This window comes from Strigops habroptila, chromosome Z (genome assembly GCF_004027225.2).
Source record: "Strigops habroptila isolate Jane chromosome Z, bStrHab1.2.pri, whole genome shotgun sequence".
In the NCBI taxonomy this organism is placed as follows: domain Eukaryota; kingdom Metazoa; phylum Chordata; class Aves; order Psittaciformes; family Psittacidae; genus Strigops; species Strigops habroptila.
In genome coordinates this window covers 21092450-21577479 of record NC_044302.2, presented here as the reverse complement: position 1 = coordinate 21577479, position 485030 = coordinate 21092450, and the positions used below count along the sequence as shown (strand labels likewise).

The following is a 485030-nucleotide window of genomic DNA, read 5'->3' as shown; positions in this document are numbered from 1 at the left end:
TACATTGGGCTTGCTGGGCGGCTGCTTGTGCCGGCGGTTGGGCCGGGGCCTGGCTTTGGTGCAATGCTCCAGCCTCTCACCGGCGGTTGGCAGGTCCATGAGGGATCCGGTGGCGATCGGCAGGTCCATAAGGGATCTGGTGGTGGCGGTGGCAGGCTGCGTGGAGGGGAGCGAGCCGCTCGCAGGCTCAGCATCCTTTGTGGAGGCAGGGCGTGCCGGCGCGGCGGGGCTGAGCGACGGCGGCGCCCGGTGAGCTCGGAGCCCGCTCGCGTCCCTGCCTGCCGCAGGCTCCAGCTCCGAGACACCTACCAGGGGCGAGAGGGCCCTGGTTGGCAACGGGCCTCACCAGGCCTCATCACCATCATCATCACCATCATCATCACCTTCACCCACCCACGGAGGGTCAGCGTGGCGCGGGGGGCGCCATGGGGAGAGAGCGTGGCTGTGCCCAACCAGAGCTTGCGTGGCTGCTCCCGGGGCAGCTGCTTTGTGGCGTAGCCAGGGATGGATCCTGCTGCGGTCCCTGGAAGTGTGTGTGCATGGGATGCTGGGGGGATTAGGAGGAGGAGGGAGGATGGTGGGGAGATGAGGAGGGGAGATGCTGGCGGGATGTGGATGAGGAGGGAGGATGCTCGGGCAGGAATCTTTGCAGCAAGTAGCGACTGTATGGTGCAAGTACCACCGGTGCTGGTCCCAGGAGCAGCCCCCACTAACGCACCTCCGTTTGCTCTGCAGGCAGCTCCTCACCCCCCCAGTGGATGGGAGGCAGGATGCTGCTGGGCTTGGGGACATCAGGGGACACCTGGGTGCCAGGCATGGGGGTCCAGTGCAAGCTCTGCTTCACCCAAAGCCAAACACACATCACAGGCAAAGCCCTGAGTAGCCGAAGTTGCCCATCAGCTGCTCATTGCCTGTGCCCCCCTAAATCCTGACCCCAGGCATGCAGGGCTCTATGAGGCAGCACCAGCAGCACCATCTCCTCGCCCATGCCGGGTCCACAGGGTGCTGGGTGGCTCTGTGAAGCCCATGCCCAGGATGATCCATGGGATGAGCAGGAGGAGATGCCACAGATAAACTTCCCACTCCTGCATGGCTCTATGTTATGCAGTGGGGTCCTCCCAGAACCCCCAAGTCTTGGGGGGTGCCAGCGGACTCCCTAGGACCAGCACAAAAGCAGGTTCAAGGTGAGCTTTGCCTATGGACCCATGCCATGAAACTGGGAGAGCCTCTCCAAAGGGGCCAGACCCTTGCCAGGCACTGCTCGCTGCCTGTAGCATCCTCGTGGCTCTGCCCATCACCAGGGGGCCCTGGCCCATCATCAGGGAACTCTTGCTCATCCTCAGAAGGCTCTGCCCATCATCAGGGGGCTCCGCTTGTTCCCCCTGCTCTGTCATGCCCTGTGGCAGTGGCACAGCACGCCCTGTGGCAGTGGCACAGCACACCCTGCGCCATGGCAGAGGGAAAGCCACACAGTGACCTTACTTCTCACACTTGGTGTGGGCCGGATACTCCTGAAATGCTTGGTTTTCCTCCACAGGGCCATCTTGTACTGCAGGGAGAGAGGCGGGGGGGGTGACTTCAGTGCTGGCAAGCTGGCCATAGCAAGTGGCATCCCATGGCATGGTACACCAGAGTCACGGTGGTGGGTGCAACCCCTCCATCACCCCCAGGTATGCATCCCTTCTTCTTGGTCCAGCACCAAAACTACCTGTAATGCCAGATCTGCTGCTTTCCTGATCAGAACCCTGTGCCAGGTTGGATTCCAGCTCCCAAAGCAACCGGAAAAGCCCTGACCACCACAACAACGTGCTCCCAGTGCTGGCAATGCAGGCAGCATGGCTGGGCAGGCCAACAGTGCCATTTCCCAGTACTAATTGCCTTGGCACTGCCCTGGGGGAGTGCTGGGGGTACATGCAGTCCCGTTAAGCCTGGCATCATCCGGTAAGGCGGATAAAAGGTGGTTATAGCCAGGCATCACACAGTGGCAGCGGGATCAGACCTTACCTCCTCTGCAGCAGGGTCAGGAGGATTCCTGCTCCTCGCCAGCGCTGCAGCATTGTCCTCAGCCAGCTCCGGCAGCAGCACCGCGAGGTCAAGCCCCTGCTTGGGGAAGGTCTCCACCTAAAACCATCAGGAAGCACTTCAATTATCCCCGGCCACCCTGAGTGCTCCGTGTCGCTCCATTCCCTGCCCGTGGCCAGGATTTGTGAGCGGATTTAGGCCTGATTAGCTGGCTGCCGGCCCCATCGCACGAGCAGCCAGTGCCCAGCTTCACTCCAGCACCCCCCACCATGCAGCGGCTTCACTCAGGGCCTTAATGCTGCCGTGACTGCACCGGGAGAGGATTACCTGGGAGCAAAACCAACCTGAGTGGGAATCGTCCTGCTTCCCAGCTAGCAAATCATTGACCATAGCGGTGGCTGGTGCTTGGGCAATGTTGGGTACCCAGACCCGCATCCCACATCCCATCTCCCATTTCCCAGGTGCTGGCAGCTCACCAGTTTGCAGTGGACAGTGGTCAGATCTCCCAGAACAGCATCCATAATGCAGTTGGCCACGGCAGCTGTGACAGACAGCTTGATTTCACTGGGAGCAGGGAGAAGGGTGTCAGGGACAGCACCCACAGCCCTGCAAGCCACGGGGCCAGCCCCCCATGGAGAGCCTTGCTGGGTAGATGCACCCAGAGAGGCAGCCAGGATAATGTCCTGGGCTCCTGCTTGCTGAGAGCAGGAATGGGAGCAGGCTCTGGCTGGGATGAAGAATGCCAAGTGCATCCCCTCATTGATGGTCAGAGCTTCCCTCTGCCAGCCACGGGGATGTGCCTGCAAGGAACAGCACCCACTTCAGCTTGCTGAAGACATCGGCGACCATCTGGTCCAGGACAGTGCTGAGGTTGAGGTGGTCCTGGAGGTAGATCCGCTCTGACATGGCATTAACCAGCTGGTCTCTGACTCCACTCTTCTGCACCACGGCTGGGCACAGGCTGTGTGCCATGTCCAGTGCCGCCTGCATGATTGCCTGGAGTTTGGGGAGGAAAGGGGAGGTTTTGGTATCTTTTCTATCAGGATTCATGTGGAGATGCCATGTCCCTTTTCCTTGGGCTGAGGACAATGATCATCCCATGCTGTTGGCAGATCCCTGTGGGTTCCCACCTGGATCTCCTGGCCACAGGTCTGTGATGCCTCCTCTGTGAGACACTCTAGCTTGTGCTGCAGCTTGCTGTTCTGGTATGGGGTGTTTCCTGCTTCATACAAGAGAGGGAGGATCTGCCATGGGAAGAGAGACAGTGTGGATCATCCCGTGGCACTTCACCCTTGCTTTCCATCCTTCCACGCACAGCCCACATCCATGGTTGCCTCATGGAAGATCATTGTCTGCAACAACTGGGGAGATCCAGCAACCTTCTGTCTGGGTCAGGGTTGGGCATCCTGGCCCTTCATGGTCTCTGTGTCCCCCCAGCTGGACCCTCAGCTGCTCCCCACTCCCCACTGACCTTCAGCCCCTGCACACAGCCACACTACTGCCCACATCAGGGGACACCCTTTCTCATCCCTTTCACCACATTTCCACCATCAGTACTGTCCTCTTAAATCCTATCAATCATCTCCATTGGATTAAGTCCCCATTGGGCTGCCAAAAGAGTTGGGCAAAAGGAAAAGGAGGTGGTTTGAAGAGAAGTAGAGGGGGTAAAGGTGTGATGGGGAGAGAGAAGTGGGATCAGGAGGATCTAACCAGGGCTGACAGCACCAGGAGGTGCCCAGCCAATGCAGTGGCCTTAGTGATGGGCTGATGGAGCATCCTCATCACTGGGCTGCACCCAGCTGGGGTGGGATGAGGGTGCCCCAAGGAGGGTCCCCTCAGGAATGTGGGGAGTGTTTCTCACCAGTGTGGGCATCTGTGGGTTTTGGGGTGTGCCAAAACTGGAGCACCCACCTCTCCTAAAGAGGGTGCATGAGCAGAGTGGGGGGCTTTTGCTGAAGAGGGGCTGCACTTGTAACCCCCGCTTCCTAGGGGATTGTATGCAACTGTGTGCCCCTGGGGGAAGGGGATTAAGGACATGTTGGGCCTTGTTCTAGAAAGGGACTCAGAAATTCACAGCTTGCACTTGGTGACGTGCATCTGGGGCATTGAGTATCCTGGTGTTCCCTGACTGGTGGTTAATTATGCCATTAACTAATCGATATCCTGCTTCAATCCAACATGGAAGCTGGGATTGCTGGGGGGTTTCCCCTGCAGCAGACTCACGCTGACGGAGAGGTTGGCATTCCTGATGGCCTCCTCAGCGCAGAGGATGTCCTCCTCCACCTCCCTGCCCGCACACGCGCTGAGCATGTCCACGTGCTTCTGCACACTCAGGCAGGTCTCATTCACCATCTGGAGTGCAGAGAGGCTGCGTCATGTCCCGGAGCAGCACTGCCAGTTCCCTTCCTCACCATCACTTTCCCAGACGATGTAGTGATGGGATAGTAGGGGCACAGGCAGGTTGCAGCCCCTTCAGAGCATCCCTGCCTAATAACTGGGGATGCCATATGGCCCCACGCAAACCTGTTCAGAAGAAGTGCCGAGGATGCCCTGCTGTGGCCGCAAGGTGCGCACGGGCAGCGGGTGCCGGAGCTGGTTCCTCGTCAGGCAGGACTGAAACTGCAGCAGCACAGGAGGCCATGAGCAGCCAGTGTTGGGGCACCCAGCCCCATGTCCCCCAGCCCGTGTCCCCCACCTTGTGCACTGCCTGCTCCGTCTTCTCGGGGTGGCTGCGGTACGCCTGCGCCACATCACTCATCGGCAAGGGCATGCATTTGAGGGTGTAGTTCCTGTGAGAGGTGAGCCTTGTGGGGCCATGGTAAGCCTCATAGGGCCATGGTGAGCCTCCATCAGCCTCATGCGGCTCATTCCCACTGTACATGTCCCCACAGATATAACACCCTACCCAACAGCAGCCCAGACATTGCCCCATGGTCCAGCCCTGGAGATGGATTTGGAGATGGTTTGCCACCAGCAAACCCCAACAGGGCAGCGGTGACCACCTGCCCAGGCTCTCCATCCAACCCTCTTTCTTCACACCTCTAGTGGACCTGCATGGCCAAACATCAGACTTGATGGTGCACTCGGCAGGTGGACAACCTCTACTCATCTTTCATGCACAGGGAGGAGGGGAGCACCACATCTCCACCAACAGCTGATCCCCCATGCTTGCTGAGAGCTGCCTTGGGGGCTGGGTTAGGATGCAGAGCCATAGGAGACCCTGAGATAGGTAATGAAGATGCCATCACCAAATGGGTGGCAGGTTGTTTTGCTGGCTGCAAGGCCCAAGCTGTGGACCAACTCCCTTGGGACCTATATACTGTGTGATGCACTCACTGTTTCAAGGGAACAAGAGGCCCTGTGGATGGTGACATCCTGGTGCCATAGGCTCTTTTGCATGGTGGTACAAGCCAGGGGACCAAGTGTCTCCTTCCTTACCTCTCCAAAGCTTGAGCCACCTCCAGGAGCCCATGGGCAGTTGTGTTGTTCCTGTCCCAAACTACAGTCCTGCAAAGAGAAGGACCTGAGTGAGCCCTGCCTGCACTCACAGAGCCCCAAGGTGGGTGCCCACCCATAGGTACACCTGAAAGAGTGAGCCTGAGTCTGACTGCAGGCACCAGAAATCCTAGAAATAGGGTAAAAATCTGAACCTCAATATGCAAAACCTAAACTTGGACTTGGGAAGAGGCTGTAAAGCTACCTGAGCTTCGTGTTGATCTGCAGGGCCTTGGCTAGCATCTTGGCCCCTGTGTCCCCCATGGCGTTGCCGCTGATGTCCAGAGTGGTGAGACTGGTGTTACTGCCCAGGGCGCTCAGCAGGACGTTGGTTCCCAACTTGAGGCGTGATTCGGCCACCGACAGGGACTGGAGAGGCTAGAAAGTGGACAAGGAGGGGGAGAGGTGGCCAGGGCACGTCAGAACATGTCTCCCTTGCAGTCACAGCCACCATCCTTGTCTGGCAGCCACTGTGGGCAACTGGAGCTGGATTTGGAGAGCCCAAGTTACACTGAACCCCAAGAAAGAGGATCGTGACAGGTGCTGAGGCAACTTCTCGGATTTAGCTCAGATCCCTGGCAGGCAGCGAGGAAGAAAGAGGTTTTTTTGGGAAGCTGGGCTGCAGCCAGGTTACACCAAGCATTTCCTCTGTTTCTTCAGCCAGACACAGGCTCCCGCTTTCTCAGATGAACAGGAGCTGCTCTCGCTTCTCTGTCTGAGCATCTGCTCCAGACCCAGGAGAATAAGAGCAGAAGGATTTGAATGGCAGATGGGAGGGAGGTAGGCTTGCTCTCAGTCTGTGCTGGGAGGGATCCAGACGGCACCCAGGCACAGAGGCTGCAGGATGGGGTGACTGAGGACAAGCTGGACTTACGCAGTCATCCTCCTGGGTGAGCTGGACAATGCGGTGCAGGACATCCAACAGCCCTTCCCTGTGGGAGAGGCAAGGGAGAGGCAAGGCAGGGTTACACATGCATCTCCCCACATCCCCGCAGCCACAGGGGCAGCAGGCAGAGCTCCATCCTCCCTCCTGCTCTTGCTCCTGAGGTTGTGACATGTCCCCGTGGTCCCATAAGGACTGTGCCAGGAGCGGGAGATGGTTCCCCCACAGCCCCAGGCTTCCCGTTGAGTTGGAGCAGGCAGGATAGTGATCCCTGGCACTCTCAACCAGCCCATGGGCAGAGAGAGTCCAGGTGGGTGCAGGGTGCCAGGATGGCTCCTGGCTCGTGTGCTGCAGCTTTGTGCTTACTTGGATTTGATGTTGAAGTTTTTCCCCAGAGACACGTGCCTAACGGACTTGCTTCTGCCAATGGAGAGCACCAGTGTCACCATGTCAGGGTCAAAGCCTGTGAGACATGGGAGATAGATACTCACCAGGATGCTCCAAGCAGTTCACAGAGGTGACACCAAGGTAGTACCCCATCGGGGACCTGCAGAGCCATTAAGACCCACATACAGGACTGTCCCTCATGCACAGAGCTGCTCTACTGGGAAGGCAACAAATAGAAGCATATTCTGTCAAGGGCTGGTTGGAGATTCTGAGCATGTGAGAGAGGTTTTGGAGCACTGGTGGCCTGAACAGGTTTTCGAAGGACTCCAAACCTCAGCATTCCCAGAGTCATCTGGCTGTTGAGCTGCATGGACTGCTTCAAGGTTTGGGGCCTCTCAGGTGAAATTAAGAGCTGGTAGAGGTAATATTTGTGGTGATTAGGATTGCTCATCCGTGGTTTTGGAGGCCATGATAGGACAAGGTTATCAGCAGAGACTGCAAACTCCTGCAGAGAGGTGGGAAATGTTTCATAGAATCACAGACTGATTTGGGTTAGAAGGCACCTTAAAGCTCATCCAGTTCCAACCCCCTGCCACGGGCAGGGACACTTTCCACTAAATCAGGGCCACCACCACCACTGCCCACGTGGGATGCAGCTCTAGAAAGTGATGGAAGAGGCCTGGCATGCTGGGAGGGACATCAACAGAGGGAGAAGTGCACATGTAAGGACTGCCTGCTCTAGGGAAGGTTGGTTTTGGGAGCAAAAAGCCATAAAAGCCTGATGAGGTGGCAATTTCTCAGGCAGGAATCCACTGCTGGCCACTGGGTGCCTTGACCCCCATGAGACACAGCCTATAGTGCTGCAGCTTCTGCTGCTGAAGGATGTTCACAGGTGATAAGTGCAGTTGAATGCTGTATTAGCCACTGCTGTCAAGAGGCAGTGAGTGCAGCAGGCCCTACCCATCTGCCTGGGGACTCCTACAAGCACTCAAGGTGCCCCCAGGGCTGAGCTGGTCCATGGTGGCTGGACCTGCAGATGGAGGAGACCTTCTCCCAGTTAGGAAAGAAGCAACCTACCGTTGTCTGACAAGTCCAGGTCACTGATGGAGCTGGTGACGGGGATGAGATCCTGGATGACTTGTGCCCCCGCTGATCTCAGCTGGGGAAAACCAGAAAGATGTCAGTACAAGGGGAGGTGGAAGCCCTGCAAATGAGATCCTGCCATTGGGAAGGTCACCCCAGTCCCATGGCAGGCAGGGGCATGGAGCTTCCCACACAGGGAGCAACCCCCTTGAGTGCCGCAATGGGACCCCCCAGCTGGGCTGGCAGCACCCGTGGGTGCTGACCCCCACCTCGCAGCTGCTGAGATCCAGGCGCAGGTCACTGATGTGCCTGTTGTCTGCCAGCCCTTGCAGCAGCACCCTAGAAAAGCCACCAAAGCCACCCATCAGTGCAAGCAACAGGGGCACCAGCACTGGCGGTGGGAGTGGGTTCTGGAGAAGACATCATAGAGTCATAGAAATAACTAGGTTGGAAAAGACCTTCAAGATCATCAAGTCCAACTGTTCCCCAGCACTGCCAAGGCCACCACTAAACCATGTCGCTGAGGTCCTTGTCTACAGGGTTGGGGAATGCTTCCAGGAATGGTGACTCCACCACTGCCCTGGGCAGCCTGTTCCAATGCCTGACCACCCTTTGGGGAAGGAGTTGGTCCTAACATCCAGTCTAAACCTCCCCTGGTGTACTGTTCCCGGAGCTCTGCCTCTCACTGCCCCATCCATCATCCTCACCAGCCCTCTTAACATGCAAAGCCCTGAGCGAGCTCCCCCTGCAAGACCATGCTCACCCCAAATCCATTCCCCTCGGTGGACTCACAGCCCCCCCTCACCTTACAGCATCTGCTGGCAGCTTGGTGCCTGCCAGGGAGACGTGCCTGAGGGCGCAGGCTTGGCTGAAAAACTCCTTGATGCCAGGGGAGGTGGTTTTCACCCTCCTGAAAAGGATGGGTACAGCGTGGCATCATCTGCCACCCAACACCCGCCTGGGTACCACAGTTCCCTCCACACCATCCCAGGGCCTTACTTGTGGGAATACACATTTTTTGAGAGATCCAGATGGACGAGGCTGGTGTGGCATCCATGGGCCAGGGCTCCAAAGAGCTGCCGAGGTGGGGATGTGAGCTGTGTTGAGGAGGACACGGCCCCTCACACAGCCCAGGGATGGTGTGGGGTGAGCTATTAGGGGTGCTAAGGGGGTCTGCCTCATGCTGGGGCTCCCTTCTTTCTCCTGCTGAGCCCCAAGACCCCCAACCTGCCCGTGGCAGTGGGCACAGAGTGGGAGATCATTGGGCTGCCCCCCACACACTCTGTATCCACAGCCCTGTGCCAAGCAGGATGGGGTGGCAGCACCGCCAGCAGCACAGCATGGGTTTGGGGCAGGATCACTGCTGGGACCCTCCCCATGGGTACTCACAGCATCCAAGGGGCAGTCCGTGCTGGCTAGGCTGAGGTGGGACAGCGAGTGGCACTGGCGAAGGAGGCTCTGCAGGTTCTGTGGGCAGAGAGGGCTGAGTGGCTTTGCCCAGCACCCTGAGCCCTCCTCCAGCACTTTGCAGCCCATAAATCCCATCTCCAGCCTGCCCCCTCTCCCCTGCAGAGCACAGGGATGAATCCTGGATGGGGATTCATCCAGCCCCACACTGCTCCCAGCCCCACACTGCTCACATCCTTGCTCCATCTCCCACTCTCCCGCAAGGAGTTGCAGCAGGATGTCCCCAGTGCAACCCCTGCTGCTCCTGGGTGGGCAAGGAGGTGATGCAAACATGAGTTCCCCATCCCTGGGGTGCTGCAAGGCAGTAGGCAGACCCAGGAGACTGAAGCCATCCAAACCATGCTGAGGACATAGGCCGGGTGGTGTCACCCCCATCACAGCACTCACACTGGTGTTGTCTCCAGCCAGGGTGCCAGGATTTCCAGAGAGGTCCAAGTGCCGGAGGGAGGATCCAATGGCTTTGTTATCTGCGAGGGCCTGGCATAACATGCTCATTCCTGCTTGAGGAGAGGGGGAGAGATGGCTGCCCACAGGTCCTCTGCAAAGGGGAGAGCCACGGAGCAGAGGAAGGGGCACTTTCCTACAGCAGGACATCGCATCCCTGAAGATGCCCTTTCCAGTGTGTACATGCAGCCCCTTCACCCCCCCATTTGGTGCCAGCTTCACCCCAAGTGCTGCCGTGCCAAGCCTTCCAGCAGCACGCAGGCAGTGAGCGGATGCTGGGTGCTACCTTTAGCAGTGAGCATCGTCCTGGACAAGTTGAGGCTCTGCAGACCCTTGGGACACTTCTCCACATGCCGGCTGAAGGCAGTGATCCCTGATGAAAGAGCAGACAGCCCTGAGGTGGTGTGCATCCCACCCCGAGCTACAGCCCCATGGCAGGGGGGAACTGATGCTGGCATCCAGGCTTGAACATCAGTTTTCATGGGGAGGTTTAGACTGGAGATTAGGAGCAATTTCTCCCCGAAAGGGTGGTCAGGCACTGGAACAGGCTGCCCAGGGCAGTGGTGGAGTGTTCCCAAACTGTGTAGACAAGGCCCTCAGCAACATGGTTTAGTGGTGGCCTTGGCAGTGCTGGGGAATGGTTGGACTTGATGATCTTAAAGGTCTTTTCCAACCTGGTCGACTTAGTGATTCTAAGTTGGGTACCTCTGTCTTCCAGCTGGTTGCCAGCAAGGTTAATGGTGTGCAGGACAGAGTCGGGATGGTTGCTGAGTGCGTGGGCCATCCTCTGTGCAAAGTCCCTGTGGGAAGAAGGGTCACCCATTTGACCAAGGTACAGCCACCTCCAGGACACATGGCCACCAACCCCGCAGCCTTATGGGGATGTGGCATCAGCTCCTGCCTTCATGGCAGAACCATCTCTATCTGGCTCCTCTATCTGAGGAGCCAGCAGGAGAAAGCAGAGCATCTCCAAGGGCGGGTGATATCTGCTGGCCTCCAGAGTCTCTGCTCCCAGTGAGTTCCATGCTGTGGAGGGCACCAACATCTCCCTGGCACAGAAGTCCAGAGATTTCTCTGCTCCATGTACGTGAGGTGACCACCACCAGGCTGCTGAGACCCTGCTCATCCACCCTGCAATGCCTTTGCTTACGCTTTCAACCCGCTGTTCTCCAAAACCAGCTCCTCCAGCACCACGGATTTGCTGAGCATGTAGAGCAGCTGCTCCGAGACTTCCTGGTTCTGGCAGGGGAGAAGAGAACCCTTGTGGAAACCTGGACACCTCCAGCGTGCCCAGAGCAGCAGCACTGGCACTCACCAGCCTGAAGTCCTTGCAGGAGAGCTTGGTGAACCACAGGTTGAAGGACAAAGCGGCCACACTCAGCGCCACATCTCTGGAGGGTGACAAGGACAGGGGAGTCAGGACCAGGCTGGGACAAGCCTGGTCCCAAATGGGTGCCCCAAGACACCTAGCCTCAGGATGCCCAAATACAGTGTTCAACAGGGCAGGATTGGGGGTCCATGAGTTTAAAGCAATCCACAAACACAGCTCAGCTTCCCCAGATTATTCCCTCAGGGAGAATAAAATGAACCAAATTATTTGCATGCCTCTGGTGTTTTTAATTCTGTGTAAAGAACAACACAGGTTTTGCTCAGGTGGAAAAAAGTTTCTTTTTGACTTCCTGGTCCAAAGAAACCTTTTGGCCAGCTGAACACATCCTATTTCCCAAAATACTCAGACCAGAACTTTGACTCCAGCCCAGCAGTTGCCTTCTCTCAGAGCTGAGCCCTTGCTCCATCTTTCTGGGGATGGAGACATGGCTGAGACAACATAGGGCACCACCTGAGCTCATGGCTCTGCTATAAGATTATCTGTTATCTATTTTATTATAATTATAAAGCTATATCATTATAAGATTGTAACAGATGTCTGGGGTGCTGGAGGGGAGCAGCAGTGGCTGCTTTGCATATGGAAACCCCTGACAGCCAGGAGGGGTGAGAAGCTGCCGTGACATTTGGGTTTCACCTCCACAAGCAGCTCATTGGCTTATTTAAGTGTTAAAAATGCACAATGGTGCTGCCCAGCCTCCTGGGACCATGGGCCCATGGGATAGGGCTCACCAAGTTTGGTGTGGGGGAGCATCAGCCTGAAGATGCAGCAGCCCTGGAGCATGTAAAGTGAGCAAAGTTTCTAGCGTGAGCGGAGGAATGTGTTGGGCCACCCCTGTCGGGGGTAGGGAGGATGAGGACAAGTGCTGGTGTGGCACGGGCTCCATGAGCAACATGGATGGGCACTCACCGGCTCTCCAGGTGGCTGAAGTCGAGCAGGTTGAACTCCCGGCAGCCCTGGCTGTGGTAGATGTTGTCCACGTCCTGCTCAGATGGATGGACACATGGATCAGGCCCAGCACATGGCCCTGGGGAGGGCTTGGGTGCCCAGCGTCGCTGGAGGGATCTGGGCCTTTGGGTGCCCTTCCTTGGGAGACCCTTGCCTAAAGCCTGAGCCTAACAGCCCCTCCTCCCCCATTCCCCAGCTGCTATGGCTGGCAGGGCACATGTCACAAATTGGTGGGATGGCTTGGTGGGTGCTGGACCAGTCTGCAGGAACTGGCCAGCAGAAGGCAGAGCACCCTCAGGCTGATGAGAATGAGGGTGTGGGGAGAGGTGGGCTGGAGTCAGTGCCCCAGAGGAAGAGGAGGACCTGCCCTGGCTGGGTCCCAGAGGAGTTCTAGTCTGCTAGGGACACCCAGCAAGGCCACAGATTACCATGGGCTCTCCTTACACGCCAATCTGGGAAACTTGATCGAAAGCATCTCATTCCCCCCTGCACTTTAATTCTACCCCACTGAGGATCAGGGAACACTCAAGCCAGGCAAAACTGCAGTTCCCAGCTCTAGCGTGTCCCAGCCCCAGCAGCTCCATGAGGCTGCTGAATGGAGTGGAGGCACCCATGAGCGTCCTGCTTCCCTGCCCACCAAGTAACACATGGCCACTGGCTCTTCTCCATGGGACAGAGCAGCTTACCCACTGGATCTCCTCGCGGAAAGCAAAGCCATTGTAATCACACAGAGCAGCGTAGGTCTCTGAGAACCCCCCTGCAGAGAGAAGGCAGTTTGGTGGCAGACCTTCCCATGGGAACATGGAGGAGACCCTTGGGAAAAGTAGGAAGCAGAAGAGGGATGTTGGGACCTCTCCCTTCCCTCCTCAAAGAGACCAAAGCGTCCTATGTGGTCTACTGCCAGCCCAAAAGTGATTCCACAACCCAGGGGGCTGCATCTTGCTTTGCTTGATCCATGTAGATAACAGCCAAGATGCATTGCTGTGATGACAATGGAGGTATCCTACTCCATACCAGGCTCCAGGAAAAGCCCCTGGATCTGCAGCCATGCTATATGAGGTAGGTGGAAGCACCCACAGCTGCATGTCCCTCATGGGTAGACACCAAGCATCCTTGCCTCACAGCCATCCTGCTCCTCTCTGGGGAACTACATCCTCTCAGCTCCTGCTCCTGCCCTTGCCCCATGGATGGGGTGGTGGGGAGCAGACCCCACTAGCAGTGCTCCTTCTGACCTAAGCTGATGGACACCAAGCTGTGATGGTCCCCAGGGTGCTCCAACACTTGTGGTCCTGCGTGGGGAGGTGCTGGGGACTCACCACAGGGCGCAGGGCTGCTCTGCAGCATCTCCTCCAGTGAGTCCGTGATCCGCTGGATCCTCTCATACAGGTTGGGTGGGGAGTTCTTGAGCAGTGTCCTGGGGAAGGACCAGAGGGGTGTGTGATGGTGAGCTGGGAGAAGAGCATCCCCACTGCTTTGTACTTAGCTACAGCCCTTGTGTGTAGGGTGGCCAGAAACATCCTTCCCAATGCGATCGGGGAGCAGGGTCTGGCCTCCATCGGGTTGGGTTTCTCCTATTAAAAGGGACTAGTGTGAACCCATCAATAGGCTGAGAAAGTTGGGGCTGTTCAGCCTGGAGAGGAGAAGCTGCGTGGAGACCTCAGAGAAGTCTTCCAGTATCTGAAGGGGGCCTATAAGGATGCCGGAGAGGGACTCTTCATCAGGGACTGTAGTGATAGCACAAGGGATGATGGGTTCAAACTTAAACAGGGGAGATTCAGGTTGGATATAAGGAAGAAGTTATTTACTGTGAGGGTGGTGAGGTGCTGGAATGGGTTGCCCAAAGCAGTGGTAAATGCTCCATCCATGGCAGTGTTCAAGGCCAGGTTGGACAGGCCTTGGGTGACATGGTCTAGTGTGAGGTGTCCCTGCTCATGGCAGAGGGTTAGAACTGGGTAATCTTAAGGCCCTTTCCAAGCCAAACCATTCTGTGATTCTATGATCCTCTTCCTGGGGCTTTTCTGAGCAAAGAGGTTGCTCTGGCACCTGCACAGCTACCCCTGAGGAGCAGAAGACCCTTACCCAGGAGATGAGTCTGGAAAGACCTTCTTAAGAGACATGGTGACATGGATGACAACTTGCTCCAAATCATCAGAGGACATGAACTGGAAGGCATGAGATGCTGCATCTGTTTCTATGACAACCTGTGGAGATGCCCAAGTGAGCTGGCAGCACACAGTGTCCTCAACAGCAGTGGGGGGACCCCACACACAGCAGTGACGGCCTCCAGCCCTTCACTGCAAACACCCAGGGGCTGCTTACAAACCCCGCCTGAGCTCTGTGAGCACAGGGGAGGCTGCGAGCACCAAGAATTTAAGACAAAATACACCAAAGAGATCAAAAAGTGCTGAAATAAGGTAGAAACCTCCCCAAAACTCAAGCTAAGCTAATGCAGCAGCAGCCCGAGACAGCAGGGTAAGAATAGTCTTGGCCCTGCCTCAGCTGGAGGATGGAGGTTTCCTCCCTGAATTTATCTAATTGGGTTTTGAGGCTCTTTTAGTTCCTACCAGGAAAAAAAATCCCATGGCAACACACTCCCTGATTTAATTACAGGCTGATTGAGGCGTGGGAGCAGGATGACAGTTATCTTCTGGCAACACTGGAGGATGGAGCTTCTGCCGCTGCCTGGTGCTCTGCCTGCAGGGTAACAACCCCTGGGCTCTCCATAGGCCTGGTGCTCTGCCTGCAGGGTAACAACCCCTGGGCTCTCCATAGCCCAGCCAGCTGCCTCATCCCATCCACCCTGGGCTCTCACCCCCAGCACCCCTCACTCTCTACCCAGCTCCCGTTTATTTCTCCCCTGGAGTCAGCTACGCAGCAGAAACCCTGTTTGGAGGATGGGGCCACGGGTGCTGCTGATGCTTTAACGAGACAGACAAGAGGTTAAGGAGGACCATGACTCTGTTTTGGCCGACACATCCAAGCCAGGGCATCCCATTCCTCTCCTCCATAATTCCCACACGCCACTTCTGCCCTCCGCTCACGACTCCTCTTAAGAGGATTATTGGGGTTTAAAACACCCTCCTGCTAAATTTGGCTTTGCCTCGGTAAGCTAGCAACTGCTTGTCACCTTGTCCCTGCTGAGCTGAAGTGCCACAGCCAGGCAGTGTCTGCTGGAGGGGAACAGGCATCCATGCTCACCCCAGCACCCCTGGGTGCCTCCCTGCACCTCCAGCCCCTAGGTAATACCCTAGGCAAGGCCATACGTGGATTTCTTTAGGGGTGTCTCAGAGATAAATACCCTGTGGAGTTCTCACAGGTCATCACTGGTGACCCTTGATGTGCAATGGGGGGACAGGACACCGCCAGGCCCCACGGTGGGCTCCAGGTCAGGGTTTGCCATGGCGGGTGGTACGTCCCCAGTGCGGTTTGCCCCAGCATTTGGTGCCACTCACCAAGCTGGGCTCTCGCACCGTCATCTCCCTCACTTCTAGGAAGCTGAAGCTGCTGTGAACCTGTGGGTGAGAGTAGCAGGATCAGCTCCAGTGCTGATGGAGAAAGGGGACCCAACGGTGCCTCACAGCTCCCATCCTTCACCATACCCTGAGGAATGCCCAGCCGTGCCCCCACAGCCTTTACCAGCCCTCCTCCCCTTCATCCCATCCTCATCCTCATCCAGGGGGCTTCCAGACCTGGTGGCCTGGGTGCCCCATGGGTGCCCCAAGCGATGCCCTCCTGGGAGTCAACCATCACTTACCCTCACTGGCAGTGTCACTGGCAGCACATAGGCTCGCCAGGGCGTCAGCACCTAGGCAGGGGACATCAGTGTGACATTAGTGTGACAAGAGGCAGCAGTGACACAGGAGCCACCCCTGTCCCCTGGTGCGGCCATGGAACAGCTGCCTGGGGAAACTGGGAAAGCAGGAGCCAGGCCAGACTCTGCACGTACCAAGATGTAGTCGTTGTACTTGGATTTCACCTGCAGCTGGATGCTTATCACCAGGAGGACCTCCTTTGTCCCCAGGAATGCGGTGATGCCCTCTAAGAAGATCAATGTCCACATGAAGTGATAGGACACCCCTGTTCCACTCCCACCAGCCCTGCTGTCCCTGTGGACACCATCCCCTGCACCCCCACCTCACTCAGCCCTTCTCCATCCACAACTGATGGTCAGATCGTAGTTGCTCTCTCAGCTAAGCCACACTCCATACTGGCATTGGGTCTTATTTGCCGCTCAGGTGGTAAACCCACCTCCCTGTCATCTTCTGCAGCCGTGACCAAGCACAAGGCTTCAGGGTCACTGGTTTACACTCACGTGCTGCCCTGCTCACTGGGAGCTGGTGCTTAGCAACAGGAGAATCCTGGTTTCTCTTCCTTCCTTCCCAAATGTATCACAGGGGAGCAACTCTGCACCCAAGTGCTTCCTCCCCACGGTGCACCCAGGGATTTATTCTGCATCTCCATCTTTTGGAGATGTGACCTGAATGGGTGGTTGTGGTACCAACCTCCCTAAGTATACAAACCAGTCACTATGGACCAGTGGGAGCATCACTCCCTACCTCTCCTCATTCCCACCTCAGAGAAACGGCACCAGAACTGCAACTGCCCATCACCATCCAAAGCAAACCAGGTTTTCACAATGACATCCAGCCCCGTGCCCAGTGGCTTGAGCCACACATCCCAAGAACCTACCATGGTGGAGCTGGGACATGGGGATGCAGCAGCCTAGCTCCTTCCCACCCCCTTGTTGGAGCTGATGAGGCTGCAGGACCTCAAGAGCTTTTGCTTTTTCAATCAAAGAAGAGAACGCCAGGAGCAGGGGTACTTCACACCTCCCTGTGCTGCTGGGGAGCTGAAGCTGTGCCTCCCCAGGGAGTTGCACCCACAAGCACAACAGTTTGAGACATGCAGAACCACGTCCTTGAGGAGCCAGGGATGCTTCGGACCCAAGCACCATCCTCAACACTTGAGCTCTGGGGACAACAGCAGCCTCATGCCCCACACCCTGCTTGGACCCCTCTGAACCGCAGCTGATGATGATGATAACCCGAAAGCATCTCTGCCACCCCCAGAACAGCAAACCGGGGCTGAGAAGGCCCCACACCGCACTGCCCATGTCCATGGTGCCCCAGCATTGATGATGCTTTACCTTGGATCTCGGCAGGGATGGCTCTGTGGGACACAGCCATGGCTGGGTCAGGGTGTGGGTGATGCAGGGCTCCGGGCAGCATCCCTGGGCGCCGCAGGGAAGGCACCGGCTGGAAGGAAGCGCGGAGGTGCCTCCTCCCCCTCCTGGCGCTCACTCGGTGCCTCTTCCTGCCCCGTCAGACAAGATTTGCTGCCTGAGCAAAGCAGCAAAGCGAAAGCGACGGTGCCCGCAGCCACCAGCATCGCTGCCCAGCCCTTCTTCTCAGCGCGGCTTCACCAAGGGGAGTAGCACACCCCTCTGCTGCCTCCCAGCCAGGAGACCAGCATCTCCCCATGGCGCCAGCCTTCAACAGTTGCGGGTCTGTGGCCAACCCCTGTCCTGCAGCCCCCAGAGGTGGTTCTGCCTGAAGTGAGAAAAGGGTGTGAAAAGAGCAGCTCTACCCTTCCCAGCCCAGCCCCACCATCCCGCACCAGGCATCTGCAATGGGAGACCATTCCTGGCAGTGTCCAAGGCCAGGTCGGATGGGGCTTGGAGCAACCTGGTCTAGTGGAAGGTGTCCCTGCCCGTGGCAGGGGATTGGAGCTGGATGAGCTTTAAGGTCCTTTCCAGTCTGGGATTCTATGATGGGGATGGGTGCTGGTGCCCACTGCAGGCAGGGCTTCTCCACAGCAGGAATGCCTCAAGTGTCATGTCAAAATGACAAAGCCACTGTCCCAAAGCAAGAGCAAGAGGCAAAGACTTGGTGGCCTCCTTGGAATGTGCACATCAACCACTCTACCGCCACTCGGACCAGGCAAAAGCCAGAAGCACTCCAGGATGGAACAGAAAGCTGTCCCATGCCCCATGCAGGACTTTACTGGACCTAGTATTTCTCTGCCCTACCAGAGACTCAGGAAGGTGCTGGGGGGGCCAGCAGAGCTGCTCTCAGCCCTTAGACTGGGTCCCATGACCATCAGCAGGGACGGAGGGTGCCACGTTTTAGTCAAAGCACCAAGCTCCCGGCTGCCTGAGCCTGCCAACCATGGCCTCTTGGAGTTTTCCCAGGGTGGAATAACCCAGGACAAGTGATACCTGGAAGGGCTGAGTGATGATTCTCTCCTGCTGTGAGGCCATGGCGCTTCCGAAACCACCTTCAGAGCAAAAGCCAAGGCAGGAAGCCATCTCCCTACAGCGCCAGCATAGCCATAGAGCCCAACCACAACACAAGCTATTTGCAAGGGGGTGGCCGGATTGAACATGGCTCAGGGCAAGGACCAGCTTCCGCCAAGGCACCTCCTTGAGCCATGTCAGTGGCAGATGAGCACCAGGAAGAGGAAGGGCACAGGGTGTTCACCCAACAGCGACAGCCTGTGCCAACGACAGCCCTGGCTGGATGTGTGGCTTTTCCAGGCTGCTGGTATCTGAACTCAAAAAGAGCACCAGGTCCCAGCTTTGTCATGCAAAGATATTCAGAACATGGAGAGAGTAGCTGTCCCACTGCACCCATCAGAAGATGGCTCCTACTGAAGCTTAGAAGCACAAAGGCAAGTCTCGAGGCAAGTCTCATCCCAAGCTCATTCTCAAAATACTGGGCCCTAAGTGCTGGAACACGCTGAGCATCAGTGCGGCAGAACATCTATCCCAGAATCAGGGCAGAGGACAACATCCATGTGCACAAGCATTCCTGCCTTTTGTGCAAGCCCAGGCATGCCTGGATGTCCAGACCAACCCACCTCCTCTGCCTTCCCTCGCAGGGGACATGGGCTGGGCATTTTCAGCCCCACCCTAGAGTACCAGGGCCTTCCCAGGAAGAGGTCTTGGTGCTCCTCTCCAACCCCAGATCACCCCTGGGGAGTTGAAACACTTCCCATGCTCTGTGTGTAGCAAGAGGAGCTCCAGAACAGCACTTCGTCCTTGCTGGGCCCACCGCTGCCCTCCCAGACCAATGCTCCCATGCTGCACTGACCTGGCACCCAGGAGCCCTCCAGTGCCAGTGTCCTGGGTGCTCTCACAGTGACAGCTTCTCCCCTGGCTCTGCAACACCTACAGACTCCTTGAGCAGTGTTGGCTGGTGGTCACCTCTGGGTCCAACCCTCTGCTCTAGACTGGGCCAGTTCAGTTGCTCAGCACCATGCTCAGCTGAGATCAGAACATCTCCAAGGATGGAGACCCCACAGCCCCTCTGGCCACCTTTCCCAAGTTTTGACCACACTGAGAGTGACAGAGATTCTCCTGAATTTGAGCTGGAGTTTCTTCTGCTCTGGTGTCTCCATTGCCTCTTGCCCTCTCACTGTGACACCTAAAAGGGTTTGGCTCAATCTTCTTCACACTCTCCCATCAGCTATTTGCAGACAGCAGTGAGGTCCCCCCTCACTTTCTCTTCTCCAGGCTGGTCTCCCATGGCCTCTCCTGACCCATCTTGTGCAGTGGGAACTGTCCTGGGGGCTCAGCCACCCTCTCACTGGTTTCTTGCACTGGGAACTAAGATGGGAGCAGTGGCTTCGCAAGCGAACCCTGAGGAACACGAACAACCAGCATCAGTTAGATGTTGTACTGCTGACCACATTGAACATGGCAGTCTAGCCAATCTTCCATGCAACGGATAGTCCTCTTTTCCAGCCCCAACGTCTTCAATTCTGCTGTAAGAACGCCAATGAGACAGTGCCAAAAGCCTTGCTGAAGTCCAGATGAACATTCACTGATGTCCCCCATCTCCTTGGAGGATGCAATGGGGCAGTCCCCCAGATCTTCCTTCTTACCCCTCTTGCAGAGGAATGGAACAAATGCCTTTCTCCAGGTGTCACAACCCTCCCCAGATCACCAGGACTTATCAAAGATGAGAGAGTGTGATGACATCAGCTGGTTTCCTCAGCACCTTCAAACGCTTCCCTCAGGGTCTGGCATGAGACTTGGGCCCTGGGACACCTGAAGACAGACCTCACCAGCCAAAATTAAGGCAAGAGCAACAGCGAGTACCTTGGTCTTTCCCATTTCCTTTGCCAGTACACCCTCTGCTCCACCAAGGAACAGGCCTGCATTTTTCCAAAGCCTCCCTGCTGCTGCTGAAGCCCTTAATAGAGAAGCTGTTCTTCTGTCTTTCATACGCTTCTCCAAGTCCAACTTCAGCTGAGCTTTGGCTCAGCCAACTCCATCCCTGCATACTCAAGCAATATCTGTTCTTTCAGAGCAGCCTGTCCCCTGCTTCTCTGTTCTGCATGCATCCTTTTCCCCTTCCTGCCCATCCACATTGGTTGCCTACCACACTTGCCTGACTTCCTGCTGAAGACCTCCTTGGGTTTTGCATAAGCTCTAGTCCATGTCGCTCTGCAAGGGTGTCCCTGTGTCCTCCAGCTATTAAAGGCTCTGCCAACAGCTGCCTCCCTGCCCTAGTCTCCCTAAGCTGTCCCTGATGTACAACTGCCCTCTTTTCACCTGGAGAATCATCTGCTACAATGATGTGAAGACAAAGGAGAAGTTGTTAGTTTTTCCTGCAATGAGGCAGAAGAAAGCATGCCATGATTGGCACCAGCAAAATCTCAATCTGACACTAGCTGAGGAAGTGTTGGACCCCTGTTCGGTGATGTGAGAGGAGTTGGTCCTTCTAACCTGGGGGAGCTCACAACCTCTGGAAGCCAAATGAGCCTCTGACAGGCTGCAGCATTCACACAGAGCTGGCTTCAACCCCCCTCCATCCCAATGCCATTCTCCAGCATGGCCTCAGGAGAGCAGCCCAAGCACCTGAGATGCCAGCCAGGCAGCCAGCTGGATTGCCATCCATGCTCTCTGGATCCACACTAGCCCTGGCTTTTCCCTCACAGTCCAGGACACAAGGCATAGCTTTTCCAGCACTGGGCTTGAGCAGAGATGCTCTGTCCACATACACATTCAGGCTTGAGACGCTGCCCTGGATCCACATCCTCAGGAGCAGGCTGGGATGTTGCTCTGCATCTCTCCAGAGCAGCTCCACCAAGGGCAAAACAGAAGCCTGCAAGAGGCACACAAGCACAGATACCTGCCCCAGCCCAAATCAAATAAAAACCAGCTTGCATAGCAGCACTACTGACAGAGCAAGCACCAAGAAACCAGGCCAGCTGAGCAGACCACCAAGTAACACACCAGGCTGAGCAAAAGAAGATGGTGGCCACAGGGTGAGTGCTCCCATCCCCACTAACCTTTGCTTAGGTCTCTGGAGAAGGTTCAAAAAGCAGTCCACTATAAAATGCTGCTTAGAAATGGTTTCCTCCAGTGGCACAATAGAAGCCACCAGTGGTCCCCTTTGGAGATCAGCCTCTTCTCCTGAGGCCTGCTGCAGCAGTGGGCTGTGCTTAGCAGGGCGGGAGCTGCAAAGATCTACAACGCACCACCAGCGGATCAAAGACTACTTGGAAGCAACCACATTTGTGGTCCTTGGACGACTAGACCTCTCAGGCTCTCTGCTTTTCAACCCACCATCTCTCTGAACACAGAGAGCTGGAAGCACAAGCCTTGGATTCACTTAGACCTGGGTACAACAGTACAAGCTGCTGTGCATGGAGGTCTTGCAGCAGTGCTCAGTGCAGACCATAAGACCAGGCCAGAGCATGTGTGACACCTCTCTGGGACACCATCACAGGTCAGCAGTTAAAATAAAGCCAAACCAAAGACACAGCAGCATCCTTCACTGTCAGCAGTGGGTTGAGCCACAGTGTTTAAGAGATGATGGTGACACTACTAGAGATCTGAGGACACCTTTGGTTTTCCAGCTCACCATGAAGCCTCTCTAGCTCTAGAAATACCCAAAATCACATCTCCTTCAGAGCACTGCCTGTCCGAAACAGGTTTGGGCTTGTGAGTACACAAGGTCCTTGTCCAGCTGAGAAAGCACACGAGGATTTATCTTTCCTTGCAGAAGCATTCCTGACATTTACCTCGCCCACCTGCTGAAACCAGGCACCAACCTCCAGGCAGCTTTTCTTGGCGAGGTTAAGCACCATCTCTCAAGAATATAGAACAGTTTAAACTGGAAGGGACCTTAAAGCCCACACAGTTCCAACCCCCTGCCATGGGTAGGGACACCTTCCACTAGACCAGGTTGCTCCAAGCCCCGTCCAACCTGGCCTTGAACACTGCCAGGGATGGGGCAGCCACAGCTTCTCTGGGCAACCTGTGCCAGGGCCTCAGCATCCTCACAGGGAAGAACTTCTGCCTAAGAGCTCATCTCAATCTCCCCTCTGTCAGGTTAAAGCCATTCCCCCTTGTCCTGTCCCTACAGGCCCTTGTTCAAAGCCCCTCTCCAGGTTTCTTGTAGCCCCATTAGGCACTGAGAGCTGCTGTAAGGTCTCCCTGGAGCCTTCTCTTCTCCAGGCTGAACAAGCCTAACTCTATGTATATACAATTAAATACATAGAGTCATGCACACACACAACTAGTAACATGTACCACAGCCCCACAGAGGTGCGGGGCTGCCCACTCTAGTTCTCATGTTTGTAGTGAAAATTAAGTTTAGCAACTCTAGTGCTTTTTATGATTTCCTTCTAAGTAGTACTGTGCCATCTTCAGCAACTCCTGTTCTGAAGCCAGCAGTACAAGAGGTACTACCCTGAACTTACACAGTGTGTAGCTACCCAACTGCTTACTCTCAGCTGGCTCTGAGCTGCTTTCACAGGTAACTAAGATGATACAACACAGAAACTCCGCCTAAGTATGCACCCAGAATGAAAAGGAAATAACATTCCTGCTATTTAAACCATCAGCTACATGTAGCCAAAACAACAAGAAACAAGAACTTCTACACCGCTTCTAGATCAAGCTATAAATGCTGACATTTTACAACACCCCTCCACTACAAAATCCTCCACACAGTCCCAGCTAACCAAGCTCAGACCTCTGCTACACAACAGAAGTGCTGAAAGAAACAGGGACCGTGCCCTGGCTTCACCACAGCCCTGATACTTGCTTACGTGTATGCTGGCCTGTGGTTGTAAGAGAAGAGCTGCTCCCTGCTCACAGCATCGTGGCTTTGCAGTATGGAGACCACTGCCAGGCCACCCTGAACAGCCACAAAGAAAGCAGGTAGTGAGCACACATGTTAATCCATTATTATTTATTAGCTGTACAGCAGTATATTCTCCTTCCCAGCTTTCAAACCCCATTACATATTTTATAACAGTATTTTTTATTCCCCATGTTGGCTTCCTAAAATAATGAAAAATATCACACAGTACAGCTAAGTACAAAAATGCATCAACCTAGAGTCTGATAGCTAAACTGATAGCTCTCTTAAAAGCGATACATAGAAGAAAAATTTGTTTGAAATCAGCAAGACTGAGGCTCTATAAAAAGCTTACATATTTTAACGTGATGGTTCATATACAGGCATCATTTGTATTTCACATTATTCCTTTTTGTCTTTATCAAGAGATCCAAAATTGTGGAATTACTGACCTATTAAAATTTCCTGGCCCGGGTTTGGAGGGCTGTAGTGACCCACTTAGAAATCACCACTTCTGCCTTAACATAGGATTCATAAACACGAAATACAACTACAAGATAGAGCAAAGAAAATGTAGTCATGAAACTGTAACTCAAAAAGGTGGTTAATTATACATGTTCCAAATGCCACTTTTGTGTGCTTTAAAACCAGATTTCATGTGTGGGTTTCTCTTGTTCTGCAAGCAATAGTCTGGGTATGTCTCTTCTCTACACAATTGGTTATCAACAGCTTTTCCAACATTTACACTCTATCCATTTGTCTTGTCACTTAGTTTGAAAGGAATTAAAATACTGGGCTTTATTTAAACTGCATTTTTGCATACTTCTTAATTAATGGAAAAAGATCAAAATGTAAAAAAAAGTTATTTACAAGCTTGACCATTACAGAAATGCTTTGCAGAAAGCAAAGCATAGTAAGGACAGAAACCAGTTGGAGCATGCCAAAACCACTGTGTGCAGCCGACTTGGAGAACCGGAGCTAGTCAGCAGGGAAAAGCAAAAAACGTTTTAAAAGTCTAGAACCCTCCCAAGTCTGCATTTACAGTTAAAAACACTACGGAGAGAAAGAGGTTCAAGGACTCTGGGAACTGGAAGGGCAAGTCCAGAGTGGTGTACCACGTACTCTAGTCAAGGCTTCTGCTTTTGTGTTTTAAAACTTGGTGCATGTAACCACAGCCCCTGGACCAGCTTTACAATGCAGTTCAGAGCAAAACTAAATCAACCATCTCACAGGAAACCCTCAAGGACTCCAAAATATTTCCTAATGTTCCATGATCCTGTAATGCTAACATAAAACAGCAAGTTCTAGTTAAATCACATTCTAACATCATTTTGAACTTTTTATTTCCCAGTATGTTTGGTAAACTGGTCTAAAATGATGCATTTCCCAAAGCCAAGAAAAAAGATAAAAGGAAAAAATAGATTTGAGCCGCTTAAACACAGCCCAGGCCAGTTCAGTCAGCCAGCGTGGTCTTCCTCCATCACCGGTCCATCATGCTGAGAATCATCTCAGGAGTGAGGTCTCCATTGGGAGCTTCCACTACAGCAGGCTGAGCTTCCTCCTCTTCCTCTACTGTTTCTGCATCAGGTTCCTTCTTTACTTCAACTATAATATTTTCAATTTCACCAGTGTTCTGGTCTTCAACCTGAATGATTGCTGCAGCTAGAAGGGCAGAATACACAGGAGGAAGGGGGGGAACAACAGGGTTTTAAAGTGGTTCAAAGCTGGCCTGCAACCCTCACCAGGTAACTTCTCAGTAGACACTTAAGACTCTTCCATGGAAAGGCCCACAACTCACATTCCCACATCAGTGATTCAACTCACCTCATTCATCCAAGCATCAAGCATCTATTTCCTTGCCCCTGTATGAAGATGTGCCACCACTACGACAGTTTCAGTATGCCTTTTGATATTAAGACATTCCTCTACAAAAACCATTGTCTGAATAATCAACAAACAAGAGCACAGCAATGTATGGGCATAAGGCAAAACTTCAAATTCAGGGGAATATAGTGATGAATTCAGCATAAAATGTAATTCCAGGTAGGACACACACCATGCTTGTAGCACTGAGCAGTCAAGCAAGCCACTGGGGAAGTCATTACCCCTTGAAGAAACAAATTTGCCCTTCCTGCTTTTTTCCTAGAATTCATTTACTCAGACTTTGCAGTTACAGATCTCTAGTCTCACAGAGAAAATGCTGCAGAGTTGAAACAACATCTGCACTGATACTGTGCTCAGAATGAGGGGCCTGAAGCATGTTGTTTTGCAATAATACCTACTAAAGTGTCCTCAGGTAGGAATACTACAGGGAATGGACTAACAGCTGCTCTACCAGGAACTGTATACACTTAGTAGAGATACTGTAACCAGTGCAAAATGAAGTGAGCAGTTTGCACACATATGAAATGGAATAATACTAAGGAAAAAATGTCCTCTCCTTTTAGCCCATGTTCCCTCATGACCAGGAATCCCCTGCAACAAATTTCACATGGAAGGTGAGTTCTTAGCAGAGACAAGTACAGTTACCTACTTTTTAAGTAAGCTCACTTGAGGGGATCAGTTCTCCTACAAGAACTGCCAAATCTGAGGAAAACTCAGCTCAAGCAAGCAGTGTAACATGCTTCAGTTAGCAACTTACGCTGAGATTGTTTTGGCTGGGTGGCAGCTTTGCCTGGTGGTCTTCCTCTTCGTTTCTTACTAGGAGGTGGTGCAGGAGCCTCTTGCTCAACTTCTGGTTCAGCCTCAATTTCTACTGCTGTCTCCTCTTCATCCTCATTATCATCCAAATCTGGTTCAGCATTTTCCTCTGTAAGAAACATTGGATCAGGTAAGTCTTCAGTTTAAACAAGAATGAAACCATCCATCTACAGAGAACCACCATCAAATCCTCATCCAAAAGGAGTAAACTCTGATGAGAAAGGCAGCAACCAAGACCTTTACTGGTGGCACAGACTGTTAGTCTGTTACCCTCAGACTAGACAGAACAAGTTGTCCTTCAGAAAGCAAAAGCAAACAGAATTGTTAGGTTACATGAAAGCAGCTCCTCTGCACACCCACACAGGAGCTCAGACACAATGGCAGGAGGGGAACCAAATACAACACTGCTGGGCTACTCCGAGGCCCATCAGAATATCTAGGGCAAAACCAAAAGCAGACACAAAGCTGTAAGAGGTGTCGAACAGGGTAATATTGCTTGTACAGCAAAATTATGGCTCATAAACTTGTAAGGGCGTCCACTGCAGAGAAGAATGGCTTCACTCATGAACAGAAGAGCCACTGCATAAGGCACACTGTGTTTATCTGACAGGGAAAAAAATGAAACTGCAGATCTAAGAGAGAAATACAACCCTGGATAACGCAGTTCTCCTGGGAACCTGGTTCGGACCTCTTCCTCACCACTACTCAGCTCACACTAGTCAACTTTTCACATGTATCAAATGGATCCTGAGGAAGCCAACCCAGACTTGCCAACCCACCTGAGGCTGAAGGGATTCTCTCTGTCACAGAGTCTGAGCTGCAATCATACAATGCTCATCATCATTTCACCTAACAAGCATGACTTCTGACCAGCTTCTCCAAACAACTGTTTTGAACCCAGACTATATCAACTAAACAAGATTTGGGGTTTTAGAACAGGCTGATTCCCAGGAAGCCTACAAATCAGATATTAAAAATTAGATACTCCAGAATCCCACATTTTAAAATACCTTCCATCTAGGTAGTTATCTTACACTCTCTGCCTCGAAGATCTTTTCATATTTGAAATAAAAAAAATAGTTACAAATGCTTTATTCAACAGATTGTAATAATTTTTTTTTGTCGAATGACATACATATCATACAAAGATGAGTTTACTTCTATAGCCAGTCAAGGTTTGCACAAGCCATATGACCACGCTCATCCTATAAAACCTGTGTGCCACCAAAGAATTTCAGATACACATTCTCTAGCCAGAAAGATCTCTGTTCTTCCAACCTATACTCCTTGATTAAGTACCTAAAGCACTCCAGATGAAAGACTAATTAATCAGTCTAATTAATACTGGTTTTGCAGAATCATCTTGGAATTGACTGGTCTCGATATGGTACCTGGATTTTTCCTGTTCAAGATATGACTTAAGTTTTCTCTCTGGTAGGAGAAAGACTACGCCTGAGTTCTTTCTTCACAGACAGTATCGCAGGTAAGGGAATCACTATCTGCTGGAACAGTTTGTCATGTCTCTGTTCTGGAGAAGCTTACAGTAGGCACCCTACTACAAACTGCACTTAATCCATCTTCTGGCATCCTGACCAGGAAGTCAGAGCTCCTCTAAAGCCATCTTCTCAATACCAGCATACCTTGACCCTTTTAATTGTCTCAGCAGGCCCTTCGTAATAGTCCATGGACTGTCAGCACTATCGCCACCGTTCTCTTGAATGCTGCAAGCCTTTCTCCACGGAAGCAGTCAAGTAGTTCAACAGTGGGGTTTGTCTGGACATGCCACTCCATAGAAGTGAAGCGGAAGCATGTACCACTTCATAGCGGTGCACCCCAAAAACACAGGTTTTCTTTAGGGGCACTGAAAACACTACCAGGGAGTTTCACACACAGAAGAGCAGAAAGGACAGCAACTGCACAGCGAGGCAAAGGGCAAAGGACCCTGTTTTTTCAACTACTTGTCTTGGATGAGAATCTGTACAATCCCTCACAGGTAGTCACAGAATGGCTAGAGTTGGAAGCTCATCCAATTCCAACCCCCTGCCACAGGCAGGGACACCTCACATTAGAGCAGGTTGCTCCAACCCCTGTCCAACCTGGCCAACACTGCCAGGGATGGGGCAGCCACAGCTTCTCTGGGCAATGTGTTCTCCAGTGCCTCACCACCCTCACTATAATTTTCTGCTTGCCAACTAGATAAAGCCTTTCAAGTGCCAGAACCAACCTGCAGAACAGGCAAACTAAGTGAATCACATGCCTGTAGTCCTCAGAATGTACTGAGCTGTTTCTTACCACTGTCAGAGGAGTCTTCTTTCTTAGACCGCATCTTTCTCTTTCGGCCACGTTTGCCCTTCTTTGTCTCTCCTCCATTCTCTCCTTCCCCACCGTCTAGGCCAGAGCAATTATCAGCATGTCTGGCCATTGTATTCTACTCAGCAGAAGATCAAAAAACACAACAAAAAACACAACATGCATTGAATTCAAGATCAGATATTCTGGCTCTGTATTTTCAAATACATTTCTGGTAACTTATGTATTTATTTTTTGGGGTAAATTACATTAACTTTTATGAATAAAGTTGCATTTTCTCATTGCTCATGATGTCAAGGTGAGTATGTGCTAGTACTAATTCTGAATTATACTCCTTTTTTCCTCTCAGAAAGAAATGCTCTATTTAATCAATACTGTGCCCTTTACCTCACCCACCTTTCCTTTTGTTCCTTCCATGTTCCCCTCCCCTTGGCTAAAAGCCTCATTCCACCCCAATTCCACCCATTCCACCCACAATTTATGTATTCCTTTACCCTGCGAGTGAATGTTTTGCCACACTTGGAACAGACAAAGGCAGCAGGGACAAAGTTAGGATCATGGTATCGTTTGAAGTGCATATCGAGAAGCTGTTTCTGACGGAAGGTTTTATCACAATGGCTACAGGCATAAGGCTTTTCTCCAGTATGGGTCCGTTTGTGCATGACCATGTGCCGCTCCTGACAGGGAAAAGCAGAATGGGAGAAGTAGCATAAGAACTCAAGACATGGATACAGAAGAGCAAGTTTTCAACTTAAAGGAGGCCAAAACATCTTCCTTAATATCAAGGAAAGGATGGTTCCACAGGAATGTGAGAACATCTTGACTGATGCCATATTCAATACTAGCTACTTCCATCCTATATGGACTCTTACCCCTTTTTCAACAGGTACATCAAGGTTGTGGCTCAGGAGACATTTCTCTATAGGGGAGCACTACATCAAGAAGCAAAGGCCACTGAACTTCCCTTCACACAGGTTTAGAGAGCTGATGTGATCTTGATAGCTGGTCAAACTTAACAGCCAAGACCTCCACCTCCTATTTTCAGCTCCTGTTCCAACACCAGTCCCACCAGCTTACCTGTCTGCATGCATAATCGCACTGGTCACACTTGAAGCGCTTCTCATTCTTGTGAGACTTCTGATGCTGTATGAGGGCATACCGCTCATGGAACACTGCATCGCAGTAGCGACACTTCTTGCCCTGCTCAATGTAGGAATGTTGCTTTCGCAAGTGGACACCTGGGAGCAAAAGAATCAGAGGCTTTAACCACCACGGCTTTCCAAGCAGGAAAGATTAGCCTAAAGTCTCCTCTGAGATCATCCCTCCACATACTCTTGAGCTCAAGCCAAAAAAGTGAAATAGTTAATTTAAAATGCAACTAAAGACCTAAAAGACTTGTAATTAAGAGCAACCAGAACAATTTCTAAACAGAAAGAGCTTGCAGGAGAACTCCATCAAGGTTTTCCACAGAATTCTAGATTTGGTTATTAGTCACAATCTCTGCTGGTACAATACACTTGCATTTGATAACGTGTGACTGTCAAACTACAGTGTCTTGTGGACTATTACAGAATCAGAGAATGAACCAGGTTGGAAAAGACCTTTAAGATCATAAAGTCCAACCTTTATGCCAGCACTGCCAAGTCCACCACTAAACCATGTCACTAAGGACCTCATCTATGTTTAAGACTACTCAGAATAGCTTGGATACAGCCAGAGACCAGGTGATAACAATGAGGGAAACAGGATTTCCTGCAGGATTAGAAGTCAAGAGTGACAATGCCAGAAGGCAACAGGGATACTAGCAGATAATTCCCAACAGAGGTTTTAGTGATTTCTTTAAAATCCTCCAACTAAGAGCATACCACAGCTGCATGAGGTAGCTTACATTAAAGCATTATTAGAAGAAAAATTCATAGCTACCATCAGTTTTTCTCTGTTGTAAATCAGCGTATTTGCTCCTGACATCAACTGCCATCCTCTCAAACCGCTTCTCACTGTAGCAATTTACACTTGCCTTACTGGAAGGGAGCCTGCCTTCCCATTACTTGGGTGATATTCTGTTTACAGACAGAAAGTTCTGCCAAATTGTGGCTTCTTCCTTCTCCTCAGCTGCTCTGGGCATGATATTATTTTTCACCTTCTTGTAGAACATGAGAGCTTTCCTGGTGGAATCATACTGGGTACTGCTCACTAGATCAAGACTTTCCTACTACAAGGGCTCAAGGCTCTTGTGGCAACTCAGTTTCTCCTACTTTGTCTGTGGCACACAGCTCCACATCCTGGAAAAATTAAACTATTTGGTCCAATTCAAACCTTTTAGCTCAACAAAAATATCTCTGCATGAAACTTAATGGCCTCCAGTGTGCAGGACATCACTAGATGATCTTCAACGTCCTTTCCAACCCCAACTCTTTCTATGATTCTATGGTTATTCAGACCCCAATCCATATGCAATTGTCATCTCAGTCCAAGTTCAATAAATGCCTCGCACCTATGGGCTGAAAACAGTAACTTGCCTTGTATGCTTGGAAAACATGCCACATTTTCAAGTGCTGAGAAGAAATGGAAAGTTCTTACTTTGCAGCAGCTATTGCAAGCTAGATAAGAGGGTGTACTACCAGCCACACATCTAAGCCTGAGGTTCACAGTGTAGAGTTACCACATGTATTAGGTTAAAAGAGACACCAGTTGGGTCATGTGAATTCTAATTCTGGAGCCACTTCTGTGAGATACGTACCCAAGTCACTCTTTCTCGCTATAACAGTATCACAGTGAGGACAGTGAAATTTGGCCACATTCTCCGTGTGCTTCTGCAAAATGTGCATCTTCATGGTCCCACTCTGAGTGAAGCGAGCATGGCAGATGTAACATTCATATGGCTTCTCCCCTTCAGGAAAAAAATAGCACAAGTACTTTTATTAAAGAGAAATCTCACCAAGAAGCCCCAAACAAAACAACCTCCCAGAATTTGGAACAGACAGCTAGTTGATAGAAATAGTAACTCTAGAAAAGAGCTCAATGGTGTGCCCTTCTGTAGAGGTTTTAGCTCCAGCATGCTCCTTTCCGCAGAGACTTGAGTTCAGTCTCTAAGCAAATGAGTTAAATTATTACCCTTACTCTCAGAAATGCATGAAGACCTACATGCAGGCTGCCAGAAGACAGCACGTGATATGAGAGTTTTTTGGAGGAGGAGGTTCTGAATGCTCATGTATACGCGCAAGGGCATCTCCTCCCCACCCCTCCCTTCAATTTTAGCAATATGGTTAATCTGGCACTCCAGTAACATTCTGTGCTAAAACCATCCTTATATCTATTGAAGGAAAAGTTCAGGTCTTTACTAACATGCATGAGGTGCTTTTGCAAGTACACTCAAGCATGGAACTGCAAATGGCTGTAATATTTTGCTGGAAGCTGAACACTGATAATAGAAGTTTCTTCTGTTCCTACCACAAGTGCCTGTATTTTATCACCTCACAGTCAAACCCAGAAATCAGAGTCCTCTAAGCATATTTCTCAGTGCAGGTTATGAATTTACTAGTGCTTACAAATCACGGTGCATTCTCTTCAGCTGCAGACTTTATAAAGGTTTTATATTAAACTAACAAATAGCATTTCTTTTGCTGTTTAAGTGTTAGCACACATTGTACACAGCCTCAGCATTGATACTAAAACCTCAGGACATTAATACCAGAGTGGGTCCTCATGTGCCTCTTCAGTTTGTAGGTATCCCTGCTGGCATAGCTGCACAAGCTGCACTGGAATGGACGCTCTCCGGTGTGAGAACGGATGTGGCGTTTCAATTTGCTAACCTGGAAGTCAAGAACAAGACTGAAGTTAGCAAAGAGGAGCAGGTCAGATCACCAAAATACAAGAAATCAGTCGAGAGTTAACGTAGTCTGGTTTTACCTTGTCACTAAACCAAACATGTTTCAATGCCACTCTCACACTGCAGAGCCACTCACCCTTGCCCACTCCACCTCCCAACGTCATGCTTGACGCCTGCCCCACACCCAGTGCAGCCGAATTTATAGTCTTGTTATCCATCATCTCAGCATTTGAAAACATGTTAAGATTCGAAAGCATCCTGGAGAGAAACAAAAAAGTGTTCTGGGAAAAAGCATGAGCCCATGGAACATTGTGGCGGGTCAGCGCGCCCTGCACAGGGTATTTTTCTCCACAGGTGCTACACTGGGTCCTCTCCAGTTGCTTTGAGGAATATGATAAATCCTTTTGTTACTCAGAAGAACAAAAATCTAGTTCTGCAATCAAAAGAATGATTTAATTCCTTTCCTCTTTTGCTTTTATTTAGAAGGTACAAACCCAGCTGAACACAAATGTTAATGCATTCTCTGCTCCAGCCTGACCTTGCTGCTAATCACCAACCTTTGTCTACAAAACACAGCACGAGCTCACAAAAGGGCCAACTTGGCTATTCTTTCCTAATTCATACTATGAAAACCACTACAACATAATTTATTCAGCATTCAAAATACAGAGCTTGGAATTACAGCACTGCAGCCACAGTGTGCGTAGGAAAAAAAGCCCCTGCTCCAGCTCTCCCACTGCAGGCTTCTTCCACTGCAGACATCCCTTTTTCTTTCTAAGTTATGTTGCTGATCATCTTGTTCAAATTTCCTATCACAATATAAAAGCTGTCCTTAAGGAACCATACTGCATAGGGGTAAGCATTCATAGGTTTCAAGGAAAACATGGTTTTCAAGGAAGCTTCATTAATTTGAGCAGATGTGACAATCACCCAGTATTAGCAAAGCTGCTTTTTTACCAGTACTGAGGCAAAGGCTCATTAGCTTTGGCTACAGTCACCATAATGGCATAAACAGAAGGCACATTTCTAAAGTGGAAGGGCTCACCTCTAGTCTGAAAGCACACTCAGCTGCAGCAGGAGATGGCTGCCTGCTTCAACACAGAGCACACAACAATTCCTGCAACCACCTTAAAGGCCAAATAATCTAAGAAACAATGACAACAACTATTGTCTCCGGAGGAAAGGGGTATCACCCAGGACTTCTGTGCACAAATGCCCTCAAACTGTTTTCTCATTAACTGAGGAAACCCCACCATTTGGTTCCAAGAGCAGACCTGATTTACAAGTTCTTTTGCTCAGAGCCTTCTAAGCAAATCGCCAAAGAGGAAATGGCTAAGAACAGAGTGTGTAACAGATGGTGAACAAGCTTTGAAGCCTCCAAGAAAGCCTTCAGTGCTATAACCACCAACGTACCTCCACACTAGCATAATCACACATTGAACATTTGAATGGTTTCTCATGGGTATGTTTGTAGCGGCGATGCCGAACCAACTCTCCACTGGTAACAAAGGCCATGTCACAGTCTGGGCACTTATGAGGGCGAGTACCTAATGGTTTGCAGCAAAACAAGACACAATGACATTGAGATTTAGTGATAAAAGGAAAAAAACAACCCCAAGCTGTCCCATATTTTAAGTAATGAAGATATTAGAGCATTATACCCTTTCAGTGAGGAAAGGTGCCCTTATTTTTCTATCACTTGCTGATTCATAAATTTCAATCCACCCAGTTAGATGTAAGTATGCAGAGAAAATGAGGGATATGAATTATGCTTTTCTTTCGACAGAAAGGTCACAACAACCTTAAGTGGAATTACAGTTCAATTACGTGTAGTTTTATGCCAGCAGCTTTAGTAAGGAGCAACAGAAATGTGCTACAGTTCCTAGTCATAAGTTTTATTGGCCCAGTTTCTAATCGACTCTTTGGGGTAAAGGGGTTTATTTTTATTTTCAATTCCTTTATGTTTAGCTCCAGCCTTGTTCTCATCTTACTTTTCCGCAAGCAGCAGCAACACAAAGCTTGTAACACAGGTACTAATGCCCAGGACAAATGGAACATCTCTACAATTTCAGGTGATGTCCGACCAAGCCCATGATCATTTTTATACCTGTGCACAAGACAAACTCTGCACCTGACCTGGCTAGGCAGAAAACAACTTCATTTGTATAAGAAACAAACAACAGCACTGCATGGTCCTCTTCATCAGGGACTGTAATGACAGGACAAGGGGCAATGGGTTCAAACTTAAATGGGGGAGATTTAGGTTGGATATAAGGAAGAAATTCTTTACTGTGACAGTGGTGAGACACTGGCACAGGCTACCCAACGAAGTTGCTCTATCCCTGGCAGTGTTCAAGGCCAGGTTGGACAGGGCTTGGAGCAACCTAGTCTAGTGTGAGGTGTCCTGCCCATGGCAGAGGGTTAGAACTGCATAAGCTTAAGGTCCTTTCCAACCCAAGCCCTTCTATGATTCTGTGGTTTCTTCCTGTTTAGCCTGTTCCATGAGAAGAACTGGACTAAAGATAGATCCATTCTGGTTCTCTCTCAGTTCTAATGACAGAGCAGATCCTAGACAAACAAGGCGTGCAAAAGCAGGAGTACCTGTGTGAGTGTTGAGGTGGTTCCTCAGCAACGTGACTGTCCGGAAAGCCCTGCCACAGAGATGGCACTTATGCGGTCTTTCATCAGTGTGGCTTTTCATGTGGCGGTCCAAGTTGGAACGACGTGGACAAGTGTAACTGCACAGTTCACACTGGAATGTCTTCTTTACACCTAGCCATGAAGGAAATCATCTTTACCGTTGACAGTACTATGGTCTACTGTGTAGCATAAGAGATCAGCAGGGAAAAGAAAAGATTCTTGGAGGTGTCATTACCACAAGGAACCAGCATGTACCATTAAATCCAACTGCTTATCCTTCAGAACAGTCATTGCCTATGGTTGGCTTGCCTTCAATTTTCATCAGTATGCATGCCAGCACTCAATGTTCTCTCTCTGCTCTAAAAAGGGTTCCGTAACTTACAGCTTTAAGAAAAGTCAAACATACCTATTGCTGCATTTCACACCATCTTACCTTCCCCAGCAATTGGTTAGGAAAAACCTCACATAACTAAGTATACTGTTGGTTCCTGATGTAAACCACATGTATACAAACTCTTACATATGTACTGCAGCAAAGAGAAAAACCTTTTCAATTGCAGTCCTATGGGAATACAAGTGCCACAGCATCCTACTTGATGAAAATGAGCTCCTTTATAGCCTAGATGGAGGAGATGGGAGGTATGCCCAAGAAACAAGAGAGCCGAGTGCTATTATATAAAGACTAAGTGTCACTGGGCTTTCCTCCCACTTGCATCTACTCAGTCACTTCGATCATACTGCAAGGTCCCACCACAACAAATACATTTTCAAAATCCACTTGCAGATAGGGAGCTTACCTTTCTTTTTAATTTTTGTTGGTTTGGGCGGCTTCATATTGCCCACCACCTTTTCTGCATTGACCTCAGACAACAAACCCTCCTGTTGCTCCTCTTCGAAGTCATACACAGAGACATCCACATCTTTGCCTTCCTCAGTATAGCGAAGCTTACTTTTTTTGTTTTTCTTTGTTTTTTTGGCTGGTGGCTGGTAGTCTGGATCTTTTTGCCAATTGGGATCTTCTTGTGGCTGAAGTTCACCTTGTTCCAGTGTCTCCACCTCACCATTTGCACCCACTTTCACTACTTGGAAGCCTTCTGGTAAAGGGAGGGTGTGACATATCATGGGCTCTCCCTCTTGCAGGCCTCCTTTGGAAACCTCATTTTCATAAGCTCCCTGAAGTTCTTCCACAGATGTGGTGGCAACAGGTACAGTCACTGGTACAGGTACTTGGACCAGCTGAAGCTCACCAAGGTTTATGGGCTGCTCTTCCATGTTAACAACCTGAAGCGTTATGATCTGCGTGTCATCCACTGTAGCCTCCGTTTCTTGAGGCACTGCGCCTTCCATCACTTCAGTCTTCATTTGAAGAAGAGTTGGATCCAGCTGCTCCATCATCACCATCTGCACACCACTGTTGACATCCTGCACTACTTCACCCCCATCTGCTTGGTTTGGTGGTATGTGACAAGCATCGTCCTCCTGCCCACCCTCACGGCGTCTTTGATAGGTTTTTCTCTCTTTCCCTTTAATAAAAGTTTCTGATTCCTCCACGATAGATTCGACTGCCTCACCTTCCATTTCACCTTCCTGCTGTAAAAACAAGAGAATGAATGCCACACACCATCCAGTGGAGTTCAACAAGTTCATAAACCCCACAGAGGGACAAGCAGCCTAACTGAAAGCAATGGCCTCAAGAGCAGCACTGTGTTGCCATCACATTCAGAAGCAGGATTTGAGAACTGGAGACTCCACTACCCTATGAGCACTGGGAACCAAGGCAATCACAGAATGCTGCCTGAAGTGAGAAAACTGTGCCAGTTTCTTGGAAAGGAAGGAAAGCAAGGAAAGGAAATTGGTATGTATGTTCCAATTTCTCAAAGACCACAAATCCCACAAGCAAGAGGTACAGCACTATCATTCCTTACTGAGCTTGTCACTTCACACAGCTTAGCAATATCAGAGGTAGTCTTTGGCTATAAATTTTAAAGGCAAAAAATAACATACTGTTAAAAGTAAAAAGCCAACCTTAAAGAAAGCGTGACATGCGAGAACTGCAGAACTTTTCCAGGAAGAAAAAGCACAAAGAATTGAGCACAGAACTGAGCCCCTGGGCTGAGCAGAGGATGCTGCATGATGCCCTCTTCAGGCCGAGCAAGCTGCATCAGGCAGAGCAGGCTCAGGTAAAATTTGACTTCCGTTTAAACGTTGTGGACTCCGAGCTGTGGGCTCAACGATTTCTCGTGACACCTAGGCAAAAATCTATACGTAGTCACAAAGCAACAATACTGAGGCTCAGCATTTTGGTGTATGCAAGCTTAAGGTTGAGGTTTTTTCCTCCTCATCCAGCATTATTCTCTGCAGTCAGGGCAAAATATGAAACTCCTGTATTTTCATTCTGCAGGAAGGTTGTTTCAAGAGTAACCGCAGCTAGAAAAGATTATGATTTAGCAGCTATCTTCCCCTCTCCCCCCCCAAATTAAAGTAAGAAAGATTATAGTAAAGTAGTATTTCATAAGTCTACCTCTGTTTCAAGTGGTTTACTTGGGAAAAACGAAAGCAGATTCCACCACCACATCAAATACATTCCCTGCATTGGGGTACAACTTGTTATACCCCCCACTTAAGAGTTAAAATTTAAAGATCAATTTTACTGTTGGAGCAAGTAACAAAACCTAGTTTCCTTACAAAGCCTGTGATAAAGTTCTGATCCCAGTTCCTGATTTGATAAGAGACTTCCTAAAGGAGTCTGTTGAACCTGTCTTGGGAACTCAACACTTGAATCTCACAACATGCTACTTTCGTGCTACATGCTACATCATGCTTTCACAACATGCTACATGTTACTTCACCTTGCATTCTCATTTCAGAAACACACAGGCTCGTAACACATGAACACAAAACACAGTGTCAGTCTTCATCAGAATTACAAAACCTGTAATTGTTATTATTTTTAGAGTCGTTGCTTTACTGCCTTTTCTAGTGCCCAGCACTTCTGTCGTGAGAAAACTATAGCTCATTGTTCTGCAGCCTGCTCAGAACAGGGATATCTACTCCTGTCCCTGATGTCCCTGACATCGGCTGATCCTGTCGTGGGCAGCAGCAGTCTCCAGAGGGCACCAGACACCCAGAAATACCGACACATGGCTCCATGTGCACTCCCTGCAGGGATCCGGCCTCTCCTTCCCTTCACTGCCCATTAGCTTGTCAAGTCAGAGCAAATCTATATGGACAAACAGCTAAAGTACACAGGATGATGTAAGTACTTGACACTAGCCAGCAGGCTATCTGAACAGAGCGCTGGTCTTTGGCCTACAGCAACTGCAATCGGAGTAAACTGTGTTTCAATTATCTCAAGTATTTGCAGAGAGAAGGAGAAGTATTTTCAGGTGACCAAAAGTCTCTGAACAGGAAAAGGAAGGACAGAGATAAACAAAAAAATAAGAATGTGGTAAATAGCTGGGGGAATAGTAACAAAAGGTTTAAGGTGGAGGCGGAAGAAAAGCAAAATCCCATCTGCGAAGCTAATGCAATTCCATTTTGGTGCCTTGTAGAGGAACAAAGGTAAGCATCCTTCACACAAGCACAGGCAGCTCTGAGCAGAGGTGGGCTCTTGTAAGGACCTTCACTTTTATTGCCAATATCAAAGCTGGTAATGAGCCTAGGTTCACCTGAAAGTCAACCAGCAGGCCAAGATTTGCCAGTGTCCTCTACCTGCAGAAGCCACTCCAGCGGAGCAGCAGGAAGGCATCATCTCACACTTGCACACCAGCAAATCCTGTGTCCACTAAGGAATGGGTCCACTCACATACATGAAGACTGCAGCATGTGGCTCTGCTGTCAGGGAAGTTTGCCAGCCGAGGAATGCAGGCTTGCACCAAGACCAAAGAAATGCCTGCAGGCAAGACTTCATTTAATAGATGCTCACAATAAGGGGTGGACATGTGAGTGGAAGTGAAAGGATAAGCATTCAGTAAAGAAAGTAAGACACTCCTATTTCTTCCAGCTCCCTCTTTGATTTTAGGGACACTTACCTCTTACCCTAGAGTTACCCGTCACTGCTCACAGAATCAACCAGGTTGGAAAATACCTTTAAGATCATCAAGGCCAACCGTTCCCCACCACTGCCAAGGCCACCACTGAACCATGTCACTAATGTCACTAATGGCCTTGCCTACACAGTTTGTGAACATTTCCAGGGACAGTGACTCCACCACTGTTCTGGGCAGCCTGTTCCAATGCCTGACCACAGTGAAGAAACTGTTCCTTATCTCCAGTCTAAACCTCCCCTGGTGCAGCTTGAGGCCGTTTTTTCTTGTCCTCACCACATCCTTCTGTGAAGGCCAGACCCAAAGCTCAGACCCAGATAGGCTTGGGTGTCCTCCTACATCATAGCTTCCTGCCACTTCCTATGACATTCCCTCTGGTTCATTCCGACTCACACCTCCTGTACTCCAAAATTCAGCACACGGATGACCATTTACTCCAAGCTACGCACTACAGGCTGTTCCTTTCAGTAAATCAATCTGAAAATTACCATTTCAGAACCAGGCTCCTGCCACTACGGCAAATGTTGCAGTATTTCAAAGAAAACTACAAACCTCTCCAGGTTATATTAACAATGTACCATAAAGACACAGAAATATACAGGAGTCTTGACAGATGTCTTGGCCAGCTCAAAACTCTTGCCGAGCTGCCAAGATTTCTTCCCAAGAAAGTGTGGATTTTCAGATTAAAATACTCCTACAACTGGGAACATAGGATGGCTTCCAAACTTGAGAAGAAAGGAAGCATGGCAAAAAGCATGGGCTCTTCCCTATTAAATAAGCTCTCTGGAAAGACTCCATCCCGGCTGCAGTGAGGTTTGTATTGCCTGCCCGTGTCACTTCTAAATCACTCTGTTTTAAAGAATTTGTTAGCTTTTTTTCCCTTTTCTTTTTTTTTTTTTTAACTTAATCCTCCTTTTTCACGAAGCAGGTTATAGAGGAAGGTTTTATGTTTACTGGAGGAGTCACCAGAAGATGCCATCAACTCACTGGGTGGGATCCTGCAGCTTGCTGAGATCTTTCCATTTCCACTAATTTTAAGTGGATCTTCCTCAATTTTTACAGACCTACACTCCTAGAAATAAGCCACCCAAGTTCCAAAATATTGGAAACTTTTTTTCAGAGGAAATATGTTGTTTCCTACAATTAAGATCATTATAGTGGAACACTAGGAATAAAAACTGAATACATTTTGTCTTACCATTCTCCTAATCTTTTATTTCTGGCTTTTATCTTCAGCTCTCTTCCTACCAGTTACCGTACCTTCTACCAACAGCTTAGTTCCACAATGACTGAATCTCAAAAGGAAAACAAAGCAGCAAGTTAACAGAGTATGATTTGGTAAATCAAGAGTGAAAAACACAAAAGAGCTTCTACAATGAGTCACCAAAGAAAAGACCCAACACCTGGAATCTCCACCAGAATTCCCATGCAACAGCTTGAGACAGTCTTCACACACATGCCTGTGGCAGGAGGTTGGAACTAGATGGTCTTTAAGATCCCTTCCGACCCATAACATTTACGATACTATGATTCTGTGCTCGTCCAATAGGCTCCACCAAGTAAAATGAAAGACACTGTCTCTAAACACTGTGCCACAGCTCAACGCTGTCACAAGCCAATGAGCCAGGTAAAAAGTTGTGATGTCCTAAAAACAGATCTAAGATTTCTCAAATAATTGATGGGCACCTCATCTAAAAATTACACAGGCAGAAATAAGATGGGGTGTGCATTTGATACAACTGACACTTTATGCCAATTACAGGAGTCAAAAGGTTGCTCGAGAGAAAGTAATTTAATGCTAAGAGCGCTACTAACTGCAGCGCAACTACAACACAAATTTTGTCATTCTGGGTCCCCTCCAAAAGCCTTACACTTAAACCAGCAAAACTTTCAGCCTGAAGGTGTAAACTCTTTAACATTCAGGAACAAGATTTAAGAAAGCTTCCAGTACAACGAGGCTGATAAAACTCAACCAATCAATCAACACAAAGACTGTGAGACACAGCATTCAATTACTGCAGTCCTGCAACAGCTTTAGTCTTCCTTGGAGAAGCATTAAAGACAACTTGCTGTAGCTGTCAGTGCAGACAGTACAAACCCAGAAAAGGATGTTTATAGATTAGGATGGCTACAGCCACTGCGTGTTCTTTTAGCTGGGTTATTTATTATAAAGCTACTGTCACCAAGAGGCATTTGCCTGCCTCTCAGTCAACGTTACAAAAACAACCCCTGAACTGCATCAAGCTTCATGATGCAAATAACAGCAAAATGTTTATTTTTCTGCCAAACAAGGTACCGCCTCATTGAAAAACTGTGGGACATGCAAAGCAATTGAAAAGTAGATTTAGTGCTGTAATGTACAGCTCACTTCAGGAAACCAAATAAAAACAAAAATCAATAGAAACAATGAAGCCAAATGCTGTCAATAAATTTTTGGCATTCATAAAATAATGCAAATAGCAGCAGCCACGTTATTGCAAGAAAAAAACCCCACAAATTCCAAAAAGCAACCCTGCAACACATTCAGACTTTGAATTCAGCCAACCCACAACCACATCCCACTCCAAAATTGTCATGGCTTTGACACTTCTGGATTTGCCACTTATTAAAATTGATATGGGAGTGTTAAAACATGGGAGACTTGTGTTTCTCCTGCATGTCCTGTGAACCTCTGAAAACTGAAGAGAGGAGCAAGCAAAAATTTCACCTAAAAGACTACAGTTATTCAGTATTTCTGACACTTAAAGATTAAAAAAATCCAATGAGTTTTATGGACAAACAGGTACTTTTTCCTTTTTTTTCCCCCTGCTCTTGCAGTCAGTATGTATGTCTAAGTATTTAAGGACATTAGCAGATGCAAAGTTACTGCAGAAGGCTTTGGCCCCTCTCCTTCCCCATTGCGACACAGCTATATCTTTCCTCTGAACAGCCTCCCAACTAAGTATAGTCAAAGATAGAGCAGTTTAACAGGTAGGCAGCCTTCCCATCTCCTCCAGCATGGCTTCTGTGATAAGAGATGAACATGGCACAATTTAGCCTTCTCTAAAGCAAACAGACACATATAAACCACAAAGCACTAAGTACAGCCTTTCCCAGAACTGCTCTTACTCACTATTCACTGCAATTGCTCCCCCTCTCCTGGGTGTATCAGAAGTAGCACCAAATCCAGAAAAAGAACTAGCTGGATGTGCGACCTCTTCTCAAAGGTCCACTCTCTTGGTTTAAAACCATTCCAATGGTTCTCTACACAGTGCAGCACTCCAATTAAAAAATCCTGACACAGTGTGGAAAGTGGTAGGAAGATGCTTGAAGAACTGTGAGCAGGGCTATGCACCCTCAAGCAGAGTTTGCTACCTTGGCCTCAGCACTTCACGAACACAGCTATAAAGCTTTTGAATTCAAGGTGGTTCTAGGAGTAGTTCAGCCATGGTACAACACTGAAGAGAAGAGGCTCAGCTGGACCTAAGCTGTGTATAAAACCAAAGACCCACAGGTTGTCCAGAAGTCAGATTATATAGAGCAAAATTTCATACTAAAGTCTCATCCATTCCTGTTAACTGCCCACAGAAATACAGATAACTAACAGCATCCAATTATAAATAATAGCTGTACAAAAGCTTAAGAATCTTGCATTCAATTCTTTAGGAACCAACTTTCCCTCTTTCTTGTTTTAAAGATAAGCCCAGGCAGGCAAAACGTGCTTGATAAAGCTCACAAAGCTTAAAGGAACACATAGCATCCTGTGAACAACTTGGAGTAGGTTATTTTCAGTGCTATCACATGCAAAACATGAAAGATTGAGCAGAGAGTAAGAAGCTGGGATAAGTTTCTTACATTAAGCAACTTTCTCATGCTGGAAACGTAAAGCTTTCATTTGCCAACTGCACTAAATTCAATATCCACTGGTTGTGACTTCTATGCCCATCTCCAGCTGTGTTCTCATTTCCTCCTTGCCACTTACAACATCAGCACTAAAACCAACCAACCAATTCAAATATACTAGTTCACAAACAGGTACTGCAGCTTTAAATTAAAAAAAAAAAAAAAAAAAAAACCCAAACCAAAAACCTAAGCAATTAGCTTGAGAAATATTTTAGTGCCTTGGAGAGAGTAAGGAAAAGGAAAAGCAAGACCTAGAGTGAAGTCCTGCTGGTGGTTACCTAACCGAGGTGTCTCTGCCAGAGGTGTCTCCTCCCAAATAGGGCAGGGAGAAGAGTGCGTCCTTCCAGAGAGTGATTCAAAGCTTGTAAGTGGTTCCCTACACTAAATTACCATCTAGAGGAACCCACCTTTCCCCGGCATTAACCAGATACGAGACCAGATTCTTAACTCCCATAATGGTTTCATAATCCCTGTAAGACAGGAAAACACAGCGCTGCTGCCGAAAGAGCTGCTCTCTCCTTCCCCTTCCTTTACATTGATAGAATAATTCACTCACCAGAATAAACTTGATCAACAACTAATTCCAGCTGAAAACTAATGCAGAGAAAAAACAGTTAATTATGTTAGAACATGTTCCTGATCCGATTCCCCGCAGGAATACTTGGGCAGACAGAGATAAGGGAGCAGGTTCAGAGTGCCACCAGCAGCACCAGCTTAAAGCTCTAAGCAAACCCCAGCACCAATAACCTTGTGTCCCAGAAGCTAGGTGGCTACACTGAACTGTGTCCCTCCCCTCCGTGCTATTCTGCCACCCACCAAGTCACACTACAAGTCAATTGCTGTCTCAATCCCCTGCAACCTTCTGGATCACAATCAGTTTGTGGGCGCCCTCCTATTTAAATCCAATAGCATTTACCTGTGATCAAACCCACACACCACTCTTTTATTCAATCAGTAGTTAATTGTGAATCAAAGTTACCTTTTACTAACACTTACGTGAAGATAGCATGCTTTGGGCCAGATGTTATCAGAAGCAATCTTCACCTGCTACCTTTATGAGCCTCCAAGAGCCCAGCCAAGCCACCATCTCCATGGCTACAGGACATTACCCACAGCCAGCTTGATGTAGAATTAGGTTCAAAAAGCATCCTGTGACAATTCTAAAACTACCTCCAGCCTCCCCCTGCCATTTTAGCCCTCTCCTTCCTACCTACAAAAGTAATCTTCCTAGTTGCTGCTCCTGCCCAGAACAGAGCTCTTTCAAACAGCATGTCTCATGAAATAGTGCAAAGTGATAAGACCTTTCATTCAGCATTGATCCCTATTTTTCAGTCAGCAAGTGACTTCCTGCAATTACTCAGGATAAAGTTAACCTAGGACTTCGGATCAAGAACTCAGGGGAGGCAAGACAGGCAACACACGAAAATGGAGTATGAATACAGGGTAGCCCAGCGAGACAGAAGGAAATTCAACTCTGTATTTCTCCTCAGTTGTCTGCAGCACAAGGTCCCTCTTAATCCTTACACCCAACAGTGGCAAAGGCCCCATGGCCACAGCTCTTCCAGAACTAATTCTGCTAGTTCTGCTGTAATAAGCTGTAGCCTGCAATAGACAGGAAATTGTCATGCAACAATGCCAACTGCCTCCAGCTCGCACTGTGAAGAAATATTCACACCACACCACCTTCTCCCTCCCCCCACCCCCCAAAAAAATTCCTAAAGTTACTGACAACAAATCCTACCCATGTTGAAGTCACCTGGGCTATAATTAACTTTATCTGACGCGGTAAGCCTTAATGAAGAAAGCAGTCTGGTAGAAGCTTTTCAGCTTTATTTCTGGAAGAACCAGTTTTTCCTTGTTTTTCCTTTAGATTTGGAGAATTCAAATTTTATTGAGAAGGTAGTAGGGATAATTTTAGTAAACGTTCTTGTTCTTAAACCTTCTTCCATTCTTCCTTAACTTCTCCTTCCATTCTTAGTTAATGTTCTTTTAAACTTTAGTTTTTCCCTACTTCTTCCAATAACTGCTAGTGCAGTCCCACCAGATGAGCTACTACTTTAGTCATACACAGAATTCTCTAGATAAAGTGGGGAAACCCAAATGAAACATTTCCATATCAATAACTTTTGGAGAAATGTTTCCCTTCTTAATCTATTAAGCAAGCTATTCTGTTTTGCTAACCTGACAGTTTATTTCAGAAGAACAGGCAATTTTATCAGGTGTAAGATACAGAAAGATTTACACTTTAAAAGTAGCAGTCACAGAGGAATTCCTTTTCAACTGATGTTAGATCATAAAAGTAATCAGTCCCTCCCTTTTAGAGTTCTTTGGAATATAAAAGTAATGAAGGAGCTCACAGAAGACCACTGGAATACTTTCAGGTACTAAATTGAGAACAATGGAAAACTATTGCAGGTTAAAACAGTCTGTAAAATCCACTGTCACCAAAAGTAAAGTCTCCTACTGTGGGTAGATACCAGAAAAGGTTAATAGGTTTCTCAGCAAGTATCTGCAGTCATTTTTCCCCTCACATATGAATTGAGGCTTTCATTTAAGCTATTAGCAAACTGCTAACAGCAAAAAAAGGTGTTTCTTCAAAATCAGTCTGACCAGAGCAGGATTCTTTGGCATCTGATTCCCCCCAAGAAGAAACCAATGCAACAAGTTTCATGGCATTCCGGAGACTTCATAATAAGCTACAAGTGTTTGGATTTTGTTTTCCTCTAAGGCTTCATCTAGATGAATGAGTATCCAAGAACTACCTTTTGGGGAACAGCTGCTCCTTTTATCTTCTTGTGAGTACTCATTAAGTAGTGACACTCTGCCTGGACAAGGGAATTCAGGCTTCAAATCAGACGAGCAGTAAGTGCTCATCCCTAGGATGGTGACATGGGTCCTACTCCATGAACAACAGCTGCCCATGCAGGAACTGTGAGTCACCTCACAAATTACACCCTGATGCATATAAGGAAAACTAAAGTCAGTGCTTAGTTAACTTAATGTCAGGCTGTCAAATGTAGAGGTGTAGTTTACTGTTGTTGCAGCAAGGACAGGAAATTCCAAGAGAGTTTTGGCCAAAGGGAGGCGGACAAGACAAACTCCTGGAGCCTAAGTTACCCTTGCGTTGGAATCACAGATCACAGGGAAGTTTATCCAAATTAATAAGTGTTGGAACAGATGCAAACAGAACCAAACCCAGATGAACCCTACACAGTGGCCTTCATGCTAAAGTTTTTAGTTTAATACATTTTAAACACACATCTAATTCATTTGGACTCACATTATCATACACTGAGCCCTAAATGTGCCATTAAAATCAACCTTCAATGCAGATGAAGAAAAAATAAAAATCCTACAAAGGCACTCGACCTTGGAGGAAAAAACCCTTTCCAGCAGGAATAAGGCCTCATTTTCAAACACACACACTTTGTCAGAGAAGCCATCTCCACTTATAAGCTGCCCACTCGTTCCTACCCATGTCACCCCAACTATCCCTCACATTAGCACAAGCATTTCTAAGATTGCAGATAACTGGGCAGGAAACTAATCCAGGCCAGAACTCACCCAGCCAAAAAGATGCTTATTTCCACCCAGACCAGGTCTCTGGTGTGCCCAACACTCGGGCCAGCCACAAGAGAAGCAGGCCCAGAGAGTTTCTCCCAGCATGGTGTAAGCTTTAAGCGCTCAGGAAAGTACTGCCTCACACTGAATGCATACCACACTTTAAACCCCTTAATTTACATTTAGGTTCTTGATGCTTCTGCACTTCTGCCTGGACTGATTTGTTCTCTTCATGTTGGCTATTCTTCATGCAGCTCTTGATGTCAGAACACACTCTGGAACAGAACAGATGAGTTGTACTAGTGAAACTACACAAAAGAGAAAGGGAAGAGAAGGGGGGGGGGGAAGCACTGTTTGAATGTGTAATGCTTGTTTAACAGAAAACGTGTAGCCCCACACCTCTAAGAGCAGCATTGATAACTGCTTCAGGACCTCTTCACTTACCAAAAAAGCCTTAAACAAAACCAAGAGTATTTTAATTGGCTTTAATACCTTTCATGAGGAAGAATGAACTCATTTTACAAACTCCCCTCTCTCTGCCTCTTCTCAAACTCTTTAGCATTTTCGGTTCTTACAACCTAAACCTCTGTATGCCTCATGTCAAGTGAAGACTGCAACATGACATTTTGGAGCTGGTTCTTCAGCTGTTTTTTCTCTCTTGTGCTGTGGAATACCAGATTAGAACACAAAAGCAGCTTTTATTGTTAAAGGGGTGTAGATTAGAGTAAGTACAACCCTTCCAGTACTGTTAGTGCAACAAGGGGCACTACTGATAAAGTAACAAAATCGGCTCTAACATGATTCTAACCTTGTTTTCCTGAGGAGGAACAGTCAGCTCATGGCAGAGTTGCAAAGCTACCTTTGTTATCCTTATCAATTAAGAGCTTAAAATACATTTACAGAACTAAAATATTTACAAGGTAGTACATTACTTCTCATCTGTCATCTTTTTCAGTCCTCAGTGTGCATACATCCTACAAACCCCAGAAGCACTAAGCAGCTCCACAGGAGTATTTCTCAAGTGAGGCACAAAGTCCTGCTGCACGCAGTGATGTGACCAAGCAGTGTTGAATTTCACTCTAGCTCTACATCCTTTGAATTTAAGTACCTCTCCTCTGGTTCTTTTGTCGTTTATTTAGTACAAGACACTCAAGTCTGGGTTCTGGCTACATTTTTTTTCCTACACAAGTCTATTTTTAATTGTTTATGAGGTTCAAAGTACACCACGGATGAGAAGTTTGTAGAGCTGGGGATACTCAGTGATAGTGAGCTTTTAAAAAACATTTGAAATGGATCTCTTTATTTCACACTAACTCTGCAAAAATCACATCTGCTCTATACATTCACTGACCAGAAAAGGGAATGCTCAGAGAATACGTGGGGTGTGTGCCACTGCTAAGGGCAAAGTAAGACTGCTGACCCAAGCTGCAACCTTGCCAGGTTCTGTCTTGGTGAGAGCTTGCACAACAGTGTTGGTAGGCATGTAAACCAGTTACTGCCAGTAGCTAAGTTTTTATTCCTGACCTGTAACCCTGGAGAAGACTACCATTTCCTAAAACTTAACAACTTGTAAATTAACACAGAAGAGCCTTAAGAGTGAAGGACTTTTCCAGTCAGAAGACACTAGATGAGAAGCAAACAACTCTCATGTGGAACTATCATCTCATAGGTCTCATCACTGGTCAAAACACTACAGGACTCCTCAACAGAGCACACTGCATTGAATGGAGGCAGCCTTTTACCTACTGCTAGTCTTTTGTCCTAACTTTGGTTTTCCTGAAATTTTGGATCAAGAAACAGTTTTCTTCCAGTTTTCAAACCCAATCTTCTCCTTGGTAAATGACTTAACAGTGGAAAGATCTGGTTTGAACAAAAACTGCACCCAAGCTCTTAGTAGGGGAAAAGAGAAACAAAGCAATAATAACTGTAGTCTGTTTCCACACTATAGACAAAACAAATTCAGAATGGTTTAGAGGGGTACCTGCAGATTACAGCTGATGGTGAGCCAATGCAAAGCACAACCGTCACCCTTCTCTCATTACAAGGTATTGACTCTCCTTAAGGAAATAAGTTTTAGGGTTTTTTTCGTTTGTTTTAAAATCTGGAGTTTTTAAAAAGAGATGATGTGAAGTAGAGCAGCCCTGATACCACTCAAGGACTATCAGCCTACTGACGCACAACCCAAGGAGCAAAGCTTCCTAGCACTGCAGACATACAGATTTCAGAAATGCAAGACGTTTCTGATTGACTCCATGGCAATGTCCCAGAGGGAAGGAGAGCCACTCCTCCCCTCCTTTACTGGAAAGATGGCCTACTTCTGTTACAGTATCCAGCCTATTTTCTGGCATAAAATACCTTGCATGAATTTATGTTCCAATCAGATCTTTGACATATGGGCAAGGTTTGATAAGCTTGAAGGAAAATAGGGATAAGCTGGAAATGCAAGTGCTCCACATGCCTATTTCTGAGGTTAGTACACATGGGAAAAAGCTCATTAGAGGGCTGCCAAAACGATGAGGTGGCTGGAGAACAAGACCTACAAGAGCAAACTGACAGCTGTGAGGAGGCTAAGGGGAGATCTTGCTGCTGCCTTCAACTACCTAACAGAGGAGCAATGAGAAGCTGACCCACACTCTGGGAGGTACAGAGTGAAAAGATACGATGCAACAGACAAGCTGCAACAATGAGAGGAGTCAAACACTGGAGCAAGTTGCTCACAGATACTGTGGAAAATAATCTTTCAGTTACTGAAAATATTCACGAAATATGGCGCTGAACAACCTCATCTAACTTCAAAGCCAGTCCTGCATTGAGCCAGAGACTGAACCAGGGTACCACAAGAAGTCACTTCCAACCCAAATTATTTTACTGGGTAAAATATTCTCTGGCACCATATGAAAATGAAGGATATACTTTAACTTCAAACATAAAGTGAGGGATTTTTTTCATCTATGAAGTTATAACTATGAAGCTCTTAGGAAAGAGAGATTTATTGGTCTCAGCATTCTCTTCCACACAAGTTCTACAGGACTTGAAACCCTTCTTCAGGATCTCAAACACTGACCAGTTCTTCAGCTGATGTGCAGAAATAGAGTTATTCTCAGCAACCTACTAGTGAGTAGCATTTACAGAGCAGTGACTATACAAAGCCACCTAGTTTTTAAGAGAACAGCATTAAAAGAGCACAGGCACAGAGTATCACAGTTCAGGAGACACAAACCCACGTGTGACATGAAGTCAAAGAAGGGCTGTACCAAGAGCTACCTCAGACAAGGCTCCTATATGAACTTCAGATAGAAAAGGTGGAAGCGATACTGACAAGGGACCTCACTACTTTTTTTTTTTTTTTTTACTGGCAGGAGAAAACCCAAGACCACAATGAGTAATTCTAAACTAATGAAAAAGACACACCAGTCTTTGAAGAAATAAGGACTATAGTGTACTCTTTTCTCCAGAATTTTAACAGGAGATTATATGTTGAGTGCCACAAGGTGGTTGAAAAGGTTCCCTGGCTGCCAGCACAGGACAGTCTGCTTGAAGAGGCAGCTCTGGGACAAGAACAAATGGTAACACATCATATCAACAAACAACTGCTCTGGATCCAGTACTTCTAATCAGAGAGAGCCAGACTGGTAACAGAGCAGGACAAGCATTCATTGCTATCTTCCTTCTTTGAATCTGGTGGTGCTGGAGAAAACATCCCTAAGGAATTGTTTGCACAAGCCACTCAAAGCAGGTGTCTCCAAAAACATTACAGATGTCACATCAGGCAAGTCAGACATCTGAATATTTGATAATCTGCTCTATCATACAGCCATGGAAGCTGCCAAATTCTTCTTCATGTAGGTCAAAACATTGGCAGAAAAGGGAGAGGATGCAGCTGCTTCAACAGGACAAAACTATCTCCACACGCACTACAGAAGCAAAGTATAAACTACTCTAGGCTCATATAATGCTCTAGTAGCTCAGAGTAGGTAGGAGTCAACAGTGGTCATTCCTGAGCAGGAAGGAGAGGAGCGCATTAATGTGGAAGGTAGGCAAGGATCAAGTAATCAATAAATACCTTTTGAGTATTCAGTATTGCCACAGGAAGCAATAAATCTCTCTTCAAAGATCAGAAGTGGCAGTAAGTTATATACTCAGCAGGAATGCTGGATAACACTAGCTTCTTCCATCCTCCAAAAAGAAAAGAAAAGAAAAGAGGTTTTAATAATCTGATAAGCTTTGACTGAAACTACTTGTCTTCTAAAATCCAAGTTTTTCCAATGTGTAATCTGAAAACACCTGAAGTGCCTCTAAAGGGTTCTCTCACTGTACATACTGGAAAAGCAAAATTAGTTTATACTGCACCTCCACTGCAAACAGTTTAGCACACAGGAGAAATCTACTGTTTTAAAATGTAGTATTGTTACACCCATGTCAAGAATGTGCAACCCAAAATGGGGGCATTTTTAATTCAGTAGCATTTCCTGCTTTTATATTACATCTCTGGATGTTTGAGGTGGTTTCAAGGAAACAGCTTTGCAAATCGCATACAAGAAGATAGAGGAACAACACAAAAAGCTGAAATAATTGTCCAAAAATCACTACTGTTCATTTTTTCTACAGCAGTGAAAAGCTCTTCCAGGAGCCAGTCCAGAGCAAGGACATCTCTTTCATCATTAAACAATGAGAGAATTCAATTCCCTCCACAATGATTTTAAACATATCAAGTTTAGTGCTCCAATTCAGAAGAGTAAAACACTTTTACAAATATCCAAACGCTGCTATTACTACTTGCGATCTCAACTACCTTTTCAGAAAGCCTCCACTTACCCCAAAATGTTAAGCCCACAAAGGCTTAAATCAAAATCAGAGCTGCAGTTCTTCCACATCCACTTGCATCTAGCTGTCCCCACAAAGCAAATCTAGGTGACTACCTCATCACTTGGTGATCTACTTGCCAGTACACAATTGGAAGGAGATGAGGCAACAACAGTTCCCTTAACATTCCAGGGAAGCTATGACTTTTACTTCCCTAAAATGGTTTGGTGCTATTCCCAACACATCAAAAGTAAATTCACTTGTATAGCTTTTATCAATAGGCTGGGAAATAAAATTGCCCATTCTCCAACACAAACATAAAAAAGAAGCCCTACAAGGACAGATCAGTGTCCATTTAGTGCAAGAGTCTGTCTCCAAAAGCTCAAGCAGGAAACACTGTGTAGGGACAGAAATCAGTCCTGTCTGCAGTTAACCACCCTTATCCCAACATCAAGCCATGTGATTAGGGACCTCAAGCTTTGATCCTGATGATCCATTTCTGAACCTACAGTCTCTTACCAAAACACGTTTTTCATCAACTGCAGTGTATTTTCCGCCATTTCTTCCTCCTATAAGCCACAGGCTCACCACAAACCTCAATGCATCTACCTAAAAAGCTGTCCTCCTGCAAGTGCTAGGGACCACACCACTGAGCAGCAGACTGGACACACACTGAGCTGCTGCAAATCACAAGTGGTAGCAGCAGAGCTACCCTATCTGCCTCCTTACAAACACCCTAGAGAAACTAGAGCTGCCAAACTCAAGCGTCAGGTGCTTCTGATGAAACTCCCATTCAGAGAAGCATGTGGATTATAGGCAGCTTAGCTCTGTAGCTGAGACAGTTCTCAAGCTTACATTTTCCCCTTCCCACCTTTTTAACAGGTGATACATGAGAAGTACTTGTAGCTTTCAGCAATCTCCACCTAGAGATGCTCAGCCCATCAGGCTACTCACTGTAACATTCTGGAGAGCTCTAAAGTGTCAAACACTTGTGTCAAGTCTCCACACAGGACACATTATCAGAGCTCAAAATTAAGCATCGTTTACTCCTTCTTCCACAGCTTTTCTCTCCCTAGCTTAATTCCTGATTAAGTCAGTATCTTACTCGGCATTCACTTTAAAATGAGAATCACTGCATGTAAAATAATTTCACACATACATAAAAATGCAATATAACATATGAGTCAATAAATGTAACAAAAAATTAGAAGGTTTTACAGAGGTATATTTTCTGAAGCAGTCAATGAAAATCACCTTGCTTCACCCCCACTGAGTGCTGTGAATTGGGAAGGAAGAATTCTTCTAGTGGTACAGGCTTGGGACTGGCTGGCTGGAGAGCAGCACTGCTGACCAGGTCCCAGGGCTGCTCAGTAGACAGGAAGCTGAACACAAGCTAACAGAATGCCCTTGCAGAGAAGAAATAACATTTATCCTACCAACAGCTCACTAATACTACAGCCACAGATAAGGAATTTTTACAGTCACGTGTGTGGACTAAACTGATGGGACACTATTTTGACAGATCTCCAATACAGCTATCAATACCTGCTTGCTTTCTCCAGAAGATTTTATGGCCTGATCATGTTCTAGATTTCTCAGGAAAAGTCCTAACCCTACCTCTGTTTAAAAAGAGGGAAGCTGGTGAAAGAGAAGAGGAGCTGATCCCCAACGTTTTTCTGATCACCTCTCATTTCATCACCAAGTGTGACCTCTTATGGAATACAGTTCTCTAAACATATACGAAACAAAAGAAGTTCAGTACCTTGCAGCTGCCTGAAGCAACTTTCAGATTTTTTTCCCCACAATCTTGATTCAAAGTTGTTAAGAAATTCAGAAATATACAGCTGCTCTTCATATCATAATCCAATGGTTAATCACCTTCACTGTGAAAAACTTCAGACTTTTAATTTGAACTTATCTCTGAAGCTAAAAATTCCTATTGTGTTTGTCAGCAAGATTAAAAAAAGCTCACTAATATCCAGTATTATCTTGCCAGGGAGGTATCTGAGGACTCTGATCAAGTCACCTCTCAGTTTTCCCAAGAAGCTGCACAGTAAATTCTTACTCCTTCACCGCATGTCACTATTACTTAGGTCTCCATCAAACTGGAGATCAATCCTCCTTGTAGACAATAATTTGGGGGCTTTTAAGTGCTTTTGCCAGAACTGTACATAGTGTGCTGGTAATGACTTCAACTCACCCCACACAGGCAAGAATCTCTACTCATTCCATTAATGCACTTGAGAACTACATTAGCTTCAAGGTCACAGCATCACCTTGAAAACTAATGTTCAAGCTGTTTATCCACTGTGACTCCAAAACGCAGTTCAGCCGCTGCTTTTCAGGACACCGTGTGCCTTGATTTAAACTGCCTTGCTCCCAAGTGTATAGCTGTACAACAGCAGCCTTAGCACACACATCCCAATCTATCTACTCCATCTGACGATAGCAATGGCTACACCTTTGTGCTGATCACCTCTCCATGAACCAGTTTCATCATGCAGAAGTTTTAAATCACCTGAGATATTGCATCAACAAAATCAGGAATGAAAACAAATTTTGACAAGCCATTACCAGTTTTTGCTGAACATCCATGGAAACTACTCAGACTCGTAGACCCCTGGACTATTCCTTAACTGAATGGCATTTACTGATACTCAATAGCAACTTTCTGTATTCCCTGTGGTCCTCAGCATCAAGAGAAATACCTTTAACAAAGTCAAATAATAAATTTAACAAGCTTTTTTCCTTAAAGCCTTATTTACTAGGATTAATTACATACTCTTCTCTCCTTAACTCAATCCTGTACCAAGAACAAACAGGAGAGCTGATAAAAATGTAAACTATAGATGTATTAACACCATGTAGTACTAGCCATGCATTATTAGCTGCCATGTTTATCCACTCCACCTCCTTTTAAGACTGACACATCAGCACTTCTCCAACCTCCTGCAATTTCCCTAATGTTCCAAAGTGCATCAACTGTACAATATTCCTTCCAATACTACAGGTAGGGATATTCCAGCATTAAAACTGGAAAAAAAAGCACTGGCCACAGCAAACATCTCTCTCACCTCCCAATGTACTCCGGTGGTGGGGTTTTGGGTGGTTTCTTTATGTTTTGTTCTGTGTTTGGTTTTGGGGTTGTTTAAAAACAAAACAAAGCAAAACAACAAAACACGCCACCACAGAGTTATATCAGAAGCTTGCAGAACAGCAACCTAATTCTAAATACCTGAAGGAGAGAATAAGGATTACTTTGATATCTCAGTAAAGGCAAGTCATATTCCTTATAGAATTGGACCAAGCTACTTTCTCCTCTACTTTACAGATAGCTACTTTACCTGCTGATGTCTGAGACACATACAAGCTTCTAATCATGATGCTTATTAATACAGACAAAGGTATCTTTCACACTCCAAACAATCTGTGATTTGGCTTCTCTTTTATTAGAATTTGACCAGTGATGTCAACAGAAAGTTTTATATTCTGGGGAAAAAAAGAAGAGAGGTAAAATAAGATTTTCAGTAGAAGCTGAACTTAGTTCATGGTCTCTTGACGTCTGAGTGAAGCTTTTCAGGGAAAAGCTCATGTGGCTTTAGAAACTTCACCGGTTTGTTGCTATGGCAAAAAAATAAGATGATGCCGACAGACCAAACAATTATGCACATTACCTGAACTACAGAGTGTACAGAAAATAGCCTGTGTCAGAGCTTGCTGCACTGCTACCAGTACAGCAGCCCTCCCCTGTGCTACCTGGTCAGCACATCCTAACCGATCACTGCACTTCTAGTGCTTTTAAATGCTTTTAAACATACCTCCCCCTCTTAGTATCACCACCACACTGAAATCCTCAGGGAGCTGACAGCAAAAAGTGGGAAGGCTGGAACTGAAGGGTCTCTGAAAACAAAGCTTTATGTGAGAAATGCAACTCTAAACATTTACGACTCACAACTTTATCCACAGGGATAGTTAAGGAATAATTCTTCAGGAATCCATTCTATCACAGATCTTCCCTAAGTAACACATGTTAACTGTGCCATTCCTGCCACTCCATAACAGACATGAGAGCTGTCTCTGTGCTACTTCTGTATTTCACCTGTTAAGAACCATACTGGAAAGACATTAAGACTTGATAGTTTCCAAGTTTTTATAACCTAAATAGGGGAAACTTCACTTTATATTTAATTTAGATACCAAAACTAAGTTGTTCAGCATATAGATACCTGAATGTTAATACAATCTGAAACATAAAACTCCCTACTCGCCTCATGTTTATTCTACCCTTCTTTTCAAGATTATTTTTGTTAATCAGAAAATACTGGGATCACTCAGCTGAGCAGGTACTGTTTAATTTTCATATTAAATATGTCTAGAATATCTCACTTAATTCCTGAAGAATGGTGATTATTGGAGAGAAGTGGGACAAGCAGCAGAACAGGGTGTTTTAAACTAAATTCAAATATCCTTCAGTACAAAAAAGGCAAGATCTACAGTCACGACACGACAAGGATTCTTCCTAAGTTTCAGCAAAAAATCTGAAAGAACAAAAGCCACGTTCTGAACCATTTTTATGAACAGTAAATGTAATCTTTGAACAAAAAATGGACATTTCCCGGATCTGTGTGCATCTCTAAAGGCAGGTAGCATGGCAGAGCAGCAGAGCTTCATACTATATTGAAATGTCAAGGTTGAGTACAACAAAGATTTTACTGGGCATCTGAACCACAGCCAGATGGATGAACAAAGGTTTAAAGTCAGACAAACAAATCAGTAGAGTTCAGCAAGTCAAAACAAAACAAACACCATTCAGTAAGCCAAAACAACCACTGAGTCAAAGCTTTGGTTTCTTGCAGCTCCAGCATGGAAGCTGAAGGCCAGCAGTTCTGTGTGCGCCTTTGCCGGCGCAGGTAGCAGCAGTAGCTGTTCCTCAGTTTTGTTACACGTATTTCTAGAGCATGCACATGCACAGGAGGAAGCAGCATTTGCAATCCTAATGCTGTTACTCCCTCAAGCATTCCCTCGCTTGTAAAGAAGTAAGAGAAGCAAGAGCTGCTAGGATGGAGTTTTTATGCTAATATAATTGATATATATATCTGAAATAGCCGATCTACAAAAAACTGTTCAGACAGCAGGAAGAGCTACCCAGGGGCCAGAGCTCAACACAGCTTGCTGTTACAAGTGATGAAGAATCTGCCAAAATACAAGGGATAAGGGCAAGGAACAGGCTGGCTCTTCTCAGAGGGCAGATAAACCTAATAACGCTCAATATCTGACTTCCAAAAACCTTCATCAGAAAAGCAGGAGATCTTGGACATGAAGTACTAAGGGGCAGAGAACAAATGCAGATGAAGGAAGATGCAGAAATTCCTCACAAAGTTAGTAATTACATAGAATTAGATTTTCCAGGTAAATGCTGACTAAACATGGGTCAGCTTCTGGCATTTTCAAGACAAGAGCAATGGCACTGCATCAGGCAGGTATCAACCTGTAGGCACAAGAGCTGGGAATGACACAGATTAGCCATGGTTCATATTCAAGACACAGCCTGCTACTAAGGGAAGCAGTTCTTGAAATAGCTCTTTCCCTTGGTAACACTGCAGGCACAAGCTGCCAGCAAACTGGAGTGACACTTTCCCAAGCTTTGCCCAAACTGGATGAGCCTCACTGTACTATTTCAGCTGCAGGGCCACTTGAGGCTGCAGGAACTCAAAGTTTCAAGAGTGTTAATAAAGCCATTCTGTGCATCCTAATAACCTTTCCAAGCATAGTGTGAGTAGGGAGGCCATTAAAATTGAGCTGGCCCTGTACACCCAGAAGAAAAGCAAAATGGATGTAAAAAAATCTACCAACCTAAAAACCCCCAATATTGCTTTGCCCTTATGCTAAAATCGCTCCTTCCTCCGATTCTAATGATTTCTGTTCTGAAGTAAAATGTTAGGTAAGGCTTAAGCAAGAACAGCAGCTTGACTACAATATGGAGTTATTTCTTACACCAAATGGACTCCTACAAATTCAACAGGCTCTGCAGAAGCAGAATAAACTGGAACATGAGAAAATATTTACATACTTCCTGCACTGAAACAAAAAACACATACACTGTAAGTGGTAAACAGTATTTCAGATGCTTCTAATAAACACCTCTGGAGTGTATTACCAGAATTCAGTAACTGGCAGGAGGTGAGGAGCAGCCTTGCATTTATTTAAGGGAGGAAGACTAGATAAAAAACAAAAATAGGAAGTCACAAACAGGAAAGCGAGCTTGTTCTCACAAACAGGCAAGTCCTAAGAATTACACTGAACAGAAAATGATCCACACAACATGACAAATCCGCTGCACCAGACTCATTTCGTAAAGCTAAGGCAAGGCCAAATCTGACACCGTATAAACACATTTACTGAAGAAATCTGAAGTTGATGTAGAGAACAAAAAGCAAACTGCTTGAACACAGAGCATGTGCGATTTCCTCTTCTGCATCACAAAAAGAATCGGGTTTTGTGCTCCTCCTCACCCCCCCCTCCCCCCCATGCAAGGGAGGGAATCAACCCGTGGTTCGTGCCGCGTTTTCAGGCTCCGGCGCTAACCGGGAGCACGGCTGCGGCCGCCCCAGCGCTGCCTCGGGGCCCCCGCGGCCCGAGCGATGTCGAAGCAAGTGACACAGCTTGTCACCGGGTCGGTGGCAGCCCCGCTATGCCCCTGCTCCCCAACACGCCGCGGCGGCCTGAAACCACCGCGGGAGCCCGGCGGAACGGAGCGGAAAGAGGGTGGGCGGGTGGCGGGACACCCGCTGCCCGGGCACGGCGGCGGCGGGGAGCGGAGCCAGAGGGAGGGGGGGGGGGGGCGGTTGTCGGCCGGGCAGCGCGGCGAGAGCTGGCGCCCCCCAGCCGTGCCCGCGTCCCGGTGCTGCATGGCGCTGCTCAGCCTGCCTTGCAGAGGGAGCTCGAGTCCCGCTCTGCGCCTCGCAGCGCCTCTCACTCCGCAGCACACGCCAGCGCAGCGAGGCGGCGGCCGGCAGGAGCGGGACACGCAGCCGCCGCCACCACCGCCCTGCGGTCAGGAGCCGGCCGGACACCGAGGGAGGCAGCGGGTGGAGGGCGCCGGGCCGAGCCCCCGCAGAGGTTCGCGCTAAGACGGCGAGGAGGAGGAGGGGGGGGGGGGGGAGCAGTGGTGGCGGCGGCGGGTGGGGAGCGGGCCCGGCCGGCTCGGCGGGGCGGGGAAGGCGGGGGAGGGGAGGAGGAAGGGACAGGAGGGGAAGGGAAGGGGGGGCCGGCGGCTCGCGTGGCGGGGAAGGGGCGGTCATCAGCGCCGGTGGCGCGGCGGAGAAGACAAAGGAAAGAAAATGGAGGCCGGGCCGGCAGCGGCCCGGGCGGCGGGAAGGGAGGCCTGTGCGGCCCAGCGCCGCGCTGTGGGGAATGGCGGCGGTGGCAGGCAGGCGCCGGCCGCGCTGGGGACGATAGAGGGAGACAAAGCCCCCCTGCTTCCCCGGCGGCGGCCGCTGCGGGGCCCCAGCCTGAACCGGAGCCCCATCGTGACACCTAGAGGCCGGAGAAAGCGACTGCAAACCCCCCCGCCACCGCTTACCTGCGCCCGCACCCCGCACCGAGCTCGCTCCGGCCGCCGAGGCCCCGCCGAGGCCCCGCCGCCGCCGCCGCCGCCCGGCCCCGCGCCTGCCCCCCGGGCCCCGCGGAGCCGCCGCCGCCCCGCGCCCAGCACCAGGCTCGCGGTTTAATCGCTCCCACAGTCGCTTCGGACACAAAATGGCGGCGGGCGGCGGCAGTGCGCGTGCGCCAGCGCGGCTGCCCGCGGACCCGCCGGCCCGGGGTGGGGAGAGGAGGGGACGGCGCGCGGGGAAGCGGCCGCGCGGTGCGGGCTGGGAGCGGGCGGGGCCCCGCGGGGGGCGCGCCAACTTCAAACGCGTGCGTGCGTGCCCGTGCGTGCGTTCGTGCGTCACGCGCTGCGGAGGGCTGGGCGATAAGGCAGGAGGGTAGGGGCACTGTGGGCCTGCCTCGCGCGGCCTCCTCGGGCGTTTCCTCCTCACCCCCCCTCCCCCCCCCCCGCACCTCAGCGAAGGGATCGAGGCCCCCTGAGCAAGTTCGTAAATGAGTTGTCTGGGAGCATTGATCTGCTGAAGGCTCTGCGGAGGGGTCTGCACAGGCCGGATTGATGGGCTGTGGCCAGTGGGATGAGGTTCAACAAGGCAAAGTGCCAGGTCCTGCACTTGGGTCACAACAACCCCATGCAACGCTTCAGGCTGGAAAGCTTCTCATGGAAAAGAACCTGGGGGTGCTGACTGGTGGAGCTGGACATGAGCAGCTTGTGCCCAGGCAGCCAAGAAGGCCAACAGCATCTTGGCCTGTATCAGTAATAGTGTGGGCAGCAGGGCCAGGGCAGTGATCATCTCCCTGTACTGGGCACTGGTGAGGCCACACCTCGAATCCTGTGCTCAGTTCTGGGCCCCTCACTGCAAGAGAGGCATTGAGGTGCTGGAGCGGGGCCAGAGAAGGGCGACAGAGCTGGTGAAGGGCCTGGAGCACAAGTGTGATGAGGAACGGCTGAGGGACTTGGGGGGGTTTAGTCCAGAGAAGAGAAGGCTCAGGAGGGACCTTATTGCTCTCTACAACTGCCTGGCAGGAGGATGGAGCAAGGAGGTGGCTGGTCTCTTCTCCCAAGGAACAAGGGATAGGACAAGAGGAAATGGCCTCAAGCTGTGCCAGGGGAGGTTTAGACTGGAGATTAGGGACAATTTCTTCCCGGAAAGGTGTTCAGGCAATGGAACAGGCTGCCCAGGGCAGTGGTGGAGTAACCGTCCCTGGTAGTGTTCACAAACCGTGTAGACGAGGCCCTCAGTTACATGGTTCAGTGGTGGCCTTGGCAGTGCTGGGGAACGGTTGGCCTTGATGATCTTAAAGGTCTTTTCTAACCTGGTTGATGCTATGAAAACTCAGGCCTAGCAGAGCAGGAGGCTCTGCCTCAGCTCCAGGGAAGGGGCTCCTGGGAAGGGTAAGGCCATGGCAAAAGCCCACACTGAAATTGATGCCTTCCCCTGTGCAAAAGAGGGGTTTGTTAGTTGAAAGACCAAAGCTTAAGCTGGGAGAGGAGTCAGTAATACCATAAATTAATTGCTAGGAAGTTAGTAGGGGCAATTTTACAAATACCAACAAGTTTCTGGAATTAGGCGGTGTTTGCCTGGTGGTTTTAAAGGACCTTGAGCTTGCCAAGCTTGTAATCCAGTGAGACAAACTGCTCACGTTTCAGCGCTGCAGGAAGGGTGAATGTGGTGCCAGGGATTTAGTGGGGAGCTTCTAAAGAAGCCAAAAGCCCATCAGAAGTTGAACTCCAGAGCATTTTCTGCCTGTCCACAACTTTCCCCTCTACCTTCTGAAGGTGGAACCAGCCACAGCACCCAGTGTGAGTTTGTATAAGAAAGCACAGGGGCTGTCTTTAATTTTCTGCGGTTTCGTGTCAGTCTTCTGGCCTTAACATACTTTCTCATCTCTGGTAGTGTTGTTGCAGACCTGTAGCTGATTGACAGGCAAGCTGAGGGGAGCGGCGAATTCAGTGAGCTCGTCTGCATCCTCTTTATATCCTCTTGCCATAAAAACACGTGAAATGGAGCTTGAGTGATGGGTTAAAATATTAATGGTTCAAAAATAAGATGAGTTGGAAGGGAGCTGTGCTTTTTACTCAGCTATCAATCCCTGGAGGACAATAAGGCCAGGGATTCAGAGAGAAGACTAAACATAAAGAAACCTCAACACAAACCTCTGCTAGTAGGACTGACGAGTTATAAGGCTGTTACAGTTGAAACCAATATGAACAATCTTGCTCCAAATTTTTGCATCTTGAGATGTCACTGCAGGGCAGAGTAAAAGCTGTTCAGCAGCCTAGGCTTTACCCCAACCTGCTTAGCAAGTGACAAAGCCACCAGGCAAATGTAGCATACATTAGCATGTGTAACTTGGGCCCTAAATCCTACTCTGAATAATGCTTATGTGGAGCTGCATCACGGAGAGGAGAAGGGTCTGCTCCACTGCTGCTCTGTGAGGATGGAGTTGGGCTGAGAGGTGGTGGCAAGCAAGAAGGTCCAGGTCCTGACCCTGCTTTATAGGTTGCTCCTACCAAATCTCTGCTGGTCCTTGCGAAAAAGCAGAGCACGGGTGGCAGTGCCGCAGGCTGCGTTCTGAGCACTGATGCTCCTTTTGAGGCTGTTGACAACCGAGACCAAGTTCCCTTCTGAGGATTGTGACACCAGGCTGAGCCCATTAATTTGTTACAGTGAGGAACTGTAGCTTGAGAACGGCCAGAGGGGATGAGCTGTGTTGAGTCACAAGGATGTAGCTCTGTTTTTGCAGCTTGGCTGAAGGAGAAAAAAACGAGTCACACAGCAATGGCAAAAAGTGGCCATTAATTCTGATAGGTGACAGGGTGTAGCTGACAGCATGACCCCTGGGGTCTTCTTTGCATGAGAGATTTGAATCACAGAAACAGAATATCCAGAATGGGAAGGAACCCACAAGAATCTTGGAGTCCTACTCCTGTTGGACTATCAAAAGCTTTGTTAAAATCTCAAAATACCCCACACCCATTGCCTTTCCTTCGTTGCTGTAAAAGGAAATTAAGTCAGTACAGCATGAAGAACATTTCTGTGGAAATGAGATTCTGCAGTGTGAATTCTTTCAAAATCAGCTACATTTATTCTAAGCTGTCAACCCATCAATCCCTGTGCGGTGATCCTTGGGAGAGCAGCACATCTTTTATGTGTAGCCATGAATCCTGCTTTAAGCTCAAAACTTAGTTCAGGCACGACTCAAAATGGAGAGGAGCACTGCTTGTGTGTAAAATTGCTTCTTATGCTCCTTTAAATACTCACCCAGGCTGGGAGTAAATGAGTGCTAATGATCCCTCTGCCTTTTGTTTGTAGCCATCCTATGACAAACGGTCACTTGTCTTTTGTAGTAGGAATGTTGCTGGTTAGGAAACAGAAGCTGTACTGACAAACGCCTATTCCTGGACTTCTTCTGCTGGAAGTGTCCCTAACCATCTCTACTAGCATGTGCTGTGGGTCTGACCTATTGATCCTAGTTTATCACTCAGAGGTTTTTTTTGAGCTGATTTGCAGAGGATTTGACCCCAGCTTCAATCCTAATCGTGGGTGCTCCTGAAAATCAGCCTCCAAGCCTGTCCAAACTACACACCCAGAGGCAGATGCTCCTTCTGGAAAAGCTGCTTGAGCAAGGCCTTTCCCACAGACGTCTTGCCCATGAGCAGAATGGCAAGAACTGAAGCCGAGGAGCTCCTGACCACCTTGCCAAGGCACCAGGGTGAGCTCATCCACCTCCTTCCCTGCTCTTTCTTGCACCATGCTTCCATCATCCTGTACAAGCCCTCAGGAGTCTCCTCACTCAGCTCTAAGGAAGACTGTCATAGTCAAGTTTGGGAGCCAGCACTAAGTCTTGGAGATCGCGTGGAACACATGAAATGTGCTGAATGAAATGAGTCCTCAGTTGTCACCTGAGGAGTGGTCCTTGGAGAACAAGCCCGTGCGTATGTGCCTGGCAGCCCTGTGAGGAACACGTCAGTGATCATGAGGAGGTAGTTTTTCAGCACAGACTGCTTAGCTGTTGGAATCATTTCTAAGTGCCCTAGAGAATGCCTTGGGAACATGATTTCATGCAAGCCTGGGATGAGGTGAGAGGTCCAACACTGAGGCTGCTCAAACCAGACATTCCCAAACTACAACTCCTTAAAAATGACTCTACATCAAGATTTAAGTCTTTTCTTACACAGGGGCTGGCCAGACCTTGTGGCGTTCCAAAGTGGCAGCGCCTGCTTGGGGTGATCCTGGCTGGTGGGTGCTCTTGGTGTCACAACAGCACCAGCCCTGGTGCTGTTCAAGAGGAGGGTGTGTTTGTTCATCAGCTACTTTGTGCTGATGATCTGCAGGGGCTCCTCAGGACGCAGGTACAAACAGATACCACAGAGTGCTCCAGAATCCTGCATCCCTGTGATTGAAAGAAAACCAGCAGTAAGTGGGGAAAAGGAACATCTTTCTGAAGTCAGAGCACGTGGGTAATGCAAGCGTGACACAGACACCCTCCCACGGGCTGCAGCTTCTACAAGAAGAGCAAGTAGCTGCTGAGCAGCAGCACGTCTGTACGAGAGGGAGATGGTTTAAGTGCTGATACAGACTTGGCTGACAGAGGCGGTGCTGGCACACTGTCTCCCTTGAAACAGCAAACACGCTGCTGCAAAATCCCTCTGTGGTTCTGTGTGTGCCCCTGTGTGCTGCGGGAGTGGCTCCCAGGGACTTCACCCCACAGAGCGCTGCAGTTCCTGCGCAATAGCCGGACAAGATGTCAAGTCCCAGAGGGAAAAGTTGAGTCCCCTGCCTCCTTTCAAACAGCTGGCTAATGTGATGCTTGTTCTTCTCGTTCTCAGCCCTAAAAAAAACCCCCAAACCAAGCAGGATGCAAACTGCAGTGAATGTTTTCAGTGAGTACTGTCCAAAAAACAAGTATTTTTGAAGTTTATTCCAGTTAAAATGGCAATCCTGCAATCCCAGGTGACCTGGCAGTGTCCATGGGGCGGGGGTCTTTGGTGATGCTGGCATAGACCCTTTCAGAGCAAAGGGCTGGGCAATAGATTCCTAAATTAATATGTTTTGTTGTTTTCTCCACCACCACCCCCGATGTTCTTAAAGCCACATAAATAATGAGATTATGCCTTGCAGTTCCAGGAGCAGAGAGATTTTGTCCTGACCTGCAGCTCCCTGCCTGCCCTGACAGAAGGCTGCTTTCCTGCTTCCATCTGTCTACGGCCAAGGAGTAGCTTGTCTCAGAAGGTGGAATTGTGCTGCAGGGATGGGGCTAGGTTTCGGCAGGGCGAGGAGGACACACACATAGGTGAGTGAATTGAGTTCGTGGCTCTGGCCACTGGAGTCCTGGGGTGGTTTTATTTCCAGGGGTTATTCAGGGGAAAAGAAACCAAAACAGGCTCAGGAGAGACCCTAGAGCAGCTTCCAATACGTAAAGGAGCCAACGAGAAATCTGGAGAGGGACTTTTGACAAGGGCCTGTAGGGACCAGATAAGGAGGAATGGCTTTAACCTGGCAGAGGGGACACTGAGATGAGCTCTTAGGCAGAAGTTCTTCCTTGTGAGGGTGCTGAGTCTCTGGCAGAAGTTGCCCAGAGAAGCTGTGGCTGCCCCATCCCTGGCAGTGTTCAAGGCCAGGTTGGACGGAGCTTGGAGCAATCTGGTCTAGTGGAAGGTGTCCCTGCCCATGGCAGGGGTTGGAACTGGATGAGCTTTAAGGTCCCTTCCAACCCAAACCATTCTATGATTCTATGACATAAGATGGCTGGGCCACTTCCCACCTCTCAGGCGCTCTTGTCCACAGTTGTATGTGCCAGCTGGGACTCACATCCCACATCTCTTGCTGCCTGCAGCAGACTGTGTGATGCAGTGCTTTGGGAGAAGCACTGTGCTTCCCTGTTGGGGCTTGTCCAGCCTCCAAAGCAGGTGGAAGAAGGCTTAGCGAGCAGTGATGCAGTAAAGTGTCCCCTGGTTACACCCTTCCTGCAATCCCTGCAAAACCACATCCCAAAGTGGTTACTCTATGCACCAGGACGTGCTCTGCAGCCCACTCCAGCACGGGTGGCTGGCAGTGCCATGGGGGTCCCTGCCCCTGCTGCCTTGTGGGGCATCTTTGCTGCAGTAACTCCCTTCCCAGGCCCATAAGATGATTAAGGGATTGGAGCAGCTGTCTTGTAAGAAGAGGCTGAGGGAGATGGGACTGTTTAGCTTGGAAAAATGAAGGCTTGGGTGGGTTCTTATCCGTGTCTGAGGAGGGGTGAAGAAGGCAGAGGTAGATGCTCCTCAGTGGTGCCCAGTGAAAGACCAAGTGCCAAAGTAAAGCTGAAATAAAGAGATTAAACTTCAGAGAAGCTTCTTCTATGAGAATGGTTAAGCACTGGCACAGATGCGCCAGACAGGTTCAGGCATCTCCATCCTTGGAGATACTCAAAACCCAGCTAGGTGTGCTCCCAGGCTCTAGCTGACTCTGCTTTGAGCAGCAGGGAGTAGATGAGCATTTCCAAAGGTCCCTTCCCACCTTAACTATTCTGTGAGTCTTTGATCTGTGTGGCTCAGTGATGAGACGAGCACCAAGAGGTGCCAGATCTTTATGGGAGGGTTTTGAAAACCCAGTTCAGCTGGATGAGCTCTGTTCCAGCTCTCTGGATCCCTTCTTGGGCTTGGTGCTGTGGTGTCTTCCCATCACAGGTACAGGAGACAGTAGAAACCAGGGCTGCCTGTGCCAAGCATCCCAATCAATTAGCGTCAGTGTAGCCACCTAGTGCCACTCTGGGTGATGCTTCCAATGCCCAGCACACAAATTCTGGCAACACTTGGCTGAGCTGTGGGGGAGGGATCCACCCAGGTGATGTCAGAAATCATAGTTATACCCCATGAGACCCACCACCACCCTTGAGCCTGCTGCACTGACCCCCAGCTTCCCCTGCCCATGGGCAATGGGGGCAAAGAAACACCTGCACAGTGATGCTGTCACTCATTAAAGGTTTGGTTTTATTTCTGGTTTAAATCAAAATTAGTCACTCTCTGTAATTACATTATATATAGATTTATAGAGACATTATAGAAAAGATTTTTTTTTGCTTTTTTTCTGCAAAAATCTGTAAATAAAAAATAAAATAAAACAAACAAACAAAAACAAAAGATGGCAGCTTCTGACCGTGGGTCTGGCCATCCCTCTGCCGCTCGTCCTGCCCCTGCCCTCCATGGCGCTTCCCAGCAGACCAGAAAAGGTTCTGGGCTGGGGCCACTTCTCACTAACGTTCCCTACAGCCACAGCTGGGGAGGGAGAGGAGCACGTGGACCTGGAAAGAAGAAACACCAGCAGAATATATTAATATCTCATATCTCATTTTATTGAAGTCCTGGGGACTCCGGGTGGCAAAGGGCAGCAGTCCGCATGGCCTGGGCAAAACAAACAGCGTGGTTTCCAAAGTGCAGCTCCAGAAATCCGGTAGTCTCCATGCTGCTCCAGCAGCTGACGAGAGGTGCAGGATGGGTGGGCTCCTGGTGTGGTTTAAATAGCAATCACAGGGTGGGACATGCAGCGAATCCCCCCCCTGCCATGGGTGCTCCATAAGGCAGTGTGCGGCTGCGGCAAGCTGCCGTGCGGGTGATGCTGCGGTGCGCTGCCAGGAGTGGCATGGGCCTGGCGGCCCCAGCCCATGCCAGACCAGTGCCCAGCCGTGCCTTGACCCTCAAGGGATGGCGGAGGGATTGCGTGGTGTCTCAGAAAGCTGTGCTGGCCATGCTGGCTGGGGCAAAGATCCGCGGGAGGCTGTCCAGGGTCTCCTCCAGCCGCCGGTGAGCTGATTTGCCGTCTTCCCCTGCAAGCACATGCTGTGGTCAGTGAAGTGAGCTCCAGAAGCTCTGTCCTATTCCAATACCCAGCCACCTTCCTTGGCCCTTCCAGGGAAATGTGGCTAATGCCAGGCAGAGCTGAGCCTGCATGCTAAGACCACAGAGTGAAGACCTCTCTTGTCCTCTTTAGTACACACTCGGGCAGGTCCCAGCTGGGATCTGGCTCAAAAAGCCCCCAGAGCTCCTCATGTGGATGTTGCACACCCTGTTCTTTAGCTGCCTGCCTACCCCTGCCCACACGGGGCAGGGATCAGGGATCACCCATGTTTGGGCTGCAGGAGAGCTTGGCTTGGGGGAAAGGGGCCAGGGCTCGGGGCTCTGCCAGCTCCAGCATCTCAGATGGCTGTGCACATCTGCATACATCTTGTAGGCCCCTTCCAATACCTAAAGGAGCTACAAGAAATCTGGAGAGGGGCTTTTGACAAGGGCCTGTAGGGACAGGACAAGGGGGAATGGCTTTAACCTGACAGAGGGGAGACTGAGATGAGATTTTGGGAAGAAGTTCTTCCCTGTGAGGGTGCTGAGGCCCTGGCACAGGTTGCCAGAGAAGCTGTGGCTGCCCCATCCCTGGCAGCGTTCAAGGCTGGCTTGGACGGAGCTTGGAGCAACATGGTCTAGTGGAAGGTGTCCCTTCCCATGGCAGGGGTTGGAATTGAGTCAGCTTTAAGGTCCCTTCCAACCCAAACCAGGCTGTGATTCTATGATTCACTGGCACAGGGATCCCAAGGGCTTCCCCAGGACCCCAGGCACACACAGGGATGCATCCATCCATGCTACAAGCTGGCTGTAGTCAGCACCCCCACCCACAGCAGCCATCCCCAGCAAGATGTGGTGACATGGACAATCTGCTGGGACATGGGACATGAGGCTTCTACATGTGCTGGGTGCCACGGGGATGGGCTCTATGAACAACCAAGACACACAGAATCCAAACGTGACATGGCTGACAGGCTCTAAGACAGAGACATTCGTGAGCAAAGCGGCTGGAGCGGGGACAGGGGATGAGGACGGCTCACATGTCCCAACCTGTGCAGCAGCTGCCGCGACCTGGAGGCCTAGAAACCCACTCAGATGGTTCTCTCAGGGCCATCTAGCAAATAACAAATAACAACCAGGCTTAGTGCTCCGTGTCCACAGGAGTCGGGCCCTCACTGCCCACTGCCAGCTTGCTGTTGCTTGGCAGAGCTTGGGGCACGATGAGCAAGTGTGCGTGGGGTGGGCAGGGACCAGCCTGGGACCCCCTTCTCCTGCAGGCTCTGCTGGCACCAGGAGATTCCACTTGGGATAACATGGGTGGGGAGGGAGTAGGGAGGAGCAGTGGGACACTCACCGCACAGCATCAGGCTCTGCTTGGCTGCCTCGCGCACAGGCTCTTTGTCGGTTTGGCACAGGTAAACCAGCTGCTCGATGCTTTCCTTCGCCTGCAGGAGAAGGGACAAGGGGTTCAGTGTGGCTGGCAGCAGGGACACAACGGAGGGGAAGGCAGCACAGGGCACTGCAGCCCCATGGTGCAGGAAAATCCTGGTCCTGTTCTTTCCCTCTCCGCTTCCCTTCCTGCCCTGCCCCTGCTTGCTTCTTCGGCATATTTGGGCCAGCTCCAGCTCCTGTATCCAGGGAGCCACCAGCCACCAGGGACACACCAGTCTGTCTGGAGTCACCAGCCACATGCAATTCCTCTTGCTCCGGATGATACAGCTCCGCTGCTTGCTCCCCGCATCACTCTTACCTTCAGGCAACCCAGCGCTGCACACCCTGCCACACGCGTCTGCACCTCCTCATCCTCCAGCTGCTCCAGGTAGCACACAAGGGCCTGGGAGAGAACGTGGGGGTCAGTGCCACCACCCTGCAGAGCCAGGGGGCAGCACCCACATCCCACTTCATCCTTGGCTACCCCAGCACATACCCGTTGTCGGAAGCGGGGGTTCTCTGCCAGGCTGCGGAGCTGAGCTGACACGGCGCTCACCACCTTGCTGTTGCCCTCCACAAGGAGCAGGCTCAGCGCTTTCAGTCCCTCCTTCTTGAGGCGGCCCTCAGGCATGCGCTTCAGGGCATGCAGCACCACGTCCTGGTCGTCCGAGTTGAGGTTCTGTGCCAGCATCGCTGTGGGGAAACATAGGCTGAGCCAGGGTGCAGGGAGACTGGCTGCACTGCCCCTCTGCCACAGGGAACCCAGCTCCAGCACCCCGCACCCGTGCCGGGCAGAGCTGGCCCCACATAGGCTGCCAATGCATGGAGGCACCCAAGCCAAGGTGCTGGGGATCTACAGCAAGGACCCAGGGTGCTCAGGAAGGCAGCACGGGCGTGGGCTGTGCACCAGATCAGAACAACTTGCCCACCCCAAGGATGGCAGAGCCTCTGGGGGATGCCCCACAGCAACCATGGTGGTACTGCAGGGTGATCCCCTGTGGTGATGCTCCAGCACCCCACAGAGGTGGTACTGAGGGTGATCCCCTGTGGTGATGCTCCAGCACCCCATAGAATCATGGGATAGTTTGGGTTGGAAGGGACCTTCAAAGCTCATCTAGTCCAACCCCCCTGCAATGAGCAGGGACATCTTCAACATCCTCATGCCAGGGTCTAGCGAGCGTGGGAGGGCACCCACCTTCCTCTGCCAGCTCCATCATGTAGGTGTCAAGCACCAAGGCGCCAAGCGACTCAAAGTGGCTCCAGTACTGGAAGATGGTGACTTGTTCGCCCTGGGCACTGCCGGGCCGCCGGGGCAGCCGCTGATACAGCACATCCTCCACCAGTTTCACACAAACTGCGGGAAAGGGCTGGGCTCAGGATGTGCAATAGCCACGGCCACCCCTCTGCAGGGCTCCTGGCATGCATAGGCCCTCACGCATGGTCACTGTGTGGGGCTGGTAACTCCCCAAACACCCCTGTGCTCACCAGCATCAGCCAGGCCAGGGTGCCGCTCACTGATGGGTGCTGCGAACTGTGTGCTGAGCACCTGCAGGAACCGCTCCACAGGGCAGGAGTAGACGTTGGGGGCCTCCACGCAGCAGTCCCAGAGGGGCAGCACACCCTCCTTCCGCGTCGAGAACTGCACAACTGCGAGGACAGGTGCTGTCAAACCCACCGGGACACTGAGCCACACGCAGCACCAGTGCAGTCCCCTCGGCTGGGTGGCTTTACCTTCAGCAGCAGAGGCGGCTGCTCCTGCTTGCTCCTCCGTGAGCTGGCACACGACCTCCAGAACCTGTGCCTCCCGCAGCAGCCTGTCCAGGGCATACATCTCCTGGCACCGCAGGGGACCAAAGGTGCCCAGTTTCTGCAAGGCACAGCCAAAATGGGGACCTCAGGGACAGAGCTCACCACATACTGCGGCAAGACACCCCTCAAAGCGGAACTCCCAGCCCACCCCAGCATGTCTCCTGCCCCTGTCCTCACCAGCAGCAGGCGGTTGCAGTTGTTGAGGTGAAGCACCAGGGCCTTATCCAGGAACTCATTGCCGGTGCTCAGAGGGTCAGTGCTGGCCTCGGAGCCGCTGCACATGCCGGTGTCGTCTGCACCAGTCTCTCCGCCGCTGGGGGCCCTGCTGCCATGCCGCGGTCTGCCAGCCCTCCTGCGAGTCAGAGAGAGATCGAGGCAGAGGATCACCACAGGAAACCTGGACCTGGATGTTCCCCGGGGGAATTCTGAAGGACCTACAGTATCACAGCAAGAGGGCTGGGGAAAGGAGCAGGTCCCAGGGGCATACGGCATGGGGGCTGCCTCCCAGCCCAGCACCCATGGAGAGATGCAGGGTGGCACTGTGCCATCAGAATCATAGAATCATAGAATGGTTTGGGTTGGAAAGGACCTTAAGATCATCTAGTTCCAGCCCCCTGCCATGATGTGAGGGATGCCTCACACTAGACTATATCATACAAGGCCCTGTCCAACATGGCCTTAAACACTAACAGGGATGGAGTATTCACAATTTCCTTGGGCAGCCTGTTCCAGTACCTCACCACCCTCACAGTAAATAACTTCTTCCTTATATCCAACCTGAATCTCCCCTGTTTCAGTTTAAACCCACCACCCCTTGCCCTATCACTACAGTCCCTAATGAAGAGTCCCCCTCCAGCACCCTTGCAGGCCCCCTTCAGATACTGGAAGGCTGCTCTGAGGTCTCCACGCAGCTTCTCTTCTCCAGGCTGAACAGCCCCAGTGTTCTCAGCCTGCCTTCATACGGGAGGTGTTCTAGAAGGGCCAGATCCTATTGCTTCTTGAACCGGACTTGCCCTGAGCTGTGATGGGCTGGTCTAAATGTGCTTGGCCACTCTAGCAGAGCTGGGCATCCCCCATCCCAACTGTCCCAGGGCCACATCCTGCCCTGTGCCGCATCCCATGACCCTGCCGTGCACCTCTCGTCTTGGAGAGGCTCCTCCTCGGAGCCCTCCGAGTCCTCCATGTCCGAAGTGTTGAGGAAGCTGAAGCTCTCCAGCGCATGCTCCACCGTCAGGCTGATGCTGGAGGCCCGGCTGAGGAAGACACCCTGCTTTTGCTGCAGAGGAAGGCATGGCAGGGTCAGATCCTGGCTCATCAGCCAAGACAGCCCTGCCACCCACATCCTCAGGCGTCGCCATCAGGAATCATGGAATCACAGCTCAGTTTAGGTTGGAAGGGACCTTAAAGCTCACTCAATTCCAACCCCTGCCATGGGCAGGGACACCTTCCACTAGAGCAGGTTGCTCCAAGCCCCGTCCAACCTGGCCTTGAACGCTGCCAGGGATGTGGCAGCCACGGCTTCTCTGGGCAACCTGTGCCAGGGCCTCACCAGCCTCACAGGGAAGAACTTCTGCCTAAGATCTCATCTCAGCCTCCTCCCTGTCAGGTTAAAGCCATTCCCCCTTGTCCTGTCCCTACAGGCCCTTGCCCAAAACCCCTCTGCAGCTTCCTGACAAGAAAATGGCCCCGTCCCCATTATCCCTTGGCACTGGCACTAGAGGTGGCTCCATCGCCCTTGTCCCCAGCACTGCCAGCCCTGTCCCCATAGTCCCCAGGCACTGCCAGCCAGGACGAGCCCATTCCCCCTTGCCCAGGCACTGCAGGGAGCCCCTCACCAGCAGCATCTCCTCCAGGTGCTTGAGCTCCCGTTCGAGGGGATGCAGCTCTGGGAACTGCCCCCGATAGTCATCCAGGGCCGAGCCCAGGAGACTGATGGCCTCCTCCAAACCTGAATCCACCACCTTCCCCCGGGGCACCTCGAGGACACCGGTGGGCAGCGGTGTGGTGGGCAGCGGGCTCTCCTGCATGGACGCTTGTACCGGTGCCATGGTGACACCAGCGCTGCAGCCGCCCCGTGCCGGCGCCTGGCTCTGCGCTGGCTCGGCCTTGTCGGTGGTGGCCCATGCCACAGAGGCACGAGGCTTGGCCTCAGCACTCCTGTCCTGCGCTGGTGTCACCGCTGCCACCGAGGCGCTGGGGACGGGGTCCATGTCCTGCTCTGCAGTCCCTGTGTCCTGCGGGCTGGGCTCGAGCTCCCAGGGGCTCTCTGCAGCCTTGGCCTCTGTTGTGGCATCCATGCTGGCCTCGCTGATGTGGCTCAGAGTCCGGGAGTAGGGCACGTGCCCGTTGGCCACTGCTTCCTTCTTGCGGCTGCTCGGCTCCTCTGGATGGCTCTCAGCAGCAGGAATGCTGGCCCCGGTGCCAGGCTCAGCCTCCTGTGGCTGCTGGGAGAAGGAGATCTCGATGGCGGGTGCCGAGGCCTGCAGCTCCGGCTGCACGATGGGCTTGTGCACAGCATGGCGGGTGCTGCCGGGCAGCTGCGGGCTGGAGGAGTCGTCCGAGGACTCGGAGGAGATGGACCAGGCCGTGCCATTCTCCAGCTCCTCCTGGCGCCGTAGCATGTTCTGGGGAGGGGGAAAATGGTGTCAGGCAAGACCTTCCTGCTCCTCCGGCTGCCCTCCCTTCAACTGCAGGCACCCTGGTTCTGCCAGAATGGCAGGATGGCAGACCACGGCTGCCTCTTCCAGCCCCGCATCTCACCCCTCAACACCAGTAGTGATTCCAGCTCCATATACCCAGCCACACACTCCATTGAGCCCCGGGGTGCCAGTGCCTTTCCAGCATGGTGAGCAGCTCCAGCATGGCCATGATGGGATGAAACACTTGGAGCCAAGGCCACCACCCACCATGGCTGCAAGGATGGCAACTGCTCCAGCACCAGCTCATGGGGGGCAGCACCAGCATCATGCCAATGTCATGCCAGTGGTCATAGAATCATAGCATCAACTAGGTTGGAAAAGATCTTTAAGATCATCAAGTCCACCACCACTGAACCAGTGCCACACCAACGCCATGTTAGCGTCACACCAGCACCACGACAGCATCATTCCAGTGCCACGCCAGCGCCGTCACAGCAGCACCATTACACCAGCACCACAGCACAGCACACCAACGCCACCAGTGCAGGGACATAGACAAGCCTTCTACTCTCTAGTGCCTGGACAGAGAAGCAGGGCCAGCCTGTGCAGCCCAGGCTCCCCTAACTTGGGGACTGTCTCCCTTGGGACACCCAGAGCCCATCCTGGCCGGATCAGGCCTCTGCGCATCAGTGAAGGCTGGTAAGTAGGAGACAAGGAGCAGCTACAGCTACTGCGGGATGGGCACAGTGCTGGCTACGCTACGGGCCGGCTCCAGCCCTCGCACTTACATGGCCCTGCTGCGGCAATCTCCCGAGCTCGGCCGAGGAGACATCACCGCAGGAGCAGCTTTGAGACAGCTTCTTGAAGAGCGTCTCCCAAAAGATGTCCAGTAAGGACCAACCGTGCTTGTCGGCTGCCCGGCCGGGGCTCTCGGGCTGAGAGAAGAGGAGCTGTGAACACGGGAGGAGCAGGCACTGGTGCTGGGGAGCCCTGGCTGGATGGCTGGAGAGGAGCTGCCCACCCCTGTGACCCACCAGGATGTAGCCTTGGCACATCCCCATGCAGACCCCTCCGTGGGCACCTTGCTGAGCAGCCCTGAGCACCACACTTACATAGAAAGCCTGTTCCCGCAGGGACGGCGTGTCAGGCGGGCTCTGGTTGTAGGTGGAGAACCTCTTGTTCACCGTGGAGGCCTTGTTGACAGTGCTGGCCGCTGAGGGCTGGTCATCCTTGTCGAAGGGGCTAGGGAGGAGAGCAGGGAGGTGTGGGTTGTGTGCCATCCTGGGTGAGCCTGTTCTACAGCAAGCAGGACACCAGGACCCCATCCAGCCCAGCTCTGATTTTCCATAATTGCAGCCCAGTTTTGGGATGGGAGAGAGCCTGGGGCAGGCCACCTCTTTCCACACCATGCCAGGCATCCCAAAGTCTGCCATGTGCCACCAGCAACACCTGCTGAGATACTCACTTCCAGGTCACCTCCAGGCTGAGTTTGAGGGTGCCCAAGTCATTGATATCCACAGCCACTACCTGGGGTAGAGCTGCAAAGAGGTCCTTGGTCTCACAGGACACATTGCCCACCACAACATGGTTGGCCAGGCTCTTTAGCTCTGTCACCTGGAGAAGAAAAGGGAGGAGAGCGAGAGATGAAGCTTCGTCTTATCCATGTTGTTTTCATCCATGTGTTGTGCCAGGATTCACCACCACCAAATGTCCTCCTCTCACTCCAGAGGGCTGAGGTTGAGGTGAGGTCCCAGAGGGAAGCCCTGCAGGGTGATAGCTGGCCCACACCATCCTTGCCCCCTTCTGCACTGTACCTTGATGGAGAGGAACTCGGTGACAAGGGGCAAGAAAACCATTTCCTCGCTGTCCCACACCTGCTTGCTGTTCGCCTCAATGCGGCCACGCAGCTTCCACCGCTGCCGTCCGTACTTCATGAAGATCTGAGAGTGCAGAGGTGTAGGTATGGGGGAGACACATCACTGGCATGATGGGTGCTCTCTGTGTGTCCCCAGGCACGGCCAGAGAGCCGTGCCACCCAGCAATGCCCTGCAACATGCCCTCCACACCAGCGCCCAGCTATGCCCCCCAGGCATCCCAAAGACCACAGAGAAAGAGAAGAGCAGATCCCAACCCATACGGTCCCACCAACCTCATACTGGTCACCAGCACAAAGCCGGGCAAAGCCTGCCAGTCCTGCAAGAGAAGGTAGAGGGGCATGAGCAGGCAGCAGAGAGGCAGGCAGCGGGCCAGGAATGGAGTGGGACATGTTACCTTTCATCCGGACATGGAACTCGCCCAGCTGGCTCTCCAGCTCATTCTCCAACAGGCACATGTTCTGGGGACAGAAGGACAGGCAGCACCCATCAGCAGCCACCCATGGGACCCAGCACCATGCCAGCCCAGCCCAGCACGCTGCCTCACCTCCGTGTACTCCTTGTAGCCCTTGCTGGCCTCGGCCAGGCTCTCGCGTGCCTCCCGGCTGCCTGGTGAGCCCGTGCTGTAAGCCTTGACCATGTTATGAGCTCCATCGCGAAGCCGCCGCTGGATGCAATAAGCCTCATAGAGCTCATCTATCTGCAAGTACAGGCCCAAGCTGTGGTGATGGGCAGGGCAGGGGGGACAGCATGGCCATCCCAGTGCTGCATCGAGGTGATCCTGGTCCCCAGCTCTCACCTTGCTAGCATGGAACTCCAGACGACGCAGGAAGCGGTCGATTGACTTCACTTGCTGGAAAAGCAGAGGAGATGGTGTGAGCGGCAGCACAACCCCTCCACAGAGGAGCTGCAGGTCAGGATGTGCCCTGTTGTCTCCTTGTGCTGTGGCTGGGACAGGTCCTGGCCTCCTGCCCTGTCGGGGAAGTGCAGGGTGGCAGTGGCGGTGAGCAGAGGCTGTGCTTGCACCCATCTGCTGCAGCATCCTCCAGCCTTCTCTGCTCCGGAGGGTCCCCCAGGAGACAAGCCAGGCTCCAGGGTGCTCTTCTCCCATCTTCTGCTGAGCTAAGCCAGGCTCAGCACTCATCAGCAACAGCTTCTGCTTGCAAGAAGCAGGTTACAAGCCCCTGCCTGCCACTGGTCCATCCCTGCCCAGGCCCACCATGCCCACAGAGCTCCATCCCACCCTGCAGGCCACAGGGCAGTGCAAGCAGAGAGGGCCTGGCAATAGCACATCCTAAATGTTAGGATGGGGGAGGGAAGGGGGAGGAGGTACTGATCCCTCTTACCTTATCCAGATCATAGAGAAAGCCCTGGAGGAGAGAGGAGAGGGATAAGATGCAGCACAAAGCCAGTTCTGCCCATCCAAGGAGACCCAGCATATCGCACCCACCACCCATAGCATGTCCAGCACACACCCAGGGCTGGAGAGTGCATGACAGTAGGACAGCCCAACACCAGAGCCCAGGCTGGCCCCTAACGTCATCACAGAAGGGACACAGATGGACCACGAGCTGCCTCAGCTGTGTCCAGTATCTGCCCAAAGCACGATTCCCTATAAGGATCTTCCCAAGCGATACTCACCAGGCGTGAATTCCTCTTGGACTCGCGGATCTGAGCGCTGAGCTTCTCCAGTTCCAGCTGGTGCACCTCCAGGTAGGCTCTGGGGGCAACCACACCAGGGGGTCAGGCTGGGGCGCCGTGTTTGGGGCGCCGTGTTCAGGGCTCCTGACACCCAGTACCCACACCAACCCACCATGTCTGGCCCTGCATCCTCACTCCCTGCTCCAGCACCGAGGCAAGGGAGCCCATGTGTGCTGCTACATGGGATGTAGTGGGATGTGGGACCCCACACAGCTCTGTGACTGTATCTGGAAGACCTGGCACGTCCCTGCCTGGTGAGAGTAGAGAGCTGCCAACCCCAACCCACATGACAGGCTGTCCCCATGCTCCCCCGGAGCTCCCTGCCTCCCACCACCCAGACACAGGGAGCCCCAGCACTTACGTCAGGCCCTTCTTGAGAGCTTCGTACACCTCGTCCAGGCGGTTGGGCTGAGGCACCTTGGGTGGTGGGGATTTGTGGGACATTAAGAACATCCTACTGACCCTGGAGCCAGTCTTGCGGGAGACGATGGGGGTAAAGGGTGAGAGGTTCCTGGGGAGAGAGGCAGGCAAACTGGGGTGGCTGAGGTCAGCACACAGCACTGGGGTCCTCCTGGGTGCCCCAGCCTGCTGGGCACCCTGTCTCAAGACAAGAAGGAGCTCTGGGATGGAGGCCAGGTCTGCTCAGACCTGCCTGCCTCTCCCAGGACTCCCAGTCTAACCAGCGGGGCTGGGCAAGACAGGGCTGTGAGGCTGGGCAGTGCTGCCTGCACCACATGCCTGCAACCCCCCCAGTGCATTTGGCTGCCCCAAAACCATGGAAGGACAAGGAGAAACTCCCAAAGCTGGCAGTGGTAAAGAACGAGAAGGTCACCCTGTCCTAGCAGGGTCCAAGAGGGTGGCTATGGGGTAGCCTTTGTGAGGTGTAAGGGTCCCAAGTTGGGGGGAGCAAAGGCAAATGGAGCTGGCACCAGCTGGAGCCAAGCTGTGTGCCTGGAATGCCCATGGGGACACCTCCAGCCCTGGCCACCCTCTCAAGGGGCCATGTTCTGCTCCACCCCCAGCACCCGAGGTTGCCAGGAGATGCTCCCTGCAGTGCAGGCACTGTGGCAGGGTGACACAGGCCACCAGCTTGCTGGCCTGTTACCACATGCTCCCAGGGACAGGCAGGGATCCCAGTGGATGGCAGCATGGGAGCATCCTGTGGACAGGCAGCCCTGTCATTCCATCACACAGTGCGGGACGTGGGGCAGGGACATCCTCACTAATGCTACACCTCTGCAAATGTCACAAAACCCATAGCCGCAGAGCTGCCCACTGAAGGATGCCGGCCCAGCACCAGGCCCCGAACACAATCCCTCCTGCCTTGTGCAACGGAGTCGCTCCCAGTCCAGCGAGCAACGCCCTGCTCCAACTGGCTCTTCCTTTCCTACTCCCAACACATCAGAATCCAGGAGACACCGTGGGCTCCTCAGCTCCCAGCCCTGGACTGGATCTCCCACCCTGTGCTGCTCTTCACAGGAGCGGCCAAAAGACTTCCCAGAATCATTGATGGAGGGAAATGAATGTCTTGGCCTCTTCCCAAGCCAGAGCAATGGGTAAGCCTTTGATTTCCAACCATCCCTCCTCATTCCCATCCTCCAAGGCCTCCAGAGGCACCATCCACAAGCATCTGCCCACTAGCCAGTTGGTTGTGGGCATCCAAAATTCCTCCCTCTTCCCTGTCCCCAAGCAGGCCCCTCTGGCAGCTACTGATCCAGTGATATGCTGGTCTGAATATGGTGGTCTGAAAAGTGTCACTTAGCCCTAAGGCTGGACAGGACCTGGAGACAAGAGCCAAGCAGGGCTAGAAGTCTGCTCCCAGGCATGGGGAGGCTCTACCTGGGCTTGTGCCCACTCAGTGAAGGTGCCCATAGCCTCGCAAGGCAGTGTGGCACTGCTTTCCCCAGCCACTGCGTGCACTCAGAGGTGAAGAGGCTGGGTTGGTGCTAGGAGAAGGGATTAAAAGCATTAAAATGCCACAGTACCGCAAGCCAAAGCCATGGAACACCCATGTCCCAAGAACTATCTGCCAGAGGGTAGCCAGGAGCTAGGGATGGTGCAGAGGAGGGTGGTGGGGATGAGCAGCATGTGGGGTAGTTCTCACCGACGTGAGGTTCTGCAGAGAGGAGGAGGAAGGGGATGATGGGACCATAACATCGCCAGCGGCCGGACAGGATGAGCAGGGACTGGCTGCTCCTCGCAACGCAGCTGATAGGCAGCCAATAAAACCTTTCAGCAACAGGTTTGAAGTGACCTGGAGGAACCCTTGATTCCCACCAGCACTCAAACCCCAACCCGGTCACCTCAGGATGTCCAGGCCATCAAGACACAATGCTTCAAAGCCACCTCAGCTCCTTCACCACATCATTAAACATGATGAGATGGTCACAGGGAAGCTCTTAAGAGCTGGTGGTGAACTACACCTGCCCCTCCATGCTCTGGTGGCATGGACTTCAGGGTTCTCACCCAGCCTGGGACACAGCATGGCGGAGGGTTGGGGTGATGGGCTGTCTCCCATTTGGCCTCAATGCTCCCTGCAGCCCCCACTGTGCAACATCCCCTGGGTGCCACAAAGTTCCCTGAGGGAGATGCCATGACAGTGGGTTGGGAAGGTGCCTCGAGATGCACAGCAGGTCCCACCACCTGCCCCTGACCAAGCCTGTCCCTATCCCCATCCCTCGTGTCAGATAGCATGAACACCCATCTCCTACCTGAAGGGCTGGTTGGCTGTTGAGTTCACTCCGGCAAAGGACTGGCACCTATTGATCTTGGTGATGAGGACTTGGCGCTGCAGGCACACAGACAGTGACATTGTTGAGTGTGACCTGGAGGGCCTCCCTGGGGGCACAAGAGAGGGGTGTCACCAGCAGCAGAGTGGGGAAACACACACAGGAGCCCATGGACCAGGGTGGCTACAGCACCCATGGGCTGAGAGCCCTCCCTCCTGCTCAGCCCAGGGACATTGCTGGTGGGACTGGCAGGATATTGCTATCCTCAAGTGATGCTATGGGTGCCCTGCCTTGGGTGAAGCAGGGCTCTGGACACCGTGAGCACTCAGCGAGGACAGACAGACAGGGCCTCGGGCAACATGGTCTAGTGTGAGGCATCCCTGCCCGTGGCAGGGGCTTGGAACTGGATTATCTTAAGGTCGTTTCCAACCCAGATCATTCTGTGATTCTATGATTCTATGCATCCCAGCTTGGCCCCATGGGAGCCACAGGAAGGGGCTGATGCCTAATGCCTTCCATGGCCCTTCCCAGACATAACCATGGCAAACCCTCTGCTGCTCCCCAGCCAAACTTCTGCCTGCTGGACACCTTGTCCCATGTCCTGCTGTCACCCATGCCACCCGTGCCACGGGCAGGAAGGGTGCGGGGCCGGATCTGCCTGCCCAGCCCTTCGCTGTCTCCGTGCTTGCTTCCGCTCACTCCAGCAACCAGGAGGAAAGCCCATGGACAACAAAGCACTTTGGAAAGTCCCCGGCCATGCCAGGAGCTCTGTGCCGGGAAGGAAAGGCCAAGCCATTCCCTGCCAGACCCTGGAAAGGCCGCACAGGCAGCACGTGTCCAGCCCCATGGCTGCTGCAGCCCTGCCCTCTGCTCCTGGTGTTGCCAGGGAAGGAGTAGGAGCCCTGCAGTCACTGCTGGTGCCTGCATGTCCCTGCCATGGCCGAGACCCAGCAGATTTCTGAGTCTTGGGGCCTGGACCTGACTGCCACCACATCAGGACAAGGGAGGGGATTCTGCCCCTCTGCTCATCGCTGGGGAGACTCCCCCTGCAGTCCCGTGTCCAGCTCTAGGGCAACAACACAAGAGGGACGTGGAGCTGTTGGAGCAAGTCCATAGGAAGTCATGGACTGGGGGGCTGGAGCACCTCTGCCTGGGGATAGTCTCAGAGAGCTGGACTTGTTCAGCCTGGAGAAGCTAAGGCTCTGGGAGACCTTAGAGCAGCTTCAGTGCCTAAAGGGGCTACAAGAAACCTGGAGAGGGGCTTTGGACAAAGGCCTGTAGGGACACGGCAAGGAAATGGCTTTAACCTGACAGAGGGGAGACTGAGATGAGATCTTAGGCAGAAGTTCTTCCCTGTGAGGGTGCTGAGGCCCTGGCACAGGTTGCCCAGAGAAGCTGTGGCTGCCTCATCTCTGGCAGTGTTCAAGGCTGGCTTGGACAGGGCTTGGAGCAACCCGGTCTAGGGGAAGGTGTCCCTGCCCGTGGCAGGGGGTTGGAACTGGATGAGCTTTAAGGTCGCTTCCAACACTTCCAACACAAACCAGTCTGTGATTCTATGATCACAGGGAGCATTGCTGCAGGCCAAAGCCCAAGGCAAGAGCAGGGGGATCGGGGCTCCTCCTGGCCCTGCCACCCCCAGCAGTGCCAGCTGGGCACACTTCATCCCGTCCACCACTGACACCAACTCAGTCCCTCTGTCCCTGCCAACCTCCTAGAGGTGAGCTGCAGGCTTGGAAGCCAGGAGCTAACAGGTATGATCCCACACGCTGCCCAGCAGTCACACACCGTGCCAGGGAAGGCCAGGCACGGTCCTCAGACACACAGCATCACAGCTGCCCACCTCAGCACGACCAGCAGCGAGCCCTGGCCCCAGCAGCACCAGGGACCAGACAGGGACGCAGGCACTGCCCTGGATCTCGCTGCCATCCCCATTCCTTCCCCTGGCACAACGGGAATAAACCCAGCTTGAACCAGCACAGACCTGCTCGGCCGCTGGTGGGCACCACTCCGGTGCTGTGCTCCTTGGTGTCCCGCAGCCATGCTGTCACCTCCCCGCACACCAGGCTGTGACAGTCATTCACAGCACCCGGGATGAGCCAGGGGTCCAGAGTCAAAGCCAGCCACCACCAAGAACCTCTATCCCAGCGGAGCCGCGATGCAGCAGATCCGTCTGGTTCCCCCTTGGCACTCGGGTCCCAGCATAGCACCACGGAGCCGCCTTGGTGTTATCCCAGAGCTAGTCCCTCCAGTTTCCAGGACAACACTGTCCCAATTAAGCTCATTAGGAGGAGCTGTAATCCCTGGCAGCCCGGCTGACCTGCAGGACCTGGGCAGATTACCCTCTGCAGGGCTCTTTAATCTGCTCCCCACTGAGCGAGCAAGGCCCGTGGCACCAGTGCTCGCTGCCCCAGCCGGGCGTTACAGCCGGTCATCTATAGGCAAAGGAAAGCACCCACCACCCCTGAGACCATGCTCTCCACAAGTGGGGAAGGTCAGAGCTCCCACACAGTGAGCACAGCCCTGCCAGCCCATCATTCTCCAGCCCATGTTGCTGGCTGGGGACATGGAGGGCTCAAAAGGGGGAGCCCACACAGGGGAAAAGGATGTGGGAACATCACAGGGATGTCGCAGTGGGACAAGGATGCTGGAGGGGCTGCAGGGGACCAATGCCTGAGCACAGGTCCCCAGCAGAGCCAGAGCAATCCCCAGCCACTCACTCGGGCACCTCAGAGGCTGGGTCATGCTCCAAGGCTGCCGAGACTCCTGGGCTGGCACAGGGAGCAGTGCCATGAGCCTGCTCACTGGAGCCCGCTCTCCCCCAAACACCCCCCAAAACCAACCAGCCGCCAGTGGGTGCAGATCTGAGTCAGCAGCAAGGGATGGCGCAGCCCAGTGCCAGGTCCTGCCAGCACCAACCCATCTCCCACAGCACGCTGCAACCCCAGGCCAGCACCCTGCAGCTCACCTGCTGCACCAGGACACCGAAGCCCCTTCTAGGAGGAGGACACACGCAGGCAGGAGCTAGGTGCCAGAGGGCAGCGCTGCCTGCATGAGGCAGGGCATGCAGGGCGTGGGGTCTCCACTCCTGGCATGCTGGGCTCATAGTGGAGGGAAAAACCCCGGCGTGGTGCATTCCTGACATTACCAAGATAAGAGGTACCTGGTACAGGCGGCACAGCCAGCCCCCGTGGTAAGCAGAGCCTGGGGCACCCTTGGAAGGGGCTGCTGGCCACCGCATCTCACCCAGGCTTATCAGGAAGCTGGCACTGGGCACAGCATTGGCACACTCATATCCCTGCCATGTGCTGAGCCCCAAGCACATCCTTCCCTCTCCTGAGAAGGAGCTGCAGAGGTCTTGCCCCAAAGGTCCAGTCCCTGCCACCCCCGCCACTCTCCGCCCTTTATTAGGGCTTTGGTGCTAACGAAGCTGTCTCCCGACCAAGCTTTTCACCTTGCCGTGGCTGCGCCGCAATCCTGGGAGTCCGTCTGTCCGTGCGTGCTTGGCCAGTGCTGCCCGCGGGCACTGGCCAGGAGGTCAGAGCAGCACCCAGATGTGAGCAGCTGGATGGGCAGCACGGGGTGGGGTGCTGGAGCCCACTCCGGGGCTCCCCAAGCCCGGCCGCTGGCTCCCTCCTCTCTCTGACTCCTGGTGCTCTGGAGACGATTGGGATCCCAAGAATGCTGGTCGGAGCAGCAGAGGGGGCAGTCCGACCGGCTGGGTTGGTCCCAGCTGGTTTCTGTTTCTGACACAGACACCAGCCTCAGGTTCCTCTGGCGGGTTTATCAACACTGCCCTGGTCAGAGACGCCTCAGACTGGCTCGCCCCGAGCCCCTGGCCCTCAGCCCTGGGACGAGCATCTCCAGTAATGTCACCCACCAAAGGACAACAACGCATGGGGTGGCCAACCCCTGACATTGGGGAGCGGCACTCACAACCAGCCAGCAGCACCCCAAGGGTCTCCTGAAGGAGGGGCTGGGCTGTTGTCCCCACACTGGCAGCCCTGTGGCCACCTCCCCAGGCACAGTGTGGTACCAGTGTCCCCAGCGAGGACACAGTACAGTGGCCATGGGCTGGTCCATCCTGCCTGCGGTGTCTGTGTCAAGCTGGGGTACCGCCACCCCACATCAGCAGCACAACCCTTGGGTGAGCCTTGGGTGCATGGTGAGGATGGCCTTGGGAGCCTGTGAACTTGTCCTGTGGCACAGCCCGGACACTGCATCCGTGTTTGCACAGCTGTGTCCCCACTGCCCTGACCCAGGCCCGTTCCCCGGCCCCCCGCCAGCCCCTTCCGGCCCCGGGACAGCGCTTGGCCTGCTCCCAGCGTGGGCTGGAGCGGCTCTTCCCTCCCACCACCCCTCGTCCCTCCCCTGCACACAGGACACAAGCATCCGGGGACACACGCCATGGTCACAGGGAGCCTGGGAGCTGCCTCTTCCCTGATCTCCTCACGCTCTGCCTCTCCTCCACGCAGGACCCCCCAGGTGCTGGACAAGGAGGAGGACTGGGGATTTTTGGGAATGAGATGAGTCAGTGAAGGGAATCCCAGCTCCTTGTGACTCACCCGGGAGAGAAACTCCCGGCCATAAGGTTGCAGCCCTGATCAGAGTAGGGGATGGTGGTTTGGGGGCTGCATGGGTCCTGGGGCCATGGCAGCAGAATCCACCCTCAGAGCTGTGGGAGGCCACTGGCTCCTTGGGCTGAGTGGGAGGGCGGCAGGAAAGGGAAGGAGCTGCAAATGGGAAGAATTGGAGGAAGTGCTTATTTACCCCATGGAGTATCCCTGAGGAAGGGCAGGGCATGGTGCAGGCAGACACTCACAGCCGGCTCCCCGCCTCCCACCCCACCACCCATCCCATGGGATCCCAGTCACAGCCAGAGCGGTCCACAAGCCCCAAACTGGGACCCAGGGAGGTAGCCACTGCTGTAGCTGGTGGGTTCCCCAGTGCCTGGCTGAGCTCAAGCCCTGTTTTCTAGGACAGCTCCTGAGAACTAGCCCAGGACCACTATGGTCCTAGTGAAATGGGTCCCCCCCCACCAAAGGCACAGACCAAGCACCCAGCCAGGATCCCCAGGGCTTTGGAGGCCCTGCTAGATGGGACTGCAGCCTGGCACAAGGGACCAAACCCTGCTCCTGAGTGGGCTGTGACCCCTCTCAGAGATGCTGAGATCCTCTGGAAGGATCCTCCTGGGGCTGGCATAACCTTGTGAAGGTCCCACATGCCACCTTCACCCCTACCTGCTCATCTCAAGGTGCTCTGCTGGGTACCAGTAGCTTCTCCTCCACAAATCCTACCCAGGCAACTTGGTCCCCATGTATGAGAGCACTCCCGGAACCCCCCATTCTGCCCAGTTTCCCTGGGAACACCTGGGAACACCATTCTTGGGGATGCTCAACATGGAGCCAAGCTCTGTTTGTTCTCATTAGCACAGCCACCAAGACATGGCGGCACAAGGGAAAGAACACTGATTTGGTGCCATGGCACTGGGAGTGCTTTGCCTGGGCAGCCATGGCCCCTCTCTTGCCTTGAGATGCAGAGCCTGGGCCCTACCCTGCCATAGATACCCCATCGCTGCATCCTGCGGTGACAACCATGTCCCTTGCAGGCGGTGGGTACTGACATCCCTGGTGCCGCTGACAGGGAGAGCTCTCCTCCTAGGGAAGCTGCTCACCCTAAAAAGCCCCTCCTAAGCCCAGCTGTTTCACAACTGGGAGTCCTCAGATGCCCCGCGCTTGCCAGGGCACTCCATACCTTTGGGTTTGCCATTCATAGTGGGCTGCGGCAGCAGGTCCCCCTCGGGCTGGGGTCAGCGTCCTGGCCTGTGGTTCTCTCATGCCGTCCGTCTGTCCGTGGGCCTGTGTGCAGGGCCCCCCCGGGCTGTCTCCTCCCACACTTCCCCTGCCCAAGGGCTGACATCACTGCCAAGTGCCGCAGCTCTGGCCAGGAATCAGGGATGGGAGGACGGAGGATGGGAGGGATGGAGGGATGGATGCCTGTCCCCCTTAGAGGGAAGAGGCCCCACCAGCACTGGCTGCTCCAGAGAAGTGGCACCCCGTGGTTCCCCATCCTTCTCTCCCCACCACCCCACTGGGGAAACTGAGGCACGGGGGCAGGGTTGGGGACCACACTGCAGGTCACTTCGGTGCAAACTCCCTCTCAGCCCCTCCCTCTCAGCAACCCAGAGGGGTTGCTTTAAAGCAGAGTGAAGAGCAGGGCTGCTGCCGGATCCTGGGATGGGTGGATGCAAGACTCCCATGGCTTTGCTGTGGGTTTCCCATGGCATTGCATCCCCTTGGCATGCCCATGAGAACCCTGCAACACTGGGAGAATGGTATCCTTACTCAGATGTCCCCAGTTTGTGCCATCAGGGTCTCCAAAGCCTCGGAGGGGCTGGCTTCAGCCATGGCTTCTTTGCAGGGCTCTCCAAAGATGCTGAGTGCTATTCCCACAGGGAACCAAGGATGTCCCACTCCCCACAGGGTCCAGCTCACGTGTGGCAGTGTGGCAAACCCACCTGTCCTCCATGCCAACGCAGCAGCACCTCCCAGCTCCACAGCTCCCTGTTTAGGGCACAGGGATGTCTTAACCAGGGGACTTTGTAGCACAGATGTCACCCCCCTCCAGCATTATCGGTCCCTGCACAGGTCCCAGTCCTGGGGTACCCAGGCCTGGCACCCCCTCCACCTTGCATGGAGGAGGCTGGAGCAGCCAGATCCATGCAGGCTGGGACCAGCTGTCACCACCACGTCACTGAAGCAGGAAGAGCCACCTCCCTCCAGGCTCCTTTCCTGTTTGCTGCTGCTTTTAGAGTGAGGTCAGGCCAGGTTCAGGAGGAAAAGCACTGCGGCAGGGGCTTTGGGGTGCTCACAGAGATGGGGTGCTCCCGGACACAGTTAACCCCCTGCCTAGAGGGTGAGCCAGTTGCGGGGCTGCTCCCCCAGCCCTGAGCTGGTTCCCTCCTCACTGGTCCCTGTGAAGGATGGGCCCAGCACACTGAAGGGGAGGAGATGTGCCTGGGGTCCCTTGTAGGGTGACATGGTTCCCCCGCCATGGGCATCCATGCATAGCCAGCCACAGCCAGGCTTGCAATGGTGCCACCAAAGAGCGCTGCTTTCCAGGGCACCCAGCCTCATTGGGAGAGCACTGGGGAAGAGCTGGTGAGCTACATCTGAGGAAAAACCATCCCAGGACTGACAAACAGCGGCATCTTGTCACCCACTTGCCTTCACCCTCCATGCCAGTGTCATAGAATCCCAGACTGTTTTGGGTTGGAAGGGATCTTAAAGCTTATCCAGTTCCAACCACCTGCCACTTCCAGTTCCAACACCTTCCACTAGAGCAGGTTGCTCCAAGCCCCGTCCAAGCCGGCCTGTGTGTCATGGAGGGGAGCCAGCAGCCCAGCATGCTGCAAAGCACATTGTGGGGGGGACTCAACTTCACCCCAGCCTTCAAGAACTTACATGAAGACCATGTCTCCTCCCTTGCCTGGTCGGGATGCATCCCCCTGGCTATCCCCACCGACAGGAAGAGTCCCAGCCCAGCAGCTGCCATGGGTAGGGGCCACCACCTGGTTTTCCACCTCTTGCTGTTTCTCCCAGGCAAAAGCATCGCCACCGGCAATGACCAGCCTTCTGCAAAGCCTCTGCCGCAGCGCCAGCCCACGCCAGCTCATTTGTTCTCATTAAAGGTTAACGAGAATGCCCCACTAAAGCTGCCAGTGCCGTGGCAGAGCCATTCCCCGGTGCCACGACGGGATGTCCAGGCTTCCCTACCAGAAGGGTGGCAGCTCGCAGGGACTCTGCCTCTCCATAGCCCTGCATGCAGCTCCAGTGCTGGCAGTGCAGGCAAGCTGCGTGGCACAGCACCTCCCTGGGCATCACCCATGGGGAGACCACCAGGAACAGGCAGGAGGTGAGGGTTGTGTATTCAAAAGGTGCAGTGTGCTGGAGGAGGACATAGGCATGTGGCACTCCACAGCACCCTGCAGGGCACTCGGCTGGGACACCCTGCCAAGGCAGGACAGAGGAAGGGCATGAGCTGTGGCAGCACTGCCAGGGCCTGGTCAGTAATTGAGTTAAGCAAATATCCGTGGCCTGGCTGGAGACAGGGAACAGATGCAGGGAAGGGGACAACTGGGTGCTGGTCACTCTCAGGGGACTTCCCTGGATGTTCACCACCTCTGGTGGTTGCCTCCACCCACCCCATGCAGCAGAGATGTGGGTATAACACCTCAAGCACACCCTTTATAGGGTGTCTGTGTCATGCCCTCCTCTCACCGGGGCTACGGAGCTGCCCTGAGCATCCCAACCGTGACAGCTGAAAATGCAAACAAAACCCTGCATGGGCAGCCGTGCTTGGATATGCATGTTCCGGCCATGCAGGAGGAAAATCCAGGCACCCCAGGAGGACATTCCCACTTCCCTGTCCTCTCTGGGGTACAGGACTCATGTCCCTGAGACCTCACATCCTGCCAGCACTGAGTACTGGGGAGGTTCCTCTCTGGTGGCCCCAGGACCACCAGCACTGAGGCTGTGCCCACCCAGCCCCTAGAGAAGCCACCACCAGCCCCAGGAGCACAGTCCCCTGCTGGCACCAGCACTTGAGACCGAGGTGATGCGGAAGCTGTTTCAGGCTGTTCCTGGACAAGCACAACATGGACACACATGGGCGGCTGGGAATGTCACCGCAGCTGGGAATGCATCACGGAAGGGAACAGGCAGCCTCAGAGGGCGCACAGCAGGCAGGAGTCACCACTCGCCAAAAGAGGCTGGGGAGGTGAGCACATGGGCACCAGGCTGGTGAGGGGCCAAAGAGCCCCTGGCCACAGTGGAGACCTAGGAGAGGGCAGGAGGTGACAATTCTGTCATGAAGACAGAATCCCAGACTGATTTGTACTAGAAGGGGCCTCTAAGCTCATCCAGTTCTAACCCCCTGCCACAGGCAGGAACACCTTCCACTAGACCAGGCTGCCTAGAGCCACATCCAGTCTGGCCCGGGATGTCTCCAGGGATGGGGCATCCCCCACCTCTCTGGGCAGCTTGTGCCACTGTTTTGCCACCCTCATTGTGTAAAATTTCTTCCTCACATCCAGCCTGAATGCCCCTCTTTCTGTTTAAAACCATTACCCCTCATCCTGTCACAAGAGACCCTGCTATAATGTCCCCCCACAAAAAGACTCACCGCCATGACTTGAAGGAGAACCACTGTGAATGACCAAGTGACTTGTGGCCGGGCAAGCCACATTCATGGTCTGGGAAAGCCAGGTCCTAGAGCTGCAGATGTTCATTCCCCACCACAGGGCTACAGCTGACCCCTCTGACTTTAGTTTTTGAAGAAACCAGCAAAGCAGCTCCAAAACCTCCTGGCAGCCCAGTGCCGCAGATCGTCTGCGGAGTTGTATCCACAGAGTTGATGCCCTGAGGGCTGGAGAAGGACCAGCCCTTGTGCCAAGCCAGGCTCAACCCCAGCCGGCTGCCAGCAGCATCCCTTGCCATCCGGGCACCAGGGCTGTGGCAGCCTCCAGCCCTCCCCCCTCGCAGTGTCCCCACACGGCAGCAGAAATAGAAACGATATAAATGGCAGCCCTATAAATAACCCCAAGCATGAGGCAGTGAGCTTGTCCCAGCCCAGCAATGGCCTCAGCCCATGCTGAGCCAGGCCTTGGGCTGTCTGCGCTGTTCCCTGGGGACCCCAAAAGCCAGCTCCCTGCCCGTGATGGGTCTGCCAGGTCCTGTCCTCTAAGTCAGAGCCATGGCAGGAGCTCCAGTGCCCACCAAGCCATGGCCTCTCGTGCAGGCTGGAGCCCAGTGTGGTGGCATCTCTGGGAGATGTCCCTGTGCCACTGCCCAGCTCTTCCTGGGGTAGCAGCAGGCACTGGACGATGCCCAATCCAGGCACCCTGCAGCAACCCAGGCTGCAAAGCTCCTGAGCTCTGGCCAGGAGCCTCAGGCAGGGTTTGGGAACAGATGCCCCACCCTGACCACCATCTCTGCTGCAGATTGACAGTTAACCCCCGGTTGCACCCCAACACCCGCCTCATTGCTGCCCATCCCAGCACCCCACCCCTGCCCTGCCCATGGCTGCCACATTCCCACTCTCAGCCCCATCACGTCGTGTCCTCCTTGGGGGCTCAGCTGCCACTATGACAGCTCCCACCATGACTCCAGGGGGCTGTGGTGATGCACCTCCACCCACCAAGAACCAGCAACGCTGCCAGCGACCAGACCTGTGGTGCCTGATTTTGCGTGGCGTCATAGCCTGACACCCCAGCCTTGCCTGGGGACGCAGCAAGGCTGCTCCTCAGCCTCCAGCCAGGAGCTAGGTCCTGGGCCAACACAGGGTTTATAGGAAGGCCAAGTCTTCCCAGTGGTCCCTGTAGCCTCCTTTGGGAATCCGGCAAAGGTAAAACCCACTGAGGCTGTTTGCAAGCCCTGTGACTGACGAAGGTGCAGCAGGGAAAGAGTTAATGGTGTGAGGCCTTCCCAAGCACTTCTTGGCAGGCTGGGGAGGGCTGGGAGATAGGAGGATCGGGCCAGCAACAAAGTGAGATCTGTCTCATTAATTCCTCGAGCATTCCTCCCTCTGTCACCCAGGAGGAGGAGGCAGCACGCAGCTGACATGGAGCACCCAGGTCCCTCAGGAGAACCCCACCCCGCGGTCTTGTCACCCCGCCGGGGCGATGGAGGGGAGATGGGCGCAGCCTCTCCCCCGGGACTGATGGCTCTGGTGTGCAGCAGACGCTCGGGCACGGCCCTACATGGACACAGGCAGCTTCCCCCTGCGCAGCATTCCGGAGGGATACGAGGCGGGCAGGGCACGGCTCCTCCGCAAACAAGCGGCCCCATCCCAAACCCATAAGCCCGGTCAGGGGCTGGAGGGGACACCGGGTGACACTGGGTGTGGGATCGGGTGACATTAGGTGGGGGCTGCTCGCCCCGACATGCCGGTTCCTTCTCCGGATGCCTCCGGGCCCTGCCGCAGGGTGCGGAGCTGCCCTTGGAGCTGCAAGGCGATGGGTTGGAGCAGCGGAGCCCCTCGGCCACGTCCCCGTCCCCACCCGCCCGCTGTCACCGAGCTGTTGGTGCCCCCCCCCCGGGGCTGGTGGCAGGCGGCGGCGGTGGCAGGGGGCGACGTGGTCCCCCCGCCGCAGCGTGTAAGCCCGCTAAAGCCACCAGTCCCGCTCCCCACCGTCCCCCCTGTGACCGGTGTCCCCTCCGGGGCGCGGAGTTGCCGATGTCACTCACATGTCCCAGGAGAGGCGGGGGACGAGGCGCGGGGCGAGAGCGGGCCTGGCTCGGTGCATCCCCTTTGTTCCACTCCCATGGACGGGGAGCAAGCGGGGAGTTCGTACAGGCTCTTGGCAGCGCCCACCCCGGCTCTCTCCATGGAAACGCGGGAGCCATGTGATTTCGGCAGGAAATCACGGCGCAGCGAGCGCCAATGGCGGCTGCATGGCCGGGAGCGCCTCCCTCCCGACGAGACACGGCCGGCACTGCCATCGCCGACACCGACATCGCCGACACCGACATCGCCGACACCGACATTGCCGACACCGACATTGCCGACACCGCCACCGACACCGCCACGGCCATGCAGGGGTCCCGTCCCGACCAGCGCAGCCCACCGCTCTATCGGCATCCCCCGGGGGTCCACCAACCCCACCGCTTCCCGTTGCCAGCGAGAATCCCCCTTGCAATGGGAGGTGGGACCCTGGTGCTTGCCCTCCTGCCACGAAAGCAATGGCTGGAGCCCCACCACCGCCCATCCCCCACCACCACAACCTTCCAGGCTTCAGCTCTCCCTGAAAGACCCCGGGCAGGATGCATAGGCCGCTGGCAGGGGAATGGCAGTGAAGTGACACGACCAAGGCTGTGTGGTGGCAGAGGCAGAAGCAGCGCCCAAGCATCTTTGCTCCCAGCTCTGTGGTACCCCGCGCCCCACACTGTTTCCCCCCCACTTCCCAACCCTGACTGTGGAAAGCAGGAGCCGTGCTAAGTACTCTGGTGAGTGGTAAGTCTGCCCTGGGAGAATAAAGCACAGGCACCAAACCATGTTCCCCATCCCCACCAGCCTCCAGACTCCATAGGGAAGAAGCAGAGGAGCGCTTCCAGTGTCTCCAGCTAAGGGGCTGAGATGGGCAGCCACCCCTACAGATGCCGTGGTTACACAGTGCTTCCTCATGGAGCATCATGGCTTTTGTGGATCAGTGGATCAGACCCTGTCCTGCCAGACCAGGTCCTAAATCCTGACACCTCTGAGCACCCCTGGAGGTGGAGGGGAGGGAGGAAGCCACCCTTCTCCAGCACCATGACTGTTGTGGGGATGCACCATGCCCTCTCCTTTCTTCCAAGCCCATCTTTCTCCTAGATCTGTCCTAGATCATACAGAATCAACCCAGTTTTAAATAGGACCGGTGCTTTTGCAGCCCCAGTGAGACATCCTCCACGCAAGGACAGGACAACACAGCGCTCCAGCCAGCCCTGTGGTGCAAAAGCACTAATTAGACCATCACCAGGTCTCAGAGCTCAGTAGAGTAGGGCAATATCAGTGATGAGGAAATCATTGCAACACCATTGCTCTCCTGGGGCCTTGCCAAGAAGCAGAACACTGCTGACAAGGACGCCCGGCAAGAACCAGGGCATCCCAGCTCCTGGCCTGATTACAGGGAAGAAGTGATGCAAAGATGGGAGAAAGGACATCAGGTCCTGTGGCCACCGTGGAAAGCCAGACCAAAGGGGCAACACAGACAGGCACAGAGGGATCCATCAAGCCAGTGGTCCCAGTGCCACACGGTCCCTGTCCCATCAGGATGACCCACCTCATGCCTGGTGTGGTCAGCACCACTGAGCTGTGCTTGATCCAGCATTCCGTGTGGACCAAGTTGGGCTGGATCACATCCACACCTTGTGGATGGTGCCACCACCTTGCTCCCCCCCAAAAGCTCTCCGAGTGCAGCCAGGTCTTGCTGTATGATCAGAGGAAACCTCCTCTACTAACACCACTGAGCAGGTTGTATATGGTCAAAGTCCAAGCAGAGGTGCTGTGCTGAGCTCTTGGGCCTTGCTCCATGCAGATGCTCTGCCAACATCCCTGCAGGGCTCCCACTGAGAAAACAGGGGGGAAGCTGGTTCCATGTAGCACTCAAAGGAAGCTCTTGGTGCACAGTCACTTGGGCCACTGTCACCCAGTCTTTGCAGCAATACCAAGGGTGAGCACTTGGGCCCACCAACACAACATCTCTGCAGGCTCACTGCTAACCTGCCACCACAACACCAAGGTGACCATGGAGACTGCAAAGCAGACCCACCCACCCACCCCACTCTGCACGTGTGCATTCCATCCTCCTTGTGCCACCAGCCTGCAGGTGAGTGGCTGCCCAGTGCCCACCACAGCTTGTCTGGGCTCACCCACTACAACTGAAGACACCAAGCTGGTCCTACCCGCTCCCTCACAGCAAGGTGAGTCTTCAGATACCGAGCATTTAGAATGGAATGGAATCACAGAATAGTTTGGGTTGGAAGGGACCTTAGAGCTCACCCAGTTCCAACCCCCTGCCATGGGCAGGGTCACTAGACCAGGTTGCTTCAAGCCCTGTCCAAGCTGGCCTTGAACACTGCCAGAGATGAGGCAGCCACAGCTTCTCTGGGCACCCTCTGCCAGGGCCTCAGCACCCTCACAGGGAAGAGGTTCTTCCTTATATCTAACCTGAACTTCCCCTGTTCTAGTTTAAACCCATTACCCCTTGTCCTATCACTATAGTCCCTAATGAAGACTCCCTCTCTGGCATCCTTGTAGGCCTCCTTCAGGTACTGCAGGCTGCTCTGAGGTCTCCACGCATCTTTGCTTCTCCAGGCTGAACAGCCCCAGTGTTCTCAACCTGCCTCCATGTAGGAGGTGCTCCAGCCTCTGATCATCCTTGTGGCCTCCTCTGGACTTGCTCCAACAGCTCCATGTCCTCCTTATGCTGGGGACACCAGAACTGTACACAGTATTCCAGTGGAATGGAACAGGATAACATGGCATGGCATGGCATGGCATAGCATAGCATATTTTCAGTTGGAAGGGGCCTTCAATAGTCTAGTCCAACTGCCTGACCACTTCAGGCTGAGCAAAAGTTAAAGCATGTTATTAAGGGATTTGTCCAATGCCTCTTCAATAGTGACAGGCTTGGGCCATCAACCACCTCTCCAGGAAGCCTGTGCCAGGGTTTGACCACCCTCTTGTTAAAGATCTGGCATACCTGGTACTGGTCTGAGCCACGCCACCACTATTCAAGGTAAAACAGCATTCCCAGCCACTGGCAGGATGGGGAGCAGCTCCATCCCTCTGCAGCTCTCAGGAGAGGGGACTGCAGGGAGGCTGGGGCTGCCTGCAGTTCTCCTCCCCTTGGCCACAGCCTGCCTGCCCTGCCAGACTGGGAACATTGAGCTTAAACACCACTGGTGCCAAGGCTGGGGCTGGCGCACTGCACGGGCTATTCCAGGTCACCGGGAGCTTGCCGGGCACCAGCCAGCTTTCCAAACAAAAGCAAGGGCAGACTTGACAACCTGCGGCACGCCCGGACTGCCTGCTCCCCATAGCCTCCTCCAGGGAAGGGGTTAACCTTCTAGCATGGGTACCAACACTCTTGGAATGCAGCCACTGGAGGACGCTTCCTGGCAGTCCCTGCCCATGCTGGAAAGCCGGGTGCTGGTGCAGGCTGGAGCCCTGGCCGTGAGGGCACTCTGTCTGAGCACCGTCTGGCATCGCCCAGAACCTCGCTGGAGTCTGGTGACCCAGCACCACTCAGAGCACATTCCCTGCTCCCTGCCGGATGCCTGCCGTGATGCAGAGGAAGGCCCGAGCCATCAGCACAGCCCCGCACTGCGGGTCTCTGCCCAAATTGCTCTTCTCACTGCAGGCTGGGCCTAGAGCCACATCTTCCTCTCACCCCTCTCCGGAGGGCAAGAGGCCAGCCCTTGGCTGCAGGCCTGCCTCGCTCCACAGCTGCCCTGGCGCTGCTGCGTGCTCAGCATTCCCGCTCAGTGCTGGAGCAAGGCAGCAAGCGCAGGCCAGAGCTTCCAGCCTTGCTGGGCACACTCGGAACCCAAATGTCATCCCCAGAAGCAGCTGAGGGGCCTCAGCTCAGCAGAGCCTGGAGCTGAGCATCCAGCATCCCGGCACTGGGCTCCTCATCCCTTTGGCTGCATGTTTTTGGGGAACGCAGCCTGGGAAAAGCTAAGGGAGCTGGGTGGTGCAGCATGAGCAATGTGAGCTGTGGCTCCAGCTGACTCACCAGGGCACAGCCATGCTCAGGAGCTGGCCACATCAGGGAAAGGCTGTGCCAGCAGGTCCGGTCCTTTGAGCTCTGCTGGAAACCCTTCCCTAGTGTGCTTGGGGCCAGCTCGCAGCATCAGCAGGCTGGGGTACAGCCCTGGCCCAGCCCATCCCTCTCCATGGGGCAGAACTGCCTATCCCAGCACTTTGCCTGCCCATGGGGCTGGGACAAAGGAAATGAGGATATCCTTGGAGGGGCCACATGAAGTGACATGAGGTGCCAGTCAGCTTGCCCAGACTCTCTGGCCAGCAAGCAGACACCCAACACAGGGCTTAGCAGCAAAGTCAGAACATCCAGATTGTGGCTGCAGCAGATGCAGTCCCAGAGCAGGCCAAGGAGGGCAAGGAGCTGCAGAAGGGCACCATGGGCTAGTCCAGGCTCTCCAGCCACCAGCCTGCTATCTCCTCACCAAACTCCCTTCTGCACCCTGGGACTGTGGCAAGCAGCCTGTCCAGCCCTTATTCCAGCTCAGCTTGGGTGTCCCCTGGGACTACCTCACCTCCCGCAAGCAGGCAGCCATCCCCACCTCAGTGCAGGAGGAGCCGTCTCACGCACACCACAAGTAATCATGACTCACAAGATTCCCTTGGGGACTGTCTGGACACGGAGCAGGAAAGCTGAGGTCATACACAAGCCCAGCAACCAGCCCAGCTCAGCACACACATGGCAGGGAGGTGGCACGGCTGGACCATGGCATCACCAGCCTGAGGATTCCGCACCAGCCATGGGGCTGGCATTCCTTGCTCCAAAGCTGGCCCAGGCCACGCACACCAGTGCCATAGGGGATGCAAGAGAAGGCAATTTGGAAGACAGGTTGCTTTGGCAGAGCTGTTTGCAAATACATGCAGATATGGTCCCCCCTGAGCAGCGCAGGGGTCCCCATGTGTACAGTGATCTGCTCCATGGTGGTCCCAGGTCACCACTGAGGTGAGGCCCCCGTCTTCTCATGAGCAGCAGCCATGGCATCCCAAAGCAGAGTTGGTCCAGGCGGGAGCAGCCAGCAGGCAGCCACGTTGGTCTGGAGCATGAAAGCACTCCCTGCAGCAAACACTAGCACACAGCTAAGGATCTCTCCCCTCCAAAGAAAACAACAGAGGAAATGCTGGGCTGGGGATTAAGGAAATGAAACTGGCTGCACAGGGTAAGCAAGGATAGGAAGTGACTGTAATCACCTCCTCTCCCCGCTGGCCTGCAGCTCTCCCAGCCCAGATCCTGCAACAAGGCACATATAAACCCAAGGGGAAATTATGTGCTGGAGAGCACATCGGACAACCAGGAGGCTTCTGAGCAGTCTCTGATCCTAGGATGGGAACCTGGTGAGCTTCCAGGCTCTGAGCCTGGCCCTTCCATGCTCAGTCCATCCCTGAGGAAAAGACGGTGCAGGGAGACCTCCTGACACCACAAGCTGCACTCTGCTCCCAAAGCTGGCACCAGGAGATGGCATCTCAGGAGCTGTGCCCTCATCCTGCATCTCTTCTGCCTGTCCTGAGCTGCTGGTCCAAACTGGTCTCTGCTGGGAAGCATGTCCCTGGAGGAAAGCAGTGGCAGCCAAACAGGCAGACATGGGGTACATCTGCTTCCTAAAAGACACTGGTGGAGGAGGGGTAGCAGAGGGAGGACATGCCACAACAGATCCTGCCACATCCTCCCCTGAGCCTTAAGACAGGGCAGGAGCTCCCCTTATATGCCTCTAACATATGTGTGGATGCCACTAGCCCCAGGTGGCATCTCCCAGGCTAGAGATTGGGCCAGCCAGTCTCTCCTGTCTCTGTCACATGCTCTGGTGCTGGGGCCAGCTCTGCTGACATGTGCAAGTCCCATCTTCTCCTGCTGGCATGAGCCAGGGCTTCCCTCTGATAGGGGTTTCCCCTCTGCCGACCCACCGCCCAACACAGAGCAGGGTGATCCAGGCTGGGGAACACCTGGGAAGGGCTCACGCAGTCTCTGCTTCCCATCCTGCTCGGAGCCATCTGCAGCAGCACGGAAAGGCTGAAGCATGCTGCCAGGAAGCTCTCCCTGGCTCGGCTCCAGTAGGCTTCCTTCCCCTCCACCCCACAGGCACGTCATGGCTCAGTGTAGGGGGGTCAAGCCCTAAGCAAGCCCCCAGCCCCCTCCAGAGGGTCTAGCATTGGTAGGATGGTCATGGTGCTGTCGAGGAACCCTGATATCTCCATGTCTTGGGGTGCTGGGGTGTCTCCTGGGGTGCCAGCTCACAGAAGAAGGGGGTGCCCTGGATTTGGGATCCAGAGATGCTGGAGCTTGAAGAAGCCAGCCTTCTTTCTGGCTGTGCATCACCCAGGGATGCTGAGCTGATGCTGGACTTCAAGGGTGGGGAGATGGGTGCCAGCCACATGCCACCACCAAGCCCATGCACAGCAGTTTCCCCAGTGGGAATCAGTGGTCCATCCTCTCAAGAGGGTCCCCAGCCAAGCCACAGTGATGGCAGCACACCTGGTTCTTCTCCAGGGGGGACGACAGACACTCCCAGCTCCCCCAGCTACATCCAGCTCCCCCTGCCCTTAAATTGCTCCAGCTCTTGCTTTCTGCTCCTTCATTCCCAGAGCCAGAAGAGCTCCCCCTCTCCGGAAGGAGGTTCTTCTCCCTTTGCTTCTAACTTTCCCAGAGTGGGAAAAGAGCCCCCAGGCTCCTTTTTGGATCCTCTCTGGATGCTCGTCTGCATCCCCCTCCCAGGGCTGGGAGCAGGCTGGCTCCGTGCGAGCACAATAACAAGAAGTGCGTTGGGGCCATTGGGAAGGAGCGATGTTCCCGGATGGCATGCAGCCCTGACAGCACTGGCTCTGCTTTAAAGGGTAACTTTATCCTAGAATAACAAACAAGAGGAGCCAAGTTCCTCCCCAGCGTCACTTCCCTGGCTCCAAGGAGAGGGACATAGGGGAGAGAACTCATCGAAATCAGCTTGGATCCTTGTCCTTACCATCAGTGTGTCTCAGTCCACTCCCTAGAGCCAACAAGGGGGGAAAGATGCTCCAGGGAAGCAGGGCTGGGACCTGAGTGGACATCCTGGCCATGTCACTCAGCATCCTGGCAAAGGCTGGGACACAAACCATGTAGCTGCAGAGGATGGGATGGGAACCTGAGGTCTCTAGGGACATCCCTGTGCCATTCACTGCATTTCACAGACGCATTTAGGTGCTGATGTGCTGGGGACAGTTGGGACAACCCCCCTGGTGTGCTTCACCCCCTCCACCATCCCCGCAGCCCCCATGAAGGCTCTCTGTACTGGACGGGCATGCCAGCAGCTCGGCTCCATGCCAGCTCCCAATGCCAGCTCCCAGGAACTTGTTCTGCAAGAGCTGGAAACTCAGGCCTAGCCAGTGCTGGGGGAAAGGCAGGGAGAGGCTGACCTGCTCCAAACCCCCGGCAGGACCCTATGGCCAAGGCAGGATCACCCCTTTTTTTCGGTACAGGCATGGGCAGAAGCCCAGCTCTGCTTGGAACCCATGTTCCTGTGCCGAGTTCAGGTGACAGCACACATTGCACCACTCCCAAACAGGCTTTTCTTGGCAGATCCATGTGTGTGGCTGTGCCAGAGCCCCAGGGCATGGAGCAGGCTGGCCCAGGAGAACTGCTGGTTTATGCTGGGGGTGCACATGGGCACTGGGCATGTGATGAGGTGATGGGCATGTCAACATATGAGGTGTATTTGCAGGAGATGTGGAGCATCTCTGCATCACCAGCAGGCTGGGTGACCTACCTGTGCTCCTGCATGGACACTGGTGCTCAGGGAAGGCGTCCCATGGTGGTCATCGCCTGGGAGGACACAGCCCCAGCTTGAGAAGCGGGGGCACAGTTTGTCAGAGTTCAGATGTGGGAGAAGATGACAGTCTGGAGAAGGCTGCTGAGATGTCTGGGCTGATTTCCACTTCCCCAAGGAGCAGCAGGAGCACCTCTGGAGATCCCAGGGTTCAATTAAACCCCAGCTCGTCAAACAAAGCCAGTGAAATGCTGCAATTGTCTTCCACAAGATAGATTTCCTTGGGTATTTGGGTTAAGACTGTGCAAAGCTGCCACCTCCGTGGTCCCACCTTTGCAGACCACAGGGGATCCCATCAACTAAAAGGAGGAAGAGACAGCAAGGAGGGAATCATCAGCACCTCAGGACCTTCTCTTCACACTGAGAGATGGCAATGCCAGCATCCACCCTTTGCAAGCGTGGGTGCTGGAGACCAATGGGAGACAACTTGGCTCGGGGGAGACATTCTGGAGGTGCTGCTGGTCCCCAGAAGGGAGTTAAAGCCTACAGGAAGGTCCCAGTACCAAGACATTCTCCCAGGGCAGCTGTGGAGCCCTCCCAGCTAAGGCAGATTGAAGCAGAGAGCAGCAGGATGGGCAGCAGCGGGTTAAAAGCTTGAGGTGGGACTTGTTGAGCTGCTTCCTCCCGGCTAACAATAACAGAGCAGAGGGAGAAGGGATGCATCGGGCTCTGCAGGGGACAGATAGCCATGGAGCAACCCCAGCCTCACAGCTGCCAGAGGAAGCCTCGGCACATTATCTGCCTTCCCCACTTGTCTTCCTTGGCAGCCCTTGTGCTGCAGGGTCTGGGATGAGCTTCCTCCTGAGCCCCCTTTCTCATGCAGCCAGGCTGACTCCTGGTACTTTGTGGCAGCCCTGGACTCCAGCACCCCACATAGAGCTGCAGGTCCCCAACAATCCAGCCTTCCCAGCACCAGTCTACCCCATTGCTGGTGGCTCTGGGAATGGTCACGTGGTGCCAAGATGTCCCCACTGTAAGGACCCTGCTGCCCCATCCCCCCATGCCATGGACAGTGCCCTCACCTTGGCAGAATGAAGAGCTGTTTTGGTTGGAAGAAGGCTCCTACTGAGGAAATCTCCAGGTCCTGGGTGAGGTCCCTGCAGTCCTGTTGCCTCTGCTCCTGGTCGTTCCCTGGCCAGTGCAGGTCTGCTGCACCGGGGCTGCTGCTGCCGCCCTGGCCACACTGGCTGGTGTCCCAGCACTTCCTTGTGCACCAGCTGTTTGTGATCTGCCTCCTGCTCCACCTCCGCAGCCACATCTGTGTCACAGGAGCAGCCCTTTTCCGCTCCCAGCCTCCTCTCCCGGCCCTCTCCTGGGGCCGGCTTTGCCTCTCATCGGGGCTCTGCCTGCTGCTGTTTGTCATGGGAGGCTGCCTCTCAGAATGGGTCTTGCCCTGGTTCTGCCCAGTCCTGCCAGGACTTCCCATGTCCTCCCCACTCCTGTCCTGACCCATGCACCTGCCTGACCTCAACTCCTGGTGCAAAAGTCTTTGCCTGTTACTATTGGTCTGAAAGAAAGCAGCTGGTGGAAGACCATGGAAAATATGGGCCCTTCCCACCACTGAAGTCAATCCCTGGAGTGCTGCTGGGATCTCCAGAGCAGATATATGTTTGCCCACAGATGCTACTATGACTCCACATGGGCTGATAGACGCAGTCAGAGCAGCTCTGGGTGACAACCTCCCCACTCATGGTCCCTGGAAGTCCCCAGATATGTTCCCAAGCCCTTGCGCAGCCCCTGTGTGAAAGGTCCCCAAGGGGTTGTCCAGATTTCTCTACAGCTGGGCTCAGCAGACCCCTGTACCAGCATGCTGGTCCAGCTGGCATCTCTCCCCCAGTCTCAGAACAGAGATGCTAAAGCCATCTGCTAAAGACAGATGGATCCTAAATCATCCTTGCTCTGTCCCAGCTTGTCCATGCTCCCAGGGTGGAGCTGGCATTCCAAGTGTCTCCTAGGCACAGTGCTGCAGCCCAGTGAAGGGACACAGCGTGTTGCTATCATGGTGTTCAGGGGGGACACCGAGGTCTGACGCTGCCCAGAACCAGGAGAGAAGCCTGACACAAAGGGCAAAGCCAGCAGAAGGCAGTGAGTGAGGCAGGAAACATCAGGCAGGAGAGGAAATGGGGAGATAATGAGCTGCATGAGCGCAAACTCCCAGAACTTGTGCAAAGGAAAAAAAAACACTTTGCAAGTGTTTGAGCAGGAGACCTGCCCATCTGGCCTCTCAATGAGGCTTCTTGAGGAACACATGTCCTGGAGCACCTTGAAGTGCTTGGGCATCCCTAACCTCCAAGTTACCATGGCAGGCACCATCCCTGCTCCAGCATGTGCTCCCTGGGATGAGCCTTGTCTTGGAGGGCGGAAGGACGGGCTCCTGGGGAGCTGCTGACCTCCCTTGGGCTGGCAAAGCTCTCACCAAGGGTGATTCCCAGTTGCAGATGTCCAAGCTGGGTTATCCTGCACCATTCTGCTGTTGTCTTGAAAAATGGGATTGACCCACCTGCTGCTACTTTGCTCTGCACAGCAATTATCCTGCTATCCAAAGGAAAGACCGCTGCACAGGCTTCCTAAGGGATGATGCTCACAGTGCTTCAACATTCAGCAGCTCTTTGAGGTCTGTTCTCATCCCCACAGCTGAGCTTCTAGCAGTGCCAGAGTTCTTCACCTGCAGAGCTTCCCATTCCTCCTCACACCACCTGGGGCACACAGGGCTGCCCACATCCCGGGTGACTTGCCCACTCTGTGATGTCCCCATTCCCAGGAGGATGGAGGGAGATGCTCACACATTTATCAGCCTCCTGAGCTCAGTCAAAACCTCATTGCCACAGTAGGTGGGCAACCATGCCATGTCCCAACTCTGCAGACCACCAGCCAAGCTGATGGAGCTTGTCCTAGTTTTCAGCAGTTCCCTTATCTCTGTCTGTTCCAAGAAGAGCAGCTGCATCCATCTTGTGGGGCTGGCAATGGTCACAGTGGGAGCTGTAAGCCACCTGCAAACAGTGGTGGGATGCTTGGCACATGTCCCAGGGTCCAGCACATGGCATGGGGTAGAAGGGAGGAACACAGAGAGAGATGGACATGGAGCCTGCCTGTGGTTACTGGACAGGCTCCAGCTTCCTTGTGTGGAGCAACTGGGGCAGGAGAACCCCTGCCGAGGGGCAGGAAGGGCACTTGGTGGTGGCTTGGCAGTGTCACACAGCCACACAGCAGCAGGATCAGGCCATGGCTTCCTTTGGCACAGTCGGTGGTGGCTGGCATCAGCCCCATGCCAGGGATGGGGCAGCAGAGCCCCAGCTCCAAGAGAGAAGCAGGACCCAGCTTGGATGCCGGTGTCCCAGCTCCTGCAATTGCTCCAGAAAGGACCTGCTCATCCATTATGGAAAGTATCTGTGGAGAAAAGGACCCTCTCTCCATATGGGGATGCTCCCAGCACCCCTGAACTTCACAGAGGCATTTGCCTCTCCTATCCCTGGCTGGGCACATGGGCTGCTTGGGACCACCAAGAAGGGGGTACAAGGATCCAGGGGTCCAAGCTCACAAGCTCAGACAGTGCTACCACCTCCAGCTGCAGGCACCCTGTTCCTGAGCCCAGGCTGGTGGCCAGGCTGCAGATGCTCCTGCTGTCCCCTCCCTTTCAAATGTCTTGGCTACCAAAATGCCACTGGCTTGGGAGGAACTGGAGCTGGCAAGGAAGAAAAACTCACTAGTACCTGTGATTTACCAGGCTGTGAGTGCCAGGACTTGCCTCGGTGGGACAGAAACGTGGCCCCAGCCCAGCGGTCTGCCCAACGCTCTGTCTGCCTGGGGGGTGAAGCCTGGGGAGTGAAGCCTGGGGTGGGAGGATCACAGCATTTGTGCTCCAGGTTGGGAAATACTTCTGTGCAGAGCAGTGTATGGCCTCAAGGTTCCCAGCAAAGCTGGTGCTGCCAGGCAAGATCCTGGTCCAGGGAAAGGTATGATCCCTTAAAGGGCCAGACCCAGAGGGACTAAGGGACTTCTGCATATCTTCCAAATGAGAAAGAAGAGGTGGTGACCTCCGAGGGAAGGAGCAGTGGGTTTGCCTCTCCTGCAAGCCAGGCTGCTCTGCCCACCTGATACTAGGTTTGGTTTTACAGGAGCCCCAGCTCCTTTTCACCAAGCTCCTCAACAAGAACCTCTATCTAGAAGGAGCAGAACCCTCCTGAGAAAACCCAGTGCCACCCCAAAGTCCTTTTCTCTGGTGCTGTTACCACGTCCTGGGCAAACCCATGCAGTCCAGGGCTGCCCAGCCCATCTGATTAAGGTTCTCAACTTCTCCATCCCATAGAAGTGCCATTCCCCTGCTGTGCTCCACAAGGGACCAGATTTCCCCCCCCCTAGGGGTACCACGCCCAGCTGGTCCTCCACTATGGGAAGAGCTGGCTGTGTGAGATTGCAGAACTGGACTATGGTGCTCGGCCCTCCCATTCCAGCCTCAAGACTGCTCCCAAGGACAACATGTCCAGCACAAAGTCCCCTCCAGGAAATCTATAGCAAAGACACCATGCTTTGGTGATGTGTTTTTTCCAGGGGCCAGCTCCAGGCCAAGGGCAGAGACGGTCTCATGGGGCATTGCTAGGAGAAGGTACAGGGACTAATTAACTTTATTAGCAGAGTGAAGGCACGATCGCAGGCTGCCCTGCACGCCTGGTGAAGTCCCAAGCAGGTCCCTTGAAGGCCATGGACAGCTGAGCATCCTGGTGCTCCAGGGCACCTACAGAGTCTCCACCCCACTGCAGGGTCCCTCACAGGGAGAGAGTGGTCACCAAGGAATAGCTTTACCTTCCCAGTTGAGCAGAGCCCCATTGTGTTTCTCGGAGAGGACTGGCAGTACAGACAGCAGCCCCTGCACGCTTGTGTCCACCGTCAGGTCAGCCTGCAATGGGCACAAATGAGGAGCAAGGAACGACACACCACAGTCATTCATAGAGTCATGGACTGCTCTGGGTTGGAAGGGACCTTAAAGCTTATCCAGTTCCAACCTCCTGCCATGGGCAGGGACACCTTCCACTAGACCAGGCTGCTCCAACCCGTCCAACCTGGCCTTGAACACTGCCAGAGATGGGGCAGCCACAGCTTCTCTGGCAACCTGTACCAGGGCCTCAGCACCCTCACATGGAAGAACTTCCCAAGATCTTATCTCAGTGTCCTCTCTGTCAGGTTAAAGCCATTCCCTCTTGTCTTGTCCCTACAGGCCCTTGTCCAAAGCCCCTCTCCAGGTTTCTTGTAGCCCCTTTAGGCACTGGGAGCTGCTCTAAGGTCACTGCCTTGGCTGTAGCGGTCACAAGATGGTCGAGTTCCTGATCCTCAGGGCAGTGAGAAGGACACACAGCAAGCTCACTGTCCTGGACTTCAAGAGAGCAGACTTTGGCTTCGTCTGGAACCTGCTTAGTAAAGCTTCATGGGATAAAGCCCTAGAGGGCAGAGGGACCCAAGAATGTTGGCTGATATTCAAGGGTCCAACCTCAGGAGCATTGCGTCCTGGCAAGAAAGAAATGGGGCAGGAAGACTGGGAGGGCTCCATGGATAGATAAGGAGCTGCTGAGAAAACTCAGAGGGGGAAAAAAGAAGCTTATAGAAGGTGGAAGTGAGGACAGGTGGCCTGGGAAGAATAGAGGGACATTGTGCGGGAAGCTAGGGACCAGGTCAGGAAAGCTAAGGCCCAGTTAGAATTGAGTCTGGCAAGGGATGTGAAAGATGACAGGAAGGGCTTCTATAGGTATGTAGGAAACAAAAGACAGACCAGGGCTAATATGGGCCCTCTCTGGAAGCTATCAGGAGAACTGGCTACCCTGGATTTGGAGGAAGCTGAGGTTCTCAACAACTTCTTTGCCTCAGTCTTCATTGGCAAGTCTTGGAAGGCAGATACAGGGACTCACACTGTAGGAGAGGATCAGGTTCGAGATCTTCTTAGGAACCTGAATGTGCACAAGTCCATGGGACCTGATGAAATCCATCTGCAGGTCCTGAAAGAACTGGTGAATGAAGTTGCTAAGCCACTGTCCATCATATTTGGAAAATCATGGCAGCCAGGTGGAGTTCCCGATGACCGGAAAAAGGGAAATATAACCCCCATTTTCAAGAAGGGGAAAATGGAAGACCTGGGAAACTAGACACTGCTCAGTCTCACCTCTGTGCCTGGCAAAATCTTGGAGCAGATTCTCCTGGAAACCGTGCTAAGGCACATGAAAAACAACGAGGTGGTTGGTGACAGACAACATGGCTTCACTAAGGGCAAATCCTGCCTGACCAATGTGGTGGCCTTCTATGATGGGGCTACGGAACTGATGGACAGGGGCAGAGCAGTTGACGTCATCTACCTGGGCTTGTGCAAAGCGTTTGACACTGTCCTACATGGCATCCTTGTCTCTAAACTGGAGAGACACAAATCTGATGGATGGACCAGTCGGTGGTTAAAGCAGCAGCTGGATGGCCACACGCAGAGAGTTGCGGTCAATGGCTCAATGTCCGACTGGAGACTGGTAATGAGTGGTGTCCCTCAGGGGTTGGTATTGGGCCCGATCCTACCCAACAAAGCGAAGTGCAAGCTCCTGCCCCTGGGTCAAGGCAATCCCAGGCACAGCTACAGGTTGGGCAAAGAAATGACTCATAGCAGCCTGAGAAGGACTTTTGGGTGCTGGCTGATGAGAAACTGAACATCAGCCGGCTTCAGCGTGCGCTTGAGCCCAGAAACCACCCATGTCCTGGGCTGTATCCCCAACAGTGTGACCAGCAGGTTGAAGGAGGTGATCTTGCCCCTCTACTCTGCTCTCACGAGACCCCACTTGGAGTACTGTGTGCAGTTCTGGTGTCCTCAGCATAAGAAGGACATGGAGCTGTTGGAGTGAGTCCAGAGGAGGGCCACGAGGATGATCAGGGGCTGGAGCACCTCCCGTATGGGGACAGACTGAGAAAGTTGGGGCTGTTCAGCCTGGAGAAGAGAAGCTGCGTGGAGACCTCAGAGCACCTTCCAGTATCTGAAGGGGGCTACAAGGGTGCTGGAGAGGGACTCTTCATCAGGGACTGTTGCAATAGGACAAGGGGTGATGGGTTTAAACTGAAACAGGGGAAGTTCAGGTTAGATATAAAGAAGTTCCTTACTGTGAGGGTGGTGAGGCACTGGAACAGGTTGCCCAAAGAAGTGGTAAACACTCCATCCCTGGCAGTGTTCAAGACCAGGTTGGACGGGCCTTAGGCGACATATTCTAGGGCGAGGCGTCCCTGCCCGTGTAAGTGGGGTTGGAACTGGATGATCTTTCCAACCCAAACCATTCCATTATTCTATGACACAGGGGTTCTGGGTTCAAGCAAACACTGCCAGGTAATGGGCAGCTTCTCATTAATCAACACCCAAAGCCCTTCTCCTCAGGGCTGCTCCATCCAGTCTCCCCCAGACTGTGTTTCTGCTTGGGATTGCCCAGGGGCAGGACCTTGTACTTGGCCTTGTTGAACTCCATGAGGTTCACATGGTCCCATCTCTCCAGCCTGACCAGGTCCCTCTGGATCCCATCTCTTCATTCCCGGCCATCCACCACCACCCCCTCAGCTCATGCCCATCATCAGCAAGGCTCCTTCCACCCAGACCATGCAGAGGGCCACAGGAGGTGGGAAGAGTCTGTTACATGGGAGGATGGCTAGGTATCTGCGTGCTTTCTGATGGCTTCAATGAAGATGGCTTGGGCTGGGAAGCCAACTACAGGTTTAACCCAACAGGACACATAAGAGATCCCTGCTGCAAGAGGGATGCTACGTGCAGCTTTCTGAGGACCCCAGTGTTGCAGGGGCCACCCCCACCCCAAAACAGGGATTCTGCAGGATGAGTGGAGACCTCGTGAACCTGCAGCTCTTTAAGGAACGGGTCACAGGATGGGATGGTGCTGCTCCTCTCCTCCCTGCTCAGTCAGATTCAGGTTCTCTGCACATCTCCAGGCTGCAAAAACCCCTTATGCCCCTGAACACCTTCCTGCTCACCCTGGACATGTGCTGATGATATTTCCCAGGCAGCACTCACATGTTCTGCAGTGGCCCAGCACAGACACAGGCAATCAGGAGCCCAAGAGGCAGCTCATTCTCACATGGACCCCTGCTCCTGAGAGCCATCCATCTCAGCCACCTGAGGCATCTCCTGTGCACATCTTAGGCTTGTGTCCCACCCATGGGTGCCCCTCTCAACCTGCTCAGCCGGGACTCACCTCCTGGCCACCCATGTCAGTTTTCACCCAGCCGGGGTGAAGCGCCACGCAGAGGATCCCAGCTTCCCTGTATGTCAGAGCCTGGCACCTGGTGAGCATGTTGAGGGCAGCCTGGGGGAGGAAAGAAGCATCAGCCATGGGCAGTAAAAATCTACATGCACCAGGTTCCCCTCCCATGGGAGAGAGAAAAAACAACGCGAGGTCTTCAAGAGACAGTGTATTCTGCCCTAGGTGAGCAGCAGCTGGGCATGTGGATGCCCAGGGAGCTTGGGCAGTGATCAGCATGGATCAGTCCCTCCATCTCATCATCTCATGTGCTTCCCTGGCATCAGGCAGCTCTGACTCACACGGAGCTCACAATCCCCAGCCTCCATACCTTGCTGCAGCGGTAGGAGATGACAGGCTTGAAGAAGCAGTGGGGAGTTTTCTGGATGGATCCCAGCATGGCAGAGATGTTGATGATGGCCGCCCTTCTGCAGCTTAGCCCCCTTTCTGTGCTCTCCTGGGCAGCCTTCTTCAGTAGTGGCAGGAATGCCTGGGGAGAAGCAACCTTGTGGGAACCTGTGCCCTGAGCCAGCCCCACTTATGGCAGCTGCACCCCAGCCTGGCTACAGCAGGGTGAATGAGGAAGAACAGTGGGAATCCACAAGACCTGCGTGTTTGCTGCAGTGCTCCCAGTTAGCTCAACACAAAATGGGATACAAAGGGCTTGGGCTATGGGAGCACAGCCCCAGCACTGCCCCTGTCCCTCCCGCAGCCCTGGGAAATGTGGCAAATCTCTGAAACCTCTGAAATCTCCATCACAGAATCACAGAATCAACCAGGTTGGAAAAGATCTTTAAGATCATCAAGTCGAACCATTCTCCAGCACTGCCAAGGCCACCGCTTAAACCATGTCACTGAGGGCCTCCTCTACACGGTTTGTGAACACTTCCAGGGGACAGTGACTACACCACTGCCCTGGGCAGCCTGTTCTAATGCCTCACCACCCTTTCGGGGAGAAATTGTTCCTAATCTCCAGTCTAAACCTCCCCTAGTGCAGCTTGAGGCTGTTTCCTCTTGTCCTATCGCTTGTTATGTGGGAGAAGAGACCAGCCACCTCCTTGCTCCATCCTCCTGCGAGGTAGTTGTAGAGAGTGATAAGGTTCCCCCTGAGCCTTCTCTTCTCCAGACTAAAACCCCCCAGGTCCCTCAGCCGTTCCTCATCACACTTGTGCTCCAGGCCCTTCACCAGCTCCATTGGCCTTTTCTGGACCTGCTCCAGCATCTCAATATCTCTCTTGTAGAGAGGGGCCCAGAGCTGAACACAGGATTCGAGGTGCAGCCTCATGAACACAGTCAGCCCCAGCTACCCTCCAGCTGGATCAAATCCCTCCTCCGAGGTAAGCATCATCCCCAGACCTTCATCCATACCTGGGCCATCAGCAGTGGCCCCACCGCATTGGTCTTGTACGTCCTTATCATCTCTTCAGCACCCACTGTCTCCAGCGATGCCTCTGGGGTGTAGATGCCAGCATTGTTTATCAGCAGGTTCAAGCCCATGCCGTTCAGTTTCTCCTCTACGATCTTCACTGCCTGAGTAATGGTGGAGGGATCTGCAACATCTGCAGTGGAAGAGAAGAGGGTTTGAGACCCACAGGGTCCACCTGGGAAGAACAGGGAGGTTACGATGATGAGGAATATCCATGCACCCCGACCGGAGTGGTCTTCCATCTATGCGCACCAGATGGTGCTGTGCAACCAGCTCAGAGCATCTCGGCACCCACAAGCCCCAGCTAACTCCAAAACTGCCTCCACCCCACTGCCAGCAGCTGAAGAACCCTGCCCTGGGGCAGCCCACGGGGCAAAGCTATCTGGGGACAATCCTCAGTAGCAAAGCGCTGCTGGAACTCCCATGCTGTGTCAGCCTTCTGCCAGTGGGCAGAGTCCATGGCTGAGCAAGCTCTGGAGAACCCAGGGCAGCCTCGAGAGGTTGCGGGAACACGGTCTCCAAAGAGGCTGTTCTGGGACCTGCTGTGGGATGACTCTGCCAGGTCCTACAGCTCCTGCCCAGGCCCTGGGCTGATCTCACAGCGTTTCCACAGGAGCTGCCTTTCTCCTGGAACCTTCCTGGTCTCACCTGGGACTTGGGATCAAGGCAGCTCAGCTGTACGGAGAGCAAGGATGCAGCCACTCAGCTGGAGGAGCTGGAGGCTGCCCAGGATAGGTCTTAAGAACCTCCTGGTCCTGTCGCTGCGGGGCAAGGAGGGTTCAGGGAACAGGGTGCTGGGACTGAGACGGGTCTGGAGAAGCTGGGCTTTTGCCAGCAGGACTTGAAGCAGCTCTGAAGAGCTGGATCCCCACATAGAGCCTGAAGGCAGGGATGGAGGGAAGGAGAAAAGGGGCAAGTATGGTCCCATTTTACCAGCCACAAATTTACCAGCTCCGAGGCAGAGCATACCTACCCAGCTTCACAAGAACCAAGTTTGGGTGTTTGGATGCCAGATCTCTCAGCTCCTACAAAAAGAGACATGGAAATAGTCAGCACGAGGCAGAGGTGATGCCAAGCACCATGCTGGGGCACCAGCAATGGTCCCACCCTGAGGGAAACATCTTCCAGATGTTACTCAGTGCTTGTGAATGGCTGGGCTGGGGACCTGCAGAGGTTCTCAGCCTTCTGCTAGGCTCCACAAAGCAATGTTCATTTGCTCAGAGCACAACATGGCCAAAACTGCAAGGTACTATGGCCACTCTCCCAAAGAGTCTATCCATAACCTAGCCAGAGCCACTGCAAAGGGTGAGAGCAACTACTAAGGACCAGCTCACTGGGGAAGTGATGCAAACAGGGATACAGCCAGAAGTGTCTCCCAACGGCTGCTGGAAGTGAAATGGAGGAGGAATGGCTGTGAGTACCAAGTTGGTGTCTGAGGAAGTCATATCTGGATCCCAATAGCCTGACCCCAGGATCCACTCTGTCCTGGATACTCCTTCTCCCCTCCTCAAGCAAAATGAACCACTTTGCATGTTTTTATTATTTTCACCAAACATGGAGAATTCAGAAGCCTTTTCCAAAAAGGAAACTTTCAACCACATGGCTGGACAAAGCTTAGAGAAGCATCCCCCCGTGGAGAGCAATGTACGTGGACCACTCTGGGGGACACTGGCTCCAGTCCAGCCCTGCAGAAAGTCCTCTGAGCTCATCATTGCCATAGTCCAGAAAGTTGGGGGAAGAAGAGGGCCTACAAGAAACCTGGAGAGGATCTTTGGACAAGGGCCCGTAGGGACAGGACAAGGGGGAATGGCTTTAACCTGACAGAGGAGAGATTGAGATGAGATCTTAGGAAGAAGTTCTTCCCTGTGAGGTTTCTGAGGCGCCGGCACAGGTTGCCCAGAGAAGCTGTGGCTGCCCCATCGCTGGCAGTGTTCAAGGCCAGCCTGGACACAGGGGCTTGGAGCAATCTGGTCTAGCGGAAGGTGTCCCTGCCCGTGGCAGGAGTTTGGAAATGGGTGAGCTTTAAGGTCCCTTCCAACCCAGAGATCTGAGCTAGCTCTGACCCTCTGAACTTGGGCAGCAGCAGCAGGAGGAGCTGGGCACCCCAGGCTGGCAGCAGGGTGGGTTCTCACTGCACAAGCTGGAGTAACACCAGCAGCAAGTGCACAAAGATCATCCCAAGGGCTTCCTAAGGCACACACCACATTGCATGGCAAGGTGTGGTGGGTCACAGAGGAAAAACAAAGCCGGAGCTAAGGAAAGTGGGAGCTCTGTTGATGCTTTGCTCCTGTGATTCCTCACATGTGAGTCTCTCCCATTTCAGTGCAGTGCGAAGCAGGGAAAGGAGGATCCCAGAGCTCCACGGGCCAAAAGTTAACGACCCCCCGGATTTTGGAGGGCGGTGACACGCTGCAGAACCAGCCGGAGCAGAATCACTGAGGTTCACACCAGCCTGACCCTGCTCAGTCTCAACCCCGCGCGAGGCGGCGCTGTGTCACAGCGCACAAGCAAAGGTTTGGCACGGGAAGGCAGGCTGGGAAACAGCCAAGGCGGCCTCAAATAGCCGGCAGCGCGGCTGTCAGGGGGTGACACGGCTGATCCTTCGCCCAAAGCACAACAGACAAGCAGAGGACTGTCACACCGTGTAGGACATGGCACAACGCGAGCTCTCCTGTGACCGCAGTGCTCCTCTCGCACCTGCAAAGCCCACCGAGCGCGCTAATACCGGCACCCTCCTGCGCCCACGGGTAACTGCCGGCACCCCCGGTGCGAACCTCCCAGCCCTGCCCCGGGCTGACCTGGGCCCGCGACCCCGCGGTGTGCCGGCAGGTCGCGAAGATCCAGGCGGGTGGTTGTGGTGTCCGGAGGAGCTGCTTCACCAGCCCCAGCCCGATGCCGCGGTTGGAGCCGGTCAGCAGCACCGCGCCCGCCGCCATCACCGCGGCCCCGGGGCGGGGCGCGCCTGGCGCCGCCCCCCGACCCTGGAGTGGGGTAACGTGTGTGTGTATTCATTCCTTCCCTCCCATCTAATGTCCAGTGCAAACACACCAACCACAGCCCGATCCCGCGGTCCTCGCCTGCCCCGGTATTCCCGACAGTGGAGCAATGCTCTGGGAGGGTACAGGGGACCACCCATCTCTTCCCAAGGCTGGGGTTCAGGGAAGGCTTATAGCATTCCTGGCCAACTCCTCCCAGTTTCTATATCGAGCATGATGTTCCATGGTTTGGAATATCCCTTTGGCTAGTTCAGGTCAGGTGTCGTGTCTCTGCTTTCTTCTGGCTTCTTGTGCCCCTCCTTACTGGCAGAGCATGAGGGACTGAAAAGTCCTTGATTCATAGAGTAAGCACTAAGCAACAACCAAAGCATCACTGTGTTATCAGCATTATTCTCATCCTGAAGCCCAAACACAGCACTGCACCAGCTACTGGGAAGAGAATCAACTACCCCAGATGAAACCAGGACAATTGAGAAGGTATCAAACCCTTCACAACTGTTTTTATTGCCTGTCCAGAAATGCGTCTGATTTGCTTCTCTCCATGACAATCAGATGCAATGAATTGGGAAAGTAGGCTGTGGTGTGGGGATGGAGGTGCCTGGGGGGATTCTTCTTGTTGTTTTTTGCCGGTGGGTGTCAGGTACCTGGTTCAACAGACCAACCAAAGGTGTGGAAAGGAGTAAAGTAAGGACAATAATTGGTGGCATCTAGGGATGGGAAAACTGGGTGTTAGGGAAAAGGGAAAACAGAAACCATCAGCATGAGCTGGAGGGGACTTGCATGTACCAGCTCTGCTGCCTGCCGTGAGGTGGATGCTGATGTTTTATTTTCAGCTATTACATAGAAAACTGTATGCACAAACAATATTAAAATCCCAATACAGTAAGCATGCAGCCTGGAGCTCAACAGTGAAGTAGTGGCTGAGCAGCTCTGATTTATGAGAGTATCATTATTTCTTTTGCTTATTTTCATTTGGGTTGACAAACCCTAGACAAAACATCTCTGATAACAAGAAATAAATAGAATCATAGAATCACAGACTGGTTTGGTTTGGAAAGGACCTTAAGATCATATACTTTCAAGCCCCCGGCATAGGCAGGGAGACCTCACACTAGATCATGTTGCCGAAGGCTCTGTCCAAGCTGGCCTTGAACACTGCCAGGGATGGAGCATTTACCACTTCTTTGGGCATCTGTTCCAGTGCCTCACCATCCTCACAGGGAAGAACTTCTTCCTTATATCCAACCTGAACTTCCCCTGTTTCAGTTTTTCAGCCATTGACCACCACTCTCTGCGTGCAGCCATCCAGCTAATTCCTTATTCACCAGGTTGTCCATCCTTCAGATTTCTGTCCCTCCAGTTTAGAGACAAGGTTGTTGTGCGGGACAGTGTCAAAATCTTTGCACAAGTCCAGGTAGATGACGTCAACTGCTCTGCCTCTGTCCATCAGTTCTGTAGCCCCATGATAGGCAGACACCAAATTGGTCAGGCGGGATTTGCCCTTAGTGAAGCCATGTTGTCTGTCACCAACCACCTCGTTGTTTTTCATGTGCCTTAGCACAGTTTCCAGGAGAATCTGCTCCAAGATTTTGCCAGGCACAGAGGTGAGACTGAGCAGTGTCTAGTTTCCCAGGTCTTCCATTTTCCCCTTCTTGAAAATGGGGGTTATATTTCCCTTTTTCCGGTCATCGGGAACTCCACCTGGCTGCCATGATTTTCCAAATATGATGGACAGTGGCTTAGCAACTTCATTCACCAGTTCTTTCAGGACCTGCAGATGGATTTCATCGGGTCCCATGGACTTGTGCACATTCAGGTTCCTAAGAAGATCTCGAACCTGATCCTCTCCTACAGTGTGAGTCCCTGTATCTGCCTTCCAAGACTTGCCAATGAAGACTGAGGCAAAGAAGTTGTTGAGAACCTCAGCTTCCTCCAAATCCAGGGTAGCCAGTTCTCCTGATAGCTTCCAGAGAGGGCCCATATTAGCCCTGGTCTGTCTTTTGTTTCCTACATACCTATAGAAGCCCTTCCTGTCATCTTTCACATCCCTTGCCAGACTCAATTCTAACTGGGCCTTAGCTTTCCTGACCTGGTCCCTAGCTTCCCGCACAATGTCCCTCTATTCTTCCCAGGCCACCTGTCCTCACTTCCACCTTCTATAAGCTTCTTTTTTCCCCCTCTGAGTTTTCTCAGCAGCTCCTTATCTATCCATGGAGCCCTCCCAGTCTTCCTGCCCCATTTCTTTCTTGCCAGGACGCAATGCTCCTGAGGTTGGACCCTTGAATATCAGCCAACATTCTTGGGTCCCTCTGCCCTCTAGGGCTTTATCCCATGAAGCTTTACTAAGCAGGTTCCAGACGAAGCCAAAGTCTGCTCTCTTGAAGTCCAGGACAGTGAGCTTGCTGTGTGTCCTTCTCACTGCCCTGAGGATCAGGAACTCGACCATCTTGTGATCGCTACAGCCAAGGCTCCCTTGGAGCGTAATATTCCCACCAGGCCCTCCCTGTTGGTGAGCACAAGCTCAAGCATGGCCCCTCTCCTTGTTGGGTCCTCTATCACTTGCAAGAGGAAGCTGTCTTCCACACAATTGAGGAGAATCCTGGATTCAGAATCAAATCCTAGAAACTAAAATCAGAAACTAATCAATGATGTTAATCTGCTGATATCTGCTGATAGGATCAGGTGTTTTGTGCTAACTTTATCCTGCTCCACTGCAGTTCTTCTGCGCTGAGCCTCTGCTCCTAATTTCCTTTGGGATGTTGTGGAAGGTACACCCTGACAAGTGAGGAAGTTGAGTCCTGAGCCTATGGGGGCTACATGACCATACCTCACCACAGCTCAGACGGGACCAGGGTACGAATGAAGTCCTGTGGAGAGCAGTTTGGAGTCGGTCCTCCTTGGAGACTCCTGGAGATTGAAAGCTCTCCCATTACCTGGTGAGTGATTGCACACTTTGGATCACTGGCCATAAAGTTTAAGAATTCAGTGATGAATCCCAACTTCCCAAAGCTGTAGTTGACGTTGGTGGAGCTTTAATTGAGTTTGAACAACAGAGTTCATTTAGTCTCAATTTACTGGTTCCATGACAGATATAAAAATGCTTTGAGAACATTTTTTATTTGAACAATGATACAGAAATTGGAATTTAGTAGACGTTAATTATACTACTAAATACTAAGAAGCAGAAACCGTCCTTACAGCATACATTTGGAATAAAGGCCCCATTCTTCTTTTCCTGCCTCATTCTGTGCTCAGGTCATTCATTAGGTGATTGGTCACCAGAATGCTGCTATATCTGCAGCAGACTGGGAGGTAGGTAGCAGAGTACTACTGGGAGGTAAGGACAGGGTGGTAGAAACACACAAGCATAGAATCACAGAATCCCAGGCTGTTTTGGGTTGGAAGGGACCTTAAAGCTCATCCAGTTCCAACCTCCTGCCACGGGCAGGGACACCTTCTGCTAGACCAGGTTGCTCCAAGCCCCGTCCAACCTGGCCTTGAGCACTGCCAGGGATGGGGCAGCCACAGCTTTTCTGGGCAACCTGTGCCAGGGCCTCACCACCCTCACAGTAAAGAACTTCTTCCTTCTATCTAACCTGAACTTTCCCTGCTTCAGTTTAAACCCATCACCCCGTGTCCTATCACTACAGTTATGCTGCAGCATGCTGAGGAGTGGGGTTTTGGCCACCTATTCCACACAGATGCTGCCTACTGCAAGCAAATTACATTAACGAACTCTTCCTAGGGGCTTGTCTCCAAAAGCCTTGGATACCAGAATGCCCTGCTCTGATCTGCTCTGCAGGAAGAGTTAATGTGCAGCCACAGCTGAGGTCAATAGGAGCCTGTTCTGAATATAAATGTGAACTGTGAAGAAAAGGCAGGCTCTAAGCCGCTGTAATTGAATTCTTTTCAATGTGGACATTGCTTCATCTGCTTTTATGCTTCAGTTCCCTATGTCCAAATAAAAGAGTATCAATTCCGTGAAAACCTTGTTAGTTAAATATTGTGAGGTTTCCAAGAAGGTAATAAAGAGAAATGCAACAACAACAACAAAAAATAAAAAGTGTTCTAGTCTCTCTGTGAGAGGCCTTTTTGTCTCCCTGCTGCCTGAAAAAGCCAGATTCTGATGTCACTGGATTTTGGAGCATTTGAGTGTATAAACGTGAGCATGTTTCACCTGTTTGGAGACACGCTGCTCTCAGCCCCTGCCTGGCCTTGGTGGGCACCAGCGTCTTGTGGTCTCTGCAAACTCCTCTCTGGCCACCATAAAAGCTATCTCCATGCTGCAGTGATGGACCATCAGGTGGTCCATCTGACTCTGATGACTGATGTCCTGTCCTGCTGCATCCCATAATATGAAGCTGAGATGTTTCCGACAGAAGAACAAGTCCCACTGCTGGCTTAAGAATTTTTCCTGTCTTTGATGTGTGAATTAGGGCACCAGTCAAATGTCCAGGTCCCACTGGCTGAGAGGCTTGGCTCTCATTGTGGAACAGCTGGTGGGGACTTATAGGTAGCACGGTTTTATAGAATAATAGAAAGGTTTGGGTTGGAAAAAACCTTAACATCATCTAGTTCCAACTCCCTGCCATGGGCAGGGATACTTCACACTAGACCAGGTTGCTGTAGGCCCTGTCCAACCTGGCTTTTAGGAGGAAGGTCATATATTTTGTCTTTAACAAAGAAGAGGGGCTGGAAAGAAGTTGTTGTTTTGGGTTTTTTTTTTTCTCAGCTCCGTTGCTACACATCAGGTGATAAAATGCTCTTTTTAGCCCTGCCTCCTCTCACTCCAGCACATGGATGTCAAACCAAGCCACACACAAGCTGGTCATTTAGCCTGTGGCTTAGTGTTTCTGAGATGGGGCATATCTCTGTTTCATGTACGACAGCCCATTTTCATGCATCCTTGCTAGCAAATATCATAGAGAGAAACCACATTTGTCTTGCTTGGTGGTTCTGAGATCACTCTTCAGGGCATCATGCTGAAGCAGGAAGGATAACCCACCCAACTGCCTGCAGAGGGTGGCAGAAAAGAGATTAGAGGGGATCTGAGGTGTCCTCCTGGGTCCCAGCAAAGTGGCTTTGTCTCCGTGGACAACTGCCAGAGCTGCCAGCACCACTGCAACTGGGGACCTGAGGCATCTTGGCTGCTCTTGTGAGAGGAATATCCCCAGAAAAGTGGTTCTGAACCTGGTCTGAGGCTCCTAGCTGGCACTGAGTCCAAATGCTGTGGCTCAAGTTAGGTTGTGTAAAGAGTTGGAGTGTTTTACATCTCCTGGGAAAGATTTACTGGGGAAAAATCACCTTTACTGAGGTCTCTGCAGGGATTCAAAACTCTGCATTTGCAGTGGGCTTTCTGTTACCTTCAATACCACTCAGACCTGGGCATTAGACCAGGTGGCAGTTGTGTCCAGGAGACTTCTCAGGCTGCATGGAGGGAATCCAGCAGAGAACAGGGCTGTGTGGCCTCTGCAACCTCAAGGCAGAGTCAACAGCACCCAAAACACCTCTGCTTGCGTTTCTCCTTCCTTGCAATGAGAGACCAGCTCCTGTGAAACTGGTGTGCAGAGACCTGGACAGAGCTGGTTGCATATCCCTTTAGAGAGATGCTAATAGGCTCTGCAGGGAATCCTCTTTCTCCACGCTTTCTCCATGTACCTTTCCTCACAGTCCTAAAACAGCACCAGTACAGTCCAGTACCTTATGAGAATTCCACGGTCATTCAGCCAGTGTCTGTCTTTGGGCAACTGAATCAAGCTCTGAAACTCAGTCCAAATCTGTTGTTTTCTTGGGCTATGGATAGTGCGTTGGTCAACATTTTTGCTACTACCAGCAGCTCGGCTGCTGTTGGGGATGCCTGTTCTGGGCAGGATATGCTTGTGCCCCTCCACCCTGCCCAAGACCAGCAGCATTGAAGGAAAACTGGCTCCTCTGTGCTCTCTCCCACAGGTAGAGTCCCGCCATCCTGCTCTACCCACTTGCCCCTCGTCTCCTGAGTAAGTGTGGGGAGTGAAGGTATTTTCTGCACTTTTTGCCACTCTTGGCATTGTGTTCAATTCCCATCAGCATTAATCATCCAGCCCAGCTCCCATCTAAGCCTCTGTGCCTGCTCTTTCTAATGAGCTGGTTTAAGGTCTTTAGGAATACTTTGCTTAGAGGAAAACCCTGGCTCAGGCGCTTTGGTGGGATTCTCTGGAAGTCTGGACCAGAGAAGCTACCATAAGCTTGGGAAAGGAGGAATGTCTTTAGTCCCTGCCTGAGATAGCCACAAATGGCATGTGGTTCCCCACAGATTGATCTAGATCCTATAAAACCCAGCAGTTCCAGTAGCTGTCCTCTGCACTGGGCAGAGACTGCTTGGAAACGTCCCTCAGCCTTATCTTCTTCTTATGTTAAGGCACCATTGCTCTGCCAGGGCCCTGAGTGCTTTGCGTCTGCCCTCAGTGTTTGGGCTCCTGGGCTCAGGGAATATACAATGATACAGTGCAGGTATAACCCAGATCAGTCTACTGGGAGCTCTGAAACAGTGCCATGAGAAGCCTTTCTTGGGACCTCCTAACTTTGATGGGGCGTGAGCGCTCCCACTTACTGCAAGTGGAAGCTTGCATTCAAGCTCAGGCTCTCACCCTTAGTGCCAGCTTGAATGCTTCCCAATGGGGTGTCACCAGTCCTTTTCAGCCAAAAAGAAAATGAGTCAGGGAGGGTGTATGCGCCCAGGTTCCAGCAGTTACAGGGCTGAGTGGCTTGCACCACACCCCTTGATTAGCAGTTCATTCACCTCTATTGATTCTTCAGCAAGTGACTAATACATGATGACAAGGCCTCAAACAGCTTGAATACACCCTGGAGCAAATAGGCTTGATAGATAGCAATGAGTTTATTCTTATTTACATGGTAGATTAAGTTTCCTGAAGATGATTGTTCCAAGCACACATGCCCTTGGCTAGCAAAGAAAAGTACATTTCTCAATACTTCTGAGGCCAGAGGAGGAATGTCATTGTGCAAACACTGAGGCGAGCATGAGCACACTGGAGCTTTCAGCATCTGAGAGTGGAGGAGGTGTGACTGCGCCTTGGAAAGCTGTTTCTGAGCCTTCCTGGTGTGCTGACATGGAAAGCATCCATACAAGAAACACTGCTTTCTGAGAGGTATGGGAGAGGAGTGTACGGATGCTTATGCTCAGCTTAAGGTTTAGACCATGCAAGAATGTTTCAGAGCAAAAGAACCATCTGAATCCCTTCTTTGGAGCTGGTCCAAGGTCCCTTCCAGTGGGCTGGGGACAGTCGCAGCGCTTGTGAAGAGGATGGGTCATGAGCCAGACAAGGCTGGTTGCCTTCTCTGCCTCTTTGCACCAGGTTGGACAACTCCTGGAGAAGCAGTGCTTATTTCAACTCAACAACACAGCACAGAGCCCCAAGTCAGTGTTATGAACTTATGACTCCAAAACAGCAGACAGCTACAAAATGGTGGTGACACAGCAAAAATGGGAGATTTTAAAAGGTTGATTCTTTTGTTTCTGACACTGTCTGGTTCTGAGGCACTGTGGAGGTTTCTAACAGACCATGGGTGATGGCTTCGTCCTCTGCCTAGCAGAAGAAAACCTTGGAGGAGCAGAGCTCTTGTGCAAATGCAATATACTGGCTAGCATAGCTGTGGTCTGTGGTCATTAAAAAGTGACAATATAGACAAGGCTATTGAAGTGACCTGTGAGACCCTGAAAGCCAGCCCTGTGGTCTGGGAGGTGTGCTGAGGTGGGGAGGCTTGTGGGGGTCCTTGGTGAGAGACCAGCCTGAGACAGACAGCTGAAGACCCTGATCTTTGCACTGATGGTAAGTGGTCAGAATTTGCAAGACAAAAGAAGTATCTCAACCCAGTGTGGAGAATCAGAAAAGCACAAGGAGGTATGAAGGGCCTTAGGAAAGAAATGAAAAATGAAGGGAAAAATGAAGTGTGTAGATCTTCAGGAGAGGCTGTGACTTGGCAGGGTGGAGGAAGGGGGAAGATCTGGGATTACCTCCCAGATACAAGCTGCAGATACACAGGAGGGAAGCAGCCGATTGCTGCTGTTGTGTTGCCACAGAGGAATATTTCATGGACAGCCCAGCACTAGGTGGCCATGGAAGCAAGAGTAGTTCATGGGATGTTGCTGCAGAAAGTACCACTGAACCACAAAAAGGGGAATTTCCACCAGAGGAAAGCTACAGGCAGTAGAAGGGAGGAGGAATGAAACCAGAGTCTTGGTTACCATGAGGTTGTCCAAGTGAATGAAATATGGGAGTGTTTAATGTGCTGATGTTGTACCTTTAGGCAAAGTCTGAATAACGGCAGAGGAACTAAATGAAGATGTTAGCAGGGAATGTTTTCCACAGGTTCCAGAAGGGGGAAAATTGGCTATCACCTGCCAAATAAGTCTTATTTTTCCTTTGTCATGACAGAAATCCATGTGCATTTGTGTGCATTTCAGACATGTGCTCTGGACTTTATCTCAGGATTCACTCTGAGCAAACAAAATAGTAAATTTTACTCCAAGAGTGTGAGAGCAAAGGAACATCCTCTGAAAAGCTCACTGTGGGAGCAGAGGAAGACTGGGGCTGTTCTAGAGTACAGGGGGAATTGCAAAACCCCTGCAAGCTGGAGAGGGATGTGCGTGCCAGGTCCTCTTGGCAGAGAGAGCATATCAAGGGGATTTAGCTTCTCACGCTGAAAGGCTGTGATGGAACGTGCAAAATCCAGTTCTCTCTCAATCAGTTACATGGTGGTGATATTTAAACACCAACATACAGAAATAGCAAATTTCTGTGTTAAAAGGCTAAGCTTTCCCTTGTGATTTGTGTCATATCTCTACTTGCAAAAACTGTCTATAAACCACTGCTATTTGGTAAATATGTGTTTTGGGACAGGAACAGATTTTATATACATTTGTTTTTAAAATATCTGGGAAAGAACTCATTGCTATTGATGAGAACATTTCTCACAGTCGTGACGTCCAGATCTAGATGCAGTCTGTGCTGGTCTGATAAAAAACACTGGCCTGTCCCGTGCTGAGTCAATGTGCACTGTGACCACCCGACCCATGACCTGGGCAGGGCAGATACGGATGGAAGGCGTGATCCCTCATGCAGCTGGAACATAGAATCATATCATATCACAGAATGTTTTGGGTTGGAGCTAATCCAGCTCCAATCCCCTGACACGGGCAGAGACAGCTTCCACTAGAGCAGGTTGCTCCAAGCACCATCCAACCTGGCCTTGAACACTGCCAGGGATGGGGCAGCCACAGCTTCTCTGGCAACCTGTGCCAGGGCCTCACCACCCTCACAGGGAAGAACTTCTTCCCAAGTTCCCATCTCAGTCTCCCCTTTGTCAGGTTAAAGCCATTCCCCCTTGTCCTGTCCCTACAGGCCCTTGACCAAAGCCCCTCTCCAGGTTTCTTGTAGCCCCTTTAGGCACTGGAGCTGCCCTAAGGTCTCCCGGAGCCTTCTCTTCTCCAAGCTGAACAAGCCCAGCTCCCTCAGCCTGTCTCCAGGCAGAGCTGCTCCAGCCCTTGCAGCATTTCCGTGGTCTCCTCTTGACTCAGTCCACCAGGTCCACCACCCTGCCACATCAGACGCAGAAGAGGCTCACTGGATACTTCCCCTGTAACGGGGCTTTGTCCCATCACACCCCTAGTTTGGATGGGGCTGATGGCAGCCCTTGGGTCAGCTGCCCAAATATGAGATGGGTGAGTGAGGCAGGACAGGACTACCTGTTTGGTAGCACTGTGGTGACCATGCAACCTGCCTGAGGTTAACACGAATGTCAAGACATCCTGGGGGAGAAGGTGGCATGTCAGTAGTGCCAGTGCCTCTGTTGCCGCCAGCAGCACATGCGATGGCTCTGGGACTTGGTTCTTGAAAACAGGGAGTTGGCATGAGGTTCCTGGAGATATGTCTGCACTTGCAGTGGGGCAGGAACACAGGATGTGCATGCATACCAGTCCCAGCCCTGCACATCTGTAATGCCTCACCTGAAGCAGCGGAAGGACAAGGCATCACTGGTGATACACAGAACTGCCAGTACGCCGTGTATATGGGCAGTGTGGATAATGGGGCTTTGACAAGGCATTTCTCTTTGCAGGAGGATGCATCAGGGACCTGAGCCCTCTGTGACGCTGGCAGAGGGACCGCTCAAATTAGAACTGCACCCAAAGGGATGGAGTGCATGACCAGCAGAGATGTGATGCGTGAACATGCAGGGGCCACTTCCTTCTGCAGTAAAACGCTGGGATTGTGCCACTCAGAGGATTGTTCATAGGAAAATGAGTAATGGGCATTGGCTTGAAACAGGCAAGAACAAGGCCAAGAATGTCTGCTGGTGGACATCTGGGGCACAATATGGTTCAATGTGGAAGGCCCGTCTAGCCCCACAGGATACTAGTGAAGCTGTGAAGCCTGCCTGAGCCATAGGGCATGTCACATGCCTCCAACATGCTGCTCGCTCCCTCCTCACACACAGCAGCCTCTCCTGGACAGACTGGCCAGTAGCTCCTGGATTATGGGGCAGCTTTGCCAAGGTCAACTGTGTGTGCCTGAAAAACCAAGTGATTTTTGCACTTCAACAATGGGAACTGTCTCCCAGCCTGTAAATGTGGTCTGGAGAGTTCAAAGAGCTAGAGAGGTTGTACCTGGAGCCAATAGTTTGTGTAAGCCCATAGTGGGAGGGGTGGAACATGGTATAAAGCAGCATGGGGGAGCGGAGTAAACAATGCTGCTGGAGCAGAAGAGGAGAAGCAGCATGGCAGGGCTTCGGGTCCACTCGGTGCTGGTGACTGGGGCCAACCGGGGCATCGGCCTGGGGCTGGTCCAGCACTTCCTGGGGATGCCAAACCCCCCGCAGTGGGTCTTCGCAGCCTGTCGAGCCCCCACGGGGCAGCGGGCGCAGGTGAGGCTGGGCTGGAGACAGCGGGTGCTGCTGGGGATGGGAGCTGGGGCAGGGCACAGGCTGGAGCATGCAGGGGCTTTGCCAAAGGCTCCAGCACCGGTGGCACAGGGCAGGGGTGGGACACGGTGGCACCGGCCGTGCACGGGATGTGCCGAGGGGACAGCGGCCTGTGGTGCAAGCAGCAGGAACAGAGCGCTCCCCATCCATCAGGAGCAGGAGCTGGAGCATGGAGCTGGGTGCGAGGTGGAGCAGGGACAGAGCCGGGGCAACACGGGCTGTGCCTGGGGAAGGCTGAGCCTGTTTGCAGCCCCTCCTGCCCCACCGTGCCCACACGAACTCCCCTCCTACAGGAGCTGCGGCATTTGGCCTCCAAGCACTGCAACCTGGTCATCATTCCACTCGGTAGGTGCCCTGGGCTGGTCCTTGCCCCGGTTCCCCTATCTGCCCAGCACCACAGACCTGGAGAGTGCCCTGGTGCTGTGCACGCCGGCAGCCCAGGGCTGGGAGGCAGATGTTCCTCTGGGGTACCTGTGCTGCCATCTCCAAGCCTCTCCCTGCCCCGGTTCCCCATTCAAGTGCCAGGTGCTGCCCTCTGGGAGCCCCACAGTGGGAAGAGCCGTGCCAACGAATGGTGCTTGCGGGACACCAGGCACTGCGTCCGTGCTGCCCTGGGGCACACAGGGAACCCTGAGCCACCACGGGGTGAGGGGCTGAGCTCCCTGTGCCGGCTCCGCAGAAGTCACCGACCCTGCCAGCATCAAGGCGGCTGCAGCCCAAGTCGGGGAGCACTTGGGGGGCTCGGGGCTCACCCTCCTCATCAACAATGCGGGGATGGTGATATTAAATGCACTTGATAACGAGACTCTGGAGGACATGGCCTGCGTTTACACCACCAACACAATTGGGCCACTGTTGATGGGCCAGGTGAGATACTCACTCGAGTTGGTCTGTCCTAGGGGAGCACTAAAGACTAGTGGGAGAGGGTCCTGTCTCTGCTCCTCATGATGAGAAGCTCATGGAGCTGCGGGCTGGAGCTCACGAGCTGGAGCCTGGCAGGCTGGGGCGGTGGGAAGAGGAGGGAGGATGCTCCAGTGCTCCAGTGCGGGTGCCAGTGCTGCCCACCGTGGCAGAAGTTGGTCCTGTGTCTGTGCCGCCTCCATGCACATTTCTGTTTGCTCCCTTCTCCCCGCAGGAGTTCCTGCCCTTGCTGAAGAAGGCTGACCAGGGCAGACCAGGCCCAGCGCTGAGCTGCAGCAAGGCAGCCATCATCAACATGTCCAGCTATACGGGCTCCATTGAGGATCTCAATTTGTTTGATACGGCACAGATTGTCTCATACCGCTGCAGCAAAGTATGTCCTGTGGTGAATACACGCGTCCAAGCTTCTGTTCTCAGCAAACACCCGCCAAGCCCTCAATGTCTCCTCCCGTGATTCATGCACCTCTCCATCTTGTGACTCAGGTCCTGCAGGTCCTCAGCCACAACATGGAGGTCCTTATCACAGCACATTCTTGTGCTTAGACCCCAGTACAGCCACCCTTGTCCTCTACCACCATCCCTGCCCTTCCTACTGCAGGCTGCTCTGAACATGCTGACCAAGTGCCAGTCCTTGAGGTACAAGGAAGATGGCATCCTCTGCATTGCTCTGCACCCTGGATGGGTGCAAACTGACATGGGGAACATGGGGGACACAGGATCACAAAAGGTAAGAGAGCTTTTGAACAAGGTCTGGAAGAACCTCTTTATTTGGCTCTACAAAGCTTCCAGTGAACAGTCCCAGACAAGGACTCCCAGATCTGGGGGAGCTCCTTGGCAGATACGTTAAGCTGGAGGTGTGTGAGGGCAGGAGATGAGACACGGGGAACTCTCCTTGCCCTGTGCTGGCCTCTCCTCACTCTTCTCCCTCTGCCCCTGCAGCCGCCCTTGACGGTGGATGAGAGCGTGCAAGGGATGCTGAAGGTGCTCTCCTCCCTCTCCGAGAAGGACACCGGCACCTTCCTCAGCTGGGAAGGGAAGGTCATTCCCTGGTGAGATGCCAGCCGGGATCCTGGCTGCAGGGCCCTGTGCTAATGCACCATGTTGGGCCTGAGCCTTAATAAATGTGCGTCTGTGAACAATAAGCAGCACTGTTTGAGCCCTCCTCTTGGTCTCTGGTTCACTATCATTGTAAGAGTCTTCAGTAGCACTCTGAGAGAACTTCTCAGAGTTATTTCTGCATGTAATTGCTGGGTTGGTCTGAAGATTGGTTCTCCTCTGACTGGGGACCCGGCTGTCATCCTGGCAGGGCTTTGTCTATGGGCACAGAGGGGCTCATCCCACTGCTCTCCCTCTGTATGGCAGCACAACCTTCTGCTGCTTCAGTCACTCCTCCCAGTATACCCGTCCTGGGTTGCAAGTAAAGGTCCATCGGAGCACTGCTCCTCACTGCCTCCTCTACCCCATCTGGCAGGAAGCTGTCACCGATGCCTCCTGCAAACCTCATGGGTTGCTTGTGCCCTGCAGCGTTGCTCCTCCAGCAGATATCAGGGAGTTTAAAAGCCCCCATGAAGACCAGGACCTGCAACTGCGAGGCTGCTTCTGCCTATTGACAGGCTGAGAACACTGGGGCTGTTCAGCCTGGAGAAGAGAAGCTGCGTGGAGACCTCAGAGCAGCCTTCCAGTATCTGAAGGGCGCCTAGAAGGATGCCGGCGAGGGGCTCTTGATTAGGGACTGTAGTGATAGAACAAGTGGGAATGGGTTTCAACTGAAACAGGGGAAGGTGGGGTTAGGTATAAAGAAGAAGATCTTTACTGTGAGGGTGGTGAGGCACTGGCATGGGTTGCCTCATCCCTGGCAGTGTTCTAAGCCAGGTTGGCCAGAGCCTTGGGCGACATGGTCCAGTGTGAGGCATCCCTGTCCATGACAGGAGGGTTGGAACTGGATGAGCTTTAAGGTCCTTTCCAAGCCAAGCCAGTCTGTCATTCTATGATTCTGTGGAAGGCCTCATGCACTTGTTCCTCCTCATCAGGCAGCTCCTAGCAGACACCCACTACACCACCACCCATACCAGTCTTCCCCTTAATGCTGACCCACTCTCTGGCGATGTTCCCTCCAGGAGGCACCAGAATGGGTGCAGAGCCCTTCTCCTGGACGGGGGCTGCCCCTGAGGGCTTGGGGTGTCCTGGATATGGGGTCCCGCTGGGGCCATGCAGATGTTCCTCGGCCTGGGGATGCCCGAGGGGCTGGGGGTCACAGGGACCTGCTGCCTTCCCCCTCAGTGGGGAACGCTTGGTCCCAGGTGGGACAGAAGGACACATGGAGCTCGGGCAGCACATGGGGAGTGGGTCCAGGCTCGCTGGGCCTGCCCGCCATGCCAGCCAGTCCCATCCCTCCTGCTCCCTCCTCAGCCCTCCTCAGCCAGCACAGCAGGAGCTGCTGGAGCAGCCCTGGCCCCAGCAGGTCAGGAGGCCCAGGGGAAGGTAGCAGCCTCTGGAGAGGGGCCAGCACAGGCCCAGCATGGCCAGCACTAGGACTCCAGCTGCTGGGCTGTGGATGTGTGGCTGTGATGCTTGTCTGGATGACGCACACCCACAGTGACATTCAAGATATTTTTTTTCTTTTTCTTTTCTCTTCTTTTATTTTATTTTAATGTATTTTATTTATTTTGGTTTGGTTTATATTATTTTATTTTATTTTAATTTAATTTTTTTAATTTATTTTATTTTATTTTATTCTATTTTATTCTATTTTATTTCCATTTTAAATTTTATTTTATTTTAGGATTTATTGCTATCAAAATATTTTCTACTAAAGAATTATTACAACCTCTGTTTATGCAAAGATCATGCTTAAAAGCATCCTAGAAAAGCTTTGTTCTGATGCTAGTTTTCTATCTAAAGGGATCTGAGCAACAGCAGAGCAATGGCCTGGAGGTGCCAGGCATAGTAACCATATTCCATTTGTTCCAGTACCAATGTTTCCATGGCTGCCTTGTATTTGGTATTTGTGATTCACATGTTGTTTATAAAGCTTTTGAAGAGATGTTTTGTTTTCTAAAAATACTTGCTTTAGTAGAAAAACTAATGTCCACTTTGTTGTAACTGTATCAAAAGTACACCTCCCCTGTTCATGACTTGGTGTTCAGGCCTTGACTCCTGGGGCTGAGGAGGCCTGGCCCCATGATGACATGTCCCCAGGCTGCTGTGGTGTTCTCCATGCCTGCCTGGATCATGTGTTGGCAGCATGGCCATGGCCTGTGCTCCCCTCCCTGCCCCTGAGCATCTCCAGAGCCTCCAGCCCCATGCACACAGCGATGCAGACTTCAGAGATGATCCTGGGGCTCTAGCACCAAGTGCCCCTGCCTACCCTGAGAGGGGTGCAGTGGAGGGACCCGCTCCTGCTGACCTTCCCCTACAGCCCAGAATCTTCTCCATGCCCATGTCAGTCTCACCCAGCCAGGATATGTGGCCGTGCACAAGATCCCCTTTGTCTTGGAGCACCCAGCAGAAGGGCAGGGGACAGGGAGGATGCCCCAAGGAGGGGCCAGGCTCAAGCCTTTCCCTTCTCCAAGGAAGGAGCAGGCAGGAGCTCCAGATGAGGAGGAGCGGAGCATTGGAGATGCTGGGGATGGGCTTCTCTGCCTCCCTGCTCCTCCGGGTGAGTAGAGGAGACCCATGCTCCTGGTCTTGCCCCATCAGTCTTGATGGATGGGGATGCCTTCTTTGAGAGAGCCAGAACCCACCAGCTGAGGGGACGCTGCACGTAGTGAGTTCTCAGATGGCAGCATGACACTTGTATTGACACTTCTCTTGCTGATGAGGATCTTCAGACCCTGCCTTTCAGATGAGACTAAACAGCCTTCAGAGCTGCAAGGGCTGGGTAAGATCTCTCAAGGGTTCGAGCAAAGCCTCAAAATTTTGGCCTTCCCCAAAGAACATGAGAAAAGTTGCAAACGGGAGGCACAAGAGCATGAGTTAATAAGGAGAGTGGGAAGGCAGAGAGTGGAGGTCCCAGCACCAGCAATGTCCCAGCACTCCACTGCTGGTGGGCAGGTGCCAAGCTCAGGACATAGCGAGGCAGCACCCAAAGGATGCAGAGCATGACCAGCACCATGGTGATGTGGAAGCCATGCAAGTCCTTCTGCCAGAGAACCACAGTGGATTTGCTCCGCTCCACGTGTCTTTCGCCCAAAAATCCGTGAGTGGACATTGGCTGGAAGAGGCAAGAGCAAGGGAGGGAACATCTGCTCATGGCCAGCTGAGGCATAACCTGGCTCAGGGTCCTGGAGAAGGGAGATGAGGGCAGCCTGTGCCCAGTGTTATATGGGTACAATGTGGAAAGCCCACCTTCTGAAGCTGTCAAGCCCACCCGAGCCGTAGGGCATTCCACATGCTGCCCCCTCCCTCCTCACACACAACAGCCTCTCCGGGCCAGACTGGCCAATAGCTCCTGGATTACGGGGCAGCTTTGCCAAGGTCAACTGTGTGTGCCTGAAAAACCAAGTGATTTTTGCCCTTTGATAACAGAGGCTGGTTGCCAGCCTGGAAACGGGGCCTGGAGAGTTCAAAGAGCTGGAGAGGTTGTACATGGAGCCAATAGTTTGTGTAAGCCCATAGTGGGAGGGGTGGAACATGGTATAAAGAAGCATGAGTGAGCTGAGTAAACAGTGCCGCTGGAGCAGAAGAGGAGAAGCAGCATGGCAGGGCTTCGGGTCCACTCGGTGCTGGTGACTGGGGCCAACCGGGGCATCGGCCTGGGGCTGGTCCAGCACTTCCTGGGGATGCCAAACCCCCCGCAGTGGGTCTTCGCAGCCTGTCGAGCCCCCACGGGGCAGCGGGCGCAGGTGAGGCTGGGCTGGAGACAGCGGGTGCTGCTGGGGATGGGAGCTGGGGCAGGGCACAGGCTGGAGCATGCAGGGGCTTTGCCAAGGGCTCCAGCACCGGTGGCACAGGGCAGGGGTGGGACACGGTGGCACCGGCCGTGCACGGGATGTGCCGAGGGGACAGCGGCCCGTGGTGCAAGCAGCAGGCACAGAGCGCTCCCCATCCGTCAGGAGCAGGAGCTGGAGCATGGAGCTGGGTGCGAGGCGGAGCAGGGACAGAGCCGGGGCAACACGGGCTGTGCCTGGGGAAGGCTGAGCCTGTTTGCAGCCCCTCCTGCCCCACCGTGCCCACACGAACCCCCCTCCTACAGGAGCTGCAGCGTTTGGCCTCCAAGCACCGCAACCTGGTCATCATCCCACTCGGTAGGTGCCCTGGGCTGGTCCTTGCCCCGGTTCCCCTATCTGCCCAGCACCACAGACCTGGCGCGTGCCCTGGTGCTGTGCACGCCAGCAGCCCAGGGCCGGGAGGCAGACATTCCTCTGGGGACACCAGTGCTGCCATCTCCAAGCCATGATGTGCAGTGCTGAGTTCCCTATGTTGGCTCTGCAGAAGTCACCGACCCTGCCAGCATCAAGGTGGCTGCAGCCCAAGTCGGGGAGCACTTGGGGGGCTCGGGGCTTACCCTCCTCATCAACAACGCGGGGATTGCAAATATAAACTTACTTGATCAGGAGACGCTGGAGAACATGACCCGCGTTTACACCACCAACACGACTGGGCCACTGTTGATGGGCCAGGTGAGACCCTCATTCGAACTGGGCTGTCCCGGGACATCACCAAAGGCTGGCGGGAGAGGGTCCTGCCTCTGCTCCACATGATGAGAAGCTCTTGGAGCTGCGGGCTGAAGCTCAGGAGCTGGAGCCTGGCGGGCTGGAGCAGTGGGAGGATGCTCCAGTGCTGGTGCCAGCACTGCCCGCTGTCCTGGTCCTGTCCTCTGTGCCATCTTCGTGTGTGCCCTTGTCCCCTCTTTCTCCCCGCAGGAGTTCCTGCCCTTGCTGAAGAAGGCTGCCCAGGGCAGCCCAGGCTCAGCACTGAGCTGCAGCAGAGCAGCCATCATCAACATGTCCAGCATTGCCGGCTCCATTACAGATGTCTTTGGATGGGAATATGGACAAGTTGTGTCATACCGCTGCAGCAAGGTACTGCTGCACTGCTCCGGGCATAAGCTCAAGCATTTTCCGCCTCACATGATCTCACATCACCCATTAACCTCGCATTCAGTCCCTACACCTCTCTGTGGTGTGACTGAGGTCCCTCTCACAGCACATTCTTGTGCCTGGCCCTTGTCCTACATGAGATGGACGTGCCGGGATGAGCCTTGGAAGGGCCAAGCATACACGAAGGGATAGTTCAGCAGCACTGTGTGCCCTGGGGAGCCGTCACCATGTGGGTGCACATATCCCCTTGCAGCCAGCCTTGTCTTCCCACCGCCATCGCTGTGGTATCTCCCCACAGGCCGCCCTGAACATGCTGACCAAGTGCCAGTCCTTGAGGTACAAGGAAGATGGCATCCTCTGCATTGCTCTGCACCCTGGATGGGTGCAAACTGACATGGGGAGATTAGGAGCACATAAGGTAAGAGAGTTCTTCACCAGGGTCTGGAAGAAATTCCAGAAGAAATTCGTGAACAGTCCCAGACATACTGGGCTCTGGGGAGCAACTTGGCAGATACGTTGAGCTGGAGGTGTGTGAGGACAGGAGATGAGACACGGGGAACTCTCCTTGCCCTGTGCTGGCCTCTCCTCACTCTTCTCCCTCTGCCCCTGCAGCCGCCCTTGACGGTGGATGAGAGCGTGCAAGGGATGCTGAAGGTGCTCTCCTCCCTCTCCGAGAAGGACACCGGCACCTTCCTCAGCTGGGAAGGGAAGGTCATTCCCTGGTGAGATGCCAGCCGGGATCCTGGCTGCAGGGCCCTGTGCTAATGCACCATGTTGGGCCTGAGCCTTAATAAATGTGCGTCTGTGAACAATAAGCAGCACTGTTTGAGCCCTCCTCTTGGTCTCTGGTTCACTATCATTGTAAGAGTCTTCAGTAGCACTCTGAGAGAACTTCTCAGAGTTATTTCTGCATGTAATTGCTGGGTTGGTCTGAAGATTGGTTCTCCTCTGACTGGGGACCCGGCTGTCATCCTGGCAGGGCTTTGTCTATGGGCACAGAGGGGCTCATCCCACTGCTCTCCCTCTGTATGGCAGCACAACCTTCTGCTGCTTCAGTCACTCCTCCCAGTATACCCGTCCTGGGTTGCAAGTAAAGGTCCATCGGAGCACTGCTCCTCACTGCCTCCTCTACCCCATCTGGCAGGAAGCTGTCACCGATGCCTCCTGCAAACCTCATGGGTTGCTTGTGCCCTGCAGCGTTGCTCCTCCAGCAGATATCAGGGAGTTTAAAAGCCCCCATGAAGACCAGGACCTGCAACTGCGAGGCTGCTTCTGCCTATTGACAGGCTGAGAACACTGGGGCTGTTCAGCCTGGAGAAGAGAAGCTGCGTGGAGACCTCAGAGCAGCCTTCCAGTATCTGAAGGGCGCCTAGAAGGATGCCGGCGAGGGGCTCTTGATTAGGGACTGTAGTGATAGAACAAGTGGGAATGGGTTTCAACTGAAACAGGGGAAGGTGGGGTTAGGTATAAAGAAGATCTTTACTGTGAGGGTGGTGAGGCACTGGCATGGGTTGCCTCATCCCTGGCAGTGTTCTAAGCCAGGTTGGCCAGAGCCTTGGGCGACATGGTCCAGTGTGAGGCATCCCTGTCCATGACAGGAGGGTTGGAACTGGATGAGCTTTAAGGTCCTTTCCAAGCCAAGCCAGTCTGTCATTCTATGATTCTGTGGAAGGCCTCATGCACTTGTTCCTCCTCATCAGGCAGCTCCTAGCAGACACCCACTACACCACCACCCATACCAGTCTTCCCCTTAATGCTGACCCACTCTCTGGCGATGTTCCCTCCAGGAGGCACCAGAATGGGTGCAGAGCCCTTCTCCTGGACGGGGGCTGCCCCTGAGGGCTTGGGGTGTCCTGGATATGGGGTCCCGCTGGGGCCATGCAGATGTTCCTCGGCCTGGGGATGCCCGAGGGGCTGGGGGTCACAGGGACCTGCTGCCTTCCCCCTCAGTGGGGAACGCTTGGTCCCAGGTGGGACAGAAGGACACATGGAGCTCGGGCAGCACATGGGGAGTGGGTCCAGGCTCGCTGGGCCTGCCCGCCATGCCAGCCAGTCCCATCCCTCCTGCTCCCTCCTCAGCCCTCCTCAGCCAGCACAGCAGGAGCTGCTGGAGCAGCCCTGGCCCCAGCAGGTCAGGAGGCCCAGGGGAAGGTAGCAGCCTCTGGAGAGGGGCCAGCACAGGCCCAGCATGGCCAGCACTAGGACTCCAGCTGCTGGGCTGTGGATGTGTGGCTGTGATGCTTGTCTGGATGACGCACACCCACAGTGACATTCAAGATATTTTTTTTCTTTTTCTTTTCTCTTCTTTTATTTTATTTTAATGTATTTTATTTATTTTGGTTTGGTTTATATTATTTTATTTTATTTTAATTTAATTTTTTTAATTTATTTTATTTTATTTTATTCTATTTTATTCTATTTTATTTCCATTTTAAATTTTATTTTATTTTAGGATTTATTGCTATCAAAATATTTTCTACTAAAGAATTATTACAACCTCTGTTTATGCAAAGATCATGCTTAAAAGCATCCTAGAAAAGCTTTGTTCTGATGCTAGTTTTCTATCTAAAGGGATCTGAGCAACAGCAGAGCAATGGCCTGGAGGTGCCAGGCATAGTAACCATATTCCATTTGTTCCAGTACCAATGTTTCCATGGCTGCCTTGTATTTGGTATTTGTGATTCACATGTTGTTTATAAAGCTTTTGAAGAGATGTTTTGTTTTCTAAAAATACTTGCTTTAGTAGAAAAACTAATGTCCACTTTGTTGTAACTGTATCAAAAGTACACCTCCCCTGTTCATGACTTGGTGTTCAGGCCTTGACTCCTGGGGCTGAGGAGGCCTGGCCCCATGATGACATGTCCCCAGGCTGCTGTGGTGTTCTCCATGCCTGCCTGGATCATGTGTTGGCAGCATGGCCATGGCCTGTGCTCCCCTCCCTGCCCCTGAGCATCTCCAGAGCCTCCAGCCCCATGCACACAGCGATGCAGACTTCAGAGATGATCCTGGGGCTCTAGCACCAAGTGCCCCTGCCTACCCTGAGAGGGGTGCAGTGGAGGGACCCGCTCCTGCTGACCTTCCCCTACAGCCCAGAATCTTCTCCATGCCCATGTCAGTCTCACCCAGCCAGGATATGTGGCCGTGCACAAGATCCCCTTTGTCTTGGAGCACCCAGCAGAAGGGCAGGGGACAGGGAGGATGCCCCAAGGAGGGGCCAGGCTCAAGCCTTTCCCTTCTCCAAGGAAGGAGCAGGCAGGAGCTCCAGATGAGGAGGAGCGGAGCATTGGAGATGCTGGGGATGGGCTTCTCTGCCTCCCTGCTCCTCCGGGTGAGTAGAGGAGACCCATGCTCCTGGTCTTGCCCCATCAGTCTTGATGGATGGGGATGCCTTCTTTGAGAGAGCCAGAACCCACCAGCTGAGGGGACGCTGCACGTAGTGAGTTCTCAGATGGCAGCATGACACTTGTATTGACACTTCTCTTGCTGATGAGGATCTTCAGACCCTGCCTTTCAGATGAGACTAAACAGCCTTCAGAGCTGCAAGGGCTGGGTAAGATCTCTCAAGGGTTCGAGCAAAGCCTCAAAATTTTGGCCTTCCCCAAAGAACATGAGAAAAGTTGCAAACGGGAGGCACAAGAGCATGAGTTAATAAGGAGAGTGGGAAGGCAGAGAGTGGAGGTCCCAGCACCAGCAATGTCCCAGCACTCCACTGCTGGTGGGCAGGTGCCAAGCTCAGGACATAGCGAGGCAGCACCCAAAGGATGCAGAGCATGACCAGCACCATGGTGATGTGGAAGCCATGCAAGTCCTTCTGCCAGAGAACCACAGTGGATTTGCTCCGCTCCACGTGTCTTTCGCCCAAAAATCTGTGAGTGGACATTGGCTGGAAGAGGCAAGAGCAAGGGAGGGAACATCTGCTCATGGCCAGCTGAGGCATAACCTGGCTCAGGGTCCTGGAGAAGGGAGATGAGGGCAGCCTGTGCCCAGTGTTATATGGGTACAATGTGGAAAGCCCACCTTCTGAAGCTGTCAAGCCCACCCGAGCCGTAGGGCATTCCACATGCTGCCCCCTCCCTCCTCACACACAACAGCCTCTCCGGGCCAGACTGGCCAATAGCTCCTGGATTACGGGGCAGCTTTGCCAAGGTCAACTGTGTGTGCCTGAAAAACCAAGTGATTTTTGCCCTTTGATAACAGAGGCTGGTTGCCAGCCTGGAAACGGGGCCTGGAGAGTTCAAAGAGCTGGAGAGGTTGTACATGGAGCCAATAGTTTGTGTAAGCCCATAGTGGGAGGGGTGGAACATGGTATAAAGAAGCATGAGTGAGCTGAGTAAACAGTGCCGCTGGAGCAGAAGAGGAGAAGCAGCATGGCAGGGCTTCGGGTCCACTCGGTGCTGGTGACTGGGGCCAACCGGGGCATCGGCCTGGGGCTGGTCCAGCACTTCCTGGGGATGCCAAACCCCCCGCAGTGGGTCTTCGCAGCCTGTCGAGCCCCCACGGGGCAGCGGGCGCAGGTGAGGCTGGGCTGGAGACAGCGGGTGCTGCTGGGGATGGGAGCTGGGGCAGGGCACAGGCTGGAGCATGCAGGGGCTTTGCCAAGGGCTCCAGCACCGGTGGCACAGGGCAGGGGTGGGACACGGTGGCACCGGCCGTGCACGGGATGTGCCGAGGGGACAGCGGCCCGTGGTGCAAGCAGCAGGCACAGAGCGCTCCCCATCCGTCAGGAGCAGGAGCTGGAGCATGGAGCTGGGTGCGAGGCGGAGCAGGGACAGAGCCGGGGCAACACGGGCTGTGCCTGGGGAAGGCTGAGCCTGTTTGCAGCCCCTCCTGCCCCACCGTGCCCACACGAACCCCCCTCCTACAGGAGCTGCAGCGTTTGGCCTCCAAGCACCGCAACCTGGTCATCATCCCACTCGGTAGGTGCCCTGGGCTGGTCCTTGCCCCGGTTCCCCTATCTGCCCAGCACCACAGACCTGGCGCGTGCCCTGGTGCTGTGCACGCCAGCAGCCCAGGGCCGGGAGGCAGACATTCCTCTGGGGACACCAGTGCTGCCATCTCCAAGCCATGATGTGCAGTGCTGAGTTCCCTATGTTGGCTCTGCAGAAGTCACCGACCCTGCCAGCATCAAGGTGGCTGCAGCCCAAGTCGGGGAGCACTTGGGGGGCTCGGGGCTCACCCTCCTCATCAACAACGCGGCGACTGCAAAAGTAAACTTACTTGATCAGGAGACGCTGGAGAACATGACCAACATCTACACCACCAACACAATTGGGCCATTATTGATGGGCCAGGTGAGACCCTCATTCGAACTGGGCTGTCCCGGGACATCACCAAAGGCTGGCGGGAGAGGGTCCTGCCTCTGCTCCACATGATGAGAAGCTCTTGGAGCTGCGGGCTGAAGCTCAGGAGCTGGAGCCTGGCGGGCTGGAGCAGTGGGAGGATGCTCCAGTGCTGGTGCCAGCACTGCCCGCTGTCCTGGTCCTGTCCTCTGTGCCATCTTCGTGTGTGCCCTTGTCCCCTCTTTCTCCCCGCAGGAGTTCCTGCCCTTGCTGAAGAAGGCTGCCCAGGGCAGCCCAGGCTCAGCACTGAGCTGCAGCAGAGCAGCCATCATCAACATGTCTAGCTATGCCGGCTCCATTACAGATGTCTATGTGTGGGAATATGGACAAGTTGTGTCATACCGCTGCAGCAAGGTACTGCCGCACTGCTCCGGGCATGAGCTCAAGCATTTTCCTCCTCACATGATCTCACATCACCCATTAACCTCGCATTCAGTCCCTACACCTCTCTGTGGTGTGACTGAGGTCCCTCTCACAGCACATTCTTGTGCCTGGCCCTTGTCCTACATGAGATGGACGTGCCGGGATGAGCCTTGGAAGGGCCAAGCATACACGAGGGGATAGTTCAGCAGCACTGTGTGCCCTGGGGAGCCGTCGCCATGTGGGTGCACATATCCCCTTGCAGCCAGCCTTGTCTTCCCACCGCCATCTCTGTGGTATCTCCCCACAGGCCGCCCTGAACATGCTGACCAAGTGCCAGTCCTTGAGGTACAAGGAAGATGGCATCCTTTGCATTGCTCTGCACCCTGGATGGGTGCAAACCGACATGGGGGGCTCAGGAGCACATAAGGTAAGAGAGTTCTTCACCAGGGTCTGGAAGAAATTCCAGAAGAAATTCGTGAACAGTCCCAGACATACTGGGCTCTGGGGGAGCAACTTGGCAGATACGTTGAGCTGGGGGTGTGTGAGGGCAGGAGATGAGACACGGGGAACTCTCCTTGCCCTGTGCTGGCCTCTCCTCACTCTTCTCCCTCTGCCCCTGCAGCCGCCCTTGACGGTGGATGAGAGCGTGCAAGGGATGCTGAAGGTGCTCTCCTCCCTCTCCGAGAAGGACACCGGCACCTTCCTCAGCTGGGAAGGGAAGGTCATTCCCTGGTGAGATGCCAGCCGGGATCCTGGCTGCAGGGCCCTGTGCTAATGCACCATGCTGGGCCTGAGCCTTAATAAATGTGCGTCTGTGAACAATAAGCAGCACTGTTTGAGCCCTCCTCTTGGTCTCTGGTTCACTATCATTGTAAGAGTCTTCAGTAGCACTCTGAGAGCACTTCTCAGAGTTATTTCTGCATGTAATTGCTGGGTTGGTCTGAAGATTGGTTCTCCTCTGACTGGGGACCCGGCTGTCATCCTGGCAGGGCTTTGTCTATGGGCACAGAGGGGCTCATCCCACTGCTCTCCTTCTGAAAAATCTGGCAGGATGGGGTGGTTAAGGATGGTTGGGGAGCCCTCACAGCCCTTCGTGACACCATCTGGGATCACAGTGGGACATCCCATGTCAGGATGGAGCTGGAGGCCCTTGAGTGAAGTCGAAGAAGTTTGTGACCATCGTGGAGGAGATGTTTCCTTCTCACCCTCCTGCTGCTGCAATTAAACCAGAAGGTGAAGATGATGAATTGATGGACACCAGAGGGTGGACAAGGATAGAAAATCTGTGTGCATATGCATTTCCAACACTCAAGAATCTCACCCGTGCTGGTGAGGCTTCCAGGAGTTATTTTCTGAATGTTCTAGACAATATCAGCTGTGAAAGTAACTGTAGAAACAGGGGTTTTGGAGAGGACTGAGCAGGTCTGATGGGCACAACAAGAGCCTGATCATCCCTTTCTGGCTCAGACTGGCAGCCAGGAATCCTGGGTTCTCTCCCTGAGATTCTTCCTCTGTCTCTGCCTTGCTGCCCACTCCCCAGGTCGAAGCCCCTGGCACCAAGGGTTGCTGATCTTCTTGCAAAGGGGATTGCCCATCTGGCATTCCCAGACACAGTGGCCGTACAGAGCTGATGAGCACAGAGAGGGCTGACAGTGGCCCCTGCAGTGATCCTCCAATCCTTCCTCCTTTGCAGCCCCTGTTCTCAGGGTGTCCAACTGTTAGTAATCAGGATATTCTACGTTCTTAAAGACTGCATATGCACTGTGAACAGTGAGATTTCAGTTTTTCAAAGACCTGTGTTTCAAATGTCCAAGGTGGTTGCAGATGAATGCACCCTCAGCTACGCTGAAGAAGATGTTCCTGGTAAAATGGATTAAAACTTCTGCCTGCCCTTGCACCACCCTTGAGGTGTATGCTAACTGCTGTTAAGGCATGACCAAATGCTTCCAAGTGTCCTGAGAGCAACCTCAGATTTTTCAAGATAAACAGGCTGCTAAGGAGCAACTTCTCAGAAAACCCCTTTGAATGTCCTTTTTTGATGCTATACCTTCAGCTAGAGGATCTCTTCTTTAATTGCTTTCACTCTTGACTCCATATCATTCACAGGTTATTGAATGATACTGCTTTTGAACTGTAATTTATTGGAACTGGTTTTTTTTAAAGAGAAAGCTCACAGTCCACCCTTATGGCCCTGCTCACCTACTTGTGAGGGCAAAGACCAGAGTTTCTGCTGACTTTTATGGGCTCTTTCTAGAGCAAAGTGTGTGCAAGTCACTTGTAGACACAGCAGAACCAAAGATGGGGAAAAGAGTGTGTGTTTGGAGGGCTTCTTCTCTTTCGCATGACCCCATCTTCCATGTGATTGAAACATGAGATGTGTGCATGGGTTTGAGGGGCAGCGGGACAGGAGCATGCTGCTTGTGTTTTGCTTCTCCATTGCTTCTCCATGAGTGTGGCAGAGACTTGGCTGGAGTGTCCTCACTTGTGGCTGAGCACCACAGACTTTGTCATGGGATCCGCGCCTATCTTCCCCGCCCTTCCACATCTATCCCCCAGGGACGCTTAGGAGCTGTCAGTGTGGGATCTGGCAGGCTGCCCTGGAGCAATGTCCTGCCTGAAACTGCTGACACTTTCTTGGAACCGTGCTGCAGAGGTGACTTTGTTCCTCTTTGTCTGTTGTCTGGCTGATGTAAGAGTCGTCCTTCTGTGGTGTGAGGAGCACTCACGTGCAACTCTGTGTACACAAGTCCCTGATATCATCCTTTCAGGCCACCTCTAAAAGACAGGACACGGACTTTGTCTCCAAGTCTATTGGCATTCTTCCCACACAAAACAGGAAAGTCACTATGAGATTTTTTTGATTACTTTCTCCTCACTGTGGGCAGCACTGAAAAGCTGCTGGAAGCCCTGCTCATTGTCAGTTGGTCCCTCTCCTGTGCTACACCTACTCCTGACAAGCAGTGTCAACTCTGTTGTGTCCTGCTCTCCTACACAATGGTATGGTTGATATAGGAGAATCCAGGAAGAGTCACGTAGAGTTAGATCAAGGCTTTACCTAGCCCACCATCACACTGTCTGTCCTGGAAATGGTAATGGTGGGCCTTTGATGGGTTTAAAAGTAAACACTGTCTAGCAGAAGAGTCCAAGATGTGGGGACATGCTCACTGCGTACCAGGGAGCCTGCAGCTTGCACAGGGCTATGCATGGCAGTGTCATTGCTCCGTGTCAACTCTGAGCTGCGCAGCTTCTGCTTGAAAGCTGAGGGGCTCACATTAGCCAAAGAAAACTTTGCTATAGGGTGACCAAGTGGCCATGTCTTCTCAGAGCAGAAGAAAGACTTCATGAGCAAGGTAAAAATGTCATTGGATTACTCTCACATAACTCTGTCTCTTTTTGAGACCCCAGGGAGGAGATATGTGGTGGTATCAGTCAAAGTCCTAATTTTCACATGGGTCCTGGCAGTGTCTTCATGTTGCCGTGTACTTGGCTTCTGAGGTGAGGAGCTGAGGCAAAGTTTTCCATAAGATTTCCACTGATTCTTCTCTTTCTTCTAGGGCAATTTCAAACTGGACAGACCCCAGAATTTCCTGCACATGGATGATACAGGACAAGTGTCCCTGAGAGCATACCAGATTCCTACAAGTCCTATGTTTGTGTCATAGCCATGCCTTTGGTGACATTTGACGGCCCGAGGTGTCCCTAAATGCCTCTTTCCCAACTTGCTGGGAGATAGGAGTGATTTCACCTCCTGTGCTTGAGAGGAGTTCCCCAGATCCCTGATCTGAGCCTGGTGCTGCTTATTAGTGTCCTTAATGGCCATGGGGAGGGTGGTTATGCATTACAGATGCCCTGACATGAGCCTGACAGGGTCTGCAAGTGAGCTACAGGGCAGGATTAGAATTCAAATCAAACTTGGCCAGTTCTCCATGTCCATGAACAGGAAGAAGAAGTGAGAGATGATCTTCGATAAGGGAGTCAACTTCTCCAGAATTTAGGACCAGAAGCCCCAGAGCAGACTGATGGGGTCTTTCATGTGCCCCCAGGCCATGGAGGTCTTGTGCCACCCCATTTCCTAACAGAGCTCTGGGGGATGTTGCATATTCTGCTTTGGAAAGCAGCGGCCTTAAGAGACCTTCTCAAGTCTCTCCATGACAGCATTGTTAATGGAAGGTGCAACAGGAATGTGGTGTCTTCTCATTTCCAGGTTTGATTTTATGCTTCCGTCTGAGAAAGAAGCCCTGGAATATCCCTCTGTAGGACCTCTGAAGGACACAGAAGACAGTGAGGAGGAAAAGGAGGAGATCTGACGGGATCTGCCTGTCATTCTTGCTAAATAGCCCCAGAGATGCTTTCTGGAGATCTTGCGCTTGTATAGTTCCAGAGAGTCCTCCTACTGAATGTCGCCTTTGTCAAGGAAGCCAGTCTCGGTCTCCATCCAGAAAAGAAGACTATGAGGAGACCTTATTGCAGTCTTTCAGTTCTTCAAAGGGGCCTATAAGAAAGGCGGGGAGAGACTTTAACAGGACCTGTGCAACAGGACGAGGGGTGATGGTTTTAAACTGAAAGAGGAAAACTCAGGCTGAACTTGGGGAAAAAGTTCTTTACACTGAGGTGGTAAAACCCTGGCCCAGGTTGCCCAGAGAGGTGGTGGATGCACCATCCCTGGAGATATTCAAGGCCAGGCTGGATGTGGTTCTGGGCAACCTGGTCTAGTTGAAGGTGCCCCTGCTCATTGCACAGGGTTGGACTAGGTGAGCTTTGAAGGTCCCTTCCAACACAAACTGTTCTACGATTCTATCTGGCACTAAGAAAGAAAAGGAGTGGAAAAGGCAAAGGAAGAAGGTAACCTGGCAAGTGAGCCTCATGGAAAAATGGAACAGGAGGAGTGCCAGAGAGAGCTAATTGCTAACATTGCTTTCCTCCCTCAAACACTTCCTCCTTCTCCTGCACTGAGTGCCCCCAAAACACAGCCTTTAGTGTGTGATCACCACAGTGCAGTTCACAGAAGAGTAGTCATGGTCCCTCCAGGTTCTGGTTATTGCAAAAGTCACTGTTGTTCTCTTTGTTCCCTCAAGCATGTGGGTGTTAGAGTTAACCTAAGTGCCAGCACTCAAGGTTTTCTGCAGAGCCTGGCACTGAGCTGCTCATGAGCACAAGGCAGAGAACTGCCTCATCCCACCCTAATGTCAGCTCACCCTCTTGGGTATTTTCAGCTTTCTGCCAAGAAGTCAGGAGAGCTTCTTGAGAGTGGAAAAGGACAGTTAGCACCAGTAAACTTTTGGCATCAGACCTCAAACTGTACTTCCAGTTTTCAGGAAGGAAAAGAGGACATTCCCATCACACCAGGAAACCAGCCCACAGGTCAGGGTCTGGATCAGCTCTGGCAGCTGCTGTAATGGGATGTGGGTGGAGGTCCCAGGGGATGCTGGACAGGGTGACTAAGGTCACTCCAACTCCTCCAACAAGCCATCTTTAAGGTTTGGAGATGAGCTCTGAACTGCTGGAGGGTTTCATCTCATAGACTCATAGAATCATGGAATCCTAGAATGGTTTGGGTTAGAAGGGACCTTAAAGACCATCTAGTTCCAACACCCCCGCCGCAGGCTCAGTCATAGAGTCATAGAATCATAGAATCAACTAGGTCAGAAAAGACCATTAAGATCAGCAAGTCCAGTCATTACCCAGAACAGCCAAGTCCAAACATGTTGCCTGCCCTGGGCTTCCCTAAGCAATGCTGCCAGGGAAGGATTCCCCTGCAGGGACCAATGACCGAGCACCGAGGTGACAGTGGGGCCTTGGGGATGTTGGATGAGGGACTCTGAGGACATCCTGGATTACCTGCACCTCCCTGCCCAGATCTTCCTCCAGCATCACTCAGCTCCCCACTGGAGATCCTCATGCCATTTGTAGTATATTAAACTGAATTGCCGCCTCTGCATGATGGTCTCATGGAACAATATCCCCCGAGCAGCACTGTCCTATGCAGCAGCCTCGGTCCCTTGGTGCAATCTCAGCACTACCTGCATTTTGCAGTATTTAGGGCCCTGTTCCAGACTGCTGAGGTTCCCAGCAGCAGCTTCCAAGTCCATTTGTAGCTGCTGTCATGAAATAGTGTGGTTTTGTTCACCGGACTGTGCTGGCTGCCCTGTGCCGGGGAAGGGGATGGTGCAGGAGCTCTCCTCCCCGTGGTCCCTGCATGTGGCAGGACTTCTGCTGTGATCATACAATGGCCAGCAGTTTGCACTGTGGCCGCAGCAACCTCAGTTCCAATCTGAGTTACAGCAGCAGTTTTGCCAATCCAGGCTGAAGACGCGAGGGAGGCAGCTGCGAGGAGGTTGGTTTGCAAAGGGACATGCTCTAGAAGGGGGCCATGAGCTCTTATGTGAGCATCACATTAAATACTAGATATCTCTGATGGGAGATTGAGATGAGATTTTAGGAAGAAGTTCTTCCCTGTGCACATTTGCATACGTCTTGTAGGCCACCTTCCAATACCTAAAGGGGCTACAAGAACCCTGAAGAGGGGTTTTTGATGGGACAAGGGGGAATGGCTTTAACCTGACAGAGCGGACACTGAGATGAAATCTTGGGAAGAAGTTCTTCCCTGTAAGGGTGGTGAGGCGCTGGCACAGGTTGCCCAGAGAAGCTGTGTCTGCCCCATCCCTGGCAGTGTTCAAGGCCAGGCTGAACGGGGCTTGGAGCAACCTGGTCTAGTGGAAGGTGTCCCTGCCCATGGCAGAGAGTTGGAACTGGATGAGCTGTAAGGTCCCTTCCAACACGAACCAGTCTGGGATTCTATGTGCTATCTGCTCCTAAGAGTGACCTGTGACAATTTCCTGATCTGTAGTCACTGCACGGGGTCTCTCCAGTGAGGAAGCCGTTCAAACAGCTGCTTTTACTTTTCAGGAGCCTTCAGACCGTGGAGACACCCTTTTTGCTTGGTCATGGTGCCCTCTCCTGACGGCTGTGCAGAACTCACGCTGGACGGCAGCTTTCTGTAAGGACACTACAGCGAGCTGCATGAGGTGTTGCATAGCGTGTCTCAATTTATTCACAACTGTGGGGGAACTGAGAGCAGCAAAGGGCTGCAGCACTCTGCAGGTTGGCTCAGGGCACTGAAAACACCTATTTCTTTACTCAGAGAAAGCTCAGAAAGAATCTGCCCTTCTAAAGATAATACAGAAGGAAGAGAAGACAAAGATCTAGAGAAGTACAACTTTATCAGCAGCAGTACCTATCCCGCTTTTACACAGCTGAGAAGCAAAACCAAAAGGAAATACATAATTTCTCCATCCCGTGTTTTTTTCTTCCCCTAGAAAGTCAGTTTGGGGTATAAAGCCATTAAGCTACATGAAGAATAATGTACTGTGCTTAAGTAACTGCTGTATGTTCAGGTCGGAAAATGTCAAAATCCCAAAGGGGATATTTTTCATCCAAAATTACTCCATTTTCTGTTAAAAGAGTTTCTATCTCACAAAACCAGCATTGAAGTGTGTGTACACATACCCAGTGCAATTCAGGGCTTGGCTGAAGCAGTGTGGTGGCCCCACGGGCCACTGCAGCCTCTGCTCTCACATAAACTGTCTTCTCTTTAAAACGCCTCAGGGCTCTGCTTCGGTTGGAGTGGGTTTGGGGTAACAGACAACAGAATCACGGGATGGTTGAGGTAGGAAGTGACCTCTGGAGGTCATCTCCGTCCCCTTTGCTCCAGCAGGGCCACCCAGAGTTGGTTGCCCAGGTCCATGTCCAGACAGCTTTTGAATATCTTGGAGAATGAAGATTCCACAGCCTTGCTGGGCAGCCACAAGCCACAAGCCTCTGTGTCAGTGCTTGGTCACCCTCACAATGAAAAAGCATCTGATATTCAGATGGGGTCTCCTGTGTTTCAGCTTGTGCCTGTGGCCTTTGGTCCTGGCACTGGGCACCATTGAGAAGAGCCTGGCTTCCCTCGTAGCAGAGATGCTCCAGTCCCTTCACCATCTTCATGCAGAAAAAGTAGGTGACAGCAGGAACTCAACCTTTGAGGAAGCTGCTTGAAGATGGTTGGTTTGGGCACCTGAACACCCGTCAGTGAGAAAGGAAGCAGAGGAGACAGTCTCCTCCTTCACCCCCATCTCAGCTCTCACAGGAAGGACTGTCCCAACAAGAGGATGGGCTCCTAAAGGATAAAGCCTTCGCCTGAACAGGGGCTTGAACCCTGGACCCTCAGATTAAAAGTCTGATGCTCTCCCAACTGAGCTATCCAGGCTCACATTTGGGGTTTTGGGGGAAGCTCAAGACATGCAGTGAGGACCCCACTTCACTGTGGCACTGGAGGGCCAATGTGGGGACTTGCTTTGGCCTCTTCCATCCCAACAAAGCCACCACAGTGGAGGGCATCCTCCCATGATGAGGAGCATCACCGGGACCAGGACCTCTACCCTACCCTGGCAGGCACAAACACCAGGTTTGCCCCGCTGGGGACAACCAGAAGCCAGAGTGGCAAAGGAGGAGGAGAAGGAGGAGGAAGAAGAGGAGAGCTCAGCCAGGGCTACGGGTGCTGATCCCAGCAGCCTGGCAGAATAACAACGCGGCAGCAGTGGGCTTGGAGCTTGTTTTGCTGGGGACTAGCTCTCAGCGCTGCCGGTGCACCGGGCTCAGCACCCGGGTCTGGGCACGGGCCGCGCTCTCACAGTACCGATCCTGGCAGTGCACGGAAAGCGCCGGTGCCTCAGGGTGCGCTGGCAGCAGCGAGCGGGAGCTGTGAGCGGCTGAGAAACTCCGCTGGCTCCCGGGCATCCGGCCACAGAAGAGCAGCGGCCGCGGGGCCGCGCTGGGGCTGGAGTCGCACCGCGCTCAGTGCCCTGCCCTGGGGCCGGGGCCGGGGCCGCACCGCGCTCAGTGCCCTGCGCTGGGGCTGCAGCGACCGCGGCTCGAGCCCCAGCCACAGCAGCAGCTTTGCCAACAGCCCGGCCTTGGTTTGCTCTTAACCAGCCCTGCAGGACGAGGGTCCCTGCTCCACAGGAGCCCACCGGGCTAGCCCAGTACCCACCAGTGCTCTCCAGTCCCACAGAGACCCAACCCACCTCTTCATCCTCCCTGGAAGGAAGAAGACATCTCCCATCCCTAGGGCTTTTCTGAAGCCAACCCACTTTGCTGGAGCTCTATTTTCCCATCCTGGCCAAGCTGGAAGGAAAGCCTCCCTGGAAAGGCTGTGTGCCTTCCTCCCTTCCCCGCAGAGTGTGAGGAGGTGGGAAGCAGCAGCTTTCTGCCCAAGAGCTCAGCTCCAGAGAAGACGCTGGGTAGGAAGGATTTGCACCCAGAAGATCAATAGGCCACACTGCGGGTGAGCTATAACTCCCCCCACAGCATCCTCTGCTCAGTACCAGCCCATTATCCCGCTGGATCACACTGGGAAGGCTGTTGCGCAGTAGGAAGGCTGGGCCGAGCCCATGAGCACTTCGGTTCTGCTCCGCCACCATGGTTCAGCACCATTTACGTCTTCTCAAAAGTTTTCCTCTGGTCTTTCCAACAAGAAGCAGCTCTTCACCTTGACTGCAGCATCAGGTCCAGTGGGGGAAGGTTTGGTCAGACCCATGGCCATGCTGTTCTGCTGACTTTTTGCTAACACATTTCAAAAACAATAATTAAACCCCCCAATTTTCCCCACAGTCTGTCCCTGGGCACACAGCCCTACACGTGGTCCTCAAGGCAAACGAAAGCATGGAGACCACCACCTCTGCCCACAGCCCCAACACCACACAGGCAGCTCCGCCGGACTGAAAACCAAGAGCAGTGATTTTAAGGAGAGAAGTTAAATTATGCCATAATGAGCCCTGGGATAAGTAGACACCCCTCAAGCAAGGGTCTGCCTGGAGAGGGACTGGAGGGCAGAGAGCCTGACAAAGGCAGAGGACAGGGCAGGACTCAGGGTGAACAGACATTTCTTATTGCTCCTGTTCATGCTCCTGGAGGATCCTCAGGTCTCTATCCACCAAGGAGAGCATAAGGAAGATGCATCCACAGATTCTTCCTCCCCTGAGTCCTGCACACTCAGCTGGTGCCACCAAGCTGAGCCCAAGGGTGATGCTGAGCATCGAGATGGGATGAGGAGCCCCCACACCCTGGATCTGACCTCCTCATCTCCATAGTCAGTTTGTTCAGTCTCATCTGTGAGGTTAGTAAGGCTTCCCTTGGGCACAGCAAGGCTTGGGCACACCAGGAGACTGGCTGTGTTGGGGTGATGGAGTCTCCCAGGGTAGTAGGTGAGGGTTGTGTGGGCACATGGACAACATTCCTGCATCCTCTCATGGCTTCATAACCACTTCCCTACGAAACACAGCACAGAGACACCTTCAGAGCAGGCACTGTGGCTGTACATTGCAGGAACAACTGAAGCTGAGATGTCTTCCTCCTCGTGGGGCTGGACTGTGCCCCAGGGTCGCTGGGGACCTGCCCCTCCTTGGCATGTGGGGCAGTATCAGCCCCACATGCCAAGGGCAGGAGGAGCAGGAGGAGCAGGAGGAGAGGGCAGGGAGCAGGCAGGGAGTGGGCAGGGAGCAGGAGGAGAAGGCAGGGAGAGGGCGGGGAGTGGGCAAGGAGCAGGAGGAGCGGGCAGGGAGCGGGCAGCCCCGTGGAGTCACTCCGGGAGCACCGTGCATGGAGAAGTGCACAACCCCAGCATACAGCAAAGGGGCACCAAGGCACCAGCAAGCTGCTAAATCCGCATGCCCGCTCTGCCGGTATCCCCGAGCAGGGCTCTCGGGGCAGGAAGAGCCCCTGGGCACCGCTGGACTTCATGGCATGTCCCCAGGGCCAGTCCTTCGTCCCTCCCCGTCCCTCCTCCCCATCACGGCCAGCCCCTTGCAGTTCTCCCCTCCCCTGCAGCCCTTGGCTGGACCTGCGTAAAAAATATCAAAGGCTGTTTTGCTTGGAGACGTCCGGAGGATCCCGGCCATGGGGAGCAGCAGCTCCAGGCTTGCGCTGCTGACGCTGTCGCTGCTCCTGCAGCCCACGTCCCAGTTCTGGCTTTTCAACGTCCTCTTTCCACCCACCACCACCCCAGAAGCTCCCCCGACCAACAGCACACCGCCCGTGGTACTCGGTAAGGTCACACCAGCATGGGAACCACACGGGGTACGGGTGGGCACCCCTGGACCCAGCGGTGACACTGGCGTGCCGGTGGCTCGGTGGCTCTTGGGTGAAGTGGCCGTTTGCAGCCTGGAGCTGGAGTCATCAAGGAGAGGTGACATACGACTCCCAGGTCCCCTCCAGTCCACCGGGCTGGCGATGCAGGGCTGGCTGTGCCTGCCCAGAGGTGGGTGGACAAACTGAGCACCGCAGAAAGCAAATGGGGCTCTAATACCTCAAAGGTGGCCCAAAGGGTGTTTTAGGGCTTGCTTGGTTCTGGGGGGCTCTGCTAGCAGAGGGATGGGGGCTGCAGCACACACTCATCTACTGCTTCCCTCGGCTGCTGCTGCCAGTGCATCTACCACCCCTTGCTCCTCAAATCCCACCCCATCCCATGTCTCCTGCCACGCCTGGCAATGGTTAACTGAAGGGCATCCTTCTCACATCCCACCCACCGTCCACCCTGTCAAGGGGATGGTGTAGAGGAGGTTGAGCCAGGAGGTGAAAGGAGAGGTTGGGACATCACCTCGAGGAGGTGGGAGCAGAAGCACCAGCTGGTCCCTCTGTCCTGCACGGCTCTGCCTTCCTTTGTCACCTGTGCCATCACTGGGGACAGGAGCTGGGGTTTTGCCATGAAACCTCTGCTGAGCAGAGGTGGGGTTTTTACTCGTTTTTTCTTGAATCAAGCTGAGTTTCCCCTTTAAAAAGAGAAGAGAAAAAGCAGAACAGCCCTGCTGCAATGCTGAGGGCTGACCCTGCAGACTCCCCTCCCAGAGGCACCAGAGGGCAGGGGTCAGTGTCTGGAGCCCCCATGTCCTGGGGCGAGTCCTGCTTGGCCATGGAGACCCAGGTGACCATCACCAGTGGCCTCTTCTCAGGGTGATCTGTGATGGTCGGAGCATCATCCCATGCCCCTGCTGCCTCCTTCAGCCCCTGTCCCATGCTCAGATGGGTCTGGCTGCCCCATGTGCCTCTCAGCATCCGTATGTAGCCCATCCCCCTGGAGCGGGTGTCCCAGAAGCCCCCAGTGCCCTTGGGATCACCGATAACCCCTCTGCCCCCACAGGAACTCCCTTAATAATTACCTAATGTCCTCTAGAAGGGGAGGCAGAGCTCGGGCTGTGTGCCAGGGCCGGGGGTGCTAGCTCTGCACCCTCGGGAGCCATCAACCAGTCTGTGGTCCCACTCTTCTCACTGGCCAGGGAGGTCCCCTCTGCCCACTCCCTGCCTTGGCTCTCCTATGCCAGGGTCCACTGGACAACCTGATCCCCAGCCACATGATTTGAAGACAGGATTAGGCCCTCCCTGTGTTGCTGGGGGGATGACACAGAGGTGAGGAAGCTGTGAAGCATGTTGAGGGAGGCAACTTCTACATCTTCTTCCCCTTTCACATGGGACAAGGCTTTCAGAGCCTGCAGCCATTCCCCTGTGCGCCTTGGCCATAAACCTGCCACATTGTGGGTGCCAGGACGTGATGGGTGAGATGGGGGGAGAGCTCCAGGATGCCCTTGCACCCCAAAACACCAGCACCCATGGACCTCAGGGTGAGGGACACCCAAGGCTGTTGGGGACCATCCTGCTCAGATGGAGGTTGCTCGTCACCTGCATCCTTCAGCCCCCACACCAGGCAGCATGACTCCCACTCCACCATGCTTGTGGGGTCCCAAAGCCACAGAAGAGCCTGGGTGTGGGTCCCAGAGCAGCACAGGGCAGGCATTTACAGGGACTTTAGGCCATGAAGCAGATTGTGGTGTCCTTGGGAGAAGCATCTTACATGGGACATCTGGCAGACAGTGCCTGCAGCGGCAATGAAGGCCCACACCGTCCCCAGCCATGCATTGCAGGCCAGTCCTCAGACCTGCTGGGGCCATGGGAGTCACCACAGAGTGCTCCCAGCCCACCAGTCCCATGCAGTCCCTTGACCTCTTGTCCTCAGCCTCAGGGTCATTGCTGGCACCAGGAGCCAGCTCTTGGTTCCTGCGCCCCAGCTGAGAAGGCTTTCCATGGTGTCTGCCCCCAGCACAGGCACATATATCAGGGTGACACTGGGATGCATGTCCCATCCCTGCTGGGAACCACACTGAAACTCCCTGAGGCAGACCAAACACCCAGGTGATGGTCACTCTCCATCAAGAGAGCACAGGTCACACACATCAGGCTGTGAACTTGCTTGAAGCCATGCTGTGTTTACTGCACACACTATTTGCACTAATTCCCACTGGATATGGTTCTGCTCAGCACCGAACTGCTTCAGAGACCTTGTGCAGCCTGCGTGGAGGGTTTAAAGTTCAGAAAAACAGTGTGTGGGCCTCAGGAGCCAGCACCGAGGTGACTTTCACCTCCCTGGGGACTCTGTTCACCCCGAGCTGTCCCGCCACCCCAGGACACAGTGCTGGAGGTGCAGTAGAGCTGGGCAGCCCCACACAGCACCAGCTCCTTCCCCAGGCTGCAACCAGGAGAGGAGGATGGAAACGCAGCCAGGCAGGGGCAACAATCCAGAATGCTTCATGCTAGTGGGGACTGGCATGTTTGGACCAAGGGTAGCAGCTCTGGGGTCACACTGTGAGAAAGGCAGCTTGAGGGGTCCCTGAAGATGTGTTTTTAGTACTGTTTCAATGCTAAGCTGCATCTTGGATCCAAGCACCCTCACTCCTGTGCAGAGCAGGATGTTCTCCAGGATGCTGCTCCAGCAGGTCCCCAGGTATCCCCAGGCAGGCAGCCCCGTGGAAACCCTGCCTGGGGGCAGAGAGGAGGGAGATGTGGTCTGTAGCTGTCTCTGCTCTCCCCCTGTGGTGCCTCCAGTGCCCGGGTGTCTTGGGAACCAGCTGGAAGCAAAGCTGGACAAGCCGGATGTGGTGAACTGGATGTGCTACCGCAAAACTGAGGACTATTTCACCATCTGGCTCAACCTCAACACCTTCCTGCCAGTGGGAGTTGACTGCTGGATCGATAACACCAGGTACTGCTCACCCCCATCCCAGGAGCTCCCCAGGGAAATGACCTACCAGGGATCTCCCTCCCCTCTCCTCCCCCACCGGCCATGACCTAGCACACATAGAAACCCATGAGAACACCAGGGATTGTTTGGGAACAAGCTGGCTGGCTCCTGCTCTGAGTGCCCGGGCCTTTCCCATGACATGTGCTCATGCCTATCACACTGGAGATGCTGCCACTCTGCCTGGACGCAGGGTGAGAGGTCTGCCACAGTGTGCTTCATGAGAACCTCCTGTCCTGAGATGCCAGGCTGTCAGCATGGATGCTGGCTTGGAAATAGCTGCCAGTTCCAAGCTGCCTCCCAGTGATCTCCACCCCAGCCCCATGTCATAGAATCATAGAATCACAGAATGGTTTGGGTTGTAAAGGACCCAAAGCTCATCCAGTTCCAACTCCCTGCCATGGGCAGAGACACCTTCCACTAGGACCACGTTGCTCCAAGCCCCGTCCAACCTGGCCTTGAACACTGCCAGGGATGGGGCAGCCACAGCTTCTCTGGGCAACCTGTGCCAGAACCTCACCACCCTCTCAGGGAAGAACTTCTTCCTTATACCTAAGCTAAATCTCTCATGTTTCAGTTTAAACCCATCACCCCTCGTCCTGTTGCTGCAGCCCCTGATGAAGAATCCCTCTCTGGCATCCTTGTAGGCCCTCTTTGGATATCGGAAGGCTGCTCTGAGGTCTCCACACAGCTTTTCTTCTCCAGGCTGAACAGCCCCAGTGTTCTCAGCCTGTCTTCATATGGGAGGTGCTCCAGCCCCCTTGGGGATGTGGCTCTTCTGTTACTTTCTGCCCTGTCCCTGCAGGGTGGTGTACAACCGAACCTCTCGGAAAATGTCCAATGCCCCGGGTGTGCACATCCGTGTGCCTGGCTTCGGCAAGACCTATTCTGTGGAGTACCTGGACCAGAGCAAGCTAGCAGGTAAGAGGAGGAGAGTCGCGGGGTGTCCATGGGTCTCACGTGCTCCCTGCGAGTGGAGAGAGCCAAGTGCATACAGAAGTGAGGGACACTGGCCTTGGGGACACACTCACTTCGAGTGCTGGCAGGGACCATGCATCCTTGACGCCAGCGCACATCAGGCCACCACCTCTGGCTGGAGCCACCAAGCTACAGGTCTTATCAGAGAATGTTGTGGCCGTGACTACAGCCAGGGTGGAAAAAGTCGACACAAGAGCACAGACCTCATTCCCACCTTTCTCTCTGCCCATAGGTTACCTGCACACCCTGGTGCAGAACCTGGTGAACAATGGCTACGTGAGGGACCAGACAGTTCGGGCAGCTCCTTATGACTGGAGAGTTGGGCCCCGTGAGTCTGGGGCTTGGGGAGGGAAGCAGGGTGGCTGTCATGGGCTGGGTGAGCCACTGGTGAGGGGAAACCCCTAGGCAGTGATTGATGCCCATGATGGCGGGTGCTCTCATGTGACTGCATGGTGGCACCTATGGCCACTGCACCCACACCTCTCTCTGCTCAGGGCTCCTAGAGCCAGCCCTGGAGTCCTGTGGCCATAAATGAGGTGGCCAAGAGCTGGTGTCCTTCTTATCCACAGAGGAGCAGCCTGAATATTTCCGGAACCTGAAGGCACTCATCGAGGAGATGCACGATGAGTACCAGCGCCGTGTCTTCCTCATCGCACACAGCATGGGCAACCTGAACATCCTCTACTTCCTGCTGCAGCAGACGCAAGCCTGGAAAGACCAGTACATTGGGGGCTTCATCTCCCTGGGTGCCCCATGGGGAGGGTCCGTCAAGCCCCTCCGTGTCCTGGCGTCTGGTGGGTGACTCTTTGTTTGCAGCCACCTCTTGGTTTTCTTTCCCTCTTGCACAAATGGAAGGGTGGTGGTGGGCAGGGAAGGGACACAGTGGTGGAAAAGGTGGGGGATAAATGGCTGAAGGGACTGGGGAGGCAGCACTCATGCTCTGGTGCCGATGCTGCTGCATCCTGCAGTGAAGAAAGCACCATCGATGTTCCTACCACAGCCCCAGCAGCAGGAGAGTGGCCCAGGGCATGCTCCAGAGCTTGCTCTGTTTCCATGGTTGGGGTTGGTGGGTTCGTGTGTATGGAAAAGTGCCGTCAGAAGGGTCTACCTGCAGCCTGGCCATACCATTCCTTCTGTACCAGTTCTTGCCAGACATCCTGCAGAACAGCCTGCACCATGCACCATGGGCTCCTGGAAAGCCAAAGCACCCATCCACAAACTTTGGGGCCAGAGCAGCAGAGCAGAGCATGCTCGCCCCAATCCCACCACCTCCCCAGGCACACTTGCACCACCTCCGTCCATGCAGGACAGTGAGGTTGCTGGACCTTTGCTGCAAACCCTACATTTCTTCTGCTGTAGAGGACCTGGAGGCCATGCCCCATAGACTTTGTTGTCTTCAGGCTTTAATCTCCCTTCACCCAGTTCCTCTTTAGCCTCTTTGCAGCCCAGAAAGCCACAGCCACTAGCCTAATGCTGACAGCCCAGAACATCTCCAGGTCACAAGCTGAGCCTCCAAAAATGCATGGGGTTAAAAATCACGTGCTTGAAAATTTATCGTCTGGCCCCTTGCATCACCCTTAAGTCACCTCCTCATATTTTTCCCTGTTGGCACAAGGGCCAGAGGTAATCGGCGGTTGTTGTGTGGTCTTAGGACTCCAGACACACCAATAATGCCCAGGCTTGCAGGAGACACACACATTGGCCACCTACTATCAACACCCTCATCAGGCTCAGCTCTCTCCTGTCCCTGCAGGCAGGTGTGGAGGTGCTGGGGTTGCAGGGAAGGTCCAGGGCTGGGTTGGTCAAGGCTATCACATGTCCAGGTTTGTCCACACTAAGCCACTCCAGCAGCTAGAGATGTGATGCCAGAGAAGAGTTCTGAAGGTTGCTCTGGATATCTGCAGCCAGAGGGGTGAGGAGAGGGGTGAGCAGGGGAAGATCTGAGGTGGAGCCATACCCCAGCCAGGAGACAGATGTGAGTCACAGCTGGATGGGCTGATCCCAGCACAGCCCCACAAGGAGCCCCATTTGTGAGGATACTGTTCAGTGCTGCTGCTGACAAGCCCCTGTGTGCCTGCAGGTGACAATCAGGGCATCCCACTCATGTCCAACATCAAGCTGCGTGAAGAGCAGCGCATGACCACCACCAGCCCCTGGATGTTCCCAACAAGTCTGGCCTGGCCTGAGACCCACGTTTTCATCTCCACGCCCTCCTACAATTACACCTACCAGGACTACAAACGATTCTTCACTGATGTCAACTTGGAGGATGGCTGGTACATGTGGGAGGACATGAAGGACTTGCTGAAGGACTTGCCCCCTCCTGGGGTGGACACGTATTGCCTCTATGGCACAGGCTACCCCACTGTGGAGACTTACATATATGATGAGCATTTCCCTTATGAGGACCCTGTGGACATGATCTATGGTGACGGGGATGACACTGTCAACACACGCAGTTCAGAGTTATGCAGGCGATGGCGTGACCAGCAAAAGCAGAAGGTGCATGTCAAGGAGCTGCGAGGTGTCGACCACCTCAACATGGTCTTCAGCAACCTGACACTCAGCTCCATCAATGAAATCCTGCTGGGGAGAGCACACGAGCAGGGGGAGCCAGTGCAGGGGAGATCCAGCCCAGATGGCAGGAAGGCAGGGAAGATCCTACCTGGGCACAAGGTCCTTAAGGAACCCAAAAAGAACTGAAAGGAATGAGGGCCAGCTTCCCTCCATGCTGGTAGCTACCATAAGCTGTCATGCAGGGGAACAAAGGACTTGGAGCTGAGTTTGGAATGAAAAGGAGCAAGACCTACAGCTCAGGTGGATGGGCTGGCACCCATTTCCACACTGATTGGGGGTTTTTTGTGAGGAATGACAATTAGTTATAGTACAGAGGCCTGTCACTTCCCACTAGTGAGTGGATAACTAACCGCGCTGCCAGCTCATTAACATCCCACTTATGAATTACACCATATGCACAAGCCCTTGCCACTAGCAAGCCATGTTTAGGCACTTTGGAGGCTGTGGAGCACATGAGGCCATAGCCTTTGCTCGCCTGGGACAGAGCATCTTGCATAAGTGCAGGCTCTGCTTTACCAAGTGACAGGAGGGCGTCACAGCAGGTATGGCCTCCAACAGCAGCTCTGCCAGCTGCGGCATGCAGGTGGTGAGCTGGGCACCCTGGGCAAGACCAGCTCAGAATCAGCATGTTGCCGAAATAATAAATACACTTTGCTTCTGATCCTGCCTTGTCCTTGCCCGGTGGGTGGCTGACACCAGCCAGCACCTAACACTGAGCACTCACTGGTGCCCCAGGAGCTGGGGCTTTGGGAAAAGCCATGTGCTTGGCAATGAACTGGGGTTGGTGGTGTGAGAGGACTGGCAGCATGATTGGGATGACAAATGAGTGGGGTTGGTGACATGACCAGAGTGATGATGTGACTTGGGTTGGTGACCCAACCAGGGCTGGTGACAGCCGAGGTTGGTGATGCAGCCCAGGTTGGTCATGCAGCCAGGGCTGGCAAAGCAACCAGGATGGCAATGCACCCAGGCCTGGCAATGCAACTGGGATGGCAAAGCAGCTGGGGCATGGAATGCAGCCAGGATGGGGATGCAGTTGGGATAGGGATGCAGCTGGGCTGGGGGTGCGGCCTGGGCTGGGGATGCAGCTAGGCTGGGGATGCAGTCGAGCTGGGGATGCAGGCTGGGATGGGGATGCAGGCTAAAATGGGGATGCAGCCGGGCTGGGGATGCAGCTGGGATGCGCCCGGAAGCCCCGTTACGGAGCGTAGCGCTCCACGCCGTTCGTGCCGCTCCGTGCCGTGCCCGACTCAGCCCCGCCCCGTTCCGCCGCGCCCGGGGCGGGGCCGGGCGGGCCGCAGCGCGGCGGCGAGAGGCGGGGCTCTCCGCAAGTGCTGCTCTCCTATTGGCTCTTTCTCTCAGGACGCGGCGCCGATTGGCGGGCGGCGGCGCGTGCCTGCTGCCGGTGCCGCGCTGGAGGCCATCGTGCTAGACCCGGCGGCGGCGGGGCTGGGGGACAGCGCGGCACCCAGCCTGGCCGCCCACCATGGCCCGCCGCTCTGCTCCTCCCCGTCCCCGCCGACACCGCCACCCGCGCCCCATTGCCCGCGGGGAACCCGGCGTCTGTCGGAAACTGGGGCCGGGATACGGCGGAGCGAAGGCGCGGGGACGCGAGGGGGTCTGCGCGCCGCCGCTTCCCTGCCCCACATCGCGCGGGGCCGCTGGGAAGAGGGCGGCGGGCGGCGGAGCCCCTGCCTGCTCGTAGCGCTGCGGCCGTGCAATGTGGAGGCGGAGCGGGAGCGGTTCTTCCGCGCCAGCTTCGCGTATGACCCGCAGTTCGAGTACGCTGAGCCCGTGCCCGCCGCCGTGCTGGATAGGTACGCGGCCGCCTCCGATCGCTTCGTTGCTCAGGTGAGGCGGGGACGGCGCGGGGAGCTGCCGGTACTCGATGCCTGCGGGGGATGAGCGGCGCGCTGCTCGGCGGGAGGGGAAGGAGGAGGAGAAGGGACCGGCCACCGTTCCCCGCCTTCCTCCCACCCTGTGGTGTGAAGGTTTGGGTACCCTCTTGTTGGGTGGTGGCACCGGCGCGATGCCACGGGGGTGGGTCACGTTGGGACAACTCATGGCTGGTCCGTGGTCCATGTGGAACCCGGCTGACCGCTTTCCCTCCCGGTTCGTAACACCTCTCACATCCTGCCTGCAGCGCCCTCACTCCGTGAATTATTAAACTCCAGATGCCAAACCTGCCTGCAGGAACCGTGGTGGACGTAGGTGGTGCCGCCAGCACGAGCCTGGCTCGCGCTTCCGCGTGCACGGCGGTGGTTAGGAGTTGGTGCTCCATCAGGGACGCCTCGCTGGTATTTGATTTGTGGTTTTATTTAACACTTGTTGCTGTAGAAATAGCAGCTGAGAAGCTGGAGCACGTGGGTGACCACGTGGGAAGCGGTCCTTATCCTGAAGGTTAAGTCCAGCTTGTTCTCTGGAAGTCCTCAAGGTTGCCCGGTGGGGTGGCATCCTTAAGACATCACCACATGTGGTCAATAATGGTATTAGTTGGTGTAGACACCACTTAAGGAGGCTGTATTATTTTGCTTAACTGTACCTGTTGCCTGTATGCTACTGAAATACTCCCAACAGGCTCTCTGCTACAGGTAGTAGTGATGTGTGGATGCAGGGAGCAAACAGCACTGGGAGCACACAGGCAGAAGCAATCCTGATGCTCTTCCCACGCATGAGCCTTTCCTGGGTGCAGGCAGGGAATGGAACTGCTCCATTCCTTCACTCTGTGCTTGGAGCATACCCCAGAACTAGTTTGCTCCTCAGACAGGGCATCCCACCTCTGCAAGAGCACCCTTTCCACCACACAGATGCCTTTTAGTTGCATCTGCAGGAGCAGGTATAAAATCTCTTACCCAAAGTTCATTCTTGCACCCCAGAGGCATTTCTTTCTACCTCCAGGTTGGAGCTTACGTCTGGTGTTTCAACTAACAACTGCTTCACCAATTTATTTATTGTGGTTTTTTGAGTATTTACTTATTTTTCCATTACTTCCTACATCTCTGCCTGAATTATTATCCAGATGATTCAGGCGCTTCCTATAGCCATGTTTCTAAGCACTTGGTCATTTCCAATGCGTCTTTCCTGGGTAAACTGGTGCCAGTGTTGCTGTGGCAGGGGAGATGCTCTGACTGCCATCAAGACCTTGGTGGCTTTTCAGCGTTTTCTTCCTGCATTTCAGTGCTTTTCACTCTCTGAGTAATGCGATAAAACAAGTTGTTCGGAGCTATTTCCTCACTTGCTTTATCTTTTTGACTTACAATATAGCAAAAGATGAAGTTAAATGTTCCTAACCAGTGTGAACAGTCTCATCCTGGATCCTGAAACCCTTTGCAAAAGATGTGAAGTATTGAGTTTCTACCAGTGTTTTTCCAAGTTCTCCACCGACAGTGCAATGGGAGAGTTCTCATGTCACTGTTCCTTTGCTCATACCCTGCAAAGTGACCTCCTTCCAGTCTCTTTTATTTTGGGAAACCTTTTTCCTTGCCAGCTATTAGCTATAAACTGCTTTTATTTAAAAAAAACTGCATTAATTATGGAGCTTAAATAAATGAGACATTTTGCCAAGCCAGCATCCTTGGACAAGAGCTCTGGGGACACCACCACAAGAGGGACGTGGAGTTGTTGAGCAAATCCAGAGGAGGCCACAGAGATGCTGCAAGGGCTGGAGCAGCTCTGCCTGGAGACAGGCTGAGAGAGCTGGGCTTGTTCAGCCTGGAGAAGAGAAGGCTCTGGGGAGACCTTACAGCAGCTCCAGTGCCTAAAGGGGCTACAAGAAACCTGGAGAGGGACTTTGGACAAGGGCCTGTAGGGACAGGACAAGTGGGAATGGCTTTAACCTGACAGAGGGGAGACTGAGATGAGATCTTAGGCAGAAGTTCTTCCCTGTGAGGGTGCTGAGGCCCTGGCACAGGTTGCCCAGAGAAGCTGTGGCTGCCCCATCCCTGGCAGTGTTCAAGGCCAGGTTGGACAGGGCTTGGAACAACCTGCTCTAGTGGAAGGTGTCCCTGCCCATGGCAGGGGGTTTGAACTGGATGAGCTTTGAGGTCCCTTCCAACCCAAACCAGTCTGGGACTCCATGAAACCAAGACCATCTCCCTGCTTCCAGCTCACTGCTCCACCACTTCCTCTACACATGCCTCGGAGGGAGGGTTGAGGTGGGGGAATAAACCAGGAGGATTCTTCTAGCCCCGGGCTGGGAGCTCATCACCCTGGAGATCACATCCCTGGTTTGTCATGGAGTCATGAGCAGCACCAGCACAAAACTGGGGCTGGAGGATTTATCCCACTGCATATGGTGGGTGCGTGATTTCAGGCTGCCCGAGGGACGCTCTGTGCCTCTCAGAATGCTAAACTTGGGATCTTAAGAATTTTGCTTGCCAGGACAAGCTGGAGTTCTTTGGTCATCCTACTCCTGGGCACCAGCTGTGCTGGGTTTCTCTTGGCTTGGTGCTTTAGGTCCCCCGGGAGGAAGAGAGCAAGTGTCTGAGCAGAGGTGGGAGGAAGAAATGATCCTTTTTATGCGGCTGTCAGCAGGAGGTACCTTGTGGTGCTGCAAAAACCATCCTGATTGTTCAGTGAATAAAATAAAAAAAAACAGACCAAAAAGCCCCTCAAAAAAAAAAACCCCTCAAAAAAACAGACCAAAAAACCAGCCATAAAAACCCCAGCAACACAAAAACCTGCACAACTTCTCACACAGTAAGTGACTGGAGAATAAAAAACAGCTGTGCAGAGAAGACTGTCCAGGGAAGGAAAATCAGGACCTTCTGGAGTGGAGGAGGCTATTGACCATGCGCAGACCATGTAGCCCCTCTAATAGGGTGTTGGATGGTTTGAGTGCTGGAGGTGGTGCTGAGCACCCATCTCCTGATCCTGGGTGATCTTAGGGATGAAGGAGGGGATAGGACCTCTTCCGCAGGGCGCCAAGTGCTGCCTGGAGCCCATATGAGAGCAAAGGTGGGTCACAAACCATGTAGACAAGGCCTTTAGTAACATGGTTTAGTGGTGGCTTTGGCAGTGCTGGGGAACCTTGATGATTTTAAAGGTCTTTTCCAACCTGGTTGATTCTATGACTTGATGATTCTATGCTCATCAGGAGGAAGGTAAACAGGGACCATTCAGGAGCAGCAGCCTTGGCCTGGGAAGCTCAGCAGCAGCTCAGCCAAGTTTAAAGATGCAATAAAACTGCTGGAAAAACTCCAGGAGTTGTTGAAAGTCATCGTTGTCCACTTTGGAATATGTATGAGTAGGCTGGAGAAAGTCATTGCTTGAAAATGTCTACAATGAAAACTCCGTTTTGGGGAAGGAAACGTGCTGTTAAATGCTCTTATTTTATAGACGCTCCATAAATGTTAATGCTAATAAAATAGCACATGCTGCTTCTAACCAAGGTGAGAAGGCTGTTGGTGTGCAGCAGGCTGGTTGTGCCCAGAACCCCGTTTGAAGAGGCGGAAGCAGTATTGCTGCTGGGCTTACAGTCCAGTCCTGCAGTGAGAAATGATCTAATTGATCAACCTGATCAATTGATGTCCCTGCTCATTGCACAGGGTTGGACTAGATGAGCTTTGAAGGTCCCTTCCAAGCCAAACTGTTCTATGACTGTCAAACTCTTGGAGTAAAAAGCAAGTTGATAAGCTGGACTTCTTTGTGCAAGCACTAGGGTTGGAAAGGAGAACTGAAAGCAGAAAAGATGAAGATAATCCTGGCTTTAACCTCCTGAGGCAGTGTGCTGCGACAATGCTGTTTCGCTTCTGCTTTGCCCTGTTCCCACACCAGATGCTTGCAAGAGTGATAAAAAGCAGCAAGAATATCCTGTGGGTCATGCTGTTTGCACTGAGTGTCCGTCTGTCCTGGTGGCCACCTACAACTGGCTCAGTCTCCTTGGGTCTTTAGATACTGCAAAACCATGTCTCACTTTCACAGTGGGATTATCTCTGCTGGGTTTTATGGCACAAGGGATTCTAAGATGTGTTTATAAACAGGAGAGTGTTTGCACTGATGATTTCTTTGTATGCGCAACAGGCAATCAGGATCATTCGCGCTGTTCTGGAGAAGTATGGGACCTATGAGAGCTTCGAAGTCGCCACGGGCGGGAGGCTGCTGAGCAAGTGCCAGATCTGGTCTGTGATCCGAAAGTACATGCAGAAGGAAGGCTGTGTGGGAGAGGTAATCTATGCCCGTGCTTCATTGCTTGTAAAATACAAATATTTAGTTTCTGGCAAAAAGGACTCATTAAGAAATGTTTTGGGTACAAAGAGGAAATCTTTCTTCTGCCATGGTGGCCTTTCCATACGTGGTGTCCTTTCCATGTTGGCTGTGTTTGCTCTACCCCGGTGCTAGGAGGTGGGTGCTGGTTCCCTGTCAATTTCCCATTATTTTTTCACTTTATCTCCCTTTTATGCTGGAGAGGTAGAGAGAGGAGTTGCTGCTTGTCTGCGTGGCCGTGCAAGGAGCCTTTTGCTGCTTGCATGAGGTATCAATTACCATCAGGAAGTCATCTCCTGCTGTTAGCAGTGGTATGGCAAACATCTCCAACAGCTGCCTTCACTGACATAGCCAAAAGCAAAGCCAGGGGAGAGATTTCCTGTTGGGTGCTGAGTTATGGCACTTTGAAAATCCACCCTTTGGTTTTAAGGCTGGGAAATGTGTGGGCACATATGACAGTAGCCATGTGGGATGGAGCAAGGGGAGAAATTCAGCGTTTCTTCATCTGGTTTCTCAGTGACCCCAGCAGCATGCAGCGTGGGATGTTCTGCAGCTTTGGTTAAGTGGCATTTTTTCCCCCTTCTGCCAGCAAGGTGGGCAGAACGCTTCCACCATACTGGGTTCAAGCACTGAAAAGGATTTCTGGACCTGGCTTTGCTTTTTTTGGCTCCTGGCTCCTGGTGCCGCCTTCGGCTGTTGGCTGCAGGCCAGGAGGCCACACAGTGCTGGCTGGCATGAGGGCTTCCTCACCACTGCCTCTTGGTCAGGCTGTTCTTCCTAGGTCTGATTTTTCACCTCCGTCTCCAAACAGGGTCATTCACAAGCATTTCCCTGAAGCACCAACTTGCTTGGTGCTACCCAGCATATTTCATGCAGGAGGGAACAGTTCCTGAGGTCCCACCTGGCCAGGGGATGTTCCTCCGCCAGCCCCCTTGGTTTGCCCCGATCCCTCCTGAGGGTGTCCCTGGGATGTGGATTGGACACCTTGGTCCTCGTGAGCCTTTGCTTAGGACAGAAGGGATTTCTGCGAATCTCTTCCTATAATGCCCCATCCCTGACAGTGTTCAAGGCCAGGTTGAATGGGGCTTTGAGCAACCTGGTCTAGTGGAAGGTGTCCCTGCCTGTGGCAGGGGACTGGAACTGGATGACCTTTAGGTCCCTTTCAACCCAAACCAGTCTGGGATTCTATGCTTCTAATTCAGCTGCCTTTTAGTACCCAGAACCACTTCAGTACCCAGCCTAGCAGCTGGCCAGTCTTACAGATCTGCACTTATGACTTGCTTGTTGTGGTCTATGTCTTGATTTTATTGACTAAATTCAGCTATTCCCCTCTTCTCCATTAATTTAACCCAAATTATGCTCTGGCTGAACAGAAAGGCATCTTTTTCCTTACATGTTGGTGTACAACTGGCTTCCAGCCCTATGTAACTTTCCCTTTGCTCAAAGGAATGCAGGGTTCAGTAATTACATTTGCACATCATAGAATCATAGAATCGCAAGGGTTGGAAAGGACCTTAAGATCATCTAGTTCCAACCCCCCTGCCATGGGCAGGTACACCTTGCCCTAAACCATGTGGTCCAAGGCTCTGTCCAACCTGGCCTTGAACACCGCCAGGAATGGAGCATCCACAACCTCCCTGGGCAACCTATTCCAGTGCTTCACCACCCTCACTGTAAAGAACTTCTTCCTTATATCTAATCTAAACTTCCCCTGTTTAAGTTTGAACCCATTACCCCTTGTCCTACCACTACAGTCCCTAAGGAAGAGTCCCTCCCCAGCATCCTTGTAGACCCCCTTCAGATACTGGAAGGCTGCTATGAGGTCCCCACGCAGCCTTCTCTTCTCCAGGCTGAACAGCCCCAACTCTCTCAGCCTGTCTTCATACGGGAGGTGCTCCAGCCCTCTTATCATCCTTGTGGCCCTCCTCTGGACTCGCTCCAACAGCTCCATGTCCTTTTTATGTTGAGGACACCAGAACTGTACACAGTACTCCAAGTGAGGTCTCACAAGAGCAGAGTAGAGGGGCAGGATCACCTCCTTCAACCTGCTGGTCACGCTTCTTTTGATGCAGCCCAGGATACGGTTGGCTTTCTGGGCTGCAAGCGCACACTGCCGGCTCATGTTAAGCTTCTTGTAAACCAACACCCCCAAGTCCTTCTCTGCAGGGCTGCTCTGAATCTCTTCTCCACCCAAGCTGTAGAAGTGCCTGGGATTGCCCCGACCCAGGTGTAGGACCTTACACTTGGCTTGGTTAAACTTCATAAGGTTGGCATCGGCCCACCTCACAAGCGTGTCAAGGTCCCTCTGGATGGCATCCCTTCCCTCCAGCATATCAACCGAACCACACAGCTTGGTGTCGTCGGCAAACTTGCTGAGGGCGCACTCAATCCCACTGTCCCTGTCGCCGACAAAGATGTTGAACAGGACCGGTCCCAACACCAACCCCTGAGGGACACCACTCGTTACAGGTGTCCAACTGGACATCGAGCCATTTACCACAACTCTTTGCGTGCGGCCATCGAGCCAGTTTTTTATCCACCGAGTGGTCCATCTATCAAATTGATGTCTCTCCAATTTAGAGACAAGGATGTCATGCGGGACAGTGTCGAACGCTTTGCACAAGTCCAGGTAGATGACGTCAACTGCTCTGCCCCTGTCCATCAGTTCCATGGCTCCATCATAGAAGGCCACCAAATTGGTCAGGCAGGATTTGCCCTTAGTGAAGCCATCTTGTCTGTCACCAACCACCTCGTTGTTTTTCATGTGCCTTAGCACGGTTTCCAGGAGAATCTGCTCCAAGATTTTGCCAGGCACAGAGGTGAGGCTGGCTGGTCTGTAGTTCCCTGGGTCTTCCACCTTCCCCTTCTTGAAAATGGGGATTATATTACCCTTCTTCCAGTCATCGGGAACTTCACCTGATTGCGAGGATTTTTCGAATATGATGGACAGTGGTTTAGCAACTTCATTCGCCAGCTCCTTCAGGACCTGTGGATGGATTTCATCAGGTCCCATGGACTTGTGCACGTTCAGGTTCTTAAGATGGTCTCGAACCTGATCCTCTCCTACAGCGGGCCTAAGGTCTTCGTTCTCACAGTCCCTGCATTTGCTTTCCAAGACTTTCGTGGTGTGGTCAGAGCATTTGCTGGTGAAGACTGAGGCAAAGAAGTCATTAAGAACCTCAGCCTTCTCCAAATCCATGGTAGCCAGTTCTCCTGATAGCTTCTGGAGAGGGCCCACATTGTCCAGTCTGTCTTTTATTTGCTACGTATCTATAGAATCCTTTCCTGTTATCTTTTACATCCCTTGCCAAACTTAATTCTAGCTGGGCCTTAGCTTTCCTAACCTGGTCCCTAGCTTCTCGGGCAATGCTCCTATATTCTTCCCAGGCCGCCTGTCCTCACTTTCACCTTCTATAAGCTTCTTTTTTCCCTCTAAGTTTCCTCAGCAGCTCCTTATCCATCCATGGAGGTCTCCTGGCCCTCAGTGTGTGAGATTCGTGGCTACTTTATCCAGAACTTTTGATAAGTGGTTTTAAAACCCTTAAAGCATTGATTTATTCATTGTTAACCATTAGGAATTTTGCTGAGTTGCTCTGGGGCAGGGAAGAGAGAAGAGGTTTATGTGCTCTTGGTACAGCAACGTTGGCCAAGCTCGCGCCTGATACTGGACAAAAACTCGCTGAAACTTCTGTGTCACTGATAATTTAACACCCTGGCAGGGAGCGGGGTGGTTTCAGACGTGTATCCCCCACTCCACACCTCTATCTGTGATTCCTGATTTCCACCTGCTGTGCCCCAGGCTGTTTGCTTCCCTGACACGTATTAATTGTGATGGCTTTCTTGAGATGACGGAGAAACTCTAGCAGGGGCGGTTGTGTTAGCCTCAGACTTACCCACTGATGTGCCAGCTGCCTGCAGGCAGCATGGCTGCACCAGTGACACTCACTCACTGCAGGCAGTGTGGCCAGGCTGGTGACACTCACTCAGTGCAGGCAGTGTGGCTGCACTGCTGACACTCACTCGCTGCAGGCACCGTGCCTGCACTGGTGACACTCAGTCAGTGCAGGTAGCGTGGCCAGGCTGGTGGCACTCACTGCAGGCAGCTGCCCTTTGTCCCCAGCGTCCATTGGTGAAGGCAGGATCCCGCTTCCCAGCACTGCAGGCAGCGTGCTCATGGGTAAGTATTTGCACAATAATTAACTTGGTGTCTTCAGAAGCTTCTTTGTCGGGGTCCAAGCTGCAGATCCTGAAGCTCTTCTGCTTTTCTCTGGCTCAGAACCGTTCTGGTGCTGCTGGAGCTCAGAGGTCTCCATATGGATTTCGGGGAGCTGCCAGCTTGCAGCAGAGAAACCCCTGGCCCTATCGGTAAGTGCTGTGTGGCAATCCCTGGGGTTGTGAAGTGTTGTTAGTTCAATAGTGGTAGCTGGCATCGTCGGGGATCCCATCGTGGGTGCCCCCCCACCTCCAAGCTGCTCAGTGCTGGAACTTTCCTGGTACGCAAGGTCCTGAGCAGTTCCAGGGAGCTAGGGGGAGGCAGGAACCTATGCCCCAGTGCCATCAGCAGTCTTCCATCTGGGAACAAGCTCTTTCTCCAAGCTCCTTCTCCATTGCATCCCCAAAACATGAGCAGAAGCTTCATGGACCATGAGGATGTGCTGGGGAACCTGCTCAGCTCGAGATGGGTCACAAACGTGGAGAGCTGCCGCTGCTGCTCCAGGAATAGGACTTTGGCTGAAGTCGCCGACGCTGTTGTAACAGCATCTGCAAAGCTGCAAGGTCCCAGGATAAGGCAAGTGGAGCTGCTCAGTGGGCGAATGGGTGGCTGCAGCTGGAAAAGAGCTGTGGACTGTGTCACGGGAGCATGCAAAGCTGTGGAGAGTCCCTTCCCATCGCTCCTGGCGGCTGGCTCTGCAAGGGGGGACTCTCATCACCTCTGTTTAGTGAGAAAAATATATCACTGCATTGTCAAAAAAGGGGAAAAGATAAAAGAACACAAGCCAGTGCCTCTAAAAAGTCATCACAGAATCACAGACTGGTTTGGTCTTGAGATCATCCGGTTCCAACCCTCTGCCATGGGCAGGGACACCTTCCACTAGACCAGGTTGCCCAAGGCTTTGTCCAGCCTGGCCTGGAACACTGTCAGGGATGGGGCATTATAGGAAGAGATTTGCAGAAATCCCTTCTGTCCTAAGCAAAGGCTCAGGAGGACCAAGGTGCCCAATCTACATTCAAGGCCAGGTTGGACAGGGCTTGGAGCAACCTCGTCTAGTGGAAGGGGGTTGGAACTGGATGAGCCTTGAGGTCCCTTCCAACCCAAACCAGGCTGGGATTCCATGATTCTTTGTTTTGGTTTAAACTCTGTCCCCTGGCTCTCCCCTCCTGCATCCCAGGATTTTAGCCTCCACTAGTGGCATTTGGGATTGCCATGTCAGATGTCCAGAGTTGTATTCCCATCACATGGAGCTGATCTACAAGATGGGAATTGGTTAAAATCATACCAAAACCTGGCTTGTTCCTGCCTCCTTATTTCTGCTTGTGGTGAAGCTGTAGCCTTCCCTGCCTGTCACTGCTGACAACAGAAGCTGCTGCTGCTTCCAGAAGTCTTCTCCCCACCAAAAGCCCCCATGAGAACTCATGAGGCTGCTGGTGATGATCTTGCTGGAAATGAACCTAGAGCATAAAACCAATTTTACTCTGCATGAGTTCCCTGCCTCAGTTTATCCCAGGTCACCAAGGTTCATGGCGGGACATGGGAGAGGGCAGCAAAATTGCATCCTTACTTGTCCTGCTTACTGGAGCAGAAACGGAGCTCAAGAGTGCGCACAAGTCAGAAGTGAACTGGCAAGTCTTTTCTCAGAGGTGGAGGGATTCTCCTTCACACTGGTATATTTTAATCCAGGTAAGTAATTGCAGTGTGTTTGATACCAGTTTGTTTGCCTGATGGTAGACTCTGCTCTGTTCTCTTGCACTTCAGTTTTCATGAGCAGGTTGGCATAACAATAAATGTGAGTTAAAGCAAACCCATTCAGTCTCCTCTTTTGTTTTTGTTTTAAAATGCGAAGAATTGTCCTGTAGCAATGTGTGTGCATGTTTTCAGTCTGAAAGATGTCAGCTATGCAATAATAGATGGGGTTTAGAGTTAATGTGTATGTGGGGGAAGAATTCTGAGATGAAATTGGTATGTCCTGAGCAAACCTCCAATGCAGGGGCTGCCTCCTCTGCTGATGTGGCTTCCAGTTGCTGCAGGTCTGAAGTTGGATGGTCAGAAAGTGCTGCTTGGCTGGCACATTACCTCCTGTTAACATAGAGCAGCTGTCTTGGCTCCATCAATTCCCAAAATAGTTGGTATTTTGTTTTGTAAAGATAGTCACCGGTGCTGTGCATGCGTTGCCTGTCCCTGCTGTGAACTGCAGTGGGCACATGCGGATCCTTCTGCGAGGCTGGGCTGGTGTAGATCTGTCCTCACTGCTCCTGTCTTGGAGCCTTGAAAAGGAGAATCCACAGAAGAGTCCATGAAAATGGAGCCAGAGCCTTGGTTCTCTCATGGGGTGTTTATTGGTGGTCTAGAGGTTGGACCCACAACAAAGCAGGTGCTGTTGGTTGTTCTGGTGTCTGATTTTACTGCGCCATCCCGCTGCTAGTGGGGATGCAGGAGTGGGACCAGGCAGGTCTCAAGGATGGCCATCAGTGTGGACATAAAACTATCAACATAAAAGCCCACAGGAATGGGGGGAGGGGAATGCTGGAGCCAGAGGGATGCTGGAGTAGGCTGTAGGGAGATAACTCCTTTATCTCTTTGTGGGATCATCTCTTTCCTCTCAGTGCCTTCCCTGCCTGCTCCTGCTGCCTGTGGTTTCTTTGAGGAGCTGCAGCACAAGCTGGTGATGGTGCAGCAGTGCCACTCACAGTGTCGGTGACTTTTTCTGATCATCCACCACCATCAGCTTCTGCTTAGAGCCAAGACCCCACTGAGCATCTCCTCCTGCAGCAGTGCTGATGGCAGTTGCCTCTTTCTTCTGCAGGTGGTGGTGCAGCTCACTGACGACCTCCTGTCCCAGGCGGTGATGATGGTGGAGGACAGCCGGCCGACACTGGCCATCAACCTGGCTGGAGCCCGGCAGCACTGGCTGGAGGGGATGCTGCGCCACGAGATCGGTCAGCAGCATGTTGGCTGTGGGTGACGGGCAGAGCAGGGGTGATGCTGTGAGCATCCTCTGGCTGGTAACGGCCTGGGGGCGGCGGGGACTACGGGCAAGGTGGTACCCACCAGGTCCTGCAAGGAAGCATCCTGGAGGCAGGTTTTGGAAGGGGGTGAGGCCACTGGGTCCTTCTCTGCATGCGGGGCCAGGGGGGGTCAAACACCCACCCATGTACCCATGTGCCTGCCTGGCAGCAGAACAAGCAGATGTCCCATGGCAGCATCTCCAGCCAGGACTGGAGCCGGTACCCACGGATGTGACTTGGCAAAGGGTATTGAGTTGAGCTTTTTGGAGGCTGTGGCCATTGGTGCTCACTCCCACCCTCCTCCCCAGGCACCCACTACATCCGGGGGGTAAACAACACCCACCAGCCCTGGCACAGCTCCGAGGGCCGCAAGCAGTACAGCCTGAAGCCAGCCAACCCCACAGAGGAAGGCTTGGCCAGCCTGCACAGCGTCCTCTTCCGCAAGCAGCCCTTCCTGTGGCGGGCAGCCCTGCTCTACTACACCATCGAGCGCGCCAGCCGCCTCTCCTTCTCCGCCCTCTTCCAGGACCTGGAGCAGTATGTCCAGGATGCCGGTATCCGGTGGGAATACTGCGTGCGGGCGAAGCGGGGCCAGACCGACACCTCGCAGCCAGGTAATGCTTAGGGGGTACAAAGCCTTTGGGGTTTGGAAGGGATTTTATATTCTTTTTAAAAGAAAAACCAGTGGTGGGTTTGTTTTGCTCCTGGGTGTGTTAAGCATTGTTGGTCCTGTGGCCATGGCATCCTTGGAAAGGGTGGCTGTGCCCACCCCACTTTGCTCCCAATTCCCATCAGGTGGTTCCAGTCTGAAGTGACTCACACAAGGAAGGCAGCAGCCAAAAGAGAGATAAAATGAGGATTTCTAAACACAATTTAGATTCTTGCATTGTATTACCATGAAAAAAAATGGTAAAGGTAAAAAAAAAAAGGTAAAAATTGGAATGGTAAAAAATGGAAAAAAATGGTAAGGAGGAAGATGTCAGCTTTTAACATTTAAAGTTATGAAGTGTTTAACGTTATTAAGCTTTCTTCTTCTTGTTTTGTTTTGATGGGTTTTTTTTTTTAATGACTGCTTTCTAGGGAATACAGATTGGAACTGACACAAAGCTGACCAGGGGTAAAGTAATAAAGTAGGCAGGCTGCAAAGAAAAATGACAAATAATTGGGAGGAAGGGTGAAAACATCCCAGGCAGAGGTGTGGGGCTCTCACTGCTCCTGGCTGCCTCCATGGTCACCGGTGCTGTTCCCCAGTGCTCATCCTTTGGGACCCAGCAGTCCTGGCCATGGACCAGCAACGCCTGAGCCCTGGCACATTCGTATCACCCTAGCACAGTGCCATTGCTCTGGTTATAGCAGTCAGCAGGCGTTGAGTTGAGTGGAGGGTGGTGGGGAGGCAGGCTCCTGCTCCCCAGCCTCTCCTGCTCTTCCAGGCTGTTTCAGTAAGGACCAGGTCTACCTGGACGGGATTCTCCGCATCCTGCGCCATCGGCAGACCATCGACTTCCCATTGCTGGCCGCACTTGGAAAGGTAACAGCCAGGGGGGAAGTGGGAAACACTGATCACAGAGCCCTGTCCCAGCCTATGGAGATAGGCTGAGAGCCGGGCTTGTTCAGCGTGGAGAAGAGAAGGCTCTGGGGAGACCTTACAGCAGCTTCCAGTGCCTAAACGGACTTCACGAAACCAGGAGAGGGGCTTTGGACAAGGGCCTGTAGGGACAGGACAAGGGGGAATGGCTTTAACCTGACAAAGGGGAGACTGAGATTGGATCTTGGGAAGAAGTTCTTCCCTGTGAGGGTGGTAAGGCCCTGGCACAGGTTGCCCAAAGAAGCTGTGGCTGCCCCATCCCTGGTGGGCTGCAGGGCTGGGACAGACACTTTCCTTGGCATGGTTTGGGATGAGATGGGTTGCGGCTGAGCCCATCTCCCTGATTCCCATCAGGTCTCCTATGAAGATGTGAATCGGCTGAAAAAATTTGGGGTCCTGGAGAAGGCCCGCATCCCCCATTTCATGCAGGACCTGGAGCGGTACATGAAGCAGCTGGACCACATCGTCACCACCAACGGCCTGAATGAGGAGGAGCTGGAGCAGCTGCTGCCTGACTGAGGGGCAGCAATCCCCCAAAGCCGGCACCCCAAGGGTGTAACTGCTGGGATTTACGTGATATGTATTGGGACTGGAGCCTTGAGGAGTGGGCAGAGCCTGGGCCTCCCTCTGCGCCCAGGCGGCTGCTGTGCATGTTCTGCTGTGTAGGGTAGCACTGGTGTGGTTCGTGTTGATATCGTGTCCCCCACACCATCCCCTCTGCACTTGTGGGGATGGCTGCGTGGTTCCACATGGCTCTGAGGAGCTGGACAAGAGGGTTCAGAGGGAGCAAGGGCAAAGCTGTAGCATGTGCTGGCACGCCAGACGAGGCTATGCAGGGCAGTTGTAGTGGGGGGGGATGTCCTTAAGGTACATGGGGTGCTCCCAGCAGAGTGAGGGGCACCTACTCAGGGCTTGGGGCTCTGGCCTGTGCTGTCAGGGAATAAGGGCTGGCCCATACCCACTGATCACCCCATGCATGTGTTCCCCCTCCCTATTCTTTCCCTCATGCAGCAGGAAGGATTTTAACCCCTCCAAATCCCTGCTCTCCACCCCGGATATTTGCCCACCATTAACCATCGCCCTGCAGCCACTGCCTGGCTCTGAGGACTCAGGGTGGGAATTGGGCTTGTTGTTAGAAAAAAGCATGTAATAAAACTGATGTCATGGAAACACCGTGTGGGCAAAAGGTCATGGGGAGCATTGAAGGCCAGGCTGCACGCAAGCGAAGCTGCATGGCCCCGAGCTACTGTGTCAGGAGCAGGATGGGTTCACCAGAGTGTATAAAACAAGTGGGCAGGGACATGAATAAATCACAGCAGGCAAAAGCAGAAGCCGCCCCTGCACTGCTCCTGGTCTCTAACATGTGATCTCTGCTGCAGTTGTGCCACCCATAGGAGAGCCCTTTTGTTTAGAAAACAAAAAAACCCACAGATTTGGTTTTAGCTTCTTGTCACCTTTCACCCCACTGAGCTCCTGCAAAGGGAGTCCAGGCCAATTTGCAGCTCCAGGAAGCCCAGGCTCAATTGCAAAAGCTCCAGGTTTGACTACAAGCCCAGCTCACAGCATGCCCAGCTGCCCCACGCTCCGGGTCTGGCAGGAGAGCTGCAGCCCATCTGCAAGGTGCAGATGCAGCACAGAGCAAGCTTGGGAAGGGATAAGACCGCTTGTACTGGAGAGGATTTTGCTTGCCTCTGGTCCAGGTCTCCAGTATCACGCTAGTGTTTTTAATAGCTTCCCCCTTGTCTGAACACACTGCCAGCACGGTCAGTTAGACTCTGCTCTTTAATGTGCTATTTCCTCCAACGTTGCCATCTCCAACCTCAAACGTAACGCAGCGCTGCTTTAGAAAGGTTCGGACACGCACCCCACCATCACCCCTCTTGTCATCCTGAGGAGCAAGGCCTCGACTGGCACTAAGAACCAACCAAGGGAAGACTCTTGTGGCGCTAAGAACCAACCAAGGGAAGACTCTTGTGGCACAAAGAACCAACCAAGGGAAGACTCTTGCGGTGCTAAGAACCAAGGGAAGACACTTGCGGCCTTTCTAGTGGAATGGCAGCACTGACAGAGGGCAACGTAGCTACTGCAATGGTTTGGGTCGCATCCCTGATGAAATAACAGCATGGAGATGAGAGAAAGTGTTAATCTTTCTCCCCAGCAGGGCTAGAAGCGCTTCATCTGGCGGCGTTCTTGGCGGCGTTGCTTCTTCTCATTTGATTCCTGACTGGTGGGTGAAGACTCAGCTGTAAACCAGGGCCCCAGGATGTTCACCCACAGCAGGTAGAGAGCACGCCCTGGAGCCTGCAACACACACGTGGCACAAACTCAGTCACACTGTGGCTGCTCCCACTGAGGAAGACAAAGGAGCTGGAGTATTTCGACAGGCTGGATCACAGGATGCCCAGAAATCAAAAGCAGGCATCTAATATAAATGGCCTGATTTCATATGGTTTAAGAACTTGCATATGTATCCAGCACTTAAGCTTCATATATGGAAAGCCCAGCATCAGGTCTGAATTAGCTCCAACTGCTCAAACATTCTGCCTCTCCCTCCTTCGGAAAACACACCCACATTTCTCTGACTTCAACAAATGTGATCCAGATGGTCTCCAGGGGATAGTCAGGGTCTAAGCTGCCCTCTGCCAGGCCAGTTAGAAAGGAACATGTGAGTATGGACTGAAAAGAGATAAGCTTTCTAAGATTCACTTTTACAGACTGCCCAGAGCAGCTGTGGCTGCCCCATCCCTGGCGGCGTTCAAGGCCAGGTTGGACGGGGCTTGGAGCAACCTGCTCTAGTGGAAGGTGTCCCTGCCCATGGCAGGGGGTTGGAACTGGATGAGCTTTAAGGTCCCTTCCAACCCAAACCATCCTATGATTCTATGATAAGATTGCCTTATGTACCTTTGTGGGATACATTCAAAGCAAAGCTGGGATTTTTTAACTAACTGGAGATTTTCTCATCTTCTGCAAAAGCAGTTTTAGCTATAGGCACATGACAAATGTGTTAGGAGTAGAAACAGTCTGGTGTGTTAAGGGGAAATCAAAGCCTACAGTGTTTTATCTACCAAGCAACCCAGTGTCCAGCAGTTCCCAGCCTCAGCCTGTGCATGACTGAGAAAACCAAACAAGAAACACAGTCTGTTTGCCACAGTCACAAAAAGGCTCTACACACAAAAATGGCTTTGATCTGCCTCATGTTTCTTGTTGCCCTTTCACAAGACCAGAGAGAAAGACCAGGGCCAGCCAGATCCAGAGGGATCAGGACTTCTTTCCCTTGTACGGCCTCATTTTTTACAAGATGTGACAGTGAGATTAAAAAGTTTATCAGAAAATGGTTTTGGCCTGAAACAGGACACTGAAATGAAATGGATAAATAATGTTCTCAGTCTTGAATGCAGGGACAACGTAGAGCGACAAGGACAACTGCAGGGGCTTACCAAGAGCCAGAAGTACCAGAGGTAGAGCGAGAAGCAGCTCAGCACTTGGACTATGGCTGTCAGCAGAATCACATCCTTGAGGTGCCTGAGGGAAGAAAAGCAAAACATGAACCTTCCATTCCAGCCCCTCCTGCACACAGCAGCTCCTCTGCCACCACAGCCCGCCTGCGCTGCCTCCAGGGAGCAGCTCTGCCCACCCGTTGCAGCTCTGCTTGGCCACAAAGGGTAATCTAGAAGAATCAGAGCAGTAAACAACAAAAATAAATGGATCTGATGAGTTAAATAGCCAGGCTTCCTCTGAAAAGGGACATTGAGAAAGCTGAGGAATGCAGGGGGGTGGAAATCAGCAACAAAACCACTTCCCCTGCAGCATGCAGCAGCAGCCAGTACCTGCTGATTTGACACACATCATGGCGTGAAGCTGAGCTACTCACGGCTGGCTGCACTGAAGGGAAGCATGCATCTTCCCCATGCCACTTCACAGACACTCAGAGCCACCAAAGGGCTGGGGTACTGCACGGACAAGCACACCATGGCCTGCAAGGTGAGCTACAGCAAGATGGCTCTCTCTCCCCTCCTGCTTATCTGACCCTGGGGTCTTCCACACCAGCCTGAGGAGAGCCAAGAGCAGCTACAGAGGGGAACAAGCTGCTCACACTTCAACCACTGGTCTCAGGGCACCTGACACCCAGGAGAAGTGAGCAGGTATTAGTTTTTCCAACAGGAGTCACGGGAAGTGTCATGGTGGGTTAGAAAACACCAACTCTTTCACTCCCATTAAATCATTATCTGCCAGAGTAAGAAACGCTTGAGCCACATCCAAGAATGGAGTCAAGAAGACAAAGGCAAAGTAATCAAATAGCTTGTGTCATTCTGGGCAGCATAGCAAAGTGACCACAAACAGCTGGTTCAGGCTGGGACACCATCATCAGGCTCAAGACACTGCAGAATGCACCATCAACAGCTCCATGACCAGACAATGAGGTGCAGAAATCTCGTGTATCACCAGAGGACAGAGGGATAATGGCAGAGCTCCCACGAAACCCAGCTTTCCCAGAGACCAGCAAGGTTGCCTTCCTCAACCCCAGAGCAACACAAAGATCTGCTTCAGTTACAGACAGCAGGAGGCAAACACCACCAAATCCACAGCGTTCCAGAAGCAGCTCCAAAAGAGCACAAGTTCATCTGCTGCAGCACGCTCAGCAGGAGAGGCAGGAAAACATCCCCTGTGTTCTGGAAGTAACCACTAGCCTGGAGTGGTTCCACCATCCCCAAAGTGGCAATTTAGAGCTGACAAACGGACATGGCCAATGGGAGGAGCACTGAGTGTTTGTTAACACTTTACGTCGATGTACCAGCAGGGTTAAACTCTCAGGGCTGAGGGCTCTGCACAGGTACAAAGGCACAGGTTAAGGATGGGAACTTGGGCTGTACAGCTTTTGTTTTGACAGCTCAGCCTCCCGTGTGCTTTGCACAGCCCGTGCCTTGGACAAGCATCAATTCCTTTTAATGTGTTATAAAACTCACCCCAACGGTGTGCTGCTCGGGCAGAAAAAACTCAGCGCCCCAGTACTTGTCACCTTTTCACAGCAGGTAACGGGATCCATTGCCAACTCCTGTCAGTCATTTCCCCTGACAGCACCATCACACATCTGCGTGGGGCAGGTACTAGGGCACCCACACTGCCTTGGTGCCTTACACATCTTCAAAAGGCACCTCTCTCAACCACGATACCCCACATGACACCAAACTTCTGTATTTTCCTTATTCGACTGTCCCATGGTGTCACTCACAAAAAAGGTAACCAAAACATAGACTCCCAGACTGATTTGGGTTGCAAGGGACCTTAAAGCTCACCCAGTTCCAACCTCCTGCCATGGGCAGGTACACCTTCCACTAGACCAGGTTGAGCGAGAACAGTGTAAAATGGGAGAAAAATGCTCAGCTGACCATCAGGAAAGTGAAATCACTATAGAATGAAGAAGGCGTAAAGCACCTAGCTCATAAGTCATACTAGAAGTAACTCCCTCTTCCTGGCTGCCTTGTTCCTTGGCTCTTACACCAGGCACCCAAGTCGCTCTGGCTGTAGGTAGCAAATCTACTATTCCACTAACAAAAAGAGAGATGAAAGCTCATTCTGTGCAGACAGCAGATTCTGTGCCACACAAGCAGGTCTGCCTACTGGTAACACCTGCTGGCTGCAGAACAAAACTCGTGTTAAGAAAAATAGAAGTGTGTTACTCAACAGATGGCCCTCCCAGCATGACAGCACTTGGTGTGATGCAGCAGGCTCAGCTGGAAGCACAGCCCTGCTGTGCTTCTTGAAAAGCCTGGCAGCAAGTGCGAAGACGGAGGTAAACCTGGAATCATAAGCCAGGGACATGGGAGGGAAGGGGGCAAGGACTCCAGGCACCTCACTCAGCACACACTTAAGAAGCCCAGCAGAAGGTGGGCCAGCAGATGGAGGCTGAGGGCACGGACACAGAGAGCAAAACCATGTGTCCACAACTACCTGGCAGTTTCCTCTAACTACTTTGAGGCCAACTGTTGGAAAACACGTAAATCTAGAAGCTGTTTCTGCTGCTTCAGTACTGTTGTCTCGTTATTTTATGTAACAGAGCTCTGCAGGAACTGCCATTATGCATAGTTTGACCAAGAAGAACTGGACTGCACTGCAAAGAACACTGGACTGGCAAACACTTGGTGCTGTCTGCAGACAGACACAAGGCATTCACAAGCACAGGGAGAAGAAAAGGCTGAGGAGGTGAGAGAAGCTGGTAAAGGCCAGGTTGGACGGGGCTTGGAGCAACCGGGTCTAGAGGAAGGTGTCCCTGCTTGTGGCAGGTGGTTGGAACTGGATGAGCTTTAAGGTCCCTTCCAACCCAAACCAGTCTGGGGTTCTATGATTCTAAGGCAGATGGGAGGTCTGATAGTGTGCAGAACAGTTCTAGATGCAGCCAGTTTGCAGCCAAGATGGGGTAACTAGCAGCCTTTCTCCTCTGTCAAGCACCACCTGCAGTGTTGGTTTAAAAAGGAATGTATCTATCTGTGTGTTGCAGAAGTGTGCACAGGATCAGCACTGTTCCTGCACTGGAAGACAGCTGTAAGCTGATCCAACTGAGCCATTTGGGATCTCTTACCTGTGTGCCTCAGCCCTTCAGACAGTGACTGTTCCAGGCTAACATACCCATACAGCAGCTGGTGACTAGTGCACGTCAGGCCAAGCATTCAGATAACGATGGAGAAGTTCTTCCCTGTGAGGGTGCTGAGGCCCTGGCACAGGTTGCCCAGAGAAGCTGTGGCTGCCCCATCCCTGGCAGTGTTCAAGGCCAGGTTGGACACAGGGGCTTGGAGCAACCTGCTCTAGTGGAAGGTGTCCCTGCCCGTGGCAGGGGGCTGGAACTGGATGACTGTTAGAGCCTTTCCAATGCAATCCAGCCTGTGATTCTATGATTCTCAGATGAAACAACTCCAGCTCCCCCCACGCCTGTGGGCCAGCCGAGGTGGGAGCCGAGGCCTGGGCTCTCCCCCACGGGTCTCCTGGCTCTGCGCACACGCTCAGGCAGCAGGTCCTGCTCACCTGGGCTCGTGTGGACACTCACTCTGCCATCCCCTGCTCCATATTGAGGTCTATTCCCCCGTCGGCAAGGCTGCCATCGTCTGTGAAAGACGGCTTTGCCATGGAGCTCATGGACCGGTAGCTTGTGCCGTAGACCACGCAGCTGAAGATGAAGGCTACCTGCAGCAAGGCAACAGCCGTCAGCCGCCAGAGCCGCCACGCTCCCCGCGGCACAGCCGGGAAAGGCCGCGGCTCTCTGCCGGGGCAGGCCGCGGAGCCGCCGCAGCTCACCCATGTCCAGGCGGAAGCGGCGGGGTAGAAGATGACCAGGTTCACCACGGCGTAGAGAACCTGCGGAGAGAGCATGGCCCGGGTAAGCTCACCACGGCACGGCACGGCCCGACCCTCCCCGCCCGCCCGGGCACTCACGGAGGCCGCCAGGATGATGCGGAGGTAGAAGCGCAGCGTCTCCCGGTTCTCCTCGAAGATCTGCTTCTTGCCTTTGGTGCCCGCCTTCCCCTTGGGCTGCGGAGCCAAGAGAGACCCAAGGTCAGCGGCCACCCCGCACCCCCGGGTCCCTGCGCCCCGGCCCCGCCACCCACCGCCATGGCCGCGCCGGCTCCGCGCTCTGCTTCCGGACCCGCCGGAAGGGACCCGGAAATGGCGGCCCGGGCCTGACGTAGGGCCGGGGCCGGGCGGTTCCTGCGCTGCCCTCCCCGGGGCGGAGGTTCTCCGCTCGCCAGCCCCTCGGACTCCGCGTCTGTGCAGAACACGGGGTTAGGTTCCTCCCCCCATGCGCATCACCGGCTCTCGGGACAAGGCGACCCGCAGCACCCACCCGCGTCAGGGCCCTGCTCCCTCTGGAGCTCCGCTGGCTCCGGGAGGTGGTGGGATGCATGGAGGGGCTGCAGAGCCCTGCAGGGCAGCGGCCTCCTGGACACTGCCCTCACTAGCCGCGGCTCCCAGGTAACAGCCTCCGTACGGCCGGGGTGCTGCTCTCCAAGCTTCAAACCCAGCACTGGCCCATTTGCAGGAGCCGAGACTGTCCAACTTGTTCCCTGCAGCACGCCTAAGCCTTCCTGGGCTGGAACCGGCCTTAGCTGTAGCCCCATGGCCACAGCTGGTGGCAGCCCTTCCTTGGCAGGGCTGGGGTAAAGGTTGGTCTTGTCCTTAATGGTCTTTTCCAACTTGGTTGATTCTGTGATTCCTAAGAGGTGTGTCATGGTTTGAGCCTACGGCCACACCACCCTGAAAACGCCCGATCTCGTCTCATCTCAGAAGCTCAGCAGGGTCGGGCTCGGTTAGTACTTGAATGGGAGACCACCTGGGAATCCCGGGTGCTGTAGGCTTTTTGTGGGATAGTATGGGCAAGTATCTAGGCCAGTGGGCTCCTCCAGTGCTTTGGAACTTCACCACTGAACAAGTGCAACATCCAGAAAAACTAGTAAAACACTTAAATGAGGTGTGCTGTCGTCCTGGTTACACCAGAGAGGGACAACTCGCTGCAACGTGCTAAGGCTTGGCCTACGCCTACGGAGCCCTGCTCAACACTATCCAGCACCTTCAAAGGGAAAAAAATGTCTCTGGAGCTGATGGCAAAGCAACAGACAACGCACCTATGCCAACTACGAGCACAGCAGCTACTCAAACTCTGACCACAACAGACAATGCAACTACTCCAACTTCAAATACAGCAGCTACACCAAGCCCAGTGACAAGCACAGCAGCTACTCAAACCCCGACAGCAACAGACAATGTGGCTACCCCAAGCACCGCAGCTACACCAACCCCAGTGACAAGCACAGTAGCTACTCAAACCCTGACAGCAACAGACAATGCAGCTGTTGGTGTTACTCAGCTCCCAAGCACAACAGCTGCACCAACCCCAGCAACAGACACTGCAGCCACTCCAACCCTAGTGGCAGACACTGCAGTCACTCCAACCACAGTTACAAACACTGCACTTAAACCAAATGGCCAGTTTGTGACAATGTCTGTTGCCCCTATAAGCAAAAGCAAACGAGAGGCACAAAGAGTAACCCGTGAAACGAAGAAAGATGAAGACCCAATGCCATTACTACACGGAACAGCATCTGAACAAGAGTTACTACTACGTGGATCAGAGGAAGAGGAAGAAGAAGAAGAGGTGACTTCTCGACCTCAACCAAGCTGCGGAATATGCAAAAAGATTTCACCCGTCTTACAGGGGAGCACATTGTCACCTGGTTGCTCCGATGCTCGGACAATGGGGCCGACGGTCACGAACTAGAAGGTAAGGAAGCCAAGCAGCTGGGATCACTTGCTAGGGAAGGAGGAATTGACAAAGCGATTGCAAGAGAGAAGTGAGCCCTCAGCCTTTGGAGGCGGCTCCTGGCAGCTGTGAAGGAAAGGTTTCCCTACAGGGACGATATTACTTGTTGCTCAGCCAACTGGACCACGATAGAGAAAGGCACCCGGTCCCTGAGGGAATCAGCCATTATAGAGATGATCTATCATAGGCCAGATGCCTGGAACACATCCGTAGATCCAGATGAAGTCGAATGTACACGACCCATGTGGCGGAAACTTACACAGAGTGCACCATCATCATATGCCCACACATTGGCATCAATGACCTGGAATGACAGAGTATCACCAACAGTGGATTACCTGATTCGTCAGCTCTGAGAATTCGAAGACAATCTCACCCCTTCCATCATTTCAGCTGTGGAAAAACTGTCCTAGGAGTTCAAACAATTGAGAGACGATTTATCCAATCTATCCAGCTCCCCACGTGTACCAACCCATGTCTCAGCTATTAACAGAAGGCGCCCTACTGCTCAAGAAAGAAAATATAGGAGGTACACGCCACAGGCCACCCTGTAGTTTTACCTGCGGGATCACGGAGAAGACATGAGAAAGTGGGATGGAAAACCTACCTCAGTTCTGGAGCAACGGGTGCGTGAACTGAAGAGGAGAACAATGGTCAAGGATGGTCCTCCCAGGAAAGCTGCTGCTCCAGTCTCTGGTGAGCAATTTCCCAGATGGAGTGGAAGAGCTGATTTTACTCCAGCTCCTATGATAAGGAAGACTAATCCCTTTCTACAAGACATAAGTGGAGAATTTTATGATCACTATTAGAGGGGCCCTGCCTCCAGCCAGGTGGAGGAGAGGGATAATCGGGTTTACTGGACTGTGTGGATCAGATGGCCTGGCACATCAGTCCCACAGAAGTATAAGGCTCTAGTAGATACCGGTGCACAGTGTACTCTGATGCCATCAAGGTATCAAGGGGTGGAACCCATTTACATTTCTGGAGTGACAGGAGGATCCCAAGCATTAACTATGCTGGAAGCTGAAATCAGCCTGACTGGGAGGAAGTGGCAAAAGCACCCCATTGTGAGTGGTCTAGGGGCTCCATGCATCCTTGGCATAGACTATCTCAGGAGAGGGTACTTCAAAGATCCAAAAGGGTATAGATGGGCTTTTGGTATCGCTGCCTTGGAAACAGAGGAAATTAAGCAGCTGTCCACCTTGCCCGGTCTCTAAGAGGATCCTTCTGTTGTGGGGTTGCTGAAGGTCGAAGAACAACAAGTGCCAACTACTACCACAACAGTGCACCGGTGGCAATATCGCACCAACCGAGACTCCTTGATTCCCATCCATAAGCTGATCCGTAGACTGGAGATCCAAGGAGCGATCAGCAGGACCCGCTCACCCTTTAGTAGCCCCATATGGCCAGTGCAAAAGTCTAATGGAGAGTGGAGACTAACACTAGACTATCGTGGCCTGAACGAAGTCACACCACCATTGAGTGCTGCCGTACCGGACATGCTAGAACTTCGATATGAACTGGGGTCAAAGGCAGCCAAGTGGTATGCCACAATTGATATTGCCAATGCATTTTTCTCAATCCCTTTGGCAGCAGAATGCAGGCCACAGTTTGCTTTCACTTGGAGGGGCGTCCAGTACACTTGGAACCAACTGCCCCAGGGGTGGAAACACAGCCCTACCATCTGCCATGGACTGATCCAGACTGCACTGGGACAGGGGCAAGCTCCAGAACACCTGCAATACATTGATGACATCATCGTGTGGGGTGATACAGCGGAAGAAGTTTTTGAGAAAGGGAGGAAGATAATCCAAATCCTGCTGAAGGCTGGTTTTGCCATAAAAGGGAATAAGGTCAAGGGACCTGCACAGGAGATTCAATTTTTGGGAATAAAATGGCAAGATGGACGTAGCCAGATTCCCACAGACGTGATCAACAAGATAACAGCAATGTCTCCACCAACTAACAAGAAGGAAACACAAGCTTTCTTAGGTGTTGTGGGGTTCTGGAGAATGCACATCCCAAATTACAGTTCGATTGTAAGCCCTCTCTATCACGTGACCCGGAAGAAGAATGATTTCAAATGGGACCCTGAGCAACAACAAGCCTTCGAACAAATTAAACGAGAAATAGTTCATGCAGTAGCCCTTGGACCAGTCCGGGCTGGGCCAGATGTGAAAAATGTGCTCTATACCGCAGCTGGGGAGAATGGTCCTACCTGGAGCCTCTGGCAGAAAGCTTCAGGGGAGACTCAAGGTCGACCCCTTGGCGTTTGGAGTCGGGGATATAAAGGATCCGAGGCCAGCTATACTCCCACTGAAAAAGAGATACTGGCAGCCTATGGAGGGGTTCGAGCTGCCTCAGAAGTGATTGGAACTGAAGCGCAGCTCCTCCTGGCACCCTAGTTGCGTGTGCTGGGTTGGATGTTCAAAGGCAGGGTCTCCTCTACACATCATGCAACTGATGCTACATGGAGTAAGTGGGCTGCACTAATTACACAATGAGCTCGAATAGGAAATCCCAGTCATCCAGGAATTCTAGAATTCATCATGGACTGGCCAGAGGGCAAAGATTTTGGGATGTCACTAGAAGAGGATGTGATGCGTGCTGAAGAGGCCCCACCATATAATGAACTGTCAGAGAGTGGAAAGCAATACGCCTTGTTTTCTGATGGGTCCTGCCGTATTGTGGGAAAGCATCGGAGATGGAAGGCAGCTGTGTGGAGTCCCCTGCGACAAGTTGCAGAAACTGCTGAAGAGGGTGGATCGAGTCAGTTTGCAGAGGTGAAAGCCATCCAGCTGGCCTTGGACATTGCTGAACGAGAAGAATGGCCAGTACTTTATCTCTATACTCACTCATGGATGGTGGCAAATGCCCTGTGGGGGTAGTTGCAGCAATGGAAGCAGAGCGACTGGCAACGCAGAAGTAAACCTATCTGGGCTGCTGCATTGTGGCAAGATATCGCTGCCCGGGTGCAGAACCTGGTGGTGAAGGTACACCACGTAGATGCTCATGTACCCAAGAGTCGGGCCACTGAGGAACACCAGAACAACCAGCAAGTGGATAAAGCTGCTAAGATTGAAGTGGCTCAGATGGACTTAGATTGGCAACATAAGGGTGAATTATTTTTAGCCCGGTGGGCCCATGACACCTCAGGCCATCAAGGCAGAGATGCATCATATAGATGGGCTCGTGATCGAGGGGTGGACCTAACGATGGACACTATTGCCCAGGTTATTCACGAATGTGAAACGTGCTGCAATTAAGCAAGCCAAACGATTAAAGCCTCTCTGGTAAGGAGAACGATGGCTGAAGTACAAGTATGGGGAGGCCTGGCAGATTGACTATATCACACTCCCACCGACCCACCAAGGCAAGCGCTATGTGCTTACCATGGTGGAAGCAACCACCGGATGGCTGGAAACATACGCTGTGTCCCACGCCACTGCCCGGAGCACTATCCTGGGCCTTGAGAAACAAGTCTTGTGGCGACACGGCACCCCAGAGAGAACTGAGTCAGACAACGGGACTCGTTTCCAGAACAACCTTATAGACACTTGGGCCAAAGAGCATGGCATTGAGTGGGTATATCACATCCCCTACCATGCACCAGCCTCTGGGAAAATCGAACGGTACAATGGGCTGTTAAAAACTACACTGAGAGCAATGGGTGGTGGGACTTCCAAACACTGGGATACACATTTACCAAAAGCCACCTGGTTGGTCAACACTAGGGGATCTGCCAACAGGGCTGGCCCAGCCCAATCAGAACTTTTACGTACTGTAGAGCGGGATAAAGTTCCTGTGGTGCACATGAAGAATTTGTTGGGGAAGACAGTCTGGGTTATTCCTGCTTCAGGTAAAGGCAAACCCACTCGTGGGGTTGCTTTTGCTCAGGGACCTGGATATACTTGGTGGGTAATGCGGGAAGATGGGGAAGTCCGATGTGTACCTCAAGGGGATTTAATCTTGGGGGAAAACAGCTAATGAACTCAATTGCATGCTGTTGCCTGCTCTGTAACACTTTCATAGCCCACCAGCTAGATATCTTCAGGTCGCCAGCAACTGACCCTGACTTCCCTCCGATCATCACCTCAACAAAGAATGAATTTTGAGGAAACCAGACCAGCTCAGCAGTGACCAGACGAGTTTGGCGGTATCATCAGCAGGCAACAACCCAACACTACATACCGTCCCTCCTGCCCTGAAAGACTATTACAAGAGATGGAGCCTGACATCATGGGCTAGATGAATTCAGCAATTCTATAGGGATTGGTCCATGGACTAGGGAATGATATCTTTCTCTTTGTGTGTGGGTGTGGGTGTATATATATGTGTATATATGGGACAGTGGCAATGGTGTGTTGAGAGATGTGGGATCTGAGCATGACATGAATGGTATGGAATAAGGGGTGGATACTGTCCTGGGTTCAGCTATAGCAGTCATTTTTCTCCTTCTTAGTAGCTGGTGCGGTGCTGTGTTTTTTAACTTTCAGCCTGGGAACAACGCTGATAACACTGATGTTTTTAGTTGTTGCTAAGTAATGTTTACTCTGACCAAGGATTTTCTCAGTCTCATGCTCTGCCAGGGAGGAGGGGAAGCCGGGAGGAAACAGAGACAGGACACCTGACCCAAACTGGCCAAAGGGGTATTCCATACCACAGCACGTCATGCCCAGTATATAAACCGGGGGGAGTTACCCGGAAGGCCCAGATCACTGCACGGGTCGGGCTGGGTATCAGTTGGCGGGTGGTGAGCAATTGTATCCTCTCCCCTTGTTATTTCACTAATCATTATTATCACTGGTGGTAGCAGTACTGGTTTTCTATTATACCTGAGTTGCGGGACTGCTCTTATCTCAACCTGTGGGAGTTACATTCTTTTGATTCTCCTCTCCATCCCTCTGGGAGCGGGGGGAGGAAGAAGGCGGGGAGTGAGCGAGCGGCTGCGTGGTTCTGAACTCAGGACAAGGTGACAGGACTCTATGCATGCACCTCAGCACCAGGAACATGCCAGCCCTCCTCCAGCCTTCATGCCTTATACCGCAGCTCCCACACCACCATCCTGCTCTTCCCTGCTTTGACCCTTTTCATAGAATCTGAGACTGGACCTTAAGACCACCCAGTTCCAAGCGCTTGCCATGGGCAGGGACACCTTCCACTAGACCAGGTTGCTCCAAGCCCTGTCCAACCTGACCTTGAACGCTGCCAGGGATGGGGCAGCCACAGCTTCTCTGGGCAACCTGTGCCAGCACCTCAGCACCCTCACCGGGAAGAGCTTCTTCCTTATACCCAACCTAAATCTCCCGTTTCAGTTTAAACCCATCACTCTTTGTCCTATCGCTACAGTCCCTAATTAAGAGTCCCTCCCCCACATCCCTGTATCCCTTGTACTGGGATACCCCAGTATCCCCCTTCAGATACTGGAAGGCTGCTCTGAGGTCTCCATGCAGCTTCTCTTCTCCAGGCTGAACAGCCCCAACTTTCTCAACCTGGCTCCATATGGGAGGTGCTCCAGCCCCTGATCATCCTTGTGGCCTCCTCTGGACTTGCTCCAGCCACTCCATGTCCTTCTTATGTTGAGGACACCAGAACTGCACACAGCACAGTGTGCAAGTGGGGTCTCATGAGAGCAGAGGAGAGGGGCAGCACCACCAGGATCACTTTTTGCGCGAGCCCTACCCCAAACCTTTGGCAAGAACACGGCTGTGAGTTCTCCACAAGTGTTTATTGTCCCAGCATGTGGGGAGCAGAGGCACGGCCGAACCTCAGCGCCCGGTGGCAGCCGTTGTGACTGCAGCACCCCTGAAGAAGCTGTAGGCACGAGGATGTGTGGGGCACCATGGTGGGAGGTAGCTTGTCATGGTGCCGTAGTGCAGCAGCATGGCTGAAGTGTGCAAGTATCCGCCCAGGGCGGGGGAAGGCACCAGGATTGGCACAAGGCTGCAGCACCAGGCAGCGAGGATAGACCAAGGCCTCCTCCTTGCACCAGGCATGGTGGCAGCGAGCCCCTGCCCAGCTGAAACGGTGCTGGGGAGAGGGAGCTTGTACCCTAAAGACCCCCCTTCCAGGACTGGGGAGCACAGAGGGCTCAGTGAAAAACCATTTCAGTGCAGGAGAGGCCTGGCTGGGCAGGCACATGGTGCTCTGGAGGTGGCATCTGCTCACCAAACTGAGGGGAAAGGGGCGTTTATCCTTTTTCTAATCACTTTTTTGTCAAGAGAGGATCCCCTGCACTCATGGGGACAGTCAGACAGCACGGATTCATACCTTTGTAGTGCTGCCCCCCTTCCAGCTGTCCCAGGGCTGTCAGTACCTTTATTCCAGCCCCATCTTTGCCCTCTCCCCAAAGCCTGGCAGTGGTGGGGGGTCAGCACCACCACTGAGGAGCTCAGCTGCCTACAAAGTATATAGTCTTGTCTGTGGCAGGAGGGCAAAGCAGACAGGTCACCCCACCTTGAACAAGAGCCTGGTGCTCGGTGGCTCATCCCCGTGCTCCCGCAGGAGGCCAAGACACAGGCAGGGAAAGGCGGGCAGTTCGTCCCGGGATAGGCAAGGTGCAGGCAGCGTGTGCCCAAGCCCCCAGGCCAGTGCCTGGGCATGCCCCTTTGGACTGGAGATGAGGGGCAGAGCCTGGGGGAAGGGAGTTGATTTTGGGGGGCATAGGGGGAAACTGGGCACAGGGAGGAACTCACTGTTCTGCATGGCTGAAGTCATAGCAGAAGTTTAAGTTGCTGGGGGGCTTTGGGATGGGCGGGGGTGCGTCGGGGATGCTGATGTTCTCCAGGTCCAGGAGCCGTAGCTTGAGCTCCATGGACAGCAAGACATCAAGGTCTGTCTGTGTTCGTTCACTCGTCATCTCCTTGCCCAGGAGCACATTCAGCCCATCTGTCCAGAGGCAGAACTGGGGAAACAGCACAGGCGCCTCTCGTAGCAGCTCAAGAGGCCACCTCTCCTCTCCTGTGGCTCCCACCCCAGGGCCACACACGTGCAACTCGCTTCCTTGCCTGCTGTCAGCTGGCAGGCACAAGTGGCCGCAGCGGGCCCATGGAGCTCACCTCATACCGGGTTGGGGCAATGAAGTTGAGGCAGTATTCCTCCATGTCATACACAATGGAGAAGGCCAGCTCCAGGACATCCTGCACAGGAGTTACATGGCTTCTCAGCTGCGCTCTTTCCAGCCCCAGCAGGGTTCAGAGCAGGAGCTGCCTCCCAGACTCCTCCTCTGTGCCCCAGAAGACCCAAGAGGTCTCCAGTCTCAAGCCACACCAAAAGCCAGGCGTCCTCTAGGAAACCACCCAACCTGACGCCATCCACCCACCACCAAAACCCATCACCAGATGGGGAGGGCAGTGCACGGGGTCCCCTGTGCAGAGCCAAAGTGTGGTGGGAGGTGCTGACCTTGTTCTGCTTCCCAGAGCTCTTCTCCTTCGTGTGTGGACACTCCTTCCCCACAAGCAGCATCTTCATGTCCGCAATAGGAACTGGGGCAAGCAGAGGAGCTGTCAGTGCCTGCTCTCCTCTCCTTTTTCCCAGGTCCCCAGGGCACAGAGCCCAGCAGAGTCAAGTATGGGGGCTCACAGCCATCCACAGCTTGGGGAGGGGAAGGAGGCTTCATAAAGCTCCTTTGGAGATCCAGCCCACACCGGCAGGCACTAGGCCAGGCGGCAGTAGCCACACAGAGGGGCAATTCCCACATTAAGGCATCCCCAGCATGCCACAGCTGGGCTGGGCAGAGGGCTCCCTCCCTCCTTTCCACCCTTTCCTTCTCTCCATCACCTACTTTTCTCCGGCAGGCTCTCGATGGCGGGAGAGTGTACCCCCTCCTCCACGTCCCCATAGTGCAGCACCTTGTGGTTGGGTGACAGGCGGCAGTACCAGAGCTTGTCTGCAGCAGAAAGGCCATTGGGAAGTGCTCAGCCTCTCCCCATTGAGGTCCCCTTCCTGGGTGGACACACTACTTGGTCCCACTCTGTGGGTTACCCCCCACCAGCCATCCAGGGAGCCGGGCACGCTACTCCCCACAAATTAATTGTGCAGATCATCCCCGGTGGCAGGGAATGTGTGGACAAGCCTCTCTCCCCATCCAGGAGCAGAGGGCTGCACTCACCCTGCCTGCGGCGGCTGCTGATCTTGCGGAAGAGGGTGCCCTCACAGAGGTGCAGCAGGCGCTGCTGTCGGACCAGCTCCAGCAGCTCCGGCTTTAGCCTCTCGCGCAGCTCCCTGGGGTGGGAACCAGAGAAGAGGAGCACGGCAGCTTCACCAGGCGCTTGCTGACATCCTCAGCCACCCCACAGCATCTGTCCCCACAGCCCCCATCCCTGCCTGCAGCTCACTCACAGCACGGGCACAGCCAGCGTCTCCTCCTGGTGCAGCCGCTCCGTCTGCCGCAGCTTCAGGATCTCGCTGTAGTTCAGTGCATTCACTCTGGTCTTGAACAGCTCCAGGGAGGTGGGCTTGAGGGACAGGGTCCTGGTGATCTGCTCCCGCACTACCTGCAGCACCTATGAGGCCCAGGATGTCACCCCCAGTCTGGTGATGTTCCCCAGAGCCCCTGAATTGATACACAGTTCCCATCCAGGGCCCCGGCATTCCCTCACACCTTGTCAAAGTCCTCCTGGGTAGCACGCATCTCCTTCCAGGTCTTGTTCACCAGTTGGATGCAGATGCAGAAGAGCTCTTCAAAGAAATGATCCTGCCCGAAGAACATAGGGTAAAAGGCCTGAGCCGTCTCTGAGCCTGTGGTGAGAAGGACAGATGATGCCAGACTCCCCAGTTTTTCCAGGGTACTTCAGTGTCCAGGAGAACCTGGACGTTTCCCATCCCCTTTCCCTGCTATCAGCCACACCAGTGCCTGGTGGCCCTGTGTTCACAGCCCCCTGCCCTGGCAGCTTGTCTCCACTCCTGCCAACCAGCAGGCAGCAGGGCAGGGAGAAGGGCAAGCTGAGATGCACACATACACGGCTCTCCAATGTGCAGGATCTCGCAGAGGATCAGAGTGAGCTGGATGCTGCTTCGAGCGAAGGGGCACTCATGTTTGTCTTCCCGGCTGCTGTTCTCGAGGACAAACTGGAGGAGAGGGCAGTGGCCTCAGAAGGCAGCCCCAACAGTGGGGCTCCCTCCTGAACTTCCTAGTCGAACTGTCCCCCCAGGTTAAGCCATTTCTAATAGTAGTTAGCTCTCCCCAGAAACCAGCCCCAGCCTCCTCCATCCCCTGCTGCAGTGTGGGAGCTGATCACAGGCAAAGTGGGTGGCAGCATGGCTGATGGCTAGATTCACCCAAATTGTCCTGGTCTGATCAGACATGAGCAAGGCCTGGAAACCAAAAAAACTTATGGGGACCCATTAGTGCCACCAGCCTCAAATGGCTGCTCCTACCCACAGGGAGGCTCCATCTGAAACAGGGCAGCAGTAGGACACCTGCCCAAGAGGGACATCCTTGCTTGGCTTTGGCCAAGGACTGGTCACAGGGAAAGGAAAGAAAGGAGGAGATCCACCAGCACCTCTCCGCCAGAGTTCCTCAGGAGAGAGCACGCACCCTGCTATAGGCGTTAGGGGTGTGCCTAGAGAAATACACCATGTTGTCAAGGGCAAGGAGACCCGGTGGGGCACGGCGGAGGTCCTCTGCTGGGTTGCTGTTGTTCTAGGAGGACACAGAAAGATGCAATTTAGCAGCTGCTTTCTTAGAGCAGCAGAGTCCTCCCAACACAGCCATGGGGTTTGCCTTTTGAGTCCTGGCAGCTCTGCAGCACTTGCCGTTTAGGAGTACGAAGGGAGCAGAGGCAGGTGCCACATGGAGGCCCATCAGATCAGCAGGGACACAAGGCTTAGGGGAGCCATCAGAAGATGCTGCAGAGCATGGGGCTAGGGAGGGGATGCAAGGGGACACACCATGAAGCCCAGCTTGCGGAACTCCTTGGCACACAGGGATCGCCGGCGCTCGGTGCTGAAGCTGCTGGCAGGCATCTCACTCTCCGACTCAAAGGCAGTTTGACGCAGGGACTGGAGAAGGTCCCGCTGCTCCTGTGGGGAGAGCAGAGAGGAAGGATGCTGGGGAGCCTCGCACAAGCATGTTCTCCCAGGACAAACTGACAATGAAATCAAATGTGTTGGGTTCACCCAAAGGCGAACCTTCACCCGCCTCTACTTCCACAGGTGGAGGAGACCAGGGCCACACTCGCAAGGAGAACACTCCCAGACCTGTGAGTAGGGATCCATGGAGGTCCTCATACGGCGCTCACACAGGTTGAGGCTGACAGACTGCAGCACGTACAGGTAATGGGCCATCTCATCCCCCAGCGGCTCGGAGCTGTGAATGATGTTCTACAGGAGACTCTGAGTGAGAAGGTTCCCCCAGGCTGCTGCTCCCGGTTCCTCTAAGCCCAGGGCCCAACAGCTAAAGCCCGTCAGGTTCTGCCAAGGGGTGCAACTCTGGGTACAGGGGTGCAAATGCGGCAGCAGCCATCAAGGAAGGCATCAAGGAAGGGGTGTGAGGCACACAGGCAACCCAACCAGGCACTGTCACCAAAGGCTGGGGAGGAAGGACAGAGGATGAAGCACAGAGCAGACCCTGCACAACCCCAGCTCCTCACCTTGTGGATAAACTGCCTGATGTTCTTCCCCCTCAGGTACTCCATCATGTCCTATGAAGGGATGAGGCTGTGAGGTGCTCCCCAGCTCAGCACACCACCATTTCCCCCCAGAAAAGCCACTGTTCCCTCTGCAGACTCACTTCCCTGCTATGCCTGGCTTTGGGCCACAGCCCTGGTGGGGACAGAAAGGAACCAGCAGTCTTTGGAGTGACACTGGTGAGCAGGAGACCTGCCCCCAGCTTCCATTGCCCTTGCAGCCAGGACTAGCTCACCTCAGTTGGGCTCAAACAGATCCTGCCTCACCAGGCTGCCAGGGCAGGTTGTGTCGGTCAAGGAGAAGAGGCAGAGTGAGGACGCTGACTTTAAACCTCCCACCATCCCAGAGAGCACAAACACTGCTGCAGAGGACCCAGCTGCCTAAGAGCCCATCATGGGGCACTGTCACCAACTCTGCCACCATCTGGTCCTGTCTCCTGCCTCATCCCTTACCCGCCGCTCAGCATCGGTCGCAGCCAGCAGCAGTGCAGTGAGCAGGGCCATCGCCTTCAGCTGCAGCTGGATGTTTGTCCTGCAGGAGGAGGAGGAGAGTCATCAGCTCTGAGCATGGTCTTGTGCTCCCCAAGGCAGAGTCCTCTCCCCACCTCACTGCCGGACCCCCCTGCATGGAGCTGGGGGACGCAGAGAGGACAGAGCCATGAGTGAGCAGCTGCTGACAGTAGGGCCAAGGGTGAGATGATGCCTACAGCTGAGGCTGCAGAGCACCCATGGGTGGGGCAGATACTGCTCTGCTCACACTCATGGGTGCAGCATTTTGGAGCAGGAGGAAAACCCAGGGTGAGCAGCAGACTCCTGCCTGGCAGGAGCCCTGGGCACGAACCTCTCCATTTTCTAGGAGAAAACCAAACAACTCCAAACTGAAGAGATGCAGAGATGTGAGGAGGATGAGGGAAAAAAGAACCTGCCTTAGCTAAGGGATTTAACAAACTGTTCAGTACAGCACCACCATCCGAGTCACAAGGTGTTCACTTCTCCTCCTAAATACACCAGGGAAACAGAAGGAAGAGCCAGCACCAGAGCAACAGCAGGTCAGCTAAAGAACTGAATTATCTGAATGGAACAGGCCATGAATGAAGGAATCTGCCCTGGAAACATGATGGTTTCAGGACAGTCCATCCCTTCCCCACCATCAGGGACAGGACAGGCTGCCCACCCACAAGTTGTTGAGGAAGGGACAGTATAATGTTGTGCCAGAGATAATCAGCCAGACCTGGAGAAATCCCACCCCACCTCATCCCCACCAGCCTTGGGATGGGGACAAATGGTGCTGTGGTCTCTCCACTTACACCTGCAGGTGGGCGAGAAGACAATCCAACGTCACTTCTTTTTTGACTAGCTCAAAGAGGAGGCGACTGGTAGGCACCATGTTCTCCAAGATAGACAAGGAGAGCTGCTGGATGGATGCATCCACCACACTCATATTGACGTAACTCACTATCTGTGAGACACAAAACCATTTGTCGACAGCAGGCTGAACCTGGGTGACAAGGGCAACATGGAATCCCAAGGGCACGGACTGTGGAGACTGCAGAAGACACTTACCTTCTTGATGAAGGCTGCACTAAGAGTCTCCCAGGAAACAAAATCATGCTCCATCAGCTCCATGAAGGCCTTCAGGGTGTGAGCCAGCATCTCCCCTGTACTGGAGAGACAGATGAGCAAACGCAGTGAGGACGGCGCCAGACACCCCACAGTCACCACCACAAGATGGGAGTCCAGTTGCATGTTGGTGGCTATATTACAAACAGCTGGAGAAGCAGCCAGCAGGAGAAAAAAGGAAAGAGCCACTGTTGGTTAAGAAATGGAGCTCTTGCTTAATCATGTCATGAAGTTGAGGCAGGGGAAGTTCAACAGTTTCTGAAAAGCTGTGTTACCACCATAATACAGACAAGCCCTTGGGAAAACCAAACCACCCAAATCCCTCCCCCTACTTCCACAAAACACCCGCCGTGCTGCCTGGGTTTAGAGGCCACATCCTCTGTGAGACAGGAGCTCAGAGGAGATGCACCTTCACATCCTGGAAGTCAAGCGGACACCAGTATTTGGCAGTCAGGGGTTTCTCGAGCTGGCTGCAGATCTCTCGCAGCTAAAACCTCAGGACAGAGGGATTATTTGGAAGGCAGAATAACAGCAGTGGAAGCTAGGATCATCACAGGAGGCTTCCTGGTAGCACAACCCATGAGGCTGCAGATGACCCAGCCAGTGAAGGGATGGGAGGTTCAAGTTTGGGCACATTCACAAGGAGTGAGGTCCACAGACCCATGGGGATGTTCCACCAGCTGCCAGAATGAGGGGACACAGCCACATACCTGCAGGCAAGGAGCCTGCAAAGCCAAATGCCCTGCAACCAGCACTGCCTTTTATGCCACAGCACCAGCAACAAGCCAAGAACATGAACAGAGCCCACTCCAGTGCCCAGCTTAGAGCTCATGCAGAGTTACCATGGGAGAAGTCAAGAACTGCAAGAGAAGTCTTCTCCTGTTACTCACTCTTTCCCTTCTTCCACTATAGAGAAGATTTGTTTCAAGCCATTCCTGTTGATGAACTCTTGAGCAAAGGTCACATCCTGGGAGAGGCTTGCAAGCTTCTTCAGTGAGTCAGTCTTCACATCTGAGTTGTTGCTCTGGATCCCGCTGTACAACCGCTCTGCTTCTTGGTCCTACCAGGCAGCAAAAAATCAAGACAGCGAGAAGCTTGGAGAAGGCTGGAAGAGCTTAAGCACAAGTTTTAGAAGGAGGTTTAGGCTACAGCAGCCCTGGTGAGGATTTGGACCAAGAGAGAGAACCACCAGATCAGAGACCAGGAAGAGCTGAGGAAGGAGCTAATGTTAGGAACACTTGATGAGTTGGCCCCCATGTGCAAAGCATCTCAAAATTATTTAGTTTCTCTTCAAACTCCCCCAAGCTCTGCTGAGGGGCAATGAAGGTTGAGGCAGGCCTCCTTCCCATGTTACTGTTGCTAGGTCTGGGGCACCATGAGAAGCCAGAAGTCACAGGGAGGACCTCCCACCAGAGCACACAGCAGAGAAGGAGACGGGGGGGGGCAGAGGGATGTACCGGGGAGGTGGTCAGCCGTAAAATGCTCCCGTTCTTGATGTCCCCGCGGTTCTGTGAGGAGAAGGGCATCGGTGAGGTGACGAGCGCCACAGCCACGGTGCTGGGGCAGGCGGAGAGTGTCTCACCGACTCCGTGATGTAGGTCTGCTGCCCGTCCACGTACTGCAGCGCATACTGCTCGGCATTGGGCAGGCTCCACCTGCAGCAACAGGCACCCGGTCACCGCACCGTGTGGACAGTGCCGGTCCCCACCGCACCAGCAGCCGCCACGGTGGTGGGCGGCGGGTGCGATACTCACGCATCGCAGACGTCCTTGAGCACCGAGGCAAGGGGCTTGGTCTGCAAGTGAAAGTGTGGCCATGAGGTGGAGCAGGGGAACACGGGGAGGGGTCTGGGCGTGCCGGGTGGTACCTGGTGGAGCTCGATCAGCTGCGGGATGGCTCCCACCATTTGGATGGCGATCTTCACCACGTCCTTGGGCGGCGGCATGGCTGTGTCTGCTCCCTGCTCCCACTGCACCGCAGTTCCGGGTCACTGCCGCCACCGCCGCCTCCCGTTGGGCCCTGAGGCCCTGCTGCCACTACTTCCCAGCCCTGTTCCAGCCCCGTTCCGAGCAGGCCCGTCCCCCTCACCTGAGCTGACGCGGGCTCGGTGGGACCCACCTCCCAAGAGAGTGCTCTGCCCCACGGCAGGGCTGGCGCTGCCGTGGGAGAGCAGAGAGAAAGCCAGGCCAGCAAAGGAGTCTCTGGAAAGTGTTTTTGTTTATTCACCTCAGAGAAGAACACTGTACAAATATTACAGGCAATTTTCTTTCCTTGCAAAAAGAAAAAAAGAAGTATAAAAATAATCTTTATATATGAAAAGTTCATTACATTTTTTTCCCTAGGTATCCTTTTTCCAAGGGTCGTCTTAACACAAATGCTTGGAAAGGAGGGCAAGGGCCAAGCCAAGAGCTCGAGCTACACCAAAGCCACTGAGCCTAGCTAACGCACACAGGACCGGGGCATCCCGGCCAGCTTCCATGCCAAGGAGGGAAGGTTCAGGGACTGGCTACACGCTAGAAGATTACTGCCTGGGTCCCACACCATGGCTGCCTCACTGGCATCTGCTGCCTGCTTCAAACTAGAGCATCCCCTTGTTCCTCCTGGATTCTTCATGCCTTTCCCGAAGAGGATGGGGCTGCAGAGAGGAGATGGTCCGGGAAACCACCCTGTTCCCAGCTCCTCTGGAGGGGACCCACACGGATGGCCCAAGGAGCCACCTCAGGGATGCAGGTCCCAGGCATATATTTCTTGTCACCTCTGTGGGCTCCAAGAATTGAAGACTTGACATCCCTTACTGGTGGTGCTCCAGCTGGCTGTGGTTCTGGTTAACAGGAGAAGTTAAACATCAGCTGGTTATGTGGACGGCTGCAAGCACCCTCTCTGCAAGGCCCATGCTCCTGGCCTGGAAGTCTCTTCACAGTTTGTGGACGAGGAAAGGTAGGAAAGCTGCTACCACTATGTTGGCAGGAAGATGTGCAAAACTGAATACACTCAAATGCAGGATCTGACCGAAATCCAAAAACTGGAGCTTGCAAAATACAGCACAAACCCATCAGGGCATTTTACTCCACCTAAACTGCCCAGGGTCCAAGACTAGTACCACCCGATCACCACAACGAACCCAACAGCAGACCTTCCATTACAAAATAAGGAAGAACATCTTGAGGAAAAATGATGCAGAGAAAGCATCACGCTAGATAAAGATCCTGCCACAGGATCAGGAACTGGAAGTGTGGGTACGGACAGTAGAGGAGGAAATCAAATATAGAGAAAGCCTGATCCTGAGCAGATGCCAAGAGAGAAAAAGTGGGGAGGGGAAAGCACTATTATGACAACACCTATATAACTTGTCACAGCAAGTACTACTGAATGGTTACAGCTTGGTCACCTTTTAGACAGTTGAAGGCTCAAGTGCAATGGTTGGAGAAGACAGCTATTTGCAAATATGAGCAGGCTCTGATGTACCTGGAGTACCTTACAGGCACTAGCTGGAGCAGTCTTATCCTTTCCAACATCTCTTCTCTCAGGCAAAACCAAATAAAAAATGAACCACACTCTTCTTTAGCCCTGTAGGAACAGCACAGCTGTGTAGAAGGAGCTGGAACCCCAGACTCACGCCTCAGCAGAGTGGGGAACGCAGAAGCAGCATTGCTGCTGATGCACAAGTTGGAAGGACTCAGCTCCTGAGTCCTCCCAGGAATGCTCAACTCCTGAGTCCCACTAGGAGGCACAGCTGGCTAAAAAAAGTGCTTTTTCTGGTAAAACGTACTAGTTGGTCTGGAGTCACTGAAAGAAATGGACACTTTGGTGCCATTTTTTTTTTCCCCTCCTCATTCAGAAATACAACCACCCCAGTCTGACCTGCTCACACTGAGAAATGTAGCTAACTACCTCCGGGTTTGTTAACTGACCATGCTATTAGGGCTCCTTGTGGTACCCAGGAGGTGCAAAGTGCCTCTGGGAGTGCAGGAAAAAACCAAGGCATGCATATCTGAGGAAGCTCGGAGAGGCACATGGGCAAACTCTACAGATGAACTAGGAACACTCAAAACACAGACCCCTTGAAGGGAGGCCCAGAATCCAATGGAGAGGGAGATGCAGTGGGGCAAGTTGGACGTGCACTTTGCACGTGCAACAGCGGAAGAAGCTACAGGGAGGCACCCAGCCTGCAAGTCCACATCTCTTGGTTCTGAGTCCGTAAGAGAGCATCTCTGAATCGCTCACTTATCGAGCTCTAGCACAAAAGGAATGCAAAAATAAGCACTTTCCAAAAGAGTTACAAAAGGGTCTGTGTTTGTGAGGCTCACAGCTGTACTGAGGAGTCAGAGATTGAGAACAGGCACATCAAAGAGGTCACAGACGCCTTCGCTCTCATCCAGGTTGTAGATGTAGTCGTGATCTCCAGGTGGAGGGGAGAGGCGGAGCAAGGGAGCAAACACTGGGGAAAGAAAAGCTCACAGTTGGTTACAAAGCCCAGCGCTCCCCCACCTAGCCAAGAGCTGCCAGTGGGCACTGAGCTATGGAGCCACGGGGCCACCTCACAGTAAGTCTTTGAGGTTGCTTCAAATCAGCCTTGTGATATGGAGGAGACAGGCTCTCCTGGTTCTCACACTTCTCTCAGGGACTGGCAGGACAGTGAGAGAAGAGGCCGTGTCCAGAGCCCAGAAAAGACAAGGGTAAGTTTGCAGCCACAAGGCTGAAGTCCCACATCATGGTCTTCCTCCCCTGGAGAGGCCACACCATGAAGGGAAGGCTCAAAGACTCACCTTCAGAAGACATCAGTTCTTCCAGCAGGTCAGAGTTCATACATTCTGGGGAAGAGACAAGCATGGTTAAGCCACACACTGTGCTGTTGTACTGTGCTGCTGTGTAGTTCTCCCCACCCTTCCCAGGGTACTCCTCACCCTTGTTGTCCCTTCTCCAGCTAAGGAACGGTGCGTGCAGCAGGCAGTAGCAAAGGGAGACTCCTGCCATGGGCAAAGGTAAATTGGTGACAGACAGTTCAAGCTATATAAAAAAAATTCTGCAGGTTTCTGCCTGTTTTAGCTCAACCACACACCAGTGTCCTTTAGGTGACAGGCTGTGCCCTACCGCTGCACTGGCATGCTAGCTGGTGCCTTCAAACTCCTCCATAGGCAACTCTTCAACATGCATCTGAAACTGAGCTGGCAGAGCCCATATTCACAGTCCTCAATTACCCACCAACTTTGCTAAGCGTGAGAAAAAAATAAAAAACAAATGAAATGTTCCAGGAGCAGGAAAACTAATAAACCTCCCATCTCCTCCTTCACATTTTTGTTCTTTGTCCCCCTGATTTGCTCTCCTTGGCCCATGGCCTAATCCAGCCATATGCCCTGGCAGATTCACTGGCTGCCTGCTGCCAAACAGACTGCACAGCTGAACTCTGCATGGCCTTCCTGGAGAACCCAGCTCTGGGGGCCCAACATGGGAGGGACGTAGAGCTGTTGGAATGAGTCCAGAGGAGGCCACAGAGATGCTGCACGGGCTGGAGCAGCTCTGCTCTGAAGACAGGCTGAGAGAGCTGGGCTGGTTCAGCCTGGAGAAGAGAAGGCTCCGGGAGACCTTAGAACAGCTCCAGTGCCTAAAGGGGCTACAAGAAACTTGGAGAGGGGCTTTGGACAAGGGCCTGTAGGGAAAGGACAAGGGGGAATGGCTTTAACCTGCCAGAAGGGAGACTGACATGAGCTCTTAAGAAGTTCTTCCCTGTGAGGGTGGTGAGGCCCTGGCACAGGTTGCCCAGAGAACTTCTAATTCAATCTGAGTTGTTATCACCCGCGCTTGAAATAAGCTTTCACAAAAGAAACTCAGACGAGCTCATTCTCAAGACACTAATCCACAGGAGGCTACTTACTAGAGGACAAGAACCCACCTGTCTAATTCTGTGCCATGAGATGAGAGAATTCCAACAACAAATGACTAGACAGGACTAATACCAGCTTCAATAAATAACAATTAAATGCAGAACCTGCCTTCTTAGATCAGGGCTGATAATACAGGAGGGTGTGTACATGTGTGTGTTGCAATTCAGTTTTTTTCCAGGATATGAGTTTAAAACAAGCAGTTCTTAAGCACCCATTTAAAAAACAGACAAAAGCATGAAAAAAAATTAATTCCAATACAAAACACTAAAGAAGAACTCTAGGCTCTTGCAGCTTAAATTGCCTTAAAGCAGCCGCCAGTGCCTGGGCTGCATTACTGGGATTAGTGGGAGGAAAAAGGCTGCATGGAACTTCCTGCAAGGCCTATTTCTCTGACCTCTGTAGATTGGCTTTTTTTCCAGTCCTGAGCTTTGCCTCTGTAGCTGCTAACTCTGTTTTGTCTTTCACTCCTGGATCTCTATCTCCCCCCTCCAAACTGGGAGGAATACTGCATACAACAACACAAATTACCGTAGACAGCAAGCATCTTTTTAGTAGTGTCAGTTGGGGTTAAGCTACATCTTCTGCACCATCTGGGGCCTTGCAGCAGTTTACGTCTCACATTGCAAAGTCAAACTTACTCTTCAGATGTACTCAGGCATTACCAAGAGTTCATCCACTCTAGGTAATGGGCAAGGAGGAAAGGAGTTCTCCAGGCTGACTGTAGAACCCAGAGCTCCTCACATACAGGCTGAAGCCTCGAATTTGGGACTGGGGAGTTTTTACACAGAGGCAGCACTTTCACGAAGCACGTGCTAGAGCATTGAACTAGGGACTGTTGTACATATCCTGGGACCACCACTAAAGTGCTGGTTTGTGCTCAGCCTAGCAGCGGGGCTAGAAAGTAGTCCATCAGCACTGAGAAGAAATAAATCTGCAGCTAAAAAGAGTTTCACACTTTAGGCGTATGTGAGACCAAATTCCTTCACCTCTCCTGCCCTTAGCCCTGAGTCCATCCCGCCGTTAGGAAGCAATACCCAGACATTCCTTGGGCAAGAGCAGAACTCCTAACATAAGTAACAGCATCCCATCCCCTACTGCTCCAAAACTACCAACACCACCAAAACTGGAGGGATTTAGATGAGAGAAGGCTATCTCCCTAGAGTATTTGCTTGGATTAGCCTTGGGCAAGCTACAGCTGAAACAAGACTAAGAGGGATTTTTAATTTTACATGGTGCAGATGAGTTGGAGAAGGAGCATGAGCAGCCAGAGCCTAGACCAGTGTTGGCATGGGGACAGGAAAGACCTTGTGTACACACTGTTGGGCAAACTCTATGAGAGGTTGCTGGCAACACAAAGACAGAAAAATACATACAGAAAACAGCAATTTTAAGAGTGCCTAACTACGAGTAGAGCCAGCAGCCACCAAAGACCACAAGCACCCTACAAAAACCACATCCAAAATAATCCGAAATAATCCAAAAGGGAGTGAATAAAACAAACTGTCCCACTTCTGCAGGTAGATGGGTGCAGAACAAAGCTGAGGTCAGGGAGTGAACATACCTCTTGTTGGATCAAACATCTCTGACAGCTCTTTGGGAAGTTCCAAGACTGCAAATACAATCAACCAAATGGTTTGCATCATTACATGTATAGTCTGAAGCTTTAAGGCATAATCATCTACTATCCTGCTGTACTCCTTATACACCCAAATTATCCTCTGCCATCCAGAGCTCTGCTCCCAAATCCAATGTTATATATTTCTGCTGAAATGATAAACAATACAATACTAAAGCTTGACCACTTTAAAATAACCCTATAGGAGCCCCAGGACATGAACATGTTATCACAGTCAGCATCTCCAGAGTAACTGCCTGTACGTTAGCCTCACACGGTGTCAGCTTGTGTGCACCCCCTTGATTTATCTTGTGTAGGATGAGGACATGCCTTTAGAGAGGCAGCACAGGCCTGCTGGAATATGGTAAACTATATGCACATCAAAGGCCTAATTCCACAATTAAGATTTCTCCAAGATAAAGACAAACATTTCATGTTTCTTGTACACACTAGCAGCAGAAGTGTGAAAGCAGCACTGGTAAGATTTCCTCTTCTAACCATAACCTTCTAACCTAGAGTGTTTCTGCAGTGAAGGTAGGCTTCAAAACATTACAGCAGGGTGTCTTACCTAGAGGATGCTTTTCACTCATTGGGCCAGCCTGCCATTTCCTGGAATAAAGCTCTAATGTTCCCTTTTTAAAGCCCATTTTGCCTCACCAAGCACACCAAGAAGCTCCCCAGATCTACACTGCAAGATCATTAAGACCACAAGATCACTAAAGACAGAGGAAGTATCCCCGAGTAAAGGAGGAAAACAGGAACGAGAGCTCTTCTACCACTGAAAATGCTCTAAGAGTTACAAAGGTGCTCCCAGTGATGGCTGCAAATTCTATAGCTTCACGCAATCACAAAAATTGGAACTTGTGTACAGAAGGGACTGAAAGGGAATACTCCTACACATAACAGCAGAGATGTGTATCATGTGAGTGTCCCTTGCATATTTTCAGTAGTTTTCTAGTACTGACAGCCTGGAGAAGAGAAGGCTCATGAGAGACCTTACAGCAGCTCCAGTGCCTAAAGGGCTGACAAGAAACCTGGAGAGGGGCTTTGGACAAGGGGGAATGGCTTTAACCTGACAGAGGGGAGATTGAGATGAGATCTTAGGCAGAAGTTCTTCCCTGTGAGGGTGCTGAGGCGCTGCCACAGGTTGCCCAGAGAAGCTGTGGCTGCCCCATCCCTGGCAGTGTTCAAGGCCAGGTTGGACACAGGGGCTTGGAGCAACCTGGTCTAGTGGAAGGTGTCCCTGCCCATGGCAGGGGGTTGGAACTGGATGAGCTTTAAGGTCCCTTCCAACACAAACCAGGCTGTGATTCTATGATCACAGAAAGTGGCAGGACACTACATACAACACCATCCCCTTCTCACCAGCTTCCCCTGCAACCTCACAGGGAAGTGCTTACTCATCCCTTGCAGAGTGCAGCTAACAGTAAAGGCAGAATGGAGTCCAGCTCCTTCCTCCAGGCACAGCAGCCCTTCCCTCACTCCAAACAGGATGCTTTGGAGCAACACATGAAACAAGTGTGCATACTCACTCTCCGTGGGGTCGGGCTTGATGGGCTCAAAGGCAGTGGAGGGGCTGGGTAGGATGGAGCTGCTGTCCAGTGAGGCAGAGGACTGGAGCGGCTGGGTGTCCAACCCGGCCGGCTGGCTGGGCGACACAGCAACATTCCCAATGGGATCAAAGTCATCGCTGCTCTTGGACTCTGCTGCTGGGACACTGCATTCTGGGAAGAGCCACAGACACACACAGGAAGGTCGTCTCCCACCAGCCCCAAAGCAAGCTGCAGCAGACTCAATCCTCACTGCAATGCTGGCCAAGCTGCATAGGAAGAAGGCTTCCTGCTTTCACCCAGCAAAACCTCCCTGCTGCAGTTCTGCTGGAGAGCAGTCATGGTGGTGCAAGGCTGCACATAAGCCAAAAACATGCTCATATAGCAGTTAACACAAGCCAAGTAGTAAGCTACACCAGGAGAAGCATGGCCAGCACAATAACGGAAGTTACTATCCTGCTCGGCGCCGAGACTGCACTTGGGATATTGGGTCCAGCTTTGGCCATCCTCCAGTTCAAGAAAAATGTGGAGAAGATCCAGCTGAGGGCTACCAAGTTGGCCAGGGGTATAGGGCACATGGACTACAATGAGGGGGTGGGAGGTGGGCTTGTTCAGTCAGGCAAAGAGAAGTCTAAGGGCAATCTTGGAATTGCACCTCAAATTGCAATCAAGAATTTTGCAGCTACCTGAAAGGCAGGTACAAAAATTAAGAACTTCTCAGTGGTGCCAAGCAACATTAACATGCACCAACAGGCACAAGATGCAGCCCAAAGCATCCAGGTATCTGGAAAAAGGAATTTGCTGAGAGAGTGCTGCAGCTCTGGAAGAGCTCACCAAGGAAGCTGGGGATTTCCACTGCTGGAAGCTTTCAAAATTTAGGTGGACAAAGCCACAACCAACCTAATATACTATTTTTGACAAAGTGTTTTTTCAAACTGAAAGTTGAACTTGAGACTCAAAAAGACCCTTTTACAAACTTCTGCCAATCTGCATGATCGTCTCTCCCCACCACTGCTCCTTCAGGTTGGCACCACCCCATGAAGCCAAGTGTCTTTCTTCCATTACCACAGCCAGTTCCACTACTGAAGACAGAAGAGGCTCACTGCAGGAAATGCAGAGATGTCCCCTTTGCCAGGAGCTGACAGTGCTGCATGACAAGCAGTGCCGTCCCCAGCCAGACTGAGGAACGTACTCTCCTTGTCAGCCCCCATCCTGTTTCTGCCTCTTGTAGCCTCCCTCTCACCTGTGCTTGCGGGATTCTGGGCAGGAGGGCTGTGCTCCTGACTGCCGGTAGATGCTGGTGTAGAGGGCTCGGTGCTGCTGGGAACGGATGTCTCCTGGAAGTGGGCAACTGGTGGGATTGGTGGTTTTGAAGCTGCAACTGCCTGGCACTGAATGAGATCTTCAGGGGGAGGGACAGGTAGTACAACAGGAGGAGAGCTCCAAGTATCTTTGTTTACTAAGAGAACATCAATGGGACCATTTGTGCTCTTCAGATGGATCTGGTATTTCTTCTGCCCATTCAGGCCCTGAGAAAAGTCAAACGCAAAACACAGCTGTACATGAAATGCCCTTTACAAACAGAATAGGAATTTCGCAGAGGCAAGACATCTGAGAGGGACTTTTTACAAGGGTATGTAGTGGCAGGACAAAGGGAAATGGTTTTAAACTGAAAGAGGGAGGCTAAGATGAGATCTTAGGAAGAAGCTCTTCCCTGTGAGGCTGATGAGGCCCTGGCACAGGTTGCTCAGAGAAGCTGTGGCTGCCCCATCCCTGGCAGTGTTCAAGGCCAGGTTGGACACAGGGGCTTGGAGCAACCTGCTCTAGTGGAAGGTGTCCCTGCCCATGGCAGGGGGTTGGAATTGGGTGAGCTTTGAGGTCCCTTCCAACCCAAACCAGGCTGTGATTCCAAGACATGCTGTCCAGACAGTTCGGCACTGTTCCACACACAACTCCCCTGACTCTAAGGACTATCCCTCTCCCCCGCTGCTCTTGCAAGTACTCACATACTTCCAAATAACAGTTTCCTGGGAATTATTTAGTATCTGGAGGTTTCCTTGGGTTGTCAGTTTCTCTGACTCCATCAACATCCCTGACTTCTGACTCTCAGCCTGGTCAATCCAGCAATAACCCCTGCCCCAAGACACACACAAGCACACTCCTGCACTCTGCCCATGCATTTCTCACCTCAGGGACGGGCACCTCCAAACGTGTGCCTGATGGAGCTCGAATCGCAAGGAGGGTGTCTCCTGTGGAAACAGACTGATGATCATTAAGCACTGACAAAGAGCCCCTCCTCAAAGCTCCCCATCTCGAGAGAATTGCCATTTACACCCACCTGAGCTGCTAAGCATATCAAACAGCTCCCAACATGCCCAACTGCCCAGGGCTCAAAGAACTTGCAAAATTTCTTCTAAAGCAATCCTAGTGTTTTAGTGGCATCCTTAACAGGACTAACCTCTCTTTTCCTCAGAAAGACTGGCTTAAATTCACTTCTGAGAACATCTGAATATTGCAGGAAGGATCTTTCATCCTACTGTCACAAGCTTTTAGACGTGAATTAGAAAAAAAAGAGCACACAACTCCAAGAGCTGCACTGCCAGCAGACCGATGGTGTTGAACTAGGCTGAAGAGCCAGACTGCTAACAGCACAGCAACCTCATGCTGGAGACCCAGTACCCAAACCCAACACTCCCCAGTCTCTACTGGCAAGACAGCTGCCTGGTGCTAGTTGTACTGGACCCTGCAGAGAGCCCAGCACATGCAGGGCTGGGATCCAGGCTGACAATATCTTTCCTTTTCAAGTTCTGTAGCTCCTTAAGATCCGTGTCCCTATTAACACAATCACAACTGAGCAGCTTCCAGTCCATATTCGGGTTTAGAGAAATGTGAACAGAGAAATATCAGTGCTGTGAACACTAGACACACTCAGACCAAGCAGTTAGCAGCTTTCACTTTGATTGTTTCAGGTTTAGTGTGGTTAGTATTTGCACTTCACTGGTAGTCTGCATTAAGCTTCACTTGTAATACAGAAGATCCCTGGAGCAATGGGAAAGAATGGAGAGCAGAGGAGCACAGCCTTTAATTTCAGGCAGGCAATCAAAGGTCAGATCATCAAAGACTACAGGGATTCAAAATAACAGAGGACTTGTCAATAAGATGGGATTCCTTTAACAAATCTGCACTTACGAAAAATGTTGTTAAGAGACATCAATGCACATTAAAGCTCAAAGACACAAACTCAAGCTTTAAGACCTGTTAGTTTCAAACACAGGTGCTGTGTTTGTACCTCCCCTGATAGCCACATCCCAAATACTTTTACAAAACAGTGTACAGTGTGTTTCCATTTCCTCTTTGATTCTGCAATCACAGCAACAGATGGGAATATTAGATTTCAGTGTCACTAAAAACTAATATATTCTTAATTATTTTCTTTTTAATTAATCCAAGTAACAAATTCATTTGACAAGAGTCCAAGCACGGAAATTCTCAAGCCCCAACTCACTTTGAGAGAGCCAGTTCAATAGCAATTAATCAGAAAAAACAAGAGCTGAAATTCAAACTTGACCACAGTTCAAGAACACAAGCGGTCCAACAAGGAACCTCTGCAAGGCTCATATGCTCAGGAGAGAAAACAAGTCATGTAAGGCACATTCTTACAAGAAAACTGAACAGACAATGGAAAAACATGAATCAAGCCTCTCTTCTGGAGGGAATTCAGATCTGCCTTCTCATCTCTGTTTTAGTGAGGTCTAACTTCAAACATAAACTGCTTTACAAAAACCAGGTGCAATAAAATGCAAAACACTCAATCAACCAAGCAACAAGCTGTCTGCTGGTCTCCAGTAAACTCAGAACAATCTGGAAGAGTTATCTGGCCCCAGGCACTGCCAAACTGAAAAAACAATCCCTGCCCCCAAAAGTCCTAGCTTCAGTCAGAAGAAACAGTAAAGCAAAGAGAGTGGTTGCATATGCTACCAGCAGGAACTTGAGCAGTATAAAGCCTGGTGGAGAACAAGGAAAGCACACAAAGGCAAAGATGAAAAATAGAAGAGCTGATGAAGTGTAGGCTGAGAAGAATGCTTGGAAGAGACACAGGTGAGATTACATATTAGAGGTCAGGGTAAGCAGCTTCAATCTCTGCTTCAGGCAAGCAGATGCAGGCTGCCCATGGTCAGAAGAGGTGAGGTGTCCACTGAAGCAGAAAGAAGCTGTGACTCCACACCACTACAGCAAGAAGAACAGTTGACGTCCTCCAGGTTGCTGAGCTGCATGCTGGCCACCAGGGAATTATTTAATTTGGTTTTGGTCCTACAGCTGTCATTAAAATTGGCAATAGAGAAGAAAGAGACACTCCTGTGGGTCTTCTTCACTTCTACACCACGGAGACACATACAGGGACCTCACAGCTTTACGAAGGCAGTAGAGAAGGGAGTGAGGTCACAGCAAGCAGTGTATTCCCTTCCATCCTGCTCTTCACTACTTCCCTCATGCATTCTTGTTGGTAGAGGCCACGATGCAGCTGAGAGACCATTTTTTACACTGTCTTCCTATTTACACCCAGATCTCTAACATGGAATAAAATTTGCTTTCTTTTATTAGAACATTGTCCACCCAAGCCCTTAAAATCAAGGGCTTCTAACTTAACACACGCACATGCACATAGTGACACCCAGCAAAAAGACTTTCTTAGGAACAGCAGCCATGTTCCTGTAACAGAAACCACCTGCCTGCTCTGATGGTGACAAGAAAGCTACAACTCAGTGCTACACAAACCGAGGATGGCATCAGAGCTGACACTACATTTAACCTGATGCTGTTGGGCAGCCTGCGGTCCCCTGCCTCCTGTTCCCTGGAGAGAGGAAAGCAGCTGGGACAGACTGCCAGGACTGCAGCATTACATCTTTACGATGGAACGTCACTTCCTCACCTGTGAAACACCTGCAGATATCTTCATGTGTCACATACGCTAATGTTTCCAAGATTAAGGAGAAAGACTGCAGCTTCCTGTGCAGAGAACTCAAACGGCACCTGGTGCTTCCCTCCTGAGCACAAGAAACGCCATTCACAGAAGGCTCCCTGTGCCATGCTCTGACGTGGTCTGCAGGCGAGGTCTGCAAGTTACATGCTCGTCAGAGCTGACATCCTAAGAAAGGCAAGCCACAGGAGGAGCCCTGCGCTCTGGGAAGTGGCACCTGGGACTCAGAGAGAAGCACTTTTCTCATTATGGTAAACATTACAGTGGTTTTTACTTCAAAAAGCCAGGCAAGGAGCCATGCACCCCAGAGAAAGTTGATTGCCAGGCTGGACAGTTACTCCAATTCCAAAGCCAGGCACTGCCTCTTGGCCCTTTCAGTTCAGATTCTCCAGCAGCAACAGGTCACCACCTGAGCAGGGTGGCACCAACCCAGCCCTCAGGTATCTGTTTTTCAGCCCCACAAGCAAATGCAGAGACAGAGTAATCAGTTCACACAAAGGATATCGACTGTTCTGCATGTCTTCTGTAACATTTTTGATGCTCTGCTGAACCCACATCTTCTGCTGCTCCAGCTCCTGCTCCCGCTGCTCCAGGTCCTCTATGTCTGCCTTCAGCTCGATCAGTTTGTGAGCTATTTCACGTGTGTTGCAGCCAGGACCCACCCCTCTGGGCAAGGCAAAAAGGAGTGACATGCATCAGGCCCTGCAGGCACCCACAACAGCCCCCACCTCTCAGAGAGGCTGCCACCTCCCTTACTGCCACCCCTGTCACACGCCAAAGGCCAGATCACCCAGAAAGCCTCATCTGTACCTGCTCTAGATCCCCATCTCCCAGCACTGCAATGTTTGGTACATCTTCTTACATGCTGCAGACTGGCAGGGCTCTTGCCCACCTCCAGTCCCATGACAGGCATCTTTTCTAGCCCAAAGTGCTGCAAACACTTAGTTTGTGTCAAAATAACAGCTCTGCTGTAAAAAAGACATGCCATAAGTACTTCAGCTTTCCTCATTACTACCATGAGCATAGCCCAGCTGTGGGAAGTACCAGCCCGCACAGACCACTGAGGAACCTTGGTCTGAGCAGCACATTTTAACCTCAGTGCCACTCAGACCTGGCTTAGAAGGAACCTGTGAATGATTTAGAACTTCTCTTGTCACTCACTTCCACTGGATACTGTTCTTGGATTTCTTCTCGATCAACCCAATGCCTTCCAGGACATTTGTGATATCGTAGATCCGTCGCTTCTGTCGCACAGCCAAGGTATCCGCAGCCTGCAAAAAGGTTAGGCACTTAACTCCAAACTCTCAGTCATGTTTCGCTCCTTCCTGCCTGTCAGATTAATTCCCGGCCAAGCACTCTGCTCACCACCTTGTTCCTGTCTTATTCCAGCACCTCAAATTACAAAGCCATGCTCCCAATGTCATTACGACCATGAGAAGAAGCTGCTGACCCTTCATCCCTTTTCTTACCTCGCAATCTCCTCACTAAACACAAACCAAATTCCAGCCATCCCGCTCACGGTCAAACCACAAATCATCATCCCACAGCAGCAAAGCAGTGATAGAAGACACTAGTTTGGCAGCCTGAAAATTCAGTGCTCCTTCAGGGTAGAAGAGATGGGGATGGGAAGAAGAACGCAGAGCAGTCTCCATGACTGATAATGGTTTAACAAAGTCAAGACTCAAAGGTCTTTTCTAAATTGGATCTGATGCAGTTGATAGAACATGAACACCTTTAAAGAGGCAGATTCCTCTGTTTGAAAGACAGAATGCCAAGAGGAGCATAAGCATGGCTGCAAGGCAGGAGCTCCAGAGCAGCCCTGGGACTTTCTGCCTTGCTCATGCAACATTACTCCCTTCAGGACGTGCCAGACTGCACCAATATGCCTGTTTCCACTACCACAGGACAACCCAGCACCGTAAGAGAGAATGCGTGCTGTGCCAGCACAGCCAGGACTAACAGCAGCAGTGGCACCACACACAGTGCACAGGAATGATTCCTGTGCTCAGGATTCCTTCTCACCTGCCAGTAACAGATCAGGACTTTGGCAACCCTGCTCCACAGAACTGATCATATCACAGCCTGGTTTGGGTTGGAAAGGACCTTAAAGCTCATCCAGTTCCAACCCCCTGCCACGGGCAGGGACACCCTCCACTAGACCAGGTTGCTCCAAGCCCCTGTGTCCAACCTGGCCTTCAACACTGCCAGGGATGGGGCAGCCACAGCTTCTCCGGGCAACCTGTGCCAGCGCCTCAGCACCCTCACAGGGAAGAACTTCTTCCCAAGATCTCATCTCAGTGTCCCCTCTGTCAGGTTAAAGCCATTCCCTATTGTCCTCTCCCTACAGGCCCTTGTCCAAAGCCCCTCTCCAGCTTTCTTGTAGCCCCTTTAGGCACTGGAGCTGCTCTAAGGTCTCCCCTTAAGGAGCCTTCTCTTCTCCAGGCTGAACAAGCCCAGCTCTCTCAGCCTGGCTCCGGAGCAGAGGGGCTCCAGCCCTCGCAGCATCACTTACACAATCGCACTCTAACCAACACCAATCCACCTAACGGACATTTTAATCAGGAAAACATTGCCCGACATTGCTCCGAGTGCCGACCCCCCCCCAGCTGGGCCCGTCCCACCCCCGGGCAGCCCCGCACCAGCTTGAGGTCGAGCACGCCGTCCTTGGCCTCCTGCAGCAGCGACACGAACTTGGTGGTGAGCAGCCCCAGGCTCTTCTCGTGCCGGCTTGGTGCCGCGCCGCTCCCGGACCCGCTCCCTCCGCCGGGGGGCTGCGGCCCGCTCTCCGCCATCTGCCCGCCGCCCGCCGGCTCCGGCCCCGCCGCGCTTCCGCTTCCGGGCCGCGGGGCAATGGGGCAGCTTCCGGGGCGGGAGAGGGGCCGCGGCTGTATTTTTGCGGGGACGCGGCGGGGCCGCGGTGCGGGCCGGGGGCGCCGCCTGCCCCGGGCGCGGCGGGGGACAGTCCAGGGTAAAACCGGGGCGTCCCTCCCCTCGCTCCCAGCGGTACCGGGGGCACGGTTAGACCCTGCAGCCCTCGGTTCGCCGCTGTGCCCATCGTCCGTCCCAGCGCGGGGGCAAACGCTCTGTCCCGCGCCCGGGGAAGGCTGTTCCCGGTAGAGGGACGCCGGTGGATCCATCCCGGGCCGGGAAGGGTCCGTCTCCCGTCGGGAATGGTCCGTTCCCAGCGGGAATGGTCCGTCCCCAGTGGGAAAAGTCCGTCCTCAGCGGGAAAGGTCCGTCCCCAGTGGGGATGGTCCATCCCCGCTTCCCCTCGCTCTCTCTCCCTCCACCACTCCCCGCCCCGCGCCTCCCTGTGCCAGGCGGAAATTTCCTGGCTGTGCTCCCGGAATGGACTGACAAGGTGCGGTGGAAGCGCTGCCGGGGGCCGGCGCCCATCGCTCCCTGCGCTCCGGGCGGTGCTGCGGGGCTCAGCGAGGGGCTGCGGGGCCGCCCGGGGCACACAGGGCGTGACTGCGAGACCTTATCCCTGCGGCAGCCGCGACGCCTTTCCCCTTTCCCCCCCCTCCCCTCCGCCCCCCGTGCCTGACGTCCTGAGCTGCGGGAACACAATGGGGCTCTGAGGCTGAGGAAACGGCCGCCGCTTCCTCCGCGCAGCCCTGCCCTGGCTCCGCTAGCCCCGCGCAGCCGGGACACCATGGGCTTGTCTGCGGAGGACGAGCGCGCTGCCAGCCCCGGAGGTAACGCGACAACGCGGCCACCCCCGGGGCGGCGGTGGGCAGGGAGGGATGGCTTGCAGCATAGTCTGGGGGCTCCCCTGCCCTCTGCTTCACCACCCCGTGGACCTTTTCCCTGTGCCGGAGCTGGTCCTTGTGCTCTTGGGGAGGGTGAAGCCTGGCTCTGCTTCCTGACGGTGATAACTGCCCCCAAGGCAGCGCTGCTCATCACACGGCTCGTCCTCAGAGCCACGGGCCGCCTCTGAAGCCCCCAGTGCCCGTGCAGGCAGGCTCCCAGCAGAGCAGAGCCTGATGGTGACATCCCCACAGGCTGCGGGGAGGTGCTGGGGATAGGGCAAGATGAAACAATGAAACCAGGCGCTGGGGCTGGCGTGTGATAACTGCGCTGGTTCTCAGCCCTCTGCTCTGGCCAAACGTCCTTGGCATGGCTTTGGACCCTGTGCCAAAGGGGACACTGTGGCCCACCACCTCCTCACCTCGCCTTGGCTCTCCCTCATGCAAGAGCTGCTATCATGCCATCCCTCTTGCTGACTCACTGCTGAAGCCTCAGCCCTGCTGGGGGCTTCTTGGTGGCATCAGCCCCTCCTCAGACAACCCAGCGCTGCGGTGGGGGGGTGGTGGGGTTGTGTGTTGGGCCTGGGGGACAGCCGTAGCTGCGGGGTTGGGTGGCAGCTCCTCAGCACAGTCACTGTGACAACCCTGGCCCATGGTGGTGGGATCTCAGGGGGACCCTTGCAGATGGACCCACTTGCAGTCTGATTTCACACATCTGGGTGTCCTTGGAAGTCTGATGGCAGCTTCCCGCCACAGGGGCCCTTCCTGCCCTGCCAGGAGAGACTTCGTTGTGCTTCTTAACCCCTGGCTTCATTTCCAGATGAGGAGTGGCCGGAAGCAGAGAAGGCCGAGAAGTTGGCGAGAGGAGCTGCTCTGAAGTGGGCTTCAGGAGTGTTCTACCGCCCCGAGAAACTGGAGAGGCTGGGGCAGTACCGGAGCCGAGAGATGCAGAGGAACAGCTCCATCCAGTCCCGGCTGAAGGTGGGTGTTCGACACAGCCCACCCCAGGGACGCCGCAGCCTCCCCAAGCAGAGATCCCAGCCAGCATTCCCTCTTGTGCATTGAATCATCTCTGTGTCCACTTCTGGCAGAATCTTGTCCTAAAACAAGTCTCCCGTGTGTCTGCCCACCCTTAAAGCTGAACAGCAAGGGTGTTCAGCACATCCCACCATTCCAGCCCAGCGCCAAAGGCTCCCTATCTCCATGGCTAGGAGGAGGCAAAGAGCTCCAGCCTGCCCCTGCCTGCACATTCCCACAGGAGAAGCACCATCTCCACACACCCATAAGGGCTCCGCATGCTCCTTGCTCAGGGTGACCTTTTTTGCATAACCCAAGGAACAATTAACCTCAGAAGCCAGTCAGTCTGAGCACCTCGACCTTCTCCTGATGATTTTGGAGATAGTTTCTCCTACCTGGAATGTGTGTGAATTGTCCAGGAGGTGACACATTTTAAGCAATGTGGCCTCAGAAAGCAACTTGCTTCTGGTGATGCTAAGTTAAAGCGCTTATTGGCACGAGGAGCTGGGAGTTGAATGGGTGGACAGGGCATGGAGATATGCCAGCACTGCTGCAGGGCTGGAAAAGATGGAAATACGTTTGGGAGGAGGGTTTGTATTGCCGTTGAGATGCTTCATGCTATTATTATGCCCCCTTTATGGGGGCACATGGGGGCCTTGTGGCCTGTTACTGCTTTGCAGAAGCAAAGTAGTCTTTTAAAACTGAAAAACATCTGGTTACAGCTCACCCTGCTGCCTTGGTCACCCAAAGTGATGCCCATCTCCCAACGCTGTATGAGCCGTTCCTGCTGCTGGAGTGGGTTTCTTCGAGCTGGGTGGGATGGGGTCATCGCAGAAGGTCTGGGGTATGTAATGCTGTGATGGTGTGATGGCAGAGGCAGGTGTGACCTTGTGAGGCTGGGAGACTGGATGCAAAAGAGACCTTCTAGGGATGGGGCAGACAGTGTGTGAGTCCTCCGCTCCACTGCCCCTTTGTCCTCTTCCGCTCCTCAGTCCACTGTCCAGTCCTACCTGGAGGGGGTAAGTGCAGGGCTGGAGCAGCTGCGGTCGGCGGCCCAGGAGGTGCAGAGCATGTGCCAGGACCTGGGGGCTGCACGATGGGCCCTGCTCGACACTGCAGACCACTTCCACGGCCTCCAGCAGATGCGGGCGTTGATGGCGGAGCATGTGCAGTTGGCCTCAGTGGTCCAGGTGCTGCCCCAACTCTTCTCAGGTAAGACACTGGCCTGGTCCTCATGGCTTTGGGCTGGAAGGCACTGGGGAGAGCTTCAGTCCAACCCTGGGTTGGTGGCCAAGCTGGAGCAGGTTGCTCGGGCTTTGCTGATTGGGTTTGCAAAGTCTGTGTCCCCAGGGCCTGATCCAGCATGGTGTTCCCAGAGCCCTGGATCGCAGGCTGTTCCCCTCACCCATCTCCCTGCTGCCCTGCGCTCATGACCCTGGTGCCCACCCCCTGTACCCCCCGCACTCAGTCCTGGCATTTCTCCTCCCTCTCTTGCAGTCCAAGAGGTGTTCTCCCATACGCTGCAGCTGCTCCATGGGCAGCAGCTCCTGGAGGCCCACGCAGAGCTCATGATGATGGAACACCTCCGGGATGACATCCTCTCCCAGCTGCACCTCCACGGACTCTCCAATGCCCAGGCAACTGTGCTGTCCTACTTCAGTGGCCTGCAGGAGCTCAACGAGACCCTGGCCAAGCAGCTGTGGGACATCGTGGGCAGCAGCCTGCGGCTGGTGCACGAGGACCCAGTTCTCTTTGTCACTGCTGTCAGGGTCATTGAGCGGGAGGAGAAAATAGATGATACCCTGCTCCTGGAGGCCACCTTCCTGCCCCCTGGCCGCCCAAAGGGCTGGAGGCAGAAGTTCTACCATGTTCTCCAGGAGACCATCACAGGAGCTCACTTTCAAGCCCCCCGCATGGACTCGGAGGGGCCAGGGCTGGCCAGGCACTTGGCAGCGCTGCAGAAAGGCATCGTGTCCGAGCTGCGTGTGGTGAAGGACCTGATGGTCCAGTGCGTCCCAGCTCACTACAACATCCTCAGCGTCTGCACTGCCACCTTCCACCAGGCCCTCAGCAGCCACCTCCAGGACATCCTCCGGGAGGACCTGGACAAACAGGCGCTCTTCCTCCTCCTGGAGTGGGCACTTCGTGTGTACCACAGGTCAGCACCAACCCAGCAGGGGAGGTTGTGGAGAGCTGGGTTGTCCACCAGCACATGGGTGGGTTGGGAGAGTGGCTCTGGCTGCCTGGGGATCATAGCGGGTAGAGGGAAAGGTGGGAACTCCTGGAAAACACAGGTCTTCCCAGCCCTGTCCCACCTCTGCCCTCCAGCCCAGAGATGATGGGTCACCCCGACCTTCTCCCAGAAGTGGACGTTTCTGCTCTGGGTCCCTTGATGCCCCCTGAGCTCACAGATCAGACAGAGAGGAAATATGTGGTGAAAGTCAAGGTGAGTGAGCGGGACGGTCAATGGGTGTAGGGACCCAGTGCCCACCACTGAGCCTGCATCTGGTCTGACAACAGCAGGAGACCGTGAGCCTGTGGGGTGAGGCCCAGGACTCACTGCTGAGCTGTGTTGGGTCTCAAGGGAGTCAGTACCTGACTTTTTGGGCTGACTGTGGTGGGCACCCATCCCACAGGCCAGTGTGCTCGAATGGATGCAGAGGACCTTGGAGGTGGAATTCAAGGAATGGTTCAGGGAAGAGGAACCTGAGACAGACCATCAGGGCTTCTTCCAGTCAGCCCTGCCCGTCATTGTCATGCAGGTGAGTCCCTAGCACCACAGGTGCAGGACCATGATGAGAGCCCCCAGAAAGGGGGCCATGGCCTGCAGCCTCTCGCTGTCTACACTCTCTTTTCCCTCTGCAGATGCTGAAAGAGAACATCCAGGTAGCCTCCTTGATCACTGAGTCTCTGCAACAGAAGGTCTACAACATGGCCTTGGAGGAGCTTGAGGCATTTCTGGGCCGGTCAGTGGAGCCCCTTGCGCCCCTGCTTATCCTCACAAACCTGGGATTCCATGGCCAAGCATCATAGGCTGATGGGGGACATCTGCTGCGGGGCACCTAGTGCTCATCCAGCTCACAGAAGGCTCAGCAGCCTGTCTGCCCTTGGGGCTATTGTCCCAGCCCCTAGGGACCATGAGCTTTCAGGTCTTGCTGCCCCAAGGGCTTCTCTGGTAGCACCAAGCCCTGCTCTTCCAAGGAGGTCCAGAATGGGTCCCACTGTCCCACCCTGCCCAATAACCTGTCACTCTCCAACCCTGTGGCTGGAGCTGGAAAGAGCCAAGTGAGCCTGGAGGATTGTGGGAGGTCCACATGCCCCCAGGAGCAACCCAGCTCCAGGTCCTTGCGGTGAGACATCCAGAGCTCTGCCCATCCATCATGTTTGACTCGCTGTGTTGCAGGCTGCGGGAAGCCCTAGTGCAATGTGGGAAGGAGCACCAGAACGACCGTTCCATACCCAAGTACTACATGTCCTACCTACTGGCCACGCTCAACAACAACCTGGCTCTTAGGTAATGTGCCCCAGCACCTTGTAGCTCCTGTAGTGACCCCACCACCCAAAAGGAAGCTGTATCCTCCTTTCTGCTCTCTCTCCCAGCTCCTCTGTCTCCTCCCTGCACCCCAACACTGCCTGCAGAGAAGTCCCCTCGTCCCTCCGTGCTGCTTTTGACAGGACACAGAAGAAGGCCTGTCAGCTGCTGCTGGAGGAGCTGCTCTTGGACCTGCAGGTATGTTTGTCCACAGCCCCTCAGGCTGCCAGGGCTGCAACAAACCCGTCTCCAGCAAGAACAGCCCTACAGCTACAAGCCCAGGTGGGGTTCATTCCTGCCCAGCATCCCCACCACTACCCCTGCCCTGCTATCATCCTGCAAACATCTCCACCAGCCTGGCTCCCAGACCTTGATAATCACTCACAGCTCACTCCATGTGTCACCAGACAGCCCACCCTGTATCGCTGGGGCAGATGGCTCGTGGCCCCCAGATCACATTCCAACAGAGACCAAGAGCCACAGCCCCCCCGGCTGCCCCACGCTCGCTTTGATATCTATTCCATGGCAGAAGACCAACAGGAGAGAGGAGATGTCCTGTGGAGAATACAAGCCCATGTGCTGCCCGAGTCATTTCCTGCCAGCGTAGTCACATTTAGCTTTCCTGGACTGAAGATTTGAAATAATGAATGGCATTGCTATTTAGGGCTTGAATGCCATGAAAACAAAGGAGCAGCTAAAGGGTGAAACGCTCGCAGGCAGTGTGGAGACTGCCCTGGCCCCAGCAGACACAGAGGGAATGTCTGCCTGCAGGCAGGAAGACAGGCAAGGACAGCAGGGCAGGAGTAGGAGATCAAAGCCCTCAGTGTTACATTTACACAAGGGAAGCAGAGTGGGAATTAAGAAAAAAATCACAGCAGGTCAGGCCAAAAGCCCCAAAAGTAGTAGCTTGCTGCCCAGACATTAGGTGCTGCTCACGATGGGGCATCAGGACCTAGACAAAGCCCCAAACCATCGCTCTCTGGGTGTGAGAGAGGGGAAGCCACTGTATGTTTCCATCATTTCCTGGTCTGGAGCACTGCTCTGGTTTGATGGTGACTTTTGGCCAGCAGCAGGGGTTGGGGGGTGCTATAGGCAGAGCAGGCAGCAGTGATGGGGTGTCATGGTGCCCCGTGGCTGTGAGGGTGAGGTGATGCAGGGCACCACATGCTACTCCTCTGCTCCTTCCAGCCCCTCTGCCTGCAGCTGCATTCCCGCAAGTGGCTCTCGGGGTCCCAGCTCATCAGCAGCATGTGTGAAGTGATCGACAAGTATGCAAAGGACTTCTCCCGTGTCAGGAGACCCATCTTCATGGTACGGTTGCTGCGGGGTGTCCTTTAAATAGCTCTTGTCTGTAGGGTGAGGAGGGTGGGTGGTTGGGTGCCACGCTGGGGTGCAGGACACAGGGGATGCGGTCGCTGCTGGGTTTGCTGGAGAGCCTGTATCCTCTGGAACAGCCCAGAGGGCACCATCAGCAGAGATTTTCAGGGTTTCCCCCAAATTCAGCTCCTTTCTCTGTCCCTCCAGCCAGGGGGCTTCCCAGCAGGTTGTCCCCACAGCTTGGTGTTGTATCCCATCCCTTTTCCTCTGCCTTTCCCTGGGCCACTGGGATTGATAGCCAGTCGGTGCTCAGTGCTAACAGCTCTCCCTGCCCAGCTCCTGCTGATGGAGACCGAGCTGGTGGTGGCCAGCCAGTACCTGCGAGCACTTATGCAGAAGAAGGTGGTGTGCAAGAGCGAGGAGGAGCGCAGCCAGCTCTGCGCCCGCCTGCTGCTGGACGCCACGCAGCTCCGCGAGCTCTTCTGTGGGCTGGTGAGAGGTGCTGGGGTGTGCTGGGGAGCTGGGGCTGGCCACACGGTGAGGTCAGTGCAGGGAGCTCGCAGCTCCTCTCCATCACCCTCCTGCTGCCCTCCAGGATGGGGTTGGGTACATCTGCCCATGAATAAGACGTGGCTGTTACACTCGGGCAGTTTCGAGGCGAAGATGGGAGGAACTGGCTGGATCTGGGTCTCAGGGGACCATCCACTTTGTCCAGTGGTGGCCACTGAGGCTGCACAGTGGGACATGCTGAATGGGGAGCTGCAAGGGGCCAGGTCCCCTCATGGGCACTGAGGACTGGGCTGCATCTCACCAGCCACTGTGGTGGCCTCGTGGTCCCACATAGCTGCTCTCCCTCCCAGGGTCTGGACCAGAGTCAGCAGAGCCTGGAGGCCGTCTTTGCCCTGCAGGAGCTGATCTGCCTCAAAGACCCAGCACTGCTCAGCCTGGAGGTGCTGGGCTTCATCACCAAGTACCCTGACGTCAGGTAAAAGCCCAGCTCTGCCCTCCTGTGAGATGGGGAAGGTGCGAGTCTGCCTAGGGCAGCTGCTTGGGATGGACTCTCTGAGGTTACACTGCAGAGCAGGCACCAACCTGAGCTTTTTCCCCCTTCTCCCTGAGGTTTCCCTTTCCCATGCTCCAGATTTGAGGGGTTCTTGCAAAGTCCCACGGGCAAAGACATAAAGGAAAAAGCAGTTCTGCTTGTGGCATTCACCCACCTGTATTTGGTGGCCAAACCACATGTGAGCAATCACAGACCACCAAATTGGAAATGTCAGAATCAGCTGAAACCCATGAAATGGCAAAACCAAATCTATAAGGTTTGTGGGGTTATTTTCAAGTGAACTTTAAAGTTTGGCTGGTGCAAGACACCAGCTCTCCACTGGGCTCAGCTCAGCTTCTCTGGGTCATGGGAGGTTTGTGGGACACTGTGGACAGTGCCATTAGACAGCAGCACCTGACTCACCTCTTGCTCTCTCCCAGCGATGAGCACATCTCCACCTTGCTGGATATCCGGGGTGATGTCTCCAAGGAGGTGCGGCACATGGTGCTGGACATGATGGCGCAGCACCCCCAGGTCATGCCTGAGAGCTACCGGCCGATCTTCAGCACCATCCTGGTCCCCATGCCGGAGCTGCCCTTCTGCCTTCGCAAGGGCAAGTGTGCCTGATGCTGTTCCCCACAGCCTGCTCCTGCTGCCCCACCCACATACGGACCATGCAAGACACCGCTGAGGCTGCGTGAGGGTAGAGTGGAGATGACACATGGCATCCCCGACACACAGCACCTCACCCTGTGTTGGGGATAGTATGGATATGTGCCATCCTCCTCTGCTCTTGCCTCACTGAGCTGATTGTTCCCTTCTGCAAGCACCAGTCCCAGGAGAGTTGGGTCAGGAAAAAAACAGCCTGTAGCTGCTGTGCTGAACTGCTGAGGCAGGAGTTGCGGGCTGGCCTATTGCCTGCAGGAAAGAGAGACACAGAGCACAGGACAGGAGTCTGCAGCTGGGGTGAGCCCACATCTCCATGGGGCTAGAGATACTTGGGTTTCCCCAAGAATCCACACAACTCTCTGAGCCAGCATATCCCACCATGGAGTCTGTTACCACCCCAGCTCTGAGGCAGGCTGGAGCCTTGCTAGACGCAGGCTTGCAGGAGGGTTTTAGCCATGGGATGATTTGCTCTGTTCTGGCTCAGCCCAGAGGTCTGGTATTGCTGCTCCACCAGCCTGGGCCCTGTATGGACAGTGGAGAGCAGCTCAGCTGGCTCATCATGGCTCACGGATGCAGAGGAGAAGGGCACAAGGGGGTCTCACCACCTGGGGCAGTGCTGTCAGCCCTGTCCCTGCTGGCATGAAGGGACAGCTCTGACCTGCCCAGCTCCTGGCCCGGCTCTTTTGCCAACATCCAAGACAAGACTCGAGTCCAAGACTGTTGCATTGGTGCGTTCAGCATCCTCCTGTCACAAGCTTCCTCCATGATGGTCAGCGCTGCGCTGGGCACTGGCTCTTCCTCCATCTTCTGCTGCTGTCCAGCCATTGGTCGCATTCTCCCCAGGTGCCATGTGGAGATCAGGAGCAAAGCCTGTCTGTCTGCCTGCATCATGCCCCTGCAGCACTCTGGGGGACCTCCACGCTTCCTGCCTTGTGGTGGGCCAGATCCTGCTCTGCTTGCGTGGCACCACTGCCAGAAATAAAGGCCTGAGCTCTGCAATCACTCACCAGCATCCAGGCTCTGCTCCCCAGTGCGTTGGGGCAGGGGACAGGGCATGTGGGTCGCACAGAGGGGAGGGAGGGATCCATCCCTGTGCTCAGCATCACCCCAGGGTTGGCTCCCTGCGCTGGGTACCGTGCCAGGAACATCACCCAGGGGTGATGAGACACTCCGTACCCCTGTGTCCAGGGTAGGTGCCCCCGTCCTCCCTGGGGCTCGCGGTGTCCTGTCCAGCTCTGGCCACATCTCCTGCCTGCCTGGGAAGGTGTCTGCCCACCCCACCTGCCCCAATGGCTCTGGGACACGCTCACCTGCATCCAGCCATGGCTCATGGTCTGGCCTTGGGCCCTGGGAACATCCAGCTGGGACCAGTGCTACCCCAGACCAGGACTTGCATGGAAAAAGAGCTCTAGTGCCTGCAGATGTGAACTGGGCAGGGGATAGGGTGACCTCCCGCACCCCAGGCACTGGCACCTGTCCCAGCACGCCCAGCCCCACTGCTGCCCCAGCCGTGTGCCTCCAGCACTGCCCTGCAGTGCTCCATAGCACAAACTGACACAACTATCACAGCGATAGCATGAGCACCCCAGAGTGCTTTTGACAGCTCATTCCCATGTCCCCACTTGCACGGGACAGGATAGGTGCCAGCTTTGGCCAAGTCTTCACAGCGGGGTCTTTACCCTCCCCAGGTACGAGCAGTGGCTCCTGGCTGCTATAAAGCTGGTGGCCTCGATAGCACAGCCGAGTCTCCCCAGGATGATGTTTCTGTGGGCAGTTGCCTGCCTGGCCCTTGCCAGCACAGTCTCAGGTAAGCGCTTTGATGGGTGTGGGGAGGTCCTTGGGGTGCAGCAGGACCAGGGTACCCCAGGGATGGTGACACAGAGCCACTTGCACTGGCACAGGCAGCCCCTGGGTGTGATCCCTGAGCTTTTGGGGTCACCCCTGTGCCTGTCTGCCTCTCCCGCAGGCTGTGGGGAGCCCAGCATCAGCCCCTCGCTCTCCCACACTGAGAGGATCATCAACGGGCAGGACACAGTGCCCGGCTTGTGGCCCTGGCAGGTCTCCCTGCAGGTACAACACCGACCCACTCCCCAGGCACCAAGTGGCCCTGTGACACCCTCTGCCTGCCCCCCGCTTCAGGAGGCGACTCAGCTGCCCAGCCCCAGCTCTTCCTCCTTTTCTCCCCAGAACCGCTACGGATCCCACTTCTGTGGTGGCTCCTTGATCAATGAGAACTGGGTCGTCACCGCTGCCCACTGCGAATTCAAGTGAGGAGCAACAGGCAGCCAGCCCATGCTGGTGCCACCGGGGGCTTGGAGTGCGCTGGGCATCACCGAGTGGCACTTGGGACAGCCCTTAAGGCCAGCAGCCAAGAAACTGAGCAGCCCAGGGCTCCCTCCCCAGCTCTCCCCATGGTGGCTTCCCTTGGGCACACAGTGCAGTGCGTCCCCAGCGCTGCTCCCACCCTGGGTGCTGGCTGCCGTGTATCCCACTGACCCTCTTACTTCCTGCAGGCCACTCTTGCACGTCGTCATCCTTGGGGGATATGACCGCACCTCTAGAGCTGACCCCGTTCAAGTGAAGAATGTGGTCAGGGTGAGCCGGACGGCCCTGGTGCTGGGACAGGACTGCAGCTCTGCACCATGGCTGCTCTCGGAGGGCAGGGATGAATCGTAGAATCATGGAACAGTTTGGGTGGGAAAGGACCTTAAAGCCCACCCAGTTCCAACCCCCTGCCACTGGCAGGGACACCTTCCACTAGAGAAGGTTGCTCTAAGCCCTGTCCAACCTGGCCTTGAACACTGCCAGGGATGGGGCAGCCACAGCTTCTCGGGGCACCCTGTGCCAGGGCCTCACCACCCTCACAGGGAAGAACTTCTTCCTGAGATCTCATCTCAGTCTCCCCTCTGCCAGGTTAAAGCCATTCCCCCTTGTCCTGTCCCTACAAGCCCTTGCCCAAAGCCTCTCTCACATTCCGGTATTTCTTGGCAGGTCATTACGAACCCCGACTGGAACTCCTACACCCTGAACAATGACATTGCCCTGCTGAAGCTTGCCTCGCCTGCCAAGCTGGGACCCCATGTGTCCCCCGTCTGCCTGCCCCCCACTGACCTGCATCTGCCTGACAACCTCCAGTGTGTCACCACCGGCTGGGGACGCATCAGCGTCAACTGTACATAACTGCAGCTTTGGGGAGGGCCCTGCATGGTCCGGGTGTGCCTGGTGGCACCTTCGGGGGGTGACAGCTTGTGTGCATGAGAGGAGGGGGAGTTGGGCAGTTGTGTAACCCTGTCTGGGCACATAAGTCTGCATACATGTGCAGTGGTGCAAGCACGGATGTAGGTGTGTGCTCAGGAGGTGGATGGGTGCAAACAGTGAATGGGCACGAGCCTGCCCTTGCTCAGGGCTGCTTGGCCAAGATGATCCCTCCTGGGGAATCATGGAATCACAGAATGGTTTGGGTTGGAAGGGACCTTAAAGCTCATCCAGCTCTAACCCCCTGCCATGGGCAGGGACACCTTCCACTAGACCAGGTTGCTCCAGGCCCTGTCCAACCTGGCCTTGAACACTGCCAGGAATGGGGCATATTCCTGGGAAGAAGGAATAGGTTGGCATGGATGGGGAAGGCTCTTTGCATGGCAGCACCCATGTGTTTGGGAGCTGCCCAGGGTGCCTGCACACTCCCAAAGGCCCCAGGAGAGCTGCTGACACCAGGGTGTTTAATGGTGCTTCTTTCCCCTAGCCTACATACTGGCAGACAGCCTGTAGCAGGTATCCCTGCCCTTGGTCTTCTCCAGTGAGTGCGCCAAATACTGGGGAAGCCAGATCACCAGCTCCATGGTCTGTGCCGGCGGTGCCGGCGCCTCCTCCTGCCAGGTAAGGAGCCAAATTCCTGCTGCAGCACAGGGAGGCCAGAGGAAGAGGAGAACACATGGGGTCCTCCTCTCCTCAACCTTGCATGGACAGAGTGAGAGATTTAAGCTCCATGTCCCCGCGACCAGGTGCCTGGGGTGTCAAGGACCAGTTCAGAGCATGTGGTGGGACCACTAAGCATGGGGTGTCTTTTCCACAGACTGACTCTGGTATACCAGGATGAGGGCGTCTGGACCTTGACTGGCATTGTCTCCTGGGGAAGCGGCAACTGCAATGTCAACACACCAACTGCCTACACCCGTGTAAGCCACTTCCGAAACTGGATCGACAGCGTTGTTCAGGCTTAGAGACAGAGCTGGTGCGGGAGGGATCTTGTTGCTGGTGGCTGCTCCCAGCACGGAGAGCTCAGCAGAGCTGGGAGCAAGGCTTTGGAATAAAGTGTCAACATTTTCCAGCGCTGCCTCTGGCTCCTTTCCTCTCATGATGCAGACCAGTGGGAGCCTGGGACACCCCCTGCTCCTCTCCTGAAGCCCAGCACTTCTGAGAGCTGGAGCTTAGGGGCCACCTTGGACTTGCTGGGAAGGGGGGAAGCCAGGACACGATGCCCAGGCAGAGGTGGAGCAGGGACTGGAAGCAGCTCAAGGGCTACTCACAGGGTCTTCAAGCACATGAATCTATGCCCCAGCACCAGCCCAGAGACCACCCCAGCGCTGAGGGTGGGTGAAGTTTCTGTGATGGTCCTTCACTGATCAAGGCACAGGGTCTCCAGCACCAGTTGGTCCCACCTGGGAAGGGCCTGTGAAGCTGTAGTTCCTCTTGCCATGGAGGGTGGGTGCTGGTGGGTGAACAGGGTCTAAAAAGATCCCTCCTTGCTATTTAGACCAGTAACTTGCCTGGGAACACACACTAAGGGAAACCCGGTTCTGGGCAGCTCAAAATAGAGCTAGTCCTGAGAAGCAGGATCAGACTGTCCCAGCATGAGGCATCGGGTAGTTTTAACAATGTTGTGAATGTGAGATAAAACCTTTGCCAATGTCAACCCCCTGCCACTGCTGGGATGGGGTCCCTTGCTCCTGAGAACTCACCTTTCCAGGAGGGGATGGTTCAAAAGGGGTGTACACTGGTGTGGCAGGTTTCCCTCTTGGTCCCCCGAAGCTGCCCAGAGTAGAACTGGAGAGGTGACAAGTTGCTGGGGGTGAACCAGGGTATTTCTCCGGCCCAGTTTACCACCTTGCAGCCAAATAAAAGGGGAGGAAATGTCCCCAGGTGCCTGCTCAGCCTCTAAACCCTGCTTTCCAGCAAGAGGCTGAGCACCCGACTCCCCCAGAGCACCCCTCTGGACATCCCAGCCCTGTACCAGGTCTCCCTTAGGCAGCTCCTGAGGCACCTGCAGTAAAGACTCCAGCAAACTCTTTTATGGGCACTTTGGTACCTTCTTGCTGTGCAACGTATTAGAGGGGTGAGCAGCTCCTTCCTGCCTTTCCATGTGTTTACAGACCATCATTCACAGCCCAGAAAGTGGCTCCTTGCAGCAAATCAGCCCACAGCAACTCATGGATACTCGAATCCTGTGTTCACTTCTGGGCCCCTCACTACAAAAGAGACATTGAGGTGCTGGAGCTGGGCCAGAGAAGGGCAACGGAGCTGGTGAAGGGCCTGGAGCACAAGCGTGATGAGGAATGGCCGAGAGAACTGGGGGAGTTTAGTCTGGAGAAGAGAAGGCTCAGGGGGACCTTATCACTCTCTACAACTACCTGGGAGGAGGATGGAGCCAGGAGGTGGCTGGTCTCTTTTCCCAAGGAACAAGGGATGGGACAAGAGGAAACAGCCTCAAGCTGCACCAGGGGAGGTTTAGGCTGGAAATTAGGGACAATTTCTCCTCGGAAAGGGTGGTCAGGCAATGGAACAGGCTGCCCAGGGCAGTGGTGGAGTCACCGTCCCTGGTAGTGTTCACAAACCGTGTAGATGAGGCCCTCAGTGACACGCTTCAGTGGTGGCCTTGGCAGTGCTTGGGGGAACAGTTGCACTTGATGATCTTAAAGGTCTTTTCCAACCTAGTTTTTGATTCTATGAGGCAGAAGTAATGACAGCAGAGCGATGGGGTACACAGATACACTTCCATGTTTAGCAGACTGAGTACACAAAATAAATAATTCTGTACACTCTAACGGTAATGTTACAGACTAATTACAAAGGTTCAGACCTCATCCTAACAAGACAGTTTTCAGGGTAAAGACTCAAAAGGCAAGTCACAGAACTGGATGGTTCTTGAAAAAGCCCTGTAAGGAGATGAACGGGATGCGACCAGAATTACTTCCAAACCGTTCCAAGCCAGCACTGGAAATTCAGCAACCAAAAATAACAGTAAGTCATGGCAGATCTCCAGCCCCAACAGTGTCCTGGGAGGTGTCTTTCCGTAGTGAAAGGCAACAGGAAAACTCATGGCATCTGGGCATCCACGCAGGAGCTACGCATTCCCAACCCGCCTGGCCACGGCCGCAGAGCTCATCCACATTCAGTAGACAAACGCAGTGCAACAGTCACGTCACACACAAGAGACCCATGGAATCACCATGCAGGGGAGGACAGTGAGAGAAGAAAGAACTGCCATCAGGCAGGCAGAGCTGCCTCCTGATGTCCCTCCGCCACTGGGACACTGAGGGTGGAAGGTACCAAGCTCCATGATGCCATTGCCACCACGCATCCTGCTGCTTCACATTTCTTTTTGTGGCAAATCTACTGCACAGTAAGGCACAAGTGACATGCAGGCACCTGCCTCTGGAGCACCCAGGAGCTATGATCTTCATCCAGGCTCAAAGAGGAGACTGAGCGGTCAAAAAAAGCACCAAAAACCTCCCCAGAGGGGTGTAGGCAACTTGGCGCCTGGCACTGCGTGGCACAGGCACTTTGTGGTATTTTCCAGGATGAAGCCAAGCTGGTGAGAGGCCAGAACAGAACCACCCTCCCTGCAAATCCCAGGGCTCCCACTGGTGCCAGACAACAGGTTGCCAGCTCCTCCAGAGGGTGTGATCCCTCCAAAAAAGCCAATCTCTGTGTTTCATTTAGAAAACTGAATTAAGTCAAACAATTGAGATTTTAATTTAACCCACCTGAAACCCTCCAAATCTTTAGTATCCCCACTTAAAATAAGAATATGGTCCCATGTAGTCTAATAAGAGGCTTGTCAACAGCCACACACTAGTTGTCCTGTGTTGTACAAGACCATCTTTTGCTAAGCCTGCACTGTAGGGCCCCCAAAGGGAGCCTTCTCACACCTGCAGGACACTGTACAGCTGCTTTTATCTCGCTCCAGGACTCACCACGGCTCCTACAGAGCCAAATCCAGAGCTGCTGCCAAGTGGTCACACTGCCCACGCCTCCTATTCCAGTTTGTGCACTGCATCAAAGTTGACTGTATTAGTACTTCAGCCAAACACCCACGTAGAAAACAGGATTGAGAAATTGAGCAGTAAATTAACAAAGCAGAAGACATCTGACTATAAGAAGAAAATAACCAAATTCCAAAGAAGTTAACAGTTTGAAGGTTTATCATTTCCAACATAAATCTGTAACACAGTCCCTACTCTGCAGCTGGTTTCCACATCACTACCAAAGCCAGGTCAGACCCCTTTTGTCAGTGCTTACACTCCTGTCATGGCTATAAAGCCTTTACATACAGTTGTGCATTTCCAAGAACAATGCAGTCCAGGGACTGGCAGGAGCCTCTGGATGCTCACAACCTCAGTGTTAAAAAGCACGGACTTCTTCTGGGTTGAAGGAAGGGAGGTTTCTACCACCACTGGGTTGACATGTTAGGTTTCTAGAAGCCTGAGAAGGGTGAGAAGTAAATCAAACATGGACAAGTAACTGCTGTTTTAGCAAAATGCATAGAAAAATATATGATGTATTCAAAATCTCAATGTAAGTCTGCAAACCACCTCATGTTCTTTCTGGAAGACCTTTTCATGTTCCTTTCCAATAACCCTTAAAAAAAAGTATAAAAAAACAGGGAACTGACAGGCCACATGCTTTGAAGCCATAAATTTCTCCCCCAAGAAAGCAGCCAAACTCCTAGGACAAAACTATGGGGATGTTTTACACAGTACTGCTAAGTTCCAAACGACAACCAACTGCCATTCCCTTTACTCCTTACAACTGCATTCCCCTGAAACAGAATATGCTGGAAAGCAACACCCTGAGCTGCTCCATTGTATCTCATGATGGGAGAAAGTCCCAAACCTAATGTTTCCAGCCTCGGTGTCTTTAGGTTTTGCTTTCTCCCAGTGTCCCCCAAGATGCCTCCCCAAGGCAGGGTGCTGGTAAGCAGCTCCTTGAGACGCTGGGGGGTTGATACGTTCCAGTGGGTGCATGTGCTCATCCCTATGTTGTCTAATTGCTCTTCAGGATCACTATAGGATAAAATGGTGCCATGCTGCGAAGGTTGCTGAACATGAGGACTGCAGGTGTGGTCCATGAGCATCGCTCCAAACCCAGATTCCTCTTTGTAAGAGCATCTCACCCAGGAACAGTGGGCAGGAAACCAGGAGAGGGCTGTACATGGACACACTACAATTTGCCACTAGGTGTCATTCCAGCATCATTTTCATTGCATGAACAAAAGCACTCGGGAGTTCTGCACCCCAGCTAATATGAAGCTGCAATTCAGCAAGGGGCTGGAACATGCGTTTGTTACCTGCCTCCTCACAGCTAATTCAGTAGCAGAGGAAGTCTTCCCAAAAACCCTGCCAGTCAAATTAGAACCACCATTCAGAGCCAAACAAGGAGATTTAAAAATTAATGGAAGAGCAGGAAAAAAAAAACATCAGAGAGATTTAGCTTCTAAAATCCCCAAACAAGGCACTCCTGAAAAGTGTAAACTCCTGAGACTTGAGATAAACCGAGCACTGAGATGCTCCTGTGGAATATATATGGAAGACAGATGATCAAGGTAATTCACAGTGAAGAGCTGCTTAGAAGAAGATTGAAGGCACTTAACTACGGCTCAAAATCACAGCACTTTGCCTGTGCACGCGCCCCTCCCGCCCTCCAGATCCAGCTGAAAATGTGCCACGTCTGCAAGGATAAAAGCACCCGAGGAATTTCTCTTAAGCTGGATCGTGCAACACAGCATTTGGACCACCCCAGCTTTCCAGATAGAGTGAAAACAGAAAGATCACCAAGGGCTCCAAGGGTCACTTGGACGGAGCTCTGCTAGTGCCCCTCTGCCCACACATGTCATTGTCTGGGTACAAGAGGTCCTGCAAATACTGAATTTAGGAAAAGAAAAGGGATTGACCCAAGAGTGTTACAATAAAATGATCTAAGGAAAGCCCATACAGATTTTCCCCATGTTTATACTGATTTTTCCATGCAAACAAGAAAACATTGCATTTGTGAAGAGAATTAAGAGTTATCTTTATAAAAAAGCTAAAGACCCTTATGGGATAGTCTTGGTTCTCTTTGGTGCAATTCCCTAGCAGCGGGACGCCTGAGGACCACAAACATCTCCACACCTCAAGGAGGTGGATTGCAGCTCTCCAGTATTGCTCCTGTAGGTGAAGGATCCTCCTTTCTGCCAATTCACCTCCCAGTCCTAGACCATCATCACAGAAAACTGACACTGTCAGTAACCTATGTAGCAACATCTTTCTTCCCAAAACATATTCCACACCAAAATCACCTCAAGCAACATCACTCTGAACTACTCCTTCCGCCAACTGCTGAAAAGAGCAACAAACCAAAAATTGTCACAGACGGGAAGATTCTTGTTCTGTTTTGTGAAGGTGAAGAAACAAGCCTGGTCAAAGCAGAGCTCAACATCCTGACCTCCTCTCCATCTTCATGGATGCCACCCCACAAGAGAACACATGAAGGACCAGTATGGATAGACATCTGCATGACGCCTGTGCATTTTGATGGCCTAGTGGTCAAAGGGAAGGGTCTCAGGTTATAGAGGTCTTGGCTCAGTTCATCACTTTGACCTCCACAGGCAAAACACCTATTTTAAGGCTAAACACGGTGCAAGATAACCTGGGGAGGGCCATGAGAGCACCCAGGAGGTAAAAGAGAGCACAGTGCCTGCGTGATGCTCTAAGACTCCTATGAGCTCAAAGCCAGAAGCCCTCCGAGAGCATCCTGTCATCTCTCAACATACAGGGAAAGAAAAATTTTCCATTTGCTACTTGTCGTAGCACGGTTGCTGCTTTTGGAGAGTCATCTGAGGGGCACTGAATTGTTATGAAGCAAGACAAGGCAAGCTGACTCTTTTGTCAGACATCAGAAATCACATCCAGCTTATAGTTCATGATAATGAACCAGGAAAAAACTATGTGAGAAGGTAAAAGAAGCTGAAGTAACTTTTTGTTGCAATCCACAGAGCTGAAAAAAACCCCAATTTTTGGTAATTCTGTGGTATCTGCTAAAGCTGATGGCAGAAAGACCACGCGTAGGATGGCTACTCAGAGAAATGGCAGCCTGCAAAGGATGCAGAGTTCTCAGAATAATATGCAAAACCATGCAAAGGATTTGGAATTCACCCCTGTTACACACACCTCCTGTCCTCAGGTGCCCTCTGCTGTATCCCCCATCACATGCCTGGGCACACCAGGCTGTGCTCACAGTGGTTATAGCCAATCTTAGCACAGAAAACTCAATCTTCTCCCACTGAAGCTGCGCTGCTTTGCAGTTGGAGCTCCCTGGAGATGTGACCGACCACTTAAAACCTTGCTGACAGTAAAACGTGGTGGCACAGACATCAGTCTTGGGTGGAAAGGCCACGCTCACCAGCTCTTGAGCTTGCATAGCCCGCATTTCCAACTCAGAGCCAAGCAAGCACTTCCCAAGTGCACAGCATAAAGCAAACCGTAGGGCTTCGTATGAAAAGTTTCCAAGCCCAACATTCTCCTTCACTGCAGGTCTTTTCTCTGCTACCACAAGAGGCCAAATCCACCCTGACACTGTGCTATCAGCCCCACTGTGCTGCTCTAACTACTTTGAAAGGTATCTCAGCAGCCTTGCACAAAGCTCAGCTCTAAAGCTCCCACCTCCCCTGCGAGGTCCTTCACAAGAAGCCCCCACAGCACCCATCCAGCACAAGAAAACTAAAAGGCAGCTTTTTCCTGTTGAATTTAAGTCACCCCTAGCAGCTCTAAAGTGTTCGTGCAATGTCTCCAGGGTATTGTCACTGCTGACACTCCAGGATTGGGCCTCCACTACTCAAGCCCTACCCTGATGCTATTGGAGCCATCTGTGGCTATTCCAACATCTCCCACCATCACTTCACTGTCCCAGAGCAGGGATGGCAGTACCAGGGCAGAGCAGGCATGAAAGCAGGGGAGCCCTGTAAAACCTGCAGACAGGGGGCAAGACCTGGAACCACCAAAGCTTTGGTGAAGTGACATGGTTGGCAATGCTGGTCTGAAGGGCAAAAACCACATATGACAGGGGCAGGTCATGGCAAGAACAAACCCTGCCTGGGAGGCACTGGTCTTGATGCAAATAAGGGAAGGATAATTCAAGGGGGACAGCAAGGAACCCCAAAAAAACCTGCCTTGCCAAAGACATCTCTTTGCGTACCATGAAGTTCCCACAGGATGATAATCATCTTCCCACCCTTCCATCAGAAGCACCCCCCAGTCCATATCAAAGGAACCAGACTCCTAGCTCTGAGCCCGCAGCACTTCAGCCTTGTTCCCAAATTGCACAGCAGCTCTGGTGCAGCTCCAGTAATCCCCCGATGCCGTGAGGCAGATGGCATCCCTTGGGGAAACCTCACAGCTTCCCAGCCATCCTGGAAAACTGGCATCACTTCAGCAAGGAGCTGGTGGGCAGCATGCCAGTGAGTCAGAGCTATCCTACTTCTGATGCTATGATTCATACCAGCCTTACTACGAAGGCACCACAGATCTGACTAAACCTGCTCCAACTCTGTGCCTGTATCATTTTCAAACCAGATACACATCCACTTAAAGTGATTCCTTCTCTTTTCATATGCAAGTGAGAGAAGCTTAACGCTCTGGAATTAATAAATAACTATGAACAACCAAGCTCCTGGGCTACAGAAAGAGCTTTTGTCCCCACATGGCTCCTTAATTTGTGTATTACTCGAAACTCTGAGTTGTGCTCTGAGCCCACAAGGGCTCCCCCGTTTCAGACACGAGACCCCGGTGGCACAGCTTGCAGGGTAATAGCCATCACGAGGTTCCTCATGGCAAGGACACCTCCTCACAGATGAGGGGGACACTTGGAGGGAGAGAAGGAGGAACCTAGATGTTCCTCATTGAGTGTGTGGATGTTGCACACCTACACTGCAGAGAAGACATATGTGAAGATGCCTGGCAGGTCCCAGCCCAGTCCTCAGCCTGTGTACTGCTGCTGGTAGCGCAGGTTGAGCTCGCGCAGCTCCCGTTCCCGAACCCGCCGTGACTTGTTGGATTTGGTGGAGCGGCTGGAGCGGGTGGACTGGGCAGACTTGGTGCTCTGGCAGCGGGAAGACGCCCTCTTGAGAAGGTTCTGTGAGATGGAACGGTGTAGGTTCTTCATGGAGGAAGAGGCTGCCATGCTGACCACCCACGGGTGCTTCAGCGCCTGAAGGGCTGTCATCCTGTCACTGGGGTCCACCGTGAGTAGACGATCAATGAAATCCTTGGCCAGATTGGAAACACTGGGCCAGGGCTGAAACACAAAAGAGATGATTAGAATGAAACATCCCAGCACAGCTTTGCTGATTGATTAATTAATTCTTCCTATGCCCAAAAGGCGCTTCTGTTCTCTTTCATCCTCAAATCTTCCAAGTTGCGACCAACCCTATCTGTCCAAGGAGAATCCCAGACTGGTTTGGGTTGGAAGGGACCTTAAAGCTCATCCAGTTCCAAACCCCTGCCATGGGCAAGGACACCTTCCAGTAGACCAGGGTGCTCCAAGCCCCGTCCAACCTGGACTTGAACACTGCCACGGATGGGGCAGCTTCTCTGGGCAACCTGTTCCAGTGCCTCACCACCCTCACAGTAAATTACTTCTTCCTTTTATGTAACCTGAACTTCCCCTGTTTAAGTTTTAACCCATCACCCCTTGTCCTATTGTTAGAGTCCCCGACAAAAAGTCACACGAATGACTTCAGGATGAGAAGATGAGTTGTGTCTTCAGAATGAGATACACCTACTTCAAGAGTAGGCTAGGGGGAGAGGCTGAGTTAGGTGGAATGCCTACACATGCATAGGTGGAGCATGGATGCCTCCAGCAGCTGTGTTTGGGCACTCAGCTGACCCTGGACCTCAGGGGCCTTCCCAGGTGCCTCAAGCCTACAGACACCATGCAAGCCTACAGACACCTACACATGGGTGTGCACACACACACAAGCAGTCTCGGTCAACCCCAGACTCGAACATCTCTCCAGCAGCCAGCTGGGACTTCCCTGGTCCCTCTCGTCACCAGATCCTCATGTGGTCTCATCCTTGCCCTGAGAATCACATACACACACACACAGACATCCCCAGTTTCCAGGTCCCTTCACCCCATCATCCAGCTCCACCTTCTCCAGCAGTCACACTAGTCACACACGCATCTTGCACCAGTTGCTGTACCATGAACACACACGGGCTCCCAGACCTACATTCTGCTCCCACCTCATCTTTTCAAGTCATCTTCCAAAATCACACAACAAAAAGAGCAGTAGCAGTATCCCACGAAGACCCTCCTCAATCCAAGTGCTTTGTATCCGATGAAACCATTACTGCTTGAATGCAAGATGCACTGCTCACAAAGGATGGATCACTGACCTCTGCATCAATCCTGAAGTGAGAACATTGCCTTTAGCATGATATGAAAGTTGGGCTGTGGCCAAAGCTAGGAAGAAAATGGTGGCAGAGTCCACTGTAAGAGTGGAGGAGGCAGTATGGCTAACATGAAAACCCATGTGATGATTTGACCCAGGCTAGAGCAGGTTTCTGCAGTCACCAGGTGTTGTGGGGGTCTCACCCCTCCTGAAACCACCGATACTGAATTTTTCAAGTACATGAAATAAAAAAAGCCTGAGCAGATCCATGCAATGAAGTGAAGATTCCGATACAATAATTAAGGTGATGTCCAAACACATGAGTGCAAATGGCATGTGTGGTTAGAAAAGGAAAAGACTGCTACTCTGCGTCTTTCACTCTTCATTTGGTGAGGAGGAACCCAGCTAGTTTAAAACTGGGAGTCCACCAACTCTACTGTCAGATGCAATATCCTTTCCTTGTGCAAAAGATCTAAAAAAGGTATGTCCTGATTTTTTTGAGGTCCATTTATTGCTACCAAAAGCAATTTTCTCTTTCAAAAGACTCAAAGGCACCACGAAGAGAGTTGCTGGATCCATGGGAGGATTTTATAATGAAAGACAGGACGCTCTGAGAGTTCCAGCCCTGCACCTGGGACATGGGCAGTTCATGGCATAGGCAGGGAAGATGAACTCAAGCAACCTGCTCTAGTGGAAGGTGTCTCTGCCCATGGCAGGGGGTTGGAACTGGATAGGATTTAAGGTCCCTTCCAACTCAAACCAGTCTGGGATTCTGTGATTCTAGTCAAGAAACCACCTGCTATGATGATTAGGTTGCAGAAAGTGGTTTTTTTAAAGCAATGACTAAATCAGCCTGGCACACTCAGCTCAGCTAAAATGAGATGTATGATCACTGTCACTAACTATGCAAGAGAAGAGAGTGAAGATGATATGAACTGATGATATGAATTGAAAGAAAATCCTGGTACATGAATAAAAACCTATAAATGTTCCTGAATGTATTCAGGGCAGAGATGGAAATACTTCGAGCCAGGGTGCTCAGGAGGGAAGCACAACCTTCTATGCATCAGACACCACTTCTGCACTGTGAAACCACGTCCAAAATCCACTCCCCTCCCCGTGTCAAGAATAAAATCAGCTAACACAAAGATTTCTTAAAATTCTAGCTTTTCTGTCTACTGCTTTCAAATATAGTTTGTCATGACCTGCCTTAAATCACTTTTTCTTAGCTGATTAAATGCATCTTGACCATGAATGGTAAGAAGAAACCAGGTGCTTGTTAGAATAGAACCAGGACAATCTTCAATCAGACACTCATCAGGGCATTTGTTTATAAACAGGATAAATAAAATAACAAAAACCCTTTCCAAATGTAGCAAAAACCACAATAAACGTTAAAATTTTCAATGAACACTCTGGTCTGTGTTATAAATAGTGTAACTGAGCTCTTTGGTTACGCTACTGAAAACAACAGGTCCAAAAAAAGCAAAATATGCCTCTGCAACAGGGAGATAGAAATCCCATTTCAAGCTACTGACTTCCTACCAGACTTCTGGGTAAGGCTTCTTTGTTAAATAACAGTGAAGGGCATCGACTTGTAGGGTTTAGTCTTCATTGGCATAATCTCAGATAACACCAGAGTTAATCCATATGTCCATTGGCAGGTCAACACATCATGTTCCTTTTAAACTCCAGATCTCTAGTTACAGATGACCTTTGGATTCTCTCCTCCATAGACAGACAGATCCAAACGAAATCCAGCCGCAAGAGGCTTTCCCTCCCCTTTCACCAGGCTTGCCTTCAAATACTTTAAAAACACTATTTTCTGTAGCCTTTTTTTAGACTCATTTAAGTTATCAGCCATTCACACATTTAAACTCACCAAGTCATCATGATCTGTCTACATCTCATTAACTTTCAACCACTTCTTTCCTTGTCCTCCTCCTTGCAGACAAAGCTCACCCCACTCCATTTCCTTCATAGAAGACTCATTTTCTACTCTAGAAATAACACTAATGAGATGTCCAAGCTAATGCCTACCCAATTTACCAACTTTAATTCAAAGTGATAATAAATGCTGGTGACAAGTCTACTCTCCTTTAGTAGCTTTTCAAGAACTCTTGACTTCTTCATCTTCATTACTGCTACCAGTAATTGAGACAACTTTGACACCTTGAGACAGTTTTTGTCACATTCAAATGGAGAAAACACATTCACATGACTCCAACTGTACTGTTTTTCCTGGGTATTTTTTCCATTCTATCTAAACTCTTCTACCTTTCTGAACATTGTCCTACATGGAGATACAGTCATGGCAGGATCTCCATCCTCTCTTTGTTACCCTAATCAAAGGAGATGCAAGAGATGCACTCAGGTGAGAAATACTTGAGGACTGACACAATACTTTTCCTGGAAACCTATCTTCAGGACATGCAGGAAAGCATTATTTCCTCTTGCAGATGTTAGTAACTGCACAGACTTGGAACTTGGGGCAACCTGAGAGCTATTTTGATGTTCAAATGCATTCAAACTTCAGCCAACCAACGGCTGCCCAACACAGGGCAGGAGATTCTGGCAGGTGGAACGAGCCTCTAAACACCAGGAACAGTACTACTCCAATCATTTTAAGTCATACTAAAAAAAGCCTAATGTGATAATTTAGAATCTGAAGAAATCCATGAAGAACTTATCAGTCTGAAGATGTAGAAATCTTGAATACATAACCAGCCTAAGCCTTGAGAGGACTGTGCATTGCACCAGACCAGTTTAATGAAACCTAAAGAATAAACTCCAAACAAAAGCAAATTGGATTTCTGATTATTGCAATTACTCTAGTTTCACCACAAATGTTGACTATGGAGTAATTGCAATTAGATTTTTCTTCTGGTCAGCAAACACAAATCAGTTTATTGATCTGTTTATGCAGCTGGAGGTTTTGTTTGCTGCACCATACATATCTTTGGGTTTACTTCACTGAAGCCTTTTATTAAAAATAGGTAGGGCTACATTGTACTGAAGAACTGAGTGGCATGAATTTAGCAATTTTCAATTCCAGACCCTAAAGAAATGTATCCATTCACCAGAAACCTTGCATCACTTGGCAGAACAGCAGCTTTAACTCAGCAAAACTCCAGGAGCCCTCCGTTTTAGTAACACAAGACAACAGGAGGAGTTTGCATGAGAGCTGAGGATGGTCAACACCGGTGTGGAGGACGTGAGCACCAGACATGAGGTGCAGCCACACAACAGGACCGAAGCGATCTAGAGGAGATTCTACCCCTCTCTTTCTCTGAAGAGAAAGAGGGAATGGCTTGGAAGGAAAATGCTCCCACCCAGTGGCCATGTAACTCTGCATCAGCTAAACACCACCATAGCATCCCGGCCTGGTTTGGGCTGGAAGGGACTTTAAAGCTCATCCAGTTCCAAACCCCTGCCATGGGCAGGGACACCTTCCACTAGGACTAGGTTGCTCCAAGCCCCGTCCAACCTGGCCTTGAACACTGCCAGGGATGGGGCAGCCACAGCTCCTCTGGGCAACCTCTGCCAGGGCCTCAGCACTCTTAGAGTGAAGATATTTTTCACATAGCCTTGCCTTTAATCTCACTGTTGCAATGAAAAATTCCTCTCTTCTGTGGCACAAAAATGCCACAAAAATGAAGATAAGTCACCATACTTGTTCACCTTGCCCTCCTGTTCCTCTATGAACTGATTTCAAACCTAATGCAGTTTGAGAATAACTTCTGTGCAGTTCTCTCTGTTAGACTGCATTCCTCCAGAAGGGAAAGGTACTACTGCAGATCTGTTGTCTTTCTACATACCTTAAAAATACAGGTAGATAGCCATATTGTGAGTAGAACCTCAGCAGTACCTGCTGAATGCCAACACAGACCTCCTACAGGTGATAAGCTTTCCCAACAACTGCAAGCAAGTCCTCTGTCTGCGATAGCTGGTGCAGCATCCACTTCACAAACCTCCTTTTTCACGAGAGAAGCACCAGATATGGACTAGTTTAACACTGGAGATACTCCCCCTCACGTTGGAGAGCTGAACATCCGCTGAAAAGTACTGTACGTAACTCCAGAATTTAGCAGAATGGCTAAAATCATGATGCAGCACAATTAAAGTAAAAAAAGGCAGGAGAGGAGTAGAAGAGCTGCAGTAAGTAAATCTGAATAGCTCATCTTAATGCAGAATTAACAAGGGCCCCTGCAACCACTAAAGGAAACAACAGTACATCTTTACTCTCGTCTGCAGGCTCAATAGAGTGCAAAGGAGGATGTCATGCCATTGTTTTGCTATCCTTTATCTAACCATCAGGAAGCACTGGTGAAGACTTACCAGCTCGTGCTTACAGGACAACAGCCGTAAGGTGCTCTCCCCAGTGTTCACCAGGCTTTTGAGTCCAGAATAGATGTGATGCAGTAAAGCTCAATATTACTGTACGCTGTAAAGGACCCTTAAACTAAAAGAAAACACGCACAAAAAACCCTACCAAAAGCATGCCCTACCTACTAACTAGCACAAACCTTCAGGCATGTGGAGATCCATAGGAGACAGGAAACTTTCTCTAGAGACTGTGAGGATATACAAAAACCAGCCTTTAGTATCTCATGATCTCTGAGATAAGCTGTGCGCTCATCCATTCCTCACTTCTATCTTTTGTGCAGTTATCCTAACCAACAACTGAATCCAAGAGGTTAAGAGGCCATCCAGAAGAAGGGAGGGAAGACAGGCTTTAAAGATGTATATGGACATTGTATATCCAAGAACTGCAGCTACTGGCAAAACTTGCTTGTTACCAGAGTGCCTGTCCCCTTGCATCCCTCCAGGCCCAGGAGACACCTTTCACCACCCTGCACCTTCGCAGACAACTTAGAGGTGGATCACACAGTCACTCTGATGCTCAAATCCTGAAGTCTCATCATGCTTTCATTACCTGGTGAAACCATGAATGAAGTCTGAGATGGCAACCTGGCAAACTTCAGAGAGACTCATTTCTTACAGGTGACCTGCCTGAGCCTGGCTACAGCGTTCTCCAAGCTAATAGCAACTCCTGCCTGACCATCTGAGAACTTTCCTCGACTCCATCGACACAGCACAAGCCTACAATCCCCCCCACAAAGCTCACTGACATTTTCACTAGAGACACAAAGCCGCAGAGGGATCTTCTAGTTAGTCCTGTGCAAATAAAACCAGTCATCTGACTGCCAAGCTTTGCTTTTAGTCTTAACAGTACCCCTGAAGGAAAAATACATGCTGATTTCCCAATTCCTACCCAATTTAACCTGTGGTTTTCAGGAGAACTGACATGAGCTCTAAAGACGATGTTATGGGGAAGGTAAGGAACACCCAGAGGCCTAACTCTCCCTTGCCAGTCAGTCTTTACAAAAACATGAGGCACAAAGCATGTTATCGCAGCTGCAAAAGATCGCTTTTAGGTCAAAAATACTGTATTCCAGTCCCACTGACTTCTAGGATGAGTGCTGGAGAAGTCTCAAAGCACCAGGGAGGCCGCCTACAGCAATGCACAGATTCCTGCCACATTCACCCACAGAAAACCAGCAGACAGCTACTTGAAGATTTACAAGACAAAAAAGATTTGTCGGGAATGAGCTTGCCCCAATAGATAGACTGGTTGAACATGTTCACTTGGTCAGAGGAACTGCCTTCATACCATGCCCTTATCGTTGCCAAGAGCAATGCTCCATGCTACAGAAGATGAGCATGTCATTCAAGAACTGTTCATTCCCATTTTAATGCTGCACTCCTCATTATGCTGGCTGAATGCTTTGGCCTGTGCAACCAAAGTGAGCCAAAGCAGAGAGCTCATGTCAATTTTTCTGCTGGGGTTTTCAGCCACCATTTCTTGTCATAATTCATCAAGTGGCTGCAGAAGCAGCTACATCAGTCCAAGTGAGTGACTGGTAAAGTCCAGAATTAGCAGCACTTCAACAAAGAACAAAACCTGTGCTACAGTCTGCCTTGCAGCTTTAATGACAATGGGAGAAACTCCTGTGGTGGAGATTTGTAGCTCTGGCCCCTCAGGAATGACAGCTATTGCTTCTGAGGTGCACCAGCATTTCCTACAAAAGCATCTCCTGAACTTCTGAGCCCTGTAAAGCACATTGTCAACCTGCAGCTCCAGCCCTGCTAAATAATATATTCAGGGGAAAGAAGCCTCATTGACAATGCCTTAAAGAGCTCTCAAGTACCCTATGTTCTATTCAGACTCAGGCTCTGAGTCTGGAGGAAAAGCAGGAGATAATCCTACAAGTGTCACTTAGGCTAGGTGACTGCCTGCGATGCTAGGCCCTCTGTGATTAAACCCTGTTCCCACCCTGGCCTGTTATTCACATCAGCAGAAAAGCTACTGAGGTGCCATCCACACTGGCACGTGGGGAACAAACAACTTGTTGTTCTCCAGTTTGAACCACCAACTCACCTCTTGCACTTCCAGCTGAAGCAACCACGGACCTGACATATGCCGCAGAGAGCTCCCAGCTCATTTTGAGCCTCTGACATAAAACACTGACCTGTGTTACCAACGCGAGTCCTCTCGTCTCACTAAACCCAGGTGGGGATGGGAGCTGGCACTCCGTAGGCAAAGCAACTTTCAGGGCTGATTTTATATACCAGAGCAGAATTTCACCCTGCCTGTGATGGGAGCACACGCTGCTGCCAAGCCACCACCAAAACCTGTACTGTGAACAAGCTAACAAGACAACTGGTTTACGCTTTCTACTTTTTACCTTAAAATACATGGCAAAGATGATTTTGATCTGTTTTCCTGTTGGACACTAGTTCTTTAAAATATTTCTATTACACTCAGGTTTCTAAGTTACTTCCCCCCTTCCCCCTAAGTAAATTTTTCTTTTAAATCAGCTTTCAGAAGAGTCTAGATTTCAGCAGTACATCTTCCTCCACATGCACACTCATATCCTACAAGGACAAGCCATGCAGATACCAGAAGCTGCAAAGACCAGCCCTGCCCTGGGCAGCCAGAACTTTTAATATAAAGGATATTCTAAAGGATATAAAGGTTCAGGATGTTAATTATGTGCATCAGAACAAGCCCTTCTTGAAGAATCTATGAGGGATGCAAGGCTCATAACAGCTGCTTTCTATCCTCTAAACACACTTGGACGCCACTGCTTGGACTTGTCTGTGTGTCCCTATGCATATCTCCACTCGGACTGCAGCTGTTCAGAGTCCTATTGAAGACACGGAGCTGTTGGAGCGAGTCCAGAAGAGGCCACGGAGATGTTGCGAGGGCTGGAGCAGCTCTGCTTGGAGACAGGCTGAGAGAGCTGGGCTTGTTCAGCCTGGAAAAGAGAAGGCTCCAGGGACACCTTAGAGCAGCTTCCATTGCCTGAAGGGGCTACAAGAAACCTGGAGACGGGCTTTCAACAAGGGCCTGTAGGGGCCTTGGACAAGGGGGAATGGCTTTAACCTGAGAGAGGGGAGACTGAGATGAGATCTCAGGAAGAAGTTCTTGCCTATGAGGGTGGTGAGGCCCTGGCACAGGGTGCCCAGAGAAGCTGTGGCTGCCCCATCCCTGGCAGTGTTCAAGGCCAGGCTGGACGGGGCTTGGAGCAATCTAGTCCTAGTGGAAGGTGTCCCTGCCCGTGGCAGGGGGTTGGAACTGGTGAGCTTTAAGGTTCCTTCCAACCCAAACGATTCTATGATCTGGACCATTAAAAACCATTAAGAAGGAAGTCAATCAGGACACCAATGACACCCAGGTATCACAAATATGAATGGCAAAGGTTTTTTTTTTCCCCACAATAATGACTTAGTCTAACATGTCTGCATGGTTCCGGAGGCAGGGCACATTTCTCCACCTTCTATAATTTTTCAGAGTAGCTGCATTTTTAAATTCAGATGTCTCTGGTAACAGGCAAGTGATACACTGTTAGTTTTTAAATGAAACTAACTGTAGGTCCCCAAGTATTCTTTGCATTGCATCTTTCACAAATGCACGTTAATGTAGCAGTTCTGTCTAACTTAGGAGCTTCCCACACAACTTCAAATGGAAAGTGTCAGCTCCAAAGGAGCAGGTTGGGAACAGCAGCTCTGAGCTGTTGTGTGGTAAACCAGGCTAGGACCATGCTGGGGCTCAGGAATGTCCCGGGCATCGTTCAGCCCACAAGCAGTTGCAAAGAGGTGATCAAACCCAACCAGTTCAAAAGATCTAGAACACAAAGTTTCCGATGAAAAGATGTCATGTACTAAAGACTGCGCAGGACAGATTCCCAAGCATTCAGCATTAATTTGTTGATGTGGGGAGGAGGAATAAAGGAAGGATGAAAGAGGAAAATAGAACAGCCCTTTAATAATCCACAGCATTATAAGTATGCACAGCCATCTGGTGCTGTGAACCTCCATAACCCAGCTTTTCAAATGGAAATAGCCAGCCCATTTTCCCTGTACAAACACGGAGTATTCAGCTAGGATCATGCAGTAAAATTACAGTGGCTACAAAACCAATAAACACAAAGCTTTTCTCTATAGCTAGGACTGGCTCTTCTGACTGTAATGCCAAGGGAAATAACTGGTATGTTAAAATGGGGTGATACCACATTTTAGCTTGGATCGCTTCACCTCCACCTCTTAAAAACGTGTCATAGAATCATGGAATGGCTTGGGTAGGAAGGGACATTTAAGCTCATCCAGTTCCAATCCCCTGCCATGGGTAGGGACAAGCAAGTTACAGTTAGACATAGGGGACTTTGACCACTGGTTCGACTGACAAATTATATATTGGGAAACCTCAGGGTCAAGAGACATGCACTTGGAAGAACACAGGTGAGAAGACAAGCTCAGGCACTGGAACAGGTTGCCCAGGGCAGTGGTGGAATCACCGTCCCTGAAAGTGTTCCCAAACTGTGTAGATGAGGCCCTTAGTGACACGCTTCAGTGGTGGCCTTGGCAGTGCTGGGCAACGGTTGGACTTGATGATCTTGAAGGAATTTTCCAACACAGCTGACTCTATGATTCTATACAGACTGCTGGAGACTACCATCAAAAAGGCAAGCAGGGAAAAGAGTCAGAACTTTCCAAAGTGAATTGCTATAGCACCAGTTCACAACAGTATTTGCAGTAACTAAACTAGGAAACACCTTTCCCAATCTGTTCATAACATCTGGGTGTCCTGACACCCTTAACGCCTTTATTCTCAAAAGGAAAACTCAACTATGATCTGAACAATGTTCTCTCATACTGAATTATTACCTTAAGAGATGTATTGGGTGAGAACTGGAACTGAAGCTACATAATTCTATATACCAATCCACAGTAACAGTTCAACTAAGAAAAGGTGGTCCTTGACAGGAAGGAAAAATCTTCCCCAGGGAGGAAGAATATCTTGTATCACACCAATTAGTGCAGCAGAGGAGGAGGAAGAACAGATAATCTTACAACCTTCCACACACACATACACACGCCCTCCCTCCTGCGGGCTTCAAGCTGTTGATGCACAAAAGAACAAGGGAGGGAGAGTAAATCCTAAAACAGCCTTAGTTGCTATTCCACCCTGGCTGGCACTAGCTCTTCTCTGCTGCTTGGGACAGCATGGGGGCTTTAGTAACCTCCTGGAGCTCAAGCAGGGCTTGCAGCATGCAGGTGAGAGGTGCTGTGAGCATCAGAGGTGCTCAGGCTCCAGCAGAACCACACCTGCCCCACTGGCTGCCCTGACTTTCCTTCGTTCTTCATCCAAGCATTGCCCAAAAGCCCAGGTTTAGGTATCTAAGTGCTTCCCAAGTTCGGCCAGTATGGCCCAGTCTAATGACATTCCTGTTTCTCTCCCAGAAAGCACTGGTTTGGGCAGCCAACGTGGATAAAAACTATTGCCACTTTGAAAATTTTAAAGGCATAAAACATCAGGAGACACTAAAAGTAGATTTGCTTGGTTTATACCACAGTTCAGTCCTGGGTGACTGGTTTATAGCTGTCTTTCCTGGCACTATTTGGGATGTTTTTGTCAGAATCTAGAGCAGGACAACTGTTCTGGAACTCACTCCACTGTGTTTCTCCTTATTACCTTTTCAGTCTCTTTTCAGCATCCAAACTATTCAGTGAAGGAGACAGAGATCCTGCTGAACAACAAAGTATGTTAATGAAACTGCACTCAACTGCATAAACAAGAAGAAAAAACAAAGCAGCAAGGATAACTCAAACACCCCTCTTTACACTTACCTAATTCCACAGCTATAATCTTACACCAATGTGACATTTGCCCTTGTTATATCCTACACTGTTATATCCTACATTGGGTTTTTTGTGCTTTTTTAGTGGTCGTGGGGTGTGTTTTGGTTTTGTTTTCAAAAAGATACTCACAAGTTTTCAGTTTGCTATGTGGGATCATACTAGCTATGTATGGCAACCCCCAAGTTCAAGAAGGCTGTGGAGAAGACCTGGGTGAGGGCTGCCAAAATGGCCAGGGATAGTACGTGGCCTTCAAGAACGGATGGAAGGAGCTGGGCTTGTTCAGTCTGGCAGAGAGAAGTCTAAAGGCAATCTAACAGCAGACTGTGTGTATTTGGAAGTAGTTACTCAATTGCCTTTAAGGGTGGTGAGGCCCTGGCACAGGTTGCCCAGAGAAGCTGTGGCTGCCCCATCCCTGGCAGTGTTCAAGGCCAGCCTGGATGGGGCTTGGAGCAACCTGGTCTAGTGGAAGGTGTCCCTGCCAGTGGCAGTGGGTTGGAACTGGATAAGCTTTAAGGTCTCTTCCAACCCAAACCATTCCATGATTCTAGGATTACAGAGCCACACAACAGCTGCAAATAATACAAGGGGCAACAGGGAGAAGCTACGCCGTGGAAGGTTCATACTAGCAAATACCAGGAAAAATACCATCCCTGGAAAAGGTCACTAGAGAGGTGGGGATCTCCATCCTTAAAATCTTTGAAGATTGAGGAAAACAAAGTCACAGCCAGCATGATCTAGTATTGGCAACAGTCCCATCTCAAGTCGAACGGGATTAGAGACCTGCAGAGGTCTCTTGTAACCTGGTTTCTACGATTCTAGTGCTTCCTCTCCCTGTCCTTGGCCAGTACCACCATCTCCATGGCAGCAACACATCCCTCCTGCCCACACACAGCACTGCCCAGGCCCCATCCCACATCCTTAATAGGGTCAAGTGTGCCACAAATGATTCAGAAACAAATATGTGCTCATCAGCTCTCTGGATAAATTTGGACTGATACTTAACTACCCTTCCTGCAGTGAGGATGGGAATTTAGTTCTCTCTCGTAGGGAGGGCGAGCCACGGACTTAGAAAATTCCCAGAAACTTCAGGCCTTTGAATTCTCCACATTGCTCAAATTGGGCTTAGGAGTTACATAGTTAATTGTGGGACACTGAAAGACAGGTAGCACAGTTCCATGAACTTTGCTTCCTTGGGAAATCAGGGTAAAAACAGGGTTGCAATGGACATCTAAGGATCATCCAATCCATCCCACATTCCCCAAAGTGTCCACCACAGATGCATAATTCCTGACAGATGACTGCCTAACTTGTCTTCAAGACAGCTTCACCGATCCTCTGGGTAAATCTTTTTTTAGGAGCAGGAGCCACTAGTGTTGTAAAAGGCCTAACATGAATCTTTCTAAGCGCAATTTAAGGCTCGTGTTTGACATCATATGGAAAAGTGATTATTCCTTTTCCTCTTGGAAGCAGCCTATTTGCAGACTGCCATGCCAACACCTTCCTTTAGCCTCACAGCCAAAACCATTTCAGTCTTCTGCAGACTGTAGTTTCTTGCTCTTCTGTCAAGTCCCCACACTTGCCCTGCAGTGTTTTTGAAGTCCACTGCCCAGTAGTGTTGGAGCTTCAGCTTGGCACGTAGCACTAGCCACTAAAAACACCACATGCTGCCTGTATTTCTGCTCATACATGTCATGTTCATTTTTTCCACAAGTATCATACTGCCATCCCTCATAATAGTTTGTGATTCATAGACAGATCCTCTTCTGAGAAGCCAAGACCTGCTGACCTTCTGTTCTTCACCTAGTTATGTGCACCAGATTACTTTCATTTTTTAAATCTTTGCACCAGATACTAAATCGCCCAAATTTGCTCAGGCACTCTGGAATTCAATGCACTTTGCAGCCCTTCCAATTTAAAGTTATCTGCAAACACATTGAACATTCCTCCCCTTCCCTCAGCTGGGTTGGTTTTCTGCTCATGGAAAAGAACCTGGGAGCGCTGATTGACTCAGCTGAACACGAGCAGTTTGTGCCCAGGCAGCCAAGAAGGCCAACAGCATCTTGGCCTGTATCAGCACCACTGTAGGCAGCAGGACCAGGGCAGTGATCATCTGCCTGTACTGGGCACTGGTGAGGCTGCACGTTGAATCCTGTGTTCAGTTCTGGACCCCTCACTACAAGAGAGACATTGAGGTGCTGGAGCTGGGCCAGAGAAGGGCAACGGAGCTGGTGAAGGGCCTGGAGCACAAGCGTGATGAGGAATGGCCAAGAGAACTGGAGGAGTTTAGTCTGGAGAAGAGAAGGCTCAGGGAGGACCTTATTGCTCTCTTCAACTACCTGGCAGGAGGATGGAGCCAGGAGGTGACTGGTCTCTTCTCCCAAGGAACAAGGGATAGGACAAGAGGAAATGGCCTCAAGCTGTGCCAGGGGAGGTTTAGACTGGAGATTAGGGACAATTTCTTCCCGGAAAGGTGTTCAGGCAATGGAACAGGCTGCCCAGGGCAGTGGTGGAGTCACCATCCCTGGCAGTGTTCACAAACTGTGTAGACGAGGCCTTAGGGACATGGTTTAGTGGTGGCTTTGGCGGTATTGGGGAACGGTTGGACTTGATGATCTCAAAGGTCTTTTCCAACACAGTTGATTCTATGAATCTATTCTATAAACCCCCAAACACCACTTGAAATTTCTACAGAAACACAGTCACTAATTAGCCTTATTTGTTGATAAGCTACCAGTAAGTAAATGCCAATTTTAACACAATATGTTTGGGAAAATAAACTGTTTTGTCTCCATGCTCTCCCTGCTTCACCTGTGGCACATCCTGAACGCGCTGTACAGCAGAATCTGCCTGCTGGCTTCTGCGCCCAGAAGGACTCGAGAGCATTATTGTCCTAGCTTCTAGGCAACAAAGTTTTACTTAGCATGAAGGGCAGAGAAGGGCAAAATAATTTGTAGCACTAAATGAAGAAGCATAGTTTTTCCTAGTGCCAAACCCCCTTTCCCCCAGTACTTGACACCCATTGATGCGAAAGGTATCAGCTGATGAAGAGGATGTGTGAGGCAATGCTGCCTTCCCAAAGCCAGGGACAGGAGAAGGTTCCCTGCTTCCAGAATCATCACAGATTGATCCAGCTCTCTCAGCCTGCCTGCAGTCAGAGGTGGATCCAGCCCTCGCAGCATCTCCATGGCCTCCTCTGCCCTCTTTTTCGCCTGCAAATGTGGATAATTCACTATCTCTGTCTGTTAACAACAGCTATCACACTAACTCATTGGATTTGCCCATACTGTCTGTTGGGGAACTCCATGTGCCTGGTGCACATTCAAGCACACACAGAAGGTTTCCAATGTAAGTCTACCCGGTGCTACCGCTCATTTCCAACCAGGGATTTTTTCAGACACCATGGAGCAGTTTCAGTTTCAGGAAATAGCTAAAGATACCTCCAATATCAGATCCATCCTTGCCAAGCCCTGTGACAAACACTGGAAGTACAGGAACTCCCATGAATGATGAGCATACCATGAAATGGTTTTACATTCTCATCCTAGAGCCAAGCTAGTTTTCCTTCATTTTGCAATACCAGCCTCTTGAGCAAAATGGTAACATAATGCCACTAACAATTCCTGAAGCTTGTAAGGCTAAAAGCACATGAAAAAAAAAATATGAAGGACCAAGTGGAAAGATACAAGAAACTGTAACTCCGGCACTCCTATCACAGCATCTGATATAATAGTACATCCCAGCTATAATGAGAAACCTTTCTTTATGTTAGAGCTACACATCCATCCTCAAAACGATCAGACTGTAAGAGAATCCCTTAAAAATTCTTCTTCAGACACAGACAAAGGTAGGAAATATGCACATACTTTCTTCCTCAGACAGCTCAATTCTACCTTTTGCTAGATACAAAATCAAACTCCTCAGTTTTCATTGCTTCAAGGGCCTGAAACGCAGGGTGCATTTGATGCCTACAGAGTACCATGCTGATGGAAGTTCCCAAGCCACAGACACACAACCAGGCATACATCCACACCAGCAGTTAGCTGGACACTTCATTAACAGCAGGTACCTCTTAGTAACCAACACAAGAACATTCTGCCTCTCCTCAACTGGCCCACACAGCTCCCATTTCACCTATCAACACTAATTTGCTGTATTAGTAAAAGCTCAGTTTTCAGGAAAATCCATAAAAGCATCCACTTAAAATAACAAATGTATTGGAAGACATGCCTAGGATTTCTATCTTAGCACGCACTCGGGCAGCAGGAGGGCAAAGCAGGAGGGTGGTGAGAGGGGTAGAAGAGCCAGCCCTGAAGCTCATGCTCCAAACCAAGGAACTCATACGCTGATTTGATCCACTCCTTCCAACTCAAAACAACTAACCCAGTTTCCTTGTGTCTACCAGCCTGAAAGCTTCAATCGCAATCTTCTGAGGTTTAGGGATTTCAGGAATAAGGTAAAGATTCTACCAAGAAAAACTCCAACCTTAGGATGCACCTTTTTAGCCTTCCTCACCAACAGAAGCTCCCCAAAACAGTTTATGCAGCTCAAAAGAGATCTTAACTACCTAACATCAAAATCTTGACTTCCTACCCGTGTCACGTATGCTGGTTAACTCCTCTGTTTTATCCCAGGGCAGAAGAATGCTGCAACTGCTAGGGAGATCCCAAATTCTGGTTCTGAGGAATCTGAGGACATCTTTTAACAACAGATTGTTCCAAATATATCGGGTCCAACTGCCCCTCTCTAAGGGTCAATTACTGGCCACAAAATGATTTGCAACGAGGTGTGTGTTCATAGCCCTTCTCTGCAGAATTCAGTTTTGGTTCAATAAAACTAGCTTTTAACCTGTAGCAGGGACAGCAGCTGGAGCAGCAGCCCAAACAGCCAAACATCCCCAGCAGAATGAGCAGCAGGTCGAGGGAGGGGGTTTTCCTCCTCTTCTCCCCTCTGGGGAGACCCCCCCTGCAGTCCTGCGTCCAGCTCTGGGGCAGCAACACAAGAGGGACCTGGAGCTGTTGGAGTTAGTCCAGAGGAGGCCACGGAGATGCTGCGAAGGCTGGAGCAGCTCTGCTTGGAGACAGGCTGAGAGAGCTGGGCTTGTTCAGCCTGCAGAAGAGAAGGCTCCAGGGACACCTTAGAGCAGCTCCAGTGCCTAAAGGGGCTACAAGTAACCTGGAGAGGGGCTTTGGACAAGGGGGAATGGCTTTAACCTGACAGAGGGGAGATTGAGATGAGCTCTTAAGCAGTTGTTCTTCCCTGTGAGGGTGGTGAGGCCCTGGCACAGGTTGCCCAGAGAAGCTGTGGCTGCCCCATCCCTGGCAGTGTTCAAGGCCAGCTTGGACACAGGGGCTTGGAGCAACGTGGTCTCTGCAGGTGTCCCTGCCCTTGGCAAGGGATTAGAACTGGATGAACTTAAAGGTCCCTTCCAGCCCAAACCAGCCTGGAATTCTATATAACACCGCATCCTGCCACTCAAAATGTACCTCCACTAAGGTGTTGGAAAAACCACACAGATGAGCCACAGGTAGAAAGCAAAGGATTAAACCAGCCACAGGTAAAAGAGAAAACTGCCCTGTCTATTTTTAGGGAACTATAAAGGAATGAAAGACACCAGAGGTAGTTGATAGTTCAAATCCTTTCTGTTAATAATGTATATTCTGCACAAAGGCAGCTTAATATTCTTTTTCTACCCTACAATGTCCCTTTATCCCTCCATCCCTAATTCTGCAGAAATACTGTTGTGCCATTAACAGGATTTTACAGTGGCAGAGATGTAGGAATGAAAATACAATACATCAAATCACAGCATTATTTCAAGTCCTTTTCCCGCAGATGTGGATCCTGCCTTCCTCCATCCTTACAACAGTTCCATGCCGTATGCTCTGCAACACTTTCCCAAACCCATCCACCCAAAAACCCTAACCAAAATGCTCTGCTGCTGCCGTTCACCCTGCCTTGAACCTGCAGGTCCTACGGGTGTGGAAAGCAGCCTGAGGGACAAGGGGCTGCAAATGAAATTACTGGGAAAAAACACATTCCTCTTCTCCATGGAGCTTCTCTCCCTGCTTGCTTTGTTTCTAGGAGCTTTGAGGCTTAGACAGTTTCCACCTTGGGCTCCTCCACTTGACACACCGGAATAAATCTCAGCATTACAGTGCAAACAGGACACCTGGTCTAGTGGAAGGTGTCCCTGCCCAGGGCAGGGGGTTGGAACTCAGTGATCTTTGAAGTCCCTTGCAACACAAACTATTCTATGACTCGATGCAGTGTCTCCACCTCATTGTTTCAATAGCTGCTTCCAGCTGCAGAAACCACAAAGCCAAACCGAGGGAAGGCCCAGCCATCTCATGTGCCACTAGCCACTGACTCAGAAAGTCCCCTGACCTAATGACATGCATGATTCTGTGAAATAAAAACTCTTCCTGGGGTGCTGCAGGCTGTAGCAGTATGAAAATGAGAGATGTACGCAGAGAAAGACCACCCCTCTCTTTGCTTACCCTGCCCTAGGATTTGGAGTTACCTTCACAGCTGAGTTACAACATAAGCTGAAGTACCTCTTAAAAAAGCAAAAAGAATTATTTTGGGAAAGGTCTTTGTGACACACCAATTCCATCAGATGAAACAACGTCAAAAAACCCTCAAGCAGCAGCCAAAGTGAAGAGGAATTGACTTTTAAATGCACACCTTGGTTCGACAGCCCTTTTAACTGGAAAAGGTGCTTGTATGCCTGCAAATAAAGTGTTTCTCCACAATACAGTGCACTAAGTTCTTGCAGGAGCGTCATCACTGATACATGCAGGAGGCTGGAGGATTTTCCAGTTTTTAATTGAGCTTATCATGTTTCAGAGAGCCCAAGATGTCTGCTCCTGCAGCAAGAAAGATCTGGACAAACAACTTCAGCTCTCAGACTCACACGGAGCAATACAACCCCACTCTACTCCCAGACATTGAGCCAGTACATTAGAAGAAAAAGAATGAGCAGAAGCTAAGAGAAGTGCATTTATGACTGGCCTTGGTGTTTGTGCCAGGCTAGGAGAGGCACACTTTCATCCTCTTCAAGTGTTTCAGCTCTTCAAAGCACACGATAGTGCCCTTTTCAACAGAGAGTCATCTGACTGCATCTCGCCAACACTCTTGTTACTCTAGTTACAAATCACTGCCTTCTCACAGCCATATGAAATGCAAAAGCACATTCCTCTGTAAATTCTCTTTTTTTCCCTTTTCCAGGCAAAGGGCTTAGCAATTTATATAAAAAACAATTCTTCCTTACATGGAAAAAAATATGTCTAATTTTTAGGATAAAATGCATGGATTTCTCTAACAGCAAGACTGTTATAAATCACTTCTACCATCTAACATGGCTCACAGGAAAAAAACCAAAAAAAACAACAAAGCAGCTGCTGTAAGTAAAAAAGTCTTTCTTCCCTCAAGAAGGCTAAAACATGGTCCCAGAGACTTGTATGATCATGCAAATAACCTCCACAAATGTGGTTGAAAACCTTGCCTTCAGCTGCCCTGTGCCTGTTCTCCTAGTTATGCTGTGTTTCAACAGCTTGGGACACTCAGACTCTAGGGAGGAAACTGAAACTTTGGTTTGAGATCTTTCCTCTCTCCTGGCATGGAGATCAGAGGCCAAGGTGAGGACTGTGTCTTGCAAGAGCCTCTAATGGGTCTGCAGTGCAGACCAACCAGCACAGCCAGGGAGGGCAACGCCATCGGTCAGTGCTACCGGCCATGGTCCCCACGCACGAGAGGTCCCGCTGCATCTGGACCCTCCCAGGCACTGAGCGCACGGAGAACTTCCAGGAGAATCAGGTGGCTTTGCAAGGAGCTGCTGATACAGCAAACTGGAGCACAGGACACTGTGCAGAGGTAAAGCTTCCATAACTGGAGACACATAGTAGCTTTCCTGGCCTCTTGTAGATACATGACTTTATGTCCTGTATTAAAATACACACATACAGGACCAGTAGGAACATTAGAGGGCAGTGGTGCTTCTCTGTTCCTGGCAATTTTTTAACTCTGCTTTGAATGTTTTCCAGAAGACATACTCCAGTCCAAACTGGAGTTTGTCTTCTGGAAACCTGACTGTCCAGGCTGCCTCATTGCCCATCTTGAACAGGAGACCTACTAGAAGGACATCACCAGAGGGAGAGTTTTCCCCCTTTCAAGGCAGTTGCTACCCAACAACCAATTTCATTATGGAACCCACTGCACAAAGCTTTATGATCTATAACAAAGCTATGGGTATGAAAAAAACCCTGGACAAATCTCTGGTGGAAAAAGAGTATAAAATAGAAAATAAAGCTAATACATAATGAAACAGCCAATTTATTCTAAGTTGGCATTTTTTTCTGAAGTGGTTATACTTTTTGTCATCAGGCCAACAAAAGATGGATTTATTTTTTAATTACAGAGGCACATGTAAGTAATTCTAAGTGGTTAGAAGCATAAACACGCACGAGCCGTTCCAGGACTGGCAGCCAGACAGTCAAGTACCAGACCTGCTGCAGCATTAATGCAAAACTTACTGGTCTTTAAAAAACCGCATCACGATTTGAGAAGGTTTGTCCTATACCCACTGAACTCTGCAAAGCAATGGGGATTGTGGAGAGCTTGTTTTCTGTGACATGCAAGTACAATTTTCTTCCTCTCCTACAAGAAATTAGTTTCTATACTAAAATACAAGTATGTAAAAAATAGAAAGTTATGCTGCTTGGCTTTTTTTCCCTCCCTGTGGATCTCTGCCATTACACATTTCTATCTGCAACTTTTAGGAGAAGAAGGTTACCAGAATAATTGCTGTTTCTTTTTAATGCTTGTGTCTTTTTTACACTCAGTCATTTGACAGAAAATCCAACCACAGTCCTCCTAACACAATCACTGACCAGTCCCTTTGGAGAAGGATGGGCAGTTCAGTAACCAGTTCTCAATGGAGTCAAAAGCAGCCTGAGCTCAAGCTCTATGCCATTTTCTCTCAGAAAGTTGAATAAACACAGAAAATTAATATTAAAAGTTGACAAGACTGCCATCTGTCTCCTCCATTACATGTCGTGAGGGATTTGAGTAGTTACAAGTCCTCCACAGTATTTAACCAGCCTCCACAATGAGGATGATGGAAAAATACTTTGGAAATGCTCTGCAGAAGTACTGCTGGGGTGAGAACTCATCCTGTAAGCATGCATCAGCTGCTTTGAAATTGCTTTTCATGTTCTCATCTTGCTGTCTGCCATGTAACACAGGCACACGGTTTGGTAGTGCGCTGCCAGCACACTGCACTTTCCCTGCCTCTGGTATCATGCACAGGCAGGGAAAACTCTTTGGGCAGAAGGTGTTACGTTCCTTTACTTACTTTCTGTCCTATTATGGGAACACCACTCACACCACTCCACTCATCTGCGAGGGTAGCTTGTTTCTCATGTAATTAAGGGCATTCTTCAAGCCTGAATCTCTCCATAGCAGTATCTGCAGTTTACTCAATATCTGCATCTAACTTGGTGCTTTCAACTCCAAGCTAGGGCAGATGATCACTAAGATGCTGAATGCTCAAGAAGAGAAAAAAAGAAATGTTATGCACATACACCCTGCACGTAAAGCCTCTCTCTTTACCATTAAATTTTTTAGTACTTGTTTCTTGGTTGCCTTTGACCAAGATTTAGTATGCAGGACCGCCATGCAGAAGGACTCAACTAGCTGGAGAAACAGGATGGGATCTAACTGCATCTGCCAGTACTGTCAGGGCAGATACAGAGAGGACAATACCACACCAGATGTCTCAGAAATGCTCAGGGAAAAGGCAAGCGGTGACTGTCAAGGTGCAACCACATAAATTCTGTCAGGATGTAAAGAAAACACATGGTTCAGACAAGATTGGGGCTGCCCCACTACAGGGCCCAGTGTGGTCGTGACATCTCCATTCTTGTAAACCTTCAAATCTTGAGTGAACAACATGCTAAGCAACCTCATATAGTTTTACATTTAGCCCTCCTCTGGACAGCGATTTGGACCAGAGACTTCCTGATGTCCCCTTGTGCCTAAATCTTCCAAACCAACTGCTTGTTGATGCTGCCTGGACTGACACTTGCCAGTCTGCTGCAAAATAAAAAGAAGAATGAATTAATGAATGCTATCAATTTCTTCATAAAGTTATCCCAAGTAATAGCATACAGATTTAGAGACAGATACTCTTTATTTGACTTAACTTCTAAAGGTGACATCCCTACAAAAACATTACAAAATTGCTAGTTACAGTATTTTTATGTGCATCTCAGTGCTTTTGCCATATTACAACCACTTGGAGTCCACGTGTATGAACAGCTCTCCAGGCTTGGTTACGCTAGCAAGCTGCCATCCATGTCAGGGACAGCCTATCAAACAGCACTCCCTTTCAGCAGCACCATAGTTGCTAGCAAGCAGCCACAGACCAGGTGAACCTAGGCTGAAAGCATAGGTAACCCAGGTAAAGAGATGGAGAAGACCAAACCTGGGTGGACGTGGCCAAGCAAACAAGCAATAGAAAACTGTGAAGCATAGATATGTGTGAACATAGAGCAAGAACGTACTTGTCAAGTCAGGAGAATAATGATAGCCTGGCTGAAGAGTTTGCTGCTGGATAAAGAGAAAAGGCCAGTTTTCAAATGAAGAATGAGCAAGATGTAAAAATGAGACTTTGACAAAGACCCACAGGAATCCTTCAGCTTGAAGGGGACGTTTCTAAACATGCCCTCATGCGGAAGGCACTTCTGTTTCTGAAACTACAGAGGGCTTTAGATTCCACATGAAGTCAGTGAGGAAAGGCACTGCACGGGATCAGAAAGAAATGCTTAAACACTTAGACACAGGGCTTTAGCAGCCATCCCCCAACTGCTGTCATCCTTGCACATCTGACAGCAGAAGCAACAGGGAAGACAGCATCTTGCGATGTTGTTAGAAGTGTGAAGGAAGTAACTCTAAACAGCAACACTAACTAGCAAGGGGAGCCATCAAAGAATGAAGCCATCATCTTAAGGGCACCAAGGAGGAAGGCAGCCAGGCAGGATGACTAGATGGATTCTGCCTTCATGCTTCAAATCTGAGTCACTGAACAGAGAAAGGCAAAGTCACAAGCAGAATGCAATTCACACCACATTTTCCTTTATAGATGTAGAATGTCAAGACAGACTCATTTCTTCCAAGGAAGAAAAAAAAAAAGTCTATAGGAGAAGGGGGAGTTCAACTAATTTTATCATCTACAAAATACACTTTCTATTACCATTTGGTCTGCCTATGTTGCCTGCTCTTCCACCTACCTACAGGGGAACTCAGCACTGGGGAGTAATTAAAGACTTGAAGAGCATTTCAATTGAATATGTTTACCGTCCTCACTTCTTACACGTCTAGCTTTCCCAAGGCAGTATTATACAGCAAGCAAAATCAGCGCGTGGGAGTTGATAAGCCTTGGGATTGATTTCCCATTCTCAAACACTGCTGAACATAATGCTGCCTCCAAACCTCAAGTCAAAACCACACGAGACATGTGATACCTGCTCCATCAATGTCCAACATGGGACCACTGAACAGCCCCGACACACAGACAGGTGTCCCAAATGCTGCACGCACAATCTCAAAGCACTTCCTGCTCTGCAGGCTGCATATTGCTCAGCTCAATAACTCTTGGGAGTGGATGAAGCCTCCTACTGAGGGATGAAATGGGAGAAGGAAAGACTAGAACCTCTCCCTGGACTGAAAGTGACTGGATCAAACATCCAGTGTTGGAGGGGGACAGAGTGGGGGTGTTGGATGATGAGAAGTTCCCCAGGACCCAGCTTTAGCGTGCACTTGAGCTCAGAACCCCGCCATGTGCTGGGCTGCATCCCCAGAGCGTGAGCACCAGGTCGAGGGAGGGGGTTTTCCTCCTCTTCTCCCCTCTGGGGAGACCCCCCTGCAGTCATGCGCCCAGCTCTGGGGCAGCAACACAAGAGGGACCTGGAGCTGTTGGAGCGAGTCCAGAAGAGGCCACAGAGATGCCGCGAGGGCTGGAGCACCTCTGCCTGGAGACAGGCTGAGAGAGCTGGGCTTGTTCAGCCTGCAGAAGAGAAGGCTCCTTAAGGGGAGACCTTAGAGCAGCTTCCAGTGCCTAAAGGGGCTACAAGAAACCTGGAGAGGGGCTTTGGACAAGGGTCTGTAGGGACAGGACAAGGGGGAATGGCTTTAACCTGACAGAGGGGAGATTGAGATGAGCTCTTAAGCAGTTGTTCTTCCCTGTGAGGGTGGTGAGGCCCTGGCACAGGGTGCCCAGAGAAACTGTGGCTGCCCCATCCCTGGCAGTGTTCAAGGCCAGGCTGGACAGAGCTTGGAGCAACGTGGTCTAGTGGAAGGTGTCCCTGCCCTTGGCAAGGGATTGGAACTGGATGAGCTTCCAGCCCAAACCAGCTGGGATTCTGTTATCTAGCCAGTCCAGTATGGTGTCTCCATCATCAGCCGACAGCTGATACGGAGTGAGAGCCCAAGAAAACAAACCATGTACTGCAATTAAAATTCTCCCCCATACACTCAAGCCTCAAAAATTTGTGGCTTAGGCACTTCTTTATCTGTTCTTGGAACTTTTTAGTGTCATTTTCTCCACTGATTTATCTTGCATGAATTGGTCCAGTTGCTCTTAGAACTCAGGCAAACTTCTAAGGTCCACAGCTTTTCTCTTCCCCATTTGAAGATCTCTCTCATCAGTGACTGTACCCCTTCGTTAGCAAACTTTCTCCTGAAAGTTTTGGGCAGAAGGGAACAGATCCTTCAAACTTCACTGTTTCTTTCTCTCTTCCCTGTGGACTGACCACGTATTTCAGCCTTGTGCTTATCTCCAGCAAACTGCTGGTCCATGCAAAGACTGCTGTCATGTTACAGCTGCAAAATTCCTTCAAGAGTCTTTGGTGAGGAACTTTATTAAACACCACTGGAAAATCTAAGCAAGCCACATAAACCAAATCATCTCTCTGCATGGCTGCTAAGTCCCTTGCAGAGCTCCTACAGACTTGAAATGCCCAGCTTCCTTCATGTATCAAACATGCCTCACCTTACATCGCATTTATCCATGTCTCCACTAGCACCAATATTTAGAATAAGCTTTTTGGTTGGTTGATTAAGAGATGTTCTCAGACCAGCACACACCTACCTCACTCACAGTGAACATACCACAAAAGCTGATTCTGGTTTATGAATAGCAAAACAGATCACAAGGGGAAAAGATTTGCCCAGATAACATATTAAAACCAGAACAACCCATGCACCCTAGCTCAATTTCCCAATTTAACCATAACATCTATTACCTTCCACTTCTTCCAGCAAGTTTCCCAGGTGTGTAAAGCAACATAAAAGCATCCAGTATTCAAAAGAAGGACAAGCTTTGAAAAAGAACCAGAGCAAGCCTGTCAGGATAATGGTGGTCCAATATTCATCTCTGCACTTTCAAATTCAAAGGGAACTGTGAATGGAATTCCAGCTTTATTCCTCAGACAACTTTCTAAGCTACAAAGGGATCCCAGAAATCAGTTTTATCCCCAAGATTTCAATTAAAATATTGTCAAATGTTCTTTGTGGTGAGTTCTAACAAAACAAGTGACTTTGTAGCAGGCTACATCAAACACAGTCTCAATACCCCACATAATCCTTACTCCAAGATGTTCAGGAAAAAAGCATACCAAGTTACAAAGCCAAGCTTTCCTTCACTCCTCACCCTACCCATTATTTGAAGCAGCCCAGAATGTACAGAAGGAGATACAAGAGAATCAGAACAGTGATGTCAGCAGTACCTGAATAACCTATTATGGGAGATCTCTCCTATTGATCTGCTAATAGCCTCTTCAAACAGACTTCACACTCCAGGAAGAAGAGAGTGGTGGTAAGAGGGTCCCAGTCAGAAAGCAATTACATTAGCTGGCCATGAGCTCACTTGTTTTTCAAGGACATGGAGCTACTTCTCAGGTCAGCATGCATCTTGGCTTTTGTTCCTCTCTCAATACAGCTTTGTCCTCTCTGACCAGGTATTGAGGCCAGACCTTTCAAGAAGTTGGACTTGGCGTTGATCCTTGGCAAACTCAGTGCACTGCTGCTGCAAGACAGAGTATGGCAGCACCGCTGGGAAGATGGCTCCCTTCTTCCCTACTGAAACTGGTCTGAGCCCCACAACTCAGGCTGTCAGCTCTGGGCACTTTGCAGACTGCTTTTAACATTTCCTCTTCCGTTTCACATCTTCAAAGTTCACATTAAAGAGAAGAAAAGCAGTCGTTCCCACGAAATCTCTGCTTCTGCAATGCAGTCAGGTATTCTGCCCATTCTTGTCCCAAATAAACCAGGACTTACAGCTCCTGCCATTTCCATTAGTCTTATGAATTTATCAGTAGCCTCATTTCTGACATCTTTCCACTTCTTACAGTGGAACAGACTTAAAAAAAAAAAAGACCAGCAATTTTCTGTGAACATCAGGAATTTGGAAGCATTTGTAACTCCAGAAGATGGCTTTAAGATGCCATGGGAAACATGCCAGGCTCCTCTAAATCTCTGGCTCACTTTGTTCTCACCTAAAATTGATTCACAAAGTGGGCAGCCTGTTACTGCATCTCCTGCCAATACCTGGCTACAGTTGAACATGCCTGCAATTTACAGGCACAGGTTTCATTACACTGGAAAATTAAAGCATCCATTTCCCTGGCTCTAGAAGAACAGAAAGCATCTGGGCAAAAGACACAGGCTACTGGCTGACACATATTTGCTTTCCAAGCAGTAAAACATCTACAGCTTTCCAAAACAACCACTCATGTCACACACAGTATCTGTAACAGCCTTCTGAAGTATGTAATTTGTGGTGGGATAACAAGTAAAATGCTTCAGGCTTGTGCATGGGCACTTTCTAAACACATAGTCTAATATTTTTGCTGTGGCACATGTGCTACCTTTGTATATATACACATACACACAATATATATATACTATATATACACACACACATGTATTATGTATATATACAGCAATATATATAGACTACAATCATCCAGTGGCCTAGTTGCAAGGAAGTCATTAAATTTCTGAAGATAATTCGGTTTTGGCACAAGGACCAGAGAACATCAAATGAAGATACCTCAGGGAACACTCAAAACAGTTGCTCTTCTGTTCACTCTCCCTATTCTGCCCGTGGCTGTACTGAGTTTGGTCAGAGGCCCCCCTCACTGATTTTTTTGAAGGAAAGGCCCTCATCTGGCTTCCGTTGTTCAAATGGCAGCCAGCCCATACCTTTGATTATTTACACTACCCTTCCTTGTGTGCTTTTCAATCCTGTTTTTTTTTCCAGAAGAAGCAGAACTGCACTCCACGGCAAAGCAAGGACACCTGCAACAGTAAGACTAACTCCTAACATGAGCTGGCTTTTGATCGTGAATATCAAGATGATATCTGGAAGTGCTTAACCTCAAATCGTTTCTTCTGAAGAGCAAGAAGCACCTTCAGGGCCCACCATCATTTACAGAAAATGCAAAGTGTCCCCATCTTCCCATGGGACCAGTTCAAGTTTGTCCACACCAAACACCAGCCAATATATCACATGGTCTTTCACTATTTCCTCAGCTTTGTTTTTAACCTCAGCAGCTCAGTATTATCGGCACAACTCATTGGGCGTCAAACCCATATGCCACCACTTCCTCCTAAGACTCCAGAATTACCAGATTTTGCAATAGCAGGCAGAACCTGTCCTGGAATCACAGAATCACAGAGTGGTTTGTGTTGGAAGGGACCTTAAAGCTCATTCAGTTTCAACCCACTGCCACGGGCAGGGACACCTTCCACTAGACCAGGTTGCTCAAGACAGATTTGCCACCAGTGGTTATATGGTAACCAGGACTTTGTCTTTCAGTGTGACCCTGCAGATATTATGTGTGGCTGGTAATTCATCTGTCTCTGCATTAGGGCAACCCAACTGCACCCTTAAAACTCTCCAACTGGTTAAAAAATCATATTAACCAAATTAACGAAGCAGCAAAGGCTGCCAAAGTCAACTGAAGCTTAGAGCTCAAGGAAGCAGCTGACAGAATACTTTTGGCAAGAAATGAATCAATGTCCTGGGTTCAGGTATAGCAGTCATTTTTCTCCTTCTTAGTAGCTGGTGCAGTGCTGTGTTTTTTAACTTTCAGCCTGGGAACAACACTGATAACACCGATGGTTTTAGTTGTTGCTAAGTAATGTTTACTCCGACCAAGGACTTTCTCAGTCTCACGCTTTGCCAGGGAGGAGGGGAAGCCTTGGACATTGATGAACGAGAAGAATGGCCAGTACTTTATCTCTATACTGACTCACGGATGGTGGCAAATGCCCTGTGGGGGTAGTTGCAGCAATGGAAGCAGAGCGACTGGCAACGCAGAAGTAAACCTATCTGGGCTGCTGCATTGTGGCAAGATATCGCGGCTCAGGTGCAGAACCTGGTGGTGAAGGTACGCCACGTAGATGCTCATGTACCCAAGAGTCAGGCCACTGAGGAACACCAGAACAACCAGCAAGTGGATAAAGCTGCTAAGATTGAAGTGGCTCAGATGGACTTAGATTGGCAACATAAGGGTGAATTATTTTTAGCCCGGTGGGCCCATGACACCTCAGGCCATCAAGGCAGAGATGCAACATATAGATGGGCTCGTGATCGAGGGGTGGACTTAACGATGGACACTATTGCCCAGGTTATTCACGAATGTGAAACATGTGCTGCAATTAAGCAAGCCAAACGATTAAAGCCTCTCTGTAAGGAGGACGATGGCTGAAGTACAAGTATGGGGAGGCCTGGCAGATTGACTATATCACACTCCCACCGACCCACCAAGGCAAGCGCTATGTGGTTACCATGGTGGAAGCAACCATCGGATGGCTGGAAACATATGCTGTGCCCCATGCCACTGCCCGGAACGCTATCCTGGGCCTTGAGAAACAAGTCTTGTGGCGACACGGCACCCCAGAGAGAACTGAGTCAGACAACGGGACTCATTTCCAGAACAACCTTATAGACACTTGGGCCAAAGAGCATGGCATTGAGTGGGTATATCACATCCCCTACCATGCACCAGCCTCTGGGAAAGTCGAACGGTACAATGGGCTGTTAAAAACTACACTGAGAGCAATGGGTGGTGGGACTTCCAAACACTGGGATACACATTTACCAAAAGCCACCTGGTTGGTCAACACTAGGGGATCTGCCAACAGGGCTGGCCCAGCCCAATCAGAACTTTTACGTACTGTGGAGGGGGATAAAGTTCCTGTGGTGCACATGAAGAATTTGTTGGGGAAGACAGTCTGGGTTATTCCTGCTTCAGGTAAAGGCAAACCCACTCGTGGGGTTGCTTTTGCTCAGGGACCTGGATATACTTGGTGGGTAATGCGGGAAGATGGGGAAGTCCGATGTGTACCTCAAGGGGATTTAATCTTGGGGGAAAACAGCTAACGAACTCAATTGTATGCTGTTGCCTGCTCTGTAACACTTTCATAGCCCACCAGCTAGATATCTTCAGGTCGCCAGCAACTGACCCTGACTTCCCTCCGATCATCACCTCAACAAAGAATGAATTTTGAGGAAACCAGACCAGCTCAGCAGTGACCAGACGAGTTTGGCGGTATCATCAGCAGGCAACAACCCAACACTACATACCGTCCCTCCTGCCCTGAAAGACTATTACAAGAGATGGAGCCTGACATCATGGGCTAGATGAATTCAGCAATTCTATAGGGATTGGTCCATGGACTAGGGAATGATATCTTTCTCTTTGTGTGTGGGTGTGGGTGTATATATACGTGTATATATGGGACAGGGGCGATGGTGTGTTGAGAGATGTGGGATCTGAGCATGACATGAATGGTATGGAATAAGGGGTGGATACTGTCCTGGGTTCAGCTATAGCAGTCATTTTTCTCCTTCTTAGTAGCTGGTGCAGTGCTGTGTTTTTTAACTTTCAGCCTGGGAACAACGTTGATAACACTGATGTTTTTAGTTGTTGCTAAGTAATGTTTACTCTGACCAAGGATTTTCTCAGTCTCATGCTCTGCCAGGGAGGAGGGGAAGCCGGGAGGAAACAGAGACAGGACACCTGACCCAAACTGGCCAAAGGGGTATTCCATACCACAGCACGTCATGCCCAGTATAAAACCGGGGGGAGTTACTCGGAAGGCCCAGATCACTGCTCGGGTCGGGCTGGGTATCGGTCGGCGGGTGGTGAGCAATTGTATCCTCTCCCCTTGTTATTTCACTAATCATTATTATCATTGGTGGCAGCAGTAGTGGTTTTCTATTATACCTTAGTTACGGGACTGCTCTTATCTCAACCCGTGGGAGTTACATTCTTCCGATTCTCCTCCCTATCCCTCCGGGAGCGGGGGGAGGAAGAAGGAGGGGAGTGAGCGAGCGGCTGTGTGGTTCTCAGTTACCGGCTGGGCTCAAACCACGACAATCAAGTACTGCAGTTCCTGAAGGAAGCAATGCACTTGGTCAAGAAAGTAACAAATTTAGGGTTTTATGACTCCTCGCTTTCATGTCTCCTCTGCATACCCAGGGACTTTCTGAGGAGGGCTCATGGGAAGAAATAACAAGACTCACAAAGGTGTCAAATCTGGGCTTTCCTCAGTGGCCTCCTATGCTAATGCCAATATTCCTCAGTTTCATTTAACTGGTTATTCCAACTACTAACACAAGCTGGTGTGATGCAGAAAAGACTTACTGACACCTCTGAAAACCCTGCAGAGAGTGATTCATTTTTTTAAAACACACAATCCTAAAGCAGCTTAATATGTTTAAACCTTAACATGTTACAGTCCTTCCATCCATCATTAAAATGCCAATATACCTGTCACAACTAAACATACGAGAACAATCATTAATTTATTCTGGGGTTTTGACAGTTGCCTTACTGCCACTTCAGAATCACAAACTTAGCCACTCATTAACACTTTCCCAGTGGGCTTCCCCTCACAAAGTCATGTTGTTCAGGAATCTAAACACCTTCCTCTCTTATTAGAGCTTATAAAAGCTTGATTTTTAAATCCTTCCAGGGAGGGATATACGCAGAAGCATAACTTGCAAATCTGGATGCTCCCACTTTCTACAGCGTGTGATTTTTAGTGAGGTTATGCCTATACTTGGCAACTGTGCTGGTAAAGGAGGTGGCTGATAGCTGAGATCTCTCATCATGACCAGAAGCAAGTTTGCAGGAGCTGTAGCAGTGGTGGGGTAATGGGATTCTTGGAGGGTAGAGGCACCCACCTTCTGCCTAAAATCTATCCCCCAAGGTTCCTCCTTTCATAGTTATTTAAGAAAACTATCCTTCAATCCTCCAGTTTGTCACATACTCAGCTCAGGAGATAATGCAGATTGATTTCAGAAATGCTCATGTCTCCAGATGTAGAAGCAAGTGCCCTTTTGTCTGCCATAACCCTGTCTTTCAGCAAAGGTGTTTTTCAGGCTACACTTGGATTTGTATCAGAAATCAGCCAAGGTATGTACACACTACACTGCAAACACTCACCCTGGCACGAGTTTCAACAGCAAAGTATCAAGCAGCAGCTTACCACAGCTGAGGTCTCCCCAGCTAGAAATCCACAAGCCTCCCAGTTCTGCTCTGCAGGAAGAGACCTCTTCTTTCTTTACACACACATTTTTAAAAGGAGCTCACTATGCTGCACTGGAAGCAGTTTTGGAAAGCAGAAAGAAAACAGGAAAGGATTTTAAAAGCCAGAATCATAGGGGTTTTTTAACCCTGGTGATGCTACCACCCTGCACACAACAGCCAGGTTCTGCTCATCACAAAGAAACATCTATGGAGATCTTCTTGCTTGCCTTCCCCTCACCATAACCCCTGGCACACTCACCTCGCCTGAGTAACTGTATTTTCCTTTCAGGATCTGCCGATACAAGCGGGTGCGGTTGTCATCTTCAAAGGGCATAGTACCACTGAGGAGAATGTAGGAGATGACACCCAGCGCCCACATGTCCACAGAGTTCGTGTACGGCTTCCTGACGAGGATCTCGGGAGCAATGTACTCTGGGGTCCCACAAGTGGTTTTCATCAGGCAGTCATCTCCCTTCTTCCGAGCACTTGCCAGTCCAAAGTCCGTAATCATGATTTTGGAATCTGTTCCCGGATGGTAATACAGCAGATTCTCCGGCTTTAAGTCCCGGTGCGTGATACCCAGCGTATGCAGATACTTCACACCATCCAAAACCATCTGCAGCACGCGTGTAGCATCTCTCTCGGTGAAGGAGCCCTTAGCAATGATTCGATCAAACAGTTCTCCTCCAGTTGCCAATTCCATCACCATGTACACACGGTCCTGGGTCTCAAACACCTCAATCAGCTGGATGATGTTGGTGTGGCGAACGCGGCGCAGCACGCTAAGCTCTGACTCACACACTTCCCTCCCCTCCCGGTATTTGGTCTCTATCATCTTGATGGCATAGGGCTGCTTGGTGGCCTTGTGTTCCACGCGTACCACGCGGCTAAAACTCCCTCTCCCGATCAGGGCTTTAATGTCATACTTGGCTGTCACTCTGGGGTCAAACTTGGCACGGTATTTAGCCACTTTGTTCTTGCGGGGCTCAGGCTGGTCCAAGTGGGCAGGCAAGTGGTTCCCAGGGTATGGGTTAGTGTGCTGCAGAGGTGAGGGAGAGCCAGCTTTGATCCCGCAGTCATCCTTGATGAAATGCTTGTATATGTCATTGTGGCCTGTGTAAGGTTCAACTTTTTTCACCAGATCTAGCTGCACATCTTTGGGGGGCTCGGGAAGCACTTTGCTTGTCCCACAGCCCATCACTGAATGGTGTTAATTCCCTATCAAGGCATTTTCCCAGAGCAGCAGCAGCAACCACATCCAGGGCAATTTCCACATTTGAACCTTAGGAAAAGAAAGAGACAAACCAAATAAATACCACAAACAAGGAGTTTGGAATATTCTCTGTACTTAACTGCAGAGCACGTAAAGTACTCTGCAGTACTTTATGTACTCTGCAGTACTTTTGTACTCTGATGAAAGCTTTGCTGATTTCATCAGAAGCTACTGGTAATAGTGCCTGTAAACCCAGAGTCATGGTCAGAACAGACGGTCCTGGAAATCACACAGGATCTCTTTTTATAAAAGCGCAGCTTGTTTACTGCTCCCAGCTGAGCACTGAAGCACAGAGTTACAGACTGGCTGAGTTAGAAAGAGATCTCTGGAGGTCCTCTTGTCCAGGCACAACTTCTTAATAATAATCAAATTCTGGAGAGGGACTTTTTACAAGGGCATGTAGTAATAAGACAAGGGGAAATGGTTTTAAATTGAAAGACAGGAGGCTGAGATGAGATCTTGGGAAGAAGTTCTTCCCTGTGAGGGTGGTGAGGTGCTGGCACAGGATGCCCAGAGAAGCTGTGGCTGCCCCATCCCTGGCAGTGTTCAAGGCCAGCCTGGATGGGGCTTGGAGCAACCTGCTCTAGTGGAAGGTGTCCCTGCCCGTGGCAGGGGGTTGGAACTGGATGAGCTTTAAGGTCCCTTCCAACACAAACCAGTCTATGATTCTGTGATTCCAGACTTAGTTTTGCTTCAAATATTAAGTGGCACTTCTGGTTTTCCATATGTGGCTACATGTAGGAAGTGCAAGTGGAATTTCTACCAGTTGCTCCAGACTAGGAGGAGGTCTTGCTTACCACACTGTATTCCAACAGAACCAAACCAGCTGCACTTCAGCAAGTCTTGATTAAAACAATATGACTGGCTTAGGAGATGGAGGTGCAGAAACTGCCTGTCTGCACTGTGGCAGTTAGCCAGGCAGATTTAAATTTCCACTCTTCGGCTCAGAGCCCATCAATATGGTGGCTGAGCATTCACAGAAGGCTACAGAGATGCCGTTAGCCTTGAAATGTAATTGTAGGACTCACCATCACCGAGAGTATGTTCGCTCATTCACCACCTCTCCAAGCAGCCAGTCAGCACGAACAGCAGGAAGGGAACCCTGGCTGGTCTTCCACCAGGAGGATTACATGGAGAAATACATGTTTTAGAGGGACACCTGGAAGAAGTTTAGTCTCTACATCCAATCTGGAAAGAAAACAAGGCATTGTTAATATTCAGTTTTAAAATCAGACATCATCAAAGTAACTCCTCATGGAAGTAAAGCACAAACAGTGCAGTAGAAATAAAAAACAACTTCACAGAAAGCTCAACTGACTTTCACCAAGGGCTGTCCTGTAACTGGGTGCTCATTCAGATTCAAGTACCATGACAAAAAAGAAATCAAGAACTATAGCTAGCCCTGAATAATGCCTCCCACTGAGAGTTCTTCCCAGCATTGTTGTACCTTAAAATGGATTAAGTTAATAGTGAAATCAAATGAGAGCATCCAGAAACAGATTATTACAGAGTAATTCCACATGTAGAGAAGCACTTATGTAAAACGTCCCAATTGTAAATAAAACCAAGAAGAAGTATCAAATGCTGAGATTGAGAACATCTTACTTAAATCCACTAATAACATTACGTGAGATCAGGCATCAAGTACCAGTATGTCTGTCGTTCTTCCTTGTATACGTAAGGGTGCCAGTGAAGCCGACAGAACCACGCCACAGCCAGCAACAAAATGCTTAACTCTATGCCAGTGCTGGTGGAAATGCTTCTGTGTAATAATCACCAGGAGTCCGGAAGAAGGAACAAAACCACTGGAGAAATGGAGCACCCCAAGCCCCATCCGAGCAGGACACCATATACTTGGCAGGTGCCAAGATATGGCAGAGGACAGCACGCCCAAGCTGCAGCTGTGAGAAGGAATATGGGGTTTATGCTTCAATGCCCACCCGCTCCTCTCCTTAGCACCACCAGCACATCGCATCTCACAGATCAGCAGGGCAGCACCTCAGCTGTTACTGATCCAGACGCTTCCTTCAGCTCTCTGAAAAATATCAGGGCTTGAATGGTTTAATACCTGAGGGTGGCCCTGTGGTGAGGGGTGTCAGGCACTGACTAACCCACCCGAGGCTGAATGGGCCTTCCACCAACAATTATATCTCACAACTTGAAGTGATTTAATTTGGCTTTTCTATGAGCTGCCACAAAGGAAATTTGAAGACACCAACTCTTAACTGCGTTACGAAACGCTCACACACAGCAACCTCCAAACCCAAGCAACACAGCACCTTACCTTTAGTGTTACTAATAAATCTCAAACGTGCCTCTTACTGTCTGGCATGAGCCTGGTGTGAGCAGTCACCTGGCTGACAGGGAAACTCGGGGCTGGGGCCGCTGCAGCACTGCAGGCCGCTATGCCGGAGCCGGGGCAGGCCAGAGTCGGTCAGATCAACCGTGATTCTCTGACTGTTGTTCAGAAAACTCATCCCGAACCACGCCGGTTTTCCCCCATCCCGCCCAGCGAGGGGACCCAGGGCCGGGCCGGGCCGCCAGCTCGCCGCGCAGCAGGCTCGGCTCCAGGCCTGGAAGCACCGGGCCCGTCCCGCCCCGGCGGTCAGAGGCCCCTCCCTGACCCGCTCGTACCCGCGGCCCAGTGCCCCGGGCAGCGGCAGAGCTGAGCCGCGGGAGCCCGTCGCGCCCGCGCCGCCCGGGCCGCACCGCTGCCTCGCCGCGGGGCCGAGCCGCCAACACCCCGGCAGCGAGGGAGGAGAAGGGAGGAGAAGGGAGGAGAAAGGAGGAGAAGGGAGGGGCGGCCGGGGCCGGTGCTGCCCTCCCCGGGTCGGGGCGGCGGCCGGTCCCGCACTCACCTCGACCCGCTCCGGCCCGCGGCCCGCGCCGCCTCCTGACGTCATCCCCGAGCGCCGAGGACGCCCGAAATGGGCGGGGACCCAGCGCGCTGCGCCAGAGGGGTGGGCAGGGGGCTCTCTACCGCCCCCTGCCGGGCCGCCGGGAACACCCTGCCGGGGCCCGCCCTCAGGGGCCGGTTTGTGCTGGGAGGGACCTTGGAGCACCAGGGGCGGACGTGAAAAGGACATGGAGCTACTGGGGCCAGTCCGGAGGAGGACACCAGGATCATCAGGAGCTGGAGCACCTCCCGTGTGAAGACAGGCTGAGAAAATTGGGGCTGTTCAGCCTGGAGAAGAGAAGCTGCGTGGAGACCTCAGAGCAGCCTTCCAGTGTCTGAAGGGGGCCTGCAAGGATGCTGGAGAGGAACTCTTGATTAGGGACTGTAGTGATAGGACAAGGGGTGATGGACTTAGACTTAAACAGGGGAGATTTAGGTTGGATAAAAGGAAGAAATTCTTCCCTGTGAGGGCAGTGAGGCGCTGGCAGAGGTTGCCCAGAGAAGCTGTGGTTGCCCCATCCCTGACAGTATTCAAGGCCAGGTTGGACGGGGCTTGAAGCAACCTGGTCTAGTGGGAGGTGTCCCTGCCCATGGCAGGGGGTTGGAGCTGGGTGAGCTCTAAGGTCCCTTCCAACCCAAACCAGCTGGGATTCCGGGATTCTATGGAACATTCACAAGTTCCTTGGACTCTGTCCCCCTCAGTGCTCCAGGACCTGCCTCATCCCCTGGGACCTGGGACTCCCTTCAACCCCAGAGGTGCCAGGACCCCCTCAGCCCCCCAGACTGAGCACGAGTACCCCCTGACAGGGCTGGCATTCCCATTCCCCACACTCCTGCATCCAAAGGGCTGCCTGAGGAAGGACAACTCCTTGCCTGCTTCTTGTAGCCAAACCGAGCCCAAGCAGATCACCAGCAGTGCTTGGGATCGCTGTTCCTACGGGGGCCTTCCTGCTGGGCTGCGGGGCTCTGAGAAAACACTCCCTTTGGAAGAAAATCACAAGGAAGCATCACCCCTTTTCCTTGACAGAGAAAACCCGTTCCCTGTGGGCTAGCTCTTGTCCATAAGAGAATAACCAGGCACATTCCTTTCCCTTTTTTTCCCCAGCTTCTAAGCGCCACAAAACCCACAGAGCTTGCTTAGTAACTGCTGGTGGACTTTCTTCCTCACACCCTTTCTGCATCCTTAAACCACACTTCAGGCTTAGATGACCTGAAAGCAGCGGGACAAGGGAGGGATGACACTTCATTCTCTGGGGAAGACACAAACACGACACCATTGGGTTTGTTTTCCAGCCCAGCTGTTGCATCATTCCTGACACAGTTCAGGTAGAGAGGGGCTATTTCACACTCCTGCCATGCCTTTCAAAATAGCTGGTTTTATTTTAACACTCCTGGGCTCTTTGGCTGTTTAAAATGCTTAGGAAGTCATACTGTGTCAAAAGTTATACCTGCTGTTGCATGCTATTGCCATCAGTTGGTACATTTCCAACCTTATAACCCCCCCCATTTTCTATCTGGAGATAATTCCACAGCCACACATTCCCACACTGTCCCTGGGAGGTGGCTTAGCCTGTGCCCGACATGTAAAACCTTGCACATGTCGCTATTAAAGTTGATCCCCTTATTTTAGGCTGTTTCTCAAGGTCATCCCAGCTTGGTGTCACCAGCAAATTAAAAAGTATGTGCCTCTCCTCACCAGCCTGGCTGCTACAGATGGGTGTCCAGCAGTGGGCGACACCACCTTGCCTACAGCTGCTCGGACATGGACAACCACTCTGCAAGTATGGGTTTCCCTCAGGGCTTTGCATCTTCTATTAGTCGCTTCCTCTCAGCTTTGCTTTCTGACCAACTCCTGAGAACACCAAGTGAGGCAGTCACTAACTGTCAGTACAACAACGTCAGAGCCAACACCTATCGAACTCTTGGGCCAGAACCATGGACTTCTGAGAACTTCAATCAGAGCAGTTCTTTCTTGTGTTGTTCACGGCGTGGTAGTGCTCCCAGAGCCACTGGAGCCAAGAGAGCGTCACACCAGGCATCTGCACAAAGCCAACACATCCACCCAGGCAAACTACACAGGGACGAGGCTGGGAAGGGCTGGTAGCTTGCTGCAGGAGGTCTGGTGGGAGCGTGAAACCTGCAATGGAGCTGGAGAGCAGGCAGGGATCTTGGGGACCCATCCTCTCATGTCTGGTGCACTGCCCACTGGTTTGGGCACCCATTTTGAGTTTGGGGTCAGTGTCAGTTAACCCCTGAAGCCTGTTACTCAATCTTGGGTCCTTCCTTCACCTACGGCAAGAAGTTTTGTGAGCAGGGTAAGTGTCTAGCAGCAGGAACAGGCTATGAAGCCCCAAGCCCTCTGGGAGGCTCTTCAGCCCCTTGTCCCACCAGCACTGATATGGCCAAACCCCACTGATTTTCACTCCCTCCTGATAATTTTTGGCATGCTCATACAGTAGTGCTGATTTTGGGCATCTAACAGCTTGTTTTGCTGCCAGAGGGAATGTCATCTTCTCGTTGTTTCTTGACTGACTTTCACCTGGTTCTGTCTCCTGCCTTCCAAGATGTTGCTCTCCCAAGAGAGGAGCCTCACCCTGCTCCTCCTTGCTTGCCCCTTTAGGAATCCTATGCCAACTTTTACCTCCCAGGACCTGCAGCCTGCCTCTGGAGCCATAGGAAGGATCCAGCCCATCGAGCCAGGGACCTCTAGGAAGAAGCGGCAGAGAGGTGGCCCCACAGCCTGGCTGCTCCCTCCTGGGAACCACCGTCCTTCTGCAAGGACGGGTTCCACTTAGGTTTTTACATCTCCTGTCAGCAGCTTCCTCGTGGCTTCTCCTGTGGAAGCTGCTAAATGCAGGCTGGGATCACCAGGGCAATGCCAGGCACCCAGAGAGGTGGAGAATCTTCCCTCCTTGGAGAAGTACAGCTCCCTGGAGACAGCCTTGAGCAGCCTGTTCCAGTGCCAAGGTAAATCCTGCATGGATCGGGAGCTCCAATGATAAACCTCCGGAGCTCCCTTTGCATCCATCACCTGCCTGCAGCGCTGCCATCTGAATCCAGAGCCTCCCTGCTGTGTAACGAGCTGTGATTTCCTCCAGAGTGATGGAAATGGCCAGCACTATCTCCAGCGTCCCCCAGCACCCCCAAGCTGCCTGGGACTTGGCTGTATGTCCAGGGCACGGGGCAATTCGGGGAGCCTGTGGCTTCCTGCTGTGCCAGGCCATAGGGAGCCAGAAACGGAGAACAGAGTCACTCATCTGCTGTTGAACAGACACGCAGGGAAGTGGGAAACCCGGATGTCCTCCGAGACGCATCCCAGCCCCACACAGCAGTGAGCCCGTGGCTCAGCCGCTGTGCCGGGCTAGAGCTCAAGGTTGTCCCAGCAAGGCTGAGCAGAGGTCAGAGCTGGGGGATGTTCAATTAAAGCTGCTTAAAAAAGAAATCCAACTTCCCATATGCCTCTCCGGAGAAAAAACAGCCCCAAAGCTGCATGCAGATGGGGTGCCAGGCTGGGGCCTGAGTACATCACCACAAAGGTGACTCTGGCTCAGCCGTTCCCGCTGTATCTGATCCACGGGGATTGAGGTTGCCTTTTGGTGTTTCCTTACGGAAAGTTGGACATTTGGCTCTGCAGCACGAGCTCAGACAGCTGCAGTGGCCCCCAGTGCTCCCTCTGACCCCAGCATGCTGGGGAGCCAGCAATGCTGGAGGCAGCTCTGTGATGCCTTGGGTGTGCATCTCCATGGGGACACCAGACGTGGACAGTGGCACTGGGGACCATGGGAGGGCAAGGAGCCATCCCACCTCCACTGGTGGCCCTGGCACAACTTCAGCCCATCCTGTTGGAGATACTCAAGTGCATCCCCACAGACAAGGAGCTGTTGCCCAGCCAGCAGCTTTTCCAGGAGGAATTTCCCTGGTCAAAGGAACAGAGGATTCAACCATTGCATGGCAAAGGCGTTGGGCAGGAGGTTGGCCCTCGTGTCTCTGTGCCACGTGTGCCATCTCACTCACAGAGCTGCCCAGAATAGTGTCACCATCTGGTTCCAGCTGCCCAGCCCCTTTTGTGACTACAAAGAGCAAATTCCAACATCAGCCCAACCTAACTCAGCCTTCCCTTATCCCCTTCCCTTTTCTTTTCAATATTTCAGGTTTGTCTCTTAGAAAAGAGAGAGGGAGATAATGTCTGTAGAGCATTTAATCTTCTGCCCAAAGAATAGCAGAGAGCAAATTAGGATCTACTCCAATTAATTTGCCTTGATGGGCAAAATCTGGAGAGCGGCCATATCTGGGAATTAAGAACAAAAGCAGGGAGTGAAAAGTAGGTCGCCAGAGTTTCATAACTGGAGCAATGTACATCGGGTGCTCAAGAGGCTCCCGGTGCTGGGGGCCACTGGTCCCTGTCCCCGCCATCCAGCAACTGCGAGTTTCAGCCTGGGCAGTTGATTTAAGATGCTGCCCAGCATGTGGGGAGCCAGGAACGAGGACCTTGACCCTTCCCATGGCAGGACACGGCTGCAGGATTGGCCCAAACCCTTGCCACAAACCGTGAACCCAATGGGAGGACAGACACCAGCTGCTTGTCCTGGTTTTGGAGCACCCAAACAGCTTTCCTGGCAGTTGGCATGCCTGTCGTTGCTGCCACTCCCAGCCTTGCAGGCACCCTCTTGAAGGAGGATTAGGGGTGACACAGAGATGGTGAGTTTAGGGCAGTGCTTTGCTATGAACCCTTGTACCATGGGGGTTACCAAGCAGTGGTGACCCACAGGCCCATCCTAGTCCAGTATCCCCAAATCCCAGCTCTGGCTCCCTGGAGCCATCAGTGTCTGCAGGCTGTGCAGTGACATATTCTGCTGTCACATGTGGTGACGCCTTCCAGCTGGCTGCAGGACACGAATGGTAGCATAACCAAGGGTGCAAGCCATGTGTGGTGACATGCACTGGTGTGCAGGACACTGGTGACACAGCCAGGGGTGTAGGACACATGTGGTAACAAATGCCAGCAACCCTGAGGAGAAGGACTTGGGGTGTTGGTTGATGAGAAGCTCCCCATGACCCAGTTTCAATGTGCACTTGAGCCCAGATCCCCCGTGTGCTGGGCTGCATCCCCAGAGCGTGAGCAGCAGGTCGAGGGAGAGGATTCTGCCCCTCTGCTCCTCCCTGGGGAGACCCCCCGCAGTCCTGCGTCCAGCTCTGGGGCAACAACACAAGAGGGACGTGGAGCTGTTGGAGCGAGTCCAGAGGAGGCCACGGAGATGCTGCGAGGGCTGGAGCAGCTCTGCCTGGAGACAGGCTGAGAGAGCTGGGCTGGGTCAGCCTGGAGAAGAGAAGGCTCCTTAAGGGGAGACCTTAGAGCAGCTCCAGTGCCTAAAGGGGCTACAAGAAACCTGGAGAGGGGCTTTGAACAAGGGCCTGTAGGGACAGGACAAAGGGGAATGGCTTTAACCTGACAGAGGGGAGGTTGAGATGGGATCTTGGGAAGAAGTTCTTCCCTGTGAGGGTGGTGAGGCGCTGGCACAGGTTGCCCAGAGAAGCTGTGGCTGCCCCATCCCTGGCGGTGTTCAAGGCCAGGCTGGATGGGGCTTGGAGCAACCTGCTCTAGTGGAAGGTGTCCCTGCCCATGGCAGGGGGTTGGACCTGGATGAGCTTTAAGGTCCCTTCACACCTAAATCTGTGCGTGATTCCATAATTCTATGTGCAGCCCATCTTTCTGCCTGCAGGATGAAACACCCTGAGCATTTGGTGGGTGTCTGTGGGTCTTCCCAGGCATCCACAAGCTCCCCGGCTGGATCACAGTGGCGCAGTTTGGTGCACGCTGGTGTCACCATCACTTCGGTGTCACTCCAGCTCCCTGGCTACCTCCTGCCACCCCACAGCAGGACAATGGGGAGCAGCAGGACGATGGGGAGCAGCAGGATGATGGGGAGCAGTGAGCTCCCACTCTCGGCCCTGTGGAGCTGCCGGTGGGGTGCCGGGTGCTGTGCAGTGTGTGGCCAGTGCCCGTCTGGGTTTATCCTCTTTAGCCACCATGTGGGGATCCTGCACTAATTCACCCTTAAACACAGGATTGTCAGGAACTGGAAAGGAAAGACTCGGTGGATTATCCATCCCCCCGGTGCCGGCACTAAACACAGGGAGCAGCAGCTGCTGGCTGAGGGGAGCTGGGATGGAGCCCTGTCCCATGGGTCACCGGGCCCCAGGCTCAGTGACATCCATCCCACAGCAAAGGCTGCCAGCAGCATGGCCCCACTCCTCCCCATGGATGTTTTATGACACACACACACCCCCAGCCAGCTCCAGGCTGGTTAATGAAATAAATAACATGAAATAAATACAGGGTCCCCCCTTAAATCTGAGGGAGCGGCAGCAACCGCTCAGCCCCCCAGGATGCACCACGACACAACAATCCAGGCAGCATTTCCTGGACCCAGAGTCTGTCAGGGGACCAGTGTGACATCCCAGAGCTTGGGGATCACAGAAGTAAGGGACCTGACCTCGCAGGAAAAGGTTTTGCAATGAAATAAGCAGTAATTTTCCCTGGCTCGAGGAGGACAGCGATAATTGAGCTTCTCACCCGCACACTGACGGCTTTTAGACACGAGCCAGTGTGCAAAGGCTTTCCGGGATCAACACCCCGACCGCGTCCCATGACTGGGCACAGGGATGTTTTTGAATAGCCTTGGTGTCACCCCAGGAATCAAAGGAACCGCAGCAACTCGTTACTCACAGCACGTCGCTGCCTTCCTCATCACTCCTGCTCGCAGCTAAGCCTCGCGCGTGCCATGGCACAGAGGCATTCGTGTTGGACGGAGGATTTTGGCAGTCAAGGTGCTGCTGCCTCTGCCAAGCGGGATGGTTTTCCCATGTGCCGGCCAGAACTGCCACCACCGCTGTTGATCTTGTGCCCTGGATGGGGTGGCCCATTGGCAATTTTAATGTCCCTTTAGGTGGTCAGGCAGGGGGAGGTTGCTGTGCCCTGGAGGGGGGAGGTCACCTCACCAATCCCAGTCAAGGCGAACTGGTTTGTCATGATGGGTTTTAGTATGCTAGGGGAAAAAAATCTGAAATATCCCAGCACCAGGGATGGGAATAACAGCGACTGCCACTGAGAGACACAAGTTAAACAGCAGCACATCCTCTTGGTTTAAATTCAGCAAGTTCTCATAGCAGCTTTCAGTATCTGAAGGGGCCTACAAGGATGCTGGAGAGGGACTGTTCATCAGGGCCTGTAGGGACAGGACAAAGGAGAGTGGCTTTTAGCTGATAGAGGGGAGGTTGAGATGAGCTCTTAGGCAGAAGTTCTTCCCTGTGAGGGTGCTGAGGCCCTGGCACAGGTTGCCCAGAGAAGCTGTGGCTGCCCCATCCCTGGCAGTGTTCAAGGCCAGCTTGGACACAGGGGCTTGGAGCAACCTGCTCTAGTGGAAGGTGTCCCTGCCCATGGCAGGGGTTGGAACTGGATGAGCTTTAAGGTCTCTTCCAACCCAAACCAGTCTGTGATTCTGTGATTCCAAGTCCCACCTGGACCTGGATATGAGCTTTAGTTCCCTGTTTTTTTCACCTATATCATCTTGGATAAAACTAAACCCCTTTCTTCCCTGCAAACCCCTGTTTCCTCCATGACCGTTAATAGGACTGAATATAGACAGACCAAAATAAAAAGGATGGAAAAGAGGATTTGTTTCAGAAAATTGCCTGGTGCTGCTGGAGTTGCCCATCAGAGGACAGGCTAGCAGCTGCTGGAAGGAAAAAAGAAACACAGCCTGTGTCTTCTCTTTAAAATACAGAAAACATTTGACCCAGCTCTAAGGGAATATGCTTTATGCCTGCCCCTGAAAACCAGCTCTCAGGGAACACAGGGTGGTGGGAATCCCTGGTACACTCTCTGCAAGGCTATTGCAGTCCTGTGGGGGGACAGAGCCACAGCCCTCCCCATGACCCTCCCCGGGGAGCTGGTCCAGGGAGCACCTCCTCTTCAATCCGCAGAGCATACCTGGAGCTTGGGAAGGGCGTGAGGGGCATCCCTAGTGAGAGACAAAGAGGAGAAATGTAAAAGCATCTTTTAATATAAATATAAATCTGTCTGAAGAGCTGCTGGAGAGGCCCATGCCCCATGAGGGATGCCCAGGGGTGAGGTGGGCTCGGTGGGGACCGTGGGTGCCTGTGCCGGGCCAACATCGGGGGGACCGACGCGGGATGTCCCTGGCACCAGGATGAGCACAGGGCTAGAGCTGGGGCACCAGCAGCAGCAGGACCAGCAGGGCCAGGAGTGGGGGGCACAGGGGGGTGGCCAAGCCTCGCAGCGTGGCCTGGTTGGTCTCGGCGGCCGGTGAGCTGCGGGCGCTGGCCAGGCGTCCCCGGGCACTGCACAGCTCCTGCAGGTTCCCCTGGAACTGGATCTTGCGGGATTCCTGGCGCAGAGACTCCCAGATGGCAGCTGCTTCCTCGGGGCAGCTCGACAGCACCTCGCTCGCACAGGCGTGGAAGTCATCCCAGGACCTGGGGAGATGGGCAGGAGCTGGGGCACTGCTGGTGGCCGGTCACCCGGTCATCATCCCAACAGCTCCCACAGGGATGGGAACACTCACTTGCAGATGGTGTCCAGCTCCTGCACCTCCTCAACACCCTCATCCCGCTGGCGCCGCACGCTCTGGACCATGCTGTCCCCCAGGCTGATGAGGCAGCTGGCAAAGCCCTTGTAGATGGTGTCGCACATCCCAGCCTTGCTCAGGGGCTCCTGGCTTACAGCTGCGGGGGAGAGGAAGAGACGGAGCTGAGCCCCTGCAGATCCCCCCACAGCCATTGCCTGCTGTGGTGTCACCGGGCAGTGGTGACACTGTGCTCAGAGAGACCCTCGCTCCTGCCCAGGAGGCCGGTGGGGCACGATGTGATGACCCCGCAAGCAGTGCTGCCGTTCACCACAGGGGAAGAGCAGGAGCCAGCCGCTTTGCCCGGCCTCCCCGGAGCCATCTGTCCCCAGCCCTGATCCCCCACCAGCAAAGATTAATTTGTGACTACAGCAGGGAAAAAAAACAAGGCTCAGCAAGCTGGAGTCCCTGCTCCTGCTTGGGTGGGAGAGAAGGGGGACGGGGAAGGATAAAGAGAAGGGGAAGGAGCCGGGGAACGGAGCCAGGGAAAGAAAAGGACAAAAGGAAGAGGCACAAAGGCAGCTCCGTCTGCTTCAATCTGAGAAGCCCCAATTCCCTACTCTGCTCCACAAGGATTCACCACTGGGACTGGACAAACCCCGGTGCCAGTAACAACCTGGCAACGCCTGCGAGTGCATCCTCAGCTGAGGGAACGCCCAAGAAGAGCTGCCGTGGGGCTGGTCACAGCGAAACGCCCGGTGCCGGGTTCCCGAGGCCAAGCCACGAGAGTTGTAAGACTCTGGGAAGTGCTGCAGGCGCGCACCCGGGACGTCTCTGCACTAAAAGGGGTGAGGAGGCCCGGAGGGGTCCCCTGCGGAAAGGTGACCCAGAAGTGGACAGAGCTGCCCAGTGGCTGCTGAGGCAGCCAGGATGGCTCCAGGGAGCACTGTGCCGTGCCGCTGGCATCCCATGAAATAAGGCCCTGGGCTGTAACACCGGGGCGAGCCTAAAACCTCAGCCTCTCACAGAGCACAGGGGGTGCTCATGACTAGAAACCTGCCGAGCACAGCTGAGACTCAGCCTCACACCAGCTACGTAGGTCACCCATATCGCAGGCATCAATAGCGGGATCTCTCGCTCCTCTTCCGACCTTCCCTCGGTAGGCAGCTGGGCAGGACAGGGCAGGAAGGAGAAACCAGGAGGGCCAATCACCTCTGCTACCCCTCCCCAAAACCTTGTAGGAAACCCGCTCCTGGCTCCAGCAAGGAAAGAGCCGCAAGCGGGACACACAGGTGGAGCCTTCCTTGGGGTGCTGCAGAGCACCGCTGGCTCCCCAGCGAGCACCGGCGCAGCCACTCCGCTTCTGGAGGAAAGGGCTTGCATCATGCACCCAGCGACCTCTAAAACCGCCCCGAGCTTGGTCCTGGCCCTAATCCTCCGGCGGGGATCCCCCAGACCTCTGCATCCCTCTTCGGGATAGGGCTGCCACCGGGTACCGCCGTGCCCGGAGCCGGACGGTGCGAGAGAGCGCGGCGGGACTCACTGGAGGTGGAGAATGTGCCGAAAGAGTCACACGCTGGCTGGAGGCGGGCGGGCAGGGAGAGCCCGGCACCGGCGCCGCTGAGCAGCGGGACCCCGGCAGCGCAGCGAAGCCGCCGTCCCCCCTCCCCGGCACCGCGGGACCCCGGGGGACGGGGCGCGGTGGGTCGCGGAGCCTCGGGGTAACATGTCACCCCGCTCCACGCAGGGGAGATCCCACCCTCTCCGCCCGCTCCCCTCGAGCAGCTCAGCGCAGCCCCGCGCTGCCCGGTCCGCAGCCGCCGGCGGCACTCACCGAGGGGCAGGAGCAGCAGCGGGCACACGGCCCGCAGCAGCCGCCAGCAGCCGCCTCCCATGGTGCGAACCTCCCCGCGTGCTCCGCGCTCCGCCGCCACCGGCAGCTCCGCGCCCCGCCCTCGGCTCCGCCCCGCGGCACTCCCCCGGCGGAGAACCAGAGTCCCGGAGCGAGGAGCCGGAGGCGCCGGGACAAACCCGGCGCCTCCTACCCGCGGCTCACGGCCCCCTCCAGATCCACCTCCTGGCAACGCCTGCGAGTGCATCCTCAGCTGAGGGAACGCCCAAGAAGAGCTGCCGTGGGGCTGGTCACAGCGAAACGCCCGGTGCCGGGTTCCCGAGGCCAAGCCACGAGAGTTGTGAGACTCTGGGAAGTGCTGCAGGCACGCACCCGGGACGTCTCTGCACTAAAAGGGTGAAGAGGCCCGGAGGGGTCCCCTGCGGGAAGGCGACCCAGAAGTGGACAGAGCTGCCCAGTGGCTGCTGAGGCAGCCAGGATGGCTCCAGGGAGCACTGTGCCGTGCCGCTGGCATCCCATGAAATAAGGCCCTAGGCTGTAACACCGGGGCAAGCCTGAAACCTCAGCCTCTCACAGAGCACAGGGGGTGCTCATGACTAGAAACCTGCCGAGCACAGCTGAGACTCAGCCTCACACCAGCTACGTGGGTCAGATACCGCACATACCGATAGTGGGATCTCTCGCTCCTCTTCTGGCCCAGCCAGGCAAGAAGCGCATCTCCCACCAGCCCAGGGACACAGTGGCTGGTAGGAGCAGTAGATGTGGGCCCTTGTCTGGCTGGTCCCTGCTTCAGGCCTGGTATTGGCCTCCTGGGCTCAAGCCCTCCCCTTTACCCCATTCCCTCGGTAGGAAGCTGGGCAGGACAGGGCAGGGCAAGGCAAGGCAGGCAAGGAAGGAGAAACCAGGAGGGCAAATCACCTCTGCTACCCCTCCCCAAAACCTTGTAGGAAACCCGCTCCTGGCTCCAGCAAGGAAAGAGCCGCAAGCGGAACACACAGGTGGAGCCTTCCTTGGGGCGCTGCAGAGCATCGCTGGCTCCCAAGCCACCTCTGACTGATGCACCCATCAAACTTAACCAGAGACCATGGGGAAGATCTAAGAACAGACTTGCAGTGCTGGCAGAAAGGGTATCAGAGCCCCTCAGCTCAGGCTCCAGTCCACGATCAAGTACGTGCCTCAGCCCATCCACTCCTCTCTCCACGGTGCAAGAGAAGCAGGTCCCCACTTGACTATTTTTCCTCAAAAAGTTGTTTATTGAACTGTTTTTAATGTTATTTCAAGAAAAAAGAAATCCAAAATTTAAGTAACAAGAAAACCCCTGGTGTAAACCCAAAACTGATGTCTGAACCATGGATGAATGTGAACATCTGCTCCAACACAATGGAAGCCCAGGGACTTGTGCAGCTTCCTGCTGCTGGACTCTCTCAACACAGAGGATCTCCAGGCACCCCAGACACACAGATGCAGCCCCAGCCCTGCCCGCACTGCAGATCTGGAGTTAATGAAAGCCCCATGTGCTCTGCTGATGTCCTCCCAGCTAGTCACCCCACCAGGGAGCAGGAGTTTTGAATCCCCAACTAAAATACAGGTACAAGTTTCTGGTCAATGAGGCGCTCGGATCCCCAGCTGCCCCCTCACTCAGGGCTCAGCATGTGCCTCCTTTCTCCTGCACTCACGGGAGCAGATTCCAAACTAAAGGGGTAAGAAATCCACTAGCTCCTGCTGAATGCGGCTTGGGCTGCCAGCCAGGCCGCAGGGACGGATGGACAGGTGAAGAACAGACTTAACTCTCTTAAAAAGAGGCTATTTAGGAAAAATAAGCCAAGTGAGCTTTCAGTAACTATTTGGAACTATACACAGATGGCATTTGCCTTAGAGACATCACACACGTTGATAGATTTCCTGGCAAGAGCTCTTAACGTGGTTAGTGACTACTGGATCTGCTCCAGAGCGAGCAGGCCCTGGAGTATCATCGTGAGGCGACGGGCAGGCCTGCTCAGCGTGTTGTGGGGCTCCACCTGCAGGAACTGGAAGAGCTTCTGCCGTACCTGGTTCATGACTGACCCCATGTGGTCTCGGGTGATGGGGTCACTGTGGTCCAGGTGCATCACCGCCTCCTCCAAGTAACTGAAGGAGAGAGACCAGGGTGAGAACCAAACACAGCACATGATCCCAATCCTATTCGGTTAATTTTAGGGCGGAAGATGTGCAATTCTGCTCCCCCACCCACACAAGCTCAGTGCAGCATGTTCAGCCATCAGAAAACAAGTGTTCCTGACTCACAGCAGAGTCCACCTATCTCTCCTCCAACACGTAAGGGCAGCCTATAGCTTCCAGCCTGCAGTATGTGCCAGACAACCTGGCTGCCTGCGCTGAAGCCGACACACTGACCGGCAAGCCAGAGCTCCTTGCAGTGCAGGAGGTGGCACCTGGTCACAGCTCTGTAGGCATTTTCTTTAGTACCTTTTTAGCATAAGCAGAATTAGTCACTTATTAATGACATTCTCTGTTGCCCAGAGTGGCTGCCCCATCCCCGGCAGTGCTCAAGGCCAGGCTGGACAGGGCATGGAGCAACCTGGTCTAGCAGAAGGTGTCCCTGCCCGTGGCAGGGGGCTGGAACTGGATGAACTTTAAGGTCCCTTCCAACACAAACCAGTCTGGGATTAAACAGTAAAAATCCTCAGCAGTGAGTCTTGTTTTACATAGGGATATATTTAAGGTCTTCTTCCAATATGTCACTGCAACAGCTTTGTGCTAAAAGAACAGCTTGAACTTAACAGCAGCAGCTTTAGCTCTGGTTACCAGCTCATCTGTAACTTAGAGCTCTTTTTCAGTTTTTCTAACTTGCTTTATTCCTATTGTAAATTGAGTTAGAAACTTGACTTAAGTCATTTTTCCATATAAGCCACGGTCAAAACCTGCAGGTAATTTAACAAGTTAGGGGTTTTTAGGTAACAGGGGTTTGACTCATCCACTAAAAATGTCCATGGCAAGCATCAGCACAGTCACTGCTTTGTCACACAAGCTTTGGTTGGAGCATATAACAGACATTACTGCCAGTAGCTCCTGCTGCCACCTCCCACTGAACGTGTCTGTCAGTCATGACAAGAAACTGCCAACACAAAGCACAGCAACACAGTAAGGATTAAGGACAGAGAAAAGTTGCTCTGGATACTAAACTACCTAGGAAACATGGCACCATCCCTCTTTTTTGCCTCCACAGTGGACTTGTTCCTTGGTTAAAGGGGATTGCTGCACAGACTGCAAATACTCACAGACTACAATGCAGGAGGTAACAGCACCTACAGCTTGGTACCCCTTCCACTAACTATTGGGCAGCGAAGCTCATGCCCATGCCTCCAGCTTTTCCCAAGTCACTACTGGTTGTTCACATGCCAGTAACAGGCTACAGAAGCTCCAGCTTTCATCAAAGCTCCACCTTCCCCTTCCAGACAGTGAATTAAAAGCCACAGCCAGAATAGGTCTGCACAGGTTCAGACCTGGCACCCTGATCATACTCACTTCAACTTCAGTTCCGTACGAGTACCCAAATCAGAGGAGAGCTGCTGAATGAGAGAGAGCAGCACAGGCTGGGACAGTGGGCACGGATGCTGCCCAAATACTTGCTCAGTATCCACAGTCTCACAGACGTACAGAACAAGGTTGAGATCAGCTGCTGTTAGAGCCTGCAAGGAAAACACAGCTAGAAATACAGAGGCAACAGCAGGCACATGAGGGACACAGGACAGAGCAGAGACAGCCCTCTGCCTTGGGGCAGCTCAAAGGCTTGCCAGCCTCCTCTGGGAGAATTCTCTGCAAAACCTGCTCTACATGCAAGCAGGAGTGTGTTCAGGCTCCCGGGGGACGCCTGTGTCTGTGCTAACCTGAGCAGACCACAGCCAGCCAGAAGGGAGCAAGTTACAGTTAGCAGCATGGAGCCAGGACATGTTTCCAGCCATTAGCATGGTATTGCCATTATTTCCAGAGGACTTGTTGACAGCAGCTGAAACAGATCTGCCTACATATTCAAAGGCAAAGGCAAGGTCAGGCCTCAGCTGGTAGATCTGCCTGGAGAGGCTTATGAAGCCGTTGTTCTTCAGGGGTGCACCATGTGCCACTGCTGATGGCAAAACACTCTGGCTTACTGGAGCGCTGACACTGTCCTGACAGGGGATGGGCAGGGCAGAAAAACTTAACTGCCACCAAATCATGCAATCTGCATGGCTCTGGCTTGACCTGCATGAGAGTGCAACTGCACCCCTCAAGCAGTCTGCTGCCATGGGTCTTTTCAGGCAATTCCTGTATAAATTGGTGTGGGACTATGTTCTCACCTCAAGGAGCCCTTTTACCCCCTCTCCATTTCCCAGCAAGCAGCAATGCACACTGCCACGCAGCCTATGTACCTGCTGGAAGGCTTGGTTGAGGCGTCCCTGCTGGAGCAGCTGGAGGATGTGAGTTTGCTGAGACTGGAAATCCAAGTGAGTGGAAGGGATTGGAGTGCCAGCCGCTGAGCGCATTGCCTGGACGATGCTCGAGGTGACTGCTGCTTGCTGCTCCTTCATAGCCAGGCTCACTTCTTCTTTAATGACTCGCTGTACTTGGGCCAAAGTAGACTCCTGCATGCTAAAAAAAAATAAAAAAAAAAAACCCAAAACCCAAAGGCATTTCTGAAAGTGAAGAACTGAGAGAGAACACCGCACAAAGCTTGTCCTGGTGAGAAAGCACAGGCTTGCTTGCTTATTGTAGCATGGCTCCCAAAGGGTTAATACAAGTGGCTATGAGGCACAGGCATTGTAAACATGCTGCCAAGGAAGCTCTGTGGCCAACACCACAATGGCCCAGGGTGCACGTGGAAGATGCTGGGATTCTGTGTGGAAAAGTGATCTTACAGGGAACTAAGTTTCTGCTTATACAGCCATCTTTAATGGCTCTGGGTTACAAACAAGGCTAAGCTATAGGTTAACCGCCAAACAGGCTCAGCATTCCACATTACATCTGTTAGACGCAGTCTCCTCACCTGCAGATGACACCTTTAGAATGAGAACACACTTTCACTGAGCCTGTGACTTCGCCACAGAAGACCAGCTCACAGCACAGGCTTTATTGTTGTGTTACACCTTTCCCTCACAAAGAGCTGGATCCTCCACTCTTACAAAGTTTACAAAGCATCAAACCTGCTCTACCACTGGGAAAATAGCAAGACTTCCCCGGGAGCAAGCATAGCCCATGCAAGACCAGAATTTCATCTGGTAGCTTTCCTGGCAAGTCTGGTCTGCTTCAAAGATCCCAATGTGCTCAGGCACGTGTTCTAGTGGCTTAAAGTAGACAGGGGCATTCTGCCCTGCAGCTGACCACCAGCCAATCTTAATGCCTTCACACATCATGGTGTGAAGGTGGTGAAGGCACCACTGGGATCACACCCTGGAACCAGGACGGCCAAGCATGAATTGCTGCAGAGCAGCTGGGAGGACAGACTAGCCTGCAGAAACTATTGGTATGTCTGAGGACCGAGCACTACGAAGAAAAGCCTTCAAAAGGCTGTTCTGAAGCGCTCTTCAGGAAGTGGTCAGACTTGAGTGTGCTTATGGGCTTCATTGGGTCCTTCTGTCCTCCATCATGCATGTGGGACCCTGTGAAAAGCAGGCCCTGAGCTCCCACAGGCAGTGTCAATACAGCTATGATCTTTGTTTTGGGCCCTAGAGGGCAACAGATACACCAGCCCATGTGCTCTACCCAACTGTGCAGAGCCGACAAGCAGCCCCACACTACTTGTGGTGAATGACTTGTTCCCACAACCAAGCAGGGGGAGTTTTTTGTCATGCACACGTATACCTCTCACTGACATCTCTTTCCACAAGCCCAACTGCCAACTTACTTGCCCACAAAGATACGCAGCTGATGCTCCACCTCAGCATGGACGCTGGCTGTGATAGAGGAAGCCAGCTGCTCCGTGGTGCTCTGGAAGGTGCTGGCGAGCTGTCGAAGTTGATTCAGCAGCAGGTCCCGGGCCTCCTGTTCTCGTACATTCTTGTTCTTCAAGTGAGCCTCAAACTGCTGAACATCTGCAACAAGCAGGGAGGAAGACATTTATGCCATAGATACCTGTGGAGATGTTCATGGTAGAAATCCAGCTGCCAGGCTCTACATGTTCTCCAGCAGAAACAGTTACTGGGCCCCTGTATGAGAACAGGAGAGAGGAGAACACACAAGCCTGGTTTGGGGCTGCGTTACGCTAACCAAGAAACCCTGCCTCCAATTTCCCCATTACATTACATTGCCACAAAGCCACAAGTTCTCTCATGACAGACCTTTATAGGTGCTCTTTGTTCAGGGCAAGATAAAATACCCTCACTCCCACCTTTATTTCATCCACAGTGTGAGTTGTGATCTGCATTAGAGATGGAGTTCAATGCCAATGAAAAAAGGGGAGGAACATTTCTGACTAAAGAAAAATCATGTCTACAGAGATCAGAAAGCTGTATTTTAAAATATTTTATGAACTGGTCTGATCAAAAGGGAGAAGAAGGTAAGCTCTATATACTTGTGGGAAACTTTTGAGGAAGAGGAAGGGTGCAAAATAAAGAGCAGCTGGAGACACTCTGAAGATCTGTACGCAATAGAAATTGCTGTGCTAGCACTAGCCAACTTCATATGCCCTCAGAAACCAGCTCTGCAGAGTAATACCTGCCAGGCCTCCCAAAAGGCTAAGGAACTGGATCCCAAGCCTCCTAACAGGAAAGATAGTGCACAGTATCAGTGTATCCAGTACATCAGTGCACAGTTTCCCTTATTTAAGGATATACTTCTCTTTCTTTCAGCCTGACCATGCCTGACACTGTTCAGCCACTGTTTAACCTCTGATCATCCCCATACCCTTCTCTAAACCTTCCTGAAGCCATTACCCCTCTGAAATGAGGACTTAGCTGCAGGACTGCTACCCACTCCATCATCATCTTCCTGATGGCAGGATGTCCCACCCTGACAGCTGGGCTTTACTACTCAATAGATGAAGTCACAGATTCACATAATGAAGCCAAGTGTTTTACGGCATGGGCTACAAAAAACAGACGTGAACCTCTGTCCCAACTGCACCAGTCACAAAAATCTCCTCACTTCCACTTCCCAAGTGTGAAATGGAAAACACAGATGGACTAAGAGGTTAAACAGTTACCAGTGAAACTCTGAAAGGCAAAGGCATTGGGCCAACTTGTTGTCAGCCACTAATGCAACAATACTGTGCAGAGAAAACTAAGAGAAGGAAATCTACTCACATTCCTGCGTACCCTGCTTGAAGGTATCATTAATCTGCTGGAACATGGACTGGCAGCTCTTCTCAAAGGCTGGCAACACGACACTCTGAAATGTTTCCCTGTAAGATGACTGGATTTGCCCCTGCAGGGTATCAGTCATAGTCCTCACAACAGCATCTGTAAGGTTCTTAACAAGCACAGATAGAAGAGATTCCAGAAAATTAACAGCGTGCTGCAGACTAAACACTAGAGGTCTCTGTAACACACCCACACCAGAGACGGACAGCTAAGTGTCAGAAGTGTGTATTCCCTCAGCTCCTTCCACAGGCAGAACATCTGCATGCCGAGGGGCTGCCTGAGAACATCACGATTCCCCTGTAGTTCAGCTGTAGAGCAAGGGAAGCTGGCACAGTCAGGCATAGCTCCTTTCACCTTCCCCTACTTCCCTCCCATAAACCACAATTCTCTGCAAGCTAAGGTAAGTAACAAGCTTCTGCTCCCTAAATAATGTAGAAATGGAGAACATAGGGGAGAGCAGAAGAGCCAGTCACGGTTTCACCATTTGGCTGATTGAGCTGGCCTTAAAAAGCATTCCTGTAGTGAGAATCTCTAGTCTAGTAAAAAATGAACAGCTTGGTAAATAAAAGAAATGGTTAATGAGGCAAAGCAGGGAGGGGAGTATACAATGAGCTTGCTCTTCTGATGAGACTAGGAAGGAGATTTGACCCCTGGCAGCTATACTGACCTTACCTGGAGATACAGGTGAGGGGAAGAGGTATGAGGAGTTGCTACCCAGGCAGGTGACAACTCAGTATTCCAGGAAAAGCTACACTCTAGTTCTCCTTACCTTTGATTTCACTAGCTTGGCCACATTTTCTTTCAGTGTCCCCTCAACGGCAGTGAGCTTGGCAGCAATAGTGTTATTTAGCTGGCCAGCAATAGTGTCCATGCTCTTGGAAATGCCTAGACACAACAAACATGTCACAGTTGCAGCTTTAAGCCTAGAGTCACACTTCAAAACCCAGAAAAAAGAAAACGGAGTCAAACTCTTCTTGGATATGACACAGCTAGGGGCAATGGTCACAGGCTCTGGTTTGGGAAGGCAAGGTTGGACACTAGGAGAAACTTTTTGCTAGGAAGGTATACTACAGCTCCGGGAGTGAGAAAGGCTGTGAAATCTCCAACCTTGAAGGTTTTCAAGATTTGCCCTAACAAAGTTACAGCTGACCTGATCTAGAATAGTGGGTAGCCCTGCTTCAAGCAGGACACTAATGGCTGCAGAAGGCTTTCCTTCCAGCATTTCTTACATGGATCCTGCTAGTGTGTCAAGGAAGGGCAAAGATAAGTTAAGTTTCCTCCAGTCAACTCCCAGCTTTTCCAAAATCATTACCCTCTTTTGCCTTCCTCCACTTAACAGACTCCAGAAGCTTTATGGATTACAGTGGCAGGCCAGACCCCACTCCCTGGAAAGACATCCTCTCTGGCAACCTCACACTCCTTCCAAACCAGAACTCCTCACACGACAGTGGGGCTCACAACAGTCTAAAGTGAAACGACTAGTCTTCATGTAACCGAACCCCTACTTCATTTAATGCCAACATGTACACAGCATGCTTTGAATCGCTATGGGGCTTCCACCTTCAAAACCAAGGCAGCAAGACTCACACTGAGGTACAGTCTTCTTCATCTCCTCACGAATGGTCCTCTCCAGACGGTTACACACCACAGTGGAAAGGGATTGAGAGAGCTGCTGAGACAGATGCTCCTGGAGCTGCCCATTGCGCTGCTGTACTTCCGTCAGCAGTCGGTCTAGTCTTCTCTCTATTGAGAATGCGTATTAAGGAGCACAAACAACAGATTTCCTCTCTACCGTCAACACTCCTGTCCACAGAGATGGACACTAGCCTCACCTCCAGAGGCTCAGTGACAGCAAATTTACAGCTCTGGTGAAAGAGGGGTCTAATTAAACATTGCTCATTTGTTCCAGTAAATAACAGCATGCTCTTAAATAAATTACCAAGGTGAGAGAAGAGCTCTGGAAAGCATGATAGAAAAAGCCAAATGGCTAAAAGAAGCTCAACAGCAGTGTTCCCTACATATTGTGGGTTAACTTAGCTGCTCCTGTAGGCAGCTCAGCCCCATGCAGCCACTCGCTCACTCACTCCTCTGCAGTGGGATGGGAAAGACAACAGGAAGGGTAAAAGTAAGAAAGCTCATGGATGGAGACAAAGACAGTTCGATAGGTAAAGCAAAAGCCACACATGCAAGCTAAGCAAAACAAGGAATTCATTTACTACTACTCATCGCAGGCAGGTGTTCAGTCATCCAGAAGCGCTTCAACAGTGACTTGGGAAGACAAATTCCATAACCCCCCTCTTCTTCCTCCTCCTTTCCCACAGCTTCTACTGCTGAGCACAGCATTGTAGGGTATGGGACATCTCTTTAGTCAGTTCGGGTCAGCCGTGTCTCCTCCCTACTTCTTACCCACCCCCAGCCTGCTCACTGGTGGAGCAGCATGAGAAACAGAGGTGGCCTTGAAAGGGATTAGCAATAGCCAAAACATCAGTGTTATCAATGTTGTTTTGGTCACAGATCCAAAACATACCATCATATGTGCTGCTTTGAAGAAAATTAACTCCATCCCAGCCAAAACCAGGACACTCCAGAAAGTAAAAAGTCCCATATGCATAAAAAGTAAATTGGTAAAAATGTTTCTACAGCATGGAATTGGTGGCCATGAGAGATATAGTGCACAGGAGCAACCCAGGCTTAATCACACAAGGGTTTGGGTTGGAAAGGACCTGAAGATCACCTAGTTCCAACTCCCTGCCATGGGCAGGGGCACCTCATACTAGACCATGTCGGCCAAGGCTCTGTCCAGCCTGGCCTTGACCACTGCCAGAGATGGAGCATTTACCACTTCTTTGGGCACTTCTTTGGGCAGCCTGTTCCAGTACTTCACCACTCTCACAGTAAAGAACTTCTTCCTTATATCCAACCTGAACTTCCCATGTTTCAGTTTAAACCCATCACCTCTTGTCCTGTCGCTACAGTCCCTGATGAAGAGTCCCTCCCCAGCATCCTTGTAGGCCCCCTTCAGATACTGGAAGGCTGCTCTGAGGTCTCCACATAGCCTTCTCTTCTCCAGGCTGAACAGCACCAACTTTCTTAGCCTGTCAATAATAAAAGCTAGTCATATCTCATGAAGCAACCAAGCTCCCTGAAGGAGCCAACATACAAACACTGAGATGCATGCACATCTTAAAAAACATGGAAGAAGAAAAAAAAAATACTAAAAACAACTGTCCAAAACAAATGGTGAAAAGAATTCAGCTGCTGACAGAATTCAGCACAAATAGGAAAAAATTATTCTAATACTACAGTATAGCTCTAGACTCCCAACTTCAGCAGAAGGCTATCTGAATTACCTCTGAAAATATCAGCCTTTCATTGAGAAACGAAAAACCAAGACTAATTAATAGAGAAAACAGAAATCATTGTCATGCCATAGAAGTTTAAGAGTGGTTGCAGCCTGGAAACAGGCTAAGGCTGCTTAGTTTGGGGGACACAACCAAATTCAGTGCAGTAAAAGATGTAGGAACTCACTACTCACCGTACAACAAAAATAATTGGTATCAGGTTTGAAAACACCAAAACAAAGTACTTTTCAGACAACACATAAGGGACCTGTGAACCACTAGAAGTATATATGGGTACAGACTAGATAACTCTCTATTCAGCTATGCAGCATGGCAGTCAGATGCTATTTCAGGTGCAAGTACTGACTTGCCTTAAGGAGAAAACAAGGAAAGGATCATCCCATAATTACTGGCCACTGCCTGACAGGCTAACATATTACATGCATCTCTAGTCTGCTCCGGCGTTGCAGCACTTACAGTCTTAATGGTAACAAGAAGATTTAGTAGCATGGAGAAAATGTCCGTTCTTCCCCATTCTGAGTTTCTTGCCCTTTGGAAGGGACTGAGAGGAACTGAAATAGTTACACTGCAGGCAGGCAACTTTACTGCACTCATGGCCCATGCTACTAAGGTCCTTGAACTTTCTGAGCCTTCTTCATACCTCTAGCCTGCCCCACAGCCTTCCACTCCTTAGGTACAACCCAACATTTGCACACAAGGATACGGCTCTGCTCCTGCTGGGAGCTAATCAGCCTCTCGATGTGGCCCATAAGGTTGCTCTGAACAGTATTAATGTGATCCATGAGTCTTTGCACCAGCTCCATCTGGTTCTGACGCAGCCGAGAAAGCTCCTGCTGTTGCCTCCTCAATATGCACATCACCTCCTCCTGGAACTCTGGCGTCATCTGTGTGAGGAGAGGACAAGGATTCATTTCTAACAGGATCAGAAGGCAGTCAAGCTTTCCACTAGCTCCTGTGCTAACGACTGAAGTGTAACACACAAAGCAGAAAACAGAAAGCAGCTTAATGCCCATTTCTGAGGCTTTTGTCCCAAGAAACAAACTGATAAAGCAAGGTATACAAAGTCCCTGCATGGAATTCATAAATGGTTGCTTAGAATATCAACTGTTTAGATTCAAGACTTGCTTCAAACCTCTGGCAGCTAAAAGAAAACAGAAGAAAACAGATACTATTCACTTTTGGCCATGTACTATAAGAATGTTTAGGCTTTCTAATGTAAATCATGTCCTCAAATACTTAGGAAAGTGCTGTGTAATCAGTGGAGTAAGAAGAAAGTTTCCTAGAGCACTTTTTCAGCTCTTTTACTTATTTATGAATAACAAAACAACTGGAGAAATACACATTTATAGTTTGTTGTCTCTTCACCTGCTCAAAATATCTAAAGGAGGCAAATGCACCAGAGCAGTTTAGGAAGTGTGCACAACTTAGAGCATTTTCTGCCAGATAGGAGGGTATTATCAACAGGGATAAGAAATTCCAACAGGCCAGTCCCACTGTGAACCTTATTTTTCTGGGAACAGTTTATCCTGCTGCCAATGCACGTGAGTCATCTCAGCAAGGAAGAGGGAATGAATGATAGTGTCTTAGATGATGTCAGGTATTTCTGTGTTCTCATAAGCTATGCAGAGGTGAGAAGGGAGCCACCTGCCTGGATAGCACTGAGCAGCTCCTTCGCTGCCAGAGAGCAGAGCAATGCCAAGCCCTGGCACAGCTCCATCTCAGCCTGCTGGGGCACAGCAGGGGCCTATGGGGCTTCAAGGAACTGGGATAAACTTTGTCTCAGGTCTCTAGCAGGACAGCAAATAGAGCTGAAGCATCAGGCCCTTGGGACAGACACAGAGCACCTCTGACTCACCAGGTTGTTAGATGATCTTGGTGACTGGTTCACATCCCTGGAAATAAAAAGAGAGAAAGTAGTAATCCAATTACGTCAATTAACTGCTCTTATTAGCCAAGTCTTCTGCCAACACAGATCACACATTTTACAGTTGCTTTAGCTTCTACACTCTAGCTTATACTTTTATACTTCTGTTTGCCTAGTATAACATGAAGAGTGAGGGGAAAGTGATGAAATCCCAGCCCTTACAGCACCGACACTCCATCATTTGCACTATTCACAGGCCCTGAAGTTCCTTACAGACTGGTCCTTTTGCAGGGAGGAGGTTTAAACTAAGGCTTAATAAGGATTGTTACAACATAAAATGCACACTGATTTTTCTGTTTTGTTGAAATGCAAAGCCAGAGGAGGCTTTGCCAAACAGCTTTTGAAGGCCTCCTGATATTTTCCAAATTAAAATCAAGTGCCTATTTGTAAATATAGAATTAATGAGCTTCAAATCATCTAGAATGATTCTAGCTCTCAAGAATAGACTAGTGATGCACTCCAGCATATACAGCAGAATAAAGAAAAACACTAAACTAATCCACTAATATTGCATGCCTCCATCAAAGTCACACATCTATGAATATTCAAATGCTACCAGAAGGCAAGTAAACATTTGTCGTTCCCAGACAGCCTCCATTCAGCAACCTTAAAATGACTGAGGCAGGAGAAATGAAAATCATTTCAGAGACTAAGAGTTTCTGGGTATCACAGCACAGGACCACAGCCAGAAATTTAATGCCATAGCCCATTTTTGTTGTAATCTGCACAGCTAGAGATCCAAACCATGGAACACAATAAAAGGAGAGCACCCTGTGCTGCTCTCCTCACATTAATGCAGACAACCTTGGTCCAACTTGACAAGGGCAGACCTTTCCAATCATCAATTTTCACTTACAAGACATTCATATGAGCATGTTGAGAAATACACTAAAGCAGCAAGCAGGTAACAAACGACAGATATTGCTGACAAGGGTACTCTGTCAGCGTTCAGAACGCAATTAGAAGTGGAGGCCATGTTCAGGTATACTCACACCCTGGGTGATAGGTCAGTGTCTGAGTAACCAGCAATGCCTTCTGTGGGGCTACTGCCATTTGCAAAACAGGGTGAGGGTTGGGAGCACTTGGCCACTGCCCAGCCTCAGACCCTGGCCTTGCTGCTAATGGCTAATCAAGTTGTGGCCCTGCACAGCTGGTCCCACAGCCACATGTGTTCTGGCAAACCCAGTGTACCTGTCATCTTTCTTGCCCTTCCGCTTTAGCTTTGGAGAAGCTTGTGGGGATGTCTTGGCTTTCCAGTCCTTCACAGGCAGCCTCTGTGTAGATGCTTTGGCACCAAATCCACCTGATGTAGAAGCCAAGCTTGCAACTTCATCATCATGGTCACTAGAAAGGAACAGCAGGAGAGAGAACATCACTTGCAATACTGGACAGTTAGCCTTCACTAACAGGAGAGGATTTACACTCTGCTCTTCCTCCACATGTCGGCAGTCATGCAGCTAAGCAGCTCTCCACTTTGATCTTTAACAGAGATATCTCCACAGAGCTCAGCATGTGCTGCTCTGTTCTGATTCACGCTTGCTCAGGCTGAGCTCAAGTGCTACATAACGAGACTTTAATGTGCATTTGGGACAACTGTGGCTGAGGTAGTGTGGGGGGAACAACGCCTGTTCCTACTGCATACACACACAAGGATGTGACACTGGGCAAGCACATAGCATATGCTTACAGACAGAAAGCACTTCACACAGCAAGTATTGCAGGAACAGAAGAGAATCAGGTTGAGCCTAGGAAGTACATGATCCTCGGTACCTTGGAGTCTTTCAGCTGCTGACCAGCCATCCAATACAGGCTGCTCGTGTCGGTCTGAATTTCAGTGTGGCATATGAATGAATTCCCAGCTGTCAAACAGGGCTGAGCTTGCCAGGCACACACAGTGTGCCCACGTTGCTTTAGGATGGCTCATAAGGTGTCAAAAGCAAGAAACTCCCCCCTCTACTCTGCTCTCCTGAGACCTCACCTGGAGTACTGTGTTTAGCCGTGGGGCCCCAACATAAAACGGATGTGGAGTAAGTCCAGAGGAGGCCATGAAGATTATCCAAGGGCTGGAGCACCTCTGCCATGGAGCCAGGCTGAGACAGCTGGGCTTGTTCAGCCTGGAGAAAAGGAGGCTACTTAAGGGGAGACCTTAGAGCAGCTTCCAGTGCCTAAAGGGGCTACAAGAAACCTGGAGAGGGGCTTTTGACAAGGACCTGTAGGGACAGGACAAGGGGGAATGGCTTTAACCTGACAGAGGGAAGGCTGAGATGAGATCTTAGGCAGAATCTCTTCCCTGTGAGGGTGGCGAGGCCCTGGCACAGGTTGCCCAGAGAAGCTGTGGCTGCCCCATCCCTGGCAGTGTTCAAGGCCAGGCTGGACGGGGCTTGGAGCAACCTGCTCTAATGGAAGGTGTCCCTGCCCGTGGCAGGGGGTTGGAACTGGGTGAGCTTTAAGGTCCCTTCCAACCCAAACCATTCTATGATTCTATGAAACTAACTCCTGATATACCCTTCCCTACCTTATCTAAGGCACAGTATTTGGAAACTGATCCTTTAATACATTTTCACTGGTAATTAAACTAAGCTTGGTACATGCTTTTCGAAGCAGCACAGTCCAGTGTTTCCCTGCAGAGAGTAAATTGGACAGTGCCCAGAGGCTGATCTGGTGAGCAGCTGAAGTCATCAGAACATTACAGAAGCTGGACTGCATAGACACGGGAAGTCAGGAAACAAAGCAAAGACATTCACCCCACGTGTGAAGGCTCGCTGCGGACAGAAGCACGAATGTAGCCTTAACTGAGTCCATGCAGGGTGAGAGAGGGGGCTAGGCACTCTGGTACCTTTGTTCTGCACTAGCATCCTGGCTGTCATGCTGCAGCAGGTGGTAGCTGTGTCGATGATAGGAAGAGCTCTTGTGCTTTTCTTCAACCTCATCCCTCAGGCTAGAGGAGGAAAAAAATACCATCGTGAATGTCTCTTTCAGCTTGGATATTTGCTCACTCCACTTTTCATGAGAGATCCTGACAGAAGGTCTAAACCAACCAAAACCCCACATCTGTCTGCACAGATGTAGAAAGCAGCAGGTACTGCATAGAGCCACTAAACACTCAAATTTCTCCAAGTGTTTTCCTGGGGGCCTTAAGAAGGGAGAAGCAGCTCAGCTGTGCTTCAGGCGTTAACCAAGAACAATCTCCCAACAGATGTTCATGCAAGACGGGTAAGCCACTACTCAAAATGGGCAGTACGGTGCACGTCAGTGAACAGCATCATCTTGGGTTTGTTTTTCCTCACAGAATACTGATCTCTGGGGCAAAAATCAGTGCTTCCCAGTTCTTTCAAGTGTCTGAGGAAGTGTATGAATTACATGGTTTAGCTTTACCAGACAGAACAGAATTGCAACAGTGATTCCAGTCTCAGTTTCATAAAGATTTTGAAAGCAAATGGCATGTTCTTCTAAGCTGTAAACTAGGTCTACGTGAATTCAATTGCAGGAAGATCTTTAGACAGAAGTGAGCAGTTGTTAGTTTCATATAGGTGGCTGCCCCATTCCTGGCAGTGTTCAAGGCCAGCTTGGATGGGGCTTGGAGCAACCTGGTCTAGTGGAAGGTGCCCCTGCCCATGGAAGGGTGTTGGAACTGGATTAACTTTAAGGTCCCTTCTAACCCAAACCATTCTAGGATTCATTCTATGATCCTGTGACTTTACTGAGCTGGAATGTCAAAAACAACCCCAAACAACCAACCAACCAAAACCAACCAGAAATCTCTCAGATCCAGAGATATCTCATCTGCTATGCTGATATGAGTAGTCCTGAAAAATTCAAAGACAGAGTGAAAACTCCTATTAAGTATTTTCTCAACTTTAAATTAAGAGCAAAAGCAAAAGCAGTGTGTAGAGATACAGCCTCAGTGCCCTCCCCAGAGCTGTCAGAACTGCTTCGTGAAGCAGAATCCTCAAGTGTGGAGGCACAAAGCAAGGCCTTTCTATTGCAAATCTGGTGGGAGCGAACAGCCCTGGATAGTTTGAGGGACAACACTGATGCTCTCAGCCTGCTAGTCCTGTTGAAAAGAGAGGTGTTTGCACACAGCCTTGGCCTAGACACTTTGGAGATGTGAGGTGACCCCTGCTGCTCCCGTCCCACTACAGGACAGGGACATGAATTCTGTGATGAATCCTAGCACTGCTCCAGTGCCATAGTTTGCTCCTGGTAAGCAGGCATATGCGATGTTGAACCATTCTGCATGCCTGCTCCATGGAGACATCGCCATTCATTTCTGACTTTTAAAGTACTTCATTTATAATGCCAGCTGCACAGAGCCAATCCTAGAAGAGAGACGTACAATTAACCTATAACCAAACCTGCCAATCATTTATGTGCTAATTGATTCCTTTCAACAAGAGCATGCAGGAATGCATCACCTGGAGCAGAATTTAGCTTGTACTGGGTTTTACTAAAAAAAAAAATAAAAAAATAAAAAAAATCCCATCTCAAGTCTCTATTCCTAGGTCATGAAGGCCAATAAAGTACACTTTTCACCTTGTTAACAGAGTTCCTTTATGCTACAAGGGGTATGGGAGAAGACAAACTGCTACAGCTTGCCTAGGAAGTTCAGGACACAGCATACATAGACCAAGCACACAGGAAGGCTGAATTATCAGATCCCTTAAGGAAAGGAGGGATGGAGAACAGCTCTGCCTTAACCTCAACATAAGAGCTTTCCACTAAGCTAGCAATTTGGCAAGTGCAAAGAAATTGCCCCAAGCAAGGTAAACGCAAGTGATTACCTGTCTGCCATGGTGTTCCTGGTTTCTCTGGTTATGTCAGGAGCTGCTGGCCATGGCTGACTCACAACGCTGTCAGAAGATGCATTTTCCTGAGTTAAAGCAGTCTCCAGTAATGATGGAGCATTCAGCCTGTCCATCTCCACTGGAGGCATGTCCAACGAGTGGTGGCTGTGCTCGGAATTGTGCCGGGTGCCTGGAGACAGCAAATGCAAGGCTGAGGCAGCGGATGCCATACTGTCTGAGTGATGGCTGGGCTCCAGCACCTCTGCAGGAAGCCCAGAGGGAGCTGCCGCAAAGCTGCGTTGCAAGGTCTCGGAAGCAATCTCAGGAATATCCTGGGACATGACTGTGGAAGCAGAGGAAATGACGTCTGGTGAGCGCTCACGGGTGGGAGAAGCCTGGGGCATCACCAAGGGCTCCACCTCCTGCAGTTCCAGTGCTAGAGAAGGGTTTCCCGGTGGGACCTGAACACAAAAATCAAACAAGAGCCTTCAGGACAATGTGGAGACACCCCAAGAGCCTCTGTTACCTTACAGCAACCACCCCTGGAAACAGCCAGCTGTATCCTTTCCTCATGCGATCTCTGTGCTCCCACTCTGTTTGTCAGATGGAGAAAGGCCGTATGACTTGTAACTGGCTCTCAGATGGTCTAACAACACACTTAACCAATGCTAGTTTCAACACACCTTCAAAAGAAAATGGAACACCAGTTCTACTTCCCTGCTTTGCTCCAGGATCCCTTCTCTTTGAGGGGAAAAGTTAGTTTTAACACTGAGTATCTCCTGGACTAAAAAGCTTATTTCAATTTCAAGCTTTGGTCATAACCTGTTTTACATCATACCTGAAAAGAAAGATTTAGGAATAGGAAATGATTGTTTCAGACTTGTCAGACCAACAAGGAAGAAGACAAAGGCTGACCACATCCAACCATTGCGACAGTGACAGCATAAGATAGAGCTGTCTCTAATTTTCAGAGAAATGTTGTTTTACATGAGGTCAAGGCCCATTAACACGGGTAAACCTGCCAGCAGCTATGTTCCAGAGGGCAGCCACTGGCCCTCTTAATATCCAAGTGAGTTTAATTTCAGCTTGTATAGGCCCAGAGAGAGAGAGATCCCTTGTCCCAGGAGGAGACTAAAGGGAGCCTTACTGGAAGAGGCGCCTTTGGTGTCAGCTTGTCAGAAAGGCCTGGGATAAGAACTGAATGGCTCCTAGGACTAGTCTGGAGACCGCTGCTACTGCTACTCAGTGTGAGGCTGGTGTCCAGCTGCATCTTGGGGCTCACAGCCAAGTCTTCCGATGGCCTGCAGGAAACAGACACAAACAAATCAAGCAGGCGAACCTAATGGTACAGATCTGCATCAGACACTCAAGGTGAGGAAATGGAACCCACAGGTGAATGGAGGAGCCCAACCCAAACAACATTAGTGTTCTCCAAGCCCTTGCTCCTTCCACCATGGTCAGCTACTCCCTGTCAACTAGCACTTGCAACTCCTAGTGCCCAAGGAGATACTAGGTAGAAATAAAAAAGCAAAACGAAGGGGGAAAAAAAAAAAACAAAACAAAAAACCCCACAAGGGGGAGGATCACAATCTCTTCAAATTCAAGGTGTCAGTGGCAGAAGGGACCAGATGTATCTTCAGTGCCCACTGTATGGAGTTTAGGGAGAATCAGGACATTATGGGATAGGTATTTGTCCTTTTCCCAGCCCCCAGGGGTGAAGTTTTTACCTGGTACGCAGCCCAACCCACTGCAACACTAGAAAGATTCTCCCCAATTATCTCCCTGTCCTTGGTGGCTGCATGTGCTCCTACCTGTACAGAACAGCCCTTTGGGAGAAGCATGTAAAGCAACAAAACTGAGATGCAATAAGAGAATCCTTCTGAGGCACAAATGAAACACTATTGTTGGCCCCTTGGATGACAACAGGCATGCTCCAAGCTGCACTAGAGATGCAAACAGTTGCCTATATAGCGACACTGGGACTCAGGCCAGTTTCTAACTGGGGCTAGTCTCCTCTACAAGATGCACTACAGCTCTATGCCACCCTGAAGGACTGTATCAGTTCAGCTGCAGATATATTATTTAATACACATGCTATTTACCTGGGCATAGAGGCATCTGTGACAGAAGCGCTACTCATGGCTGTGACTGCAGTCAGGGAACTGACACTGCTGCCTGGAGATACAGCAATCTAGAAGAGAACACAGCAGTCAGGGTGTGACAGAAGAGTTCAAGAGAACTTTGCCTGAGGATGCTGGCTCCAGAACACCTAAAGAGTCTTTGGTGAAGAGGGAATAGAAAAAACAATAGGTCAAGTGGTACTGTTAGAGTGCTCAGGTGATGGTCGAAGGCAAGCCCCAATACACCAATCACATGAACCATGACTGCTTTTATTGAGCAACTGCTCTCCCAAAAAGTGGCATTCTGTGTGGCTCTGCACTAGATTCCCATTTTGTTCTTCGAGCCTAGACTGCCCTGCCAAGGTCTAGTGAGGCCAGAGTCTGTACAGGCTTTAGGTCCTGCACTGCTGATACATGGAAGCAGAATGCTCTTCTCACCATCTGTGAAGAGCACAGTGGGACATGCTGGCCCCCACTGCTGCTTCTGGCTACCGGAAAAACACCCACAGAGAGCACACAAGTACTCAGGTGGGGAAAGCTGGAGTAGCCAAGCTACTTAGGCTTGACAGTGCTCAGGGCAGAGAGCACAGACTGAGCTAAATTAAACGCTGTGTCAACCCTACAGTGCTCCTGGGTGCTGGTGCCTGCTGCAAAAAGCCTGCCATGAAACAGGTAGCAGTGAAAAGCCAGGTTTAAACTGAAAAGTTACACTGTTCAAACTGAAGAGTGAGCTGCTCCTTGCAGCAAAGAGTATGTGCAATCACCACTCCAGCAACAACTTCTCTCCTCCCTTGGGACATCTTTGCATTGGGAAGGATACCCACCCACAGGCACAAAATTAATTCCTGCATTCAGCAACTTTGCCAGCAACAGCAAAACCTTTATGAGCAGTTTAATTTATTCTTTGCTCCCCAAGTTGTCACCACGGTGGTCTCTCATTAGTCAACTCAGCATGAACTCCCTTTCTACATATCTCCATGTGCCATCTGTCCTCATCCAGGCTCCTCCAGCACACATTCCAGCTGCGGTGACAACCATGGTGTCCTCCCTTGGAGGGAGAAGCCCTGCCTTAGGATGTGTATGTGGAGTGCTGCTCACAAGCACTCTCCTGCTTCGCTGTAAGAACTGTATCAGCACAGCAAGTAACTGCTGACAGTTAATTTCTCACAGGAAGGCAGAGAAACCACAAAGAGCACAGCTTCTCACCAGTGGAATCCACACCTTATCATTAAGATGCGGATCACTTTTCTTAAATTAAAAAGTACTTTTCAAAGTGCATCCTTTATGTCTACTCCCATTCTAAAACCACACAGAGAAAACTCCACAGTCACAAATCCAGTACAGAGGCACAAAGGCAGGCTATGAAGCGAGTGGCTTTAAGACTAACATGACACTTGGATGCAGAATGGTCAAGAAACAGCAAGCTCCTGCACTTCCACTTGTTGGAATATCCAAGAGGGGCAGCAGAAACCTGTGCCGAGTTAGACAGATGCACACTGTCACTGCCAGACAGCCTCTAGAAATGCCCAGCAGGGCCAAACGGTGTGTGCTTCAGCACTGTTGGTCACACACATGTGACAGGGCATTGGCTCTTCACCAAGACACTTTGCTATCCTTTGCAGTGATCTCCAAATCCCAAGGAATGGTCCACAGGCTTCCTGCTACTGAAATCCCTGGTACAACCACAACTTGCCTTCTGTACAAGCTAAAGCCTGTAGTATTAAGAGTCGAAAAACCCTACCAAGCGGCTGGATCAATGCTTTGCAGACCTCAGGCAGATGTTACAGTGCCATTTACCTACCTGATCATTTCAAACATGCATTTCCACAGGATCCCATCAGACAGGATGTGCAGAGATGGCATATTTTCTTCCATTATATCACAACGCCAAACACATGTAAACCAGTAAGAGCAGTCTGCCAGCTTAGACACAGTTATTTAGCAAACCCGTATTTCTACACCACACAGCTACATCAGCAGGTTTGCAGCTGAACACAGCACTCACAACACAAGCTTAGGCCAGCTTAGCATTTTAGACGTGCCAACATGTCTTTACTCAGTTTGGTTACATGCACAGAGTTTCCTGTGTGCTCTGCATTCAGCTGAGATAGCCTATCAGAGTCATTGCAGCCTAGAAAGTTCCCAAAAGCATCAAAATCCAAACCCACCCCTTGTACCACCAACAGCAGTTCTGATTTCTGGTTACCTGTTGAAGAGATGTACTCGGTGTCATGAATGCATCTGGAGTCATCAGCTTAGGTTTGGCATCATTTGAGAGAGAAAGGAAGTCTGCTGGCACAGGCAGATCAGCAATGTGCCGCAGGTCTGGTTGAGAGCCATGCACTGATCCTTTTTCTGATCCCAGCTCTTCTGTGCTTAGATCAGCCATGTGGTCTGGAAAGGCTTCCAAGGGAGAAATACAAATCAATTCACAGGATCTTCCCCAAAAGCTAAAGCTTTAATTCCACAAAGCATGAACTTATGCCATTATCAGACATACTTGATTCCAAAAAGAACAAGCAAAAAGACCCTCCAACATCCTAATCAAATCCTGTGTTATGCTTACTCTTTGTATGCTGAAGAGTGGATTTTATCAGGCTTTGATAATAAGAGATCCAAGCTTCCTTTCTTCCCTAAATGCAAGGCCAGTTTAACAGCCACATCCCAGAATGGTGAATGAACTGAAAGAGCACACTACACACCGCCCAGTCCCCTCTGCTCCCAGAGCTCTGGTGTCACTCTAATCTCTTCCACCTGACAAGAGACAAACGTCAAGTTGCTGGCACAAGTGCAAAATCACCTAGGAAGGTGCACTCAAGCGTGCACAAAGCATTAGCACTCCTAGCCTAACACGTCCCCATGCTCCATCCTCATACATTGTTTATTCAAGGACTGTGCTTCACAGCTAGTTCATATTCAGAACCCTTTACGCAATGACAACCACTATTACAAAGAGGCACCCAGAGCTGCCTCTCTCCCCTCCAACAACAACCTTTAAAGGCTCAAAGATAAATATAACACAAATCCTCACCAAATTCTTCTTGAGAGCCATGGCAAGGCATGGATGCACTCGTGTCAGGGCTATGAAGAGGCTGAAATCTAATCTGCACATCCTGTAGGGCCCTGAAAAAGAAAGAGGCATCTCTTATTAGTTATGAATCACCAAGGGAAGTCGAAAGCTTAGAAGATTTCTCTTCATGGAACTGATTCTCTTTGAATATGCTTTTAGTGTTTTCTGCCTCTGACAGAAGTAGTGGAAACTGATCCTCATTCAGCTGCGTCACCAAGTTGTTCTGGTGCCCAGGGTATTAGAGAGATGTTTCCCAGCACTTACGCATGAGCACAACTCTTAAGTCACCATGTACTCATGATGACAAAAATACTAGGTTGCCATAGCATCATGTAGGGCTACTTCCTGGTAATGCCATGCTAAACACACCACTAGAAGTTTCTATGGGGCCAAGTAGTTTTTGTTATGAACAAAAGGAATTGCTAAGTTAAATTTCTATAGGTCAGTGAAGGGTTAGGAGAACCACACAGCTGCCCATGGTAGCTGCTACACATACTCACTTGGTGTGCACACAGAAGAGTTTTATCAGCACGCCTGCTGCCGATTCAACAGCCCCAGCTCCCTGAGCACCTTCTGGAAGTGAGACAAAAGTTAAACAGGAAGTTGGATGGAAACTGTAGACAAAGTATTAGGAAAACATCATAGCAAGTAGAAGCAGCAGTAAAGCACCAGCACAATACAGCTTCCTCACTTCTCCACTTCAGAGGTGATTCATCCTGTTAAGGTAAAGTATATCCTGCACTCCTGTCACTTTTCAATGTGAGAGCATTCAAGTTTGCTCTAATCCAGACAAACAAGCCTCAAGAAATATTAAAAAAAATGGATACCTAACTAGTTAAGAGGAGAGGTCTGGAACTGCCAGCAATTTGTTCTGGGTGTTGAAGTGACTGGTTGGACGTATATTAAGAGAGACACACTAGCTTATGTCAGACAGAAGTTCAGACTAGGGCTCAGCCATCCTTTCCCAGCTGCAAACAAATGAAGAGCTCTGCAATAACTTCACATCAGCACTTCACTGTCAACATTTACTCCACACCAGTACCAGTCTCACTGCTAAGAAAGCTGTGTAGAAAGATAAACCCCATGAAAAAAAATTAACTGGCACTCCTATGTAAGTTATCCTCATCATGCAAGCACAAATCAGGGACCTGAAGTTTTGGTCCCAATCTGCTCCTAACTCGCCACTTGCATAAGTCGTTTTTACTTCTGCATTTCAGAGCAATATGGCACCAATATTGTCAACAACATGAATTAACTATTACATATAATAACAGGCATAGGGAAGCACATAGAATCAACTAGGTTGGAAAAGACCTTTAAGATCATTAGGGAATTGATTCTCTTGAAATATGCTTTTACTGTTTAGTGTCCAACCATTCCCCAGCACTGCCAAGGCCACCACTAAACCATGTCACTGAGGGCCTCATCTACACGGTTTGTGAACACTTCCAGGGACAGTGACTCCACCACTGCCCTGGGCAGCCTGTTCCAGTGCCTGAACACCCTTCTGGTGAAGAAATTGTTCCTAATCTCCAGTCTAAACCTTCCCTGGTGAACCTTGAGGCTGTTTCCTCTTTTCTGTCGCTTGTTCCTTGGGAGAAGAGACCAGCCACCTCCTGGCTCCACCCTCCTTTCAGGTAGTTGAAGAGAGCAATAAGGTTCCCCCTGAGCCTTCTCTTCTCCAGACTAAACCCGCCCAGGTCCCTCAGCCATTCCTCATCACACTTGTGCTCCAGAGCCTTCAGCAGCTGCACTGCTGGTGCTTCTCTGGCCCCGCCCCAGCACCTCAATGTCTCTCCTGTAGTGAGGGGTCCAGAACTGAACACAGGATTCGAGGTGTGGTCCAGGATTCTTTCTAACAGGAAAGATGTTACTCAAAGCATCTTTCCAAATTTTACTAACAGAAAGGTAGGAGACCAGAAGCAAGCCAAGAGTTGAAGAGAGGCAGCAATCAAGGAATGCCTGATGGGACAGTTCTCCAGAAGATTCACTATCATATTCATTATAGTAACAGCCAGAAGAAAGTATCTCCTGCATTTCTCAGAAACCTCTCCTCTAAAAGGTTTCTTGTTCATTTCTGTTGCAAGATTTGTGATTTGGCAATATGCCTTCCAGATACAACCATTAACCCCACACTGCCAAGTCTACCACTAAACCACATCTCCGAGCACCACATCCACACATCTTCTAAATATCCCCAGGGATGATGACTCCATCACTGCCCTGGGCAGTGTGTTCCAACACTTGACAACCCTTTTCAGTGAAGAAATTGTTCCTAACCTCCAGTCTAAGCCTCCCCTAGTGCAGCCTGAAGCATTTCCTCTTGTCCTATCGCTTATTAATTGGGAGAAGAGACCAACCTTTCATGGGAAAGCCAGAACCAGCCAGGAAAAAAATCCTGATCTCACAGCAGCCAAATTCTCTTCCCACCTACCTACACTCAAGTTGTCACTTTCCTCTTCTGGTGGGAGCACCTCAGTGTGCCTTAACCGACAGCGGCTGACTGCCTGGATGCCAAAGCTTAGGACTGGGTGGGTAAGGAGGAACTCTGAGATGGAGCTGAAGTAAGCTTTGCCCTCCTCTTGGTTCTGCATCAGCTCCATCACATACAAAACCTGGAAGAATCAGAAACAGGAAGTCACTGGACGTTCAGAGCAGACCATGCATACCTGTGTGTGGACTACAAAGTCTAGCATCTGAACTAAAGTTGGAACAATGTAAATAACAGGAAGAATAAAGCCTGTGCCATTTAAACCTGAAACAGAACACTCAAAAGGAACCTCAACAAGCACACTCCTGAGTCAATGCTGATCAGGGACCCAATCCTACTGTGCCAGAAACATGTTTCTCCAAGTGAGAGCTTTACTTCAGGGTAAGAAATAATCCTAAAGGCTCCTCAGGATTAATCATAGAATCATAGAATCAGCTGAATTGTTACCATTTACCATGTTACACTGAAATAGCTGAGGAGAACCTCTGCATTTTTAGCTATTAATGTGCAACTCCTAGACCTAGGCAGCAGAACCAATCAGATAGAAGGCCATTTCTCCTTTTGTTGCCATTACCCCCAGCCAGCAATAGAATGAACCACCTACTTTTCTTTGCACATCACTCAGTATCAGATATTCAGCTGAGAGGTCCAGGCAGACTTTCAGGCTGGGAAGAATACTCATGGAGCTGAAGATGTCAGGAGAAAAGCTAGAGCCACAAATAAAGGGGGATAGAGGGTGGTGCAGAAAGCAAGGTATATTAGCACAACCAGAACAACGCTATGAAACTGTATTAGTTAAAACAAACATACATCTTAAGGAGTTTACAGCCACGTTACAGTGCAACCACCCACTAGAACAAAGCCATCACCGCAGAAATCAGTGCTGACTTTGGCTAAGAGGGAGATCACACAACAGGATCTAGGTAAGGATTCTGAACATTTAAATCAAAAATTACAGTTTGCCTTTATTTAACATGTTTCACAAACCAGAATAACTCATCTACATGCTTTGGACCTTCTGTAGTATAAGGTGGAAAAAGCAGCACTCGGCTGAATGCCATATTCTTCTAGCTTTAGAAGGGCAATTCCGAAGTGGCCTTAAGTGTGCATGTGATCAGAGAGGTCATGATCCACCATCAGAAAAGAGAAAGCAGGGAACATAAGTTGAGTGAAGGAATGGACTACAGCAAAATTTGAACTTCTGAATGTATATGGCTCAGCAAATAAGACTTGTATAATTGCTTAAGCTCTGCCAACATAGCAGCTTCTGATTATTTAAATCAGAAAAAGCAATAATGGGAAAAGATCTTAGATTGGTTATTGAATCTCTACTACTTTTACAGAAGAAAGCGCTCAAGGTGTGCAATTTTAGAATGCCTCTTCTCATGCTACAGGTATGTCTATGCTTTGCAGAACAAAGCAAAGACAACTGCTCTTGGTAACACCAAGGTATAGAAAGCTCAACTTCTCCGGCCCTGCCAAAGCTCAACTTGACAGTCTGCCACAGCCCTAATTGCCAATCTCTCCTATCTGTTGAAAGCTAAGGAGGAGGCTCTAACTGGGGAACAAGAATCACCTCTGCAAAGTAAATATACCTGGAAATTGAGAGCTTTGTTATGATCCATTGCTTAAAGCAAATCCAACCCTTCAGGGAGTCAACACATCAACACCTACCGGACAGTCTGCAGACAGGTCCAAGACACAGTGCACCACATCTTCAGTTCTCTGTTCTGATCTGCTCCTGTGATAAGAAATCTCCAGAAGGGAACCCTGCAAGCACCACAGTATTAAGTTCCCTTAAGGAAAGTCAGGTCCTTCCCTTAAGGACATTTCACAGAAGAGCTCCTCACAAGCTGCCCATAGCTGATTGTGCCTCACTGTGTCTTAAAGTTCACAGAAAATTTCTGCTTCTGAGGCACCACCACAGCTCTCACGAACATTAAGGCCACAGCTGCCTGAAGAATAAAAATTGAACAAACACAAAAAAACCCAAAACCCAACCCCAAACACAAAAAAGCCCCAAAGAAACAAATCCCCAAACCTATTTCTTAATCAACTGCAGTTGAAATTTGGAGGATAACAGGCTAGTTTGAACTGACCATACCATAAACCTGAAAGGGCTCATCAATTTACGATTGTTTTTGCTTTCATGGGACTGACACTAGAATTAAGGTCACTTTAGGCTGCACTCCACAGCCTTACTTATTTCTCCGTCACCAGAAAACTGATTACAGAGACGACAGGACTTGCTCCTGCCACAAAGCCAAATTTTTATGAGTACAACGCAGTTACAAGGAACCCTCCAAAGGCAGAGTTAGAAGACACTACTAAACTTTGCTACTCCAAAATACAGGATTGGGGACTTACTCTGGGTCTTGTTTTTTGTGATTGTCACAAAAGAGCAGGCAGGAAAGAGGCCTACCATCATGGGGTTTCCACTCATGAAGACACCTAGGAGAGAATCAGAGAAAAGAGACAAGTGTGCAGAGAGTGGTAAGCAAGGAAGGTAAGATGTGGGCGCTAAACACACTACTCCTTGTCCAAAACCTGCATTAAAGTCAGCAGCTACCAAGAGTTATCAACTTGTAGGTGTTTACAGCCTTATAAAATAAGGAGATCACAACCCATGCAGACAGAATTGTGACCAAAAAATAAATAAATACATGTTGCCATTTGGTTTGGTGTCTTAACAAAGGTACAATACATGAAAGAAGTCAACATTGAGAGGAACAGCTCAGAGAATCTATCTGCATTTAATAGGGACAGTGCAAAAGAGTTTGCCTACAGGCTGTGCAAAGCACAGAACTCCTGTTGCCAGACACAGCTCCTTGCTTTTTGCAGAAGCTCACCACACCTTGTGTGATATTCCGTGATACAACTCTTCAGCATCAAAATACTTTACAAACATTCACCCTGTGTCTTCATAATGTCCTGAGAACGACCATTCCAAATGACTCTATAACAAGGAAATTCTCACAGAGAAAATGCTGCTCTCTGTTCCAAGATCGTTTATTTTCTAATTGTCCAGTTACCTTGGCTCGTCCTGACCCTCGATATATATCTGCCAGAATTTGACAAAACCATCATGGCTTGCTGTGGCCAGCACAGTTCCATCTGGAGAAAGTGCTCCCTCACTCAGGCACTATACAGAGAGAGAAAAAGAGGCACAGAAAATCATGTTATAGTATTTTTATTTCAAAGGAAGACAGTGTCTCTTCAGACAGGAATCTGACTAACAGTTTGACAGTATGGGTCAGAGTGATTTCTGATAGACATGTCATAAGGCAGCTTAACTCTTCACAGAAGAACTGTCAGGATTTCATTTTGTTGTTTAATAATAATTAACAATCACCTTTTCCAGACAGCAAATTTAAGCACAATGGATTGTGCTACTACTGTTCCTGCTGTTACTCATGTTATGAACACTTTGGTTTGGGATCTTCTGGCTTTTCACTATCATTATAATTTCATAATCATTGTTTTATTTAAGTGATACAATTACTCTGTCATCATCCTATTCGAGAAGTGAAATTGGGCTCTTTCCAATTGTTTCCTTTATGTTCAAAATATCACCTACTGGAGAATCAGCTGCAGGACTGTTGCACTGTATTCACAGATGTAACTATACTCGTTAGGGAGATCATAGAAGAATAAAGATGACACTGGGCTTAATTTTCCCCTTCTCATCCAGCAGTGAACCACAGCAGTGTTAAGCATTTCATATACTACAAGATATAACAAAATAGTTGAAGTACAGCCCAGGTTGTCAAACAGGCCCTTGGAAATAAAGATTACTTTTATCAAGAGCCATTTTCAAGGTAAATGACTAAGCATTCACCTTGGCTTTTTAAACAAAAGCTACATACCAATAGTGTGTGTACACTCTACACAGCCAGCAGGTTGTGGCAAGTGAGGATGGGTAAGAAACTGGGTGTTTTTACAGCCAAATGTCCTAAGAACTGCTCCTCCTGAGACACTATAACCCAGAGAAAACCTGACTGACTGCTACTGATCTGTAGCAGTCACCTATGGGATGACAGGAAAGAAAACAAAATAGGTTCATACCGTGCTGTGGCCTTTCACTACGATGAAGCCTTCTTTGATATTAGGCACTTCCACTGGCCAGGAGCTGTTGTTTGTCCGGATAATGTCCAAATCCCACACCTCTGCCTGGAAAACAAACATGCAGGCATAGAGTTTTATTTCTACAACTATTGGAGAATTTCTTATATCCTTATTTCATATCCTGATATACCACCCAATGAGAAGTCTGTGACATAAACCTTTCTGTTCCCACCTGGTTTGGCCATTAGATGCTTCCCTGGCACCTAGCTGTACAGACAGGGAACTGCTTGTGGCAGCTGTAGTTGCTGCTCAACAAACCCCTCCCCTAGGTACTGGCTCAGTCTGAACAGACAAGTGATGCCTCTGGCCCTCTGCACTGTTTCTAGTGGTCCTCACTATTTGATGTTCAGCAGAAGTTATCACTTTCTACCCTCCTGAGGCCAGAGAAAGATCAGTATGACATCTCCTCAGGAGAGAGGAATCCCACATCTCATATTACAGCAGGATCCCCAGTGTGGACTAGACAAGAGTCTTTACAACTCTAACCATATCACCTCTTTCCTTCAACAGATTCTCTCCCTCTAAGGATAATAACGGACAACATTTCAAGCAGGTTTCCTTACTCTGTCCTCATGCAGCAACGCCAATATCTGACTTCCCTCTTCACCACTCTCCTCGTTATCATCAGGGATGAAAGGGCACCAGATGATTCTTCGAGAGGTGTTCAATGGGGTATTGTCAGGCCGCTTGATGTTAACCAGGATCTCCTCTCTGGCCACCATGGTTAAGGAACATAACGTGCTGGCTGTGCTACTAATGCTCAGCAGTAACCTATTCAGGCTTGGTCCTCTGTTAAATACTATTAAACCTCAAGATTTTTTTGATCAGTGCGATTTAAAAAGAAACCAGGCAAAAGGATTCTGCTAAGAAAGCAGACAAGCCAGCATTTCTTCACTGGCAGGAGAGGTTACGCTTATAAAAGTTAATAGATTCTCATAATTTTCTCTTGCAGGCTGCAGACAGGGACAGGATAAGCACAACAGGCACACAATCTGAATGTGCAATCCACACAACTGCTGATGGATAGATTACATCAGTGCAGCAAGCATCACAACATCACCACAGAAAGATAGCAAAGGTATGACACTGCACAGGCTAAGCACTCTAGTCCACGCCTCCAAATCAGATCTTAAACTACAACTACCCTCACTCCATTTGAAATGATGACACACAATTAAAATTAAGAAGTTATAACCTATGATGACATATCCCACAGACTGACGTGCTTCCCAGAAGGACTGAGCAGTCCCTCCTAGTAATGAAATTATTTAGGGCAATGAATCCAATACAGAAAATAAGTTTCAGGACCACCAAAAGAAGAAGGATGACAGATTTGGAAAGAAGACAGTGAGTGGAAGTATACATACTTACATACTCTTCCTCTGAAAAGTAACTAAGGAAAAGAGCTAAACTGGATAAACATGAGTAAAAAAAACTCTGTCACAATTGAGGTGACGCTGTCCATGTGTAAGGCCAGCTTGTACAGACTGACACTTCTCACCAGCTACTTTTGTCTGGACCAGAAGGAGCACCTGAGGTACACTCCTAGAATTTCAAGTTGGGCGTAACTTCAAATAATGATTGCACCAAGTACAGGCAGAGGTTGACTGATTCGATACTCTGGAAGGGGCAAAACTATCAACCTTCCCTCTGCAAGCTGCTCTTCTGAAAAGGCTACAAAAGAAGTTGCAATTTTGAAGTTGCATTCACATCCACCCATTACACAAAGACTGAAATGAGGTCTATTTTGACAAGATACTGTATTTTTTCTTTATCCATGGCCAGGCGCCAGACAAAAAGGTTGCCAGCCTCATCCAGGCACGCCAGCTGGTTGGAGTTGAGATGAGCAAAAGCCAAATCTGCCACACCACCCGTGAATCCTTTCAGCAAGGTCCTCTCAGCTGCGCTGATGCTCAAGACCCGCACCATAGCGGAGCCATTGCTAGCAGCTGCAGGAAAGAGAGGGAGAAGTCACCATTTATCCATGCAGGTTTGCCTCTGCAGGTTTACCTCTGCTTTCAGCCCTCATCCTGCCGTCAGCTGTCCCTGGCAGCACTCTGAAAACCCGTAACAATAGGTACCATGTTAACAAGCCCTTTCGAAACAGGCACAAATATTCACTGCACTTTTCCTCTGTGGTGCAGAAGATTGCAGTGGCAGCATCAAGAAGGACTTTGCCTACCTTGGAAGGGAAATCTCGATTCCGCTCATCATCTGTTTTCAGAGCACTGCAAATTCTAAGTTATTATACTTAAAAAGAAGGCAGCAGAAATAGATTTCTCATGATTCCCAGGATTATTCTCATAAAGATGCCTTCAGTAAATGCAAGGCCTAAATCTTTTTCATGAGCTCATGATAAAGCTACCAAACCTCCAAGGCTGACCTCCACTGACAGTGAATTAAGTTTAACTGCAATTTCATTTGCAGTAACTAGAAAAAAGGATTCAGTGAGAGGCAGGTAGCTCAAATACATGCTCTGTAAGAGAAATGTAAAAAGTGCAAATATTGACCTGGCAAAAAGCACTGCTCTCTAGCTTGCATGACTGACAAGACCATGCTTTAGAGCATGCACATAGCAAGCAAAGTTTACAACTTCACCATTTTGGACAAACATTACTATAATGCAAGGAGTCCATCCAGCTTTCCATAGTGCTACTGCACCCAAGCCTAAACACTTTAAAAAAAGGGTTAGACACCCTAAAACTGCTCTAAAATAATCCCAGGTAGGAAAAACTACAGCAGCAAGTAGTAGATATCAGAGAAGGCCAGACAAACTGATAGGTGCTAGTATTAAAAGAAAGTTAAGAGCTGATGGAGCTATGTTTGTACATGAGAGCAGAAAGAGACACTGCAGATGAGAAGTGTCAATTGCTTTTTGTATATTGTGAAACAATTTTCCCCTGCATGGTTCTGCTTTGCTCTCCCTATCCACTGCAAAATACACTGCATTGCTCTTTAGCTCCTCTAAATATAGCCTTAAACTCAACTCTAAATTTATGCAAGCAAATCCATCACAAACATTTACCTGCTCAAATTACCACAGGACTGTTTCTGTGCTTAGCTACTGAGAAGCTTGTTTGCTGCAGAAATATTTAATCAGAGGAGTAAGCTGAACATCAGCTTACTGTCCAGTGAAATCAATGCAGTCCAACCTTTCCTCCACCCCACAGAGTCCTTCTCTTTCTTTTATTTCTAACTTCACAGAAGGTTTCTTTCTCATTGGAAGCTCTCCTACACGACCTACTCTTCATTCCCCTGTAACTCCAGCTTCACTTATATTCCCACTAGAACAGCACCCTGAACTGGGTATTGCAAGATGTGTTTCAATTACTGCCAGTTACCTCCTTCTGATGCAAATTTTGCCTCTTTTAGAGATATGCAGAGCAAAAGAATACAAATCACACCAAAGACAAGAAAGTATCTCACCTCTAATGGCATAAGCCAGGTAAGCGTTTGAAACTGCTATCAGATTGCCATAATAGTACTTCTGCTCCCAGTCATATCTAGCAACAGGCTGTATCTTCACCTGCTCAGGATAAAGAAAACAAAACATGAGGAATGTCTGGAATTAACTTTTTCCTGAAACAAACCCACCAAATATACATTTGCCTCCAGGGAAGCTCTGTAATGCTTAATAGGAAACTGTTGGAAGCAGCAGTTGGTAGGAAGAATTGCACACTGAATGCCAGGTAGCAGAGCCCTGAACATTCAAAGTTCTGGAAGCAGGTGAGTATTTCCTTCCATTGCAAAAAGGAATGCAGCTCACTGAAGTTGCCATGCTGAAGACCACCACTCTACCCTGCAATTACAACAAAGCAGACTTTACCTCTTTATGAGAACTGAGTCTGGATTCCCAGTTCTTGGAAAGTTCTTTGAAATATGGAACACATTTGCTGCATGGACACTTGCTTTTTAGCTTTAATACTGCTTTCCAAGAAACAGAGTTCTAGTCTTATTCAATAAACATTGCCTCTGTGAGCAAAGAATTAAGAAATATTATGAGAATTATGGCAGTGATCCTCCCTTTCACCAGTATTATCTATGAAAAACAACATGTTTTTCATACAATAACACGGTACAGTGTTAATTTACTGTCTCTGTGGTCCCTTAATTCACTGCATAGTAAGGAACAAAATGGTATAATACAGAAAAGGGCTGAGAGATCAAGATCAGAGTTCTCTCTCCTAATTCCTAGAATTTGTTCTGAGCACATCTTAGTACTCTGCTACAGCACCAGTTCTGACCTCAGCAGAACCTGCAGCCCTGATCTGCTGGGTGGAGCTCTCAGCAGGACTGAGGCTATCAAATCTTCAAAAACAACCCTCCATTCATAGCGAAGACCTGCCAGGGAAGAAACAATCAGCAGGAAGAGCTTGTTTGCGAAGGAAGATTAGAGGAAAACTTGGCCAGCCTCTGGAATAACAGTAACAATCAGCTACAAGATACACCTCCAATTTTTCCCCCTTGTTAAGCTCTTTGACAAACCTCTACGTAAATACAGACTCCTATAACACAGGAAAGAAGATGGTAATTTCTGTTTAAAAAAATATTCAAGCATGAACTGATGTGACTAAGAAAAAAAATACTTTCTCTTCCTCCTTACCTTGTTACTCCCTCTGGCCTTACTGGTGATGCTGGAATCACTGCTGGCTACTATCTCCACATCTTTTGCTGTTATCACTATGCAAGTGGAACTGTCATCACCAGAAAGGCAGCTTCAATTAAAACAAAAGGGAAAAAAAAAAATCAGATAGGACTCACAGGAAGAGAAGAGAGGTCAGAGATTTATTACTCATAATTTTAACAGCAATGAGGAGTATCTGTGCAACTAGGAAGTTTGAGCAGAACAACTGAAAATAAAAAGAAACTACTTTCAGTTAGGAGTGTCTCTTCTCCATGTGCCACAGGTTTGAGACCACCAAACACCTGGTTTGTTCAGCTTAAAAACCTCCAGTCTATTAGGCTTGAGCACAAACCTACATTTGGCTGAGGTAGCCTTGACCACTACCCAACATTAGAAGGTGCAAAGAGACCAAAGCCAAACAGTTGAACCTCACCAACAGTGCATGCAGCATCCTCTCTCAAAACTGTGAGCAGAGAACCCAAGCAAAAGCTATTTATATGAGCTCTAATGTTAAAAGTCAGCATGTGAAGCCAAGCATTACACTAATTAGCCCAATGTGAATTTGTATTATTACTCCCATGACAAATCCAAAGTATTCTATATGCATATGTTCTCTAACATATAAGCATTAAAAGCACAGGTACTGTCCAAAACACACTGATGTATATCCACAAGTCAGTAAACAGTCAGGTAGAACTCTAGCTCAGGATCACTTGTCCTTTTTAAGTTATATGGAGAAAAATACCTGGCCAAGTGCAAGGTCTATCATACTGCAGACTGATGAAAGTCACCCCTCAGGTAACTTGGGGCCCAGGAGTCTAGCTGGAGGTCTACATGAGAATGCTAAATGCTAAGTTTCACCTACTGCCCTGCTGATTAACCTCCATCCTGACTCCTGATGTCCATCACACAGCCAGTCCCATTCCCCTTCTCTCTAAAAAGCTCTGCCAATACTTTTCAGTTTCTGAGCTGCAAGGATGGCAAGCTGTGCACATCAGCCTCACAAAAGCTGCAAAAGCTCTGACCACCAGCACTGACCTACAACTGTCACCTGAACTCAATGTGAAACTCATCAGCTTCCCAGCATGCTTGTCCAGGCTCACCAGAACTAATTTTTAATAATCTTCTAGTAACTCTCAGCCTCTCTTTGATGTAGCAACAGGACAAGGGGTAATGGGTTTAAACTTTAACAGGGAAGTTCAGGTTAGATATAAGAAAGAAGTTCTTCCCTGTGAGGGTGGTGAGGCGCTGGCACAGGTTGCCCAGAGAAGCTGTGGCTGCCCCATCCCTGGCAGTGTTCAAGGCCAGGTTGGACACAGGGGCTTGGAGCAACCTGGTCTAGTGGAAGGTGTCCCTGCCTGTGACAGGGGGTTGGAACTGGATGAGCTTTAAGGTCCCTTCCAACACAAATCAGCCTGGGATTCCATGAAAACTTACATGACTTGTTTCTCCTGCAGGGCTCCCAGAGAAATGGTGCGATGCACTGGCTTAGCCAGAGAAGGTACATCTCCAGCCACGATGGGGTCAGGCACCAGCAGTCCATTCAGGTCTCCGTTATATGAATTTGACGGTCTCTGGTTCTCATTCACCGAACCTAGGGAAAAGCAGGACTAATTGAGCACAATATCCATTCAAAAGAAATAGCACTATGTGACATACATTACCTCCAGATGGTTTTTGTCAGCTCCTTTTAGTCTATCAGGTAGAATATGCTAAATTTGTTGGGAAAAGTATTCTTCTCCAAAAAGGATGTGTTAAGAGAACTCCTGTGTAGGAAACTTATCTCTACAGAAACAAGTGAAGTCGTGGCTCTTCTTAGACAAGAAATTCCAACAGACCAGAAAAATACCAAAGAACAGGTAGAAGGAACTTGCCAGGTTCAAGGAGCAAATAGTCTTGGATCAGAAAGACTAAGCTGGCAATTCAGATTACTGAAACAAGAGCCAGACCAAAGTGTTCTTGAAAGGTCACTTCCAACCTTGATGCTTGCAGAGAGATCTCTGCAGTCCAGCAGTGCAGTGGTTAGCTGCAGCATCTGGGGTTGGCTGGACATAATACATGTGTCACTTTCCAAAACTGGCTTCTGACTGAGACTGACCTCAAAGTCCAGATGTTTGACTACCTTAGCTATGAAACCTTGCAGCTGTGCCTATGGGATTCCTTATACTCTTCCCTTGGTTGACTAGTCACCTGGAAGTTTATAGCACTTGAGTCCTGTGTAAAGCAACCCCTTGTTCACCATTCCAGCTGTACTCTGAAGAGTGCATGTGCCCTGACTGCAACTTGGCCCGGCACAAGCTGCCTGGTGGCCTCTGTGCCCTCTGAAAGCTTTTAGAAAGGGACAGATGTAACAGGGGTTTAAGGAGACTCTGCTATTTCACTAGCAAGGTATATAGTTGATGATCCCCATGGAGAGCGAGCTGACACCACTGGCACTTACACATCGAAGTCAAAGCTTCCTGTCTCAGCAAAATCCTGGCTTGAAATTTCCACTGGTTTTGAAAAGTGAAATTTCAAATACTGTTGCCAGGTAACGACTGCTGTGGAGCTCTTGCAAAATGGCTTCTCCAGGACCAGGAGCTCCGCTCTGCCTGGCACGCACAACAAACCCCAACATGACTGCGCACAAGAGGCACGTCCTCTGAAAGTAAGGCAAGCTTTCAGTTACCAAATAGGCTTTAACATCGCAGGTTGAGTGCTGCTGCCTGCAGAAATAACTGCAACCATTACTCATTTGCCAGAAGAATATTTAAAACTTGCCTGTTTATGAACAGAGTTATTAAATCACGAACTACTGTGCTCACAAAAAGCCTGTGCAGTGACAGTGTATCCCACTGCAGAGACCATTTGAGTGCTCACCTCACTGCATGGAGCCAACAGCAGCAGCACTCAGCACAAGGAAACTTCAGGCCAGGGAACATGAACCTGTAACCACCTAACACATTTGTGCTGTGTCTACAAGATTAAGATTTGTCCCTTACCCCTATAGCATATGGTGGGTGCTTGTCCTCTTGCAGCTACTTCCACTGACTGCAATCTACCCTTTGTGACAAAAAAAAGAGCAAAACATTCACTACAGAAGCAGCACCCAGGCTGTCAGAGAAACACGATGCATTCTTTGCTCTATTTGCAGCAACAGGAATGCCTCACATAAGTATCTCTGCTCTTTTATGGACAGCAGGATAGTGACTTTCACTCCATGGGGAAGAGAAGGAGATAAAACTCCCCTGGGGCTGATGGGCACAACAGTGCACCAAAGTTCAGGAAGGGGCTTAGCCCATCACTCTTTCTTAGTGGGAGCCAGACAAGCACAGGTGCTGCCTGCACACAATCCTGAAGGCATAAAAGAAGGGAAGAGGCTCAGTGTTTAGTGGGTAGATGAACAAAACCAAAATGTTAACCTGGTAGATCTGGACCTCCAAAGGGAAAGAAGTGCGGTTGTGTTCATTGCCTTTTTAAAGAGCAGGAACAGAGGAATAATCAGAGCTGAGATACTGAACTCCCCCTGTTCCCACCACCACCTGCACCAGGGGACTCTACTTTGTACTGAACAAAACACTTCCCTGATAAACACCACATGAGCATGGGCAGCCCATGGAACACCTGGTTATCAGCAGAGGTTTCAGCGTGGTTTGAAGGATCCAGCAAGGACGCTCCTCCGTAGCACACTGACATCAGCACCCTGTATAGATGCCCCAGCTGGGAGCTCCATGGTTTGATCATGCAGCTCCCCCTTGCTTAGGGCATGGCATGGGAAAAGAGCAAGGAGCTACTAAAGCAAAGGGTGATGTATGCCAAAACTGGGAGAAAATTGCATCAAGAGAGACTGGGGCAGTAGATAACGTTTTCACAATCACCAAACGCAGCAGAACTAATGAAGCACTGTGAGAGTTTAAACTCTTTAGAGCAGAGCATGTTTCTTGTCACCTGCACCTCATACTGCAAACCTTTCTTCATGGCAAGCAGCTACACTAGCCTCTGCTGGGTATTATATCTGTAAGTGAAACCCAGGGTATAACAGAAACCACAACTAGAGAGGACCTTGACCGCAGCAACTTGATGACAGACAAGGCCAGCTCTACACATGCAATTCACGAGGCTGCTTCTATTCTCTTTCATAAGTCTTGCAGGATCCCCCAGTTTCCCTCTCCTCTGACATCCTAACCGGATTTTCAGAGGCTTTCAGTTAACTAACATGTACTCTTGCTCTTCACTTTCTTAAGTCCAGTTCTTTCAAACCTATCTGCTATTACTCAGGCAGTGATTTCTGCTGAGAACAAGCACAGGTTCCTTACTGCCTGACTTACTGTCCAATAGCTCCTTTTCTTCTCAACTGTCTTGTGCACTAGTGATGACAGAGAAGGTGTAACAAGAATGAATAAGAAAGATGAGATGTTAAAAGAAAGAAGCCACACTCAGTAAATACCTCCTTTGCTTCAACCAGCAAGAGAAGCTGCTTCAGGGAAAGGCAAATCACCTTGAGAGAACAGAAACAACTCCAATCATTTTCCAAACATGATGCATCCCTTCAGCTCAGAAACTGCTTGTGAAACATGTGCTCCCCATCACTTCTCTGACTTCTTTCAGTCTTTCAAGCACAGAGTGCTGCACAGCTGATTCCTAAGCTTGCTGCTGTTCACCACAAGTGTTTTACAAGCAGAAGGGAGTCCATTGAACTCTGAGCAGAAAAGTAGAATAGCTCAAAGCAAAGGGAGAACAATCACAGCCACTTTAAGAGAGATATTTGTGATCCCAATTCACAATCAAATAAAAAGGAGAGTGAAAGCTCTTCCCTGTGAGGGTGCTGAGGCGCTGGCACAGGTTGCCCAGAGAAGCTGTGGCTGCCCCATCCCTGGCAGTGTTCAAAGCCAGGTTGGACAGGGCTTGGAGCAACCTGCTCTAGTGGAAGGCATCCGTGCCTGTGGCAGGAGGTTGGAACTGGATGAGCTTTAAGGCCCCTTCCAACACAAACCAGTCTGGGATTCTACGACTAAGATGGCACTGATCTCAGAGAGGCCTGGCAGCCCATTCCACCGAGCCCAGCGAGACACCTCGGGAAAACTCAAAGTGTTCTTAATAAAGGAGGAAGGCTTGGGTGGAGGAGGTCAGAGCTGTCAGCTTTCAGGGCGACACCTCTCGGATAACAAGAGCCCAGAGACCCGCAGCAGCAGCAGCGAGGTGCGAGAATCCTCCCGCACCAGAGAGGCCCCTCACACCGGGTCTCCGCTCCTCTCCTTGCCCGGCTGCACTCCCCAGGCACACCTCGGGGGTAGCGGCAGGGCCCAGCGGGTCCCTCGCCGTGGGCGGGACGGAGCCGGCGGAGTGAGATGCCCCCGGCACCCTGAAGGGAAACAAGCCCCGCCCGGCCCCAGAGCCCCGGTCTGGGAGGGTCCCGCAGGCCTGGGGCAAGGCAGCGCGGCTCCGGCGCTGCGCGGCGGCCCCGCCCCGCCCTGTCGCCGGCGGCCTCCCGCGCCCCCCGGTGCCAGCCCCTCACCTCCCGGTCGGTCCAGCTTGAGGATGTCCCGCAGGTGCTGGGTCGCGTCCTCAATGTCGATGCTGGAGGAGGAGGCCATGGGGCCCGGCCCGCGCGGCACAGCGCAGCGCAGCGCAGCGCAGCCCTGCCCGGCCCGCTGCCCGCCCAACCGCCTCCCGCACCACGGCCGCCGGGCCTCCCCTGCCCGCCGCCTGCGCTTCCGCCTCCGGCCCGAGGCCTAGTGCGCCGGACGAAAACCGCCGCCAGGATAAAGGGTTCCGGGCGCGGCGCGCGACGAGCCAGCCCTAGCCCTAACGCGGCCCCGCCCCTCCCCGAAAGCGGCGCCGGGATCGGAACCGGGCGTGGCAGAGAGGCTGGTTGCCGCAGGGCTCAAGGGCCTCCACCGGCCGCCTTGAGGCATCTCATGGAATCCCAGCTGGTTTGGGTTGGAAAGGACCTTAAAGCTCATCCAGTTCCCATGGGCAGGGACACCTTCCACTAGACCAGGTTGCTCCAAGCCCCGTCCAGGCTGGCCTTGAACACTGCCAGGGATGGGGCAGCCACAGCTTCTCTGGGCAACCTGTGCCAGGGCCTCACCACCCTCATTGTAAAGAATTTCTTCCTCACGTCCAGCCTGAATCTCCTTCTTCCAGTTTAAAACCATCACCCCTCATCCTGTTGCAACAGGCACTGCTAAAATGTCTCTCCCCATCTTTCCTATAAACGCTTTCAAGAACTGAAAGGCCCCAATAAGCTCTCCCTGGAGCCTTCTCCAGGCTGAACAACCCCAACTCTCTCAGCCTTTCCTCACAGGAGAGGTGCTCCCACCCTCGGAACATTTTTGTGGCCCTTCTCTGGTTCCTCTCCACCAGGTCTGTGTCTTTCCTGTGCTGAGGACTCCAGAGCCGGACACAGACTCCAGGTGGGCTCTCACCAGAGCAGAGTAGTGGGGCAGAATCACCTCCCTTGACCCCCTGGCCACGTGCCTCTGAGTGCAGCCCAAGATCCGAATGGCCCTCTGGGCTGCAAGCACACATTGCCCACTCATGTCCAGTCTTTCATCCGCCAGAACCCCCAAGTCCTTCACCTCAGGCCAACTCTCAATCCCTTGTACCCCCAGCATGTATTGGTACCGGGGTTTGCCCTGACGCATGTGCAGGACCCTGCATTTGGCCCCATTGAACCTCCTGAGGTTTGCATGGGCCTACCTCTCAGGCCTGTCCAAGCCCCTCTGGATGGCATCCTGTCCCTCCAGTGTGCCAACTGCACCACTCAGCTTCGTTTCATGTAGATCTTAGATTGTCATTTAGACTGGATATTAGGAACAATTTCTCCCCAAAAGGGTGGTCAGGCACTGGAACAGGCTGCCCAGGGCAGTGGTGGAGTCACTATCCCTGAAAGTGTTCCCAAACCGTGTAGACAAGGCCCTCAGTGACATGGTTCAGTGGTGGCCTTGGCAGTGCTGGGGAACGGTTGGACTTGATGATCTTAAAGGTCTTTTCCAACCTCGTTGATTTTATGACTCTATGATCTGCAAACTTGCTGACGACACACTCAATCATTGCTATGAAGATACTAAACAGTACTGGTTCCAGTATCACAGAATCATAGAATAGTTAGGGTTGGAAGGGACCTTAAGATCTAGTTCCAGCTCCCCTGCAAGGGGGGTTGTCAAGGGCAGGGACACCTCACACTAGACCATGTCACCCAAGGCTCTGTCCAGCCTGGCCTTGAACACTAGCAGGGATGGCGCATTTACCACTTCTTTGGGCAACCTGTGCCAGTGCCTCACCATCCTCACCGTAAAGAACTTCTTCCTTATATCCAACCTGAACTTCCCCTCTTTAAGTTTGAACCCATTACCCCTTGCCCTACCACTACAGTCCCTACTGAAGAGTCCCTCTCTGGCATCTTTGTAGGCCCCCTTCAGGTATTGGAAGACTGCTCTGAGGTCTCCCCGCATGGACCCCTGAGGGATGCCACTTGTCGCTGGTGTCCATCCAGACACTGAGCCATTGACCACAACCTTCTGGATGTGACCATCCAGCCAGTTCCTCATCCACCAGTCCACCCATCAAATCCATCTCTCTACAGTTTAGATAGAAGGATGTTGTGGGGGACTGTGTCAAAGGCTTTACAGAAGCGCAAACAGACAACCATAGCCCTTCCTTTGTCAGGCAACCTTGGCCATGCCCCTGGCAGTACCACCAATACAAACTCCTGCTAGGGCCAGTACCATGGGGAACACGTAAAGCCTCACCTGTGAAGGCTCTGGCAGGCTGGTTATGGAGTCAGTGATCTCCTGAGGCCTCCCAGGCCTCCTCCACTTCAGCCGTGTCCCCTCACAGGTCAACCACCTCTGAGGGGACTACTGGGGTTCGGCCTAATGCTGGCACTAAACACGGGCACCAGAAACAAAAAGAGACAGCAAATACCCTGGGCCTCAAAACTGACCTGTAGGTGTCAAGAATATTAAGCAATACTGATTTAGAAACAGTGGTGTTTATCTTGTCCCAGTAAGGAGCCAGGAGTGACTGTGTAGAGGAAGGCAGGAGAAAGAACCCCTGAATGATCTACATGGCCAATTCCAGGGGATAACTGCTTTGAGCTTTTATAATAACTGCTTTGGCCTAAAAGAATCTCATTTTAGATAGTTCTAAAACTAATACCTGCCCTATATATCATTCCTTGAAACTGATTTTTAAGCAAGCTCTCTCCTGGCTTACTGACTTTGTTATTTGAAGGAACAGCCTTACCTCGCAGAGCAGATCCTTCTGCGGAGCAAGGTTCCTAGCTCCTCCCTCCTCTGTCAGGCTTCATTTGGATATGGAGCTCCAGCACAAGGATCCTTGCTTAGCAGCGACCACACAAAAAGCCTCTTTCTACTGAAAGAGCTGATCTCTTCGGGTGAGGAATTCTGAACACAACTTTTATAGAAGCAGTGACAGGAGAACAGTTCTGAATTTGAAATAGAGAGCATATTAGAATGCTGCAACAGCGAGCAGGAGGGTCCTAACATCAGCTTCCAAGAAAGCTCTGTTCCAAAGCAGGCAGATTTGAACCACAACTGGCTCAAGCATGCCCCATTCCAGGCTTTCCTCAAAAAAAGGGCAATGCCATAGTCATAAACTTTAAAAGCAAGCCCAGCAAGGCATGCTAATCCCTTTTAAACTGGGTCCTAACAGCTCAGTGAGGTCTGAAGGCAAAGTGAAGGCAATTCTGCTCCTGTGCCACGTCATCTGCTGGACAGAACCTGAAGAAGGCTCCAGGGAGACCTTAGAATAGTTTCCAGTGCCTAAAGGGGCTACAAGAAACCTGGAGAGGGGCTTTGGACAAATGCCTGTAGAGACAGGACAAGGGGGAATGGCTTTAACCTGACAGAGAGGAGACTGAGGTGAGATCTTGGGAAGAAGTTCTTCCCTGTGAGAGCGGTGAGGCCCTGGCACAGGTTGCCCAGAGAAGCTGTGGCTGCCCCATCCCTGGCAGTGTTCAAGGCCAGCCTGGACGGGGCTTGGAGCAACCTGGTCTAGTGGAAGGTGTCCCTGCCCATAGCAGGGGGTTGGAACTGGATGAGCTTTAAAGTCCGTTCCAACCCACACCATTCCGTGATTAGTGAATCCCTTCAGTGGTGGAAAGCTGCCACCTCCAGGGTGGAGGACATGCGACAGCCGACTACGCCCTGGAAACCTGCACAGCAAAGGCTGTACTACCAGCCAGTTCCATTGAGAGCGCAGGGATGCTTAGAAAAGCCCCGCAGAGCACGAATCTAGCCAGAGCTTCAGAGCTGGATAGAAACTGCGAGAGGGCAGCAGTGAAATGATATCCTGCCTGTGAAGAAAATACAACTGGCCTGTTCCACTTTGAGGGACAACTCTCGTGAAGATTAACTACAGGCTGCTGTGACTGTTGTCATCCCTGGGTGTTATGTGAGGTGTTTGCCCTGGTAAAATCCAGCAGCTGAGAACCAACCTGTCAGTGTTAAAAACCAAGCTAGAAGTCTTGCCATAAAAACTGCCGGGAAGGAGGAAGAAAAAAGTTGTATGGCCAAGGGCATATCAGAACTGCTTCTCCTGGTACAACTGTCAAGTGCTCTTCAGTCTGAGTTGTAGGTTTGTAAGCATTTCCACACCAGGCAGACACGGGACATCCACAGTGTGCTATCACCTACTCCATATCCAACTCATTAAAACAATTTAAACTGTTAAGAAAATCTCAAGGTTTTATTGTGTGATGTAGCATTGAAACATCTGAACAAATCAGTATCTGGGCTGTACAGGCTGCTGTTCTTTCATTTCTTTGGGTTATAGAGCATCTTGTCAGTACATAAACAACAACCTTTTGCATTATTACTTCTTTCCGAGGCATGCTGGTACAACACAAATTTCTCTTGTCAAATGCAGCTAAGTCTAACTTCCAAACATCATGCACAAGAAACTCATCTATGACAATGTAAACTCAGCAGAAGGGCAGGTCACAGCTCTTGCTTTGCTCACACTCTGCAGTGCTGCAGGTTTGTGTATGATATTTGGAATGTTCTGTGGGTGTGAATAATACCAGTAAGAGGAGAGAAGGAAAAAAAAAACAACCAACAAAAAATAAAGCTGAGGTGCCTCGAGTTGCCAGCTCAACCAAAGTTGTGCAGTGCTAGCCTGAACATGTCATTGGTGCAAACCCAGGCATCGTTGATGTTCTTTAATAGAAATATCTGGTGGAATCCCATGATAGGATCTTCATCAGCCTGCAGAGAGAGAGGGAAAAAAAGTTCAAAAAGCTCTTTTATTGCAAAACGTATTCCAAAACTCATGATAACACAACTGAAAAGCTGACATTCACAGTGATGTCACATGCTGTAAGATGCAGAGTACTGAGAGAGACACTAATACGACCAGAGGTTCTGCTCCAGGGCACCTTGACGACAAACACTGAGGGCCTAAGGACGCAGAAGTCCTGCAATGATCTGAAGTTGGGGTTTTCTGGAAGAGCCGAGGCCATGTCATTCCTGCAGCTTCACCACACTGATAAGAGCATGCCTGCCTCAGGGCTGAATCACGCATCTGCTTTGGGCCTCGCCTGGGAACCAGGCATAAATCAGGGTGCTTCAAAATCAGATTTTAGCTGCTGTGCTTCGGTGACAGAAGGGAGTTTCTGTGGAAGTCGACGTCAACATTGCCTCAATGACCTAGGCACTGATTGCGGCTTTTGAAAGTGTTCCCAGAGCAGGTTCAGCTGGCCAGCAACACTGTACTTCCCACATCTGCCATCAGGAACAGCTCAAAGGGAGCGAAGTATCTGCTATAGCTGCAACAAGGTGTTCCAAGCCCAGGGAGTCTTTGCAGCAGATCCTCAACTCCTGCCTTTGACAATCCACCTCCATTCACTAGCATAGGGCCTGTGGTATGTTTGCTATTTACTACAAAGGTAGAACATAGTATTAAAGGGAGAGTAATTCTCCTACCTAATGCTTACCAGTCTCCTCAGAGGCATCATGCAGGAACTGAAGTGTCATAACAACAGAAATGATTCCCAAATGAGCTGGAAATCACACAACAGGACTTGACCTGAATAGCATGGGACCAAGCTGCAAAACAATCTTCTGATAGTGACCGCAGTGTGGTCATTCATATTCACAATTCTATTCAGCATTTTGGGAGGATTTTAAGCTCTATTCTTTCAGCACATGGCCATTCAGCTTCAGAAAAAGGGGGAAATGCACTAAAAAACACGGCATTGAAAAGCAGCAGCCAGAGTAGCACATGAAACAGTCTGTCAGAGAGCTGAATAGTTACTCACAATGCTCTGCTGCTCTCCACCAAGAACAGCACATGGAAAGGTGGAAGAGCAAAGCAGACTACAGAATAAACAAAAATATCTTTAGTTTAAAAAGTAATACTCACATAAGTGATAAAGTGACTGGGAAACAAGTCAGCTTTGAGGAACAACTTGCTAAGGCCATCAGTTACACACAAACCAGCAGGTCTGCCAGAGCACTGGCAGGATCAAATGCATGTAAAAGCAGCATTCAGCTCTAAAACCACTGCCAGGATTTTACAGTGACAACTGCCTAGGAAGTAAAGTGATGTAGATGAAGTGCAGTTTCAGTAAGTATATGCTAATCCACAGAGGATAACCAGTTTAGCTATGACCTCTCAGGAAAGTGATGCTGAAATCAGGATGGACAGGTTTTATTTATTTTTTAAACCAGCTGGGAGCTCAAAAGCAATCAGGGCAAGCACAGGGTTAGCAGTTATTAGAAAGGAACAGAGAACAAAACCCATAAGTAAGCAACTGCATAAGTGCACAGAGAAAACCTACGTACCAAATCCTGCATGAATTTCTTAAAAAAAAAAAAAAATTATACAATAAAGAAAGGCCAGAGAAGGACAAGAAAGATGATCCAGCTACAGGGCAGCTTCCTACCAAAGAAAGTCAATTGAGTCTGACTCTCTGGCTTGCAAAACTGTGATGAGGGTGAGGTGAACAGGCAAGATAAATTGCTATAAAACCATAAAGAACAAAGTGAATAAGGAAACTACAGCCAGAATTTAAGAAGGCAACAAGGCCAGAAGTATGAGCAAGTGAAGTGTTCAGTAGATAAATGAAAGAAAAGTCCTCAAGCAAGACATGTGTCAACAAAGTCACTCTTCAACAGGCTGATGAACTGGATAGCTTTTTGTCACATCGATATACACCTTCCTTTGCATTAGGCAGAGGCTCCCTAACAATCACCATAGTGTGAACACAAGCAATTATGCTGAATTAAACCCACCATCCATCTTGCTCATTAGCACGTGGCAGCAATTATGCCAGTTATTTCAGGGGAAGTATTATCACTGTTACAGCTGCTCAGAACAGATGCTTGCTTATCCATACTGAAGAGGTGGCCTGTGAACCAAAACCTGTGTATTTATGCCTCTTCTAGCTTTACAGTATGGCCTCACTGCTGCTTGATAGTTGGTAGGTTTCTGGCCATGAAGGAATCTTTAAGAAAGCTGAGTAGCATCAGAGCCGTACATTAAAGTTTGAGATATGGTCGCATGCAGAGTGTTGCTGTCAACGGCTCAATGTCCAACTGGAGACTGGTGACGAGTGGTGTCAACATCTTTGTGGGTGACATGGACATTGGGATCGAGCACCCTCAGCAAGTTTGCTGGTGACACCAAGCTGTGCAGTGCAGTTGACATGCTGGAGGGATAGGGATGGGATGGCATCCAGAAGGACCTCGACACGCTGGAGAGGTGGCCAATGCCAACCTCATGAAGTTCAACAAAGCGAAGTGCAAGGTCCCACACCTGGGTCAGGGCAATCCCAGGCACGGCTACAGGTTGGGCAGAGAAGTGATTCAGAGCAGCCTGAGAAGGACTTGGGGTTGCTGGCTGATGAGAAACTGAACATGAGCTGGCTTCAGCGTGCGCTTGAGCACAGAAACCCCCCCTGTGCTGGGCTGTATGCCCAGCAGTGTGACCAGCAGGCTGAGTGATGCTGCCCCTCTACTCTGCTCTCCTGAGACCTTACTTGGAGTATTGTGTACAGTTCTGGTGTCCTCAACATAAGAAGGACATGGAGCTGCTGGAGCAAGTCCAAAGGAGGCCACGAGGAGGATCAGTGGCAGGAGCACAGCCCGTACTATCACAGGCTAAGAAAGTTGGGGCTGTTCAGACTGGAGAAGGGAAGCTGTGTGGAGACCTCATAGCAGCCTTCCAGTATCTGAAAGGAGCCTACAAGGTCGCCAGAGAGGACTCTTCATCAGGGACTGTAGCGATAGGACAAGGGGTGATGGGTTTAAATTTAAACAGGGAAGTTCAGGTTAGATATAAGGAAGAAGTTCTTTACTGTGAGGATGGTGAGGCAGTGGAACAGGTTGCCCAGAGAAGCTGTGGCTGCCCCATCCCTGGCAGTGCTCACGGCCAAGTTGGACAGAGCCTTGGGTGACATGGTCTACAGTGAGGCATCCCTGCCTGTGGCAGGAGGTTGGAATTGCATGATCTTAATGTCCTTCCCAACTCAAACCATTCTACAATTCTATGACATGACTTTGTAAACCATCTCACTAATGCTATCCCTTTTGACTAATCACAAAAATCACAGAGTACCACGTAGGAAGGGACCTCAAGGATCATCAGGTGCAACCTTCCTAGGCAAAGCATGATCTAGACTAGATGGGCCCAGCAACCTGCCCAGCCAAATCAACAATGCCAGCATTGGGGAGTCCACCACTTCCCTGGGGAGCTTATTCCTCTGGCTGGTTGTTCTCAGTGTGAAAAAGTTTTCCTCTTGTGTCCAGTTGGAATCTCCCCAGGAGTAACTTGTACACATTACCCTTCATCTTTTAGAATCACAGCCTGGTTTGGGTTGGAAGGGACCTTAAAGCTCATCCAGTTCCATCCCCCTGCAATGGGCAGGGACACCTTCCACTAGAGCAGGTTGTTCCAAGCCTTGTCCAACCCAGCCTTGAACACTGCCAGGGATGAGGCAGCCACAGCTTCTCTGGGCAATTTCCACAGTTTTAGCTCTCAAGCTAATGAAAAAGAAAGAACAAGGTCCTGTTTTAACATGTGACTCCTCATAAAAAGAGAGTGTCTTCTTTGTAGCCATGACCAAGTTGGAATGGATTCATATTCATGTCAGCTCTTTTCTAATGGCTTAGTTTAAACCAGCCAGGCAGAATCATTTCAGCTTGAATTGCTTCTAATCACAGCTACTAATAAGCATTTAGTATACTCTCATTTGTCCTATGGTCTTCTCAGGTCACTGAGGCATCTATTACAAGTTTTATAAGTAGTTTTCATACCAAATTTGAGCACATCATTACTGACATGAGTACAATTTAAAACTATACCTCTGGAAAAAAGATACCACCACCAAAGTAGTTTTAGCATAGGTTTCCATCATTTCTGCTAAACTCAGCTGCACTGCAGCTCCCAGACCTTTGGCTCGAGGAGAATTTTCTCCTCTCCTGCACAATTCAGGACTGGACACATGAAAAAAAAAGGATTAAAAGGGAATTCTTCCTCAAATACTTGCTGTTGTTCAGACAGCAAATTCCCTCAATGCAGACACATTATTGCTTCCTTCATTCCTTTCATGTTATATCTTCACAGCATTGAGGAGCAGTATATTCTAAAAACAAGGAAAATCCTAGACTATATTTAAGGCAAAGTAAATTATTTATAGTCTGTTCCCAAAATTCTGAATATGTCCTATTAACATATAGCAAAGACCCACAGCTGAGTGACTTGAGATGCTCTAGAAGGCATAGACTAATCCTATACCATTTTAGTTTGGATCTTTACCACAGCTCAGATAACATCACTGAAATTCTTTACCCTTAGTTTCCCCTCCAAAATCAGCTGTGTCCAACTCAAAACTTGCATTCCAGATGTGAGGCTTGAAACACAGGGGTTTTATTTTTCCCACATAGCTTTCCTTCATGCAGTTCTAATTCTTTCATGACATCTTTCAATTAAAACAAAAGCAGAAGCAGATTGGAAGGATCCTCTGGTTTCCAGGCCAGACTCATGCTCAGCATGAGTATAGACTACCAGCAGCAGTGCGTCCAGAACCACAGTATGGTTTGGGTTGGAAGGGACCTTTAAACGTCGTCTATTCCAGCACCCCTGCCATGGGTACGGACACCTCCCACTAGATCAGGCACAGCTTTGGCTAGTAGCGTCTTCCAAGCCTCCAAGCACAGACATTTCACAAGGTGTACAGGCACCGGGGTTTTAGCCTTCCAGCAATAATCTTCCCTAGTGCCCAATCTGAACTTCCCAAGTTTTGATTTGCAACCACCATCCTTTGTTACACTGTTTGGCACCACCAAGAACAGTTTGCTTTCAGGTTAAGTATTCAATTACTTTCAACCTACAGGGCAGATTGCCCTTAGCCCCTCCTCTCCCAGCTCCACAAGCCGTGTATGGAACACTGACAATCTTGGCAGCTTTTTGACTACTTCCAGTTTTTCTACATCCCTTCGGACCTGGAGGCTCAAACTGTAGAAAGTCCTCAGCTCAGGGAGCCGTGGGTCATGTCAGAGTATTAGATGCAACACTGCTTTGCAATCCAAGTTTAGCTGCACAGCTCTCCTCTTTTCTGGTCAGTTTTATTCTTCCACTAGCACCCCACAGCATCTGCTGATCGAACTGCAGGGCTGCAACTATCCTTATCTCAAAGGAAAGGTTAATTACTTAAGATAGCAGGTTCTTTCAGACGTTAAGCCTCATTTAATAGGCTTTAAGCAGTGCTTTAAGCATTCAGCATGCATTACAAAACCATCCAGTAATTTTAATTGCAAAATGCCTTTCCCTTTTAAGGCTAGGAAACACCGCATAACAATTAGTTATTCACAATTAATTCTGCAACAATCACTTCAAAATTCACACTCTGTGGGAGAGCCACAGGTCTGCCAGGTTGCTCTGAGAAGGCACAAGCCACAACCATGCTTCTCAGACGACCTCAAGGAACAGAAGAGCGAGAGCACTCCTTACTCAACCAGGACAGCGAGGACTGCATGGAAGAGCGGTAAGGCAGAGGGTTAGACGTTGTGGAGGGCTAGCCTGAAGACTTCGTTGGTGCACACCCAGGCACCTTGAAAACTTTTCAACAAAAAGGATTGGTGAAAGCCTAGAACCTGGTCATCATCTGCCTGAGCACAACAGGAGAAATATGTTACAAGGTGAAGCACACTGGGTAACATTCTGGATGAACACTGGCAAAGTAGAGTCACACCAAATAAAACTCACTCCTACAGGCTTAAACTGATGCTTATTCTTCCTAGTTGAAGCAAGCAAACATGCACCTAGACGAAGAACAGCAATAAAACACGATAAGAGAATTAGAGTAAGATCCTTGCTAGTAACATGCACCCCACTTAGATGCTCTATTATTCTCCAACATCATTTCCAAGAAGCTGTTGTGCCCAGTTCCCTCAGTGCACATGATTATTCTGCTGCAAAATATGTTGCTTTGTTTTAATTTACAGTTCATACTGGTATTAGCATGCTGGGCTGGAGCAGATACACATCATGACCTGGCCACACAGCAGTAATGATTTCAATTGACCTCAGTTAAATCCCCCTCTAGCAGGGAAGGCCAAAGGCTTAAAACAACTCAAACCTGCAGGTTTACTTAAGGCATAGTATTCTGGCAAAGGAAATAGGGTCTGACAGTTGTAATCCTTGGCCCTGTGATTTCTTCAGAACTCTTCTTGTGCAGTTAAGAAGAAAGCTGAGGCTTTGTGACAATTTGATAGCAGTTCACCTCACAATATATGCAGGGAGAGCAGAAAGTTCTTCTGATTTGGTCTGGTTTTTTCCCCCTCCCCCTAAAATCAAACAAGATCAAAATATAATGGTTTAAGAAAGAAATGCAAGATGTGCCCAGCTGACTTAAGAATGAAGTTCAGCTGAATTTTTGGGACTAGCAACTCAAGCAACTAAGGCCTCAGAAAATCCATTTAAATATCATGCCAAGAATGACTTCTTAGAAAGGGCATGTCACAGGTATTGTAGCATTATTATTTTCTCAGATTACTCCATTAAAAGTATTATGCATGTTCCTTCATTACATAAAATGATGCAAGTTTTGGAAAACAGCAGAGGATTCAAAAGCACATACATTGATTGTACTGGGCTTTGAAGAATTTGGCTCACAGGGCCATGGAAAGGATAACTGAACAGTAAACATGGCTTTTCCCTTCTGCTACTGCTGGTCTTGGAAGTGCCCTCCCTTGTGCAAATTTCTCTTCAGTCTTCCCTGAGACCTATGGATGCAAGCTGAACTACCACACCATTAAGAAAGCAACTTTTAAACAAAAGTATGCAGCTCCATGTTTGTGTGTTGAAGTGCACCCTGTTCAACTGGAGCTACAGAAGAACCACTTGTTACAACGCACTAGCTGAACCCAGTTGTTCCCAGTTACAGTATTGCATCTAGAACAGCACTGCGATGCATTAAAATGGCTGTCAACACGCATGTAGTCACACAAGTATTCTCTACATGTGATAACGAGGTTCATGTTCATGTCATGAACATGTCTTGAGCAAAGTGATCGCAAAATGACTGAATTTTCGATCCTTGGAGAAGTCAAGAAGAAGGTCAGCAAAGCCTCCACCTTAGACTTCCAGAGGGATGAGTACGGCCTGTTTAGGACACTGGTTGGCAGAATTCCTTGGGAAACATTACTGAAGGACAAAAGAGTCCAGGAAGGCTGTACACTCTTCAAGAATGGAATCTTTAAGGCGCAGAAGCAGGTGGTCCCTATGTGCCAAAAATCAAACCAGAGGGGAAGAGACCAGCCTGGCTGAACAGGGACATAGTGCTAGAACGCGGGAAAAAAAAAAGACAATTTATCACCTGTGGAAAAAGGGACAGTTACCTCATGAAAAGTGCAAGGATGTTGTTAGGTTATGTAGAGAGAAAGTTAGAAAGCTAAAGCCACAGCTGGAACTAAATCTGGCCACTGCCATGAAAGATAATAAAAAGTACTTTTTCAAATATATTAGCAATAAAAGGAGGACCAAGGAGAACCTCCATCCTCTCCTGCACACTAGGGGAAACCTAGCGACTGAGGATGAGGAAAAGGCTGAGGTATTTAATGCTGCTTTTGCCTCAGTTGCCCAAGTTGTGAATGCTCCATCCCTGGCAGTGTTCAAGGCCAGGTTGGACAGAGCCTTGGGCAACGTGGTTTAGTGCGATGTGTCCCTGCCCGTGGCAGGGTGGTTGGAACTAGATGATCTTAAGGTCCTTTCCAACCCTAACTATTCTATGATTCTATGATTCAGCCTTTAATAGTCACACCAGCCATCCTCAGGGTATTCAGTTCCCTGAGCTGGATGGCAGAGATGGGGGAGCTGACTGAAGTCCCCATAATCCAGTAGGAAATGGTTAGTGACCTCCTGCTCCACTTACACATACACACATATATGGGGCCAGATGGGTTACACCCAAGAGTGCTGAAGGCACTGGCAGAGGAGCTTGTTCAGCCACTCTCCATCATTTATCAGCAGTCCTCGTCTACTGGGCAGGTCCCAGAGGACTGGAGGTTGGCCAACGTGACACCTCTCTACAAAAAGGGCTGGAAGGAAGGCCCAGGGAACTACAGGCCTGTCAGTCTGACCTCACTGCTGGGGAAAGTCATGAAGCAGATGATTCTAAGTGAGATCAAAAGCAAGTGTAGGAAAACAGAGCGACCAGGCCCAGTGAGCACTGGGTTCAGCACCAGGGTACATGAAGGGCAGGTCCTGCTTGACCAACCTTATCTCCTACAATAAGGTGACCCGCCTGGTCGATGAGGGAAAGGCCGTGGACATTGTCTCTTTGGACTTTAGTAAAGCATTTGACACTGTCTCCCACAGCATTCTCCTGGAGAAATTGGCTGCTCATGGCCTGGATAGATGGATTCTTTGCTGGGTTGGAAACCAGACGGATGGCTGAGGCCAAAGAGTGGTGGTGAATGGTGCCACATCTAGTTGGCAACTGGTCACTGGTGGTGTCCCTCAGGGCTTGGTGTTAGGGCTGGTGTTGTTTAACATCTTCACTGAAGATCTGGATGAGAGGATTGAGTGCACCCTCAGTAAGTTTGCAGACAACAAGTTGGCTGGGAGTGTTGATCTGCTGGAGGCTCTGCAGAGGGGTCTGGACAGGCTGGATTGATGGGCTGTGGCCAGTGGGATGAGGTTCAACAAGGCAAAGTGCCAGGTCCTGAATTTGAGTCACAACAACCCCATGCAACGCTTCAGGCTTGGGGGAGAATAGCTGGAAAGCTGCTCATGGAAAAGGACCTGGCAGTGCTGGTTGACAAAGCTGTATATCAGCAGTTTGTGCCCAGGTAGCCAAGAAGGCCAACAGCATCTTGGCCTGTATCAGCACCAGTGTGGCAGCAGGGCCAGGGCAGTGATTGTCTCCCTGTACTGGGCACCGGTGAGGCTGGAAATGTGCTTTCTAAAGCTCAAACTGGAGACACATAAAAGAGTGGAAAAATGTTGCCTCTCCTACTAAAAATTCACAAACAAATTAGATTTGATCATGACAATAGGAATACTTTAATCCACTATGTTCTTTCCAAATACACAGATGCACTAACACGTGATGCCTGAATTATTCTGGATAATTTCAAGAAGCTGAAGTTATTCAGGGAATAAAAACAGCACTACTCCAAGCCATGGTATTTATGGAAAGCTGCCAGATTGCATCTACAACCCTAATGACCATACTAAAGGATGAGAAAACCCAAAAACTTTACAGAATCTTTCAGAACTTGGTGTCTTGCCACAGGATTCAACACAATCACTGTTGCAAGCAGTGATCTGCTTGATGATTTTGCAACAACCTTAAAAACATGACTGTGCAGATGTGAACGGCCCAAGACACTGAGTCAAAAAGTCTTGGGCTCAGCACTGAGTTTTGTGCACATCCAAGACCATACCAGATGAGCTCAGCACATCTGACTTCATGCCTGTCCTGCAATTTACTGCTCCATGGCCATGTGTGGCTGTCTCCTCAATAGTGTGTGCAGGTGGGATTGAGCAACAAGAAAGCTGGAATCCAACTGCCAGCTAGGAAGCAAGAGCAGCTGTGGTGAGAGCCAAAGTTATCTATGTTAGGCTTAGAAGTGGATGCAATACACTGGGAACTACTCTTCTCAACTGCCCAGCCCAAAACAATTAAAAGGAATTCAGACTTTCAGTCCTATGTTTGCTTAGCTAACAGTTCAGTCAGTGCAAGTTTGAATGTTCTGATACTGGAGGTGCCATTCAGAGTTAACAGGAAAAGGAAGCCTAAACAGCTACTTTAAAAGAAACTGGGTTCAGGTAACTCTAAAGACTGGATGGCTTTAGGGTCCTGACTTGACTGCATGGCTGGACCAAACCCTGACAAAACTACCTCTGGTATTTTAACTATTGCTATGTAATTTCACACTTTGTAAATAATCACTGCCCACTGCAAGCAAGTTCTGCCTTCAGCTGACTTTACATAAAGGATATATTTTGCAGATTCCAGGACAATTTCTTTCATAAGTAGTCCTATCTATTTACAAATCTGTGACCCTGGTATAAGATGCAACATGTCTTCAAAAGAACAGGACTGGGTCAGTTTACACAGTTCAGCTGTGTAACTGAACAACAATAACTTAAACAGCAATGTTTAATCAAACTACAGCCTGAAAAATAATCTGATTTCTTCAAAGAAGCAGCTGTTTAAACAAAAAGTGTTTGATCTCAGAGGCCACACTCCCATTGCTGAACCAGTTTTGACCACAGAGGGACTGCACTGCATTAACAGCAGGACCATGTTCTTGTCTACTGTGGTAGCAAATAAAAAAAGCATGGTCTTACCGAAGGGTTGACAGCTAACAAAGTGTCTGCCAAGCCACAGCTCAATGCACATGTTACATCAAAGAGCACATTAACCGAGATGTGCTTGTATTAACCAAGAACACTGTAATGATGCTTTTAAACAGAAGACACTGAAACCTTACTGCATCAGAGTAAGGGAAATACTGATGTTTCCAGAGCTCCTGATATTTGTCTGCACAGTAAAAACCATGGCACTTTGCTTGGCAGGAACATAGGGCTGTCAAATTACAGGTGGTTTCCCTAATGCTAGTTATCTGAAGGGATGGGCAGTTTCTTGACAGTCTGGAAGAGCAGGAGAATGATGCCCCAATACAAGCTTACTGGTATTCTTTCCCCACCCAAGAGAGCATTTTAATGTTTTCAGAGATCAGATGATTTAGAATTCTAAAAATAAAACCTATGACAAACATTTGTTAACCTGTCATGGAAGGAGTTTACCTTAAGCTGTCCCACTACCATACTGAGTATACAGCTGTCAGGTGTAGGCTGATGGTCTTGTGCTGTGATGCTGTGTTGTATTTTTTGGAAAGGGAGGCTCTGCAATGAAAAGAAAGCAAAATAAGGAAGTGTGCAGTCATTGCATGATGACAAAACAAAGATCAAGCAAATCCAATATTATGAAGCATTTGACTATTTTGGCAGTACTGTTGCAACTCAGCACTACTCAGGCTGGGTTGATCATAACAGTTGTGCTTTTCAAGCACATGAAATAACGTCAACCTATACAGTAAACAGCACCTTTTCCTGGTCTGATTACACTGCCTGAAGAGCTTCAGATCAACTCTAAGCTGAAAGTCCACATGATGAAGGCACAAATGTGTTCAAACCATGTTTTGAACAGTGTTCAAAGATTGTACGATCCCGTACTGGGGTTCACCAGACAACTTCCAGTTTGCTTTTTTGTTCTAGTGGCTATGAACAGAAAGGAAACATGGCTGACCCAGAACCAGTTTCCAAGACTGGAAATCCACATATCCACTTCTCCCCTTTTTTCTTCCCTTAATGCTCACATAGCCAGTGCAAGTGCGTCCAGAGTTAAGCATGCAAGGAACACATGCTGCAAAACACCAAACACTGGGGCGCAGTTCCTCTCTCAATCAAAACCACAACCATGTTCCATCCATGGACGACTCCAAGCTATGAATATCAAATATTTAGGGGATCTCAGACTCCTATCATACAAATGACATTTTGGCACTGTTCTATCAAAAGCTGTGTTAATGCTAGAGATGCTTTAGAGATGGCAGTTCAGCACAACAGAGCTCTGAAAGGCCATGAAACCCAGAGTCCATGCACTGCAGAGGACAGCAGCATGTGGCCATTTAAACCTCAGAGTGGACTTTAACACCTTTGCTTCATTTCCCTGGTTTGTTAACAGGCTGAAGCAGACCCAAACACATTCTTTGACAAGTTCTGCATTTCATTATAGCGGAAGGAGCCTGAAAGACTTACTAGAAGGCCTAGGGTACAAGAATGGGAGACCTGAGTCCCAGTGTCAAGAACGTGAAGTACAGTTTTGGCTGTACAAGCTCAAAGCACTAGGAAGAATACCAGTGAGCTAAATCCTTAGATAAGAGAGAACACAGAAACTGTAGAAGTATCAGGACCTGGGGAAGCAAAGAAAGCGTAGGGAGCAGCCCTCTAATCAGAGGGACATTACTCAAGAACTCTCACTAATAAAGATTGCAGTGTTTCCTCTTGGCTGGGAGAACAATCCCAACCTACTATGAACTGCAAAGTGAGCCAACTGGTTTGTAATATGGAATAGACATTTAGGAACAAAAAAAATCCAGAGCAGTCCTTCCTGAACCACCTGCAGAGTATTTTCCAGGGTCACCATGCCAAACTTGAACGTGCAATATGCCCACATAGCCTGTACAAACACAGGCTGGAGCATTGCACACCCTTCCTTTTAGAAAAGGCTACTGTGAAGCCTGGTCCCACCTCAGCACAACAGCTTCTTGTTGAACAAGTCCTGCAAGAAGAGTTTCTTGAAAAGGCAGAGGGATGAAGGGGAATTAATGTGATTGTACCCAGAACTCAGCTTTCAGGGTGACAAGATGCCAATGAGAGGTGAGACTGGGGAGAGAAAACTTTCCAACTTTAGAGTCAAGAGTGCTACAAAATGGTGACAAAGAACCAAAACCAAGGCTGATTAATTAAGACAGTGCCTGTTTCAAGTACCTGATTGTCCCCTTCAGAGAAAAGGACCCCAAGGGTTGGCCAGCCAAGTGAGCCACTCAGGTGATGCAGTGGGGAAAATCCCACTGGAAAAAGTAGGGTCACCTGATAGCAGAGATCACTGATTTTTACAACAGACACAGGCTACCTCAAAAGGATGGTTGCTTATGGACATTCATCTGTACTGGAGAGAAGCATTCTTGATATGAAGAGCACAAAAAAAGTGACTAACATGTGAGAAGCTACACAACAACTAAGGCTTTTGTGTCCTCTGACACTAAAACTTGTCTGGGCTTTCACTACCAAAACCAGTGAATCCTCATTGAAGTCAGGTAAGAGAAATTCTGCAAGAATAAAGCTGAGTAACTGAAACTCACTCTTGGCAACAAAGCTACCTCTCCCAGCCTCTTCCTCAGTCCAGGAGGCTCACAGAACTACAGGATAATTACCTCAAATGCTCAATAAAAATCAGGCTGCCCCTGATTAGGACAGGCACTCTATTAGAAACAGCTCCAAAGTCCAGCACCAATTGAGACAGAAGGAACAAGTATTAATTCCCACTCTGTAGCAAGGTACAGGTGCACCAGCGATGACCTTCTCAAAGGCAATGCAGGCACCTAATACACAAACTGAAGGGCAAATCTCAGCCTTCACAGTTCAAGATGTCCTGTAGGAAAGCAGGGATTCCAAAACACAGGAGCATTAGCTGTGCAACAAGAGAAGTATCCGAGAAAGCAGGGATTCCAAAACACAGGAGCATTAGCTGTGCAACAAGAGAAGTATAAGAGTTAAAGATTTTTCTTCTCAATCTGCAGTAAAAATGGTGTATCTGCCTGATATACCATGCTCTGAGCAGAACATCTGACAACCTAAAGCATGCCCTCCACATCTTGCAAGAGAAAGAAACTTTTGAGTCTCATGACACCTTGTGAGTACACCTAGTTTTATAACAGAAACATAGATTTACTCAAAAAGATAAAACTTCTCCAAGTTTAACTAAATGAACACAGAATTTCAGTCTCTGTGCAGTAAAGAATGCTCCCCTGTCACTTGCTGAAGAGGAAACAATGGTTTCAAAATCCTGAACAATAACTGCTCGTATGTGAACAGCTGAGAAATGGTGCATTAAGAAGTCAGGTTCTCTACTGTAGAAATTATTTGCAGTTTATGTACCAGAAAGCACACGGTTCCTTGCAATAACATGTTTAGCCTGTCACAGGCAGATCCAAATACGTTTGCTATTGCTATTCTTTGGCATGCTTTAAAAGAGAAAAAAAAAACCTTTTATCCCCCTAGATCACAAGGTCAGTTTATGAACTATACTTTCTTTAAAAGTAAGTTAACAATGTCAAATGTAATTACAGTCACAAAACAATCTTGCAAACTAAGGGAACCAGCTAACATTCCACCAGTAGAGCTCCCAGTGGAACACCCCACTACACAGAATTAATAACAAGCAACACTTTTTGAAGACCAGAAGTTGGAAGCACAAGTCCTACGTTTGATATTTTTAAACTGCTGAAGTCTAACTCAAATTTTCAGAAGCCATTCACTTAGAGTCTTCAGAACTGTTTCCCAAAGCATTCAGGAAGGATTACAGACTTACAGAGAGTTTTTCAACAATAGCTGCTTTGCCCTGGAATTGCTGTCCTTCCCATGTAAGGCATGATGCATCAATCTGGGGGGGGAAAGAAAAAAATCATCAGCCTGCTTAAGTAACCCTTAAACAATCCTGGTGAGGGACTTGGTTTACTTGGCACAGATCCTTAGGATCCAGCTATTTGAAAACTACCTCCAAGTGAGATGGAAAGAAGCTACAAAGAACAACTGAAAAAGTTTGGAACAATCAACTAGAAATTAAATAGACTAAATTTCATTATCATGATTCTACCAGAAAAGAAAGTTCCTGCGTTTGGATCAAAGTTAGCTCTCAGATACAAATCTAAAGGATACAAAAAAATAATAATAAACCTCTGGACACAAAGTTAAGCATGTAGAAAGACAAAAATACATGAAGAAATCTGACAAAATGAGTTGCACAACCAATTTTTTTCCTCTCAGGTACTGATTTGCATATCCTACTCACACTCAGAAACACAGAATGTGCCTCTAAAGGTTTTCTAACAGACTGCCCTCCGTGGCACGAAGTGACTGAGGTGGTTCAGCCTACAGGCACTTCCAGAATATGAGGGAGAGTGTTCTGAGCACGCTGTGTCAGGTGCAACAGGAACAGACAAGAAGCTTTCTGCTCAGCTTAGGATCTTCTGTTCAAACCAGAGCCACAATATCCAATTGCTAACATAGCTCTGCCTTCCCAAACCAAGTCCTAAAGTGTGGCAAATAGACATTTGAATTGGTTTCCACTGAGCTCAAAGTCTACCTGCTGCCATCTCCAAACAGCACCCTCACCCTACACCTGATGGCCCACACACGGGAATTCCTTCCACCTTCTTGAGTTTAAATACCTGCAGGAACACAATTCCCAACTCTTTCCCTTCTGGTTTTCAACTCTCACTGAAGCTCTGAATGCCTCAGCAGAAAAAGGCAGATTCCTAAGAACTCCACTTGTGTGCCCTCTGGTAGACTTTGCAGAGCTTGTTTTTGATCCACACCACTTCTGTGATGTGAAAAAGCCACTTCTTCCAGCCACACTGTGCTGAACCTGCACAACATCACTACCACTTTGAAAAATCTTCTGGTCCTTCACAAATCTTCCGGAGGAACTATACAGTGCAGCAAGAGCCAAAAGAACAAAGGGAACCAGGGGCAACAGCATGAAGCACTTCAGGGTCACAGATGCAACCCAAAGCAGTATAAAGAGCCCCTGAATACAGCGTCAAGCTTTTGAATTTGGACATGCTCCTTTAGGAGAAGATAGACTTAGATTGTGTAACCTGAGGTCACATAGCAAATCACCTGGCTCACGCCACTTGCATCTTACATGACATCAACCTCTGATGCTGATAACTTGAGAAGCCAGGCCAAGGAATGAAGGCCATCCTCTCAAGCATTACTGCATTCAAGCACAGAAAGCCACAAAAGCAGAGGAGACCCAGAACCTGCCTTACTGAATTCACTTCAGCAATCAGCTGGTGAGCACACAGCAGTGCAGGACCCTCCTGCTGTTGCAAAGAGCAGTAGAGGAAAAAACTAAGCTGGTGAGGAAATCTGCTGTTCCTGAAACACACTCAGCTTCACATTGTACCTCATTAGTGTCCACCTGACTCTGCTACAGGTTAACTCCACAGCCACTTGCTGTATCAAGAATCTGGGAGCAACTGCTCCAAAAATACAAAGCAACTCCTCCTCTATCCCAAACCCTTACAGATTAAAAAATGGCATAAAAAATAATGAAGTATTTCATTATAGATAGCCACACACCCAAACCAGAGAAAAGTAGTAGCTGCGGTATTTTCCTCCCAAACAGCTGCAGGGGGTAACTGCAGAACAAGTCTTTGACTTGGTACTCCAATTCATAACTCAAGCAATTCACAGCAAAAATGACTGGCCCACATCCCTACCTGGAATTGGTGACAAAAGCTCCATTGACTTGGATTACACCACTAGAGCAGAAAACTGAAACTTCAGGTAGATACAGGAATGCGAAAAAATCCAAGACCTCTCTGCTTCGTTCCCACATGTTATAAAATTTGTTTGCTCTCAAAGGGTCTATGAAGGGAAACCTAGACAGATAATGGGGGAGTGCCCCAGTCCCCGTTGTGTAGATACTTACATATATTGCTCCTAACTGAGTCCTATCTGCATCAAAAAGCTGGTAGTAATGTTGTACGAAGCTGGACCCAATCTGCTCCCAGATAGGCTTGTCTCCCATTCTGAATCCTCACCTAAAGCGCGAGACTGTAAAAAAACCAAAACAAACCATCATCAGAAAGGTCACAGAAATAATCATAACACTTGGCTTGAATGTTAGGCAGCAATAAACACAGGTCCTCTCAGGTGGCCAGAATTTTTCTTTGGAAAAAGTAGGACAAACTTCACTTCTGTACTCCAGACTTTTGTAAATAAAAAACTTGGATACCAATTGGTTAAATTCCTTATTATTTGGAGATTTCTAGAGTTATTTCAGTGTGAAGTCACAACTCACATACAAAGTGGAGAGTGAAAACAAAACTGATCAATTATTACCACCTTATATTCACATATTTCAACAATTATACCAGCTGAAGAAGCTGGCAAGCACTTGCTATTTCAACTTGATCTCATTTACTGTAAACAACATGTTAATATGGACTGTTTGCAAGTGCCTCACACCAACTGATTTATCTGTTCAGCTCCTCAATATTTCACCATCCCCAGGCCACTCTAAGGAAGAGTGTCCTCTCAATGGTACATGATAAGAGTTAATTCACTAGCTCTTTGCTTAACACACTTACTTCCCTCTTCTATCCTGTCACTAAAGGTGACGTACACTTGGCATTTGTCTATGAGCCTGCAGCAATTTCAAGATACAAACCATGATATTTCACAGCAGTGAGAACCTGCAGATCCCAGGGAAGGTAATAGAAGCTGAGGGCATCCCAAACTTCCAAACATGAGTCCCTCTATTTTAGAGGGATTAGACATACAGCATGTGCAACAGTCCAGGCAGACCCAGTCTAGAATTGATCATGCAGAATCAGTATAAATGATTGCTTTACCATGCCAGTGAGCTTTTCAAGACAGCAATTTTCTTTTCTTTATCCTGTTCTCTCTCTGAAAGACTGGAGAAATGTGCTAGAATTCAAAACACAACACCACTGCACTAAAAACCCATGACATTACATTTCAAGATCCGAGTTTACTTCAAACAAACTATATTAGAGTTGCTAAACATCAAGATCTGCCAGCCACTAGACCCTCTTTGCAATCCCTGACCAGGAACCCTTGAGCTACAGGTCTGTGTTGCACTGTGAGTGTGCAAAGGGGTGACATTCTGTTTTAGGATGCAAGGCAAGACAGCTATTTTGGCTTCTTTTAGATGTCAATTACTTACATACCTAAGATTTGACAAATTCTTAAAAGCAGCAAAACACCATATTACCAAGTTCTCTATATCAAGTATCACCAGGCCTAGCTTTCTATGAATCAGACAAGAAAGCTCTTTTCATGTTTTAGGCCTCTGGCTGTTTTGAGCTTTACTCATACAAATGGGAACTGAAATGGATTCAAATCCTAGGCCTGAAGTTTTAAGGTTACAGAAATTTGGCCAGACTTACAGAAGAGCAAACATCTTTTATTAGACCAATGGTGTAACAGGAGGTAGCATGCAAGTTTTCAGGGTGGCATATTCAACTACCAAAATAAGATACAAACCAAGAACTGGTAGAGCTTAGATACCCAGAACTACTTGTGGGAGAAAATGGCTGGCATCTGTGAAGCAGAGAAATGTGATAGCATAGAGAGCTGGCAAGGTGGCTGTCCCTGCTAAGAATGGAATGCTCTGTAGCCTGTGAAAGAGGAGAGGTTCAGCAAGATGAGCTTTGGTGAGACAGTGCACCCCAAAATCATGCTGTGAGTTTTGACCTCCAACTAATGCTGGCTGCATGCTAGCTCTCAAGTGCACTTTAGAAACTCAACTTTGTTCAAGGATGAGGTCAAAGATGAGCTAAACATACCTATTCAATTTTAAAATGGGTTGGATGGGGCTTGGAGCAACTTGGTCTAGTGGAAGGTGTCCCTGCCTGTAGCAGGGGGTTGGAACTGGATGAGCTTTAAAGTCCCTTTCAACACAAACCACTCTGGGATTCTGTGACTATCAGCCACCTGATAATCAACATCAACCTCAGTAGCCCTGCACACTAACACAGACTAGAAATTCAAAGGCTTGTTGCCACATAACTAATATTTTAACTGCTCCAAGGAGATCTACAATCTGACATCAGTCACTGCCACAAGTGCTCCACTAGTACTTGCAAGACATGACTTGGTCTGAAGGAGTTTTACCCAGTGTGGTCACTCCTCTGGGAAAACAGATCACAAATTAAAAAGCCATCCAAGTATAACGGATTTTAAAAACAAAACACATCCACCAAACAACTTAAACCTACTTCTTTACAAAAGAAAAAGTTGGATTGATTGCACACCCACAGTTGTCACATACTAGCCTAACCTTGAGCAGATGTAGAAATCAAATCACTTCAGCCTGTATTACAGCATTTTAAAGTGAAGGAAAACCACCCTAAAATCATCACACTAACTCTCTGGAAACTCTACGGGAGATGCCCACCCTGCTGTCAGGGAAGACTCATGTTTTGTTTGGAAAACCAGAAGTACTTGTTCGTAGTTTCGAAGCCTGCTGTTTCCATTCCAGACCTGCAGGTATCTAGGGGTGTGTAGCTTGGGATGACTGTGGTGGAACCAACAAGCAGTCCAAGTGAAAATCACTTCTATTCAGTTTTTATGGATGGTCATAGCTTCAACTTCAGCCCAAGAACTCATACCACTATCGTATACCCTTCCTAAATATTCAAGTGCAAATATAGTTGCAGTTATCGATGTTAAACTGCCACACATCTGATGTTGAGATGAAGTAGTGAACAACTAAAAATCCACAGCTTATTCTCCTGAAGCTAAAGCAAATTAGCTATTCCTACATTAAATTGCACATACACAATGTGTATTCTCCCTTAGCAGCTCACTGTACCATCATATCAAGCCAAGATCAAGCTGTATGCTAGCACTGCGCCTCATTTAGACTCTGAGGCTTTCAACTCCTCAAGGCACAACAGCCCCACTCAAGCACTAGATGCCTTCTGTTCAATCCTGAAACTGTGAGAAAGCCTTTGAGGCTGCAAGAAATGAAGGAATTAATATTTTAAATACAGAGAGTAGTATTATGGTTTCTAAAACTAAAAGTTAGCATGCTAGGTTGCTATCTCCTAAAAAAATATATTTGTGTTTTGGAAGGTAGAATATCATTAAATAAAAATAATTAGCATAAACTTGACCAGTTACAGTGTTGATTTTGCAGAAGGAAGAACCACACACACAAAAAAGCTGTTCCTTGATTAATTTTTTTTTCTCTTGTTACAACCTTGCTCTCTTTCCTGTGCCACTCATATATGGTTTTGCTGAACACTCTCACTCTCTGAAGGGTTTTTTATTTTCCTTTTCTGATTTGCCACCTTTTCCTCCATGCTCTCATGTTTTCTGCCTGCCATCACAGATTCAAGAAGCTTAGTGATGTACCTAAAGAAAGAACAAGACAGAAATGCTCTTGCATGTCATCAAGCCCAGTCCCCTTCGATAAGACACTATCCATATAAGGTCATATTGATACATTTATTAGGCTGTTTAACGAGATAAGTGTAACATAAAAGGCTTTTAACATCTATTCCAAAGCTAGGAAGAATGCAGATGTTGTAATGTTGTCAAACATGAGGACAGCACTGATGTGCCTTAGAGCCATCCAGCCAAATATATCTGTGGTTCACTCAAAGTTTGGCTACAGAGGTAAGAATATCCAGTTAATATTAAAGTAGATAAAAGAAGCTTCAAAAAGCTACAAAGCATCTAAAATGTGCCACATTTGTACTTCTAAAGGCACCTGCTGGAAGTTACCGCTGTGTATTATTGAATATTCTATCTTAATTCCTTACAGAAAATGAGACAGTTTCCTTAAGCTAATTAATTTTCTTGCCTTTGTCACTTCAAAGCTACCTCATCACATCCACTTCAGAACATCACGGTCCACTTGATTAACAGCTCCTACGCAGAAGCACAGCAGCAAAGCTGAGCTAACATCACAGAGTATAACACTTTAATTCACATTACTCACCCAATTTCCCAGAATCTGCTCATATTAGAGCATTTATTCCCCACCTCAAATACCACCCAGCAGACAGTGCTTGAGCTGAAACCTAATCCAGTGCACAAAAGCTGCAGCTGCCAGCAGCAATCTCTTCAATAGGTACATGGTGACACTGCAGAACTGGGATCACTGCTCCACAGGGGACTGTTCCACAATGACGTCTAAATCACATTTTCCAATACCTTTGCCAGGCCACACTCTGACACATCCTCAAGGATAAAACTCCAGCCCTCCACACATCTCTCACCACACTTCCTACAAACCTCACCTTACAAGGTAACATGGTATCCCCAGTATCTTCATCCCATTCCCATCCCCTGGCCTGGCACTGCCACTGCTGCACAATGCCTTGGGGTACACACATCCCTGCACGCACAGCAAAGCTCTCGTGTCCAGCATCCCACGTAAAAGGAAAGGTAATTCATGCCCTAAACCATGCAGAACTTCCCAGTTTCCCAGCACAACAGGCTTCCTACACGCAGTCACAGACTCCCAACATCAACTGGATTCCACAGCCCCACAATCCCGGCAGCCCTGCCCGCACAGTCTACACTGCCCAGTGCTTCTGTTGCTCCTCAACCTTGCCATTGTCCAAGGAGACACTACACAAGCAAAGCCCCTCTCCCCACTTCCCCATACGTTCCTCCAGGTTGTCCTGTGCCACCAGCCATGCTGGTCCAGGAGGGAGACAACTGCCTGAAATAAGCTCCCCCCTCAACTGCTTTGGCATGTGGCAGATGGCAACAATAGCATGGGTAGCAATGACACATGAGAGCAGCAGCACCAGCGAGGAAGATGTATCAAGGTATGAAACAGCTGAAGACTAGAAGAGAATGAAGCCTTCACATGGGCCATGGATGACCTTGAATTAGACCAGGGTTACACTGGCCTCAAGCAGCAGGTTTTCCATCCACAGAATCTAAAACCACAGAATCTTTCCCATGGCTAGACCCATATTACAAGTTCTTATCTACACTCATCCCTCTTCCTTCTCTGTCATAATTCTGGCCATGAGAGATCAGCACAAACACACAAAGACTGCTCATAATTTCTAAAGGGAAACACAGTCCTTTGTAAGACCCATTTCTGCAAAAAGGTCTGGATGAAACCTCTTCCCTTTGCCTCCTTCACAAACAAGGAACCACAGAACAACCTGGAGATGATTCTCTGCCAGCACACTGCAGCACAAAGTCCATCCTTCTGCTCAAGCGGCATCACCAAAGCTACTCGGAGGTGTAACCTAAGGAAAAGATTTCACTTTTTCACCTGACAAAGTATAAAGAGTTGGCTGCCAACAGACAGATGGCTTTTCCTGGAACACGTAAGCATCAGTGACATCTGGAGCACGTGGGCTATCAGCACATCTCTGCAATATGGAAAAAGACCAAACAATTGTTTCAAACAGCAATTATATTTGCTGCATTATCAGACCTGGGCACATGCAAGCTGACTGCTATCAATTAAAAAAATTGAGTCTTTTTGAATTCAAACATGGCAGACCTGCATTTCTAAAGAAGAAGTCAACAAAAACTAGTATGAGCAATAGTAAAGTAAAATGTAAAGTGCTAGAGGAAACGAAGGTGGTCTCCCAGGGATGGCCACATTTAAAAAGCAAGCTGGATTCAAAGAATCAACAACCAACCAGCATGGGCAAGTAAGCTCAGTAAAGACTCGCTGATCTGCAGAATACCAAGAAAGAAACTGGATTTAAAGAGGAAAAAACCTCAGACCAATACATTCTAACATGCTAGTGGAGGGAATAAAAACCTAAAACATTTACTATGCAGTTATGACTATGCTTATTCCCTAAGTAATCAGAGCATAAATAAACCACGCTCCCTGGATATCCAAGCTGGCCCTATACACCACTGCACCCAAGTTAAACTCTCTTAAGATTGAATTCAAGCTTTTTTCTGGAAGGTTTGAAAGTCAGCACCAATGCTCCCCTTAAATCGGTGCTGCTGGTCCAGGGGTACATGTGAATCCATAGCAAACACGATTTAGACCATCATTTGGTGCACCCTTCACTACTGATTAATGAGAGTAAATAGGGACAATGAAAGGGCTCTCAAGTTGTTTCAGTTCCTGTTATTCATCAAATTTCTACCACGTATTTTTGATCACTCAGATTAAAAATAGTGAGCAGACTTTAGACTGCAATAAAAAACGAAAAAGTAAAGCAGCAACCATGTTTTAGACTATTTTTCCTTCACTCTCTTTTCTATTGCCACTAAAACTGAGATAGGAGCATCTCCTACGCACACTTCTAGGAACACAATGGGACCAGCATCACAGGACCACTTAATCTGCTCTCAACCAGATCATCTGTTCAACTACACCCAGAATCACCTGATAACAGGTCATCTTCTTTTAGCAAAGGCATACATTCTCAACAGAAGAAACCATGCAAATTATCACAGAATAATTCAGGTTGTAAGGGACCTTCTCCAGCTCAAAGCAGAGTCATCTAAGAGATCAGGCAAGCTTGCCCATGCCTTTATCCACACCTTGATCCCAAAAACCTCTTGGTGATGGAGACTACATAACCTCTTCGCCAATCTGTTCCAATGCTTGACTGTCCTCATGCAGAGGCCAGCTCTCCCATCTCTCTCCTGTTCCAGTTTATGCCCTTGACTCCTATCCCTCCAGCCAGTTCTCCTCTGAAAAGCCTGGCTCCATTCTCCTGATAATGGCCTAACAAGTATTGGAGGTTATGCCTAAGCCCTGCTCATGCCTTCTCTTCCCCACGCTAAGCAAGCCCAGGCAAGGTGGCAGGTACATTAACACAGGGATGACGGAATACTGGAATTTACTCAGGGACATCATGTACCACCAGTCATTTACCTTCAACACACTGTGCTTCTTTCTGATAAATGCCAATTCAGTGATCAATCTTTCTCCATTTGAAAACCTCTGAAATTTCCCATTGAGAGGCAAATTCAGGCATTCAGAGACTGAAAAAAACAAGTGCTTCTCCTAGGTACCTTCGCTATCATCTCCACAGCAGGTGACTGATCCGTGGAGGTTAACAATCTGAAAATTAGTGCTCCAGGACCATCAGAAATTACTGATTCCAACAGAGACCTTCACCAAGTAATTGCTATGGGTTGCACTGTGGAAGAAATTACATTATTCTAAATATGCTTTCAGATTTAAAAGTACTTATGTCTAGGTATGTTAACAGCGGAAGGATGGAAAGGGAAAGAGAGGAAGAGTGACAAGGTGCAGTCTCGTTTCATTCAAAAAATATGCAAAATAAATTGACTTCTCCCTTCTCAGTCTTTTTATTCCTGTACTTCAACTTCATTAAAAGAAATTAATGCAGGAATTATGCCAACCTGAAGTAGATGGGTTTTTTGGTTACAGATGTCAGCACGTACAAGGCCACTAGTAAACAAAATACACGGGGAGGACTCTGGAAAAGCTTTTGCTGTGTCTACAGCTTGATGCTTGGCTTGTCTGCGACCTGACAACCCAAGTAGGGTCACAAAGCATCAGTCAAGGTGATTTTCAAATATAGAGACATCTATTACACATAACTGAAAGGAAAACACAATGTTTTGTTTTTAACAATGCTACACATCTGCCATTTTTTCCCCACAGTATTCTTTATGCAAGCCAAAAACTGAATTCAAGTTTCTATTTCTTTTCCCCAGGATGAACCCAAGACTGCTCAGTTTTAAAGCAACAGAGGAGGCATGGCAGAATTGGAGGGGAGAACTGCTGCACTGTGTTTCTCCTCACCTTACAGGCATTGCAACGTAACATTAAATCCCCAAGAAACAGCAGAATATAAGATAGTTCTACCTATCTGTCTCTATCATGACAACTGTTTCCAGTTAAGAAAAAAATAGGAGCTGATTTTTAAGTTACAGAAGCAAAACCACCAGATTTTACTTATATGTTCTTCTCTATCAAATCAATCAAACTCAACCAGGTTTGTTCATGAACTCAGTAGGAAAATAACATTCAGTGGTAATTTTTATTCTAAATAGAACTTCTATCAACAACTGCAATCTGACCCTTTAAAGTATTCTTGTGGTTCACAACTGAAGTTTTGGACATTTGACAACAATCAGTACTGTATGTTCATCAAAGCAGCCAGTTGTGTAAATAACAGCCCTGAATTAGATGAACTAGATGATCTTTAAAGTCCCTCCCAACCCTAATCATTCTACAATTCTATGAAGATAGCACAAAGTAATCACCCTTGTGCAGTGCCAAATGCAAGAGGACCAAGATAACATTGCTATTTCACATTATACTGCCCCATAATTTTAGGTTTAGCCCCCGATTTCCTCTATTATTGACTGGCATCATTCCAAACATAGAAAATTATCTCCAATATGCTTTATGATCTGTAAGCTTTTCACATGTGTATGCAAGGCTGCTTGTACCTCACCTCCATATGACTGGTATCAGGTCTTCGATTGAGCTTCAAATTTCAAAGAAAAAACTGGGAGAAAAAAGGCACCAGAAGTTTTCTGACAGTGTCTACCTGTCTTAGACTTCCAAACTCACACATTTGCTCTCCTGCTTTGCTCCCTTTCCCCTCCTTGCAACTAACAACAGTCCTGCTTCAAGGAACATGGTAGGTACGCCACAAATATGAATATCTAAACTGTTTGCGAAGCCACAACATCTAAGTATTTTAGAATAACTGAAACTAATCATTACTTACAATGTTACCAGCTATTAGAATATATAATAATCCTTACACAAAACATACTCTATATCATCACTAACTAGACAACCCCATTATGAAGGACAAAGACAAAAGAAATCCCAGCAGAGAACTGCAGAAAGTTGGTCCCACTTTCCACTGTTCTAAAGAACTGAACAAACATGGATGTTAAAGCAAACCTATTTCAACTCATCTACCAAATAACTTGCAATCTTTTTGAGAAAAACTTGAAATAATAATTAGGACCCCAAGGAGAACACAGCTAAATAGTCCAAAACTGAGCTAAAATATCATTGCACTTTAAATTAAATTATGTGTTTCACTGGTAAGGGTAACTATATACGGTAAGTGCTTCTATGTGGAGATCTGCGAAATGGTTGTTTTTGCGGCTGCTAAAAGAAAAATTGAAGTCATCAAACAGAAAGTATTCCTTGAACACCAGAAAAAGAGAAATCAAGAGTATCAACTTAAGAAGGTGGCTGATTAAGGAACCAGATTTAACTTTCAAGTAACCGTCCTGCAACCAGTTCCTACGCAAGCATTTACCTGAGCTTTGTTCCAGTTCAACTGCAACACTGTGTATGCCATAAATCCAGCTCTAAAAGACACATTTACACTGAAAGCGTTGGACTTCAAATGAGAACAACCAATTTAAGTATTATCACAGCATGCCTTTGACAGGAAAGTTAAATAGGAATTGCAAGAACAGCATCCTGGGGACTTAATGTCTTCAGAAAGTTGTCCCATATCAACAAAATGCAACATATGCTCCTTGCTGCCGTAAATTATAGCAGGCTTTGATTGTTTTTTTAAGCTAAAAGGGGGACAACACCTAAAGAGGCAGAAGAAAAAAAAAATCTCTTGTAGAATCACACCGGAAACTGGCAACTCAGAGGAAAACCCACCCAGGTGCAGCAGATCCCCGAGCACATGCACTTTTGGTAGCTCTCCTCCAAGGAAGCATGAACCTATGTGACAAAGCCATTCCACCACTTCAGTCCTCGCATAACCTCCTGGCAAGGCAGTAATACAGTAAGAGCATCAAGAACACCCTAAGTGCACTCCAGTGCAGATTCCGGCTACATAAATCAGCTCTGAGAGCTCAGCCCCCTACCTTCCCCCCTCCCCCCCGCGACAACAGGCTATCGCACACCGAGGTGGAAGCACAGGCGGGCACCGGGGAGAGCTCCCGGTGCCTCAGACCGCCGCTCTCCCGGCCAGGGCCGGCGCTCCGGCGGGGCGGAGGCGCAGCCGCCACGCTCTGGCCGCCCGGAGCTGCTCCCGCAGGGCTGAGACCCCCCGCTCCTCCCGGAGGAGCTGGGCCGGGGCTTTCCCCCCGCACCACCGGCCGCCCGCGGGGCCGCGCCCGGCCCCCTCAGCCCCGAACAGAGCCGCCGCCTCGGCTCCCTCAGCCGGTAAGCGCGGGCACCGGGCCCCGGCCGCCGCCCCTCCGGGACCGCGCTACCGGCGCCTCAAAGACGGAAAAGGTCAGGGCGGCTGCGGCCGCCGACTCCAGCCCGGCCCGCGACGGGGCTGCGGCCGGACCATGGGGCCGAGGCTGGCAAGCGCGGGGTGGGGCGGCACCATGTGCCGGTCGGCGGCCAGGCTGAGGGAAGGCCAGAGGCCGGTGGCCGGTCCCCGGTCGTGGCTCCCCAACCCCCCTCCCCGCCCGCACTCACTCCACGGCTCCCACTATGGCGGCGGCAGCACCGTGCGCGGCGCGAGCCCCTCAGCCTCTCGCGCTCGCGCTCCCCGTCCCGCCTCGCCCCGGCGGCCCCCGCCCCGAGGCACGCCGGGACAGCGAGTCCCGCCGGCGCCGGAGCGCGCGGTGGGAGTGGCGCGAGGGACTACAACTCCCTCCGCGCCCCGCGCGGCCGCCCGCCGTGGCTCATTTAAATGAAGGGACGGGGGCCGCGCGGCGCTGGCACCGCAAGGCGGTGCCGCGGAGCAGTTCGGGATAGTGGCGGAGCACGGAAGGGCGGGGGAGGGGAAGGCGGGCGACCTCTCCCGCCTCAGCTGTACCCGCCCGAAGCTCCCCGGCGGCCCGGCCCAGCGCCACCCAGCCGTCGCCGGGAGGCCCTGCCGCGCCCTGTGCTCCGGCGGCAGGAGCGTCGCGGCCCTGTGAGGTGGCCGCGGTGGGTGAGGACATCGGCAGCCCGCCCGGGGCCTGGGCTCTAGCTACAGCCGTCCCGGGGTTGTAACCGGGCCGGGATGTCATCCCGGAGAGCGTGTTGATCCTCAGAGGGCTACAGGCCCTGAGCGAGGAAGGAGAGAATGAGCTGCAGCCCGAGCTGCGGATCTCTGTGAATCTGTGATTCTCCCCCTCTACTGCACGCTAGAGAGACCCCCCCCTTCTGTTACCCCAGCTCTGGGGTAACAACACAAGAGCGACTTGTTGGAGTGAGACCAGAGGAGGACCTAGAGATGCTCCGGGCTGGAGCAGCTCTGCGTGGAGCCAGGCTGAGAGAGCTGGGCTTGTTCAGTCTGGAGAAGAGAAGGTTCCTTTAAGGGGACACCTTAGAGCAGCTCCCAGTGCCTAAAGGGGCTACAGGAAGCCTGGAGAGGGGCTTTGGACAAGGGCCTGTAGGGACAGGACAAGGGGGAATGGCTTTAACCTGACAGAGGGGAGATTGAGATGAGATTTTAGGAAGAAGCTCTTCCCTATGAGGGTGCTGAGGTCCTGGCACAGGTTGCCCAGAGAAGCATGATATTCTCAGATCTCCAGCTGCCCGCCTGAGATGTGTTTGTGTTCTCTTCACCTTGTGTCTGCCACTGATGACTCTTTGCCCCAGGGGAGGGAAAGATGTCAGTGGAATGATTGGCACCATCCTGATCACAGTTCTTTGTGGACTCAGCTTAAGGATCTGTGTCATGAACAAAACCTATTTTTTTAATTTGTGGAGCCTGTGGCACTCTTACATGAGTGAACAGTTTGCACACAGCAGGCCTGACCCATCAGATTTCTCTAGGAAGGTGTAGGAACCAGGTTGATTACACACCAATGCAAAGCTGTGAATATACAGAAAAAGCTACTTCTCATTTGTTCTTCATATGGAAAGACAAGAAGGATTTCCATGATACGATCCTCCTGGAGTCCCTCATCCTCGCTAATGTGATGTGGAGTCAGTTCCAAACATAGATCCCAAGCCTGGAACTTGCAGACTTTCAGATAAAATGATGTTAATTATCCTTCTGCTATTCCTATAGTAGCCACTGTAGTGGGATAAAGATCTTGTAGGATGTGACTACTCAGCTATAGTAGCCTCTTTCTGCTCTATGCAGCGTGTTTAATTTTTGTGAGTGAAAATTTCTGCGTAATTTGGGAGGAAAAGTAGAACTGAGATGGTGAGAGCTGAATAGAGCATCCCGAGAAGGAGGGAAATGGGTTTGGGGATGTTTTGCTTATATGAGAGCCATTCCTAAATCATATTTCACCAGAAAGTCAGTACATATCCAGAGAGGAGTGAAGCACTGAAAGTCTGTCAGCAGATAGTAACCTCCCCACACACAACAGCACACCGTTTTTGCTCCTTTCCTGCCTAGCGACTCCCAGGTGAGTTTTGGGACCAGCACTTGCAGGCCCAGCATGGCCATCTGAATCTTCCATTTATGCTGGGAACAGTCAGCCCTTTGAACTGAGACCTGACTGGACAGCAGCTGAGTGATGCTGATCCTTTATTTTTTTTAACAGAGATGAAGAAGGGTGTCACTGAGGAGCTGAGGCAGCACTGAAGCCTTGCTTTGCTGGGCACTGTGTGCAAGTGGACAAGAGGGACAATTTTTACACCAGATAACATGCAATCTAAAAACCAGAGAATAATCAAGGCAATGGAGATGGGACTCTGCTCTCTGGAGGGACTGTGGTTTGAGTACTGTAACAGATCATCTCCCCCCCCACCCACCAAGTGGGATGAGACAGGCAGGAAAGGTCATCTGCCCGGTAACTTAATGGGTGCAATACTGAGGTGAACTGAGCAAGCCTAGTGCATATACAGAGAAATCAGGGTTTCACCTACAGGAGAAAGGGGTTTGCATTGGAGAGCAGCTTCTCTGCCTTTCTCCTGTTTGGTTCTGCTTGTTACCTTTAGTCATCATGTACGACCCGCTGCGTCCCTTCCCACCCATAGATTGTGAAGAACTCAACATAGAGCTCAGGCTACTTTGCTCTCACAGGGGCTCTGTGGCCAAAGCTCCCTTCTCACAAAGACTGATTTTACCTTATTAAAGCTCAAAAACATTAGTCTTTGGAAATGTGAACAACGGGTAGAAACAAGTGATCAGGCACACCGCCTTCAGAAAACTATCTCTGTGATTTAAGCCAGAGGTGTGGACCACATGGTTTGTATAGATGCAGAGAGCTGTTATGTGAAGACTGTGCATGTTAAAATGCTGTTTCCACTCAGTCTAGCCTGAGCTTCAACCAGTCCTGGTGTGATTATTGTCAGCTAGCTTGGGAAACCAGGGAAGGAACAACCAGAAACCTTCTATAGACGGTGAAAACCCCATGGCCAGCTGGTAGCCTGGCTAGCAGCTCTCCCTGTTCCAAACAGGCTGCATTATCCTCATCCACGTTGTCAGGATTTTAGGATTGCATGGCCAAATGTGCCATGGTTGGAGTTTTGTTTCTAGATTTCTTGAGTTACTGGAAAGCTGAGCCGGTGAACTTGCACCACAACACTTAAGGAATACATGAGTAGTTGGTGTTTGAGCTCCACAGCCTGATGCTGAGCGAGAATGCACCATTTTAAGTAAAATAAAATTATTAACCCTCTGGGTTAAAGGGTACAGAAAAATTTAAAAATAGGTACAGGACCCAGAAAGGGAGCTATATTTATCTCCAGGAGTGACTGTTATAAACATGAAATTAAAGTTTTCCCTTAGAACCATAAAAGCCATTTCAAATAAACATTATTCAAGTCTTATAGGGCTAACATTTGATAACAGACACGCAGAGGAATGTGGCAAGGCTGGCAGAGGAAACATACCACGAGGGAACAGGCTCATCAGTTAGATACAGGATGCAGAAAGGTGAGGAGTTGGAAAGGAAGAAAAAGCATTTGCACTGAGCAATAACACAGCTTATTTGTTTGCACAGTAAGGTGCCTTCCTTCAGAGTTAGCCTCTGAATTCACTGACAGGACTGCTCCTTACCTTGATTTAGCAGCAAATGGGGGAAAGTGTTCAGTTTGGTCATGCAGCTTCGTTCAACATTCCCAGTTCAACTCAAAAATGTGACGTTTGAGGCACAGCTGATTTTTTTTTTTTTTCCCTTTTGCAGCTTATGATGATTTGAGACTCGTAGCTCTATAACAATCAGACATCAGGAGCTTTGGGAAGTGGGATTAGAAATCCAAAGCCACTACACACTGTTCCCTGCACTAGGCTGCCTCCTGGGAGGTTATTGGCACTGTCCCGCCAGCCAGAGCACTGCAGGGAAGCTCAAATCTCTCCTGGCTGTTCAGCACTCCCCTGCCCCAGCAGTAATTTGCTCATCAAATCAGCTCCAACCCCTGCATAGGCAGGCAGTTAACACACTGACAGACTTTAAAGTGGTCTTCCTCACCCTACGCGAAGGTGAAGCTGTTCATGCTGTTGCAGCTGTGGAGTTCATGAGGAATGCAAAAACATTGCAAAAGAGAAGACAAGCCACAGCCACCAACCTTTGAGAAATATGTATATGTATATATACATATATATACACACACAGCATAGAAACAGGAGACATAACAAAACAAAATATACTTTATTAAAATTAAGCATGTTAGCACCTCAGTGTAACCTGGAGAAGTCAGAGTCCAGCAGTTAACCAGTCCAGCAGGGCCGAAGGGCTGAACATCCTGAAGTGCATTCCAATGGTAGAAAAAGTACCACAAGTGTTGTGCCACACACATTCTCAAGAAGCTAGGACATACAACTGGTCTCATTTGTGAGGAGAGAGGTTGTGCTGCCTGTTGTCCTGATGGGAGCATATAGATCTGCTGGACTAATTACATATGTGAAATCAGATGGTGTATCAGGTACCTGCTTTCCGTACAAAACCAACCAAAACAACCCAAACCAACCAACTAACCCAAAATATCACTGCTTTACTTGACTCACAGGAAAATCAGGATATCAGGGAACTGAAGTTAAGAGCTACATATCAGATCAAATAAATTAAAATGAAATAATGGCAAATACTTAGTACATAAAGAGATGTGTAGTATCCTTACAGTTGATCATCCGACTCGGAACACACGTTAATAGAAAAATGAGCCATGCATCACATAGCAGGCTGTGACAACCAACACCTGTAGCTGATCGGGCTGCACCATCACTAGACCAAATACCACTGTGCCCCTTTCTTCGGTCAGAAAACAACCCACAGTTGTAAAGCTACATTAGCCAGGGTTACAAAGCTTACAATATTTTCAGACTAAAGAGAACTTCTTACATTTAGAAAATACTTCTAGAAAATTTAGCAAAACTGGCGTCCCGACCTCGTGAGTGTAACGTGCTCTGGTCATGGGAGAAAGACCTCACAGGGCTGGGGGCCTCTGGCCATTCCTCCCTCCAGTGCAATTATGGGCACGCTGTGGTGAACTGCACTTGTTCTCAACACCCACCCGTAGCAAAGCCATACCCCCTATGTACACACTGCCACTGAGCTATGGAGGTGCACCAGATGCCCCCTCCTCCTCTTCTGAAGTGCTGAGGTACCTGTTCCACCAGCTAACCAGTAGTGTGTATTCAAGCCCAAAGAGTGGCCTTGCTGCCCTCATTCCACCTTCTTTCTAGCCAATGTTGATTTGGTTTCCTGTTTCTGAAAGTGAGGGGACTAACATTGGCTAGAACCAGAAACTACACAATCATTCCACATGGTTTGTTACAATACTCTTAAATCTCAGTTTAGAATACACAAGCACGTTTCAGTAAGGTCTTGCCTAATGTACAGATTATTAGTCATGCCGACTAGTTTAGGATTAGATAGCAAGGGTTTGCAAGCACCGCAGATAAACTCGCTTTGCTTCTGTTCCATCCTGAACGAAAGCCAATATTTCAATCTCAACGTGTTACAAAGCCTCCGTTTCATGAGGAGTTCTTAAGCTGATGAGATAAAACTACAGCTGTCAAATGCTGCCGGACTCTTTGTACCAGATTGTAATCCTTACTAGTGTCGAGACATCTGTAACAAATATGTGTGCACTGCAGAGAAAGCAGAAACTACATAGGACAAGAGCACTCTTTAACCTAGGGATTCTTTCACTCTAGAAACAGCAGTCTTTTATGGCATCAGTAATTTACTGAAGAAACACATCACCCTGAGAGGGTTTCTAAAGCTTTCCTCATGCCTCTGCTATGCAAGGCCAAACACGACATCCTTGTCCATTCCTGTGAAGGGCTTGGCGCCAACCATGCTTCCAGCTGCGCCTTCTCCAGGGTAGTGTTGCTGCTACCTCACTTAACACGGGGGAGTTTATTTGCTGAAAACCGACACCCTACTTCCACTTGGTGGTGACACGGGTCCCATCCGCACCAGGAGAAGCGCTTTCTGCCGCTGTCGGCAGGGAGGGTGCTGATGGGCCCGCTGTAGGCGGGACGCCGGCAGGCGCCCGCAGTGCTAAGCTCGGGGCGAACGGTAACGGGGCTCGGCACTGAGCTGACAGCGGCGGCCCCGTCTAGGAAGGGGAATCCCTATGGCGCGGGTATGCTTCGGTGAGCGACAGGAGGAACCGGGCAGAGAGGGCCGGGGAGGGGGGGCCGCAGCCGGCCCCGGCCCCGCTCTGCCCGGGCACCTCCTCGAGGGCGGCGGAGGCTCTGGGGTGCAGAGACCCGCGCCGGGCGCCAGCAGCCTCAGAGCCCGTGGCGCTTGCGGGTCCCGGCGCTGGCGGCGTGGAGCAGCCGATCCTTCTCGCGGATCTCCTCACGAAGCTGGGCCTCGGCCAGGCGCAGGCGGCGGATGCTGCCCTTCATCTCCTTCATCTTCACCTCCAGCAGCGCGATGATGTCTCGCTGTTCGTTCAGCTTCCTCAGCAGCTCCTCGGACGTGGTGCCCGACGACAGCGAGTACGAGTGGTCCGGGGGGCCACCCTCCAACGGGCCCTCCTCCCCCGCCGCCGGTAGCCTCCCGGGGCCGGGGCCCACGGTGGCCCCGGGCTCGAGCTCCACCTGCACCGTCAGGTCGATGGGCTTCACGTCCTCGGCCGCGCCCCCTACCGGGACCGCGACGGCAGCAGCGGTGCCCTGCGCGGCGGCGGCGGCGGCGGCGGCGGCGGGGCGGAGGCGGCGGGCGGCCCGCTGCGCCTTGCGCTCGTTGACGCCGCGCAGCGGGAAGATGGTGGGAACCCGCACTAGGTAGGACTTGCGGCCGCCCTGGAAGTGCTCGCTGCAGACGCGGTGGCCCGTGGTGGGCTGGAAGGTGCTGAAGCAGCCGCTGACGCCCGCTCGGGAGACGTTCTTCAGCCAGAGGCGCCGCAGCTCCTCGTCCTTGGGGAAGGTGTAGAAGTGCAGCGCCTTGTCGCGGTGCGAGTTGTTGTAGCAGCCCGGCACGCAGCAGGTGAAGCCCGGCATGGCGGGGCGCGGGGGAACGGCCGCGGGGGGGGCCCCCGCCGAACTACAGCTCCCACAAGGCCAACCGCGGCCTCTCGCCGCCGGCCGACGCCGCCCGCCGCGGCCGCACCGGAACTACGCGGACCACAATGCACCGCGGCGGCAGTGCCGAGCCGGAACTACCCGCCCCACACTGCGCTGCGCCCCCGCCCCAGCCAAGGCCCCGGCCGCTCCCGTGAGGCGCCGCGCGCGCGGGCCGTTAGACTGCGGTGACTGACCGCCGGGGCGGGTGCCATGTCTGTCCGCCGCGCCACCACCGGAGCGGGCGCCGTGCCCGCCCGCCGCTCATCCGCCCGCCGCGCCACCACCGGAGCGGGCGCCGTGCCCGCCCGCCGCTCATCCGCCCGCCCCGCCACCACCGGGGCGGGCGCTGTGCCCGCCCGCCGCTCATCCGCCCGCCGCGCCACCACCGGAGCGGCCGCCGTGCCCGCTCGCCGCTCGACCACCGGAGCGGCTGCTATGCCCGCCCGCCGCTCGACCACCGGAGCGGTCTCCTTGTCCGACCGCCGCTTGCGCGTCCGCCGCTCGACCACTGGAGCGGCCGCCGAGGTATTGGATGGGGCCGGTACACTGCGGGAGGGGGGAAGAGGGGAGAAAGCCGAGCTGGGACCGGCCGGCCCGCGCTGCCCGCCCCTTCCCGCTTGGTCCGAGGGAGGAGCGAGGCCCCCGGGGCCGGTCCGGGGAACACGGTGTGCTCCTTGTCCGTTTAAACGTGTAAAATGGGCCGAAGACCCTGAATTCTGCGCTTGTCGAGTAGCCAGGGCCCTGAGAGCCTTGCACCTCCGTTATGGGTGTGTTCTGATCCCCTTTTTTGCGGCGTTCTAGTGAGGGGCCGTGGGCCGTGCCCTCAAATCCCTCAGGCCTTGGTCCCCCATGAGGGTGGTGCATCACTCTGAATCCTCTCCTGTTCAAAACCAAAGCGCCAGTACTGTTCAAAAAGCAAATGTGTTTCGTTGTCTCAACTTGTTTGGAAAATTGGAAGATGTCTTGTGTTACCTAGCTTAGATTGTTAACCGAGGAAGGATGACAAATGCTCTTGGTGCTAAGGGTCATCTTTAGTGATGAAAATACAACTTTTGAGTTGTGTTTGTCTGATGTCTCTCTTTAGGCCAAATCTGATCCAGAAAACAGGAATTTGGGCAGAACCTCAGTGAGGCTGAGGCGACTGGTATTCCCTGATCTTATCGATGACACACCACGGACTTTGATCAAGAAAATCATCCGCATCTGTAAGTATCCTTTATTTTCAGGAAAGCAGAGAGGAGAAGGAGAATATCTTGGTGGAGTTGAGAATGGATGTTTCTCTGTAGCCTGTTCTTACCCTGTTATGTAGAACAGAAGTCCTGACCATTGTATGGCCAATGTGTGTGTGTCCTAGATTTGGCTGTAACAGTTATCTTTCTCCTTCCCAATAGCTGGTGCAGCGCTGTGTTTGGGCTTTAGTCTGAGAACAATGCTGGTAACACACTGATGGTTTAATTGTTGCTCAGCAGCACTTACCCTGACCAAGGACTTTTCAGTCTCATGCTCTGCCAGTGAGGAGGGGCATGGGAAGCCGGGAGGGAGCAGAGACAGGACACCTGACCCGAACTGACCAAAGGGGCTAGTTTCATACCACAGCCCATTATACCCAGTATAGAAACTGAGGGGAGTCACCTGGAAGGCCCAGATCACTGCTCGGGTCGGGCTGGGTATCGGTCGGTGGGTGGTGAGCAATTGTATTGGGCATCACTTGGGTTTATTAGGTTTTTTTCCCCTTTCTCTTTTAGTTGTATATTCTTTCCCCTTGTTACTTCCCTTATTATTAGTAGCAGTAGTTTCATGTTATACTTCAGTTATTAAACTATTCTTATCTCAACCCGTGGGGTTTACATTCTTCAGATTTTCCTCCCCATCCACTCTGGAGGCGGGGGCTGGAAGGGGAGGAGTGAGCAAGCAGCTGCATGGTGCTGAGTTACCGGCTGGGCTTGAACCACGACAGTGTGAAAGAGGAATCACTTCAGTGGCAGCTCAGTGAGGTCAGGCGATGCAGCTCTGTCACAAAGACCAGGTCTTGCACTGGTGAAGTCACATTCTTGAAAATCCTCTTCACTTACTGTAATTATCCTGGGACCAAGCACATAATCCTTGTGCTGTCTTTACCTTTAGGACCATGAGTAAATCAGAGGCACACGCTATCACAAACTCCAGCATGTAGGACTCTGCTGGCTTTGTCACTGTACAAGCCATCCTTCTGAGTAGAACCTAAGTAGTCTTCACCAGTTCTTTATTTTAACCGATTAACACATGTAACTTACAGAACATAGTGTAGGTTTGTCACTCTGCTGCGTTTTGGCATTCTTGCTGGATTGAATTGTGGAAAAAAAAAAAAAAAGAAAAATAATGTTTTGGTTTGTTGGCAGTTCCACCAGCTTCACCTGTGGTACCTGAGATATCAAAACATGAAGAACCAGAAACAGCAGCAGGAGAAGCTCAAGCAGAACTCCCAACTGGGAGGCTTTCCAAGATGTAAGTAATTGTTAACATTTTTACTTTGATTTTTTTACACTATAGCTGTAGTTCCTATGATGGGATTGGGGAACAGGATTTCTCTGCTTCTGTTTCAGTGATCAGAATTGCATTCCTTCCAGTGGGATATTCATAAATACCTCTCCAGCTTTGAAAGTCATGTAGGAATCACTGGAACTGAGAGACTGAGTAGCAAATACTGTGGGCTTGTCCTTAGTCCCCCTCCTTAAATACAGACTTCTAGTATCTTTTTGCAGTGGAAGTGCTGGTCAGGAGAATCATACAATCACAGACTGGTTTGGGTTGGAAGGGACATTAAAGCTCACCCAGTTCAGACCAGGTTGCTCCAAGCCCCATCCAACCTGGCCTTGAACACTGCCAGGGATGGGGCAGCCACAGCTTTTCTGGGCACCAGGAAGAACTTCTTCCCAAAATCTCATCTCAGTCTCCCCTCTGTCAGGTTAAAGCCATTCCCCCTTGTCCTGTCCCTACAGGCACTTGTCCAAAGCCCCTCTCCAGGTCTCTTTTAGCCCCTTTAGGCACTGGAGCTGCTCTAAGGTCTCCCCGGAGCCTTCTCTTCTCCAGACTGAACAAGCCCAGCTCTCTCAGCCTGTCAAGTCTGAAGGTCAGAAATCTCCTGGTGGGAACGTACTTTCCTCAGTTGTTTGTGACATACTGCAGTAGAAATCAGTAGAAGATCTCGAGGCTCCAGGCTGTGTGCTGGTGATGCTGGTGCTTAACAAGTGTCTGCCACGTCTTGTATTCAGAGCACAGGCTGCTGTAGCTTGATACAGTGTTACTTCTTCTTGGTTGTCCTTGTTTTGGGCTGCTCAGGGTAACTTCCTTCCTGTAGGGTAGTTTGGAGGTGAGGTTTGCCTGAAGCTCAGGTGCTTTTAGTCATTAGCTTCCATTAATATTTTAAGTTACTAGGCCTGGCTGAATTGGAGAGGCTAAAGTATGGTTTGTTGTTCCACTTCGTTGTAAAATAGAAGAAAGCCGGTAGTGGTGTTAAGTCTTAATTTGCTTTAACCACTTTTGTCACAACACTGGTGCCCATTTTTGCTTACTGCAAAACACACTAATCTAAATAATGTGATTTCCTTTGTCTTTGTAGCTAAACTCTTTAAATTGACCACAAGCAGCCTTAAATAAGGTCATGCAAAATACTATGTGAAGTTCTATCTGATTTTTTTAATAGAGGAAGAAACACCTGAGTTTTCCGTAAGTGTGGCAGCTTGTTTATTTGTTGGGTTTTTTTTTTCTTAAATCCCAAAAAGATGAGCAATATTATTTTAGTTTCTGCTTGATTTTGCTTGTTGTAGTTCTTGAACCTCTTTGAATGTGCTTCTCCTCAGCTTTTCTCAATTGCAAAGACAAGCCAGATGGATCCTTGCACGGTTCTATGTTCTGTATGTTAGCTAGTTTTTGAATGTAAACAGATGTAGACTTTTTGTTTCAAATCCTTCCTCACAACCTTCCTTTAGTTGATGTGGGCTTTCTTGCATTTGGACAGGCACTGCTTTCCTTAGCTGTAATAGCGCATTCCAGGAGAGAGATGAAATAAAAAAAAAAGAGCAATCTTTTCCCCAGTGCTTCACATCTGTTCCCTCTTACAAGCCAGTTAATTCTAACACTTTAGGCTTACATTGTAAGAAATGAAACTTAGCTACGCTTCTGAGTGGTAGAGAATGTGATTTGTAAGGGGAACAGACTTGTGAAGGCAATGGTCTTACCATTCTTGCTGTGTTGAAGCCACATTTGTTGCAGCAGAGAGTACAGAACACCCAGTACTGAGTGCGGGCTCTTGGCTGGAGGAGGGACACTCTGCTCTTCTTCTTCAGGACACCGGCTGCGGTGTTGGCAGCAGCTCACTGCCTGAACGTGACCTTCATGAGAGCGGGCTCTTGGAACTTCTCACTAAAGGGGGAAAACAACACAAAACTAACTTCCTGATCCTGACCCAGTGCCTGGCTGGGATATGACATGTCCATTCCATGTACCAGTGTGCTTTGTTATACCTACTGTTGTTTCATGATTATGGCTTTTTCATTTCATGCCTCTATGGATGCAGGAGAGGGACTCTCCATCAGTGACTGTAGTGATAGGACAAGCGGTGATGGCTTGAAACTTAAACAGGGGAGACTGAGATGAGATCTTAGGAAGAAGCTCTTCCCTGTGAGGGTGCTGAGGCCCTGGCACAGGTTGCCCAGAGAAGCTGTGGCTGCCCCATCCCTGGCAGTGTTCAAGGCCAGGTTGGACGGGGCTTGGAGCAACCTGCTCTAGTGGAAGGTGTCCCTGCCCGTGGCAGGGGGTTGGAACTGGGTGAGCTTTAATGTCCCTTCCAACACAAACCAGTCTGGGATTCTATGACTTTTGCTGTAATGATTGCCAAGCCTATTTGCTCCTGTGGCTGTTAGGAGGAGAATGCTATGGAGCTTGTTGAAAGTCCAAGCTTTTACTCTAGTCTGACTTTTCTGAACCTTGCTGTTTTGAATAGACACTCAAGTTTTGATTCTCTTAGTGAAATTTACTTTGACTTAGTAGGAAGGAATGACATGTTTCTGCATTTGCTGAGCTGATCATCACTTAGTTCCTTAATTCTACTGCAGCAAGGTCAAATAATTTTAATTTGCTTTTCATGGCATTTAGGGGCCTTCCTAGGGTAGCTAAGTGATGATGTAATCCTCTGTTAAAGGCTTGGTTTGTATTGGCAGGGAGGAAGTGCAGCTGTCAGATTTTATTCCTGAGGAGAGAGCTGTCTTCACATTCCGTATGAGTAAGGAGAGAGAGAAACTCAGCATTTCTGAATTTGAGAGAGCAGTAAGCAAACAACTTCTCCAGAACCAAGGTAAGGCCACAGCGAAAAATTACCTTGTTCAGCAGCACTGCATTTGCTGTCAGTGGATTTTCATCTGCTACAGTTTAGTTCTTAGTAGCTTCTCAGCTGAGCAATTGTATGTTTGGAAGCAAGATTGCAGCACCTTGTGCAAAAGGCATAGCAGTGAAGGGAAAGCCCTTCCTATCAAATTGAAAATAAACCTTTTTGAGCAACATTACAAGCTCTGCCTTGGTTGTAACTTCTTGACTCTTTTCTCAGCTGGGTGTTCTTTGAGTTTTGAAATATTTCCATGGAAAGCAATCCCTGTCTTCCCCTCAATTCCATAAACTTGAAAATACAGCAAGCTGCAGACTTCACTGCAGTTAAACAAGTTATAAAGTTCTTGTTTGGGGAAAAAAGGGTCTTGTAGTTTTATAAAAGAAATAATGTATTGGACTGAGTCTTCCATGTAAATATAAATATGCAAAATTTGGTAAATATAATTTTAATTTTAGTTGCAGTTTGACAGAGGCAGTTAAAACACCTCCCCTTAGTTTACATATCCTATTGGCAGTAGCAGCTGGAGTAGAATTCAGGGGTGGGATTCAACTCTAAATTAGAGACCTCCAGGCCAAATTGCAGATGCTCTGTACCTGTGTGTACATGAGGTAACTAGAGTCCTCCTGAAATTTAGAGAAGGTCTAGTCAGTGGAGTATGGAGAGTGATTCAGCTTACATTAAAGTAGACACCTACATTTGATTAATGGTGCTTGGCTGTAATGGCAACATAGACACCTGTGTTTGAATATTTTAATCTGGAGCTGAATCCCACCTTGACTCACCTGTAGTCAAAAAATCAACTTGTCTATCTTTAGCCTGGTACCCAGTCTGAACATGTTCTGGTAAAATGTGGGCAGGCCTGTAAAAGCAGACCACTGCATGGTGCAGTATTTTCTAGTATGAATGTGATTTTTGTCACTGCTCCCCAGATCTGCTTTTTGCAGATTTTTGGGAATTCATGAGTAGAACAAGTTTGTGTTACAGTTCCACCCACAATCTACTTCTAATGCTTCCAGATGCTTTAATGTTTGGTTTGTGTTGCTGCAGGGTGGCTGTGACTGAGGCCCTAGCCTAGCATCTTGCTATTAATGTAGTAAGATTCATATTATTGAGTGTGAGGGCATGTGCCATATTCAATTTTCTTTGAAATAACTGTTTTATTACCCTTTCAGAAGCTGATTATTAGAATTCTCATACACAGTTCTGAAATGCAGACAGGAATTTGTAAAGTGAACTCATCATCCAATTCTGTTTTCTCTAAAATGAAACTTCTGAGAATTGTAGCACACAGAAAGAGGACCATTGGGTTGCTCCAGTAGCCTGTGGTGTAGAGGGTAATTTCTCACCCACTGTGCTTTCTCAACTAACATATCACCAATGTTTTCTAGCTCTGTCAACACTGGACAGCACTATGGCTGGGTGAGTTGAAGCTAAAATGTCTTTACTCCTAGCTGTCCTAACTATAGCTGCCTTGCTTGGTCATTTCTGTAGTTGGGAAGAGCAGTATAGACACCTGGGTGCATGATGAAGACCTGTGTCAGTAATAATACAATCATATCCCCCTCCCCCCCCCGCCAGTGATGGCGTGTGAATGTGTCACACTACACACCTTGTGATTTTCAGAAACTGTGGTTCTGCCCTCTATGCTCAGGTTAGGCTAGCTCTTAGTGCTGCTATCTCTCCTCTTTTTACTTAGCAGGATCACCGCTTCTTTCCTTCTCATGTTTCCAAAAATAAATCAGTACATAGTATACCTTAGAATATTTAATTATCTTTGCCTGTTAATTGTCTGATCACATAAGTTGCATCTATGCAATCTTTAGTCTAACTTCCCCGGACTTTAAAAGCTTCTTAGCAAGTCAGAGAGCTGCTTTTGCTGTGTTGCCCATGTACTTTGCTAATGATCCTAGCCATGATTAGCATACTAATTCACTTTTCTCACTGCAGCCCTTTCCTGTGGCCCTATACAAGGTGACTGCACAGGGCTGCATTTTAAAAACCCATGCATTGAGATAAGAACAGTTTAATAATTGAAATAAAAATAAAATATAATAATACAATAATAATAGTGGGAAAGAGAGAGGAAGGTATGAACCCTCCCCACCCCAAACCTCAAGTGATGCACAGCACAGTTGCTCACCACCCGCTGACCGATCCCCAGCAGCAATCAGTGCCTCCTGGCCAACTCCCCCCAGTTTCTATCCCAAGCATGATGCTCTGTGGTATGGAATACCCCTTTGGGTAGTTTGGGTCAGGTGTCCCTCCTGGTTTCCTGTGCCCCTCCTCACTGGCATAGCATGAGCGACTGAAAAGTCCTTGATTGGGTTTAGTGCTCCTGAGCAACAACTAAACCCTCAGTGTGGTCAGCATTGTTCTCAGACTAAAGCCGAAACACAGCACTGCACCCGCTACTGGGAAGAAACTTAGCTCTGTCCCAGCTGAAACCAGGACAGCATCTAGCCCTTATTCCATGTCATTTGTGTCATGGCAGTGCACCACCACCTTTTCTGTCTTTCAACATAGGTATCTGTGAATCCTCTGAATCCCCTTTTTCATTGGGCTGCCTAGAGAGAGGGAAGGAAGGTAGCTGAGCATGACCAGTTTCTTTAAGGATGCAAAACATTTACAGTGAGGTACTTCTCTTCCCGTGCTTCGCAGGTTGCTATCTTAGCTCCTGTCTTAAAAAGTTACAGTGTGTTGGTAGCTGTACTTAGCTGTGAATACTGATACTAAGCAGCTTCCTAGACTTGGTCTGAAGTCCTCCTACAAGCTTGCTGTCATCTAGAGGACAGCTTTACTCTCAAAAGTTTATTTTCCCCTTTTTTTTCTTTTTGTTTTTTAAAACTTCTAAAATTCCTGAACCTTTTGTCAGATGTGTTGTTGCAGCCCTCTTGAGGCTCGAGGCTGTCAAACAGTCTGTTTCCTGGTCTCTCTGGTATACATCCTGATGTTATGTGATACCATGGAATTAAACCATTTGTTTGAAGTTGGCTGGTGTGTAATCTTCAAGGTTTTGGTTTGGAAATTTCTCCTAGCTAAGGGATTTGTGAAATGTCTCACTGTTAGTGGCACTATGTTTGTAATCGGAGAGTAAAAAGGAGTATGTAAGTTTGGAAAATTATTTTTTCCTTTCTCTTTTGACAAATTTCTTAGCATGTCTCCTGGATCCTTGGTCCAGCCAGACACTGTTGAAAGGAGAGGCCTGCTCCGGAGGCCAAAGAATCACAAACATGTTGACATAAAAGCTTTTGAAGACGAAGTGGAACAGTACATGCTGAGGAGAAAAGGTTTCTTTCATGTTCTTCCTTCTGTTTTGGGAGGGAGGGCCTCCTATAAGGCAGCTTGTAGAAGCAGTCTCTGAAGTGTGAGTCTGAAGTGTGGGTCTGTATTTTATAATTTAAAGGTTACTAGCACACTCACAGAAATCCAGTATAATTTGGGAAGCAAGATTAGAATGAGGCTCTGTATCTGTAGTTGCTTTGATTCTATGCGCTTAAGTATGTGCTTTACCTGGTTTGGTGATTTATACCAGGAATCATTTGGTATCATGTTTGTAACTGTGGGTACTGGGGAGATGGTTTGGTGGAGAAAGTTTGGGACACTAAAGTATGGTGATACTGTTTCAGTGTTTGATCTGTGGAGGATGATTAAAATTTGGTTGAATGACTTCAATTTTGTATTATGCAAGTCCTGGTAATAAATGTGTCTTCCTGTGACCTTAAACACTTTTTCACATAAAACGTGTTTTAAAACTTTCTAAACAGCACAGAGCTATCTTGTGGACTCAGAAATGTCATCGGGGATTCAAACAACCATGCTGACAAGCGTGGGTACAGACAAGAGAAAGACCCAAGTATATTCTCAGGACTTAATCCTTGATTGTGAGCATGTTGACAGTATGACTTCTGTATCTTCAAAACCGCCTGTGTCTGCAAACCCACCAGAAGATAAGCAGGATCATTCCCAGCGGACCAACCCAGTGGAGCAGCTCTCTGTTTCAGAAGAAGTGGCAGTTGGCAGTGAGTACTGTGAGTTAGGACTTGGGGTAATATCTGAAATCACAGGATGGTTGAGATAGGAAAGGACTTCTCGAGGTCATCTTCTCCAACCCCTCTGCTCCAGCAGGGCCACCCAGAGGAGGTTGCCCAGGACTCAGTCACCCTCACAGGGAAAAAGTGTTTCCTGGTGTTCAGAGCCTCCTGGGTTCGAGTCTGTGCCCGTTACTTCTTCTGGCACTGAGCACCACTAAAAAGAGCCTGGCTCGTCTACTTTACACTGTGAGTCAAAGCTCCTTACGCTTTCCATGAAGTATGGACAGCTGATGTTTCATTTAGGGTTTTTTATGATCCTTTATCAAAAGGGCCATGGTATTTAAAAAGTGGTTGGTGAATTCAGTACTGCTCAAGCCAGGAGAAAAGTTCTTGGCCTGGAAAGCTTAGAAATTAATTAATTCCTGTTGGACTGTTGCACCATACTCTGCTTCTGGAGGATTGTCTCTGGCATGCTGGAGGGAAAAGTTGTGTTGAAAGGACAAAAGAAGAGATCAATAAAAAAAAGTTGGTTGCTTTGAAAAGTCCAGTGGCAGGCACTGTTAGGACAAATGGATAGATAATGTGGAGGTAAGTGTGGAGGACATGGAATAGGGGACTGGATCAAATGAGAGGAAGAGGAGGAGGGTAAGAGCATAGCTGAAAGATGCTGGAGGTTGTAAGGCATTAAGGTCAAAAGTGAATGGTTACCTAGTTCTGCTATTTCATCAAAGGTAGCTGATGCCAGTGTTGCTCCACAGTTTGAACAGGAAAAATAGTTGCAAGGACTTTTCCAACTGTTTCCTAAGATTCAGTGTGAACTCCCTGAGCTGTTTCATGTAAAGGAGGAGTGTTTTCTTGTGTGTATTTCTCTCTCTGCTTGATTGTTTTTTTACTTACCAGGAAAGTGAAAAGAAAGTTTAAAAAGATTCTAGGGGCACATTAATGCTCTCAATTTCTAGCTGTTAATAGACCTCCTCTTTGCCATCCTGGAGGTCAAGTAAATGTTTGGGTCCACAGTCACTCGAAAGCCTAAGAGATCTTTCAGCAAGTCTTTGAGAGACGTTGTGTCCTGTATAATTGAACTCCTAGGTGTAAGTGATACAGAAGAAGAGATGGCTAAGACAGTGAACAGAGTGGAACAGAAGAGAATTTCAGAGAGGATAAGAAGTGCTTTCAGTGTTGGAAGGGAATGCAATGTTTTAATCTGATTAAAAGTAAGTTTTTCAGGTGACTTGCAGAGTGAAATCAGACTTAATTGAGCAGTAGATGCTGGAGATAATGTAATTGAAGTCTCATCAGAGAGAGACTGATGCTGTGAGCATTTCCAGACAAGCTTTCTTCAAAGGAGGCTGTGGGTTGCTCATGTGTTTTCCTGTCAGTATTTGCTCTGTTCACAGTGACTGCAAATGGAATATAGGTTCATATGTTTTGGTAGGTCCATAGTGCTGCTTATCTTCCCACAGGAAAGATGAATAGCTCCCTCCTGCTAAGGAACGCATCTGGCTAATCGCTCTTTTGGTTTGTATACATTCTAATGCTTCACTGTAATTATTTAAGCCATGTTGGCTGTTACCTTTCTCCAGTACTAACCAGCACCTTTTTCTCTTAAGACGAGAGCTTGAAAGTTGTCCTCTATTAAGTAATGAAGATCCAGTTTAGGATCCTTTTGAAGTCTTTTCCATTGTTACTTTTGCAGAAGGAACTCCTGCAGAAGAAGAGGGAATTGCAGAAGGCGGCGTTGAATACCAAGGCTCTCCCAAAGCTGGTGAGGACAACCTCTAATAGTGCATCTCTAATGCCAGAGACGTCTCAAAATGCATTATAGGCATCATTGCTGGGAGAGATACTTGTTAACTCTTTGCATTCTGGAATCTGGGCGAAATAGTGGGAAAATATCAAACTACTTTGAGCATTTTAAGCTGAAATATTGCATTCTGCTCAAATTTGCATTGGTAATAGTGTTTAGTGTTTACCAAAATTGCATTGGTAATAGTGTTTAGAAATATATAATTGCAGAAAGCATCTTCAGTTAAAATTTAGCAGTGGAAGTTCTATAATTAGGCAGAGATTGATAAAATGTGGAGACCTTCTGAGTGTGTTGGCAAATCAGGATCTCTCAGTTTACTTTTCCTGAATTGCTGGGCCTTCTGTGTTCAACATGCTGCATTAAGGCTTTGGTAAGAATTCTTTTGAGATAGAAGTACTTATTAAAGGGAGTTCATTTCCAAAGGAGCTCAGATAAAAACTGCACTTAAATCTCATGGGCTTCTCCACATTACCAACTGCTATTTTTATTTTTTTTTTCATTTGACACCTAGATGTAGCAGAGGGAAAAGATGAGGATTTTCAGTGCTTTAGCTTGTCTAGTTTAGTGTACCAGCACTTAATCCTTGAAGATAGGAATAGAATCGGTGGCAGTGTTGTCAGGAATGGAAAGTTGGGTTTTGTTCTTATGAGTGCTCTAAAATTTCGGCGGAGATACTTGTTTCAGTGATGTATTTTTCCTGTTTGGAAATGTAGAACGTGAGATTGCCCAAGGTATTGGAGGTGGAAGTCTGAGTAAACATTCTAATCCTACCTTCTCTGAAAACTCTGGGATGGAGCCGTTGAAGGAAGCTGTTGAACAAGCAGATGAACTAGAGGACCAGCCTATTTTGGTAGAATTGTATAATCTGGAAGAAAAGCCTTCTGAGATTGAAGCTGAAGACGCTGAGAATGAAGGTAAGTAGTACCTTCAGCAATAGCAGAGGCAGTTGGAGTCATTTTTCTGTTATTTCTCACTAGATTAAGGAACAACATAGGTTAATAACATTATTAACTGTTTAGTTCATCACATAGTCCAGGGGAAGCTGTTGGCTGCTGTTCCTAGGGCCAGATTGTTACTGGCTCATCAGGGACCTAGATCATCTTGTACTTTTTGAGGTGAAAGGAATGGAAGTGCACAAACAGACAAAACCGAGTGTAAAGTGGTTTTATAGAAGTGACATAGGGATATCTTCTGTTTTATTTCTTCTTTCCTGACTCCTAACTTCATACTGATTTCTTAATGTTTTAGCATGGAACTGCTGTTTCCACAGCCGTTCACAAGTCCAGACATGAAACCTAATTTAGAACCCCATATTTTGTATGTAGTTACAGATTTCCTTTGTAGTTACAGATTTCCTTTCTAGTTAACCAGAAGAGTAGGCTGGTTTTTGAGATAGCTGAAAGAAAGGTCTGTTCCTAAACAGTCCTTCAGACACTGCATCAGTCTGCTCTGTTGTCCCAAGACTGCTTATGCCCTTTGGAAGAACTCATACATCAGACTGAGTTCTCTTTGATCGAGGCCATGTTGAAGAATGGCCAGAGTGTGTTTTGTGCTGGTTTTGGCAGTGGTCTTAAAGTCTTTCAACGTACGATATACACCCTGACATAAAAACTGAACTAAAGATATCGTAAAAGAATCCCATTACCAGGATTTGAGGCATTGTGGGGAAATTCAGCTGTAATGAGATCAGGCCTGTATGTGTTTGTGCAGTGTGGAAGGCACAAAGATGACTATTTTGCTGGTACACTTCTGCCACAAGGAAAGCTGTCAGGGTTTTTAGGGTGTCTACAACAGTGTGTCAGTATGGTTGTCTTTAACACAGCTATATGAAGAGATGGAAAGGTCTCGAAGAGATCGCTGTTGGTAGGGTGGAACAAAAAGAGTAGCATCTCTTCCTGTTTAACATCTTTTGTCAGCAACGTGGACAGTGGCATCGAGCACCCTCAGCAAGTTTGCTGATGACGCTAAGCTGTACGGTGCAGTCGACACGCTGGAGGAAAGGGATGGCATCCAGAGGGACCTGGTCACGCTGGAGAGGTGGCCAATGCTAACCTTATGAAGTTCAGCAAAGCGAAGTGCAAGGTCCTGCCCTTGGGTCAGGGCAATCCGAGGTACAGCTACAGGATGGGCAGAGAAGTGGTTCAGAGCAGCCCGAGGAGAAGGACTTGGGGGTGTTGGTTGATGAGAAACTGAACATGAGCCGGCTTCAGTGTGCGCTTGAGCCCAGGAACCCCCCCTGTGCTGAGCAGCATCCCCAGCAGCGTGACCAGCAGATCGAGGGAGGTGATGCTGCCCTTCTACTCTGCTCTCATGAGACCCCACTTGGAGTACTGTGTGCAGTTCTGATGTCCTCAACATAAAAAGGCCATGGAGCTGTTGAAGCAAGCCCAAAGGAGGCCACAAGGATGATCAGGGTCTGGAGCACCTCCCTTACGAAGACAGGCTGAGAAAGATTGGGGCTGTTCAGCCTGGAGAAGAGTAGCTGTGTGGAGACCTCATAGCAGCCTTCCAGTATCTGAAGGGGGCCTACAAGGATGCCAGAGAGGGACTTTTCATCAGAGGCTGCAGCGATAGGACAAGGGATGATGGGTTTAAACTGAAACAGGGAAGTTCAGGTTAGATATAAGGAAGAAGTTCTTTACTGTGAGGGTGGTAAGGCACTGGAACAGGTTGCCCAAAGAAGTGGTGAATGCTCCATCCCTGACAGTGCTTAAAGCCAGGTTGGACAGGGCCTTGAGTGACATGGTCCAGTGTGAGGTGTCCCTGCCTATGTCAGGGGGTTGGAATTGGGTGATCTTATGGTCCTTACCAACCCAAACCATTTTATGATTCAATGATCTTACAGGTCTCACTGGACAAGGAGAGGAAGAAAAGATGAAATATTATGCACTTGTGTCATAAAACTTACTGTGGAAACCTCATCATATCTAATCTCTTCCTCTGTATCCTGCTCCCTCTCCCTCCAGTGCATGGTATTTCTTCAGAAGAAGCTAATGCAAGGGAGCAGGGTAGTTCACCCAGTCCTGCTTTCTCTTGGAGATTTCTGACCCTTTGAGTTGTGTGGTTTAACCATCAGTAGTACCTGAGGCCTCTAGTAACTGAACTTGTCTTCTATAACAGGGTAGGTGTCCTAGCTCTCAAGGGAGGGTTGTGAAGTTGGCACCGTTACCACATACACTAGATTCTTGAGCTGAGTTCGGCTTGGGAGGGAAACTGGAAGCAAGAAGCCCTCCATGGCTACTGCTGGTGTAGATAGGAAGCTGCTCAGTGTTTTAGTTCTGTTAACGTTATTTTCTTTCCTCCTCTCACTTGTGAAGAAATGAAGAAGTGCAAGAGTGAAGTTAGAGGATGCAAATTAGAGGAAACTGATGGGAGTAGTAGCAAAGAAGAGGTGAGGTGCTGAGTGTAACCTGAGCCTTAGCTGGAGGGAATTTATAAAAGTCTGTGAATATGGGAGAGATTTAGGTTAGATATAAGGAAGAAATTCTCTACTGTGAGAGTGGTGAGGCACTGGAACAGGCTGCCCAGAGAAGCTGTGGCTGCCCCATCCCTGGCAGTGTTCAAGGCCAGGCTGGACGGAGTCTTGGAGCAACCTGGTGTAGTGGAAGGTGTCCCTGCTCGTGGCAGGGGGTTGGAACTGGGTGATCTTTACGGTCCCTTCCAACCCAAACAAGTCTAGGATTCTGTGGTACTCATAGACTGGCCCCTGTAATGTGATTTTTGTTCCTCTGCTCATCCCTGCATTCAGGAGAATTTGCCACTGATTTAGCAGGATGGCAAGGAGGTAGCTTGCGGACTTTGAAGCTCTCTATGGGAAAAGAGGCAGCAGCTTCGGCAGCCTCAGTCCACACAGCCAACAGCCCCTGCAGCCTGGCCCTGTGCATATCCAGCACACGAGGGAAGCCACCAGCCTGTCTGGCAGCAGGCAGGGTGGGTGGCATTGCAGCAGGAAGCAGTTGTCCTCGTTCAGGGTGCTGTGGGGTCACAGCCTGGGCACAGGCAGTGTGGCACCAGAGCTGATGTGTGGAAAGCTGTCTGGGCTTCTGTCTGCTGCTATAGCACTGCCTGCTGAGGAGCTCTGAAAGTAGAGTCCAGTTCCTTAAGTACTTTTTGTCCACAGAGGATTTCATGAAGACACTCACATTTGTCTATGCTGCAGCCTACGAGCCACCACTGTTAACTCCATCACCTGCAAAACCTGCTGCTCCTGAGTAAGTATGAGCAACCTTCAGTGGTGGCCTGGTAAAAGTGTCTCTGGGAGGTGTGAGTGCCAGGGGTAGGGAGTTTAGCCCTGCTGGGTTGGTTGTTCTGTGCTTTATCAGCTGTAGCAGGGAGTAAAGAGTCCTGAAGTCTCTAGTTCAGCCACTGCTTTAGCAATTGAGTAAAGATCTATCAAGCAAATGTCATCAGAACCGCTAACAGCAGGGCCTGGAGAACTTTTCTAGCCCATGACTTCAGATTTTTGTTTATTGAAGTAGTAAACAGTAAAACCAAATTCTTGTGACCTTTCCTGCTGTGAACAAAGATGAATGATGCTTCCAGAGTTGCTGGATGATTGCTCTAATCATGAATCGTAAAATGTATTTATAAAATAGAAAAAGGAGTCCTTGATACTCTGCTGAAGTGGAACTATGTTATAACTTAGGAGAGTGGAATAGAGGTGACTTGTGGATGCCTCAGACTTTGTGCACTCCTGCAGGGTGAATATTCAGGGATGTGGTGAAAACTGCATTGGTGTACTGGAGAGAATTCTTGTTTGCCTACTGTCTGTTATGCTGACATGCTTACCTTGGGAAATTCAAGCTGGATTGCTTCTCCCAAGGTCATGATGCCATGTGAACTGTTCGCAGACTGAACTTCATGGGCATAAGGGATTTGAAGCATTGTGAGGGAGAAAGAATTAAGAGCTCAAAGTAGTTCTTAGCCCTTCCAATTCAGCATAAGGTTTGCCCAGACTCAGCACTGTGTTCTCTGTCTCTACCCTGTGTTTGTTCATTTGATGTGTGCATTTTCAGTTTGCCTCAAAGGCCTCCCCTGCAGCCGCAGCGGGCAAAGGCAGTTCCAAAGTGCTCACAGAGAAAACCATCTGAGCCTAAAATACCAAGTAGTTTGATAAAGAGCGTGTTTAAGCACTATGCGAAAATGCCAGTGGCCAGCAAATCGTTCAAAATTGTTGAAAAATGGTAAGTGGCAACAAACTGCTTCCATTCTCACTCGTTTTAGTCTTTTCCTTTTTTTTTTTTTTTTTTTCCTTCTCGTTCTCTCCTGAAATAACAAACCCATCAGGAGGGCTGCTGGCAAGCAGAGAGCCCTCCCTCTTCAGCTGGGGACAGTCACAGGAGCTCTGATCGAAAGGAGGACAGAAATGTGGCAGGTGGTGTTGGTCTCAGGGTGGCTCTGGAGAACTGTCCTTGTGCTGGGCAAGGTGAAGTTGTCCCACCTGTGTGCTGTTATATTGGGATGCCCATTTCTCAGCTTCTTGAATTCAGGGACCATGTTACCTTCATGAATAAGACCTGTGGGTTGTTTGAACAGCGTCACCGCAAGAGCCAACAGTCTGATCCTCAGTGCTGGTTTTCCCTTGGGCTTAACCTCTGTTCTTGCACATGTGGGCAGTTTGGAAAGGGTTCTGACTGCAGTTATGCAGCTCATTCACAGCTGTCTTGGCTGTAAAGTTCCAGGGCACCCAGGCTGAGAAGCCAAACTTTGTGGGCTGGAGAGTTTCTTCTCCTACAGTTTTCCGTGGCAGGCTGTGACCTGCACAGTGAGCAGGTCTGGTGCAGCTTGCCCTATAGAAGTGGGCGAGTAGCTGGTGCTCACACATTCCACAGCCTGACTTCGTTTCCTTCCTCAATCCTCCTTCAGTACCGAGAAATACTTCAAGCAGCTCTGCAATGATCTGGCAGCTTTCGCCAGCCATGCTGGGAGGAAGACAGTAGAGGTGTCTGATGTGGAAGTCCTCATGAGAAGGTAATGGGAGGGTTGTCTTTAACCTATAGTAGTCTTTGGTGGTGCTTTGATAGCCCAGTAAGGCAGTCATTGCCAGGGTGTGCACTTGCAGTTAAGTATTCCAGCAATAAGTGGGGTATCGTGTGATTTACTCTGCACAATGCCAATTGGCCTTTTGTCCCAGGAGGGAATTGGTGGACTTGGGTTTTTATATTCCACGATGACAGTGGTGGAGGGGCAAGAAGAAGTAGTGAGGGGTTGGGAGCACAAGTCATCTGAGAAACTAGTAGCAAGAGGAGAGGGATGTATGCAAGGGTGAAACAGTTATAGCTGCAAAATCGGTAGTGTCAGTCATATAAGCAGAGTAACAGCAAGCATCAGGTTGGGCTGCACCATTTGCATCCCTGAGTGACCTCTGCTAAAAGCACTTGCAATGGAAACAGTGTGAGCATTTCCACATGTCCTGCTCTCTGGTTCGATGACTTACTCTTCCAAACAACACCCCACTGTCCCTGCTGCTGCAACTGCTGGTACTTGGGGTTCAACCTGGCAGCTCCTCTGCAGAGCAGGAGAAGGAGCATCTGGCCTGGCAGGCTAGGGCTGGCCTCTCCTGGCAGTAGTGCTCCTTGGCCAGCAGGAGGGATGGTTCTCAGAGCCTCTTCACTGCTGCTCTTCCCTGGCGGCTCCCTCAGCTGTCCCATCTCATGACTGAACTGCTGTGACCAAAACACAGGGATGTGCTCTTGGCTTGGGAGCCCTCTTCAATTCAGTGTGGCCTAAAACAGTCATCGCTCATGTCAAGTCATCACTCCAGGTTGTTATTCCTTGGCTCCACTGGGAGGGTTTCAGATGGGATGGTAAAGGCATCCGAGGGATTGTGCAGGGCATGCTTGGTTGAGGGCATTGGTTTTGCATGGGCCTGTGTGATGCAGCTGGGGCTGTTGCTCAGAAATAATCACCTCTTGCCGTCCTGACCTGGAGATTCTTGTTTTCCCAGCTGACAGGCATGTACTGATGTTAGTATGAACAGGCTGAGGTTTTGTTGGCCAGGGTTGAGGATTCTGAACACATATTGTTTTACCTTTTTGTAGATGTCTAGGGGCTTTTGACAAGGGCCTGTATGGACAGTACAAGGGGGAATGACTTGATAGAGGAGAGATTGAGATGAGATTTTAGGAAGAAGCTCTTCCCTCTGAGGGTGGTGACACCCTGGCATATGTGTAGGTCCACATGCTGGCCCTCACCGTGGTGAACATGTAGCTCTGTGCGAGCTGCTGCAGTTACCCACTGTGTCCCTGTGTGTACAGGCGAGCCTGCGCACTGCACTGTGTGCAGGACCTTTGCCTCAGGAAGTCCCTGCAAGCAGGAGCCTGTATCTGTCACAGGCAGCCACAGCATTTCAGCTGTGAAATGCAAAATGGCCACTGCAAGAACGTTTATAAACTTTAGTCTGAGTAGAAACAGTTTTCATTAACGACTGTCTTCTCTGCTCTCCTCTTTCTGAACCAAGACAAAGGCTGGTGACAGACGAGATGCCACTGCATGTGCTGATTGAGCATCACCTCCCTCTGGAGTACAGGAAGCTCCTGATTCCAGTTGTTGTGAGTGGAAATAAAGTGATCCCTGAAATTAAATGCAGCAGCAGCCGCAGGGAGTGGAAAGATGCCTGATGGCTGTAGGTTGTTTCCTTTCACTGCTCTGTGCAATGGTTTTGCGCCAGTAACCAGCAGGGCAGTGAGTGGTCGACGTTCTCTGGAGATGATGATGTGCTGTGGCTGTCACCAACTGTTACCACAAGTAATTTGACTATCTTGAATTTTTTGTAACCTTTGAATATTTGTGCATCACTGATAAATAAAGTATGTATTCTGCACGATGCAAATGCTGCTTACGGAAGTGAGCTGAAAGGCTGCTGCATTTAAACTAACAGAGGGGAGATTGAGATGAGATCTTGGGAAGTTCTTCCCTGTGAGGGTGCTGAGGCCCTGGCACAGGTTGCCCAGAGAAGCTGTGGCTGCCCCATCCCTGGCAGTGTTCAAGGCCACGTTGGACGGGGTTGGAGCAACCTGGTCTAGTGGAAGGTGTCCCTGCCCATGGCAAGGGGTTGGAACTGGATGAGCTTTAAAGGTCCCTTCCAGCCCAAACCAGCCTGGGATTTTATGTGTTGGGATGTGGGAAGAGAAGCCAAGGAGAAAAAGGCTTTGGAATCAAGGCATGTGCATAAAAAAAATTTCAGTAGATGTTTCTCCCTGTCCAGCATGTTTGAGCTCCCCTGTCCCAGGCTTCTTGTGCACTGTTGAACTTTGCTTTACCTTGGATTGAACCTCCCTGGGAATAAAAGCCTGCCTACACTCTGTACAACATCTATAAGACCTTGATGGGTTTTAGTTTAGATGTGAAGAGAGAGTGAAATAACCATATCACAATGTCCACCTGCTAAAACAGGGGTAAATAAGCTGCCCTTTGCTGATCCAAGGCTGATGAAGGAAAGTGGCTGGGGACCACTGCAGGTCATATCTTGCCCTGCTGACCTGACCTCGGAGCCCTTATTTCTCTCTGTCCATTCACAACTTGCTCATCTCTATCCCAGCATAGGGAACATGAGGAAAAAATGAATTGGCCCTTAGGACTCAGCATATAACTCCAAGGTCAAAGTATGGTTGGAGGAGGATGAGCCCAGGTTTTGCTCATGCTGAAGGCTCCAGGGTGTGATGTGCTGCATATTGGGGTGACTATTGCACGTATTCCTGCTTTGTTGCTCTGTCCCTGGAAGAGACTGTGCTGAGAATGGGAACTGTGTACCTTCAGCTGTGTACCTTCCCTGTGGCACAGGGTGGGCCTTGCCTGTTGCCCAGGACCACAATATGTGTGCTCCCAGGTGAAGGGCATTATTGACTGTGGCTCTTCTCAGTTCTAGTTATTTAGGCAGATGCCTTTTTGTTTAAGAGAAAGTGTGGGGAGAATGAAGAGAGGATGTGTTCCGTTTAGATACTTTTTTCACACTGCAGTCCTATGGCATTTGCCCGAGGCTCAAAGTTTAAGGTGTCCTGGATGGATTCTTAAATGAAATACCAGTGATGCTCACTATGAAGCAGGAATTAATCTCCAGGTATCTGATTTGGAAGAGCTCTGGGTTGCCATCTTATGCAGCTTCATTTTTCCATTATGGTCTCATCAGCCAACCAACCAGTTCCATTTTCCTCATTGCAGGAGCATCTCTGATCCTAAAATGAACATGAGGGATTGTAGCAAAACTCAGCAAGCCCTGATCTGCCGGAGCTGCAGCAGCCTGGCGCTGGGTGGCTGTGCCCATCGTACGGGGCCTGTATCCTGTCAGCATGGGCTCGTGGGGCCATCCCACCTCTCCCTGATGTCTCCCAGGCTTATCCCGTGTTTGGTCCTGGCTGTGGAGATGGGAAGCAGCAGCTTCACCCTCAGGCATTGGGTGTTCCTGGAGCTCTTCCTGCATCGCCGCTGCATGGGCAGAGCTGGGGCTTCCCAGGCAAAGGTCTGCAGGAGTCTGCTGGCACAGCCGTGTCCCCTCTGGCGTTGCCCATAGGTGTTCCCTGGGCTGTGTCTTGTTCTCACTGTGCTGGGTGCTTTGTGTTGCTCCAGTCCACTCTTTGCCTGAGAAGGACTGTGTCCTCCCTGGGCACTGCCTGAGAGCACAGCAGAGCCAAAGCATCCCCTCGGGACAGCCCAGCACAGGGCTGATCCAAGCTGGAGGGTGAGTTTCAGGTGGGCGTTGTGGCTGTGGTAAGCCTGGAGGGCAGCAGCTGGTGCCATGGGGATGGAGCTGCTCTACTGAGAGGTCAGTGGGAGATGTGGGAGGGATGTGGGGTGGGAACCACATGCCTCAAACATGGAGGGTCCTGTGGGGATGGCTGTGCATGGGCAGCAGAGGAAATTACTCTTGGGACAGGGTGAGCGTTTGCTCAGATACAAAGCCAACCCAGCCAGACCCTTCTTGTGTCTTGTGTGTTTACCTTTCCCTCATATTATCTTTGTGTTACAAGAATAGTTTCTTAAGGGTGGCTTGTGGCAAATGTGCTGCACCGTCCTCATAACTCCAGGGATACTCCAGCTACTCCAGTAGCTGCCAGTGTGAGTGGTGATACTTCTTATCTTATCCAGCAGCTCTGCTCTGGCTTACTCTGCCCCAGGATTAGGGTTTTGTGGTTGGCTTATACCAACCAAAGTTCGGTTTGGGGTCAGATGGTTCAGCTGATTGGGCTGGAAACCGAATTTGGGAAGGGTGTAAGGAGGAGGAGGGCAAGGGCCAACTCTTTCTGCAGATACATAGGTTTAGATGAGCTAAAACCCATGCCAGCACGACGCCAGCAGCATCTCTCCCATGTCTCTGGCACTGAGTGAGGAGGAACTTGCTGCCTGTCAGTTCACGTGTCTCCTTGTGGAGCAGCTCCTCTGCTTGAAGACTCTCTAATGCTGCACATTGCTTTTCACTGCCTTTTACCTTGTTAGTTAAATCCTGAGCCCTTTAAGCTTTTGAAGGAAGCCAGCGAAGTTATTCCTGTTCAAACAAAGCTCCATCAGTTGAAGATAGGCAGCAAAAGGATCACCCTGATGGTCTGTGCTGCTGGAGCAGGACTGGAGGTGCAGCTGTTTGTGAGTGGGTTGGGCTGCAGCTCTTGGAGACCTCGGCTTTGGAGTGGGTAGAGCGAGGAGGGGCTGTGTGGTGCCTCCAGGGAGCACAGTGTTCTGTAGGAACACTGGAGAGGCTGGTCTTCAGCTCCATCTCTGGGTGGCCTGAAGAGCTCCCACAGAGGCAGAATGCAGGTGGCTAAGGAAGTGCAGATCCTGGTGCTGGGTGTTCCAGAGCTCACCCTGTGTGGGTGATGCCCAGCACCATCTTTCTGTCCTGGCACCTCAGGTGTGGGAGCAGGAGCTGGACATTTGCACTTTGGAACTTGAGCTCTGAGAGAGCTCCCAGAGAGGCAATACACATTACCTTTAGCCTCAGAATAACGCTGGTAATGCACTCAGGGTTTACTTATTGCTCAGTAGCACTTACTCCGATCAAGGACTTTTCAGTCGCTCATGCTATGCCAGTGAGGAGGGGCACAGGAAACCAGGAGGGACACCTGACCCAAACTACCCAAAGGGGTATTCCATACCACAGAGCATCATGCTCGGGATAGAAACCAGGGGGGAATTGGCCAGGAGGCACTGATTGCTGCTGGGGATCGGTCAGCGGGTGGTGAGCAACTGTGCTGTGCATCACTTGGGTTTTCTGAATTTTCATTTCTGGTTTTTTTTGTTGTTGTCACCCATTAGTATCATCAGCATTGTTATTGTTGATCTTATTTCTGTTAACATTACATTTTACTTTAATTTCCATTATTAAACTGTTCTTATCTCTGCCCACAGGTTTCACATTCTTCCAGTTCTTGTCCGCATCCTACTTGGGGTGGGAAAGGGGTGGCAGTGAGTGTGGTGCTTAGCTGCCAGCTGGTGTTAAACCATGACAGAAAGGGATCTTTCCCAAGGAGATCTTCCTGCACTTGGATAGGGTTGTGGCCTGGGACATTCAAACCTTGATGGAGGCACAAAGAGAAGCCTGCAGTACTGGAAGAGGACAGGGAGGCTGGATCTCTTGAGGACACTGCTCACCCCCTGCCAGAGTTGTGCAGCTGAAGGTCTTCCCTTCCCCAGGGGGCACCCCTTGAATCCAATCTCCATGGGCCACAAGTGGCAGCGTTCCAGTCTCCATCCAGTCCCAACATATGGGGCACTTGGCCTGTGGCTGCCCCAAAGCCAAAGCACCCCATGGCTCCCCTCCATGGGCACCCTGGGGTTCTGGGCTCCCTGCCGTGGGCACCCTGGACCCTCTCCCTCAGCAGTGCAGCCCTTGATGGGGTTTGTGGCCAAGGTGTCCCCCTTGTCCTCCCTGCCCACCAGATGTCTGCAGACAGGCCCAGGATGAGCCCAGAACTGTTTCCCTGTAGCCTGTTGGAAAGAGCACAGCAGGTTCTTAACATCTTTATTAGCTGCTTGGTTGTTTTTTTCCCAACACATTAAATCCTCTCTACAGCAACAGGTTAGTTAATCTGGATTACATACTGCTGTCTCGTGAGTGCTGTGGCCTTGATGTCACTGTGACACGCACAGGTTGCACTCAGACAGGAAAATGCATTAAATTCCGCTGTGACTGGGGAAAATAGGGAAAACCAACAAAACCCAAAAGAACGAACCACCAGGGAAAACCAAACTGACCAACAAAACCAGGGTGAGGAACCAAAGGTGAGCACAGCCAGACCACCTCCAGGGGAACCACACGGCACTGCTGGGACAAGAACACAAGGGTGCATGAACCCAGGAAGGTCAGGGACTGCACCAACTCTTATATGTATCATGTATATAGTTATCTTTATGTATATCATCTGGAAGGACATGCTGAGAAGACAAGAGATCACAGCAGTATCTACAGTAAAAAGGAGCTACGCAGCTTTCAGAGTCACACTGAGAAGGAAGCACACGGCAGAACCAGGTAGGGGACAGATGAGGACACTGGTGTTTTGGGGTGGCCATTTGATAAGGGATGGTCAGGGCACGGGTCTTACGGCAAAAAGCCCTCATACGTGTGCTGGGAGCCCCATGCCCTTCACTGCAGAGTGGGAATGGGGCCTGGGGGCAGGTACTTTGGGGGCTGGTTCTGCTCACCTCGATGGTGGCACCCTGTGGGTCCCCTCCAGGTCCCTGCTCAAGTCCCCCACAAATCACCATGAAGACCTGAGCACCCATTTGCCACTGCCCCTAGTGCGGGAGGACCCGGGCTCTGCACGGGGCAGGGCAGGGTTGGCAGCGGAGGCCGGGTGGGTTGTGCAGTGACACAGCTCTCCATGCCCAGCAGAGACTGGATCCACTGGAGCCAGTGGCTGGATGGGCCCCATGGCTCAGGAGAGCCAAGCCCTTGAGAGACGCCCCGCTCAGCGCGCAGGCAAGATGCTGGATGGATGTGGGGTTCAGGGGTGGCCAATATGGGTCTGGCCAGCTCTGTGGGCAAAGCCAGCCGCTGGTGAGCTCCCCACATCCCCACACTGCCAGCATTCTGCAGTGATGCACCCTGCGGGGCAGAGAGTGCTGAAGGATCCCAGCATTGCAGAGGGGGGTGGGAGCGTCTCATCTTATTGCTCATGGCTCCACTGTGGTGACACCCACAGGCTGTGGTGAAACTGGAGGGGGATTTGCCATGTCACATCCCAAACCTGGTTGCCTCTGGCTAAGAGCTGGGGGTGGAGTGCCAGTGTGGCAGGGACTGAGTGAGTCAGGGCGCACAGCTCCCCTTTATCCCCAAACCCAGGGTAGTGGTGGTGGCAGGTGGTGATTGTCCTTCTTGCAACAAGGGACCAAGGAAGTTCCACCATGGGCAAGAGCAGAGGCAGAGGCTCCATGCCACTCTCCTGCCCTGATGGCTTCTGGAGCAGGGCTGAGCCCACTGCTCCCAGGCAACCCTCAGGGTACATGACCAGGGCATGGGGGCAGTTTGGGGTGTGATTTCTCACAATCCTGGGCCAGCTCCAGGGCAGCAGGTCCTGGGTGTGCTGGGGATCCTGTGCTAGCCCTCCTCAGGAGGACTGGTGGTGAGAATGGGAGCTCCATCCCCGGGAAGGGCCCAGTGACCTCCCCCAGTGAGCACCACTCCCTGTCTCTGCCTTCCTTCTGGCTTGGCCAGATACTGGTTGGTACTGGGGCAACAACCTACCTCCTGTGTCCTCTCCATGTCCTGCTGTCCCATCCCATCCCACCATCCTGTCCAAACCTCACCACCTCGCCCCTGCTCCCCCATCCTGTCCTCGCTGCCACCCACCCTCCCAAGCCAGAGCCAGGCCGATGCTGGGGAGGGTGAGGACTGATGGAGAACCATGGTGATCGCTGGATGGAGCCAGAAGCTGAAGGCCAGGATGCAAAGCCTCTCTCCTTCTCTGGTACCAGACAAGGGGATGAGGCCAACGGCCAAGAAGAGAAATTGACCCCGAAGGAGCGAGGGCCCTGGTGGAGGATGTTGACAGGGCGGGCGGGTGCTGGTGGGATGCTAATGGATAGGAGATGGCTCTGGAGAAGACGTCGGCGGCAGGCATGGACCTCAGCACGATACCTCCATGGTGTGGTTGATCTGCCCCATGGCCTCGGTGCTCTCCGAGTGGGTGCAGGCACGCGGACGGGTGCCATCCACCGAGCTGGCACTGGTGAGGGAGGCTGTGCGGGAGCGCGCCAGCCGGGTCATGCTGGCAGATGGCACTGCACGGGCACACAGACATGAACGGGCTGCTCAGTTCCCTCCAAAGTCTAGCAGGATCTGAGCTGACGACGACTCACACAAGCAAAGCCACAGGTCCCGCTCCCCAAGGCGAATGACACCGGGCACAAGCTTGCAGCATGCAGTGTTGTGACAACACGAGCAAGCTCCAGGCTGGCAAAGGACAGAAGGGCAGGTACAGGGGCCTCTGGACAGGCTGCATACTGGGAATGTCTCCTGGGAATGCAACCACTGGGCATGAGGCAGTGGGGACCCTGGTCGCCATGCTCCGGGCAAGGAGTGAGCCGGATGGGAGCGCTTTGGGCTCACCAGGGTGCGTGAGCACAGTGCCAACCCTCCTGCAGCCAGGATGCCCAGAGGGCTCAGCGCCTGCCCAGCTGAAGGAGGGCACAGTGGGCACTGCCAAGACTTGCCCACTTGATGGAGGATGTCTGTGAATCTCATTTCTCAGCCCCTAGCCATGGGTCAGGGGGCTCATCTCAGGCAAAACGGAGCAAGACAGGGCATTTGGCTGAGAAGGGCCGTTCCAGCACCCAGGCTGCTCCCAAAGGTGCCCAGGCAACTTGAGGGCACAGGCCAGGCGGCACCATGCAGCAGCAGGCACTGAGCAATACCTGAGCCTCCACTCAGCCGCCGATCCTTCAGGTGGGCAACTGGCAGCGGTGGGGTGTGAGAGGGGCAGAGAGGGCAGAGAGACACCATCAGCCAGGATGGCTGCTCTGTGGGGCCAGGAGCCCTCCCAGCCCCATGTGTGCATGCACACGGACCTGCACACACATGTGCGTACATGGACCTTCAGTATATGCGCGCACAAGTATGCACACAGACCTGCACACACACACACATAGACACACATGTGCACACAGACTTGCAAACACACACGTGTACATGGACCTTCACGCATACGCATGCAAAAGTGTGCACACAGACCTGCACACATACATACATACACACGTCTTCATGGACCTACATACACCTATGTGCACACAGACTTGTGCACATGGGCTCTGTGTCTGTGCGTGCACACAGCCCCTGCTTGTGCACACTCACACACACATATCTGTGCACGCATACACAGAGGTGCTGTCCACACACATACGTACACACAGAGCCCTTGTACACACGTCTGTGTGCACGCAGAGCCTGTACATCACACACCCCTATGAACACACAGATAAATACACCATGGACACACATGCAGCTCTCCCTCAGTATGGGAACACCAGGGTACCAGGCTTCTCTCCTACAGCCAGGTCAGCACACACACGCACACGGGCATACACGCATGTGCACACGTGGGCACACTCCAGCCCCATGCCCAGCCCAGCACTCACTGTAGCCCATGCCCTGGAGAAAGTACTTGAAGGCCTCAGTCAGCTTGCCGGGCTGCAGGAGAAAGCAGAGGTGAAGGACAGCACCAGGGCATGTCTCAGGCACAGTATACCCAGTTTGGGGACACTGAGGGGCTCACCTGTGTGACCTGGGGCAGCCCACCGGAGTCAGCCATCTGCAGAGAGAAGGCCCTGCTTAGTTTGGGAAGGAACTTTGCCACCCACCCTGTCACCTGGTACCCAGGATGGCACTGCTGGGGCCACCCTGTTCTCCCTACACCTTCCAGCCCCAAGGCCAGGATGGACCTGGAATGGGGAGATGGGGACACCCTGCAACCCTGGGAAATGGGTACTTGATGGGCAGCAGGGACCTCCTGGCTGCCCCTGCCACCAGCCTACCTTCAGGAAGGTGGTGTTGGTGGGATCCAGCTTGGAGTTACACTCCACCTGCGAGCAAGAGGGGTGATATCAGCACCCTGGGGTGCCCTGAGCCAGGCAGAAGTTGCCCGTGGATAGTGCCACTGGCCTGTGGCACCCCAGTGGCACATCCCACCCAGCCAGGTGGAGATAGGGAGGCAAGCCCTGAGCCCACAGACATGGGACAGAGGGGACCTTCCTCCTGCCTGAGTGTCACACGTGTACAAGCACGGAGGTACACATGCTGGAGGGGGTTGTGCATGCAGTTACACATTACATACAAATGTGGTCACCTGCACCTGAGGCTGATTGTGCAAGTGTGGACAACCATATGCGTGTGTGCAAGCACATGCATGTGCCAGCAGCTCTTTGGGTGCCTGTGGCCAAGCGGGGAGGGTGCCTGTGTGCCAACACACCTGAGTGTGCACACTGTGAGTGCATCGGGGTATCCGACGAAGGGGAGGTTTCCACGTGTGTCACCATGCACGTGCACACATGAGCAGGTAGGTTTGCATATGAGCATGGTCCTGCACATGGGAGCTCACGTGTGCCTGAGCAGGCAGCACACGTGTGTGTGCCCATGTAGTGATGGGCACTACCACCCTGCAGGCACTACCCCATCACTCACCACCCCTTCTTCAGCAGGTGCGTTGTCTCCGACCACCAGCATCACAGGGCAGCTGGAAGTGAGAGGAGGAAAAGGCACGGTCAGGGCTTAGCCTGGGAGGACTCCACTGCTGTGGGAACCCCCATGCCATGCTGGTGCAACTCCTACCGCAGTGTCTTGGCATTGGGCACAGTCCCAGGCCGGTTGATGTCCAGATCCCTGCGGCTGATGGAGGAGAAAGAGGGCAAGTGTGAGCCCATGGGCTGGTGCTGCCACTGATGCCATAGCACAAAATCTGCAGCACTGCTAGCCCTGGAAAGCAGCACCCAGCCCCACTGCCCCAGCACACTATGGATGGAGAACCTCACATCCATCTCTGCCATGACCTCAGCAGGATGCAGCACCCAGTGCAGTAACACGGCTTCCAAGCCCTGCACGATGGGACAGCATCTCTGCCCCCTTCCCCTTCTGCACCCAATGCAGGAGGAGGCCAGGGGACATGCATCCACAGCTGCAGGCTCTGGGACATGGCAAGGCTCTGGCACAGGTACCATCATCCCCGCAGCCCTGGCCAGCACCAGCAGCCAGCTCTGCACCCACTGGGGCCAGGGCTCCCACCAGTGCTGCCGCCTCTCACCTTGATGCAGATGGGGGGCAGACCAGGGCACTCACCTGTTGTACATGTTGAGGAAGAGCTGGAGATTGAACTGGTTCACCACACTGCTGATCTGCTGCCGGTAGCTCTGCACCAGCTCCGTGTTGTTCATCAGCTCCTCCTGTGCCAGCAGGGATAGGCATCAGGGCAGGGATGGGGATCAGGGCAGGGATGGAGATCAGGGCAGGGGATGGAGATTGAGGCAGGGATGGGGATCGGGGCAGGGGATGGAGATTGAGGCAGGGATGGAGATCAGGGCAGGGATAGAGATCAGGGCAGGGATAGAGATTGGGGCAGGGATGGAGATTGGGGCAGGCACTTCCTGGTGCCACACCTCACTGCCCCCAGCCTGCCCATGCCATGCTGGACAGTGGGGCAGAGAGGGAGGATGCTGGGCCATGCAGCTGGGTATGGAGGAGCTGAAGGCAGGATGCAGGCATGAGTCACACACTTGTCAAGGCTAAGCCCCAGATCAGGCAGGAGGGATACAGGCAGGGCTTGACTAACCCCATCCCTGTGGATATGAGGCATGGCCAGTGGCATATGGCAGGACACAGCCCACAGGGACGCGGGGTGAGGGGCTGGTGGCAGGGGACCATCAGGATGCATCAGAATCCCTTACCTGGCTGAAGAGGTGTGACAGGACAGTGTCCGGCAGCGTGCTGGTGAGGCCAGAGAGCTGTGGAGGGAGCAGAGGGAGTTACAGCACCGCTTGGCTGGCTTCTGCCCCAAGGAGTAGGGTCAGGGCTCTGCCCACCTTGGCAGCTGCCCAGTCAATCCAGCCTTTGCCATTGGGGTCGATGTTCATGAGGACCAGTCCTTCAACCAGGTCGGAGAAGATGAGCTGCAGCGAGGAAGACGGGCAGCACTCAGCAGGGAAGGGAGATGTGCCCAAGGCAGCCCCCACCAGCACCACCGCCCACTGCACAAGGAGACCTGTGGCAAGAACTGGCCACCATGGCCATGGCACTGCCATCCCAGCCCCCTATTCCTCCAGGAAGAGCCTGCCCAAGGGTGTCAGCTCCTGCTCTTCCCCATTGCCATGGGCTGACAGCAGCCACGGGCAACTCAGGGCCAGCCCAGCCCAGCCCCAGCTCACCGCAAACTTGGCCAGCACGTAGGCTCCTGCCCCAACACCAATCCCGATCACATACTTGAACCTGGAAAGCAGACAGGTGCATATGGGGGCCAGTGGGCTCCAGCACGGGTTTCCTGGGGCACCCCCCCACCCGCAGCACAAGGACACATGCAGGATGCCAGCTTACTGGGACACCTCCCCAGCCCCAAACACTGCCCTCTGCCCATCTCCCTGTCCAGCACCCCCAGCCAGCAGTGTGGAGGACTTACCCGAAGTGCTGCACCACACTGGGGATCATGGCAGCCAGCTGGTCCATGGATGGGTACTGGTACCTACAGCACAGGGGGCACAGGATGATGTTATGGGATGTAGAGTGGGAAGGCTGGGACAGGGCTGCCTGGAGTAGGCGAGGAACTGTCACCCATCCACAAACCACCCCATGTGGCTAACCCGGGCTTTGACACGGTTCAGACACCTGCAGGCAGAGCACGACTGCTCAGGCAGCAGCACCCCATGGGCAGGAGGGAGACATCCCGGTGGGAAGGGGGTGACATCCTGGTGCAAGGAGGTGACATCCTGTGGGCGTCGTGAGCCCCTGAAACTGGCACCTACCCCTGAGGGAACTGCGAGGCTCCTGTCTGCTGGCCCGGCGCGTCCACGTGGCACACCACAAAGTGCTTTGTGATCTCCTGCATGTCCTCATAATTGAAGAAGGTGTTGAAGCAAAGCTTGTCTGTCAAAGGGCAGGCAAGGATCAGACACTAAACGCCCTGGCACAGGAGCCAGAGAGCATGGAGAGATGTTATCTACCCTCCCACTGTCCTTCAACCAGGAGGTGACATGTCACCAAAGCCCTCCCATCCTTTCCTGCCAGGCTCCTCATCCCCACAGCCACTGCTGTCCAGGCCTGTATGCCTGCTGGTGTTGGGAGGCATGGTGATGGATGGACACAGCCAGGAGAACGAGGAGTTTGGGATGAGCCTTGTCGGCTTGGAGGGATGTGACTGGGGGCTGCAAAGCCCAGAGCTGCAAAACCCTGGGCAGCAGGATCAGCAGCCTGGGGTATTATCAGCCCTACCCAAAATACCCAGCAGGGCCTCAAGGAAACATGGGATTCAAGAAATGGATGCAAATCTCCCTGCTTGGAAACAGTCAAAGAAACAGCCCCAGTGCTGCTGTGGATAGGCCACCACTGTTGCAGTGGGATACAGCCATTGCCAGGGCCTGGAGGGGTTCTGCCCCATGGCACTGGTGCCAGGACAACCCTCCTAAAAGGTGGGGGTGAGGCAGGTTGTAAGGGCCACTGCAGCCAACACGACGCATCCCTGGAAATGAGAGTGCTCATTTCCACCCATGGTGACTCAGCCTCAGCTCCATGGAGCGGGAGATGCTCCTCCCCAAACAGGGCACTGGGCATCCCGGCTCAGCGCAGGGACACAGCCCACGGTCTGGGCTGCAGGTCCAATCATAGAATCACAGAATCAACCAGGTTGGAAAAGACCTTTAAGATCATCAAGCCCAACCATTCCCCAGCACTGCCAAGGCCACCACTGAACCATATCACTAAGGGCCTCGTCTACACGGTTTGGGAACACTTCCAGGGATGGTGACTCCACCACTGCCCTGGGCAGCCTGTTCCAATGCCTGACCGCCCTTTCGGGGAGAAACTGTTCCTAATATCCAGTCTAAACCAGATAGCACAGAATCCCCACATCCAGAGCCCTGGCTCAGGTCCCTCCTTTCCTACTATTCCCGTCTCTTTCAGCCCTCACAACATCCCCCCTGCTCCATGCCCTGGATTCCAACAGGCATGTGGACCCATCCAGCATCCCCTGTGTCCCATCCCTCCTGGTGTAGCCAGGTGCAGCACGGTGGCCAAACACTCCTGGCCTGGGCTTTGGATTGGGCTGAGCATTCAAACCCTTCTGGTGCTTTCAGATACCTGGGGAGACACAATGCAGCCTGGGGACCATCTATGGGAGGAGGCAAAGGAGCCAAGCTGGGGCTTTGGCTGACGTCCTGCACCCAGTGCAGCCCCAGGCTTGCTCCCCTCTGCCCCTGCACCCCATGGCCCAGGGACCTGCACTTACGGTTGAGGCCCACGTCGTGGTATGTCAGGATGGCTGGGCGATTCCCCTTGGGAGAGCCGCGGATGACCACGTGTAGCAGCCCATAGGGGGTCTCAATGTCATGTTCCTGGGGGAAGAGAAGAGATGGGGTGATGCCTGCCTGCTCCAAGACACCCTCACCAGTGCTTCACTGGGCAGTTGGGTCCCATGGGAGCACAAGGGAAAGACAAGAAGCCATCCTGAGGAGAACCCCAGCTTTGGCCATCCCTGTGGTAGCAGAAGGAAGGTAAATCACAGGGAAGGAAAGGGAGGACTTGGAATAAGATAATGGGATTTAGGGTAATGGTGCATCATGGGATGGGATTGTAGGATGGGATTAAGGGATAGAGGTTTGGGATGGAATGGGATAGATGAGATGATCCAAGACAGAGATGAGGATCATGGGACCCGTCCATGGTAGACCCAGGTAGACCACAGCATGGGACAGGAGATCTTCAAAGGCCTGAGACTGAGGGAGTTTGGTAACAGGGTGGGGATGGCAGCATGGCCCAGTTGGCCCGGATTCATTGTACCTGGGACAAACAGGCGGAGGTTGGACATTGCCCTGGCAAACGCTGCAGCCTCACCCCGAAATCACAGCTAAAGTAACTTAAACCCTCCTTGGTGTGATGTGGCTCTGCACCCACACAAAGATCAGGGCTGCCCTGTGCCTCAGTTTTCCTGGCTGGGAGGGCTCACTGCCATCGTCCCCAGCCAGCAAGGGAAACTGAGGCTGCAAGCCCAAATGCTGCCGGGGGACAAGGGACCAGGGTCCCCTCTGGATGCCCATCCCTGCCAGCCAGTGACCACAAAGCCAGGATCTGGCGGGTGCAGGAGCATCATGGGCTGGGCAGGGGGTGCTGGCACTGTTCTCACTGCAGGAACTGGCAGGCCCATGGATGGGCTGGCAGGAGGAGAGCAGGTACATGGATGCTCCCATGGGTTATGTGCCGCCAAGGACTCTGAAGGACACAGGCCTGATGTGGGAGGAACTCCTGAGGACATGGTCTCCTCACTGCAGTGCCTCCCCTCGCTGAGATCCACTGTCCCCAAGGGGATGCAGTGCCTGAGGGCAGCACAAGGGTTCTCTGCTCCCCAAGGGCACCCCAACCCCAGCTGCCCCTCCATAGCACCCCAACCCCATCCATAGCTGCCCCTCCACTCCTCAGGGCTGTACCAAGCAGCAGGCAATGAGCAAGGACATCCCCCTGCACCAATGGATAGGGAAACTGAGGCGGAGGAAGGGCCTGGCCCAAGGTGACAGAGCAGGAGGCATCCATGTAGTCTGATCCTGGGCACAGGGCTACCTCTTTGTCATCATCATGCCCGCAGTCCCTGTCACAGCCCCAGCAGCTGAGGCTGCATTCCCACCCCACATGCCCAAGGTGGTAGCTCCTTCCCCAGCACCTCGTGTCGTTTCCCTCACCCCAAGCCAGGCACACCCCTGCTCATGGTGCAGCCTCTGCAGCATTCCTGGGTACCACAGCCCTGCCCTTTGCCGCAGGGATGCTTGCTGTGGATGGGGGTGGGAGGATCAGGCATGCAGGGGATGCAGGCAGCAAGGAGTGCAGGGCACTGACAACCCATGGCCCTAACAAAAGTGGGGTGAGGTGGAGGGGGGTGCCACAGCACGCATAGGTACCTCGGGCACCCAGCCCTATCCGGGTCACTCACTTCTTGCTGCAGTGCTCAGCCTCCTCTGCACCAGCTTGTTGCCATCACTGCAGAGACCAGAAAGCATCCAAGAGGTTGCTTCAAAACAGCAGGAGACCCTCTCCCTCTGCAGATCTGGGGTGGGGAAGGGGCAACGTGCCACCCATCACCCCATGAGCAGCCTCTCACATTCCTGTGTGCAGCCACACTCAGCCTGGGTGCAGCATCTTGGCTGGGCTTGGGGAGGACGTGCTCAAGGACACTGCGTCCCTGAAGCCTGTGGCACACCAGAGATGCGGCAGCAGGGCTGCGAGAAGGAAAAGCTCCGCAGCAGCAGGTCCCCCCTCACTAATCCCTGCCTGCCCCATGTCAAGCCCTGATGGGAGCAAAGGTCCAGCCTCAGCAAGCAAGGGGGGTACTTGAGGCAAAACTCAGCGAAAACGGAGGGCAGCGAGCACGGAGCGGTGGTACCTACCCCATCCCAGCACTCAGGCATGGTAAGAAACTGGGAGGATGAGGATGCTCAGGCAGGGTGGACCAAGAGCAGGGTCCCGGTGCAGGGCACAGCAGTGCAGTGGGCTGAGTGAAGCAGAGCTCTGCGCTGGCTCAGCCCCTCGCCTGGCTTTATAGCGGAGCCCCAGCCCTGTGCTAAGCCCTGCCTCTGCCTCCCTTCCCCCTCAACACAGGCTGGGCTCCATTGCGGGAGCGCTGTGATGGAGCCAGCACTCAGCCATTGGCTGCCAGTGGAATTATTCATGCTCCAATTGGCCCCAAATATCCTTGTTTATGAAGGAAAAACTGCCTGGCGCCATGCAGAACCTGCTCCATCTTCTCTCCTTGGGTACAGTAGGACAGGCCAGGGTGCCTGGGCACCCAGCACACATGTGTGGCTCCAGCCACATGCAAACATGCAGAATCATGCTGGACCTGCAGCCTGCAGCAGCGCACACACATCAGAAATCACCCCCACACACACTCACAGACATGGGCACAAGCTAAACACACAGGAGAATGTCACATCAGGCATGCGCTGCAGATGCATGTAACCATGCACATCCATGCACAGGAACATGCACCAACACAAGACACACTGTGTCACGTCCCCCTCTCATTTCTGTGAATGCAGACTTTGGGAGAATGAACACAATGAGCCAAGCTGTAGAACACACAACCTCACAAAATGCTTGGGCATACCCCCACATGGGGGCTGGCCCATGTGTCTGTGTTGGTCCACATTCCTGTACATGTATGTGCGTGTTTAAGGAGCATACCTGCTGCATCCTTCTCCTTTGTGCTTCCCAGGTATGCCATAGCTATCACTCATGCCCATGGATGCACAATGATCTGCACACATGCAGAACCTTGTGCACATGTGCACGGGGGGGAACACGTGAACATTGCCCAGATACGTGTGTAACCTTACACAGCAGCATGGCCATCCTGCCTGCTGTGGGATGCTGGCAAGCAGGGGATGCACAGGATTTAGTCCCAACCTGGCCATCAGCAGTGGCAGGTAAATAAAGCAGGAGGAAAGACAACCCAGAAGCGCTGAGGGGTCAGATCCTGTCCCTGGACCGACATGTGCTGTGTATGCACATGCACAGGTGTGTATTCCTGTGTGCACATGCGTACAGGCAGATGTTTTCTCCCCTGATTTCAATGAGGTCTTCCTGCAGCTCGCACCATGGGCGGCCTTGTGCCCCCTGATGGGCAGGATCTGGGTGCCATCCCCTTTATCCTGCCTGACCCTGCCCAGTCCAGCTCAGCACAGCCACCTCCAGAACCACTCCAGCATGAAGCTGGGCAACCACAGATAGGGAAAGAGTGCCATGGTCCCCCAAAGGGGCTGAAGAGCCACAAGCAGTACTGGACCAGGAAAGCATCCAATGGGGACCCTCCAGCCTCCCTGCCCACCGCAGGGATGCTCCATGCTGGAGCATGTCAACACCTCTGCATCATCCCCAGCCTGGCCATGGCTTGCTTCCACCATGGCCTGCATGCACCACAGCCATGGATCTACCATCAGCACACATACAGGCCTCCCCCCATGGCAAAGCCCCATGAGCTCAGCTTCACCCAGCAGGCTTGTTCCTGTGGGGTCTCTGATGCCTAGTAACAGGGCTGAGACCCTTTTCCTTGGGGAAAGCCCTTTCCCTGACCTTGCCTGCCCCAGAGAGGCTTTCCTCTGCACGGCTTTGTCCTGCAGGGAGCTCAGAGCCAAGCCCAAGCACCATCTCTGCTAAGGAAGGATCGTGTGAGGGGTAAGCTCAACTTCCGGGGGGTTCTGGTACAGGTACAAAGCTGTTCATGGGTTCAGGTGGAATTTCTACTGCCTGTGGAGCCAAAGAGCACATGCAGCCACAGCGTCCAGGAAAAAGCTAGAGATGCAGAGGGGCATGACCAGGCAGAAAAAGACAGACAGTGGCAAAATAGAGGGAGAAGGGGTGGAAAAGCTGAGGCGAAGCAAGGCATGAATGCAAAAGGGCTGCACAGCCACAGGAGGGCTGAGGAAGGCTGACTCCACTTGAATGGCACTGAAAGGCATTGCCACCCCACTGGCTACAAGCCCATCTGCTGTCAGGCAGCCCAGAACTCCAGCAGTGCCAGGGCCACCAGGTCCCAGGGCAGAGGCTCCTGCTCCCCGCATTCCAACAACTTGGCTTATTCCAGCAGCCCCAAGGGCTTTACTATGGCTGGTGTGCGAATGGGGGACCCCTGCTCCCCCTCACTGCCCCCCTAGACCAGAGCACCTTGTCAAGGGAGCAGTGATGGCTCTGGGGAGGAGCGGAGGGATGGCCAAGAGTTCAGCAGCGGCTGGATTAAATACCCTGAGGAGGTGAGGGAAAAGTGCAGGGTAAGGGGGGTAAGGGGAGGTTGCCCCCGCACAGCCTGGGGAGCTCATCCCATCCCACCATGAGGCTCTTGGAGAGGAACCAGGAGAGCTCAGGGCCTGGCTGGCTCGGGAATGCTGCTTTGGTCCTTGACCCGGTCATTCTTTGGGTACCAAGGTGCATTGCTGGGGCATTTGCTGCCTGGTCCCACTCCACATGGGCACCAGCAGGGACACGGATCAGCGTCATCATGGGCCAATCCCTGAAATACTGGCATGCAAAGGTTGTCCTGGGAAAGCCGTTGCTCTTTAACATCCCCTGCATGCCAACCAAGCCCTGCCCTGGCACAGGCGAGTGAGGGCCATACTGGTGCCCATGGTGCCTTCCTTACCTCCTCACCGTCATGTCACTGACACCAGGAGCGTTCATTTCCACTCCAGCTGTCAACAAGAACCCTGAGAAGGCAGAGTAAGGACCAGCCCAGCCCCACCCAGCCCCAGCATCTCCCCAGCTTTAGTGTTCCCAGCTTTAGGGCTGCTCGGAACACTGTAATTTCTTTTCCACCACTGCCACCTTTTAATAATTCTGTGGCCTCCAAGAGAGACACCGAAATCTCCCATTCTGCAAACCACCAGCCCAGCATCCTGATGGAAGTCCTTGCCCCTGACACAGCTGTACCCACATGGATGATGGAGACTGAGCAGGCTGGCCCCAGAAGCCCAGGCACCACTCTGGGTCTGTCAAAAGAGGGAAGTGTGCTCCCCTGCTCCTCTCCCAGGATGCATGAAATCCAGATTAATTTCACCCTTGCAGGTGCTGGTGTTTCAGTGCCAGATCTGGCTCAGACAGCGCCATTCAAGCCCACCCTCCTGGTGGCGCAGTCACTGGCAAAGCAGCAACATAGAACCTGAAGCCGGTCACTGGTGTCCCTTGGGAAGGGGGGATGCCTTGGGAGAGGGACAGGCAGCAAGCTGAGGTCTGGCAGCCTCACTGCCTTCCCTCCGCATCTACTGGCACCCTGGTCTCTGTGGGGGGAGCCCGGCGGAGGATGAGCTTGGGCAGAGATGTGACTGTGAAGATCACCAAAGCAGGAGCCCGCACAAGCTGAGCACCGCAAGCCCCGAGGCCATGTCGTGGGGCTCCTACAGAGAGGTGAAATGGAAGTACAAGGTGGGCAGGTGCCAGCCAGGGAGCGGAGGGGCCCTGCTCTCCAAAAGAGAGGGCAGTGCTGAAGCCCTCCAAAAAATAAAGGCTTTCAAACATCCTTATGTAAGCGTGGAGCTGGCACTGCCTGGTAAACCATTGCCATGGCAATGGTGGAGGGGCTGGAAAAGCAGCTCAGCCTTCCTGAGAAGAAATCGACTGTTTTAAAAAGGTTTTGTCGCTGGCCCTTTGCCAAGTGCCCGCAGCCACATTCAGTGCCAGCACAGAGATGTCTGGCATCATCCCCTCCTGCTGGCATCTGCAATAGACGTGCAGCCCCATGCACACTGACCAGGCACTGTGTGCTCATGGAAAGGGGGAACAGCAGCACTCCTGAATCTGTTCAGCACCCTGCAGCCTAGCCTTCCCCAGCCTCAAACTGCTGTCCCCCGTGGGACCTAGGGTGGGTGCACCGCCTGCGGCTGGTCCTACCTTCCAGTCCGTGTCCTCTGTGGAGAGGAAGACATCCGAGTTGTCCTGAGGAGAGAAGGAGCCATTAGGGACAGAGACATCCTCCCTCTTCCCATCCAACTCACGAAGCCCCCTGACACCACCTTGCCAGGGCAGCACTGGCTGCAGAGGGACATGACCCCACACGTGCACACACACACATGCACATCTACAGTATCCAAACACACGCACTACCTGCCAGTGTGTGCACACACGTGTGTATTAGCATGCATGTGCAACATCTGCATGCACATACAATGTCTGGCAGTGTGCACTTGCAGTCTAGAACCCCTCTGTGTGCTGGGCTGCATCCCCAGAATGTGAGCAGGAGGTCGAGGGAGGGGATTCTTCCCCTCTGCTGCTCTTTGGGGAGACTCCCCTTGGAGCACTGTGTGCAGTTCTGGTGTCCCCAGCATATGAGGGACATGGAGCTGCTGGAGCAAGTCCAGAGGAGGCCATGAGGATGATCAGGGGCTGGAGCACCTCCTATATGAAGACAGGCTGAGAAAATTAGGGCTGTTCAGCCTGGAGAAGAGAAGCTGCGTGGAGACCTCAGAGCAGCCTCCCACTATCTGAAGGGAGCCTATAAGGATGCTGGGGAGGACTCTTCATCAGGGACTGTAGTGATAGAACAAGGGGTGATGGGTTTAAACTTACACAGGGGAGATTTAGCTTGGATAAAAGGAAGAAGCTCTTCCCTGTGAGGGTGCTGAGGCGCTGGCACAGGTTGCCCAGAGAAGCTGTGGCTGCCCCATCCCTGGCAGTGTTCAAGGCCACGTTGGACGGGGCTTGGAGCAACCTGGTCTAGTGGAAGGTGTCCCTGCCCATGGCAGGGGGTTGGAACTGGATGAGCTTTAAGGTCCCTTCCAACCCAAACCAGTCTGTGATTCTGGGATTCTATGACCACACCAAATCAGAACGTGTGCTCACCCATGCACATGCAATATCAGCACACATTTACACACATGTACACTGAATGCCACACGTGCAGACACATGCACCCCATACCAGCATGCACACACCTCCCTAAGCTCCCACTTCAGCATCTGCACCAGACTCACCAGCTCGGCATCCTGGCCGCGCAGCAGTGGCTTCTCCTCAGTGAAGCGCAGCTCATGCAGCCCCGCCATGGTCATCTCCTGCAGCAGCAGTCCTGCAATGGAGGTGTCAGGGCAGGTTCTGCTTCCAACCCCTGCACCCCATCCCCTGGATCCCCCCGGGTCTCCCTGCTCATAGGCACAGGACCCAAATCAGCTTCACTCCAAACATCTACCATGGGGACTTGGTGCTTTGGCTTGTCCATGGGCTGCTGCGAGCTCCTCTGCTGGGAGCTGGGGCAGGCACCAGGCAGGCAGTGCCTAGAGGTCCAGTTCTTCCAGTTAAGGTCAGACCAACCTCCAGGGCACAGTCCTAGGCAAATTGGGAGACCAACCTGGTCTGCCCATGCTGGTCACCCTTTAAGCACTGAATTCAGAGCAATAACATCCCAATTCCCACCCCATCCTCCAGCATCACTTGAAGAGAGATAATCCAGCGTTTTGGCTGGGTTCGGGCTGCAGCCAGATACAGGTAGGACAGAAGGAGCTCTCCCTGCACAGCCAGGATGAGGGGTGATGTTTCTCAGCTGTGCTGGGAGGCAGAGGGATGCTCCAAGCAGCAGGGGAGCAGAGAGACAACCTGAAGTTTGTATTGCAACAATGGAGAAAACCAAATGTGGAGCCTTTACCCCCAGATTCTTCTCCTTTCCTGGGAACCAGGTGCTGGCTAGTGGGCAGCTCAGCCCAGAGCTTGCAGGGACAGGCTTCACCATGGTGCTGCCTCTCAGCAGAGGCGTGACACTGGATACTGCTGACCAGGGACTTTGTACCCCCAGCACTGGCATCTCCAAAAACACCCTCAGGCACAAACCCAGCTTAGAAAAGCAGAAAAGAGCCTGTGCCCCCAGTAGCTGGCTCCACACAGAAGGTGACAGACAGGCTCCACTGTGTATAGATGGGGTGGGTAACTGGCAGGTCTTAGTGCAAGGGGGCTGCCTGTGCTCAGGCAGGATCTGGACCTCAGGTGTTTGCCTTTGCTGCCTCCGTTTCCACCCCTTCCCCAAGGCCAAGCCTTCAGACAAGTGCTGCTCTGAATGGGCCAGCACCAGCCCTACCGCCCTCCACTGGCTGCCCACACTCTGCAATGTGCCCAGAGACACCGGGGATGGAATGGGGCTGTGCTAGCACCGCAGCAGGCAGAGATCCTGCTCCATGCACAGCCTCAGCCAAGCCCACTCCACATATATCCACTTTCAAACCTGGGTCAGCCGGGTGAGTGATGTGGAAAGGCCAGGAAATGCCACGAGCATTGCAATGCCACGAGGAATACTGGAGCTGGTCATAAACTCCGCTCAAAGCCGGATTTGCTCCTCTAGCTGGGTTTTCCATTCAGAACTTAAGCAGGCTGTGCCACCTGGCTGCTCTCTGCACACACGGCACTTTGCTCCCTGGGAGCCATCCAACAAACCACAACTTTGGAGGGAGAAACACCACTGCAAAGCCTCCAGGGAGTCCCAGGGCACCCAGCGCTGGGGGTGTCCACGTCACCCCCTGCACCAAGGGCCCCACTGCACAACACCCTAGTGGGGAGAGGTGCCAACAGCCCCATGGAGGGGCACCTGCCTGGGACATGCTGCTCCAGGCTGGACTGCTGCTGGGCAGATGGCTTTGTGCAAGGGGACAGCCCTCATCTGCAGCCCACCAGCACAGCCCAGATGACACAGCCCTGCAAAGCCACCAACTGACAACCCCCCCAATCCCCTGGGGCACCATCCCAGGGTTAAATAACGGGAAGAAAATGAGCATCACCAGTAGCAGGTCTGGAAGAGAGCAGGAGCGTCCCACGCCGAGTGTGGGAACCCGCTGTGTGGCCGCAGCCCCCAGCACGGCTGGGATCAGCACATAGTGTATGGTGAGTGCCTTTAGTAATTAAAGCCTCCAGCTAATATGGGAAGGAGCAAGGGTGGCCCAGCCATGAGGAAAGGCCCCATGACGTTGTTGATGGTGGGGGCAGAGCCCTGCACCAACTGGCATTCTCAGCGTGGGGTGGATGGTCCCCCCAGAGTGGCACTGAGCATGGGAATGGAGCAAGGATCGGTACATCGTGGAGTCCCATGGGTGCAACAGCCTGCAAGCAGGATTCCCGTGGCTGCTTTTCTTCCCATGGCACCCCACAGGTACCCTCGTCCCTGCCCCTGCCAGTGCAACAGTGGGGCTGTGGGCAGCCTTACCCAGCCTGGCTGGGCCACTGTCACCATGGAGGGCTGGTGCAGAAGCCACAGCTCTGGGTCTCCTGGCCAAAACAACTTGGTTCCCATCACGATGGGGCAACGTGACTGGCAACAAGCCCTTTTCCCTGCAGCTCGCCCCAATGCTCCTCCACAGCACCCATCCCCAGGGTGCTGCCCTAAGCGTGCCTGTCTCTGCTCCCACTCTGCCTTCCCACTGCGATGCCACCATTTCCTGGGCACAGCCAAGACACGTCTCCTCCCTAATCCCAAATCAGTCCCAAACCCAGTCCTCTGTTTGGGATGAGCACTCTGCCTTGCTGGGGCCCTGGCATTGCGTATATAGATGGGGATGGAAACAGCCACATTGGCTCACCTTCCCCAGGGATCTGCATCTTATTGGAGGAGAACCAGCTTATGGCAAGGAAATACACTGTTATTATAATTATAATTATTATTATCATCATCATCATGATGAGGCCGTGGGAAGGGTTTAACACCGGGCAGCACGCCTGGTGGAGCTGGAATGCAGGATGAACACCCCCAGCTTGCTCTGCCCCCATGGTGGGGGCACAGGTCTGCACTCCAGCACACCCCTCCCAAAACCAGCCGAATGTGGGGGGCGCGGGAGTGGGCACGACCCGGCCGGGCGGATCTGGTGCCACCGGCGACGGCCTTGAGCATCGCGGGCGTGGGGAGCAGCAGCGCGGGCTCTGCGGGAGGCGGGGGCTAAGGGGAACCGCGACCCCATGCCCGGGGGGCGCAGATGCCGCAGGCATGTTCCAGCAACCCCACACGCACCCCACAACTCACCTCCCGGCCGTTTGCTTGGCGGGTCCCCCGTGCCGGGAGGCTGCCGGCTCCTTGCCGCCCCCCCCCCGCCCCAGCACCACCGGGCTGGGCTTCCCCGCTGCAGCCCTGCACCTCCTGAGCCCCAAAAAGCCGCGTTCCCTGCGCGCGCCCGGGCCGGGCCGTTACCTGTCAGCAGCTCGATCTTGTGCCGGAGAACCTTCATCCCGGTCGGCGGGACCCGGCGGGCGGGAGCGAGCTGAGCCGGGGCCGGTGCCGGTGCCTGTGCCGGTGCCGGTGCGGGGCGCGCAGGGCGGCGCTGGGGCGAGGCTGGGCACAGCCCCGCCGGGCCGGTTCCTCCCCTCGCCGGGGCCGGAGGGTGGGAACGGGGCCGGAAACGAGGGGTGCCAAGAGGACAATGGGCCCGGGCCGGGAATGGGGGAATTAAACGGGAGATGGAGCGCTGGGGCGTCGTAACGGGAGATGGATTGCTAGGGAAGGCGTACACGGGGGGGGGTACACGGGAGACGACGAGCTGGAGGGGGACACGGGAGATGTAGCGCTGGGGGAGGATACGGGAGATGGAACACTGGGAGGGGTACACGGGAGACGAAGGGCGGGGGTGACGACACGGGAGATGGAGCGATGGAGAGAGACACAGGAGATGTAGCGCTGGGGGGGTACACGGGATATGGAGCGCTAGGGGGGGTTCACGGGAAATAGAGCACTGGGAGGGGTAAACGGAAGATGGAGCGATGGGGGGGACAAAGAAGATGGAGCGCTGGGGGGCGACACAGGAGATGGAACACTGGAGGAGTAAACGGGAGATGTAGCACTGGGGGGGGTACAGGCGAGATGTAGCGCTGGGGGTGACACAGGAGATGTAGTGCTGGGGGCGGGTAAACGGGATAGGAAGCACTGGGGGGGAGGGACAGGAGACGGAGCGCTGGTGAGGGTAAACGGGAGATGGAGCGCTGGGGGCACACATCACCCTGTAGTGAACCATGGAGGTCCCAACACTGGACCATGATGGCCAATGGGTCCAGGGGGTCCCTGTGGTCATGGAGCCCCAGGAGCAGCAGACAGCGGAAGCCCTGGGGAGCCCCAGGTATGGGGCCATGGCCAGAGGGTCTGGGGGTCCCCAAAACCAGGGGAAGGTGATGATCAGGGGGGCTTCTAGGACAAGAAGGGACCTGTGCTACCTAGAACAGAGTAATTACAGCCAAGAGGTCTAGGGAGTCTGGGGAGTGGGGACAAAGGAACCGAGAGCATCCAGAAACAAGAATAAGGATGACAAGGTACCTGGGGGTCCTCTGGAGCATGGAGGTGCAGGTTCCCCTGAGCATAGGATGGTCATGGTCAAGGGCCTCAGGTGGTGCCAGGATAAGGCGTACCTGTGTAATGAGGGTCTCCACAGCAGGGCCATGGGTGGTGCCAACAAGTGAGGATGGTGATAGCCATAGTGTCTGATGTACTACTGGGGAGTGGAGGCCATGACTGGAGCAGTGATGATCCTGCACATATTGATGCTGGGGTGGAAGCTCACTGGGCTAGAGCACAAGGTTGTGGGGTGGCTGTTTGGGTCAGGCAAAACCAGGAGGTGTGAACACCGCCATGGGGGTGGTTGGAGAGAGCTGGTCCTACAGTGGGGAAGACGCAGGACCCTCATCATCTGCGTGAGGTGTGGATGCTGGTGGTTGCCCCCTCTGCCCTGGCTGTGATCCTGCATTGTCAGGGGCCACCAGCTCTGCAGGGCAGCCAGTCTGAGGAGGTTTGCCCACCACCTTTGTAATGGTGCCCAAGTTTCTAAAGGAGCCTGGAGCTCCCAGGGTATGAAGCAAGGCTGAACAAGCTGTCCTGAACTGGGACAGCCTGTCCAGCAAGAACAGAGGGCCCCAGTCTGCCCCTACAGCAATCGCTGATTCCAACTTGCCTCCAAGCCAGGCAAGCCCAATCCAAACACTGTTCCTTCCCCTGTACTTCTTTGGTACTGCTTTGATTCATGTTTTCAACAGTTGGGGATATAACAGCCTCCACTCCCAAGTTCACAGACTCATAGAATCCCAGAATCCCAGACTTGTTTGGGTTGGAAGGGACCTCAAAGCTCATCCAGGTCCAATGCCCTGCCATGGGCAGGGACACCTGCCACTAGACCAGGTTGCTCCAAGCCCTGTCCAAGCTGGCCTTGAACACTGCCGTGGATGGAACGTTCACAACCTGCACAACACGTCATTCAGAACTGGCACTTCCCAAAACCTTCCTATGCAGAACCTGCTGAGGACCCCATCACCTGCCCTCCATGGGCTTGTTTCCCCATCAACCCAGCCCCAGGGATGTTCACCTGGGAGGACTCCCAGGGGCAGGGCTGTGGTCTGGTGTCCACAGCACTTGCTCCTCTTCCCTGCTGCGCATATCTGCCAGGAGAGTCCAGGGAAAACATTCCAGATCTCCCTTGCAAAGACAGTGTACATGACTCAGGGCCTGCTGCTGTTACATCCTGCCTTTCAGTGCTATTTACTTGTCAGCATGTGAAAACCAAGGTTTCTTGTAGGTTGTGTGAGGCTCAGGTTTTCCTACACAATGCAAGATGCTGCAAGAGGGTAGGGATCTTGGAGACAACCTTTGGAGGTCCTAGCCAGCTGTGGACCTAGGCTAGCTGTAGAAAAGGATTTCTTAGCACTCCTTGTAACCATCACCCACAGGAGCAGCGCTGGTATTTCAAGGGAGGCTGAACCAGGGTCTTGTTAGCACCACCTTTATCCAGAGATCCAGGTTTGCCCTAACCCTAAATTTTCAGGATGGCAGCGAGTGCCTACAGGTACCCCAGACCTCAACCTCATCGCCCCTCAGCCAGTGGCCAACACAGCTCTGTGCTTCATAGCACCTTTAACTGGTGGGCCACCGGGTGCCTTGTGAATGGCCATGGACAACTCATTCTACAAACACCTCCTGAGGGGCTGGAGGAATGTCTGCTGGTACAGATAATTCGCCTCCATCCCTGTTACCTCTGTTTTAACAGCTTGTTCCAGGCTTTTTGGATGGCAACCAGTTTTCAGCTGACTTCAGCCTCTCCTGCTGAGTCATCAAGGCTCCGTTCACCTTCGCACCTTGGAGAGATGTCAGGGAGCACAGGGACCCTTGAATCGCTTGACTAGGAACCAGCCCAACACTTTGACGGGCTCAGATCTTCCCTGCCTTCAGGGCTGCCCTTTTGTGGGTCCAGCAGCCAAGGGGTTTCCTCTGAACTGGTCAGGGATGTGTCAAGGTTGGATTAAAATCTTCCTGACATTGTGCATATTTAAACCTCCACCTCTTCCTCCAACTGCCAGGGATTTCTCTGGGAATAAATGATTTTTCATACCGGGGATTTACTTTCTCTGCACGAAGTCCGACTTTATCAAATGACAGCTTTTAGAAGGCTGCCTTGCCAAAGGAGCAGAGCCCTGTGCCTGAGATAATCGCATGATTAATTACGCTTGAGAAGAGCACAAGCTCTCTGTGCTCCAAGCTGGGGCGGCTGGGGTGTCACGCCATGCAGGGGTTCAGAAATCACCTTCACATGGAGCCTTCTGCACCCTGAATTGTGTGATTAAAGGGAAGCAACGGAGTTCTACAGCACAGAATTTTCCATGTTATTTTTCATTGCACTTTTAACGTGGGTCACTGTGGCACTTTCCACATGGCTTTCCCTGTCCTTTAGTTCAGCCATGCGACACTAAGCCAGTTGAACAAAGGTCTGGTTCCAGAGATGGCATCAGGGAGGTTGCAGCCCCAGACAGGGACTCCCCAGGACCTTGCTGCGGGGTTAGGGTGCTGCCTGCAGACTTGTGTCATCTCCTGGCATTTAGTCACTTACCCCTGATGCTCATTTTCATCAGCACTTCCCAAGGACCTGAGGAGCTCTCTTGCCCAGAGATGTTGGTGATGATGCTGAAGTTGGGCCACAGCTAAGGGATGTCCTGCCCTTGTGCCAAAGAGGGATGATTGTGTTGAGCATGTCAAGCACAGGGGATGCATCAAGTGCTGCGACATCCAAATCCCTTGGTCTCTCCCAACCAGGCTTTGCTATGGTCTCCTGGGCCTAGGCCTAGATTCCCACCTTCGTTGTGTTGCCACACATATCAGAGCAGTTGGTGGATACAGGCTCAAGGCTGGCCATGAGGCCAACACACCGAATTCAGTTCACCAAAGCAAGTGTGTCTGGGGGGACCAGCGGAGCTCTGCGCTGTCCCCCCCTGCTGCTCAGGGCTGGGGCCCCACCAGCTAGCCACCAGCCTCCCCAGCAGCACAGGAACTCCTGGCCAGGCTCCTGCAAAGCCTGAGCATCCTAGGAGCCACCAGCTCCAACGCGATGAGAGCCAGAAGCGGGAGGAAGCAGTTGGATGCTACAGGGTAAGTCAGGTCACAAATGACTGCCAGAAGCACAGTGCTGCTTGCCAGACCCAAGCCTCTGCCCCAGCACTGTGGGCTGGTGGGATGAAGTGGAGTTTGCCATCCCAGGGCCATTCACTCCCTCATCCCCAGCCCACGGCGAGTGCAGAGCCAAGCAAGCAGCAGGAGATGCTATTTTAAGCTTCCTGATTGGGTGCTGAACCCCTTCAACTCAGCTTTCTGGTTTGTTTCCCAAGCACACACCTCAGACAGACTCATTTTGTACCCGCCTCCTTTCCCCATGCATGGACTGATTCTTGCACCAGCAGCACCGGGTAACTTTTCATGGCACAGCCAATGCCGGTAGCAGTGTGGGGAACTGTTATCACCAGTGCAAAAGTGGCAGCTCCTTTCTGTCTCCTGGCTGGAGCCTTTATGTCCTCACAGCTCCACAGCCAGAGACAGTGGACAGTCAGGGACCTGTGGTACCAGGCCCTGGGACAGATCCAGGTGACCCCATGTAGTGACAAGGAGGCCTGCGCTGAAAGGTTTGTGCAGCGGTGGGGATGAGATTTTACACTATGTGTACTGAGCACCAATGCAAGCTGGAATCATAGAAACATACAATCAACTAAGTTGGAATAGATCTTTAGGCTCATCAAGTCCAACCATTACTTCAACCATGGAAACATCCATGTTTCATGTATGTCCATGTGGGAAGCCTTCCTGTGGCATTTGCTGGTCAGGAAACTGAGGCATGGAGCAGCTGAGCCTGGGCAGGGGCTGCCAGGCTCACAAGCCTATTCCACACACAGCTTTACAGCAGCTCTGCTATCAGCACAGCGTGGTGGAGCGTGGGGCACATGGATGGGGAAAAGGTTACTGAGATGGGGATGCTGCTGGGGCTCCAGAAGAAAGCTCCAGTGGAAGCTCAGCTCCCAGCAGCATTTCCCTCCAAGAGCCACCTCTCTTGAACAAGACCAGCTTGAGAGCAATGTGCTGCTCTTCTAGCCAGGACTGCCAGCACTGTAGCTGCCTTAGCTCCAGTGTCATGCCTGCAACTGCTGAACCCAGCAATGCTGCTGCAGGCAGAGGGGAGGTGGCAGGACATAAGGCCCTGGGACCTTTCATTTCCCCACCTCTGGAAGAAACCTGGAGAGATATTACGAAAAAGAGGATAAAGGCTACGAAACTAACAAAAATGCTCCAGCATGGCCCCGTTCCTCCCCAAAGCTGCTGTTGCAAGGACCATGGTGCCATCTTGACCTGGCAGATGCAAGTTGGGACCCCCATCCCTGCTGCAGGTACCTCTGCACCCCTTGGCCACCCTTCCACAGCTGCACCCAGTGCTGGTGATGCTATGAGGATGCGTGATGGAGGACAGCTGGTGATGGATGGAGCACACAGCCACCACTGGCAGAGAGGGAACACTGAGATGAGCAGAAAGGGAACCAGAGGTCTGAATGCAAGCTCTCGGGCAGGGCAGGGTTTGATGCATGGCCAACACGCATGCACATGGGGCTACTGTGGGGGCACAAGGAGAAGCAGCCCGGGGCAGATGTGCTGGCTGCCCACGTTAGCAGTTGAGCAGTGAGGTTGAGCAGTGCAGTAGGTCCCACCCCGAGGTGCGTGCATTCCACTGACGATGTGCAGATGAGCCAGAGCTAAATTTAGCCTTGGTTGTGCGCAAGTGTGATGTTTGTATTGGTGTCCTTAAAGACATTGTTTGGAGCACGTGGCTGCTGGCCCTGCCTCGCTCAGCCCTGGACCTTTGATAGTCAAGCTGTTCAAAAAGGGGAGAAACAAGGAACATTAGCAGTTGGTGAGACATAATCCCAAGGGCCCATTTCCAAAAATGCCCAGGAGCCATCTCTCAGAAACCAGCAGTGCATAGAAAGCAGTAAAAGGGTGACCTTGGTGGCCATGGGGATGTCCTTGTGCTGAGGGAGAGGTGTCTGCCAGGTAGAGCTGCTCCACAGGCATGGGACTGTGTGCTGTGAAGCTATGGCCACAGCAAGGGGGATAGCGGGCCGGCTTGGGCTCAGGGCAGTGGTGTTGGAGCACTGTCTGTTGGTGATGGGCTCTATTCTGCATCCCATTGCCTGCCCACCTTAGGGCAGGCATGATTTGACCCAGCCTTGCATTCACAGGGCAGCAAAAGCCCTACAGCTTACTGGCTCCAAAACAATCAGGGCCAGAATGACAGAAGGGCAATTGGACCTTGGACACCCCAAACAGACCCCTCAAACCCTGGCCAGAGCCTTCAGGGATAGCTCGGTCTGCCTGAACTGCTGGGCTTCATGTAGAACAAGGGGAAGCTGCGATGTGGAACGAGCTTAGGGTTTAGGCTGCAGACAACAGGTAGGAGCCAGCCACATCGCCCTCCAGCTGGGATGGGAAGTGTTGTCACCAGGACCTGACAAAGGGCAGGGATGTGCTGTGCCCTTTCTGTTCCCCTGCTGCAGCACAAAGCATGTCCTGGGGGCAGCAATCTGCCAGCCCCCCCAGCCACCTCCTGCCCTCCTGGCGCAGGGTTACCAGTAATTTTCCATCCTGGCTGCGGGCTCTGCCCTAACGAGATGTTCTCCTACATCCCTCTAATAGGGCTGGGCCCTGTTCAAGTTCCTCTCTTCATTCAGAGCATGAGTCTCCATTTTTTGCTGCTCCACCTACCAAACAGGCTGCTCCTCTAAGCCCTGCTCCTCCCTGTGCTCACAGCCCTTCTGTCTCAGGCAAACGAGTGGATTTTGTCCTAAAAACAGGGGGGAAAAAAAAAGCCCAGCAACCCACCAAGAAAAATTCCCATGGTTCAGCTGCACTCTTAGTCCAGGAACAAGGCAGCCCTGGGGATTTGCCATCAGCCATTCCCAAAGCTGCCTGTGCACAGGCACCTCTGCCTGGAATTGGAGGTGTAAGTCCATCAACTGCATTGAGTGGCTGAGGATGGCAGAGTAAAGTTGATTTACACAGGGAGGAATCTGGCCTTGGAGCTTAGTGTGTGTTGAGCATGCTGCCTTGGACTCCCTTCTCCTTTCAACGAAGCTGCTTGACTCTGATCCCAGCTTAGGCACTGGATTTCATGGGTCTGGAGAGACAGAGATAACCCACTCCTAAGTGAGCACAAGGTGAAGAGGTTGGCCCTTGTCCTCCTTTTCCTCCTCCTCCTCCTTCTCTTCCTTCTCCTCCAGCAGCCCAGCGACACCAATGAGACCAGGCATCACTCCAGCACTTGCCATTGCTGCTCCAGAGCCGGGCAGAGGGTGCAGAGGCCCACATGCCCTTGACTGTCCCAGGAACAGCTTGTCCCAGTAGGGCAACGAGGAGGCTGAAGGCAGCAAGGGGAGCTCGCTGCTGGTTTGTGCTCCAGGGAGCCCGTGAGGAGCTGAGCATCCAAGAGTTTCCATTTCAGAAGTCTCAAACCACCTCCTGGAGCACCAGAATCTGGATCAAAATAGATGGATTCCACAGATGGGTTCACCCATCTCCCTTGGGTTTTGCAGGCCCTAAAGCATGTGCAAACTTCATCCCCACTGCAGTGTCCACCCCTCCAACACCCCTCAGAGCTGCACCAGGAACAGAGGCACTCAAAACACAAATGCAAAATGCAGGATGCTTAATCATAGATTCATGGAATGGTTTGGGTTGGAAGGGGCCTTAAAGATCATCTACCCCTGCCACGGGTATCAAAATGTCTTAGTACAAGCAAACATTGCTTTGGACAAGAGGTACCTCAACTCTCCTGGTGTAGAGATGCACCCTGAGAGACAGACGGCTGTGGGAACGGGCCTGGTGCGGGAAGAGTTCTCCCACCACCAGGAGCCATCTCTTCTGGAGGAGCCATTTCTGAAGTCCTCGCCTGCAGAGCTCAGCTGCAGCCCACTGAGACATTCTGGGCTGCCATAGGCCCACCTCTCCTGTGCAGCCCCCTCCATGGCTGCCTGCCTCCTCCCTGCTGCAGGAGCCAGCAGCTGCAGCTCTCAGCCCTGCTGTGCTGCTCCTGGGACAGCCCCTTCCCAGAGCCAAGCCAGGCTTTAAATAAAGACCTGTCAGCAGAGCAGAGCACAGCAGAGCCAAACTGTTCAGAGTGACTGCATGTGTTTAGCAAGCTGACAGGCATGAGGCAGAGCAGAGACAGCAGGGTCTCTCTCCTCAGGTGCCAGAGACTGGCACATTCTCAAAGGCAACACCTGTCTTCATGGAGCAAAGTTGGTCACTCTTACTCTCCTTGGGAGAGCGGGATAATGCCACTTCCAAGGGCTGTGAGCTGCCGTGATGGTTTAAGGGGAAGGTGATGGAGTGGAAAGACTTGATTTTTCTCTGCGTTTCCACAGTTCACTCATCCCCAGCAGCTGTGTTTGGGGACACAGGATCAGGCTGCACCTCTCCACAGGCTGGCTATGCGCAGCTTGGCCGGGAAGTGGGGAGGGGGTCCCACTCCTGCTGGGGTACCAGGGAGCCTCATGAGCTCCTTTCAAGGTCACCTTGTGGTGAGATTTAGAGCTGCATATTCTTCCCTATGAGGGTGGTGAGGCGCTGGCACAGGTTGCCCAGAGCAGCTGTGGCTGCCCCATCCCTGGCAGTGTTCAAGGGCAGCTTGGACGGGGCTTGGAGCAACCTGGTCTAGTGGAAGGTGTCCCTGCCCATGGCAGGGCGTTGGACCTGGATGAGCTTTAAAGTCCCTTCCAACCCAAACCAGCTGGGATTCTGTGATTCCCCTGACCAGGACATGCCAGCAGCTGAGGGCACCTGGGTCCCACTTTCCCACAGGCTGGCAGGCAGATTTTTTGAAGCAGATTATTTGGCTTCTAACATTGGTAAGACAAGAAACAAGCTCAGGTCAGCCTGGCAACTCTCCCGCTGAGACAGCAAGATACTGCTGATCCCAGCACAAGGCTGGATCTGGGTTTTCCCCTCTGTGCTCAAACTGCAGGGAGCCCTGGTGGGATGGGCACCCACCACCTCTATTCCATGTGTGCTGCCCCAACTTCGGGACCTCCTCAGCACACCTGAGATGGAGCCAGGCTGGGGCCTTGGCTCAGGCTCCTGGGTGGGTGGCAGGCCTAAGGAGGGGCTGTCACACAGGAGGGACAGCAAAGCCTTGGGCAAAACCAGCAAGGGACTGAATTCCTGGTGCTTGGAGGCAGGGTGCTAGCAGGAGTGGAGCCAGCTCTGCTCCAAGGGCTGGGGGCTCCCTGGGGTGTCAGTCATGAAAACAGAGGAGCCTGGAGCACAGGGAAGGCATTTTCCAGGCATCAGCTTCTCCGCAGGGTGCCTGGATCGGGAGGGGGATGCAGTGGGGCAGAGCAGCACATGGAGAAAGGGCTTCAGCACAGCCAGTCTGTGCCCAGGCAGGAGAAGGCATGTGAAGGGGCGCGAGCAGCCACCTGCAGCTCTTCCTCCTTCCCCATCCTGAAAGCCTTCACGGGAGCAGCCAGAAGCCCAGCTCCCCTTGCCTACACCCCTTCACCCCTCCAGCTCTGCCCCTGACCACCTTCTTGGCCTGCAGCTGATCAATAACTCTAGCTCTGGGGGGATCCATCAGCACCAACGATTTCATCCCACTTCTCGCTAATGCACTCTCTTGTTGTGCTGCATTTGGGCCATGGACCTGGCAGATGCTGGGAGAGAGGCAAAGGGCTGGCCAAAGGCACCATCACGTGCTGTCCCAGGACAGCAGGTTAACTCTTAGCATCCCCCCTTTGCACATAACCCTCTCCACCACAGACGCGTGTCTTCAGCCCTTCCTCCCACAGCTCGTGGCTCACTGGAAGACCGTAAACCTTCCTCTCTCAGCTCTCCAGCTCCTTGGAAAGGCACATTCAGCACATCTGAGTGCCTCAGCCAGGATTTTGGAGCTCTTAGCCAAAACCACCAATGTGTCCTCACAGTCCCTCATTATCACTCAGCAACTGCTCCTCTCCGGAGAGCCCCCATCAAACTCCTTGAGCCTGTCTGGAGATGGGGGGACTTGAGAACATCCTAACCCACCAGTGATGGGAAGCCAGAACCAACATTTCTGGAGTCCTTCTCTTGAGGCACCCAGCTTTTAGCCAGGATGAAAGAGCAGGCACTTAACAGTGGGGAGTTGAACATCCCCCCCTGCCCTGCTCAGAGCCGCCATCCATCCATCCGTCCTGCAGGTCCAGCCCCTCGAGGTAGCCAACCTGCTGTCCTTCCAGCCCCTGCCATTCCTGCCTGATCTGGAGCACTGAATTGCAGCAGCTTCCTGTTAAGGAGCTTACCCCAGGAGCTGGGGCCGTGTGTGGGAGCACCAACCCAGACATGCAGCACACACCTCCCTCCTCGCTCATCTTCTCCTTCCTCTTTTAGCCCTGTCCCTTTTAGTAAAAGCACAAGACAAAACTAAGATGAAGTCACTAAACTGGTTCGGGGAGGGCTGGATACCAGTGCTATCCAGGCCGGGGCATTCTCCCAGCTCGGGGGCTTTAAATCCAGTCCTTGTCTCAAGCAGCCCTGGAAGGGGTGGCTTTCACCAGTGGGTGCCAGACTCCCATTCAGACCCACTTCTCGTCCAGCCTCCACATCCTCTGCAGCAGGGTGTTGCACATCCCTGTGGTAACGTCAACCCTGACATGCTGCTGCTGGCTGTGTGACAGTACCACTGGTTTACAGCTGGTCCTGGCAGAGCTTCTGGAGCCCCATCCCACATCCTGGGGCACATCAAACGGGCCTCTAGCCCAGCCTGGCACTGACCTTCACTGTGAATCCAGTCACATGCACCCTGTCAATAACTAAACATAAGATAACAAAATGAGCTGTCGCAGCCAATTAACATGCTGGGCTTAATCTGCTTGTGGGCTTCCAGAGTGGAAGGTGAGGGGGCAGCTCCAGAACAGAGGGGCTGGGGAGATGCAGGGTGTGGGCTTCAGTGGATCACAGCCACCCTGTCCGCTGGCTCCCTTGCCAAAAGCCAGGGGCAGGAGGCTCCTGTGGGTGCTTCCCTGGCAGCACACGGATGTGGCATCATCTCCCTGGCATGTGGATGACCCAGTCCCTCCAAAACAGCAGTGGGATGGGCAGCCACAGGGTAACTGGAGCTGAGACACCCCACACACAGCTTTAGCCCCAAGGCAGACCCACTTCTTAGGAGAGCAGACAGCTACAACTGCCAAACCCAAAAGGGTTCCACTTAAAGCCGGGAGGGATCTCAATGTCTGTTGTTGAGTGCCTCTCAATTAGTTAGCATCCTGCTGATTCTATGATTGAGGCACTTGCTAAGGAGATTAAATCGGTCTCCGCCACGAAGCAGATGCTGTTCCCAAGACGTGATTTGCAGTATTTTCCTTTCCCTGTGCAATCCTGTCCTGCTGACTCAGTTGAAGGCCCAGAGTGGGCACAGCCTGGCCAGCCAGGACGTGGATCCAGGGCTGAGGGTAGAATTGCTTTGCAGAAATGTTCAGAGATACATCAGGTTAGATGCCACCATGGCCTGCCCAGGGAGGGCCTCACTTGGAGGATGCTGGTGTAAATGCAGAGCAGTGCTCATGAGGAGAGCAGCATGGCCAGGAGGCCTGGCCATCCAGGGAGGCGATGATCTGCTCACCCCATTCTGCCTGTGTCAGTACAGGGCAGCCTCACAGCCAGGCAGCTGAAGCTGCATGTGTGCACCTGAGAGCCCAAACTGAAACGGAAAATCACAGCTCAGCCTCCAGCCAGGGCTGGGTAAATCCACCCTGACTGCATAAACCCAGGAGCAGCACAACACAGCACAGCTCTGCCCAGGAAAACACAGGTCTCCACCAGCACAAGTGAGGAGGAATTCTCTAAAAGCCTCTGCAAACGGTGTGATGCCAACAGTTGTTCAGTTAATGTTGACCAGGACCTGCACTCTGCTCCCAATGCAGCCACAGAGCTGTCCCCAGCAGTAACAGTGGCCATTCAGCCACCCTGGCACAAAAAGCACTTTGAAAGGGGCTGCAGGATCCATTAGCTCCTACTCCCCCAGGTATCAATTAAACACCCAAACAAATCTCAAACCTTGTACTTCTGAGGCAAAGACAAGAAACTTATCTTAAATCATTGCTGGGGTGGGAGCCTGCCCACCAAGGTACACACACCCTGCAGAGTCCGGTCCCACAGCAAGGAAACAAGCACACTTGAGGGTTGTTTTGATGGTGCTTCATTTCTGCATCTGCTTTACTGCTTCCTCCCAGGCTGCCGAGACCCCAGTTACAGGACTGTTGTTGTGGTCATCTCCTCTCTCCCCTTTTGCTCTAATGCCTGAGAAAAAAAAAGCCACACTGCAACCTAAGTGTTTGGCAGCTTCTTGGTCTGAAGTCAGGGAAAATCTTGCCTTTTATGTCCAGACTCCTGTTCCTGAGGGTTTGTTGTAATCCTCCTCGTGCTTCTGCTTTATCTAGGGAGAGCCAAGAGTCCTCGAGGGACAACAGGACAGCTAGAGGCAGGCCCAACCTTAAAAGCCACATAAGCTGAGAGCACAGATTTGGCCTCTGCAACCTCCACTTGCTTTCTGCCATGTTTTTTTTATGGCAGTATCACAGCAGAGATGGAACAGCACCGTCAGGATCCGCAGGAGGCATCACCTTACCACTGCCCATTTTTAGGCACAGAGGAATCTGGAGGGGGCCAAGGCTGAGGCTGTCTTTAGGATTGCAATTTCTCAGTGAAACTGTTTTTCTCTGATCTTGCAGGATCCCAGCATAAACAGAAGACGGCTTCCAAGCTTTAAAGCAATCTTCACCCTTGGGGCTCACCCTCTATTTCACAGGCTAACTGGAAGTAAAATGCTTTCAACACATAGTTCTCAACAAGAACCTGAGCTAGAAAGAGGGGCAAGAACAGATCACAATGCATTTGAGTGCTGTGACTCGAGCACAGCTCTCATATCAGAACATCAGGCATTAAAGACACCCTTAGAAGAGAATACCAGTATGAAATGGGTTTGGGGCTGGAATGCTGCTGTGCTCCTACACCTTCCAGCTGGAGCTGAGGAGAAGCAGGTCCCATTGTTTGCATTTCCAAGGGGGCTGAGCTGATGAACAGAGGAACCTCACCTTCCCCCAGCTCCTTTCTCCGTGACTCCAGTGATCCCACATCCTGACACAGCAGTATGCAGTGCGCAGGAGCAAGCGCAAGGCAGCCACATCCCTCACCTGCTGCATCAGCACAACGTGCTGCTCCCTGAGAAGCTGTGCCTGGAACTCCACACGAAGACCTAGGTACAGCCAGAGAGCACCCTGACGCCCTGCACACTTCATCTGCGTCCCTGCATGATCCTTGCACCTCAAACCCTGTTCAGCCCAGGTGCTGTCTGCAACCCAGCACTGAAGTGGCTTCTGTCCTAGCACACAAGGGATTTGTACCTTGCCACAGAGTTAGCTGCAAACCCCAAAGAAGGTACATCCCCTCAGAGGTGTGGGAAAGCATTGTGAAGAGCTGCAGCTACACGGCCTCATGAAGGCTAATGAAAGGCAAAAGACCAGTGTGTCCTGCCAATCCAGACAGAAAGGATACTAAGGCTGCTGGCACTGCTTGGCAGCCTGCCCTGAGAAATAACTCTTCAAAAATAGAAGTGTCCTAATCTCAGGAACCTGCTGGTATTGTCAATGACATTAATGAAGTGTTTCGGAAACCAGAACAAATGCCTTGGCTTTTTGGGGCTGAGCTGTCCTTTGTAATTTTCCAGTGGTCTGGAGTGGAGGAGCTGCCCCTCATGCTGCTCTGCTCTCTTGCTTGCAGCATGGGGTCAGCTCTGCTGGTTCCCAGCAAGCCTGGCAGTGGCATGGTAGAGCCTGGCCAGCCTTCAGCACCCAGGAAAGAGGTTCTCAGAAGCAATTTCCTCTGGGAAGTCAAAGCCATTAAGCATACTCAATGGAGACAGTGCCCAGGGGAAGTGGAAGCTCACAGTATTCCTCTTCCCTCTTATCTTTAGTCCTTGTCTCAAGCCCCCTATGCATTCTTTTTCACTCCCTGAAGTCCCTCTCCAGCTCCTGCTTTCTCCTTTTCCTCTCCTTTGCCTCCCCACCTTTCTTCACCCCAGTCTTTAGTCTCAGACAAGCCATGCAATGATGTGCAGCCTGGAAATGGTTCTGCTGCTTATTTCCTGAGGTGTCACACTGCTTAGAATGGAAACACTTCTCTCAACAGAGGGAGAACCACACTTAATGCTGACCTGCTTCCTGAGGACCTCCAGGTACTCCTCCTCTCCCTTCCTGCTCTTCTTCCCATTGTCTCTTCCCACCTCTCATCTCCTGACCCAGCAGACCCAAAGAGATCAGTGCAGCTGCCCCCCTGCCTTGCTCCATGTGGCTGGCTGCCTTCCCATGCACGCTGCTCCCATGACCAGATGCTCCAGGGCTACTGTGGGTGGCAACTTTTCCACGGCTGATTTTGTTGCTCCTTGGCAGCTAGGAGAGCTCCCTCCAGCAAGTGGTGGGGAGAAGGCGGCAGATACAACTTTACTTCTTCAACCCTGTCTCTCATCCCAGCAAATTCATGAGGCCATATTGTAGAAAAGGGAACAGACACAGCAGAGCTCAGCTCTATCTACCATGGCCAGGGCCCACAGGATGGCAAATTTGCCCCTGGCAGAAGGGCTCTGGATTTCTGAGTATGTGTGGAGCACTGGGCTCAGGCTGGCAGAGAACACACGTGAATGACTTGCTGGTCTCTTGCCTTTCTGATCTCTCTGAATCACAGCCTTTAAACACACACCCAGTCAATTCTAACTCTACTTCCCAGGCTTTCCAGCTGAAGAATAAGTAGAAGGTGGCAGAACTCCTGCAGCCCACCCCTCCCCAGCCCAGAGCAGGGCTCCAGGAGCCCTTGGGGCACAGACTGCTCCAGCACAATGTCAGTCCTGCACCCACACAGGTTGTGCCCAGCACACCTCACATTGCCTGAAGTGGCACAGCCAAGTGTTGGTCCATCTCCTCCCCTGCTTCTCTTCCTTGACAGCTTTCTCCCCACTTCCCTCCTTACACAGCAATCAGCAATAATACCTCATGGAACAATTTCTTCACCAAAACGGCTGTCAAGCCCTGGAACAGGCTTCTCAGGGAAATGGAGGTCACCATCACTGGAGGTGTTTAAAGGATGTGTAGATGTGGTGCTAAGGGACATCGTTTAGTGGTGGGCTTGGCAGTGCTGGGTTAACAGTTGGACCCAATGATATTAAAGGTCTTTTCCAACGTAAATAATTCAATGATTCTATGATTTTCATTTCCTCTATAAACATAACATCCACTCCTCTTACATGCTCAAATCTAGGACAAGGTAGCACAACTTACACCACTTTGAATCTCCTCGACTTGTGTTTTCGCCTGGCAGATACAACAGAATGGCACGTACACACCTAGTTTGATATTACAGGCCAAGTAAGAGTTCTTGCTACCTACAACTTAAAGCAGTTACAGTAGGACCTGCACAAAACCGTCTTAAACTCTGTGCACCCTCTCCTGGCTGCCCACAAGCAGTGCATGCACAGGCCCTCCCAGGCCAAGGGCTTTCCTGTGGCCATCGTTTCAAACTCCACCACTGGGATATCCCAACATGTGCCCTTCAGCCAGCAGCAAAGAGGTTGCTGCAGCCTCTGGCAGGAAGGGTGTGAGACACTAAACTGCGTAACACCAGCAGGGTATAAAAGTCCAACCCAATCACGTATCTGTTGTAGGCTGAGACAATGGTATTGTTTGAGCAGAGAGCACAACGTGAAGCTTCCGCCTTCATTGACACCAGTTCATTGCAGAAGTATCTTTGTGCTGAAGAGATCAGACTGATTTGTGCACACAAGGTCAGAGGACACTATAAACTATATAAAAACTCATTAGACTAGTAACACATATGTTCAGCTCCTGCCCACCCACACTACGCTGGCATCCTCTCCATAGCAATGTGCACACGATATTAATGTGTATCAGCACATCCCCAGGGTCCTGATGACAACACGTCAGGTTTAGTTTCAGAATAAAGGTAGACTGAGATGAAATCATGGGAAGTTCTTCCCTGTGAGGGTGGTGAGGCCCTGGCACAGGTTGCCCAGAGAAGCTGTGGCTACCCTATCTCTGGCAGTGTTCAAGGCCAGCTTGGATGGGGCTTGGATAGGAATCGGCACTGTACACTCAGCCACACTCTGCAGGGCCAAGTGGCTGTTCAGGTATGAGAGAAGGGCAGAGAGCTGGGAAAGCACTTCATGGAATCCCAGACTGGTTTGGGTTAGAAGGGACCTTAAAGCTCATCCAGTTCCAACCCCCTGCCATGGACAGGGACACCTTCCACTAGACCGGGTCTTACTCTTCTAAGTTATCAGGTAAGTGGCAGTCTGAAGCAGCTCAGCAGTAAGGGTTTAATGGGACTGATGAAGGAAACCAGAGTGATTTCTGAAAAGGGGAATATTTTAGCTCTGACAAGCACTTAATCAAGAACATGAGCTCTGGCAGATGTAGCAGAGCTGGGATAATCTGGGTGGCATATTTGCTGTAACAAAGACACTGCCGTTATCCAGAGGACAAAACACACTCCTAATAAGGGAGTATTACCTTCATTTGACAGAAAAGGAAACTGAGGCAAGGAACAGCTTTGAGTTGCCTCCTGCCACACAGAGGCAGAGCCAGATGAATAGCAAATTCTTAAATAAAGCTACAAACTCCTCAGCCATATGCTGTGCTACCAGACAATGCATTTTATAAAAACCAGATTTGGGAACACAAGCAGCTCTGTGTGAAGAAAGCATTCACACTGTACCTCTACTGCATTACATCACATCTCTGTTAAGCAACTGGCTCAATTAAAATTTTGAATGCAGCTCTTGTAGTAGCTGGTCACCAAAAAATGGGGAGAAAAATCCCTGATTAAGATCAGAAAGGCTTGTGCTCCTCACTTAGGTTTCTCTTACAATCTGTAGTGTCACAGTTTATCAGTTCTGAAAACATTTCTTGCTGCTGCTCCTCCTGGTTGCTGTTGGGTCTGAATGACACCACTTATGGCTTCAAGGCTGGCAGAAGCAATGAACCCCTTCAATTTGCTGACCAAAAATAAATCAGTGCCAGATGACAAAGAAAGACATTGTTTAGAGCAAAGAAGACCAAGGAAGAAACATGAGTGTTTTGTGAAAGGGTGATTTAGATAGGTGAGAAAGTGCTATTTGAGAGCTATATTTCAGAGCTATTCTGTATCTAACTGGGTGTCAACGCTCTATGCTGCCTCACCTGCTTGAAAAAAAAATATAGAGAAGAGATTAGCAAGAGGAGCTTAAAGTTTTATGAGAAGTTAATGTAACATGTAGGTGAGGAAAATTACTTGGTTTCACTAACCATTCCAGCAGGAATTCACCACCAGGAAGCTCGACTGACCCCGTCTTCTGCTGTGTCAGTGAATGCACAGCTTTGACTTTGTTCATCATAGGTTGCAGCCAGGCATGGGAACAGACTGTGGAGGGAGGCTGTGGGCTTTCCTGCAGAGGCAGCGTTTAAAGGCCTGGCTGGACAAACATCATCTTGAGGTGGGTTAGATGGGGCTAATCATAGAATATCTCAAATTGGAAAGGACCCATAAGGATTGAGTCCAACTCCTCACTTTAGGGAAAGGATTGGGCCAGGTCAGCTCATACATCTTTTCAAAAACAGGCCATTAAGTCCCAAACAAATATTCCATGTGAATGCATAACTAATGAACATCTCAAATTTTGCAATCCAATTAAAACCATTGTGGCAGTCCTGTAAAAGGTGTCTACTGACTGCTTTCTCATGAAAATCAGTAGTCCCCCAGTTTAAAAGCCGAGGGACATGGGGAGAAATGATACTTTTAAGTCTTTTTCAGACCTCTGTAATGAAGGTTTATTGTGCCAGCCTGCAAACACACAAGGTCAAACTCCTCTAGCTTATAGTTTGCTGCAGTACAGTTATAAAGGACAGTTTGTGTTGTTAAAAGTACAGAGCACTCTTTTGTTGTATTTCTGGATGAGAAAAAAGCACTCCAGCCAGCAATAAATGAAAAAAATCCACTGAACATCAAATTCCTAACCAAAATACTGTCATTTAAAATTATAGGATCAGATTTTTAAGGGTCTTACTGGTGTTCACTCCTAAACACTCAGGATTACTAAAAGTGACACTGCCTACTTACAAAAAAAACAGTGACACTGAGGATTACTCCAGCGATTTCTTTTCTCCCCACTCTGAAAGTACCTGCACGAAATGTTGGCAAATGAACAATTGTCTGTACCCAGCATAGAGAAGACAAATGTTGTTACAAATGCAGGAAATTGATGATCTAGTGATTATGCTTATAAATCCACTAGATATCAAAACCACCATCTCATTAAAATATACCTTCCAATTAAAAGATACTTCTCATCACAGAATCAACCAGGTTGGAAAAGACCTTTAAGATCATGAAGTCCAACCTTTGTTCCAGCATTGCAAAGTCCACCACTAAACAAGATCCAATCACAGATGGGCCTAAACTTGCTCCCCTTGCAGCTGAAGCACTGATCACAGCTTTGGCGTGCTACAGAAGTCTAAGCTACAGGGTAGGAATACAGAGACTGTCAATTTCCACCTGCCACCACCACTCCACAACAAAGTCAGCGTAACTCAGAATCACCCTCTCATGTTTCACAGAAATGCAATTTATAAAATCAATAGCTTATTGATTGGTTGGCAGTGTCTCTCTTATGACTTGAACAAACAGCTCTTATCCACACGGGACAAGACAGGAACTACTTCTACTCTTGCATGGCTGCAGAAATGTGGCTCCGAGCATGTTACCTGCAAGAGGAGAAATGACACAAGCAGGACTGCATTATCCATCATGGGTGTGGCTTTGTAGAGACCTGCACTTTCCACTCTATGCCTGATTTTCCTGCTGCAAGGCAATTAACAACAGACATTTGGCATTGTAAGCATCCCCTTACATAATATTTATTCATCCTAAAAATCCAGAAATGGACAATAGACAAAAGCTTCATCAAAATGCCCAGGCTATTATGTGCCATTAAGTCCTTAAGTGCAGCAGCATTTATCTTGCACATGCTTCAAATACTTTTCAGGCACAGCTTCCCATTAGCCTCCCTGGCAGGACAGCTGGCCCTGGGCAGCCAAGGCAGAGACACCAAGGTGCTAGTGACACCAGCACATCGTCCCCTCTCACCACCTCCAGAGGCAGAGCTTTCACTCCTCTGGCCAAGAAATGGCCATGCACCCTTTGTACTTGAGGTTTCCAGTTTGAAGTATCCAATATCCAAGTGCATCTGCAAGTCCAGTAACAACTCCCAAGATTTCGATCTTGCTGTCACCTCCCAGTAATTCCCACAGAAAAGGAAGCACTCCATATCACTACTGTCTGCCTCCTCCACTTAGGTCCACCTTCTACAGGCGCTCTGAAGCACCCACATCCTATACCCGCTTCCAAAGGACAGCCATCCTGACGACCACAGGAACTAAGTCCTACAGAGACAGCCACATGCGTTCTGTCTCCAGTTCAACAGGACTGCAGATAATGTAGGTTTAAGCGCATCCACACAGGATGATAACCACTGTGCTGTTAAGCAAGGTGCCAACAGGCAAGAATGACATTTACTAGGATCATTTTGCTAGGATCATTTAGACGGATCAGAAGGAAGGAAATTCAGTTAATTTGCTCTGTTCTTTCTACTGACCAAATTTAGGAATCAGAACAATTTCTCATGGGAAAACAGATGGATCAGAGCTTGGTAATGGGGGAGAACTTCCACTAAAGTTGCTGCTTCTGATCCAGTTTAGACTAACTCTTTGTTGCCTTCTGTTGCCTCCTCTGTAAAACAAGCAGAGAGCTTAACACCCAGCACAGAGACGGATCCATCGCGAAAGCCAGTTACATCAAACAAGAACATTCTCCACCTCATGCAGCATCAAGACCACAGGACCAAGGAGAGAAAAGATGAGGCAGCATGTGAAACCTGCATGGCCTCTTCGCTTGCTCCATGGGTTAGAGGAGGCATTTTTCTCTGGGGCGCTAACCCTATGTACAAAAGTCAGCAAAGAAAAGTATTCCTGCCTCACAAAGAGCACCCGTTCCACCTCAGTCTATAAGAAATAGGATAAAATTTCATGTGGTTTGTATCATTATTTTCCCACATCACTGGGGCTCTCCAAAGAACAGGGAACCTGGCATTAGCTGTTCCCAGGAGGCTTGAATGGGAAGGGCAAGATGAAATACATAGAATTACACTTGTTTCCAGACAGATCCGGTATCGTAAATATCAGCTGGGGAGATAAAGAATAATAAATATTAATGACCCTTCTAGAAAATTGTCTCATACCCTTTCAGCCATCTAGCACACACTTGAAGTGCAAAACCTCAGAAGTGGTATGAGCAAGCTGTAAAGCTGTCCACCAATGTGATGCCATCTCTTTTTTATACCCTTGCTGTCTGCCTTTAAAAATTGCACTAGTCAGATCTGAAGATGTTATAGAGAAGAATTCCCACTAATGGACAGTTAGCCTGTCCTTCCCCAAAGCTGATTCATCTTTATCTTCTGTGACAGACAGACTGTAAATCTCTTGGTGTCCCTCACTGTAGCTGCACATTCTTCAGGCTTTTAACCATCCACCTCTGTGAACTTTCTTTTCCCATAATTCTGGACCAGACTGGAGGCTGTGATTTGAGAAGCCTGTCCCTTTTCCCAGCTCTGGAAGTCATTCAGCCCTTTCTGGCCAGCTTGAAACAAGGCTCGCTCCAGTTCATCCAGCCGAGCCACCAGTGCTGATGTGTCTTCGTTGTAGGCATTCTGAGAGGAGTCCATGACATGACGAAAACGGCTAATAAATGTCTAAAGAAGATAAGCAGAATTACTGACAGGTAACACAGAGGCTTCTCCAGCTCATATGCTAGAGTCTGAGCTTTCAAGACTGAAAAGCTTACACATTTGGGTGCAAGCTCACAACTGGGCAAAGGTCTGCAAACAGCATAGCACCTATTAACATTGGATACAAAGACGAAACTTTTCCTGCCTGACCTGTGCCTGATCTACTGGATGGGAAGCAAGCATAGAATTATGCTTTGGCTCATTCCTAATGACAGGCTTGAGCAGAGCACAAAGTCTAACACAATTACAATCTATTCCATCTCACTTCACAAGCAATCACTGCTTTAGAGCAGGTAGGACAGATCTCATGCCACAGCAGCTGCTGCAGGAACATACACACTGCAACTTGTGAAAGGGCCTGGAAGTTCAGCCAAGCCACCACTGTAGAGCTTTCAGTATGCTGAAAAAACACTTAGCCATGAGAAAGGTGAAAAAAACCCCAAACAAAAATCAAATCTACAACTAATAAATTACATTTTAAAAAGCTAAGCAACAAGACATATTTAAGGATTTTTATTTCCCTCCTTATCTTTGCTTTTAGGAATTAAGAAAAAGGTTGGAAGTCTTTGAGAACTGTGCTTTATTATTTCAGAAGCTGATTTTAATCATCAGAACTGTAGGGTTTTAGAGATTTATTTACAAAACAAATACATTATAAATTAATAACTCTCTTTTCGGCTTTGTTATCAAATAGCTACACTTCACATATATAGTCCCTGAATGTTTGGGAGAGGTTTTTTTTTTTTTGGCATTTTGTTTATTTTTTAAGAATGGCACAACTCCCCTCTTGTTTGCTTTTAATCAGGGGAAAGCATACTTCGTGTGCTTTGATTTTTCTGTCAGTTAATAATGTGTGCTAATGTGGCTTTTTTCCCAAGATGTCCATTAGCACAAAGAGAAAAGACAAGAAAAGATGTGGTTATCTTCCCCAATGCAGAAAGAGAGCTTTCAGTGGACGACTGCAAGAAAGCAGCAGTGCTTTAAAGCCTCTTTGCATTGGCCTTTATCTAAGAAATAGAGAAGGAAAAAAAAAAAAAAAGCCAATAGCAATCATCCCAGACTACTTAGAGAACTGGCTGAAGAAATCTCAGAGCTGTTAGTGGTTATCTTTAAAAGCTTAAGGAGAACAGAGGTCCAGAAACGGGCAAAGATGTTATCTATCCTTCAAAAGAGATAGGGGAGATGGAGGGGGAGGAAGGAAGAACCAAGAAATTACACATCCATCGGTATCAATTCCTGGAAACGTACTGGAATAAATGAAGTATACATAAACTTCTGCAAGAAAACAGAGGAGTAACAGCCAACATGGATTTGCCAGGAACCAACTTTGAGAGCCCAGCCTAGTTTCCTATGATGGCAGGATGACAGGCCTTACAAAGGGAGGAAAACCAGCACACTGGTACCTGTCATGGGGCACCCATGGTCAGTAAAGACAATTATACATCCTCCCTATCAGGAGGGAAGAACATACTGGACTGAGTTTGACAGGGGTCTATCTGGAACCAAGTACTGTTTGATATATTAATCGTTAAAGGAATAGAAGTTACACTTGTTAAATTAGCAAACATGCAGGAGAAGAAGATGGGATGACAGCAAGCATGTTAGACAGCAAAACTCTTCATTTATGTAAGATCCTGACAAATTAGAAACATGGTGTGAAAACAACAGGAGGCAATTCAGCTGAGACTAACAATAAGGCAGAAATGGGAAACTGTATGAATGCAGGAAGAGGAATATCCCTCTGTGTATGCAGTCTGTACCGTCTTACTGTGGACTGCAAACCAAACACCTAGCAATGTCACTTCATCATAAAAAACAAGGTCCTGCACCACGATCAGCAATGAGCATCACGGCCTACAAAACTGACATAGTAATCTTTTTGTTTCCATCAGCACAAGTTCTGAGGTGACTGTATGCTGCTCAGGGCACTGCACATCACAATGAATGCAGATCAACTGGAAGGACAATCAGAGGTTAGCAAGCACGGCCCACAGAGAGATGGCAAATGAACTGGGACTGCTGCAGGAAGGAAGAGAATAATCCATCCTCAGCGTTTACTTTGGATGAGGCAAACAGAACAGAGCTTGTATTGCTGTGAAGGAGCGTTAGTTTAGACATGAGAGGAAAGTTTCTATGATTAGGATGGCGAAGCACTGAAATGGATTGCCCAGAGCAGTGTCAAGTCTCATCATTACAGAGCTTTCTACTCTGTAGAAGTAGAGTAGAAAATAGAGTAGAAAAATAGAACGGAGGGTGAATTAATCCTGCCTTGCGGGGCACAATTAAATAATCTTATGTCTCCTCTAGTTTTACAGGATTTTATGAAATACCATATTGACAGTGCGAAAACTCCAAGCTAAAATTACACTCCTGGGTGCATAGCTGAGGCTTCTTACCACCAGACTGTACAGCTGCCAAAAGGGTCATCCTACAGCTTGATCTAGAGACCATCATCAATCCAGCAGTCATTTGGATTAAACAAATGGCTGTTCTTCCTGAAGGCTGCTGAGCAGCTGGGAACAAGAGGAAGATGGAAAAACATACAACCAGATTTCAAGACTTAGTTCAGATACTTGCCTGCAGGATAGTCTGGGCTATCTCAGGGTTCTCTGGATTGTCAAAATTCAGGAGCTGGGAGCCAAATCCATAGTAGTATGGCCCCATTTTATGCAGATCAACCACATTGGCATCAGCGCTCAACACTGTCCTCCAGGCTCCCTTGTAAATCTTTGGCAGTTCCACAGAAATTATTCTTCGCTTGCTGTCATGCAGACCTTTAGCAAGCCACAGAGGGATTTCCAGCTTTGATCCCTGCATGATGGGGAAAAAAATCAAAAGTTGCCCTTGCCATGAAAATACAAAAAATAACCCCCAAAACAAAAGTGAGCTTTATTAACGAAGACTCAGTCTTACAAAAAGTATTACAAAAAGTCAGTATTACAAAAAGTCTATTTTGTTTTCCAAACAGTCTAGTCTTACTGTAATAAAACCCAGAAACACTTTAGAGGCATTAATTATTACTGCAAGAATCTGGAAGTGTTTGTTTTGTTTAATTCATGTTGTAGAATCTAATAATTGACGAATTATATATGAAGAAGTTCTTCCCTGTGAGGGTGCTGAGGTCCTGGCACAGGTTGCCCAGAGAAACTGTGGCTGCCCCATTCCTGGCAGTGTTCAAGGCCAGGCTGGACGGGGCTTGGAGCAACCTGGTCTAGTGGAAGGTGTCCCTGCCCATGGCAGGGGGTTGGAACTGGATGAGCTTTAAGGTCCCTTCCAGCCCGAACCAGTCTGGGATTCTATGAAATGCCATCAGCCTGTCCCCAACCCCGAAGTCCCCCGGCCCTAGAGCCTGCAGCTCCCAGCGCCCCCTGCGCCTGGCCACCGCCGTCCGCCCCGGCCCGCCCGCGCGGGATCTGCTGGGAGTTGTAGTTCTATCCTTGTCCCGCCGGTTACCTCAGTCATGGCGTCCCCCGTGCCTGTCCCCTGGCCCAGCACGAAACCCAGGCGTGGCAGGCTGGTCTCGGCGCGGACCGGCAGCTTCTCCTGCGACATCAGGATGTCGTCCAGCGACAGGAAGCTCTCCTCCAGGCCCAGCCCGGGGCCCACAGGGAAATATGCCTCAGACATGGCCAACGAGCGAGAACCGGAACGGCACCAGCCACGGCTCCCGCGCAGCCAGTCACGCACCTCCCACCTCCGCCGTTGCGCGCGCAAGCGCGCATGCGCCTTGGAGCAGCCCGGCCGTGCTTGTGGAATCGCGCCCGGAGCATGTTAGTCGTTGCATCCGGGCCCGTTTTGGGTGGGAAGGGGCCTGAAAGCTCATCCATCTCCAACCCCCTGCCACAGCCAGGTACACCTTCCACTAGAGCAGGTTACTCCAAGCCCCGTTCAGCCTGGCCTTGAACACTGCCAGGGATGGGACAGCCACAGCTTCTCTGGGCACCCTGTGCCAGCGCCTCAACACCCTCACAGGAAAGAGCTTCTTCCTAAGATCCCATCTCAATCTCCCTTATGTCATGTTAAAGACATTCCCCCTTGTCCTGTCTGTGCTTAATCTGGTTCAGGAAACACACCTCTGTGCTAAACATGGAAGCTTGCACTGCGTACGGAAAGAGAACTATGCAAATGGAACGTGTTCTTTTTCTCAGGTGCAAAGGGAAGACATGCATCATGAGCCCAGCATCCTAAACCATGTTATACTTTAATAAATAGGATTTCAAGACCTTCCTGAAAGAAAAGGAATGTCCTGTGTCATAACTGAGTCTGTTTGTACTTGGAGGATTTGCAAACTGGAGGCTTAATTAATCTCCTGTGTTTGTGTAAAGTCACAACCGTTTATGTCACATGGAGCTACGCTAGCAGATATAGTCTTGTTAGATATATAGAGTATTTAGACTTGTGATTTGCTTGATTTGTGTTCCGTTAAGCCTGTTGCTAAGCCAGAGAAGTTTGGTAACTAGGATGTGGACATAGATATATGAGACTATCCAAGCGAAACAGTACTCCTCAGATTACTTCAAAGCAGAACTTTTAAGATAAGAAACGAAGATGCATACCAGTACCAGTCAGAGAGAGATAAGGAGAATGCTGGTGCAAGCACCATCGTTGGAACCTATCCAGGACTCGAAAGGTGAAAAGTACACAGCGAGGAAGACGTCTTACTTCATCTGAGGAAGACTACTTACTTCATCTTGAGACCCCTGCCCACGACCACCAGGAGGCACTGCGCAAGCGCAGAACATATGGAAATGACTTTTGTACTCATTATAATACGAAGCGGGGATAGGTCATGAATATGTATCAGCATGTTGGGAAAGGTGATGCATATGTAATACTTTACAGCATAAATTGTGAACACGTTGTGATGGTCTTTGGAACCAGATTTGGGTGTGTACCCCTGGTTCCCGGGGCCTCGAAATAAAGCACCACATATAACCTCCTTAGAGTGGTTATGTGTTCTTCTCTCAGCTAACAGTTTTGGCGACCCAGATAGGACCTCGCGAGCATTGCTGAGGCGGCTCGCGCATCGATCCAGCTCCAGCCGGCACCGAGTGATTCTCGGGGAGCCATCGACCGCGACCGACCTCCGGTGCTCTCGACGGACCAACAGCATTGGTAAGAGACGGTGCTTTATTATTTGGTATTGGTACCATTTCCTGGTCTGGTAAAAGCCTGCCTGTTAGACACGGCGAAAGCTGTGTGTGGTTGGGCTATGGAGCTCCAAGGAAAGCCTAGGCGCCGTCCGTCAGACAGTGGCGAAAGCCCTGCAGGTTCGGCAACAGTGGTCTGGTCTGGTAAATTATTCGGTATAAAGCCCTGCAGGTTCAGGCAACAGTGGTCTGGTCTGGTAAATTATTCGGTATATTTTTATATTTTGTAATTTAGTTTGTCTGTCTGTATTTAAATAAGCTCAGAATGCCACCGATACCAAAGTCGTCGCCGTTAGGGTGTATTTTGAGTCATTGGAAGGAGGGACGGTTTGGACAAGAGATGCAAAAAGGGAAATTGATTGATTACTGTAATGTGTGGTGGACGCAATATGCATTAGAGGATCAAGTCCGTTGGCTGGAGAATGGAACTTTAGATTATGATACGATTATGCAATTAATGTTATTTTGCAAACGGGAAGGAAAATGGGACGAGGTCCCATATGTGGAACTGTTCTTTATGTTAAGAGACGATGAATGGAGAAAGGTGTGTGGAATAATGGTTGTTAGTGCAAAATCGAGTGAACAATGTAAAGGCTGTGTGGGTGAGAAGAAATGTATGGGATGCATGGCTGTGAATAATGTTTTGCTTTCCGGACCTTGTGGAGAAGGTACGGCGCGGCAGGAAGAACGGGGCGACTTCCAGGGCGCAGCCTTTACCGGCGGAAGCCTCCCACCTTGCCGCCCAGTCCCACCGTGCTCCGCCGGGACACGCGGTGGCGGGTGCGCCCAGGGACACGCCGCCGGGATGGAAAAACCCCGAGCGGCTGCGGCGCGGTGATGTCCCGCGACCGGTTTGCATTTTCCCATTGAAAGCGCCGGGGATGCCCGGTGTCGCCGGTGAGGAAGAGGGGAGGTAAACACAGAGGCGGCCCCGGCGCGGGAGGCGCCGTCCGGCGGTGTGACAGTCGCCCGCCGGTGTTGCATCAGTCTGCGCCCCGCTATCGGGGGTGGGGGGGGTGTCGGGAGGGCGCGGCGGTGCCGGTAGCTCCGCCGTGTCCGCGGCGTTCGGAGCAGGCCGTGGCAGCGGCAGCGCTCACGTCCCGTGTCCCGTCCCACACACACCACCCCCCCCCACCCCGCCGCGGGTCCCACCTTTGTCCGCGCGCGCCCCCCGACCCGCGCGCCTGGGCCACGTGACGTGTCCGCGGCGCCCGCTGCGGCGACTGACGTCGCCTCCCACCTCCGCAGGCGCGGCGAACCCCGCCGCCAAGGACAAAAGAGCGGCCCCGGCAGGATGAGCAGCGCTGACGTGGGCAAGTTCAACATTTCAGAAAGATGATGATGATTCTGATTTGTTGATAGTCCCACCAGCCCCGTCAACCCCACCTGCTTTAAGAAGCAGGAAAGTAAGGGATGACAGTGATGACGAGAATCTAGAAGTAGATAAAGGATGTGAATGTAGAAAAGAACGGGAATGTCCCATCACCGCAGTTTCACATCGGACCCGACAGCGAGATATACAAGGCAAAGGACAAGGTACCCCTGGTAATAGGGGTAGAGGTAGAGGAATAATGCGTGGGCGAGGAAGAGGATTTGGAACACTTAATAATCCAGGGTCAGGATCAGGCAGATTAGGCATTAATCAATGTGCCTATTGTAAACAGGAGGGGCATTGGAAAAATGAATGCCCTCAGAGACTGAGACAGAATCCGCAATCTGGATACTCCTTCGGGGAATCCGAGGTGGCAAAAGCCATGGTTCTGGGAGAATATGGGAGTCAGAGCTGACTAGAATCGGAAAAGGGTGAACCACTAGTGAAAATAAGGCTGGGGGAAGAGGAGGTACAATTTTTAGTCGATACTGGTGCAACTTATTCTGTGTTAAATGACCTGTATGGGAAAATAGGGGATAAGACTACCACCGTAATAGGGGCCACAGGGAGAGAGGAGGTGCGGCCATTCATGCGACCCCTGGAATTACGGTTTGGGGGAAAGGAATTGATACATGAGTTTCTATACATGCCGGACTGTCCTGTTTCCCTGTTGGGACGAGATTTATTATCAAAATTAAACACTAAAATTATTTTTTAAAATGGGGAATTGATTATGCAGGTACCGGAATCACAATCTGGACAGATACTAGTGTTAAAGGACAGTCCAAAGGCCTGAATACCTAGAGAAGTAGAGGAAGCAGTGATTCCCACAGTTTGGGAAACAGAAATTCCGGGAAAATCAAAGATGGCTCAGCCGGTAGTAGTGGAATTGAAAGAAGGAGCAAGACAGGTACGGATAAAACAATATCCCATAAAATTGGAGGCACGATATGGGATAGTGAAAACGATTGAGAAATTTTTAAAATTTGGAATTTTAGAAGAATGTGAATCAGAATATAATACACCAATTTTTCCAGTAAAGAAACCGAATGGTGAATACACGTTAGTACAGGACTTAAGGGCAATAAATGAAATAACAAAGGATATCTATCCGGTAGTGGCTAATCCATATACATTGTTGACATCTGTAAAGGAGAAATATAAATAGTTTACAGTAATCAATTTGAAAGATGCTTTCTTCTGCATTCCCCTTGACAAAAGCAGTAGGAAACTCTTTGCCTTTGAATGGGAAAACCCACACAATGGACATAAGACTCAGTTAACCTGGACGAGACTTCCACAAGGATTCATGAATAGCCCGACGCTTTTTGGAAATCAGCTGGCGAAAGAATTGGAACTCTGGGTAACTCAAGGGAAAATTCAGGTACCAAGAACACAATATCTCTTATTGCAATATGTAGATGATATATTCATTGCAACTGAACAGAAATCACTGTGCATACGAGTAACAATAGAGATCCTGAATCAATTGGGACTAAATGGGTATAAGGTTTCGAGGGAGAAAGCCCAGATTGCCTGCACTACTGTAATGTATTTGGGCTGTGAAATCTCCCAGGGACAACGGAGGTTGGGAATTGATCGTATAAAGGCAATTTGTGCTATTCCAGAGCCTCGGAATTTACATGAACTGAGAACATTCCCTGGAATGGCGGGTTGGTGCAGGTTATGGATATCGGACTATGGACTGATAGCTAAACCTTTATATGAGGCACAGAAATCTCAGACCTTCGTTTGGGGAGGGTCCCAAAAGGAAGGTTTTAAAAAGCTAAAAGAAGCGTTAATAAAAGCACCCGCCCTGGGATTACCGGATTTAACCAAGGACTTCCAGCTGTTTGTGCACGAGAGACAAAGATTGGCATTGGGAGTCCTGACGCAGAGACTGGGAAGCTGGAAGCGACCAGTGGGATACTTCTCCAAACAGCTGGATCCGGTAAGTGCTGGATGGCCATCGTGCCTACGAGCAGTAGCAGCAACAGTGACATTAATACAAGAAGCAAGGAAATTGACCTTAGGAAAACATATTGATGTATATGTGCCACACATGGTAATGACTGGTTTAGAACAAAAAGGGGGGTACTGGCTATCCCCAAGTTGGATGATGAAATACCAGGCGGTATTAACTGAACAAGATGATGTGACTCTAAAGACAACTAACTTGTTGAACCCAGCAGCTTTTCTAGGTACAAATACAGAGGACGGCATATTAGAACACGATTGTGTGGAGACGATTGAATATACATATGCGATGAGGGCCGATTTGAAGGATACCCCACTTGAGCAACCTGATCAGGAACTTTTTACTGATGGAAGCAGTTTTGTGGAAGGTGGGGTCTGTTATGCTGGGTATGCAGTAACCACACAAAATGCCCTAATAGAAGCAAAAGCTCTGCCCCCAGGGACTTCAGCACAACGGGCAGAGATAATAGCTCTCATCAGAGCTTTAGAACTGAGCAAAGGAAAGCGGGTAAGTATATGGACCGATTCGAAATATGCATTCGGTATGGTCCATATACATGGAGCTCTATGGAAGGAACGAGGGCTCCTGTCCTCACAAGGGACAAATATAAAATACCAAGAGGAAATTCTGAATTTAATAACTGCTGTGCAATTACCAGAACAGGTGGCTATCATGCACTGTAAAGCACAGCAAGGAGGAAATTCTAAGATAGCCGAAGGAAATACATTTGCGGATCGGATGGCTAGACGAATTGCACGACAGGTACAGACTGTTATGGCCCTGGTACCAACGAAGGTAAGCCCATTACAGAATTATATGAACCAAAAACCAAGATATTCAGAAGAAGATGTTAAATTGGCTGAATTAGTAAAGGCTCGATTGAACTCGGAAGGATGGTACGTAACCACTACTGGACAAGTGGTGGTACCACCTGCCATCATGCGGACAATTTTACAAACTGAACATCAAAAATGTCATTGGGGGGCAGAGGCATTGGTAACATATTTAAAACGAGGAATGATCTCTACACAGATGTGAACAATGGCAAAATCCATAGGATCTAAATGTGAAATTTGTTTGAAAAATAATCCAGTAGTCAAGAGGAAAGTAGAAATGGGACATATCAGAGTAGGTACGGAGCCGGGTGACTATTGGCAAATTGATTTTGTGGAGTTACCCAAGACACAGGGATACCGATACTTGTTAGTAGGGGTTGACACTTTTTCTGGATGGCCAGAAGCCTCTCCCTGTCGCACCAATCAGGCTAAGGAAACAGTGAAATGGTTGTTGAAAGAGATTATCCCTAGATTCGGAGTCCCGTTGGGTATATCATCAGATAGAGGACCGCATTTTACAGCAACTATAGTTCAGGAAGTCAGTAAACTGTTAGGAATATCCTGGAATCTTCATACCCCATGGAGGCCACAGTCCAGTGGACAGGTAGAAAAGATGAATCAAACAATTAAAAGACAGATAAGCAAAATATGCCAGGAGGCTAAAATAAAATGGCCACAGGCATTACCAATAGCCCTTTTAAGGATCAGAATTAAACCTAGAAGTGGGATGATGGTAAGCCCATATGAGATCCTGTTTGGAAAGCCATATGAGGCTCCCCAGCCAAACCCACATGTACATATCAAAGGAACTCAGGATGTACATAATTATGTGTTATCTCTCAGTAGAACTTTGATCCGGTTGCGTAGTGCCCTGATCTGGAACAGACCGCTCTCGTTGGAGACTCCAGTACACGAGATCGAGCCAGGAGACCAGGTCTACGTTCGTGATTGGAGCGAGGAACCACTTAAGGAACGGTGGAATGGACCGTACCTGGTGCTGCTAACTACCTTCACCGCTGTAAAAGTGGAAGGAATTGACTCCTGGGTTCACTACACTAGAGTGAAGAAAGTCCCGAAACATTGTCGAATCAGAAGCCTTAGGACCTACAAAACTGAGGCTGAAATGCAGATAAGATGTCATGTTATATGTATAGCACTTTAATTGTGATTTGGTCAGTCTTACCTATAATAATTGTTGGTTCCTTAGAAGTTTCATTGAAAAGGGAGGTGGTGACGTATGTTGTTGGACAAAATGCCACTCTGTCTTGCAGGTTTACCATGCCAATGGGAGGAGAACTAATAAGGGTTATCTGGGAAAAGGAATCGGAAAATTTTGAAGCACCTGAGATAATTTTCGACAGCAAGGACAAAGGATTAGTGGGGCATGAGCAGGAGTTGCAGGAAAATTGGCAATCTAGAAGTAAAGTAATGAACAGGTTCTGTTCACGAAATCTTACTGAAGGAGAGACTAAATTAAGGATAGCCAATCTGACTGAACAAATGCGGGGAAAATATCGTTGTCTGGTCAAGACAAACAATAGTGCAGACTACGGTGAGAAGATAATATACATTACTAAAACTAGAGTCAGACGAGCTATAAAACTGACCGAATCACCCCAGATAATTCAAGTACCCCAACGTGATCCGGAGGAAAACCTAATGATAGGATTAATCAAGGATTTCGCAAAAATGCAAAATACGAGTAGAATAACGGCATGCCTCCCAATACCAAAAGCAGCTGGAGAACCAATTGAGTGGGGAATAATAACAATACCATTCCCAGAAGGAAACGAGGCAGTTAAGTGTCAGGAAAAGGAGATAATAAAAACCGATACAAGCCCCGGCTGATGGAATAAACTGCAGATATTTGATGATACATAGCATGGGACATCTTGTTTGGGCACTCAGTGGTGGTACCTGGACCACCCACCTTCCAATAACAGGGCCAGTGCGGGAAATTACCTTAGGACTCCCCACTTTGTGTCCAGTTTGGAAGCGTTCCCCGTTCAGGGGCAAACTAGAAACTTTGCAGATTCAAACCAAAAGAAGTATTGATGATGACATTGACAATATAGATGACACTTGGCAAGAGCCTGAGACTGGAGTGAAAGTAAGATGGGCACTTGAATCCCTTTTTGCTCAAATAGCTGCATATCGCAATAGGGAAATGATTTATAATTTAATTGGACAAACTGAGAGATTGGCCAAGGTGACTAAAAAGGCTTTAGGGATCTAAATTTGCAATTACAGGCAACAACCAAAATGACTCTGCAAAACAGAATGGCATTAGACACATTGCTGTTGAAGAAACATGGTGTTTGTGGATATCTCAAAGATAGAATCGTTCACTGCTGTGTACATATACCAACTGTAACTGCAGATATAGAATATGACATTGCTCAATTAGGGAAAATTGAAAAGGAAGCTGAAAAGGAAAAAGAAGAAATAAGTCAAAATTGGGTAGGAGCATTATTTGATGGATTGGGAATCCACCTGACTGGATGGATTCATTCCCTCATAGAGACAGTGTTTACTCTATTACTTGTGTTCCTCGCAATCTATTTGGTATATTTTTGTATTCGAAGAGAAATAACCCGGAATACCAGTTGGACACATAAAATCATTGGAGCGGTGACTCGAGAATATCCACGACACCCAATAACTCCTCCTCTTACCTATCAGGAAACTACTAGATGAGTGAAAATACTTGCAAAAGATGAAGTATTTTCAAAGGGGGGAAATGTTAGATATATAGAGTATTTAGACTTGTGATTTGTTTGATTTGTGTTCCGTTAAGCCTGTTGCTAAGCCAGAGAAGTGTGGTAACTAGGATGTGGACATAGATATATGAGACTATCCAAGTGAAACAGTACTCCTCAGATTACTTCAAAGCAGAACTTTTAAGATAAGAAACGAAGATGCATACCAGTACCAGTCAGAGAGAGATAAGGAGAATGCTGGTGCAAGCACCATCGTTGGAACCTATCCAGGACTCGAAAGGTGAAAAGTACACAGCGAGGAAGACGTCTTACTTCATCTGAGGAAGACTACTTACTTCATCTTGAGACCCCTGCCCACGACCACCAGGAGGCACTGCGCAAGCGCAGAACATATGGAAATGACTTTTGTACTCATTATAATACGAAGCGGGGATAGGTCATGAATATGTATCAGCATGTTGGGAAAGGTGATGCATATGTAATACTTTACAGCATAAATTGTGAACACGTTGTGATGGTCTTTGGAACCAGATTTGGGTGCGTACCCCTGGTTCCCGGGGCCTCGAAATAAAGCACCACATATAACCTCCTTAGAGTGGTTATGTGTTCTTCTCTCGGCTAACAGTCTGAGGACAGAGTCAGACCCTGTAGCTTTGCAGAGACAAAGAATAACAGCATCCCTCTATAACCAGAGTAAAGAAAGGATCAAAAGTATGTCAGAAGAAGGGGAAAGAGGTGTTGACAGAAGGTGGTGGTGGAGAAGAAGGGGCAGGAGGTGAAGGCATGTGCCTGAAGCTGAGTAATGTCAAAATATTGCAGAAGTTAAGTTTGAGTGTGATGAGTAAAACCCAGATTACTTCCAAGTACGGTAGATAAATTGAGAGGATTACAAAGTATTGGAAAGAATAAAAACTTGGAAATCAAGGGACAGTTGTTACCTACCATCTGTGTGCTTCTTAAATGTCGAATACCACAAAATTCAGCCAATTGAATATATCAGATAAATTCAGGAAAGCAAAATGTTACCTGCTTTTTTGTAGAGGCTTTCATTAGATCAGAGCAGGCTGATGTCTGTGTTTTGCACAGTTGCTGAGATGTGTCATGGCAACATTGTATGTGGAGTGAGCTGATACAGCCACTGTGGGTAGTTTAAATGATATTCAATACATGTAGTAAGACAAATGAAGAAGCTGCAGTATGTTGATGGGAGCCCAAAGCAGCCCTCGCTGTGACTTGTCCTTACCTTACTTTTTAAGGTCAAGGTGAGAGAGGAATCTTCAATCTCTCCATATTGGTCTAAACCACAGAACTAACTAGGGTTGATATTAAGGCTTTGTCTTCTCTCATGTAGCATCTCAATTACCATATAGGATTATAGTATGGCTTGTTTCTCTTTTTTGCAAGTAATCAGAAACACTGGCAGGGTTTTTCTCTGTCTTAAGATCCCTTGATGAGACACCTGACTTCAGTGGAGCCAGAATATCACTGTCTAATGCTAGCTTAACAATCCCGAGTGCACAACGAAAACTCAGACGTGGTGTGCGAGTGCGGAGCATTCTGTTCCGTGGAGTCCAACTGATAGAAGGCAACACATTGTAGTACATCTCCTTTGCCCACGTCCCCAGGCTTTCTGATGCTACTTGATCATTCCTTTCCCTCCTGGAACTTTCACTCAACATATTTGCATTTCCAAATCAGTTAACTTGCCTGTGGCAGTGGGAGTTCTTACTTGTAAGTAATGCTGTAGTCTGTGTTTGATGCAAGCTTTTGCAATCCCTTTGTTGTGCAAATACAGGCATATAACTCAAGTAAACCAATTGGCTTCAGTAGGATTAGCATAGAAGAGTTAAGTGCTACTTCATAGGAATAAACACTGCTCTCTAAAAGACACATTCTGCAGTCCAGTACAACTTTCTGGTGGAAAAGGGGTAGCAGCACGAGCCAGTAGTTACGCCAAGGAGATAATCACTCAAGGAGACAATCACATAAAAACTAGGAAGTATTGACCTGTTTGAAAGGAAGATATGGGGGTGGGATGCTATAAGAGCTTCACTTTCTAAATGATGTTGGGCTGTTTTTCTGAACTAGCCAGCACATTTCCAGTAAAAGCAAGCTAAAATTTGCAAACTTTACCCCTGTAAAGAAAGTAGATTATTTTTTGTCTTTCAGACTCAAATAAGCAATTGTAATATCTGACTACAACTGTTTTTAATATTTTTCTCTTTATATCCTGATAATATTTTTCTTCATTCTAGGTTCTTACTCTTATTCATGTTACTCTGGAGAGTTTTATAAGTGAGTGAGTTACTGGGGGAAAAAAAGGCAACATTACTTATTTCTCAAGATCTAGGATATGAGCTTGAATTCTGAATTGCAGGGTGAGTAGGTTTGCATCAATTCACTTATGTGTAATCTGTAAGCTACGAAAACATGAATGCTACTGATTTCTTCACTGCTATCATTCAGATTTATTGTATCTGGCTGTTTGGAGGGGGGGGATATGTTCCCCGGTATGTGCCATGTTCTCTATACCAGTGACCCAGGATCTCTCGCTGGAGAGGATGGTAGTCATCTGCGTCTTATGTTTTCAACTGCCTGTGCTCTTTGAACCATGGTTTCAGTGTTGCCAGCATTACTCCAGCCCTTCATCCGTAAGCATTTGATGAGCAGAATGCTGATACTCTTAGAAACAGAATCTCCCTTTGCTTTGTCAGAGTATGAACGCACATTTTGGCCTATGGCTTGCTGTCTTTGGCCAGCAGAACCTCTGAATATCTGAAATCTGATTGGTTCTTGGCTGCTGCTTTTCATTTCTGAACTATGGATGTCTGATTGGACTGTCCCACGTTTTTGAGGCATGCTGGAATACAAAAAGATCAAGCTGTTTCTTCTGTGATCACATGTGGAAAGTAAAATCTAACAGCATCTTGCTGAAGCACACTGCATCATGTCAAAAAGTAGAGAGTCTTGTTTATAGCTTGAGGTTTTTTTCGTCCTTCAATGTAAAAAATGCTGTAGAAACATCATGATACACTGAATAAAACAGAGTATTTGGCTAATATAATGTGATTATAGTCAGAATCAGCACGCCAAAAATTCTATGTCCCAGTGGGAAAGACTATTAGTATATAACAGCTGGGAGGTCTATGAGGATCAGAGCAGAACTGGAGTTTCTCGCTTGCATTCCTGGCATCTCTGGGAGAGGAAGCTGCTGTGAATGAGAGGAGAACATGTAAGAAGAGGTGGGCTGATAGTAGTGATTCCTGAGATACAGAAGGGAGCCCTGCAGGAATAACTCTTTCTACCCACTGTCGCTTGCCAGACCAGGCAAGTGATCCCAGGAAGTGGGAGATTGCAAAGCGTGTGGGGAGACTTGGAGATATTAACACTTGGAGTCCAAAGATTAAGGAGATGGTTCATTTTGAACATTCCATCTGGAAGAAGTCCAGTGGTTTACAGTGGGGGGCAATGCAAAGGAGAGACAAGGCAGGCAGCTTGCATTGATAGTGAGTGGCTCTGTACTTCAGAGAACATCCCGTCACAGTATATCCTCAAATCTGACAGCTTTTCCTGTTTGGGTATGGACTACTCTTTGATCCTATCAAATTTATCTTTGTTTTCAGGAAACACTGCTGTAAGTGGCCAGCAATATATCTCATTGCCAGCAAGTCAGCAGTGTGCAAGTGTCATCAGCTATATATCCAGGAATGTTAGATGCAAAAATGACAAAACTCCATGAGATATTTTAAAAGCAAATGCATTTTCTCTGGACTTCGTGGCTTGTACTCAGTGGCAGACTTTATCACACAAACCAGATCTGGATTTTGGGCAGGGTTTTAATCTCTTCTTGGTTCTCCTCATTTTGTTATAATCCCATATGTACCAGCAGAGCTAGTAAAATAACAGAAAAACACATTCAGTGGGGAAGGTTTGGCAAACCCAGAGTAATCTCATTGAGATGAGTGATGGGTTTAGACCTTATTTTCAAAATATGGAGTTCAAAATTCTATCTCGTTCTCACAGAATTTCGGGACCAAATATCTCCATGGCATAAATAGATGTAAATCTGCTACAACAAGGTGCAGTTATATGAGTTCACCAATGGTGATTTTTCTGTTGATAGCATCTTTCAGTATTGCAATTAGCAGTCCTTAAAGAGACTGAAGCCTTCTTTGATTGGTGCTTCAATGCAAATGCTTTGATTTTCTTCTGTTTTGACTAATGGTGTCTGTCCTGGAGCCTCAAAGTGCGTTAAGTAATGTGTCACGTACATTTTAGGCTTCCCTTGTGTCTTTTCTGAGATTTGTATGCAGTACACAGCTTTTTTTCTGTGCTTAATTTCATAGAATCCCAGACTGGTTTGGGTTGGAAGGGACCTCAAAGCTCATCCCATTCCAAACCCCTGCCACAGGCAGGAACACCTTCCACTAGACCAGGTTGCTCCAAGCCCCTGTGTCCAACCTGGCCTTGAACACTGCCAGGGATGGGGCAGCCACAGCTTCCCTGGGCAGCCTGTGCCAGCGCCTCAGCACCCTCACAGGGAAGAGCTTCTTCCTAAGAGCGCATCTCAGTCTCCTCTCTGTCAGGTTAAAGCCATTCCCCCTTGCCATATTGCTACAGTCCCTAGTGAAGAGTCCCTCTCTGGCATCCTTGTAGGCCCCCTTCAGATACTGGAAGGCTGCTCTGAGGTCTCCACGCAGCTTCTCTTCTCCAGGCTGAGAACAGTTTCTAAATGCCTGCACTTCTGTGGTTTCTGGTAGAGATGTCAGACTGGATGACAGTCATTTTTACTTCAGGTGAAACACGACGGAATCTGTGGATCCTAAGGACCTCATTCCACAGACCAAGGCTTAATCTGCAACAGTTCTTAGATGCCTGACTCTGTTAAAAGGCAATTATCAATGAGACATGAGGTACCAAAGGTGGACTTCACAGCTCCTGTGGCTATGGCTTATTGGTTTCCTGTATGGATGGCCTTTGTTCACGTGGTAGAAAAATCTGTGGTAAAAAGAGCCAAGTGAAGGAAATGAAAATCTCAACCAGGTGAGACATGCTGGTGTATCCCAGCAGAGACAGTTGGGCCAGTGTCAGAACGGCTGGTGAGTTTGGGATGTGCCTGGGGACTTCTTGGTGCACACAGCAGTTTGGTGCCCGTTTTCCACAAAGTGTGGAAACACAGAGATATTTAGCTGATCTGAATGATGTGAAGTATGAAGTGAGTCAAAACATGAAGATAAAGGTCTCATGCGATTGCTTAAAATAGCAGCATATTTATAACATCCTTGTCATTCAAGCCTACTTTGGCTTTAAACATTAGGAATTACTTTATTACAGAGCACTGTATGAGTCTGACTGGGATGAAGGTAACTTTCCTCACAGCAGTTTGTATGATGCTCTGCTTTGCATTTGTGGCTAAACCAGTGTTGGTAGTGCACCAATGTTTTGGCTGTTGCTGAGTAGCACTTGCACAGCGGCAAGGCTCATTCTGTTCCCTCCTCCAGGGAGTAGGCAGGGGGTGGGCAAGAGATGGGGAAAGGGCATGGCTGGAACAACTGACCAAAGAGATATTCCATACCATATGATATTCTGCTCAGCAATAAAAGGTCAGGGATAGGAGGTGGAAGGGGTACATTTGTGGTCAATGGTGTTTGTCTTCTCAAGCAATGGTTAACGAGTGCTGAGACCCTACTTCCCAGGCACTGACTGGACATTTGCCTGCTGATGAGAAGTAGTGAATGAATTCCTCTTTTTGCTTTTCCTTTCCCTATTAAACTTGAGCCATGACTCTTTTCACCTTCCTTCTATTTTGTCCCCATTCTGCAGAAGTGAGGGATGAGCGAGAGGCTGGGTGGGTGTTTGGCTGCTGGTTGAAGTCGACCCATCACAAACACTAGAAAATAGACACTCAGCTCGTGCTCCCAATAAATATTGCTCATTTTGTTTCCCTGCTTGAGCTTACATTTGATGCAGAATATTTCTCTACTTTTCATTTTCCCTTGCATTCAGTTTCCTTCCAAATAATTAGTTGAGGAGGTAATGGCGTTGTCACAGTTCGCTCTGACTGGCCACACCAAAACAGTTAGCTGCTTCTGCAAAGCTGATTAGGAATGACACCTTAAAAATACTGCATCTAAATTAGCATTGAATCCAACTCTTTGCCAAATATACACTGAGGGAAACAAAATGCCTTCAAGACATGATAAATTTGTAAAGAACATTAGTAATGCAGTGAGGTAGATCAGCTTCATACATTCATTTGAAGGTAAGGGTCTAAATGTAGATTTATTCCCCAATGGGAGGAGTTTTGTGGCCTCAATTTCAATAGCTGTGTCAATCCAAAACTGCCACAGGAATTAATGCAATGAGAAGGCCTTGATTTGGAGCCTGGGACTGAATGATGTAGTGGAAGCTAGACCTCCAGCCTTTAGTGGAAATGCATGGCAGAAATTCCTTGCATGCCTGATCTCTATCCAGCCCTTCTGTGAGCTCTCGATTTCACTAAACTCTAATAAATTTCACTAAATTCTAAGCTAATGAGCACGTTACTTGTAAGGCTAAGATGTCTCTGGATAATCTAATAACCTACCATTTGTGTCTTTTGTAGGTTCATGGTGCTGAAAGCATAGGCTTGGTGGTGCAGCCTCTTAACTTCCTTTCAGTGTCATATTCCCTGCTGTGATGGTCTGTAGAGTGAAAGCTGGAACTCCAGGTGAGAGATTTGTTTTGGGCTAGAAGTGATACCCTGATTTTCCATCAGCCCAGCAATACAATGGCCACATGTCCTAGAATTGATGTGATTGCCACTGTAGGAGACCTTTCACTCCAAATTACAAAGCATTTAAAAGTATATGGGGCAGACTTGCTAAGTTAGTCTGGTGTGGCTTGTGAGAGGGTCTTATGCAGCATGCAAAGCACAAGGCATCAGTTCTTGAAGGCTTTCTGTCTTTCTGTATTAAGTGTAATAATTTCTGCCCCTTGTGTATGTGTGTAGCCTCCATCAGGTAACATGGTAATGAGTTTGCATACTAAGGAGATATTAAATCCTGATTCCCCTTTAGTAATGTATAATGTCAACAGAACCCTTTGATTGAATGCAGCTTCTTCTTAATTAGATGCTTGAGCAGGGGATTATTAATCCATTTATCTTGAATTCTCATTGTACCATGAATTGCTCACTGGTTTATGCCTAAGTTTATGATCATAGTAATCTTCCTAGAACCTTTAAAGAGCCATACTCATAAATGAATGTATTTCTGGAAACCTAAATTGTTGTATTCTTTTTTGTATTATTTTCCTTAATATGTGTCTGTGTAAGTACCCTGAAAGCCTCACTCCATCAGCCAGCGGTATCCTGCAACATAACTATTCAGCAGTCGCAACCATTTCTGTAGTAGTGACATCTGACCTTTAAAATAATGGATTTGGGCACCAGTAAGGGGAACCAGCTGATTATCATGGCAAAGGCTGGTCTTTACGTGGCAGAATTACTTACTGGGCATGACTTGGGGACCTGCCAGCTTTCACAGGCATGTTAAAACCATAAGCTTAGGCTGTGATACAAAGTGTAATTACTAATGATTCTATAGGTCTAAAAATCAATCATAGGACATTCAAGGCAAGCCATTGCATTTGCTATAGGAGCATGTGGTTGCCTGGATGACACACATTTGCCTGGATACTGTGGCGAACTGAAGCCAAGGATTCTTTTGAAAATATCGTTGTAGCAGGCAAAAGGGTTTTCACCGGTGAATTGGCCTATTTCACAGGTCGTGGTGTGTACTGCAGTGGCTCCCTCTGCTGAAACAACTCCTAAATCACTGCAAACTTCAGAAAGTTGCAGCAAATGAGATTCTTTCTCCTATCGTCTATGCTATTAATGCCCTCTGTGTTTCTGTATCTAGGGTGGGCTACTTATGAGTTGACTAAGAACATCTTCTCCATCCAGCTCTGGGGATAGCAACACAAGAAGGACGTGGAGCTGTTGGAGCGAGTCCAGAGGAGGCCACAGAGATGCGACAATGGCTGGAGCAGCTCTGCTTGGAGACAGGCTGAGAGAGCTGGGCTTGTTCAGCCTGGAGAAGAGAAGGCTCCTTAAGGGGAGACCTTAGAGCAGCTCCAGCGCCTAAAGGGGCTACAAGAAACCTGGAGAGGGGCTTTGGGCAGGGGCCTGTAGGGACAGGACAAAGGGGGATGGCTTTAAACTGACAGAGAGGACACTGAGATGAGATCTTGGGAAGAAGTTCTTCCCTGTGAGGGTGTTGAGGCCCTGGCAAAGGTTGCCCAGAGTAGCTGTGGCTGCCCCATCCCTGGCAGTGTTCAAGGCCAGGTTGGATGGGGCTTGGAGCAACCTGGTCAGTGGAAGGTGTCCTTGCCCGTGGCAGGGGGTTGGAACTGGATGAGCTTTAAGCTCCCTTCCAACCGAAACCAGTCTGTAATTATATGATCTTGCAGTTTCTTTGTGTCGATGTGTGCCCACCCAACAGAGGGATGAGGTTGACATGGCTGGCATTCAGTCAAGCGGAATAATAAATGATAGTGAATGAAGTTGTTTTCTGAGTGTCCCAGCTATACGGGCTGTTGTGTAGGGCTTTCTGTGTCCAAGAAAGATTTAATGCACCATCTAAATTGTAAAGTTGATAACTGGGAAGAGAGAAATGTATTTGAGTGAGGGGGTTTCTTTGTGCTGTGTACGTTTTAACTACCTATATGGACTGCTAGCGAAAAATACAAACAGACCCTACCAGAGTTATTTCCTATTTTAAATCCAGTGGCAGATGACAGCTCTTCTGGCATGCTCTTCTACATGCTCATGTGTGGCCAAATGATTGCTGTCAGTGGTGTTATTGATGTGCTAGCTGACGACATGTCCCAGTTGTCCTTTCCAATGCACAGTGTGTATCACATTAAGGTCCCTGTATCTCACTGCTGAACAAATTCAGACTGGGATGAGACTGACTGCTCACATCCTTTCAGTTCTAGGAGGACCCTCCATGGCACACACTATGTCTATGTTGACATACAACTTGACTGAGTTTAGTTCCAGGTATGTGTAAAATAAAATACAATCGTACAAGCACATACAGCACACTTGTGTGTCATTGCATCTTATTTTAAACAAGAGAATAATAGGTAAATATCTATTTTGGGTGCATTATCAGGCTGTATATAGAGAGATATCTGCTGTCTGATTAACAAACAGAGAAGAGTTTCTTGTACTGTCCACACTTTGGAAGCTGTGGTAACTTGATGTGTTAGGTCCTGCTTCATTTTAATGTTTTTTTCTCTCCTTACTCTTAATTGGAGGGCTGCTGACCTTGTTTGTCTATGTCATCATTACCCTGAAACTGCTTTCCTACCACAACCTGGATTGATGGCATTTCCTGTGGGAAAAAATGCTTGGGGAGCACCAAGTCTACCAAAGGAACTGCCAGAACACAGTCAATCCCAGAGCCCTTCTGTCAGTGTGACTGGCAGCAACCATCGAAAATGATCTGTTTATGTGTGAGCTGAGCACAGAACTGGGATTTCTGCACCCCATGGTTCTCTGAATCTTTCCCAGTTCTGCCAAGGATGTACGTTGTGGCTTTGAGAACATCACTTCTCTCTTTTTCAGTTTCTGTATCAGTAGAGAGTCTTTGGGCCATGTAGACATCTCTTGCTCACCAACACTGGAAGGATTAATTACTTACACATTTCAGGCATAAATTGCTATCCAGGGCCAGGCCCTGCCTCAGTGCATCAAAGGGAGGTTTTACAATTGACTCTTACAGGAGGAGGCCTCTGGTCCAACTGCCTACAAATGGACAAACCCTACAGTGATGGGGAAGTTAATGAATACATTCTTTCCCCTCTCTCCTCCAACCCTCTCTGTTTGCTTTTCTTATTAATTTAATAATATTCCTCCTCAGTCTTCAGGCTCAGTTTTCTCCTGGGCATTGTTTGTTCCCACCGCTCTTTTTGGCAGAGTTTGAAAAAGGCACTTTGATTCATTCTGTGCTCTTGACTTGGAACTGATAGGACTCATCTGATCTGGTGAGTCAGGGTAGGTTCCTCTGCATCTCTGCCTTGTGGACTCAGAGAAGCAGAGCTTCCATGGAAGAGAGACATGGGATCATGTAAGTAAAGATTAGGTAAAGTGTATGCACTATGTGCCTGTTTCAAGCTGAATAACTGATTCAGGGTAAAAACATGCCCTCTTTATTCTGCTTTTTAACCTCTCTTCTCTTCTTAGAACATATGATTATTTTTTAGCATAGTACATAATCTTGCAAGAAAATCCTGCTTTCTGGTTACACTACCAGGCACATAATGTGAGGCCCATAATCTCAAAGGGAAGATTTTTCATGACAGGATCTCCTTTTAAATTAGCCCTAGAATGACAGTGTTGGATCTAGGCTTCTCATGTTGTCTGCATTTGACCCTGAAGAAGTCATTTATGCCAGAAGCCAAAAAAGTAGCCAAGTGCCTAACTCACAGATGAAACCTTAGAGACAAGAGGCAGTGATGCTGAGGAGCAGCTCATAGTCAAACACCAAAACACAATGAAACACAATTAAGAATCTATGTCCTGCTTTACAGAAGGGGACAGCAGCGTGTCCCAGTTCCCAGTGGAGTTAAGCACAGAGTCTCTGGGTGCTCAGTCTGGGGTGTTGGAAGGGCCCATTGAATCCCAGAAGACAGTGGAAAGCGATCCCCGACCCAGTTTGCTGAAGACTGCCCAGGGATCAAAGCAAAAGCAGAAGGGGATAAAATATTCATGCTGATACCATCACCTTCACTTCATAAGAAGTTGACTGGTACAGGATCAGCCATTCTTGGTTAGGGAATGCTGTTTGTGGCCTTTGATTCACCTGATCATGATCCTCTTATGCTTTTTGTTTGCAGCAGAAGACTCCAGCCATCGCTTCAGAAGAATGGAAGAGGACAATCAGAGCAGATCACATACGCAGTGAACCTGAAAGTAGAAGGTAACTGGCTACTTGTCCTTCTACAGCAGTTACTTCTTCTCTGTCAGTAGAGTAGGATTCTCAGAAAAAACCCTCCATCAAGTTGCTGAGATAGGCTGGCAAGTGGGTAGATTCTGCATCCATCAAAGGAACAACTATTGCTTTCAAAGCTTCAAAGTCAAACTTTTGTTGGAAATTACTGTTTTAAAAGTGACCTAAGATTGCCATCTTCAAGCTTGATGTTGTATATTTGACAGCACTTCATGTACAAGAAGTGCTGCCGTTTCCTCCTGTCTCATCTTTCTTGTGTGTTTGTGTCTTTCACTAGGCAATGGAGGCATAGAAAAAACAGTTCAAATGGAAAGCATCTTTATAAAATCACCAGTGTTGGGGATAGTGAGTAGTCCAGGGCACATGAAGCTCCTGGAAATGTTTTCAAACACATTTTTATATCATCCCTTTATACAATTACAGAATCATAGAATAATTTACGTTGGAGAAGACCTTTGAGATCATTTGAGTGCGACCTTTGAGTGCGATCATTTGTATCTTTGAAAAATCCCTTTGCTTGGACTCCTTGGGTGCTGTGGAGCTTTTTGTGTTCTGAAAGTCAGGGTATTAGTTTAGGTTCCTAAACCATAGTCTAACATTAGATATCTGTTTATTAAAAAGACCCAAACTCTTGATCATGAGTTTCATGTGTGATGCATGTCTCAGTCCAGCTAGTCTGGTTTGTAGAGGACAAGTAATAGTGCCTGCACATTGCAGAGCTGTGCGAGAGTGCTCTGTGATGTACCAGCGCAGAGGTAAGAGCCTGCTAATAGGATGTATTTACCTTAGAAGCTCTCTTTGATGGGTTCTCTCATTAATGAGATTTGAGCTGTGTGTCTGCTAAATTCCACTGAAAAAACACCATATCAGCTTTTTAGCGTGAGACTTTGGGGTGCTATACCGTCACATACTGCAAAAGATTTTGTACGAAACATGACAAGGCAGCAGACAGGCAGTCCAGTTTACAGATGCAGCGAATTTTATCTGCCATGCAGTGCAATTTGGGCTTATGAGGCTCTTCCAGCTTTGTCATTGGATAAAGATTATGAATTTGATGAGTGGCACCTAGAAGATGCAAAAACAGAGAACAGATTCTTCACTGCTCCACCCTTTAATATCAAAACATTGTCACTGACTTCAACAAGCCAGCAATCACCCTATGTCAATGCAGCATAGATAATATTTTCTCTACCCATGTCATTCAGTGTCACCCTGTCAATGTTGTGGTTCTACGCTTGGCATCATCTGCATTTCATTCTGTTTACTATCATGTTATTAGTTCTGAAGGGAAGCTTAAAGTCCTTGCTTTTCTTTTTACACAAGGTTAACTTCTGTTAGGAATTTGATGCTGGTCATGGTTCTGTGCAGTCACAAGAGGATGTACATGCATCAGGGCTGGGAATGGTCTTCATAAAGCCTGCGGCTCTGCTTAAGATTGGTATATCTATGTGGATTTCAGCAATGGCTCCCATCTATTTCCCAGCTACAACTGTGACAACGTATGCATTGATACAGCACCCAGAAGTCCACAGGACAAGCTTAGCTCTGAATGCCAGAGCAGATTGATTTTTCACTAGCCTTTACACAAGAAAATGATGTGGTATTTCCTTTCTTTCCTCCCAGACTTGTGCTACTTTCTGCCACCCCCCGCACTTCGCCATACCTGAATTTCTCAAGAAATTCACACTGCAGGCATAGAGATATCATTAGATCAAATTAAGCTCCCTGGTCTAGCAGCTCATCCCAGATCCACTGGCCATGGTCAGTGCAGGCATTGTAGATGGTGAATGCTCTGAAACACTGACAGTGAGAAGAGTCCTTGCACTAAGATGTTGACATCTTGTGTTAGAGGAGTAATGCGCTGGGGTGCGTGCCAGCCTCCCAGACCTTCCAGGGGTGGCTGCAGCATAAGCAAATTCAGTGTCAGTTAATTACACTTGAAGATGCTGTGGTGTTTGTGATATCTAAACACAAAATAGATGGAGATAAGGAGTGGATGTAATATATAATGATGTGTCACCTCAGGACATGGTGATTTTAGTGTGAGGGTATCAATGAAGGCATTTGAAGTCTCTTCTGGTGTTCTTTGCAGATATTTCTCTTTCATCTGATGCTGGTGCTATTTCAACAGGCATTGATTTTTTGTTTAATGTTAAAATACAGGGATTCAGTTGTCACATAGAACAACTGCTGGGATGCAGTTCTCAGCATGTAACAGCATAGGAAATTAATGGCTGACGTCATGACTTTATTCTTCTAACCACCTCTGTGACTACCTTAATGCTTTTGTACCACAGAATGGCTCATTTTATCATGCCTAGCTTTGAAGGCATATAGGACAGCATTTAGACTGCATGTGGGGCTGCCAGACACTGACTTCTTATGTGGCAGCTTCCGTGGATAAGTCTCCATCACCTGCTATCCCCATCGCAATGTGAAACACTACTCACTGGGAGGACTGATTTATAGGTGGCTGGATAGACCCTGACACGTTTGTCCTTACTCTTAAGGTAAAAGTTCCCAGCTTTTACACCCAGATGTGAAAATAACTGGCATTAAAGGTTTGCCTTGGCGGGCTGTAGACTTTCAATGAACAAGTCTTGTTAATTTTGGGGAAGCAGCTGCCACCTTCGGCTTGTGTGTTTCTACCTTACTACCTTGTACACCACTGTCAAGACGTGAGAATTTATTTGCATTTGTGTGCCCTAATATGCAGATGGAATTCAAAGGAGCTGAGATTCTCATTAGACACATGTTTTCACAACTAGGTTTCATCTGATTTCCTTTGCTGCTGCCTGCCTTTCAAGCTTGGGATGTTCAGTGAATCATAATGCCAACAAAACCTAGACCTTTCATTGCATGAAGGTTGAGCCCGGTGCTGCTGCATCCATCGATGGGTATTCTGAGCCAAAGATGGCATCAGGTAGAAGAAGTGAGAGGACCTTGTCTCACATCAGTGTTTGTCTTTCAGTATCCACCCAAATGCATGTTTACTTTAACAGTGCAAACTGCATCTTGACATTGCATGCTGTCATTAAGTTATTTTCCTTGCCCCAACATAATGATTCAGCTTGATCCAGAGTAGATTGTAGTAGGAAAGATATGCAATACTTTTCTTTCTGAGGGTTGTGAGGAGTGGCTTTTACCATTTGTTGCTTTCTTGAACTATTAGTTTTACAGTGTTTTATGACAGAACATATGGCATATATGTTCTGTCTGCAGTTTACCTAGCTCTTTCCTTAGCAATACCTCAGTTTCTTCCTTTACTGTGCCTGAGACATGCAGTGGAGGATCCTGCCTAGCCCTGTGAAGTTCAGCACCCTTCCCAATGTTGCAGTTTGATTTTGGTGGCATTTTCCCCTTGTCTGAAGGATCTTCCTGCTGCCATGTTTCTGCTGAAAAACTAGATGGTGCTTATCACTCTTCTAATCATGGCAATACTTCAGTGTCTCTCCTTCCTTGCTTCCTTACAGTTTCACAATATTTAACCTTGTAATTACATCTTTCACGTGTTTTGTTTATGCCAAGATATCGTAGGATCTAATGACGGCTGCTAAGTCATTTTCCAAAGTGGTGGTTGGTCATGGCATTAGCCTCTAGTGCCTTAGAACACGGAATCATGGAATCTAGGAACAGCTTGGGTTGGAAGGCACCTTCAAAGCTCATCTAGTCCAGCCCCCTTCAATGAGCAGGGACATCTTCAACTAGATCAGGTTGCCCAGAACCACATCCAGCCTGGCCTTGAATGTCTCCAGGAATGGTGCATCCACTTCCTCTCTGGGCAACCTGTGCCAGTGTTTTACCACCTCATTGTCAAGAATTTCTTCCTCACGTCCAGCCTGAATCTCCCTCTTTCAGTTTAAAACCATCGCCCCTTGTCCTGTCACAACAGGCCCTGCTAAAATGTCTCTCCCCATCTTTCTTATAGGCCCCTTTTAAGAACTGAAAGGCTGCAATAAGGTCTTCCTGGAGCCTTCTCCAGGCTGAACAAGCCCAGCTTTCTCAACCTGTCTCCAGAGCAGAGGTGCTCCAGCCCTCTGATCATTTTTGTGGCCCTCCTCTGCACCTTCTCCAGCAGGTCCATATTTACCACTTTCTCAGAGGGGTAACATGTGCCTTGTGTTAAAAAGATGTTTGATTTTGGTTGTGTTACTTTTTCTCTTTGCCAATGCCAAGTTCTTTCCCTGTTTAGCCTAGGAGCAGAAAATTGCAAACCCTTTCAGGGTATTCATAGGAGATTGCACGGATACCAACACTGTGAGGTGCAGACAACAACCTGCCAGCCCCAGCCATGCCCGAAGCCTGCCAGACATGCCCCAGTTCCTGTTAATCCTGCATTACACAGTGCTGACCTCAAGCTAATGTCACCTCTTGGCTCAGACTGGCTCTATCTTCAAAGTTTGCCTGCTTTGGATAGGATACTGAGGCCAGTGACCTCCAAATTATTCCATGATTCATTGCCACGCTTACATGGCTGCATGACTCCCAGACAGAAGGTTTCTTCTGTACATGCCCAGGTCATAATCTGAGCATGGGCAGTCTCTCAATAGAAGGTTCAAAATATCACCTGGGCAAATCCTGTCAGATGCAGAGGTGTGTCAGGGGAGTGACTGTGAATTCCCTGGAAGCCTGAGTTTAAAGCCCAAAGGCCCAATGCCTCCATTTGCTTTTCCTGTGAAACCATTTATAAAATGCGGTTTATACTATTTCTGATGTTCCTCTGCTTGTGTCACCACTACTGGTATACAAGTAGTATCTTTAGTCTTGTGTAACAGTGTTCATTCTAGAAGAGTATTATTGGTATAGTTCATGACAATTAAAGTGTTATCACTTTTAATGTGGGCAAGGTTCGTGTTGATAACACTCACTGGACGTAATGCTGTGATCAGTGCACTAGCATTTATGTACTAGAGAGCCTGGGTAGGCGTCTTTGTCATTATCCAGTTCACTTAGTGAGGGCTTTTCTACTTGAAATGAAAAACTGCATACACATTTGACATCACCTCAGGACATTCCCTCTCCTTCATGCCTGGAGAAGGTGCGAGACCAAAGCTATCTTAGTTAGCCCTATTCCCTTAAGGGCTATTCATTTCTCATGCTCTTAATCCCAAATTTATCTCATTACACACCACAGACCCATAAACCTTTGCAATCTGCTCATAGGACCTTGCCTTCTATTGGTCTGTGAATGTATTTATATCTGAACCATTTTTATTTGTCATCTTTTATACTAGTGTCATATTTAAAAGATTCTCGTTGTGCTTGGCCTGCAAATGGATACTTTAAGTGAAGCCAAGGTGAATCTCTCTGTAAGAACCGTTTCACTAGAAAGGGCACATTTATACCAGATTATAATCAAACTGTGCAGAAGGAGTGGAACTGAACCAAAAGGGAAATATTATTTCTCTTACCTGCTTCTCCTGTAAATGGCAAATCATTTCGTCTGACTCATTTATTTTTAAGTGGTACTTTCACTCCAGAATTGCTGCAGTTTGGAGCCTGGCAATTTTACGTGGACTAGTATCTTTCACCTCTTTCAAGAGGCTTTCAGAAAGCAAAATCATACAGCTTGTGTATCTCGCATTGAGGGTTGTCATTTACACGGTTGGGGAGAAGGCAGTAAACACTGCCTTCATCACTGACAGGGTGAGAGTGGCTTCATACCTATTGTGGGATAAACGACTGCAACTAATATACATTGTTCACATTAGGAGTAAGCATAAAGTTTTGTTTTCACTACTGTTCCCTCAGAAACAGACACTTGATTTACGCAAGTAAGGTCTGGACATGATCCAAAAGTATCAACTCCTTACCTATTTTAGCTGAGTGTGTACTTCTGCATCTAATACTATTTTAGCCTCTTGTTTCCTGTTACCATTAGCATCCCCATACAAGGAGGTGGATCTGTGAGAAAAGTTGCCAGAAGACTCTAAACGAAGTTACAGTTTTAACCTTTCCTGGATTTCCTATAATGGGAGCTCCCTTTTCCAGTGCAATTGGCTAAGAAAAGCCAGATATCTTGGTACCACTAACAGATGACAAGGAGTCAGCAGCTAGATGAGTGTATGTCCAACTATTGCTTCCTTCGCTAGAGCTGAGGTCATTCAGAAGCTTTCATGTTGGGGGAAAACCACTTCTGATAAAGAGTTTTAAAAACGTACAGGACAACACTTCCTCAAAACTCCATTTTCGTTACCCTTGTTGTCTGTGTGATCTTTAAAGGTTTATTTAATTTTCAAATGAATGGTTGGATCTTCTTTAGGAGTAGATGAATTCATTATACCTTTATACTTTAGCCAGTAAAACCCCATTAATACATATTGATACAATTTGCACATGTATATATAGACATATATTATGTATTTACACATTCCTTAGATAAGTATTTACCATATATATCACTATTTATTCTATCGAAAAAAAATTACATTTGAATGTTAAATGCTGATGTCACAGAAGTTATAATGTGTTTTCCAGACAGAACAGGAACATGTATTAACCTAAAAGGGAAACAGGATCTGCAGTGTATTAAAGGACTGGATTTTCAGCTGATATATATATATAGATAGATATTTATGGAAGGCGTGATGTTTACAAAATAAACTTTGATCCCTCAAGAAATGCCACGTTAGTTAAGAACACAGCCCATTGCATTCGAACATCATTGAAAATTAGTAAAACACATTTGAACTTGTTGATATTGCAGTATTACTTTGTGTGAAAAATAAAACCCAACTGCACATGCAGCAGGTGACAGGTGAGGGCAGAGTGCGGGTCAGACCCTGATGGGGTGGCAGTGGCATGGGGCAGATGCAGTATGGGGGAAACCAAGGCAGTAAGGGTCAGTGGGATGCTACACCCCATGTTTTAGGTTGTGTCTAGAATCCCAGACGGGTTTGTGTTGGAAGGGACTTTAAAACTCAACCAGTTCCAACCCACTGCCACGGGCAGGGACACCTTCCACTAGAGCACGTTGCTCCAAGCCCCATCCAACCTGGCCTTGAATACTGCCAGGGATGGGACAGCCACAGCTTCTCTGGGCAACCTGTGCCAGGGCCTCACCACCCTCGCAGGGAAGAACTTCTTCCTAAGAGCTCATCTCAATCTCCCCTCTGTCAGGTTAAAGCCATTCCTCCTTGTCCTGTCCCTACAGACCCTTGTCCAAAGCCCCTCTCCAGGTTTTTGTAGCCCCTTTAGGCACTGGAGCTCCTCTAATGTTTCCCCAGAGCCTTCTCTTCTCCAAGTTTTGTTGTTCTCTGGTTATTGTCATTGTTCTCTCATTTTTGCAGGTGCAGTGAGGAGCTCTGTGTCCTTGCTACATCCTCACAGCCCCAGGGATTCAAATGTTATGTATCTGCTCCCCGGGAATGCTTGCTAAGAGACCACTCTCCACAGGGCTGCCAGTCACTGATCTTTAAAAACGACTGAGACATGGGAGGTGATAGAGTCCATTAACCCCAGGAAGCGTTACTGTCGTAGAACAACAAATATTTTTATGAGCTAAATTGCAGCTTTAACAACAATATATTTTAGAAAATAAGGAATTGGGCCCTAAAAGTCATGAAGCTGTCTTGGAAGTAATGGATTTTTTTTCAGCAGATCTTAGATTTTTTTTTTTTATATATATTCTTCCGATATCTAGTTCTTACCAATTTTTAAGTTTGCAGTAAGTACTAATTTTTTTTTCTCTCTACTGAAACCTGGTTCCAGAGCTGGGGCTTTAAAGAATCCAGTAAATATTGCGAAACATGCCACAGGCTTCTAAATCCTGACTGCTAATTATTAAGACAGCATAAACTAAATGTAAGTTTGTGACGCAGACACAACATCTAAGAGAACAGTAAGATAGCAAGATTACAGTCGCCAGGGTATAATCAGGAGATGCTTTCTTTGGATGCTTCATCCTCTTTCACCACTGAAAGCGTGGTCAGGAAGATGAAACTTCTATATTCTGGCGAAGTCAATGACAAGGCAATGTGTGCTGGTCCCTCTCATCTGACAGACATCTGTCACCCTGACTGACCAACCATTCTGGACCTCTCACACTGCCACAGCTTTCAAAGGGAAACGGGGACTGGTGCCATCAATGTCAAACCAAAACCTCCAGCTCTGCAGCAGTGCCACTGAATGTGCATTACAGGTCAGGGGTAGAGGCTGCAGAGACGTGCTTACTTTTGTCCTCCTGGGGAGTACCTAAAGCTGTCAGCTATTCTCCATAACATCCCCAGCTCCTCATTTTGCTGAAATCTAAAGTTGCTGGGTTTGGGGGCTTTTGCTCTGCCCTCAGGACTTGAGTCACACTTTAATGACTAATGATACACCTTCATGGCTGTAGAAGGGTCAAGAATTATTTATCAGCTTTAAGTTAGGTGATTTACCACATAACACTCATCTTACGTTTGACGTCATGGTCTCTAAACTCTAAATCAGGAAAAAAGTATGGGATACTGCTATAGGAAGCCTGACATTCCAATTGGCATGGTTTGCAACAAACAGCAAGCGTTTCCTTCATTTCTGGCTTCCAGCTGTGCTGTGATAACCAGCCCACAGGCAATTTGATTTTTAATGTACCCGTACCTCTCCCATGGGCAAGGATGGCCATCCAGCAGGATGGGTGCATGTTTTCTTTGGAGCTATGTAATGATGCCTGTCTTTCCTCCTCCTCTTCTTGTAGGAGTACAGATTGGCTCTTGCAGTTGTGGTCCAGGTGGAATACACTAGCCCACAGATGGCTCGACAGGTACAACTCTGGCTTCTGCACACTCCAGTTAACATGCTCTGTATTTGAAAGACAAAATAATGCCACTGGGAAATCAGTAACATTAATCATCTTCATAATAATCTTTTTTTAAGGATTAACTTGCTAGGAGTATGCCTGTCTGTCTCTTCTGTAGCTCTGAAAGTTTGGCTGGCTTGAAATTTCACTTGGAGGCATTGTAATTAAACCTTGACATTTGAAGTGATTAACGAGCAAGCTTTATATTTTAGCATAGTCTCAAAGGAGCAGCAGGGTGCTGACAGAAATGGAATAACTTTGTTAATTTAAAAACGTTGAAGTTTCTGTAAGCATGTGGTTTGTAGTGCTGGGAACAAGCTCTTCAGAAATATCACTGGAGCCCCTGTAATCTAAATTTCAGTCCTTCCCTAATGAGGGATCAAGGAGGGGAGTCCTGCTGCAAGAAACTGGGCACAGGAGTTAGTGTTGCCCATCAGGGAATACATCGTATATCAAATGCCCTTCTCCTTCAACCCAAAACCAACCCAGGAAGCCCAGGCCATGAGCATCCGTCTAGGAAGTAGGCAGGTTCCAAACCACTGCTTACTATTTCAGCTGGAAACTAGATCTTATTTACATCTATAAATACCAGAATATGGTTTTTTTCCATCAGTGCCCCTGGGAAGCTGTTCATCATCACATGCAGATCTAGAAAGATAAAGAGTGATGTTGTTTAGCCTAAAAGCCTCCAGGAGAGAGTCACGGTCATGCAGTCCCCATCAGTAGGTGCACAAGTCAGGGTTACTGGTATGTTACTTACTACTTGGGCAGTGTTGAGAAGGCAGCAGTGTAAATACCTTTAAGTGAAGAGGGCAGGACTGGCAGCATCTGTGATACTCTGACCATGACTCACACTCTACAAAGTCACAAGCATTTTGTGGAGGACCCTTGTGTCAGTCTTGTGGGGATAAGAGCTTTGCTGAACTTCCCAATGCAGTTCATAAAATCAGGTTCCTGAGGCCAATACATCAAAGCCAAATAAATGGCCTCAGATATTTTCATGGCATCCAATAAGTACTGAGTAATCGTAAAAATCAGAAGTAAGTTGCATGTTTTCAGTGCACTCAGTATGGACAGAGACCCTAACTTATGAAGCCCATTTTTAAGTCCTCCTCCTCCTATATTAATAGATTTCTGATGTGCAGAGTAGAAGATGCAAAGGATGTGTTAAACCAGATCCTATATCGAAGCACGTGGGTGTGGGCAGTGTGTAAAGGTTTAGACTCCGTTGCAGGCAGCAGTTCAGAGCAGCATCCTCCCCAGCTCCATCACTCAGTGATGGTCTTAGAAATGAGCTGTGTTTCCACAAGTCACCTCAGCTGCTGTGCAAGATGCTTTCCTCACACATCTGTATGTGCACCTGGAGTGACTCCTTTGGCTTTGCTGGGCTGATTGGTACAAACTGCATTAGCTTGCTTTGTGAGATTAATCCTGATGTTCTTTGAGCAACCTGTTCCAGTGCCTCACCACCCTCACAATAAAGAACTTCTGCCTTATATCCAACCTGAACTTCCCCTGTTTCAGTTTGAACCTATTAATATTGCCCGCTCATGTCCAATCTTTCATCCACCAGCACCCCCAAGTCCTTCTCATCATGTTAATGACTAACAGAGCACTGGGAACAATTTATCAAGCTTCCTCCCATTTTTCTGTGCTCTGTAAACAGACACGTCTGCAAGCCCTTACTGCAGCATGGTTAAGACAAGTGGCTGCATTCCTTTTCCCTGTGTGTTTCTGCAGGGTAAGTGACAGCAGCCGTTGTCCTGGTGACAGCCATGGCCTCTCCTTCACGTAAGCTCATAGCTTTATGTTAAGCAGCCAAGATTTTGAGATTTTCTCAAGTTGCTTACAGATCCCAACCTAAGCTGCGTACATTGTGCCCAGACCGGCAGCTAGACCAAAGGAATAAGGTTTGAGGTTGTGAGTCAGCTAGCAAATGGTTTGAAATACTGATCTGAGCTTTAGTGAGGGGAGTCACATTGCAAAATAACACTCGAGCTTCACACACTGATTAGATTAGCATGGCAGCACACTTGTATTAATGGCCAGGTCCCCACTGCATTAGTAGCTTGAGTGCTTGCAGTTCTTGACCTTCCGCCCATGCTGACAGTCTGTTAGCTGGGGTTCAAAGAAAGCTTTGGATTAAGCTAGAAATTTCAATGGTTAGAGGAGAGACCTTTAGCTGACCTTTGAAAAGCATTTTTAGTTTCCCACGACCTAGGAAACAGTGTCTGGGAAAGAGCGTGTGGTCAGATAAAAGGTAAGTGTGCTTGGAGGCAAGTGGCACTATGGCAATTCCACAAATGTGGATAGGCTGTGCCAGGGTCTGCCTCCCACTGCAAAGCATCCAGTACCCAGTTGTTTGTAAAAGTATCTGTGTGCTGCATCTTGGCCCTGGCCAGCTTTCTGTCCCAGGCCATTAAGTATGACCCTGTTCTGCAGTGCCAACCATTGCATTAGTCATTGGATGTTCTATCAGTGTCTTCAGGTGTTCTGCAGCTTTGCAGGTGGCAGAACAGCCCAGTTCCCACACAAGGAAATTTTAGGGTGCTCTTATATGCTCACATCGATGAGGCAGGATAGCTGGATGTAGGCAGGGATGAAGGCAGAAACTGGAAGAGCCATTGGTCTGCATGGCATCTCCTCCTAGGACAGAAGAATTTGTAGCACAGATTACACTACCACTTAAATCAAGAACGTTGCTTTGTGAATTCTAGCTGTTGTCTGGAGAAGCTCTGAGAAGCCAGTGGTGCTCCAATCCAAGGCAGGGACTGGAGTGTTAAGGAGATTTCTCTTTGTATGCTCCCGATCCTTGCTGTTAAGACCAAAGTGATGGGACCTTCAGAAAAACAGATGAACAAAACTGGAAAAATCATACTTAGGACAGAGGTCCTGGCTGGTTGGAACGGTGCTATAGACTGCTGGCCTGGCAGAAGCTGTGAATCTCAAGGATTCCCACTTCGATAGGACAAGGGGTAATGATTTTAAACTAAAAGAGGAGAGATTCAGGCAGGAATTCCCTTTTGAATTCCTCTTGACTTAAGTTTCCTCCACTATGAAGAAAACCTGTCAACGAAGTCCCACTAGTGTTGGGTCTTTCATGCTCACTCAGCTACGTCTCACCTGCTGTTGTACACAGCCAATACAAGACATAAACACACAGGACAGTGCATGTCAGATTATTGATCTTGTCTTTTCGCCAATCTAACTGCCATCTCATTGAAGATGTTCCATTTGGGATGTTTACTGCTCTGCTCTCTCAGGTATGGGAAGATTGGCATTAAAATGCGGAATCTGCCAGCAAACAGAAATCCATCAGGGCACTGATGACAGAGCTCTTGCTACTGTTATTTTAATGATATTTAAAAATTAAAGGTACAAAGATTGTAGTTTTAGGCTGGTAGTTAAAATTGTCAATTCTGATTTTCCAACACAGATAAACCAGGCAAGACTGTGTTCTGGATCCAGGATCCATGGCAGTGTAATTCCTACTGTGTCGTGAAGAGCATCTTTCTTTTGTGTCACAAAAACCAGCCAAGCATCCAGCATCCCTTGTTTGTAAATTCATCAGGAAGGCATCTCCTGAGGCTTTGGAGGCTTTGCCAAACATGTAGAGATGGTGGGAAAACATAGGTCAGAGCCATTTGTAACTGAACTTCCAGTCTCAGCGAGTGAGACCAGAGCTGGAAGGGGTTTGTAACCAGCACAATGAGGGCGAACTAAGCCACATGATCCACAATGAGCCTGCCACTAATTTGAAAGCTTTTGAGCATTGTCAGGGGGCAGATTTCCTCAGCGTAATGATCTAACAGCAGTCATTTCTGAGTGCAAAACCTTTGGCCATCTATAATCCTTCCCATCTAATCTCTTCCAATCTTTAAAAATAATTTCAAACTCTTTCAATTCCCATGGTGTCTGTAAACTTGGCAGCTCTTGGCTCTGTGGGAAGGAAAAGACCCTTTCTTTCTCCTTCCTGTGCTAGCCTGGTAAGATTTCAGCATTAATGGGATTTTAAATTGTTTTGTTATGAAGCATACAGGCACAGAGCCCTTTGGTAAGGGCACTCTTTAGAAATAAATCGAGTCATCATCCTTGTAATAGAGAAATTAATTCAGTATGGATCTGTCCTCCAGTTAAGGGCATGCACATCCCTTAGAGAATGGCATTACTGACTGACTAGACTTTTCCTATTAACTGCTGTTTGCTTTTCCTGACAGATCCCACTGTTCTGCCTATGGAAATGGCTTTTTCATGGCTACAGTGTCATTCTTGTGTGGGATCAGCCTTGCCCTAGGCCCTCCACTAAAGGTTCTGCTGTACTTCCGGGGCTACTGTATCATACATACCAGGACTACTACCACTAGAAAGACTCAGCTTGGAGACTCACTGTTGTCTGACGTGCCCTAAACCTAGTTGCCCTCTGCTTTCTGCCTTCCTTTGTCTCTAAGGTAGGATTTGAACCACCAGCGAGTAATCCTGTAAGACTTTAAGGCACGAATAGTCAAAAGCTGTTTTCTCTCAGCGTTCCTCAGCAAAGACAAGGTGCATTGTTCCTGTTGGGCACCTGGCCAGAAGGGCTGTTACCAGAAGCCAGGAATCAGGACCTTTGTGCTAAGTCCGGCGGCAAGGGGAGCATTATGACCTGAAAACACAAAAGGAGAAGCACAAAATACCAAGGAGAGGACTGAAGAGACATGCTTCACAACAAGGAACCGGGCTTGGGGAAGGAAGGGCAGTGGAAAAATGCTTGCCATCTCCAAGGGACACTTACACTTGCACCAGGTGCTTGGGAAAGGGGTAACAGCTCCCATCTTGTTGTTTCTTTAGGTAAATGAAGTATCCTTTTGCAATCAGAAGGTCTGGTTGGTTCATGAATGTCATGTTGAAATGATTTGCCCTATTTGCTTACAGTGCTCTGCTCTCTTCTGTGGCCAGCACATGGTCAGAGACATTGCGCTACCCTGTCTCCCAGGGAACCCTCTCTGGTTCCTCCTGCATTAAGTGATCACCAGGACTTGCCCAGAGAGGAAGGACAGTTCATGTGAACATGTCAGATTTGGTCACCAGAGCATTATAGAATCCCAGACTGGTTTGGGTTGGAAAGGGCCTCAAAGCTCATCCAGTTCCAACCCCCTGCCACGGGCAAGGACACCTGCCACCAGACCAGGTTGCTCCAAGCCCCGTCCAGCTTGGCCTTGAACACTGCCAGGGATGGGGCAGCCACAGCTTCTCTGGGCAATTTGTGCCAGGGCCTCAGCACCCTCACAGGGAAGAACTTCTTCCCAAGATCTCACCCCAATCTCCTCTCTGTGTTCTGAGATGGTCTCATGACAGAGCCACAGGTATCTTATTATTTAATGCAGAAGTGGTTTCATATCATTGCAGCTTGCAGGGTGCTACATTCACCCACTTGACAGCAAACTTCCCCACAGGGTTGGTTTCTGCAGCTTCTTCTGCCCACCTCGCAGCATCAAACAAGCCTAGTGCTTGTTACCAGGCCTCTTGATGTGGTTCCATGCTCTGCGGTAGCTTTGCAGAGACATCTGCAAGAGGAGAAATGAAAAGGCCTTAACATGTTCAGACAGCGGTGATATGTTGTGGAGAAAGCTGCAAGGCTGGAATGTAGCCTGGGCTGAGCTGCTGTATTGAATGCTCCTCCATCTCCCTGCTCCTGTCTGAGATGGGTGCTTGCTGTTGCATGCTGAGGAGAGCTCCCCTGAATGCCACAGGAAGCCTGGAAACACCACACAGCAGCACTGTAGAGAAACCTATAGCCCCTTGCACAGCAGAGGGGTATTGGACATGCCCTCCTGAGAGGGGCCAGCAGAGAAAACAGGTTTATAGCCTCACCCTTACCCTAGGGACAACTACAAGTTCCTTCCTTAGCCCCCTGAGCTCCCGCTGCTTTCCAGTTCCCAAGGCTGGCAGGACTCCGGGCACTGCTGCATGCAAGCCAGAGCCTGGGTCTCCTGGCCAAGGGGAGCAGCTGGGTGAGAGGGAATCTGCTTGTGCAAAGACGACCTGCTGCCCTCCAGCAAGACCCCTGTTTCTGAACTCAGAGCACTGGTTCAAGCCCAAAACCTTTCTCAGAGGTTCTGACCTCTGACAAAGGCAGGACCACACAAGCCCTATGCATTGCAGGTTGGTGTGCTACGGTGCTGAGTGCTGGGCAGGCACAAGCCCAGAGCCTTCCCTGTCCCAGCCACAGCTAAGCCCATTTTCACTTGAGGATCACAGGGTATCAAGGAACAGGACCTCACTATTCATCCCAGGCAACCCCGCCACTTCTCTCCCCACACTGCTGTGCACATGAGGCAAAGATGCAGACATGTCCTGCTCCCTGCAGGCTTTGATTGTGCTCCTCTGTGTTATCTCTCCATCTCCTCCCAGGCTGCAGGAGTTGGGACAGGAGGAGAGTCAAAGACATTCTTGCAACTTTGCCATGCAATCATGATTGTATCTTGGCCAGCCTGTCCTTATCAGGGAGGAGTCAAGATAAAAATGACCTCTTTGAGATCATCAAAGAGGACTACAAACACTGCAGAGCTGTCAGGGCACTGGAGAAGGCCACGGTGCGAGTTACATATGCAGACCTGAAACGTACTGGGATGCCATACATCCCCTTCTCCTTACACACACAACAGGTTCCAGCGCAGCAACAGCGCAATGGTACTTCCTGTCAAATTACAAGCTGTGTCATTGCCTTGGCTTGTCCCCTGAGCTCAGTCATTGAAATTCAGCCACCAACCTCAGGGTAGGGAGCGATCACTGCTCCATAAACAGGAAGAGCCTCCAGCTCTGCCAGCACCAGTGAAACCGCAGTGCGAGGACTCCTGTATGGCTGCCTGCGAGTCTGGAGCGAGCACACTGGTGCCCAGGGTGAGCAAGCACAGATGTGGCTTCATCAGCACCCAGCACCCAGCTGGCACATGTCCAGGCTCCTGCACACCCAGCCCAGCCTCAGCAAGTGCCACCTTCCCCTCCCAAGCTTTGAGGCTGTTTTCAGCTCAGAAACAGCCATCTCCTTCTGCACATAGCTCAGCACAGGGGGGATGCTGTAGTCTGAGAACTGCTTCCACAGTTGTCATACTCTCAGCTTTGGCTCGTTGCTGCTGGAAGAATAGGGACAGAGGGCAAGGAGATCTAGGGAATAGTCCCACTGCCAGCTGGCGGCCAGTACTCCAGGAAGCAGGCTGGCAGGCAGGATATATTAACCCCCCGGCCCTGCAGGGGAGCAGTGGAAGGCATCCCCAGTGCCTCCATCCCTGCCAGGCAGCGCTGCTAGGGAGCCCCTTGAGCCTGCTGCCCAAAGCTGTGGTTTCTCCTGTCATGGAACCAATAAATTGAGGCTAAACGACATTTATTGCTCAAACTCAATTAAAGCTCCAGCAGCATCAACTACAGCTTTGGGAAGTCACATGGATTTGTCACTATACTGCTGATTCTTAAACTTTATGGCAAATGATCCAGAATGTGCAAACCCTCACCTAAAAAGGGAGGGCTCTTAACCTCAAGGAGTTCACTTGGACAGCATCCCTGACTGCAGACCCGCTGCTCCGAGAAGGAATGACTCCAAACAGCTCCCTGGTAGGGCTCCATTTACATCCTAGTCCAACCTGTGGCCAGAAATAGTCACATAGCCCCCATGGGCTCAGGACCGAACTCCCTCATTTGTCAGGGCTTTGCCAGGTCTCCATCAGGGCAGTTGTACCTGCCACATCCCCGCCAGGCAATGTGTTCCCAGGCTGGTGTGACACCAGTGCCACTGCTCCCTGGGGACAACACTGCTTTTGCAAAGTTCAAGGAAACAGAATTTCAAGAAGCCAGTGGCAGTCCCTGTGGAGCCAGGACCAAAATCCACAACATGGCCTGTTCTTCAAACCTGCCCATGCTCACCAGGACAGCAGGAGCCCTGGGACTTGCTTAGACCCAGAAAGGCACACAGCTCATTGCTGGGCCTCAAATGGGCATCAGTATCTACCATACCACAAAAAATACCTCAGAAGACTCCTCCCAAGTGAAGCTTCAGGGCCTCCGAAATTGCTGTCTCACCTCCTCCACCAGAGCAGTGTCTCTCAATTTTGTCCAGCAGCTCCTTCCTCTGGGAGATGTCTTTCATCAGAGTCATGGATGTTTCCATGACATCCTGCAGCTTCATCTGGAACATGAGAACAGTATCAGCAGGCGCAGCGGCAGCTCCCAGGCACCTCCAAAGCCATCCGTCTGCTCTTCCAGCTTGGTCTCAGCTGGCAGTGCAGGAGTTCAGCTCCCAAGGGAGCTCTGCAGCACCGCTCATCTCCTGCAGAAGGCGGCATCATAGAATCATAGAACCCCAGACTGGTTTGGGTTGGAAAGGAGCTCAAAGCTCATCCAGTTCCAACCCCCTGCCATGGGCAGGGACACCTTCCACCAGACCAGGTTGCTCCAAGCCCCTGTGTCCAACCTGGCCTTGAACACTGCCAGGGATGGGGCAGCCACAGCTTCTCTGGGCACCCTGTGCCAGGGCCTCAGCACCCTCACAGTAAATAATGAAATAATGAAAAATTGCCTTATTTTTCCAGGCAAATCAGGTTCTCTGCAGCCAGGAAAAAAAATCAAAACAAACAAAATCCAAACCCCCCAAACCCACAGCTGTGTGTATGGGCCAGGTGATGATCCCCACCCTGAAGGTCAGGCTGTAGTCACCAAACAGGAGGCAGAAAGCTGCGTGGCTATTCCAACTGAGGGAAGTGCAGTGGCACCAGCTGAGCTGTGTATATGAGCATCCTGTTGCTATCCAGGTCCGTGGAACTGCACCTGCTCCTGGGGCTGGGATCCCCAGAGCACTGCTGACTCAGCGTCTCACTGCTGGTCCCCACACACGCCAGCTTCCCTTTCCAACCACCAAACCTCCAGCAAAGCAGCCCTGCACCGGGAAGGCACAGGCCACTGAGAGCCTCCAGCTCACATTTGGGGTGCACCTGCACCTTGGTGCGGGGTTTTCTGCCTGTGAATGCTGCAGTGTTCTTACAGACTCTGCTTTATCATGGTCTGGCTGTAAAACCAGACGGAACAGTAGCACCAGTCCTGAAGGCAGCTGCCCCCACAGCATGCCTAATTTTAGGAGCTTTGGGAGGGTGTGGAGCATCATTTCTAAGTGTCCCTGTTGCTGGATCCAGGCCATGGCCCAGCAATGTGTCTCGGACTTTCCTGTGCTGGATGCTCGGGATCAGTAGTGATGGGTGGCAAGTTTTTTTAGATGTGCACCTCTTCCCCCGCAAGCTGATTATGTGGCCCATCATGCATCTCCACAGCTTTTCTGGGGTGAGGGATGCAAGTCAACCTAATTCTGCATACAGGAGAAAAATCAATGTCCTGGCAAAGACTGTCCTGTTTCTGGCCAGAAGATGTCAAAAGTTGTTTGCAAAACACGTTTTGAGTCATAACCACATCCAGTCCATGGGAAGAACCATAGGAGGATTCCCAGCCTTGTTTTGTGGAGGGATGAACACCCCTCATTGAAGGATCTTCACCACGTACAAAACACGATGCCAGAAATCAAGCATTTTGAAATGAGGAGGAAGGGGATATCACATATGTGACACAGCCTGGAGGTCTTCTTTGTATGCAGGGGTCTGACGAAAAAGCTTAACATGGGGTTTCATGGGGCTTAACATGGGGTTTAATTCATGACATGGGGTCATGAATTAAAAGCTGTGTTAAAAGCAGTTGCTATTGTGAGGTGGCTGAGTAAGACTGCAGAGATTATAAACGCAAGTCTTTGTATGGGCTTAGAGTCTGTAATGCTCCAACCTGAGACAGCTGGTATTTCATCATTTGGTGGCATGAGGAGAGGCACCCGAGTGACCCACGGTGGGATGGGGCAGGGATGGCATCACTGGAGCATCCAGCAATGTTGTGCCGGAGGTTTTGCAGCTGCAGGAAGTGGGGTGCAGGTTTTAAGAAGTTTATCACTCTGTCCAGCTGCTCCAGGTGGTTTTAATGGCCAAAACCATGTTTTCCTTTACTTTGCTCTGGGAATCAGACTGACTGACAGATGGGTCTTTCTGGACAGACAATAAACCTGGAGAGGGGCTTTGGACAAGTGCCTATAGGGACAGGACAAGGAGGAATGGCTTTAACCTGACAGAGGGGAGATTGAGATGAGATTTTAGGCAGAAGTTCTTCCCTGTGAGGGTGCTGAAGCGCTGGCACAGGTTGCCCAGGGAAGCTGTGGCTGCCCCATCCCTGGCAGTGTTCAAGGCCAGGTTGGACGGGGCTTCGAGCAATCTGGTCTAGTGGAAGGTGTCCCTGCCCGTGGCAGGGGGTTGGAACTGGGTGAGCTTTAAATTCCCTTCCCACCCAAACCAGCTGGGATTCTATGATCCTATGACACGGTCCAGGGTAGCCGGCTCTGGGTGGCCCTGCAGGGGCAGGGTTGGAGCAGCCTCACCTCACCCTGTGGCTCTGTGCAGCCCCTTCAGAGGAACATGGTGCCCCCGCTCTGCCCCAGGTCCCACCCTGGGGGTGACAGGAGGTGACGAGGGGCTGAGCAGGGGTGTGGGGGGCTGGGGTGGGCTGGCCGGAGCAGGGGGTGACAGAGCCGTGGTGGGGGCCGGAGGAGGCTGGCGGGGCTGAGCGGGGGTGACGGGGGGGGTGACAGGATCCTGACGGGTGAGTGACGGCTGCCATGGCAGGAGGGGGGAGCCGTGACGGCGGGCGGTTGGGCGGGCTGGACCTCCGCGCCGCCGGGGGGCGCTGCGCGGCGGGCGGTTGTGCAGACGCCTCTCTCGAAGGCGCGTTTTCCGGGTTGGCCTCGCGGCGCTCGGGGCCGGCCCAGGCTGCAGCCGCCGGCAGCGGGCCCGGGCGTCGGCACGCTCCGTGCGGGCCCCGCGCCCGCCGACCCCGGGCCGGGCCCGCCCCGCGCCGTGCGGCCCCGCTCCGGCCTGGCCTTGTTGCCGCCCGCCGCCGCCCTCCTGCGCGCCGCGCCCCGCCTCGCCGGCCTCCCGCGCCGGCCCCGCGCCCTCCTCCTCCTCCTGCGACCGCCGCCCGGCGCCGCCATGCCCGGCCCGGCCGCCGGCAGCCGGGCGCGGGTGTACGCCGAGGTGAACAGCCTGAGGAGCCGCGAGTACTGGGACTACGAGGCGCACGTCCCGAGCTGGGGGTAAAGCGCCCTGCGGGGACCCCTTTCCCTCATCCCTTTCCCCGGCGGCCCCGCATCCTCCTGCGGGCCTCAGCCCACCGGGAGGGTTCCGAGACCGATCCACCTCCCCACCGTTTTGGGGTGTCCCCGGGGGGCTGCGGGCGGCTGAGGGGGGAGCCGGGAGAGCTCCCCCCGCCCCGGCCTTCTGCCCTGTCAGTTATCGGTCCCTTCCTCTCTCCTCTTGGTGCCCGCAGCAATCAGGACGACTACCAGCTGGTTCGCAAGCTCGGGCGAGGCAAGTACAGTGAGGTTTTTGAGGCCATCAACATCACCAACAACGAGAGGGTCGTCGTGAAGATCCTCAAGGTGAGTGTCCCGTTGGTGGTGTAGGGGCTAAAGGTGGCTGGAAGCGAAGGGGAGAGGAGCAGGGTTGGCAGGGCCACAGGACTGCTGGGTTTCTTCCTTCATGGCAAACCTCTTGTTTTCACATTAAGGGCATTGGGATGGTGGGTTTGGAAGTGGGTTTGGTGTCCCGCGTGCTGTAGTGATGTTTAGGTGTGTTCACCTCTCTTGTCCAGCATAGCTCTGGGCTGAGAGCTCCTCTGGAGGAGGAGAGCTGAGAGTCCTGGCATTTGAACAGCATTGCAAGTGCTGCCTGTGTTTGGTAAACTGTGTCTGGCAATGCCAGTCTAAAACAGCCCAGGGACTGCCGTGTCAACAGGAATGTGAAACGTGGAGCGGGAATTCCTTCTGTTAACCTCTAGGCAGCTGGTATGGGGCCTTTTCAGAGCCAGTATGTGGGATGCTCAGCAGCCAAAAAAGCAGGCAATGTAGAGTTCTTTGGAGGATCTGACGTGGAAAAGAACTTCACCAGACAGGCCAAAACCGCCATGGATGCTTGAGGAGACTAAAAGAGGCCATGTTAAGTTTGGCAGCGTCAGTGACCTGTGTTCTGGTGTATCGGGCTGTGACGACCTTCATGCAGCAGTAACAGGTTGTAGTTTGCACTGGCTGAATGTATGGCTCAGCCACTGCAGGGCATGCCTTACCTGAAGCAGCAGGCTCACAGCGAGCTGCGGTAACTGTCCTAGCAGCAGTCTGTGTTGATGATCTGGGGATGGACAAGGGTGTTAAAAAAGACACAGAAATGAAAGGTTAGAGTGGAGATGCTTTTGGTTCTGGCTTGGCTGACACTTGTGGCTGTCACTTGTTCCCCAAGAGCACATGGGAGCTGGTGCCTGACCATGGGTGTACTAAGAATTTGGGCACATGTTGATCCGCAGTGTGCAAGAAGTGCTGAGCTTAACCTGCCCTTGCAGCCACCAAGACTAGCAGCTACCTGCGACGCACAGCTCTGCAGGTCTGTAGCCTTAAGGCACTTGCTAGATCCACCAAATAAGGTGGCTGCCTGTCTCTGCTGATACCCCACTCACTCACAGTGCCTGCTTCCTCGGGATCTTCCTTGGCTTCTCAGAGACCTTGTCACGGGCTGTGCAGCCACCACTCATAGGCAAGGTGTGACTTCCTGTCTGCCTTTGGGAGGAGCTGCACACACTCCTGCTCTGGCTTGGTGATGGTGGTCAAGGTGATGGCCAGGTGAGCTTTTTGGAAGAGGCCCTGTGGCTAAGCCTGACATCAGGCCAGAGTGATGAGGCTCGCATCTCCTTGCTGAGCTGAGTTCCTCTAGCATGCTGTTGGGGCCTCCCCCTCCTTTGCATGCTTTGTGTGGCTTGAGGGTTAATTTCTTTGTTTGTTTAAAGTAGGGGCAGCCATGAGTTTCTGCTATGAGAGAGTAGTCAGAGGTAGTGCAGAGCTGGGTTTTATGGCAAGATGGCTTGTGGCTAGGCTGAGGAAACTGCTCTTCTGCATGTTGCTCCGGAGCCCCTGGTGGTCTCTTCAGGATTGCTGTGGTTTGTTGAGATCCTAGGTCTTGTCCCGTGTAGAAGGGCATCACAAGGCTGGGAAGAGACTGCAGGGAAAGTTGTCAGGAATCTTCCTCCTTGCATCTTCCTAGCCTGAAGAGCCTCCAGTAGAGCAATGCTCCTCTCCCTGCAGCAGCTGAACTCCATCATGTCTAGAGAGCTCTTCGGCGTTGGACTGAGTCAGCTGGCAAGAGTCATCTGAGGGTGGCTGGGTGCTCCTTCTCCTTGGGGCCTGAATGTGTAGTCTTAATATCCTGCAAGCAGCGGACTGGATTGTCCCAGATCTGAAGTGGATGGTGTTGCCAACAGTTCCCCTGGCTCCCCTCGCTCGCATTAACATGCAGACAGCATTCCTGAGAGTGAGCAAGGAAAAGCAGAAAGTCCAGATAAATAGGATGAACTTCCTTCTCAGTGGAAAGTGGGTCAGTGAAAAGTGAGTTTCGGAGCGCTATGGTGTGTACGTTACAAAAGCCTGTGGAGTGCGGCAGTAACATTGCTCTGATCTGTGGAAAGCGCCTCTGGTTTCCTGCAGCTAGACTCAAACGTGATTGTGAATGTAATTGCTTGTATCTGCAGTGGAGCCTTAGCAAAGAGGCTGGATCTCTCTTCCTCCTAATTCAGGCTGGATCCTCTGAGGTGGGAAGTGCAACCAAAAGTCTTTGGAGTTTTGTGTGGCTCTAGGGCAGAGGCAAAGGGGAATAGTGTTGCTGGGCGATAGATGCAACTGTCTAGTACAAGCTGCTCCTTTAAGTTTTTTGAGAGAACAATCTATGTTGAGTGATTTTTAGCAAGAGTCACTGTTTTAATGTCTGTTCCTCATGGGAGGTGACTGGTGTCTCTTGCCAGCCTTGCTCTTTGAAGCAGCTTATCCTTGCCAAGCTCAAGTTAGCATGTAACAAGTACTTCCCCTGCTTTTTCCCCCCTTCTTTGTTGTTGTGCTACCTGAACATCTTGTACCATCCTCCAGAGAGGTCAGGAAATTTTATCATCTTTCTCTGAGGCAGAACTGAGCCACAGAGATTTCCTGTGTGACTTTGGGCAAGTCCCTTAGCATCAGCAAAGCTGAGACTACAACAGTCTAGTGCTGCATGAAGGAGATAACTCTTCCTCTTCTGCCAGCCACTTACCCTGTTTGTTTAAGGGCCCTATGAAGACTTCAGCATTGGACAAGCACAGGGAGCTAATGGCTCTGATTGGTATCGCAGTGCCTCAGGCCTTTTGGGCTTGCCCATTTCCCTGGCCAGTACCCCACATTGCCTTTGAGTTCTGCTACCTCAAGTGCAGGATCAGGCCTAATTCTGCAGGAAAATGGGATATGCTTGTGCAGCTAGTTGTGGTCATAAACATGTGTCAGCAAAGGAGCACAATGAAGATCATGTAGATGACACTAAAATTACCACTTCATGGGCCTTTCTTTGCATATATGGTGCTCCTGGTGTCACTTTTTTTCCAGGAAAATTTTGCAGCCCTTTTAAAAGAAGGCAAACCAAGCATGCAGGTTGCTTCTCACCCCACTGCAGCAGCACATCAGGATATACCGTGTAGGACAGTGAATGCAAAGCAACAAGGCAGGAGCCCTGCTTTGCCACAGAGACACCCCCTGCCAAGTGTCCTCCAAAAAGCTTTGGTCTTGAGAAGTGAGGCAGAGAGTAGCTCCCCGCCTTTGCAACTTGTTTGGGGAGTAAAGATTCATCCAAAAAAGCTGTGGGGCTGAACTTATCTTGGGAGGTGGTGGAGGAATCTGCACTGTACAGGCCTTCTTACCCCTCATAGGCAGTATTATCCAGCAGCAGTGCTCCCCCGGTCCCTGCCTGATGTAGGAGGCCCTTGTGGGCTTTTTGATCAGGCTGGTCTGGGTTCAGCTGTGGGCATGCTTCCTGCATGCTTGGGGGTGGGCCAAGCCAGGAAGAGGGAATGTGTGAACATGTCCTGTACGTGCTTTTGTGTCTAGCTTAAATTTGATGCTAAGATTTGGCTCCCAGGATGAGGTCTGATGTTCCTCGGCATGTACAAAGGAGGTTCAAGTCATCTTTGTTTCCAGTGAGTCATGTATCATCTATAATCAGTCACAGAATGGTTGTGGTTGGAAGGGACCTCTGAAGATCATCTAGTCCAACCTCCTGCTAAAGCAGGTTTAGTGCTTTAGCAGGTATCTCACTTATATCCAGCCACACAGATTTAGAGTTTTGGTGGACTGCTGAGGTCAGTCTACGACTTTTGGGCTATCTCTTCGATGAACTTCTCATTTTGCTTTTCTGCTAATGCAGCTCCAGAGTGTCTTCTCATGTGCCTTAAAGGGGAATCCTCTATTCTGGAGTAACAGTGTTCTTGGGGGATATGATCAGTGCTGCAAGTTGACACTCTAAAGGCCAAAGATAAACTTTCCACACTGCTTGCAGCTTTTGTGGGTGATTCTCTGTGGTGAGAACACTGCGTTAAAGTTACCTACAGCTGTGGCTGTTGGTGAGCTTCAGCTGTACCTCGGCATCCTTCACATTGTTCTTGTACCGAATAGCACCATCTTTAGAAAAACGTGTAGAAGTCCCACTTAGGGACATGGATTAGTGGTGGCCTTGGCAGTGCTGGGTTAGTGGTTGGACTTGATGATCTTAAAGGTGTTTTCCAACCTAAACAATTCTCTTGATTCTGGGATCTGAGTATCCGCTCAAGGCGGAGGTGACAGCATCCATATTGTCAGCTCTGTGCAGGAGTCCTCCTGCTTTCCTGATGCACACGTGTGTCAAAGTGTTAAACCCATCACATACAGAGACTGTTTTGCCTACTTGTATCGTTACTATCTGCATAGGCACAACACCCAGGCAGAGCTTAGGGCAAGAATGCAATTACAAGGAGAGGGATCAGTGAAATGGAGGTTCTGCAGCATGATGAAATGGCCCCTTTCTCCTTTGGTGGCTTTTGTCCCTCTGTGCTGAGTCCACGAGCTGGAACTTTCAACCATGTACGTGGTTTCACAAGTGCATTCTTGTTTGTTTGGCTTTGGTTTTCCCCTGTTCCCCCTTTCTGGGCTCTGTGAACCCTCCAGAGCTGCTGCTCATACCAGGCACTGCTGCAAGATCCTTCCAGTGCTGAGTTCAAATTGTTGTTCTAGAACAACAGCTAGAGAATTGTTTGGGGGAGATAGCCCTATGGCTCTGGTAAATTATATTCTGTCTCTAGAAGCTTTAGGGCCCACAGACATCAGCATGTTCTAGATGGGGGTTGAAATGACTCCCGTGCTGGTGTGCAGAAGGGATTGCACTGGGAAATAGGATTGGATGGTGTTGGTCCCTCAGGCTGGAGCTGTTGACTTCATCGGCGACCTTCCTTCCGCCAAAGCCGTTCTATGCCTGCTCCTGCTCTAGCTGTGGGTCTCTTGCTCCTCCTGCATTTGCATGCACTGAATCCACTCTCCCTGGCTCACTTCCTCCTCTGGCAGTCTTGAAATGAGCCCTTCTGCCAAGAGAGATGGGTAGACAGCTCTTCAATTTTAAACAGCAGTTGCCCACAGTGGCCTTTGCACAGTTGGCTGCTGGAGTCCAGCCTTGTTTGGAGCTGACACTGACTGAGATGGTACTGGGTGTCTCGCAGAGGCTTGGAGATGCAGCTGGTAACTCTCATGGTGGTGGTCTACCACCAAGAGACTGGTGAGCTGCAGTGCTGTGGCTGTTCACAGTGGCCTAGGGCAGAGCCCGCATGAATGATTCTCATCCCTCGTAATGTTGGTAGTGGGAATTGGGGCTTGGTCCTGTGCACCCTTTTATCTGACTGCGGAAGTTTTGATGCATTATGGGCAGCCCTGAAGCCCAAGAGGGCTATTTTGGGGTGTTGTATGGGGGAAGGAAAGGCATTCTGAAGGAAAGAATGATGCTGCCCTCAAAACACGTGCTGGTGTAGTTTACCAAACTTAAATAAAAATCAGAAGTGCTTTAGTAGTTTCAGGGTAGGTTCCCCCCTTCCCTTTTCTAAAATTCAAGAGCAGCTTGGGCAAGTTTGAGTTCCCATAATGGAAGTTGTAAGAAGCAAACAACTGACAGAGTATTAACACAAGTAGGCTCCTTGTTTTGTAGCTCTTCTGACTACAGTTATTTGGTTTCCCAGCTGATGGTTCTCAAAAGAAACACTGGTGCTCTGAAGCCAATTTTCCTATTGAGCAATTGGCATCAGGCTTTATAGGCCGATTATTGTGATCCTTTCGATAATACTCGCTAGAGACAAATGAGCTTCTAGTGCCAGTTTTTAAATGTTTAAATCCTGTCATAAGGATGCTGCTCCAGCCTTTTGCTGTTCCTGGACATGGTGTGTCGAGATTTCCCTGCTCATTCACTGGAAGCATCGTGGTGTTTCTGGGCTATTCAGGTTTGATGAGCAAATAGATCTTTTTCTTTATGGGGTGGTGGAATAAACGACTTTAGTTTGTGGTGGATTTTTATCTTTAGGCTGCTAAACCTTCTTCCCTGCTGTGCTAACCCCAGTTCTTTTTTAGAGCACCTGCTGGGCAGAACCCAGTGCCCTCGGTGACTCCTTCAGAGCAGTGTGCTCCTCAGCTGTGCCTTTGGCTAATGTAAAATGATTTTTATGCTTTGGATTTAACTCGTATTTCACAGGTCTTCCTGGTCACTACTTTTCTCTCTCAGTTTGGAAACTCTGGGGAAGGCTGGAACTGAAGCATTTGATGGAAGAGTGTACTCCCTCTGCTTTAGAAACCAAGTGAAAAAGACGATTAACTGGGCAGCTATTTATTACTTGGAGACAGGAAGTGATGGTTGCAGCCTTGTATTTAAAGGTTTATTTTAGCAAACAATGTTAATTCTCCCAGCTGGTGTTTGCTGCAGCTGGACTCCTTCCCTGCTTACAAGTTTACATGATCTCATGGAAAATGACCTGGGATCTGATTTCTGAGCCGGAGAGAGGTGTTTTCTTTTGCATCTACCTGACTACATAGCAATTACTTACTCCATTTTCTGCATTTTCTGCAGAGGGATGGCATTGCATGGTGCTTCCCAAGGTTTGGTCAAAGGCAGCTGGGATAGCGCTGGCCACTGTTGCTGCCTCCTGTGCCTGACTTTCTAGTGGATCGAGGCCCCCGCATGGGATTCTTTGGGCTGGTACAGTAGGAAACGTGCGGCAAAGGGTGGCTGGCAGGGGACAGTTGAGTGAGAGCTGCTGGGTCCAGCAGAGACCATCCTCCTGTGGCTGGAAGTCACCTTGTCTGTTTGCACAGTGGACAGCCATGAGTTGCATGTTTGTCTTCACTATCCACAGCCACCTCACTTCCAGTTTGCCTGAGGAAGGAAGCAATTTCCTGGGAAACTGGCTTGTGCTAGACAGTGATGTTGTTCTAAGGGTATTGCTGCAGTTGAAGTAATTAAACCCCTTCCAGTGTAGACACAGTTAAACTGAGATATGTCTTTTAGCCTGGTTTCCTATGGAAACAAGCCTTATGCAATCCTGCTGTCTGTCAGCTTTTCTCCCCCTCCTCCCCCCTTAGTAGTTTTTGCACTGGTTGACCAATTTCAACCAAATGTGACAGAAGTCTCCAGGCTGTCAAGTTTCTACAGATTTCATGGAAATAGGTGTTTGCATGGAGCAGAGGGACTCTGCTGAAGCCTGTCTCAGAGGGAAGGGCTGCAATGAGGGTTTGTCTCATACTGGTCACTGGAGAATCCCAGCGTGGAGAAAAGCTTTGAAATGCCTCTGCCATGGGAATAGATGGAGTTGGAGTCTGCACCGGTGTAAAATGTTGCTTTGCAAACAGGCAAATAAACTCAGGAGCAGTTTATTTTGTCTAGGTGCCTGCTCCATTCCTCTGCTGGAAATCCTCCTCCCAGGGCAGGGGGACTGAACTGTGTGTGAAACACAACCTGAAACGCTGCTGTTCATAGCCTGGTTTAATAAAATAGCCTTAAATGAGTACTGTTAAAAATACTCTGGCTGCAAGGGCTGGTGTTCTAGAAGCTATCCCTGCTGGGAGAGGCAGATGGTTGGAGGCCATAATAGCTTCAGTTCACATTTAATCCATGTGTGTTTGGAGTCAACATCCTTGGAGAGACAGATCGGGTGACTGGGAGACAGTTGTAGCAACGCAGGCTTAATCCTGGGGCTTGGTGGATACGCTGCTGATCGCCTGTGGCTTCTGCAGTGCTGAGGTCTGGGGACAGGAGGGGACTTTGCAGAGTTTCTCTGGTTGTGAACAGTTAGCTCCAGTGCAGTACTGGCTGTGTGCTGGAGTGGTGTTTGACTTGTTAGATGCAAGAGCTTGGCCTTGGAATCAGTTGCCAGGCAAAAACCGAACCCCAGTGTTGTGGTTTTGGGTAGTAGACAGCGTTTGCAGTTGTGGCTGGAGCAATGGCAGGACAACATGTAGGTAGGAGATGGCCTGTGGCTTGGTAGGGGGGGTGAAAGCTGGGGCAGAGGGAGGCCAGCAGGCACCACTGTGTTCTGCTGCAGATCTAAACTGGTGAAATCCTCCATTCCCCTGCATTGCTCCCTGAGGAAACTTCCAGGCAGTAGCTTTTCCTCTCAGCTGACATTGCTTCAGCCCATGGCATTTATCTGTCCCCACCTCATCCCTATTTACCTAGTGGCAGAACACCTCATCCTGAGTGCTGTCTGCAGACAGGGAGAGCTCCGTGAGGGTGCACTGCTTCCCCCTGCCCTGAGCAGGGCTTCCCATGCTCCCACTCTGCCCAGGGCTCACACCAGCCATGGAGGCACTGTAGCCTTGTGCAGACAACTCAGCCTGAGCTCTGTGCTACTGGAGCTAGCAGGAAAACGTGCAAACAGCGAGCAGCTTTGAACTTGCCTTCTGGCTGAGACAATGTTTGCTGGAGTGTTTTCCCTCGATGTTGGGTATGATCTGCAGGCGTTTCATTGGAAAAAAGACCAACTTTCTTCTCTCCTTTTTTCCAAAAGGTGTTGATTCTGTCTCCTTGAGTCTTTTAATAAGTGTGTTGTGGGTAGTGGTAGGTTTCTGGTAGGAGATCATGTAGGGCATCGTTTTCCTGTCCTGAAAAAGGTGGAAACATGGGGAAGTACTGGAAGACAGCATCTTCTGCCCCAGTGGGAGTGGTGGTTGCTGTGGAAGGAGAAAAGGAACTCTCAGAGGGATATCCTCCCTTACTAGCTGATGCAAAAGGCCCTTGAAATAACTGACGTACAAAGGAGAAGGTATTTCAGTGCGGGCTTTGGGTCCTCCTGGCTGTCCTAGGCAGTTTCAGCTCCTGATCTAGTGCTGGTATCGCAGCAGAGAGGCTGTGAGGCACGTCTGTTGATAGCCGGGCCATTCGGTGAGTGCCTTCAGGACAGCAGTGGCTCCATTTCCCTCTTTGAAGTTCCTTGGAAAACAGCTTGTGTGTGCATCTGCCTTGCTGGACGAGCAGAGTAACTGAATTACATTCTCTAATTCCATCTTGGCCTTCTGGTAAGATCAGTGCATGTGGGCGATGCAAGGGTGGTGTCTGTCCCTGTGCTGGCATAAATGAAATTAGCCCCTAATTAAGCATCTTCCTTTTGGGTTCAGAAATCCTAGAATCAAAAAATGGTTCGGGTTGGAAGGGACCTTAAAGCTCATCCAGTTCCAACCCTCTGCCACAGGCAGGGACACCTCCCACTACAGCAGGTTGCTCCAAGCCCCTGTGTCCACCTGGCCTTGAACACTGCCAGGGATGGGGCAGCCACAGCTTCTCTGGGCACCCTGTGCCAGGGCCTCAGCACTCTTACAGGGAAGAACTTCTTCCTAAGAGCTCATCTCAGTCTCCCCTCTGTCAGGTTAAAGCCATTCCCCTTGTCTTCTCACTTCTGGTTTCTGTTCCCCTGCTCTGGCTGCTTCTCCCTGTGTGCCTGTTCTCTCACCAGCTCCAGCCATGTCTAGGTCCTGCCCTGGGCTGTTGGTCACCCCCTCCCCAGCACACCGTGCCCTGTGTCACCCCAGCTCTGGCTGACAGCTGGTGGCCTTCCTGCCATTTTCCAGAGCGGCTTTATGAGGTGCTGATGCTCCCTGTGCCAGCATTGGTGTTATTTTTGGCGCTTTGCTTCAGGCTGAGATTCTCATCTTTTGGCTTGAAAGTCTAGCTCATGCCTTTTAACTTGGAAGAGGAGAAGGGCAGCATTCAAATCTGAAGGTTTCAGCCACCTGAAAGAGCCTAGAAAGACAGCATATTTTATCACTTAGAGAAACACCATATTTCCCACTATATAAAAAGCTTCTGTTCCTTCTCCCATCTGCTTATACATTCCTGTGAGGGGTCTGAAACCAGGGATTGCCTTGGATTTGCCTGTGACAGGACTGTGAGTTGCCCCAATGCACTCTGCCCCCCTCATTGAAGTGGGAGGCTGCAGCAGACGTGAGGTGGTGAGCACAAGCTGTTTTGCTCTTGTGGTTCCTTGTCCTTCATATAGACACGTCTGATAATGTATGTCACTTTAGTAAGGTGCCTCGTGCCTCTTTGGTGTTCCCTGTTACTCCCCTCCTTGCACAGCAGACTCCATGCTGGATGGTGAATATTTTAGAAATCAAAATGTGTGGAGAGGAAGGTTTTCATCAGCAAACCTCAGAGATAGAGCAATGGCTTTTCCAGTCCCTGCAGGATGGATCTGCAGTGGTAGCAGTGATGCAGGAGGGGAAGTTCCAGCTCTGCAGTGAAGGGCTGCTAGACCCAGTGACTCGCAACCAGTGATGCCCACACCAGTCACTAACCAAGACTCACATCCTAGCTGCTTTAAGCTGCCTTTCCTTCCAAGCAGGCACAGAGCTAGAGCTGTCCTAGGAGTGGATGCCCTGCCTTGGGAGCAGCTGGTCTTTGTCACTCTGTGCAGGGTGATGGTCAGAAAGAAGTTAACTTAGTAAAGGGAGTTCCTGGGTCTGTGCAGATTTGAGGAGTCAAAACTGTTTCAAATGTCTGTAGGGTTTGAAACTAATCCTGGTATATGGATGCTGTGGCATGCTATGCAGTTGGGTGTATGCTCTTGGGGTGGTTGCACATAGTTAGGTATAGCAGTGTCTGAACTTACCATAGGTCCTGGTGTTGGAGACTCTCAGGTTGTCGTTCCATTGGATTAAAGAAATTGTTGGAAAATAGTTTGGTATTAAAGAGTAAGAAACTGGTTTGTGCTGGTAAACAATAGCTGAGATACGAGGTCCACCGTGCTTGTCCTATAGCTCTAGATGCACAACACAGAATGAGTGTGCTGAGATTTCCACAGAGGAGTCTAGGATACTTTTAACCACAGTTACTGGAGTCACAATTATGTTTGTCTAGAGTGGTTTGATTTTCCCCTGATGAATGGAAAGCTTCCCCTGATGAGAGGGAAGTCTAGTTCATGCTAAAGATGTTCCCTGAGGAGCATAGGAGCAAAGAGAGGAGGGGAGGTGATATGAGGAGGTCAAAAACAGCGGCAGAAATCTATGTTAATTTCTGAAAGAACTCTCACTTCTAATTTCTTTTGTCTATTTAAGCCAGTGAAGAAAAAGAAGATAAAGCGCGAGGTTAAGATTCTGGAGAATCTACGTGGTGGCACCAACATCATTAATCTGGTTGACACTGTCAAGGATCCAGTGGTACGTACCCGTTTGTTGCCTTCCCACCAGCTGCAGGCCTGAGGAGCTGCCCCTCGGCTCCTGCTCTCAGCTCGGGTTAGATGCTGCCTGTGCCTTTGTGCAGCTGGAGGTGAGCGCTGTCCAGCTCATCAGGGTCTCCTGAGGTGGGTTGGTTTGGATGGGCTCATATTCCTCTTCATGTTCCCCAGACTCTTTTAAACCCCTTCTGTGAGTTTTCCATGAGGGGAGAAGTTTTGTAGCCCTACAAATGTTCTGTAAGAAAGCAGAGCCTGTGGCCTTCCAGCTTCTGTCTGGCATCTGGAACATAAGAGTCTCCTCGGGCTATTGGATATTAGGCACTTTTCATCCTTCTGGTTGCTGTCCTGCCCAGTGACTAGAGTCATATCCTTTGTCTGCATTGCCACAATTACCCTATTCCTGGGAAGTTTATCTGAGTAGCAGCTGGCTGAGGTCTGTGACTCCAGCCTGCTGGCAGCCATGGAGAGGAAATGATGCTGCTGTAGCATTGACAGTCCTGGCTGACCAGCCTTTTGTGGTGGCCTGCAACACACTTTGCCTTGTCTGGTGCTGTCTCTCTCTGGGGCAGGAGGAAGAGCAGCACTGGCCAAAATGTCATGTTTGTGATTGGTGTGGGGTGTCTCAGTGGATCTTGCCTCTGCCTGCTCCAGGAGCAGGGCTGTGTTTTTCTCACTGTCCTGCTTCCATCCTACTCTCTGCAGTGAGGGTTGGGCAGGAAGCAAAAGTTTCCTTCGGTCTCTTGGAGCAAAGGAAGGTCAAGAGGGTGTTTTAAACCATGACTCTCTCTCTCTTGCAGTCAAAGACCCCTGCTCTGGTGTTTGAGTACATCAATAACACAGATTTTAAGGTGAGTCTGCCTGGGTGTGCAGAGCGGAGGCTTCCCATTTCTCTTGAGTGCTGTGATCTTGGGCTGCCAGTTATTCCTTGACAACTGTGAGGGGAGTTTGGAGTTTTCACCTATGTCAGCTTTACCTTCCTTTCTCCCTGTAAATCAGAAACCTGTAAACAGGCTCTAGATGAGAAGGAATAAAATGCTTGTGTGCTGAATCTCCTCTCAACTTGGAGCAGTAAGTTCAACAGGTTAGATATTCTTACTCCCCTCTCAATTTAGTAATTACTGCTGTGCTATATATGCAGCCCAAGTTAATCCCTGTGCTGCTCTGTTTACAGCAGTGCAATTGATGGAGCAGGAGACAACAGTTTGTGCTGGAATCCTTCAGACCTGGGGACTGTAGGTGCAGAGGCTGGTGAGGACATCTCCCACTGCTTGTGGGTCTGGTAGTAGCGGACCGAGCAGTCTTTAATACATCTTAAGAGCTTTTCTGCTTGCCTGAGCCTGTGGCATATGCCATGGCTCTTCTGATTTCTGGGGAGTTCCAAGGGGTATTCCTCCTTCCCAAAATGAAGTCGGTCCTTCTCTCTGAGTGCAGCTACCACTGCCTGTGTGACTGAAATGCTTCTGGCTGGCAGCAGTGAGCTGAACCACAAAAAGAGTACCTTATTATCAGCTACACCTATTTTAATGGTATCTTTGCTTTCCCCATGTGAATCTTTTAGTCATTAAGTCAGTGGTGGAGAATTAATTGAGCAGTTGCCATTAGAAAGCCAGCAGTCTTCCCTTCCTGTTCCATCCACTGTTCAGAGATCTCTTTCATCCCATGTTATGGGATGGTGTTTTTTGCTTCCTGCCTGTGCCAAAGCATTCTGTAGGTACATGCCTTGTAGGATGCAGCTTCAGCAGATAGACCAAACACTCAGAGAAGGACCTTGGCTTGGTGTTGGTGGAAAGAAGGCAGCTGGCCCATGGACCATCTCACCTGCAGCCCTGCACACTGCAAGGCAGCACATGTCTCTGCTGTCCCTCTGGGGTTGGGCTGGTGAGCTGGTCCTGCTGGGTGGGACCCTGCACATAGCCAGAGCTGCAGCTATGCTGACTGTGGTAGTCTCAGTGCTGCTTAATCTCATGTAGAGACTTACTGCAGAAGCATCGGCCCTGACAGCTTTAGGCAGGGAGATGAATGTTGCCTCCACCAAATAAACAGCCATGAGGAGAGTGCTCCGTGGTGATTTTCAGGGTTGATTAAAGCAGGTTTGTTTTGCCTGGGCTTCACTGACATCAGCTGGGCTGTTCCAGTGCAGCATGTATGTTGGGAACACGTCCCTGTGCTTCTGGCAACTCAGGGACTGTTCATAATTTAACTTTCTGTTTAAAAATGTATGTATTTTTATTTCAAACACATGGCTTGAGATAAACAGGTTGCTAGGGCAGCGGCACACCTTGCTGAGGAGTGCTTTGCGTGTCTCCTAGTCAAAATGTGATTACATCACTCTGTCACGTCCTTAGAGGAAGAAATTATCATCAAAGATGTCACCCAGTAACTGAAATATGTTCACAAAGTGGAGTGGTAAATAGTAACTTGAGGCTGATGGCCAAGAGGGACTCTGAACTGCAAAATGCAGGGCTGGGTGTCCATGGTCGTTCAGCTGTCGCAGCCATGCTGAGAGCTGTCACAGGCACTGTTGCAGTCAGTAAGGCACCACTGGTGTGGCCTCAGCAGAAGTAACAGTGCTCTGCTCTGGCTGTTGCATTAGAAACAGCTCTATGAGTTTGCAGCAGATCTGTTCTGGGCTTCTAGGAGAGAGCCTCGCTCCTCAAGGAGGTCCACATTCACAGCTATGCAAGTCCAAGACAGAAAGTACTGATGCTTTTGATGCTGATTGGTACAAAGCAGGAATAATTTGTCTTGGGAATGCAGGCACATCCCCCAGGGCAGACAGTATGGCTGTTCATGCTCAGAGCTTATTTGTATTCTCAATTTCACTAGCTATGTATGGGGTGTGTGGGTTATTGGAGCTACGCTCCCATGAGCTCTACTGCCTCTTTTGGGTAGGTTCTTGGGGCTACAGCTAACTGGCAGATTACAGAGTGGCTGCTGCTTAGGGTTACCTGTGGATAGCTTCCATAGAGGTGCCCAAGCTGTCTTTTCTCGTGCTCTGAAGTGCTCTTGCCAAGTAGAAAGTGCATTGAGTAGATGAGAGGAGTTGTGCTGGAGGTCTTCGCTTGTGCTATACCTCTATACATGAAGCATCTGGAAAGCATGCGGCTCCACAGTCCTGATCAACCTGAGCAGCCAAATTCTGCTCGAGTTAAGTGCCACATCAGCTAATTCTGGCAACAGGGACCTCTCCTCTCTTCTGAGGTGGCTGCTGATAATCTGCCCATCTCTGCACTGACTTCTGGATTCAGCAGTACTGATGAGTACCATGCATCTCACTGGCAGATCCCCTTCAGGGTGCGTGAGGGGGTTCTCAGGGCAGCTTGTGTACAGCAGGTTGCTGACTGCTTTACAAGATTGTGTTTTTCTCTGTCCTGTTGCCAGTAGTTGCTCTACCAGCTTGGATGTCTCCTCAGTTGTCTCCTGTCCAGCAGTTTCTTTCCTTCAATGTTACTATTTTTCGCTTACTGGTAAATGCCCGATCCCTGGCAGTGTTCAAGGCCAGGTTGGACAGAGCCTTGGGCGACATGGTCCGGTGTGAGGCATCCCTTCCCATGGCAGTGGGGTTGGAACTGCATGATCTTAACTTGGGGTTTTCAACTCAAACCATTCTATGATTCTGTGGTAATACCTTCACCTCTTTGCCCATTCAAATGGCAGGACATTGTTCATGTCTGGGCACTCAGGACAACAGCTGCTGGGTTTCCTTAGCTGTCTGTGCATGGGCAGAAGCTGCAGTTCTGTGGGCCCTAAGCCATGGCTGTGGATGGTTCTGGATCAGAAGCACCAGCTTGTATTACACATGGTTTGGCTATTTTTAAATGGCAGTATAAACAGCAGACTTATGAGATACCTCCTCAGAGCTGATTACATTTTCTTAAGTTGCGTGGCTGGGTCCTGTCTGAAAGTGATGGCTCTGTACTTGCAGGGATGAGGAGTTGGAACTACACTAAGTGTATATGCTCCTGCATGAGGATGGCAGCTTGTGTACAGGGCTCGTGGTTCTCTTCAAACCTGCTCTATTACCTGTCATCTGGTAGCACTCATGCTGTCCCACAGTCATCTGCTTTCAATGAGAGCTGCACTGCAGGACCAGGCAGTCAATTGAGTAACCATCAGTGAAATTAAATGTCTTTTGCTAATTGGTTTAAAACTAGCAATGAGATGCCTGTTCTTCAACCACCACCAGCTCTCATGTTTTGTGTAGTCTGTGAGCATACCTGGTACTGCACCTTCCATTGCCCCAAAGAGGCAATTCCCTTGGGAAAGAAGGGAGCAGAACCAGGTCTTCAGGAGCAGTTTTGGTTGGGTTTGCTGTTTTGGTCTTAAAACATGCTAGCAGGTTTGCAGCTGAAGAAGAGGAGATGGGCAAAAAAGGTGAGTGATGAAAGGTTGTTTCAGGATGTTCAGCCTGGGGGAGTTGTGAGGACAGCAGGTTTTTGAGTCAAATCTTCCACATTGACTGCGCCTCAGGAAATTATCATGCCAAATTCCTCTGAGGGAAGCGCGTGCTTTACCCCTGTACATCCAAGGTTAGTTCAAAAAGAGTTGCCCTGCATAGGTGATGCAGAAGTATGAGAGTTTCTCCTCCTTTGGGTATCTGCTGTGGCTGGGATGCTTTGGGATCCCAAAGCAGTATCTCTCTCTGACAGCTCCTTGTAGCCACCCTGTTGCTTTGCAGATGCTGCTCCCTGCACATAGCCAGCTGTTTGCTCACTCACAGACAATAAAGGTTTAACTTCTGGCAGCCTCACAGGGAGGGGAATTGTGTCTCTGCCTTCTCAGGCACCATTGGCATCAGTCTGCAATTATTTATGTGATGTGTGCCAAAATATCACTGAAAGCTGGAGAGTAGAGGCTGCCTATGGGTGAGTTTAGCCTTTCCTCCTACTCTGTATGGAGAAAGGAGACCAGCCCACACCTCCCGATGCCGTGTGTGATACTGAGTGCTGGCATCTACCTGGCCAGATGTTTGAGCTGGGTCTGAGTGATGTCCACAGTGATGTTTCTGATAGTTTTACTCTGAAGAGCCAGCTGTAAGAGCAGAGCAGGGGATGTGTCTGTGAAGGAGGCATCTGCCCTGTCCTGCTAGGCTGAGCAAAGGGGATTTGGAGCCCACTGTCAAAGCCTTGGGGCAGCTGTTGTGTGGGATCTACTTGCAGTGGAAACCTGGAAACCTTGACTCTGTCCTTCAGAGCTTTGTGCGTTCAGGGCTGTTCCCTGCAGCAGGCAGAGCCTGTTTGCCACTAATCACACCGCCTGCGCAGTGCGCAGGTCAGAGCTGCTGGGTTTCACAGGCAGCTCTTCCAGGGAGGTCTGTTTAAAGCTGATTGCCTAACAGCTGCCTCTGCTGAACGCTGTGAGTTGGAGAAGTGACAACATCGTGGGCCTGGGAAGAAAGGCATCGGTGAGCTCCCTTCCATCCTTCCCTGCTTACAGGCAGCAACAGGCAGAGGAGCCAGGGAATGGGGAAAACGGGGTCTGGCCTTCTTCTGCCACTGCCTCTTCAGCCCTACTCCCTCCTCAGGTGCATTGGTGTTGCCAGGTGAAGTTGAACATGTTTTAAGCATCTGTCCCCCCATAGTGTTTGTTACCTAAGGAAGCCATTTAAACAAAGTCCTGGAAAGGCTCAGTTGTCCTCTGCTGGCCCTGGGTCATGCACCACAGCCATGCACAACCAGGTCAGGAAATCTATCCCTGGTGTAGCTTGTGGCTATATCAGTTTTGCTCCCTGCTCACTTGCTTCAGTGGGTTGCTTGGAAGCATTAGGATCATCCCAGCTCATGAGGGATGATCGTGTCGTGGAGGCTGGTAAAGCTCTGTGGGTGTAAGTGACACTTGTATATTGCCAGATGATTTCCCAGAGCAACATTGCGAGTGGTGGGGCTGTTTGGAGCTAGCCCTAAGTTAGGCAGGATCCTGAGGATCTCAGGATGTGCCTGGAGAGGATCCAGGGCCAGAGGCGCTTTCTTGGAATGTAAATTTCAATCTCTTGCTCTGGGATTTTTCCTGAAGCTGCCAAGTGGTGCCATGATGGCTGGCTGGCTCCTGTGCAGTCAGTGATTTGACTGAAGCTGTGGGATGATCCTTGTCTCTTAGGAAGGGCAAAGAGGTCTGGTGCTGCTGCAGCCCTGTGACTGTCCTTCCTTGCCCTGCGCTGGCGTCTTGCCTTGCCCTGCCTGCGTGAGAGCACAGTCCAGGGGTCAGGCTGGCACTGCTGCCAGTGACAGAGCAGATGGCAAACCTGGAGCCAGTTGTTACTGGGTGTGGGAGCAGCAGGGTGATGAGGTCTCCAGTGGTGGTGCTGGTGACACGATACAGGTTAAAGCGTAGGAGTAGCTGCAGAAGGACACAGAGCAGAGGAGGGTGGCAAACATGTGCTGGCAGCAGGTGCTTCCCTGAGACCCCAAGCTGAGCTCTCCTTGGTCCCACAAGCATTTCTGTGCTGTTAAGTTGCATTAGCCTTTATCCTGGGATAGAGGGGAGCCTCTGAGGCTGCCTCTACCCTTTGTACTTCCCCACCCCATGCTCCTTTAGGTTAACGTTTTCCTCTCCCTGCCCCACCTTGAGCATGTGGAAACCTTGCCCATGTGTTTCCAACCTGCCTTCTCTGAATGGAGTTACTGATGTCACCAAGACACCATGGTGACTTTGCATGTGAACTGAGGGTTGAGATCATCTGTGCCAACCCAGCGTGCTCTGAAGGGCTTGCTCTTTCCTCCTTGGACAGGCAGCCTGCCAGTCTCCTGCTCGAAAGAAGTCGTGTCAGGGCTGAATGATCCTCTTAGTATTTCACAGGAGCTCCCACATCCTGTTTGGATTCCCTAGTGGGTAGCCCTGGTGGTTCTGAGACCAAGGACAAGCCCTTGGGAGCTGCAGCACTCACAAGGGATCTGGAATGGGGTCAGTGATTGGAGGCAGGTGGGGTGCAGGACATAAAACTAACCCAAATCTCTTGTATTTATTAATCTCAAGTATTCATTTTTGTTTCTTTTTTTTTCTTCCTCCCTCCCCAAATCTGTTTCAGCAACTGTACCAGATCCTGACAGACTATGATATTCGGTTTTATATGTATGAGCTGCTGAAGGTGAGTGGCAATGTGTGTGGCAGTCTGGATAGGGACACCAGGAATGAGAGAGGCAGTAGCAGGGCTCATGGGGCACTGCTACTAAGCATTTACCTCTTATGTTCAATGCAGAATCCATGTCTCATAACCTGGGAAGGTTTGGGAAGATATCTGGTTGTCTGGCTTGTTGCTGTGAGGTATTACAGCCAAGCTGGGAACCTTTGGCCACTTCCAAAAGTGTCCGATTCTCTGGGGTCTCTTCTTTCCCTGTGAAACATTTGTGATTATTAGATACCAGGTAGGGCTGTGCTTGGGCCCTGTGTCTCTAGCACCATTGGGCTGTTGTGAAGACAATCAACTCACTTCCAGCCAGACCCAGTGCAAGCACTGGGAGGTGTTTGCAGGGCTTGGGAACTGGGGACTTGAGCTTGCTCGGAAGAGCAGAAGAAAGGGATTGACAGCTCCAGGCAATCCCTTCCTTCTGCTTCTGCTGCAGTATTCAAATAGAAAGTGACTTCTGCCCACTTGGTCCTTAGACCCCTGTGTCGCTGGGTAGGGGATCTAGGACACTTCAAGACACTTCTGTGTTGTGGTCACAGAACCCCATGAATGCATTCATGGTTGTGCTAGCTGTTATGTTTGGTATAACACTGGTATTTTTCTTTGAGAGCTCCCAGCCAAAGCTTTCCTTGCCCCTCTGACAAAAGGCAAGGACTGCCCTTAATACTTCCTCTTGACTAGCCTGGTTTGCACCTCCCCGTGGAAATGCTCACGGGGCCACATGGCAGACCTGAGATCTGCTGCATCAGTGCCCCTCTGGGGTCTGCTGCCACAGGCCATGGGAGGTAGCAGGACATAGACAGAGCTTACAGATTTTGGCTGATCCAAGGGCTGTTCTGTGCTGACCTGCTGGAGAAGCAGCTGGGCTGTGTCAGGTCCCAGCAGCGCCTCGGGACTTCAGGCCGGCATTTTGCAGGCCCCCTGCCTCTGGAAATGTGTAGGACAGGCTAGGGAAAGCCCTTTGTGCTCTGGGGCTTGATGACTGTAGATTTCCTGCGATAGACCTAGTGGCCTTGAGGAAGGCTTTCTTCTCTGCACGCCTAAGCTTGCTGCACCTTTCTGCGAGGGAAAGACCTTCCCACGGAGGGCAGCCACGTATTAGAGCGGGAAGGGTCGCGAGGTTTAGATGATCCAGCCCTGAGACAAGCAAGACACTAGAACAGCTTGCCCAGAAGCAGTTTGTCAAACCTGTTATGAATTTCCTGTACTGGAGATCCCAGAACTGCCATTTGCTGTGACTCCTGTTGGCTGTGAGGCCACATGTCCGTGCAGGGATATCCCTGAGGCCTTGCTGTTGTGGAAGCTGCTGCCTCCTCTGCTTCCTGCTGCAGCTGGCGCCCAAGGACAGTGTTATGTCCCTGGCACTGATGACTTGGATATTGAATGACTGCAGGCTGTACCCTCCTTCTGTGCTGCTGGAGATCTCAGAGCATCTGATAGATGTTGATGGATGGGTGTCCCTTCCCCTTGGAGATGGGAAAACAACATTCTCACCCCTTTGCTCAATGGAACAGCTGCAGGGGGGTGAATGGTGCAAGGTCATGGAGCTGGAGAGCTCATGTGTGCTCCTGCCTTCAAGCTTTAGGCAGCTTCACTTGCCCTCACCTGCCGTTGCTTGCCTTTTTTAAGTGCAAGTTTGGCTTAAAGGAGCAGGGCAGAGCTGACTTTCTAGCTTAAGTGTGTTTTGGCGAACAAGTGGAAAGCAGCACTTGAAGGCCATAAAAGTCTATGAATGTAAGAATCATCCGTTTCTGGGGAATAGAGCGGGACCTAGGAAGCACAAGGCTCCCAGGCTGGAGCACTGGGATGCCTCTCTGTATCATGTTCTTCAAAGACAGTGCAAGGAACACAGTTCCAGGAGCTGGGACTGCAGTAGGACACAAGATCAATAGTCTTGTTGACAGCTTGTCAATTCCTCACGTATAGTGTAAGAGGCGAAGAAGCCAGTTTCTCATGTGAGGGTTGCAGCACTTGCTGTGCATGGAGCGGTTGTGCTCCTGGCTGAGAACTGACTGTTCTGCTGCTGAGCCTGTGGTTAGAGACTTGTCTGATGTATGTGCTTGTGTCTGCCAGGCCCTGGATTACTGTCACAGCATGGGGATCATGCACAGGGACGTCAAACCCCACAACGTCATGATAGACCACCAACAGAAAAAGGTACTGTGGCACCAGGGCTTACAAGCAGGGGGTTTCCAGGGAAACTGGAAACTCTGCCACGTCTGTACCCATAGCCTGAGCAGCTGGACTTACCCCTTTAACCTTTCTTTACTGGCTCCCTCCACTGTGCCGGCATCAGGAGATGGCCTAAGTCCCACCAGGGAGCACCACAGTGGGAGCCCATAGCTTAGAGGTTGCTCTTCACCCCAGCCAAGCACTCTGGGTTTCTTTGCTGAGAGGAACAGGTCTGGGCCATCAATCTCCAGCTGGGGAGGCTGCAGAGACCCTGGGCAGAAGGAGGGTGGCCTTGTCTGAAATACATGTGAATGTTTTTCCCTAGGGAACGTAAGTTCCTCCTGTAGTACTGTGGTGGCTGTACAGGCAAGGTGAGATTTATGAGGGGGAAATCTCTTCCTAGACCTGCTGTCCTTCAGTAATGTGAAGGATATGGTCTGGCTTGGTGGGCCCCCCTCCTACCTTGTTTCTTGCTTTCAGCCCCTAGTTAGGATGAACACTGCCTTTGGGCCAGCCCCTCTAAACAGCAGGACAAGACACCTGGCTTTTGCCTGTTCCTTGTCCGCTGTGGCTGGTGGTGCTGGTGAGGACCCAGTTGCCTAGCAGTACCAGTGTGCTTGGACTCAAGCAGAGGAGCTCTCAAACCGGGGCTTTGCCCCAGCAGCTGGTGAGAGGGGGAAGAGCCTGACCAGAGGTCTGCTGAGCTCTCCCGTCCTCAGAGCACCTGCCTGCATCCCCGGCTCCACACAAGCATCACAGCTTTGAGAGGGTTGGCCAGTGTGGCTTCACCTAACTGGCTCGTCCTAGGGCTCCTGACTCTGTGTCTCTTTATTGCATGTTCAGCTGCGGCTCATAGACTGGGGTTTGGCCGAATTCTACCACCCAGCTCAGGAATACAATGTCCGCGTGGCCTCTAGGTACTTCAAAGGACCAGAGCTGCTTGTGGACTACCAAGTAAGAGTCTGCCTCCTCCTTGCTAGCCAGTGATACCATGTGTGGCTGCACTTTGGCCACCTTTGGGGTGTCTGGTTGTGCCTGCCAGGGCATTGCCTGAGTTGGAAAGAGGCTGGCTGTGAAGTGAAAAGGCCAAGGTTGCCTGTGCAGCTGGGGAACCGGGCTGTGGTGAGCATGCCTCTTCTGACAGCTTCTTTTTTCCCCTCAGATGTATGACTACAGCTTAGACATGTGGAGTTTAGGTTGTATGCTGGCAAGCATGATCTTCCGAAAGGAGCCTTTCTTCCACGGCCAGGACAATTATGACCAAGTAAAGACTTTGCTACGTGGCTTATTCCATGAGATGTTTGTCACCACCTCATCTCTGTGTGTACAGTGGGGAGGTTCTGGGGATCAGACCACCAGGCTGGGAGGATGTTGCTACATGCTTAGTTAAGCCATCTGGGATTGTGCTTCACTGGCTTCTGAAGGAGACTTGTTTTCTGCACATGTTGCAAAAACAAGTTTCAGGGCAGATATTCCTTCCATCTGGGATGTTTCCAGAGGGAGAGCTCCTTAGATTTGGGTGGCTCTGCCTCTGCAGAAGAGTGGTGGCCTGTCCTGCTGCCTCTCACCATACCTTTTGTTCCAGCTGGTTCGCATTGCAAAGGTCCTGGGCACAGATGAGCTGTATGGGTATCTCAAGAAGTACCACATAGAACTGGACCCGCACTTCAATGATATCCTGGGCCAGTAAGTGGAGAAGTGAAATGCTGCCTTTTTTCTTTGTAACACAGAGAGAAATAAACTGATGTCCATCCCCTTGAAGGACTCTCAGCAAAGGCCTGTTTTGATCTTCAGGGTCACAGTGCTGCTTGCAGGCCTCTGTCTGGCTGCTTATGTCATCTTAGAAGGTCACTGAAATACAGACTTTTTGCTTTTGCCTCTCCTATGATCCATGAGCCATCCCCTGTTTCTCCCATCTCCTGCTCATTGACATCCTAGAAGTGGAGATGTGGACGCTGGGGTTGAGCGCAGGCTGAGGGGCTAAACATCTCCCAGCTGAGGTTTCTGAAGAGGACAAAAGGTGGGTATAGCATAGTAAGGACAGCTCCCAACAGGCTGGCTGGCGAGCAGAGCACTTCTGGTCCCAATGGTGTCACCCTGCCTGCTGCATACTGTTGTTTAGGCCCTGTAGACAGAAGGGAACGTGCAACACTGGGTACATGTGCTACACCTGGGTTTCCCAGGTGTAGGACATCCACATGATGGTGTACCTAAAGAAGAGGGTTCTCCCCCTTTGGCACATGCTTGCTGAGCAGTAGCTTGTGCCGGGAAGAGCTGTAGCAGAGTCTTCTCGGAGGTGGATAGTGGTGGCAGGGCTATGCTGGTGGGAGCTGGGCAGTGACTGCTGGTCCTTTTGCAGGCATTCCCGGAAGCGCTGGGAGAACTTCATCCACAGTGAGAACAGACACCTGGTCAGTCCTGAAGTTCTAGACCTCCTGGACAAGCTCCTGAGATATGACCATCAACAGAGGCTGACAGCCAAGGAGGCGATGGAACACCCCTATTTCTGTGAGTGTGGGGAAGCTGAGATGGAGAGGGGTCTCCATCTCTGTGGGGCAAATTCCAGCTCCCCACTCTGTGAAAGCCTTGGCAGCTCTGTGGGTTTTGAGAGCAGTTTCTCTGGAAGGGTTTGCCAGTGTGGAGCTTCTGCTTTACTAAATGCTGTTTCCCCTTCCTGCCCGGTCCTGATCTCCTGCAGATCCAGTGGCGAAGGAGCAGTCCCAGCCCAGCTCAGAAAACGCTGTGCTCTCCAGTGGCCTGACAACAGCACGATGAAGTCTGGAAAACAACGGGTAATTCAAGATGTTTACAAATAAAAGCAAAACCTTCGGTCACACAGTGAAGGGAAAAGAACCAAGGACCCCCCCCCTCCTTCCCCTCCCCTACATACTTGGCAGAAATCTAACCTGGTGCGGGGGGTCATAAACCTCAGTTCCTATCTGGTGGTTGTGGCTAATGTAACTCTAACTCTGTGGTACCAAAGCTCTGGGCAGATGGTCTTGCAAGAGCTAAACATGTAGTGATATCCCCAGGGCTCAACACAACTGATTCTGGTTCACATCTCTGTGGATCCTTCTCCTCCTTCTCAGTCCAGCCTTCCCCACCATGCTGGTGGGGATAAATTGGTCTTTCCACCATCAGCCCTTAGCATGCCTCTTTCTCAACATGCCTTTCTGACTTGTAGACTGGATGAACCAAATTCAGGCTGGGGGTCAGCAGGTACAACTCTTGTTTGGAGGTCCAAGTCCTACTGCTCACTCTGGGCTTGAATTTGGCCCTTGAATTCCAGTTTCAATTGCGAATACCGGGGCAGCTGGGGGGAGATTCAACAAAAAACAGCCCCACAAACCCAGCAGCATCTCAGGATTGGTTTGGAGCATTAAAATGAAGGCACTGATCCAAGTTGCTGGCGAGAGGTGAGATTCCCCCTCCAAGTATGTTTGACAAAGGCTTTCTTTAAGAAGAAACTCAATAGACCTGCTTTGGAAACGAGAATGTGAGGGCTGCCCTTGAGGCAGGAGAGGGGAAGGACTGTCCAGACTTTCCCACTGAGCTCAGGAAAGTCAGTGTTGCAAAATTTCTTGTGCTAGGTGTGCAGCCACGTACCTCATGACGTGGCTCCCATGAGAATTCGTGCCAGACGCAGACTTGTGCCAGAGCACAGCTCTGGAGCAGTTCAATCCAGCACCGCAGGATGGAGGAGTGAAGAGGAGGCCAGGGAGGAGAGCACAGGGAGGGGGGAAGGATCAGCAAGCAGCAGCGTGGTCTGTTGGGGAGGGGCTTGTGCAGCTACTGATCCAGGACTTGGGATCCCACCTCGTGTTTTAACCAAGCCAGCCATTTGTTGAATTCTGGGGTGCCAATCCTGTTGTAGGGGGTGGGGAGTTCATCTTGTGGATTCTTTCATCAGATCCCTCGATGGCTTTATAGCCCCACAGTTCACAGTTGCCTCCTCTACTTCTTCTGTGTGTGACTTCATCAAGTGGTTCTGGTGACACTCAAACCTAGAAGCTGGAGATAGTGTTTTCCCACCAGCACCTAAACACAGAATTTCCTTCTGCAGCATTGTCGAAAGAGTTGATTTTTTTATAAGGTTGCAATGTTTCTATTTGAAACATCTGTTTACATTCCATATTCCAATAAAGTTCTATTGGCATCGATAGCAGGTCAATCCATTTGTATAATTCACTGAAACCAATAAATATCTATACGTCTGAATGTCTGCAGTGTCCAGTCTATGGGATAGCCAGAAGGAGTGAGAGCTGAAGGCATGGCCTCCTTGAGGAGGGCAGGTTGGCTCTTCTAGCCCCTCTCATCTGAGTATTTTGGGATCACTTAGTCTTTGGTTGCAGTTCTTCATGCTGTCAGGTTGTCTCTCCTTGCATGGAGACGCAGAGGAGGTGCAAGGGTTTGGAGTCAGCTCTTTGGTACATTGGGCTCAAGCAGCTGGTGCCCAAGGTCCTGGTCTCTGCCTCTGTTCTGTGGCTGGTCAGTCACTGACATGTGGCTGGAAGTTGGGAACTCTCCATGTGCAGACCCTCACACTTGTCTCCTCTCAGCCTGGGAGAATGGCTCTTCCTGAAGATGTGCTGAGCCAGAAGGAGCTCTTCTTTCCTCCCATCCAGGCTGTGACCTGGTCAGGAGCTCAGTCAGTTGTCAGTGTCTGGGCTGAGGAGCAGCTCTGGTGCTGCCATCCCACAGGACACTCACTGACATGAATTTTCCTGCAGATGCTGCTGAAGGCTTTGGTGTTTCCAGCCCTGTCCTTCCATCTGCTGCCCTTACAGGCTGCCTGGCCTGAGGGCGTGGGGGTGCCCTTAAGCTGTGCTAATGCCAGCGGGGTTGGTTTGGGGTTTTAACATCAACTTCTGAGCTGATTTTAAATGTGTATTGAATTGCTCCATTGAGTAGAGGCAGCATCAGGTATTTCTCAAGCTCTGTCCAAGTTGCTGTGAGAGAAGCTTGCCGGTTTTCCAGCTCTTTTGTGTTGGCATTCCCAGCTTCTGAAGAGGGCCAACACAAAAGAGATGTTGATCGTTGTATACAAGTGCTTGACAGTGTCCACACCTGATGGTGGAATTTCACGGTGGTGCTGCAGGAAGTCTCAGTTCTGTAATCCTGAGTCAGCAAATCTTCCCTGGTGCCCTCAAGCAGAGGAAGAGAGATGCTCTTCACAGGCAGTGGAATGGATAAATGGCTTTCCCTGGTTGCAGTAACCAGAGAGGCTGGATCAACCTGTCGTTTATCTCTTCATATCCTGCTTCGGCTCTAGGATAGGATGAGCCGCAACAGATTCATCCTGGAGGGAGACGCAGGAGCTGAGCAGGGGTAGCCTGGAGCCAAGGAGGGTTGTGGGGTCTCCTGACCCCAAGGGCAGTGTGGATGCTTGGCTGCAGCTCAGGCCGGTTTCTTTCCACACCCAGCACTTGGGGCAGGAAACTGTGCTGTCCTCTGGACCTCAGCACAGTGTCATCCTGCCTGTAGGACAGCCCAGAACCAGAGAAGACCATGCCACATCCTCAGGAGACTGGGCAACGTGTCTTCTCCTGGAACGTGTATTCTCCTGGAGAAAGCTGGGAGAGTCCTGGTGCATGGGCTGCCTTTTCAACTGGTAGAGCGGAGTTTTGGCCAAGTGCCTTGTAGGAGGAAAGGCTCAAAACCAGACCCATGGCAGGCACTGAGAGAAGCGGTGGGAGGAAGATGCAGGAAGCAACTTCCCCAGCTTGTCTGTGCCTCTTGCAAGTGTGCTATGGCACGATGGGAGCTTTTAGTGGGACTAGAGGAGATGGTCGTGGCAGTGGAGGGAGACAGCTCAGGAAGTTGGAGAGAAAAAGGTGACTGGCTGCCTGTGAAAGTGCTACTTTGCTGGACCATGTCTCCCCTCACCTTGTTGGGCCCTGCCTTCCCATCTCTCCTCCCATCCCTTCCAAAGCACCTGAGGATCCTGTGAGGGACATGCAGGGGGTGGCTTGGTGGCAGGATGTGGGCAGCGTGCCCAGCCATCTCCTCGTCCCCCAGTGCCGCAGGGGTTACGTCGAGTGGTGGTATCCCAGGTGCTCACACTTCCCTCCTCCTGTCTCTCCTCAGGTCTGCTGCTGTTGCTCCCGATTTTCCATAGCACAATGAGAACCAAACCAAAGGTCCTGTTGGCTTGTGTAGAGTGATGGCAGGCAGATTCTGCAGTGCGGGCAGGGCTGAGAGCGGGCACCCGCCTCTGACTGCAGCCCGTCCCTTCAATGTGAGAGGTTCTTCTGCCTCTGATTCCTTGTTGAGCTCTTCTGACCCAGAAAACATGGAAATGTGAATGAAGGGTGGGGTGTGCAAAGCAGTTGTTGGTTGATTGTTCCTTCCTCCATTCTCGCTGTTCCCCTAAATCTCTGGTGGGCCATGGTCAGCCAGCTCACGCCTGTCCCTGGCAGGGCACAGAGGTAGCAGAGGCTGTAATGTCATGATGGACACCCCCATAGATTATAATTAAAAGAATTCTATGTTGCGAAATAAAAGTTTTAAAAGAAGCACGAGGAGGAGTATTCAGTGGGGCGGGAGCTGTGAGGCAGGACCAGCCACACTTGGGAATGCTGGGACCTGCTAGGACAGGTTGGCTGAGGAGAGCAGGAGGAACTAGTCGTACACAAGATTACCATGGGCAAAGGAGCCACTTGCCACCTTTGGGGTGTCACTCCTTAGGCCGCCACACTCTTCTGGAGGTGCCTGAGTGCTAATGCTGGTGCCTGCTTTACCCAGCCCATGGAGCCTGGGCATGGCTCTGCACTCCAGTGACTCCCAACTCTTCCTCTTTCTTGGGCTGAGACTCCCCTTCTCCTCCTTCATAACACCATCACTGCAAAGCACTGAGCCTGGAGCTCCTGCTCATGGGCCTCTGCATCACAGGAGCACCCCACAAACATCATGCTTCACCAGCAGCTCCGGGAGAGCCCGGCTGCGATCCTGGTAGTTGTCCGAGCTGTGTGGCCTCTGTATGACTATACGTGGTCATTTCCACTATCCTATTCCTTCACTGCCTTTGTGTTTTTCCCTACAGTTTTCCCTTATACTGAAGCTGCCCAGCCTAAAGGTACTTCTGGGACAAGCCTGGCAGAGATCCCTGCTGTTGGTCCCAGGGAAGGGAGCTTGGGTGAGAGGAGCCATGTGCTACTGCTGGCACAGAACCATTCAGTGCTGGTTACACCCAGCCCTGGCAGTGTGAGTCCTTCCAAAAAGCCTGTGAGTGGTGCAGGTGGGAATTTGCCAACACTGTCCTCATGCGTTACATCTGGAGATAGAATCACAGAATCCTGGCCTGGTTTGGGTTGGAAAGGACCTTAAAGCTCATCCAGTTCCAGCCCCCTGCCATGGGCAGGGACACCTTCCACTAGAGCAGGTTGCTCCAAGACCTGTCCAACCTGGCCTTGAACACTGCCAGGCATGGGACAGCCACAGCTTCTCTGGGCAACCTGTGCCAGCGCCTCAGCACCCTCACAGCGAAGAACTTCTGCCTAACAGCTCATCTCAATCTCCCCTCTGTCAGGTTAAAGCCATTCCCCCTTGTCCTGTCCCTACAGGCCCTTGTCCAAAGCCCTTCTCCAGGTTTCTTGTAGCCCCTTTAGGCGCTGGAGCTGCTCTAAGGTCTCCCCTTAAGAAGCCTTCTCTTCTCCAGGCTGAACAAGCCCAGCTCTCTCAGCCTGGCTCCAGGCAGAGCTGCTCCAGCCCTTGCAGCATCTCCATGGCCTCCTCTGGACTCGCTCCAACAGCTCCACGTCCCTCTTGTGTTGTTGCCCCAGAGCTGGACGCAGGACTGCAGGGGGGGTCTCCCCAGACAGGAGCAGAGGGGGAGAATCCCCTCCCTCGACCTGCTGCTCACGCTCTGGGGGTGCAGCCCAGTTCTGAAATGCTCTCTGAGGAAATGCCACCGTGCCAGCAAGAACGAGGCATGTGCCAGCCAATGTGCAGGAGGCTCCTCTGGAAAGGCAAATTCCCAGACATCCCAGAGATTTCTGACCTAACGAGGCAGAAGCCTCCAGCACTGGTGCACCCATTAGGGCTGCTCTGAGCACAGGGCTGCAGCCAGCTCCAGCCGCGTGACACCGGAGGGCAGGGAAATGGCTCAGCAAAGGATAGGATGTGCCACTGCTGTTGTGTGACCAAAACATCCTTCCCTCCTGCTCTTGTCAAAGGCGTTTGTGTTCCCTTGGCCACAGAACTAAAGAAAAGGGCCTGGCCATGGCATGGAAGACCCAAGAAAGGAAACAGATTGGGAGTGCCAGGAGCTATTTTTCGCTACTCACACTTTGTGGTACTGCTACCCAAAACTGCAGATCCACAGGCACAAGGCTAATCCATGAGCATGTCTCACTTGTGTCTTAATGGAGCTGCTGGCAGTAATGGTCTCATAGGACTCCCAACACGCATGTGTATCTGCTGATGTACATGGACTGCTCCAAGGATGAATGGATGGATGGATGGATGGATGGATGGATGGATGGATGGATGGATGGATGGATGGATGGATGGATGGCACCTGCTGGGCAAGTGAAGCTTGGGAGCAAGACTGGGGCTAAAGGAAGCAGCAAAGTGGAGCAAACACCATCTGAACGCTCCAGTCCTGTAAAACCAGCACGGAGAGAAACAGAGGTTCCTAGGGGAAACCAGGAGAGCTGGAACTGAGAAACACTCCATGAGCAAGTGCAGTACTGGGAACA

General features: G+C 50.7%; 24 protein-coding genes, 1 long non-coding RNA gene, 1 other non-coding gene and 1 pseudogene across 61 annotated transcripts in view; 12 read left to right on the top strand and 15 right to left on the bottom strand.

The window, feature by feature from the left end:
• The window catches only part of CARMIL2 (capping protein regulator and myosin 1 linker 2), a 17764-nt gene extending 462 nt beyond the window's left edge, over window positions 1–17302 (bottom strand). The window contains exons 1-31 of the mRNA XM_030512670.1: window positions 17263–17302; window positions 16063–16154; window positions 15871–15921; window positions 15569–15628; window positions 14196–14317; window positions 13433–13530; window positions 12803–12873; window positions 12078–12151; window positions 11097–11172; window positions 10932–11020; window positions 10487–10581; window positions 10068–10154; window positions 9725–9834; window positions 9260–9337; window positions 8870–8946; window positions 8676–8780; window positions 8140–8209; window positions 7865–7946; window positions 6767–6863; window positions 6392–6449; window positions 5723–5895; window positions 5461–5529; window positions 4718–4811; window positions 4546–4641; window positions 4246–4374; window positions 3153–3266; window positions 2843–3018; window positions 2499–2586; window positions 2005–2121; window positions 1483–1549; window positions 4–305 (exon numbers count right to left, since the gene is read on the bottom strand). Of these exons, the coding sequence (XP_030368530.1) occupies window positions 4–305; window positions 1483–1549; window positions 2005–2121; window positions 2499–2586; window positions 2843–3018; window positions 3153–3266; window positions 4246–4374; window positions 4546–4641; window positions 4718–4811; window positions 5461–5529; window positions 5723–5895; window positions 6392–6449; window positions 6767–6863; window positions 7865–7946; window positions 8140–8209; window positions 8676–8780; window positions 8870–8946; window positions 9260–9337; window positions 9725–9834; window positions 10068–10154; window positions 10487–10581; window positions 10932–11020; window positions 11097–11172; window positions 12078–12151; window positions 12803–12873; window positions 13433–13530; window positions 14196–14317; window positions 15569–15628; window positions 15871–15921; window positions 16063–16154; window positions 17263–17302 (3057 nt within the window). The remainder of the gene's footprint in view (window positions 1–3; window positions 306–1482; window positions 1550–2004; window positions 2122–2498; window positions 2587–2842; window positions 3019–3152; window positions 3267–4245; window positions 4375–4545; window positions 4642–4717; window positions 4812–5460; window positions 5530–5722; window positions 5896–6391; window positions 6450–6766; window positions 6864–7864; window positions 7947–8139; window positions 8210–8675; window positions 8781–8869; window positions 8947–9259; window positions 9338–9724; window positions 9835–10067; window positions 10155–10486; window positions 10582–10931; window positions 11021–11096; window positions 11173–12077; window positions 12152–12802; window positions 12874–13432; window positions 13531–14195; window positions 14318–15568; window positions 15629–15870; window positions 15922–16062; window positions 16155–17262) is intronic.
• A 6004-nt stretch (window positions 17303–23306) lies between these two features.
• On the bottom strand, window positions 23307–58890 carry CTCF (CCCTC-binding factor). 8 transcript variants are annotated; one of them, XM_030470772.1, is made up of 13 exons: window positions 58566–58830; window positions 50244–50356; window positions 46361–46455; window positions 35489–36281; window positions 34653–34823; window positions 33465–33598; window positions 31914–32034; window positions 30963–31112; window positions 29300–29460; window positions 28717–28899; window positions 28205–28340; window positions 25854–26021; window positions 23307–24874 (listed from the first exon to the last, which is right to left on the bottom strand). In XM_030470772.1, the coding sequence occupies exons 3-13, from the start codon at window positions 46412–46414 to the stop codon at window positions 24693–24695; spliced, it is 2253 nt and encodes a 750-aa protein (XP_030326632.1). In that variant the 5' UTR covers window positions 46415–46455; window positions 50244–50356; window positions 58566–58830; the 3' UTR covers window positions 23307–24692. The 8 variants fall into 8 exon arrangements, with proteins under 8 accessions (XP_030326632.1, XP_030326633.1, XP_030326635.1 ...); XM_030470773.1 differs by lacking the exon at window positions 58566–58830 and adding an exon at window positions 51884–52167; XM_030470775.1 differs by lacking the exon at window positions 46361–46455 and having other exon boundaries at window positions 58566–58847.
• Window positions 58891–65549: 6659 nt separating this feature from the next.
• On the bottom strand, window positions 65550–99389 carry LOC115601153 (rho family-interacting cell polarization regulator 1-like). Of its 10 annotated transcripts, XM_030470758.1 has the most exons (24): window positions 89837–90118; window positions 78576–78702; window positions 76226–76375; window positions 75805–75883; window positions 75510–75533; window positions 74963–75319; window positions 74711–74863; window positions 74561–74624; window positions 74439–74482; window positions 74104–74229; window positions 73755–73903; window positions 73402–73531; window positions 73078–73224; window positions 71486–72274; window positions 70787–70926; window positions 69828–70002; window positions 69573–69708; window positions 69327–69488; window positions 69037–69195; window positions 68338–68534; window positions 68161–68244; window positions 67765–67855; window positions 67461–67524; window positions 65550–66400 (listed from the first exon to the last, which is right to left on the bottom strand). In XM_030470758.1, the coding sequence occupies exons 1-23, from the start codon at window positions 89976–89978 to the stop codon at window positions 67502–67504; spliced, it is 3648 nt and encodes a 1215-aa protein (XP_030326618.1). In that variant the 5' UTR covers window positions 89979–90118; the 3' UTR covers window positions 65550–66400; window positions 67461–67501. The 10 variants fall into 10 exon arrangements, with proteins under 10 accessions (XP_030326618.1, XP_030326620.1, XP_030326617.1 ...); XM_030470760.1 differs by lacking the exons at window positions 67461–67524; window positions 89837–90118 and adding an exon at window positions 97625–97901; XM_030470757.1 differs by lacking the exon at window positions 67461–67524.
• Window positions 99390–99782: 393 nt separating this feature from the next.
• LOC115601166 (C-factor-like) lies at window positions 99783–110336 on the bottom strand. Of its 4 annotated transcripts, none has more exons than XM_030470800.1 (7): window positions 110164–110335; window positions 108339–108390; window positions 107308–107498; window positions 106271–106429; window positions 105895–106005; window positions 102485–102578; window positions 99783–101071 (listed from the first exon to the last, which is right to left on the bottom strand). In XM_030470800.1, exons 1-7 carry the CDS (start codon window positions 110299–110301, stop codon window positions 101052–101054), a joined length of 765 nt encoding a protein of 254 aa, XP_030326660.1. In that variant the 5' UTR covers window positions 110302–110335; the 3' UTR covers window positions 99783–101051. The 4 variants fall into 4 exon arrangements, with proteins under 4 accessions (XP_030326660.1, XP_030326657.1, XP_030326658.1 ...); XM_030470797.1 differs by lacking the exon at window positions 99783–101071 and adding an exon at window positions 101180–101689; XM_030470798.1 differs by lacking the exon at window positions 99783–101071 and adding an exon at window positions 101812–102190.
• Window positions 110337–121116: 10780 nt separating this feature from the next.
• On the top strand, window positions 121117–129115 carry LOC115601150 (C-factor-like). 3 transcript variants are annotated; one of them, XM_030470746.1, is made up of 6 exons: window positions 121117–121281; window positions 121632–121683; window positions 122018–122205; window positions 122474–122632; window positions 122858–122986; window positions 123199–123401. In XM_030470746.1, exons 1-6 carry the CDS (start codon window positions 121135–121137, stop codon window positions 123310–123312), a joined length of 789 nt encoding a protein of 262 aa, XP_030326606.1. In that variant the 5' UTR covers window positions 121117–121134; the 3' UTR covers window positions 123313–123401. The 3 variants fall into 3 exon arrangements, with proteins under 3 accessions (XP_030326606.1, XP_030326605.1, XP_030326604.1); XM_030470744.1 differs by lacking the exons at window positions 121117–121281; window positions 121632–121683; window positions 122018–122205; ... (1 more) ...; window positions 122858–122986; window positions 123199–123401 and adding exons at window positions 126893–127103; window positions 127454–127505; window positions 127693–127880; ... (1 more) ...; window positions 128599–128718; window positions 128913–129115; XM_030470745.1 differs by lacking the exons at window positions 121117–121281; window positions 121632–121683; window positions 122474–122632; window positions 122858–122986; window positions 123199–123401 and adding exons at window positions 127830–127880; window positions 128124–128282; window positions 128599–128718; window positions 128913–129115 and having other exon boundaries at window positions 121982–122154.
• A 3488-nt stretch (window positions 129116–132603) lies between these two features.
• On the top strand, window positions 132604–134827 carry LOC115601149 (C-factor-like). The gene is made up of 6 exons (XM_030470743.1): window positions 132604–132814; window positions 133165–133216; window positions 133404–133591; window positions 133835–133993; window positions 134310–134429; window positions 134625–134827. The coding sequence occupies exons 1-6, from the start codon at window positions 132668–132670 to the stop codon at window positions 134736–134738; spliced, it is 780 nt and encodes a 259-aa protein (XP_030326603.1). The 5' UTR covers window positions 132604–132667; the 3' UTR covers window positions 134739–134827.
• Window positions 134828–142177: 7350 nt separating this feature from the next.
• On the bottom strand, window positions 142178–142250 carry TRNAK-UUU. The gene has a single exon. It is a non-coding gene; the product is annotated as a tRNA-Lys (tRNA).
• Window positions 142251–144873: 2623 nt separating this feature from the next.
• On the top strand, window positions 144874–152322 carry LOC115601148 (phosphatidylcholine-sterol acyltransferase). Its single transcript, XM_030470741.1, has 6 exons — window positions 144874–145085; window positions 147914–148070; window positions 148912–149027; window positions 149317–149412; window positions 149654–149878; window positions 151165–152322. The coding sequence occupies exons 1-6, from the start codon at window positions 144938–144940 to the stop codon at window positions 151785–151787; spliced, it is 1365 nt and encodes a 454-aa protein (XP_030326601.1). The 5' UTR covers window positions 144874–144937; the 3' UTR covers window positions 151788–152322.
• LOC115619794 (uncharacterized protein KIAA0895-like) lies at window positions 152206–167844 on the top strand. The gene is made up of 7 exons (XM_030512668.1): window positions 152206–152247; window positions 153024–153512; window positions 157683–157826; window positions 164888–165020; window positions 165398–165703; window positions 166520–166617; window positions 167029–167844. The coding sequence occupies exons 1-7, from the start codon at window positions 152206–152208 to the stop codon at window positions 167191–167193; spliced, it is 1377 nt and encodes a 458-aa protein (XP_030368528.1). The 3' UTR covers window positions 167194–167844.
• A 593-nt stretch (window positions 167845–168437) lies between these two features.
• Window positions 168438–174349, bottom strand: TMEM208 (transmembrane protein 208). 3 transcript variants are annotated; one of them, XM_030470739.1, is made up of 6 exons: window positions 174273–174349; window positions 174100–174195; window positions 173962–174021; window positions 173714–173850; window positions 170112–170196; window positions 168438–168975 (listed from the first exon to the last, which is right to left on the bottom strand). In XM_030470739.1, the coding sequence occupies exons 1-6, from the start codon at window positions 174276–174278 to the stop codon at window positions 168838–168840; spliced, it is 522 nt and encodes a 173-aa protein (XP_030326599.1). In that variant the 5' UTR covers window positions 174279–174349; the 3' UTR covers window positions 168438–168837. The 3 variants fall into 3 exon arrangements, with proteins under 3 accessions (XP_030326599.1, XP_030326600.1, XP_030326598.1); XM_030470740.1 differs by lacking the exon at window positions 174273–174349 and having other exon boundaries at window positions 173714–173846; window positions 174100–174190; XM_030470738.1 differs by lacking the exon at window positions 168438–168975 and having other exon boundaries at window positions 169852–170196.
• A 551-nt stretch (window positions 174350–174900) lies between these two features.
• Window positions 174901–175019, top strand: LOC115601430 (annotated as a pseudogene).
• A 6669-nt stretch (window positions 175020–181688) lies between these two features.
• ELMO3 (engulfment and cell motility 3) lies at window positions 181689–190350 on the bottom strand. Of its 4 annotated transcripts, XM_030469859.1 has the most exons (20): window positions 190097–190350; window positions 189984–190024; window positions 189812–189884; window positions 189687–189737; window positions 189120–189289; window positions 188173–188272; window positions 187917–188068; window positions 187063–187141; window positions 186574–186624; window positions 186182–186304; window positions 185873–186004; window positions 185520–185624; window positions 184942–185050; window positions 184584–184720; window positions 184322–184485; window positions 184092–184204; window positions 183765–183869; window positions 183383–183465; window positions 183040–183120; window positions 181689–182885 (listed from the first exon to the last, which is right to left on the bottom strand). In XM_030469859.1, exons 1-20 carry the CDS (start codon window positions 190172–190174, stop codon window positions 182673–182675), a joined length of 2160 nt encoding a protein of 719 aa, XP_030325719.1. In that variant the 5' UTR covers window positions 190175–190350; the 3' UTR covers window positions 181689–182672. The 4 variants fall into 4 exon arrangements, with proteins under 4 accessions (XP_030325719.1, XP_030325720.1, XP_030325721.1 ...); XM_030469860.1 differs by lacking the exons at window positions 187917–188068; window positions 188173–188272; window positions 189120–189289; ... (2 more) ...; window positions 189984–190024; window positions 190097–190350 and having other exon boundaries at window positions 186182–186290; window positions 187063–187100; XM_030469861.1 differs by lacking the exons at window positions 187063–187141; window positions 187917–188068; window positions 188173–188272; ... (3 more) ...; window positions 189984–190024; window positions 190097–190350 and having other exon boundaries at window positions 186182–186290; window positions 186574–187014.
• Window positions 190351–190440: 90 nt separating this feature from the next.
• LOC115600650 (transcription factor E2F4-like) lies at window positions 190441–205097 on the bottom strand. Of its 3 annotated transcripts, XM_030469864.2 has the most exons (11): window positions 204894–205097; window positions 203416–203525; window positions 202759–202920; window positions 202207–202250; window positions 199464–199525; window positions 198520–198805; window positions 197259–197450; window positions 195673–195720; window positions 193134–193196; window positions 192996–193040; window positions 192494–192667 (listed from the first exon to the last, which is right to left on the bottom strand). In XM_030469864.2, exons 1-11 carry the CDS (start codon window positions 205044–205046, stop codon window positions 192552–192554), a joined length of 1281 nt encoding a protein of 426 aa, XP_030325724.1. In that variant the 5' UTR covers window positions 205047–205097; the 3' UTR covers window positions 192494–192551. The 3 variants fall into 3 exon arrangements, with proteins under 3 accessions (XP_030325725.1, XP_030325726.1, XP_030325724.1); XM_030469865.1 differs by lacking the exon at window positions 193134–193196 and having other exon boundaries at window positions 190441–192667; XM_030469866.1 differs by lacking the exons at window positions 193134–193196; window positions 195673–195720 and having other exon boundaries at window positions 190441–192667.
• A 529-nt stretch (window positions 205098–205626) lies between these two features.
• On the top strand, window positions 205627–208098 carry LOC115600653 (exocyst complex component 3-like protein). The gene is made up of 4 exons (XM_030469868.1): window positions 205627–205952; window positions 206824–206984; window positions 207743–207864; window positions 208013–208098. Exons 1-4 carry the CDS (start codon window positions 205910–205912, stop codon window positions 208041–208043), a joined length of 357 nt encoding a protein of 118 aa, XP_030325728.1. The 5' UTR covers window positions 205627–205909; the 3' UTR covers window positions 208044–208098.
• Window positions 207880–214586, top strand: LOC115600649 (exocyst complex component 3-like protein). The gene is made up of 11 exons (XM_030469863.1): window positions 207880–208232; window positions 208518–209178; window positions 209349–209466; window positions 209657–209782; window positions 209886–209986; window positions 210424–210534; window positions 210621–210750; window positions 211741–211863; window positions 212206–212361; window positions 212730–212854; window positions 213352–214586. Exons 1-11 carry the CDS (start codon window positions 208091–208093, stop codon window positions 213536–213538), a joined length of 1980 nt encoding a protein of 659 aa, XP_030325723.1. The 5' UTR covers window positions 207880–208090; the 3' UTR covers window positions 213539–214586.
• A 562-nt stretch (window positions 214587–215148) lies between these two features.
• On the top strand, window positions 215149–217903 carry CTRL (chymotrypsin like). The gene is given in 6 exon segments (XM_030469867.1): window positions 215149–215387; window positions 215547–215650; window positions 215768–215847; window positions 216094–216175; window positions 216572–216752; window positions 217323–217903. Coding segments are annotated over 6 exon segments (807 nt in total). The 5' UTR covers window positions 215149–215335; the 3' UTR covers window positions 217631–217903.
• A 1648-nt stretch (window positions 217904–219551) lies between these two features.
• PSKH1 (protein serine kinase H1) lies at window positions 219552–261222 on the bottom strand. Of its 2 annotated transcripts, none has more exons than XM_030469768.1 (4): window positions 261164–261222; window positions 259334–259493; window positions 257292–258314; window positions 219552–226126 (listed from the first exon to the last, which is right to left on the bottom strand). In XM_030469768.1, the coding sequence occupies exons 3-4, from the start codon at window positions 258228–258230 to the stop codon at window positions 225809–225811; spliced, it is 1257 nt and encodes a 418-aa protein (XP_030325628.1). In that variant the 5' UTR covers window positions 258231–258314; window positions 259334–259493; window positions 261164–261222; the 3' UTR covers window positions 219552–225808. The 2 variants fall into 2 exon arrangements, with proteins under 2 accessions (XP_030325628.1, XP_030325627.1); XM_030469767.1 differs by lacking the exon at window positions 261164–261222 and adding an exon at window positions 260590–260944.
• Window positions 261223–269248: 8026 nt separating this feature from the next.
• Window positions 269249–271994, bottom strand: NRN1L (neuritin 1 like). The gene is made up of 3 exons (XM_030469869.1): window positions 271621–271994; window positions 269787–269946; window positions 269249–269697 (listed from the first exon to the last, which is right to left on the bottom strand). The coding sequence occupies exons 1-3, from the start codon at window positions 271883–271885 to the stop codon at window positions 269424–269426; spliced, it is 699 nt and encodes a 232-aa protein (XP_030325729.1). The 5' UTR covers window positions 271886–271994; the 3' UTR covers window positions 269249–269423.
• An 874-nt stretch (window positions 271995–272868) lies between these two features.
• EDC4 (enhancer of mRNA decapping 4) lies at window positions 272869–311273 on the bottom strand. The gene is made up of 29 exons (XM_030471420.1): window positions 310961–311273; window positions 306904–307060; window positions 305446–305557; window positions 304269–304368; window positions 302602–302791; window positions 301406–301553; window positions 300783–300887; window positions 299750–299859; window positions 299085–299168; window positions 298392–298487; window positions 297322–297424; window positions 296661–296841; window positions 294727–294799; window positions 294188–294279; window positions 293363–293559; window positions 291139–291227; window positions 290184–290337; window positions 289034–289497; window positions 287089–287190; window positions 285444–285596; window positions 284184–284220; window positions 283032–283212; window positions 280554–280709; window positions 279736–279851; window positions 278910–279075; window positions 277514–277700; window positions 276042–276261; window positions 275161–275324; window positions 272869–273765 (listed from the first exon to the last, which is right to left on the bottom strand). Exons 1-29 carry the CDS (start codon window positions 311037–311039, stop codon window positions 273570–273572), a joined length of 4212 nt encoding a protein of 1403 aa, XP_030327280.1. The 5' UTR covers window positions 311040–311273; the 3' UTR covers window positions 272869–273569.
• A 3858-nt stretch (window positions 311274–315131) lies between these two features.
• NUTF2 (nuclear transport factor 2) lies at window positions 315132–342803 on the bottom strand. Of its 4 annotated transcripts, none has more exons than XM_030471427.1 (5): window positions 342647–342803; window positions 332207–332331; window positions 330080–330151; window positions 326731–326829; window positions 315132–315677 (listed from the first exon to the last, which is right to left on the bottom strand). In XM_030471427.1, the coding sequence occupies exons 2-5, from the start codon at window positions 332303–332305 to the stop codon at window positions 315564–315566; spliced, it is 384 nt and encodes a 127-aa protein (XP_030327287.1). In that variant the 5' UTR covers window positions 332306–332331; window positions 342647–342803; the 3' UTR covers window positions 315132–315563. The 4 variants fall into 4 exon arrangements, with proteins under 4 accessions (XP_030327287.1, XP_030327290.1, XP_030327288.1 ...); XM_030471430.1 differs by lacking the exon at window positions 342647–342803 and adding an exon at window positions 341873–342644; XM_030471428.1 differs by lacking the exon at window positions 342647–342803 and adding an exon at window positions 333132–334088.
• A 3884-nt stretch (window positions 342804–346687) lies between these two features.
• THAP11 (THAP domain containing 11) lies at window positions 346688–349637 on the bottom strand. The gene has a single exon (XM_030471426.1). The coding sequence runs from the start codon at window positions 349515–349517 to the stop codon at window positions 348801–348803; it is 717 nt and encodes a 238-aa protein (XP_030327286.1). The 5' UTR covers window positions 349518–349637; the 3' UTR covers window positions 346688–348800.
• A 54-nt stretch (window positions 349638–349691) lies between these two features.
• Window positions 349692–372202, top strand: CENPT (centromere protein T). Of its 2 annotated transcripts, none has more exons than XM_030471424.1 (13): window positions 349692–350105; window positions 350665–350785; window positions 351959–352064; window positions 354779–354912; window positions 356331–356361; window positions 358096–358229; window positions 358707–358961; window positions 360670–360738; window positions 361494–361694; window positions 364901–364991; window positions 365796–365963; window positions 366646–366750; window positions 372118–372202. In XM_030471424.1, the coding sequence occupies exons 1-13, from the start codon at window positions 349791–349793 to the stop codon at window positions 372176–372178; spliced, it is 1791 nt and encodes a 596-aa protein (XP_030327284.1). In that variant the 5' UTR covers window positions 349692–349790; the 3' UTR covers window positions 372179–372202. The 2 variants fall into 2 exon arrangements, with proteins under 2 accessions (XP_030327284.1, XP_030327283.1); XM_030471423.1 differs by lacking the exon at window positions 372118–372202 and adding an exon at window positions 368240–372110.
• Window positions 372203–372713: 511 nt separating this feature from the next.
• On the bottom strand, window positions 372714–393112 carry NDRG4 (NDRG family member 4). 2 transcript variants are annotated; one of them, XM_030471421.1, is made up of 16 exons: window positions 391584–393112; window positions 388402–388493; window positions 387323–387367; window positions 381186–381291; window positions 379708–379828; window positions 379365–379427; window positions 379117–379177; window positions 378775–378861; window positions 378640–378696; window positions 378035–378138; window positions 377531–377587; window positions 377384–377435; window positions 376738–376785; window positions 376479–376514; window positions 376342–376393; window positions 373096–374988 (listed from the first exon to the last, which is right to left on the bottom strand). In XM_030471421.1, the coding sequence occupies exons 1-16, from the start codon at window positions 392512–392514 to the stop codon at window positions 374834–374836; spliced, it is 2067 nt and encodes a 688-aa protein (XP_030327281.1). In that variant the 5' UTR covers window positions 392515–393112; the 3' UTR covers window positions 373096–374833. The 2 variants fall into 2 exon arrangements, with proteins under 2 accessions (XP_030327282.1, XP_030327281.1); XM_030471422.1 differs by lacking the exons at window positions 387323–387367; window positions 388402–388493; window positions 391584–393112 and adding an exon at window positions 383332–383471 and having other exon boundaries at window positions 372714–374988.
• A 17537-nt stretch (window positions 393113–410649) lies between these two features.
• On the bottom strand, window positions 410650–416287 carry GINS3 (GINS complex subunit 3). Its single transcript, XM_030470250.1, has 3 exons — window positions 416044–416287; window positions 415168–415401; window positions 410650–412554 (listed from the first exon to the last, which is right to left on the bottom strand). Exons 1-3 carry the CDS (start codon window positions 416215–416217, stop codon window positions 412324–412326), a joined length of 639 nt encoding a protein of 212 aa, XP_030326110.1. The 5' UTR covers window positions 416218–416287; the 3' UTR covers window positions 410650–412323.
• A 278-nt stretch (window positions 416288–416565) lies between these two features.
• LOC115600851 lies at window positions 416566–425239 on the top strand. The gene is made up of 2 exons (XR_003989186.1): window positions 416566–417705; window positions 422770–425239. It is a non-coding gene; the product is annotated as an uncharacterized LOC115600851 (long non-coding RNA).
• Window positions 418954–422129, top strand: LOC115600849. The gene is made up of 2 exons (XM_030470249.1): window positions 418954–419276; window positions 420337–422129. Exons 1-2 carry the CDS (start codon window positions 419215–419217, stop codon window positions 422126–422128), a joined length of 1854 nt encoding a protein of 617 aa, XP_030326109.1. The 5' UTR covers window positions 418954–419214; the 3' UTR covers window position 422129.
• A 29899-nt stretch (window positions 425240–455138) lies between the features above and the next one.
• Window positions 455139–480549, top strand: CSNK2A2 (casein kinase 2 alpha 2). Of its 2 annotated transcripts, XM_030469667.1 has the most exons (12): window positions 455139–455562; window positions 455796–455907; window positions 466918–467019; window positions 467834–467884; window positions 474061–474120; window positions 476233–476316; window positions 477175–477285; window positions 477494–477595; window positions 477917–478017; window positions 478691–478839; window positions 479030–479123; window positions 480242–480549. In XM_030469667.1, exons 1-11 carry the CDS (start codon window positions 455459–455461, stop codon window positions 479104–479106), a joined length of 1053 nt encoding a protein of 350 aa, XP_030325527.1. In that variant the 5' UTR covers window positions 455139–455458; the 3' UTR covers window positions 479107–479123; window positions 480242–480549. The 2 variants fall into 2 exon arrangements, with proteins under 2 accessions (XP_030325527.1, XP_030325526.1); XM_030469666.1 differs by having other exon boundaries at window positions 479030–480549.
• The last annotated feature ends 4481 nt before the right edge of the window (window positions 480550–485030 follow it).

Bases quoted from the DNA above. Each gene is read 5' to 3' on its own strand.
- EDC4 (XM_030471420.1), bottom strand. From the start codon at position 311,039: ATGGCCTCCTCCTCCAGCATCGACATTGAGGACGCGACCCAGCACCTG. The intron at 304,369-305,445 runs GTAAGGAGGAAG...TATCCTGAGCAG, and splicing joins AGGCCAGAGGGAGTAACAAG to GTGAAGATACAGCCTGTTGC. The intron at 284,221-285,443 runs GTACACTGGGTT...TTTTATTTCCAG, and splicing joins AAGGGCAAGAAAGATGACAG to GGATGTGAACCAGTCACCAA.
- ELMO3 (XM_030469859.1), bottom strand. From the start codon at position 190,174: ATGCCGCCGCCCAAGGACGTGGTGAAGATCGCCATCCAAATGGTGGGA. The intron at 186,625-187,062 runs GTAAGGGATGAG...ATCCCTTCATAG, and splicing joins CGACCGATGCTGAGCGGCGG to GACATGATGGAGTACCTGAG. The intron at 183,870-184,091 runs GTGAGTGCAGCC...TTTCTGCTGCAG, and splicing joins CAGCAGCCGCCGCAGGCAGG to ACAAGCTCTGGTACTGCCGC.
- NUTF2 (XM_030471427.1), bottom strand. From the start codon at position 332,305: ATGGGAGACAAGCCTATCTGGGAGCAGATTGGGTCCAGCTTCGTACAA. The intron at 326,830-330,079 runs GTAAGTCTGTAA...TTTTCATTGCAG, and splicing joins CTATTGTTGAAAAACTCTCT to AGCCTCCCTTTCCAAAAAAT. The intron at 315,678-326,730 runs GTAAACTCCTTC...CTCTCTCTGCAG, and splicing joins TGGTAGTGGGACAGCTTAAG to GCTGATGAAGATCCTATCAT.
- LOC115600649 (XM_030469863.1), top strand. From the start codon at position 208,091: ATGTGCCAGGACCTGGGGGCTGCACGATGGGCCCTGCTCGACACTGCA. The intron at 209,783-209,885 runs GTGAGTCCCTAG...TTCCCTCTGCAG, and splicing joins TGCCCGTCATTGTCATGCAG to ATGCTGAAAGAGAACATCCA. The intron at 210,751-211,740 runs GTATGTTTGTCC...TGCTCCTTCCAG, and splicing joins AGCTGCTCTTGGACCTGCAG to CCCCTCTGCCTGCAGCTGCA.
- LOC115601150 (XM_030470746.1), top strand. From the start codon at position 121,135: ATGGCAGGGCTTCGGGTCCACTCGGTGCTGGTGACTGGGGCCAACCGG. The intron at 122,206-122,473 runs GTGAGATACTCA...TTCTCCCCGCAG, and splicing joins GGCCACTGTTGATGGGCCAG to GAGTTCCTGCCCTTGCTGAA. The intron at 122,987-123,198 runs GTAAGAGAGCTT...CTGCCCCTGCAG, and splicing joins GGGACACAGGATCACAAAAG to CCGCCCTTGACGGTGGATGA.
- LOC115601148 (XM_030470741.1), top strand. From the start codon at position 144,938: ATGGGGAGCAGCAGCTCCAGGCTTGCGCTGCTGACGCTGTCGCTGCTC. The intron at 149,413-149,653 runs GTGAGTCTGGGG...TCTTATCCACAG, and splicing joins TGACTGGAGAGTTGGGCCCC to AGGAGCAGCCTGAATATTTC. The intron at 149,879-151,164 runs GTGGGTGACTCT...GTGTGCCTGCAG, and splicing joins CCTCCGTGTCCTGGCGTCTG to GTGACAATCAGGGCATCCCA.
- PSKH1 (XM_030469768.1), bottom strand. From the start codon at position 258,230: ATGGGCTGTGGGACAAGCAAAGTGCTTCCCGAGCCCCCCAAAGATGTG. The intron at 226,127-257,291 runs GTGAGTGTGCCA...TTTGTGTTTCAG, and splicing joins AATACAGTTACTCAGGCGAG to CCCTGGCCCAGTGTTTCCAA.
- NDRG4 (XM_030471421.1), bottom strand. From the start codon at position 392,514: ATGGCCCCATACCTGGGGCTCCCCAGGGCTTCCGCTGTCTGCTGCTCC. The intron at 387,368-388,401 runs GTGAGTCTGGTG...TTCTCTCCTCAG, and splicing joins GCGGCCAGGATGCCGAGCTG to GACAACTCGGATGTCTTCCT. The intron at 378,697-378,774 runs GTGGGCAGAGCC...CTCCCTCCACAG, and splicing joins TTGACTGGGCAGCTGCCAAG to CTCTCTGGCCTCACCAGCAC.
- CENPT (XM_030471423.1), top strand. From the start codon at position 349,791: ATGTCTGTCCGCCGCGCCACCACCGGAGCGGGCGCCGTGCCCGCCCGC. The intron at 358,230-358,706 runs GTTTCTTTCATG...CTTTCTAAACAG, and splicing joins GTACATGCTGAGGAGAAAAG to CACAGAGCTATCTTGTGGAC. The intron at 365,964-366,645 runs GTAAGTGGCAAC...ATCCTCCTTCAG, and splicing joins TTCAAAATTGTTGAAAAATG to TACCGAGAAATACTTCAAGC.
- GINS3 (XM_030470250.1), bottom strand. From the start codon at position 416,217: ATGTCTGAGGCATATTTCCCTGTGGGCCCCGGGCTGGGCCTGGAGGAG. The intron at 415,402-416,043 runs GTAACCGGCGGG...CCCATCATGCAG, and splicing joins CGGGGGACGCCATGACTGAG to GGATCAAAGCTGGAAATCCC. The intron at 412,555-415,167 runs GCAAGTATCTGA...TATCTTCTTTAG, and splicing joins TAGCCCAGACTATCCTGCAG to ACATTTATTAGCCGTTTTCG.
- LOC115600650 (XM_030469864.2), bottom strand. From the start codon at position 205,046: ATGGCGGAGAGCGGGCCGCAGCCCCCCGGCGGAGGGAGCGGGTCCGGG. The intron at 197,451-198,519 runs GTGAGAGGGAGG...GGCTCTTCCCAG, and splicing joins CCAGAATCCCGCAAGCACAG to AATGCAGTGTCCCAGCAGCA. The intron at 193,041-193,133 runs GTGAGGAGTACC...TCTCTTCCCCAG, and splicing joins CTGGAGAAGGGACAACAAGG to AATGTATGAACTCTGACCTG.
- THAP11 (XM_030471426.1), bottom strand. From the start codon at position 349,517: ATGCCGGGCTTCACCTGCTGCGTGCCGGGCTGCTACAACAACTCGCAC.
- LOC115601166 (XM_030470797.1), bottom strand. From the start codon at position 110,301: ATGGCGGCGGGCGCGGTGCTGCTGACCGGCTCCAACCGCGGCATCGGG. The intron at 108,391-110,163 runs GTCAGCCCGGGG...CTCTTTTTGTAG, and splicing joins CCGCGGGGTCGCGGGCCCAG to GAGCTGAGAGATCTGGCATC. The intron at 106,430-107,307 runs GTATGGATGAAG...GCTTCTCCCCAG, and splicing joins GGCCACTGCTGATGGCCCAG to GCATTCCTGCCACTACTGAA.
- LOC115619794 (XM_030512668.1), top strand. From the start codon at position 152,206: ATGGCCTCCAACAGCAGCTCTGCCAGCTGCGGCATGCAGGTG. The intron at 157,827-164,887 runs GTAATCTATGCC...TTTCTTCTGCAG, and splicing joins AGGAAGGCTGTGTGGGAGAG to GTGGTGGTGCAGCTCACTGA. The intron at 165,021-165,397 runs GTCAGCAGCATG...CCTCCTCCCCAG, and splicing joins GATGCTGCGCCACGAGATCG to GCACCCACTACATCCGGGGG.
- TMEM208 (XM_030470738.1), bottom strand. The intron at 174,022-174,099 runs GTGAGTGCCCGG...CTCTCTCCGCAG, and splicing joins GCATCATCCTGGCGGCCTCC to GTTCTCTACGCCGTGGTGAA. The intron at 173,851-173,961 runs GTGAGCTGCGGC...GCCTTGCTGCAG, and splicing joins CCGCTTCCGCCTGGACATGG to GTAGCCTTCATCTTCAGCTG.
- LOC115601153 (XM_030470757.1), bottom strand. From the start codon at position 89,978: ATGGAGAGAGCCGGGGTGGGCGCTGCCAAGAGCCTGTACGAACTCCCC. The intron at 69,709-69,827 runs GTGAGGACAGGG...TGTGCCTTGCAG, and splicing joins ACTGCAACCGCCTGCTGCTG to AAACTGGGCACCTTTGGTCC. The intron at 69,196-69,326 runs GTGAGCACAGGG...CCTTTCCCGCAG, and splicing joins CCCTGGCCTGGCTGATGCTG to TTTGTGTGAAACTGGTGGAG.
- LOC115600849 (XM_030470249.1), top strand. From the start codon at position 419,215: ATGTCCCATCACCGCAGTTTCACATCGGACCCGACAGCGAGATATACA. The intron at 419,277-420,336 runs GTACCCCTGGTA...TGACAAAAGCAG, and splicing joins TATACAAGGCAAAGGACAAG to TAGGAAACTCTTTGCCTTTG.
- CSNK2A2 (XM_030469667.1), top strand. From the start codon at position 455,459: ATGCCCGGCCCGGCCGCCGGCAGCCGGGCGCGGGTGTACGCCGAGGTG. The intron at 467,885-474,060 runs GTGAGTCTGCCT...AATCTGTTTCAG, and splicing joins TCAATAACACAGATTTTAAG to CAACTGTACCAGATCCTGAC. The intron at 474,121-476,232 runs GTGAGTGGCAAT...TGTGTCTGCCAG, and splicing joins ATATGTATGAGCTGCTGAAG to GCCCTGGATTACTGTCACAG.
- NRN1L (XM_030469869.1), bottom strand. From the start codon at position 271,885: ATGCACTCGCAGGCGTTGCCAGGAGGTGGATCTGGAGGGGGCCGTGAG. The intron at 269,947-271,620 runs GTGAGTGCCGCC...TCTCCCCCGCAG, and splicing joins GCTGCTGCTCCTGCCCCTCG to CTGTAAGCCAGGAGCCCCTG. The intron at 269,698-269,786 runs GTGAGTGTTCCC...CCATCTCCCCAG, and splicing joins GAGCTGGACACCATCTGCAA to GTCCTGGGATGACTTCCACG.
- LOC115601149 (XM_030470743.1), top strand. From the start codon at position 132,668: ATGGCAGGGCTTCGGGTCCACTCGGTGCTGGTGACTGGGGCCAACCGG. The intron at 132,815-133,164 runs GTGAGGCTGGGC...CCCCTCCTACAG, and splicing joins CCACGGGGCAGCGGGCGCAG to GAGCTGCAGCGTTTGGCCTC. The intron at 133,592-133,834 runs GTGAGACCCTCA...TTCTCCCCGCAG, and splicing joins GGCCATTATTGATGGGCCAG to GAGTTCCTGCCCTTGCTGAA.
- CTCF (XM_030470772.1), bottom strand. From the start codon at position 46,414: ATGAAGAGAACAAATCAGTCCAGGCAGAAGTGCAGAAGCATCAAGAAC. The intron at 28,900-29,299 runs GTAAGCTGGTGG...TTTCCCTGTCAG, and splicing joins GCGATTATGCATGCAGACAG to GAGCGGCACATGGTCATGCA. The intron at 26,022-28,204 runs GTAAGAAACAGC...TGTTTCTTACAG, and splicing joins AGAAGACTCCTCTGACAGTG to AGGAAAATGCTGAACCAGAT.
- LOC115600653 (XM_030469868.1), top strand. From the start codon at position 205,910: ATGGGCTTGTCTGCGGAGGACGAGCGCGCTGCCAGCCCCGGAG. The intron at 206,985-207,742 runs GTGGGTGTTCGA...ATCTGGTTACAG, and splicing joins CCATCCAGTCCCGGCTGAAG to CTCACCCTGCTGCCTTGGTC. The intron at 207,865-208,012 runs GTATGTAATGCT...TCCGCTCCTCAG, and splicing joins GTCATCGCAGAAGGTCTGGG to TCCACTGTCCAGTCCTACCT.